The sequence below is a fragment of the Mya arenaria genome, chromosome 12 (genome assembly GCF_026914265.1).
Source record: "Mya arenaria isolate MELC-2E11 chromosome 12, ASM2691426v1".
NCBI lineage: Eukaryota > Metazoa > Mollusca > Bivalvia > Myida > Myidae > Mya > Mya arenaria.
Window position 1 is genome coordinate 26,406,020 of NC_069133.1, and position 576,569 is coordinate 26,982,588.

Here is a 576,569-nt window from a genome sequence, read left to right on the forward strand (position 1 = left end):
TCACACAGCAGTAACGTAATTCGAATCTTAATGTTTAAGACATCTAAAGTGGTTTTCAAAGCACATGCGTTATAACATATTTATTGAAGCAAGTTTGCACAATTTTATATAATAGCATTTCAGTAATCACCAAAATGTAAAAGTGAGTCTATAGCACTGAAACACAAAATGTGCAAACACTCGAGTTTCATGTTATTGTTTTTTAAATTCATCTTTAATCAAGAATAACACATGGATTGTATCTATTTATACTGGAGACTGTTCGAATTGTACCTTCAAAGGCAAAAGTGCAACAGAACATGGAATCTTTTCAGGTGTCAAAATGCTGTCAGCTTTATCAATACACTGCCCTGTGACTTGAGAGTGTTATTTTTTCCAATATTTCTTTTTTACAGGTGGAATGAACTTAAGTCATTCACACGTACAGTACAATTTTGATCAACTTTTCTCCCACCTCAGATAAGTAGATCCATTAATTTAACCATGCTAGAAATTCTTATCTTGCCCACGGGCGAAGATAAAATGCCCGTATGGAACTTCTTTTAATGGTCACCACATTGTAATTACCTCCCTTGTTGAAGACTGTCGTCTGTAGCGCATCATGGAAACCTTGTCTGGTGGCAATATTTAGAACGCGAGTTAATTATTTCTCGCTTCGAATGTGACCATAAAACAGTTTTCACGCACCTTTCAAGAAATAATGCTTCACACTTCTTAGAACTATTTAAAGACCGATCAGACCATTTACATACTCTGAATCACTGCGCGAATATCCATGACAACCACGAATTATTGCATATCCGTACGCAATTATTTTCTTTAAGCAAAAAAGAGTTCCGGCAAAAAAATACATTTTTACTTAATTTTGTTTAACTGAGGTGGGAGAAAAAGCATCTACCATAGCCACTCGTGTAAGATAGGTTCATCCCGACCCTCGCGCAGGGTGTTTTGCGGAAACTCGGTAAACCATGGAAGATACTTATAATCTCGAATGTTATTGCACAAAACTAAAAGTAAAGGATAAAAATTTTGCCCATGCAGATTGAACCTCGATTAATTGTAAATCAATTCATTTCAGAACATTTGTATTTTTAGCTTTCCCAATCCACTTTGTATTGATGAAGACCACCTGAGTGTTTGGATGGTTAAACTTAATCGAATCGCCATAGACTCTCATGTTGTCTGTTCAACAGATAACTTCACTATTTATTAACCATTTTAAATGAAACTAAGCGCAAGTCTACGCCGCTTAAAAAGTCCCACCTGGTGATTTTTCATTGTTTAATTGTGAGTTTAGTTTTTTAAAACATTTCGACAAACTTTTTCACAAAACCGCCGCCTGATTGACTCCGGTAATAAAACGAAGTGAGAGCTTTTAAAGTGGCATAGACTGTCTTCTGTTTCATTTAAATTGTGAAGAAAAAATGTTGCTCCGACGTAGCATTTATGACGTATTTTATCACGTGGTATACACACACTGAACATGTCAAGAAAATTTTAACAGATGCATATCAGATCCAAGATTCAACATTTATTATGTTATCCAAACGCATTTGTGTTCCTGATTACATGATATAAATTGTTATACAGTACATTATAAACATTGTTTAACGATGCAATACACGAAGGCGTAACATATATGGTTTTTGCGGACAAGCTGGCTCCAGTCTATCGAAAAAGGATGAAACTACGCTCAATACTGTTGTTATAGAATAAATTGTAAATTATTCTCATTTTAATGAGTTGAAATTCTTTGTAAGGAATTATCGGAATAGGATACTCTCGTAGCATTATTTTTTTAATCACTTGGTGTTAATGAAGACCATTTGAAGGTTTTGAACACAAAAGGATATGTTTACATAATATATGTGTATACGTGCCCATCTTGTATATGAGTAAACATTTTAGAACATAGTATAACCCTATACGGGACGTTTATTTATTCGACAATAGCTAGACAGTTATTCATAAACACCCCATTTGCATTTTATGCGATAACTATTTCATGAAGATCTTGCATCTGTTTAGTCATAATGGCCTAAGATAAGATGACGCATTAAGATGTTGAATATCTTAACTGAGGATTTTGAATCAATACAAAAACTTGCTGTGATGATTTGTATGACTTCATTAACAATGAGATTCATTCTCGCCAAAAGGACAATTTCTGATTTTTAAAACCCCAACTAGAGAAACGATGCCGACAAAGTGAGCAACAATCAAACATTAATCAACCATTCATGGAATACAGATAGTCCTTGAACAAACATCGATAAAAAAATTCCAACGGCAGAAAGTATGGAAAACAATGGTAAATAAATTCTAGTTGAGTATTGTTCAAAAACGACGACAAAGTCAGAAATAGGATTTGAACGCAATGGTTGAGTTGAAAAAACATAAAAGCACTTTCACAACGTCTGTTCACTGTTTTTTTCTAAGATAGGATAGTGTAGTATCAGATATGTTTTCTTGTCGCTACATTTGCACTCGATATATCCCGTAAATTTGAATGACTATGACATAAGTTGAGTTCGATAATGATGAAGAGGTTTACACGTCTTCGACATAGATCGTGTACCAATCGGAGACGGAATACAGCGTTTTATGATTTTGACCTTTATCGCTCAGATCGGTTTTTTATAAATCTGATAAGATTCTGAAAACGAACGAATATCGACACTTTGATTGTATATATCTTTTTGGAATTTGATAAATACGGTCGGAAAGGTGAGTCGATGTTTTACCGTTGTTGAATGTGCTGCAGACAGAAACTGGTCATAACATTATTTCGTCGTGATGCTATACCTGCAGTTGGCGTGAGACCACAGTTATTTTTACTATATGTTTCATATAGACACTAACCTGGCTTTTGACTTTATACACACCCCAATTGAAAAACAAGGACATGGCATCTCTAGAACAATTCAAGACACAAAATATAATTACAAGAAAATACCATGTTGACCATTGACACGACTGTCAAAATTGAGTTCAAATACATAACCCTTCCGCCAGGGAGTCAATCGGCTACAAACAGCTAATTTTCAGACTTCCACAAGCTATGATTTTTCCAATATTTACATTGAAAACTATCAATTTCTGCAAAAGAGTGTCAAATTCAGTCAAGTTCTCTGCAAAAAGAACATTTTTTGCTTCTTTTTCATTCAATTTTAATAAAATATTGATACTTGAACACAAGCACTCTTTTTTCTGTATTCACATCCGGATCTTGGTCAACGGGGGCAGATAACTGTGGTCTTGAGCCTATTTAAGCAACATTTTTTCAGAAACAGACTTCAAAACTCCTATAGTTCAGCTTCAGGCTATATGCAACACACACTGAAAGTTTAGCAATGATATATCAAACACTAAATGAATGAGACAAGTATTAGCACCTGTGGTATTTTCATAAAAAGCAGAAACAGCCATTTCCCTCAAATGTTAAGCCGCAAACCTTTGAAGAGCCATTATTTCCTTATGCATTGGAATGATTTGACCGAGTAAAGTTTTCCTTGTAGCTTTTAATGTTGTCTATAGAACAGCACCACAAAAATGGCCTGCCTGCTCTTTAAAGATTTTTTCTAAGCAAAATAAGGTTTTTCCACTTCATCGGCTTAGTGTTTTATATAAAAAATGACATAGAGCCAAACTGAAATGCCTCAACTTGTCAAAAGTTTGCTTTTCTGGTCCACTTATATACAAAGGTAACAGAACTGTTCAGTTTAACACAAGAAATTTAGTGATCATGTGTTAATAGACTGTCTAAACAACACTATATGCCAAATTGTTGGCTTCCGGGACAAATGGCACAACAAAGGAAATGGCAAAAAACACACCAAAACTTAAAGATTCATGACAACTGCTAGTGTTTTCATGTATAAGGTGGCTACATGATGTAGAAAAGGCAGAGATAGCATTATTATGCCCATTTAAAAAATAATAATTTAAGAATCTGTTTTGAAGGCTAGATTTGGCATTAAATTCAGAGTACAGCACTTCACCATTGTCTATAAGATGCTTATTTACACCTGATTTGCTATAAATCTCACACATTGGAATCATTAACACATAAACAAGTACTACAGAGTTGACTAACATCTTCATTCTTCTGAAATATTGGATTCAGAGCTGCATCTCCTGGATTCAGATTGCAGGACTACCGCCTGGGGAAAAGGCCGCAGCTAACTGGAGCTTATTGGCACATGATGATCTGCAAGCATGACACAAAAGCAATGTTTTACACAAATAAAACTATCTGCCACTACTGTTAAAGTTTGAAAAAGGCCTGTAAACACTCATTTGAGGCATACACAACCATTAATATAGTCATAAATGTGATAAATATGCAGAAAAGTTCATGAATTCAAAGATTTTCAGGACAAATTTAATAGAATATATAGTCTTTTGGACATTTTGCAATCAGTTTTTAACAACTCAAAGGTAAATCTTATTTTATTGAGTACCCAGATGCATTTTGCAAGCATTCAAACCAGACATGCTTAGAATTTCTTCTTACTTGGAGATGGTATTCCTTTCTTGAAAATCCTTGCCGAGAGCCGGTATGGAAAACCACACGAGACCACAGTTTTACCAGCACTGGTTCTTGTCCTTGAAAATTCCTCTGTGGCTACAGCAACCAGGCTGGCTATTAAAATAAGCAATAAATTAGGGTTTTAAAAACATTTATAATGTATTAAGGTTGTGTGTTTTTAATGCATGAAGGGAAAAGGCTCTATTCTTTATGAAAGCTGCTCACTTTTTATTTATTTTGCCTTGAGAAATGTCAAGTTTTTAATGAATAAACTGAATAAATGAATGAATTAATGAATATATATGAATGATTGATAGAATGAATTAATGAATTAATGAAAGGTGGCATTATTTCTTTAAAATTGGGATCTCATTGTGTTGCTGTGATTGTATATGTTTTCTTGTCCATAAGCTGAAAATCATATGCACACTAAATAAAACATCATTCTGCATCCTATGTGCAGTAAGTTTTGTTTAATTGCTTATAGAATTTGCAATTAATGTAATGTTTGCTTAAAAGAGCAAACAAAATGTGTGTATAGATGCAAAATATAGACCAAAGACTGATACAAGTCAACAGTTTTCATTAGAAAATCATATTATTATCAAAGCCACATCAGAAATGATTGACAACATGAAAGAAATTCATTTAGGAATGGAACAAACAGTCTCAATGGGCTTTTATGACCAAACTGTCTCACTTTGTACTTAAGTTTGGATACAATTTTCTAATATATTATCTTGAAGTACTTACAAATTACAGCATGTTGGCAAACACCAAGTACAGCTTGGCCTCTGGTGGGCAGCTTGGTGGGGGGGCTGTCTGGCTGGTTCTTCAACAGACAGTTCCTCCTGGGTCTGCTTCCTATGTTTAAAAATCCCTCCATTTATACTTTGGAATTGAAAGTGAGGCTTTCATTCATTAGTTACCGTCAAAAATATATAAGAAAATTATACATTATTAAATTATATAATGTAATATAAGATTTTCACATTTCATACTCAAACACCAATATTCTATGGCTAAGCACTGTCAACTGGCCAAATATCAACCAGATAGCTGTATAAATTAAGAATTTATAACAATTTAAAATAGGCCACCCCTCCAAAAGCTTCCTCTATATCAATTTCTGCAATAGAGTGTCAAATTCAGTCAAGTTCTCTGCAAAAAGAACATTTTTTGCTTCTTTTTCATTCAATTTTAATAAAATATTGATACTTGAACACAAGCACTCTTTTTTCTGTATTCACATCCGGATCTTGGTCAACGGGGGGCAGATAACTGTGGTCTTGAGCCAGTTTCCAGACCATACTATTAAGTAAAAACGTCTTATGGTTATTATCATGCTTTATTAGCACGATGACGCTCGCTACATGTCATCAGCGTTAGAGAGCCTTGAAACACGACGATTACGTTCTTTTTCTGGAAAGTACACCTACATGTAAAAGTTGCAGTTGGGTTTAAAAGTCGTCTGTGAATTTTGTTTTTAAACAAACATGTGTTAGCTATTAGTATGATATAATGACATAAATCAATTTCCTGAGGCTTTTTGGACATATCATGCTGGACATGTATAATATTTGTGGATGTCCTATTGCACTTAAGGTACCATCATACACATACAAGACCATCATACACGTACAAGAAGTGTTTCGTAAACTCCCTAAAGTCTAATTATATTTATAACAGAAGACGAAATTAAGCATCTGTGCAGAACCAAATAAACCTATAAATTCCATGTTATATAAGACCGGTAATGAACGAGAAACGCAATTTGATGACAATAAGACAGATACGCAGTACACTTAAAGATATCTCTTCAAACACTAAAAACATGATTATGTACTTTACTCAATCCAACCACCTGCCCACCACCTCACAAAGAAAATCCCATTAGGCTGGCGTCTGGTAGACGTAATAAATCCGACACAAACTCAATTTGATTCCATAAAAACCATTCGCCCACACACCACAAATTGTGAAAGAAGAACTCCTAGATTGACTAATTAGGTTATTTTAGTAATGCTTTTCTGAAAATGTTCAACCTTCTGTACCTATCCTGGAGTAAATAGAACTGACTGACGGTGAGTTTTACGTTGTAAAATAAGGTTGTCTGTAAATGATTTATACAAAAACGTGCATTTGCCAACGGAAAAACGTTCCGTCTGCATAGCTACGAAGCCAGATAATTTAAAAGACACGTTTCACGACCACTCTTTTGATATTAAGTTGATCTGCTATCCATAGTTATGACGACATCTGACGTCACAAAGGCTGCTGATGGTGCTTTATTACGCTGTATGACATCAATACCTAACAGGCGTTTCAACGAAAAGAGACTGGTTGAAGTGATATTGAAATAGACGATTTGTTGTCATGATTTTAACAAAATGATTTACTTTTGAACAAAAACTATTACTATTTTCATTATTATAGGCATTGTTTAGAGTTCAACGCAGTATATGTTGCTATGTATGTACGATTATTTTATGAATCACATATTGTTAACAGCTTTACACATGTGTACATGTTTTCAAGGCAAACGAATAACTCTGTGTTACATACCAGACCCTAAAATAATGAACAGAAATGAAAAACGTGTCAAAATACGTCCCATCATGACAGCTTGTAAAACGATTTTCATACCAACACATCGACTTACAATAAGAACACCAAATCAATACGAGTTCAACTTAAACATATTTTGAGTCGTATTGACTAACAAAGGTTATTGAATACAAGTGTAGACCAAATGTTCTGCTATATAAACATGACAAGTACACATGAAGTATCCAGGTAAGGTGTTGAGAACAAGTGTCTTCACCCCCATATGCGTATTTCAAAGGTATGCCCTAAACGATCTAGTAAGTATATATTCAAATGCAATAAAATTTTAGTAATTAAAACACTTCAACATCCAGATCCATAGAAAACTTTTCAGTATAAATGTGTGTGCTTAGGCGGTTACTATCATACGACAATCTCCCTCATATTTATCTACCCTTCAAATTTACTAAGTACTATAAATGTAATCACTGCATTGAATAAACAACTGCTTTACTATTTAAAATATTAACTATTAACATATTAATTCCGTATATCAATGATTTCGCAATTTTGCAATTTAATATGCGGAGGCTCAACTTCCAATGCGTTTTCAAAATATTGAATGCATTTTTACGCAATAATGTTCCGTATTTGAAGCTCAAAAGAGATGGTCTTTGCGTCTCTCCACCCGATAATACTATAATAGGTTTGTTTAATTTACCGAACAAAATACCCACACTTCTTCAGTTAGGAGAATTTCGCACGCCACATCGCATATGGATATCAATCCTTTATCGGTTCTTTTTGTCTTCAATTTTAAATTTACAAATCACAATAATGATCATAATGCTTGATGAAAGCTATAGGGTAATTATTATTAACCCCCGGCATTGGAGGAATTATGTAGATATCAGACATTCTCTGTTCATGGCTTTTGTGCGCTTTATTGTATATTGATAAAATCATTAATTAAGACAGAATGCATTAATTTGCCAATAGTCTCCAACATCTCACAAGGACATAAGGACACTGCCATATATCATTGAAATATCTATTCTTGAACAGTTTTAAGTGCTAGGAAGAGCATATAGCATTAAAAGAAACATTCCTGGTTGAATCAATTCATTAACAAAGTTATTGTGTATAACTCTGTGAAGTCCCTACTGCGAAAACTGAAAACTAAATTTCAATTTAAAGAATCATTTAAGAAAGAAGATGAAGTTATATGGTCAAAAATGCTTCATTAGGAAAATGCATTTTTTAATGTAAAACAACGTGTTTAATAGAGACACCAAGCAGTCGTTTGTCGCTTAAACGCATTTCTGATTGTCTGTGTAAAACTAGATCCAAGTCAGGTTAAGTCATGATGTCATGTCGGATGTCATGGATCATTTAAAACATAAGCATTTTTACCGACATTAAATCCGTTTCGGCTGTACAATTCATACTTGTCAATTCAAACCTAACGCATAAGCGTTGATAGATGTTTAAACATATGTTAGTCGATTTCTTGAAACTTAATTTTTTTATTATCCAGTTCCTTTCGATGATTTTTCAGTTATTCAGCTACGAATTATATGACACAGGTCGGCTGCCTTTATCATATCTTTTTTGAAAAGCAGACGCATACTCTTCATATGCGGAAGAAGAGTCTGTTAAGAGCACACTAATAAACCCATTCGGATGTGCCAGCCTCTTGATTGTTCCAAACATACCACAACGTTGACAAAGCTCATGATGGGTAAGAGATGTATCTCAGAGGACCGCGTTTAATGTGTAACAATAACACGGCTCGAGGAGAATTTCTATGCTCTTATGGAAATTATCAGGTCAAATCTATGCATAGGCGTCTTAATAGATAATTACCTCGAATTTCTATCCAGATTTCTGTCAGACATAACCTATGTGAAAATTCCCGATATTATTTTGGAAACGCCTCACCGTAGTTTTGAAAAGTTGCAGATTAATAGAACGTATACTATGTTTCCAGTCACCCTCAAAAATTACGTCCCGTGTAAAAGCCAGATCTGGTAAAGTTATACTTTCAGTTCTTCTTATAAAGTTAAAGTTAACATAAAAGCAGAAAACGGTTGCGCGATATTTCTCGTGACTGAATACTATTAAATGTTATATTTCTTAAAAAAATTATTAAAGGCTTAAGAGATATTTGCTCATTTCTAAAAACTTGAATTTCCATACATTAATTACATAATAAACATTATGCATAAACATTTCAACCACTGGAAAAAAGGGTTACGTAAAAACGTACAAAATTAAAAATAATATCAAGCTTAATTTGTAAAACGTATTCTGATTAATACATAATGAACTTTAATGTATACAAATAGAAAGTCATAACTTATTAATGCTAATCATTCTGTAATACGGCTCCGGACATACAAACATTTGACGTTCAAACACTGACAGATATTAATCTGAAACCATTGGAAGTATCTCATATGGATTTAATTCGCATTGTTCGTGACTGCTACTGCTTAGTGATCCTCTTCCATTGAAAATGTCGATATATAGCATGTAAAGAAAGATCTGAGAGACTTGTCGTTCAATTACTGTAATCTAGATGAACAATTTATACATGTCCATGTACTGTTAAATCAAATTACTTCCCGGGCGTCGGTTATATTTTTATACGTCTGGTAGACGTAGTAATTCTAAAGAAACCCTAGTTTAATATCACCGAGATCATTTTCTTACAAGATAAAAACACAAATGCAAGACCTGCACATATCGATTGAACTCTTAGGTATCACACTTAAATTATAAAGTGTTTGTAATTAGACAAAAAATGAATTCAGTCCCTTAAGCTCATTTATTTATTTTCAAGATAGTGATGTATCGTGGATTTGTGTTGTAGTCCTGTCATATCGTGACAAAATTTTACCAAATTATGCACTTTGGGTTAAATCTTTTTTAAGGAAATCATGGTTGCCATGGCAACAAAAAACTTTTCCCGAGGAATATTTTTATGAATTTTAAAAGGTTCACCTTCAACATCTTAAAAGTTATTAAATATCACTAAACAATGCCTTTATTCCGATCACAGTACATAGTACCACAGTACTACAGTAATATATTAACACAATTAGGGTAATGGCGGCCATCTTCAATTTTGGCGGCCATATTGGATGAATCCAGAGTGGGTCCTGAGCTTTTTTAAACCATATTCACATTTTCTGCATGTATACCAAATTTCAAGATTTTAACCCAATGTGCACAATTTTTTCACAATATGACTGGACTATTGTAGTATAAAAGTAAGTTATACTTTTCAACTGAACCCACATTTGCACGAATAACCGACAATAATATTATGTAAAAATATGCATACATTTTATATAATTCAACTTCTGTTTCTCTCCCAAGTTATCTAATATTGTGTTTTGGTCTTTTTCTAAATTCTAGGTGGAACCGCCAAGTGTTTTATTTGGAGGATTGAAATTGCATTATTTTTGACTCTAATAAATTGAAAACGTGCTATGAAAGTTGTCAAAATACTCGCATCGCGTGATAAATGGCAATGGAATAACGATCGGTCTTCAGGGGCATTATAAATATCACTAAACACATTCTGTTACGCAAAATATCGAAAGATGCACTCGCAATTGATGATGTATGTATTTTCTATGTATTTTCTAGAGTCTATAAACATCATTTGATAAATATTCAATACCGATGCTGCTTGATTAAGGAGTATTGTACAAATAATTGTTCCGCACATTCGGTACAAATGGAGATTTGTACAGCTTCCTTACTGGCATTTGCAAACAATAAAGGACCATTTATTCTGTCGTTGTGTCACCTAGCAGAACGTACATATGTTTGTTAATAGCAATGAAATATTCTACAATGTCAAGGTCATAGCAATACAAACAAATGTCTTTACGATAATGTATGCATTTTAAAATATGTTGTCAAATCATATTTAATCAATAGCTTCGTATACCGGTTTTTTTATCGAATCAACTAAATAAAATGTATATACAGACTGATCACGAAACAAAAAACAACAAATATAATTAACATATATATACACTTAAATGCGTATACGTCTCGGTTTTCTTTCTTTGTACACATTTGAGAACATTAAATAAGTCGAGACGACGTTTATCAAGTTGCCAGACACTTATAAAACGCTTTTCATTTGCATTCATTTTAAGTATGCACTATCTAATCGCTAAAAATGCATCCATTCAATCATAATGGTCTTTAATAAGATGATGCGTTTAGATGTTGAATATTTTACTGAACATTTTGAATCAATACAAACAATTGTTGTAATGATTTGTAAGGCTTCATTAACAAATGAGATTTGATCGCGCGAAAAAGACAATTTCTGATTTGCACAAACCCAAATTGGAAACGAGGCGGACAAAACGAGCAACACATTAAACTATTAATCAATCATACATGGAATGAAAATAGTCTTTAAACAAACGTTGATCACAAATCCCAACGGCAGAGAGCATGGAAAAAAATTAATGTCACTAAACTCTAAGTGTATTGTTTCAAAACGACGACATAGTCACTACTAACTTGAAAAGCATTAACGTACTCAAATATGGGCTTTAAAAAAAATGATTGCTTTGACAAATTCATAAAGGGCACCTGCACATCGCCTGTTATAACGCCTTGATAACTGCAACTGTTTAAACAGAAATACATCTTGAATATTTTCATTAACATCTAAAAATACTGTTCTTAAATACAGATTCATGATAGTTTTAAATTTATATAGAAAGTTTTGTATCAGATATTGTTCGGCACATAAGCACTTCATATAGATAATATCGGAGAGGCCTCGGCAGTTAAATTAAACCTGATCTCTGGTTAAATCTACCCATTGGCGGCAATATTATGTATATAACTGTGAAAACCCTATCGCGACACGTAGGAACTGAATTTTATTTTCCAGAATCATTTTAGAAAGAAAAAGAGTTATATGATTCAACATCAAGTGTGCTGAAATTAATTCAACGCGTTTTATAGAGATCCTAGCTAAAACGCCTTTCTGGTTGTCAGGGGATACTCGATCCATTTCGGGTGTACAATTCATACTTGTCAATGCTTACTAACGCATAGGCGTTGATAGATGTTTAAATATATGTTAGTCGATTTCTTGAAACTGGATTTTTTTTTCATTATCCAGCTCGTTTCGGGTTTTGTTTCAGTTATTCAGCTACGAATTATATCAAATCGGTCGGCTGCCTTGATCTTAGGACGATAATATTTATTTATTTTTAAAAAACAGACGCATATATTGCTGCAAGCTTAGTAAATGTCAAGATTCTTAACACGCAGAAGAAGAGTCTGTTGAGAGCACACTTATTAACCGATGCAGAAGATCCAGCCTATTGGTTGTTCTAAAAATACCACAACGTTGACAAAGCTCATGATGAATAAGAGATGTATCTCAGACGACCGCGTTTAATGTGTAACAATAACACTGCTCGAGGAGAATTTCTATGCCCTTATGGAAATTATCAGGTCAAATCTATGCATAGCCGACTTAATAGATAATTACCTCGAATTTCTGTCCAGATTCTAAGAAAATGCAAGCACAAGTCGTCTGGCAATACCAGTGTAAATATTCCTGAATACGCCTCATCGTTTTAAACTCTTACAAATTAATAATACATCGATTTTGTTTTCAGTCCCCCTTAAGAATAACATCCCATGCAAAACCCAGTATTGGTAAAGTTATATTTTTTGGTTATTCTCATAAACTAAAACTTAAAAGCAGTAAACTGTTTCGCGTTGATTCGCGTGACTGAATATTATGAATTGTTATATTTCTTCAATTACTTAAGGCTTTAGGTCATTTTTAAAAACTTTAATTTCCATACTTCAATAACAAAATAAACATTAAGCATAAACATTTCTACCATTGGAATAAAACCATTACGGAAATATGGAATTTTCGAAAAAAATACAAAATTGAGGTTATAATTTTAGTTTTTATATGTATTACGTATCCTGATTAAAACCTAATGTAGACAAATTCAAAGTGCTAACTTATTTATAATAATTATTCTGTAATACGGCTCCCGATATAATAGAATATGATGTTCAAACACTTACAGATATTCACCTGAAACCATTGGACGTATCTGATATAGATTTAATTAACATTGTTCGAGAATGCTTCTTCTGAGTGATTCTCTTTTTGTGAAAATGTCGATATATAGCAGGGAAGGAAAGATCTGAGGGACATGTCGTTCAATTACAGTAATCTAGATGAACAATTTGTACATGTTCATGTACTGTTAAATCACATTACTTGCCAGGGGTCGATTGTAAAATTATTTGTCTGGTAGACGTAGTATATCTAATGAGAACCCAGTTTAATATCAACGAGCTCATTCCCTCAGAAGACAAAAACACAAATGCAAGACTTGCACATAACGATTGAACTCTTCATTATAACACTTAAAATACAAAATTGTTTGATAATGTTCTTAGACCAAAACACAATTCAGTCCCTTACGGCCATTTTTAAATTTTCGAAATAGTGAGGTATCGTGATTGAACCCATAGATATTAGACTTATATGAAATACGTTGATAACGTTCTTAAACAAAACAATTAGTCCCAAACTCCCATTTATTAATTTTTAAGAGAGATATCGCGGATTGGTATTTTAGTATAAACGTTACTTAGCTTTTTACTTTTCAAACCAAACAAACATTTGCACAAATGACCGATAATGACATAATGTATAAAGGTACAAAAAGTTCATATCATTCAATTTTCATTTTTCTTCCAAATCATCTAATGCTGTTTTGTTTTTTGTTCTCTCTCTTTATCCTAGGTGGAACCGTTATGTGTTATTTTGTAGGTTAAGATTGCATTGTTGTTGAATTTAGAAATTGAAAACGTGCCATGAAAGTTGTCATAATACTCGCATTGCGTGATAACTTGCAATGGAAAAACGATTAGTCTGGAGGGGCATGGAAACACATCATTTAGATATCACGGCTAGGCTTTTCATAGCATTTTATAATAACTCGCTCAATTAAAGGAGAAAGAACACTTGTAAATATCCATTAACACATTATGTTACGTCAAATATTGAAAGATACACTTGCATTTGATGATATATCTATTTTCTATGTATTTTCTAGAAACTGAGTCTTAAATGGAAAGGATAAATGTGATAGGGCCTTTTAATGCAAATCAAAATTTAAACCAAACTCTTACATGAAAAGTATTCAATCATGTGAAAAATATTGAAAGATGTATTATAATCGAGCTAAGGTATTCTCAAAGTTTCAGGATATTTGTTTCTTCCAATTTAAGTCTATATTAATCATTTATTTTTCTACTAGTTTTCTGAATGGGAATCTCGAGGAATAAAATTTTAGATTTCATATCCCTCATTGGATAATGATTTTTGCCACCTTTAAGGACTTTAAGATTTAAGTCATTTCAGTCAAGTATCCTTTCATTTGATTGAAAAACAAAAAAATATCTAGCATATTGCCAAAATATAGAATGCATTATTTATTATTGTTTTATGCAATAATTATTTACAATAATACCTTATGAAAAAGGCTGCTTTAGACCGATTGAAAATCAGAATTAGGGTAAAAATCGACTGAAAAGTTGGCTTTATACGGACATGAAAGCATAAAACATAAGTATTTTAAACATGTAAATTGTGTTTCATAGTTTTGCAAGTTTAACGAAAGAAAATTTTATCAGATTTCTGTCCATTCAACGCAAAAAAATACAATTTTAGGAAAAGGTTTTAGGTGCCAAAATGCTTGACACTATTTAATCAACACGGCCATAAGGCTTTGTGGTAATTGCTTCTACGTTATATAATGGAATAATGTTTGCATTTTGGTAACCAGAAACTGGTTTTAGGTCACTGTTGTATTTATTTTTTATCTTATTTGAAGAGCAACAAGACATTCTTTAGACAGTGTAATGTGTTAAGAAAACTCGACATAATGTCGAAAGACCGTTCCGTAACAGTTGCAAACGGACGTACAACAAAATTAAATATGTTATGGAATTTGTTTTATACTCAGTATTTCTATTGTTGGAGTTCCGTTGACTTCAAGTGCCTGCGTAATTAAACAATCTCCAAATTCAACCGTCTTGGACCGACCATCATTGACACCAATCGACTTTATAAACAAAAGAAATAAATATATGTACATTTATAAGATAGAAATAATTCGTGAAAAGCAACCAACGTCTATGTAAAAATGAAACTTTCCTGCATCAAATAAATGAAGTAAAGTTGTAGGTATAGTATTCACAACCTCAAAATGCAAAGTGTGAACAATAGCAGTGGTTTGCATCATTTTTAGAATATGTATGCATCTTTATTAGAAAACATATTCAAGAGAGTTCATCCACTAATTAAGTCGATAAAGGTCGATCAATGGTTATTTTAATAATAATTGCATCACATATAGTTACCGTCTAGCAGTCGTATTTCAACAGGGTGATATTCTGATAAGTAGGAGTGAATGCCGTAATGTTGGAAAAATGATTTATTGCGTTTGGCATTATATACTTCATAAACAATTTTCACAAAATGTTCATGTCAAGGTTACAATTAAAACATTTTCGGTTAAAAAAATGATTAAATGCGTGAAGTAAAGATTTAAAAACATGTTTACTAAATGTCCTCGTCACGTTGTGTACAACCATACTTCACATATCCTGTTTGTAATTCAGTGTATGCGACGTTTGTGTCATGATTAACCATTATGGCTTCAATAAAACAAAGCATTCAGTAATAGTAATAAAACAAAGCATTCAGTAATAGTTGTTTTGCTGTTTACCTCGTACTAGACCGATGTCACGACATATCTTCTACTGGAATTTGTACGCATCCATCCAGTTTGTCTCCTGGTGCACTATCATGAGATGTCCCTAAGGTAGTCATGACACAAACCATGGTCCCTACCAGAGAGGCATTAAGTAGGTTGAATTCATCGATATTCATTCAAACAATGCGATGCTTGGAGAATGACACTCCCAACGGACATGAACATCAATTGATAAATATTCAACACCGATAGCTTCATGATTTAGGAGTATTGTACAAATAATTGTCTTGTACATACGGTAGAATTGAAGCATTGTTCAGCTTCCTTACTCATATTTGCAAACAATTAAGGACACCTTATTCTGTCATTTTGTCGCTGTACATAACGTACGTATGTTCGTTTACAGCAATGGAAAGTATTTTACTGTCAATGTCTCAAGCATAGAGCAGATTTAGATGTATGGCTGTGCACGAACTCAAACGCATATATCATTAATACACGTTTACACTTTTAATCACTATACGTGTCGGTTTTCTTTTCTTTGTACACATTGAGAACATTAAGTAACTCTATACACATTCGGGAAGAAGTTTATGTATTCAAAAATTGCCAGACACTAATGCCAGACACTCCATTGTCATTCAAATTAAATATGCACCAACAAGTCATGAACATTCTGCATCTATTTTAAGCGGAATGGTCTTAAATAAGATGATGCATTAAGATGTTGAATATTTTAACTGAAAATTTCGAATCAATACAAAAATTTGATGTTGTGATGATTTGTAAGACTTCATTAACAAATGAGATTTGCTCTCGCAAAAGGACAAATAGGGAAACAACGGCGACAAAATGAGCAACAAATTCAAACATTAATCGATCATTCATGGATTAGAAATTGTCTTTAAATAGACATTGATAAAAATCCCAACGGCAGAGAGTACGGAAAATTTCACTAAACAATAAAAGTGTATTATTCTAGAACGACGACTTAGTCAATATTAACTTGAAAAGCATATCTTTATCTAAAGATTGGATTCGAACGCAATAAATGAGTTGACCATTTTTAATGTGCACTGGCACAACACCTGTTTACTATTAGCATATAGACAATAAATACCTGCAACTTTTTAAACCGTTAAAATGCATCAAATATACGTTCATGAGCTCTTAAAAACATAGCTTCGAAATACAAAAGCATGATAGGTTTACATTTCTTAAGATTAATTTCAGTATCAGAAATTGGTCTTGTCAGCACTATATGTAGATATGCTAAGAGAGGCTGCGGCACTTTTTTAATTCCATTGGTCCTGGCCCAAGGAACACTCGTTTGTGTATGCATTTTGATTCGAAATGATAACAAACTATTTCTGAAGAGTTATATACAATTGTTGGTGAAACCTTGAATTATAAGGTGGGTATCGAGACACAATGTTTGGACGTAAATTCAGTACGATAACGACGACGAGGTGTTCAAGTCATCGGACATAGTCCATGTTTTAGGGAAGACGGAATTAAGCGTTTAAGATTTTGACTTTTATCGCTTCTACTATTTATTTTACATCGTATATATATCTAATTATGTTCTGAAAGAAGAGCAAGTATAGACACTTTGATTGTATGTGTCCATTTTGTATTTGATACATATGGTCGGAAAGTATACATCGATGTTTCACCGTTGTTGAATGTGTTGCAGACAGATTGTGGTCATAACATTATTTCGGTACTTATGCCATACCTTGAGTTTCCTGACCATTACATTAAGTGAAGACATGTTATAGAATATAATTATAATAATGCACGATGGCAGCAGACGCATGCTACGTGTCATCATGTAAAAGCTGCAGTTGGATTCAAAAGTTGTCTGCTAATTTTCTTCTTAAACAAACACCTGTAAGCTATACGATACTGTTTTAAATCAATTTTCCCGTGCTTTTGGACATTTCACGCTGAACGTGTATAAATATAACTGGATTACCTTGAGCACAAAAGGTACCATATACACGTACAAGAATTGTTTCATAACCTCTATAACGTCTTATTATATCTATAACATAAGACGAAATATAGCATCTGTTCAGAACCAAATTAACCTATCAATTCTATGTTGTACAAAACCAGTAATGAACGAGAAACACAGTTTGATGACAATGTATAATGCCGTACAGTTAATGATATCTCTTCCAACACTAAGTACATGATGATGTTCTTTTCTGAATGGAACCACCTGCCCATCACCTCACAAATAAAATCCCATTAGGCTGGCGTCTGGTGGACGTAATAAATCTAGCACAAACTCAATGTGATTCCATAAAAAACATTCGCCAACACACCACATATTGCAAAAGAAGAACTCTTGCAATTGACTAATTAGGTTATTTTAGTAATGTTTTTCTGAAAACGTTCAATCTATTGTATTTCCAGACACCTTTCGAGAATGACATAGAACTGACTATATGAGTTTTACATTGTAGAATAAGGTTGTCGGTTAATGGTTTATGCAAAAACGTCCAAAGGACGTAGTCATAATATTCGCATCGTGTAAAAACCGGCGACAAGAAAACGTCCAGTCTCCTTAGCCACAAAACAATATTATTTAAAAAAACACGTATCACGACTACACTTTAGTGTTAAGTTAATCTGTTGTCCATGATCCTGACGACACCTGACGTCACTGCAGTTGCTGATGATGCTTATCTGTGTTTTAACACATCACAACAAAACAGGCATTTTCAAAGAATAGAGATTAGTAAAAGTGATATTGAAAAAGACAATATGATGTCGTGAATTTATCAAAATGATTTGCTTCTTAACAAAACATGAGTATTTTCAAAATAGCTATTTATTTAAGGCATAGTTTGAGTTCAACACAGCCAGTGTTGCTATCTATGTACGGCAACTTAGTGAATTACTACGTATTGTTAACGGTTGTACACATTTCTAAATATTTCAAAGGTGCTACTCGTAATTTGATTACTAAGATTTATTAACGGTACATTCGAATAGTGATTTAGCAAACTAATAACCCCATTTAACATACCAGATGCAAGTACCCTTGAATAACGCATATAAATTAATACCGGTAGAAATATTTCCCAACAAGACAGCTTGTGAAACGATTTTAATACTAGCACTTACATAACAAGAAAAGTACCAAAGTGAACACAGAGAGCGACTTTAAGTAATGTAATGTGTTTAACTTAAATCCGTTGAGACAAACTAACTAACAAAGGTGTATGTAGGTAGGTGTTGGCAAAAAGGTTCTGCTATGTAAACATGACAAGTACCCACAAAGTGATGAGTTCAGAACTCCAGGTAAGGTTGTTTTTTTTCTTCAAATCAACGCCTTAAACATTCAGAGAGTATATATTTGAATACAAATAGTCTTTAGCAATTAAGATATTTCAGCAGAAATTTCAAGAGAAAAGAAGAAAAGAAAAGAGAAGTTTTGTTTTAATTATCATTACTTATGTATGTGTAATGGCGTTTATTAACATACGACAATATCACTCACAGTGATATCCCCTTAAAATTGATAAATGAAATTTCTGATGCTTTTTTTTAATTTTAACTTTTTAACACATAAAATTGCCGATACCAATGTTTATCGATTAGATGGACGATTTGACTACAATAAATGCAATTGAATATGCAGAGGGTCAACATCAATGCATTTTTAAAATTTTGAATGCGTGTTTACGCAGTTATGTACCTTATTTCAAGCTTAATAGTATAAATTATTTGCGTCTTTCAAGCCGAGAATACCATATATGGTAGATTTAATTTAACCAACAAAATACAAACGTTTCTTACGTCGGGAGAATTTTGCACGCCACACCGTGCATACACCGTGCATACATTGTAGATATTCATCCATTATCGGTTCCTTTTGTGTTCGATTGTAAAAGTACAAGCTAAATAATGATCATTATGCTTGATGAAAGCTATAGGGAAATCTTGAAACCTCCAGCATTGATGGTATTATGAAGATATCAGACATTCTTTGGCTTATTGTGAGCTTTAATGTGTATTGATACAATCATTAATTTAGACAGCATGCATTAATTTGCCAAAAGTCTCCAACATCTCACAGAAACATAAAGACACTACGTCATATAACATTGAAATATCCATTCTTGAACAGTTGTTATTGCGCGGAAAAGCAAGTTACATTAAAAGGAACATCTCTGGTTGAAAAAATTCTGACAGCAATACTATGTTCATTACTGTTAAGACCCCATCGCGACAGCTATAAACTGAATTTCAATTTACAGAATCATTTTAGAAAGAACAAAAGTCATATGATCAAAGAAAGCTTCAGAAGAAAAGTGTTTAGAATCCCGGGCTAAACGCCTTTATGATTGTCTGGGATTTCTCGATCCGTTTTGGCTGTGCAACCAATAGTTATTACTACTACCCTAACGCATAAACGTTTATTTATATTTAAACATATCTTACTCGATTTCTTGAAACTTGCTATTAAGCTTAATATGTAAAACGTATCCTGATAAAAACATAATGTACTTAAATGTAGGCATATTAAAATATTATATTGAACTCTTACTTATATCTTAATTATATCGCTTAAAATACGAAAGTGCTTGATAATGTTCTTAGACCAAAACACAATTCAGTCCCTTAAGCCCATTTATAAATTTTCGAAATAGTGAGGTATCGCGAGTAAACTCTTAGACATTAGACTTATATGAAATACGTTGATAACGTCCTTAGACCAATACAATTAGTCACTTAAGCCCTTTTCTTATTTTTTAAAATAGGGAAATATCGCGGATTTGAACTTTAGGATAGACGTTACTATGTCTTATACTTTTCAAACTGAACCAACATTTGCACAAATGACCGACAATAACATACTCTATAAAGGTACACATATTTTATATTATTCAATTTTCATTTCTCTTCCAAATCATCTTACATTTTGTTGTTGATCTTTTTCTAAGTTATATGTGGAACCATCGTGTATTTTATTTGTTGGATTGAGACTGAATTGTTATTGAATTTAATAAATTGAAAACGTGCCATGAAAGTTGTCATAATACTTGCATCGCGTGATAACTGGCAATGGAAAAACGCTCAGTCAGCAGGGGCAGGAAAACATATAATTAAAAAATTCACGGCTAGGCTTTTCATAGCATTTTATAAAAAAATCGCTCAGTTACAGGAGAAAAAACACTTGCAAATTTCACTTACCACATTATGTTACGCAAAATAATGAAAGATGCACTCACATTCGTTGATATATGTGTTTTCTATGTATTTTCTAGAAACTGAATCTTTAATGGAAAGGTTGAATGTGATGGAGCTTTTTTATGCAAATCAAAATTTAAACAGATATCAAAAATGAAATGAATTCAATCTAGTGAAAAATATTGAAAGATGTCCAATTATCTAGCTTAGCTATTTATGTTAAGTTTTAGGATAATGGTTTCGATGAATAAATTTTTGATTTGATGTTTATAATCCATGCCTTTTTCGAACATACTGCCGGCTGTAAGGAGATCAGATTTTAGTCATGTCAGTCATATATTTGACTGCAAACCAAAGTAACCTAGTATATTGAGATATTTTTCGGAAAAATAAATGTTTATTGCGTTAAAATTTGATAGAAATTTTCAATTAAGACAATCATATTCTTTAAGGATTGCTGAATTTGTCCGATTGGAAATAGTTATCAGGGTAAAACATCGATTAAAATGTGGCTTTATACTGACATAAACGCATGAGTATTTTATACATTCTTATTGTGTATTGCGAAAGTTTTACGAAGGAAGATTTCATCAGATTTTAATCCATTTTATACAAAAAGTATCAAGATAGTGAAAAGTTTCAGGTGCAATAATGCTTGACACTATCAAATCACAAAGGTAATAAGGATGTGTGGTAATTGCTTCCTCGTTATGAATAATGCTTACTTTTTGGTAACAAGGAAGTTATTTTAGGTCACTATCGTTCACTACAACAATACATTCTACACAAATTGTAATGCGATATGAATATTTGACATAATGTCGAATGACCGTTCCGTAACAATTACTAACGGATTTTAAACATATATGTTATAAAGTATATGTTTTGTGAAATATACACAGCATTATGAATGCTGGACTTCCCGTCGACTCAAAACTGCCATGCGCAATCAAACAAATCCCTTTTTAAACCCACCATGACCGACCATCATTGACAGCAATCGACCTTATATACAAAAGAAATGAAATATGTAAAATACATATATATAATACCTGTACGGCAACCACTATCTATGCAAACATAAATTATTTCTAATATGAAATTGCTGAAGTAATGTTATCACATAACTTGACTGATTTAGTCGAAAAAGGTCGATTATTGGTTATTCAATTACGAATTGCATCACATATAGTTACAGTCTAGTAAATTTTATTCCAACAGTGTAATACGTAATAAGTAAATGAATGATTGCTTTAATACTAGAAAAATGATAAATTGTGTGTGGTATTATAGACTTAAAACATGATCCCAAAATGTCCCATGTCAATTTGACTGTAGAACAGTTTTTGATGATAAGATATTATTTAGTTCGTGTGGTATTAAAAACTTAAAAACATGTTTACAAACTTTTCCACGGCATGCTTAATATGTTTTACATATCATGTTTGCGTTTCAGTGTATGCGATGTAAATGTTAATCATTATGGCTTTAATTCTACAAAGACTACCGTAATAGTTGTTTTATTTTTACAAAATATCTCGCACTAGACCGATGTCACGACATATCTTCTACTGGAATTGTTCGCATCCATCCAGTTCGTCTCCTGGTGCACTATTAAGAGATGTCCCTTAGGTAGTCATGACACAAACTATGGTCCCTACCAGACAGGCATTACGAAGATTGAATTCATGGTTATTCATTTAAACAATGCGATGCTTAGAGAATGAAACTCCCAACGGACATGAACATCAATTGATACATATTCACTACCGATAGTTGCATGATTAAGGAGTATTGTACAAATAATTGTCTCGCACATACGGTATATTTGACGTACAGCTTCCTAACTGATATTTGCAAACAATTAAGAACCACTTATTCTGTTGTTATGTCACTTAACAGAACGTACGTTTGTTCGTTTACAGCAATGGAAAGTATTAAACTCTCAATGTTCCATAGCTTAGAACAGTATAGCATTAACAATTACCTACTTAGAGGTTTAGCTGTACACGGACTGATAAGGTAATGTAACGCAAATATTATTAGTCGGCGCCCTTCTATATTTGATAATATTTTAGAAATATTCCAACTAAGGGACTAGTTCATTAATTGCAGCACAATGCTTTCAATAGTTTCCACGTTGCATGATAAAATATGAAGTTTAGTATGTTTTATAAAACTGTACAGTTCAATTGATAGAGAAACTTTAAATTATAATAGCCCTGCTTATCATATTGAAAATTTTAAATACCAACTCAATCATTACAACTCGGCCATCTCCGAGGTAGATACAGGCCGAGGTGTTCCGATTGATACCAACTTCCGCCCAAATAGGAAGGTTACACGGTACTATTACAATATCCTTTATATTTGTAAACCTCCTACGCATTAATCTCCCTTGGCGACAGCAAAAATGCCGAGTTTTGAAAAATTAACATTGAGCTTAACTGTTTGTTTTAAAAATGTCATTAGAAGGAATGAACTCCAGATAATTCCCTCTAGATGTATAGTATTTTTATTCTCGTTCTTTTTACTCGTATGAGTGAAATGTGTTACAAAAACTTACAATATATAAAGCAAGGAATTCACATGCCGGTACAAATAAAAGGTGAATTTCATGCCATTGAAATCTATGTATTAGTCCATTGACTCTATTTCTTCCGAAAAAGCGTATGTATATTTTTGTTATAATTTAGTTTTAACCGGAGGATTAGCTTGAAAAAAAACTACAGAATACCTATTATTCCGGGCTAAAACTATTGTAACACTATTATTAACCATAATGTCCTTCGAGCATATGTACACCCAACATAAAAAAATATTATCATTGAAATAATAACCATTTTTGGTTATCTGCATGCACGTTTTTCTTCATTGCGCCGACTTGATGCTATGCATCAAATATTTTCTTGTAAACATATGAATACACTTTTAATGACTATACCTGTCGATTGTTGTTTTCTTTGTACACATTTGAGAACATTAAATACCTCTTAACACTTTCTGGAAGGTATGTTTATTTTTTCGAAAATTGCCAGACACATAAATACGCTCTCCCTTTGCATACATTTTTCAATATGCACTCACTAACCAAAGAAGAAAAAGAATTTGCATCTATATATTCACGATTGTCTTAAATAGGATGATGCTTTAAGATGTTGAATATTTTAACGGAGAATTTTGAATTAATACAAAAAAACTTGCTGTGATGATTTGTAAGACTTCATTTACAAATGAGATTTGCTCTCGCAAAAAGGACAATTTGCAAAAACCCAAATAGGGAAACAACGATGACAAAATGAGCAACAGATTCAAACAGTAATCAATCATTCTTAGAATAGAAATAGTCTTTAAACGTACATTGATAACACTACAGATAGTATGTCTTAACGTTAGGTATATTGTTAAAAACGACGACAGTGTAACTTATGAAAAAAGAGTAATGACTTATTCAAATATTGGCTTTGAATGCAATGGTTGAATTGAAAACTGCAGAAAGGCACTTATCTGTTCACTGTTGCTAATGGGTTCATGGTATAACTACAACTGTTTAAACTGTATTATGCAACTACGGTGATGTTTTACTATTTTCATTGACGATGTTGCTACTAGGATTGCTAGTGCTATTCATTTGTATTGCTTGCCATCACAACTTAACAGGCGTCCGTTAAAAATAAAAAAGGTTTCAGGTACAGAAACACATTTTTTAAATGTTGTACTCTGCTATGGCGATTTGTTTGTTCGAATAATTAATGGTAGAAATGTAATCTGCACTGCTGTACAGATTTGCACAATATTCGGTGTTGTGTTAAAAAGAAGTTTGCATTTGTTATTTTATCAAAACTAAAGAGTTCAGAGAGTATTCATTCAAATTCAAATAGTCTTTAACAATTAAAACAGCAAGGATTCAAACACAATAAGTGTTGTTTTTAAGTTATCATTTCTACAAATAATATATGTGCAACTTATGTACGCCAATCACCTCGACAGTGTGTCTGTTCGACAAAAACCTTTACAGTGTTTCAAAAACAATAAGTGTTTAATGTATGTGCTACTAAAGTACGCCAAACACATTAACAGTGTGTATGTGCTACTAACGTGGGACAATAACTTTCAAAGTGTGTATGTCCTACTAACGTGCGACAATTACCTTCAAAGGGTGTAGTAAAAAAAACAATGTAAGGTTGATTTAATTTACCTAACAAAGTACGAATACCTCTTTTGTAGAACACGTAAGTGTGAATTTTTTTGAAGGATTTTGCTTGTCACATCGCGTATAATATTCATTCGTTATCGGTTCCTTATGTCTTCTGAGAGTAAATGCACAAAACACAATAATGATCGTAATGCTTGATGCTTGCTATAAGGTTAGTTCTCATTAACCTCTTTCATTGGAGGAATTATATAGAAATCAGATATCCAATGTTAATGGCTTCTGCAAGCCTTCAAGTGGTGTTGATACGATCATTAATTAAGAAAAAAGCAGTAATTTGTACCATTTGTCATGAGTCACTTACATATTAAGGATACACAAAGACAGGATGCCGCATTCCATTGAAAAATATATTTTGGAACTGCTATCAGCCAGTAACAACATATATTTAAAGGAAAAACAAGAGTTGGATATATTTATTAACAGTTATTGCATGTAGAACAATGACATAGTCCCTAGGTGACAGCTAAGAAGTAAATTGAAAGCCTTTTGATAGTCTTCGAAATAATCGATCAGTCGTTACAATACATATTTCTTATTACTAAAGTAACGTACAAACTGAGATATATTATTTTGTTATTTGGAGAAGCCCAAAGTCACCGCCACCCTTTTCCCCCTATCCATGTTTGAAATATGATGATTATATAAAAGATGTCAATGAAAAAATCACACCTTTTTTGAGTAACGTAAGTATTGAAGTAACTGCTGTTAAACTATGTAAATTTTGCGGTACGTTTTTTTTTTTTGTTTCCTTTAAGCGTTTTTAATTAGCAAACTACATTTCCCTTATAGGGCTGCCGCGAAAGTCTGTTCTGTTTCGTGTTTTTCAATAATTTCGGTACAATACTGTTACCCTGGTCTGCTGCTTTTTATCGTTGGAGTTTTTGAAAGTAGACGCATACTTTACCGCATTCTTAGTAAATGTCACGATTCTTAAAAAGCGGAAGAGGCTTTTCTAAGGCAATAAAGGAGTCTATTGGGAGCACACTAGTAAACCGATTCAGATGTGCTAGCCTCTTGATTGTTAAAAAATGCGCAACGTTGACAAAGCGCATGATAAATGAGATTTCGAGCAGGGAACTGGTATTAAGAAACAACAAATGTGTTACAACACTACTTGAGAAGACTAACTACGCCATTATGGAGACCATTATCAGGCCAAATCGATACAGAGCGACCTAATAAAGAGTTTGACTAGGAATGCAATCCAAATTAAATATAATGAAAACCACATTGCTTAGGTCGAAACGTATGTCATTTCACGATCTACATGTTTTTTTCATATATTAAAAAAAATCATATTAAGCCCTTTTCTTTAAAAATGCGTTTTCTAGAAAACAAATACAATGCCAGTTGCGTAATAAAAAAGTTCAGCTTTCAATATTTTACATAACAAAATGTGTTATCAGACATTTACAATTGTTTGTCTCCTGTAACTGTTTTTTTTATTATCAAATTCTTTAAAAAGCACAATCGTGAGATCTATAATTATCTGGTATCACGTCCATGCTGACTGAACGCTATTTTATCGCCAGTTATCACGCACTGGGATTTTTATGACAACTTTCATTGCACGTTTTCAATTTTTAGATTCCATTTAAATACAACCTTTTTAAACATCGCTTCTACTTTGTCTGCATAAGGCTTTAGTTTTGATTGCACAGAAAAATATCTTTCTTTAAGACAAAATAAGATAATATGTGAGCGAAACATTGTCTAGAAATTCGAATTAAAGTTTACTTTTTATTTCAATATCGGGAATTATTTAGATATAAATAGTATTTAAATACGCTCAAAATGCACCATTTCGAACTAATAATTGTTAACATTTTTAGGTGGAAAGGGGGGGGGGGGTTATGACTAAACCCTCCTGTCAACACTTGGAACAATTTTAATTTCGGTTCAGACGGAAGGACGAGTTACGACATTTCCTGGATCCGGTCCTATACAATTTAACAATTTGAAAATATTTTGCGACAATAAAGCTGGGTATTTAAGTACAAAATCGAAAGCTTCTCTAATGAAAAAAAACTGTCAAATTAAACAATTAAAAGAAACCATAGCATGTGCTATCCTGAATCTTTACTCCAATAAGCGACCTATGAAGGGTGTTATTCTATCATTTCTTGATTACTTTTTAGAATATTAATATTAGGTATGTCGTCCTTCTGTTATAATATGAGTGTGCTTAATTCTACCATTATCTCATGTCATGCAAAGTGTAAAAGAATATGTATTGCAGAATTTCTATATTTGAAATTTTGTGTTGCGATATAATAAGTACATCGAGTGCTGTTTGCATACATGTACCATTACAAGTATATACATGTATATATACATTTATAAAACAAGTGTTAATTGTAAAATATCGTGTATAAAAACCATTGCTAAATTTTAAATTTTAAAAATTGTTTTTGATCTAAATTTTATATCAAGCAGAATAGTTGACTGTGATTACGTTATATTTTCTATTATTAATTATCAATCCAAATGCCGAGTTCGTATTTGGTATTATTTCGTAAATCATTATGCTTAAGGACGGTACAAATCTTCGATTATATCGTTCATACCAGACAATTATTTGAACAAAACTCAATCTCGCAGCTTTCTCAACTAAAAAGTTATCAATTGACGTCCAAGTCCGCTGGGAGTATCATACTGCAAGCATCGTCTTGTTTGAATGAATTAAATTAAACCAATCTACTTAATTCCTGTCTGGAAGGGACCATAGTCTGTGTCACGTTTAACTTGGGAAAAGCTCTTAACAGTGAACCAGGGCACTGATCTATTTATGGAGTTGGTTTCTTTACAGGCCAGAAGAACAGGTGTCGCGATACAGTCTAGACGGAAATATATGGTTACAACAAAACACTTTGCTGTGTAAAGGTCATATTAATTAAGAGTGTATGCGAAGTCGCACACGGTTAAATATAAACGGGACACGTAAATCAGTTCAGTAGACAAACTAAAAATGACATGGAAATATTAACTGTAGAATTTAATACCAAAAATAATAATATTTTTTTAAGCTTAAGCATTCATTTATTCAATAAATTTTAACCAATTTAAAATGTTACTCAAAGGATTATTCGCTGTTTTATTGCATTAATGCTATATAAACGCAATAGTGCACGCGAGAATAATCCATCCACCTATAGTGTGTGCCTTTGAAAAAGACAAGCGATGCCACTTCCGTCGGAGAAAATACCAGTCCATTTTTTTTCATGGAGTTAATTGAATGTGGAGGTTTAAAAAAACGGTGAATAAACTTATTATGCATCAGCGGTACAAGCAATCAGGAAAAAAAATGTATACCCTTATCAGGGATCATGTATCCCTATGGTGTGATAAATTGATAATAAAAATTAGGGATGGCAACGAGTAGTAAATTGGTACTCGAGTACTCGGACAATCTTTCGATCGAGTACTCGGATACCCGATTACTCGAAAAAAATGAAAAATCGTTTTTGGGAAAGACAAGATCATGTATACATGTATCGTTCATGACGTATATTGTGCGTTGGTTGTATTATTGATCATTTTCATCTTTAAATTAGACTTTCATTATGTTCTTTAACAGAAATGTAAATAAAAGGAAAACAAATGCTGTTTCATGCTTTTAATTTTGTCTTTTTCATTTCACTTTAATGATTTTATATAAGAATGCACTGTCTAGATAGTCGAGATTTATAATGAACATCAATCAGAATTACAATGAACGAAAAATAATAGCATACATAAAAATAATGAACGAATTACTTCGTACTGTGATGTTGTTGTTTACCTCATTAATATTCAAAATTCTTGATTTAAGATATCAACCAATCAATTGTGATAAACATTGCAAAAATAGTTAAAATACGCCCATTAAGAAATCAATGCTCGTAACGGTCGCTACTCGTTCGCTCGTTAGCGTCCATTGTTTGGTGAAAGTTCTCTAATTGGTAAACAATAGAATTGTGTAGGTGAAAGTTCCGCTTTCAAAACTTCGCTAATTGACATCAGTGCTAATTGGAAATAGGGGCCCTATGTTGACAGTTTGCAACTCTCAACTAATTTATTAGGGTCAATTATGTACACAGCGGGGATAAGAGGGACCGTAAATTGTCCTCTTGGCAACTAACAAGATCTGTTACTTCGTCTGTAAATCGTGTATTTTGTGATTTTTATAGATTTTTTTCCGAGTACTCGAGTAGTGATTTGGTACTCGAGTACTCGGACGTTCAATTGAGTACTCGAGTACTCGTGTACTCGTTGCCATCCCTAAATTATAAATACTTCAAATTTGCAGGCGAGAACGAGCGTATCGTTAGGCAAGACGTTCAATCGTCAAAGCACATATACAATCTTTGCTTAGCCGTTAAACTTTTCACTCAAAATTTTAAATATTTAAAAAATTGATGATCCAGTCTTAAGAGTTTTTTCAAGTCCAATGTCTTCAAGACAATAACCCCATTAAAATCAGACACATTGGTAATATTATACACCATTTCAAAAGCTGATCTTTAAAACAACTTTGTTCAAAACCAAACATAAATTGACAAGTCTTCTGCTACAGTTTTAATGCCTGCTCATTTTTCAGGCATCAGTGCTATATTTGTTTCACCCTCGAAGTCTCCTCAGTTGTTTAGTGTTACCGCAAGGCAACTACCGGGGTAATCAAGATGGCACAAACGATCGATTTCAACGAGAATTTTCAACTGAAATATCTTAATAAGTAAGCTGCATTTCAATCTATTCGGAAAAAGATCACGGAAAACAGATTACGCTTAACTTTGGCGTTGTAGAAAACTGTCTTCACTATTTCTTAATCTGTTCCTATTTTTTTATTCATTATACGAATGCGGCTACTGGCTCACATTTGAAAGTTATGCACTTCACCTTTTTACATTTTGTTGTTTGGAAACGTATCACTTATTCCTAATCCAAAAAGGATGTTCAAAATTAAGCACACGTTTATACGTAAAAGCAACAAGGTTCTATGTGTCCTCCTCATACTCCATGCTCTCTTTTGGTCTCCAACCTTTCACTTTAGTCCGACCATACTTCATGCAGTTTCTCCATTCCTTTTGAAATTAAAGATTTTCTTTATTTCTATAGTTGTTATCATCCATAACATTATATTCAGTAATTTAACTGATTGTTGTTTTATATAACCACATATGAAAACCGGCATGTGGTAATTTTATAAATCTATTTTTGAAATGAACCATAAACATAAATTTTTGCGTAAATGTTGAAAATTATTGAAATAAAACTGCTTACGAAAGAACAGATAGCAGTAAACATATTTGCGTTTGAAAAGTGATGTTTTTTTGGCTAAAAGCGTTAAGAAAAAAGGCAATATTCGGCCGTTTAGCAAACAATTGAGTTTTGTTCTATTGTGAGTTATCTGATATGAAATGAATACACTGATACCAAAATGAGCTCATTTTGAGACACAAGAAGTAAAAAGGGTCAAACTGTGCTAGTGCAGATTTAAGGAATTTATTCATAAATCGTTTATTTACGAGAAACAAGCACTTCACTTTTTTTGAAATAAATGCTTACTTATCCAAAAGGATGTTCGATTTTACACGTTTCAAAAAATGTCATTGCAAAAGAAAAAGAACTTTATCTATTGAGATATATTGTCAATATAATGATAATACTACTATCAAGTTTGATTAAGATTCAAGAAGTAATATTAGAGTTACGAAGCAGACGCTTCCTACTACTAGCGATCACTGGAAACTCTTGTTTGCGACTTATTTTAGTTTTGTTTGTAAGTTAACCACTTGTCGTTGAAGTACGTTGAACTATGAAAATAAAACAGACTCACATAACTACTTAATTGATATAAACAAAACATTCAATATATGTTAATTTGTGGATCAACTCTTTTTTTGTTTGGTCTCATGTACTAAAGAAGATGCTCTCTCGCTTTTCACAAAAAGATATTAATTAACTAGGTGTTCAAAAACAACAATCAATAATGCACGTCACAGTGCATTGCGATATTCATCCGTTATCTTTTCATATTGTCTTATATTGAAAGTTAATGCAACGGCTGCAATAATAAGCTTGCTGGTAGCTGCTGGAAATGCTCATTAACCTTTTCTACATTAGAACAAAAGTGAAATATTGCTTAAAATTCCGATTCTCTATGTTTATGATTTCCATTCAGCTTTAATAGTTGTTGATAGCATTATTCATTAAGATACAGCGCATAAATTTGAAATGTTAGAAAGGTCCTGTTCAATCTTCTCAATACATGATCACATCATTAATATTAAAAAATAAGGAGATATCATTGAGAGGCACAACATATTTCAAACGTATCTGTTTGAAGCAATAGTATGCGCAACACATTTAATGCCATTTAGCGACAGCTCGGAATAACTATACATTCGTCTTATTCCAAGATCGAATATTGATGAATCTATTCCGAGCTGTCATAGTTTGTAGAATACACTATTTATTATGAAATAAAGTGTGGCAAATCATTAGCAGAGTTTAAACTAAGATACTGCCATCTGGAACCCTTTAGGAAATGTTGATATTTGCCAAAATATCTTCTTTGAATACCACAATTTTAAATTGATACAATTGAAAATATGTTCAGCCACCTTACTATCAATGACCACTTATTCTGCCGTTATGTCACTTAGTACAACGTTCTTATGTTCATTAACAATTTTAACTATTTTCGTTGATGCTGTTGTTACTACTATTGCTGATGCTGTTTTAATATTTTTATTGTTTGCCACCAGAACTTAACAGGCGTCCGTAAAGAATAAAAAAGTTTCAAGTTTGTCATTAGTCACTTTCTTATTAGGAATACAAAAAGACGGGATGCCACATAACATTGACAATTGCTACTGGAACAACTATCAGTCAGTTACAACATATAATTAAAGTAAAATCTAGGGCTGGATCTATTCATAAACATTATAGCATGTAGAACAATGTCAGAGCCCTAGGCTAAAAAGTAAATTGAACGCTTTCCGATGCTCTTTGCAATACTCGATCAGGCGTTTTGATCCATACTTCTTATTATTTCAGTAACATACCAAACTGACATATCTTTCTTGTTATTTGAACACACATAACCGGGATGAAGGAAAAGGAAGACCTATGGAAATTTTAAAGAAACCCAACCTACTCCTGTTAAAATATCCCCTCCACCTTATTTATCCCTATAAATGTTTGAATAATGATGACTGTTTAAAAGATGTCAATGAATAAATCACATTCTTTTTGAGTTACATTTGTATTGAGGTTACTGCTGTTGAAATATGTAAAAGTTGCGGTACGTTGACTGATTACTTACAGCGTGTTTAACTAGCAAACTGCATTTCCCTTATAAAGCAACCTCCAAAGTGTACCCTGTTTCTTGTTTTTCAACCATTTCGGTACAATCATGTTACCCTGGTCGGCTGCTTTCTATCTTTGGAAAATACTAGAGTTTTTGAAAGCAGACGCATACTTAACTGCATTCTTAGTAAATGTCACGATTCTTAACAAGCGGAAGAGGCTTTTCTAAGGCAATAAAGGAGTCTATTGGGAGCACCCTAATAAACCGATTCAGATGTGCTAGCCTCTTGATTGTTAAAAAAATAGCGCAACGTTGACAAAGCACATGCTGAATGAGATTTCGAGCAGGGGGCCCGTATTGAGAAATAACAAATGTGTTCCAGTACTACTTGGGGGAACTAACTATGCCATTATGGAGACCATTATTAGGCCAAATCGATACAGAGCGACCTAATTAAAGAGTCTGCCTCAGAATGCAGTTCAAATTAAACGTATCATGGCATATAATTTCTATTACACTTTACAAACAACCACGTGTAGCCCATTTAATGTTTGCTCAGAATATATAAAAAATACGGCACGTACGGACGACAGTAACGTGGCTTGCTGAGTTTCCAACCACGCTTTACGTGTAAAGGTCGAATTAAAAAACTACGTTTAATCCACGGAGATCCTTCATTTTATTAGATACGAACAAACAAGAACTATTTACAAATTCGACCCCTAGATGTGTTAAAAAATCGACATCATGTGGTATGCCACCAAAGTTACAAATAAGCATTAACACAACTTATCTGAAAGCGTATTGTTGCAGTTGCTGCATTTACTTTCAAACATATAACGAATGAATATCGTCATGAAATGTGACGTGCATTGTAAATGCTGTTTTTTTACATCTAGTAACATTTCTGCATAGGCGTGAAAGCATCTTCTTTGGTAAATTAAGCACAGAAACACATGTTATTTCTCCACAAAGCAGCATACATTGAATCCTGTTTTTTAACCAGACAGGTAAATGTGTAAGTATCGTTCATTTGATTGATTGCTTATGAGTACAACAAATGGTTTGCGCAGAATTAAAAGTGAAAAGTATTTCCCGATTGATTATTTTTTGAAGATGTTGTTAAGTATTATTGTAAATTTTGGCAAATTCACAGGGTCTGTTGTCTGTTGTCTGACTTTAAGAAATGTTGTTGTTCTTCCTAATCTTAACCGAGCTTAATAGCTGATTTATTTTACTATTCACATAATCTTTTAATAAAGTATGTGATTTTGTTTTGCAATTTAATGTTATGAAACTTTATAAAACTTGATCTCCTTTAAGTTTTCAGATATTCAGAGATATCCATTATTTTTAAAGAAAAAGAAGTTCGTCGAGTTTCCCTTTTATTCTTGAGCCCATTTGGTAATAACAAAAAAATATAAAAAAGATCGAAACGTTTGTCATAAAACTTCCATGATCAATTAGATCGCCGTATTTGCTCAACATGTTTTCATATATTGAAGAATTTATATTCAACTGTTTTTTAGCGTTTTATAGATAGTACAATAACATATGATACAGCGTCATTTTCGATATGAAAAAAATGTACAGCTTTCAACATTTCACATAACATAATGTGTTATAAAACATGTACGAGTGTTTGTCTCATGTAACTAGACGGTTTATTATTAAATACTTTAAAACGCACAATCGCGAGGTCTAAAATGATCTGGTATCACGTCCATGATGACTGAACGTTATTTTATCGCCAGTTATCACGCATTGCGATTTTTATGACAACTTCCATTGCACGTTTTCCAATTTTTAGATTCCATTTAAATACAACCTTTTTAAACATCGCTTCTACTTTGTCCGCGATAGGCTTTATTTTAGATTTAACAGAAAACAATATCTTATATTTTAACCCTTTCACATTGAACATTTAAAACGAACCAACGTCATGTTTTATTCTGAATCTTAACTTCGATAAGCGATCTAGAAATGCTATGATCCTTTCATTTCTTGATTACTTTTTAGAAAATATTAGGTATGTAGGCCTTGCTGTTGTAATATGAGTGTACTAACTATGCATTGTTTGCCTAATTCTACCATCATATGCAAATTGTAAACGAGAGCGTACCGCATATTTTTTTTATTTGAAGTCTATTGTTGAGATGTAAAATACATCAGGTGCTTCTTGCGCACATGTACCATTATTTCAACATTTACATTTATAAAATAGATGTTAATTGTAAACTATCGTGTATTGCTAAATTTTAGATTTGAAAAGCTATTTTTGATTTAAAATATATATCAAGCAGAATAGTGGGCTATTATGACGTGATTCATTTTTTGTTATGCATTATCAATCAAAATGCCAAGTTTGTAGTTAGTTTTAGTTCATATAGCGTTGTGCTAAAAGTCTTAGATTCTCCCGTTTATACCAGACAACAATTTGTACAATACTCCCCAATCCTGCAGCTATCTCAACTGAAAAGTTATCAATTGGCGTCCAGGTCCGTTGGGAGTATCGTACTGCAAGCATCGCCTTGTTTGAATGAATTAAATTATACCAATCTACTGAAATCCTGTCTGGAAGGGACCATAGTCTGTGTCATGTCTAACTTGGGGAAAGCTCTTAACAGTGAACCAGGGCACTGATCTAATTATGGAGTTGGTTTCTTTACAGGCCAGAATAACAAGTGATAACGGTCTAGTATGAATTACTTTGCTGTGTAAAGGTCATGTTAATTAAGAGTGTATGCGATGTCGCACACAGTTAAATATAAACGGGACACGTGTATGAGTTCAGTATACCACCTAAGAATGACATGGAAACATTAACTATATAATTTAATACCAAAAATTATAATATTTTTTTTAGCCTAAGCATTCATCTATTCATTAAATTATTAACCGGTTTGAATTGGTACCTTAAGCATTAGTCGCATTTTTTCTTGCGTTTTTAGCTATATAAACGCAAAAGTGCACTCGAGAAAATCCATCAACCTATAGTGTGGAGTGATAGTGTGTGCTTGAACTTCGTGGGTTATTTTTTTAACATTATACCTCTGGTTTGCGTAGTAAAAGAGATGGAATTTTATTTTAATTCCACTGAGACCTCGTACCCACCCAATAAAAACATGAAGCTAGAACAACAATAACAGATAAAATAAACTTAATATGAAGGCCACTTTGTCAATGGGAAGGTAGTTATTTAACATATATAGCACTTCAATTTAGTGGAGATGGCACTAATTTTGAATGTGTTCAATAAAATTACTTACAATAGGAATCTAATTGTACTTTGTGAAAACATTTTTCTCCCAAATAATCCTGTTTTGGCTTGAAAAATAAATACATCTTTATTTGCGTGGAATAAAAAATAGAGTGTTTATCAAACAGACTAAGTGGACTAGCAGACTAAGTGGAACCGACGTTTACTTAAGATGCATCTTAATTGAATCTAATCATTTGAAAAAGTGTCATGAAAGTTGTCCTTATACCGGCATCGCGTGATAACTGGCAATGGGAATACCTGCAGTCTGCATGGACATGAAACCAGATCGGTTTGGTCTTGTAAAAGCTGCACTCTCACTAAATAATTGTTTAGACATATTTTTTTTGTATTGGAATGAGTGAGTTCTTTTACGTATATGTTTGGAAACTGTGATATAAGACTGCTGACAAAAAAGAGCAGAACGCAGTTTTCAAATTTACGTTAGAAAGTTGATGTTTTATTGTTAGTTCATGGTATCGTTACCTAATCAGGTGTTAAGAAGGTGTGTACGCGATCCGGTAGCTCAGTCGATAGGGCACTCGCCTTGTTAGCGAGGGATTACGGGTTCGAGACCCGATCTGGCTGCACATTTTTCTCACCCTGTGACATTTGGCGCACAACGAGGGACCTTTACGGTATATATAATCAATGTCCTTCCCTGGTTTTATCGAGATCATGTTAACCTTGTTCTCTTTCCTGATAACAAACAATTGTGATCTGTTCTATACTATGTTTTCTTATATGAAATGAAGACACTGATGTAAAAATGAGCTGATTTTGAGACACAAGAAGTAGAAAGGTCAAAACTGTGAGGGTGCAGATTTAAAGCGTTTGTTTAGTTTTGATTGTGCGTAAACAACTTGTTACTATCATAGTATGTAGATCAATCAAGATAAAACATACTCACATAACTACTCAACTGACATAAAAGATATTCAATATATGTTAATTTGTGGATAAATACTTTCTTTGCAGGCTCTTATTTACCAAAGATGATGCTTTCTCGCTTTACACGAAATGATATTAATAAGGTGTTCAAAGACGGCAATCAATAATGCACGTCACGGTACATAGTGATATTCATCCGTTATCTTTTCATATTGTCTATTGAGAATTAATTCACCGACAGCAATAATAAGCTTGCTGATAGCTGGTATAAATGCTCATTAACCTTTCCTGCACCAGAATAAAAGTGGAATATTGCTAAGAATACAGGCGAATTATGTTTATGGCTTCCGTTCAGCCTTAAAAGTTGTTGATAGCATAATTTATTAAGATACAGAGCATAAATTTGAAATGTTGGCAAAGGTCCTGTTCAATCTTCAAATAAATGAACACATCATTACTGTTCGTTCTTAAGGAGGTATCATTGAGAGGCACAACGTATTTCAAACGTATCTGTTTGAAGCAATAGTATGTGAATACGTAACTACCTGGGCATCCTATTTGCTTGTGAAATTCTATCCTAAGAAAATAGAAATATTCCGATTATAAAAACACGTCAAATAAAGCATCCAGCATCCATCGACACAAATACAAAATGAACATTTCACAGAAGTTACTCATTATAAACTTTAGAATTATTCATTTTCCATCGACCTTCGTTGGAGTGCTCAAATTGATTATATACAAGCCAAATGTAGGAATAAAATGAATATTATGCGTAAATTTAAATTTGTGTGGGATTGTTAATCTCTTGAAACTATAGTGATATCTATTTCATTCGTCCTTTTTTGGAATTATATGATGATATCCTCTTTATTGTAAACAAGAAAAAAAACAGAAGGTAAAAAAAATAAACTGAAAGCCGGTACTGGCGCAATAAGTATGACGGGAAACTCTTAAATAGTGAAGAAAAAAGCATCAACAAATTATATTTTTCCAGCCAGAACATTCTTTATATCAATTTAATTGATTTCTACCGTCTGTTATTCGAAGCTATTAATTCCCTTCCAATCAGTTTTCAAAGTGCAGACTCTATTTCACCATTCAAAAATATGTTAAATAACAACATCTCGCAAGTTCCTGAACTTCCTACTTTTATCACGGACAAAGATCACTACAAGCATTACGTATGCGACTTCGTTCTAACTGCGGTGCTTTTGCTGCTTATTTCTTTTCAAAAATGTTTCAAAAGTGCATCAACTGTGGCTGTTTATCCAGTTAGCGCAGTGGTTAGCGCACTCTCTTTTCATCAAGACGACGCGGATTCGGTTATCGGCTTGCGAATATGTGCGTATGGTGAACTTGGTGGGTTTGGTTTGTAATCACCAAGCCGGACGAGTGGGTTTTGACTGGGTTCTCCGGTTTTTCTCCACAACACAACCACATTCTCGCGCAATATCGTGCCAGCGAATATGACCTAGCAAGAGTTGATACAACTTTCTTTACATTCTTCGTAAAATACAGTATGTTAAAATATAGAAAGCTGTCATCACTATTTCTTCATTTGTTCTTGTTGTTTCCATTATACAAATGCAGCTACTGGCTCTGGTTATGCTCTCCATCTTTAAACATTATTTTGTTTTCAAGCAAATCACTTAGTCCTAAATCCAGTAACGCTATATTCAAACTTAAGCACACATTTTTAAGAAAAACAAAAGGTTCTAGGCGCCCGACTCCTACTCTCATGCTCTTTTTTGTTCTCCAACTTTTCACTCTATTTTCACTTTACTTCATGCAGTGTAGTCATTCTTTTACGCAAAAGTTAAAGTTTTTTTTTATATTTCTAAAACGATTTCATCTAAAACATTATATTCCGTGATTTTACTGATAGTTTTTTATATCACCCCATATGTATTAATTTGTATTATCAGAAAAGCAATGCTATGCCTATATTTGACAATCTCAAGCTCTCATAAATTGTTTATACCCTTCCAGCTCAATCCTTATATTGATAACTTTGTATATTATTGCATATGAATCTTCTCTGAAAATGATATGTATTTGAAGTATGCTATTCAAGCTTAAGCTAATGTTAACTTCAGCAATGTTGTTAAACGTTCTCGAGTTTTCGTCAAAGAGATTGATAGTTATTATCTAGACATTTAAAACTATCTCTACTTCAAATAGCTTGCGCCTGTCATTTCTCCTGATTTAAGAAAATGTGTTGACCTTATCAAGAACATTACTGTAGGTGTTCACATGAAAACCGTGTAAATTGCCATCTCACACTGGTAGTTTGTCCAATTAGGCCTTTCATCTGGTAGGGAAGGGCGAGTACAGTGTGTGCGAGGAATTGGGGCGTGCAATTCTGAATTTAGTTACATATTTTTCTTGGGAAGTGATCCCATTTGAAAAATGTAATATATCTGTCACATGTAAAGATTTTATTTAAACGATTTGTTTCCATTCACGAATGTACAGGAATTGATGTTTATCTCTTTTTGTGACAATAACAAGACTGTTCAATTACACAATATAATTTAATGAAAAAATATATTATTTGCCTATTACTTATATGTTAAACAAGTGACGGAGGATACATTATTGATAATGCTGTCAATTTCAACAGAAATCTGACAAATGTCCAAGTTTGCAATTTAATAAGGTCACAAAGGTTGTTTGTAATAGGTTTTTAAAAATGTTTACCTATTTCTCTCGTTTTAATGATAGCAACAACAACGGATCACGAGACATCCAAGACTGATCATATGTACACTAACTACGTCATTGAAAATTATTGAGTTCTGCATTTTGTCATGAACTATTTAAAGTATTAGCGAAGCTTAAAGGGTTATGTGTCGGCAGTATTACAGAAGGATCTTAGAAAAAATAAAGTATTTTTATTAATGCGTTAAATGTTTAAATGTTAAAACTTTTTTAGAAATATCTTTGTTTTTAAACACTTTACCAAAGCATGATATTCATTAAGCATCATTTTCTCCTTGTGGACAACAAGAGTTTGAAGTATTGATCATAAGGAAAAGGTTCACTTTTATCTAAATCATTCTGTTATAGTAATCTTTACTCCTGAATTAGACCTATGATCACAAATCGAAAATTGGAAAAATTAATATTGTTTTCGAAATATACCGATGTTAGTGTGTAACAAATGTATATATTTGTAACATTACTTATTAGTATTCATTGCGACCACAGTTGATTGTTTGAGTGGAAAATTTCGATATTTAACCAGTTAGGTCATAAACTTTTGTTGTTGTATTTTTCGGAAACGACACTCAATTATGTAATCTAGATTCGAAGTTTCAACATGTCCATATACTTCTCCATCAAACCACCTGACCTTCGTTGATTTGAACATATTAACAATATACCTCTGGTATGAGAAGTAAAAGAAATCGAAATCTTTTTTAATTCCACCGAGAACACTAATCTACCAGATAAAAACATAAAGCTAAAACAGCAATTACAGATTAAACCCTATTATATATTAAATTACATGAAGGCCATTTTTGTCAATAGGAAGGGAGTTACTTAAAACTTATAACACTTCAATGGAATGAAAATGGCACTTATGAATGTGTTCAATAAAAAAAACATACAATAGGAATCTAATTGAATTTTGTAAAAACATTTCTCTCCCAAATAATCCTGTTTTGGCTTGAAAAATAAATGAATCTTTATTCCGTGGAATGAAAAAAACAGAGTGTTTTTAACTGCCGTCAACCTCAGACTAAGTGGAACCGACGTATAGTTAGGATGCATCTTAATTGAATCTAATCATTTGAAAAAGTGTCATGAAAGTTGTCCTTACACCAACATCGCGTGATAACTGGCAATGGGAATGCGTGCAGTCTGCATGGACATGAAACCAAATCGGTTTGGTCTTTTAAAAGCTGTTTTTTCACTGAATGATTGTTTTGACTTTTTTTATTCTTTTTAGTCTTGGAATGAGTAAATTGATGCGTGAATGTATGGAAACTGTGATATAAGGCTGCAGACAAAAGAGCAGAAGGAGAGTCATATTTACTTTTGGAAATTGATGTTTTATGGCTAAAGGCGTTGCTAACGCTTCAAGAAAATTGAAATATTTGGCAGCTTAACAAACGAATGAGATCTGGTCAATAGTAAGATATCTGATATGAATTGAAGACACTGATGCCAAGATGAGCTGATTCTGAGACAATACAAATACAAAGGCCAAAACTGTGTGAGTTCAGCTTTGAAGCTTTTATTAATAAATCGTTTGTTTACGAGAAACAGGAACTTTATATCTCTTTCCTTACAATTAGGTAATGAAAAAGTATTTAACTATGGTTTTGCTTGAATTTTATCAAATCAAAACACATTATTATAAAGACTGAGGACTTAGCTTTCAATAACGGTAACAGCTTTATCTTATGAAAATAACACAAGAAGCACATCAGTGTCTTATTTGAAGGCACATCAGTATTTTGTTTGAAAGCACATGAGTATCTTGTTTGAAGGCACATTGTTTGAAGGCACATCAGTATCTTGTTTGAAAACACATCAATATCTTGTTTGATGGCAATATGGGGTTAAACTATGACAAGACATAAAAAAAAAATCTCCAACAACCGATCAGCGAAACACTTGCTTGCGACTTTAGGTTTTGATTGCGTGTAGACGACTTGTTACTACAATAGTATGTAGATCAATCAAAATAAAACATACTCACATAACTACTCAATTGATATAAACTGATATAAACAAAAAATGCATTATAATTATGTAAATTTGCCACTGTTGATAAATACTTTCTCTGCTGGGTCTAATGTACTTCAGAAGATGCTTACTCGCTTTACACGAAATGAAATAAATTAGGTGTTCAAAAACAACAATCAATAATGCACGTCACAGTGCATAGCGATATTCATCCGTTATCTTTTCATATTGTCTTTTGAGGGTTAATGCACCGACTGCAATAATAAACTTGATGATAGCTACTGTCAATGTTAATTAACCTTTTCTGCACCAGCATAAAAGTGATATGGTGCTTAGAATTCAGACGTAATATGTTTATGGCTTCAGTTCAGCCTTTATAGTGGTTGATAGCATTATTCATTAAGATACTGCGCATAAATTTGAAATGTTGGCAAAGGTCCTGTTCAATCTTCCAAATACGTGAACACATCATTACTGTTAAATCAAATTGTTCTTAAGGAGGAATCATTGAGAGGCACAACGTATTTCAAACGTATTTGTTTGGAGCAATTGTATGGGCAACGCTTTCAATGCCATTTAGCGACAGCCCGGAATAACTTCGTTTCATTCCAATATTCATTTCATTTCAAGGTCGAAGATAGCTACATGTAAATCTAAAGGACTCGCCCGTGGTTTGTATACTGCAGTTTTATTACGAAATAAAGTGTAGTTAATCATAAGGAGAGTTTAAACTAACTACTGACAGCTGGAACACTACAGCAAATGTTGATATTTGCTAAAATGTTATGAGAGTGCAGCTTTAAAAGTCGTTTTAAAGCGAGCGGAGAGTCGACCGATCATCGCAAAAACGCGTTTATCGTTATTTTGTGGATTTTAATCGCATTTAACTTGCAAGTGTCTTATCAAAGCTGTATGGTATAAATAAATAAAATCATACCGACAACACGCTGTAAAACTCTACACAGTCCACATGACTGGATGACACACCATTCGAAACGTGGATCTCATGTAACGGTACAGACGGAGGTTGCGTTTCGTAAATTCTCGATTTACTCATGTATCCAATACTGAAATTGGTAGCAACAAGGCAGAGCTTAACTGCCTAACTGCATTTTAACTGGTATGCAGATATTTCTAAAAGAATTGCAATAACTGGTAGTGAGTGCAGTAACTATTTCTTCTTTTATTTTGTTTCCTTGAATAAACATTGAAATGTCTCATATACAATGTAATAGTGCTGTGTTTATTTTGCCACCGAGCCGGACAAGGGGGTTTCATCTGGGAAATCCGGCTTTCCCCTCAAACTATCTCGTTAAATCGTGCCAACAAGAATGATAGATATAATGTTGTTATAACTTAGTGTTGATTGACTCTACTGTACATAAACATCTAAGAGTCACATATCTTCAAAGAATATTCTGCACGGAAATGCAATTAATTAGCCATCACTTTTACTTAATTAATTCCTTTTAAAATGAATAGAATTTAACTGTTGGTACGTGCTGGAACTCATTGTTACCAGATGAAAGTCTGATTGAAAAGGGATACGCAATAGAACATATGATTAAATGCATGCTAATGACCATTGTTCAAAGAATATATTCAATGCATTTAACATTACTCAGCATTGAAGGTTTTGATGCATGGTTTTAGAGACGCCGCATTGCCCGTATCTACGTAACAATAAACAATCATTATCTAATGTGAAAAGTATTTAATATCAATGAATGCTTGACAGACGTATCTTATTTATCTCAATCGTAAAACGCTTTGTATGACAACTAAAGCCGAGATTGCTTATCTTTTTATTTTCTGTTTCTGTTTAAGTCTATTTCACATGTTAAGACAAACTTTTTTTTTCCTAGAAAAAAAGGAAAATAAGTTTACGCCCAATTTTAGATGAATGAAGAACAGAAGTTCAATCTGCATTAACGGTTTCTGTATGCAATGATTTGCCTGTCATTTAAAAAACGTATTTGGAGTTACTGTCTGACATACATGATAATGTTCAACTGATAAAGAAAACAATATAAAATGATGCTTTAAGTGTTCATTCCTAGAATTACGTTCTAATACAAAGGAAATCCAGTTAGTACATTCATCTGGATTTATGTGCAATTATGCCATGTACGTCCTATTTATCATAGTTTATGAAAGGGGTGCTTTTGAAACAATATCAGGTTTGTCTTATGATTATTGAGTCAAACTCATGGAGGTCAGGAAAAACTGTTTCCTTTAGAAAGTTTAAACTGAATTTGGTTGACAATCTATTTATCAATGTAGCAATTCACAATTATCACAGTATCGTGTAAGTATGGATTATTCTCGAACGGCAACAAATGCTTTATATAGTATTTGTATATTAGTAATCCATCGAACGAAATGTCCATTTCCTTTGGCCAAATGGAAATTGGCCCTGTAAAACATGACCTTTCTAGAAATTATGTAATTTGTTTTCCCCCAAACATGAAGTAGATCCTGATAAGCTGTAAAGATAATTTAGTATAGATTATTTTCACACAGCAAAGTCCTCTAGATGTAATACAATCAATATGATTACTAGCACAAGCGTCATCAAACGATTTTCTTGTATAAATCTTCAAATTATTGACGCAATAATCTAGTTTTACGTCAGACGCAATTAAAAATTCCTAATCACAGACCAAATTGGAATTAATGTGACATTTACCAATAAAAATTGTCATTGTGTTTTCTTGGATAGCATAATGATAAAAGCTGAATTTATGTACATGGTGCTTGAAAAAAACTTGAATTTGTTTGTATTGATGAAAGAAGTAATTTTAACGCAATCTGCTTTCTTAAGACAATATAAAAGAAGCATACCAGGAAATGATATAAGTAGTATCTTCATGAGTATGTCACAATATTTTCTATATCAAGTTTTGTATTCTTCCAAAGTTGTATGAATGTATCCTAAACCGCTAAATTTGTACCGATTAGTATTTTAAAACAAGCATTATATAAAAGGTGACATCCATAAACATAACTTTTTCGTAATTGTAGCTTGTGTCCTAGAACAAATGTTAGCATTCTTTTGTCCGCAGATAAACTAAATGCGTTGAGCCTTAGACGAAAACCATTTCTCTGTCTACTTGTTTCCCCTATGAATTTTTCTCAGACCTTATGGTGGCACCTACTTGTTTTGACCTAGGACATTCGTTTAAACCTACATTTTCAACAAGGGAAGGCTGCGATAGATAAACATCACTTATAAATCAGACAGTATAACACTTACAAATCAGACAGTTATTTCTGCTGTTATAGGAGTTGCAGATGACTTAAAGCTTCCAACGCCTTCAATAACAGTATTGTTTTGATAAAAGCCTATCATTATCAATGCGCTGTGTTACCTCATATGAACTCGATAATGATCTCTCTGATTTCAGTATATGCAGCGAATCGTTTCTTTTCATTGGTACTTTCTTAATTTTAAGCTTTTGTTTGCACTGAAAAATTTTTTTAAGGTACGTCATCTATCATACTAAAAAATGCTGCTGGTAGAGGTTTCATTTTAGATTTTTAGAATGTTAAGGTTTTTTTTCAAGGTTTTCACCGATGATTTTAAAAGGCATTATGTAGTAAGAAGTACTTTAAATATGTTGCTATATAATCTTAGAAAATGTTTTATTTCATCCTTTTTATATATTACATCATTATATAAGAGTCAAAATGGAGTTGTTGTTTTTTTCAAATATTTTACCCATGCAACATGCTATAATGGTCAATCAATAAATAGTGTACATAGACATAATCTCGGTGTTATATGTTGTGTTTGCCTATACCTATTTTAATCAAATCCGGGTTTATGCTTCCAAAAAATCTATTCACAACATTTACAATTTGAATGATGTATGATGCAAAGTCAATACTGTTATTATTATATTGTAGTCTTTTGGATCCTTTCATATATCTTAGTGATTCCTGGATATCACAAATACTGCTTAAGCTTATATTAGGTGGAGTTGACTGTGAATCACCAACCGCAATTTTACTACTTCAATTTTAGTTGGTGCTACCAAGAGATCTCTTATCTGGAATATTCTTATTTCGGTTACTGTTTGCATAATACATAAAATAACCAAGACCACTTCTTCATCATTCATATAGCTTCCTAAATCTTGCAATCACTTTTATTTGTGATCATTTAACTCCCTACCGCAATATTTCAAGCAGACAACACTTGTTATTTATCTTATTCAATAGACGGGTGAACACAAAAGCATTAGGCCGAGATTTAATAATGCATAATAACATCACGGTTAAAGGTCCCTTGTCAGATTGCATAGTTTTTTATATCTGGTTTCAATCAAAATAGCTTCAAGTAAAGCAAACAAATACTACCACTTATTATTACAAATTACGCTGCCGATAGAAATCGTTATTGGAATCTATAAAGTACTCAAATTCAACACTCTTTGTTAAATTATATATATGAGAACCCAAACTAGGTCGACCTTCAGATAAATAAACCATACTAGGTCAAAACTTTTTTTAAAACAGGTTCTGATACAATGTGTATCTACGGTAACTGGGATAATCGTCTAAATGATTAAATGTACTGAAAGGATTATGTTTATAGACTTAACATAGCTATTCCATTCCGCGTTTAATAAAAGAAAAGTTCGACTTGAATAATGAAATTCTAAAAATCACTATCTATATAAAAACCATATTACTGTATAGTTGTTTCATTGTGTTTCATTGTATTGTTGCACAACATTGTAAATTAATACTGTATGTCTGTATATTGTAATGAGCCGGCAGCAGGCGGAATACGAATTCAAATATCCTGACTGTCTGCATAACATACGGGTTTTCCCGGATGCTGCTCACTTAAATCTAAATAATCACTGAATCAAAATATGAAACCAATTGTTTGGAGCTGTTTTATTAGAACATGCGACCATGACACTTTCACAAATAAGATTCTGAATTTCGATAATGTTATTTGATATTTTAGTGAACACATGGACACAAGAGTCTTTCCGTCTTTGAATATCATATCCTGAAGGAATTCTGTTTTTGCTCCAATGTAACAGTCCTGTATTGGGAGCGCGATTTTTTTCAGGGTACCCAGTGCGCTTGCTCAATTTGTCCATGTATACGCCTGATACACCGTAATATCCGTTGAAAATGTTAAATAAATATGATTCTGCCATAACAAAGATATTAATATTTCCTTTTCACAAAATACTAAACAATACTAGAAAGAAGTGCTTATTACTTTCCCAAAGAAACTTTATACGCTTGCATCTGGACATAATCGCATTGGCATCAGCATCTCTAAAATACCAAGAAATAAGATTAGGTCTGACGGTGTGGAAATTCCTGAATATCTGATGACGGTCATCCAATAACTACTAATTCAATCACTCATGTTTTGAACCACTATAGTTGTAAGAAATATTAGCTATAAGGATTAGATTAAAAAATTGCTAATTACATTTAAGGCTCTTTGCTTATAACCATTAACTCTATATCGGAAAAAACAAAATGAGAGATTCTTATTTCATAATCACCTTCGACGCGATTTATACAGACGAAAACAGCCTCATTGAAACGTTCACGATAACATAATAAACCACTGAGTTAAATAATATATTTTAATCAATTAATTGAAATTAAAGTGAAATATTTATTCCATCAATTTTAGAACGTTCAAGCTTTAGGATTTTACGAGTTTGCTACTGAGTTCTCGTTTTAAAGCTCTTTTCTTAAAACGAATAATTTCAATTTATCTGGGGACCAACAGGGATGATGCTTTTTATGGTCGCCTTTGCTGCAACCTATCTCACAAAGAAAAAGCTTGGTTGGAGCTTTGACTCTATCTTATTTTGTCAAAAATGTTAAGGAACATATAAGATTGAATCATTGCATGTTATATGAAATATATAATGGATTATTTTTAAGAGGGTTGCCGAGTAACGGGATACAATCAATGCGTCCTGATGTGACTTTTTGTACTTTCAGGGCCATCTTAAAATGAATCTTGTCCAGGTGTAGAAAACGAGAATCATCACCGTAAGTAACAGTTTTGCGTATGTTTAATAGTTCAGCCAATTGTTGTTGGGATTAGTTTAAACTTATTTATTTTGTTACGATAATGAAACAAGTTATTTGAGCATTATAATATTAACCACTCTCGTTTGCATGTTGGTACGCGAGTTTGTAGGCTTGTGTTATTTTGTTGTTTTCTTGGGGGGAGAGGGGTGGGGGACCGGATGAAACCCACTTGTCTGATTTGATGACCACATACTGCGTTATGCTCAGGGCAATATGCGAACAATCTTAACTAGAACTCTCTCTGATGCTGTTTTGTTGAGATCATTTTCTGAATGTATTCCAACTTAATTACAAAGTTTGTGAGTGGACTTAAAATGGCTCGGAACAAGCTTATTATGTAATAATTTAATGATATAGTAAACTTGGGAGAGTTCAAATAAATATTTTGTGCAAATTTGCTCGACAAATTACTAAAAGAAATGTGTGTTGAACTTATCGCAAGAGAAGAATTCTTTGAGGAATACAACACAAGTCAAATTTTACGACTGGAATAAAACCAATTATTTAGAGATGTAAGATCAAGGTCGGCATCTAAAGCACACCTTTCGTTAACATCGCTGAGTGTGGTGGATTGTGGTGGTATCGGACGATGTTATTTAACGATGTGAGTGACGTCTAAATGAATCGGTGTTGTATTTTTTTTATTTAGACCGCTGATTTTAAAACCGTAAGGACGAAATATTATGTGAACGTTTTTTTTGTTTTGTTTTTGGGGGTGGGGTAGGGGGATGGGGGTCAAACAAAAATGTATCTATAAAAGAATAATACCAAAAAGCTCAGTTAGATATTCATATCAAGATCCGAGATATATTTCAAGCAGATTTTAATTTATCTATGTTATTTCGTTTATTTCATTATGCTAAACAACTGTTTATTCGAGATCTACGCGATCAAGTGTTGCGAATACCTACTAAAAATGAAAATAGTTTGAGTTTCTTTCTTGCAGACATTATAATGTTCAGCTGAAAAAATACATTGAATGCAACTATTAGATACTCGTACATTAAAGACCAAAGAAATATTTATTTCGAGAATCACGAATATCCATTGCATTAGACATGTACAGAGGACTGGCGTTATATAGATGTATACCACGTCACAATAATCCTTTTTGTACAATGGATGCAGGGTAATTTAAATCATATCTAGTATTCCCTTTCTTTGTTCAAAATCAAGGAAATTCAAAAAAACTGTTTCATTTTCAGGAGTTTAGCCTTAGTTTGGCAATGTATGTATTTCGAAATGTAAATGTAACAAGAATAACGGATTATTTGCTAACGGCTTATAATGAATTATTTATTTTCCTTAGAAATCCATGGCACGAAATGTCCATTTCCTTTGATCAAATATCTAATGGTACCTTAAAACATGACCTTTGTAAAAGATAATGTGTTTTGGTTTTCCCCGAAAATGAAGTAGATCCTTATAATTTGTAAATGTAATTCAGTATTGCAAAGATCTCTGGATCCAATACATGCAGTATTATAACCAGTGTCATCAAATACGGCCTTTCTTAAATCATCAAAATAGTGACATTAAATTCCAGTTTAACGTAAGACGTAATTTAAAGAACATAAATTGCAGACCAATTTAGATTCAATGTGACAGTTTCTAATATAATTAGTCATGATGGTTTTTGATGGTAAAGAAGCGAATAATTATAAGTACTCAGTTAAAATACACGATGCTTGAAATTACCATTTGTTTGTTTAATGAAGGAAGCCATTTCCACGATGTGTTCCTTGTTAAAACAATACAAATTAAAATACAAGGGAGCAATAATACCACTTGGTTAATTCGTATTAAATTATCAATTTATAATTATTGTTAACTCCCATAGTTACATTGGTGTGTTCGATTCCACATGGACAAACCTAACTGTTCAGCCTTACTGTGATTGGTTTCGAGGGGAAATATTAAAGTTAAAGCCTTATCCCAAACAGACAAAAAAGACAAGAGACACACAAAAAAAACACAAATGTACACAAAAAGTCCCGTTTCAGCTCATATTTGTGATACCGTCTTTGAACTATTGTTCTTATAATGAAATGTCGAATATACGCTCACAAGACAACGCCTGAATTGCTGCAGAAAGAAAAAAGATATATGTTGTATATCTTGTCTTCTTTTTATGATACGATGCGACAAAAGTTGTTTTTTGGGTAGACTATTGTTTGTATCAACTCTCAAGGTATCACACGGAGCTTTGCGATTCTGTTTGCACATTGACTGTTGTGTCACTCTCTGCACGCTTAAACATATCCGCCTGATTTGATTCTATTTGCAATATCGTATAATAAACAACCATTATCTAATGTGAAAAGTATTGAATATCCATGAATACTTGGCCAAAGCATCTCGTTTATTTCAGTCGTGGAACGCTTTGTATAACTATTAAAACCAAGGTTGCTTTTTTGCTTTTCATTTAATCTGCTTACGTCTATTTCACACGTTTTACATTTAAGACAAACCTTTTTTACCTAGAAAAATGGAAAAAAGAAATTTCACGCCCGATTTTAGATAATTTATATGAAGAACAATAGTACAATATATATTGTTTTTTTTATATATGCAATGTCTAATCCGTTATTGAGTGTACAATTGTAAGGGGTTTCGATGCATCCACGTTAAGCATAACCGCGATAGGTCGATGAAATAACAAAACTACTATCAATGTTTAATGTTAATGAAAATAAAGTTTGATACACATATTTGGAGTTACTGTCTGACATGCATGGAAATAACGTTTACTTTATTGTAGATTGTGCCCTAGAACAAACGTTAGTATACCTGTATCTGCAGATATACTAAAGGTTTGGAGCTTTAGACGAATATCCTTTCTCTGTCTACCTGTTTCCCCTATGATTTTAGGCCTTATCGTGGCACCTACATGTTTTGACCTAAACTATTTGTTGTAACCTACATTTTCCCATAAGGGATTGCTGCAATAGACAAACATCACTTACAAATCAGACAGTATAACACTTACAAATCCGACAGTTATTTCTGCTGTTATAGGAGTTGCAAACGACTTAGAGCTTCCAATGTCTGAACAAAATTCATCAACCTACAATAACAATCTTATTTTGATAAAAGCCAATCATTACCAGCACGGTTTCTTTGACTTCATTATAGCTTTTGCTTTACCTGAAATTTATCTGTAAGTTAAGCCATCCATCATTAATTAAAAATGCTGCTGGTAAAAGTTTCATTTTACATTAATAAAATATTAAGTTTATTTTTTTAAGATTTCACCGATAGTCCTTTTAAAGGCATTATGTTATAAGAAACAATTTAATTAAATTGCTTTATTATCATAGTATAAATTGTTAAGTTACCTCCCTATCATATTTATTATATCATGATTTTAGCGTCATCAAGAAATGCTGTAAAAAGAAAAATATACCAGTGGTTTATGTTATTTTTGTCTGTATTTAGTAAATTCAAGACGTCTGATGCTTCCAAATAATATATTTACAGATGTTTTACAACTTAAAAGTAGTATGGCAGCTGAATTTTTTTTCCCTGTATCAAGTCTATTCTGTTATTTTTATATTTTAGTTCTTTTGGATACTTTGATATATTTTAGTGATTCCTGAATAACACAGATACAGCCTAAGCCTACGTTAGGTGAATTTGAATGTAAAGCACCAACCGCTATTTTAGTACTTCAATTTCAGTTGATGTTTCCAATGGATCTCTTTACTTCAATTTTTTCTTTTCAGTTGTATTAATATTTGCATAACAAATTATACAACCACCTTTTCATCCTTTATGTAGCTTCCTTATACATGCATTCAATTTTGTTGGTGATCAAATTTAGTTCCTACAGCAATATTTCAAGCAAACAACACTTGTTGTTTGTCTATTTCAGCAGACGTAGAAGTACTATGGCATTAAGCCGAGACTAAATAATGTATCATAGCACCGCGGTTAATTGCCGATATTGCATAGTTTTGATATCTGATTTCAGACAAAACTGCTACAAGTAAATCTCACAAATACTTCTATTAATTATTGTAAAACAAGCAGAAGGAAAAGAGTAAGGGCATCGATAGAAAATGTTGCTTAAATAATCTGTTAAGCATTTAAAAGTCAACACTCTTTGTTAGTTATCATATATCTGAGGAGCTAAATTAGGTCGACCTTTAAGATTTGAATACCATTAGTCATAACTCTTTAAATATAGTTGACAGATATGTGTATCTACGGTAACAGAAAAAATCAAAAGGTTTCTAGAATAATAATACAAAGATAAAAAGGTACAAAACGATGCTAAATAATTCATACAGACGGAATGAGATTTCAAATATTATGATTGTTTGCATATCATACGACTTTTCAGTGATTCTTCGCACTTAAATCAAATGAATCAAAATATAAAACCACTCGTTTGAAGCTGTTTTATACGAAATTCACATACGATTATGACACTTTCACAAATGAGATTCTGAATATCGTGAATGTTATTTGATGTTTTAGTGACCACAGGGACGCAACAGTGTTGCCGTCTTTGAAGGAATTCTGTTTTTGCTCCAATGTAACAGTCCTGTTTTGGGAGCGCGATTGTTATCAAAGCACCCAGTCCGCTTTCTCATAGAGTCCATGTGTACGCTCGATACACCATAATATCTGTTCAAAAATGTTAAATAAATATGATTCTGCCATTACAAAGATATTGATGTTTCCTTTTCATAAAATACTAAACAATCGTTTAAAGAAGTGCTTATTACTGTCCTAAAGAAACCTTATACGCTTGCATCTGGACATAATCGCATAGGCATCAGCATCTCTAAACCAGCAGTAGATTAGATTAGGTCTGACGGTGTGGAAATTCCTGAATATCTGATGAAGGTCATACAATAACTGCTAATTCAATCACTCAGACTTGGCATCATGCTAGTTGTAAGAAATATTAGCTATTAGGATTTGATTCAAAAATTGCTAATTACATGTTACGGCTTTTTTCTTATAACAATTAACTTTGTCTATATCGGGGAAACCAAATGGAGAGATCCTTTTTTTATAAACACCTTCGCTGCAATTTATCCAGACGGAAACAGTCTCTTTGAAACGTTCACGGTATCATAATAAACCACTGAGTTAAATATGATATTTTCATCATTTTATTGAAATTTAAGATATTTTATCCATCAATTTTCTTACAGCGTCTAAGCTCCAGGATTTAACCAATGTGCTACTGAGTTTTCGTTTTAAGGCTCTTTTCTTAAAACGACTAGTTTCATTTTATCTTTGAACCAATCAGGGTGATTCTTTTTTTGGTCGCCTTCGCTGCAACCTATCACACAAAGAAAAAGCTTGGTTGGAGCTTTAATTATATCTTATTTTGCCTCTGAATGTTGATTGAATCATTGCATGTTATATAAAATATGAGAGTAACGGGAAACAATCAATGCACTACTGAGGTGACTTTTGTGTACTTTCAGGGCCATCTTGAAATGAATCTAGTCCAGGTGTAGAAAACTAGAATCATCACCGTAAGTAACAGTGTTGCGTTTATTAAATATTTGAAGCATGTTCAGCCAATTGTTGTTGTGATTAGTTTAAACTTATTTATTTTGTTACGAAAATGAAACAAGTTATTTGAGCATTATAATATTCTCCACTCTCGTTGGCATGTTGGTACGCGAGTTTGTAGGCTTGTGTTGTTTTGTTGTTGTTGTTTTGGGAGAGGGGAGGGAGACTGGAGGAAACTCACTTGTCTGACTTGATGACCACATACTGCGTTGTGCTCAGGGAACTATGCAACAAATCTTAACTAGTACTATTTCTGATGCTGTTTGTTGGGATCAGTTTCCGAATGTATTCTAACATTATGACGCAGTTCGTGAGTGGACTCAAAATGGCTCGAAACCAGGTTATTATGTAATAATTGCATGATGTAGTAAACTTACGAGAGTTTAATATCAAATGTATATTCTGAAAATATCTGCTCGACAAATAACAAAAAGAAATGTGTGTTGAACTTATCGCAAGAAGAATACCTCTTTAAGGAATACAAAACCAGCAAAAATTAACGAATGGAATAAAACAAATTATTTATGGAAGTAAGAGCAAGGACGGCATCTAAGGTACACCTTTCGTTAACATCGCTGAGTGTGGTGGATTGTGGTGGTATCGGACGATGTTATTCAACGCTGTGTGTGACTTTTAAACGAATTGGTGTTGTATTTTGCTTTTTTGGTTAAGAACGCATATTTCAAAAACTGTTTAGACGAAATATTATCTAAACGTTTGGGTTTTTCAAACAAACATGGATTTATAAATAAATATTTTCAAATAGCTCAATCAGATATCCATAATTAATAAGTAATTTTTCCACTAGATTTTAAATTATTTAGGTTATTTCGTTTATTCTGCCATTCTAAACAGCTGTCTATTCGAGATATACGAGATCAAGTGTTGCGAATACCTACTAAAGGATTGATGAATGTCCTGCAGTTTAAACTGTTCAGAGTGAATTTGACATCACTCGTGATGACAACAAAACAATCCCTGGATGATGAAAGGTACACGGCCTGAGCATTAATGGACGGAACAAATGAGTTTCTCCCTGTGATAAAGTGTCAATATAAATGAAGATTTACTCTAGATTTTTTTCAATAAATTGTTCGGCAAGAATCTATTACCAATGTCAGTGTTTTATCACAATCATTCTGTACAAAGCATGGACACGAACTCGTTAAGCTGTGATGTGGAACAGTATGAGTTTTTTTAATAAAAATGTAAATAGTTTAAGGAACCGTCTTACATTATAATGTTCAGCTGATAAAGACATTCAAAACATCTATTTCATACTTGTACATTAAAGACCAAAGAAATATTTATTTCGAGAATCGCGAATATTCATTGCACTAGATGTGTACAGGAGATTGGCATTATATAGATTTATACCACATCAGAATAATACTTTTTTATACAAGTGTTGCAGAGCAATTGAAATCATGTCTAGTATTCCCTTTCTTTGTTCAAAATCAAGGAATTTCAAACAAACTGTTTCATTTTCAGGAGTTTAGCCTTAGTTTGGCAATGTATGTATTTCAAAATGTAAATGTATCAAAAATAACGGATTATTTGCTAACGGCTTATAATGATTTATTTATTTTCCTTAAAAATCCATGGCACGAAATGTCCATTTACTTTGATCAAATATCTAATGGTTCCTTAAAACATGACCTTTGTAAAAGATAATGTGTTTTGGTTTTCCCCGAAAATGAAGTAGACCCTTATAATTTGTAAATGTAATTCAGTATTGCAAAGATCTCTGGATCCAATACATGCAGTATTATAACCAGTGTCATCAAATACGGCCTTTCTTAAATCATCAAAATAGTGACATTAAATTCCAGTTTAACGTAAGACTTGATTTAAAGAACATAAATTGCAGACCAATTTAGATTCAATGTGACAGTTTCTAATATAATTAGTCATGATGGTTTTTGATGGTAAAGAAGCGGATAATTATAAGAACTCAGTTAAAATACACGGTGCTTGAAATTACCATTTGTTTGTTTAATGAAGGAAGCCATTTCCACGATGTGTTCCTTGTTAAAACAATATAAATTAAAATACAAGGGAGCAATAATACCACTTGGTTATTTTGTATTAAATTATCAATTTATAATTATTGTTAACTCCCATAGTTACATTGGTGTGTTCGATTCCACATGGACAAACCTAACTGTTCAGCCTTACTGCGATTGGTTTCGAGAGGAAATATTAAAGAGACACAAAAAAACACAAATGTACACAAATAGTCCCTTTTCAGCTAATATTTGTGATACCGTCTTTGAACTATTGTTCTTATAATGAAATGTCGAATATACGCTCACAAGACAACGCCTGAATTGCTACAGAAAGGTACAAGATATATGTTGTATAACTTGTCTTCTTTTTATGATACAATGCGACAAAAGTTGTGTTTTGGGTAGACTATTGTTTGTATCAACTATCAAGGTATCACACGGAGCTTTGCGATTCTGTTTGCACATTGACTGTTGTGTCACTCGCTGCACGCTTAAACATATCCGCCTGATTTGATTCTATTTGCAATATCGTACAATAAACAACCATTATCTAATGTGAAAAGTATTGAATATCCATGAATACTTGGCCAAAGCATCCACTTTATCTCAGTCGTGGAACGCTTTGTATAACTATTAAAACCAAGATTGCTTTTTTGCTTTTCATTTAATCTGCTTAAGTCTATTTCACACGTTTTAAATTTAAGACAAACCTTTTTTACCTAGAAAAATGGAAAACAGTAATTTCACGCCCGATTTTAGATGTATGAAGAACAAAAGTACAATATGTATTGTTTTTTTTATATATGCAATGTCTAATCCGTTATTGAGTGTACAATTATAAGGGGTTTCGATGCATCCACGTTAAGCATAACCGCGATGGATCGATGAAATAAAAAAAACTACTATCAATGTTTAATGTTAATGTAAATATAGTTTGATACACATATATGGAATTACTGTGTGACATGCATGATAATCATTAACTGATAAAAACAACAAAATTGAATGATACTAACGAGTTTTCACTCTGAGAATAGCATTCTTATAGAAAGGAAATCGATTTGATACATTCATCTGATTATGTGCAATTAAGTCACGTCGCATTTATCATATTGTATTGAAGTGGTGCTTTTGAAACAATATCAGTTTTGTCTTAAAATAATTGAGTCAAAATCGTGGAAGTCAGCGAAAAATGTTTCCTTTAGGGAGTTCAAACTGAATTTGGTTGACCATCTATTTATCATTGTAGCAGTTTACAATTATCACAGTATCGTCTTAATATGTATTATTTTTGAACGACCTCGAATGCTTAATATATTATTAGTATTCCATCAAACGAAATGTCCATTTCCTTTGGCCAAATGGAAATTGGTACTGTAAAACATGACCTTTCAAAACAAATTGTAATTTGTTTTTCCCCGAAACATGAAGTAGATCCTGATTAGCTGTAGATTGAATTTAGTAGAGATCATTTTCGCACAGCAAAGTCTTCTAGATATAATACATTCAGTAACTAGAACAAGCAACATCAAACGACCGCCTGGTATAAATCTTCAAAATTATTGACGCAATATTCCAGTTCTACGTAAGACGCAATTAAAAATTTCTAATCGCAGACAAAATTGGATTTAATGTGACATTTACCAATGAAAACTGTCATTGTGTTTTCTGTAATGGTAGAGTAGCGTATAATGATATGAGCTGAGTTAAAGCGCATGGTGCCTCAACATACCGTTTGTCTCTCTTAATGACGGAAGTAATTTCAACGCAACGTGCTTTGTTAAGACAATACAAAAGTACCATAACAGGAAACAATTTATCTACATGGTTGTGTCTCTATTTTGTCTATATCAAGCCTTTGTAAAACTCCAAGTTATATTTATGTATTCAAATCAACATGTAAATACCGAACTGTTTAGCCTTACTGTGCTCTTAAAATAGTTCACGTTTAAATTAAATCCCAACAAATGAAACAGACAAAAGAATATTCATTTTACAAAATAGGCCCTTTTCAGTTATTGTTTGTGATACCGTCTTCGAACTTGGTGGTTTTAGGGATGGTTTACATGCACAACATCACACTTTTTACACGCACAATACCACACTTATTATTCTCACACAAAAACAATGAAAGCGCGACTATAAGCTCAAACGACGGTGACAAACTTATATGGTACTAATATAGCTCGCGCTGTAGATGCTTAATGTGGCAATTGTAGTCAGTCTGTAGAGTCCGAGCATTGCCAAATACATATATTTGCACATTGTATACCTCACCGCTAAATTTGTGCCAGATAGTTTTTTAACACAAACATTATCTAACACGTGAAATCCCTGGAAAGTTTACTTTATTGTAGGTTGTGCCCTAGAACAAACGTAAGCATACCTGTATCTGCAGATATACTAAAGGCGTTGAGAATTAGAAGAATACCCTTTCTAAGTCTACCTGTTTCCCCTATGATTTTTAGGCCTTATCGTGGCACCTACTTGTTTTGACCTAAACTATTTGTTGTAACAATAGACAAACATCACTTACAAATCAGACAGTATAACACTTACAAATCCGACAGTTATTTCTGCTGTTATAGGAGTTGCAGACGCGACTTTAAGCTTCCAAAGTCTGAACAAAATTAATCAACCTACAAGTACAGTCTTATTTTGATAAAAGCCTATCATTGACAATGCGTTTCGTGACTTTATATGTGCTTTAGCACGGTCTCTTTGGCTTCATTATATGCAGTCAAACGTTCCTATTCTTTTGTAGTTTTTGGATATTTAGCTTTTGTTTTAACTGAAATTTATCTTTAAGTTAAGCCATTCATCATTAATTAAAGGGATTGTGTTATAAGAAGCAATTTAATTAAATTTATTATCATAGTAAAATTGTTAAATTACCCCCCTTGCATATTTATTATATCATGATATAAGCGTCATCAAGAAAGACTGTAGAAAGAAAATAATATCAGTGTTTTAAGTTAAATTTCTCTGTACTAAGTATAATCAAGACGTTTGATGCTTCCAAATAATATATTTACAGATGTTTTACAAATTAAATGTTGTATGGCAGCTGGAATAATTTTCCCTGTACAAAGTCCTCTCTGTTAATTTTATTCTTTAGTTCATTGGGATCCTTTTATTTATTTTAGAGATTCCTGAGTAACACAAATACGGCCTAAGCCTACGTTAGGTAAATTTGAATGTAAAGCACCAACCACTATTTTACTACTTCAATTTTATTTGGTGTTTCCAATGGATCTCTTTACTTAAACTTATTCTTTTCAGTTGTATTTATATTTGCATACCAAATTATACAACCACCTTTTCATCCTTTATGTAGCTTTCTTATACATGCATTCAATTTTGTTGGTGATCAAATTGACTTCCTACAGCAATATTTCAAGCAAACAACACTTGTTGTTTGTCTATTTCAGTAGACGTAGAAATACTTTGGCATTAGGCCGAGACTAAATAATGCATCATAGCACCGCGGTTAATTGCCGACATTGCATAGGTTTGATATCTGGTTTCACACAAAACTGCTACAAGTAAATTTAACAAATAAGTCTACTAATTATTGTAAAACAAGCAGAAGAAAAAGAGTTAGGGCATCGATAGAAAATGTTCCTTAAATAATCTATTAAGTATTTTAAAGTCAACACTTTTTGTTTATTATTATATATATGAGGAGCTAAATTAGGTCGACCTTCAACATTTGAATACCATTAGTCAAAACTCTTTAAATATAGTTTACACATATGTGTATCTACAGTAACTGGAATAATCGTCTAAATGTTGAAATGTACGAAAACAATGACATTTATGGATTTGAAATATGTATGCTATTCTCAAAAGGTTTCTAGAATAATAATACAAAGATTAAAAGGTATCAATGCAATGCTCATTTGCTTTAAGAAAGTGAAAGGTTAAGACGAAAAGATGCTAAATAATTCATACAGACGGAATGAGATTTCAAAACTAGTGCTGTGCCGATGATCGATTATAATCGACAATTGATCGGAAAGGCCTACGTTGGAGATAATCGATAGTGAAATTTGAACAATCGATGATAGAAACAAGGGACGTAACCGCTACCGACTACCATTAAAACATGTCTGGTTAATGCTAGTTTATGTTGAAATGTTAAGGTGTTTGTATGTTAAATTATCTAGTCATATTCTTATGAAGTCAGTACGTCACTACATAACCTTATTACAAATTTTCTTTGTAATTTAACTGCTAAAATATTGGTTCTCATCTTCTCATGTTTGTGGTTTTAAAGTGATTTTTAAAACATGTTACCGTTTACTTCCAACCATGTAAGAATTTAGTTTTCTCAGTTTTCTGAAAGAAAATGTTTGTTGTGTTAAAACATACATAATATTTAACTTCCTGTTGTATTTGTTACTGACTGATTATTAAAAAGAAATTGATATCTGTCTTTGTGTTTATTTTACACATGTACATGTATACATTACTAAATGTAAGACAAAAAAATAGACCCTATGGTCTCATGTTTTGTAATAATAACTTGTAAACACTTAAGGATAGTTGCGTTCTGAATAGATAATGTAATTTATACAAAGAAATGTTTAAGTAATAGTGTAAGCCATGTAAGCCATTGTAAGGTAACATTGGTGCTTAAAACCGGTGCATGTACTGTATCTGTATGACTTAAATATGATGATCAAAGATATTTTAATAATGATTGAATCGATTAATAATCGATCATTGATCGGTTTCATAAACCAATTATCGATAGTATTTTTCTGTCCGATTCCCAACACTATCAAATACCCTGATTGTTTGCATAACATACGACTTTTCAGTGATTCTTCGCACTTAAATCAATTGATTCAAAATATAAAAAACACTCGTTTGAAGCTGTTTTATACGAAATTCACATACGACTATGACACTTTCACAAATGAGATTCTGAATGTCGAGAATGATATTAGATGTTTTTTGGGAGCACGATTGTTATCAGAGCACCCAGTCCGCTTGCTCATATTGTCCATGTGATTCTGTCATTACAAAGATATTGATGTTTCCTTTTCACAAAATGCTAAACAATCGTTGAAAGCAGTGCTTAATACTGTCCTAAAGTTACCTTTTACGCTTGCATCTGGACATAATCGCATAGGCATCAGCATCTCTAAAACAGCAGTAGATTAGATTAGGTCTGACGGTGTGGAAATTCCTGAATATCTGATGAAGGTCATCCAATAACTGCTAATTCAATCATTCAGATTGGCATCATGCTAGTTGTAAGAAATATTAGCTATTTGGATTTGATTCAAAAATTGCTAATAACATGTTACGGTTCTTTTCTCATAACACTTAAGTTTGTCTATATCGGGGAAACCAAAAGGAGAGATCCTTATTTTATAAACACCTCGCTGCAATTTATCCAGACGGAAACAGTCTCTTTGAAACGTTCACGGTAACATGTAACGCTAGAGTGTCGGCTTGTGTTACGGGGGATACTGGCCTACCCGGTTTTTCCGCCCTAGTGACCATATGTTGTGATGTGCTCAGAGAACTATGCAAACTGTCTTTGCTATTACTCTCTATGATGGTGTGTTCAGCTTCTGAATATATTCCAACTTAATGACACAATACCAGAGGGGACTCGAAATGGTGTGGACACTGCTTATTGTGTGATAATTGCCTTATGTAGAAAACGAAAAGAGGGTTGTATCTAAAATATACATTATGTGCAGGTCTGCTCGTCAAATTACGTGTTAGCGCAATTAGCTATCCACAAAATCGTTTATAAGGGTAGGAAACCGGACCATGGACTACTTAAAACTTCATGACGATATTACGCTCACGCGCATTGACATAGTTTCAAAGTACTCCATACGCGCAGTGATACTCGTTAAACACCAGTTATCTAGTAAGCATGGTATATTCAGTGTTAAACAATGCTGATCTTATTTACATTGATGACATGGAACAGTTTTAAATATGTTGTATGCGAATTATGGAACACACTTTAGCTGTTTTCTTATATATTTATGAGTTCAGTACTTAGAAAACGCAAACGATACCTATTCTTACACATTTAAGAACTGATTCTAATGCTTACAAATGCGTACTTTGTTTGGTAAAAATGCAGCGTATCAATGTGTTCTTTTTTTCATTAGGATTTCTTTTCATATCAAAAAAATGCAAATTTCAACTACGTGACTAACAGTCCAAAAGTGGAATAATTTGAAACGACGTCATTTTGTCAAATGTTCTAGCGAAGCATTTCAAATATCAGATTTATGTTTGCGGGGCAGTAGGTATAATTCTGATGTGAAAAAGTAGTTAGCAATCTTTCCTTAGCAAATCAAATTAGTTTGGAAAAAATGAATTTTATAATGAAATGTGTGTGGAAATAATTATGTAAGGAAAACAACACAAGCCTAAATTAACGAATGAAATAAAACCAAGTAATTTTGGGAAGTAAGATCAAGGTCGGGACTTACGGTACACCTTTCGCTAACATCGCTTAGTGTGCGGTGGTATCGGACGATGTTATTAAACCCTGTATGGGACTACGAAATGATTTGGTATTGTGTTTGCTCTTTTTTGCTCAGAACGCTGATTTCTAAAACCGTTGAGACGATATTTTATCTTAATGTTTGGTGTTTTCAAATAAACATGTATTCATAAATGATTTTTTTCCAAATTGCTCAATTATATATTCATTTCAAGATCGACATTATAAATTCGAGCAGATTGAGTTTGTTTATGTTATTTCGTTGTACTTTAACCATTCTAAACAACTGTTTATTCGAGATCTGCGTGATCAAGTGTTGTAAATACCTCATAAACCTTTAATGCAAATCGTGCAGTTTACACTGTTCAGAGTGATTCATTTGGCGTAACATGCGATGACAACAAAAACAAATCCGAAGAGGATTAAAGGTTTTCAGCCAGAGCATTATTGGACGATACAAATGATTTTCCCTCTGTGATAATGTGTCAATACCAATGACGATTTAGTCCAGATTGTTTTTATTGAATTGTTCGGAAAGAATCTAATGCCAATGTCGGCGTTTTATCACAACTATTCTCTACAAAGTATGAAAAACGAAATCGTTAACCTGTGATGTCGGACAGTATCAGTTTTTAATAAAAATGAAAATAGTTTGAATAGCCGTCCTGCAGACATTATAATGTTCAGCTGATAAAATGTTGAATGCATCAATTAGAAACTAGTTCATTATAGATTAAGGAAATATTTATTTCGAGAATCGCGAATATTCATTGCACATCAATATGTAAAGATGACTGGCATTATATACGTGAATACCTTATCGCATTGATTCTAAAAAATCTAATAAGTGTTGCAGGGCAATTTAAATCACGGATTTCTCTTTTCTTTGTTCAAAATCAAAGAATTTCGAACAAACTGTTTCCGTCCAGGAGTTTAGCCTAAGTGTGGCAATGTTTTTATTTAAAAATGTGAATTTGACAAGTATTACGGTATAATTTAGTATGGATAGTTTGCTAACGACTTTTAATGGTTATTTGTTTTTGCTAGAAATCCATCGCACGAATTGGATATTTCCTTTGACCCAATATCAATTGAAACGTTAAAACAGGACCTTTGTAAAAATGAATGCAATTTAGATTTCCCAGAAAACGATGTGGATCCTGATTATTTATAAATGTAATTCAGTATACTAATATTATTTTCTAACTGCAATGTCCCCTGGATCCACTAATTCCAGGGTAATAATAACTGGCAGCTGCGTCATCAAAATACCACCTTTGACGTCATAGAAAAAAACCTTAATTGCAGACCAAGTTGGATTTAATGTGACATTTTCTAATAAAATCAGCCACTGTTTAATAGACAAGAAGAGAATAATTATATGGGCTCAGTAAAAATACACGGTGCTTAAAACTACCATTTGTTTGTTTTAATGAAGGAAGTTATTTCAACGCCCTGTATTTTTTTAAAACAACATAAAAGTAACATACCGAGGAAGCAATTTTTCAACGTGAATATATTGTGTTAAATTGTCAATTTATTATAATTGTATAGTTCCATAGTTATATTGATGTATTCGAAACCACATGGACGATCCTAACTGTTTAGTCTTTCATTGTTCTTGTTTAGAGGCAAAAATATTCTAAGTTTAAGCCTTATCCCATACAGTCAAAAAAGACAAGAGACACCCAAAAGATCACTCATTTTCACAAATAGTCCATTTTAAGTAAATATTTGTGATACCGTCTTCAAACTTGGTTCACTTGGATAAAGTGTAAAAAAAACGATTACACTCACACTATTGTTCTATAACTTACAATGAAATGACGAAAATATGCTCACAAGACAATGCCAAAAGCAAACTTGTATGCTATCAACATGTGTGGCGCTGTAGAAGCTGGATGTAGCAAATATAGCTATTCTATAAGTTCAAATCATCGCCAAAGACACATTTGAACAATGTATACTGTATCGCTAATTTTTTACCAGTTTGTATTTCAACACAAACATTATCTCAAACGTTGAGTCAATGGAAATTACTCTTATTCATTGTAAATTTTGACCTAGAACAAAATTAACAAACATGTTTCATATACTACGTTTGTTAGGCTCTCGACGAAATACGTGTCTGCCCTGTGAAGCTTTTCCCCCTATGAACTTTTTCTCAGACATATTCACGTCGCTCCCATGTCTTGACCTACATTTTCACACAAGGGAAGGCTGCAATAGATAAACATCATTTACAAATCAGACAGTAAAACACTTGTAAATCAGACAGTTATTACGACTGTAATAGCAGTTGCAGACGACTAAAAGCTTCCAATGTCTGAACTAAATGTATCAACCAACAATTTGAGTCCTATGCTGGTAAAAGCCCATTATTATCGATGCGGTTTGTTACGCTTTGAGATCATTATCATTATACCTCTGACATCATTATATGTTCTTTAAGTTGTTGTTGTTTATTTATTTATTTATTTATTTTTCAAATTATAAGCCTGATCAGTCCTACAGTTTAACCTGAACATTAATTTAATTAACGATTTTTCACCGTCCCCTTTTATCCGTTATTTTCGCAATATATGATTCTCTTTACGTAATACATTAATTAAATGGACTAATTTGATTTCAGCAATCGCAATAACATGCTTCATATAGGACGCTGTCAAACCGCTTAATTTAATATACAATCTGTTCCGAAGGTTGATGTGTAAAGTGTGTTATTAGATGGTTATCTTTATATTTATAATTCAATAAGATTCTAAAACTGATTTACGTTTTTGTTACCATAACTATGTTTTAAATGACAAGGTGCAGACGTAATGCAAAAGGGTACAGTGATGCTTGAACTGTGTTCTTTAATTTTACATCCAGTATGTTCGTTGACTCTGTGAACGGTTATGGAAAATGTTTCAATTAGCCACGGACATTGTATTGATACGTCGATTTACACGAAGCATCTGATAAAAAAATATAAAGTCTGATTGAAATCATATCAGTAACGTTATCTTAAGCATACACAGTTGGTCATTGCCTTTAGCGGTATCTGACTCCGTAAGACAGACAGCGCCTATAAGCATTCTCAAATATTTTCCATTTAACGAGTTCAAAGAATTAACGTTCTCTATGTTTTCTATTGTTTAATAATTATTTATGGATGCTTTCTTGGAAAATGGCATTTTTTGGACTCCCTTATATAAACGTTCTCGATTATGACTGAAAATACAGGTAGATGTGCTAATTGGATTATTACATATGTATAGCAACTTAAAGATGCAAATACGGCTACGATTTGGGCAAAAAGTGTTCCTTAGTTTCAGATGGTTTTATTTCCTCGCCGATTGTTTAATTGTGAATTGATACATAAACATGTATTCGTTAAACTAACTGTTGAAACAAACCGAGGGTCACCAAAGAAAGTTACGGTTTACAACATCCATAAGCCGTGCAGAAAAAAGCAAACGGTTTACCCTCGATCCATAAACTATTGAACTCACTATATGTGTGTTACAAGTATTGAATGAATGTCCTGCTTGCACCATAAGCTATTTCCAGTTTTTTTTTTAAATAAAGTGATAGTATTTCATTGATTGGAATTTCGTTGCGTGACTTAGTTCTATTATAAAAATGTAACACTTTGTATATTTTTAAATACAGCTGTAGCACAGCCTAAGGATAGTATTCTTTCATATCAAGAACTCGCTAGTTTCATTGTTGAACGATTACGCGTTCATTCTTTAAATAGCCATATCGTACATTTATAACTACTTTTTTGATAGGTGTTGAATTATGATAAGTCTTCCGTAATGCTTTATTGGTTTAGACATAATTAAAGCCTGAAAAAAGCGGAGAAAGTTCGAGATAATGTTCAGATAACGGACGTTAAAACATGTCTAAAACTAGTTATTGGTAATTTAAATGTTTCCGTTGACGTGTTATTAACCCCTTTCATTCGAAAATTAATACTGTTTAAGCAAGCCAGGAAATGAAGCGGGATTGAAACTTTACATGAAGGTTGGTGCAACTATTCAAGAAATTTCACGTAAAAATCTATTCAGTTGGTTTTAAAAATCGAATTCAACTTTCTTTTAAGTCTTATCGGATTGTTCCTAGGCGGCAGTATTCATAAATGAATCTTTTCTGTTTCATTTGGTGTTTTTGTTTACTGATGGAACATGTTATTCGGGGTGTTTTAATAGTGTTGGAACATTCAATTCGTGTTTCAAATTGTGATGGAACATTTAATACTTGTTGCAAATAGTGATGGAACATTTAATACTTGTTGCAAATAGTGATGGAGAATTTAATACTTGTTACAGTAGTGTTTGAACTTGTCATTGGGTGATATTAAATAGTGTTGGAACATGTCATTCTTGTTTTCAATATTGTTGGAACGTGTAATCGTGTTTTTAATAGTTGGAACATGTAATTCTTTTTGATAGTGTTGTAATTTGTCATTTGTGTTTTTTTGATAGTTGGGAAACATTGTTAGGTAAGATCTCGTCTACTAGTCAACTATGTTAAACTAACTGAAAGTCTCGATGTGGCGTAATGTTTCCTGTTGGTTTTCTGTTGGACAATTATAATTGTAACTTCAGATACGATCCTGTCGTGTTAGTTTTTTTCCATTGTTTTAACTGTTGGTATTTCGTGAAAGAAGTGAGTATTCGCTTCTTCCTATGTTTGTGTCATTTTAATTCTTTCCTGAAAAAAATGTTCTAAACAATCTTATAGAATCCACATTAAGAGAAGCTGCCTGATATAAAATACTTACCAAAGGAAAATATGATCCTTCGATCTTATGGATGAATCAGTGATTTTGCCAATTTTGTCAATGTGGTAACCCTACCTTACTAAATATATGGCGTATGCTTGGTCAATGTCAACATGTTGACCACACCATTCCATATGTTTATATGTCAAATGCGCGGTCCTTTCCCAAGTGGTAACCCTACTATACCAAATGTTAACATTGCATATGTTGTCGAGTTGGAAGTCTTTGTATTGCCGTTTTATGTGTGTCGTGTTTAGGTCAACAGGGACAAGCCAGGTAGTAAATGTTGAAACCCTCTGTGATCCTAATTACAGCATTTGCACTCAATACGTATTTAGAATGGATGCCCCCTCCGCAAACTACTCTGTCAAAATTCCTAGCTTTTGCTTTATTTCCGAGGAAACGTTAAACATTCGGATTACATTCAGCAAAACTATTATTGTAAGTATGAAGTATACTGATTTTAACTCTAGAAGAAAATTTAAAACAACAAAATCCGATTCTTAAAACGTAACTGCGAATTTGCAAGCGGCATCACCTCTAAACGTGTCATTGCAAAACGCCTTTAATGTACAGATCCGTATTAAGGACTTGTTAGCTTTTTGAGAATATAACATGATCAAAAAAATGTCTCCTTAATTTTAAAAAGTATAGTTTAGTTTGTTTATATGGGGGCATACTTTCAATCCCTCCTTGATTTTTTTTATGGATTCCATGTTTATACTTGTATTTCAATGACTTGATCGACTGACCGTATATTTTTGAAAATTGTTTGACCCGGTGGTAACTAAAAATCACAAGGATGTTTGTAAGCAGTTGCCTAAGCAAATGAAAAAAACCCATTAAATTTCATCCAATAATTAATAATATTTGAATCTTGATAATTGATCACACAACTGTCTGATGTCACATGCCCGATTACTCTAAACGCAAATACTGCATGTTTTCAGTTGTAATTTGCCTTGCAAAGTGCGGATGTGTTTTGTTGCTATTGAATGGGCGTTATATTACATGACCTTATGTAATCGACAACACAAATTACTATGTGCACTATTTGCCGGGAGGGCCATTTTCTAATGTTGTTATTACTTGTGGCCCAACCCTGGACCAACCCAATGGTAAAATAATATTTATATGAAAAACTACAGAAACAAATTTGGTTGTCCAATTGATTTAAATGACGACTGTATATTATTTACAATAAAATACGATAAACAAACAACGACCTCTCGTTCGGAAGGCTGACACTCGACCGCGTTGCAATTAAAGCTAGCTCTGTAGCGAAAAAGTTTAAGTGTCGCTTCATATATTTCGTATACTCCGTTACACTCTCAAATCGTCAACCTTATTAGATCGTTTCTAACAAATATCTTTTCGGCTATAAAACATGTTAACGACAAAAGATATCATGCAATATCATTTCTTGATTAAAGATGTTAATCTAGAATGTGGAAACGATTGTCAATGATGAGCAACATGTAATGCTGGTTATTAGAAAGCCTTCATTAAGTATAATGGCTTGCACTTCCTAATGATTTTTTCCAGATTCATCACAAATTGAATGTTGTTTGGCAGTTTACAATTGTCCTGTATCAAAAACTTTTTAAATTGTATACTAGTGTTATTTTGAAAAAGAACACCTTTGAATTCTCTTAAGTTGGGTTGACCCTGTTGTATCTATGAACAGAGACACCTAATGTATTCTCTCTTCTAGGGGAAGGCTCGTCTGGAATTTATTCATATCAGTATTATAGATTATTTGAGACGTTCTGTCTTTTTCGAGATCAACTTACTAAATAGTGCAACAGATAAAGCGGACAGCGCTCTGTAATATCCCTAATTGAGTAGACGGAGAAATCAAATTGCATAACGTCAAAAGTAAATAATGCTTCATAACATCGCGGTTATTGGCCTAATGGCTGATTGTATGTGTATGATTTCAGACAAAATCATTACAAGTAAAGCTAACAAATATTAAGATGTCCTAAAACAAACAAATGAGTTTCTCGCTGTGATCATTTCATTTAATTCATTGGCATTGGGATTATAGTTTGTATTTGTTTTTTATGGAATTGGTCGACAAAGATATAGAATCGTTATCAGCGTTTACGAACAACGCATGAAAACAGTAAAGTATATATCTTAATATGGCTGCAATTATTTCACGTCATATTGAACATACTTTATATATGTGGTGCAATAAAGACATATCTTGCCTATCTCTTGAAATTTCTTTCGTTAATTTGATTTACCTTTTCGGTTACCTTTTTGGTTACCTTTTAGATAATAACTATTTATCATTGTTACAACTACATGCTTCACAGTACACGTGTTTGAACGAGTGGCCTGGTGATAAATTTATTTTTATAAGTAATCCATATTAGTAATCCATCGCATAAATATGTCCATTTCAATGAGCACAAATTATATTATTGCCCTGTGTTCATATTTTAGAATTTGATTTCCACCCACAGATCTGGATCAATTATAAATGAAATAAAGAATATGTGTTACACAAATCATTGAAACTTGCTTTTTATTTTTCTTATTGATTACATATACAAGCCTCGTTCAAAAACATCCTGCATGTAATCATAAAATTCCAGTATATGAAGAAGTGCTAGTCGCCGACCAGATAAATTTAATGTGGCATTATCAAAAGCACCTGTCGTTGCGTTTTCAACGTAGATAAGTAGCGTAGCTCAGAAAAAGATCATAGTGGGCGTCAATAGATATTGCTTCGATTTTTAAAGGAAGTAATTTCAAGGCTGTACTTTGTTTAAAACAACCCATCTGTTACAAGGAAGCAACGCCATATTGTTGGCATATTTATGTTATCTTAATCTTGAAAATACCAAATAATTATTTTGTTTCCTTATCCATGATGATACTATTCAAACTAAAAAGACAAGCACAACGGATTGATTAATCTGTATTTTGTTTCATGGTAAAGGCCTTTTACAAAATCCAAATCTGACTTACAGCATGAAACATACAATACATCACAGGGTTATACAATGAATTATTTTTCAAAAATAATAATGTGATTTGCTAGCGCAAGTCATCAATAGTACAAAAAAACTCAAGTGACGAGCCCAAAAAACAATCTTTCAAATATAAACCTTGTTTATAAAGGCCAAGCGACAATTAATGAGGGGGGGGGGACAAAACATAGAAATAACACAAACAGACCAAACACGCATAAATAGGTTCTATCAGTAAATATTGGATCACCGCCTTGGACTCAAGCTTGGCCCAACAAATGGTTTACAACGAAAATCGAGACAATACTTATGTGAAAAACTACAGAAACAAGCTCAGTAGCAAAATGTTTAAACATGAACCCGGTTTAAAGGCATTGGGTAAAACGCCAAAGACATAGAACACAAAAACAAAAAAAATACAAACAAGAAACATGGGAGAAAAGCACAAAACTCCACAAACAGCACACTGCATACATACAATGTAAAAATCTAGGTATATTCATCAAGGTTTGTTAGGTACCGCCTTGGAACGGTCAGTAAAATGTAAAATTACTGGGGGTTTTAAAACAGTTTACGTGCACAAACCTCACTCTTATCCCAACAATCCAAAAAAAGAAAAACGTTAAAAGTAAATTTTAACAAGTATGCATTAACTTGAGGAAACTCAATAATAAAACAAATAATAATAACCTCATAGGTAAACCCTAAGTACTTAAGTGATTAGAGATCCCAACTCTATGTGCCGACGGAGGAATACAATTAAGAGCATATAATGCAAAAACCTTTCAAAGGTACAGTGCAGTTATTGTTTAAAACTATGTGCATCACACACAGTCTGCCTTATAAAATAAAAGGTTTAAAACTGTGTGATCATAGAGTTTGATAATAAAAAGCATAAAAAACTTAAATAAAACTTCGAGACAACATGATCACAAAACAACGTCGAAATAGGCTTGGCGCATATTATCAACATATTTGAAACGGCCTTAGATTGAGTATTAGATGTCCAATGTGGCTAGAAAAATAATGTGCTTCTATTTTGCCATGATGATGCACCCTTGACTATTTTTTTTAAAACATATATAACGATAACCTGATCATATTGGATATCACGGAAAATTTGTGGACAGTTGACAATGAAAAGAATGAAAGAAATTAGAAATTGTAGGTGGGGTTGAGTAAAAACACAACCTGGAAATGTCCGATTATTTCAATACAATTACTGCATAATTTAAGTAGAAATGTGTTTTGATGGTATTGAATCGGAATCCATTGCATAGCTATGGCTGTTACTTTAACCAACCTAATGGAAACATTGTCCACGGACATTACTTCGGCTATAAAACATTTCAACGACAAACAGTATCATGCAATATCATTTCCTGATCAGGATGTTGATCCTGAATGGAGAAACGGTATTTCATTGATATGGAATATGTTATGCTGATTATGATATTTTTAGAGGTTTGTTTGACTTTCTTTAGTAAAATAACGACAGCTTGTGCTTTAAAATGACCTTTTCCCAGATACTTTACAGCTGGCGTGTTGTATGGCGGCTGTTAATATTCGCCCTTTTGTTCGAGATCCTTCAATATATCTTAATGGTTCCTGAACAAAGTATCTCACTTAAACCCATGCTAAGGGGATTGATTGTGAAGCACCAACCTTCTGCCAATGAACCGATAACGCATTTTTCTACTTTAATTGTAGCTGATGCTTACAAGGGAACTATTTCTCGGAGTGTATTCATGTCAGTTACTTAAATGATGATGTAACTAATTATATAATCTAGACCACTTTTATATCATTGGAATATCTTTTTCAGCCTGCAGTCATTTTTGTGATCATTTTTTCAATACGGCAACGCTTCAAGGAACCACCTCTCTTTTATTTAGTAAACGGATAAATCAAATGGCGTAAGGCCAGGGCTAAATAATGCATCATCACACCTCAGTTAATGGTCTCATGGGTTATTTCATATTTCATATGTTGATGATTTCAGTCAAACTATTTTACTTGAAAGCTAATAAAATGTACAAACTCATTATTACAAAATAAGCAGTGTCAAATAAGTTCCGTCGTCGAAAGAAATGGTTACCAGAATAATTACACAGTCAGAACAACTTGTTACCTAAAATGTATGAGGACCTAAATCATAAAGCGCATATTTCGTGGAGGTGTAATCTGCCAAGGTTGTTGTAAAATCGTCGAAAAGTTAGAATGTACTTTGCCAAAAAGGTGAATATACAGATCAAATTATATCCCTTTCCTAAATAGCCCATCGGCAATTGCAAATATTTTTCGTTGTACGCAACATCTGTATCGTGTCACAAGCCGCGAAAATTTTATCAATATGTTTAAATGTGTCAGTTTATTATTTGTAAAATGTACTGTTGTCATAACAGTTTCAGAATTATCAGAACATGTAATTTTCTGTTCATTATTGTTTTTACATCCGGTGTTTCATTAAATCAGACCCAGATAACACTTGCGGGTCAGTCAAGAAAGGCACTGTTTAAAATAAATAATTACTTATACAATTTTACAAATATGAGTAAAAAACACAGATTAGAATTATTTGATAAACTTGTATTGCCAATTTTAAATTATGGCTGTGAGGTCTGGGGTTTTCACACGGCAACTAATATTGAACGTGTTCATACTCAGTATTGTAAAAACATTTTAGGTGTCAAAAGATCCACACAAAATAATCTTGTATATGGAGAACTTGGTAGAGTTCCGATAGTTCTTGGTATATTTTTTTAGAATCATTAACTAATGGTTTAAATTAATCGAATCGAAGGATCATAAGTATGTGAACATTGTATATAAAATACTGAGAAATGACATAGAACTGTTTCCAAATAAGAAAAATTGGACATATTATCATCTCTAGGATGTTATGATGTTTGTTTTTTTCAAGGTGTTGGAAATAAACAAATGTATTTGAACTTAGTAAAGCAAAGACTAAAAGATAATTTTATACAAAAATGGAATGCTGACCTAATAATCTCAACAAGAGCTTTATGCTTTCGCGAAATAAGCCTTAGTATTGTTTTAAAACATATTTAAATGTAGTTATCATTCCAAAGCATAGAATAGCTTTAAGTAGATTACGCACATCTTCTCATCATCTTGCAATAGAAACGGGTAGATGGCATAGGCCAACTAGTATTCCATACAATGATAAAAATGTAATGTTTGTGATAAATTAGATGATGAGTACCATTTTGTTATTGAATGTAGCCAATTCAATGATCTAAGAAAATTATACGTTGACAAATATTACTGAAAGAGACCATGTATGTTCAAATTTATTTATCTTATGACTAGCCAAAATGAGAATGTACTACGTAAACTGTCAAATTTTGCTTATAAAGCTTTTCTACGTAAATACTAATGAAGCATATTTTGTATAAGCAGTGAATACATGTTCACAAGAACAAATTTCAGTACCTAGCATGTACATGTAGACCTTGTGTTATTAAAGCAGTCAGTTAATCTTATAACTACACCCAAATTTACTATTTAGCCCTTTTTATGGTATAAAACAAAACAGACTCTATAACTTACTGTTATATTAGCAGTAATTATTTTCAATTGTTGTTGTTTGTTGTTCTTGTTCTTTGCACTCAAGCCATTTCTGTAACCTTATATCTGGAAATAAGGAAATTGACAGTTTTCGTAAATTAATGAATTGTAATTAATTCCCATAAGAATATACTGCTAAAACGTTATTTAGCACATGTAAAGGAATTATTCAGATAAAGTATTTGATTCGGACACGTTTTTATAACGGAACATTATTAAATCATAAGTGCTGAAGTTTAAATTATATGTATATTTATAGATAAAGACATACAAAGTAGATACTCACATAATGACTTATTTCCATAATCTGTGATCATAGCTTTGCTTGGACTACTGGAAGTTTGTAGAAATATAACTGTTGTTTCCTGTAAGCTGGTAAATTTGACAGTGAGTCATCGTTAGCTGTTCTTGTTTTACCCTTTGTAAACCTGTTTATCGATTATTTTTATCATACACCTTTGGCTACACCACAAACTAATGTTATGTTATGTAAATATATAGTGCGTTTTCATCTTTGTATTTATTGTGCAATTTGGATATTGTGTATATTTTTTGAATGTCACTGTGTCAAAAGTCCTCGACACACTTTCGTTTTCGACCAGTGCCTAGGTCTGCCCCTATATGGTTAGATATGTTAATAGACTTGCACATTTAATGTTAACATATGCAAACAATATTTATTTATAAATCATTTAGCTGTTATAATTCTAAGCATGCAAGCGTCATAATATCTTATTCCATTACGTAAACTTCTTTTAAATGATTTTGTTTCAATTCAAGTCTGACTTATTCTATAATAATACAATTGTATACAGTTATTGCAATGATAGAAAATTTTCTATAACAAGTATCATTAATTTCTTCAGAGTATTATTTAAACCAATATTGCGTGCCTTCTCCTTATCATGTATGTGTATGTACCATTGTAAATATTTGTAAATATTGTTTGTCCTCTTGGGCCGTATGGCTTATTGGATGTGAAATAAACCTTCTTCATTACAGTTTCAAATGTATCAACGTATCAACTATGAAGATATAAGATTTTTCAAGCGTTTTTATGACGGAATTGGTGCAAATAAAAGTAAAGAATTGCGTGATTGATGTCATCAGGATACCAGGAGCTAAATATATGTCCTTCCACACACTTTAACCAGCCCACCTGCGTTCATACTCCGATAATGACATCAACCGTGCAATTATTTTCTTCAATGTTGTCGATAAAATCGTTTCAAAGAAAATAAGGCTCCTAATATGAATATGTATTTGTACATTGCTTGTGGACTTGAGTATTCTTTAAATAGACTTTTGTTATTTTACAGAAGTTAGGCTTTATGTGCGTTCCATTAAATCAGATCCTGATTAATCGTAAATGTTTTCTTATTTGAATTATTTTTGCTTTGCGAAAACCTAAATCCGATCAATTAATTAGGATTACTGGCACCGGCGTCGAGAAAAGTCCGCCTTGTTTTGAATCCTCCAACTATTGACGTGCAGCTCCAGTTTTAATGATTCAAGGCCAAAATAAAGGTTTCAAATCGCTGACGAAATTGGATTTAATGTGATTTTTTTAATAAACCTGTCATTGGTCACAGCAAAGAAAATGCGCTCATTTAAATCACATGGTGATTGGAAATATACATTTGGTTGTTTTTAATAAAGAAAGTAATTATATCGCTGTGTCTTGTTTAAATAAAAAAACATTTAATATAAGAAGACAACCCTATATTATCGCATGATTTTGTTATTTAAATCTTTTAAATTCCAAAGAATGTTTCCCTGCTATATTTATAACGATGCGATGTAACCTTAAAAAAGCAGTACATGGACTACTGTGATTTGTTTAATAGCAAAAGGGTTTACAACTACAAAGGCAAAGCTTTTGGATATATTAGTTTGGTATTAAAATGAAGTATTGAAGTCCCTCAACTACGAGAGAATATTTTTTGCTTCTGGTAAACTCCTCAACTACACTGGCTTTACGATTTATTTTATGTATATAATATGAAGGTCCCTCAACTACTATACAATGATTTTGTGTCCAGATAACCTCTCAACTGCACTGGCAATAATCCTTGATTCTAGTATAAATTAAAGATTCCCCTCAACTTCAATGGCTATATGCATTGCTTCTGATATTAACTTTTGATGCCCACAACTACAGTGGTAATTGTGGTCACCAAGCCGGACATGTGAGTTTCCTCCGGGTTCTCCGGTTTCCCCCACAACACAAGACCACACTCTCGCGTAAAATCGTGCCAACGAAAGTGATTGATATAATGTTGTTATAACTTGTTTCATAATCGTTGTAAAATAAATATGTTTAAACTTACAGTGGTAATGTTCTTTGCTCTGTGTATATAGGTTTAATTCTCTTAACAATGCTGGAAGTATTCGAATTTTTGATACCCTCAACAACGATGTAAATATTCTCTCTTCTTCTGATACATTGTGTTGATGACGTCAACTACAGTGACACTAATCTTTGCTTTTGGTATATAGTTTTGTTGCACTTCAACTATATAGGTATGTGTTTAAATTATTGTGTAAAGTATTGATAACCCTCAACTATAAATGCAATATTCTTTGCTTTTGTTTTATTCTTTTAAATTCCTTATCGCATGCACCAATAAATATGTAAGTTTAATGTTTACTTTTTTCACGATTTGTCTTTTATATACTGCAGGAAACATGACATTTGAACTTGAAAAATGCATTGCTTTTAAATATAGCTAGGATGTTAAGTGAAAGCATCCGGTATCATAGCCTTCTTCTTTCAAACACTCTTTTAATCTTTATTTCTGTGTTAAGCTCTTAAGAAACAATAATGCAGTGTCATGCTCAAGATCAATAAAGTGTCTTTATTCTTAGAAACGCTTTAATCAGAAGATGTTGGTCCAAATGAATGCAGCTTTGACTTGTGCCTCAAAAAGATTTCCTGTTTACACTAATATTACAATAACCTTATATGATTATCATATGTGGTATTATGTGACCATTGTTTGATCAACGCACAATTGGATCTTTTGAAAGAACATGAAAAACGTAAAACTGTTATTGTAAGCGTAAACGGGTTTTAGTAATTTGGTACACTACCTTGAAATGTTCGATTACTCTCAATGCAAAAACTGTATGCGTTATGTGAAATTGGGTAATAGAAATTTGCCTTGTAAAATGCTTCGTTCATAAGAGTTTTTGTAATATGAAATCGTTGTTCGAAGCAAAGCTCTAACGTTTTCTTAGCATTATTGTTCTGACAACATTATAGCCATACCAAAAATAACGTACAATGAAATACAAGTGTACAAGTACACAATAACACAATAACACAAACTTTTGCACGGAAGAAGAGTAAAAATAATTTCCATTTCTGTTGCAAAATGAAAAATATTCAAACTTTGGTCAATTTAGAAGTAATCATAAGGTTATCGAATTTTGTTATTGTTATTAATGTTGTTAATTTTGTTAATGTTGGTTGCAGTAAAATTTGCTCAAATACTTTTTGCGTTATTATCAGTGTTAAGGTCAAACTAGGAGGAATTGGTATTCATCCTCAATAGTTCTCATGTTACAATTATTACATAATATTTCGTGTCGACATTATATCTAAGTGATTATTAGATAAAGCTAACTTTAAGGCCGATAAATCTATGTATTGCCAATGAACCGAAACAACTATATTTCAACTCTAATTTCTAATTGTATTGTGTGCTTTATCTGTGGTTAGTGTCATGTTTGTGTCACAGGTGATATAATCAAGGCCACATGTTTACCATTTATGTATCATCTTTGAGCTTGCAGTCATTTGTCTGTGATCAATTAACTTAATATGGTAACATCTAAAGCAGACAGATCTCCACAATTTGCCTAATTGAGTAGACGGAGAAATAAAATGTCATGAGGTCGAAAAGAAAATAATGCATCAAAACACCGAGGTTATTGGCCTTATTGTAGAAAGAATGTGTTTGATTTCCAATCAAATATGTTTACAAGTAAACCTAACAAATATTAATACCCGATTACAAAAAAATAACAAGTAAAATCGTCGAAAGAAACTGTAACTAGAATAACTTACCAAGTACTTGAAAGTCAGAACTCATTGTTGATTAACAAATACGCGAGGATCTCAATGAGACTTCCCTTTCAATATGTATCTACCAAAGGTTACAATTCCTTTTTAAAAACATTTTAACCTCAAAAATGTGTTCTTTTAGCGGTATGGTTACTAGAATATCGTCTAAATGTTGGAGTATGTCGTTAAAATGATATATGTGGACGGGAATGAAGTCTGCCGTCAATGAAAATGAAAATGCTAGAACAATCCTCTTATAGAAGTTTAAAGGTATTGCTAACACGAAAATTTGCGATGAACATTTATTTATACTGACGGTATACTATTTCAAAATTCCTACTGCCTTCAGTGCGCTTTGTTTACCTTGCCTTTCAAAACCCCCGATATGTATAAACATCGTAATGTTGGTAAAAAAAATGTTGTAAAATGCAAGTTTTACTATCCCCACAAACTAATCAATGTTTCCCATTAACGAACATCACTAAAACCGAACAAAGCTGTGTATATTACTGTCTTAAAGAAATGCTATACATGTGCATCTTAACAGCGCATTGACATCAGCAACTCTAATATACAAGTACATTATATTTGATCTGACAGTGTGAAAATTCCTGAATATCTGATGAAGGTCATCCAATAACTGCCAATTCAATCACTCAGGCGTGGCATTAAGCTTGTTGTGAGAAATATTAGCTTAAATGATCAGATTCAAATATGGCTAATTAAATTGCAGGACTTTTATCATATAATAAATAACTTTGACTACATATTGGAACGAAGGGAACGATTGTGTTCATGATCATCTTCGCTGCAATTTTACAAAGAAGAAAACATCACTTATTGCAGCTTTCCTTGTTACATGATTGGCCTCATAATATGTGTTCTCAAATCCTCCAAGATTGCAATATGCATTAATGCATACCTCTTATTAATAAGAATAGCAGTGATAACAGGACACGACCAATCATCTTATGGAGTGACTTTTTTGTACTTTCAGGCTACTTTGAAATTAATCCAGTCCAGGTTGAGAAAACAAGGACTGTTACCGTAAGTAACGTTACTTCGCTTATACAATATTTGTAACCTGTTTAACCCCAGTTGATATGAGAAGGATATAGTATTGAGTGTTACGCGTAGAGAACAATACGAATAGTCTTTACTTGGCCTTTTTGACGACGTGTGCTGCGTTAAGCTTCCGAATGTATTCATGCCTACTGACATAATTCGTAAGGGGATCCAACATTATCTTGTAATGATTTCATAAATTAGTAAAGAGAGTTTCCTTTCAAATGAATATTGTTTGCACATCTGCTCGTCAAACTGCATACTTGTACAGATAACTAAAAAATAAAACAAAATATAAAAAAAATATTCCATTAGTTTAGGACACATGCTCATGGACAACTGTAAACGTCTTATCGAAATGACGCCAGCGTGATGAAGGCATACCTATTTATAGTATTTAAATGTAATCTAAACGCCAATAAATATTCTGAACACCAGTTATCACACATCTTCTATACAGTGTTGAACTATGCTGACGTCTATGACTTTGGTGATTGTTTTATTTCTCAAACTTTCAGCTGTTTGCTTCTTTTATCCCAATTAACAGTTAGACAATGCGAACGATACTGATTATTTCATATTTCAAAACTGTGTCTGATGTTAACGAAAACGAAATCTTCACAAAAGACACAGTGCATAAACATATTCTATTTTGTCAGCAGAATTCCATTTTATAGAAAAAAATGCGAAATTCTAGTAAATAAGTAACTGTCTAACAATAGATTTATGCATATATGTCAGATACTTTTTACAGTCTATCAAAAGAAGAAAGAATTTAGATATGCAAAACTTATAAACAACGTCTCCTGTTTATCATTGCGTAAGAGCAAGGTCGGCACCCATACAAAATATTTCGTTAACACTTTGGGGGGATGGTGTTATCTGCCGATCTTATTCAAACCCAAATTCTTTTCCTGAATTAATATGCCATATCCTTATTGAATAATAGGATTTAATAAAAAAAATATTTGCTCAATCATTATTTAAAAGAAATTAAGTAATTCTTAACGTTTTAAATTAACCCTACAACATCTTACGGTGTTTATTTTGCGTTTTTTTTTTAGATATACTAACATTTCAACTATGGTTGTTGTATTTCGTTTTTTTTTATAAATTAAACAACACACCTGATTTGATAATGTTACCAAGATGTGGTACCGTACTTAAAGCATCCATTATCTAATGCAGGAGGGATTTTACTTCTATGACTACTGAACACATTTATATCGTTGATCTGAATTGTAAAACGCTTTGTCATGTTACTAGGTTTGTCGATATTGTGTTTCGCTTTGTCAGTACAGAACGGCGATTTCTTAATACGAAATGAAATGTTAACGTGTTTTATTTTGAAAAAAATGTCAATTTAAGTTAAAAAGTATCAAGCGATAGTAAGATGACGAAAATAAAATCCTAATCATTAAGAATGGGCGAGTGAGCGTAGCGAACGAGCCCACTCTTAATTATTATTGTTTTACTTCATGTCATCTAGCTGACATAGAATTCAACTCACTTGTTGGATATGTGATTGCGGTAAATATTTATTTTGTTTCATTGTTTTTACCATGATAAAGGACGTATTTATTGAAAATCTGCGCCTATAAAGTTGGTTATACCAACTACCATTGATGAAAGTCCTGCTGTTTTAACTGTCCAGAATGATTCGTTAGACATTACACGTGATGACAACAACAAAAAAATCCCAAGAGGATAAAAGGACCCAACCTGGCTGAGAGCATTAATGGACGATAAATTATTTTCCCTCTGAGACCAAGTGTTAATACGAATGGGATTAAGACTAGATTTTTTTTATTGAATTGCTTACAGAATCTAAAAAACAATATCAGTGTTTCATAATAAAGATTCTTTTAAAGGCATGGACACGGAATTATATAACTGTGATGTAGGTTTATAAGTTTCAGTTGTTAATACATTTAGTGAAGTATTTTGAGGTGTCGTGTTTCGGACATTTTTCCGTGACTTAAAAAACAACAACATTGAATGTAACATTGTCTGAATGGCGACAAATATTCAATCTCAGTACTACTGAACATGATGACATTAACTTGGTTATTTTTAATGAAGGGAGTCATATAATCGCTGTACCTTGTTTAAATTAAGATAAACATCTTATACCAGGAAGTGACGCCGTTCAATCGCATGGTTATGTTATCTTAATATTGAACATTCCAATTAATTCTCGTTTCTTCCATATTTATAATGATGTGGTGAAAAGGGCAAGCCAAGCAGAAATGGGCCTGCTGTCTTCTGTTTTTTGGCAAAGGATTTTAATTAAAGTCCGACCATCGAAAGAGACACACATAACACCACATGGTTTAACATTAATTTCATTATGATAAATAGTGGCTTTCCCGCAAGGAAACTTTATCAAAAACGGAAAGCCATTATTGGATATGTGTATTGGGTTTAACCAAGCGCGCTTCATTTCACTTGTCCCAATAAATAGGTCAGTGAGACAACATCTTTAGGAATTCAAAGTTAGACGACGTCAAAACAAATATATTGTATGATATTAACATAGTTGATATTACTTTATAATACATGTTGATAGCTATTAGGCATTTAGAAAGAAACAATAAATGGAATGTCCTGTATGGCTGAATTGTTATCGATCTAGCTTTCAAATTAATTTATCCAAAAATGTTATAACAAATAAAACACGTTGGGTTCATTGTGAATTGTGAATAGTGTGTTAAGCACTTTCAGCTGATGGGGTTACACTTTATTTGCATTATTCCATTTAAAATGAACAGTCAAATCCATAAAACGTTCATTGTCTAACTACCGTTCATATTATTTTTTTACAAACATAATTGTGACATTTTATTCCCCATAATGGAAGTTCGCGGTCGGTAAACAACATTTTCATAAAACAGTAAAAGCAGTTGCAGACGGCTGTGAGCTTCTAATGCCAAACATACAATTTTGTTCTTATTTTGTTCGAAACATATCATTACATATCGGCTATATGGTACTTAATTCTGAACATTAGCCTGGCGCCTCTGACTTCAATATGGAGAGATTAGTTGTAGATTCATTTTTTATTGCTCAATATAATATTTCTTATATTGCGTGATGATGATATTCATATAATAAACTGTCTGATGTCAGCAATTGCCATTCTTAACGCTACAATGGTACTCAGATTGTTGATTTTCTTGTTTAGCCTGTACCGACTAGGTTTGTAAAGGTCTGAAACCATATTCCAGTGACACTTGAATGATGTAACTAATATTTCGGAAACAATAGTGGAATACCGTTTATATTGTTAATATAAAAAATCACTATGTTTTGGTATTTCGATTATAGTCATAATAACCTTGTTATACATGTAAATTTAGACTATTGAAAATTTCTATTTTCTTTCGGAATTCTTATTTTATACAAATCAGTATATCCTGAATAACTAACGAAAAAAAACATCGTGAGTATATTCGTATCATTGACATAAAACATCGATTAACTAGTTGTTAGTTACTGCATGATATCCGTTGTGGTAATATTGATACTATTGAAAGAAATAATTTTGTTTGATCAATGTCAAGAATGTGATTCACACTAAAATGGAGGTCATAATACGGAATATTTCCAGTAAAGTGTTAAAGATCGTAAAAAATTAAACTTCAAACGAAACTTTTCGTCAAACGTTATATTAAGCAATACAGTGTGTTTCCTTTTCAAATAAAATTGTTTGAACAAGTATGGGCTGATATTTTATAATCCAGATTAATCTAAAAGTGAACTAGTTTGGCCGTTCCAACGTAGAAGCCCTAACATTTTTCTCTGCAATTTCAAAGAAAGATGTTTTTCGGTTTACTTGATAAATGACCGATTTTAATGTCCGTTGCCGACATAATCATAATCCGGATGAATCTAAAAGAAATGTACCATGTTGACACTCTGATCGTTCTAAGGCGTACCCCTGAAAGTAAGTTGTAATATGGAATTTAATAGGACGGAACACATTTGATCAAAGTAAACCGGAGTACATCGAAGAGAAAGATGTAGTACAACTGAACGTTAACAACAGATACAATAACATACGTGCAAACATTTTCTTTATCAATATCCTTTAAAGTGATTAACTAGTTGTTTTACAAAAAAATGCAGTATTTCTTAGAATATCTGCCAATGTACCGAAATGCTGTGGGTGTTTTTCTTTTCTGGTTTGGTTTAATGATTGAGTAACAAATCCTCAAGACCACTTTAAATGAATGAAGCCTCTTTAAAGCATTCTGTCGTTTATTTGTGATCAATTTACTCAATATGGCAACACCCCAGGCAGACACCGCTCTGGAAATGGCCTAATTGAGTAGACGGAAATATCAAATGGCATAAGGTCGAGATTAGGTAAAGCATCATAACACCGCGGTTATTGGCCTTATTGCAGATAACATGCGTTTGATTTCAGAATCTTACAAATATTAATACCGGTTAAAACAAAACAAGCAGAAAGAAAGAAGTGGTTACAGAATGTACTAGAAAAACTTACCAATTACTTAAATACAGAACTCATTGTTAATTAACACATACATGAGGACTTCAATAAGAAGTTCCTTTCAATAATTGTCTACCAAAAATCACAATTCATTTTTAAAAACCTATTTAAACTCAAAAGTGTGTTCCGTCAGTGCTATTGTTTCTAGAATAGTCGTTTTAATGTTGGAGTGTGTCATTGAAATGATATATGTAGACGGGAAATAAGGCTGACGTCAATGAAAATAAAAAAAGGCTAGAACAATCCTCTGTTAAAGTTTAAAGGTTTTGCTAAGACGAAAATGTATTTTGAATATTAGTTAATACTGACGAACTACTATTTCAGAAATCCTAATGCCTTCATCAAATACATTTAATATGCCGCATCCATTGCGCTTTGCTCACATTGTTTTTAAATATGCCCTACATGTATATCCATCGTAATATTGGAATGAAAGACGGAGAATACATGTTCCCCAATCCCCACAAAGTAATCAATGTTTTACAAACGAACAACAATAAAACCGAACGAAGCTGTGATTATAACTATCTATTGAAAACGCTGTACGTATGCATCAGAACATCGCATTTGCATCATCAGCAACTCTAATATACAAGTACATTATATTAGATCTCACACTGTGGAAATACCTGAATATCTGAGGGAGGTCATCCAACAACTGCTAATTTAATCACTCAGGCGGTGCATAAGGTAGAGTATTAAAGAGAGTTTAAAATGTGTTTGCTCGCCAAATTACATACTTGTACATTTAACTACACAGAAAAAAATTCCGTACGGATAGGACACATGATTGTTGACAACTGTAAACGTCTTAACGACATGACGCCAGATTAATAAAGGCATAATTATATACAGTATTTAAATGTACTCTAAACGCCTATAAATATTCTGAACACCAGTTATCACACATGTTATATACAGTATTGATCAATGCTGACGTCTATGACTTTGGTGACTTTTTTATTTCTTAAACTTTTAGCTGTTTGCTTCTATTATCCCTATTAACAGGAAGACAATGCGAACGATACTAATTATTTTTTTAAAGACTGGTTCTGATGTTTATACAAACCAAAATCCATCCAAAAAGACACAGTGATAACTCTTGTTTGTTATCAGCATTATTTTTCGTGGATATCAGATGCATTTTGCGAACCTTTCGGATGAATGTAGACTTTAGATGACATGTGCATTTTTAGCAACGTTTTCTGCGTACCATGGTGTAAGAGCAAGGTCGGCACCCACACTACACATTTCGTTAATACTAAGAGGTTGATGGTGGTATCTGCCGATCTAATTCAAACCCAAATTATTTTTTCCTGACTTTTGTCATATTTGTTATTGTATCGTATGGATGAGCTTAATATGCTCATTTATAATTAAATAGAAATCAAGTAATTCTTAACTGCGTTACCCAACCCTACAACAGTTTAAGGTTGTGTTTTTCGTTTCGTTAAAATATACAAATATTTCAAGTATGGTTGTTGTAATTTTTTTTATTTTTTATAAATTAAACAACAAGCCTGATTTGATAATGTCACCAAGATGTGGTACCTTACTTAAAGCATCAATTATTTAATGCAAGAGGGATTTTACTTCCATGAATACTAAACACATTTATATCGTTTGTCTGAATTGTAAAAACGCTGAATCTGAATTGTAAAACGCTTTGTCCTATTACTAGGTTTGTCGATATTGTGTTTCGCTTTCTTTAGACGAAATATAATGTAACGTGTTGTTTTATGAAAACAACAACGTGTATTTATAATTGAAAATTTAAGTTTAAAAGTATTAAGAGATAGTTCGATGACATAAGTAAAATCCTTATCATTAAGAATGAGTGAGGGTAGCGAACGAGTTCTTCTTTATCATTATTTTCTACTTCATGTCATCTAGCTGACCTAAAATACAACCTCACAGGCTTGTTATGTGTATGTGGTAAAACATTAATCAGCACTGATTTAGTAATACCTTCTAAACCCTTGATGAATGTCCTGCAGTTTAAACTATCAAGAGTGATCATTTGACATTACACGTGATGACAACAATAAAAATTCCAATGATGATAAAGAGGTACGCAATCGGACTAAGAGCATTAATGAAGGATACGGATAGTTTTTACTCTGAGACAAAGTGTTAATACGAGTGGGGATTAAGACTAGTTTGTTTTTATTGAATTGCTCAAGATAATCTTATAACAATATCAGTGTTTCATGACAACGATGCATCACAAGGCACGGAAACGAAATCATATAACTGTGATGTATGTTTATAAGTTTTGGTTTTAATAAAAATGAAAATATTTTGAGATATCATGTTGCGGACAGGTTTACCGGGTTTGATATGTAGCAATGTCTCAATATCAAATAATATTCATGCTCAGAACAACTGAACATAATATTTATAAACATTTACTTGGTTATTTTTAATGAAGGAAGTAATATGATCGATTTGCCTTGTTTAAATAAAGAAAAAAAAAACATCTAACACCATGAAGCGACGCGGTTTTATCGCATGGTTATGTTATCTATGTATTGAACATTCCAACTGACGTTTTTCTTTCAAATGTATAATGATGTGATAAAAAAGGCAAGCCTGGCAGAAATGGGCCTACTGTCTTCTGCTTTATGGCAAAGGATTTTAATTAAAGTCCGCCCATTGAAAGAGACACACAATACACCACACGGTTGAACACTTATTTCATAATAATAAATACGTAGTGGCTTTTCCGCAAGGAAACTTTATCGAAAACAGAAATGCATAATTGGATATATGTATCAGGTTGAACCAAGCGTGCTTCATTACATTTGGCCCAATAACAACAAATCCGAGAAAAAAAACATAAGGACTACAATGTCTCATGACGTCAAAACAAACATATTGTTTCATATAAGCATATTATGATGAACATGATATGATTTTTTATTCCATGTTGATAATTATTATGTACGTACTGAAAAAACCCGAAAGGTATGTCCTATATGGCTGAATTGTTATCGATCTAGCTTTCAAACTAATTTGTCAAAAAGTGTAATTACACGCAAAACACGTTAAACTGGTTGTGAATAGTGTGACAAGCACGATAGGGTTATAAAAAAAATTCATTATTCAATTTGAAGTAAACAGTCGAATCAATAAATTGTTCATTGTCTAACTGCCGTTCGTATTTTCACTAAAACAAACATTATTGGCACATAGTTTTTCCCATAATGGAACTTCGCATCGGTTAACATCATTGTCAGAAAAACTGTAAAAGCAGTTGCAGACGACTGAAAGCTTTCAATCGCTAACCTACAATTTGAATCTTATTAAGTTAGAAGCATATCATTACGAATGGGTTATATGGTACTTCATTCTGAAAGTTAGCATGGTGCCTTTGACTTCAAAAATGGGGAGACGCTGTAGATACATTTTTATTGCTCAATATATTATCATTTCTTACATAACAAGATGAAGATATTCATATTGTAAACTCTCTGATGTCCGCACATGCTATACTTACACGCAACACAGGTACTGAGTTTGTTGATTTTCGTGTTTGTCCTGTACCGACTAGGTCTGTAGAAGTCTAAAACCATATCACAGTGACACTGGATTGCAGTAACTATTATTTCGGTGAAAAAATAAATTGGTGGAACAGGGATGATATTCTTTATATCAAGAACTGGCTATAATTTGGGTGAAGCAATTATACTCATAACTACCTTTCTTTACAAAAATATTTCAATAAAGACTATGGAATGATTTCATTTTCTTCCGGATTTTTTAGTTTTAATAGAACTGAACAACGAGAGAACAATTCGCGAGTGTTTTCGTGTCATTGCTATAAGATACCTATAAACGAGTTGTTGGTAATTGCATGGTATCCATTGTCTTATTATTGGTACTATTGGAAGAAATGATTATGTTCAATCAAAATCAAGAATGTGATTCACACTAAGATGGAGGTCATAATACCGAATATTTCTGGTAAAATACTAAATATCGTGAATATTTTAACATAAATTGAATCTTTTCGTCAACCGCAAAATTAGCCAAAACAGTATGTGGCCTTTTCTTAATTAAAATTGTTAGAACAAGTATGGGCTGAGATCTCATAATCCAGATAAACTTAAAACAGAAATATGTTGGCAGTCATATCGTTCCAATGCATTACAGTAGAAATGTATACAATTTTATTTGAATCTGGGACTTATTACCGGGATTCCATGAAACACTTGTCCGGCTTTTTTTCGAAATTCAGATTCTGCAGATCTGAGTTTAGCCCATTTTTACTTTATGATAATAATGCAATGTCTTGGTTATCATAAAAACAGTGTCAATATTTTTTTTAAAACTCAGCTGCGGATTTTGAAAATGGATGCATTCATATATAGTGTCCTAAAAAGGATTCTTTGTTGACTATCATGACCAGAACAAACCTCATCGGATTATCACATAGTATTTCACATTTATTAACCAATGAAGTATTTGTAAGAAAAATGACAAAGCAGGTGAAAAATTGTAATCCATTAACGATAAGAATATAAATGTTTTAGTAATTATCTACACAGCTTAGAAATATCCGACTACCCTCAATGCAAATACTGCAAAGAGATACAGAAATGTGCCTTGCAAACTGCTTCGTATATTGTTCTGATAGTATCGAATCGCTCTAAATCTTTGACATGCATGAATCAACTTTATGGGATCGCTGCTAACAAACATCAATTCCCCATATGTAAATATGTTTTGACAAATGTGTCATTCAATATCAGTTTCTTATACAATATGTAAATACAGAATGTGGAAAAGATGTTTAATGGATGTTCATTGTGCATTGTTGTTTATGTTGATTATATCAGATGTTTAGTTGGCTTTATTTACGTTCACCAATAAAGTTTGTGCAACCAAAGATATTTTTTCCAGATTCATTCCAAGAGTACTGTTGTATAGCGGCTCTCAGATTTTGCTATATGCATAATCAACACGGTTATTGTTATATGTTCGTCCTTTTGGGATTCTTTAAATTTTTCTTAGTGGTTCTTGAAAAAACAATCGCTTAGGCCAATGTATCTACGAATTGCCCAACTCAACTAAACTCAACTCAATTATATTCCTTTATTTCACCACAGTTTACAGTTAAGCAAATACATGTGGGGACAAACAATACATAGATATACATGCTCCAATTACATTACGGTGGTGGGTTTATAGCGACTTTTTCGGTGTGAAAGTTGTACAACAATATAGATATTAAGTGTTGGACTGTGATAAGTAAGTTATGATCTGGGGTTCAATATGACAGAACACATTTGATCCAAGATAACTGGACCCTTTAGCAGAGAAAGGTTTGGTACATCTTAACTTAAAACAGCAGATAGAATAACATACGTGCAAACACTTTCTTTGTCAATTTCCTTTACAGTGATTAACTAGTAGTTTTACAAAAACGTGCAGGTTTTTTTTTAGAATATCTGCTAATTAACCGAAACTGTTAATGTTCTTCTCTACGTTCGTTATTTTTAATTGTATTTGGTGTTTTCTCTTTTGTTATTTTGATGTTTGTGTAACAAATAATATCATCGAGCCATTTGTTTACCATTCATGTAGCCTTTTAAAGGCATACAGTCGTTTAATTGTGATCAATTAGCGTAAAATGGTATCATCTAAAGCAGACAGCGTTCTGCTAATTGCCTTATTGAGAAGACGATGAAATAAAACGGCATGAGGTCGAGAGTATATGATGCATTACACGGCGGTTATTAGCCTTATTGCAAATTGTAAGTGTTTGAACTTTTACTTCAATCAAAAATTGGTACAAGTAAAACTACCAAATATTAATACCCGATCACAACAAAACAAGCCGATACGTCGAAAGAAATGGTTACTAAAATAACTTACAAATCAGAACCCTTGTGAATTAACAAATATTCGAGAACCTTAATAAGACTTTCCTTTCAATAATTATCTACCAAAGTTCACAATTCCTTTTAAAAACATGTTTAACCTCAAAAGTGTGTTTCGTCAGTGCTATGGTCACTACAATAATTGTCTAAATGTTGATAGATGGCGTTAAAATGATATATGTGGTCGGGAAATAAATCTGCCGTCAACTATAATGAAAATGCTAGTAAGAACAGTCCTCTTACAGATGAAATGTATCGCTCAGACGAAAATTTTCTATGCACATGTGTTTATACTGACGGTTTACTATTTCAAAATTCCTGCTTCCTTCATTTCATCCCTAAAGCATTTAAAATAAGTGAATGAATGCTTAAAATTATTTGTTTGAATATTTATGCGAAAAGCTTCAGAAACAAGCCCAGTAGCAAAAAGTTTAAACATAAACCCCATTTATTGAAGTTGTTCTTCTAGAATTGTACAAAATTTCTGACATTTTTATATATGAGGTTCTGATTTGAGATTGCGATTTAATGCATCAGGGTAAAGAGAGCAAAACAGCTTTGCCATCATCTTTAAATATTGTTATTTTATTGAGATTATTACAACTATGCCATGTTTCAAACAAGGACGTGCCACACACAGTGGTCCTTACTCACATTGTCTTTGCATACGCCCGATATGTAAAAAACTCGTAATGTCTATGAAAAGGTTGTAAAATGCAAGTTTTACTTCTCCACAAACTAATCAATGTTTCCCATTTACGAACAACAATAAAACCGAACAAAGCTGTGTATATTACTGTCTTAAAGAAATGCTATACATGTGCATCTGAACAGCGCATTGGCATCAGCAACTCTAATATACAAGTACATTATATTAGATCTAACAGTGTGGAAATTCCTGAATATCTGATGAAGGTCATCCAATAACTGCCAATTCAATCACTCAGGCGTGGCATCAAGCTAGTTGTGAAAAATATAAGCTATAAGGATAAGATTCAAATATGGCTAATTATATTTCAAGACTTTGATCTTATAAAAAATATTTTGACAACATATTGGAACGAAGAGAACGATTCGTGTTCTTGATCGTTTTGGCTGCAATTTAACACAGATGGAAACATCCTTTTTATGAAGCTTTTTTGGTATCATAAATTGTCCCAGAATGTATACGAGTATATTATGTTCTCGAATCCATCAAAGTTTGCAATATGCATTAATACGTTAATTTAATGAGCGCTGCAGTGTGTATCCAGGACACTTTCAATATACATATGGAGTAACTTTTGTGTACTTCAGGCTACTTTGAAATGACTCCAGTCCTGGTGTAGAAAACAAGGTCTGTCAACGTAGGATAAACAATTCGCTTATAAAACATTTGTAACATGTTCACCCCCTGTTGTTATGAGAAGGATATAGTATTGGGTGATGTGTTTAGGGAACAATACAAATAGTCTTTACTTGTGCCTCTTTGACGACATGTGTTAGTTTAAGCTTACAAATGTAGTCAAACCTTATGGCATACTACGTGATGGGATTCAACATATTGTGTAACGAGAATTTCCTTTAACATAAATATTGTTTGCACATCTGCTCGCCAAATAACATACTTGTACATTTAACTAAACAGGAAATAAGACATATTTCCATAAGGATAGGACACGTGATCGTGGACAACTGTAAACGTCTTAACGAAGAGACGCCAGCGTCATAAAGGCATTCTTATATACAGTATTGAAATGTACTCCAGATGCCTATAAATATTCTGAACACCAGTTATCACACAGTCATGTTGTATACTATATTGAACAATGCTGTCTTCTATGACTTTGGTAACTATTTTACTTCTCAAACTTATAGCTGTTTGCTTCTATTATCCCATTTAACAGTAAGACGATACTAATTATCTTTCTTTTAAAGACTGGTTCTGATGTTTATACAAACCACCTCAAAACACAGTGTGTTTATGTATTCTTTATTTGTTATCAGCATTGCTTTTCGTGGATGTCAGATGCATTTTGCGAGCCTTTCGGACAAATGTGGAATTTAGATGTGAAAAACGTTTAAGTTACGTGTCCTGCGTAGCATTGTGTTTGAGCAAAGTCGGCACCCACACTGCACATTTCGTTAATACAAAGTGGTGGATGGTGGTATTTGCCGGTCTTATTCAAACCCGAATATTTTTTTCTGAATTAATTTGCCATATCTTTATTCCAAAACAATTACACTCATTCATAATTAAAAATAAATTAAGTAATTCTTAACTTAGTAAATCAACCCTCACTTTAAGGTGTTTATTTTTCGTTTTGTTAAATTATACAAACATTTTAAGTATGGTTGTTGTATTTTTTTCTTTTTTATAAAATTAAACAACAAGCCTGATTTGATAATATCACCAAGATGTGGTACCGTACTTAAAGCATCCATTATTTAATGCAAGAGGGATTTTACTTCCATGAATACTGAACACATTTAAATCGTTTGTCTGAATTGTAAAACGCTGTATCTGAATTGTAAAACGCATTGTCCTACTACTAGGTTTGTCGATATTGTGTTTCGCTTTCTTAAGACGAAATCTAATATAAACGTGTTTTTTAAAGAAAACAACAATGTGTATTTACAATTGAAAATTTCAATTTAAATTTAAAAATATTAAGCAATATTTAGATGACGTAAGTGAAATCCTTACCATTAAGAATGGGCGGAGTGAGCGCAGCAAACGAGCTCTTTTTATCATTCAATTTAACTTCATGTCATCTAGCTGACTTAGAATACAACCTCACAGACTTGTTATGTGTATGTGGTAAAATATTATTCTGCACTGAGTTAGTAATACCTTCTACACCCTTAATGAAAGTACTGCAGTTTAAACTGTGCAGAGTGATCATTTGACATTACACGTGATGAAAACAATAAAAATTCCCATGAGGATAAAAGGTACGCCACCGGACTGAGAGCATTAATGGACGTTATGGATAGATTTTCCTCTGAGACAAAGTGTTAATACGAGTGGGGATTAAGACTAGATTGTTTTTTATTGAATTGCTCGAGAGAATCTAATAACAATATCAGTGCTACATAACAACGATTCTTTACAAGGCACAGAAACGAAATCATATAAAATTGATGTAGGTTTATAAGTTTCAGTTTTTAATAAAAATGAATATATTTCGAGGTGCCGTGTTGCGGACCTTTTTACCGGGTTTAAAACACAAACATTGAATGAAACAATGTCTCAATGGCGAATAATATTCAAGCTGAGAACAACTGAACATACTAATTAAAAACATTAACTTGGTTTTTATAATTAAGGAAGTAATATAACCCCTGTGCCTTGTTAAAACAAAATCAAAACAACACCGTTTTATCGCATGGTTATCTTATCTTAATATTGAATATTCCAACTACCGTTTTCCTTCTATATTTATAATGATGTGATGAAAAAGGCAAGCCCAGCAGAAATGGGCCTACTGTCTTCTGCTTTATGGCAAAGGATTTTAATTAAAAACCTACCATTGAAAGAGATACACAATAAACCACACGGTTGAACACTTATTTCATTATAATTAATAGTGGCTTTTCCGCAATGAAACTTTATCGAAAACGGAAATGCATAATTGGATATATGGATCAGGTTGAACGAGGCGTGCTTCATTACACTTTGCCCAAAAACAGTAAATACGAGACAAAAACATTAGGATTACAAAGTTACACGATGTCAAAACAAACATATTGTATCATATAAACATATTTGAAATGACTTCATATTCCATGTTAATAGTTATTATGTAGGCATTGAGAAATAAACGAACAGTATGTCCTGAATGGATGAATTTGTATCGATCTAGATTTAAAATTAATTTATCAAAATATGAAATAACAAGCAAAACAAGTCGGATTTATTGAGCGTGTTAAGCACTTACAGATGATGGGGTTATACTTTTCATTTTTTTCCATTTGAATTTAACAGTCGAATCAATAAGTCGTATTATAATTTTCTGAAAAAAACATTATTGTGACATATTTTCCCCATAATTGAAGTTTGCGGTCGGTTAACAACATTTTCAGAAAACGGTAAAAGCAGTTGCAGACGGCTAAAGCTTCAAATGCCTAACCTTCAATTTGAATCCTATTTTGTGAGAAGCATATCATTACGAATGGGCTAAATGGTACATCATTCTGAACGTTAGCCTGGCGTCTTTGACTTCAATATGGAGGAGACGCTGTAAATATATTTGTATTGCTCAATATGGTATTTCTTACATAACGTAATGAGGATATTCATATAATAAACGGTCTGATGTCAACAAATGTTATTCTTACACGCGACAATGGTACTGAGTTTGTTAATTTTTTTGGTTGGCCTATACCGGCTAGGTTTGAAAAGCTCTGAAACCATATTTCTGTGACACTCAAATGCTGTTATTACTAATTCAAAAGAAAATACAGTTGGTGAAAAACAGGGTTGTTATTCTTAATATCAAAAACTCGTTATATTCTGGTAAAGCGACTGTTTATAACCTTGTTTTCATAATTATGATAAAGTTACTTGTTTTGTTGGTACAGTGTATTTATAAATAAATGCTGCAATCAGTGAGAGGGCCAGTCGGCGGAAATGAGACTCGACTTCACCTGTGTTTTTCTGACAGTTTCGAGTATGTATTTGCTTTTGAGCTATTGATGAAATAGGCTGCTATGCTACAATCTATATATACTCTGTTGGTGTAACTTGAGATTAAAGTTAGTTCAGTGCTACTTCATATGTCCCTGTTCCTTCAGTTTCCTATTTTTAGCATAACAGTCAAGGTTAGTTGGTAGAGTAATTTACTGCAAAACATGGTAAAAAGAACTGGTGTGTTAGGAAAATAATCTGTTGTTCTCTGTTTTTCTCTGCAACTTCATGGTAAGGTCTTATTTCGGTTTACTGGATTAATCAGCGATTTCAAAGTTCGTTCCAGTGTTCTTAATTCACTATATGTCTATATGGCATATTCTTTCGTGTTGGTATTCTCTAAGCCGTCCTGTTGATTTTGGTAGCCAAAGTTAACGGTTTATTTGCTCCGGTTTACTGCAAACACATTTAATACGCATATAGTATTAATGCCCCTAAACTCCACAGATTATGTTTTTTGCTTTGGTTTTACCTTTGAAGATTTCGTTTCGCAAACAACAAATATGTAAGTATAAATGTATCCCCTGTTTTTGAAGCTGAAACTTATAACCGGGATTCCATAAAACAACCATCCGACCGTCTTAGCCATTGTAACTTTACGATAACAATGCAATTTCTCGGTCATCACAAAAGTGTTAATATTTATAAAAAAAACTCAGCTGTGGATGCACTCATATATCGTGTTCTAGAAAGGATTGTCTGTTTACACTATCATAACCAAAACAAACCTCACCTGATTATCATAAAGGATATCATATGAACATTTATTTACCAATGAAGTATTTGTAAGAAAGATGACAAAGCAAATGAAAATAATGTAATCCATTTACGATAAGTAGGTTTTAGTAATTACATACATAACCTAGAAATGTCCGAGAACTCTTTATGCAAATACTGCAAAGAGATACAGAAATGTGCATTGTAAACTGCGTCGTGTATTGAAGTGTTCTGACAGTATCGAATTGTTCTAGATCTTTGGCATGAATCGACTGCATGGGATGGCTGCTAACAAACATAATTTCCCCAATGTAAATATGTTTTTCACAAACTTTGTCACGCAATATCATTTCCTGTTACAACATGTAAACGCAGAACGTGGAAAAGATGTTTTCATAGATGGGCAATATGCCTTGTTGTTTATACTTTTATATCAGATATTTGATTGGCTATATTGAGTATAACAAATATGGCTTGTGCTTCCAGATGATCATTTTCCAGATTCATTCCAAGAGAAAATCGGTATGGCGGCTGTCCGAATTCGCAATATGCGTAATTAACACTGTTATTGTTATCTTGTTGTCCTTAAGGATCCTTTAATTCATTTTAGTGATTCTCGAATACAAATACCGCTTAGGCCTGTCCATTTTCGAATTGCCCAACTCGCTTCAGCTCAATTGTTGTTGTTTTTGTTTTTGTTTTATTTCACCACACAGTTTACAGTTAAGCATGTGGAAAAATGGAACAAAGTTATACATGGCACACTTTATTTATGATGGTAGGTCAATAGTGATTACTTCAGTGAAAATGTTTAACAACATTATAGATATTTAGTTGGGAATTATGGTTAAAAATGAAGTTGTCTTATGAGATTTTATATAAATGAACACATGTGATCAAAGAAAACTGGTGTACATAGACAAGGTGTGGTACAACTAAAGTATAACAGCTGAACATTAAGATGCCTGCAAACATGTTTCTTGTAGATTTCCTTTTAAAATGATAAACTAGAAGTTTAACACAGAAATACAGCATTCTAAGAATATCTGCTAATAAACAGAAACTACTATTTACTAGTAGTTTTACAAAAAAACATTATTTCTATGAATATCAGCCGATGAGTCAAAACTGCTTTTTCTTTCTCTACTTTGGTTATTTTCATGATTTTGTTACAAGTGATATAATCCAGACCACTTTTATACTTTTTATGTAGCCTCTTAAAGGCAAGCATTCATTTATAAGTCATCAATTTACTCAATATGGCAACACCTCAGCAAAACAGCGCTCTGATTATTTCCTTATTGAGAAGACGGAGAAATTAAACGGTATGAGGTCGAGAGTAAATAATGGATCATAATCCGCGATGACTTTATAGTAGTATGCATGTGATTGATTTCTGTTTTCAGTCAAAATTGTAATAAGTAAGGATTACAAATAGTAATACCCGATTACAACAAAAACAAACAAAATCGTCGAAGAGAATGGCTACTAGAATACCTTACAAGGTATTTAAGAGTCATAACTCATTGTCAATTAACACATAAGTTAGGACTTAAATAAGATCTTCCTTTCGAGAAGTATCCACAAAAAGGGCTCAGCTCATTTTTAACCATATTTGAAATCAATGCAATGGCTACTACAATAATCTTCTTAATGCTAAAATTTAGCAATAGAATGATATGACGAGAAATACGTCTGCTGTCAATGAGGATGAAAAGGCTAGACATGTTTTAAAGGATGAGGACGGCCATGTTATTGGTAAAGATATTTTTAAGATAAAACTTTGCTAAAATTGTTCATACTGACGGTATACGATTCCAAAATATGTGTTTGCCAACATGACATACATTTCTTGAGCAATTAAATTGAACATGTGACCTCACTTGTTTTAATATTTATGCAAAAAGCTACAGAAACTAGCTCAGTAGCAAAACGTTTTAACATAAACCCGGTTTAATGGCACTGGGCAAACGCCAAAGACATCAAACACAAAATCACAAACAAGAAACATAGAAGAACAGCACAAAACTCCATAAACAGTACAGCGCATACATATACTTTATATAAAAAATAGGTATGTTTATCAAGAATTGTTAGATACCGCCTTGGAACGGTTAGTAAAATGTAAATTTAATTTAAGTTGTTTGTTAAGAAATTTGCAAAAAGCTCCGACAAATTCATATTTGAGTGTTTGAACTTCAGGATTTTGATTTGATGCTTAAGTGTTAAATAAGAGAAACAGCACTGTTGTTGTTTTAAATATTTTTATCCAATGTTACAGACCTTTGTAGGAAAGTACTTGTTACGACTAAACAACACTACAAAAACCAGCGCCTTTTGTGTTTTACGAAAAACTATCTATAAGGAGGCCCGATATGTAAATACAGACGACACGAGTTGGCTCGAACTCCCAGGGACCGGTAAAAAAGCCTGGAGCCTTGGAAAAGTTGAGCCAAGCTGAAAAACTTACCTTCAGCATATCGGTCTTTTATATCTAGTTTGAACCAAGAATAGCTCGAAGCAAGCGAGTTCGAGCCAACGGGGTTCGACTGTACATTGTAATATTGGTAGGAAAAGCTGGAAAAGACATGTTTTTCTATCCTAAGAAAGAAATCGACGTTTTCTATTTACAGACTACAATAAAAACGGTGAAAGCATTGCATATTATCATTTTACAGAAAGATTTTGCTTGAGAAACTGAACCTAATCGCATTAGCATCATCCTCCATAATATAGCTGTACATTACATGAGATCTGACACTCTGGATTTTCCTGAATAACCGAAGAACCTTATCTATCCAATAACTGCTAACACTTGTAAGAAATATTTTCTGTAAGGATTAAATTCTGATATTGGTTATTACGTTACAATGCTCGTTTATTAAAACAAATAATTTTCACTCTATGGAGAGTTTCTGTTTTATGATCACCTTCGCTGCAATCGTACATAGGCGGAAGCAGCTTTTTGGAGCTTTGATTGTACCATACGTTTCCCTTGAGTGTTCAAGACCATATCAATGAACTAATGAAATGAATGTTGTGTATTTTCAGGCCATCTTAAAATGAATCCAGTCCGGGTGTAAAAAACACGTTTTGACACCGTAAGTAAATTACTGCATATTCAACGAATTGATGTTATAAGGGCGATTTACTCAGGGATAGATTCAAACTGCGTTTACTAATAATCTCGTTGATGGGATTTTAGTTAAGCTTGCGAAAATATTCCAACGAAATGACGTACTTTCAGCTGTGATCCACAAGTTCGTGGACACAGCTTACTGTGTGTTAACTGAATGACGCAGATACCTAAAGCACGTCTGATTTCACGTACCTATGTCTTTTTCCGATCTGCTCGCCACAAAAGATGTTCGTACCTTTCTTCTTAAAATGCATTCACTTTCACAATGGTAGGAAACAGTACCATGAAATATAGATAATTTCAAAAAAACTTGTAATAACTTTGGCATGAAACATATTTATTTATTGAAACTAAGATCCGATGACGATCAGCATTTTTCTAAGATGAGTTTATACTCATTGATGAAATTATTATTATAATTATGATTATGACTATGATTATTATTATTATTAATATATTATAATTATAATTATGGCCCACAAAAAATGCAAGCATCAAGTATATGCTACATTATACTACTGACACTCTTATAACAAGAAATTATAGGTGGAAAAAAACTGACTTAATATACTTTATAAAACCATTTGTTTGTACATTCGTTAAAATCAATCTACGCAGAACATTTAAGAAAAGTACTCAATTGTCATTTACCCACACAAAAAAATGCAAAAAGACATTTCAGCGAGCTTTTCCATTTTTGCTAGATTACAAAATAGGTCTGGTTTGATTCAGTCGGCAAGAAATATTTGCGGTACCGTACTAAAAGCAGCCATTATCTAATAAAAAGGGGATTGTTTTTCTATGCATAGTTGACAAGCATCTATCGTCAATCTTAATAGTAAAACGCTTTGTAAGACAGCTAGATTTATCGATATTGTGTTTCGCTTTTTAAGTATACAGAAGCCTGGTTTCTGAAATCGTTGAGAAAAAAATATTTTAAACCATCATGTATTTATAAATGAATATATTAATGAAAGTTAATGAGTATACAGATGCTTTTTTCATTTAAGATGCACTGGTACTCCCAAATAAGATGTTACAAAATTAATATAATTATTTCAATTTCCTGAAAAGGATGAATGAATATCGAAACAATAGTTCTTATGTGAATGTAAAGAATGTGCAGAAAACACAGTATTAATTTTCTACCTCATGAGACGATAGTTGATCACTATAAATATTTAAGGACTCACCAGTCATTTAATATGTGTGCGTTTTCGGCTATTAAATACACGGTTACACTCTTGTATTTTGTAATTCATATTCTTTCATATACATTATTTTTTAAGTAGTTAAATGTTCATCACTCAAAAATGATTTTTATATACAATTGTTTGTAATGAGTTCGAATACTAGACAGTGTCACTTTAAATTCTTATGTCAATTAATAAATATTTAGGTACCAGTACGTATATATATATATAGGATTGTTTGACTGAACCATATAAATTTGATCAAACATAATATTCTCATCCTGCACATTCCTTCTCAGTTGTACCAATTTAATTTGTTTGTCGTTCTTAGCTTTTTTTACCATGTTTAACGATACATGTAAAGGGTAATATGCTCGCCGAATCGGTATTATCCGATTGCGAGGGAAGTAAGTTGCCCCTTTCCCCGATATGTCTTGGGTTGTATTTAGTATGTAAAAAAGACCAATTTACCATTTATTTCAATAATTCAGGTACTTACATTTTCAAGCAAAAGTACAAACAATGAACAAAAACATTTTCATCGAAGCAATCATTTTAAATGCGAGCATTTAAATTAAACCAATACATGAGTAAATCCATGTTACATTATATAATTCTGGTAAAAAGCGTAACATACATTCAAAATCTGGGCTTCCAAAAGCTGTGGGTGTCTTCTTATCCCTTGGTGAAAATCTTGCAAATAAACACCATATTAATGGTGATGATAACAATAAACAGTTCCCAAGGGGGATAAAAGATACACAGCCAGAGTGAGAGAATTAATGGACGATGCAAATGATTTTCCCAATGCGACAAAGTGTTTCTACAAATAGGGATTTATTCTGGATTATGTTTTATTGAATTGTTCGGCGAGAATCTTATACCGATAGCAGTGTTTGATTACAGCGTTTCCTCAGACAGGATTAAGTCAACGCAATTTAGACCTTTTGAAAATGTTATGGGCTATAGCAACACAGCGGAAACTCTACTCTCTCGGTGCTATCTGGTTATGTCGGTTTGTTTTTGGATTTTTGTATTGTGGTAATATCGAATGTTCGTTATCTCAAAATTTTTGCTAAGTCACAAACGACTTTGACAAAGCGAGTGTTTTTACTGCATCTTCATTAATTTATTGTAAAAGATAATGATAATATCTAGAAGAGGCGGATGTACCTGATACTTAAACAATGAATGCAATCATGGACGCGTTTATTGAGCGTATTACAATACTCCAATCGCATATTACAAACAGTCATAGCGTATGTAAATAAGCTGAAAATATTTTATCTATTTATATCTGGAAATATATTATTGTTTGAGCCAAAATATAACAATCAACGCAGGCTGTTACTAAAACAAGATAACTAGTTCGGCTACTGTAGTTTGACAAAAGGTTTATATTTATTTTTGAAATGAAATTAAAACGACATGTTTCTTTGCAAATAATAAATATAGCGATTCCGGTCCGGATAGGATAAATCTAACCGAAGCTTGGCACATTCGAAAGCTTTCCTAGTAACCAGCTACCTAGCGTACACGAGCGTCTGAATTATCGATCCCGACAGGAAACACAGGATTTATATTATTTTATAAGATATTTTAGAGTTTCTGTTCGTATAATCATTGACTTAAAAACGAAATTTTGTACTTTTTGTACATTACGCCACACAACGCCTTTGTTAACAAGCGTTTACATGACGCAATTTCTCTGAAACATCGCTTTTAAAGATGATTTATTTTCTTCTGTAAATATATTTCTAACAGCTGTATGTATCCAATTCGACTGAATTGATTTGTCATATTTTCATTAAGTATACAATAAAGGAAAAGAAGTTTCGCCTTGTTTGGCATGATGTTAAAGCTCGGTCAAATTCACCGTAAATGCCTAAATTATCAATTTGTTTTAGGGTTTTTATAATATCCATGCATAAAAATGGCCATTTCCTTTTGAAAATGGATACTAGGGATGTAAAACATTATCTATAGAATTCTTTAATTGTTTTGTTCCTCGAAGTTGAATTTCATCTGAGGACTGATAATTGTTCCACTGCGAACTTTCTGTTCATAAAATGTATCCATTAGGAGCCCCGACCAACGTCATTAAAGACCTCCTAAGAAAAACAATTGACACGATATTCAAGTTTTATGTCAGACGCAATTAAAAACTTCGAATCGCAGACGAAGGTGGGTTGGAAGTGACGTTATTCAATATACGTAGGTCATTGTGTTTTCTTTGTCGGAAAAGAAGCGACCAATGAACGAGTTCAACTAACTTACATGAAGCTTAGAAATACCATTAGTTTAATTTGAAGGAAGTGATGTTTGCCTTGCTAAATCAATATGTCAGAAGATTATGTTTTGTGATCCATAGTTACAATGATGTTTTTAAACAACAGTGACAAGTGTGTCTTTATAGATGATGTTTGAGCAAATATCATTTTGAAGAGTTTCACCTGTCAATATATTAGTTTTAAAACAGTTTTTCCACTCTTTGTTTCCTAATAAGATGTACATTTTACAAACCATGAGCTGGTCTTTTTAAAGATTAACTATTTACCAGTCATTATAAATTAACATATGTTTATGTCTGCAATAAGCATTTGGAATATTTTTGGAAACTGGTAATTCTGGATCCCGTTCTTAAAAAAGAGAATAAAAAAACATGAAACATACTGCAGAACCTATGAGTAAATGTCTTTTCATGTCTTTTTATGAAATGAACATATTCATCTATTCAACAGATATACATACTGTAACATAACGTGGTTACGGCAATCAGTTTTTAATTGGATTTTCTTACGTAAATGACTGCGATGATGTCCTGTTAACCCCATTTTGTGTTAATGAAACATCAACCACCTCCTTAAAATGTATATATCATTTAAAAACTTTTAAAACCATTTCTACTTTTTGTGACGATTTGCTTTCATTGCAAATTTCTATATTTTTATTGCTAAGTAGAGTTCAATATAAATGAAATAAGACTAACTGTGTCCAACGAAGAAGGTAATTCCTTTACAGGTCCACATGCAACGCTGAATTCTACTTATTAAATAGTGATTAACAACCTTTTTACCAAAATATATTCAAAAGCATTGATTGTCAATCTAGTTTTCTGTACAATTTGCAGGTACAGCATCCTTGCATTTTATCTAATTAACAGCGTTTAATGATCTTGTTAGCAAATTTCATTCAAAAACATTGCCTGTAATTATTTTGTTCTTTACCATAAACAGTTACAATCAATAGTGTTTAATAATCTTGTTATATAAGCAAATTTCATTAAAAAAACATTGCCTGCCACTAATGTTTTTTGTACAATAAACAAATACACTATTTTGCATTTTTCTTCTGATTTTATGTTATTTCGTGACATTTTACAATGTCAAACAAACAAGCGGATGGCGTTTGTTGTCTAGACGTCATGTAAAGAAGTCGACAGGAGCATAATTGAATGTTTTTCATTTCTTTGTGAATAACCATCATACATGCTATGCATTGGTTAAGTATTACTTTGAAACCGTAAACTGGAACAAAAATACCAATGTCTTTTTTCGGAATGCTTAATTTGTATAGAAATTTAATAAACCCTAAGAGAAGGTCTGGAAATTCCCAATTATGTTCAGATCATGGAAGATTAAACATGTTTTAAACTAGTTTTTGGTAATTAAAACGTTTCCGCCGTCCGAGCATTGAACCCGAGCTTTAATTTAAAACGCGGCATGGTCTTGTTTTGTTTTTACAATTGTTCAAACTATCGGAAATAGGATGCCTAGACCTAGTAAATTAATAAGTGGAAAGAAAATGTCATTACGTGTAAAAAAAAGTGTTCCAACTTATCCAACCGACCCAATATTTTTTCTCCCGACCCTACACTTTGTTTGCCGTACTGTGAAAAAAAAATCGAAATTGCCTATTTGGCAATTCTATGTATCAAATTGTCTACAATAGTGATATTCCCTGATATAGGTCGATCTGGTATAGAATCCCGGTTCTCACAATAAAATAGAAAAAAGTTAAACATACCTACCTCATTCTTTTTGGACATGTAAATGGAAACCAAGAACATGTTTGACTTTATTCAATAAAGACAGTTGAGTCTATATGCATTATGTTAGTTTATTAGGTTAGTTCTGAAGTGCATAAAATAAATGCGTATTTGAGTATTGATATTTTTCATTTCTTGTTTTGAAAGATTGTGTTGATTTCATTTGTTGTCTAAGGAACTAACAAACACAGCATCAGATGTGACAGGAGCCATTTATGTAAGGAATAATTTGCGTTTTTCAAATGTGCACATCTGGCATGTGTTCAAGTGCATAAATATTTGAACTGCACATCTGTCATGTGTTGAAGTGTATAAATATTTGAACTGCATCCCATATATTGTGTCTCGAAAAAGAGCGATGTGTTCACATAATAATGATTTTCCCACCTAAACCTGTGCCGACTTGTACAACGGAGGACAATTCAATATATACTACTCAAAATTTGCTAAGCACCAAAAAATGCCCACACCACTATGAAGTATGCATTTAATATATTTGCGATATGCTTATTGGATACGGTTTGGTGATGTATTGACATGATTACCAGTGTACACATAAGCGTCAATAACGGGTAAATCATTCGTGCATGGCATGGAAATGATGTACCCCTCGGTTTTCACGTTTTTTAGGTGCATTGAAAACATGTACTCGAAATGTGTAGGGTATTTAATCTTCACTTCAACTTAAAAATCTGAAGTTGTATGAGTTAATTATGGAAAACGGAAATGTTAGAAGACATTTGTCAAATGGAGAAATGTGGCGGGCAGTTGGGATGGTGGAACAAGGGGCTACCCATCGCCAGGTAGGGGAGGCCCTTGGTGTGCACCATACAGTTGTCACCAGGGCCTGGGCGAGGTTTCTTCAGTATGGTACACCACTTAGGAGACATGCTGGTGGCAGAGAAAGGGCAACAACTGCAGCTGAAGACCGTTTTGTGGTTATTCAGGCTCGCAGAAGTCGTTTCGCGACAGCGACACAGCTTCGCGCCGACCTCCAGAATGCATCAGGGGTCAGAGTTTCTACTCAAACCATTCGATCTAGGTTGCACGAACGTGGTCTTAGGTCACGAAGAGCGGGTATACGCATTCCGCTTTCTCGGAACCACTGCCAGACACGATATGATTAGGCCTTGGATCATGTTGGTAGGCGTCGAATGGATTGGCGACATGTACTCTTCACAGATGAGTCCAGGTATTGCCTTGATTACACCGATCGGCGTGCAAGGGTGTGGCGGAGACCAGGCGAGAGATTCCATGCGGCAAACATTGCTGAACATGATCGCTATGGCGGCGGCTCCATTATGGTCTGGGGCGGGATCAGCTGGGATGGGCGCACGGATCTCGTGGTCCTTAACCAAGGTACACTGACTGCCCAGCGGTATCGAGATGAGATCCTGGATACCCAGGTGAGATTGTATGCTGGTGCAGTGGGTGATCAGTTCATTTTAATGGACGATAATGCCCGCCCCCATACTGCCCATATTGTACAGAGGTATCTGTACATAGAGGGTATAACACGTATGGACTGGCCAGCACGATCCCCTGACCTCAATCCCATCGAACACATGTGGAATGAGCTACAGGTTAGACTTTCAGCACGTCAGGTCCAACCAAGAAGTCTCCAGGAGCTTGGTGTTATGTTGGTCCAAGAATGGAACAATATTCCACAAAGAACCATCAGGAACCTTATAGGGAGCATGAGGAGGCGATGTGAAGCTGTTATTAACAGCAACGGGTCACATACCCGATATTAATCCTATACCAGCTTACAATATTTCTTTTTTAGCAAATTTACAAAATTTCACATTCAATCAATTTTTTTTCTTTTCAAGGGTCACCCTACTAAACTTCTAAAAAGTCACATAGAACAAAAAAAAATCCTTTAAAAACTGTCGACATCATTAAATAAATCATCTATCTAAAAGTATAAATACTTTTCAAAACTGTATTTCAAATGTAGTATAAGGTATGCATGTGTATAGTTTTGGTGCTTAGCAAACTTTGAGACTTAAGATCAAGCAGAATCATCTAATTATGTTTGTGTTCACAAAGTAATGATTTTCTCACCTAATTCGGTGCCGATTCGTACAACAGAGGACAAATTTAATATCTGCGTCGCCATGATTACACAAGAGACTTAAGATCAAGCAGTAGAATCTAGTTATGTTACAAAATATATTAAACCTATCATTTTTATAAATTTTATGATTATACCGAGTTACTTTAAAGATGCACTCTCACAGATTAAACGTGGTTTGCAGATATTTACCCCAAAATTTGCCCATTCCAAGACAAAAAAATAAAAAGTTGTCAAAACGGTACATCTGTGAGAGAGCAGCTTTAAATCACGGATATAGTGTATTGTGCTTAAGACGTTACGATATTTTTATTGAAACGCAGCTTACGCTAAAAACGGAGTTACCATCTAAAAGCTGTACTCTCACAGATTTACCATTTTGACAATTCAATATATGTATCGCCGTGGTTATATAAGAGACTTAAGATCAAGCAGAAGTATCTAATTATGTTACAAAATATATTAAACATATCGTTTTTTATATTGTTTTATTATTATGCCGGGTACCTTGAATAACAGATAGTGTATATTGTGCTAAAGTTCTTAGGATATTTTTATTGAAACGCACTTGACGCCCAAAACGGAGTTACTCCTAGAATGTTACCATCTTAAAGCTGCACTCTCACAGATTTACCATATGTTTTTATAACTTTTTTATTTTTTGTCTTGGATCGAGCCAATTTATGCGAAATTTCATGTAAACTAATCATGTAAGACTGCTGACAAAACACTAGATTGCAGATTTTATATTTCAAATCAAAAATCGATATTTTATGCATTTTTTTCTTAAACCGTTAGTAAGGTTTAAGCCATGAAACATTAATTTTGGAACAAAAATACGATAATGTGCGATCTGATCTCTTGTCAGCAGTCTTTTATCACTGGTTTGCAGGTATTTATGCAAAAAGTTGCTCATTCCAAGAAAAAAAATAAAATAAAGTTGTAAAACGGTAAATCTGTGAGAGTACAGCTTTAAGCCTTTAGATCTTTAATGAATTTGGGCCAAGGCTGGCTCTCACTTGATTCTAGCTGGAGGAACCGATGTTCATTTGAACCGCTGCATATTTCGAATCGTTCACAAACATTTTTACGGCTATAGAAGCATTTTACATTCACCTTTTGCTGATACAAAATTAGTGATTGTATTCAACGTGGTAATTATGGTCTTAAAAGCCTCGTCGGGACCCAATATTTTGCTTCAAATGAAGATTTTAAACAAAGATAACTTAAATGAATCTTCACCATTTGATAAAAAACGTAGCGCAGTCTAGGACGCTTATAGAGACCCGCCGTCGGTTGCTTGCCACAGTTTAAATGAGAGTTTAGTTTCTTCAAATACTTCGACAAACCTTTTCACAAAACCGCTACCTGACGGAGAATTGTCAAAATACCATTTGGGAAAGAGCTCTGTCGACGTGTTTGAGGAAACCTATCACATTATCAAACTCCGAGAATAAATCAAAAGCGGGGCTCCTTAAGAGGCATAGGCTGCCCTGTGTTTCATTAAAAATGGCGAAATAAAAGAAAAGTTATCTTTGTTTAGAGTTTTCATCCGAACCAAAACGTTGCCTTCTGACGTAGCATTTTTGACGTAATTAACCACGTGGTATACACAAACTGAGGCCTAAGCTTAAAAAATTGTCACACAAAACTGAAAATGTCAATTTATCTACCGTTTACGTACTGCAAAATTTAATCTAGACATCTAGCTAAGATACGCCGTAATGATTATATTTCATAGCTTTGGTCCCTGTTCAATAACCATCTTAGAATAACCTTAAAGATTAAAGTGAAATCTGGCTGTTTTAATTGGACTATAATATAAATTGGCCAGTGAAAACATTAGATTAGGTCCTTGAGGTTAAGATGAATACAAGATTCAAATTGAATGCGGCTTCTGCTAGTCACTGGATTAAACCTGAAGGAACCGTTGCAAATTGAACCGTTGCAAATTTCGGATCCTCACATCCCTTGGTATGGCATTTCAAGCATTTTCTGACAAACATTAATATATTGCAGACACAAAATTTAAATTCAGTATATTAAAAGCATTTGCCCTGCATGTGCAATATTTATTGCAGTTCATTTCAGACGTCTTTTTTACTATTAATTATATTAAAACAGTGTGTGTTTTTTTACCGACGGCTCCCGTTTCCAGAAAGTGTTTTTATATTTTATTACACCTGACGTTAAGTGTCGAATGGTTGCTGTGAAGAAAATCGTCTCGTAATTCGTCCAAATTGCAAACAAATTGCAGATAACAAATCATTTAATCGGTCTAGACCCTTTAATTCTTTAAATTTATTGGCATTTTTTAATCGGGTACCTATTAACATATAGTTATTCTTGAAAATGCAATACTGCTTGCGCCGGTGCTAGAAATGCAATTGTTACTTTGTGACATCCTTGGTTTCGTTGTTGTTGTCGGCGTTGTGCAAAAATATTTGTCATAACACAAACACCGCTCATGATATTCAAAAGAAACTTCATGAAAATGTTGCCAGGTACAGTCAGATCTGATGAAGCAAGGTTCATAACTCTGATTTTAATATTTTCCAGTTTTGTCTCTTTCGCGAACAAGAAGGCAAACACTCAACTTTGATAATTACTCAATATCCGTTCAAGACTCGCGGTACACATGCTGCCCGAGACGAGAAATATACATGAGAAACATGACCCATAACTCTGAATTAATAATGTTTAGTTATCCCCCTTTTTCGACAAAAAAAAACAGAAAAGCATTTGGTGTCCTCTCTGTTGCTCTTTTGTCTTGCCATGAACGGTTTTGATGCTTGTGAGGGAGGCACTGTCTTGGAATTTCATATTTCTATTTTGGATAATTTCATATCTTTGTTTAACTAATGATGATAGCAATTATAACTTCTTCGTCAGACGACAAACAATGTGCATATTTTCCTAATTGAGTAGACAAATCAATTAAATTATAATGATGTCGAGACAAAGTTAGTAGGTAAAATAACACACCAAGCTATTGGCATGAAAGCAGGCTGCTTTTTTCTTTAGCTCCCATGCAAGTCATAATTGGTACTAGAAAAGCAAACAAAGGTTTCAAATTCGCTTTAAGTGCAACATTTATTGAAATCCATCAAATATCTTTATTACATGACATATTAGATTGTGTGATTTTATTTAATTGATTTGGTTTAAACAGTATTTTTGTCAATTTAACATTTTCATTTTACAAATATACGAAATTTAAGCATAAGAATTAAAGGATTTATTGTGGCGATAAGAAATGAAAAGTAGACACATATTAAAAAAAATTAACTACTATTTTGTTAAATCTAAGACATAAACGTAGAAAGTACGAATGGCAGAAAATAACAAATTCCTCTCGATTCTTTTTTTCTGTTCTTAACGTTGAGAATGCCATTAAATGTCTAAGTTTAAAAAGAGCGACACAAAATGGTCTTCGTATTTATGTCTCATATCCTGAAGGAAAACTCCAGGTGCATTTGAGTAGTTAATTTCTAGATATTGGTGTTTTGATGCAAAGAGTAATCTTTTTTTCTCAAAATCAAGGGTCCTACATGAATGTTTATTGTTGTGTAGATGATCTATCTCCAGGCGTCTGGGGCTGTTTTTGTTGAGTTTATAAATATCTGTCCGAACCGTTTCATGTCTGCATTATGGATTGACCCCGTCACATCTAACGCGCCAGTTAGATACAAAGCACTCGTATTTAAAATCAATAAAATTGGCATACACATGTTTAATAAACAAACATTTATGTGGCACATTAATTACTGACAACAAGATTGTAACCGTGTATCTAATAGCTGAAAATGCATAATTTTTAAATGACTGGTGGGTCCTAAAAGATTTACTGTGATCCACTATCGTCTTATAAAGTAGAAATGCTGTGTCTTCTGCACCTTTCATTCAAATAAGGCACGGTATCCATCATAAGATTCATTGTTTTCGATATGTATTCATCCTTTTCGGCTAATTAAACAATTGTAATTATTGTGGTATATCTCATTTGGGAGTAAGAATGCATCTTTAAGGCAGAAGAAACATTCGCATCATATGACAGTTTGCTTACGTTGCAAATTCCTATAGTTCATTGCTTAGTAAGTGTTCAAAATAAATTAAACGCGCCGAAAGGTGTGCAACTACTAATTTCAGGTAATTCATAATTCATAAGGTCCATAAACAACAAAAAAGTAAACAAATGACGCAGAATCTTCTGCATCTTACTAAATAAATAGTGTTCAAAATATGTTCACCATAATACATTCAAAAGCATTGATTGTCAATCTAGGTTTCTGCAATCGTTTTTCTGTATAATAATCAGATACAGCATCCTTGGATCAATAGTGTTTAATTATCTTCCCAGCAAACTTTATTCAAAAGCAGTGCGTGTAACTCTTGTTTTCTGTCAGTAAACAATCACAATATCCTCGTATATTTTTCAAATCAACAGTGTTTAATGATCTTCTTAGCAAATTTTATTAAAAAAAAACATTGCCTGCCACTAATGTCTTCTGTACAATAAACAGTTAAACTGTTTTGCATTTTTTTTAATATAATGTAACAACGTGACATTTTACAATGTCACCCAAACTAGCGGATGGCGTTTGATGTCTAGACGTCATGTTAAGAAACCAGCAGGTTCCAAATGGAATGCTTTCCTTTCTTTGTGAATAACCATCATATATGCTATGGATTGGTTAAATATTACTTTGAAACAGTAAACTGGAACAAAAATACCAATGTTTCTTTTCGGAATGCTTAATTGGTAAAGAAATCTAATAAAACCTGAGTGAAGCGGTGGAAATTCCCAAATATGTTCAGATCATGGAAGATTAAACATGTTTTAAAATTGTTATTGGTAATTAAAACGTTTCCGCTGCCGGAGCATTGAACCCGAGCTTTGATTAATAAAGCGGCATGGTCTTGATTTGTCTTTACAATTTTTCAATCTATAAATAGAATGACGCTTCGATCTTGTAACTATATCTTTGGAAATTAAGTGTTAGTACAGGTTAAAACAAGTTGTTTTCACTTACCCTCTTGACCCTACACTTTTGTTTCGGTAGTGTGACTTTTTTCGTAATTTCCTAAAAAATGAGCATTAATATTTAATCATATTATATTTAATGTTATCTACAATGATAGTGATATACCCTAAATTAGGTCCGTCTGGTACAGAATCCTGTTTGTCATAAAAAAATAGACGAAGTTTACCTGCGTTCATACGCTATTCCTTTTTTGAAGTGTAAGTTGAAACAAAGAACGTTTTTTTATCTTATTAAAAATAGACTGTTGGGTGTACATATAAAAACACTCGTCCCATTGTGTTCGTCTATTAGGCTAGATCTGAAGTGAATACCATAAATGCCTATATGATTTTGATAGTTTTCATTTTTAAAGTTTCGACATATTGTGTTGATTTCTTTTGCTGTTTAAGGAACTAAGACACACAGCATCAGAAATGAGAAGAGCCATTTATGTAAGGAATGATTTGCGTTATTCAAATGTGCACATCTGTCGTGTGTTCAAGTGCATAAATATTTGAACTGCACATCTGTCAGTTGTTAAAGTGTATAAATATTTGAACTGCATCCCATAATTTGTGTCTCGAAAAAGAGCGCTATGTTCACAAAGTAATGATTTTCTCACCTAATTCGGTGCCGATTCGTACAACAGAGGACAATTTTAATATCTGCGTCGCCATGATTACACAAGAGACTTAAGATCAAGCAGTAGAATCTAGTTATGTTACAAAATATATTAAACCTATCATTTTTATGAATTTTATGATTATACCGAGTTACTTTAAAGATGCACTCTCACAGATTGAACGTGGTTTGCAGATATTTACCCAAAAATTTGCCCAATCCAAGACAAAAAAAAAGTTGTTAAAACGATAAATCTGTGAGAGAGCAGCTTTAAATCACGGATATAGTGTATTGTGCTTAAGACGTTACGATATTTTTATTGAAACGCAGCTTACGCTTAAAACGAAATTACCATCTAAAAGCTGTACTCTCACAGATTTACCATTTTGACAACGTTTTTATGTTTTGTCTTGGAACGAGCCCATTCGTGCGAAAGTTCATGTAAACCAGTCATATAAGACTGCTGACAAAACACAAAATTGATGTTTTATACACTTTTCTTAAACCGTTAGTAACGGTTTAAGCAAGCCATGAAACATTAATTTTGGAACGGAAATCTGATAATCTGCGATCTGATCTTTTGTCAGCAGGCTTTTATCACTGGTTTGCAGATATTTATGCAAATTTTGCTCATTCCGATACAAATCATATAAAAAAAGGTTGTGAAAACGGTAAATCTTTGAGATTGCAGCTTTAAGCCTTGCGATCTGTAGTGACACGGGGCTGTTCTGTTTATTGATAATAGTGTTTGCATACCACGTGATCAATGGGTCATAAATGCTTTGTCGGAAGCCAATATTTTGCTTCAAATGAAGATTTCAAACAAAGATAACTTTAGTAATTCTTCACCGTTTTAAATGAAACGTAGGGCAGTCTAGGACGCTTATAGAGCTCCACCTTCGGTTGTTTGCCACAGTTTAGTTGAGAGTTTAGTTTCTTCAAATACTTCACAAACCTTTTCACAAACCGCTGCTTGATGGAGGATTGTCAAAATAACATTTTGGAAAGAGGTCTGTCGAAGTGTTTGATGAAACTTATCACCATATCAACTCCGATAATAAAACAAAAGCGAGGCTCCTTAAGCGGCATAGACTGCCCTTTGTTTCATTGAAAATAGCGAAATAAACGAAAGTTATCTTTGTTTAGAGTCTTCATTCGAAGCAAAATGTTGCCTTCTGACGTAGCATTTTTGACGTAATTAACCACGTGGTATACACAAACTGAGGCCTAAGGCTTAAAATATTGTCACATTAAACTTGAAATGTCAAGTTATCTACCGTTTACGTACTGCAAAATTTACTCATTTTATGCTTAACATTAGCTGAGATAAGCCGTAATGATAATATTTCATAGCTTTGGTCCCTATTCCACAATCTTCTTAGAAATACTTTAAAGATCAAAGATAAATCTGTCTTTTTTGATTGGACTATAATATAAATTGGCCAATTAAAACACCAGATTAGGCTCTTAAAGGGACTCTACACCAGATTGGCACCAAAAACGTTTTGTTTTTTCTGTAACGAATTTCAGGACAATTATCTAATAGGATGTGTTACGCTTTGATATCATAATTGTAAAAAAAGTACCAAAATGTAAAAAAATAAAAATAGTGTCGGAGACCGGGTTCGAACCCATGTCGCCAAAATTGTAGTCAAGCGTCGTATCTACTGAGCAACGACGGCTTACTCTTATTTGGTGACATAATTAAGCTATACACCTACCTCGGTAATATCACGTGATAACACCGACTAGCCTATCACGCATAAGGAATGAATTCTACCTGGTAGACACACCCAGTAATCTTTTTTAATAAAAAAAATACGAAATAACTGATAAACTTAAATAAATTGTAAACTATGTGGTACTTCAGTTAGTTAGCTTCAATGCATTGTACACATCGATGCCAAGTTTATGTCAGTTTTCGACAATTTTCTTTTTTTTTTCGCTATTTTATCATACGGAGTACAGCCCCTTTAAGGTTAAAATGAATCCAAGATGCAAATTAAATGCGGCTTCTGCTTGTTACTGGATTGAACCTGAAGGAACCGTTGCAAATTTCGGATCGTTCACAGACATTGATACGGCAATACAAGCATTTCCTGAGAAACATTAATATATTGCTGATACAAAATGTAAATTCACGATATTGAAAGGATTTGCCCTGCATATGCAATATTTATTGCACTTAATGCTATTTTCAGACGTCTTTTTTACTATAAATTATATTCTAAACAATGTGTTTTTCCGGAGGCTCTTGTTTCAAGAAAGTGTTTTTATATTTTATTACAGCTGACGTTAAGTGTTGTATGGAAGTTGTAAAGAAAATCGTCTCGTACTTCGTCCAAATTGCAAACAAATTTCAGTTAACAAATAATTCTAATCGGTCTAGACCCTTTAATTATTTGAATTTATTGGCATTTTTTAATCGGGAACCTATAAATATATATTTAAAGTTATTCTTGAAAGTGCAATACTGCTACTACGGTGCTAGTAATACAATTGTTAATTCTAATGAGACTAAAATGCCATTTTAATCTCGTCTAAGGTGTTTTTGAAATTACCAAATATTGTGATAGCCTTGGTTACATTGTCGTTGTCGGCGTTGCGCAAAAATCTTTGTCATAAAACAAACACAGCTCATGATATTCAAAAGAAACTGGGTATACGTGTTGCTAGTGACAGTAAGCATAGGTGAAGCAAGAGTCATGAACTTAAAACTCTGATTTGAATAATCATCCAGTTATGCCCCTTTCGCGAAAAACAAACATCAAACATTTAACTTTGACAACTCAAAATCCGTTCACGAGAAACAAAAAGAAAATTGGTACACATGCTGCCGGAGACGATATACACATGTTAAGCATGGCACATAACTCTGACTTAAAACAAATCTGGTTTTGCCCCTTTTTCGACAAAATACAGACAAGCGTTTGGTGTCCGCTCTGTGGCTCTCTTGTCTTACCATGAAAGTATTTGATGATGCCGAGGGAGTCAGTGTTTTGGAATTTCACATGATTATTCCGGATAATTTAACTTTGTTTTACTAATGATGATTTCAATTTTAACTTCTTTGTCATTAATACGTTATATTTCAAAAATGACGTCAATTTACTAAATACGGCAACTCTTCAGGCATTACGGCACTAAATATTCTGCACAGAGGAAATCTTTATAATGTTGTCGAGACTATATACATGTAAAAAACACACCATTGCATATTGACATGAGCGCAGGGTGCATGTTTTTCATTTCAATTCCATTCAAAAATGTAAGCGGATCCAGGGGAGACGGGATGTACCCCCACCCCCGTACAATATTATCCTAAAGTTAAGGAGAGAAACAAAAATCCGGGAGGGGGAACCCAACAACCCTCCGGCCAAAACCTGAATCCTGGGCCAGCCTTTTATTGTTACTAGGCAAGGAAACATTTATCAAATTCGCTCATGCAAAAAATGTAATCAAACAAATATCTTCATTGACCGTTGGCATATTTTGAATTTTATTTTCTTGATTTATCTTGCTTTACTTTGAACAATGTTTTGGTCAATTTAACATTTAACTGATATACGAACTTTGAGTAGATAAAAAAAGACTGTGGTAATAACAAATTGAAAGCAGGCAAGTGTCAGTATATTGTTTAATACTACTATTGTGGTTTATCTAAGACAAATTCCTCTCGAGTTATTCTACTCTTAAAGCTGCACTCTCACATATTGAACGTTTTGAAAACTTTTTTTTTTATTTTTTGTTTTGGAACGAGCCAATTATTGCGTAAATCCATGGAAACCAGTTATATAAGACTACTGACAAAAATTAGATCGCAGATTTTGATATTCAAGTTCAAAAAATGATTATTTATGCATTTATCTTAAACCGTTAGTAACGGTTTAACCCATAAAACATTAACTTTCGAACGGAAATATGAAAATATATGATCTGATTTTTGTCAATAATCTTGTTTCATTGGTTTGCAGATATTAACGCAAAAAAGTGTTTTTTCCAAGACAAAAAATAAAAAAGTTGTCAAAATGATATATCTATGAGAGTGCAGCTTTAACATTGAGAATGTCATTAAATGTCTAAGTTCAAAAAAAGCGACACAACACGTCCTTCACATTTCTGTCGCATATCCCGAAGGAAACCTCCAGGTGCATTTGAGTAATGGAATTTCTAGATATTTGTGTTTTGATGTAAGAAGTAATACTTTTTTCTCCAATTCGACGGGCCTACATGTATGTTTATTGTTGAGTAGATGATTTATCTCCAACGCGTCTGTGCCTGTTTTTGTTGAGTTTATAAAGGTCTGTCTAAACCGTTTCATGTCTGCATTATGGCTTGACCCCGTCACATCCGCTAGTTTGACCTTAACACAATTTTCATTGAAGCCAAAGGTGGAGTTTTACCCCGCGTCTGAGATGGTATCCAATATGCGACTTAAGTCAATGTAATGGTCATACATCATTGGCTTTATTAACTATAAAGGCCAGTTATTTATAGCACGAAATCCGATTGGCTATACCATTCGTGGATCCGAATAAAACCTATATTAGATACCAAATCTGCTTATATGTCCTATCAATACGCTCGAAATGAACCGCGATAACGATACTCAAGGTTCAAAACAATTATATGTTGTTGTTTTTTCTTAATGTAATGTCACGGTACTGTCTCGCTGAAGTCATGTATAAATATAGTATGTTATTTTTCGGTCCGGTTAGCTCAGTTGGTAGAGCACCTGACTTGCAAGCAGGAACAACGGTTTCGATCCCCGGATCAACCTCATACATCTCTGAGCCCATGATATTACGTGCCTAACGTGGGGGTCTCGACAGCACTGATTGGAAACTTAACATGCTCTCCCACTTAAATTGCGTATCTTTTATAACATACTTTTACAAAACAAATGGCAAACATTATACTTTTGGCAGAACAATACTCATTTTATATATAATCTAGTTATCGTTCACGGCCGTGAGTCCAAATGTGAACGCATGAATTTATTACTCAAAATTAAAAAATTAAAGGATTTCATTACTCAATATAAAAAACAAACATATATGGGATGTAAGGCTAACTTGTGAAGAACACATTAAACAAAATTTGTAAAAAGCCTTTAAAAGAAATAAAATAAAATTAATAGAATAATAAAATAAGTATAATGTAACCACTAGGAATAAGATGTAGGAGCATGCTCAGCAAGTTGTTTTTAAGTCACAGACTATAAGCTGCAAACCCTTCAAAGATGGGATGTAGTCAATGACCTGATATGGTATAACGATGCTTTGATAAACAAGCATGTGTTAATAAAAGAAAAATTAGTTCTAAAAGAAGTACTACGGTCATTAACAAGTTGGTGTAATTTGCCCAAAATATAGTCGGTCACTTTGGTCTAAGGCCTTCTGATTAATACATGTTCTGTTCTGTTCTGAACATAATCGCATTGGCATCGGCATCCTGTAACATCCCAGTAAGACTTGATCAGCTCTGACACTGTGGACATTCCTGAATATCTGATGAAGTCTATTCAATAACTGCTTGTTAAATCACCCAGCTAGTCATTTGAAATAAAAGGGATTAGGATCATATTCTGTAAAAGCTTAATCACATGTCGATTCTATGTTCTTGTTGGAAGTAGCTTCGATATAAATCGAATACCATGTCAGGAAACCAAACCACCGGCGTAGACTGTGCTTTGTTTCATTGGAAATGGTAAAGAAATAGTAAAGTTATCTTTGATTAAAATCTTCATTCAAAGAAATATATTGCCTTCCTACGTAGCATTTATGACGCAATTTATCACGTGGAATACACGCACTGCAAAGAGGGACATGATTATTTCATTGGTACTTGTGCACTCTTATTCAGACAGAAATTTGACTGCTTATTTAGTTATTTCATTATCTTGATAACATCATTAGCTCCCTGGATGTCAAAGATATTGCTTAATACATTACAAGTAACGGTCAATACAAATTGCATTAATGCTAAATTAGAATAATGGAGACTACAGAACACCATGAACGCACTTTGTCTAATGAAGATACATTAATGCTTCAGCACATCTTGAAGTAACTCCAGATGAAGAAAACAAGGGCTGTCGTCGTAAGTAATGTGTTGTTTTTTCGAACCTATGGATGTACCTTGCACAGAAAATGTTTTATCATTATTGAATAACACAATGTTCAAAGCGAAAACATATAAAACATTTTCGTTCATTTTTGAACATACAATTCTTAAGAAGTATCAATTATGCACAAACAGGTTATGCACTGTTCGTTTCAAGGCGGTAAATCCATCATGTGTGAGGCCTGTTTGTGTATAAGGTGTTTATCAGTTTGTGTCTCTAGTTCATTTTCATTTCGACCATTGCCTTGGACCCTTAAATCGGGTGTATTTGTTATTACTTGGATTATGGTAGAAAATGACCGAGGTGCTCCGAATACCAAACCACATCGCACTGCAACTTTACTTTCTGTTTAGTTAAATATGATTTATTATTCTCGCTTGCGTCATTCTTGCAATTAGACCGTCTTCAGCCTGTCGGCTTATGAATTATTGCAAGAATTAATATAAACTAGCCATCTAATAACAAATCAAGGTCGGTCCTGAAGTTGCTCTTGAAATATTAAGAGTTGTACTCTCACGAAATCTAATATTTGTCCTTCCCTGATTTATTCCAAGGAGACACGATTTATGTTATCTTCGGCGCCATGTTGATATATCGTGCAGTGAAAATATTGGATGCATTATCAATTATAAGACCATACGAGGTCATTTAAAACGTTGTGTTGGATAGTTCATATCAGGTTAATCACAATCAATGCACTAATAGCTATTTTGCAACCCAAACATATATGCCCCCACCAGTACACAGAAGCACTTTCTTTCACTCGAGTTTAAAAGTACCTTCCATGACTGCTCGTGTAAGATAGATTCATTCCATCATGAGTGTAGGTTGTTTTGAGCAAACGGAGTTTGTTTGGATCATTAAAGTCATATGAATTAAACATAAAAAAATCCATCGACCTATATAGTGTCCCCCTTTAAACAACCGGAATAATAATTGTACATGAAGTTTACGTTTGCCAATAATACACTGACAATGTTCTTGTCTAGAGGCACAAAGGCCAGAGACGATTAACATTGGACGAGACTTATATTTTTGGAATAATTTATGTTTAATATTCAGCCAGGACATTTGGAAGAATAATCCACTGCATTTTCCCGACTATTTATTGTGTTTGATCTATTCGTTTGTACAGTGGGTCAGTCATTATGGCACTTTATGAACACAAAGTTTTACTTCGGCGAACTTTGTCGGATAATTGTCCATGCATGACTGTATCCAGGGTCCAGAATAAAGTAAGCACGTTTTGATAATTTTTAAGGCCTACCGATTTAATACTGTTTGCCTTATTTAGCTGACAAGAATTCACGTTAACAAGATCATATATATAATACACGTTAACAATAGCATTTCTGGCAAATTCGATACTCATTGCAAGAATTAAAAGACGATTTACAGACAATTCATTTTATCGAAGAAATGAACAAAATTTTCATTTTAACGCATATCTGACTTCTTAAATATTACTTATTACTAAAAAAAAATGCATACAAATCAAAGTATCACGGCGCACACAGCGTTGCATAGTATTACAAAATTCCGTCAAGTTGAATTTTTGGCAAAGGATTGCATCGTTAAAATACAAGCAAATCTTAAATAATTCACACGTGTAAAAGCAGAAAATAGCATAGTGTTTTATAGGCTAAAAAATATTTTCATATCTTTTCTGTCAAAAACTTATTTAGAAATTAACGTCATTTACTTGTATGTTACATCTGTTTTTAGCCGTGGTGACCCATGTGAGAACCCCGTTAAAGTCACGTGAGTCCTCATCCGGATATCGTACATTCGAGGACTTGGCAGTGTTTCTTCATGCTATAATCATTCGTTGCCATGTGATGTCTCTATCTGGTCCTTGAGTGCTTACGTCAGATTATCTGTTTATTTTAGATGCTTTTTATTCTCCATTGTCTCCAGTAGATGCTGGCTCTGATTGGGCGTATGTGTTTACTTTTGTTAAAGTTAAAGTAGATGTTGGTTCAAGTGCGTGGTCGGATAATCCAAAATCTAATTTAATCCAGGCGAATCTTGTGAGGTCTGTCATGTTTTTTTTTGTAAGTTATGTCTCTCTCGTTTAGTGTCTGTTGTTTCTTAGCTTTGGGTCCTTGTAAAAAGATGTTTGGTGTTTGTTGGTGCATTCGTAAGTCTACGTAAGATTAATGGACAGGAGATATGAAAACTCATCAATTGTCATTGACCCACACTAACATTAAAACATTAATTTCAAATAGGAATAATATTTTTTTTTATCACAATAAACCATTTAAAATGCCTGTTCATTGTACGGGGCGTAGTTACTATATAACCTAAAATTGACCGGCGGGCGGGCGGGGTGGGGTGGGTTGGATCGACGTTCAGCTTGTTTACCGATCAATTACTTTACTTCTTTCACTCATCTCCAAATTTGGTCAGAATGTATGCGAGCATACTATCTCGGACAAGTTCCATAACAAGCTATATTGTTTGATTCGTTCGAGAATTGCCCTTTAATTGTAGAAATTACTTTAAATCGGTCTTTGTCTGAGTTTGGCCAGAATTTGTATTGTGTATCAAATTATAGCTTAGATAAGTAAATGAACCAGCCATATCGCTTGAGTCACTCAAGAGTTGTCGCACTTTCATTATAAAAATTACCTAGGTCTTGCCAAATCAATTTTAAATTGTTTGTCCAATCATCATTGAACTTGGTCAGAACGTGTATTAGCAGAATATATCAATCAGGTTCGAGTCATTTTGACTTCAGTCACGAAAGAGCTATTTCCCTTGAATTGGCAAAAAACTTTACAAACAGTGGCCGAAAAGAGCGAGCGAACGGACCAACGAACGAACAAATAAAAACACATAAATAAGTAATCATAAAATAATAACTAAAAAGTTTAGACAAGGTCGCTTTACTCGTGATTTAACAAACGGCGATGAGATTGAAAGATTTGCGTATACATAGCGAAGGTTACATGCCTTTAATTATTCTTTGTCCATTACACGTAGCAATCATTTAAAGTGTTATTCTAATATTTCAAGGGTTATAAATACAAACACATATCTTTATTCCAACATCGATCGTACTGAAGCGCAGCAACTCGTGTGATACAAGATATAGAAACACTGTGACTACTTCCCTTATCAAGAACATTCCAGGGAGACGAGCGTGATCCGAATCTAAATCGGTTGTTTTGCATTAGTGCCCTTTGTTATTACAACTCCATAATGATAAAAATACAGTTCTTTGATTCCGCTGACATCTCCAAAAAATAGGGTCGGTAGGTAGGCGTAATAACCATTAATTTTTTTTGAGAACCATGATTTCTGTATATCAGGGTATATCGCTATTTAAGAAAAAAATATATAAAATGATCAAATTTTAATTTGTTCTCTCACAAATGAAGAGCCATTATAATACTACGAAAACAATCCACACTACGGTAAAAAATGTAGGGTCACGAAGGAAAATTAGGGTCAGTCGACTTAGTGGAAACAAACATATTAATGTTTAGACCTAACTAAACACTGTGATTGTGTTATTAATAGCCTTTGTTACTGTCAAAAGTATGTCAAGTTTTATTTTCAAACAACTCAGTTCATATAGCTTGACAGCATGAGTATGTTACTGATACAATGCTTATATAATTATTATGCTGTACCTCAGTGGCGGATCAAGGTTTGTGTGTTAGAGGATGCGTAACTTTGGGGCGTTACCTTTTGACTTGCGCTCCTAAAATTTATTTTGTTTGAAGTGTTTCCAGGGTATTATTATCAATTTCTAGTCCAAAATGGTTCATTTCAGAGTGTATTTTAATCCTTTTTGGATTTTTATATTGAAATAAAAGAAAACTTGGACGATTTAGGGGAGGATCCGCCCCCCCCCCCTTATACCTGACACATATAAAATAACCTATGCTTGGAATCACTCTTTTATTACTTACTTTATATTTTATTAACTAAATTTAGTTTAGGAATTTAAATAAACATTTTGTACAAGTTATTTTATTATGTATTTACAGGTTATGCTTAGAGAAACAACAGTTTATGATGAAGCTTAAGAAGTCGCAATGCAATCAACATTAAAAGACTTCTCGGCTGCTCCTACCGGAAATTAGAAACACAGAAATAAGACAGGATAAATGATGGCAAAAGTGACAATACACCTCGACAGAAATTCTTATTTAAAAGACCTGTCATACCAGTCAAGTTATTTAGTAACTCTCGTTTACATTAGCAAAATGTAGGAGATGCTCGCACGTTGTAGTAACAAACAATGGCCTCTCGTAAGTCCTCGCGTGCAAAAGTGCCCGAGTTGTTCGTAATCCAGGATTACTCTGTGTCTTCCCCGGAGCCCCCACCGATCTCAAGCCACGCCTCAAGTCCCGCCAGCGGCTACCTCTCCCCCATCAACTTTGACTACAATTCTAAGAAACGCTCCAACAGCACCGTTTCGTCTATATTCGATCTCTCGTATGAGAGCGACCAGCTTGATCGAGCTCTGCGAACGAACAATGCGAACACGCTTGCCAAAATATTACAAGTTCATTACGGTAAATTTCCAATCGCTCTTCAGTCGTCCGGTAACTCGAGTGAGCGGTCCAGTTTCAGTTATGATTGCCGGGACCGTCGACCTAGTTCAAGGACGACAACTACGGTTTCCACAGAGGGAGACTACCTCGGGAGGAAACTCCTTACGCCGGGCTTCGGGGACAGGGAGAGGCGAATGAGCGTTACCCCTGAGGCAGACATTCCGGATATATTTAGAACTTCCATTCATGTGGCAATAGCAAATAATTCCATTGACGCAATAGAAGTGCTGCTTAAATACGGAATAGACCCTAACGAACCGAAGGGAAATTTAATTAGTAAATCGGAAAGACGCTTGTCCTCTTTACATAGTGATAACAAACGCTTTCTTTCGGAGAAGGTCATAGAGGAATCCAATGAGCAGTCTAACTCGGACGATAACACGAGTATTATTGCCGCCACGAGCGACGGGATTTCACTTCCGGTTCCCCAATTGTCTATCCCCGTGCCCGTGATTGACTTTAACCGGAAGCCAAGTCTGTCTTCCACGACATCCAGCCAGCCCAGGGCGAGTTTTGCAATATCACTAGACTGCGATATTTGTTATAGTGAAGAAGAATTATTTAATTTGCCTCCGTTATTTTCTGCCGTCCAGGATAAAAATGAGGTCGCTACTTTGTTGTTGTTGCAGTACGGGGCGGATCCGAACGTTTGTGATTTGGCCGGGAACACTCCTATTCATTTGGTCGTATCCGACAGGTTTTATCACCCAGACGTCTGCATGACTCTTTTACGATATGGTGCTAGAATAAAACGCAAGAACAATCAGGGACATGTTCCGGTTCAAATAAGACCCGGTTTGGCCGAGATGCAACATTCTCTCGTTTGTGATATGCTAACTGGCAAAACGTACAGTCTAGAACGCATTCTTGTCAACTCAAAAAAAGGCCGCATTTCCCTGTCAAGTTCCGGTTCTTCCCGCAATACGAGCCGCTCCGGAAGTCGCTCAGGCAGCATAAAGCGGAAGCTATTCAAGCGTACCGAGAAGGATAAAGCGCGGGAAAAAAGACGTAACGAGAGAAATGAGAGCGTCACGATTACGTTAGGTACGTAAATATTGCACGTTTTTTATGCGTTTCGATTTCCAAAACATACCTGGGCTCCTATTCAATATTCGGCTTAATTGAATCTAAGAACGATGTAGCTAATCGGACAATCTCATTAAAATCATATCGTGACGTTCATTTCATTTCATAGCGTAACGTCGTAAAGCGTGTTTTGGGGATCTGATTTTAATGAGATAGCTAATCGGATTATTTGTTAATAAAAGCTGTCCTATGGAGTGAATGAACTCTATGATGTATGACCATGAGACTTAAGTTGGATATTGAAGACCAACCTGGGCCCAATATCACGAAATTACTCAAATCTCAATCTCAAGTCAAGCTTAACTCATTTCAACACATAGCATCAAAGGTTATTGAAAATGTGTTTTACAACCATTAAAAGCGCATTCTATATCATGGAGTAGGTTGATTAAGGCCTTTGGTCAAGACTCAAAGATGAAAACATTCTGCAGCCCAAACTGTATGTTGGTACAATAAATGGGGGGGGGGGGTAACAATAGCACATGTGTTTTGCTCTAAAATTAGTTTCTTGGAAATATTGACATAATCTTTTTTCAACATAATCTACGAGAAAATATGGGGGGGGGGTTATAAAAAGTATAAAAACATGCAAGATTTTCAATCAAACTATGCTTTCATGTGATAAATTGAGTTGAGATGGAGATTAAGAATTGACTGAAGTATGTTTGTGATATTTGGGCCTGTTTGTACGTTTTTGAGCATAATATCATTTAAAAATGTATCCTGACTTTTGAACACTTAATCTGTCACGTTTCGCTTACTCAGTAAAACTTCGCTATGTAGAACTCTGTTATTTCGATGTTCTGGTTATGTCGAACTCTTTTCCAGTGTGTTAGGTTCAATTTAACACTTTGTGTTCCGGTTAAATCGAATGTTCGTTAAGTACATAGCGAGTTTTGACTGTAACGTAAAATTAAACTGTAAAAAACAATTATGTCGATTACTGATTATGTTGTGGTTTTTTCATCGTCAGCAATAAAACAATTATTGTAAATACCTTATGCAAGTATAAAAATAACTTTAGAATGAATATTTTTAATAAGATCATTTGACCTTGTGCCTCTTACCCAGAGGGTCCAACATAAATTATTTTTGCGGTATATTTAGTAAGGGAAATGTTCGATGCAGAACAAAATGGCGGACTTAATATACCACAAAACTAATTTACCTTCGCTCCCCTATTAACAGGTTTTTCTGTCAATTATATGACTCCAGTGAATAAAACAATCGACACTCCTCGTCCAGTTTCCATCAAAAACAACCTCGATAGTTAGGACGGTTTACAGTGTCAGAATTCTTTACATTTTACTTCTCTTTAAGTAGATTGCGAAGTATATTGCAATTTCAATTTAGCAGTTAAACATAAAGGTTTAGTATTTATGTATGCAATTATACACTTCACTGGGAATCAATTTCAACTGAGGTAAAACAAATAACACGTTAAAACACTGCAATTAATACTAGTAATCATTAAATTTACGAACTACTTCTACTAATATACCGGCATACATCCGAGGTTGTTTTCGATGGGATAATAATGATGAGTTCCGATTGTGAATCCAATGTGATGTTGCCCCGTCTTCCAATGATTCTTGTGTTCTACAGACTCGAGCGTGGACCAGGTAACAATAAGCTCGCACCGCAGCAGTCGATTACACTCCATGGCCGAGGACTTCGACACGGATCCTTTCTTGGTAAGTACATATGTCCATGTGTAGCGTATTTGTACCTCAAATATTTGTATAACATTAATGCAACTGTACACTTCACTGGCAAAATATGTAAACATAGTTGCATGTTCAAAAAACTACGATTGATTTATGAATTATACCAGGCTCGGTTATGACTTTCATATATCCCTAGCTGGTAAGTAATTAAAGGCCTAGTTTAAGGAATGTTTGGCATGATAATCCCCTGCTGTGAATCGCCTGCTGTGAATCTCATGCTAATTGCACTGGTTTCACAGTAGGGGCCAATTTCCTGTGTATTCGTTTATTGGCTCAGGGCCATTTAGGGTCCATTTCTATCTTAAAATATCCAAACTGCACAGCAGGATACTCATATCGGAGATCCGATAAGACAATTAGATTAAGATCAATTAACAGAGGTTGTGTACAAATACACGGTTTGGGGTGGGGGGGGTCACTTAAAGAGGGCTTAAACTAGGCCTTTAATCAATAAATGACAAGAATAGGTTTGTAAATGGGCATTTATTTAATGCCGTAACAACAATATACTAGTACATCATTTGTATAAACAAGGTATAGGTTGATGACTTTTCTGGCGGCCAAACCTGCAACAAGAGAAACGCCGCCTAGCAAAAGAAATCAAAGCGCTGACAGCGCTGAATGAACAGGGTTTATTTACGGGTTTTCATCATTATGATTCACGACCATGTGTGTATTAATAAGGTGCTGATATGTAGCACAGTGAATCTAAGAGTCCCCGTGTAAAATAACCACGGACCGCCCCAGGTTTATTGATGCATGGTGGTAAATGAAATATTAATATTTTATTGACAATAAAATTAATGTCGCTGTGTAAGAAGGCAAACAAGGATGGACAACTTCGAAAATACAACAGATTAAAGAGAAATAGTTTCTTAATTAAAATAAATGCACCCGTCTTCAATTTCAAAACTTTTTTCCTTCATTGACGATATGGTCAGCAACTATCTTCTATTTCTATATCGTCAGGAAACTCGTCAGCCCTTTAGCACGTTTGTTGATCCCACGTGGGCTATCACGTGATGTTTTAAGCAGGGAAACTGTGCGATCATTGAGATCAATGAGACCATTGTTGCTTTCCAGGTCATTCCAGGTTTTAAGGCGATAATACATTTGTAATCCCCAAGGGAGGGTTTATATGTCCGGGTTACCATATGTACAGTAGCAGTTTGTAAAAATAGTTCAAACAACAAACACAGTGTTCTTCAATATTTCTATATTCAACATTATCGAATATAGATATAATATCGGAGCGTCCTGAAAATATAAATAAAAACAATCATAAGATAATAAATAATAACATGTTTATATAATAAGTTAACATCGTAAACAGTCTAATATCTAATATGATTTAATCGTGTGCAGTGGCAGATTAAATTAAATGGCTAAAGCTTATAAAACACATATATAATACAAGCATCATAAAACAAAACATTGACATGGAACTTTATGGAATCAAACACTCCTACTTTCTCCCATGGTGACTTCTGATATCCATGCATGTTATCATCTGTAACCAAACCAACATATATTAGTATATAGAAAGAGGCTAAAAGAATATCATGGAACTGCCATTCTCCTTTTAAATACAAAATCTGCTGATGTCGTAATAAATAAATGCAGCTGAATGAAATAATGACCATTCCAATCCATTGCTAACCCAAGACAAACACAAAAGACTACAAAGGCAAATTACTAACCATCAGAACTTCAGATTCCAAGTAAAACAATCAAATTTTCTAAAACAAAGTAAAACAAACATCTCTGTAGACTTCAACTGTGCACGACAATCAATCAAGCGTGAGATTTCCCGCTTCTTCTGTACAAAGGCGAGGGAGAGAAATCTGATTAACTAACTGCATTATCTCATTACTGGATTATCTCTCTTTGACTGTAAATTCATTTGGCTTCATCATTATGTCACGTGATTGAATGATGCGCTTTGAGTGGATAGTAATTCTTTGTTTACGTTTCGATGTTCATTCATAATTTTTTGGCGCAGGGATACTACTTTAATGTTATCTTTATCTAAGTTCAACAGATTAAATTATTTAAATAGATATTGCGTTATGATTGCTTCTTGCTTTGTCAAATCTTCCTCGGTTATTGGAAACATAGCTTGCACTTTATATAGTCTGCACTTTCTTAAACTATATTTTTGGTGGTAAATCGGCTGGCTCATTTGTTACTATTAATAGGAATTTTCTGTTGTGAGTGTCGAGTTTGTGGCTACACTGAACAGGGTTGAAAACAACCCTGTTCAAAATCTACAATTATTTTATAATTTTATTTAAAATTTCAGAACTACTTTAACCAAACTTAAAACCTTAACTTTTAAAGTCAAATATTGATCTTGGTAGGATCTAAGATTGGTGTAGCGTATCGGATTGTTTGGTATAAATAACAACCAATACAATGGATGATGTAAAGCGATCGTACGGTACGTACTCTGATTAGATGGTCTCAAAATGTACGTCCTACACGAATGACAAACCTCTTGCTGGTAAGAAAGCAACAAGAGACAAATTATGTAATAGTTAGATGACTTGGAGTAATATCTTAATGATGAAGATATTACTGAAGGTCATCTTATTGACTAAGAACACAGCCTCATTGGCTGACACATTGTCAACGCGAAATCTGACACAGGGAGTTTGTATCTGATGGGTGGCAGTAGGCGGACCTTTAAACACAAGTAATCTTGATATAATCAATCAATCTACAATACTATGTGACACATGTACATAAATTGCTTTCGCTGTTACAGACATAGTCCTGACGACATTCACTATATCAACATTACAAAATGCACCAAAAGTAAAGTGACATTTCATAAGCGTGAAAAGTTAGTATTTAAGAAAAAAAGTTTCAGGTGAGAGTTCATTCATTTCATTGCAGTTTTAATATATCTATATAATTGTATACATTAAACAGTTTTCTTGTTGATAATAAGAAAGACTTTTAGATATTTGCAGAAGGCCTGGATAAATTACCTATGTATTCAGATCATTGTCTGTTGTAAAGTTTACTCAACATGATATTTACCATCATATTCGCAGAACAAAATTTGTTTTCACTGTAAAGTCGATTCATAACCATGACTTATGCATATTCTCAACAATACCAATTAAAGTGACACTCTTATTCAAAATCAATACAAACACATGTATAACAAACAACAATTTTGACTGATAAACCTTTAACTATTTACTAAATAATGCATTAATGGTAAATATTAATTACTGATAACAAGATTGTAACCGTGTAATTAAAAGCAGAAAGCGCAAAAACATTAAATGATTGGTGAATGCTTAAAGATTTACTGTGGTCTACTATACTACATTAGGTAAAAAACCGTGTTTTATGCTCATTTCTTTCCAATTCAATTCGGTATCATTCATTAGAATCATTGTTTTCGACATTTATTCATCGCTTTTGGAATATTAAAACATTGTTATTAATTGTGGTAAAGCTTATTAGGGAGTAAGAGTACATCTTTAAGATATTTACAGTAGGCCTGGATGAATTACCTAATAAGTTAGATCTTAGTCTATTATGAAAAGTTTACTCACTTTGAAATTCACCTTCTATCATATTCGAAGAACAACATTTTGCTTTCACTGTCAAGCCGATTTATAACAATGACTTATACATATTCTCAACAATACCAATTAAACGATACAAAGTATATATATGTATACGTAAGCTCCAAGAGTGAGCACGTATAGCAATTAAGATATCGTTTATAATATAATATGGAATCTTAATTTTCAATTTGTTATCGAAGACGCATCTGATAGAGCAAAATTCAAATACCGTTCAGGCTATGTTTTTCAAGTTAATGATTTCTTTCATGTACCATTAATGTAAGAAAATCTTTTCTAAGTAGTTCCTTAGTTCTCTTGTCATCATAAATGAAAGTGTAGGGGAAAAATGGGAGTAGGGCACGTGAAAGGAAAGTGCTGGGGGAAAATGGTGTGGTGGGGACTTGAAAGGATAGTGCACGGGAAAAAGGGGAGTGATGGGACGTAAAAGTAAAGTGCAGGGAAAGGGGGAGTGTTGGGACGTGAAAGGATAGTGCACGGGGAAAAGGGGAGTGATGGGACGTGAAAGGATAGTGAACGGGAAAAAGGGGAGTGATGGGACGTGAAAGGATAGTGCACGGGGGAAAAAAGGGGAGTGATGGGATGTGAAAGGATAGTGCAGGGGGGAAAAGGGGAGTGATGGGACGTGAAAGGATAGTGCACGGGAAAAGGGGGAGTGATGGGACGTGAAAGGATAGTGCACGGGGAAAAGGGGAGTGATGGGACGTAAAAGGAAAGTGCAGGGAAAGGGGGAGTGTTGGGACGTGATAGGAAAGTGTAGGGAAAAAGGGGAGTGATGGGACGTAAAAGGAAAGTGCAGGGGAAAAGGGGGAGTGATGGGACGTAAAAGGAAAGTGCAGGGGAAAAGGGGAGTGATGGGACGTAAAAGGAAAGTGCAGGAGAAAGGGGGAGTGTTGGGACGTGATAGGAAAGGAAAGTGTAGGGAAAGGGGGAGTGTTGGGACGTGATAGGAAAGTGTAGGGATAAGGGGAGTGATGGGACGTAAAAGGGAAGTGCAGAGAAAGGGGGAGTGTTGGGTAGTGAAAGGAAAGTGCACGGGAAAAGGGAAGTGATGGGACGTAAAAGGAAAGTGCAGGGAAAGGGGGAGTGTTGGGACGTGATAGGAAAGTGCAGGGAAAGGGGGAGTGTTGGGACGTGATAGGAAAGTGTAGGGATAAGGGGAGTGATGGGACGTAAAAGGGAAGTGCAGAGAAAGGGGGAGTGTTGGGTAGTGAAAGGAAAGTGCACGGGAAAAGGGAAGTGATGGGACGTAAAAGGAAAGTGCAGGGAAAGGGGGAGTGTTGGGACGTGATAGGAAAGTGTAGGGAAAAAGGTGAGTGTGAGGACGTGAATGGAAAGTGCAGGGGAAATGGGGAGTGATGGGACGTGAAAGGAAAGTAAAGTGAAGCAATGAGAAAGGGAAAACATGGTAGGGTAATGGTTATGATTGTACGTCAAATAATGACGTGAAGACTCTAATAAGGAAATGTCATTAACTATATAGACGAGGAAATCTTGACAATTAAAGGCATTTTCATTGACGTCGTGAACTGTCTGTATACATACGATGTTTAGTTGTATTGTCAACATGTGTGTCCATTTCAAGAAATGGGAAATTATTCACGAATGACATGCAGACCGTATGGCATGTTTAAACCGATGTAGTTTGATTATCAGAGCGTGCTAAATACCTTTTTTCAGAGGAGATCATGACTGAGGCGACGCATGCTTTACCGATTTACAGTGACTAGTTTCTACGAATGCCTACCTCGGTGACATAAACTGATTGACCTCAGTTGTTTCCACCATTTAAAGAAGATCGATGTGTAAAGTTTATGTGTTGAAATCCGGTTTAAACTTCTCCTACATTCCCCTTTCACGATTTCCTCTTCTTCGCTAGACTCCCCTGTTTCTTCCCTTCCCCCCCCCCATCGCCCCCCCCCCTTCTTGTCCATAAGTTCCCCTTTAACTTCCCTAAACTCCCTTTCTTGTCCATACACTCCCCTTTTCTTCCCTACACTCCGCTTTATCTTCCCTTCACATCCCTTTCTCGTCCCTACACACCCCTTTCTCGTCCCAACACTCCCCTTGATCTGCCCTACACATTCATTTCTCGTCCCTACTCCCCCCTTGATCTTCCATACACATTCATTACTCGTCCCTACACCCCCCTTGATCTTCCCTACACATCATTTCTCGTCCCTACACCCCCTTGATCTTCCCTACACATTCATTTCTCGTCCCTACACCCCCCTTGATCTTCGCTACACATTCATTTCTCATCCCTACACTCCCCTTGAACACCCATACACACCCCTTTCTCGTCCCTACACTCCCCTTGATCTTGCCTATACATTCATTTCTCGTCCCTACACTCCCCTTGATATTCCCCACACATTCATTTCTCGTCCCTATACCCCCCTTGATATTCCCTCACATAATTTCTCGTCCCTACACCCCCTTGATCTTCCCTACACATTCATTTCTCGTCCCTATACTTCCCTTGATCTTCCCTACACATTCATTTCTCGTCCCTGCACTCCCCTTGATCTTCCCTACACATTCATTTCTCGTCTCGACACTCCCCTTGATCTTCCCTACACATTCATCTCTCGTCCCTACACTTCCTTGATTTTCCCTATACATTCATTTCTCGTCTCGACACTCCCCTTGATCTTCCCTGCACATTCATTTCTCGTCTCGACACTCCCCTTGATCTTCCCTACACATTCATCTCTCGTCCCTACACTTCCCTTGATCTTCCCTATACATTCATTTCTCGTCTCGACACTCCCCTTGATCTTCCCTACACATTCATTTCACGTCCCTGCACTCCCCTTGATCTTCCCTACACATTCATTTGTCGTCTCGACACTCCCCTTGATCTTCCCAACAGACCCCTTTCCCGTCCGTTAACATCCCTTTTTCGTTCCTACACATTCATTTCTCGTCCCTACACTTCCCTTGAACACCCTAACACACCCCTTTCTCGTACCTACACTCCCCTTGATCTTCCCTTTACATTCATTTCTCGTTCCTACACTCCCCTTGATCTTCCCTACACACCCCTTTCTCGTCCCTACACTCCCTTTGATCTTCCCTATACATTCATTTCTCGTCCCTACACTCCCATTGATCTTTCCTACACATCCCTTTCTCTACACTCACCCTTCTTATCCTTTAATTCCCCTTTTTCTAAACTCCTATTCTCGTCCCTAAACTCCTTTTCTCCTCCCTAAACTCCCATTCTCGTCCCTAAACACCCTTTCTCGTCCCTAAACTCCCATTCTCGTCCCTAAACTCCCTGTCTCATCCCTAAACTCCCATTCTCGTCCCTAAACTCCCATTCTCGTCCCTAAACACCCTTTCTCGTCCCTAAACTCCCATTCTCGTCCCTAAACACCCTTTCTCGTCCCTAAACTCCCATTCTCGTCCCTAAACACCCTGTCTCATCCCTAAACTCCCATTCTCGTCCCTAAACTCCCTTTCTCGTCCCTAAACTCCCCTATCTTGTCACTTCAGCTCCCTTTATCGTCTCTACACCCTACCAGTGTCCTTACGAACCCTTTTCTCTAGGGTGCTACGTTTACTTGCTGTAATGCGTCTGTTATAAAAAAAATCAAATTGAAATCTTTTACGTAGCATACTGTCTCAAAGATTGAGATTGTTCGATGTCTGACCGAATTAAACAATATTTTTACTGGTGACGTTCACACAGAAAACCTCTTATCAGTTGAATATAACGTGTTTTTTATTGTAATAGCATTCCTTATATGGATTACGTCTTCGTGTTTTTTAATGAGGAGGTATAATGCCATTTCAAGTTTATCCATTAGAAACATATATGTAAGCGAGGAGAAAAGCCGTTCATCATGTTCTAGTATATTATTTGATTGTGCTTCAACTTCTATTGTGTCTTGCTAGCCAATAAGGATGGCTAACGTGGCCGACTGCGTCTGCTCGATACTCTAACTAAACAGTCTTAGTCAATAAGTGGCGATAATTTGTATTTAGAATCACAGGGAGTTGTCTTAATTAGTTTACTGATAGCCCTTAACGCAAATCACAAGAACTGTTTATACAATTATTTTGATACAGTAAACACCTGTTGGCTCGATATCGCTTGGCTCGATACCCTTGTTGGCTCGAACTGGATTAAAAGGACCGATTCGTTTTACGTTTACATTCGGTCTGTGACATCCAGTTCGAGCCAACGAGGAATTCGAGCCAAGCGAGTTCAGCAAACTGGGCTCAAACTGGATGTCACGGACCGATTTCTCTTTTTTTCCGAGGCTCGAGGTATTTTCGCTGGTCCCTAGGTGCTCGAGCCAACCGGGTTTGACTGTATATATATCTGATATGTATAAAATCTACAAAGAAACCTACAGGGACCAGTCCAGTAGTCAAAACATGAAATAATACCTAACATAGGGGCCTGTGCTTCCTCAATGTTCATTTATGTTATATGCATTATCCTTAAAGTTAAAAAGTGTTGATGACAAGTAATATTTTCATTTATTTCTTTTGAAAACTTGACGTAGACATTCAAGTATACATTTTGTAACTTGCACAATGTTGTTTACGTTTGTGAGTTGTGTTGAGTTTAAATTCTCGTTGTGTCATATTTTCGTGTTTTTTGCTGTTCATATGTGTGGGTTGAAGTCAATCCAGTAATTGATATAAACACAGAGTTTAGAAAATAAAAACAATGTTTTGCTGTTTGTGACATTTAAACATTTTAGAGATATTTTATTTTAACGTTATTACTATATTAAGAACCTTTTCTGGAACGCCCCCACTCATGGGCTGGTATTCTTAAAACCTTTTAAGTCAATCCTTAACTTAAGTCAATTTCCTATAAATTGATAGTCAAATTAATTGAAGTGTTTTTGTGTTTAAACATACATTTGTAATAGTATGTACTTTCAATTATAAATTCAATGCAAAAATAAAGTATTTCATTTAGTATTAAAGGGGTTGTCTCACGTATGATAAAATAGCGGGGAAAAAAGTAAATTGTCGAAAACTAACATAAACTTGGCATCGATGTGTACAATGCATTGAAACTTACTAACTGAAGTACCACATAGTTTACAATTTATTTAAGTTTTGCAGTTATTTCGTATTTGTCCATTAAAAACGATTTCTGGGTATGTCTACCAGGTAGAATTCATTCCTTATGCGTGATTGGCTAGTCGGTGTTATCACGTGATATTACCGAGGTAGGTGTATAGCTTAATTATGTCACCCGATTAGAATAAGCCTTTATAGCTCAGTGATGAAGACGCTGGACTTTAATTTAGGCGACGCGGGTTCGAAACCGGTCTCCGACACAATTTTTTACATTTTGGTACTTTTTTTACAATTATGATATCAAAGCGTAGCACATTCTATTTGATAATTGTCCTGAGATTCGTTACAGAAAAAACTTTTTTGGGTGCCAATCTGTGATACAGTTCCTTTCAGATATTATATCTTATTATAAGTTAGATACCTTACTCAGTAAATTGACTTAAGTTAGGAAATTACTTAAGATGCTATACTAATACCTCCCATGGACTTTATGCGTGGGACGTGGTGACATTATAATGACACTCCATCCAAATATTCAAGTTTCCTTTCCAGACGTCATTGTTTGAAATGTTTGTAAACTGTTTCGAGTGTGTTCGAGTGAACTGTTTCGTCTGTTTGAATGTCTATTCTTATGACGTTTTATGACGTCTAATTTCCGGCTAGAAAGTAGCGAGAAATTTCCGGTTCTGTTTCGAAAAGGCTCCTTTTGTAGTAGTTTTAATAATTGTTGGTAAAATCAATTAATTGTATTATATTCTGCCAGCCAATACAATATCTTTCATCACAGGTAATTAACAAAAACTGTGACGTAAGAACTCTAAAATAAGGACAACGAGTCCATAAATTTGCCATCGGAAAAAGCCGCCGAGAGATTTATGCCTAAATTGAATGACAGTACTGAAACTTGGTTAATGGTATATAGGTCGGCGAAGACTCATTGTCCGGATGTCATCAGATGTAAGTGCGTCTGATAACAAACGATTCTTAAGACGTCTGTGATTATTAGACAATTAATGATTATACCGGAATACATGTGAATACATGTATTGGTTTATTAATGAAGGAGAATCCTGATCCTAAAATCGAAAGACCAGTTCCCTATGTTTTATCAAAGAAAGGATATGCTGTTGTTATAGAAGTCAAAGACATCAATATAAAAATAGAGAGAAAAAAACACGTTGAGATATACTTATAAAATGTATTAATTTCAAGATATTTTCCATTCTCGTCTAGCCATCGAGTTTACTTATTTCTAGCCCCAAACGGTATCAGATTACAACATCTCGGCGGTCAATATCTTTTTGTTCGGCGTCCAATTCAAAATGAGTCATCCGGTGGCCCGAAATAGACATAACCAGGATGCCGCCGAACCGACGCCAGCGCCAGCCTGTGGTTGTTCATTTGAATAATGAAAATAACTCAACAATTATGAAAGCCATTGTAACGTCTGTATTGTCGCTGGTGGTCGGTATGTGGTCTAGTGGTAACGCACTTGACTGTCAATCTATGGGGTCGCAGGTTCCATTCCCCGCCGCACATTAAAAAAAACTACTAATCTGTTTTTCGGGATGGACGTTCTGTTTGGGTCCCGTGTGAAAGTACTAGAAACTGGTGCACGTTAAAGAATCAGGGTAGATATAACAAGGGTTACACTCTGTCTGTGCACTATGCTCCAAAAACCTAAAATGACTAACAATCCTATCGAAGCACTCGACGAATGGGCAAGGCCCGAGTGCTAGTATAAATAAGCTTACACACCACCACCAACATATTGTCGCGGGCAAAGTGTCAAGGTAAAATTATTTGAACATCGACGACGTCGACAATGACGTCAAAGCTTGGACAATACCTCGACTTTTTTCAAAGAACATACGAGCTGAAATCTATATTCTGCTCGAAATTCTATTTACTTGGACAGTAGCTAAAACACATTAATAAAGTTATTAAAACCCTATACTAATACCTGTATCCGAGATCTAGTGACAGTCTGACTTGAATTTCGAGCTAGGGTGTATTTGGCTTTGCTAAAAAAAAGTAATCTTTAAATTATTTAAACAACAAACATTGACACCCGTAGCACGATGATATTCACACGGCTTGACCGACGTCTTTAAAGCTGCATTCTCACAGATTAAATGGTTATTACAACTTTTTTTGCTTTTTCTGTCGTTGAATTTGTTCGCATATGACTTGAAACCAGTGATATAAGACTACTGACAAAAGATCAAATCGCATTTTATCATATTTTTTGTTCGAAATTGTTGTTTTATGGCTAAATAACGCTTTAAGAACAGGATTTTCGGCAGTTTATAAACAAATTGAGATTTGATCTATTGTGAAGTATATATTACGAATGGAATAAAAGTATTGATGCCAAAATCTGAGACAAAAAATAAAATGTGTCAAAACTGACAATCGGTGAGAGTGCAGCTTTAAGGTACGTGGTGTACATGTAAACTAGTCAATATATTGAGTTATTGACTATAATGTTAGATCTTGATGCCTTGAAACCCTATATAGTTCTGGTATCATTTCAAAGTGTATAGCTTTCCGATTATTATAACTAATGTTAAGTGACCAGGGACCGTATTCAATAAACATCTTAGTAACAATTTTCAACGTAGTGAAAAATTGCCTTTTTTCTAATTTGAATTATAAGAAAACGAGCAATGTCTGTATACCCAAAATATGAAAATACGCAAGAAAATGGTCTAAACAATATATGCATATTAATAAATCTGATGAAAAGTACAGGGTAATTTAAATAATCGTTGTCACAAATTTCGAAATTCTCACTAAATTGAAATATTCACTAAGATGCTTATTAGATACGGCCCCTGGTATACATCACAGGTAATGGTATAACGGTTTTTTTTGCACACTTACATTGTATGAGGACAAAAATACGTGTTTGTTATATTTTTTTCGGTATATTTATAGCATTTTCTATTTATTTATTTTTATGTATTTAATCTCTCTATACGTCAAACCCATTGAAGTGATAGCAAAATAAGTTGAAGTCACCATTTCTGTTTTTTCCAAAAATTATGTCGGCGCCGCGCTGCGCCCGACTTTCCGATTTCATTGTTTTGAAGAAAACAAAATTAACCACTAATGCGTCGACTGATGTGTATTGGGATAATTAAAACACGCGTGTTTTATTTTAAATGCAAAGCACCGAGAGAGTACAGATGCATTTGAATAACCGGTTGAATATTGACAGTATTTTCTGCTTGAAACCAGAAAATTTCCAGCAACGGGAAACAAAGTAATTGCATTAACTGCTCTCAATACTTAGCACGATCGTGCACTAACAATCAATTTTTAATAACGAAATGGAAATATTGTTTTGTCTAAGACCATCGGTAATATCGGCACGGAGAACTATCTGACTTTGACTATGGCCTAGCCTATTTCTCCATAACACGGACGGCTAGTACGATATGTCGCGCTTGATGGTGGAGACGCTACGATCGATGACTGTGGACTGCGTTTCAAACAATTGAACACCGCGTTCTTCCAATACTGTCTGACGTTCCAGGCAAATTGTTTACATGTGTTTGGAAAATGGGTTGGACTAAGTGCACAATATTTGCTTGGTATGTTTTGTTATTGTCTGAAAATGATACATGCTGATGTTGTAACATTGTTCTTACTGCTGTACGCATCGTCTCCATGCTATTTTTATAATGCACATGTATAGCATTAAGCGAATCAAAGATATTCCAGTATGTTGAAATTAAGTTACGTGAATGACTAATTATAAATTACGCAGGGCATAATTCATTTCGCTTTAATTATACTATGTGCGCTATTCAGATAATGGTATGTTATTTAAGATTTTTTTATTCCGTTATGGTCAAATGCAATTCGGACAACAGCTTTGATGCTATTCCAAATTGTATTAAGTCGATATTGTGGTTTCATTGCTTGATTAATCTCCAATATTCGATAGAGTGCCAGCGACGCGAATAATATAGCATTTTTCATTGGAGTAATTTAATAATATACACACCAAGTTAGTTTAAATTCGTATCATAAATAACTAACCCTGTCAATGTATGTTGCTTTAATACTAAGGTGTTTGAAGTTATTCAATGTTAGGTCATACCAAATCGTACCTATGTTAAGCGAATAACATAGCATTTTTCATTGGAGTAATTTGAAAATATACACACCAAGTTTGTTCAAATTCTTACATAAGATAACTGTCAATGTGTTTTGCTTAAATACTATTATGTGTTTGAATTTATTTATTGATAGGCCATGCTAGATCGTTCTATGTTAAGCGTCTGCGGACGAATAGGTTTTGACCTTCCTGGTAAAATGAGAAAAACATTTTTTATATGAGTAGCGATATGCCGAATATTTTTTAATTTTCTTATCCAACATTTTTGACTACAAAACACACGTGTAAACAACGTGTTCTATACTTTGGTACTAGTGTTCGCAGCATTTGATATCAGAAAAAGTTGCAATCCGTGTGATTCCCATAATCAACACACTTAAATACTAGTTTAATTTAAATTCATTTTGCAGTGGAAATATATCCAAAAATTGAAAATGGCACAGAAAGGACTAAGATGGCTCGGGTGTTTATATTATACATAGGAAGTCTCTCATTTAGTATTCATTTTTTTCGAGGATTGTTTTAGGATTGCTTGATACGTTTTAAGAACTCAACCTACATTTTCAGCCAATGAAATTACAGATAGGCAATCAATCATTAAGAGTTAGGCTTAATCATTAAAAAATTCATTGCGAATATATTCATGAAATAAAATAATTAAAATATGGGTCGTGCCAGGAGAATATTCGAAACATTATACCAATAAGACCAACACGTTTCTGTCAAGTTTGTATTAAAGTGACTCTCACTCGTATTTAAAATCAGTACAAACATAAATTTTGAGTGATAAAACTACTTGCTAAATAATGCATCTATGGAAAAATTTTATTACTGATACCAAGATTGTAACCGTGTATTTTATTGCAGAAAACGCACAATTATTAAGTAACTGGTGAGTCCTAAAAGAAAAGCTGCTCCTTCTACAAAACGGCTACGGAAAACCTCATTGACATGTTACTTCTCTCACAGATTGGACGTTTTGACAACTTTTTTTTATTTTTTGTCTTGGAACGAGCCAATTGTTTCAAAAATCCATGGAAACCGGTAATATAAGACTGCTGACAAAAATAGATAGCAGATTTTTATATTTAAGTTCAAAAATTGATGTTTTATGCATTTTTCTTAAACCATAAGTAACGAGTTAAGCCATAAAACATTAGTTTTCGAACGGAAATATGAAAATCTACTATCTGACTTTTGTCAGCAATCTTACATCATTGGTTTGCAGATATATGCGCAAAAATTTGCTCTTTCCAAGATATTAATATTTTAAAAAAATGTAAAAATGGTATATCTGCGAGAGTGCAGCTTTTAAATAAGTAAAGCTATCCTTTCGTAATCATGAAATTCAATTGTCTAACTTTTTATCCAATTCGATAGTAAAAAAATGACATAAAGTGTGCACTGAACTCCCTCCATGAATTCTCTCTAGTCTAGTAGATAAATGTTGTAGTCAAACATTGCATGACCAAAATATGCAAAAACAATTTTCTATTCACCGCCATGAAGAGCTCTCGACTTCGGCCTCCGGAAAATAAAACAATTTTTACCTCAAATAGCAAGTTTTATATAGACAGTCGATGGTCCGCGAAATGGTGTTTTGCTTTAACAGCAAATTATCGTAAATGCTGATAAACTAGATCAATTATTCATTTCTATGGAGATTTTTCTGTACGCGTGTGTTTTTCTTCCTGCAGAATCATGTAACAAGAAACTCCATCAATCACCCGCCAAAGCTACCATCAGACCAGACTGTCAACGAATCGTTTTTGGGTTTTTTATGTGTTATTAAACATTTAGAGACGCAATACTTGAAAGTTGTTTTTAATAGCTAAGGATTATTAAGTCATTGTACATTGGTTTACGGTTAGATGAAATAATAAAAATACCAAAGATTAAATAAACAAAACAAGACATAACAAATTTAGTGTTCGAAATTATGTTATGTACACCGCTTAAAAAGTTGAGAATTAAAATTCCCTATCTTGTTTCATTGATAAACTTATAAAAAGCTTAGAATCATTTTCTTCAATTCGATAATAAATTACTATGAATGTTAAGAACTATAATGTCTTTTCTTTTTTCAATCGACTTATCCCTATATAAGTCTAGAAACATAATGCCTTCTTCTTTTCATTTGATAAACATGTATGAGTTTAGAAAAATAATGACTTCTCCAATAATTTAACCTCTATAATAGTTGAGAAATATAATCAGTGTGTTATACCACGTGATAATGACGTCATATATGCTACGTCGGAAGGCAAAAATTTGCTTAAAATGAAGACTTAAAACAAAGATAACTTTTCATTTACAAAACCATTTTAAATGAAACAAAGGGCAGTCTATGCCGCTTAAAGAGCCCCGCATTTGTTTTATTTCCGAAATTTGATGAGTTCATTAGTTTCTTCAAACACTTCGACAAACCTGTGTCCAAAATAATGTTTTGACAGTGCTCCGTCAGACGGCCGTAATGTGAAACGGTTTGTCGAGGTGCATGTTTTAAGATACTAAACTCGCAATCAAATTCTGGTTAAAGACCGAAGGTGGGGCTCCGTAAGCGGCTTAGACTGCGCATTTAAAATCGTGAAGAAATAGTGACGTTATCTTTGTTTAAAGTTGTTTTTCTTCAAATTAGAATATTGCCGTCCGACGTAGCATTTATGACGCAATTTGCCACGTGGTATACACACACTGATAAAGCCTTCTCATTTTCGATGAAATATATCTCTTTAAAAGTTGAGAAATATTTAAATTACTTCTCCTTTTCAATTAATTACCCCCTATGGGAGTTGAGAAAGATAATGCCTTCTCACTTTTAATTAGTAAACTCTTGTAAATGTGGAATCCTAATGGAGATATATCAATGGAAATGTGATTACAATACGAACCTTCTGGAGTTATGGTTTACCGTGTACTCGATTCATAAAATGGAAATGACAATTTGAAATAATATCTATCTCCGATTACTGTCTTGGGCACAGATGTTCTTTAACAACAGCTGGTATTTATTCTTCTGTTGTGCTTGTTGACTTCAAATGTCAGTGGTACTCTGGCAAAAACCGCAGTAAGTTGCCTGTAAGTTGACAAAAAACGCTTAAGTTCGACATTTTAAAAATGAAGTTACTGAGGAAATTTTAAGGCTTAGTAGTATGTACTCACAAAAAGAAATGTTTTATGCGATGCACTCGAGTAACCATTTTATTTTATGTAAAGATATACTTTAAATTTTTACCTTTTAGTGGTCTATATAATAATGGTGGCTGATTTCTGCCATTTCATATTTCCGCCAAGAAAATATTTAAAAAAAATGCCAACTAACGAGATGCAAAACACTAAAATTAGCCTGATCGACCCGCGTTATAGCATATTTTCGTATTGAGAGCGATCAACCACCATTAAAGTGCCACTTTTATTCAAAATCAATACATACACATGTATAACAAACATCATTTTAACTGATAAACCTTTAACTACTAAATAATGCATTTATGGAAAACATTATTTACTGATAACAAGGTTATAACCCTGTATTTAATAGCAGAAAGTGCAAAATTATAAAATGATTAATGAATGCTAAAAGATTTACTGTGGTCTAATATAGTCTCATAAGGTAGAAATACCGTGTTTTATGCTCATTTCTTTCAATTTCAACTTTGTATTCTTCATGAGAACCATTATTTTCGAGATTTATTCATCCTTTTTGGAATATTTAAACAAAATTATTAATTGTGGTAAATCTTATCTGGGAGTAAGAGTGCATCTTTAAAAATTCCCTTCATCTATTGGTAAAGCTATGATGATGCATGCGTGATCCGTCTGTGTCTTTTAATTATTCACATTCATTTCACAACATAATTTCTTAGATACTTATTTTTGGTCGAATATGAGGGCAGCTGCTCCTCTATATTCGTGAACTCCTCGTCTCGATTATCCATCGTGTTTTTGTCATCTCAGCAGTTTCTACCATCTCTTATGGTTTTGCATTTGGTGATTTTCTTAATGGTGACCACAGACAATATCAGTGTTTCAAAATTCATTTATGCATCGATCGACTTGTTTCGTGTATTTATGCTCTCCATGGAATTCGGCGGTCTGTCATCATGCGTGCATTCACCATAAACACACGAACGGTTTACAATGTTAGAAAGCTTTATATTCAACAACACTGCAAGTATCTCGCGTAGTTATTTTTAAACTTAACAGTTAAACTTAATGACTCTATTCTAGGAAATCTAAATAATTCATGCAATAAAACTCCTCACATGCAATCAATTGAAATTAAAAATATAAACTACTTCTACTTATATACTGGCATACATCCGAAGTTGTTTTCGATGGAAAATGGCCGAGAAATTGCGAATGGAATATGCAGTCGAACCCCGTTGTCTCGAACTCCCAGGGACCGGCGAAAATACTTCGAGCGTCGGAAAATTTGAGACAAGCGGGATCGTTAACCTTCAGTTTAAAGACATCGGTCCTCTAAATCAAGTTCGAGCCAACGAGGAATTCGAGCCAAGCGAGTTCGAGCCAACGGGTTTCGACTGTATATGTATGAGATTGACTCCTATATTAAAAGTTTTACTTATTATGAGTAAGGATTGAGAATTAATATAAATCTTCTGAGACTGCTGTAGCTTAGTATGGTTGAAAGGTGTTTTCGACAATGAACGTTTGTATAAAAGAATAGCCAATACTTGAAATGTCGTATTCCAATATAGCATAACTTATAGAGAGGACAAAACGTACACATTCCGGAATAAGTAGGCGATGGTAAACATATGACTCTTTATCAATTTCACAAAATTTTGTAAATATATATTTGTATAAAAATAACATCATAATGATCGAGTTTAGAAGTGTTATATTCACATCTATTTGTAATTGAAAAGTTTCAAACAGGCTATTGTAAGCAGTTATTGAATTTGATATTTCTCTATTTAGAAACTGAAACAGAACTCTTAATGGGAATAGCTTTGTCTAGATCGACGTCTTAATGTTTCTTTCTACCTCTCACACACAGTCTCAACCTCTCTCTCTCTCTCTCTTTCTCTCTCTGTATCTATCTCTCTCTCTCGCTCTCTCGAACAAGTGACATTAATTTCCTTAATAATTTTATGACAAAAATTTTCATGATCCAGTCCTTTTCAGCGTTGCATCGTTCTACAAAATTCCGTCAAGTTGAAATTTTAGCAAAGGATTGCATCATTAAAATGCAAGCAAATCTAAAATGATTCAGACGTGAAGAAGCAGAAAATAGCATAGTCTTTTATTGGCTAAGAAATATTTTCATATATTTTCTGTCATAAAATTTATTTAGAAATTAACGTCATTTACTTGTTTGTTTACATCGGTTGTGGCCCGTGATAACCCATTTGAGAACCCCTTTGAAGTCACGCGATTCCCCACCCTGTTATCTGTTAGTCCTTAGCGTTGTGTGAAAACAGGATGTTTCGGCTACTTGGTCCGTATGCACTTACGTCATGCATCTGAATTAGGGACTCGGGCTCAGACTCAGAAAAGCCCAATTTTAATTATGTTGTAAAAATGCTTTTATGGGAGCAAAGATGGTAAAACATTATGTATCTGCTACAAATAATATGTCCTACAGTCAGCCACACATCTTTTGTCAACGTTAGTTTTATCAAAAATATTTTGATACATTTAAATATCTGTTTTCTGATCCTGACTCTGAAATTTTACTAAAAAAACAGGATTGTATTTGCAATTCCCATTGTAGTTTTACCATAAATGATTTGAAAATTATTTGGTATTGTCGTAGTATCGATTTTGTCATATAACGAAACAGTACGATGCGGGAACGGCAGCTATGTCAAACAAATACTCTTCTCTGGCGGCTTCTCTGGCGGTGATATAACGTGAGAAAATAACAAACAAGATCAGCATGACTTTATTAAACGTGTCAAAGAAAAATACACATTTAGTATTCCCGCTTGTCTCGATATTCTCTAGGCTCGAAGTATTTTGACCGGTCCCTGGAATATCGAGCCAGCGGGTTTCGACTGTACATACATTTCCCCCAAAATTATTACTAAAGCGTTGTTGCCTACACTTGTATTAAAGTATAGCTTATTATTATATGTATATATTATATTAGATTATTGAAAACTTATTTTGGTCTTTCGGGTATAAAGTATCCGGGCTCTTTCTTTATTTATGTTATGTCTGATATATTCAAATGTTTCTAACTTAAAGTTATTATATGGAAGAAAAACACATGTGTGGTAAGAAGTCATCGGGGAATTATTTAACGCATTTATTCAGTGCTAAAAACGCCTTGGGTTCGTATACTTTCAATGGCGTGTCATAATTTGTACAGCATGTGTATCACACGTCATAAATTCTACAACAGAAGGCAATATTTTGCTTGGAATGAAGACTTAATACAAAGATATATTATTCTTCACCATTTTAAATAAAACAAAGTTCATGCTATGCCGCTTAAAGAGCCCCGCCTTCGTTTTATTACCGGATTTTGATTAAGTGATTAGTTTTTTCATACACTTCGTCAAACCTGTTTCCAAAATATTGTTTTGACATAGGTCCATCAGACGGCAGTTGTGTGCATCGGTTTGTCGAAGTGTTTTATAAATCTTAACTCTCAATCAAACTCTAGTAAAAGACCAAATGCGGGGCTCCATAAGGTTTAATTTAAAATGGTGAAGAATTAGTAAAGTTATCTTTTCAATTTGTTTAGAATCTTTATTCGAAGCAAAATATAGCCTTCCGACGGAGCATTTATTTCGCAATTCATCACGTGGTAAACACACGCTGTTGTAGCTGATACGTATATTTTGGCGAAAGTTATAGGTCATTTCTTCCTATGAAATCTCCTCTTTGTAAAACTTCCATTACAAAGCTCATTGTATTATTGCACGATGTTCGTGCTATCATTCTTCAAGTATTGATGTATTCATAATCCTTCATTGTTGATGTGACATTTTGTCAACCACATAACTAATATCATTAAACATTAAAATCAATGATTTGGCCTCGTATACAAGCCGTCCAAATTTCACCAGTTATTCTAATAGCATTCATCGGAGCAGTAACAGTAGCAGCAACAACAAATCCTGCATATTGGAAATCGGTGGAGAGGCGATACTCTTTGCGCGGTCGATTGTCTGTTATTAACTATTTAATTGAATTAATTCAACCAGTCACCCCCACAATTTCACTTGTCTCTGAAGTAATCGAAGCTCCTCGGCCATTTTCCTTCGAAAACAACCCCGATTGTTTATGGATAATACACAGTATCAGAATTCATTAAATTGAACTGCCCTGCAAGAAGCTCGCGTAGAATTTTTATGTCGGAATCAATTTGAGCTGCGAAATAAAAAAAACACCTTAAAACACTATAATTAATTATTAGTAATAGGATTAATGTTACGACATATTTTTACAAATGCACCGGCATACATCCGATCTGATCTCCGAATGTAATTGCAATTTTTGTTCTCGTTTCGGAGCATGTGTAAACATTAATAGTTAATATAAATTACGAAGTGCATTACTGTCATAAATCTCATCATTATGTGTCAAGGTTATGAGGGTATGAAGAGCAGTGTATTTAATCATAGTCGTTACGGAATTTAATTACGTCTATGGAAAGTAAAATGTCTGGATTGAAGGTTAACTTTCCGTCCTTCATATAAAATGACTCCAAACAGTTAGAATTTCAAAATCAATAATTCAAATGCTGCCAATGATTGTTGGTTAGGCTTTGCAATGGATATGACAGTGAGTAGTTGGCCATCGGGTTTGGCTTCGTGATACTGGCAATGGATATGACTGTGAGTAGTTGGCCATCGGGTTGGCTCCGTAATACTGGCAATGGATATGACTGTGAGTAGTTGGCCATCGGGTTTGGCTTCGTGATACTGGCAATGGATATGACTGTGAGTAGTTGGCCATCGGGTTTGGCTTCGTGATACTGGCAATGGATATGACTGTGAGTAGTTGGCCATCGGGTTGGCTCCGTAATACTGGCAATGGTTATTACAGTGCGTTTTTGGCCATCGTTGGTAAGGATTTGTAATAATGACAATTGTTATTTTCGAAGAGACCCATTGGTTCTTTTACGTGCTCGGTGTAAAGCACCGATACACGAGGTACAACTTTCCTGGGTTAAACCAGTACTGAGTACACAAGTTTTCCAAGTACTACCCTTTGAATGCCGAGTGCCAGACAAAGGGAGCTACTTGTACCAACTTTTAACGTCTTTCGGTATCACGCGGCAATGGAATGAACCCACGACCTCCCGCTCCGTATGTGAACGCCTTAACCACTAGGCCACGAAAACGGTTATTGTATTTGTTATCAAATTTATTCGTCAGATGGAAAGTTCGTCTTTTTCCAAAGGAAATTTTCGTTAGGACATAAATTCGTAAAGTCATAATGACCGTGCGTGAGAGACGGCTATGCATAAAAGGCATGAGTATGATATCTCGCCCTTTACAATAATACGTCTTACACGATAAATGTCATACACATCAACCAAGGGGTATTTAAAGGTGGTCATATGTTCGGCTCATCAAAGTATGTTGTAAGTACGTAACTTTATCATTCCTCTGCCATTTTTATATAACAATGAGTCTTGTCGTGCTTATAACCGAATGTCCTTACTATTGAGCATTGTGCAAATGAACAAGTTTGAGTGCAGGTCACGCCCCTGTGGTTTCAATATACTTAGTTATGCACACCCATAGTTGCGTTAATCTTTGTACAAACCTACATCTGTTTAAAGTTTGACATGGCAACAGGTGCAGCTGAGCTTAGACAGGCTAACCTTTAGGTAATCAATGGTGTACAAATAAGGTTTTCGTTTCATCTAACTGTGGGCCGCAATGCATACTGTTGATGCCCGGTGACCACATATAATATTAGGTTGGTGTCCGGTTAGCATACTCGCTTCTCATATTGGCGATCTGGGTTCGACCCCCATCATTGGCGCATTTTGGTTTGGTTTGGAGTCGTCAAGCGGACCAAGTCTCCTCCAGGCACTAGGGTGTCCCCAACAACACAAGACCAAACTCTCGCGCAACATCGTGCCACAAAGAGTGACTTAGCACAAGATAATGTAACTTTTTTCACAATCGTTGTCAAAAAGATAAAGTTTAAACTTAGTATATGCTACCTTTTACTATTTAAACTAGCTAAACAAGTATGCCTTGGTAGATTAAATAGACTGACTGAAATATACTCTATGAAATTAATATTAAAGCTGCACTCTCACAGATATACCATTTTTACAACTTTTTTATATTTTTATTTTGGAAAGAGCAAATGTTTGCGTAAATATCAGCAAACCAATGATATAAGATTGCTGACAAAATATCAGATCGTAGATTTTCATATTACCGTTCGAAAATTTTATGGCTTACTAACGGTTTAAGAAAAATGCATAAAACATCATTTTTTAAACTTAAATATAAAAATGTGCGATCCAATTTTTGTCAGCGACCTTACCTTATATAACTGGTTTCTATGAATCTTCGCAAAAATTGGCTCGCTCCAAGACAAAAAATAAAAATATTGTCAAAACATTCAATCTGTGAGAGTGGAGCTTTAAGTTGCATTCGTCACAATCCATCTACGTATAATTCTTAAACAGAAAAATCCTCGATTGTCATTGGCCCTTTTGGAACACGGAAACCGAAGTCGTGCAACATGCGAGGCTGTCATTTCTGTCTCTGTAATATATCACTTCTTCAAATTATGTTCTATTTAATTCACCTTTTCAGCAATGGAAATTGTGGTTTTGAATAGCATTGTTTGAAAGGAAAACGATTGTTTTGAAACGCTAGATTTTATTTATTCCTTGGCCGACAAATGTTTTGCCTCTGCAGTCAGATTGTGACAGTATTGAAGTGAAATAACTAAATTATGAATCAGTTTGTTCTTAAGGCTGCACTCTCACAGATTGACAGTATCTTTCTTGTATACCGGACGTGTGTTTCCGGTCATGTGACCAGTGCTGGAAAAACCCATCTTACATACCCCATGTAAGATGAGTCACGCGCAACAACGCGCCACTTCTTATTTCATTTATTGTATGGTGTATGAACAATATTTTATGCCATTTCAATAAAGCGCAATCAAATATATATGTTTGCAAGACTTTTAATTAAAACTGAACATAAATAATCGTTAAAAAACGCTATTTTTAGTTATTCAAAATTACTGCGCTCTATGACGTCGGTAAACAACGTCGCACGCCCTTTTTGGTGTAATTGTACAAAAGTTAGTTTTCTACGTCACCGTTACCGGCTTACGCGCGTGTCCTCGGGTCGGATTTTTCTATCAGTACCGGAAACACATGATAGATACTTATAATCTATTTGTCTCAGAATCAGCTGATTTAGCATCAATGATTTCATTTCAGTCATATAAGATACTAAAGGACAGATATCAATTGTTTAACTGCTGAAAACTTATTTTTTCGCAACGCTTAAGTAATGCTTTTACACATAACATATCAATTTTCGAATGTAAATATGAAAAACTGGGAACTGATCTTTTGTCAGCAGTCTTATATCATGGTTTCCGGACATTTACGAAAACATTGATTCATTCCAATTAAAATAAAAATAATAGGTGGTCAAAACGGTTAATCTGTTAGAGAGCAGCTTTAATTATCCACGGTCTGTTTGTATGGTTGAAATATGAATATTTAATAATATCAGTTATGTGATTAACAAAAGGTCAAACTATCAATATAGGTTTCATGTTTACATCAATAATTTAAAGCGTGCCATCATATCATATGCTAAAATGCATTAATATAATGAGCTATGTAATGGAAGATCGCCAAAAAAGGAACATAATAGGAAGAAATAACATTTGGATATTGCTAGTATCAAATACAAATTATGACGGAGCATTTGAAGCACACGCCGCCAATGCCTTTAATTTTCTTTTATCACAATTTTACATCAATCCAAATAACTCGGCAATCTCCGGCAATTTTCGCCCATTTCCGGCAAGCTTCGGAATAGGCATCGTAAAAAGTCTTCAAGATAAACGAAAATGTGGCGAGGCCGCCAGCGATTAACTCAATTATCATTACGCTAAGTAGACCCATTTGATAGCGTAAAAATTGTAGTGAAATGAATTATTTTGATTTGTGTCTTAAATGTATATACAGCCTGAGACTCTTCGCCATGTTTTCAATTTGAAATGTCCGTTGACGATTAAATACACATACAAATCGTTTTCATTAAGCGCCGCCTTGATGGACTGTGACCCGTATTATTTCCTAGGTTTTGATCTGTTGGATAATAGTCGAGGTGTTCTGATTTGGTTTTACCACTGAGTTTGTTTTTGTTCGAACTTCTCGGTCAATTTCTTCAGAACTAACCAGGCTTGGGGTGACACGTACTAGAGCAAGGCTAAATAATATATCAAAGATGTTTTGAAACTTTCTAATGCTGTCTTTGACAAGTAATTTGTTTCACATCTCTGAACATTTGCCTCCACAACCTTGAAAAATAAGAGTATTTAAAAGAGTAAAAAATGTTTGTTACAGTTTATTACATAATGTTACGTTTTAGGTTTCAAGATTAACGAAAATGTAACGAGGCCGCCGGCGATGCACTCATATATCATTACGCCAAGTAGACCCATTCGATAACATATACAATATACTGAAATAAATGATTTTGATTTGTGTCCAAATTGAACTTCCTTGTCAACTTCTTCAGAAATAACCAGGCTTGAGGTAACACGTATTAGAGCAATGCAAAAACAATATTCAAAGATATCTGAGACTTTATAATGCTGTCTTTGACATGTAATTTGTTTCACATCACAAAAATATATGATTCCCATCGTCGCAAACGGGATAAATTTTGACCCCGCTACCTTGAAAAAAGGAAAAAAATATATTTATATTTTTTACAGCACATTACATAATATTAAGTTTTTGAAACACTATCCAATTATTCAGTAGAAAACGACAATCTTAAATCTGTCGTCTTCATTTTTCAGTGTTTTTGACAATACGGTACTGGTACTTAGGCAAGATTAAATATGTCAATAAAACACGTTTAACCATATGCTATATGTAACCTAAAAACAAGGGCAGTAATGCTCGGTGCGTCCAGGTTCCCTGGTTCATTGTTTGGGGTATTCAACATCCACTATACAATGAATATAAACATTGGTTTCATTAAGTTAAAAAATTATATTTGAAACGACCTTGTGCATCGAATCATGTCTGTATTAAAACATCTCGTGAAAACAATGCATATTTAAGAAAATGCTTACTGGTTCATTCTGGACATTTTTAGAACCAATATTCATCCCAATTCTTGTAGATCTATGGCAGACTATATAACGATTAAAAACTAAGAACTTTGATAAGAACCTCGAAACTCCCAATTAAAAATATTGTCATTACATCTTTTCGATTATAAAGTAATACGGTTAAAATGTGACGAGATGTTTAGTTGTTGACTGTCTAAACTCTTCATATGACATGCTTGATTCTGTCCATATTCGAAATGTCGTTTTAACACCATTCGTCTGGAGTTCTTCAGCTATGCGTGTATCATTTACAATACATGTATGAAATAAAATGATCAATAGTAATACGGAACATGGTAAGGAAAGGATTGGAGAGAGAGAGAGGGGGAAAGGTGGAAAAAAAGAGGGGAGAAAGACAAGAAGGCAAAGAAATGAGGGGGAGATTGGAGTGCAAGGGGAGGGAAAGAAGATAAGGGGGTTAAGAGGGGAAGTAAAAGAGGGGAAAGAGGAGGGGATAAGCGTGCAAGGGGATAAGGGGGCTAAGAGGGGAAGGAAAAGAGGAGGGAGAAAGATAATAAAGCAAGGGGGAAAGAAGATAAGAGGGGAAGTAAATGAGGAGGAAAAGAAAGATAAGAGAACAAGGAGAGGGAAAAAGATAAGGGGTTAAGAGGGGAAGGAAAAGAGCAAGGGGTAAAGAGGAGGGGAGAGAAAGAGAGGAGAAAGATGGGGATAAAGAGAGGGAGAAAGACAGGAGAGAAAATGAGTGGAGAAAGAGGTGGGGTAGAAATATCGGACAGAGAGGGGAGGAAAAGAAGATAGGGGTAAAGAGGGGAAGAAAGAGGAGGAAGAGGAGACAGATAGGGGAGGGAGATAAGAGTTGGGAGATAATTGAGAGAGAGAGAGAGAGAGAGAGAGAGAGAGAGAGAGAGAAGGGGGAAATAATTTGGTTAGAAAAAATAGTTGGAGGTATAGGAGAGATACAGACGAAAGTGAAAGAGCAAGAAGAGCGAGAAAGAAGATTAGATGCTGAAGAGGTTGAAAGTACATTAAAAAGTGTTTTGATATTTAAAAGGAAAAGAGGTATGGGTGTGTAAACGGAAGAGAAAGTGTTGGGAAAGGAGGCTAGGATGAGGATGTATTGAAGATCTCGAAACATGTGCGACCACATACACATGTACCGATGGTGGCTCAAAACGCCAGAAGGAAAGACAGAAGAGATGAGACAGATCTCGTACCATGCACGACCACACGTACGAGCGGTGGCTCTGAGAGCCAGGCTCGAGAACCAGCATCGCTAGTTCCCGTACAAATTTACCCAAGCTTTAAAACCCTGGGATTTTGTCACAATACAAAACTTGAAGGTTTAAATGGCAGATGTACATTACATTTTCGTGGAAATGTTATTTGTATAAAGTCATGCAGTGGTACGAAAAAAAAACTGCATGTTATAATATTATATTTTCAGAGCTCTAAACTTGAATATCATTTCTTCAAAAATGAGTTTATTGCCTTATTTTACCGATTTAGTATAATTTTTATGACTTCCGTTTATTGCTTATACAGTTTATTTATATAATTATTAAATATTCTATAAATAAGTGTATTATTATAATAACAATGATATACTGTAACGCCTTTGGCCATCACAATGAAAGGTGCGAAAATATGGCCATGAATGAAAATATGACTGTACGTTGTATACCGGCAGAAAATGACTAACTCTTAAAATATGAAGGGTTCTGAAACAGTGCCGTATACATTACGACATGGAGGCACCACGCCGCCGCATACAGTTTGTGGCAGATATATTACTGCATTTAGGTCGCGTAACGGTGCCCCGAATAAGGCACCATTTGAAATACTTAAACACCATACGAAGATGTTCATTTATTTACCATTGGTCGGCATTTTTCCATCAAAAACAACCTCGGATGTGTGCCGGTACATCAGTAAAAGTAGGTCGTAAAAATAAATAATGGTATTAAATAAGTATATTGTTTTAAAGTGTAAAGTGTATTACTAAGTCTAATTTGATTGCAAGTGCATAAATGATTATTCTCCCCAAAAGAAAAGACATAAAGTTTAGTTGCTCTGTTGAAATTACTACATGGTCTACTTTCATCGTGATTCAAATGGAAAGATTTCTGACATTGTAAGCCGTCAATATGCATCCAAGGCTGTTTGCGATGGAAAATAACCGAGGAGTTCCGAATGTCACAGGTTTCTGCACTTAAATTGAATAGTTGAATAACATTTGTCATTGTGTTAATTTTGGAATCGGTTATTCTTGTGATGCACACGAGATTGCTTTGTGCCTTGATTATTGTCAATTCCCTTACGAAAGATCCGTGAGTAAACCGTTTAATAATGAATCAGTGTTGATCGCTTCTTTAGCTAGTAAATAGATCTAAATATATACACGGAACGTTTGCATGTTGATGCCATTGCGCACAAAAGTTCCGACCTGTTAATTGTGTGTCAATGGAAGTTTTGATGAATGTTTTCCTTTTGGGACTTTCATTCATCTCTTGAGACAGCGCTTGCTGATAATAAGATTTTATTCAGAGGAATGTGTCATTCATGTCGTTTGTATTTGCTGTAGTATCTGCGATATCATCATATTTTTACAAGTTAAAAACAGATGAATGAATAGATTAGACACGACGTTTATTGATGTATGATATCCGTCGTGGCATGTGTTGTTAACATAATTTGTAAAAGGTTGATAATAGCAATTTTTCGCAGCTAAAACTTGACCAGGATATATTCAAAGAGAAAGGTACCTTCAAAGATGACGAGGTAATGATTATTTTGTCTTCAGCTGTTAGTGTTTCGGCTCATGTTCCAATAGAGCGCCGAACAGATTCACATCAAATCCTTTAGCTGAGCAGATTCACATCAAATCCTTTAGCTGAGCAGATTCACATCAAATCCTTTAGCTGAGCAGATTCACATCAAATCCTTTAGATGAGCTTGAACAATAAAATATCCATTAAGCAGAACACAAAACATCCAAATTTCAATCTAGTAACGGAAATACCCGCCAAATTTCAACTTGTTCATTAATTAGTTATTTTGAAGGGCACGCATGCGCAGTGGCTAAAATAAAGGCATTTGCGCGGTATTTCGTACTTAACACTTAAGGTAGTTATAATGTATTTTTGCTCTTCTAAATGAATAGTCGGTGCCGGACTGCACACGACCTGCCGACATAATCGATAAGCAGACAAAAAGAACACTTACTTTTTTCAAAAGTAAGTATTGTTCAGACAATTATGACACGCAGGAACATGGTAATAATCGACTTGATTGAATTGAGCAGTATATACAATTCTGCAGCGCAGGAACATTTGTTTTCATCGACTTGTTTAATACCCTGAGCAGTATAAATATTGTCATCTTAAATTAAAGACTTTGATAGGCAGAACATCCACTTTCATGGGGGAAAAAATGGACGATTTTTATGTAGCATAATATCGCCATACTTCCAGAAAAAGGAATGCAAAAATAGAACATCAAATCAAATGTGCCTTACTTTTCTTGCTGCGGATGATTAAAAACAATCTTTCTCAGAAAAAACGTTTATTGTGTCAGATGACTGGTGACTTAGTGTAAAGAGGATAATTGTTTTCTTTCAGTGTATAATCGTAATATATTTCAGCGTGTGAGCACCAAAAGCTAAATGTCACGAATGTATCGAGTGTTCGTGAGGCTAAAAAGGACGTAAAAGTCATTAAACTGTAAAATGTGCTCTAAAGTGTGTGCGAACTAAATAGCTTAATACTGTACATTAGTGATGTTCCGATGATCGATTATAATCGAAAATCGATTGGTTGGGCCTGAAATCGGCGACAATCGATAGTATTTAGTTATAATCGATTATCGAAAAAAAAAATCAAAAAAAAAATCAAAAAAACATTCAAATATTTAGTAAGTGTTCAGATGTTATCTTTAACAAAATGGCTGATGAAAGCCACAATGAGCAAGAAAATGAACTATTTTTTATACAACAACACTTAATAACTTCAATCATAGACATAAGGTATATGCATATAATAATTAAGAGTTTAATACTGTACATGAATAAAACTACAACTCAGGTACTATCTAGTATTTTGAAAACCGATTGTACTATCGATAATCGATTACTTGAGTGGAACCGATCATCGATAGTAAAATTGCAACCGATTCCCAACACTACTGAACATAATGCCTCTTCCTCCTGCCTATGTATATTTTGTTCGAACTATAGGGGGTAGCGGGTCGAAAAGTCATTTACTATTTATATTCCCTAATTAGATTCTCCAGCTGTCTCCTAATGTAAATATTGGTCTGGCCTTTCGTCCGCTTGCTCTTTGCTCAGCGATGTTTCATTGTTTCTAACTAAACTGATCAATCACTCATCCCTGTTCTGCTTTCTTTTACTTCGGCTAACATCAGGTATGCAGTATTTAAGGATCTGAAATTTGGGTGCCTTGTGACCTCATATAAGTTCAGTTTCCTGGAACAGAACCGAACACAATTTATTTCGTATCTTTGCTTTTACGTATGATGCACTCTTGAAAGGGCTTCATTAAGGGATGAATTGCGTGGTTGATGTCATTCTCGGGGTATAAACGAATTTGGGTTGTTTCAAGTGCGTGGACTCCAGCCCAACTGCGTTCATATCCCGGTAATGACATCTACCACGCAATTCATTACTTATATTTACACCAGTAGACCATTATTGATTTCCAGAATCGTTAAAAAAAACTTAATTTCATTTAAATAAAACTTTCAGTAATTCTTTCTCACCCATTCTGTAAATATAACATCCCCACAGTTACCGAAAACAGTTTGTCATATACGTCGACGTCATAACAATGCGAGAAAAATAAACAACTTCAAAGTTCATTTTTAACGTAAATAACTTATAGTCGCGCGTGTGACAACAAAATTATAACAAATCATAAATGAACACTTTTCTACATGATAGTTTAAGTTTTTTGTGGCCTACTGACACATTTAAAACAATAACAAGATAAACAATTTCCAATGTACATATTATATTTATACGCGATACGAGCATATCCGAAGATGTTGCGTTCATCGGATGATGATTATAATTACCGAAAGGCCGTTCATTTAAGGAATAGAAATTCGGGTGTAATTATTGATTGATTCAAGAATAAGTATATTTTTACCGAAAATAGTATCAAATTGCAGTTTCAATTATTGTATAATTGGCTACTTAATGCCAGGGTGGTATTCAATATTCAACCTAAGTCAATTTCATTGTCATACATCATTGACTGGCTTCACAGTAGGTCCGTTATTTATGTTGAGTAATCCGATTAGCTACATCGTTCTTAGATCCAATTAAGATATGTATTGAATACAGCTCTTGATTTCAGTTGAAAAGTAGACCACAACTACAAATGCGATACATTTATCTATACTGTCTGCTCGGTCAGATATGATTCATTTCGGTCAGATATGATTCATTTGTCATCTGCAAGCCATTCCCTTTCAAATGGTGCACCTGGTAACTAAACTGGGAGCCGGACAAAATATCCCATGCCATTTTTGCCTTGGTGGAAAAGTATCCCGCATCGTTTTAAGAGGGCTGACAAAACATCCACCAGCATTTTGACACGGTGGACAAAACGTCCACCAGCATTTTGACACGGTTGACAACACATCTCTTAAAAAATCCACCGTGTCAAAATGACGTTCGATGTTTTGTCCACCATGTAAAAATGGTGTGGAATGAATTGTCCACCGTGTCAAAATGATGTTGGATGTTTTGTCCACCGTGTAAAAATGGTGTGGGATGTTTTGTCCACCGTGTTAAAATGGTGTGTGATGTTTTGTCCACCGTGTACAAATGGTGTGGGATGTCTTGTCCACCGTGTAAAAATGGTGTGGGATGTTTTGTCCACCGTGTAAAAATGGTGTGGGATGATTTGTCCACCGTGTAAAAATGGTGTGGGATGTTTTGTCCACCGTGTAAACATGATGTGGGGTGTTTTGTCCACCGTGTCATAATGGTGCTGAATGTTTTGTCCACCGCATCAAAATGATATTGGATGTTTTGTCCACCGTGTCAAAATGATATGGGATGTTTTATCCACCGCGTCATAATGGTGTTGAATGTTTTGTCAATCTTTTCATATTTATGGTGGATGTCTTGTCCACCCTGTCAAACATACTATAGGATATTTTGACCATTGGATGTTTTGTCCTCCATTAACCAATACTGTACCCACTGCCTCTTCCAAAATATTTATTTTGTTTGAACTATGGGGGGTCGAAAAGTCACTAACTATTTATATTCCCTAATTAGATTCTCTAGCTGTCTTCTAATGTTAATATTTGTTTGACCTATCGTCCACATGTGGTGTGCTCACCGATGTTCAATTGTTTCTAACTAACCCGATTAATCACTGAACCATATCGTGTTTTCTTCCTCCGCGGCTAACTTAACAGTAATTACTTTCATTATTTCTCTTTGCATAAGACGAAACAGAAATCAATAAAAGAGTGGTGGCAATTAGAATGTTCAGATGAAAGATATTGATCATGGTTTTGGATGTTTTTCCGATGAACATTTCTAACTTTCCGTTTCCTTTAAAGATGCACTCTTACTCTCAAATAAGATTTACCACAATCAAAACAACTGTTTTAATTTACCAAAAAGGATGGATAAATGTCCAAAACAATAGTTCTTATGAAAGATAATGAGTTAAATTTTAAATAAATGTGTAGAAAACATGGAATTTCTACCTTAGTATAAGACGATAGTAGATCACAGTAAATCTTTTAGCACTCACCAATCATTTAATGTCTTTAGGTGTTCAGCTATTAAAACACAGTTACAACCGTGCTTTCAATAAATAATATTTTCCATAAATGCCTTATTTAGTAATTAGTTAAAGGTTTATCACTCAAAGGTTATGTTTGTTATACCATTGTCGGATACCGCCGACACACACTTCGGTGTGCTTCGCTGTGTACCGTGGGCAATTTGGCTAGGAAAATCTCGTAATCATGGATAATGAAGTTGGCAGTTTCATTGGTTCCGCAAAGTACCAGATGCTTTACGGTTAAAACATAGAGTTGAACCGGGCCAACCTTCTCAGTACAATAATAATTGGTAGTAGTTAAGACCACACGGCCACGGAACCACTGACATTGTAAATTAATTAAACAATATTTGAGTGTAACATGCTAATTCATCTACGATCAACGAAGCAGAAGACTGTTGCCTTATACATAGTTATTTAAATGAGATTTTGTCAGTCAATTGTCCCACGGTAAATATGAAGTGTAATGGAAGAAAGTATCGTGGTAGCCGGCGATGTTGAAATGCATGCATACGAATTGATTTTGCATACGAGTATTACTTAAAATAAACGTTTAATACGCAGCCTCCACAACATTTCCTGCTTTTTACTTCAAAAACTTTCCCGTACAATGAGCATGTCGATGACATCGATTTACGCTGCTGTACTGGAAAGATGGAAACGTAATTAATAATTTGTCTCAAATCTGATTCTGCGTTTTATTTGTTTTTGCATTACAAAAACCCTTTATTGCTCTCCCGCAAGATTTGTTTAACTTTATTTTGTCGCGTAATCTACGATGTAACTGCTTCCGTTCAGATTGGATTAGGCCAATATAAATTGATTGCTAAAATTTCATCTATTTTTTGTTTTAATGGAGGCGGAGAGTAACGTTTTATTTAATTTTTGTTTTCGTATTTTTTCTAGATGAATGTTTCACCGTTGAATATGAGTTCATGTTCTTTCTTATAGCATAAGAGACCATATACATGTGTTTCTAGACGAACCACGAACACCATAGTAACAATTCTCGATTTTTACATGTGAATGTTTTCATCAACACAAGTTGGTTAGAATAAACGCCAGGCCCTAATTTCTCAAAACTTCTGAAGTCCCTTATAACAGGATTAAGCTAATCTCACTATTTTTTGTTGTTCTATAAAATGTGTTATGTTTGCTTCTTCAAGAATGTTTAGAAATTATGTAGAAATAATAAGTATGATAATCGGAATAAACCATTTTTCATTTATCAAAATCCATTTTTAGAATGTATTTTGGCTAATTGAAATAAGCGACTTAAGCATGTTTAGCTTAAGAAGTTTCGAGAAATTGGGGCCCGGACAGTACTGGACAATACGCAAATACAGACCCATGTTCAGCATTTTTATTTGAGTTCATAAATGTTATGGGGGAGGACGGAAAAAGAGGGCGGGCGGGTATGAATTAATTCATAGTCCCCTTACATTAATTTTATGTGCTTTTTAAGTTCCATATTTCGATATACATTGTATGCCAGTTACTGCAACGGCTACCCGTGTTATTAAAATGTATGCCCAAGCGAGAAGTGCCAATAACATAATATAACATATAAATATATAAATTGTTCAATGACAAGGAATGTTGATAAAGTTTCGTACCCCGTTGTCAATGAAAACATTCAATAACTTGCGTGCGTATTAGTGAAATTGTAATTATCCCCATGCTTAAGCTCCGCCTTTTTGTTACCGTTCCAAAATGGAAAATGCACAAAATGAATCTTCAGCCTTGAATATCACCAATAAATTATAACGCGTTAACCAAAAATGGAATGTGTCAGCCTTTATCTATTTTGTGTAAATCTATTGACTCTCTTGTCTAGCCTTTATCATAAATTGGTTTTGTCAGCCTTTATGACTTTCTTGTCCTATGTTTGCTCAAAAATGGGTTTTGTCAGCCTTATGACTTTCTTGTTCTGTGTTTGCCCAAAAATGGGTTTTGTCCGCCTTTATGACCTACTTGTTCTGTGTTTGCCAAAAATGGGTTTTGCCAGCTTTTATGACTCTCTTGTCATGTGTTTGCCCCAAAATGGCTTTTGTCAGCCTATATGACTTTTTGTCATGTGTTTGCCCAAAAAAGGGTTTTGTCAGCCTTTACTTTTTGTCATGTGTTTGCCCAAAATGGGTTTTGTCAGCCTTTATGACTTTATCGAAGAGAGTTTCCCCAAAAAGGGGTTTTGTCGACCTATATGACTTTTTGTCATGTGTTTGCCCAAAATGGGTTTTGTCAACCTTTATGACTTTCTTGTCCTGCGTTTTCCAAAAAATGGACTCTTTTTTACCCCAAAATGGGTTTACAGCGTTAAGGATAAATCTGTTTCGTATTCGAAAAATCTCACGATGGAAGCAGTGAATATGTTACATTCGATGAAGCCGAAAAAAACACCTGTGTTATGAGTTTATAAACTTGGCACAATTCATGGCAGTTGCACAGACTTCATTGTTCAATGTTTACACGTAACATGTGAACTGTTTTAAGCTAGACTAATTTCAAAAAAAAAAAAAAAAATCTAAACATGGATACATTGGCATGTTTATGTGCTTGCTGAACTATTTAGACTACGTTTGCGGAAAAATAAAGCAACAATTACTGATAATCGTTCATTAAGTTCAACATTTTTAACCAAAGCGACTGGCTTAAAGCTGCACTCTCACAGATTGAACGTTTTGACAACTTTTTTTTGTCTCGGAACGAGCCAATTTTTGCGAAAATCCATGGAAACCAGTTAAAAAAGACTGCTGACAAAAAATTAGATCGCAGAGTTTTATATTCAGGTTCAAAAATTGATGTTTTATGGGGTTTTTTTAAACCGTTAGTTATGGTTTAAGCCATGAAACATTAATTTTCGAACAGAAATATAAGAATCTACGATCTGATTTTTTGTCATCTATCTTTTGGTTTACAGGTATTTACGCAAAAAATTGCGTAATCAAAGACAAAAAATAAAAAAAAATTGTAAAAATGGTATATCTGTGAGAGTGCAGCTTTAAATTTCATAACGTTTATTCAGGTTTACGGGACTGGTTTTAGTCCTTTATTTCATAAAAGATGCACTCTTTCTCCCAAATAATTAGTAATATTGTTTTAATATTTATAAAAAGATGAACAAATGTTGAAAACAATGGTTCTTATGAAGGATACCGAGTTGATTTTGAACGAAATACGAATAAAAACGGTATTTCTACCTCATGAGACTACAGTAAATCTTTTAGCATTCACCAATCATTTAATATTTTTACGGTTTCAGCTATTAAATACACGATTACAATCTTGTTATCAGTAATGATATTTTCCATAAATGCATAATTTAGTAAGTAGTTAAAGGTTTATCAGTCAAAATTGATGTTTGTTATACATGTGTATGTATTAATTTCAAATAAGAGTGTAACCTTAAAATAACTTTCTTTAATAGTTCCATAAATGTGGAAAAAAGGGTTTTTCATGTTTAAGTCCTTTATTTCATTTAGACAAATGGATTTTTTGTTCTGGTATTTACATTACGAAAATTAGTTCATCATTATTATTTTTAAAATGCCTTCCTTTAAAAGTTACATAACTGTTGGAAAAAAAATGAAGAAATGATATTCCGTGCGTGCAAAGGGTTGTTAAAGCTCCATACCAGAGCTTTTAATTTCCTTAAGAGGGGTAATTGATCATTTAAGCGTAATAAATTGTAATTGCATGGAGCGCTGCAATTACAAGCAATGAAAACAAGGGCTCTTTTAAGCTTGTTACGAGTAACAAAAAGAAAGAGTGGGGTAATTTTTCACTTGGATCGATGTCCTCGTTGGCTCGGACTTGATGAAAGGACAGATTTGTTCTAATAAATGTAAGCACTACTACTTGGCTCGATTTTCACGAGACTCGAGGTATTTTCGTCCGTCCCTTGGAGTTCAAGCCAACGGGGTTCGACTGTACCACAGTGACTTGATGACAAAGGCTCATTAAAGTCACAATTAAAAATTCAACTAGCCAAAATTATATTTTATACATACTTGAACATGTATATCATCAATATAATACATTGCCATAAACATAAAATGAGATTTGAAAAAAAAATACCCTATACTGTAATACTTCCATTTTGTGTATAATATACGTTAAAGCTGCACTCTCACAGATTGATCGAAGAAAACTATGAAAATCTGCGAGTTGTTTTTTGTCAGCAGTCTTATATCACTGGTTTCCAAACATTTACACAAAATCTGGCTAATTCCAAGACAAAAAAAAATCAATAAATGAAGTTTTCAAAACGGTCAATCCGTGAGAGTGCAGCTAAAAAGTATACCGATTGTTTAGACCGTGTTTTACGTTAACAACGTAGTTAACGATATCATTTTTAACTTGTAAAGGTTAACTTTTTTATGATAGGCTTATATATTTAAATAAAAACATATACAGCTGCAATAGTTGTCTTAACTCGTAATTTAATTTCATTATATTTTATTGCATGTGTGTAAATACAGTACAACGTAAACAGGTACATGTAAACATAGAACTTGAGACAAATAATTAATTGTCAAACATGCAAAGGGAATAGGCCACGAGTTATTTGGTATAACTCGTGGCCTATTCCCTTTGCATGTTTGATAATTACGGATCAGTTACGGCCCTCTCCCTCAACTCTTCTTAGACAAACCAACGACTACACGCGTGTTTATACAAACTCCTGAACAATGTATATTTGAATATTAACAGCGATGACGTAAACAACGTTTTTAACCGCAACATTCTGAACACTCAGCGATATATCTAACAGTCTAGTCAGCAAGTGTCCATTGCGTACTTCAAATCGACATTTGCGGCGAATACTTCCTCACGGCAAGGTAGTAATCTTGGAGAAAATTGTATTCATACGCAACAGCTTCCATTATTATACAGTTATGTCTACATGAGAATCCAAGGGTGCAGGACTCAGAAATTTCTCTCGGAAATCCAGATACGTCGATACTAGCAGACAAGTGACTGACACAGCTGCTATTACAGGCGAAGTTTATGGCTCTATTTTCCACATTCTGTACACAGCTTTATTGGAGAGGATTTCTACACATTACGAGTATCTTTCTACGTAAAGTTTTTGATCCAATTTACTCCTTTCTACCATTTCCAAACGCTGTACCCGACTTACAAGCATGAATGCAATTTAGAAGTATCTTTTACATAAAATATCTGGCACTATTATATATTAAATCAGTGTGTGTATACCACATGATAAATTACGGCATAAATGCTATGTCCAAAGGCAATATTTTGCTTCAGTTCAATACTTAAGACAAAGATAACTTGATTATTTATTCACCATTTTAAATGAAGCAAAGCGCAGTCTTCGCTATTAACATAACCATGTATTCGGTCTTTTACTTGAATTTTATTGAAAGTAAAGTTTCTAAAACAAACATCGACAAATCTTTTCACAAATCCACTATCTGATGGAGCGCTGTCAACGCAGCTTCTGACAATATTTTGGAAACAGTCACAGTGTGTGTATACCACGTGATAAATTGCGTCATAAATGCTACGTCGGAAGGCAATATTTTGATTTGAAAAAATACTTTAAACAAAGATAACTTCACTATTTCTTCACCATTTTAAATGAAACATAGCGCATTCTACGCCGCTAACAGAGCCCTACCTTCGGTGTTTTACCAGAGTTTGATTAAAAGTAAAGTTTCTTTAAACACCTTTTCACAGTACGGCCGTCTGACTGAGCACTGTCAAAACATGATTTTGAAAACAGGTTTGTCGAAGTATTTGGTGAAACTAATCACCTTATAAAACCCCGGCAATTAAACGAAGGCGGGGCTCTTTAAGCGGCATAGACTGTCCTCTGTTTCTTTTAAAATGGTGTTGTAAAAGAAAAGTTATCTTTGATTTAAGTCCTCATTTTAAGCAAAATACTGCCTTCCGACGTAGCATATATGACGTAATTTATCACGTGGTATACACACACTGAGTCAGTACAGTCAGTGTTTGACGAAACTGATCACCTAATCAAACTCCGGTAATAAATCGAAGGCAGAGCTCTTCAGGTGGCATAGAATAGCTTTTGTTTCATTTACAATGTTGAAAAAAAAAAGTTATCTTTATTTTAAGTCATCATTCTTAGTAAAATGTTGCCTTCTGAAGTTGTATTTATGACGTAATTTATCTCTTGGTAAACACACACTGTTTATTACTGTTAACCTTTTTCCAAAGTCTGTATCCGATTTAGTAATATGCCCACACTTTTTAAGTATCTTCCTACCGATATGACTCTGTCTTACATTTTCCAGAATCTTTACCCAAGTTTGTCCATACTTCACAGCTGTCTTCTCTTGCTAGAAGTATCTGACCCATCTTACTCTTTTTTATCATATTCAGGGTCTGTACCCAACTATGTAGTTTGTCCAAAACTTTACAAATATCTTCTCTTGTTAGAAGTATCTCACCCATCTACCCTTTATTACCATTTTCAGAGTCGGTATCCGACTATGAAGTTTGTCTGACGAACTTTACAGCTACTTTCTCTTGCGTAAAGAATTCCATCCAATTAACCCATTTTTTTCATTAAGATACAATTTTTAAATGTCTCTTTCAATGCTTGGAAGGATAGGACCACAGGCAGTCGGCTCATTGTGTATCTCTACATTGTGACGTCAGTCATTCATATCGAGATGTTGTAGTTTCTCACAGTATGTCTCCTTAATGTGACACTCGCATTCAAAATCAAAACTTACACATGTATAACAAACATAAACTGTGTGATAAACCTTTAACTACTTACTAAATAATGCCTTAATGGAAAATATTAATTACTGATAACACGATTGTAGCCGTGTAGTAATAGCTGACATCGCAAAAATATTAAATGATTGGTGAGTGCTAAAAGATTTACTGTGATCTACTTATATCGTCGCATACGGTAAAAATACCGCGTTTTATGCACATTTCTTTCCAATTAAACTTGATATCCTTCATAAGAACCCTTGTTTTCGACATTTATCGTCTTTTTTTGGTATATTTAAACAATTATATAATTGTGGTAAATTTTATTTGGGAGTAAGAATGCATCTTTAAGCCGACTGCATTTCGATTACGGACTAAAATTTTAACGTATTCAAGTATTACCAATTATGATTCATCGAACATAATAACTGTTACCCTGACTACATAAGCGCCCGCTGATTTAAGTGCCTAATCGATCTAATTGTGAAGTTGGAGCGTCGCTCGTAGATCGATTAATGAAAGTTAATGACAATTAATGAAAATAAAGAATGATTTTTGTCGACATGAATCGTAGATCGGAGATAAACATTCTTATGGAAATTAAAGTTGAATGACATGGCTCAGATATCGTAGTTCGACAAAATACTAAAAACATGTAAACTTTGTCGACCTTGATCGTTGGCCTTGGGTCGACAATGTAATGGACATCAATACTTGGATGGCCTTGGTCATAGATCGAAGCTCAACAAAATACCAAAAACATGTGAATGCTGACGACCTTGATCGTTGGCCATGGGTCGACAATAAAATGGACATCAAAATTGGTTGACCCGGGTTAAACATTGAAGCTTGTCAATGACCAACTAACTTAAAATGCAAATTTTGACCGACACACAGTAGACCGACCAAATAAAGCAGCATGCATATCTTGATCGGCATGGATCGTAGATCGTAGATTGACCAAATAAAGCATCATGCATATTTTGTCGGCATGGATCGTAGATCGTAGATTGACTAAATAAAGCATCATGCATACTTTTGTCGGCATGGATCGTAGATCGTAGATTGACCAAATAAAGCATCATGCATATTTTGTCGGCATGGATCGTAGATCGTAGATTGACCAAATAAAGCATCATGCATATTTTGTCGGCATGGATCGTAGATCGTAGATTGACCAAATAAAGCATCATGCATATTTTGTCGCATGGATCGTAGATCGTAGATTGGCCAAATAAAGCATCATGCATATTTTGTCGACCTGGATCGTAGATCGTAGATTGACCAAATAAAGCAGGATGCATATTTTGTCAGCATAGATCGTAGATCGTAGATTGACCAAATAAAGCAGCATGCATATTTTGTCGACATGGATCGTAGATCGTAGATTGACCAAATAAAGCAGCATGCATATTTTGTCGGCATGGATCGTAGATCGTAGATTGACCATGTAAAGGCCATAAAAACTAGATCGTAGATCGACCAAATGAAACAGCCTACATATGGAGACGACCAGGATTGTACATCGTTTCTGATAAACATAATCTTTGGTTGTCCCGGGTCATAGATCGTAGCTGGACCAACTAATACAACATGCATTTTTGTCGACATGGATTAACGTAGATCGACAATGCATCTGAATGGAGCGCGTAGCTTCTCTTACTCGGAGGTCAACCATAACTATATTAACCTTCCTTCTTATATGACAATAAAACAACAGTACAAATAACTTGTCAGAATTTTATTTAGTTTTTTTTACATTTAAGGTTCGGATTTAATGGCGAGGCTCCATGTTATTTAAACAAGCACGAAATCACAAGCATGAACAGCGAACGAAGCAATCTGGTCACCTGCCAACTTGGCGTATTATTGGCGACCGCCCCAAAGGGCAAAGCAGCAGTTTTTAATAGCCCCCAATGGGCTTAAGAAGTTTGATTATGAAATAAACTTAAGTTATGAACGCGAATTCCGTCAAGGTGTACTATGGCCGGACCTCACAAGTTAGCATTTGAAATATAACTCTTCTGTTTGTATTTATATAATTCAATTAGCTTAATAAAACATCATATTGTAAGTGCTGCCGAATGCGTATCACAACTCATAGGGCATTACAATACATAACAAACACAAAATGTCACGATTTTTAATAGGAGCCATGCCGTTGGTAACTTCACGAGTTGTACATTCGATGAAGGTTTGGGTCCCACGAGCGATGAATGTGCCCTTGTGTTTGAGTAGTGGTCAGCCACTTTGCAGGTTCGTCGTGGTGGCTTTAAACGACCATGGATGTTATAACTCTGTTGAAAGCAGATATGCAAAACGGGCGCAGACAAATGCAAACACATGCCGCTATTCATGAACATTTATATAAACTAATTAAGAGCTAAGAAGCAAAAGACGCGGCAATTGGGTGGGTGGGAGGGAATTTTTCTTAAATAGCAACCCTAGCCCTTAAATAACTGACCTTTTGGTTCGACTGCCTGAACGAAAGTGAAACGGCGTGGTTGCGCGCTCGATTTAGCGCATGCGCTGAATTTCTTTTTAAGTTTAAACCAATGAAATGCTTTAACGAAATGGCGGGCGCGGGAATCTTTTAATTACGTAAACTTGTAGGGCGCCCATAAGCGGGACTATGTAAAATGATAAGATGTGTAATGCTAACTTAAACAATAAAATGATGAAACGGGTTGATTATTCTCGATTACAACAGCTATTATATAGTTAATAGCTGGTACTATTTTTGACCAAGGCCAACCAACTTTGAAGTCAATTAGATTGTTGATTTACGATCCAGGTCGACCAATCCGTTAATATGGAAGTTTTCTTTACCACATTTGAACAATAAATTTGGGTTCTTTGGGTGAGGGCGCACATTCAAAATTGTGACCCTTTGTTGTGCCTCCTCTAGATAACATTCCCCCCCTCGCGTATGGATACGTTGAAATTTGGGCCATTTCTCTGGCCTAAACGTTCGTCCTTGAATTCGTCCAAAGTCACGAGTTATTTATTTTTGTGTTTTATAAATAAACGTATCAAAACGGAGTTCTAGAAGACCATTGGTATACATGGCATATTATTGTTAGTACTTTGCTTTAGAGCCATTTACCAACGTAATCACCCACGGATGGTATGCCGGTACGTCACGAGAAATAATAATAATAATAAATAAATAATAGCAATAACTAATTGTAATGTTTTAACGTATTATCTGTTTCACTAAGTTCAAATTGGTTACCATTGGGGTGAATTATTGCATTAATAATTAAGATTCCTAAGAGTAAAGACTTCGGATTTAACTGAACATTTGAAACTAATACGCTATCTGCTGTGCTCGATTTAAACATCGGTCGGCACAATTTAGGGACACTTCGAAATTGTTATTGCATGTGTGTGTGTGTATATCTTTATTCAGTTTAGAATCAGGAGCTGTTGTTGTTGTTTTTTTTAAAATTCGTAGGTTTATTGAGTCTGCACACTGTCTAAAATGTAAAATATTGTGTTATATAATGCTCTGCAGAAAAAAGATCCCGTCGCAGTGGCGACGCAGTTTAAACGAGGTTTTCTATTGTCTTTAAAACATATTTTGTTTAATATACTATTACGTCAAGCGGATGCAATTATGTTTGGCCCAATGAGAATCGAATTAAATTCAAATGTCTGTTTAACATCACGCTTCCAGGCCAATGACGACATTGACGCCAGAAAGACGTTTGACCAAACTTTTCAGTACCGATTTACGAAAATAAGATTAGCTCTGTCTGAAGTTTGGTTACACGCCAAACCAAACGTTTCGCCGTATGTTCAAATACAAAAATGGACCGTATTCAGTAAAAAATATAGATTTAAATAGAATTTAAGATTAGAAAGTGTTTTGATTGGACAGTATATTTAGCTGACGAATAGGCTGAATGGAATCACTGAGGCATGTCAACGGATAAGGATAAGAACAATATTGAATAATGACCAAGATCTACAAGCTTTTGCCGATTACATTGACTTATACATTCATAGTAAAACTGTTAGTCAATTATTTCTACAAAATTAAGTCAGCGAGTAAGTGTTCTATGGAATATGATAAGGAGAACATTTGAATGACACTCAATTCTGATTGGTCCACAAATAAAGACATCTAATCTGAAATTGCACAATCATTCGACCTTTGCTATTCCATTGTTCCATCTGAAGTAAGATTGGTCAAGTCGAAACGCGCTTTTCCACTCTTTTTAATATCTTCATCGCGTTCATGTCATGGATTATTCGTTCATTACACTTAATTCTTTAACCTTATTTACGATGTCAACAAACGGCCATTCTATTCTGATCACAGCGTTTTCCTGCTGGGCTTGCGTGGTTTTTCTTTGTGAATTCCTAAGGTATTTCCTAAACTACGCAATGTGTTTGTTGTTTTATTATGAACTTTTCACACACAGCAAAATAGACGTTTCTTAAGGGAACTCAAAGGGCATCGAACGGTTACAGAATAATTACATGACAGAAGCTTGTGTTTCTTGGCTTATGTACAATATAAGGATGAGCTTTTGTCTATATTTGGCAGCCAACAGGGTATACTTAGCAATATCATGTAGCAATCAGCGTAATGCTTTCCAATGATGCTTATTTGTTAATGGTTTGGCAAGCTTTGATTTTCTTGACGTTTGACTTTTATAAGAAAGTACAAAATGTGCTTCTATTTTCCATTACATGTAAATTTGATAGCACAAAACAGAAAACATGACATCAATTACCCGGAAGGCCATGGACCCATGTGACCGAATGTACCTCGCAACAGCAACAAATGCAAATATATAATGTTTTGTCTTATCAATCGAAATTACAAACAAACAATACAAAATGTTTTTATTTAATCATACATTATGAAATAGGAAAACGACCTAAAGTATTATCTTAATGATTAACAATGGGTCATTCGCTACGCTCACTCCGCCCATTCTTAATCATCAAGATATTACTTCAGGTCATCCAACTTACTAAGAATACAACCTAGAATATCATCATTTGCTAATAAATTGTCAACGCAAAATTTGACGCAGGAGGTGTGTATCGAGTGAGTGGCAGTGAACAGACCTTTAAACACCCGCGAAAGTTGAAATTCTTAACGATTAAGTCTAGTACCAAATGATCGCCTAATCTGCAATTTCATTGGCTTAACATGTAGTTTGTATTCTATATAAACGATATCAGATATCAGCCATCATACGAGTACTCTGGTCACTGGTCTAGATATCATATTCGAGTCAAGCCTATATGTCAGGTATTTTTTCTGCTGACGTAAATGCCACATTGTATTTAATATGATCAACGAGAAGCCGTAAAATAAGCTGTTTAATTATCTTAATGTTGTCCTGTTTCGCCAATATCTTGTATTGTGTCAGCATCGATGATCTACTTACATGTACATGACAATGAAATAGTTTCTTCGAGAAGGCTCTTTGTTCAATAGTCCGCTTGATATTTGACACAATGTTTTGGGTGCCCATAAAGAAGACGAGATGAGCAATTTGTTCTTAATAAGGCGAAAGGAGCCATTTGTTTTGAACGAGGCTAAAGAAGTCATTTGTTTACAACAATACGAAATGAATCTCTGTTTCAAACAAGGCAACAAGAGCTATTTGTTTTAAACAAGGCAAAAGGAGCCATTTGTTTTCAACAAGAGGAATGGAACCTCTGTTTTAAACAAGGCGAAAGTAGAAATTTGTTTTTAACAAGATGAAATGAACCTCTGTTTTAAACGAGGCGAAAGTAGAAATTTGTTTTAAACAAGACGAATGGAACCTCTGTTTTAAACAAGGCGAAAGAAGAAATTTGTTTTAAACAAGACGAAATGAACCTCTGTTTTAAACAAGGCGAAAGTAGAAATTTGATTTAAACAAGACGAATGGAACCTCTGTTTTGAACAAGGCGAAAGTTGAAATTAGTTTTAAACAAGACGAAATGAACCTCTGTTTTAAACAAGGCGAAAGTAGAAATTTGTTTTAAACAAGACGAATGGAACCTCTGTTTTAAACAAGGCGAATGGAACATTTTTTTAAACAAGACAAAATGAGCTATTTGTTTTAAAAAGGCGAAAGGATGCAATTTGTTTCAAGCAAGGCGAACGGAACCTCTGTTTTAAGTAAAGCGAAAGGCGCTATTTGTTTTGAACAAGGCGAAAGGAGCAATTTGTTTTAAACAAGACGAAAGGGACTATATGTTTCGAACATGACAAAAGGGGCTATTTGTTTCGAACACAACGAGAGCTATATGTTTCGAACACAACGAAAGGGGCTATTTGTTTCGAAGACAGCGAAAGGGGCTATTTGTTTCAAACACAACGAAAGGGGCTATTTGTTTCGAACACAACGAAAGGGGCTATTTGTTTAGAACACAATAAAGGAGCTATTTGTTTCGAACAAGGCGAAAGGAGCAATATGTTTCGAACACAACGAAAGGGGCTATTTGTTTCGAACATGACAAAAGGGGCTATTTGTTTCGAACACAACGAAAGGGGCTATTTGCTTCGAACATGACAAAAGGGGCTATTTGTTTCGAACACAACGAAAGGGGCTATTTGTTTCGAACACGCCGAAACGAGCTATTTATTTCGAACAAGACAAAAGGAGCATTTTGTTTTAAACAAGACGAAAGGGGCTATTCGTTTCGAACAAGACAAAATGCATCATTTGTCTTTAAAAAAACAACATTCGTCATTTCTTTAAAACAGGAAAAAATGTGTCATTGATTTTAAAGAAGACAACATGCGTCATTTGTTTTAAACAAGATAAAACTAAAGCGTCATTTGTTTTTAACAAGACAAAAAGCATCATTTGTTTTAGACAATACTGTACGTCCTTTTAAGTTCATTAAAATTGTCGGTAAAATATAGCAATATGTCAGATAATAATAGGTAGGAGGAGCACTATCATTAACATGACAGTAACAGAACAACACACAAAACATTAACACAAAACCAATACAAAACGTAGATTTAATTGGCTTTTGGCTCAAAGATTTTTTTCAATACAAGAACAATGTAAGACTATGGATGGTATTCAATATTCAACTTTAAAGTTAATCTTACGGTCATACATCATTCACTTTATTGGTCAGTTATTGATAACCAGTAATCCGATTAGCTACATCAATCTTATATCCAATTGAGACCAATTTTGAATACTAGTCGAAATTTATCCTATAACGATGTTGACACTTTTCCATTATAGCAAGTGCCAGGCCCCTGTGACCGCGGAAGTAGCAGCAGCGGCAACAGCGTGACCCGGAGCATTTACAGCGTCTATGAAAGGAGCTCCCTGTCCGGAAACAGCGTCTCCGCGAGCGTGAGCAGCGCCATGTCTCTCCGAAGGGGAGAGAAGAGCCGTCATCGGAACAGCTGCGCCGTAGACTCGGGAGGTGAGTGCCCTATCGCAAATTTTCGGCAATTTCCGTAATGGTTCGCAAATCGACTTAAACGGGATGCGAGTGCTCTATCGCAACTTTTCGTCGATTTCTGTATTGGTTCGTTAATTGACCTTAAACGGGATGCGAGTGCTCTATCGAAACGTTTCGGCAATTTCCGTATCGGTTCGTGAATTGACCTTGAACGCTTTACCAAAAGATTATGGTGGGGAGTTTTGTTTGTTTTTGTTGTTGTTTTTTCACAACATGTAACACCTTCAAAATGGTTCATCCTTCTTTATATTTTTTTCTTTGCATTACACTTTTACTTTAAACGTCAGAAACGGTGATAATTGTGTATCTTTATTATGTTATGTAGCTTGTGGTCTGTTTTAAACATGATTTATTAGTAGAACTTCAAAGGCATACTTTTTTAAAAAAATAGCCGAGCCTGATCCTATTGACAATTACGTTCCACCCGTCCACAAAATAGTGACCATCAGTTCTGTCGGTGGTTAATTGAATATAAGTACGGCTTATATTGATTCATGAAATAATAATAATAATGCTATGGTTATGGTGGTCTGGAAGGGGATGGAGGGATTATCAATGGACAGTCTTATTCAAACCACGATTTGTATTTGATGTTTGCTTTTTTGCGAGGGCCAATGACAATATTTTCTGTTCATTAATTTTACGTATATCGATTCGGACGAATGCACCAAATAAGAGAAAGACCCATTTTGACGATCTATTAAAAGAAGACGAGGCTATCTCGGCTTCCTCTTATTTCTTTAGATTTGAAATTCTGCCAAATTTGAACTCTTACAATTCTTGAAGTAGATTTTAATAATAATGGGCTTAGGCCTGTGATGGTTTTAAAGGTGTTGGTTGTTGTGGTTAAGTTGGTGATGGTGGATGTTGTGTGTATGTGTGTGGGGGGGGGGGGGATGTCCATAAACAGTCTCTTTCAATCCACAACCTTTGGAATGAGATTTCGCTGCACAAGGGAAAGTCTTCCAGAACGTAATATAAAACTATTGGAAAAGTGAAGTGGTGTAAAATCAGTCTGAACGTCTGCACCTCTTGCAGAACTTAGTTAAGGGGGGTGCAAATGTATAGACAAAGATTGTAACAAGATCACGCCAGAGACGTCATGGAGGAATTGAGCAATCAAGCATCGCTGTTATTATTTGGTATCGATCAAATAACAATGCCTCCGTGAGGACTAAAATTGACTGACAAAAGTATCGTTTCAACGGTTTGTTTAAAAAATAAATAAAAGAGTATAACAAAAAAGTAAACCAAGTGAGTAATTCAAAGCTTCAACACAGTTATCCACAATTTCTACTTAAAGTCTGTTTAAGCATTCCGCTCTACCTGGCGTGCTTTCCTGGGGGATGGTATTCATTATTGGTTTTAATTGGATCTAAGAACTATGTAGCTAATCGGATCGCGCGATATATATATATATCTAACGGATCTATACAGCGAATGAAGTCACTGATGTGTGACCATGAGATTCCGATGCGTGTGAGTAAAGAAGGGAATGAGTGTTTTTATATTAAATCTCCTTAACAGTATCAGAATCCCAGCGTAATATCGGCTAAATAAATTTAACTCCATCTTGGCTACCAACAAGGCGTATGTAGGCTTGTCATTAGCTGACGAAAAGGTCACGTGACGATGACCATCCTCGGCTAAACCTCACATCCTATAATGCGCATTGTTTATTTGAGATATGATTTGAATCAGGGATAGTATTCAAAAGATAGTATAAGTTAATCTTATGGTCATTCATCACTGACTTCATTTATTCTATTGGTCAGATATTAATAACTGTATATGGGCCCGCTGCCTTCATACAATAAATATTTGGGGGAAAAAACAACAATAAATCCGATTGGCTACACCGTTCGTACATCCAAATACGACCAATACTGAATACCAGCCCAGATGGTAGAAAAAGTCAAAATGTCGGTTTAAACTTAAACGGACCGCTTCCACAATTTGGATAAAGGATTTGTAATACTTATAGTACAGGCATTTGTAAGTTGTTTTGTGCACACACACAAACATGTTGTCTAAACTTTTCTGAAGCATTTTGTATACTGCTTGGCGTTATTTTTTATTCAATATTTCTTTATTTATGCTTTCTTTTATAAGATAAAAACTGAGTCATTTTTCCATGCATTGGTTATCAACGTAACAAGAATCGATCGTATTTTCTAGCAGACGAAAATCTTTTAATTTCTTCTTCTGTATAAAAACCACATTGAATACGCAGGCAGCATTGGAATTTAACTTCAAGTTGCTTGCGTCAACCATGTATTTTAGCCGTTTCAGGCGGTCATATTGCATGAACAATCGCCAATTAGAAACCAATATATTGCTGCGTGACCTTTGCATCTTTTGTCAAATGTACTTTTACACCTAACACGCAAATAAAAGTCGAAGTAGATTCATCAGATTTGCTTAAAATCAATCGTATCTCGAACGAGATTGCAGAGAAGTACAGACCTGATTTACATTTCCTTTAAAGTGACTCGCTCATGTTGTTTTTTTACCCCCAAAAATAGTTTTCTCGGTAATTCATCTGATTTTTTTTTTGATTTTATCATTTTTTTACTCTATGATATCGAAATCGTAGAAAATTATACAGTTAAAGTATAATCAATATTTTGTTTTTAGTGGGATTCAAACCCACGCCGGTAAAGTCAAGAAAAGGTATGAAACAGCTTGCTAGTCCACACGGCCACCGGGACTTTAACAAAACTATTGGATATGTTGACCTGTTAACGATATATTGATAACATCTCATAATAGTGTCAATCAACCAATCACGCAACACCACAGCCGTAATTAATTTTAAATCGCGTTAGTAACGCGATTGAAAATTATGGTCTTCAAAGACGATATTTGAGTAAATATCAACATTTGCTGAAAGGTTCCAGCATTTGGTATTTTTGTTTTAGCACTCTTTATGATTTGCCACACTTTATTTCGTAATTAAAAAGTGCAATTTACAAACCATGAGCGAGTCACTTTAATGTTTAACTGAAGTATTACCCTTTGCAATATTTTCCGAATTTAGAGAAACTTAAACACATGGAGGGAAAACAGCGTTTGATAATCACACGTGTCTTCAAATCCACCGGCGCCGTTTAATTAAGATTTACTTCCTGATAAACATTCTCTTTATTGTCGCTCGACAGTCCACTTAAAACAGTACAAACATTTATAAGTGTTCGAAATTACATTTTGTCCAATAAGATGGAAGTACTTTTCTAATTTGTCCTTCCATTATTTGGCCGCAGTTATTGATTTTCATCGGATGAATATTGCGTACCATTAGGGTCAACTATTAAAGCTGCCAATAGAGCCTCTAATTATGAAATTTTGTTGCAACACTCTATATCTGTGTGTGTGTGTGTGCGTGTGTGCGTGCGTGCGTGCGTGTTGCGTGCGTGCGTGTAAAGTTATTAATACTCGCCCTCGTGCATAATGTCCATTCGGCGAGTGCTCCGATAAGAGTGTTAGCCATTTTAGCTATTTTGGAGCAAAGTGCGCAGCCAAAATGCTACCCTGGTTCTTTCAAATGCACCAATATACAGCAGTGCCACGCTTATACCCGCAATTTAACTCCATCCCGAAAGACGATTAGAAGTTCAGCTTTTTATAAGATCGAGCTGCAACTCTAAATTTCGAGGTGCTATTCTACTTTATACAGAACAACTATGAGAAGGCTACTTTTGACCCAATTTATAGGATATATGTGAATTAACTATGTCAGTAGACAAAATATAAACTCAAACACTAAGTTGGTTAACGGAATATTAGTATGCCTTTACCAAATACAGTTCAGCGACGTTCCATGTCCTTTCATGTTGGTAAATGCATACCAATGACCTTCATTTGTATGATAGTCATAGTGTATGCTGTGTTCTGGCCCGTGGGAAGGGGCAGCATGCCCCTCGAGGTGCACCCCAACTCACGTGAAATCCTGGATCCGCCCCTTCGTCCTTCATATAACATAAAGGGCAAAAGGAGGTCATGCAAAGCGGTAACAGAATGACAGAACGAAAAGGAGGTTATTCAAAGCGGTAACAGAATGACAGAACGAGAAGGAGGTTATGCAAAGTGGTTACAGAATGACAGAACGAGGAGGTTATGCAAAGTGGTTACAGAATGACAGAACGAGGAGGTCATGAAAAGCGGTAATAGAATGACAGAACGAGGAGGTCATGCAAAGCGGTAACAGAATGACAGAACGAGAAGGAGGTTATGCAAAGCGGTAACAGAATGACAGAACGAGGAGGTAATGCAAAGTGGTTACAGAATGACAGAACGAGGAGGTCATTCAAAACGGTAACAGAATGACAGAACAAGGAGGTCATGCAAAGCGGTAACAGAATGACAGAACGAGAAGGAGGTTATGCAAAGCGGTAACAGAATGACAGAACGAGGAGGTTATGCAAAGTGGTTACAGAATGACAGAACGAGGAGGTCATTCAAAGCGGTAACAGAATGACAGAACGAGAAGGTCATGCAAAGCGGTAACAGAATGACAGAACGAGGAGCTTATGCAAAGCGGTAACAGAATGACAGAACGAGGAGCTTATGCAAAGCGGTAACAGAATGATAGAACGAGGAGGTTATGCAAAGTGGTTACAGAATGACAGAACGAGGAGCTTATGCAAAGTGGCAACATAATGACAGAACGAGGAGGTCATGCAAAGCGGCAACATAATGACAGAACGAGGAGCTTATGCAAAGTGGCAACATAATGACAGAACGAGGAGGTCATGCAACGCGGTAACAGAATGACATACTAGTAAGCAGAAGGCGATCTTGTATTAGAAAACGGAATTTCCCTTTACACTGACTATATCAACGAATAGTTCTCGACTTCATGTTTATAGACATAAAAAATATCATACGAGTAATTATAGTTTTAAATTTGATGCGCTCTTCATATGCGAATACGATAGCATTTAATAACAGCAGTTTGTATTTATAGAGCGGACAATTTTAGTTATATCGGAATTGACTTTATAAAGTCGTTTTGACGTAATACTGACGTCAGTTCTCGAATGTTTTTATCATATCTCATCATATTTCGCTTCCCCATGCGGTCTATAAACTTCTTGAGAAACACTTATTATAGCGATATCTCATTATGTTTCCGGCGGACAAATGTGTATCGCCTGTGCTTGTTTATTTCTGTTACCAAGAATTTAGATGCAACATTTGCCTTTTCTGTTCATGGAATCACTCGCATAGCGCAGTTAGCCACAATAATGCTGGGGGGGGGGGGGGGGGGGGGGACATTTTTAACATTTGAACACTTATTGTCAGTATGTCTATACCACGTGAATAAATGCGTCATAAATGCTTCGTCGGTCGTCGGTATGCAATATTTTGCTCAGAATGAAGACTTTTGACAAACTTTGATATTTCTTCACCATTTTAAATGAAACATCGCAGTCTACGCCGCTTACAGAACACCGCCTTCGATCTTTAACCGGAGATAGTTTGAGAATTTAGTTTCTTCAAAACCGCCGCCTGATGGAGCACTGTCAACACAATATTTCGGAAACAGTTTTATTGAGGGGTTTTACGAAACTAATCACCTAACCAACTTCAGTTATAAATCGAAGTCGGGGCTCTTAAAGCACCATAGACTGTTTTTGTTTCATTTAAAATGGGAAGAAAAAGAAAATGTTATCTTTTTAGTCTGTTTTCGAAGCAAAATGTTGTCTTGCGACGTACCATTCATATCATATATTTGGTTTAAAGCGTAGGGGGTTGGGAGGTTCTTACTCACGTTCAAACGTCGATCATTTAATATTTATCAGAGAATCAATCCATTCACGTTATATACATCGACTGGATTCAAGCAGTGCCCGAAATAGGCAATACATGTATGTTTTCGCTACTGGCGCTGTGAACTGGTCTCATAAGGAATTCGACCAACAAATTAGGTAGTTCCCTCATAGATTTATTTTCCATTAAATTGAAGTGGCACTGTATAGGCTAGAGTGCCACAATATGGGACAAAGGGGCGTAATATAGATTAAAGGGGGCACAATACAGATTGATCTAATTATTATAATTATCATTATTATCGTTATTATTATTATTATTATTATTATTATTATTATTATTATTATTATTATTATTTTAATTATTATTATTTTTATTATTATTATTATTATTATTATTATTATTATTATTATTATTATTATTGTTATTATTATATTATCATAATTATTGTTTTTATTATTATTTATTATTATTTCATTATTATCATTTTTAATAGTATTTTGAATAGTCTTATTATTATTATTATTATTATTATTATTATTATTATTATTATTATTATTATTATAATTTTTATTATTATTATTATTATTATTATTATTATTATTATTATTATTTTTATTATTATAATTATTATTGTGTTTTTTTATTATTTTTATTATTATTTTTATTATTATTATTATTATTATTATTATTATTATTTTCATAATTATTGTTTTTATAATTATTTATTATTATTTCATTATTATCATTTTTAATAGTATTTTAAATAGTCTTGTTATTAGTATTATTTTTATTATTTTTATTATTATTATTATTATTATTATTATTATTATTATTATTATTATTATTATAATTTTTATCATAATTATTAATATTATAAAAAATATATTATTATTCTTTTTTTATTATTATTATCATTATTATTGTTATAATTATTATTATTATTATTATTATTATTATTATTATTATTATTGTTATTATTGTTATTATTATTATAAGCCAAATGAAGTAATGCATAAAATTAGACAAAAACAACAACATATATTGGCATCAACCTACATTCTGCCCCTTTAAAATTCGATGTTTCTTAGCCCCGTTATTTTGCTAGCTGGTTATGTCGAAATTATTTCGGGTTTGTTAGGTTAAGTTTTACACTTTTTGATTTTCGGTTACATCGAATTTCGTCATCTCGAAGTATTTCACGAGGTCCATACGATTTCGAAATAACGAGTTTTAACTGTATTATTCTTGGTACTCTTATTTCAGCACACAAAACAAACTTTTTCTTACGATCCCAATTAAATATGAAATCACCAGGCATCTATTTGTTTATATTTGTTGGTCGGACACCTTAATGGAAAACTGGCTTATTTGTCGTAATCGCCCTGGCCCTATTAATCGGAGTGATTTTATCGCGCAATAACCCTTCAGCTCATTTGTACATGGAGGAAATGTTTCCCAGTTAGATAATAAAACTCTGAGATGTACTCATGGTTCTGGCTGACGGTTCAATAAAGATTTCATTCGGAACTTTTCGGCCAGATTCCATCGCAAATAACCCTGGATGTATATGGACGGTTTACAATGTCAGAAATATTTACATTAAACTACGCTGTATGAAGATCACGTAGTAATTTCAATTTAGCAGTTAAAATAAAGACTTTCTCTTGGAAATCTTAATTAAGTATGCAATTATACACTTCACTGGCAATCAATTTTAACTAGTTAATACAAAATACAAGTTTTAAAACACTACAAATAACTCATACTATTATCTTAAACTTAGCGAACGATTTCTACTGATGTACAGGCATTCATCTGAGTCCGAGATTGTCTGGAATGAAAATGGCCGAAGAGTTCAAAATGTTAAGATCATAATCGATTAAATTCGAGTAATTAAATCATTTGTGTGACGTTGTTTCATTATTTTACTACATATTTGTGTGAACTAAACTTAAGCCCGTGTAAGAAATAAACACAAAGCTGAAGAAAAAATAAATATCAAAAGTGATTTTTTTCATGTATTTTCATTAAGTAAATCATATGCAAAATGCAAATCAATAAAGACAACCCGCTACATTTTTAACTTGAACTTTAAATTTATGAATAAAAGAAACTTGTGTGCGAAAATGTACATCAATGAAATATAAAAAAAAAATAAACAAAGATCAAATTTGAAATCTGCCCAGTTCCACTCATACAACATAATTCAATTTGTTAGTTTTTTATTGTTGTTCTTCTGGTTACCATTGAAAAGATCTATGTTTAGATGTAAATGTTCTAGTGCATACAGTGTATATGGTGTTTTCAATCTCAAAATAGAATTGGGTATTTCGATTTGAGATAAACCTAAATTATGGAATGAATTGCGTGGCTGATGTCATTATCGGGGTGTGAACGCAGTTGGGCTTGTTAAAATGTGTGTAGTACTCCACGCGTACTTTAACCAGTCCAACTGCGTTCATTTCCCCAATAATGACATGGACCACGCAATTCATTTCTTATATTTACACCAGTAGTTCATTATTTATTAACAGAATTGTTAAAAACATACTTTAGTTTATTTAAGAAAACCTTTAAGTATTTTGCTCATCTTTGCTCACCCAACCGTAACCGGAAACAGTTTTTCATATGAGGTCATAACTACGCTGGAAAAATAAACAAATTCATTTTTAATTTAAAATTGAAACGCCAGTGACTACAATATTATAACAAATCAAGAATTTACACTTGACAACATGCGTTTAGTTGTTCGTGGCCTGCTGGCACAATTTAAAGAATAACAGGATAAACAAATTTCAATGTACATGTATATTTATATGCGATCCGAACATATCCGAAGATGATGCGTTAATCGGATGATAATCGCAATTGCCACAATGTCGTTCATTTAAGCAATGGAAGTTGAAGTGTAGATATATTGCCTTGAAATCGATTGGTTTTCAAAAGAACCATTCTGAATAATCAACAATTTTCTTATCATATTGCATCTTTGTCGTCTTTCCTTTTGCTGTCGAAGAAACATCCCGAGCAATAGTGATTTTATGGCGTTATCTCATTAGTTTTCTGGAGGACAAATCTTTTTCTCCCACCTCAGATAAGTAGATCCAATAATTTAACCATACTAGATATTCCTATCTTGCCCACGGGCGAAGATAAAATGCCCGTATGGAACTCCTTTTTAATGGTTACCACATTGTAATTACCTCCCTTGTTGAAGACTGTAGCATCAAGGAAATCTTGTCTTATGGTAATATTTAGAACGCTAATTAATTATTTCTCGCTTCACTTGTGACCATAAAACAGTTTTCACGCACCATTCAAGAAATAATGATTCATTCTCTTTAGAACTTTTTAAAAATACCGATTTGACTATTAACATATTCTGAATCACTGCGCGAATATCCATGACAACCACGTGCTATCGCATATCCATACGCAATTATTTTCACTAAGCACAAAAGAGTTCCAGCAAAAAATACATTTTTACTTAATTTTGTTTAACTGAGGTGGGAGAAAAAGCATCTACCATAGCCGCTCGTGTAAGATAGGTTCATCCCGACCCTCGCGCAGGGTGTTTTGCGGAAACTCGGTAAACCTCGTTTCCGCAAAACACCCTACGCTCGGGTCGGAATGAACCTATCTTACACTCTCGGCCATGGAAGATACTTATAATCTCCTTTGCTGATTGTTACCAGGAATTTATTCGTATGATTATTCTGTTCATGGAGGCATTTACATAACATAGTAGACAGCTAAGGCAGGCAGAAATAATCTTATAAAGTAGTGCATGATAATCCCTGTCTCTCAATCTACTCCAGACAAATGCGGAGAGAAGCAATCTGAAGAATAATTCCATAATGTGAAATAAGTCTGGCTGAGCTATCTTTAAGAAGCGTGGAAATCGTACATGTTGCGTACTTAAATATATGTATATATGCATATCTTGGTTTGGTTGAGACATCATGGTCAGTCTTGGTTCGATAAAGTCATCAGGGTAAGTCTTGTGTTGACTGAGACACATTGGCCAGTTTGGATTTGACTTGGTCATCATGGTCAGTTCGATTAGACTTGGACGTCTTGGTCAGTCTTGGTTTGATTGAGACATTTTGGTCAGTCTTGGTTTGATTGCTTCTCTTTGGTCATTCTTGGTCTAATGGAGACATTTTGGTCATTCTTGGTTTGATTGGGGCATTATGACCATTGGTTTGATTGGGACATTATGACCAGTCTTGGTTTGATTGGGACATTATGACCAGTCTTGGTTTGATTGGGACATTATGACCAGTCTTGGTTTAATTGGGACATTATGACCAGTCTTGGTTTGATTGGGTCATTATGACCAGTCTTGGTTTGATTCAGACATTTTGGTCAGTCCTAGTTTGGCTGAGACATTATGGCCAGTCTTGGTTTGAATCAGACAGTTCATTGACAGCCAAATGGTAGAATCAAATCTGCCACTTCCCTAATCTTATATTTACAACAAGTTGCCCGTACGTTGAACGCCCCGCGGAAACTAATGTTATAAAACGTATTTCGACAAGAAAATGTTTCTTTATTAAGACATGCTAGACAGAATCGATCACACTTTCCTGATATATTCCTTAACTGAAAGAACATGAAAACAATTATTGTTATTTTTTGCTTAATTTGTATGTTATTTTTCCTTTGATTTGTGACTAGGTGAATCCTTCGTGCCATAAATCTAGACAACGTGTTTTTTTGCTTCTGAATGAGTAAGCGTATTTGTAATATAGGGTTATCATTCGACATCGTGTATTAAAGCTGCTGTCTCACAGGTTGACCATTTCGACAACTTTCTTTTGGTCTCACAGTCAACTGATTTTGGCATCAATGCTTTGATTTCAGTCATATCAGATAACTCACAAAAGAACCGATCTTAAAGTTGCACTCTCACAGATTGAACGTTTTGACATTTTTTTTTGTCTTGGAACGAGCCATTTTTTGCGAAAGTGCATGGAAACCACTGACTACAGACAAAACTAAGATCGCAGGTTTCACATCTATATTCAAATGTTGATTTTTATACATTTTTCTTAAAGCATAAGTAACGCTTTTTGACATAATTCTTTAATTTTGAAACGGAAATATGAAAATCTGCGATCTGATCTTTTGCCAGCAGTCTTATACCACTGGTTGTTAGATATTTACACAAACATTGGCTCATTCTAAGACAAAAAATAAAAAATTGTCAAAACGCTAAATCTGTGAGAGTGGTTGGGTCAACGAAAAAAGCATGTTTCTTTAAGCGTTTGCAACGTTTTAGCCATAAAACATCAATTAGATATTTTATTATTCATTTAAATTATTGAATGAATTTTGATTAAATAAATATAAGCGTAACTGTTAAAAACTGCGATCTGATCAATTATCATCAGTCTTGTTTGACTGGTTTCAGACATTTACGCAAATATTGGCTCATTCCAAGACAAAAAATAAAAATGTTGTCAAAACGGTCAGTCTGTGAGAGTGCAGCTTTAACTTATAAGGGTTAAAAAATGAAACTAAAGAAACAAGTTAAGTGGCGAAAGATTAATCTTTATCTCTGTCTCTTTGGCTAAGTGTTACAAAACATTCAGCGTATTATTATCCTTTCGTACATAATATAGACAAGACCCGCAGGAATAATTTGAGGACAGTCTTACATGGAAATTTCCGTCCTTCGGAGCAAGAGCAGGGTAAAGAATCACGGATTTAAATGATGCAATTCTTGGCCGAAATTTCAACTTGACGGAATTTTGTAGAACGGTACAATGCTGAAACTTTGGCCAAGGATAGCATCATTTAAATTCAAGCAAATCTAAAATATTTTACACGTGTGAAAGCAGAAACTAGCATCGTCTTTTATAGGCTATAAAGAAATATTTTCCTATTTCTTCTGTCAAAGACGATTATTTAGAAATTAACGTCACTTACTTGTTTGTTTACATTGCTTGTGACCCGTGGTGACTCATGCGAGAACCTCTTTAAGTCACGTGATTCCTCACCATGAAAACATTCGGAACACTTCGGCCATTTTCCACCGAAAACAACCTCGGATGTTTGCCGATACATCAGTAGAAGTAGTTCGTAAAATTTTAAAAAATAGTATTAATTAATATTAGTGTTATATGTGTATTTTGTATGACTAAGATCAAATTGATTGCCAGTGTTGTTTATTAATGCAATTATAATTAAGATTCCCAAATATAAGATATAAAGTTGAACAGCTAAATTGAAATTACTACGCGATCTACTCGCAGCGTAGTTAACCTGTAAAGATTTCTGACATTGTAAAGTGTCCATATAGATCCGAGGTTGTTTTCGATGGAAAATGGCCGGGGAGTTCCGAATGCCCTGAAGAGAGACATTGGTCGGCAAAAAGAACTTTGAAGTTAACGTATAATAACATATGTTCTGTTCTGTTCTGTTCTGTTCTGTTGATCGGCGTGATTCAGTGTCACTTTGTGTTGCTTGCGTAGTAAAAACCGTGTGACTAACTCAATTGTCGTAATGCTAAATAGACCTATTCGATTATGTCAACGATGTAAATAAATGACTGATTTTAATTCATGTCCAAATAACGCTTTGGAGATACTTGTAATATATATTTAAATTAATAGAAAAAAACGGTATGATACTTCTCCTCCCTAAAACATTAAGTATTCCCCATGACGGTTGAAAACAACACGTGTATACGAACGCCGCCATCATGTACTCTTTTTAAAAGTCCCGTATTACGTCCAAGGTCATGTGTGTTGGATGAAGGCCGATGTGTTCCGACTGACTCTCCTGTCTATTCTTCTGAGTTAATCGAATTTATTGCGCAATAAACTTTAGATTGATTTGTATGGGGAATGGTGTGTCCCTGTTAAGTAATAAAATACAAAATGCTGAAGATATAGTCATGATTTGATGAACCCAGATGTAATCCATCAACATAAAAGTATTTTGCTAACAGAAGGGTGTTCCGTTTTATACGAATGAAAAGAAAAACAGTTAAAACTCCCTATGTCGAAGTCGTAGGGATCTCGGGAAATGATTGGAGATAACGAAAACTCGATATAACCGAAGTGCAAACAGTGTATAACTTAGCCGAAAAATCAAATAGAGTTCGACATAACCAGAGCATCGAGATAAGAGAGTTCGACATAACAAGTTTCGGCTGTATTGATGAATTACAGGCCTCATAATTTTATTCTGTCACATAACATGTATAAATAATATACCAAAATGTTTAATTTAATGCTATTTTTTTAAACTAGACACTTAACATTAATACCAGGTTAAAGCCTTAAATTGTCTTTAAAGAGACTGTACACCAGAATGGCAACAAAAAACGTGTTTTTTTTCTGTAACGAACCTCAGGACAATTATTTAATAAAATGTTTACTCTTTGATATCATAATTGTAAAAAAACATACCAAATATTTTTTAATGAAAAAATACAAAAAAAAAATGCGGAGTACAGTCCCTTTAATAGGTTGAGTGAGATTACGGACTTACGGACATATATACGTAGTTTACTATTAAATGTCATTAAACTAGACCCAGGTATGTTTATAGAGGAAATGTGATGACAAGATTTACAGGAGGTTAAAAAAATAGTACCACCATAAAGTATTCTAACGCTGAGCAACATTGGGAATTTAATGTCGTAATATTTTTTTCGCCAAGGAAACGAGAATACATTCTTGACAGTATCGATCGCATTTAACTTTACTGAATAAGAATAGAAAGTAAAGTAAGTACTAGTATAACTGATGTTTGTTTTCTTGCGAGTTTGTTTTTCTTTGCTTTGTAACAAGCTGTCTGCGATTCTAAGAAATACTAGACATATTCACTTGGCAAATCCCTTTTGGCCAATTTCAATGAAATGCCTGTCATTATGTATCATTTAAATTATATGTATTAGTGTTTACGCCTACGCCCCCAGTTATTGAAAGTATACACGAACGCTGCCGCGCAAATGTATAAACTCAGCCTGCCTCTGAGACAATGTGGTCAATACTGATGAAATAAAACTTATTTGAATATCAGTGATATCTTTGTATTATTTTCTTAGAAATAACTCATATTACGGTTTAAAAAGGTCTTGAACAAGAATGATAATTATCGATATTGCATTAGGTTTTATCTCTTGAGGGCAAATCGTTTCTCCCACCCCAGATAAGCAGATCCAAATATTTGGCTCTGTTGGAAATTCTTTTCTCCCACCCCAGAAAAGTAGATCCAAATATGTGGTCGTGCTGGAAAATCTTTTCTCCCACCCAAGATAAGTAGATCCAAATAGTTGGCCGTGCTGGAAATTCTAATCTTGCCGAAGGGCAAAGATAACAAAAGTACCCGTATGGAACTACTTTTTTCAATAACCACAAAAAAGTTCCAACGGAAAATACATTTTCAGTACTTTAGCAAGTCAAACTCAAGTCATTCAACCAATGTTTCCTCTGCAGAACAGCTCTACTCAATTATGGCTAATACTAAAATCGTCTAAAACTAAATTTTCCATCGAAACGTTTATTATAAAGACTGGTCAACTTGATGACCCCCTTAAATTCTGTATTTCTTATCTGCCTTAATCTGGTCGTGCGTCCAATAGATTGGTACTTGCTAAACTAGCTTATGTCTGAAAGAGATCACCGTTAGTCTGATAAGCTCCAAAGTTGGCAATGGCTCCAGTTTGTTTAAATTAAATGGAAGAAAAGGCATGGCCTTATGGTGAAGATCATCATTAAGAAGATTAAAAGTATTCTCCACGGCACTTGCGGAAATAGTTCGGCCGAAACCTCGTTTCCGCCAAAATAAACATTCGCGCGGGTTTGGATGAACCTATTTTACCCACTCTGCCATGGAAGATACATTCAATATTCTTTGCTGATTGTAACCACGAAACGTCACATGATAATTATGTTGGAAGTTGGAACTGTCAGCAAATGGAAGAACAAATTCACCCAGGGGAGGGTTTTACATGTTGTCGACTACTCAACGACTGAGTTATTTCAGCATTTATTTATAAATTAATCATTTCATGCCAAACGACACACTGACACGCAAAGCACAGGACACAGAAAGCCAACATTGTCTACCAATATCTAATGGGGTAATCGCTTCGGAATGGTTATTTGAAATTATGCGTGGTGCGTAATTGCTAGAACATATTGGTAAGACTTTTATGATGAAGAAAAACGAGCGAGCCTTTCTTTCATTAACATGTTACATATTATGTTCCGATTGGCTTAGATTATATTTTTTATTTAAATCAGGCGAGGAACAAAATTATAAGTCATGTCTGTAAAAATTGGTCGGTTTCAATTTGTAACGATTTAGCCTTGTGCCAGGGTAAGGCATCACGTGACATTGAAGCATGTATTTTAATGATGCAATCCTTGACCATAAATTCAACTTGAATTTTGTATAACGATCTAATGCTGAAATTTTGACCAAGGATTACATCATCAAAATACAAGCAAATCTAAAATATTTTACACGTGTAGAAGCAGAAAATAGTCGAGTCTTTTATAGGATCAGAAATGTTTTCATATATTTACTGTCAAAAAAGGTTATTTAGAAATTAACGTCACTTACTTGTTTGTTTACATCGGTTGTGGCTCGTGGTGACCCATGTGAGAACACCTTTGAAGTCACGTGATTTTTCACCCTGGGTACTTATTTAAGCCAGATTGGGAATTTCATTAGCCGGTAGAGCGTTGGGCTCTGAATCAGACAACCCGGGTTCGATTCCCGGGTGGACCAGGTCACTTCTGTTGTGATTGGTTATAAATTCATTTCTACGACCATTCGCACTGTACCACTGCCCCTGGCATGTACAGAAGTTGTCAGTTCCTTGCAGAGGTGAAGGCACCTAGTACTGGTTCTGCCCAGGATGGGTGTGCGGTGGTTGAACTGTCACTCTGGTACCCTTCGATGTGCTCACGCCGGAACCCGGAGTATAAACTACTAACACCACCTCATTAGCTGGTAAAGTAGGTTATAATCTTTAGTTCTTATGAAACAGAATAGCTATGACTGCATAAACTCAAAACGGTCATTTGTGTGACTCATATTTTAGACTGTTTAAAAAGAACCAGTTTGGATTACTAGTATTTCTGAGGGATTTAATCTTTTTCTTACAATAGCTTTACATTGCTCTATTTCCTATTGTAGTCTATGAAATTACTCCAGCAAAAGTAATTATGGAGTTACCGTATTTGTTTCCTGGCGGCCAAATCTTTATCTCTTTTGCTGATAATAACGCAGAAAGTATATTCACCGTATGATTTGTCTGTTCCTGAGACCATTTCCATAACTCAGTAGACAGTACGATGTGATTGCCCAACCCGAGGCTTACATGGTAATCCCCATCTCTAGATCTGTATCATGTACAGTGTGTGTATACAATGTGATAAATTACATCATATATGCTTAGTCGGAAAGCAATATTTTGCTTTAAATTAAGACTTAAAACAAAGATAACTTTTCTTTCACCACACCACTTTAAATTAAACTTCGTTTTTTACCTTTTTACCGGAGTTTGATGAGGTGATTAGTTTCATCAAACACTTCGACAAACCTTTTTCCAAAATCATGTTTTGACAGTGCTCCGTCAGACGGCCGTTTTGTGAAAAGGTTTGTCGAAATGTTTTCAGAAACTAAACTCTCAATCAAACTTTGGTAGAAGACCGAATGAGGGGCTCTGTAAGCGGCGTGCATTGCGCTGTTTCATTTGAAATGGTGAAGCAATAGTGAAGATATCTTTGTTTAAAGTCCTCATTGCTGCCTCCCGACTTTACATTTATAACACAAGTTGTTACGTGGTATACACACATAGATGATATGAATACACCAACTGACGATACGACATAACGAGTGAACTCGCTTAATTCCCCTTAAAGAGGTTAGACACTAGATGATCCAATACCTAGATAGTACATTACTTTACATGGTTCATAATGGTTTCCCAGTTTAAATCATATCTATTTATGAGAACAGATAAATACAGACGCTATTTTAAACTTTCTTGGATTTACTTGGTAGACACCCTAGTAAATCTTGATTGGGGAAAAATGCGCAGAAACTGCTAAAGATGCATGTGTCGTAAGCGATGTGATACATCAGTAAATAATATCCACTTTGTTGTACACAACGATGTCAAGTTTATTTAAGTTTTTGACAATTTAATTTTTTTTCTTGCAAATGTATCATCTGGCGTCTAGCCCCTTCAAGCGGAATTTGACTTAGTAAATATAATTGTTTTCGAATAATGGCCCGATAGCTCAGTGGTTAGCCGTTTCGCTTCGGATGCAGAAGGTCGCGGGGTCAATTTCGGTTATATCGAATTCTCGTTATAGCGAAGTATTTCCCGAGATTCGAACGATTTCGATACAGCGAGTTTTGACTGTTTTGCTGATAACTCGATTGTAACCGTGAATTTAATAGCTGAAAACGCACCAATTTTTTATGACTGGTGGGTCCTAAAAGATTTACAGTGATGAACTATAGCCTCATAAGGTAGAAATACCGTGTTTTCTACTCCCATCTTTCAAATTAAACACGGTATCCATCATTAGAACTATTTTTTCTATATATAGTCATCCTTTTCGGTAAATTTAAAACAATTGTATTAATTGCGGTACATCTTTTTTTTTGGAGTAAGAGTGCATCTTTTACTCTCTCTTTTACTCTAAATTGATTAGCATCGGACGTGACTTTACTCACGCGTCGATCAAAATTAGGTTAATCGAACTTCACCTATTAGCAAATTACAGAAATATCCAATATAAGCTTGTTCTCCAAAGGAGAGTTGAGCTGTTAGACCGAAAGTTCGCTATCCTTTCCATTCTCCGGCTGTGACTGATTCGATCGGAACACCTCGGCAAATTTCAATCGAAAACAACCTCGGTTGTATACCGCTGCATTACTAGAAGTAGCTCGTAAAATCAAAGATGCACTATTTTTCCCAAATTAGATTCAACACATTTAATACAATTGTTTTAATATACCAAACAGGATGAACACATGATGAAAACAATGATGCTTATGAAAGATACCGAGTTTAATTGAAAAGAAATGTGTAAAAAACACGGTATTGCTACCTTATGAGATCATATTAGATCGCCGTAAATCTTTTAGCTTTCACTAATATTTTTGCGTTTTCAGCTATTAAATACACGGTTATAATATTGTTAATAGTAATTAATATTTTCCATTAATGCATTATTCAGTAAGTAGTTGAGGGGGTATCAGTCAAAATGTATGTTTGTTATACACGTGTATGTATTGATTTTGAATAAGAGCGTCACTTTAATTATAGTCATAATAATTATTTGTAGTGTAATTTGTATCACTTAGTTCAAAATGAATCACAGCGAAGTGTATCATTGAAGTGTGTAATTGCATAAATAATTTAGATTCCCTGGTGCAAAGTCCTATGGTTTGTGATTGTTTAATTGAAATGACTATGCGGAATACTTGCAGCGTATTAAGATATAAAGAATTCTGTCATTGTAAATCGAGGTTATTTTTGATAGAAAACAGCCGAGGGGCTCTGATTTGTGAGTTATTTTATCATCTAATAAACTTAAGATTTATTTGTATGGGGAAGAATGTTTCCCAATACAGTAATAACATATACAGTGATCTAGTCTTTTGAATTGACGTCAGTGTTGCTGGAGATTTGTAGTTGCATTTCAAATTAGTATACGTGCTACTATAGATCAAGTTGTGAAACGTAGCCTGTGTAATAGTTCGATGACATGAGTTAAAACCTTAATTATTAAGAATGGGCGGAGTGAATGTAGCAAATGGACCCACCTTATTATTTCAATTTAAGTCATCTAACTGACTTAGAATACAACCTCATTGGCTTATACTTTAACAACGCAAAATCTGATGCAGGGAAGGTGTATCGGATGAGTGGCAGTGGGCGGACTTTAAACACCCGCGAAAGTTGAAATTCTTAATGATTAAGCCTAGTACTCATTGATGCCTATCTGCATTTTCATTGGCTGTAGACGTAGGTCGTATGCTAATTATTGCTAGGGAAGACATACTATTGCAAATATATCACATGAACTGCTTATAATTGAAAAAAAACACTTCCCGTGATTAACTTTTCATGCTATTGGTGTTTGCATTTTGGTCGGGCCAATGCCAACCTAGATTTTTTTTCAAAGTTTCTATTCAATAATTTCCGTAGATCAAATCAGACGAATGCGACAAAAGTAGTTTTATATAACCTATTTCGGTCAGTCTATTTTTCCACCAAGGCTTACTTGTTAAACTAGTCAGTAGTAAAAGTTGTGGGCCAATTACAATCGAGGATTTTTCAAATTTTCTGTTCATGAGTTTTGATTGGATCGGTTCAGACGAACCAATCAAAACTTATGAACAGATAATTTGAAAAATCCTCGATTGTCATTGGCCCACAATCATCAAAGTTAGTGTCCAATTATGACGATCTATTTCTTTTTGTAGATCGCCATATGGAACTCTAACTTATATATAGACTCTCATTGTGGATAATTAAAGGGGAAATATGATGTTTAATACAAGGTTTACTAGATATTTCCACCATAAATGGTGCCTACGTTCAGCAGCACGAGGACTTTTATATAATCATGTTGTAAAAGGTATATCGCCAAGGAAACGAGCCAGAGAAAGTTTATTTGTAGACAAACTTGACAGAATCGATCGTTGGTGTACTTTTCTAATTATGTTTATCTTAAGTACGAAGTTGTTTTCTTTTAACAATGTATGTGAGGCCATTGAATTATTAGACATTCGGGTCTCCCTACAGAAATTAGCGGTACTACGACAGCCTTTCTTTCTCACTATTTAAAGCTGTACTCTCAGAGATTGACCATTTTAACACCTTCTTTTTATTTTTTGTCTTGGAAAGAGCAACTTTTTGCATTAATATCTGCCAACCAATGATATTAGATTGCTGACAAAAAATCACATCATAGATTTTTATATTTCCGTTCGAAAATTAATGCATTATGGCTTAAACCGTTACTAACGGTTTAAAAAAAAAATGCATGAAACATCCATTTTTGAACTTAAAAATAAAAATCTACGATCTGATTTTTGGTCATCAGTCTTATATAACATTTTTAAATGGATTTTCCCAAAATTTGAAGACAAAACATATCAAACTTGTCAAAACATTCAATCTGTGAGAGTGCAGCTTTAATTACGAGAATAAACGCTGCTTCAGCGAAAAACCATTTTACCAACTGAACTTTTCAGGGGTGGGTTTTCTTGTCATTGATCGTTTTTTTTCGACGGTGGACAACGAGTCCCAAACAAGTACAAACTGTTGCCATTTATGACGTTATTTTAAAGCGAGGTATGCACACACTGTTGACGCTGGATATTAGTTACTGTTTATCTTTAAAGTCCAAGTATGTTTTATTGATGTTAACTTTCTTTTCAGTATGTACATGTTGTATATCCAAATGACTTCTCTTAACCTTTTTGACATTTTTAAACCCCAAGGATGATACAAATGAACTTGCAATCACAAAATGCAACAAACCGAAAGAATAATATAAATTTAGTGCGCACAGCGTCATCACAAAATTAACATATCAAATGATATTCTGAAGGCCAAACATTGTATGATGTCCAAATAAGTTGTATGCTACGGTGCTTGGCTGGTATTCAATATTGGTCTAAATTGTGTCTAAGAACGATGTAGCTTATCGGAATACTTGTTATTAGTACCTGACCAATAAATTGAACAAAGTCAATGATGCATGATAATAACTTTAACTTAAGTTAAATATTGAATACCACCCTTTGTCTCATTAGTTTCAATGGTTTTGTTTTATGTTACTATTGTCAATTCAACCTGCTGTTCTATTTTCAGACCGGTCGAGCCAGGAGGAGACAGAGCGTTCACTGCGAGCGCTGGTCAAGCTTGCCGCTAATCCAGAATGCGTCTCTTCGCTAGTCGAGGGCCTTGGGAACTACATGAAGCTCGTGTTAGCTCTCACCGAGCAAGCCGACTCGCCAAGCGTCGAGAAAGCTATCAGCCAGCTCTTCAACACAATCAACCAGGTATTGGGTGAATTATCTGCCCCTTCCAATGTGTTCATAAGTATACCATTATAACTATCCTTTTACCCCGTTTGTTTTCGTCTGACCATTTACTTCCATATCGAAATGGTAGTAAGTGAACTGGACTTAACCGTTCTATAATTTCCGTGCAGATAAATTACAACGCTATTCATGCATAATGCACGCTTTTTATTGGACCTTGTCCTTGACAAAATGGTATAAAACAGTTACGTCAACCACCGACCTAGTGATTAAAAATATACACTCGCGCTAAAGCGCCAAGCTGAAATCAATGTGTTGCTTAATACTTTTAAAATGTTTCAACTTCCTTATCAAAAAGTTTTACAAGACATACCTGACATAATTATGTTCATTTCTATAAAAAATATGGTTGAGACCAAAAGTGATCGTCACATAGCTTGGACACTAAAATATTGTCTTTCAGTCCTTTGATTTTGATTAACAAGTAATAATACGACATTTCAATACGATTCGAAGGATTTCACTTGAAAAGTATCAAAATAGTGAAACAGTCGATTGAAAGCCGTCCAATGAAAACACTTCTTACATTCAAGACATAAGCGAGTGCACGGTCAAGGTCAAAATTACAAGATGGTGATTGAAAGCCGTCCAATGAAAACACTTCTTACATTCGAGAAATAACCGAGTGCCCGGTCACAATTGCAAAATGGTGAATAAAAGCCGTAAAATGAAAACCCTTCTTGCATTCAAGACATAGTCGAGTACGCGGTCAAGGTCAAAATTGCAAGATGGATATTGAAAGTAAAAGTAGAAATATCGCTACGATTCGGATAAATACACATATTAATAATCGCATCCATAGGGTAGGGGTGCTATTTGAAGCTACTTAATGCATGCGCAATGGTTGCATGTCAGACAGTATTTAACGTGTTTTAGGGGAGACATTTTCGTAGTTGTCGAACCTATCCAATGTTTCGTAATTCGCATTTTCAGTGTTGAGTCTACGTATATCCTCTCATTATGTAAGAATAGTAGCAGGAACTGAAAAGTTATATTTTCTTGTCGCTCACATTTATGACAGTGTAAAATGTATAAGGTTTCGTCTGTTATATTAGAAAATATTTGACGTTGTTTTGGGCAATATGGTTTGTAGGATTTCTATATATGCTTATAATTCTTGCAATTAAATTCTGAGAATTGTATTGAAATGTCATGTTATTACTTTTTTAACAATATTTAAGGACTGACGGGTAATATTCAAGCTATGAGAGGATCACCTTCGGTTGTGACATTTCTTTAGAATTATACATAGGACTGTTTATTACTTATCGGGAAAAACACCTTAAAAGCCATCGAAGTATATTATACACAGCAGTTGCCAGTCTTGGGGTAGTATGTTATACTGGGCTGGTATTCAATACTTATCTTAAAAGGATCTGGATCTAAGAACGATGTAGCTAATCGGATTCCTGGATTTAAATAAGGGACCTATACAGTGAATTGATTTATGGATTGGTTTAAGATGCACATTGAATACCACCCCAACACGATATGGTCGAAAACTTGAAGGGGAATCGAGGCTTTAATACCTTTATAGTTAATTTATGAAATACAAATCGGTTCGTAGCGTGCTATCATCTAAAATGATCTATTAAGCAGACCATGTTTAGCTCAAATAATCACCATATTTCATTTGGCTTCATGGCGTGCGGTCTCTCACAAAAATGCAATCATATTTCTTAAATAAACGCCCTATTTCTGCTGCCTTCTCTCATTACAACGAATTATTGTCGATGTGTTATTGTTATAACTCAATAAATATTGCGTTTTTTTTCTAAAACAGAAATGAAAAACCGGGAAGTCAATGATGACCTATATGTATACGAACGGCATCGTTTTACTGTAATTCATATACGTAAAGCTAAAGTTCTGCACGGGTCTTGCAATTCTTAGCGTCTCTCTTCCAAGGAGACATCCTAACATGAATTATATTTTAATGATGTTCATGCAAAATCCACACAAGATTTAAGCAATGCGCTAATGTATTTGAAACAAATGATAAATCATGGGCAAAATATTGGTTTTCCCTTCCAGTGAATAAATATTTATTAATTTCAATCGTTTCAAGTCTTGGCATATTGTTCATGGATTGCTCACGGATTCAAGTAGTGACGTTTTTCTCACGAGAGCACGTATTGACGTAGTTCTCATGTGTTCACGTATTGGCATATTGCTCACGTTTAAATTGAGATGGTGTTATTAAACAAACGTGTTTTGGCAATTGACAATTCTTAGTGGAAGTAAGATCCGTTTAACGAATCTGGGACCTTGAATGCCTACAAACACAACATAACACGTCTATGACGGTAATATGTCAAGTTGGAAACATGTTGATGCTTCCATGTTTAAAACAATGACCATTCGACCACGCCCCAATCATTACGTACACAAATAAAAAGGTTTTATAATTATTTTAACTCCTACTCTTAACAATGCTATATACGTTTAAATGTGATTTAAACATCCGTAGTGGATATTTCCGCGAATAAAATATGAAAGATACGGCCCTTTTATAGATTCATTACATTTTGAACATGGTCAAAAAAATCAATAAACCATTAGATCACGTAAAAAATATAGAAGAAAAGCAGATGGTTAACAGTTTGTTTTTCATTGTCCCATGGTGTACATTTAATCCATTTGGCATGATCAATTCCTGCCATAAATTATATTGAATTAAAACGCACCGTTCATCGAATGTGCCGTCTGGCTTACACGGACGAAAACTCCGAACTTTTGTCCTGAAAGTGACACTCTTATTCAAAATCAATACATTCTCATGTATAACAAACATACATTTTGACTGATAAACATTTTAACTACTTACTTAATAATGCATTTATGGAAAATATTAATTACTGATTATAAGACGGTAACCGTGGTTTTAATAGCAAAAAGCGCAAAAAATATTAAATACCGTGTTTTATGGTCATTTCTTTCAAATTAAACTCGGTATCCTTCATAAGAACCGTTGTTTTCGACATTTATTCATCCTTTTTGGAATATTAAAACAATATTATTAATTGTGGTAAATTTTATTTGGGATAAGAGTGCATCTTTAAGGATATAAATTATATATAGCCAAAAGTCGGTACGCGTTAAGATACTTTTGAAATACAAACTACCCTTAATTCTCAATCAAAAAAGTATTTCTATTTTTTCAGAATTTTCCATAAAAAATAATTTCGCTCAAATGCATAATGTGACATTCTGTTTACAAATATTGCATAATACATCAACTATTTATCTCTTGTGCCGTGGGAAATTAGCGCTATGTCAATAGAAAGGAAATCGGAATTAATATTTATTCCTAACGGAGTCAGATACTCATACATCATTTCGCCGAGTGGATTGAATCGTTTCCCGTATTTGTACAGCATTTTTTATCAAAGTGTGGACTGAATCATTCGTCCTGTTTGCTCAGCATTTGTATCAACGCGCCGATTATTCGTTATTAATTCCATTTCAAGTATCAGTGTGTAAATAACATTTGAAATCAAGTGTGTCAGACGCTGGAATCATTTGTATAGTGCGTCTTACTGTAGGTTTAGTAACAGTTGTATGACGTGAAGTAAAATCATTAAGAATGCAAGGAGTGAGCGTTACGAACGAGCCCTTCTTAATCATAAATATAGTACTTCAGGCATCTTTACCGACTTAGAATACTCATTGGTTGACACATTGTCAACGCTTAAACTGACACAGTGTGTGTGTATCGGAAGGGTGTCAATAGCTTGTCATTTAAACACCCGCGAAAGTTGAAATTCTGAATGATTAAGCCTAGTACTATCTGATATTTAATTGATTGAAATATTGGTTGTCAGCTGAGTTTAAGTCGAGAAGGCATTGGCTTGAGATATAGCTACCACAACTAGATTTGTATGCCTAAATATTTTACAAAAATACCTAAGTCTACCTTTATTTCAATCTCTTTCGCATACAACCTACATTTTCAGCCAGTGACAGTGCAGATAGGAAATCATTCGAGTACTATCAAATCACTTGACGTCATTCAAAAAGTTAATATTTTTTTCACTTTTTATTTTTTTATATATTTTTTTTTAAAACAACGTTATATAATGCGACTTAAAAACTTATTTTCATTTCATGGTAACAAAGAACCTCTTTGCTTGTGAAGGGAGATCACTCCGTAAACTATTGCGATGTCGTAATACTTTCCGACGACCTATTTCCTTATCTAAACAAATCGTTCAGGAATTGTTCCATTATAAATGACTTTGCTGTTCAGGGATTGTTCCATTTTAAATGACTTTGCTTCTCTTGTGAAGGAGACATTAAAAACAAGCGATGCACTGACAGCTTTTAATATTTAACTTGAAATACTTCAATCAGCACTATTCCTTAGATAATCGTATTATTGTCGTGTTATTTGCTGCATTCAAACAAGTTTTCTGAATGAATCCATTGACACGTTCAAATAAATACCGTGAGAAATCTCATGAAAGCCATTATAGAGTACTATAATCCGAGTATTTCTGGGAACTAAAGGCTGTGTTGTTTCGTTTTATGCGGGTCTCTTAAATAAAATTCTCGTTTAGTGTCCTTGCTATTATTTTGTCTCTTAATAGCTTTGACAGTATGTTTCACTACTAAATTTGACAACAGAGTGTAAATAAATTTGTAATGGCGTTCAAATTTTTTGAAAAGTATATTAGTGACGGCCTTGACGCGCTGACTGAATGATTCCCATGAGTTCCCCAAGAAAAGCATTCACTGTCATTTTCGTTTACTTAAATATGTTTCCTCTAACCAAAGAGGATTGTTCTTGCAAACATTTCAATATTGGCAGCCAAATCGTAAAAGTGGCACTCTTACTCAGAATCAGTATACATGTATAACAAAAAAATTATATATTTTGAGTGATAAACTCTAACTTCTTACTAAATAATGCATTTATGGAAAATATTTATAACTGATATCAAGATTTTAGCCGTGTTTTTAGTAACTGAAAACGCAAAAATATTAAATTATTAGTGAGTGCTCAAATGTTTAATGTGACCAACTATCGTCTCATAAGGTAGAAATACCGTGTTTTCTGCATCTTTCTTTCAAATTCAATATGGTGTTCTTCATATGAACAATTGGATTCATCCTGTTTGGTATATTAAAAACAAATGTATTAATTTTGATATAATTTATTTGGGATTATGTTTGCATCTTTAAGGTACGTCTTTCCTTTCTCATAACTTTCACGAACCCAATCGGCATTGGTTTCCGTGTCGCAGCAATAACAGCTGGAAAGCGTCCACTATCAACCATGATGGGTTGAATTTATTTTTAAATGATTTGACAATGACGTCACAAAATTATGTTGCCAATTAAATCAGCATCTCTCTTAAAACGATTGAAAAAAGAGGATTTGTCGTGTGAAAATTCAAACCTTGGTTCTGCATTACTGGTAAATGTTTTTTGTGATCGGTAGAGTGATTTATATTTAGTGGTCAACATGATATTTTGTCCAATGAGAAGGCAGTATCCTTCAAATTTTCCAATACATTGATTTCAGTAAATCAGAAGAAGCGATGGGTACAAACAGTGTTAGTGTTTAGTTTACACAATATTATGTAGACCACAAAAAAGTTTAAAATTGTTAGTACGAAATTACAGAAAAAATGGCAATGTTACTGCGTACATACTCACAAGCTTAAAACATAATGTAATAACAAAATTAAACAAACAAGTTTCAACTACATGATTCAAATATTTTCAGACAATATTCGAGCAGTTAAAGAGCACCAAACTTCCAGAGGACAGGCTTGACAACTTTTACGACCTCTCCCGGCTGCTTAACATCGGATTTGAGCTACTTAAAGGGAAGCAAAGTCTCCATTTCACGGCGTTATGTACTATAAATAGAATAATAGACCTCTGTATAGTGTTCAAGAACTACGAAGTGGCAGGATTAACCAAAAACTCTGAGCACGTGTCTAATAATGATCTCTATCGGGGCTCAAGTCCAAAACGGAAATGCAGTCAAGCTAATTCGGACGAAAATTCCGCACTTAATCGCCATTTCTCGCTCACAAAGCGTGAGCGGCGGATGAGCCACGACGCGCATTCCAAGGGCGAGTCTCACGAGCGACATACGGGCGATGAACGAGAGGACTCGCGCTCTAGTAATACCTCTAACACGACCCAGGTCCACCGAACGCCGCTTGAGATCCTCACCTCCTGCGACCCCTCACACATCCTCAGTATTTTACATAACAATATAACCATGCACAAGCGAATCATCGGCACGCGACAGAAGTGCACGCCCAGCACGCGTACCCGCACGTGCACGCACCACTGCCTCCAGATCCTGAGCGCGCGCATCTTGGTCGTCATGTGTCATGGACCCAGCGTCCGCCACAAGCTCGTCAGCGACGGACATGCCAAAACGTTGGTAGAGGCACTCGACCCGAACCACGATCCGGTATTTATCTTATGTTATCTTAACTCCAACGCTTTTCTTAATTGTAAAGATATTTTCTATGAACGGCTGATGCGTTGTCCGCATCTGTAGTCCACTTCCATATGCACGAAAACATGTTTATTTAATGTTTCGTTTAAGAAAACAATCAAGCAAAAAACAACACCACATGAACCCGTAGATGGTTTAAGGTGGTTTCATTTTCGTTACTTATTAAAGAAATTTGCTTGATAATAAAATTTTCAATGTATGCACAGACAACACACACGCATTTATGGAAAAACGTCTCACCAGAAACGGTCACAAATGCTTATCAGTTATCGTCACCCGTTCATGGAAAACTTGCTTTAGCCTTGGGTGATATTCAATATTCAACATAAGTTAGAATTATGGTCACACATCATTGACTTCATTCACTCTATTGGTCAGGTATTAATAACATGTAATCCGATTAGCTACATCGTTCTCAGACTCAATTAAGATCAATATTGAATACCAGCCCTGGTTAGAATTGTGAAATGATCGTCGATTAAATTTTACGATTATTTTTTTCCAAAATAAAGTTCTTGAATAATATGACAACATGTAGTTCCATATTAAGTGTAAATTGAGAAAAACTTAAACCCAGCCATCCATGAAAAGCTTTACATAACTTGAAGGTCAAAAGCAATATAAGTTGTTATTTTAACCGTTAAGCCTTGAAAATGACATCCATGATACTGTCCGCCTGGTAACTTGTCTGGTTACTTGTCCTCTATCTAGGCTTGCTGTAATTGCGGTAGTAATTCTTGGTCATTTATATTTAACGAAGGCCGTCTGGCTTTGACGTTTCTCTGATGTCACATGACAGGATAATCTATTACTGGTCACCATACTTTGCAAGGTTCATTGTCTGTAACAGCAGATCAATGACATTCTAGATCAAGGGCTTTCTATTTCCGCAACATAGTTCCCGAGACTGCGAGAGTTTAAAATATTTTAAACAATTAGACGTAAAAAATCTTAAATCGTGTGCCATTTTCGAGTGAACATGTTAAATTTTGAACATTTCGCAATTTGTTGTGTTTTTTTTTTTACAATTGTGATTTACCCTGATTACCAGAACATCGAGATAACAGAGTTCGACATTGCGAGTTACGATTGTGCGTAAAAGATGAAAAACGTCTGCCAGCATAGGTCAGACATAAAACATTCTCGGCTCTTTAACCTTCTGCTAGTACATGCATGGTTTCTCAGATGTCGTATGATGTCGGGAAAAAGTTCACATTTTTTTATTAATCTAGACATAAGTCAGTACATATCTTTGTATCTACATCAACTATGAAATTAAAGTCGAGTGTCGAAGACGTTTTGGAAGACAAGCACCATTGAAAGTATCACTTTTCTTTTTCTTTCTGACATTTCATTTTTGTATTAGAATAATGCCATATTCTGTTTGAGTCCCAATTCTACACAAAGAATGGAAATTTAAATCAAATGAATTGTCATGTTCAAGACGCCACGCATCATTTTTACATTTTAATGCAATTGTGTCCCACTTTCGATATTGATTTTTGCCATGCTGCAGTCTGCTAAGATGATCATCCTAAAAATTATTCGTTGCGCTATTGTCGACGCTATGTCGAGTATTGGTCTGCTCGGTTCATCAAGTACGTTATAACTAAATGCCAAGTGCCCGGATGTGGTCCAGAATGCACGCTCTATATTAAAGATCAAGAACGCTACTTCGGATATTTTGTTTACGTCTGGGAAATACACATTATTCATAGTTGATTAACTTTGAATTCAGTCGAATACCTGTAATCATAGACATGTTTTTCATGAATATCTCAGAGGTTTCTGCTGAACTTCTTCCGGTCTGATGCAACATGGGTTACTTGATTAAAATAGCAGTGTCTTACTTTAAAGTAAGTGAGTTTTCATAGAAAAAAAAATGTGACAAACCGTTTTTATTGTTTGAATCAATTGCATTTTGACGAAATGTAGATTGTCATGTACGTGAAACATTAAAAATAGTCTTTGTTACAATTCTTAAGTGTGGATTTATTACATGTACAATAAAATAGCGAAATTAGTAGTAAATAACCTAAGCCGTGGTATGTTCAGGAATTACGATGATATACATTGAGGCATAGATCGAGTATTTTTTTTAATTTTGTCTGCGGTTCATTAGCAATCTGCACTTTCTTTTGTTATGGTTTGTGCAATAGGTATCATAGTGAAGTGTTTAAACATGTGCTGTATCTTTGAACGATGTACAATCGATCGAATTGTTTTAATTTCGTCTGCGGTTTCCGTAATTGTCTGCAATTCCTAGATCCTCATGTTTTGTCCAATAAGCATCGCGTGCTGCAGTTCAAACACGAACGATATAGAATCGACCACATTTTAATAATTTCGTCAGCGGTTTCAGTAATTGGGTGCATTTCCTTGTTCTTCGTGGTTTGCAATATATGAATAGGATCCTTCTGTAAAATATGCTTTATCTATAGAAAGGTAGGCATTGCTATTTTAATCACAATAACAGTTATACAATTAGAGCTTATTTAATTGATTTAATTAACTTTCTTACCAACTCCTCCCCTGTTTGAACAATTGCTACAAAAATGTTAAAGTCCTATTCATTGCACGTCAATAGATAGTCTTCCTCATAGGCATGGTAATGTCAACACCAGCCTTTGCAATTAATTTTAACCTGGTAATGTCAGCCTGTTGGAATCTTAACCTTGTATAGTCAACCCGTTATTAGGAATATTAACCTGGTATTGTCAACTTGGTTTTTGGAATCTTAACCTGGTTTTGCCAACAACAGTTTTTGCAAATGAATACCTGGTTATCGAACCGGTTTTGTGAATCTTAACCTGGAAATGTAAAAACGTAAAGATCTTCTTTTTATTTAACTCCATGATTTTTTTAGATATAACCTATAAAGCCTGACAAAACATAACAAGCGTTTGAACCAAAAGATGTTTTGTTATAAGAACACAATTGATTGGATATCAAAGAAAATGTTCTAGACTGCACGGTATTCTATATTTAGTCGTTAGACTCAGACAATGCAGAAAGTAGGTTAAACATGCTTCAGGTATTATTTTTTATGTTGGTGACTTCTTTGTTCTTATACTCGTGCAAATATATTCGAAGTATCTTAGTTGTCCTGGAAAACGCCTGATACAGCTTCATTAAGTAGGACATAACTCGAAATATCTTATTGATTTTTTTACATCTGAGCTTCTCACGTAAGTACGAGACATCTTGGAGGTTTTGAAGACAGGGAAGAAACATATCTCTTTCTCGGCTAACATTTGGTTTTGGTTTGTATTCTATATTGGTCTTAATTGAATCTTAAAACGATGTAGCTAATCAGATAACCGGTTATTAATGATAATTGCTGACCTTTTGAGTGAATGAAATCAATGATGTATGGCCATCAGATTAATTAAGTTGCAGTCTAATATCAACCTAGATTCTGTTTTCTTCCCGAACATACACAAGTAAGGAACATTTTTGTTAAACAAATTGTCCTGTAACAGACGGCACGCAGCATCTGTACGTTTGTTAGGCATTTTTCCAATCTCCGATATTGACATGCAGCAGTTTGCTATGGTGATCCCTGTTATCATTTTGCTATTGTCGACACTATGTCGAGCAATGCTCGGTCATATCCGTGATTTGTTCAGGATATACGAAAAATGACATTGATGAATCGATAAATTAGTTAATAATTTCCTCTAAGGATATAGCTGTTATCAATTGTCTGCATTTCGTTGTTATATTTTGGTTTTTGCAATTGGCATCGCTTTGTAAATAAAGTTTATATGGGTCATACATTGCCATTCACTTCTGTTGTAATGATATTACTGCTGATAGTATCGCCCTCATTGGCTTCAATGAAAACTTTTAAAGTTAAAACAAACCTGAAAATTGTCATTTATTAGGCAGATTGTTAAAGCTTAAAAATTGTTAACTGCAATGTTGTTAACTAATAAACTATTTTACAATATGGTCATAACTTTAAATAAAGGTCTTATAGTTGAAACAGTTGTCTCGACCTTGTTCGAAATATTGTAGATAACAAATGTGACATAAATGTTCTATGGAGTTCAAAGTTAACAATAAAGACGTCAACGACGATGTCATCTTTAAATTTCTTTACAATCGGCCCATTACATGTATGTGCAGAATTATTTTGAAATATATTGCGCAGAGCAATGATATATTCACAAGTATAAAATCTGACACATAGGTAGTAAACATGTCAGAAGACTAATTTTAATATTCAAACAATTATGCGTTATCAATAGGAAAAAGATTCTTTATGACTATTTATTCAGAAAAATGTTTACGTAATTCATATAGACCAAAGATATGTTTGGAACCAGACACTTAAGTTGTTATACGTAAAACTCCAGTAAATTACCCTTATGTGTCGAACATTAACGAAACAATATTTCAAAACCAGCCTTCACATTGATTCTAAATGCGAAAACGAAATATATCGTTAACACATGTTCTCACATTACGTATGAAAAAAGAACATAATTCAAAACTGTGGTTACATTCGGATTCACATAATTATTTGACTTTTGCAGAGAAATACTGATGCATACCAATAAAAAAAACACCAACGTATAAACCACGTAGCACATTGTGCGTTTTTACATGTCTGATGACGACGATATGTGAGATAGATTACATAACTACGTGTGTGCCTTCACTGTGACTCTACTTAGCCCGACCTCATTCGCTTCAATAGCATACTTCAATGCCATTAGTCTCTACGCGTGGCGACTAAGTTGATTAAACTAACAATTGCGGCTCATCAAAGATTATTTCAGTGATTGAGTTATCTTGCTCTATTTCAGCAACCGCTCAAATGCCGTCATTTTCAATTATAAAAGTGATATTAAAAATAAAAGAGATATTAAAATGAGGTCGGTTATTCTAAATTGTGTTAAAATTATTAACGTTATTATCGTCATCGTCGTTTACTTTAGAATTCTTTACTGCTCTGAAAGTTTAATTGATACACCTTTGATCTCCATGATTTTTAACAAGATATTTGAGACAACTATACTTTTTTTGGAATCTTTACCTGATAATGTCAACCTGATTGGTCAAATTCAAAAAAGATGCCCTGTTCGCTGTTTTGTAAGTAATTATAAGGGTTGCTTCTGTTGTACGTCTTCATTGTTAGTAAGCTAAAAACGTAAAGATCTTCTTTTCTTTTAACTCCATGATTTTTTTTAGATATAACCTATAAAGCCTGACAAAACATAACAAGCGTGTGAACCAAAAGATGTTTTGTTATAAGAACACAATTGATTGGATATCAAAGAAAATGTTCTAGACTGCACGGTATTCTTTATTTAGTCGTTAGGCTCAGATAATGCAGAAAGTAGGTTAAACATGCTTCAGGTATTATTTTTTATGTTGGTGACTTCTTTGTTCTTATACTTGTGCAAATATATTCGAAGTATCTTAGTTGTCCTGAAAAACGCATAATACAGCTTCATTAAGTAGGACATAACTCGAAATATCTTATTGATTTTTTTTACATCTGAGCTTCTCACGTAAGTACGAGACATCTTGGAGGTTTTGAAGACATGGAAGAAATATATCTCTTTCTCGGCTAACATTTGGTTTTGGTTTGTATTCTATATTGGTCTTAATTGAATCTTAGGTGTCGAACATTAACGAAACAATATTTCAAAACCAGCCTTCACATTGATTCTAAATGCGAAAACGAAATATATCGTTAACACATGTTCTCACATTACGTATGAAAAAAGAACATAATTTAAAACTGTGGTTACATTCGGATTCACATAATTATTTGACTTTTACAGAGAAATCCTGATGCATACCAATAAAAAAAACACCAACGTATAAACCACGTAGCACATTGTGCGTTTTTACATGTCTGATGACGACGATATGTGAGATAGATTACATAACTACGTGTGTGCCTTCACTGTGACTCTACTTAGCCCGACCTCATTCGCTTCAATAGCATACTTCAATGCCATTAGTCTCTACGCGTGGCGACTAAGTTGATTAAACTAACAATTGCGGCTCATCAAAGATTATTTCAGTGATTGAGTTATCTTGCTCTATTTCAGCAACCGCTCATATGCCGTCATTTTCAATTATAAAAGAGATATTAAAAATAAAAGAGATATTAAAATGAGGTCGGTTATTCTAAATTGTGTTAAAATTATTAACGTTATTATCGTCATCGTCGTTTACTTTAGAATTCTTTACTGCTCTGAAAGTTTAATTGATACACCTTTGATCTCCATGATTTTTAACAAGATATTTGAGACAACTATACTTTTTTTGGAATCTTTACCTGATAATGTCAACCTGATTGGTCAAATTCAAAAAAGATGCCCTGTTCGCTGTTTTGTAAGTAATTATAAGGGTTGCTTCTGTTGTACGTCTTCATTGTTAGTAAGCTAAAAACGTAAAGATCTTCTTTTCTTTTAACTCCATGATTTTTTTAGATATAACCTATAAAGCCTGACAAAACATAACAAGCGTGTGAACCAAAAGATGTTTTGTTATAAGAACACAATTGATTGGATATCAAAGAAAATGTTCTAGACTGCACGGTATTCTTTATTTAGTCGTTAGGCTCAGATAATGCAGAAAGTAGGTTAAACATGCTTCAGGTATTATTTTTTATGTTGGTGACTTCTTTGTTCTTATACTTGTGCAAATATATTCGAAGTATCTTAGTTGTCCTGAAAAACGCATAATACAGCTTCATTAAGTAGGACATAACTCGAAATATCTTATTGATTTTTTTTACATCTGAGCTTCTCACGTAAGTACGAGACATCTTGGAGGTTTTGAAGACATGGAAGAAATATATCTCTTTCTCGGCTAACATTTGGTTTTGGTTTGTATTCTATATTGGTCTTAATTGAATCTTAGGTGTCGAACATTAACGAAACAATATTTCAAAACCAGCCTTCACATTGATTCTAAATGCGAAAACGAAATATATCGTTAACACATGTTCTCACATTACGTATGAAAAAAGAACATAATTTAAAACTGTGGTTACATTCGGATTCACATAATTATTTGACTTTTACAGAGAAATCCTGATGCATACCAATAAAAAAAACACCAACGTATAAACCACGTAGCACATTGTGTGTTTTTACATGTCTGATGACGACGATATGTGAGATAGATTACATAACTACGTGTGTGCCTTCACTGTGACTCTACTTAGCCCGACCTCATTCGCTTCAATAGCATACTTCAATGCCATTAGTCTCTACGCGTGGCGACTAAGTTGATTAAACTAACAATTGCGGCTCATCAAAGATTATTTCAGTGATTGAGTTATCTTGCTCTATTTCAGCAACCGCTCATATGCCGTCATTTTCAATTATAAAAGAGATATTAAAAATAAAAGAGATATTAAAATGAGGTCGGTTATTCTAAATTGTGTTAAAATTATTAACGTTATTATCGTCATCGTCGTTTACTTTAGAATTCTTTACTGCTCTGAAAGTTTAATTGATACACCTTTGATCTCCATGATTTTTAAAAAGATATTTGAGACAACTATATAAGCTGTTCTTGTTGTATTAACTATATAAACAGCGCATCACGTAGTTCACCTTCAAAAGTAATCAATAATCTCGTTAATCATATTATTAACTTTCATATATTCATGAACAAATAAGTCATGATTTTTATGTGAAGGCTGTGCTCTTTCATTCAATTAGCTGTTATCGTTATGTGTTAATTAGAAAATAAATATTTCATGTAGCGTGTCTTTCATTAGTTGTATAACTTGACTACCAGTCTTTCTTTCATGCTTTTCGATGAAATATGGGGTTTTACCAGTGAAATAACAACAGTGAAAATATCAATTTGATATTTTCACTTCAAAATAAGGAGTGAAAATATCAACTTTCAGAACTACTTTAAATTCCTTTGTTGTTACATGTACTTGCCTTGATCAAAACAGAACACTGGACCTCAATAAATTATGTCAAAAAAAGTTTAAAAAAATATAAAAGAAATGTTTTATAAATATAAATAAATATATAATTGGAAATTAACAACTTACCGTTTATTACCGGTTATCCCGTTTATCAAACATTTTACTGATCTTTGAAGCTGAATGTTCGAACATTTGCTTTCATACCAAACAAATTACAGACAAAAACAACTGTTCGAACATAAATAAAATTTTATATCATCGTTCAAATGTATTTTGAACTGTTAACCATTGTAGTACGTAAAATGAGCTTCCTGGAGAATTCACACAACAATTTACAGATAGATCCGATATTTTTTACCCCACCCACACCTCAAAATGTGTCAACAAACTAGCGTGGCATTTACTCTTTTAATATCTGGAAAACAAACATTTTAAAGCGAAACAGACTGGTCTCTGACAGTAAGATGACTGAATATTAACTTACTATAAAAACACCCGTACATGCAGCCTTAAACTAAGAAAAATGGTTAAAATCCAATGAGTATCCACATTTGTTTTGCTAACACATTTGACCTTCCAAATGTTCATTCTTTAAATAGCGGCGTAGTAATTTGGTTATGATTCATGTCCATCTTAAAATAAAAAGTGTTTTCATTATTTTTGGAACATATGTGCACTAATAATACTTCATTGTTTACTGTTCATAAAGCTTTGCAATAAAAAACGAACGAATATTAAGCTATAAGAATGAATAGCAGAGAACTATTTCTCAGCAAACCGAAAGTAGAAAAGTTGACAGCTATAATTATGCATGAGGGGCGCCCCACGGGTAGCGGCGTAAAGCCCACCCTTTTCAAAAAAAGGGGGGTAATTCAGAAATAAATAAAAAACAAATAAAACTCCGAAAATAAGCATAAAAGAAACAGAAAATTTGTTTATTTCAGTGTAAGATCGTATTTAATTTCACTCATGATCATAAAAAAACTACATTTTCACTCGTGGCTTCGCCACTCGTGAAAATATTTTTTTCTATGATACTCGTGAAATAAAATACGATCTTTCACTGAAATAAACAAATATCCTCTATATATTACAGTCTAGCAATTACTCGATTAATGCATACTCCTGACTTAATATAAGCGATAATTAAATACCTTCTTGTTACAACTAACCCATTTCAAGGACTTCATAGCTGTATGATCTATCTCAGCAATAACATAAAGTGTGTAAGGAACCTTTTTAGTAAATATAATATTTGTTTTGAAAGTTATTAATTTACCCTCCAGGAAAGTCTTATTAATTTTAATTTTTGGTTTTAACGGATTATGATGAGTTACTTATTATTATTATTATTATTATTATTATTATTATTATTATTATTATTATTATTATTATTATTATTATTGTTGTTGTTGTTGTTATTCAATTTGCTCATTGAGTTTGAAGTGAATAACAATACTTAAAAGTAACTATATGCAGTATACTGCTGTATATATTATACCATTATAGGTTAACATAACACGTTTGTTGTATTGTGTTTGTATTTATTTACTATTGACTTGTACATATTGCTGTTACATGTCTATGAATGATTAACTACATGTTTAAAACAAATAAGATACATTCTGATTCTAATTCTGATTCATAAAGAAATATTTATCTAAACTGTCAGAGACAAAACATTTATATGATTCTGTATATGTTTTGTGACAATGGCATTATCACCCATCAACAATGTTTCCGCATTAGCATAAACCCATGTCTGTCTAGACTTATTTGGCAATAGGATAAACATATGTCTACATTCTTTCAACAATAACATTAACTTATTTCTGTCTACCCTGTTTTTGTCAAAAACGTCGCCGATATAAATCTTTGTTTGACAATAATATAAACATCTGTCTACAATGTTTCAACATGAGCATAATTCTCTGTCTACTTAGATTAATTTGGCTATAACATAAGCATTTGTCCACCTAAATTGTTTCAACAAACACATAAATCTGTGTTTGTCTACCTTGTTTTAACAATAAGATGAACATATATTTAAAAACATAAACTTATGTCTGTAAACACTGCTTCCGCGAAAGCATAAAAATCAGTTTTAACAAAAATACAAAAAGACAAATTGCCAATAGTAAATATGTAAAAGAGTCCTTTTAAGATTATTTAAGAATATAAGAATCCGAAAATTCATATTGGTCCGTGTTTGATTGATTTCCTTACGTTTGAGACTTCTTAGTTCTTGATATTCTGTATTTATCTTCAGAGTTGTTAGGTTGTCCTTGATATTTCTGACTCTGTTATTTAAATTAAGTAAGACATTAATGAGTAACTGAAATTGGAAATTCTTCAGCTGTACAATTAAGGTTGAACGCTATTGGCAGGTTGCGAAGGATGATAGAAAGTAATCCCCTTTTTATTTTTTTTTATTTTTTTATTAAAGCTGATATGAGTCACTCTTTTGTCTTTTTCCTCGGTAAAAAAACAATAGTGTGTTCTTTTCAGTGGCAATGAGAAAATACCACTCTACGTAAGCTAAAAACCGTAAAAACCATTCATGTTTCTTTTCTTTTAACACATATAATTGTTGAGATATAAACTATGAAATCTGAGAAAACATAAACATGTGTTCAAAAGATGATTTATTGTAAGAACACAATTGATTTGAGATCAAAGGAAATGTTCTAGACTGCACGGTATTCTATGTTTAATCGTTAGGCTCAGACAACGCAGAAAAAAAGGCTAAACATGCTCCAGGTATTTCTTTTTTTGTGATGTTGACTTCTTTGTTCTTATATTTCTGCAAATATATCCCAAGTATATCGGTTGTCCTGGAAAACGGCTAATATAGTGTCATTAAGTAGGACAAAACTATAAATATATTATTGAATCACTCCTCAGTCCTCAGCTACATAATTAGTCGCCCATAAGGGCGCCGACTATATTTGATATTACTTTAGAAATATTCCAACTTAGGAACTTGTTCATAAATTGCAGAACAATGCTTTTAATAGTTTCCAGGTTGCATGATAAAATATGAAGTTTGTGTATGTTTTATAAAACTTTACACTTTAATTGATAATGAAACCTTAAATTATAATAGCCCTGCTTATCATTTTGAAAATGTTGATTCTAAATACAAACTCAATCATAATAACAACTCGGCCATCTCCGAGATAGAAACAGGCCGAGGCCGATTGATATCAACTTCCGCCCAAATAGATGAAGGTTACACGGTACTATTACAATATCCTTTATGTTTTTAAACCACCTACGCAGTAATCTCCCTTGGTGACAGCAAAAATGCCGAGTTTTTAAAAATTAACCTTGAGCTTAATTGTTTGTTATGAAAATGTCATTCGAAAGAATGAACTCCAGATAATTCCCTCTTGATGTATTGTATTTTTATCCCCGTTTTATATACTTATATGAGTGAAATGTGTTACAAAAACTTAAACAAAATATAAAGCAAGGAATTCACATTATATTCCGGTACAAATAAAAGGTGAATTTCATGCTATTGAAATCTATGTATTAGACCATTGACTCTATTTCTTCCGAATAAACGTATGTATAATTTTGTTATAATTTAGTTTTAACCGGAGGATTAGCTTGGGAAAAAACAACAGAATATTTATAATTCCGGGCTTAAACTATTGTAACAATATTATTAACCATAATGTCCTTCGAGCATATGTACACCCAACATAAAAAAATATTATCATTGAAATATAAACCATTTTGGGTTATCTGCATGCACGTTTTTTTTCTAATTTCATTGCGACGACTTGATGCTATGCATCAACTTTTTTTCTTGTTAAGGATGAGAGTACTTAAAGTTTTGAAGACAGGGGAGATAACGAATATCTCTTTCACGGCTAACATTAAGTATGGTATCGTAACGGGGACATTCTCCTTCCCGATCATACACAAGTATGAAGCATTTTTTATTAAACAAATTTTCCTGTAACATATGGAACGCAGCATCTGTGCGTTTGTTAGGCCATTTTTCCCTATCTCCGATATCGATTTCTACCATGCAGCAGTTTGCTTTGGTGATCCCTGTTGTCGTTGCGCTATTGTCGACGCTTTGTCGAGCAATGATCGGTTCATATCCGTGATTTGTTCAGGATATAAGATAAATGACATTGATGAATCGATCAAGTGTTTGTTAATTTGCTCTGTGGTTTTAGTAATTCTCTTCACTACATTGTTATCCTTTGGTTTGTGCATTAATCTTAAATCGGTTATATTGCCATTCATTTCAGTTGTAGTGAAATTACTGCTAATAGTATCGCCATTTTATAAATAAGTTTATTGCTCAACCGAACCTGATAAATGTCATTCAGTGGGCGATTGTTCAGATCTTTTTTTTATAATAATCAGCGTTGTTAACAAACATTGTTGATAAATAACTTTAAAATGTGGATTTTTATGACTTTGGTGTCGAACATGAACGAAACAATATTCCAAACCAGCCTCAACATTGATTCTGAATGCGAAAACAAAACATTATATTTTTAATAGGTTCTCGTATTAAGTATGATAAAGAACATTTAAAACAAGTTTGGTTACATTCGGATTGTAATATTTGGCCTATGCAGAGAAATACTGATGCATACCAATACGAAAGCACCAAGGTATAGACCTCGTAGCACAATGTGAATTTGAAAATGTCTGATGACGACGATATGTCAGGTAGATTACATAACTACTTGAGTGCCTTTACTGTGACTCTACTTAGCCCGGCCTGGTTTACTTCAATGTCATTAGTATGTACGCGTGACGACTAAATTGTTTAAGTTAATAACGTTATTAATGTCATTGTTGTAAACTTTAAAAGCCTTTTCTGCTCTGAAAGTTTAAATGTCTTTGATCTGCAGTATTTCCATCAAGATTTGAGACAACTATTTAAGCTGAGCTAGTTTTATTATATAAATGACACAACATCACGTAGTTCACCTTAAACAGTTATCAACGATTGCGTTAACCACATTTTGACTTTAACAAAATTTTGAACAAATAAGGTCAACGATCTTCCCGTGAATGCCGTGTTGTTTCAAGAAGTGCTAAATCAGTATGTTTTTTTCTTGGTATATCAATAATGTATCAGAAAATTCAGATTGGTCCGTGTAGGATTACATAGGTTTGAGATTTCTTAGTTTATGATAGTCTGTAAGTATCTACAAGGTTTCTCGGTTCCCTTGATGGTTTCTTTTTCTGTTATTAAAAATGTAAGACATTAATTAGTAGCTCTAATTAAAGACTCTTCAGTTGTATAATTAATTGTTAAAGTGACGCTCTTATTCAAAATAAATACATAAACATGTATAACAAACATAAATTTTGCCTGTTAAAACTATAACTTCTTACTTAATAATGCATTTATGGAAAATAATAATCACTGAATACAAGATTGTAACTGTGTAATTAATAGCTGAAAACGCAAAAAACTAATAAATGATTGATGAATGCTAAAAGATTTACTATGATTTACTATAGTGTCATAAGGTAGAATACCATATTTGATGAACATTTCTTTCAAATTAAACTCGGTACCTTTGATAAGAACCATTGTGTTCGACATTAATTCATTCATTTTGTTATATTAAAATAATTTTATCAATTTTGGTAAATCGTATTTTGGGAGTAAGTGTGCATCTTTAATGTCATTGACATAAGAAACTATCATCTTCTTTCGCTGTTCTTTCTTTTGTATCGTCACGAGGCCATATTCCGTTTCCTTTCCGAACAAATTGTCCTGTAACAGACCGCACGCAGCATCTGTACGTTTGTTTGGCATTTTTTTCCTAATCTCCGATCTTGATTTCTGCCATGCAAGTCAAAAGTAAGATCGTTTATCATTTCAGCATTAAAAAAGACATTTTTGATACTGTCTTCCTGTTTACTTGTCTTCTATCTAGACTTGCTGTAACTGCGGTAGTAATTCTTGGTCATTTATATTTAACGAATGCCTTCTGGCTTTGACGTTTCTCTGATGTCACATGACAGGATGATGCATTATTGGTCACCATGTTTTGCAAGGCTCATTGTCTGCAACAGCGTAGTCTAGATCAAGGACATTTTAGATCAAGGACATTTTAGATCAAGGACATTCTAGATCAATGACATTCTAGTTCAATGACATTCTAGTTCAAGGACTTCCTGCTACTCAAACACATTGTTACAAGGTAGTTCCTGCGAGTATTTAAAATATGTAAAACAATAGGGCATAAAAAAGCGGGTGTTTCCACTAACCCGACCAAATAAGGTCAAATGTCAAATTAAGTTAAAGGTCAAATAAGGTTAAAGAAGCATCAATGGGTTCTGAGCTATTACCCATCGACCTAAGCAAAACGTAGTTCTTCATAAATAACGTAAATAATTATACGTAAAAGAAAAAAAAAACGTCTGTTAAAAAATCGTTCTCCCAGCATAGGTCAGACATCAAACCTGATAAAACATATACTAGTACCGTTCTATATATTGGTGTCTAAAATTTCTCAGCTCTTAAAAGCTGCACTCTCACAAATGTAAGACTGCTCCCAAAAAAAGTTTTGTTCATATTTACGTTCAAAAATGATGTTTTATGCAGATAAACTCAACTCATTTCCTTAAACCGTTAGTAAAGCCTTTAAAATGCAACGCTACCATAAGACATCAAGTTTCGACCAAGTCGTCAAAACAGTCAGTCCGCAGGAGTGCAGCTTTAAGCTTCTGCTAGTTCATACATGCTTTCTCAAATGTCTCTGAAAATAGTTCACATAATTAAATTAAGATAGACATGAATCAGTTTATATCTTTGAATCTACATCAACTATGTAATTAAAGTTGATTGTAGAAGACGTGGTGGAAGACAAGCACCACAGAAGATATCACTTTCTCTTTGCTTGCTGACATTTCATTTTTTGTTCAAGAATAATGCCATTTTCTGTGTGTGTCCCCATTTAACACCAATAATGAAACTTTAAATCAAATGAATTGTCCTGTACAAGACGCCACGCAGCATTTTTTACATTTTAATGCAATTGTTCCCCATCTTCGATATTGATTTCTGCCATGCAGCAATCTGCCAAGGTGTTGCTCCTGAACATTATCTTATGCTATTGTCGACGCTGTGTCGAGCATTGGTCTGCTTGGTTCATCAGGTGCGTTATAAGTAAATACCAAGAGCCCGGATGTGGTCCAGAATGAACTCTCTATATTAGAGATTAAGAATGCTACTTCAGATAGTTTGTTTACGTCTGAGAAATACACCTACTTCATAGTTGTAATATTTGAATCCAGTCGAATACCTGTAGTCATAGACATGTTTTTCATGAATATCTCATAGATTAAATATTTTCTGCTGAACTTCTTCCGGTACGATGCAACATGGATTCCTTGCTTAAATTAAAAGTTTCTTACTTTAAAGTAAGTGAATTGTCATAGAAAAAATGTGACATACCATTTTAATTGTTTAAATCAATCGCCGTTTAAATTGCATTTTGACGAAATGTAGATTGTAATGTACGTGAAACGCTAGAAATGTGGCTTAATTACAATGAAATATATAGCGCAATTAGTAGTCAATAACCTTAACCGTGATATGTTCAGGAATTACGATGTATTGCATTGAGGCATAGACGAAGATTTTGTTAATTTCGTCTGCGGTTCATTAGCAATCTGCACTTTCTATTTTTCTTATGGTTTGTGCAAAAGGTATCATAGCGAAGTGTTTAAACATGTGCTGTATCTGTGTACGATGTACAATCGATCGAATGGTTTTAATTTCGTCTGCGTTTTCCGTAATTGTCTGCAATTCCTAGATCCTCATGTTTTGTCCAATAAGCATCGCGTGCTGCAGTTCAAACAAGTACGATATAGAATCGACCACATTTTAATAATTTGGTCAGCGGTTTCAGTAATTGGGTGCATTTCCTTGTTCTTCGTGGCTTGCAATATATGAATAGGATCCTGCTGTTTTAAAACATGCCTTATCTATAGAAAGGTAGGCATTGCTATTTTAATCACAATACCAGTTAAACAATTAGAGCGTATTTAGTTGATTTAATTATCTGTACTGCCAACTCCTCCCCTGTTTGAACAATTGCTACAAAAATGCTAATGTCCTATTCATTGCACGTCAATAGATAGTCTTCCTCGTAGGCATGGTAATGTCAACACCAGCCTTTGCAATTAAATTTAACCTGGTAATGTCAGCCTGTTGGAATCTTAACTTTGTATAGTCAACCCATTATTTGGAATATTAACCTGGTATTGTCAACTTGGTTTTTTGGAATCTTAACCTGGTTTTGCCAACAACAGTTTTTGCAAATGAATACCTAGTTATCGAACCGGTTTTGTGAATCTTAACCTGGAAATGTCAACCTTTTATTTGGTATCTTAACCTGGTAAAGTCAACCTTTTTTGGATATTTACATAGTAATCTAGTAGTCAATATTTTATTTAATCTTATTCTGGTAGTGCCAACTTTTCCTGGTAATGTTTACCTCTTTTTGGAATCTTTACCTGATAACGTCACACTCTTTTTTGGAATCTTTACCTGAGAATGTCAACCTCTTTTTGGAATCTTTACCTGCTAATGTCAACCTCTTTTGGAATCTTTACCTGATAATGTCGACCTCTTTATTGGAATCTTTACCTGATAATGTCAACCTTTTTTTGGAATCTTTACCTGCTAATGTCAACCTCTTTTTGGGAATCTTTACCTGATAATGTCAACCTCTTTTTGAATCTTTACCTGCTAAAGTCAACCTCTTTTTGGAATGTTAACCTGATAATGTCGACCTCTTTTTGGAATCTTTACCTGATAATGTCAACCTCTTTTTGGAATCTTTACCTGCTAATGTCAACCTCTTTTTTAGAATATTTACCTGCTAATGTCAACCTCTTTTTGGAATCTCTACCTGATTCCTGACAACCTGTTTTTGGAAACTTTACCTGAAAATGTCAACCACTTTTTGGAATCTTTACCTGGTAATGTTAACCTCTTTTTGGAATCTTTACCTGCTACTGTCAACCTCTTTTTAGAATCTTTACCTGATAATGTCATCCTCTTTTTGGAATCTTTTACTGGTAATGTCAATCTGTTTTGGAATCTTTACCTGATAATGTCAACCACTCTTTGGAATCTTTAGCTGGTAATGTCAACCTCTTTCTGGAATCTTTACCTGATAATGTCGACCTGTTTTTGGAAGCTCCTTAAAAGATACTTGCCAAAAACACCGAAGTAGTTGTTTGTGTTTGACATATTTAAAAAAGTCCTAGTCCAGTGATTTGATCAGTTTTCAAAATTGTCCCAGGCTGTATAGCATCTCTCTCATATGATTGGTCAAATTATAAAAAAAACATTCGCTGTTTTGTAAGCAATTAAAATGGTTGCATCTGTTGAACGTCTTTATTGTTAGTAAGTAAAAAAACGTTAGGATCTTCTTTTCTTTTAACTCATTGAATTTTTGAGATAAAATCTGTAAAACCTGGAAAAAAAACATAAACAAGCGATTGAGGCAAAAATATTCTATTGTAAGAACACAATTGACTGGAAATCAAAGAAAATGTTCTATACTGCAAGGTATTCTCTATTTAGTCGTTAGACTCAGACAATACAGGAAATAGGTTAAACATGCTCCAGGTATTTTTTATGCTGGTGACTTCTTTGTTCTTATATTTCTGCAAATATATACTAAGTATCTTGGTTGTCCTGGAAAACCGCTATTATAGCTTCATTAAGTAGGACATATCTATAAATATATTATTGAATTTTTTTAAACCTCAGCTACGCAATTAAGTACAAGAGTTCTTGGAAGTTTTGGGGAGAAATAGATCTCTTCCTCGGCTAACATTTAGTTTTGTATCGAAAAGGGGCCATGGCTTGTATTCAGTATTGGTCTTAATTGAATCTTAGAACGATATAGCTAATCAGATTACCGGTTATTAATGACCTTTAGAGTTAATGAAATCAATGATGTATGACCAAACTATTAATTAGTTTCATATGAAATATCAACCTAGATTTTGTATTTTTCCTGATCATATGGAGCATTTTTAGCTCGACTATTCGATGAATAGGTGGGCTATACTACTCGCCCCGGCGTCGGAGTCGGCGTCGGCGTCCGGTTAAAGTTTTAGGGCAAGTTGGGATTTTCACTTATAAGTCCAATACCTTTTATTCAATTGAGTTAATACTTCACACAGTTGTTCAGGGCCATCACATGATGAGGTTAGATAACTCCATAATATTCTTTACACAGATTATGGCCCCTGATTGACTTTGAAACTCAGATTAAAGTTTTAGGGCAGGTTGGGATATTTATAAATAACTTCTATACCCTTTGTTCAATTGACTTAATACTTCACACAGTTGTTCAGGACCATCACACAATGAGGATACATAACTCCATATTATCCTTAATACAAGTTATGGCCCCTGATTGTCTTAGGTTAAAGTTTTAGGGCAGGTTAAAGTTTTAGGGCAAGTTGGGATTTTCACTTGAAACTCCAATACCTTTCATTCAATTGAATAATACTTCACACAGTTGTTCAGGGCCATCACATGATGAGGTTAGATAACTCCATATTATTCTTTACACAGATTATGGCCCCTGATTGACTATGAAACTCAGGTTAAAGTTTTAGGGCAGGTTGGGATATTTATCAATAACTTCTATACCCTTCATTCAATTGACTTAATACTTCACACAATTGTTCAGGACCATCATCTAATGAGATTACATAACTCCATATCCTTAATACAAGTTATGGCCCCTGATTAACTTAGGTTAAAGTTTTAGGCAAGTAAAAGTTAAGGGCAAGTTGGGATTTTAATAAAAAAAACTTCTATACCTTTCATTCAATGCACTTAATAAAATTCAAAATTATTTACGACCATCTTACAACAAGAAATATAACTCCATTTTAACCCTAAATACAAATAATGTCCCTTGAATATATTTTTTTTGATATCTTTTGACAGGCACATTTTTACATTCTTAACCAGTTTTTTACCAAGGGAAAACAAGGAGGGCTATACTATATGGTCATTGATTATTTATTTTTTTAAATTTATTTTAATTTCTTTTGAAAGGCATATTTGTATATTCTTTACCACATTTTCATAATGGGAAATCAAGTTATTTGAATGACTTGCGTCATTTTTCGGGTGGTGGGAGGCCAGCATCAAAGTCACCTTATGTATTGAATAATTTTAGTTAGGTTTGAGATCAAAGGAAATGTTCTAGACTTCACGGTATTCTATGTTTAATCGTTAGGCTCAGACCATGGAGAAAAAAGGCTAAACATGCTCCAGGTATTACTTTTTTGTGATGTTGACTTCTTTGTTCTTATATTTCTGCAAATATATATCCCAAGTATATCGGTTGTCCTGGAAAACGGCTAATATAGTGTCATTAAGTAGGACAAAACTATAAATATATTATTGAATCACTCCTCAGTCCTCAGCTACATAATTAGTCGGCGGCCAGAAGGGCGCCGACTATATTTGATATTACTTTTGAAATAATCCAACTTACGAATTAGTTCATAAATTGCAGAACAATTCTTTCAATAGTTTCCAGGTTGCATGATAAAATATGAAGTTTATGTATGTTTTATAAAACTTTACACTTTAATTGATAATGAAAACTTAAATTATAATAGCCCTGCTTATCATTTTGAAAATGTTGATTCTAAATACAAACTCAATCATAATAACAACTCGACCATCTCCGAGATAGATACAGGCCGAGGCCGATTGATATCAACTTCCGCCCAAATAGATGAAGGTTACACGGTACTATTACAATATCCTTTATGTTTTTAAACCTCCTACGCAGTAATCTCCCTTGGTGACAGCAAAAATGCCGAGTTTTTAAAAATTAACCTTGAGCTTAATTGTTTGTTGTGAAAATGTCATTCGAAAGAATGAACTCCAGATAATTCCCTCTTGATGTATAGTATTTTTATCCCCGTTTTATATACTCATATGAGTGAAATGTGTTACAAAAACTTATACAAAATATAAAGCAAGGAATTCACATTATATGCCGGTACAAATAAAAGGTGAATTTCATGCTATTGAAATCTATGTCTTAGACCATTGACTCTATTTCTTCCGAATAAACGTATGTATAATTTTGTTATAATTTAGTTTTAACTGGAGGATTAGCTTGGGAAAAAACAACAGAATATTTATAATTCCGGGCTAAAACTATTGTAACAATATTATTAACCATAATGTCCTTCGAGCATATGTACACCCAACATAAAAAAATATTATCATTGAAATATAAACCATTTTGGGTTATCTGCATGCACGTTTTTCTTCTAATTTCATTGCGCCAACTTGATGCTATGCATCAACTTTTTTCTTGTTAAGGATGAGAGTACTTAAAGTTTTTGAAGACAGGGGAGATAACGAATATCTCTTTCACGGCTAACATTAAGTATGGTATCGTAACGGGGCCATTCTTCTTCCCGATCATACACAAGTATGAAGCATTTTTTATTAAACAAATTTTCCTGTAACATATGGAACGCAGCATCTGTGCGTTTGTTAGGCCAGTTTTCCCTATCTCCGATATCGATTTCTGCCATGCAGCAGTTTGCAATGGTGATCCCTGTTGTCGTTGCGCTATTGTCGACGCTTTGTCGAGCAATGATCGGTTCATATCCGTGATTTGTTCAGGATATAAGATAAATGACATTGATGAATCGATCAAGTGTTTGTTAATTTGCTCTGTGGTTTTAGTAATTCTCTTCACTACATTGTTATCCTTTGGTTTGTGCAATAGGCATTACTCTTAAATCGGTCATATTGCCATTCGTTTCAGTTGGAATGAAATTACTGCTAATAGTATCCCCATTTTTATGAATAGGTTTATAGTTCAACCGAACCTAATAAATATGATTCAGTGGGCCGATTGTTCAGAACTTCTTTTTATAGTAATCAGCGTTGATAACAAAATTAGTTGTTAACTTTAAAAGTGAACTTATTATGACTCAAGTGAAGTACCCGTTGGTGTCGAACATGAACAAAACACTATTCTAAACCAGACTTTACATTGGTTCTGAATGCGAAAACAAAATATTATATTTTTAATATGTTCTCGTATTACGTATGAAGAAGAACATAATTTAAAACAAGATTACTTACATTCGGATTGTAATATTTGGCCTATGCAGAGAAATACTGATGCATACCATTAAGAAAACAAAGTATAAACCTCGTAGCACAATGTGCGATTGAAAATGTCTAATGACGACGATAAGTGAGGTGGGTTACATAACTACTAGTGTGCCTTTACTGTGCCTCTTCTCAGCCCGACCTCGTTCGCTTCAATAGCATACTTCAATACCATTAGTCTCTACGCGTGACGACTAAATTGGTTTTGCTAACAATTTGCAACTCATCAACGATTATAACACTTATACCATTATATCTTTCCCCATTTCATCAAAAGCTCACATGTCGTCATATTCAGTTATAAAAGATATATTAAAAATAAAAGAGATATTAAACTTTTGGCCGATTATTCAGTATTTTGTTTAAGTTAACAACGTTATTAATGTCATCGTTGTTAACTTTCAAATCCTTTACTGCTCTGAAATTGAATAGATACACTTTTGCTGCACTTTTGCAGTATTTCTTATAGGATTTGAGACACCTATTTTAGCTGTGCTAGTAATCTAGGAGCACAGCATCACATAGTTCACCTTTAAATGTTAACAACAATAGCGTTAATCACATTTTAATTTTAACAAAGTTATGAACAAATAAGATCAACGATCTTCCCGTGAAGGCCGTGTTGTTTCAAGAAGTGCTAAATCAGTCTGGTTTTTTCTTGGTATATCAACAATGTATCAGAAAATTCAGGTTGGTCCGTGTAGGATTACATAGGTTTGAGATTTCTTAGTTTATGATAGTCTGTAAGTATCTACAAGGTTTCTCGGTTCCCTCGATATTTTCTCTTTCTGTTGTTAAAAAAGTAAAACATTAATTAGTAGCTCTAATTGAATATTCTCCAGCTGTATAATTGATTGTTAATGTCATTGACTGAAGAAACTTTTTCTTGTTCTTTCTTTTTGTATCGTCACGAGGCCATATTCCGTTTCATGTGCATCAAACAAATTGTCATTTAACAGACCGCACGCAGCATCTGTACGATTGTTTGGCATTTTTTCCTAATCTCCGATCTTGATTTCTGCCATGCAAGTCAAAAGTAATATCTTTTATCCGTTCAGCAATAAAAAAGACATCTTTGATACTGTCTTCCTGGTTACTTGTCTTCTATCTAGACTTGCTGTTACTGCGGTAGTAATTCTTGGTCATTTATATTTAACGAAGGCCGTCTGGCTTTGACGTTTCTCTGATGTCACATGACAGGATGATACATTATTGGTCACCATGTTGTGCAAGGCTCATTGTCTGCAACAGCGTAGTCTAGATCAAGGACAATCTAGATCAAGGACAATCTAGATCAAGGACATTTTAGATCAAGGACATTCTAGTTCAATGACATTTTTGATAAAGGACTTCCAGCTACTCAAACACATTGTTACAACGTAGTTCCTGCGAGTATTTAAGATATTTAAAACAATAGGGCGTAAAAAGCGTGTGTTTTCACTAACCCGACCAAATAAGATCAAATGTCAAATAAAGTTGAAGGTCATATAAGGTTAAAGAAGCATCAATGGGTTGTGAGCTATCGACCTCAGCAATAGGTATGTCTTCATAAATAACGTAAAAAAGTATACGTTAAAGAAGAAAAACTTCAATCTGTTAAAAAATCATTCTCCCAGCATAGGTCAGACATCAAACCTGATAAAACATGTACTAGTTCCGTTCTATATATATATGTGTCTAAAATTTCTCAGCTCTTTAAAGCTACACCCTCACAGATGTAAGACTGCTCTAAAAAAATCCGATCGCAGTTTTGTTCATATTAACATTCAAACAATGATGTTTTATGCCGATAAACTCATTTTCTTAAAGCGCTAGTAAAGCTTTTAAAATGCAACGCGTTTAGCTATAAGACATCAATTTTCGACCAAGTTGTCATACCGGTCAGTCCGTAAGAGTGCAGCTTTAAGCTTCTGCTAGTTCATACATGCTTTCTCTAATATCTCTGAAAATAGTTCACATAATTAAATTAATATAGACATTAATCAGAATATATCTTTGAATCTACATCAACTATGTAATTAAAGTCGAGTGTAGAAGACGTGGTGGAAGACAAGGACCACAGAAAGTATCACTTTATCTTTGCTTGCTGACATTTTATTTTTTGTATAAGAATAATGCCAAAATTCTGTGTGTGTCCCCATTTTACACAAATAATGATACTTTAAATCAAATGAATTGTCCTGTACAAGACGCCACGCAGCATCTTTTACATTTTAATGCAATTGTTCCCCATCTTCGATATTGATTTCTGCCATGCAGCAGTTTGCTAAGGTGTTCCTCCTGAACATTATCGTATGCTATTGTCGACGCTATGTCGAGCATTGGTCTGCTTGGTTCATCAGGTACGTTATAAGTGCCCGGATGTGGCCCAGGATGCACTCTTTATATCCAAGATTGAGAATGCTAATTCAGATATTTTGTCTACGTCTGAGAAATACACATAATTCATAGTGGTTATATTTTGAATTCAGAATTTAGTCGAATACCTGCATTCACAAACAAAATGTTCATGAATATCTTAGAGATTTAATATTTTCTGCTGAACTGCTCCCGGTCTCATGCAACATGGATTCCTTGATTAAAATAACGGTATCGAACTTTAAAGTGAATGAATTTTCTGAGGAAAAATGTGAAAAACCTTTTTTATTGTTTAAACCAATCGCCGTCTGAACAGCATTTTGACGAAATGTACGTTTTCTTGTAGTCAACGTGAAACGCTAGAAATAGTATTTTTCCAATCTGAAGTGTAGCCTACTTACATTGAAATATATCGGGAAATTAGTAGTGAATAACCATAACCGTGATATGTTCAGGACTAACGACGAATTACACAAAGGCACACATCAAGTGTTTGTTGTTTTCATCTGCAGTTCATTAGCAGTCTGCACTGTTTTCCTTATGGTTTGTGTAATAGGTATCATAGTGAAGTGTTTAAACACGTGCTGTACCTTGGTACGATGTACAGTCGATCGAATTAATTTAATTTCGTCTGCGGTTTCCGTAATTGTCTGCAATTCCTAGATCCTCATGTTTTGTACAATATGCAGCATGGCGTGCAGCAGTCATAACATTGCATGCACGTCCTTGTTATTCGTGGTTTGCAACATAAAGAAGTGGCCTGCTGTTGTAAAACGTGTCTTATCTTTTTAAAACATAGGTGTTGCTGTTTTAATAACAATATCAGTCCTTCAATTAGAGCGCATTTCATTTATTGTATTACTTTACTACCAATTCCTCCCCTGTTTGAACAATCCCTACAAAAAAGCTAACATTTTTTTTATTGAGCGTCAACGGATAGTATTCCTGATAGGCATGGTATCTGAACCTGGTAATGTTTTTTGGAGTCTTGACCTGGTATAGTCAACCTGCTTTTTGGAATCTTAACATGGAAATGTCAATCTGACTTTTTTTAACCTTTACCTTGTAATGTCAACCTATTTGAGGAATATTTGCCTGGTAATGTCAATCTGATGTTCTTTTAATCCTCACCTGGTAAAGTCAATCTGTTTTTTTTAATCTTGACCTGGTATAGTCATCCTGTTATTTGGAATATTAACCTGGTAAAGTCAACCTGTTATTTGGAATATTAACCTGGTATAGTCAACCTGTTATTTGGAATATTAACCTGGTCAAGTCAACCTGTTATTTGAAATCTTAACCTGGTAAAGTCAACCTGTTTTGTTTTTGGATTTTTACATAGTTATGTCATTTTTTTATTTTATCTTTGACTGGTAGTACAAACTTGACCTGGTAATGTCATCGTCTTTTTTGGAATCTTTACCTCATAATGTCATTTTTAAAATTGTCCCAGATACCCCGTAAGCTGTTTTGTGAACAATAACAATGGTTGCATCTGTTGTACGTCTTCACTGTTAATAAGCTAAAAACCGTAAGGATCTTCTTTTCTTTTTTCTCATAGAACTTTTAAGACATAACCTATAAAGCTTGACAAAACATAAACAAGCCTTTGAGGTAAAACATATTTTATTGTAAAAACACAATTGATTGGAGATAAAAGAAAATGTTCTAGAGTGCACGGTCTTCCATGTTTAGCCGTTGGGCTCAGACAATGCAGAAAATAGGTTAAATATGCTCCAGGTATTATTTTTTATGTTTGTGACTTCTTTGTTCTTATATTTCTGCAAAATAATACCAAGTATCTTGGTTGTCCTGGAAAACGGCTAATATAGCTTCATTAAGTAGGACATAACTAAAAATATCTTATTGAATTTTATACCTCTGCTACTCACGTAAGTACGAGAATTCTTGGAAGTTTTGAAGACTTGGGAGAAATAGATCTCTTTCTCGGCTAACATTTAGTTTTGTATCGAAACGGGGCCATTGTTTGTATTCAATATTGGTCTAAATTGAATCTTAAACGATGTAGCTAATCGGATTACCGGTTATTAATGATAATTACTGACCTTTCGAGTAAATGGAATCAATGATGTATGACCATAAGATTAATTAAGTTGAATATCAAATATCAACCTTGATTCAGTTTTCTTCCCGTACAGATGTAAGGAAAATGTTTGTTAAATAATTAGCCTGTAACAGACGGAACGCAGCATCTGTACGTTTGTTAGGCATTTTCCTCATCTCCGATATTAATAGATTTCTGCCATGCAGCAGTTTGCTATGGTGATCCCTGTAATCGTTGTGCTATTGTCGACGTTATGTCGAACAGTGCTCGGTTCATATCCCTGATTTGTTTAGGATATACGATAAATAACATTGATGAATCGATCAAGTATTTTTTTAATTTCCTCTGTTGTTTTAGCAATCGTCTGTACGCCATTTATATCTTTTGTGAATTTCCTCCGTGGTTTTAGTTATTGTCTGCACTCTATTGTTTTTTCTTAGTTTCTGCAATAGCCATCGCGGCGTGAATTAATTTTGAATGGGTCATATTGCCATTTATTTCTGTTGTAGTTATATTACTGCTGATGGAATCGCTCTTTTATGAAAACATTTTAGTACAAACGAACCTGATAAATGCCATTCAATGCACCGATTGATCAGAACTTTTTTACAGGCTAAAATGTTGTTAACAGCATTATGGTTGACTTTAAAGGGTGAACGTTTTATTATATGCTCATACATTTAAATTAAACTTGTACAGCTGAAACAATTGTCTCGAACCTTGTTAGACTGCAGATCAAAAATGTGCACATAAATGTTCTAGAGAAATAATGATTTGGAATTTAACAATGTTGACGTTAACAACGATGTCACCTTAAAAGTTCTGAACAATCGGCCTTAGTATGTGCCGAATTTAATTCAATATATTGTGCAGAACATCGATATATTCACAAGTGTAAAATCTCACACATTAGTAGGTAAGATGTCAGCAGAATATATTTAATAGAGGAAATAAATATGCGTTATATCAAAATAGGAAAACAAAGAGTTCCATTTCGTTGGAATTAGTGGTATGTAATTCATTAAGACCAAATATATGTTTGAAAGAAGATAATTCGTTATTTCGGTTATACGTAATACTCCAGTAAATTACCCTTTGTTGTCGAACATGAACGAAACAATATTCTAATACCAGCCTTCACATTAATTCTTAATGCAAAAATAAAATAATCCTTATGTGCTTATGTTATGTATGAAGAAAAACATAAGGTAAAAAGTTTGGTTACATTCGGATTCAAAGAATAGACTTCTGTAGAGAGATATTGATGCATACCAAAAGTAAACTATAACGTATAAACCTGCTAGCACAATGTTCAATTTAAATTGTCTGTTAATGGCGATATGTTTGGTACATTACATATATATTTGTATGTCTTTACTGTGACTCTACTTAGTCCGACCTCGTTCGCCTCAATGGCAAACTTCAAGGCCATTTGTATGTACGCGTGACGACTTAATTGATTTTACTAACAGTTTGCAGCTCATCAAAGATAATATCAGTTATATCATTATATCTTGCCCTATTTCATCAACAGCTCATATGCCGTAAAATTCAGTTATAAAAGAGATATGAAAAATTGGACCTATTATTGAGAACTTTATCAACGTTATTAACATCAACGTTGTTAATTTTCAAATTATTTACGCCCTGAAATTGAATAGATACACTTTTTATCTGCATTATTTCTTTGGATTTGAGACACTTACTGAAGCTGTACTAGTTTTATTAAATATATGAACACAGCATCACATAGTTCACCTTGAAAAGTGATCAATAATCTCGTTTATCATTTTATTAACTTCTATATATTTATGAATAAATGATTCATTATTTTAATGTGAAGGCTGTGCTCTTTCCATAGCTGCTAAATCAGTTGTGTATATTAAAATTCAATTAGTTGTTATCGTTATGTGTCAATTAGAATATAAATATTTCATGAAGCCTGTCTATCAGTTTTATAACTTGACTACCAGTCCATATGACAGTTAAGCAATTACTCGATTAATGCATACACCTGACTTTAATCAGCGATATCCAAATACCTACTTGTTACAACTGACCCGTTTCAAGGTCGTTATATCTGTATAAGCTCAGCAATTACATAGACAAATATTTGTCTAAACTGTCACAGCAAAAGGTATATCTGTCTATACTGAATTGGCAATAACATAAACGTCTGTCTACATTTTTTTTAACAATAACATAAACTTACTTCTGTCCACCCTGTTTCTGCAAAAGCCTGAAAATCAGTTTGAAAAGAAAACCTCGCCAATATTAAATCTTTGCTTGACAATAATATGAACATCAGTCTGCAATGTTTCAACATGAGTATAATCCTCTGTCTACCTAGACGGATTTGGCAATAACATAAATTTATATTCATCTGCATTGTTTCAACAATAACATAAATCTGTGTTTGTCTTCCTTGTTTTGTAATTATATAAACATATATTTGCCAACAATGTTTCAGCAAAAACATAAACTTGCGTCTGTCTACGCTGCATCCGCAAAGGCATAAAAATCAGTTTGAACAAAAAGAAAACAAATTGCCAATATAAAATATGTGAAAGAGTCCTTATCAGATTATATAAGAATATAAGACTCCGAAAATTTATATTGGTCCGTCTATGAGTGATTTCGTACGTTTGAGACTTGATATTCTGTAATTATCAACAGGGTTTTTTCGGTTGTCCTTGATATTTCTCACTCAGTTATTTAAATTAAGTAAGACATTAATGAGTAACTGAAATTGGAAATTCTTCAACTGTACAATTAATATTGAATGCCATTTGCAGTTTCACAATGATGATCGAAATAAATCAGCGTTTTTATTTTAAAAATTTATTTTTGTTTGAATATAAGGAGAGCTGTAAGCTGATATGAATCACTCTTGTGTCTTTTGCCTTGGCAAAAACCAATAGTGTGTCCTTTTTAGTTGCAATGAGAAAGTACCACTGGTTGTACGTAACCTAAAAACCATAAAAATCATTCATGTTTTTTTTCTTCTTTTAACACATTAAATTGTTGAGATAAAACCTATGAAACCTGATGAAACATAAACATGTGTTTGAAGCAAAAGATGTTTTATTGTAAAAACACAATTGATTGGAGATGAATGAAAATGTCCTAGACTGCACGATCTTCTATGTTTGTCGTTAGGCCCAGACAATGCAGAAAGTAGGTTAAACATGCTCCACTTATCTTGGTGACTTTTTTGTTCTTATACTTTTACAAATATATACCAAGTACCTTGGATGTCCTGGAAAACGGATTATATAGCTTCATTTAGTAGGACATAACTGTAAATATCTTTATTGAATTACACTTCGGCTACGCAATTGACTGTGAGAGTACTTGACGTTTTCAAGACAGGAGAAAATTAGATCTCTTTCTCGGCTAACTTTTAGTCTGGTATCGAAACGGGGCCATGATCCGTTTCCTTCCCGATCATACACAAGTGTGTCTTGTAATAGACGGTATGTAGCATCTGTACGTTTGTTAGGCATTTTTTCCCATCTCCGATATTGATTTCTGCCATACAGCAGTTTGCTATGGTGATCCCTGTTAAAGTTGTGCTATTGTTGACGCTATGTCGAACATTGCTTAGTTCATGTCCGTGATTTGTACAGTATATACGAAAAAAATCATTGATGAATCGATTAAGTATTTGTTATTTTCCTCAGTGGTTTTAGTAATTGTCTGCACATCATTGTTTCGTTTGGTTTATGCATAAGGCATCGCGGCGTAATTTAATTTTATATGGGTCATATTGCTATTCATTTCAGTTTTAGCGATCTTATATAATACTGCTAATATTATCGACTTTTATTGAATACATTTACAGCTAAACCAAACCTGAAAACTGTCATTTAAAGGGAATAATGTTCCTAACATTGTTATGGCTTAAAATGGGGTTAACAGCATTTCCAAACCAGCCTTTACATTGATTCTGAATGCGAAAACAAAATATTATATTTTAAATATGTTCTCGTATTACGTATAACAAAGAACATAATTTAAAACAAATTTGCTTACATTCGGAATGTAATATATGGCCTATGCAGAGAAATACTGATAATAAAGCACCAAAGTATGAACCACGTAGCACAATGTGAATTTGAAAATGTTTGATGACGACGATATGTGAGGTAGATTACATATCTACGTGTGTGCCTTTACTGTGACTCTACTTAGCCCGACCTCGTCTGCCTCAATAGCATACTTTAATGTCATTAGCTTGTACGCGTGACGACTAAATTAATTTTGCAAACAATTTGCAGCACATCAACGATTATATTAGTTATATCATTATATCTTGCCCTATTTCTTCACCCACTCATATTAAAAATTAGGCCGATTTTTCAGAACTCTGTTAAATGTATGAACGTTATTAACGTCATTGTTGTTAATTTTCAAATTATTCACTGCTCTGAAATTGAATAGATACACTTTTTATCTGCAGTATTTCTGATAGGATTTAAGACACTTATTTGAGCTGTACTAGTTTTATTAAATATATGAACACAGCATCACATAGTTCACCTTGAAACGTGATCAATAATCTCGTTTATCACAATTATTATTAACTTTCATATATTTATGAACAAATAATTCCTGATTTTGATGTAAAGGCTGTGCTCTTTCCAGAAATGCTAAATCAGTTTTGTATATTAAAATTCAATTAGCTGTTATCGTTATGTGTCAATTAGAATATAAATATTTCATGAAGGCTGTCTATCATTAGTTTTATAACTTGACTACCAGTCCATAACACAGTTTAGCGGCAATAACATAAATTTATATTCATCTGCATTTTTTCAACAAACACATAAATCTGTGTTTGACTACCTTGTTTTAGCAATAACATAAACATATATTTGCCTACAAGGTTTAAGCAATAACATAAACTCATTTCTGTCTACACTGCTTCTGCAAAAGCATAAAAATCAGTTTGAACAAAAAGAATACAAATTGCCTATATAAAATATGTGAACGAGTCCCTATAAGATTATATAAACTCCGAAAAGAAATATTGGTACGTGTATGATAGCATACGTTTAAAACTTCTTAGTTCTTGATATCTGTAAATATCTACAGGCTTTTTCGTTTGTCCTTGATATTTCTCACTCGGTTATTTAAATTAAATAAGACATTAATGAGTAGCTCTGATTGAAAATTATTCTGCTGTACAATTAAGGTTAATTGCCATTGGCAGGTTGACAAGAATGATCGAAAGTAATCACCTTTTTTATTTTATATATTTATTTTTGTTGGATTGCTGAAAGCTGTAATGGATCACTCTTGTGTCTTTTTCCTTGGCAGAAACCAGTGTTGTGTCCTTTTAAGTGGCAATGAGAAAGTACCCCATGATGGGGTTCTAATCAACAACCTCTTGGGCAAGAGGCGGACACCGATACTACCTTATTTGGCTCGTACTTTGTTTTTATCATTACGAGGCCATATTCTATTTTCTTCCCGATCAAACACAAGCATGGAGCATTTTTTAAACAAATTGTCCTGTAACAGACGGTACGCAGCATCTGTATGTTTGTAAGGCATTTTATACCCCTCTCAGATATTATTTTCTGCAAGAATGGAGCTTTTTATTTTTAAACATATTTTCCTGTAACAGACGGTACGTAGCATCTGTACGTTTGTTAGGCAAGTGTTCTCCATCTCCGATATTAATTTCTGCCATGTAGCAGTTTGCTATAATGATCCCTGTTATCGCTGTGCTATAGTCGACGTTATGTCGAGCAGTGCTCGGTTCATATCCGTGATTTGTTCAGGATATACGAACAATGACATTGATTAATTGATCAAGTATTTGTTAATTTCCTCTGTTTTAGTAATTGTCTGCACTACGTTGTTATCTTTTGGTTTGTGCTATATGCATCGCGGCTTGAATTAATTTTATATGGGTCATATTGCCATCCATTTCAGTTGAACTGATTTTATTGGTGATCGAGTCGCCCTTTGAATGAATACATTTTAAATTCTACCCAATCAATGGGCCGATTGTTCAGAACTTTGTTAAAGCTTTAAATGTTGTTAACTGACATGTTGTTAACTTTAAAAGGTAAACTATTTTATCATAAGCTCATACATTTAAATAAAAGTCGTAGATTTGAAAGAGATGTCTCCGACCTTGATAGAAATATTGTAGATAAGAAATGTGCACATACATGTTCTAAGGAAATAAAGATTAAAAATGAAGACGTTAACTTTAAAGTTCTGTACAATCCTAATATGGCCAAATTAATTTAAATATATTGTGCAGAGCAATGATATATTTACAAGTATAAAATCTGACACATAAGTAGCTAAAATGTCATTACAATAGTTTTAATATTGGAAAAATTATGCGTTATGTCAAAAAAAAATTATAACAATTTTATCACAAATTAGGTTTACGTAATTCATTAAGACCAAAGATATGTTTGGAACTAGACACTTAAGTTGATACGGTTATACGTAATACTCCAGTATATTACCTTTATATCTGTCTACACTGCTGCCGAAAAAGCATGAGTTTGAACAAAAAGAAAACAAATTACCAATATAAAATATGTGAACGAGTTTTCATTTTGGTCCGTGTATGATTTTACACGTTTGAGACTTCTTAGTTCTTGATATCTGTAAATATCTACAGGGTTTTGCGGTTGTCCTTGATATTTCTCACTCAGTTATTTAAATTAAGGAAGACATTATTGAGCAATTTTTAGACTATCTGCGCATGCGCGCAGGTAGTCTTAAGACCACAAACTCCAAAGAACTACTTCTATTTATGTCGTTTTAACCCATTTTTTTGTCTCAATGCGCTCTATGTTTAGCAGAATGACGTCGACACCATAAAAATAGATTGGTTGTGTTGCAGTCCGAGTATGAGTTTTTGCTTGTTCGGCTATTTCCGCGCTGTAATTATGTATCCCGGCGTTTTATTATTAGCAGAATATAACTATTTTAGATCGTTATATTTATCAGATTAATGAGGGTCAAAATAATGGAGGCTCTGGTAGGAAGATAACATATTGATATTCACTCGGAGTTTAGCTCATGATGTTTCGGAAATGATTACCGACCGCAAGTGCCCCATCGCCTGCAGGATTTGTTATTATAACCTGACGTGACCCTGAAGCACGCTTATTAGTAATGGTGTTTTTTTATTTGTCTTTTATGAGATAAGAAACAGAAATGATTGTTAAAATAGTTGTATCTCAGGTTTCGCATTGCTAATGCTTCAAATACTATACATTGCAATTTACCTGCTACACAATAACAATATACTATTCATTCTATGATTTTAGGCGTTTATATTTCTAATGAGATGTTTTCATCTTTTGCATAAAAGCTTCGTTCCGGTGTATTCTTGGCATAGTTTTAGACATTAGGCTTTCAATTTATATAAGCACACATGCCCTGATACGACAGTGAGTCATGCATACGTTTAGTGAAGCAAATTAGTTCGGATTAAACCTGTTTAACATCCAAAGAGAACGAAGCATTCATAACAGCACTAGTACTATTTCTACACAGGTACTTACATAAAACATTAATAACATTAAATTTATCAATAAACTTTAAAAAGCACAATCATATTCTCATTCATAAAACAGACAAGTTCGATAATCTAAAAATAGTTTCAACTACATTAACTGACCACATGTTTGTCCTCACCGCGGGAAAACGACCATCTGATAAGCTCTGCATTTTAAAAGGTATTATTGCTAAAGTTGCTCGTAAAAAAAGAATCATTTTCCTAGAATTAAAACGTGTTAGTTCATAAAACTTTTCTTACGTATGCTATCTAATCAAAGCACCGACAAACCTTTAGACGCGATTGAAAAGAGCATTTACTGTAACTTCAAATACATGGGGATATGTCGACTTAAGTGATAAGCTGTGCAGTTTGAATGGAATTATTGCTGAAGTTGTTTGTAAAAAAATGATTTTCCCTAAACAAAACGTGTATGTTAATAAAAGGAAATGATACATGTATGATGTATTGTATTTTCCTATCGTATGATATATAATCAAAGCAACGAAAAACCGTTAGAAAAGATTGAAATGGGGCATGCATTGTAACACTAAATACATGGGGATGGAGGATTACGACGATTGAAGTGACATTTACAAAAACAAAATGACACAAAACCCCATAAAGATATAGATATGTTTGTTTCCTTGCCCAGTGTGGGCACAAGCGCTCTCGGCACATTTTTCACTTTTATTTATGTGCCCTTCAACCATTCCCATAGTTCAAATAAAATTTGCAACTCTCACATATTCACCCGCAGATAGTCTTTCAGCGCCTCGCGCTTTGATTATTGAAAAGTCTTCAGCTGTACAATTAAGGGTGAATGTATTTGACAGGTTGACATGGATTTCAGAAAGTAGGAGGCGGACACTTAAACACTGTATTTGACTGGTACTTTGAATTTGTTTCATCACGATCCCATAGTCTGTTTCCTTCCCGATCATCCACAAGTTGGGAGCATTTTTTTTAAACAGATTGTCATATAACAGACTGTACGCAGCATCTGCACGATTGTTAGGTAATTTTTCCCCATGTCCGATATTGATTTCTGCCATGCAGCAGTTTGCCATATGGTGAACCCCGTTATCGTTGTGCTTTTGTCGACGCTAAGTCGAGCAATGCTCGGTTCATATCCGTGATTTGTTCATGATATATACGATAAATGACATTGATGAATCGATCAAGTATTTGTTCATTTCTTTTGTGATTTTAGTAATTGTCTGCACTCCATTGTTTTCTTTTGGTTTGTTCAGGCATTGCGACGTGAATTCATTAACCTTTCAGAACAGTAAAGCATTATAAAGTTAACAACGATGACGTTAACAACGTTGTTAACTTAAACGAAAATCTAAAACACGACCCATTCTTTCATATCTCTTTTATAACTGGAAATGACGGCATAAAATAGTGGAAGATATAATGATATAAGTGATATAATCTTTGATGAGCTGCAAATGTTAGTTAAATCAGTTAAATCGTCACGCGTAGAGACTATAGGCATTCAGAATCAATGCGAAGGCTGGTTGGGAATATTGTTTCGTTCATGTTCGACACCAAAGGGCGATATACTGTTAAGAGTATTACGTATAACCGTAATATTTTAAAGATGCACTCTTACTCCCAGATAAATTTTACCGCAATTAATACAAATGTTTTGAAAAAGGATGAATAAATGTCGAGAACAATGGTTCGTATGTGGGATACCGAGTTAAATTTGAAAGAAATGAGCAGAAAACATGGTATATCTACCTTATGATACATCAGTAGATCAGAGAAAATATTTAAGCATTCACCAATCATTTAATATTTTTGAGTTTTCAGCTATTTCATACACGGTTACAATCTTGTTATCGGTATTTAATATTTTCCATAAATGCATTATTTAGTGAGTAGTTAATGGTTTGTCATTCAAAACTTATGTTTGGAATACATGTGTATGTATTGATTTTGGATAAGAGTGTTCCAATCAAGGTGATGAATTACGTATGGGCGATTAAGGGCGGTACGATCAGCAGTGATATCGTTACAACTGACATGAAATGGCGATATGACCAATATAAAATTTATTTACGCCGCGATGCCTATTGCACAAACCAAAGGATAACAATGGAGTGCAGACAATTACTTAAACCACAGAGGAAATTAACAAATACCTGATCGATTCATCAATGTTATTATTTATCGTATATTCTGAACAAATCACGGATATGAACCGAGCAATGTTCGACATAGTGTCGACAATAGCACAACGATAACAGGGATCACCATAGCAAACTGCTGCATTGCAGAAAGGAATATCGGAGATGGGGAAAATTGCCAACAAACTTACAGATACTACATGCCGTTTGTTACAGGACAATTTGTTTTACAAAAATGCTCCATACTTGCAGAAATCAATATCGGAGAGAGGTAAAAATTGCCTCACAAACGTATAGATGCCAAGTGCCGTCTGTTGCAGGACAATTTGTTTAATAAACATCTCCAATACTTGTTTATGATCGGGGAGGAAAAATTAGTATAGGTGCTGCCTCTCACATAAGAGGTTGTGGGTTCGAACACAATACTGGTTTCTGCCCATGATAAAGACACGAGAGTGATTCATATCCTTATAATCGAGCAAAAATAAATAAGTATAAACCGAAAAAAGGTGATTGCTTTTAGCCATTCTTGTCAACCTGCCAATGGCATTCACCCTTAATTGTACAGCTGAAGAATATTGAACTAGAGCTAATGTCTTACTTAAATTAAATAACTGAGTGAGAAACATCAAGAACAACCGAGAAACCTTGTAGGTACTTACATAATCTCAAGAACTTAGTCTTAGCAGTGTAGGCAAAGGAAGAAATAAAATGTTATTTTTGAAACAATGTAGACATACAGAGGTGAAAACATCTCTCTGTCTACAATGATTCAGCACGTACATACAGATCTGTCTACATTGTTTGAACATTAATACAAACATGTATTTACCTACACTGAATCAGCAATAACATAATAGTGTTTCTGTTTACAAAGTTTCAACAAAAACACTTTGTATTTCTACAATTTCAACAATAACATAAACATATATATGCAATGTTTCAGCAATAACATGAACCCAAATCGCCTAGGCTGTTTTAACAATAAAACCATCTATCTGTCTAGAAGGTTTCAGCAACAACATATTCATCTTTCCGTCTATATTGTTTCAGCAATTACTGTGTCTCCTGCTGCAGTCGTTATCCTCGGTGGCACAAAGCCCAGCCTACCACCAGGCGCTGACGGACGCCGATATTGCGGACATGCTTATGCAGTTGCTGCTTCCGTCGGACGAATGGTACTACACAAACCACAGCACCAAGTACGCCAAATACGTCAAGTACCACGCTGCACGGATACTGGTCTATCTCGGCCATCTTCACAAACTTGGGGGCAGGGTGGACCTTTTTGACCCCAAAAGTAAGTTAGAATGTAGTTGTTTTAAGAGTATGGGAGTATGGTTGGAAGTTTTTTTTTCTTTGACGAATTGAGGGAAACGGAATGAGTCAGCCGTTGGAATCCGCTGATCGTCGGATTCCAACGGCTGACTCATTCTGTTTCTCTCAATTCGTCAAAGGAAAAAACAAACGAAAACGGTCAGCAGTGGGTGTCTGACGACGGGTAGAACCAAGCTAAATTGTATTTTGGTGTTTACATTTTTGTGTGGGCAAATGACAATCGAGGATTGTTCCAATGTTCTGTTTAATAATTTTACTTGGTGTTCGCACATATTTGTGGGCAAATGGCAATCGAGGATTTACCCTTTTAACTGCAGCTCCATATCATGTAGAGCGGATCCGACAGTGTGCTACACTCGCTCTATTTTTTGTAGATCGCTAAAATGAACTCTATCATATACTAAGAGTTCAAAATTGACGATAAATAGAACATAGATCGAGTTTATTCGTAATATTAAGTCAAACTGTAGAAGCTCAATACCTCTAGTAGTTCGCTCCTAATTGAAAGCACTGCTTGACCTCAAGAGAAAATTAAAACGGAGCTGCACGATATTTCCTAGAAATAAAATGCCCGCGCTGACATTAATTTCAATTGTTCGTTCCCAACTTTAACAAATGTAAATTGCTGAGTTGTGTGGTGCATTCTATAGTGTGTTTAAATTGCGAAGTTAGTAGGAAAGATTGGTTTTGGCTAGCATTTACATTAGTGAATTGCATTCGTTTTAAACAAACATTTATCACAATATTTCTGCCGAGAAAGCGGGCATATGCCAATTGCAGACGATGTATCAAATGCGATCTCAGGAACTTGGGCCAAGAAAAAAAGTATAATATCTATGCTTGTTTACTGGTAAAATTATTTTGAAAGGAGATTAGATCAAGTTCCTGGAATTGTTGAATTTCTGCTGCATTTGTTGATCACAAATTGTGTTGTTAAAGCTGCATTCTCACAGATAGACAGTTTTGACAACTTTTCAATTTTTCGTCTGGGAATGAGCCAATTCTGCGTAATGTTTAAAAACCATTGATACAAGACTGCTGAAAAAAGATAAAATCGCAATTTCCATTTTTACGTTCGAAAATAAAAGAGACTAAAAACGTTACTAACGCTTTAGAAAAATGAGTTTTCGGCAAATTAGTAAAAATGAAAACTTGCGATCTGATTTTTTCTCCGCAGTCTTATATCTCTTGTGTCCAGACATTTACGCAAATATTGACTGATGATAAGACAATTGAATTTTGTCAAAACGGTCAATCTGTGAGAGTGCAGCTTTAAATTCTGTCTTATAAACAATTAGATCTCATGCAAGCCCAGACCTATCCCTCATTGTCTCGAGTGTTACTGGAAGGCTTCTTGTTCCGGCTACCTCATGAATTATTCATAGTAGATTCCTGGATTATAATTGGGCTCGTGACAATGTGAGTTGCACCGTGCGGCTCCTTTCCGCACTTAGATTTGGCTGCGACATCAATATGCACGTTTAATATGACATCGTGGAAGAAATGTTTTGTAATTTAAGTGTATCAAAATATGTTTTGAGTTATTTGAGAAACGTAAACAAGAAGTAATTTGAACTGTTTATTCTCGCCTTTGGCCTTCATGTGACAAAACAATTTTCTCGGTCAATGAATGGTGTTCATAAATGTGTCAAACAATGCATACTAAAGTAGGGAAGCCCATGTGAGGTTAGCACCATTTAAGAGGGCGTGTTGATGAAGAGTTTAGCTGCCATTTACGTCAATGAGGTCAGCACCATTGCACAGAACGTGTACGTGCAAGGGTATTGCTGCCGTGTACGTCAATGAGGTTAGCACCATTGCACAGAACGTGTACGTGCAAGGGTATAGCTGCCGTGTACGTCAATGAGGTTAGCACCATTGCACAGAACGTGTACGTGCAAGGGTATAGCTGCCATGTATGTCAATTAGGTTAGCACTATTGCACAGAGCGTGTACGTGCAAGCATTTAGCTCTCATGAAGTCAATGAGGTTAGCACCATTGCACAGGGCGTGTACGTGCAAGGGTATAGCTGCCATGTACGTCAATGAGGTTGGCACCATTGCATAAATTGTGTACGTGCAAATTATTAATTGTTGTTTTAATTAAAATTTAGGCCGATACTTGCAATCAGAAAGAGAGAAGAACATGAATATCTCAGATTTCAGTTTATTTTTATACCTTCCGGCGTAATTCAAATGGATTTCATGAAAATTTAATGGTGCTTTAGCGGCGCAAGTCAAAATGTTACGCTGCCTCATTGACGCCCAGCCTAACGTCAACTCATGGTTCTGACTCTGGTTGTCATATACATGAAACACTCGAAATGGCATGTTCTCAAGTCTGGAGTTTGCCAATTTACATTTTAAATGTATAAGGATATTAATAAGTAGTATGTAGCCTTGAAAAAAGGCTGGGCATCTTTCCCGGGATGAATGTGCCCTACATCCGTTGTATGCGCACACACTTCGAAACTAAATGGACTTGAAAACCTCTTTTCTGAGACGTGCATCATTTAAAACTTCGCTACCGATCCGTGTTTCGGTGAACATTTGTGATTACGTTTTCACTCGCATAATTATATGATGTGACTGCAAACATTTGAAGAACATGTCTTAATTACCGATCATTCCTCTTGACGTTCGCAAGACGGGATAAATATAGAACTACTTGGACAGAATTGTCTGTACTCGCCTGCTTTATGGCGTGTTCACACGAAACTTAAATTGGAATACCGGCTTTCTTGTTAAATAAAAAGAATCTGATCGCCTCCGTTTAACTTCGATTTGCGGCATGACCTAAATGCGCAAGTTAGGAAGCATACGTGTATCACGTAGTATCATTGTATAAACCCTTAGTAACCCGTTATACATAAATCGACTTATTATCTCGTTTTAAAGACTTAGTATCTAGTTTTAAAGACTTAGTATCTCGTTTTAACGATTAAGCATCCCGTAATAACGACTTACAAAACTCTCTATAACGACTGACAAAACTGGCTATAACAACTGACAAAACTCGCTATAACGACTTATAGAACTGGTTATAACGACCTACATTGCTCGTTATAAGGACTTACCTTACTCGTAATAACGACTTATATTACTCGTTCAAACGACTAACATTACTCGTTATAACGACTTGCATTACTAGGTATAACGACCTACACTACTCCTTTTAACGACTTATAGAACTGGTTATAACGACCTACATTGCTCGTTATAAGGACTTACCTTACTCGTAATAACGACTTACATTACTCGTTATAACGACCTACATTACTAGGTATAACGACCTACATTACTCGTTATAACGACTTGCATTACTAGGTATAACGACCTACATTACTCGTTATAACGACTTGCATTACTAGGTATAACGACCTACATGACTCGTTAAAACGACCTACATTACTCGTTATAACGACCTACATTACTCGTTATAACGACCTACATTACTAGGTATAACGACCTACATTACTCGTTATAACGACCTACATTACTCGTTATTAGGACCTACATTACTCCTTCAAACGACCTACATTACTAGGTATAACGACCTACATTACTCGTTATAACGACCTACATTACTAGGTATAACGACCTACATTACTAGGTATAACGACCTACGTTACTCCTTAAAACGACCTACATTACTAGGTATAACGACCTACATTACTCGTTATAACGACCTACATTACTCGTTATAACGACATACATTACTAGGTATAACGACCTACATTACTAGGTATAACGACCTACGTTACTCCTTAAAACGACCTACATTACTAGGTATAACGACCTACATTACTCGTTATAACGACTTGTATTACTAGGTATAACGACCTACATAACACGTTATAACGACCTACATTACTCGTTATAACGACCTACATTACTCGTTATAACGACCTACATTACTAGGTATAACGACCTACATTACTCCTTATAACGACCTACATTACTCCTTATAACGACTTATATTACTGGTTAAAACGACTTACATGATTTGTTAATTATCTCTTTGAAGATAAAACGTTCAGTAAGCCAGATACTGAGCCGTTTAACTGAGATATTGAGTTGTTTAACCGAACTACTGAGCCGTTTAACCGAGATTCTAAGCCGTGATACTAAGCCGTGATACTAAGCCGTTTAACCGAGATTCTAAGCCGTGATACTAAGCCGTGATACTAAGCCGTTTAACTGAGATTCTAAGCCGTGATACTAAGCCGTGATACTAAGCCGTTTAACCGAGATTCTAAACCGTGATACTAAGCCGTGATACTAAGCCGTGATACTAAGCCGTTTAACCGAGATTCTAAGCCGTGATACTAAGCCGTTTAACCGAGATACTGAGTCGTTTTACCGAGCTACCAATTCGTGTAAACAAGTTTATAAGTTAAAATGAGATACTAAGTCGTTTAAACCAGATTGTACGACGCGTTGTGTTTTCATCATAATGCTACGTGACACGTGACATAAAAGTTACAGTAGAGTCAGACAGAGAATAGACATACGGTATGCGTGTTCTTGTGGCGGAAATATCGTGACATGAGCGATTAGGGTATTTGAAGTTCCCCAGTACTTTGGCCATAGGGTCGTTGTTAATTCAACAATTGTGGCTACGTTTTAACATCTCGTGATAACAACTTAATAACTCCTTGATTATTATTGGCCTGGTCTTGCAATAATAGACAAAATACCTTGATGCAAGAATAAAGTACACCATTGTTTATCACGATCAGGAATGAGAAGTACATAGATATGGCTTACGGTTGTAATTACACGAATTGCGATTCTGATACTTTGGCTTGCGTTCCTGATACTGCAGTGTGTGCCCCTGACACAACGGTTTGTGCCCCTGATACTACGGCTTGCGTTCCTGATACTACGGCTTGTGATCCCGATACTACGGCTTGCGTTTCTGATACTACGGTTTGTGACTCTGATACTACGGCTTGCATTCTTGATACTACGGTTTGTGCCCCTGATACTACGGCTTGTGATCCTGATACTACGGCTTGTGATCCCGATACTACGGCTTGCGTTTCTGATACTACGGCTTGCGTTTCTGATACTACGGCTTGCATTCTTGATACTACGGTTTGTGCCCCTGATAATACGGCTTGCGTTCCTGATACTACGGCTTGTGATCCCGATACTACGGCTTGCGTTTCTGATACTACGGCTTGCGTTCCTGATACTACGGCTTGTGATCCCGATACTACGGCTTGCGTTTCTGATACTACGGCTTGCGTTTCTGATACTACGGCTTGCGTTTCTGATACTACGGCTTGCATTCTTGATACTACGGTTTGTGCCCCTGATACTACGGCTTGTGATCCTGATACTACGGCTTGTGATCCCGATACTACGGTTTGTGCCCCTGATACTACGGCTTGTGTTCCTGATACTACGGCTTGTGATCCCGATACTACGGTTTGTGCCCCTGATAATACGGCTTGCGTTCCTGATACTACGGTTTGTGACTCTGATACTACGGCTTGCGTTTCTGATACTACGGCTTGCGTTTCTGATACTACGGCTTGCGTTCCTGATACTACGGTTTGTGCCCCTGATACTACGGCTTGCGATCCTGATACTACGGCTTGTGATCCTGATACTACGGCTTGCGATCCTGATACTACGGCTTGTGATCCCGATACTACGGTTTGTGCCCCTGATACTACGGCTTGTGTTCCTGATACTACGGCCTGCGTTCCTGATACCTAGGTTTGTGATCCCGATACTACGGCTTGCTTTCCTGGTGGTATGGCTTGTGATCCTGATACTACGGCTTGCGTTCCTGATGATATGGCTTGTGATCCTGATACTACGGCTTGCGTTCCTGATGCTATATGGGTTGTGATCCTGATACTACGGCTCGTGTTCCTGATACTACGGCTTGTGTTCCTGATACTACGGCTCGTGTTCCTGATACTACGGCTTGTGATTCTTATACTGCGGTTTGTGACCTTGATACTACGGCTTGTGTTCCTGATACTACGGCTTGTGATCCTTATACTACGGTTTGTGACCCTGATACTACAGCATGCGTTCCTGACTACGGCTTGTGACCCTGATACTACGGTTTGTGACCCTGATACTACGGCTTGCGTTCCTGATACTACGGCTTGCGTTCCTCATATTAAGGCTTGTGATCCTGATACTACAGCATGCGTTCCTGACTACGGCTTGTGACCCTGATACTACGGTTTGTGACCCTGATACTACGGCTTGCGTTCCTGATACTACGGCTTGCGTTCCTCATATTAAGGCTTGTGATCCCGATACTACGGCTTGCGTTCCTCATATTAAGGCTTGTGATCCTGATACTACGGCTGGTGATCCTGATACTATGGCTTGTGATCCCGAGACTACGGCTTGCGTTCCTGATATTACGGCTTGTGATCCTGATACTACGGCTTGCGTTCCTGATACTACGGCCTGCGTCCCTGATATTACAGCTTGTGATCCCGATACTACGGCTTGCGTTCCTGATACTGTGGTTTGCGTTCCTGATATTACGGCTTGCGTTCCTTATGCTATGACTTGTGATCCTGATACTACGGTTTGTGATCCTGATACTATGGCTTGCGTTCCTGGTACTATGACTTGTAACCCTGATACTACAGCTTGTGAATGATATTACGGCTTGTGATCCTGATACTATGGCTTGCGATCCTGATACTAGGGCTTGTGATCCGGATATTACGGCTTGTGATCCTGATATTATGGCTTGTGATCCTGATACTACAGCTTGTGAACCTAAAAATTGGGCTTGTGATCCTGATACTACGGCTTGTGACCCTCATGCTACGGCTTATGATCTTGATACTACGGTGATCCTGATACTACGGCGTGTGTGCTGATACTACGGCTTCTTGTGATCCTGATGCTACAGCTTGTGATCCTGATGATACAGCTTGTGACCCTGATGCTACAGCTTGTGATCCTGATACTACGGCTCGTGCTGCTGATACTACGGCTTATTGTGATCCTGATACTATAGCTTGTGATCCTGATGCTACAGCATGTGGTCCTGATGCTACAGCTTGTGATCCTGTTGCTACAGCTTGTAATCCTGATACTATGGCTCGTGATCCGGATACTAAGGCTCGTGACCCTGATATTACGGCTCGTGATCCTGATACAACGGCTTGTGACCCTGATTCTACGGCTTGCGGTCCTGATATTACGGATTGTGACCTTGATACTAGGGCATGTGATCCTAATAATCTGATTTGTGACCCTGATAATACGGCTTGTGATCCTGATACTACGGCTTGTTAAATGGATACTTCGGTTTATGATGCCGATACTACGGCTAATAACCCTGAAACTACGTTTGTTTACCATGGTCGTGATATCACGATTTTTAATCCTGTGATCCTGATACTACGGCCTTTTGTCCATTTACTTTGGCTTGTCATCCTGGTTCTGTTCAATGCGACAAAATCAAATGCAAGAAGATTAAATAGATATTTGGTGTGCGTTCGCACATCCTTACTAAAACCCTATCCAGTATTAAAAGCGTTAATGTGGGGCAAATGTGCTACTAGCTTCCCCTCTTTCTTTCTTTCTTTAGTTACTTAATAGTTTAAAATTGACTTTTGCGTACACATATATATCTTATTCTTGTGCGGTCATCCTACGTTTGGTTTTGTAGCACTTGACATTTCAATCGGAACACCTCGGCCATTTTCCATTGAAAACACAGTCGGATTTATAACGACGGTCAACATTATCACAGTTTTTAACATTTATCTCCACTGCAAGTTAATCGCGTACTGATTTCAATATACGTAGCAATTAAACCAACGGGCTTCACTCTTGGGAATCTTAATTATTCATGCAATAAAACACTTCACTGCCAATTTGATCTTAGTAATACAAAATACACGTGTAAACACCACAATTAAACAATATTATCGTTTTTTACGAACTACTTCTTCTGATGAACCGACATACATGCGATGTTGTTTTCGATGAAAAAAGTCCGAGATGTTACAAATATGTTCATTTTTGGTGACGAAACATTCATGTCCGGCTGAAAATTGTCAGAATTATATATCATCATTATGTTTACATATGACGTAAGATCACGTGGTATAAACACCTTGTATATACTGTGATTTCAGTGTTCCAAGAGACGACAAACCACAACCCTATTCTTCAAGTGAATTCCCCGGAGGATACGTTCATAGAGTCTATGGCCCTGGGGCGTATTGTCACCTGGAACGAGAAACAACACATTGAGGCTGCCAGTCTAGAAGGACTCATTACACACGTGATCGAGGTATGCAGTGCGCATGCGCGTCTTGAATTTGACTAAAATGCGGAATAATAATTTAGGCAACAAAGTTACCATGACATCTTCTGGAAAGTTTTCTTAATGAATTCTATGAGGGCAAGCATATTTTTATCAAGTGAATTCCAGGAAAAATTAGAAAACAACTTTTTTTTCTATAATTAGTTTTGAGAAAGGATCTTGAAAATAAATCGCGACCAGGGGATTCTTAAAGTCATAAAACTGAGACAGCCTTTCAATTAACCAGTCAAAACATTGATTCCTATAGACCTTCATGAAGATATTTTACAGCTATATTTGGTTACAGTATCACTAATAAAATCACATATATCCGCTATGTTTGTATTCAGAAACAGTTTATTTTATTGTTCCCCTGGGTTGGAAATCAATTACGGATGTTATGCTATTTTTAAACTATTTAAGATAATTTGCTTTGCAGAAATGGCTAGTAATTTTTGTCGTTTTAAAAAACGTAAACAATAAAACATCTCGGTTAATTATTCTTCTTTTGGACCTTATGATCTAAAGGGACATGCTCATGATTTGAAAAATGCACTTTTTTACGTATTATTTATTTTAATTTATTTTTGATAGGAAAACAAGTTGGGGTTTTTTTTTCAAATCATTAGGAGTGTTAAAACTAGGATTCTGGAAGCTGGAACTCTCCAAAAAATGTCATGTTATTTCCTAAACCGTTGCTAACGCAATTCAGCAGACGTTTGTTGCGTGATTGGTTGATTGACATTATCACGTGATGCTTGCAAGGTTTTCAGTATCAAAGTTTACATAATATATACGAAAGGTCTCCAGTCCATATACAAACACAAGAGCATACATATATAATACAAAAGACCTAGGTAGTGACAATTATATCAAACTTAAACTTCCATATTTAGTTCTTTTTCTGCATATGCTTAATATATAAACATTGACAGGGGCGTAGTTAGCCCTCTATTCATTTGGATTCATAGTTGTGCTTATGTGGGTTCAGGGTCATGTCCCTTATGAAAATTTTGAAAACCATGGTGCAATCTTGTGCGTTCTGTGCGTTCTGAGGTTCTTTATTAAGTACTGGAAAATGGACTGTTTTAGGATCATGTAGTCAAGTACGCATACTGCAACTTTGTCAGAATGATGTGGATTCAGTCGCGTACTCGCGTATAGGCAGCTACGCGTCTGAAAAAATTGATACAATACGTATGGGCAAAGCCAAAATTAGCTCTCCTCATTCAAAAACTATTTTCTGAAAATTTGAACAAGTATTTGATACACTATTTTGGATAACTACCAAGCAATATTTCCATCACATGTTTTTTTCCTGAAATGAAGTCAAGAAAAGAAATGTTTCGAGAAAAAATACATTTTTGTAAGAATTTTCCGTTTTTACCATTTTTCAGAAATAATTGTATTCCATTAAGTAAAACGGATAATTCAGCGTTGTTTTGTTTATCACCCAAACACATGAAATTCCAAATTTTGAAATTTATAACCCCTCAAAATCATGTTCCGCAACTGAATGTCTTTATAGCGCATAAAGGCACACCAATATTTTACATTGTTAGACTTAAGAGCCGATCTTGTGAAATGTCCAATCTTAAAAGCATATGCTGTCTCCTTGAACAAGTTGTATGTTAGTGTCGGATAAATGATCATCATTGACCATCATCATCATCATCATCAGCAGCAGCAGCAGCAGTAGTAGCATCGTCGTCGTCATCGTCATCATCATCAACATCATCAGCCTCATTATCATCATCATCATCAGCAGCAGCAGCAGCAGCAGCAGCAGCGCCAGAAGCAGCGGCTGCATCATCATCATCATCATCATCATCATCATCATCATCATTATCAACAGCCACAGCCGCAGCAGCAGCAGCATCTGCATCAGCATCACCAGCATCATCATCAACGTCATCATCATTATCAAAATCAGCTGCAGCAGCATAATTATCACCATCATCATCAGCAGCAGCAGCAGCAGCAGCATTGAAAGAGAGATTTCATTGTCTACATTCTTTTTCAAATTCAAATTATGCTATTAGTCGTCGGCATCTATATCTGATAGTGCCAAGGTTAATCTTTACCCTAAGACCAGCTCATATTTTTTCTCTCCGTTGCTCGACGAATGTGATTGTTGGTGTGTTTAAAATGATAATAATAAATAATCTACCATTAAATTGATTAAAAGTTCAAATTTTAACGGCCCGTACATAGTGAAATGTAAACAGTTCAATTTAAAACCGACGTTTCTATTTATTATCAACTTAAATTCCATATTTTGAAACTTTGAACCAATTGATGGATGGATACTTAGAATATTAAAGTATAAATACGTTAAATAAATTGCGTCTGGAGCCGAGACACATAAATAACAGTCATACAGCATTCGATAATACACTCTATATAATTAATACATAGACACTTAATTCATTTTCTCTAAGACAATTTATTTGTTTTCAATGGTATATGGTTTATTTGATATATTGTGATATATTTGTTTCTGATCCTCCAGGAGTTCGTGTACGAAGAGATGTCTGACCGGAGCGCCTCCCCCCGCCAATCCATTTCAAGCTCCCTCCAGAGTTTTTGTCTCTCCTTCCGGGGCCACCACGACTTCACCACTCCCGCCGTTTCCCCGGCGTGCTCCGTGCAGACACTCAATCAAGTAGGTTACAAGTCCTTCCGGGAGTTCCTCTTCATGACGCTACCGCTTGTGGTACATCCGGTGGTCATCCTGCGCCTCCTGGCGCACAAAATGTTCGGAAACATGATCCGCCGGAAGAATTTCCGGTCGCAGAACGCTAAGTTAAAACCGCCAAAGGAGGATTTACTAGGCGCGGAAGTTATGTGCCCGCCGCGGAGTTACTCCGAAAGCTCCAAATATAGGGAAAACACGCTAAAACTTCAACCTGTTCCGAAGGCCGAAAAGCCCAGTCCGGAATCGCAAAGCCGATCTAGTACAAGCGCAAACTCGAACAGTAAAAGCACATGTTCTAACGGAACTAGTGACCAAATGGGTACGAATATGGCGTTACGCGCAATAGGTGAGAGTTTAGTGACTCCATTAGAAATGAATATCCATCCTCGCGCGTATACTGTATCGGAACATAAACCTGTGTGTGCAACACAGTCCGATTCTGTGAGAGGCACAAAGCCCAGACTGTTCAGATGGCAGAGCAAGAAACTTCTGTCTAAATCGCAACTTAATGTATCTGGTTCAAGTTTAGTGGCTAATGAGAAATCCTCAATAGCCGCTGAAGAGGGAGCTTCCGGTTCCACCCATGACGTTGATATTATTGCATTCCAAAGAGAACTTATCAATCTTCCAACATTCGTAATGGACACGCCCCTCGACGTTTCCCCAGTGTTTTCCCGGTCTAGTTCAGTTCCTGAGAACCTGGCTGGGCGGCTCAATCCCACACTGGGCTCCCTCGGGCAGCTGTCGTCTCACAACTCCCGGAAACGGCTTAGTAAGTCGGGTTGTGGCTCAGACCAGGCGGTTTCTACCCTTGTTCACTCGGGATCGGCTGTTGCTATCACAATGACCGACCCAAACCACAAGGACTCTGTGTTTTTCATGGCCTCTGAAGAATCTACTACAAACACTCCAGAGGACAGTATGGCAAACATTATAGTGCATTTTGACCCACCGCAGTCGCCACTCTTATCCAGCGCTAGCGGAAGTGGCAGTCCGCATGCGTTTGACTTTCCGCCTGGCCAAGCATTTGGGAACAATTTGTTACAACCTGGTTCTCCAATGAACAATTTACTCACAACATCCCCAACGGGTTCTCAAAAAGGTTCCCCTGAGGAACAGCCGATGTCAAATAATGCTGTTTGTGGCCTCGCTGACACTAACGCGGAAGTTACAGACTCTAAAGCTTCCCTTTGTCGCCCGGATGCCTTAAAAATCAGCCCAATAGTAAGTCCGACAACTGAGATGCCGATAGCTCATCAAGCCGTGCTCAGAGTGATTGAAACTTGGATAACTATTTGTCCGTCAGATTTGGAAGGGACGCAACTCGTGGTGCATGAGATGCGAGACTTTCTAAAGAAGTTGTCGGTCCTTGGACCGGAATACAAAATATGGTGCCAAAAGATATTGAGTGAACTTCACTTAGAGGTAATTTGTTTTACAAGTGTATACTATATATACTATTCATTTCATTTAATTTTCGATTGCTATTGATTTCATAAAACAAGATAATGCATTTAAGCGACATTTGTTCATTACAAAAGCTGTTTGATGTATTTTATTTGGCGGTATTTTGAACACAAAGCGATTTGACATTTAAATTTGATAAAATGATTGTTAATACAACATGCTTCAATTAAAGACCAATATAGTTGTCATTGCCATGTACATAACGCGATATGTAATATTGTTCGATCGTCAGTGGGTTTAATCGAAAATAAATTCCTTACAAATTGTCGATTTTAATGATATTATAATTAAATAAGAACTTGGATACCACTTCACTCGCTCGGTTTAAACACTCTATTTGAGAGTTTAATTCAACTTATTTACCCGATTCGGTGGTTTTGTAAACGATACGAAAATGACGGTGTCTGTGTCATTAAAATGCTTTATAAAAATGACTCTGATTATTTCTTTTTGCATGTATAAAACTAATTCCTTTTGAACATTTTTAACCGTGCCAATTTAGGAGAAGTGCGCGGCGGACGAGCACGCGAGATCCCCGGATGACAGTGTACACGCGCAATATAAACAGGTGAGCACACTCTAGTTATTCTCTCTCTCTCTCTCTCTCTCTCTCTCTCTCTCTCTCTCTCTCTCTCTCTCTCTCTCTCCTTTGTTGAATGACTAAAATATTGTAAATCCCTAAACTAAATAAAGTATATTCTATAAAACTTTGAATTGGAATTTGAGGAAAGCGGTAGAAGTGACTTTTGAATATGCAGTTCGTAATTACGTGCGTAACCGTAACGTATATAGTGTTTTACGAACAGATGTACAATTTTAACTGGACAACGTATAAACGTAACGTGAACGCACGCTTGAGTGGATGTTCAAGTTTTCTACTGTACAGCTCACGTTAATTGAGTCTGTACCATGTTTAAGGGCGTATCCTTGTTGCTGTCTATACATGAACTTCCAAATCTTAATGGTTATAAGTAGTCGACAACCGTTCAATATATATAACTTACATGCGGAAACAGTAGAAGTCGACAACCGTTCAATATATTTCGTGCGGAAATAGTAGTCGACAACCGTTCAATAACTTTCGTGCGAAAATAGAAGTCGACAACCGTTCAATAACTTTCGTGTGGAAATAGTAGCCGACAACCGTTCAATAATTTAAGTGCAGAAACATTTCAACGCCTGTTTACCACACACTAGTTATTGAACGTTGACCTTGGCAACGTAGAATAAACAGTTTAAAAACGTCATCCACTATCATAAAATTGAAATTATACACGTGCAAAACCGCTCGTCTGTAATTTCAAAATGCGGGTCGTCGGCCTAATAACTATTACTAATATGATCCAGATATATTGCTTTTATCTTTATCGGCGGCTTTCCTCCAAGAATCATTATGTTTTCTCTGTTTTATTTATCAGAGATTGTATAGAACAAGTTGGTAGGTAAATGATATGATGAAATATTGTCAAGATTGTAGACGTTTCCATAAACATGTTAAAGATTTATGATCAAATTTCGCATTTTTATCGTATCAACATTGATAACATCCTAACAACTGTTTGACGTTGGCGATATCTGTAAATCATATATACAATACATACCCTCACACTCGGAAACCAGGTGAGCCATGAAATTCTGGCATGGACCCTCTGCAGGAAAAACAAATTTAGGCCAAACATAAAATGTTTAGTTATTCAGGTCCTGACGCATTGATATATGCTTTACCTTGACTCTTGTTTTTAATCCACGAATTGAAGACGTCTTTCCCTTTTAAGAGTCGAAAGGAGAAATGTTTTCAATCATAAATGAGTTATTTTTTGATCACTCACTGTATGATGTATCACACATTTATTATTTAGTTTATTTCTTCTGACCTTAATATGTATATAAATTATTGCAGTATTATATAATATTTATATCAATAGTTAAAATCTGTGAAACATTTTTGTAATGATTAGCCCATTTACAAGGCTCTTATACCATGACGAATTAACGTTTAGTTCCTTTGGTGTTTATATTTTTCATTTGAAGTGAGTGTGGAATTATTTTGTTTATTTCATTTATATAAAATAATCTCGCACTCTCCCATTTCATTGAATTATTTAGCATCAAAGTATTCTTAACATGATTAAGTTCTCGATCGTGATAAAAATGCATGAAACTAAAATTAACATTTTGCATTGTTCTTCTGCTGTCTGATGTCATAAGTGTAATGAATGATTGTTTTGTTTGCCAATGGCAGAAAGATGGTTTCATGCATTCTCTTCGTAAATTATTATCGACGGACGCCAGTATAAAAAGACGGGACCCGCGTTCACTTAGCAGCATGTGTGCGCGGGAACTGCTTTTGGGGTACCAAAGCTTAAAAGTAAACAAAAAGAAACCCGTTATGTCCACAGATTTATTTAATTTAATTTTGAAAGATGGCATAAACTTGCACGGCTAATGTTAAAGGCGGGAGACGCAGTGTTTGAAAATCTGTCATCCCTATCAAGTCCAAGGGTCACCATTATAGACCCTTCCAAGCGTCACCATAAAGACGCACCGTATTGTACACTTAAAACACCATCAGCATATGGACCCTGGTAACAGCGGTACTAAACTAAAGGCGTATTAAATATTTTACGTATTGACTAAATGTAAATCGCCACCGCGCCTTCCCGGAACAAACGTCCTGATCCTCGGGTTCACGTTGGGTTATATATTCGTGCATGATGGAAAGCTGAACTTGGATTCGGTACGTCATGGTCGACAACATGAAGCCGTGCAGAAGATGGGGCAAGGTATGGGCATAGTGGCAATGGTTTCTGGTGGCTCCACTGAAATAAACATCACAGACGCGAGCAAACAAAACACATTAAATTAAAAAGTTACATATGTTATGTTGAAGTTAAGATGACCGGGCTATGGCTCGATTCAAGTATATCGAAATATATTGACAACTATGGATAACATTAAGCTCTATACACACAAATGATGAACTGAAAACACACATATATACAGTTTATTATAATCATGTAAAGGGGGTGGGCTGGGCAGGGATTTGAGAAAAAATGTACGGGTTACCTTCTCGAAAGGTGTAGAAGAAAAGGGGAAGTAACATGGTAAACGCTGACGTCATCGGATAGATTCTAGAGTGATAGACTGGTTACGGTAGTATAAACTTGTATGGTAAAAGGAACTGTGCGCCGCGATAATGCTGGTTACATGAAGCTGTAACCAGAATTATATTTTGGACATACCAAGAGTAAAATGATGTTCATTTTTGAGAACATTCATGTTGCAAAATGTTCATATTCTATATGTTCTTAGGATGCTATCAGGCGCGTAGCTGTCTATACGCGAGTACGCGACTGAATCCACATGATTCTGACAAAAATAATAGCAATGTGTACTTGACTACATGATCATAAAACTGTCTATTTTCCAGTAGTAAATAAAGCACCTCAGAACGCCCTGAATGCATCAGAGTGCACCATGGTTTTCACAATTTCCCGAGGGGGAATGCCACGTACCCCCTTGCACAAATATAAATCCGCTTGAATAAAGGGCTACCTACGCCCCTGGCTATGGTGTCGTCCTGTTTCTGTTATATTTCGATGTACGCCAAAGAAACTAACGGTAAATTCGTCTTGGCCTTAGAGCCTAGTTAATGGGCAAGTCATTATAAAAGTATTCCACATACACGTATTGTATGGGAGTTCTGGATATAACAATAGAGATTATCATAATTGTCGAACAATCAACTCGTGGCGCGGAGGTGCCTTTCCTCTCGTCCATAAGTACTGAGAGAGCGTTTCCAAATGTTCCATCTCTTAATTTTTGAAATAAACGTGATTAAAGTACGTCACAGATTCACTGGTCCTTGTGTTAAAATTTGAAAAGGAATACCATTGTTTATACTGGTTTCAGGATGCATTTTAGGGGTCTGTCATTTTCACAAGTTTCACACGACCTCAAAATACATTCTACAGCACTTAAAATGCACTTTTACTGAAATATACTACTTAGGAAAAACCTAAATCTCAGAGTGTACATGTATATAATTTTACATTCTTTGCATGTTTATGCTTAGATATTTATAACATTTTATACGTATAGCTTCTATTCTGGCAAAAATGCATTGTTTCATGATTTAATAATTCATTAATATGATAATCTTCTTATCGCTTTTATCTTGGAAAAAAATAATTTACAAAAGAACCCGGCTCATATTATAAATGTATGAAGTGAAAACTCTCCTAGAATATCAAAGGAGGCTACGGGTTTACAAAATGATGATTTTTGTGAGGGGGAGCCGGTTTATGATTCGTTTGAGTAGAATTGCACGTGCACTAGCTCTACCTGTTCCTACAGTTAACAGCTGAAGTTGCCAAGCCACCGGCTCGTGTGTATTTCGTTTTCATTCAGTCATTTGACACGTTTGTTTCACAACGATGGTCAAATGATTGATGGGGAAATCCATATAATAGTAAACATTAATCATATATATCAGCAACTGAACATTTCGGAAATTATGGCTGCTTACACGAATGAAGGATTTTCGTTTCCGTACAATGCGTACATTTACGTGGGTCATTTCGAACGGCCTTCGGCGCTAGTCGAGGCTATAATGGCCGGACTAGCGTCACGTGACCCTAACCATGTGACCAGTCACGTGGCGTGCCTGGCCGCCATAATGGTGTTTCGATTAAATGTCCATCATCCGATCAATCTAAAGAAATTTGAGATTCCAGAAAATATCGTACGCCCGCGAAGGAATTTGTCTTCGAAAAGAATTGATACGTGTTCAGATGGAATTAGCTGTGGTGTGAGGGAATTTAGTGATGCTGTGTTTTCTAAAAGTGTTCCTATGGTCGAGAATGTAGGTCCAGTGCCCGGTGGTCAGTGCACGTGTACTGGGAATGCACGGAGGATACCGAGTGCCCGCGGGCCCTGCGATGCGCGGGGAAACCAACACATGTGTATGAAATATAAATACTTCGGGCGACATTTGTCACAGGATGTAAGTCCTTTCAAATTTAAGTTATGGGCTCATTTTATCATTTTATGAGGATAATCGCTTATAATGAGAGGTCTTCATATCTTTATTATTACCTAATTTATGGTAAATTTGATTTCATGTTTTGCATTTTATATAATTATAATGTTCGTCTTAGGTACCTTTTGTGTTTTTTCACAATACTAATTACTTAAAGATGCTTATAAAACAGATGTGCGCATGTGCAGAAATATGCCAAACTTTGATTAAATAAAATTAATCAAAGCGAAGTCAGGAACCATGGGGGGTTTTAAAATTCAAAATCGCTTATATGTCGTATATCGCCAAAATGGTGACGTATATCACCAAAATGGTGACGTAATCGCCAAAATAATGACGTATATCGCCAAAATAATGACGTATAAAACGTTCGCGCTTAAACGAACTGTACGTGATTTGTATTTAGGAAACTAAAATAAAATATGACTTACGCTACTTTCCTCGTCTAGGCCCCGTTTCAATTAACGGCATCTTAGTCGTAACTTCATTTATCTTAAATCTGTATAAACGTCACAATGATAATACAGTCGAAACTCGCTATGTCGAACTCTTTACTCGAGGTTCCGGTTATAACGATTTCCTTTCAAATAGTTTGGGTTTCGAGTTATACATGTTTTTTTTTTCTATTTCGGTTATATCGATTTCTCGTTATCTCGAATGTTAACCGAGATCCGTAATAGATTAATTTGATTTGATTTTTAGACATGACTTTAATTTAATTCACGCAAACATGTACCACATAACAAAAAAAATATGACACTTAGACAATTCTGGTTTATGACTCAGATCGAGTAAGCTTTTTTTCTGAAACAGGAGTCTGGTAAAGATCTGTCATGATATCCTTTGATAGTGCAAGAAGTGCACTTGTTACAGCATGTGTTATTGCTGCATCAGATTTGTTTATGTTTGTTGTTTACTTAACAACCGAGAGAGGAGGATACCGGTTTCTGTATTAAAAAGGCAATGCGGATATTAGTTTACGCTTAACTAATCGGATTAATTTGCGGGTAGTCCCCATAAACATTCAACGTTTATAAAAAAAAATCTGACGAGGCAAAAACACATACAAAAAAACACACAAGAAAACAAAATGATTTACTTAATGCAATCAAAACGAATCCCGCAGATATTACTTTATTTACGGAAGCATTAACCGGAAGTCCAGAAATAAACCACCCTGTTTGAAATAAAACCATAACTCTTGCAGAGTTTAACTTTTCTATAGCACTTTCGTGTGAACAAATCCTCAAAAATCAATGCAAAGTTTTTCATTCACAAATTTTCTAATTTTTTGATTAAATAAAAAAAAGAAAAAAATTAAATCATTGTATGAGGTCGTTCAGCAATATGATTAAAATCAAACCCTTTTAAATATACTTTCTGCCAATGTGATCTGAGGTTAAACCGAAGGAGGTCATCGAATGGTGACCTTTCCGCCAGCAAATCAGATGCCTCCTTGCGTAAGCGAGTTGGTACTTTAGTCAGATAGGTCATACATTCGGAGCTCCTCGGCCATTTTTATCGAAAACAGCCTCGGATGATTATGGACGGTTTACAACGTCAGAAATCGGTATATTATAAGTCCGCTGCCAATACATCACGTAGTAATTTAATTTAGCAGTTAAACTTCATGACTTAACTCTTGGGAATCTTAATTATGTTTGCAATAATACACTAAACTGACAATCAATTTAAACTTAGATCAACAAATACAAGCTAAAACACTACATTTAATTTATGTTATAATTCAAATTTTTACGAACTACTTCTGCTGATGTACCGGCATACATCTGAGGTTGTTTTTGATAAAAATGGCCGAGGAGTTCCGAATGATTGGTCCTATAGCAACTGTACTGACTGTCTATCCAGGGGTCTCTATCAGGGGTTCGATTCCCCGCTGCACCGCTTAAAAATACTTATCGTCTTCTGGAAGGGACGTTCAATGGGGGTCCCATGTGACAGTGACATACACTGGTTCCCGTTAAAGAACCAGGGCAGCTCCAACCAGGGTTACATTCTGTCTGTGCACTATGCTCCAAAAACCTAAAATGACTAACACTCTTATCGGAGCACTCGCCGAACGGGCCTTCCCAGAGTGCGAGGATAAATAAGCTTACACACACAAACACACGCACACACGCACGCACACACGCACGCACGCACACACACACACACACACACACACACTTACACACACACGCACGCACGCACACACGCACGCACGCACACACGCACACACACACACACACACACACTGTCTGCAGCCACTAAAGGGCGCGGGCAGACCTTTAAAAACTCAACAACAACAACAACATTGTCACACACACACTAGCAATTGACCAAGTACTGTCTCGAATGTCTGCTAAATTAACCGTGGAGCATCGATATGAATAACCTAGTGAATAGAAAGCTATTGAAATGCAAAAATCGGCATCTCTATGGCTCAAAAGACCTAAAATTAGGTGCTATTTTGGTTGATTAAGGAATAGCCTTTTTCTAACGTTACTAGCATGAGGTTAATATTCTTTAGAAGCAACGTTATTTTGTCTACCCTAATTTACTGATAGTGTTTACCTGATAGCACTAACCAACTGACATACCAACAACCTGAAACAATGGTTATACCATCCAGCCTATTAATTCTTACTCGCGAAGCGCGCCTCGGCAGCCATGGTTTCCGGAATTGGAGGGATGTCTTTTCATTACAAGTCAATCATATCTCGGTCGTTATCCATCAATCATTGTCGGCGACCCCGGCGAGCGTTTGTTACTGAAGGTAACTCAATGTCGGGTGAAGGAGGATACACCCAAAAGAAAACTTAGGCGACATATGGATTGCTAAAGTTATAGAGGTTTTTTTATCTAAATTGCAAAACAATTTAACAGGAAATTGAAGATGGCTATAAAATTGTTTTGCTTCATGAAAAGAGTTATCTAAATTGTTATTTTGACGAACTCTTCATTACACCGCCACCAAACGTATCATATGGCAGTGATTTTCATTTTAAGGTATCAGATGTACTAGTGGATCCAAGAGGAGGCGCACCCGTCGCCTCCGCCCTTAATCGTCCAAGTTTACTTGTTATGTTTATATTGGAGAAGAAATAATACAGTCGAACCCCGTTTGCTCGAACTCTCATTGACCGACAAAAATACCTCGAGAAATTCGAGTCAAGCAGGAATGCTTATCTTCAGTAGGAAGAAATCGGTCTTTTTCATCCGGTTCGAGCTAACGAGGAAATCGAGCCAGACGAATTCGAGACAACGGGGTTCGACTGTATTGTAAGATTGTATATTTAGTTATTTGAGAGTCATCGGCATCAATCTGCATATATTAACGGTTTAAAACATCAATCTATCACTGAATGCCTTTAAGCAGCTGTATCAGCTATTCTGTCCGTCTGTCAGAATTATTTTAAACAAGACGGATAATTCCCTTTAATGTAAAACTGACTGTTTCGCTAAATGTTTAAGAACGTTATACTGTGAAGTTACAAAAAAGTTTCAGAGGGGTTTGTCTTCTATTTTATTGGTCAGTCAAAACAATATGAAGTAATAAATACCTCTAATATAATGACATAAATCATTTGAATACTTAAAATTCTTCAGGATAATCTTTTAGTGCTTGAATTATGGCACTTTATATTGCTTTTCTAACGCTTCGCCACTACTGCATCGCTCATTGTTACCGCTTTTTTATAGAGCATATAATAAAGTGGAAACAAATTCATAGCTTTTAGAATAACGTTGTAAAGATGCCACAGCGCAAAAACAAGATAATTAATTCCTATTATCAGCTTTTGAAAAAATGATGCTGAACGTGTAAGTGTTAAATCATGGCGTTCAACAGAAAAAAGATGAGGAATTGTTGGGTGGAGTAAATTTCAAGTTTAGATAAAGACATTGTAGGAAAATTTATTGTATAGATTCTGTCATGTTTATACAGTTTAAAGATAATTGAAATAACGACTAAAATCCTAAAAGTCTTTGAAAACCGCCCCTCTGGTTCCCGTAACGATATATTGTAGGTCGTTAGCCTTAAAGGCCTAGTTTCTATAAGTGACCCCCCCCCCCCACCCCCCAAAAAAACAACGTGTATAGTAAACAACCTCTGTGTATTGATCGTATAGAATCCTGCTGTGTAGTTTTGGATGTTTTATTATAGAAACGGACCCTAAATGACCCTGAGCCAATAAACAGATACACAGGAAATTGGCCCCTACTGTGACATCAGTGCAATTAGCAGGCGATGCACAGCAGGGGATAATCATGTCAAACATTCCTTAAATTAGGCCTTTAAGATCGTAATGTCCAGGCACAGAATATTAAAACTTTGTTTTTGGCCTAAACTGCATTTCAATAAATAAATATCGTAAGGACATTTATCGTATAGATTCTGACTGTATCATTACGGTGGTCGAGCACCCTTAAACAAAAAATGATGTTTATTTTTACCTTTTAACAATACATTGATAACATCACGTAAGCGTAAAATTTACGACTATATAAGATATATTCTTGAAACTGGTCCCAAGCTTTAACTTTTACGATTATGGCTACGATTGATTAAGACTAATAGAACCGTGGTGATTCTGATAAGCAGGTCGTGAACACATTCGTAACAGCATCTACGTGATTCGGTGCGAGTCTACGTCGATCCTGGTGTGTCGGGCCCGCATAGCCACGACACGGTTTTGTCAAATAAGTTAGATATGACAATGCATATAAGTTTGTTGTTTTTTTAAAAATGGCAACAACCTGTGTTGTGCCCCTAATTAAGGCCAAAATGAATAATTATTTGTTTCCTCGAACATCTCCAAAATACATAGGATAGGTAGCTAGGGATAACTGTTTGTTTCTAAAAAAGCACATGGAGAACCGGGATTCCGTACCAAACCAACCTATATCAGCGTATATCACTATTGTAGAAATCAATAAATATATCAGGGTCGAATTTGTTCATTCAAATAAATGCACATTGTTTTAGCGAAGTTACCGGAAAAAAAATCCACAAAACGGCAAAAGAAAGTGAAGGGTCGGGAGGAAAAAATAGGGCCGGTCGGGTTAGTGGGAACAAACAATGTGTTTACGCCTAACGAAGCACTAGCTTGACGCCTAGTGAAGCACTAGCTTGACGCCTAGTGAAGCACTAGCTTGACTGTGGGTCGGATTACTTAATTTATATCCGAAAACAAGAAGACAATTTCTGTAGTTATATGACTAACCGAATTAATCCAAGTTACTTCAAGAGCCTCGTATATCATCTTGTCATCCTACTTTTCCGGCAACACGCTGGCATGCGGATACGATTGTAGATAATCAGAATTATTAACATGTTAATTAAACCGCTGCGTTGCGATCGCTGCACTCAAGTTTCTCTCATTCCGACTGAAACATTATTCTCGCATGATTTATAAGGTCATTAAGGTTTGTTGATAATTGTGAACGCAATACGGCACATTCTGTTTCCTGATTGCTGTTTTATCTGCAGGTAATTTCCCAGGAAATTAGGAATGGAAACGATTTTTTGCACTCATATTTATAACCAATAAACTGTTTTCCTGTATTGTTCTGTAAGGAAGAGCTGACTTTGAGAATTAGTGATACTGATTGAAAAGAAAGTATTGAATATATTATTATGGTAAAAATAAACAATTAGAGTGAAAATGGGGTACAATTTTACTATAATGTTGGACTGACACATTAGTATATCAATATACGACCGTTTTATATTTGTTTCTAAATGTTAATCCACATTTCGTTTCCTAAATAGTCAGGATCTGAGGACCGTTTAGCTTTGTACCTAGATAGTGCAGTCCTGGAGGCCGTTTCAAAAAAGATTTTTTTCTTGTAACTTAGATAATTTTGATTAATATGTTGTTGTTGTTTTTATTTGCTCAACTTCGTGTTCATTTCTAATACTGGGGTAAATTCAATTCACTCCAATATGTAGTAAAACTGAGACTCTGGCACTAAGATAGTTACAATTGACGACCCATCTCGACTAAGATATTTATTGAGATGGCCCCCACATGTTGGAAAATCTCTCCTAAGTACCAATCGCTCATTGGATTTTTGATGTTTCGATCCTAGGGGCCAGTTCTAGTAAGAGATCTAACTCGTAACTTCGATAATAATAAATCTGTAAGAAGTTAAAATGTCAGAAAGTTCGTTGTTTTTTTACTTAGAGGGACTTGCTCATGTTTTTTTGTAAAATGTCCTTTTTTGTATGACGAAATAAAGAGCGACAATTCATAAGAAGGTGTTAAAACTAAGATACCAAAAGCTCGAATGTTGACAATTGCTCAAGTATCGTCTTCGAATACGTATTTTTTCATTAGGGTTTATAACGCTTATGGCAACATAATAATGATTTTGTTGTGGCGTGATTGGTTGATTTACGTTATCATGTGATGTTATCAATGTATTGTTAAAATGTAAAAATATTCACAAATAAGCCCTGGAAGCCTAGTGTTGAAGGCGACGAGGTTGTTCTTTTTTCTTATATATATATATATATATATATATATATATATATATATATATATATTTATCTATTTTTATTTATTTATTTAATTTATTTTTGGGGGGAGGGGTCTTTACATTTCCGATGTGGATTTACATTCCACTAGAACCAAAATAAGTGTTTTCCGGTGCATTTTCGGGCAAAACTTATGTTTGGTCCAAAAACATGAGAGAGTCCCTTTAACTAACTTTGTCTTCATTCTTAAAACTGATTTTAAGAAAAGTCGTCTTATCATTTAGCACAAAATGGAAAATATATGAAACATAAATAATTCCAAGTTAGATATTTCCACGACGCTATGACCGTTTATCTCCGATACGCCATTTCTTTTCTGGCTCTGTGTTCGGTCTGACCTAATGATGTAGATAATGCTGTACTCTTCTCCGAAAAAAATATGAACGGTAGAAGATAATATTTTTTCTTACTGATAACGTATTTGTTTTACATCAAACATCAATCACGTTCTTTTGTCTTTGTAATTAAGGGGCGAATAGTTCGAAGTTTGGCAGGTGCGAACTAGCAAATGATGTATACAAGATTGTGGTTAGATAGCAACAATATAGTTGCGTGAGGTTGCCTCCAATTACTATGCCAAGTATGTTATACACGACATACAAATGTACAGTCTAGGAGGATATTGTTATGTTACATGTGTATATTGTTTTGTTCATCGTTCTGTGTTTTTATTGCATTTGTCTTGATGTTAACCTTGATATCAGTTGAATTTGTTTAATGTTAACCAGGATAACAGTTGAATTCTGGATATTAGTTAAATTGGTTTGGAGTTAACCTGGATATCAATTGAATGTGATTGGTGTTAACATGGATATCAGTTGAATTTGTTTATTGTAAACATGGATATCAGTTGAATTTGTTTATTGTAAACATGGATATCAGTTGAATTTGTTTGATGTTAACATGGATATCAGTTATAATTCAGATATAAACTTAATTATCAGTTGAATTTGTGAGGTTTTAACATGAATATCAGTTCAATTTGTTTCATGGATATCAGTTGTGTTTGTTTGGTGTTTACCAGGATGTCGGTTGAATTTGTTTGGTGCATACCTGTATATCTTATATGCGTCCACTGTTACGGTATATCGTGGTCGTTTTTGTGTTAATATAACACGCGGATAATCTTATCGCAAGCGAACGGGAAATAATCGGAATTTGAGTGTGATATATTGGAATTGCTCAGATAAATATATTCCTTTCCATGATTTGTTTGTAAAGATTCAAGTGCAGTTCACTAATACGTATTGAATCATGCAAAATTTCGGTTGCCAGGCTCTTCATACCGAGGGCTCGAATAGTCCAAGGGTCGTGATGTCTTGATACCTAGTATTTCTACTGAAAACTTAAACGATCTTTACCAGTGACAAATTTGTTCTTAATAACGAGAGCTGGAATATACCAAGGGTCGAAATGCCTTGAAACCAAGCGTTTCTTCTGAAAACTTGATCAGTGACAAACATGTTCTAAATCATGAGGGCTCGAATAGTCCAAGTGTCGATATGTCTTGATACATGTGTTTATACTGAAAACCTTTGGTGAACTTGATCAGTGACAAACATGTTCTAGATCATGAGGGCTCGAATTGTCCAAGGGTCGAGATGACTTGATAACATGTGTTTATACTGAAATATTTTAGAGAACTTTACCAGTGACAATAAGGTTCTTAATTACGAGGGCTCCAATTGTCCAAGGGTCGAGATATCTTGATACCGTGTGTTTACACTGAATTCTTTGGCATTCTTTACCAGTGACAACTATGTTCTTAAATCAAAATAATTTCACCTCGAACAAATAGCTTTTGGTGTGGTCAATACATGAGAATTTACAGCTTCTAATCAACTAGTTCTTTGTTTATTCTGCTATTAAACTGGCCGACGTTAAAGAAAACTGATTTACGAATAAATTAATAGTTGAAGTGCTTATGGTAAATAAATTGTTATCGCCAAATTATACCCATTGGTACGCGAGGCATTCAATACCAGACTTGGGAGCGACAAAAATGCAGTGGATTTAAACGAAATGGAAATAAGAACTTTTTGGATATACTTCAGAAATGTGTGAGGTATTACATATATGATGTAATCAGAGTATGGAAGCGTATATCGTATAAACTGTTAATGTGGTAGACTAGTTGTATGTCGATTTAACGAGATAAAACAACTTGATTTATTATGTTTTCAAAATTATGCCTTGTTTTGTTGAAAGTTTGACACACGTTTTGTCGACAAATCAAGTTGAAAAGGTTTGGTCGACAAAATAAGGATACACACGATATGTCGACAAAGAAGGTTAAACACGTTATGTCGACAAAGAAGGATACACACGTTATGTCGACAAAGAAGGTTAAACACGTTATGTCGACAAAGAAGGTTAAACACGTTATGTCGACAAAGAAGGTTAATCACGCTATGTCGACAAAGAAGGTTAAACACGTTATGTCGACAAAGAAGGTTAAACACGCTATGTCGACAAAGCAGGTTAAACACGTTATGTCGACAAAATGAGGTTAAACACGTTTTGTCGAAAAAAAAATGAAGTCGACATAGCATGTTCAATTACTTTTGTCGAAAACATTAAAGTCCACAACTCCACTTACAAACTGAAAAAGTCCACATGACCTCTTAGATACATGTAAGTAGTGTTATAACACATAAAGTCAGCATTAAACAAAAAGGGTCGACATAATCACATGATCGCATCATCAGTGAAAGCGACATACGCTTCCATACTCGAGTAAAGTAGTACGTTGACATACACCATGTGCTTTCTAATAAGCCTAATTGCGTTATCATGCAACTGTTAGTTAAACTTGCGATTGCTATGCAGATCAGTTACTGGAATTCCGATAGTATCTGTTTGTCCAGATTACTAAGATCATGTGCATAATTATGCTGTAATGTTTTAGTTCTAGCTCAAATTATCGGTACCTTACATGTGTTTATATAAAACAGTGCATTTCATTTATTTGAATTTCAGATTAGCACTCAATTTACATGAACAGCATCTGATTATAGTTTCAGTTTTTGGCAATATTAGCAAGTACATATTTTTGGAAAAAATTAACATCAAATTTCACAATGATTATACAGCAATGTACGACATATATTCAAGATTTTTTTAACAAAATATATATGTCAGAAGGCCATGGCCCTTTTCGACAGATAAATATACAATATAGTGTTTTAAAGTGACATTAAATTAACAATTCACCAAAGAATAAGACTCTTTTCTATGGGAATCCGATGAGTAGCACTTGATTAAAGATAGTTAGTATTTTCTTTCAAAAATAAACGGCTTGATGGGACGCAGTCGCAGAACCATTCATTTTGTGTCAGTACAGACTTAAAACCTTAAATTTTTTAGTGGTCTACGTAATATTGTGTAAACTTCCCACGAACACTGGTTGTATCTACCGCTTCACCTGATTAAATCAATAACAAATGACTGCTGATTTACTGAATTAAAATTTTTGGGACATTTGAAGTATACTGTCTTCGCATTAGACAAAATATTATGTTGACCCCTATGCATGTATACTGCACAGAAATTTATATCCAGAATGTTTTAAAAGACATTTATTTTATTGATTGTTCATCGGAACAAAAAAATAGCATACTGTCACTGTGAACCAATAGACGTTCAGTATTTCAAAAACGCATTTGCAGCCAATCAAAACAAAGTTTGTTAATCAACAATTCATGCCAAAGAACCAGGCAGATCCAAAATATATGGAAGTATGCCATTGTAATCAGTGGCGGATCCAGGACTTTCTAAATGGGGGGCACAACTTATTTGAAACATATAAAGCTTTTTTGATATGCATTTTTTAAATCATATACTGACATGGAATTAACATTTGCTGTCGTTTTCAACGATGTTTGGCAAATCAAATGAATTGAAAAAAAAATAGCATTAACTGATATAAGATAAACCTTTTACAAAAATACCATGCCGATGAAAAGAAGCGAACCTGGGTCGCCGGATTTGATTTTTAAGTCGTTAACTGTTCGGACACCTGAGGTGCACACGTGTGTTGTAGAATAAATACTGTATAAACCTACAGTATTAAACTTAGGTATATATTGATTGCACCCAACGATACTGTACTTCGGATTCCATTGTCATTTAAGGTACATGACCACGTTCCTCCGAAAAATATGAATGTCGGCCGATTTTAATGAAACTTGGAACAAACAATTGTCAATGACTGTACTTTAACGAGGTGTATTTATTTTGTTTAAAAATCCCGTTGTTTGTTAATCTACAGCGCCACCTAGCGGACACGTGCTATTTGGCGCAAACGCTGAAAGGGTTTCAAATATACAAGTCTGTATAAATTTACAAAGGCTCTTGCATGATTCCAAGAACTGGACGTTAATAAAGACCGAAATGGAAAGTTTCTACGTGGCAACGTTTTGAATTTAAACTTTTGTTAAATCATAAATCATTTTAATGTACGTCATGCACACACATATCTTGTTGACACAAAATGACATTATTTTTAAAAGCAATGACGAACATAAACTGTGCACTTGTTTACATTTTAAAACAACTAAAATGTATAGGATTTATTCTGAAAACAGTAAACTAACCCGTATAACTGCAGCCATTTTTGTTAACTTTTATTCAGGTGTCAGTGTAAAATGCGGCACCCATTTATCATAATCGAATGTTCGGGCCCCGATGTCATTTTCAAGAGACTTTTTCGTGTCGTCTACTATACAGTGTTATACTTTGACATTGGCATACCATAAATCAGGTTCAATTGCTAACTTGCTCAAATAATAATATAAACTTTAAATTGTGACAAAACTTATTTGTGCAGTTAAATCAATAAAGTTGTGCCCCTAAAAACATAACTTGCCGGCCGGCTGGGAGGCACAGGCCCTACGTGCACCCCCCCCCCCCCCACCCCCCGCCCGGTTGAGCCGCGACTGGTAACCGTCAACTGACGGACATATTTACTTTTAGTGCGAATGTATAATAGTATAATATTCAGTATTTCACAGTAAATTGGACCTTTTTCGTGATATAGAATACAACCTACATTTACAGCCATTGCAATTGCAGATAATCAATCATTAAGGCTTCATCATTAAAAATTCCAACTTTCGCGGGTGTTTAAACTTTAAAGGTCCACTCCCTGCCGCTCATCCGATACACAATCCCTGCGTTGGACATGTGTCAGCCAGTGAGGTTGTATTCTGGATCAGTTTGATGACCTGAATTAATATCTTTATGATTACGAAGGTCTCATTCGCTACTCTCACTCCGCCCATTCTTAATCATTCATATTTTAATTCATGTCATCTAACTATTACATAGACTCGGGTAACGGTGGTTACTAGAGCTCTTAGTAAGAGTAAGATAACGTAATTAATGATACAAAATAGGCTGAGTGACCTTTACAAACTAGCCCTTCTTAATCATTAAGATATTATTTCAGGTCATTTAACTGACTAAGAACGTAGCACGTACATGCGAACTATCTTAATAACGTTTTATCAGAAAATCTATTCGGTCATTTCAGCTTCAGGAGTTGATACTGTCGGGCGAGCTTCCATGTTCCAAAGAAGAGGCGGCCACTCTAGCCGGGATCCAGCTACACCTGGAGGAGGCGTGGCCAGAAAATGAGATGCCCAATCACGACGGGCCTTACAAGTACGTAACAGCGACCTTACCCAATCCAACTTCCCATTCCCCAAAACCATTAGGAACTCATCGGCCATTTTCCATCGATGGAAAATTGCCGACCTAAGCCAATCAAATTTGCCATTCCCCCCAAAACACTGCACATTCGGATTTCCTTGGCCAATTTCCATCGACTGAAAATGGGCCATTTTCCGACCTTAGCCAATCAAACTTGCCCATCATCAAAACACTTAACATTCGGATTTCCTTGGCCATTTTCCATCGAATGAAAATGGGCCATTTTCCGACCTTAGCCAATCAAACTTGCCCGTCCCCAAACAATGCACATTCGGAACTTTTCGGTCATTTCCCACCGATGGGCCGTGGAATTCCGAATTAACACTGGATTGTTTACAAACACTTGGTCTGGTCTAACCTGAATACCATTAAAATAATTATTCATGATATACATTTCACATGTATGTTTTCACATAAATTATTTATAAATTATAGCATTTTTCAAGTCTGAAACTGAAACACTGAATTGTTCTCTTTGTGGATTTTTTTTAAATTATGGCGTCACTTCGCTTAAATAAAACATGTTTATTTCATGCATGTCTTAACTTGATGACATTAGGCATGTCCTATGTTTTTTTGCCGTAGGTTTATTTACAACCACGGTTTATAGGTCCGTGTTACAACTAAACACAAACTGAACGTGATAATGAACATAATTTGAGTTGAGTTCAGTTCAATTGAAAACCAATCGGAACGCCTCAGTCTGTCTGCCAACGCGTGTCAGTTGCGGTTGATAGAAAATAAGATGGGGGTGTGGGGGTCTGCAGTTGCGGTTGTTAGAAAATAAGATGGGGGGGTCTGCAGTTGCGGTTGTTAGAAAATAAGATGGGGGGGTCTGCAGTTGCGGTTGTTAGAAAATAAGATGGGGGGGTCTGCAGTTGCGGTTGTTAGAAAATAAGATGGGTTAGAAAATAAGATGGGGGGGTCTGCAGTTGCGGTTGTTAGAAAATAAGATGGGTTAGAAAATAAGATGGGGGGGTCTGCAGTTGCGGTTGTTAGAAAATAAGATAGTTTTTGTTGTTGTTGTTGTTGTTTTGTTTGTTGTTGTTGTTTTGTTTTTGTTTTTTGTTTTTTTTTTTTTTGGGGGGGGGGGGGGGGTCTGCAGTTGCGGTTGTTTGAAAATAAGATAGTTTTTGTTGTTGTTGTTGTTGTTTTGTTTGTTGTTGTTGTTTTGTTTGTTTTGTTTTTTTTTTGGGGGGGGGGGGGGGGGCGGGGGGCATTCAATTTATAACAAAATTGGTGTTTTAATGTATGTTACAATTAACAGAAAAAAACTACGAGATAAAGATATTTAAACGCCTGTGTTCTGTCAATCAATAAACATCTGCTGGTTTGTTATTACTTTGATTTTCTTTTAACACACCGCAAACATTATTTGATCTACACCGGTTTATGATCACCATTCAAATATTAAGATTTTTTCTACACTTGTAGTGGTTTAATGACAGCCTTCATCTTATGCAAACATCTTTATCTGCCTTTTGAACATATACTTAAGGACAAAAGTTTTGCACTGCTTGCTTTTATACAATTTAATTTATGGTAAGAACAAAGTATACCAAGAAAGCACTTCCTTACCTTGTATGGGTTTTTGACGGGAAGTTATGATTGTATTGATTTTTTTTCCTGACCATAATCAAACGGTAAAAAAAGAAGGGCTGGAGTTGAAAAGGGTTTTTTTTAACGGAAATATCCACTACCGAATTTCAAATGACATTTTAAAGTATTCGCAACATTACGTTTAATACTTCTTACACGTTTTTTCACGATGTTTATGTTCTGCTTGGGGCGTGGAACAGCGGTCAATGTTTTGAACATGGATGCATCCAAATGTGTCTGACTCGCCATATTACGCACAGTTGTTTGATGGAAATGAACTCCTGTTTTGTTTCGTATGACCTGTTAACAAAATTTAGTGACATTTGACCTAAAAGTAGTATTTCTTCTTCAAAAGAATAATCTGTAGAAAAGGTAAAACTTGTTTAGGTTAAAGGGACTGTACAGCAGATTGGCACCAAAAAAAGTTTTTTTCTGTAACAAACTCAGGACAATTATCTAATAGATTGTGTTACGCTTTGATATCATAAGTGTAAAAAAAAAGTACCAAAATGTTAAAAATTATTGTGTCGGAGACCGGGTTCGAGCCCGTGTCGCCAAAATTGCAGTCCAGCGTCGTATCCACTAAGCACGACTTACTCTCATTGGGTGACATAATTAAGCTATACACCTACCTCGGTAATATCACGTGATAACACCGACTAGCCAATCACGCATAATGAATGAATTCTACCTGGTATACATACCCAGTAATCTTTTTTAATGGAAAAATACGAAATAACTGCTAAACTTAAATAAATTGTAAACTATGTGGTACAGTTAGTAAGTTTCTATGCATTGTACACATCGATGCCATGTTTATGTCAGTTTTCGACAATTTTCTTTGTTTTTCGCTATCAAATGACCGATAGACGTTTGTTTCACGTTATACACTTTAACACGTTAACGTAAAATTCAGGAATAACGGTTTCAATAGGGTGAATCCATGAGCAATATGTTTACACCTGTATGTAATGCCTACAGTTTTTAACCTCCGTGATAGAATACTTGACAAATCTTTCATCATCTGTAACAAAAACACATTACTTAATTATCGCTAGCGGATCCGGGGGGAGAGAGGCAACTCAGCGTGCGCCCCCACCCCCTAAATTCGTCAAAGTTTACTTCTAATTTCAATACAAGAGCATTAAGGTAATAAATTACGCCCAAATTGTAAGATTTCGGACTTGAAATTTGTTAAAGCCCCCCTCCCCCCCTCTCTGCCAACACATTAAACGAAATAAAATTCAGTTCTGAGGGAGGGGCGAAGGTCAAAAGGTTATGCCCCTAAGGAACGCCCCACTAACGTCGTATCCTGGTGCCGCCCCTGATTATAACATGGTCCAGTTCAAAAGATGCTCTTACTTTAAACAAACATAGATAAAATTATAACTCATGTTTGTGTCCCTTGGTCCGAAGAATTTAAATACCAAATACCCGTGAAAAAACTTCGCCCTTTAGTATAATTATCATTTCAAATAGCATAAATCACATTCAATGAAATTTATTGGCAGTAATAGATTAGCCACCTATAACATTTCAAAAGCTTTCGAACTGAACATTTCAGCGATGTTACTCTGCAATAGTTTATTTTTCTTCTTTCTCCATTTTGTTTAACTATCATAACGATCATGACATGCATTGAATTGAAAGCGTCCTTGATTAGTTTTACTTTTTAAAAAGATAATAATTTATTATACCATTGCATTTCGCGATGGCAAATGTTGGGATGTTGTGACTCGGGGACTGTTTGAAATGGGTACAGTTTGACTTGGGTTGTTTTGTCTACAGGATTGTAGACCGGAAGATGGCGGACAAAAGCAAGTTACTCCGGAAGAGCTCGAGCCAGGAGGAGAAACAGGAGGCGCTGCGCAGCCGAAAGGAGCTGATCCGCACGCGCCAGGCGAAAGGGATCTCGTCGAGCCGGCGGAAGGGCCGACTGGTTCGCCAGTTGTCGTGCGTGAGCGACAAGGAGCCGGAAGCGTACGTGGAGATCGACCTGGCTCACTTCCTGCCGCCTCAGTTCACTATGTCCAAGAAGGTCAAGCATCTCATTGAGGTAAATACGGAGACATATTTTTTTAAATGACACTCGAATTTAAAATTAAGTCATACATTTTAGTGATAAACCTTTAACTACTTACTTGATAATGCATTTATGGAAAATGTTTATTACTGATAACAATAGTGTAACCGTGTATTAAAAAGCTGAAAACGAACACATATTACCTGACTGGTGGGTCCTAAAAGATTTACAGTGATCAACTATCGTCTCATTGGGCAGAAATACCGTGTTTTATGCACATTTCTTTCAAGTTAAACACGGTATCCTTCATAAGAACCATTGTTTTCGATAGTATGGTACTGCTTTTTTGGGAGTAAGAATGCATCTTTAAGTTATAATACTATAATGTCCTGATTAAATGATAACGCATACAGTCGAACCTCGTTTGGCTCGAACTCCCAGAGACCGACGAAAATACCTCGAACCTCGAACAAATTCGAGCCAAGCAGGGAATTCGAGCCAACCGAATTATAACTGGTTTCGACTGTACTCGTTTTATTACACCTATATCGAATGTGCGAAATATTATTTATCTTTAAAGAATATTATGAGATAAGGTATCAAAGAAAGACTTCTTTGTACTAAAGAAAACAGTCGAATTGATTAATGTATTTAATTTCAATTTTAAGAACACGTCAACCCTAAAAAGGTCCAGGGCCGGTATTCATACAACATCTTAAGTCATTTCCTAACTTAAGTCACGTTCCTCAGTTAAGTATCGCATTTATCATATGATATAGTAACTAAATAGTATCTAGAATACTATATTTTTGTGAAAGTTTATGTAAAATACATATTTTTATATTTAAAAAAACTTGTACATTTCTTCAATTTTGAAAATGAAAGCATCGACTTAAGATAAAACAAAATATACTTAAAATGTTTATGAATACCGACCCAGTGTCTATGAGAAATTCTACAGAATAAGCTTACACGATTGACCTTGTATCTGACCTTGACCCCAGGATAAGCAGAAGAAGCTCTGGCACACGCCGTTCTACGACAGCGAGGTCCAGCTCAAGCGTCTGTACATCAAGATCAGTAAGAACCTGCCGGGGTATGGCTGCAAGCTTTACCATGTGAAGGAAGTCCTCAAAGGAAACACGCAGAAAAAGGTGAGTTACGCGCCATCAGCTGACGACCATACTTTAAGAATGTCACTCAAGTAGTTTGAGTTTTTTTTTTCATAATTTGACGGAAAAAAGCTGTAAGCTCAAATGAGGTTTTTTTCATAATTTGACTGGAAAAAGCTGTAAGCTCTAAATAAAATGAGTTACGCCCCGACAGGTGACGACTATACTTGTAAGCATGTAACTCTTGTATTAACAGTATGTTTATTACTTGTCGGGAAAAACCTGCTAACTCGAATAAAGTGAGTTATAACCCTACAGGTAATTGCAATACAAACATATGCCATTTTGAATTAAATTCAATAGAACCTTTCGGGGTTTAGCTGTGATCACTAACAGCAACACAAACTAGAAACGCCCGCCTGTTCATGACCGCACACAGGTAGTTTATTTTAAAGTCGAATGTGTCACTTAATAACAAACTTGTTAAACCTCGTCGTATGCCGGAGATGACCGAGGTGTTCCGATTGCCGACTCTGATGCGTCTACGTTCAGCGTGTGTAAAAATCTCAGACAAGATCGCAAATTGAATTATTTACTGGACATTTTCAGAATGTGTGTTGATATATTAGTTGGAAAAAACAAGCCCTGTGTCTTATTTCAAGTGATTGTTCTATCTTTTCCCCTAATTGACAATTCCATCAACATAATTATTCCCCCTGAGGAAAGTGCTTTGCTAAAGTAATGGAAGGCCTACTGAAATACAAAATAAATGTAGTTTCTAAGAGTGGTAATACACATTGAATGTTCCTGCTTGCAGATAATTGTTACATAAATAAATATCGACCTTCCTGAGAGGTAAAGTGCATCTTGTTAACCTGAGCTGGCTGCAGTTTGTAAACAAAGCGCCAGGGTGATCCGCAATCGGAAGGCCTCGGCGATTTCCGCCACCAATGCGACGACGGAAAATGGCCGAGATGCTCCGATTGATTCATCGATTGGAGTAAATCCCGTATTCTTATCGTACTGCCAATGATATCAACTGACAATAATAGTGCAGTGTAATAGTGCGGAGAAAAATATCTGAAAGTGTTACCGAGAGTAGTTTACTTTATATTATATAGATAATTAACGGAATGAGGTTTACCGTACCTTATTAAACTATGTGAGAAACATTGAACGCTTTATTTGTAAAGTGCATTCTACACATGAATAACCTGACATTGAAACATTTTTAATTTTTTATTGAATTCAGTGATTGATCAAACCGGTTGGATCATGTTTTACATGTGTCTTCCATTTTTAAACTTTGTTTTGTTTGTGAAGCTCCAGAAGTTTTAATTTTAAGCCACTTTTTTAGCTACTCATCATATCTTATAAGTTTCAATCATGTAGCCGCAGCAAAACTATAAGACTTTTAGTTCTTAGTGCGACCATTACCTAGGAAACAATTCTATCCTGGTATTTGGCGTCTAAATGTTGGACGCATGACCGTCTTATTCAATTCAATTTTTCAAGAAAATTAACCATGATCATTCCAAGCATGGTGGAAGCTAAATTTCAGAGACGACGTTAAATGAAGGGTAAAACTTCCAATCATGAACGGTCTCATGCAAAACGAATTAGCAGAAATCTCCATTTCTCTGTCCATTTCATGTTCCTTGATATTCCCGGGAAATATATTTATCACATTTTCATCATTTTCTTGGCTATCAGATTGGCCATCAAATAGCTATCAGATTTCTAGATAGAAAATGGTCGAGTATTCGGAAACTCGAACAATTCTAATTAACTAATGATGAAGTTGACCGTACGACCTTCCTTTCACCCAAGTCACATTTCGTCTACGACTGTATGAAATTATCTACGACCGGAATGTGTTTGTGGTCAGCGGCTTCATTTCAGGCTGTTCTTGCATCAACACAAAGCCACACGCGTTCAATAAGTTTTATTGAATGTAATTATCGATTCTTTTATAAAAGTAGTTGGTAAAATTTTATGTAAATTTCAATTTTGTTCGTCTAACTGGAAGAATAATGAAATATCAAACTTTGTTTCTAGTACTCGGAAATTGCCGTGAATGTAAGATATTTCAAGTTGTGTGTAACCTCATTCTCGGAACACGACTCCCCTAGGTGAGCCGCTTGCTTGGCATCTCAAGCGAGAAGGTGATCCTGTTGGACAACAAATCCAAGTCATTGACCAAGTCCCAGAACATAAGTGACCTGGACGAGTGGCGGACCGGAAGTGGGAAGTCGCATGACGGCCTCGTGCTGGAGTTCCGGGGAACAAAGACGTGGACGCTCTCCATGTTGTCCTCTGACAGCCTCAAGTCGGTGACGGCTGTGCTGTGGGACGCCCTCGACATGCATGGACGCTTCCTGAACAGCACGACCCTCCGAAGGGAAAGCTTCGAGTTCGGTATGGATATTTTTATAGGCCTATTGCAATGTGCTTCGAGTTCAGTAGGAATAATTTTATAGGCAGACTAGAATGTGCTTCAGATATTTTTAGGACTAGAAACATAATTTAGATGTTAGTTTTTTGTTGTTGTTTTAGGCACAAAAGACCTTAGGACAGATTCACAGTTGAACCTACTTCACATCATATATGATGTTAAAATACTCTACGAACGATACATAAACGTAAAGATCTATCAATTTAATTACTTTGCATTGGTAATGAACAGTAATTTTGATGAATCTTTTATCATCTGTTCCAGGTGATTTGCGAATTTTGTTGTGAGTAATTAAGAAATATATTACATGAATGGTTTGGAAGTTATATGAAAATCCACGCATTTTTTTATCAGACCTCATATATTTTGTAAATAAATGTGTATCAATTGTAGATTTTCGGACGTGTATATGCTTTTACTGAATGTGTATATTGACCTAACTGCTGTATGTTCCTTCCGTTAGACTTCCAGCGGAAGCAGCTGATGCTCGCCCCGGATGACGAGGGATGCTCAAAGTACTCCAAGGAGCTCGAGTCCCTCCAGAAGTTACTCCACTTTCCGGAAGAGGTCGCCATCCTGCTGACCACAGTGGAGGCGGAGGTGTTCAAGAGCGTGCCGCCCGGCGATTACATCCGCCAAGTCACCATCGACCTGAGCCGCGCCCCCGGAAATAACAACAAGGTTTCCGGTGTGGAGGACCTCATACATAGGTTTAACGAGGTATGTGCGGTAGGATTGGTTTGCTTGATTATTTTGTAATTTAATTTAGTGCCGAGATGAACACGTGTAATGTAAACATAAATAGAATATATTAACTGAATAGAACAGAACAGAACATGCATTTACCCGGTCAGACCTATGTGGCCGAATGTCTTGCAAACTCGTATAACATGATTGCGATGAAGCATTGCAATATCATCTTGCACGTCTTCACGTGTTTATATCACTCAAATTGAGTCGACTCCGTGCTCAACTGCAAACGTATTAAAACTGCTTCATCTCTGATAAAATGCCACCATGTCCAGAAACATGTTAGCATAATAGACATCTCGCATTATGCAGAAAAAATACTGCTGACTGTAGGAATGTAATGTGTCATGTTACAATTGTTTTAATATATCTAAAAGGATGAAAACATGTTGAAACATTCTTATGAATGATACCTAGGTTAGTTTGAAAGAAATGTGCAGAAAACACGGTATTTCTACCCAGATCGTAGTTGTTTTATTTACGGTCGAAAACTGAAGTTTAATGGCTAAATGCGTTACTATAGCTTTAAACATCATTTAAGTGGTCTACATTATATTGTGTAATCTATCTTCTAATTAGGTCAGCCACTCTTTATTTTTACCGCTTCATCTGATTAAAAAACGATTGACTGCTGAAATAAATGAATTGGAAAACCTTCTCAATGGACAAAATATAATGTTGACCACTAAGTCGCTTCTTTTGTCATTCAGGTACACACCTGGATCACACAGCTCATTATTACGCAACCCACTCACGACAACCGTAAAGCGGTCCTTTCCTGTATTTTACGACTTCTACATTACTGCTGGTGCCTCGGGAACTTCAACTCTGCTATGGAAATACTTGCCGGTCTCAAGTAAGTTTTCTCTTGAGTGTCTTCAATTTGTTAAAGGGACTCCCTAATGTTTTGTAAAATGCATTTTTATTGACAAAATATAGTGTGGCAAATCATTTGGTGTGTAAAAGTGTATTTGACGCTCAATACAGTTACTGGTATCATGAACCCCCAAAAAGTGCTTAAACATGCATTTCACAGATCAAATACGTCTCACGCACGTTAAACTGTACTTTAACAAATGACAGTTTAAGTTATTTATGTGTACTCGTTTTTACTCTCTAGGTATAAATAGATACGGTCTAAACTCGCTATGTTGAAATATTTTATCTCGATGTTACGGTTATGAAGAGCTTTTTCGTTATTTTGGGGTTAAGTTAGATATGTTTTGTATTTCGGTTATATCGAAAGTTCGTTATCACGAAGTTTTTTCTAGTCTAAAGACTTTGACATAGCGAGTTTTGACTGTATAACACTGTTGATGACTTCTGATAAATGACGAGAACCTCTCAGCGCTCAGCACGATCTGGATCGCCATTCTTTTTCCGGGAACCTATTTTGTAGTCCATGTATATGTATGGGTGATATTTTAAATCCCCTTAGGTCGGAAAAGTTAAAGCCATTCTGGCTTCTACTGAACGACGAGGATCTCTCCACCCTGCACACGTTCTCTGCCGCCATGTTTGCCCGGGAACCAACGGCCGAATACAGGGACGCCGTCAGCGCCGCACTGGACATTCGGGACTGCCAGGTACATGTAAATATATATACAGTCGAACCTCATTGGTTCGAACTGCAAGGGATTTACGAAACTACCTCGAGCCTCGGGAAAATCGAGCCAAGTGGGAACGTTTACATTCAGTTAAAAAAATCGGTTCTTTACATTCAGTTTGAGCCAATGAGGAAATCGAGCCAAGCGAGTTCGAGCCAACGGGGTTCGACTGTTTATGTATGCACACGGCCTGTAGTGGCTTTCAGGGAGTTTATTTTTGTATTCCTGCTGAATGAGAATCGTTGAGCACTCATTTTTTTAGTCGGCTTATTGTTCAGAACATTGTTAAAGTTAACTTAAGGAATGAATTGCGGGCTTGATGTCATTATCGGGGTATGAACGCAATTGGGTTGGTCAATGTGTGTGGAGTCCAAAGGACTCCACGCGTACTTTGACCAACCCAATTGCGTTCATATCCCCGATAATGACATCAACCCCGCAATTCATTCCTTATATTTACACCAATAGTTCATTATTTCATTCAAGAATTGTTAAAAAATACTTCATTTCATTTAAGAAAACCTTTCAGTAACCCGTTCTTACCCATTCGGCAAATAGAACGACCCGACTACAACCGGAAACATTTTTTTTTCAATTGACGTCACAATAACGCGGGAAAAGATCAACCACTTGAAATCACTTTAAAACGTAAAATTGAAACACTTCTGGTACCAATATATTTAAAATATAATAAACTAACACTTTTAAAAATGTTGATCTATATTTTACGGGACCTGCAGACACAATACAACCAATAACAAGATCAATAGCTTTCATGTATATTGTTATGCAATGAATTACAATCCGAACATATCCGAAGATGTTGCGTTCATCGATTGATGAACGCAATTGCCGAAAGGCAGTTCATTTAAGGAATGGAAGTTGAGGTGTAAATATAACGTTGTTAACGTCAAAGTTGTTAACGTTCAAATTGTTACTGCTCAAGAAGTTTAATGGATACGCTGGTGATGTGTTGTATTCTTAAAATATTTGAGACAATTGTAATTCGTAGAAAATGTAGAACTTAAATAAAGTAAATCAATAAAGGTAAACCATAAAAAATCGAATTTTGGCTGAGCAGAGTAATTGTGATAATGAGGCACATTTCTTTTGAAAGTAAACTAGCAAAAGTAACACTACGAAATCGAATAGTATTGCATTATTATTTATTTACAATGATTTTTTTTCCAAAAAATCAATAAGAGTGAACAAACAAGAAATGGGTTTTATAAACTGACTTATACCGTTTTTCTTGTCTCGATTTTTCGTTCACTCGAAATTCTACCATCGTTTCGGACGAGCTCGAGCCAATGGATTTCGACTGCATTTACCTTTTCAAAATTGGTATATTTTTCAGGTGGTTCCATACTTTGGTGGATTCCTGCGGGATATCCGGTCAGTGGTGATGTCATCGCCAAGTATTGTGGTGCTTCCGAGTGATCCCGACCACGCCCTAGAGGTAAGCAATGCTTACTAGCGTACATCATTGATTAAAACGTGTTCAAAATACAACCTACATTTTAAGCTAATATAATTGCAGATAGGCAATCATTAAGTTCTTGACTTAGTCATTAAGAATTTCATGTTTCGCGGGTGTTTAAAAGTCTGCCTGAATCAGCCAATGAGGTTGTATTCTAAGTCACTTAGATGACCTGAAGTCATTTCTGAATGATTAAGAAGGGCCCGTTATATTAGCTCACAACGCGCATTCTTATTCATTAAGAATTTACTTCCTGTCATCAAACTATTTCATAATAATGTTTGTTTCAATGGAGTATATTTATTTAAAACGAATTTATCTATGTAATCTATTTCCATTTTATCTGTTAAAACATACTATTTTTTCTTCCCGTTTCTTCCGTGAAAACATACTATTTTCCATAGTACATAATTATGTTAAAACTATTTTTCATTCCCATTTTTACTGTGAAAACATATTGTTTTGTTCCTTCTCATTTTACATGTGAAAACAAAAAAAATTTCCTTCCCATTTATCTGAGTAAAAATACTATTTTTCCGGCCCATTTTATCTGTGAAAACGAACTATTTTTCCTTCCCAATTTATCTGTGAATACAAACTATTTTTCCTTCCTATTTTATCTGTGAAAACATACCATTTCCGTCCTTGTTCATATGTTAAAACAATTGGACCTTCCCTTGTACGTATACCATTTTTTTTCTTCCCAGTTCATCTCTGACTATAACGGTGAGGACCGGTTTATGACGCGTATCGGGGTCGGCGGCATCATCAACATGGAGAAGTTGAAGCGTGCCCAGGCGATCCTCAACGACATCCAGCTCTTCCACTACCATAATACCAACGCCACTTCCACTGGCGCCGGAGATACCGTGGCCTACTCCAACGACTGGTATGTATGATACTAGAATTTGCAAACATATAGTTGTTGGAAGATGTACGTAAGGGGTTTGGTATTTCGTTCCTTTGGCGGAAATCCGGAGGGAAAAAAACACTGCTGTAACCATATTTTAAATTCTTGCAGTGTGTTTTCAGTTGCAATAGGGCCATAAACAGACAGGGAAGGTGGACTTTTTTGTAAAAAAAAATCTTTTTTTATTAGGCTTTATATCAGGACGTTATTGTCATCATAGGAGAATGGTGTTAAAGCAATTTTCTGTATAAGGCTTTAAAGGTTTTTAACTACATATTAAAACACACACTTAAAAGAATAAAAAAAATCAACTGACTTTAACAACGGTAGGGTCGGCGCCTATATCGAAGGCAGGGTATAGGCAACCGGTACCCACAGTGGCTTGATGACAAAGGCTCATTAAGATCACAATAAATAATTTCAACTAGCCAAAATTATATTTTATACATACTTGAACATGTATATCATCAAAATAATACATTGCCATAAACATAAAATGAAATTTGACAAAAATAAAAAATACCCTATACTGTAATATGAAACAGTATAGGGTATTTTTTATTTTTGTCAAATCTCATTTTATGTTTATGGCAATGTATTATATTGATGATATACATGTTCAAGTATGTATAAAATATAATTTTGGCTAGTTGAAAGTATTCATTGTGACTTTAATGAGCCTTTGTCATCAAGCCACTGTGCCCGTACCCAATGTTTTAGGCCTAGGCACCGTTACAAGTTTGCAAGTTTATTTCAAAGAGCCCAGTTCACGATAACATGGCAGCACAAGTACATGAGACAATGAAATACATACTAAGAAACGATGCTATTTTAAAACAAGAGAGAACATGCAATATACACATATACAAAGTAGAAGATAATGGGAGACACTGTTTAGAAATGCTTTAACGAACATGTGTGATATAAATAAGGTTAACGTAACTCTTATTGCTTTTCGCATGTAAGTATATATGTATTGGCAGCGTTAAAACGTATTGAATATTTCTTTTACAAACTGACGTAACTTTCTATATTTTCAAAATTGGTTGTGACCTAAAATAATTGTTATACATAATGCACATTTACTTTTATGAATTACTCATCTAAAGTCACGCTGGCTTTCACGCGTTATTTGTTCCCACGATCTTAAAGAGATGAACGTGTATGTTGTTGTTTTTTCTGTTAAAAACATTACTACAGTCGAACCCTGTTGGCTCGAACTCACAGGGACCGGCGAAAATACCTCGAGCCTCGAAAAATACGAGTCAAGCAGAGATGCTTACCTTCAGTATAAAGAAATCGGCCCTTTTCATTCAGTTCGAGCCAACGAACTATTTGAGCTAAGCGAGTTCGAGTCAACGGGGTTGGACTGTATATGCATAGGACAAATTTGCTACTGATAATAAATATCTCGTTAAGAAAATACCTTCCATTATTTCAGGAACAATGACGACGTCTTTCTGGATTCCACGGACGGCGGCGAGAGCGAGACGGAGCTGGACTTTGAGTCCTACCAGCCCATCCGGCCGCTAGCGGGCGGACATGACGTCATGGTTCTCACGCCATCGTATGCAACGTTGGGACATCAGTGTTTACAATTCATGAATCACGGTAGTACCGTCGTTCACGTCGATGAGGAGAGCGGCCGCGTGTGTATGTGCTTCATGCGGCTAGAGGCCGATAACGTGACGTTAACGTGGAAAAAGCCGAACTGGAGTGCACTACGCGGAAACGTGTCAAGTTTACCGGATTACGTGTTACGCGGTGATTTCGACTATAGTTCTATACAGGCAATGTACACGCGTTATTGCGGTGGGGACCACGTGTATGAATCTATTGAGGAGGGTTATTTGGATCTCACAAATCTGAAAGAAGTGTCTTGGTGCCACGAGGATATAATAGATTTAACAACGACTTCCAAACGTTTTGGCTTAGACGATATCACGCCAGAAAAGAATTGTTTGTGCCTGACCTACGGTAGTACATTGGCGGAGAATAAACACCTATTCTTTGCGGGCCCAAACCATTGTGCACAAATGTGGTATCAGGGATTAAGCAAGCTTTGTCAGGCGGTTCGCAAACTACACAGACAGACGGACAAGCGAATACAGTGGCTCAAGATGCAGTACCTCCAGCTGTATTACGACAATGAACGCTGCCAGGGACCCACGCCCGCTGAGGCCATTAGGGTACCAAACACAGTTTTGCATATCAAATTGTCCTTATTTCTCGTTTTGTTGAATGCCATTTACCTTAAAGCTGCACTCTCACTGATTGGCATTATTGACTTTTATTTTATTTTATTTTATTTTATTGGCTCAGAATCATCTGATTTTGGCATCAATGCATTTAATTCAATCATATCAGATAACTCACTAAAGGACAGATCTAAATTGTATGGAACACTGCCGAAAAACTCTTTTTTTTCTTAATGCGTTAGTAACGCTTTTAGCCATAAAACAATTTTTGAATGTAAATATGATAAAATGCGATTTAAACTTTCGTTCGCAGTCTTTTATCACTGGATTTTAGATATGTACACAATTTTGGCTTCCAAAACCAACAATAAAAAAATTCAAACGGTAAATCTGAGAGTACAGCTTAAATGAAAACCAGAGTCGTAACGAATATACAGTTTGCTGAATGCACCATTGTGCGGCTACATAAATGTTTGTTTAACTAAAAAAATCAGCAAAAAATAATGTCTCTGGTTAACATTCTCGTATTGATTGGTTTCATAAAAATGTGTTGATGCATGCTTTTTATGTGGACGACCTTTCTACAGGTGTTCGGCGGGCGGCGGTGGACACCAGGCGGCCCACAGGTTAATTCTCTGTCCGACAGCACTTCCTCATTTAAGCGGACGTCCAGCTTCGCCGGCTCCAACATATTTACCAAGAAGAAAGGCAGCTCTTTCCAGCCTTCAAAGGTACAATCGAAACTCGAAGAGTCGAACTCATTTATCTCGATGTCCTGGTTTTTTCGATTTTTCTTCATTTTTTTTTCGATTATTTTATGCATTAAAATGTTCGTTATCTCAAAGTATTTCCCGAGCTCCCAACGACTTCGACACTTCGACATCTTCAAGTTTGTAGTTACACGCCCTCTTGGTCATTCGTTGTTTGAAAAGTGTGATGCTTTTATGAATGTCATTTATTTGAAAAATTCGGCTAATAATAGTAAGATGCAACTTTATATTCTGAAAAACTTGTTCAGGGAGTGTTGTACCGATTTAACATTCAATTCACTTTTGATGTAACTGCCAATGAATACAGTTTGACCATCTTGAATCAATTTTCTTTAAATTAACGAAACATGACCTTTTCTTTTAAGTATTTAAGACTTCATCATAAATATATTTTCAAGAGTAGTGTTGTTTGACAGGAGGCGAGCCCAAAACCATTCCAACAGCGGGACAGCTCCAGTTCCAGCCTGACCAAGCCGAGGAAGCGCTCCCCGAGCCCCGTCTCAAGAGGCAACCGCACGAGCATCGGAAGCACGGGGACCACGTGCGAGACAAGTAGTGACACGAACGTCATCCTAGGCTCGTCGAAGGAATCTGCGACCGCCCGCTCTCAGAGTCACCCATGCACGTCTACGTACGTGAAACGTTACCGTACGCGCCGGCGGAGCAGCGTTCTGGGGAAGCACCTGCTCGGAGAAAACAAGAACAATTCAATAACGCATTCCACCCGTCTTTCTTTCTTCGACTTCGTGGACCTGTTCCGGTCGTTCTCGCTGCGCAGCCGGAAGGACCTGCGCGACCTGTTTGATCAGTTCGCCCTCACGAAACCTAGCGGGATTAAGCCTGCTCGCTCTACCTCACATTCCATCACCAGCGACAGCAGTATGTACTATCTAAGTTTCATCAAATTTAACTACAAAAGCAGTCATTTTTGTCGTTGTTATTTTTGTGTGTTTTAATACCAAGCTGTTATGCTGCTAAGTTCACGCTGCCAGGCTGTTGTTATGCTGCTAATTTACGCGGCTGCCGACGTCACGGACATGTGGATTACTAGTATTCGTTCTGCGCCGAGTGGTTAAATTCATCAATGAATATATATGTTTATGAATGTTTATGGCATAACAGTGTGGTAATGTACAACCAAGTGTCTCTGATAACACAGGAATTTATTTTTGAGAAATAGCTTTGTTGAAGCTAAGATTTTCATTCCGTTCTTGACATTAAATGCATTTCAAACTGTTCTTGTTTTGACAAAATAATCAGCTCAATGACTTTGTGATTCCTCTTAGTCAAACTGACATACGTTTTAATTTCCTTTGAAATTTACCATATATTTATATTATCTTTATATAACACCATCATACATAGTCTAGGAATGTCTTCGGTTTAACACTTTGCGTAGTATTTCTTTTATTTATATGCTTTTCCGTGGTTTATAGAGATTTATCAGTGAAATAAAATTGACATTTCACCATTTAAAGCAGTGATAATATCATTTTGATATTTTTCGCTGATTTGCAATTTTAGCCCGGTCTTGGGTTCGAAATCAACCGTCAGCGCGCACAGGGCTGGGACACAATTTCAATGACGTCATTTTCGATTTTACACTGATACAAACATTTTTTTCTCTTTTTCCCCTCTCTAGACATATTGACGCGGAACACCGGCTACGACCTAAACCACTCGATGGACACGTCGTATATTCAGCGCCGGAAGATTTGCGACGCCATTGCAGTAGCTTCAATCTTCGAGAACTGTGCGGGCGTCGATACATCACAAAACAAGTACGGCATGGCCAGTTATTCGCTTTTTTATTCTAAATACCGTTTGTTTAAACATGTTTTCATAGAGCTTATTGAAACTTTGTTACCGAACTGCCAGTTATCGTTACTTGTTATGGAACAAAAGCTTCATCAATAATGAACGATAAAGATGTTTACAAATTGTGAGGTCAATAGCGGGATTTTAAGGCCTTGTTAAAGTTAACAACGTTGTTAACGTCATAGTTGTTAACTTTCAAATATTTACTGCTTTTGAATTTTAATGGATACACTTGTGAACTGCAGTATTTCTAGCAAGCTTTGAGACAGCTGTTTAAGCTTTACTTGTTTTATTTAAATCCATGAGCACATCTTCAACAATTTCATGTTTCAAAGTTAACAACGATGTCGTTAATTATGTTGTTAACTTTTACTAAGTTCCGAATGATCGGTCTATTGTCTTCTAAACAGAATAGTTTCACACTTAGTATCTGGGCGATGTTCAATCTTTGAATATGTCCGTGCTTCAGTTTGACAGATCTCCCTGTTGTTAGACACTCAATTATCAATCCGTTTGTCTTGCAGGTGCCTGACACTAAAGATATTCCGCGAGTTTCTTGAGGAGTACCAGGAAGAACATTTGGATGACTCGGACATCCTCGCGCTCATCAAGGTAGCTGTTGCAATTAATCTTATAACAGTTTCGTGCTTTATTAGCAACTCGACAACCTTTGGTCGTGAAGACGTTCGGAACTCCTTGGCCATTTTTCATCGTAAACAACCTCGGATGTATATGGACGGTTTACTATGTTAGAAATATTTACATTTAACTACGCTGAAAGTAGATCGCGTAGTAATTTCAATTTAGAAGTAAACTTAATGACTTTACTCTTGGAAATCTTAATAAGTTATGCAATAATTCAATTCATTGGCAATAAATTTAAATTAAGATATACAACAGACATGTTAAAACACTACAAATAATTAACACTAGTATTCAAAAATATACGAACCACTTTACTGAAGAACCGACAATCATCCGAAGTTGTTTTTTTTATGGAGATGGTCGAGGAGTTCCGAGTCCCGTGAAGAAGGTCAATGGGTGAAAGACAAAACGTTAAATTTAAATGCTCCTCATACGCTTCGAGTTTGTCGAACAAGTCATGTCCTTGATTGTACAGTCAGAATCGCTATGTCGAAGTTTTTTGGTCTTCGGGTTATACCTCGAGATAACGAATATTCGATAAAACAGATATAAAAAAGTGTATTGCTAAAAACGAAGAAATAATCGACATAACCAGAACATCGATATATCAGAGTTCGACATAGCGAAGTTCGACTGTAATATATTCTGTATCTGACCACGTCATAATCGTGGACTTCACCTTATAAAAAAGCCATAATATTTTTGAAAACAAAGGTCACCATTAGTATTGCTTAATCGTTTTACTCAGAATGGTTGTCGGTCATATATTTTTCCGCTTATTCCATCATCCAAAGGCCCAACTTATATGCTGTAAATGCTCGCCATGCGAGGATTGGACGAATAACCTGTTTTTATATGAATGAAACATTATGATAACAAGTTGTTGTATTCAGTACAGGTCTTTTTAGGAACTAAGAACGATTTAGCTAATCGGATTGTTCAATATAAATAATGGACCGATACAATGGACGTAGTTAATGATGTATGAAGGTTGACATAAATTGCATATCGAATACCAACTCATATCTAGTATTGGTTATTAAATGTTTACAAATGACTCATTATTTCGTCTCCAGCGCCATGAGCCGGACCCCACCCTGAGGGAGGCGGGATGCCTGTCGTTCGAGGGGTTTGCCAAGTACCTGATGGACAAGGAGAATTACGCATATCTGTTCGAGAGAACCAAACACAATGATGAGGTTAGACATTGATTATTCTTAAATAAGTAAGTAAATAATATGTTTTATAAGATTAGTTTTTCTCCCACCTCAGATAAGAAGATCCAAACATTTGGCCATGCTGGAATTCCTTAACTTGCCCGCAAGCAAAGATAAAACAAGTACCCGTATGGACCTCATTTTTAATGTCATCGCACAATTTACGACCTTGTTGAAGATTATCGTCTGTAGCATCACGGAAACCTTGTTTTGTGGCAATATTTAATATTTTTCGTTTTCGGTTAACCTCGTTACCGCAAAACGTCCTACGCTCGGGTTTGAATGAACATACCTTACACGAGCGCCCATAAAAGATACTTATAATCAATAACATTGTAAGCAAAAATAAAAATTATAGCGTCAGCAAAAAACGAATAATGTAACAATCTAAGACTTGTTCTTAAAAGTTTAATTGTTTCTTTCCCTGCTAGGACATGGACCACTCGCTGTCTCACTATTATATCGCCACCAGTCACAACACCTACCTCACCTCACATCAGCTCAAGGGAGACTCTTCCGTAGAACTCTACAGTCAGGTATACCAATAAAAATGCTTTAAGTAATCCTTATTAAAGAAACACAGTCTAGATAGAATCACAATTTAAACTCATACGACTTTTATGATCAAAACAAAAAATGTATATGATACGTGTACAGATAAAAAATATAAGTGATAGAGTCGAACCACGTTGGCTCGAAGTCCAAGGGTCCGTCGAAAATACCTCGAGTCTCGGGGTATTCGAGCCAAGCGGGAATACTTACCTTTAGTAATAAAAAATCGGTCCTTTACATCCAGTTCGAGTCATCGAGGAAATCGAGCCTACCGAGTTCGAGCCAACTGCGTTCGACTGTATTTTTAGCGTTTTTTTAACAAATAAGGCATATATATGTTTCATAGACGTTGAACCTTCAAATAATCAACACAATATACCTACGGAATAATTGGTCCATGTCAAGAACCCTTTGCGACTGGAAAAGGGGATATCAAGCAACTAAATCCGAGATTAATGTATCGTTATTAATAAAACTACCCTTCAAAAACTAGTTATAATGAATTTTAACACAGAGGCTTTTTTTTTCATTATAACACCCCCAAATGTTTTGCAGATCCTGTTGTCCGGGTGCCGGTGTGTGGAACTGGACTGCTGGGATGGAGATGACGGCATGCCCATCATCTACCATGGCTACACCCTAACCACCAAGATCTCATTTAAGGTAAACGACTGTGTGCCTTATGTTTTGTCCTCGTTTGGTGATGTTTAAAGCAAGGTACTTGTATATATTATATGTTTATGGCAGCTATTGTTTTGCCAAGAATTTCTCCTTTCAGCTTAAAAACAGTTTCTTACCAAGGAAAGTTTATAAGGGGCACAATAAGGGTACATACGGGATACATTAGGGGCACAATAAGGGTACATACAGGATACATTAGGGGCACAATAAGGGTACATACAGGATACATTAGGGACACAAAAAGGGCACATACAGGATACATTAGGGGCGCAATAAGGGTACATACAGGATACATTAGGGGCACAAAAAGGGCACATACAGGATACATTAGGGGCGCAATAAGGGTACATACAGGATACATTAGGGGTACAGTTAGGGTACATACAGGATACACTAGGGGTACATTTAGGGTACACACAGGATACAGTAGGGGACCTGCAAGGGTAAGATAGGGGTAAAAAGGGATATTAAAATGGGATAGTTGAAATAATGATAATCCAGTCATCAATTAGGGATCATATGGCCTAATGTTGTGAATAATGTATGTCCGCCAAAGGAAAGCTATGTTAAAGAAGTATTCGAAAACTTTGGCCAATTATGAATGAGATATATCCACTTGACATTTCTTTTAATCTAAATGTATCCTTAGACTTTTATCGCATTTAAACTATTTTGACGAAATAGAATATTGAATAGTTTCCATTCATGTACTTACAGTCGGTGGTGGAGGCTATCAATAAAAGTGCGTTCGTGACGTCACCGTATCCCGTTATCCTCTCGCTAGAAAACCATTGCTCTATCGCGCAGCAACAGAAAATGGCGCAGATCTTCAGGGTAAGATAAAGATATTTTCATGGATTCAAAATTGTGCATTTTTCATATATATGTAAACAACATTTATGGAACATAAGTACCTGGTAGAGCTTGTCCCTATTTGTCAGTAGAAAATATGAATTTGTTGTTGTTAAATATTAAGTATAAAGTTATTTTAAAGTTTTTATCGCAATATTCTGTGGTAAATTTAAAGCTGCACTCTCACAGATACTCTCACCATTTTTACAACTTTTTTTTATTTTTTGTCTTGTAGAGAGCATTTTTTTTGCGTAATTATCTGCAAACCAATGATATAAGATTGCTGACAAAAATTCAGTTCGTAGATTTTCATATTGCCATTCGAAATTTAATGTTTTATGGCTTAAATAGGTTAAGAAAAAGATAATTTTTAAAAATATAAATATAAAAATCTGCCATCTAATTTTTTGTCAGCAGTCTTATATAACTGGTTTCCATGGATTTTCGCAAAAATTCTTTCGTTCCAAGACAAAAATTAAAAAGTTGTCAAAACGTTTAATCTGTGAAAGTGCAGCTTTGAAAAATCAATATACTAGCATTACATTAATAATAATATAACACATTAAATATCACAAAATCAGTTTAGTTTGTGTTGGGTGATCGGCTAATTTAGTATGTGTTCGGTGATCGGTTAGATATAACGCATTAAAAATATCACAAAATCTTCCAATTTAGTCTGTATTCGGTGATCGGCTGGTGACGCAGTTCCTGTTTGACACGGACTTCAGTGACGATCCCATGCTGCCCTCGCCCAACCAGCTCAAATACAAGATCTTGCTCAAGAACAAGAAAGTGTGGGAGGAGGGTGACCAGCATGCCACTGCTAAAAGGGTAAAATGGTGTTTTGTATCATTTGATAGGATAAAACCATCTGGGTGCACCAGGACCTTATTTCGAGAGAGTTTTTTCAACATATTAAGCTGAAGTTATTGACTTCATTAAGCCACATTTATTACTTAATCTTGATTTTGCTAAATAAATTAATTTTATTGTGATTATGGTAAGATTATTTCCTTTCAAAGTCCAAAAAATCTTTAAAATGAGAACATTACACAAAGTTTACAAACAAAAAGAACTTTGCTTAATCCTGTTATAAGAAACTTAAGATGTTTCGAAAACAAATGGGGCCATGCATTCAATGCAGTTGTATATTGGGCACACCGCTGCTGTGACGACAAGTGGAAACATTTGAATAAGATTTATCTGGTACAATGTAATTTTAGATTAAAAAATAAAGTATATGCATTGAGGGTTTTATAAAAAAACAACGCACCGATCGTTGCGCCGTCGCTTGACGGACAAAATATAAATGTTTATTCGAATAATTCTGACACAATTTTCTGTCATTCAGTATATAACGTTGCATGAGTATTAGAATATAACAGTCATAAGTAATACAATAATTGTGATTGTGTAACCGTGTAAATATTACAAAGTATTTTACCCTGTCTGAATTGCAGGCGTCGGCATTTAGCCGGAACTACAGCATTGTTCTAACAGAAAGCGGCACGTCACAGGACTTCGACTTTGAAGATGATGATGACGACGAGGAAGATGACGTCACCGTCATTACGGACGGTAAGCTATATGTAATACAGTTAACCTCGTTTCCGCAAAACACCCTACGCTCGGGTCGGAATGAACCTATATTACACTCTCGACCATGGAAGATACTTATAGTCTAAGCAGTTGTCTTGCCTAAATTGCATAACATATTTATCTTACTATACATGTATCTGCCATGTACGTCTTTTAAAAAAGCTGTCGACAGAATGACAGTCCAATGGTAAAGCCTTTATAAACAGTAAGCGTGCTATCTCTGACCAAGTGTGAAATATCACCGCTCATTCTTACAGTATCCGGTAAGGAGTGTCGGCGGTCCGTGGACAGCCAGGAGAGCCGGACCAGTCCGGAGGGCGATGACAAGGATGTACACATACAACCTTCCGGCTCTTGTGGCGATCTCGCCAGGTGTGTATCATAATATGTTGTTTTTTCAAATACAGTCGAACCCCGTTGGCTCGATCTCCCAGGTCCCGAGAAAAATACATCGAGCTTCGTGAAATTCGAGCCAAGCGGCAAGCGGGAATGCTTTTATTCAGTCGATAGAAATAAGTCCTTTACATGAAGTTCGAACTAACGAGGAAATCGAGCCATGCGAGGTCGAGCCAACGGGGTTCGACTGTATGAGATTTGAACTCAAATGGGTATAAATTCATAAAACGAATATAAGTCTTAATAAGAAGATGACTGTGATACAAACAGCAAACATATTGATGGCCTTATGTCCTCAATGATGTAATTCAATGATGTAAATCTTAAGTAGAGTTAGCTATAGGTATACATACAGCTTATCAAGATTATGTTATGTATTTGTTTTCTTTCTTCAGGCCCACTTCCTCTTCATTCGGCGAGAGCAGCAAGGGAAGGCCACAGAGCCACCCGGAACTCGACTGGCAGTTCGACGAAGAGATACCGGAAGCCAAGGCGGCGGCGGCGGCGGCGACCGGCGGAAGCGCTCAGCAGGCCGCCAAGAAGACCAAGAAGGCCAGTCAGATTGCCAAGGAGCTGTCGGACCTGGTCGTGTATTTGCAGGCTGTAAAGTTCAGAGGTATGTTGTTTTAACGTCACGTGCTCATATTCCATTATATATCTATCTGTTTTGGATGTGTTAGAAGTTTAACGTCATTTCAATGTACAGACACAAACACGCACGCACGCACGCACGCACGCACGCACACACACACACACACACACACACAAACACAGAAAACACACACACATACACGCACACACACACACACACACGCACACGCACGCATGCACGCACAAAAGCGAGCACGAACGCACGCACGCACGCACAAAAGCTAGCACACTCGAATGCACCCCCAACGCACAGACGTTTTCTTTTCTTATGTATGATTTCGCTATATAGTTGTGTTTAGAAAAATGTACTTTCTGTACTATTAATATTGTTTTGCTTCTGTATACATTCATATTTTTTCAGGTTTGAACGTCAGCCCGAACTCGTCGCTGAAGCAACGTTACGTCAAGACTGGTGCCGCTAAGAAGATGCACGGGGCCAGCAGCACACCTCCATCATCCCTAGGTTATCCCCTTTACTAAGTTCTTCATTAATAATACTCACACAAACTTATACTGGTTTCAAAGTTTATAAGCTTACCTTAGTTGAATCTTTTCCCCATCATCCTGTTGCAACCGTCTTGACTATAATTGAAACAAAAACCTCAAATATGAAGAAGTTGTAACTGACATTTCCGAATATCATATGTCACCCGACCACAACATAAGCACAGTACAGTCGAACCCCGTTGGCTCGAAGTCCCAAGGACCGTCAAAAATACCTCGAGCCTCGGGGTGTTCGAGCCAAGAGGGAATGTTTACCTCCAGTATAAAGAAATCGGTCCTTTACATCCAGTTCAAGCAAACGAGGATAGCGAGACAAACGAGTTCGAGCCAACGGGGTTCGACTGTATCTCCCTTCGTCAGAAGATGCCAGTTTCCATTCCCTTCAGGTAGCTGGTCTCCTTAACAGTTAGAAAGCCGAGATTCAGAAGATCACTGTATCATATTTCTGTATACAGTCGAAACCCGTTGGCTCGAATTCGCATAGCTCGAATTCCTAGTTTGCTCGAACTGTTTGTAAAGGACCGATTTTTTTTTATATTGAAGGTAAGCATTCCCGCTTGGCTCGAATTTGCTGACGCTCGAGGTATTTTCGCCGGTCCCTGGGACTTCGAGCCAACGGGGTTCGACTGTAGTTTATACCTTTTACAGACAGTCTCGACCACTTCATGAACACTGCCGATCACTCTTCGTCAGAACGGGCAAGATTCAGCGTCCTCCTGCAGTCATGTCTCCTCAGAAGTTTCAGAAATGCATTGTAGTAATGTGTGTATACCTCTTTCATATCGATGCGACCACATCATTTACTTTTGCATCTCCCTCCGTCAGAAGCGGTCATACCACTTCATGAACACGGGCGCTCCATTCGTCAAAAGCGGCCCGACCACTTCATGAACATTAACAATTTATCTCCGTCAGAAGCGATCTGATTCCGTGCCATTCTGTTACTTTGTTTCCTCGAAGTTCCAGAAGAGCTTTGCATTTATTTATTTATTTACAACTATTTCAGATTGTCCCGATCCCGAGCAAAACATGAACGCGGGTATCTCTCTCCCTGTCAGAAGCGGCCAGTATCTCTCTCCCTGTTAGAAGCGGCCAGACTCCAGTGAACAATGAAAATATCTCTTGTCTCCTCCAAACTTCAGAAAAACTGCATTGTTGCCTAAAAGTTTCAGACGAGCATTTTATGTATAATTTCAACTCTTGCAAACCGTCCCTACCACATCATGAACACTGGCATCTCCCTACAACGGGAGTGGCCAAATACCCAGCCCTCCTGCTACCTTGTCTCGTTAAATATTTCAGAAGAACATTATAGCATATGTTTTAACTCTTTCAGACCGCCCCGACCACAACATGAACACGGGTATCTCCCTTCGTCAGAAGCGGCCAGATACCCAGCCCTCCTGCTACCTTGTCTCGTTAAATATTTCAGAAGAACATTATAGCATATGTTTTAACTCTTTCAGACCGTCCCGACCACAACATGAACACGGGTATCTCCCTTCGTCAGAAGCGGCCAGACTCTACTCCTTCCTGCTACCTCGTCTCCTCCCTAAACGAGAACAAGGCCAAACAGCTGTGTAGGCGCAACCCTAACCTAGTCATCAAGTATCCTTTATCATAGCAGAATGCCTAATAAAACGGCGTTATTAAGATTTAAGTTATCTTATCATCTTTGATTGCTACACTTTAGCAGATCGAGGTAGCCAGGTCAAATTTCTTAAGATGGCAAAAAGTGAACACTAACATTACGATGCACTAAACGAGATAATATCCAAATTATTATATGACGTCTTAATTTGATATGACGTCATGAACATTATGTCAAGGTTTGACGCTTGGTTGATAGCGAGTTTGATAACCTTAGCCTTATAAACCAACCTGTCATCTTTCGTGCAATCAAACATAAGAAAAAAATGACAATTTGGGACTGGTAACTGTGAGCGACATGCTATAAAGATTATTTTTCACTTATTAACAGGCATATATGACTAGTGTATGTATGTTGCATAAATACACTGTATCCGATCTACAAATCGTAAAAAATCAATGCGTTTTGCTTACTGTAAAAGAAATGAGAGCAATTTTCCACATATTTTAAACATCCCATTGCTCATTATGGCAAACTGTGTTCAAGTCGGCTCCAACCAGTTGGCTGTAAATTGTAGTCTTAGTTATAAAACAAAATCAACTTCCATCCCCAATGCTTATAGGCCTAGTTTAAGCCTTCTATAAGTGACCCCCCCCCCCCAAATCTGTGTACAGTACACAACCTCTGTGTATTGATCTTAATCTACTTGCCTTTATCCCGCTTATCAGGTACTCCGATCTGAGTATCCTGCTGTGCAGTTTTGAAGGTTTTATTATAGAAATGGACCCTAATTGGCCCTGAGCCAATAAACGAATACACAGGAAATTGGCCCCTTCTGCGACACCAGTACAATTAGCAGGAGATGCACACCAGGGGATTATCATGCCAAACATTTCTTAAACTAGGCCTTTCAACTAGGCCTTAAATAACTCCCCGACCCTTTAGCCTCAAATGAATTTTTTGAACACACATGAGTAAGAAAGTAGCCCTTGACCAAATGTTACAAGTCATACGGAAAAACAGCTGATGCGAACCTACCCTGCAGCAATGAGAATAGACTCTTCCAACTTCAACCCAGTACTGTTCTGGGCCTTTGGCATCCAGATGGTCGCGCTCAACTACCAAACAGAAGGTAAGACAAGTGGGTCGGCCATTACTAATTATAATCATTGCATGGAAATTGCTACGCGATCAACTTGCAGCGTAGTTAAATTTCTGACATTGTACCCTCAGGTTGTTTTCGATGGAAAATGACCGAGGAGTTCCGAACGGGCGAACATTTTATGTTGTACAATGAGAAGGCAGTAATTCAGCAGTCAGCTATTATTGATTTTAATCAGGTGAAGTGGAAGTCATAAACAGTGGCTTGCTCGGTCAGTGTGAATTTGATGTAGCGCACGTGAAAGCTTAAATATTGTGAGTAACTCTGAACTTACCCAAAATAAATGGTAATGCGCCTACGTCGTAGAAAGCACTTTATTGTTATGAGAACATACAATGTATTAACAATCTTGAAACATTTGAAGGTAACAGAAATGTTCATAATTACACATGTATAAACTAGCATTGCATTTATCACATCATTCAGACACCGCGGCGGCCATCAATTCTGCGATGTTCGAACAGAACGGACAGAGCGGATATGTGCTCAAACCGGCGGTCACGTGGGACAAGAGTCACGTGATGTATAACCACTTCAATCCGCTTGACAAGGAGTTCGACGGGCTGCACACGCTCGTCCTGATTCTGCATGTGAGTCAAGTGTCAATAATGTGACGTTTATTTACAAGTTTCTAGTTACAAAAGTGTAGAAATATAATCTTGGGGAGGTGAAAATTCTTAGGCCGTACTAAATTGTTTTTTTTTATGTTTAGCGTCAATCTTTTATTAGTGCGAATACCTATCTAGCTATCCTGAAAAAAACGAACTCCCAAAAAACATTACTAAATGTTTTAACTGGGGTGGGGGTGTTGGGGCCCAAAACGGGATCCGCTTGTGGACATATCGGCTGGCTGGTAAAAGTACTGGCAAATCTTTAACAAACAAATACTTAATGATGGTGGTTTTATGATTTTATGACCGCTTCGTTTTGTCCACAAAGTTTAATAAGTGTAATACAACACAATCTTTAACTTCTATGTATCTATGTTTGAAGGTGATATCTGGCCAGTACGTATGCCCGAACTATTCGGCAAGCACCCAGGTGGAGGTGGAGGTGATAGGGATCCCCGCGGACTGCGCAAAGTACAAGACCAGGGTGATACCCCGTAATTCACTCAATCCCATATGGAACGACGTGTTTACACTGCAGGTATGCGGTCAGACTCTACTTTTCGTGGGGTAAAACTTGCGAACGCCTTGGGGGAGGGGTGCGGGGGGGGGGTTGTTAATGGCTTACAAACTGCTCGCCTTTGGGTATTTTGGCTTACCAACTGCCTACCTTGGGTTTAATTGCCTTAAAAAATGCACGTTTGTTGTATAATTGTCTTACACACTGCCCGCCCTGAAATTATTTGGCTTACAAATTGCCCGCATTGGGTTTTATTATCTTACTGCCCCCCTAATTGTTCTATTTATAGCTTTGTATCGTGTTTCCACGTGTATTTGCTAAACTGTAAACTAATACTATATTTGAGTTGAGTTGAGTGGAGTAAAAGTGACTTCATCTTTGTTTTCAGGTCATGAACTCGGAGCTGGCGTTTATTCGTTTTGTTGTCATGGATACCGTCACCAACCACATTGTTTCCCAGAGAGTCATTCCACTGAAATGTCTGCGACCAGGTATAACATCAGCTGATAACTTCAACCTGTGGTTTTAATTAATCAGTTTTGTATTTTCAATAGATATCAATCGCGTTTTAAATGTCTGATAAAAAGAATATTGATTGATGTCGAGGCGTTGGGACCTCGAGAAAAACTTCGGGAAAACGAACATTCGATATAACCGAAAAACAAAACATGTCTGATTATCCGAACTATTTGAATACATGTTCGACATAACCAGAACATCGAGATAACAGAGTTCGACACAACGAGTTTCGACTAAAATTGTTTTAGTTGCAAATATCTATTCGATATTTCAGTGGAAGTTAATACTCAGTGCATAATACCATACTTTCAGTTTAGTTTGTCTTGTTATTAGACATATGCTAAAATCGTATGGTAAGTGCAGTGGTTATCGCACTCCCTTCTCATAAAGGTGACCCGGATTCAATTCCCGGCCATGGTACATGCGAATTTGGTTTGTGGTCACCAAGCCCTAGTGAGTTTCCCCGACAACACAAAACCAAACTCTCGCGCAACATAGTACCAACGAGAGTGACTTAATATAAGTTATCATAACTTTCTTTACAATCGTTGTAAAATATAATATGTTTAAACTAACATTGAAAAATAAAGGACCATTTTTCCCGTCGTTGTCCCAGGTTACCGTCACGTGCGTTTGCGTTCCCCTAGCAACCAGGCGCTCGAGCTAGGGACACTCTTCATCTTCTCAAAAGAGGAGGAGCCGAACATGGAGACATGCGGCCGACTGGAGTACACAACAGAGACCACTTCCGCTTCCCTCAAGTCCGTCTTCTCCCGGGTCAAGGACACGCCTGACGGCGGCAAGGACGGCAAGGAAGTCCACGTGAGTATTTTGGATATTGTCGTCTGCTCGTGTGGTTTTCTCGGTATGCTATAAAAAGAGTTTTGGTATAGTTTTTGATAGCATATCTATGTCTTTTTATGTCTGATTCGATACCTTGGACAAAGTTATGAACCGCCTTTTACTGAATTGCGTTTCTAACGCTTTCCAAAATCGTGGACTTCAATGACATTTGAGCATACATCAACTATTGTTAAAGGGTTCCAGCCGTCAGTATTTTAGTTTTAACACTCCTTATAATTTGCCACATTTTATTTTGTAATAAAAATATTTCTTCCGTAAAAGGTGCATTTTACAATCCATGAAATATGTAAAAGTGTAAATGCAGTTTTAGTGTTGCTTTTACTCATTTCTTTTAGCTCGATTTTGACGAAAACCGATAGCTTATAGAATCAGTGTTTGAGTCCGTAGCCTGGGTAAAAACCAGTACTGGTGTCCATTTTGCGAGGCCATGAGAAAGTACCCCTGGTGGGGATCGAACCCACAACCTCTTGAGTGAGAGGCGGACACCTATTCCACTAGACCACTCTCTCCCTAAAATGCAGTTTTAGACTACAGATTTTCTCTATATCGACCATTTAACAGAAAAAATGAGGACATGCCCATACAGTTTCTTCAAATCATTTCAGTTGATCAACCCAGTGGGCACAAAGTTGAAGCGGCGTATGTTCTTTATCAGCGTGTTCGGTGTGACGGCCCCGGACGAGTACGTCATCCTCAAGGTCACACAGGATACGTCCGTGTACGACGCCATACAACAGGTATATAGATACATGTATGCGGCGATGGTCGATGTTAATAAGTGTCGACTCATTATATTGTGGTGGATAAGATACATTACGTAAATAAATGAAGGTACTTGAAATGCAAGAAAAAGTATGGCACAAATGTTGTGTTTCCAGCTGCCCTCAAAAAATATATCCCGTGCAAAAGCCAGTAACGACGTACAGTCGAACCCCGTTGGCTCGAACTCCCAGGGACCGGCAAAAATACCTTGAGCCTCGTGAAATTCGACGCAATCGGAAAAGCTTTCATTCAGTCGAAAGAAATCGGTCCTTACATATTGTTCGAGCCAACGAGGAAATCGAGCCAAGCGAGTTCGAGCCAACGGGGTTCGACTGTATCTCGTCTGCTATTGGTGTCTTATTTATCATTTAAATGCCATAGAAAGCTCTCATCGACGAAAATCACTGATTATTCCACATGCACTGTACAAGGCGGGTACCGGCGGGAACAGTTTGGCTGATCACGTGATGGTAGAGAATGGTCAGCACGTCCGGAAGAAAAATGGCCATGGGCGATATTCCTCACTTCGGATACTTTCCACATTTTCTAATGTGTAATATTGTACCATCCTACAGGCGCTGAACAAGGCAGGCCGCGGCGAGGAGAAGGTGGCGGACCACGTGATGGTAGAAGATGTGCAGCACGGCTGGGAAAAGAAGGACCAAGAGCGATCATCTTCACAGCGGATACTGTCAATGTCCGAGAAAGTTCTACAGGCACAGAATAGGTGGAAGGGCGCCGGCAAGTTCGTTCTCAGAAAGATAAGCACCGTAAGTTTGTCATTTAACAACTACATGATATTATTTAATAATTAAAAAAGTAAACAGAGGTCTGGAATCAGTTTATTAGTATATGAGAGGTTTGCTCCTGTGGTAAATTTACCCCCTTTGGTTTACGCGTTTACATGCACTGATTTACCCGTGTGCGCAAATTTACCCCAGGGGAATATCTCGTCATATAAACTCAATAAAAATAAGCCAAGAACAGTGTGAAAAGTGCTGAGGTAAAGGAGGTCGGATATATAATAGGACTAAGGATATATTGGTTTCCTTGACATGTATGCAAAGATGAAATCTGGGACCGCATTCATAAAGCTTTTTTGCTGAAAAAGTTCATTAAGAAGTTTTATGAATACGGCCATAGAACAGTTAAAATCTGTTGAATTAAGTATTTGTTGTTGAGCCTAACGTGGGATGCATTAATCAGAGCCAACACATTTCTATTCATTAATAAAAACAAAATGAGTGTTAACAGTGTGTTTATACCACGTGATAAATTGCGTCATAAATGCTACGTCGGAAGCCAATATCTTGCTTCGATTGAAGCCTTTAAACAAAGATAACTTCACTATTTCTTCATCATTTTAAATAAAACATAGCGCAGTCTACGCCGCCTACGGAGCCTCGCCTTCGGTCTTTTACCAGAGTTTGATTGAGAGTTTAGTTTCTTAAAACACTTCAACAAACTTTTTCGCAATACGGCCGTCTGACGGAGCACTGTCAAAACATTATTTTGGAATTAGGTTTGTCGAAGTGTTTGATAAAACTGATCACATTATCAAACTCCGGTAATAAAACGAAGGCGGGGCTCTTTGAGCGTCATAGACTGCCCTTTGTTTCATTTAAATTGGTGTAGAAAAACAAAAGTTATCTTTGTTTTAAGTGTTCATTTTCAGCAAAATGTTGCCTTCCGACGGAGCATATATGAAGTAATTTTTCACGTGGTATACACACACTGATGTAGTAAAAGAAAAATTATCTTTGTTTTAAGTCTTCATTTTAAGCAAAATGTTGCCATCCGACGTAGCATATATGACGTAATTTATCACTTGGTATACGCACACTGGTTAACAAGGCACATTGTTTTAAGACGTTAACATAGTACTATCGTATGTATATATTGATCTTGCAAATTTCAGGACCCTAGTAGCAGGGCGTGGGTGACTTCTATGTTGGCGAAAGAAAACAGGGTTAGTTGATTTACTTTGACAATGCTATAAACGCAGCCATCGCAAACCAGAATTTAAAAGAATCTCAAAAATACTTATAATAGTTTAGATCCTTTATTGAACGGACAGTATATTTACGTACATAAAGCACTGGAAAACAGCTTTAAGCTTCACTCTCGCAGATTGACAGTGTTGACTTTTATTTTATTTTTTGGCACAGAATCAGATGATTTTGGCATCAATGCCATCAGTCCTGTCATATAAGATAACTCACTTAAGAACAAATCTCGATTTATTTGAAAAATTGCCGAAAAAAACAACAGTTTTCTTAAAGTGTTAGTAACGCTTTTATCCTTTAAACATCAATTCCAAACGTAAATATGAAAGATCTTTTGTCAGTAGTTTTATATCACTGATTTCCAGACATGTTCACACAAATTGTCTCATTCCCAGACATTTTTTTATAAAGTTGTCAATACGGTCAACTAGTGGGAGTGCAACTTTAAATAGATAGTTGATGTTTCTGTGAGGAGTTGGTATCATTTTTTTTTGTCTGACACTTCGTAATTCAGATGATTCACATTCGTGCATATTTAATACCGCATCGTTCTTGTCCCTCCCACAGCGGAAATTTGAGGGCGGTGTGGGTGGTAGTGGAAGTGGTGACTGGGACCGCGACGAGCACATGTTTCTTGTCTGTGTATACAACGTGTCCCCCGACCAGCCCTACACCATCTTTAAGGCCCCTATATCCTCCACCGCGCAGGACATTATTACACAGGTAACCATTGAACTAATTAGCAATCCTTTTATCCGTATATATAACGCATTGCCCCACCCACCTCGTGTGCATGTGTGTATCTCCCGACTAGCCCTACACGTTTTATAAAGCCTCTTTCTTTTCCGCCGCGAAGGTGATAATTGCACAGTTAACCATTGTACTTATTAGCAACTCCTTTATCTATAAATATATCACATTACCCCACCCACCCTGTGTGCTTGTACAACGTGTCCTCCGACAAGCCCTACAACGTATTTAAGGCCAATGACTCCTACACGAATAAGACAATTAATACAATGATTACCATTTTAAATGCTCGAACCTTATCCATATTTCTCGCTTTCCAGGTTAATATATAACGCATTACCCCACCCACCTCGTGTGCATGTACAACGGATCCCCTGCCCAGCCCTACAACATATTTAAGGCCAATAATTCCTGCACTTCACAGCCAGTCAATACAAAGACAACCATTAGAAATGTTCTAACCTTACCCCTCGTTCTCGTTCTCTATGTTTATATATACGGCAATATCCCACACACCTCTTATGTGCGTGTACAATTAACGTATCCCCCGACCAGCCCTTTAACATCTTTAAGGCCAATATCTCCTCATATACACAATACATTAAAACACAAGTAACCATTGTAAATGAACTGATCTTAACTCCCGAACTCGCTCTCTAGGTAAATGTATTACGCTTTACCCCATCCGCCTTATGCACGTGTACAACGTATCCCCACGACCAGCACTACATCATATTTAAAGCCGATATCTCCTCCAATTTTCAGTACATAATTACACAGGTAACCATAGTACAGAGCTTACCCTATTCCTCGTTCTTGTTTTCTATGTCGATATAATATATAACGCGTTACCCCCACCACCTCCTGTGTGTGTGTTACTTGCGTCAATAATGTATGTTTCTTCCCTGTGGAAATGTTGAGTCATAGCTAATTTTCAAAGGAAAGTGAAGTATAAATCGTTGAATTAATACAGTTTAACTTTAATTTAGAGGATGATGCGCTATGATTAAGGGAACTTTTTTTTCAAGAAATAAACCCCGCTATATTTTAACAGGCGATGCGGAAGGCGCATCGATCGGGCGAGGAGGACCCCAGGAACTTCTTCCTGTTAGAGGAGCTCGACATCCAGTCAGAGTCCTCCTCTTCCGGCAAGAAGCGGGACAGCGAGAAAGTGCTTCGCCGCATCCTTTCAGCGGATGAGAGCGTCTATCAGTCCCAGAACGAGTGGAAGACGGCCGGGCGCTTTGTCCTCGTGGACCGTGATATGGTGGAGTTTGACCAAGACTTAGCGGTTAGATTACACTAATTTACTTGTCATGATTGGGAAAATAGCTAAACGCTGATGTGAAACACTCTCTGTTAAATACATGTATGTAGAAGCCAGTACGTGTGTCATTTTGTCGTGTGTGTGTTTTTTTTTGAAAAAGAAATTGAGGTATTGTTATATGCTATTGACGTAATCAGCGTCGTTTAACCCTGGTCATAATTGATGAAACCAATACCATTTATTTTGTTAAAATATATCGTATAAACATGATACCATTATAACATAAAAAATGTAGCAACAACAAATAGGTTTAAGTATTAATTTCTGCTGCTTGACAGATTGAAAAAAATATTGACTGATTTCATAACAGTATGTTTTTAAACACTAATTTTAGTCTCCAAATATACAGTATAGGCGTTACGTTATTTTTAATAAGCATACATTTTATATATATTCAACTTGAAAATATATCATAAAAAGTGTTTGTTCCCCCGCCTACAGTCTGACCGGAAGAAAAAGAGCGTTTGTGTGAAGGGGCCGGTTCTCCCCCAGACGTCCTCCTCCCTTGCCCGGAAGTTCTGCTCCAAGCTTAGCCGCTCAGACCAGTCCGATACGTCATCCACGGCCGACGAAAGCCTGTCGATATCCCGACCACCGTCAAGTACGTATATAATACAGTGTGTGTATACCACGTGATAAATGACGTCATATATGCTACGTCGGAAGGCAATATTTTGCTTAAAATGAAGACTTAAATCAAAGATAACTTTTCTTTGACTACACCATTTTAAATAAAACAAAGGGCAGTCTATGCCGCTTAAAGAGCCCCGCCTTCGTTTTATTACCGAAGTTTGATAAGGTAAATAGTTTAATCAAACACTTCGACAAACCTGTTTCCAAAATAATGTTTGACAGTGCACCGTCAGACGGCCGTATTGTGAAAAGGTTTGTCAAAATGTTTGAAGAAACTAAACTGTCAATCAAACTCTGGTAAAAGACCGAAGGCGGGGCTCCGTCAGCGGCGTAGACTGCGCTATGTTTGATCGCAAATGGTGAAGAAATAGTGAAGTTATCTTTGTTTAGTCTTCATTCGAAGCAAAATTTTGCCTTCCGTCGTAGCATTTATGACGCAATTTATCACGTTGTATACACACACTGATAATAGTATACCCGTTGTAAAAATGTTTTGAATTGAATGGTCTTTATTATTATATGTACTGATAGTGTTTGTTTTTCCTGGGAAATAGTGTGACAGGAAAAAAGGATTACAGATAAAATTATTTGAAATTTAAAAAAAATGTGTTGTTTTATTAAATATCGCTCCATGCTAAAGCATGTTCGTTGTTCAAGCTGCACTCTCACATATTGAACGTTTTGACAACTTGTTTATTGTTTGTCTTTGAACAAGCCAATTTATGCGAAAATGCATGGAAACCAGTGATATAAGACTGATGACAAAAATCAGATGGCAGATTTTCAAATTTAAGTTTAAAAAATTGATGTTGTATGCATTTTTCTTAAACCGTTAGTAACGCTTTTAGCCATAAAACATTATTTTTTAATGGAAATATGAAAATCTGCGATCTGATCTTTTGTCAGCAGTCTTATATCACTGGTATGCAGGTAATTACGCAAATAATGGTTCATTCCAAGACAGAAAATAAGGCAGTTGTCAAAACGGTAAATCTGTGAGAGTGCAGCTTTTAACTATCAAATGAGAGAAAACACACGTTGATTAACTGTTTCCGTTTGTTCCGCAGTTCCTTCGCCATCCACGAGTGCGCCTATCAACCTACCCCTGCAGCCCAGCTACACAGGCCCCGGAGCCCTGGCCCAACCCCCTGCCAGCCCTTCCCCATCAGCCACGTCCGGAACCAAGTGGAAAAAGATATTTAAGATCGGCAAGGGGTGAGCGACAATGGACGGATAATTGGAGGATGCGACGTGTTGACATCAACCGTCTGGTGCATCGCGGCTGTCTTATATACGGCGTATCTTGTCAATGGTTCACGTGGCTGCTGACGTAAACATTTCCATTGACACAAGGGTCGACGGTTAGTGGTGCTGCTTGTACGCATGGCACACCAAAATGTAGATGACTTTGTTTGCTGCCGAGAAACTATAAAATCAGACCAGTGCAATAATTTCTGAGTGCAAAACCAGTGCAAGGACCATTCCAGGAGATTTTATACCATGCAGATATGTTTATCTGGCGGTGGCATAATATATTAGGCCGATTGTTCAGAACTTAAAGTTAACAACGTTGTTAACGTCATCGTTGTTAACTCTCAAATCGTTACTTTATTTGCTTATTACTAGCAAGATTTTAAAATTGTATTGTATTGCTGCAAATACTAAGCTAATGATCTATCTGTCGGCACTGCCGAAATGCGCAGGATTATTGACGGACAAATTGCAGAAGAACTGGCGGAAATGTACTAGGAGAAATGGCGGGAATGTACCAGGAGAAATGACGGAAATGGTACTTAAGAACTGGCGGATATGTTACAGGTGAAATGACGGATATTATACAGGAATACTGACGGATATTATACAGGAGAAATGACGGAAATTATATAGGAATACTGACGGAAATGTCACAGGAGAAATGACGGAAATTATACAGGAATACTGACGAAAATGTAACAGGAGAAATGGCGGAAATTATACAGAATACAAACGGAAATGTAACAGGAGTACCGACGGAGATGTTCCATGAGGATCTGAGGAAAATCTTACAGGCGTACTGACGGAAATAATACAAACATGCTAACGAAAAGTTGCCTACAGTATAAAAATAGAATGATTAAAATATTGACTTACATAAAGCATATTTATACATGTTGAATATTAGTTATTTCATAAGGAAATGTAAATAGGTAATAATTGTTTTAGTCATAATTCGCTTTGTGTAGTTTATTAACAGTCAAAAGACTGAGTTGCTGTTTTAAGTTGTTTTTATCCCAGAGCAAAAGACCGAAAAGTAAAATTCCTTAACCTGATGTTGTCATAGATCATTCTTCATGTAGTCGTTATTCAAGAAAAATGCTTGTCTTGGTGTAAGAGAGATTGCACTATTCTACATGAACGGGTACTTGTATGTGGGGAATTATTTTTGTGCACTACGTCATCTAGGGCCATACTTCATTTTATTTTCATTCGGAACTGGGTGGCCATTTTCCATCGAAATCAACCTCGGATGCATATGGACAATTTACAATGTAAGAAATCTTTACATTTTAACTACGCTGCAAGATCGAGTAGTAATTTCAATTAAGAAGTTAAACTTAATGTACGTTAATTATATTTGCAATAATACACTGCACTGGCAATCAATTTAAACTTAGATATATAAATGCACGTTTAAATGTTACATTTAATTAATGATGTTATTCAAAATTTCACGAACTACTTCAACTGATGTACCGGCATACATCCGAGATTATTTTCGTTATAAAATGGCCGAGGAGTTCCGAATGTTATTTTCAGTGATTCTAGTCACGCTATTGGTCAGCTATATATACAGACCAATCAAAACACTTAGAGTCTAATCATTTAGTTCAATCTAAGTTGGATATTGAATAAGGAGCAAGGTACGCCATTTAATCTACTTTTACATTGTACCACTTTAGAATGGCATGCATCCAACAAGAGGAATATTAATTATGGAAAATACGCCAACTTAATTAATAGTACAAGTTGAAAATCAATCGCAGACACCTGTTTTACTAATTTGCAAATCAGTTATCATGAACCGGAAGCTACACGTTAAAGTACAAGGACATGTTGTTTTTTGAAACCTTTCTTATATTTGGCCGATTGTTGTGAACTTTGTTAAAGTTAACAACGTTGTTAACGTCGTCGTTGTTAACTTTCAAATTGCTATTTTACTAGCTTATTTCTAACAAGATTTCAGACGGCTTTTTCCACTGTACCAGTACTTTTTTATATTTAAATATGTGAGCATATAGTTAACAATTTAACAACGATTCCGTTTATCATGTTGTTAACGTTAACAAAGAACTAAACAATCGGTCTGTTGTTATATTAGTTCTGAACAAAGTTGCACTAGCCCTTTGAGTCGGAGATTTTGACTTTCAAGAGACTCCAGCTGCAAATTATAATATTAAATTATATTTATAATATATTGAAAAGTCCTTGTATTAAAACTAGCAATTGTTACTATCAAAGTGTTATTGGCATTTATTGTAAACACGTTCACTTACAATGTATAAAATTGCTCTACATTTTTGACATTTCTTAGTGTTAAGTACAATCAGAACACGCTCGGCTCTTTCCGGAGCTTACGATGGGGATTTTTTATTTTTTTAAATTTGATGCGTTTTTTACCGTTGTTCTAGGGTTTCTTTAAACTGTCTAAAACAGTAAATGTATTTAACTCCCTTTAATAAGAGGACGTATATTTAAAGTATTTAAAGCATAGGTGCATGGATAATTGGTCAAAAATGGGTTATATCATTATATCCACAATACAAACTAAGTATGCATAATTATACTATAAGAAATAAAAATGAATCACCGTATCCCTGACCGATACTAGCTTTCACCTGTTTGTAAAAGTAAGTGCACGTTCTATTAATTAGTGTGTAGTTGAGTGAACATTCTCGAATGATCAAGCGTTTCTTTAAAGTGTCGATTGTTCAGAACTGTGTTAAAGTTAGCAACGTTATTAACCACACCGCTGTTAACACTGGATTCGGCTATGCTTGTTTATTTAATTATATGAGCTGATCAAATTATAATTCCCGATTAAAAGTTAACAACAATGGCTTAACAGCAATGGCGTTCACAACAATGACGTTTACAACAATGGCGTCAAAAACATTGACGTTAACAACATTGATGTAAACAAAAATGAGTTGACAGCAATTACGTTAACAACAATGGCGTTAAAAACAATTGCGTTAACAAAAATGGCGCTAGCAACAATGTCGTTAACAACAATTTAATGATGATAACAAGAATGACGTTAACAACGTTGTTAAATTTTTCCCACTACTATACAATCACCCAACGTGTGTGTTAGAAATGGAATTTTCTGTAAATTTGAATATTCTGGTGAATTCTTATATGTTTTACTGAGTGATCTCAATTACTTACGTTGGTTATGTTATTGTTGAGTACTAGTATGAACAGATGTAACAATCTTAACTTAAGCTGACATGGTATTTTAGTAAATGCGTATTTGGACATTCGATTTACCTACGGATCAAAATGACCGAAACGTTCAATTGTATTTATATATGCTTATTTCTCTATACATATGTATAAATTATGTTGTTAATTGTAAAGTATGACGTCCTACCTAATTCAGTGACGTCATGTTCATGCCTCTATCACGTCACATTATTCTTATTAATATAACTTTATATCGCAATATTACGACTGTTTATGTCTATGGAAGCGTATATCGTATACACTGAGGATGTGATTATGTAGTCTTGTCCACTTGCTTTATATCACCATGACGAGTTATAACACAACGTGTTATCACATGTATATATCGATTGGTTCATATATGAACTGAATATGTCGCCTTTTTTGAAGATACAATGTGAAGATCATTTAAACGAAGACTTCGGACTCCACACACTTTGACCAGCCCAACTGCGTTCATACCCCGATAATGGCATCAACCCCGCAATTCATTCCTTAATTAAGTAACATTATTTCCCACAAACATGAATCGAAATATTCACCCAGTAACTGTTAGTAGTCAACATTATATTTTATCGAATGATAATGCAGTATTTCTATGTTTTCCAATACATATATTTCAGTAAATCAGCAGTAAGCCGTTATTGAATTAAATCAGGTGAAGCGGATGATCAATATAAATAGTGGCTGGTCTAGTTAGTGGGTGTTTTACACAATATCATGTAAACCACTAAAATACTTAATGATTGTTTGTATGTACTTTCTCATAATGAATGGCTTTGCGGCTTTGTCACATCAAACCATTTTTTTTTAAATATTTAACCATTACGAAAATTTTGCCAAGTCGACAAGACTACGAAATAACATGTCATGAGTAATACGATAGACGCTTCCATAGTAGTCTGTGATTTTCATTCCTTATAAATCCATGTGAATGTGTACATATAATAATGAGACGTATTCCGTAAGCCTCATTAAAGGGGTTTAGTAAACATGTAATTATGACCCTGACTGCTAGATTGTGTTTTTCCAATTGATCTGATGTTGTGTTTGTTTTATTTGTTTACAATCTTCCTACAATTATATGAAACAATTTATACTATTTTAAATAAATGTGATATTTTCAATGTTTATGATTGTTCCTCGTTTTGCTTTCAAGTAACTCTCTCGAATACAGTGTTGGTCACCGGGGTAGGGGACTTTGAACACAAAAGTGTGTCCGATTGTTAACTAGAGTATTCTTGGTCATACGGTTCTTACCTGTTTTTGAGGTAAGAGACCGTGGACACAAAAAAGCTTAACAGATTAACATTTACAGTTCACTTGGTCGTACGGTCTTAAACTTGACAGGGAGTTGGTCATGACCAGCAGATGATCCCTATAGTTTTTTAGGTCAATACGGTCGTGATGAACTTGCACAAAAAGCTTTTCCGATTAATAACCACAATATGCTTGGTCCTACGGTCCTTAAACTTGGCAGGGAAATGGTTATGACCAGCAGATAATCTTATAGTTTTTGAGGTCAATACGGTCGTGGTGACCTTGCATACATACATGCTTGTACGATTGACAACTACGGTGTCCATAAGCTGACAGTCCTCAAATGTGGTATTGGCTCTGATTTTCAAACGTATAAGAAGTTAGAACACATCATTAAAAAAAACATAAAATTCCCTGGTCACAGGCTGGTGATCATATGCAGCAAAAACGTTTGGCAAATAGGATAGGATCAACTCAAGTAGGGTTTTTTTATTGAAGATTTTCCTGAATGGGCACACCTTCACCGTTTGTGAAATATCGGCACCGAGAACATTTTCAGTTTCATAAGTCGTTTTCTCGGCATTTTTCAATACTTTCTTCTGCATCATCAGTTTATGAAACTGTTTTGTCATAATCGCCGGTGGCGTTGAGATCAAAACAAAAGCAGCGCCGGGTGATTTTGACAAGACCTTGAACGGAAAACGGGACCGCTTTTCTGTCGCTTTTGTGGTACATTTTGTCGTTGAAGATGATAAGAGGAATGACGAATGCGTTGTAAAAGTACCAGGTAATGCACCAGTAAATTGTTACCACGCCCCATTCCAGGTCCTATGAATAGCGGGAAATCCTAGGTAAAAACCCTTTCAAATGCCCCCGCACCCCGGGGACATCCTATGTAAGGCCTATCGTTAAACTCCGGGAAATGCGGGCAACTCCCGTTAAAAGAACGGATGTTTCCCGGCACAGAGCCACGGCCCATTCCCCGCTATTTTTGGCGCAAAAAAACCCACCCCATTCACACGGCACCGCCACATGGGAGGTAAAAAACGGCCCATTCCCTCCGCTATTCTAGTGTTAATTCAACAAACAAAGTGTTCATAATAAAATATTTACACCTCAACTTCCATTTCTTAAATGAACTTGCGGCAATTGCGTGCATCAATCGATGAACGCAACATCTTCGGATATGTTCGGATCGTAATTCATCGCATAACAATATGTATACATGAAAGCTATTGATCTTGTTATTGGTTGTATTGTGTCAGCAGGTACCGTAAAATATAAATCAACATTTTAGAAAGTGTTAGTTTATTATATTTTAAATATATTGGTGCCAGAAGTGTTTCAATTTTTACGTTTTAACGTGATTTCAAGTGGTTGATCTTTTCCCGCGTTATTGTGACGTCATTTGAAAAAAATGTTTCCGGTTATAGTCGGGTCGTTCTATTTACAGAATGGGTAAGAACGGATTACTGAAAGGTTTTCTTAAATGAAATGAAGTTGTTTTTTTTAACAATTCTTGAATGAAATAATGAACTGTTGGTGTAAATATAAGGAATGACTTGCGGGGTTGATGTCATTATCGGGGATATGAACGCAAATGGGTTGGTCAATGTGTGTGGAGTCCGAAGGAAGCAATTGGGTTGGTCAATGTGTGTGGAGTCCGAATGAAGCAATTGGGCTGGTCAATGTGTGTGGAGTCCGAAGGACTCCACGCGTACTTTGACCAACCCAATTGCGTTAATACCCCGATAATGACATCAACCCCGCAATTCATTCCTTAATTGATACGCAGTACTGTAGAAAAATAGTGTTCTGGCTGAAAAATTTTTTTGGAATTTCATAATTAAGTTTGAACAGGAGTCATTTTACATAAAACTTGAAATGCAACTTCGTTTAGGCCCGACACAGACTCCACGAGATGCTTTTAATGGGAGGTTGCCAAGGATAGATTTTTATTATGATATAACTTGTGGTTTGTAACCGTGAGCATTAAGGTAGTTTCTTCTTGCAACGAGATCTATGTTTTTTTCAAGGTCACAACCTATCTCATAAAAATATATCGGTTAAATTAGTTAGTTATTCCCACTATACACAATATTTTGGAGTATAATTTAAAAAGGGATGTTTAAATATTAGTGATGCAACATAATACAATGCGTAAATTCAGTAATATTACTAAATTAACTATATTATTTATTCTAATTTATGGAGTCCATGAAACATGACCGGAAGTACACGAGGTTACCTTTCATAACGGTTTGACAGCTGGCGACGACTTTCAAAGACATTCGGCGAAATCGGAACCATTTAGTGCATTAGTTAGTGACCGATCAGAGATGTCAAATTTTAAGATGTTTTTTCACAGGTTCTTTCAGAGCTCCTGCCGCCAGTCACAGGAGAAAATGTTTGCGAAGTGGAACACGTTGTCCAGTTTAGCGGGTGGGGCATGGAAAAGTCAGTGCATGAAGTTTATGCAAGACCAAATGACAATGTTAAAGGCAGTAGGTTTACAATGTAACATGATTGCTGCTCACAGAGTGAAGCGTACCCTGCAAATCGTTCAGCTATATCGCAATCTGTATGGAAAGAAATCCCCAGCACAATTTTTAGAGAAGTTGTCAAGTCTTGTGAAAGCAAATCCTCAGGAAAAGATGTTGTTTCTGTTAGGAGCTGCATTCTTTGATTGGAAAGGAAACCGGGTGTCAGAAACAGATATGACAAGGTATAATCACATGGAAAACTCGGACATGGTGAAAACTGAAGGTCCTGACCGGATTTTTTTTTACTCTGTCAACACTAAATGTTTTAAAGTTTTTGACTAACTTGGCATTTTAATGTCATCTATTTTAACAACTCAAAAAATAAAACTAAGTATAGTCTTACCAGTGTTCGACACTAACGGGGTCCCGGGATCCCGAGGACACCAATTATTCAGGAGGGACACCTGAACTTCGAAGTCCGGTATTCCGTCGGGACACTTAAATTTTTGACTGATTAACGCTAAATATCAATAAATAAGTAGCATTTAATTAATTTATTACCTAAATTCGGGCTCCCCTAAATTTCTTGACAGCACATGTCAAAACGATATTATTAATTATCATTATCAGACTCATCAAAGCGAAAGTATAGCTGACTATTTGACAATAGTTACGTCATGAATCTATAGATAAACAGGTCATTTCACAAGGCGCATGCAGGTTAACGCTTCCGTTTTGTTGTTTACATTTTAAACAAGGTCAGAGCTGACAAAGATTTATTATCGGTAAAATACTTATGTGGAATTGTTTTGCTTATGTGTCAGAACCGCCCAAAAAGATGCCAACTCTGGTGATACCTTTTATATAATATGATACGACCTTTGAGTATTTACAGTAACATTTACGACACAAAAGAACAGCATCCTACATTCAGCATTCTGTGTTAATTGGCATTCAACTTATCAATATTCTTTGTTAATTTTAAAGACATATATTTTATGCTTTGATAAAAAAATAATGAAATAAAATTTGCAGGGTTTTATTCATTAATTCAATCAATTTAAAAAAAATTATGACTTTTTGGCGCGAAAATTAACATGTATACACAATTTTTGGTCGTCTGCTCTTCCAGTATGCACTACGACTGTTGGGCAGTCTGATTGATTTATCAACAGCTCTACTAAATATTGATTGGAGTTTTCACAAGCCAGATGTAATATTCCTACAGTTTCTTAATGAAAAGCACCGACATTTGACAAGACCCTGAACCATGATGTATTTTATGCGTATTTTCCAAAAATCTAAAAATAGTAACAACATCAAGTTTTTCTTTACATTTTATCCATCTCTGTTTTTGACTGAAAACAAAAGGGACTTAGACATTCTCCCGCTTTTGAACCCAATCTACCAACTTAGAGACCAAAATATACCTCACTGCCATTCAGTGCTACTAACCTGTCATTACATGCTGCTAATAAATTTATAATATGGTGGTGTATACTTGCATTACAAATTGAAAAGTAAAAGGATGTTGAATTAATATTAAAACAGGCTCAACAATGAAAAAAATGTAAAAAGTGGAAGGGACTCCTAATTTCAGGAAGGGACACCTGATTTCAAATGTTGGTGTCCCTTCGAGATCCCATGGAAAAATGATTAGTGTCGACCCCTGGTCTTACGCTTAATTTTATTATTTTTGATGATTTGGAGATTTATCAGTGAGATAAAAATGTTAATTCACTGTTTGAAACAGTGAAATAACAATTTGATATATTCACTGTTATGAAATGTTAGCTCACTCTCACTTTTAAATCCAATTTAGGAGCATAGAGTAAAATGTAATTATTTTACATGTCATTTTCACAAGAAAATTAAATCATTTTTTTTTTTTATTTTAGGAGAAAATTGATATGTTTACTGAATGAATTGAAAGAAAACAATAAATCATAGATGCTATATGACCACAATGTCTCTAACATTTAATAGATCATAGATCCTTATTGTCTTCAGAATTGAAGAAGACTTGAGACCATTCTTTGACCACAAGATTGCTGATACGCCATTCCATGACAAGTCAGGAGATGTATGGGAGTTGGTCTTCAACAAGGAAAGCTTCAAACTGTGGAGATGTCCCGTACCTGGTACATCGCTCTACAAATATAGAAGTGAGAGTTTAATTGGTTGTATTATATAAAATAACATTATATAGTCAATGTATGATTTACAGGCTTTGTCATATTTTACACAACCTTTTTGTTTGGGCTTATTCATACTTTTCTTGAGTTTTAGAAATAAAATTTATCAAAGCATCTTCTGAACTGCCCATAGAATGCAGGGAATGAAACACTCAATTTCAAAATGTTCAGGAAGGGGGGCTGGAGGGAAATTTGAAAAATGACTCATGAACTCGGATTAAGTGCTAGTTTCTATTCTTTTTTAAAATGATTTTAATGATAGTTAAACACATTGTATTTCATCAATCTGGTTTTTTCCAGTACATGGCTCATACAAGGATATTCCAGCAACAGCGTTTTTCAATATTCAGGTACTGCAAATTATGCATTATTATTCTATTTTACATTCAATATTTTGAAATGAGTGTGAGTAATATCAAAATAGCACAGAAGAAATTTAAAATTCTAGTGATAAGCAGAGAAATATGTCATTCTTGCTCTTCAATTTTTTATCACTTTTAGTCATTATCTGAGGTTTGTTTCCAGTACAGGCAAAACCCGCTATCTAAAAGTTTGACTGCTGGAAATTATTCGAGATAACAAAAAATTGATATAACCGACAAACAAAACATTTCTTGATAAACACAACATATTCAAAATAAGCTCAACATACCGGTTACCAGAACATTGAGAAAACAGAGTAGCTAGTTTTGACTGTATTTAATTTGCGTCTGCTGTGAAACATGACTTACACATAAGGATTCTTTTTTCTGGCGTCAACATTGTCACACATTTGATTCCAATGACTTGAATAGCTAGGTGTAGAGTCTTCATACCTGTACACCCATTGCTAATGGTCAGAAGATAAACCCTATTGATTTTGGGGTCAAAGGTTGAGGTAATAGTGACCTTCACTACATGTGTTAACAATGGGGAGGGAGGGGCGGGGTCCGGCCCTTTTTTGGCTCTAATTCGGCCCCATTCCCCTTCTGAAAAGTATAAAAGAAAATCCTCTACTGAGGTAAAAAAAAATCCCCTTAAAAAAAGGAGCTTTGACTACTTAACAGCAAATGAAGCAATATACCAGTAATGCAATTAATGAATATGTTGATAGGTTTGTTGAATAAAAGGTTTGAAAACGAGTTAAATTTATATTATACATGAATAATGTGAGTATTTTTCCACTTTTTTTGCTAAAACAAAGCTATTTTTTTCTATCAAAGAGCATGCCACCTTTCCTGAAATAGTGGAAAAGATCACTGGTATATCAATCTGAGGCACATTAGAGATTTTTAAATAAACCAGATAAGCAGACAAGCAGTATACAATGTACATTGACATTCATGATTCAGGGTTATGCCTAAAGGGACACAACAAGTTGAAATCAAGTGTCCCTGCTTGAGGCCTGGAGTCCATTTAACCACCTGTGCTAAAAAATGTAAATAAAGTATTTTATTTACCATTGAATAATTTTCTGCTTAAATTTAAACTAATTTTGGGTTCCTTATTTACTTAATGCTAAAAAATGATGTACCAACAAAACACCGGACCTAAGTCTAAAAAAGGTTCTGGTGTCCCTCCTTGTAATGTGGTGTTGTTGGGATCCTGTGACGCCGTTAGTATCGAACTCTGTGAATCACATTATGACACTTATGGTGTCACTGGATCCCAATGAAACTTATCTGAAAGGATATTTTTTTAGCCTAGATCATTTTTTTGTCTCAGCCAATGATCTGGCTACTGTTTTTTCCCCTTACTGTTTGATCGCTATTTTGTATGCATTCATGTAACATTCTTGTATGATTTCACCAGCTGGACCTGGACTACCGTAAGCAATGGGACCGTCACATAGTGCAGCTGGAGAAGGTTGCGGAAGATCAGGAGACAGGCTCAGAGATTGTCTACTGGGCTACACATTTCCCCGTTAGTATGCAATATGCTTAGTATTTCTTTCCCCTTTTGTAGAGTCCTATTATCAACCGCATTCCCAAAGTAATATAGTCCGATTTTTTCCCAATCAATGAAAAAGAAATCCAAATTACAACAAAAATAATGTAGTGACGTTCACTCTTATTTTAATAGTACTTACATAAACTCTGTTGTCATTTTTCTAAATTCAACCAAGTTGTACATTTGGAAGTTATTTGGCATGGAATTACCCAATTTTCAGATTTGTGACAACTATATCAGCTGTGCTTATGTTTTATTTAATTAATTATCTGAGCACATCATCAAATAATTCATGTTTAAAAGTTAACAAAGATCTCATAAAGCATGTTGACAAAGTTCTGAACATTCGGCCCAATGATTCCCATAGCATCCCTGGTCTTGGATTCCCAGCCCTAATTTCTCGAAACTTCTTAAGCACGCTTAAATAGCTTATTTTATTAAGCAAAATTTCTTGCTTAAGCATGATTTAACTAAATAAAAATAATAAATAGCTAATTGTGATAAGCATACAGATAATTTCCTTTTGAAGTTCAGCAATTCTTAAGAATGTAAATGTGGCACAAATTATACCTTAACAAAAATAGTGAACTTAGCTTAATTCTGTTATAAATAAGGGATTTAAGATGTTTCAAGGAACTGGGGCCTAGTTCTTTCTGAGGTAGGGTTCTCAATAAGTTTCAGTTGAACTATCCCATAAAGTAACCGACCAGCTACTACGCATTTTCCTTAACAATTCACTTATTTTTGCATACTTGAATGGGCCCAATTGTCATTTGAACCATCCATTATGGCTGCTATCTGGGGGGTTTTGAGAACACTGTTGAGGATGCATCATTCTTTAATACCCACATCATCAGAATGCATTTTTATTTCGTAATTTTACTCACTTGTCATAAATGTTATTCTTGGAATCTCAGCTTTTAGCTTAGGACCAAATGGTTTGGAAATATGTGAGTATAAAAAACATTCAAGTTGACTTTCGATTGAATCTCTGTACGTGTAGCAGGTTTCTCACAGACTAAGAAAGTACTTGGATTTATGCTGCTGGCTGAAACTTAAATTTGCTAAAAAAAATCCTTAAAACTACTTAAATTTTTATTTTGCCTTGAAAAGTGCTTGTATTTTCAGAAATAGTCCTTAAATTTCTTGATCTGCTCCCATTTAAGTGTCTGTAGTAAACAGTCCATCTTCCAAGAAAGATTGATCTTAGTGGATGCTTCGCTTGCAGCTCTTTGCTATTCTCTGTTGGCTGGTTGACCTCGAAAATAAGCACAAAACAATGTATATAAAATTGCATAAAAGTCTTTATTAATATCAGTTGGGCAAGTCTGCTTTGAAATACGGCACAATGTTGGAAAAACATAAGACAAATATGCATAACAGTACCACCAGTTGTTCCTTGAAAATCAAATAAAGGTCCTTAAAATCTCCTTGAAAACTCCTTGATTGTTTTGCGTGTCTGGCTGTTTGAACCCTGTGTAGCCAAGTAAAAAGACAGAGTACTGCAGAAAAGGGACATGCGCGTGCTTTTGCAAGAATTGTTAGAATTTTGTTTAAGTAATATTAAGTTTTAACTGCCAGATATGTGAAGTGTGTAAATTTATAATTTTATTTAAGTTTTAAAGACTGGAAAATAAATATTTGACAGTCTGGAGCATTTCATTCTATGAAGGCAGAAGGGGTCACAATGAGGGCAGAAGGGTGCTCATGAAAAAATACAGGGTGCAGCACGCTTCCATAACCCTTCCATCAAGAACCCTACATGTAGCTTCGTTTTATACCAGGGAAAGAGTCGTAGGGATAACCAGCTTTAAAAGTAGAGGTCTACATGGAAATCGAAATAATCAATTGCATTTATAGAAATGAAGAAAAAAAACTACAAGCTGGAATACAAAATGATTTTATAAGAATGAGATTAGATCTCCCAACCTCAAATATATACATTAGGCTTTTAATTAAACCCAGTTTCTCTACAAGTTCAAGCTTGCTTTGGGCTTAGACAGAATTTATTACAAAAAGGTCAAAGACACCATTGTAACCATTGGTTGAAATAAGCACACTCCCACGGGCTCTTCACTGCTTAATGCCTTCAGACTTGCTCAAATTCTGCATTTTAAACAATAGGGCTTGTAAGAAAAAATGCCAACAACTTGTGTAAGATTTCGTGCATGTTCATCAAATCGTCTCATATTAATTGACTGCATTGATTTGTCGAAATGATTTTATTGTTGTTTAAAATGTACTATTTCAATATGAATCAAATGCCAACATTAAGGTTTCTCAAAATCTGTTACCTGTATTATTTTATCATATCTAGGCAAAGTATAGCAACGAAATTGGCTACGTTTGTTTTAAATGAAGAGTTAGTACATATATTTGTGTGGTTGAATATCCACCAAAACACCTTAAACAGAGCCACCTCCATCCCTCCTCCCCCATCCCCCCCCCCCCCCCCCCCCCCCCCCCCCTCTGCTTTAAATTACAGTCATTGAATATACATGTGAACTTTGAACACTTATCAATTAAACTTCACATGCCATGAATGTTTGCTTTATGACTATTCATCAATCTGCCTGCAGCTGAAGTGTCAGATGTCGTGTTTAAATTTTTGTAAAACCAGCAAGTCTGACTTACATGTAGTATAATGTATAATTGTATTTGCATATTTGATTCACAGCTTATTGACTTTCTTAATATAATCTTTCTTTATATATTTCAGTTGGGGATCCTGTATGATAGGGACTATTTGTATGTTCGGCGATACAAGGTAATAATGGTTAACATGATGAAAATCTATAGTCAGTAGCCTAATTTGTAATGGGAATTTAATTATCAAAATGATGTCTCTAACCGTGGTCAAAATTAACACAAGCCCGCAAGCCCTGCATTGGTAAAATGTCTTCCGGGCTTGCTCAATTTCTGAATGTTATATAGCAGGGCTTGTTAAAAAATTTGATGCAAAGCATTACCCGGTAGTATGAAAATTCAGGCTTGTTCATCCAAAAGTCTAATTTTGATTACTGCTCTAATACAACATATATATATGCGTGAGACTGAACACTCTGAAAAACTCTTCAAGTGGCAGAAAAGATGCTTGAAGTCCTTGACTTTGTTAAAAATCTAAATCATAAATTGATATTATCTAAGTTACATATTTGCATTATTTCGCTACATTTTGAAGTCATTAAACTTTAGGCTCTATTAAAAATGAACACAGTATTGTGGAAATAAAAATACACTTTTTTGTTATTTTTGGTATTTAAACAGGTTTAAGATTATTGAAGATACGACAAAGATCCCCTAGAGCCTGTTTCGTTAAAGGTTCTAAGTCAGTCTTTGCCTTAAAAAAATTTCAGCACTTGTCCTTTAGGGGCAGTAATTGAAGAAAACCACTTGCCCAAAAACAGTTTTACTTGCCCAAAATAACCAATTCATGCGTAAATGTACAGAAGCCAATAGTTGAATATAATAAAAACATTCAATCAGGATTTGTGAATTGTTGCTGAAGAAATTATGAAAACATAGGGATCTAAATTTTGGAAAAATGCACTTGCCCGATCGGGCAAGCACCTGGGAATTTTGACTTGCCAGAAACAGTATTTACTAACTTGTCCCAGTCTTCGGGCAACCCAGTTAAGACGGACTGAAGTCATAACTTTACAAATCTTAAACCTGTCAGGGTTCAAATTTAACTTTGAGGAGCACTCGCAAAATTTTGCGAGTGCATTTTGAGGCAACTCGCAAAATGACAAATCAACTTGCAATTTTATTATTTGCTTTATTACCTTATAATATTGTCTAATTAAAGTAGAAATTAACACCTAAGACATATTATGAATATTAAAAAGTATCAATCTTGAGTGACTCGACTACTAGAACTTGTTGATGGCTTATTCTATTTGGAGGGTATGGAAAGACTCGTCAGATGCTGGCAGCTTTTTGATAACAAAGCTGTCCAATAATTTGACATTGTTCACTTTGTATATTTACCCTCGTCATCGGGTAATTTAATACCCATTCGACAAGCACGCTACAGATTTCATTAGGTCTATAAGAATTAAAAACAATAAAATAATAAATTTAAAATAAAAAAGCAACAGTAAATGTAGCGTGGATACTTTGGACCATGAAATATATCGATCAACGAAGTCTGTTCATTTTGACAGTTGGGCGGAAATGTATTCAAAGGATGATGGGGTTTACATATAGTGCGCAAAGGCGCTAAATTTAGCCATTGATTGAGCTAGTTGATTACATCATTCGTATTTACTTTGTAGGAATGACGTCACCATTACGTCATATGTACTTCCGTTGTGTGGAAAATTCTCAATAAAAAAAAAATGTTCGTATGATTGATAGACATGTTTTCACCTGCTCAATACACTGTAAATCAAAAATATCATTATTCCTGAAACTATTATACCTTTAGTATCTATTCTTGCTTGATTTATCATTTAGAGTAGAGATTAAAGCATAAACCGCTGCCCTATAGTTGAAAGGTCATTTTGGAAGAACTGTCATGGTGGACGGTGCAATTTTTAGAGTTTGTTTCAAGTGGAGTGATTTTTCTTAGGAATAACTTGACCCCCCTTTTTTATTGGCTTAAAATAGCTTGAACTTTTAAGAATATATGTGGTTATCATAGCCTGCATTCGCTGGAAATGCCTTTAAATGTTGTCTAAAAATTATAATTTTACATTGAATTATATAGGGAATAACAATGGTGGTGTGTAACCTGTATTATGCACGCCTCGGAGCATCCCGGAAAGATTCGAGATATAACTCGGCCTTTTCCGTATTTGTTCTATTTTTGAAAACCTACTAGAGCGTGACTCCGTACTGTCTTCTTTATACCGGTAGTGTAAACATGCCACTTATAGGCTGTTTACACTCGACTACATAGCGGAATTAAGTTCATGTTTATTCTACTTTCCTTTTAACATTTTGTGGTCTAGAAAAAAACACTTGCAGAATTTTGCGAGCTTGAATAAAAGTCACTCGCAATTTCCAAATGTCGCTCGCATTTTGCGAGTATGCGAGTCTAAATTCGAACCCTGCCTGTAAAACCTGTAGGCAAATCACAAATGGCAAGGGGATTGTTTTTATGTCCTCAACATTAATACTGGCTTGAGGAATCAGGTGCCGTATTCATAAAACATCTTAAGTCATTTCCTATCTTAAGTCATTTTCCGAAGTTAATAACTATGTATGGAATACATTTGCACAGCCCTAACTAGGTTGACGCTACTGTCCATTGCCAGGTTGATCCTGAACAGAACTACATGATGTTGATGGCCAAGTCTGTACAGCACCCGCAGTTTCCCGAGACAAAGCAGTTTGTACGGGTGGCTGAGTACTCGTCCCAGATGGTCATCCGGCCACACAGCAAGTTTGAGGAGAATGGGTTCGACTATGTGATGTCCTACTATGACAACCCTCATCTATATGTTCCAACCTATATAATTAACAAGCTCACTCAGTCATGTTAGTATTGCATTTTTTCTGATTTTTTATTAAAAGTATTTTTATTAGAAGTAAGTGAAGGATCATCCCATTTCAATGAAACACTTAAAGTTGCACTCTCACCCCCCTTGAAGAAGTGGGGGTATATTCCTTTGCACATGTCTATCTAAAGGTCAGTCCGTCGGTAGACCAAAGCTTGTCCGAGTGTAACTCAACGATTCCTAGACCTATGGTCATCAAACTTAACATGAAAGTTGGGGTGACCAGTAGATGACCCGTTTTGATTTAAGGTATCATCGGGTCAAAGCTCAGGGCACAGTGACCTTTAACTGGAAAAGGCTATCAAATCTGGTCCGATTGATAACTCAACTATGGTCATCAAAAGTGACAATGAGGCTGGTCCTTACCAGTAGCTGACTCTATTGATTTTAGGGTTCAGCAGGTCAAGGTCACAGTGACCTTAAATGCAAAAAGGTTGTCCGAGTGATAACTCAACAATGCCTGCACCCATGGCCCTCAGACTTGACTTTGAGGTTGGGCCTGACCAGTAGATGATCCCTAGTGATTTTACGGGTCACTGGGTCAAAGGTTAAGGTTATAGTGACCTTGAATGCAAATAAACCATTCCTGAACCTATGTTCATCAAACTTGAGATAAAGTTGGGGTCTGACAAGTGAATGACCCTTATTGATTTTAGGGGCCATCAGGTTAAAGTCACAGTGACCTTGAATGCAAAAAGATTGTTCGAGTGATAAGTCAACAATATCTGCACCCATGGCCCTCAGACTTTACTTTGACGTTGGGCCTGACCAGTAGATGATCCCTTGTGATTTTAAGGGTCACTGGGTTACAGGTCAAGATCATAGTGACCTTGAATGCAAATAAACAATTCCTGAACCTATGTTCATCAAACTTTACATGAAGGTTGGGTCTGACAAGTAAATGACCCTAATTGATTTTAGGGGCCATCAGGTTAAAGTCACAGTGACCATGAATGCAAAAACGTCCAAGTGATAACTCTTCAATGCTTGCACCCATGACCCTTAAACTTGACTTGGAGGTTTGGCCTGACCAGTACATGACCCCTTTTGATTTAAGAGGTCATCAGGTCAAAGGTCACAGTGATTTGAAGACAAAGAGCTAGTCTGCCCTGAAACTTGACATTTAGGCGGGGGGTGACCAGTAGATGACCCATATGGATTTTGAGTTCCTAGAGTCAAAGGTCACGGTCACAATTCATATATGTCATTAAAATTTATGTCATATTTACTTATTCCCTGCTACTTAGAGTAAACATGTTTATTCGCAAATATCAGTTATCATTTGAACATGATTAAAAAATGTACCATCTTCACACTTTGAATAGTCATTATCGTATGACTGCCTCAAAGGCAACAAATGTCAATGACATATCAGTTTGACAAACATCTCTTGTTTTGTCTTGGATTGAGCAAAGTTTGGCCTAAATGTTCGAAAAGCAGATAAAAAATATTTGGTGAAAAAACAACAACAGCAGCACTGCACTGAGTCATGTTTTTTTCTAATATTAATTTTGTTTTAATAGATTGCTATTATGTGCTCTAAATAGTGTCTTTAAATCTAATATGTGGTTTATATTCCATAACAGCTATGCCCGCGTTCCTTGAGGAGCTCCATGTTGCGACAAAAAACCTCGTGAAATCCCATGTGAAAATCCAAGATTTCCAGCATCAACAGGTGCCTTCCCAACAATCAACTAGGGAACAAATCAGAAACACATGCTAGCAGGAACCAACCAGAAACACATGCTAGCAGGAACCAACCAGAAACACATGCTAGCAGGAACCAACCAGGAACACATGCTAGCAGGAACCAATCAGAAACACATGCTAGCAGGAACCAACCAGAAACACATGCTAGCAGGAACCAATCAGAAACACATGCTAGCAGGAACCAACCAGAAACACATGCTAGCAGGAACCAACCAGGAATGTTTGCAAAGAAGAACCAATCAGAAACTCATGCAAGTAGGAACCAATCAGAAACAATTGCTAGCAAGAACCAATCAGAAACAATTGCTAGCAGGAACCAACCAGAAGTGTTTGCAAAAAAGAACCAATCAGAAACAATGCTAGTAGGAACCAACCATAAATGTTTGCAAAAAGGAACCAATCAGAAACACATGCTAGCAGGAGCCAATCAGAAATGTTTGCAAAAAGGAACCAATCAGAAACACCAGCTAGCAGGAACCAATTTAGGAAAAAATAAGAGCTAGCAGGAACAAGTCATCAACAAGTGCTTGCCAGAATGAATTAGAGCTACATGTAGCAGGAACCAATTGAACCTTAGAGGCTCAATGTTCAATTGTGAAATTGACACTGAAATGCTGATGTAGACACTGAAGTGATTAAATTAAGTGTTTTGTTGGTACATGAAAGTACCGAAGCATTTTAACTGTGAACAATGTGTTGTTTGATTTTTAATAGAAAATGCCATGTATGATGTTGGCAGAGTATGAATGTTCAGACACATTAATGCTGCACTCTCACAGATGGACCGTTTCAACAACTTTTTTTTTGTCTTAGAATGAGACAATTTTTGTGTTAATGTCTGAGAACCAGTGATATCAGACTGCTTACAAAGGATCTGATCGCAGTTTTTCATATTTACTCTTGAAAAAATGATGTTTTATGCCAAATTTTATTAGACGTTAAAAACGCTTTTAGTCACAAAACACAATTTGTGAACGTAAATATTATAAATACAATCTTATGATATTATGTCACTGGGTCTCAGATATTTACGCAAAGATTGGTTCATTCCAATACAAAATATATTTTTAAAAGAAGTCAAAATGCTCAGTCTGTGAAAGTGCAGCCTTAAAGGCCAATCAAATATTTGTGCCAAAACTACGGTTAAGCTAAGTTTTAAAAGGGACAGGGTACTCCTGAAGAGGGTGCTATATTCAAGTGAGAAAAGGGCATTTTTTTATAGGGCTGTGAAAAACTTCAAAATTGTGACATTTTCCTAGCCAAATCACCCACGGTACACATAGCGCAGTAATTTATCGGGATATTTGACAAAGCTGCCAGGTTAAAATCTTGTTACTAATTTAATGTACTAAATTTAGTCGGATTAGTTCTTATTTAAGACTTTTATCAGAAATTTTGTAATCACAAATTTAAGTATATACTCATTTATTTTAGCTTGATTGTCACGAAAGCTATTGGCTGTAGAATCACTCTCGAGTCTGTTTACTGGGCAGAAACCAGTTCTGTGTCCTTTTTGAGAGGCCATGAGGAAGTACCCCAAGTGGGGATCGAGCCCTAACCTCTTGGATGAGAGGCAGACACCTATACCACTAGACCACTCTCACCCCTGCGGAAATAAATCATAAATTTTTATGGCTCATATCAGCCAGCTTTCTGATTTTCATAACATCAAGCATTACTTTGCAGTATTATTATCTTGTTGTAAATAATAGGTTGTTGCACATAATCTTACATCATGTTCATAGTAATGTTTGTGTCGCTAGTCCTTTTCTGCGTGTATGTACAAATGCACTGCTTCGGGTGATTGCTCAGGTTTTTGTATAAAACACCTTTTTAGCGCGACTATTCGAAGAATAAGGAGAGCTATACTACTCACCCTGGCGTCGGCGCTGGCGTCACACCTTGGTTAAGGTTTTGCATGTAAGCACCTTTAAGTCATTATCTCAGTAAATACATCAGTTATTGCATTGAAACTTTGGATATGTATTCCCAACTATCTTACATACTAAATTAATGAAGTTAGATAACAATTTTTTTAATATAATGCAAATAATAGGCCTTTATTATTCGACTTAGAAATTCTGGTTAAGGTTTTGCGTGTAAGCACACATAGGTTAATATCTCAGCAACTACTTGAGGTATTGCATTGATACTTGATACAATGGTACTCAACCATCCAACCTACTAAATTAACCAAGTTAGATAACTCTAGTTTGCATTTAATGCAAATAATTGCCCTTTATTATTCGACTTAGAAATTCTGGTTTAGGTTTTGCATGTAAGCACACATAGGTTAATATCTCAGCAACTACTTGAGGTATTGCATTGATACTTGATACAATGGTACTCAACCATCCAACCTAATAAATTAATCAAGTTAGATAACTCTAGTTTGCATTTAATGCAAATAATTGCCCTTTATTAATCGACTTAGAAATTCTGGTTAAGGTTTTGCATGTAACCACATTTAAGTCAATATCTCAGCAAATATATCATGTATTGCATTGAAACATTAGATATGGATTCCCAGATAACACTTTTTTGAATATTATGCAAATTATGGGCCTATTATTTGACTTAGAAATTCTGGTTAAGGTTTTGCATGTAAGCACACATAGGTTAATATCTCAGCATTTACTTGATGGATTGCATTGAGACTTTATACAATGGTACTCAACCATCTACTTATATAACCAAGTAAGATAACTACAGTTTGCATTAAATTAAAATAATGGCCCCTTTTTCATTCGACATAGAAATTCTGGTTAAGGTTTTGCATGTAACCACTTTTAAGTCAATACCTCAGCAAATACATCATGTATTGCATTGAAACTTTACACATAGGCTCCCATCTATTTAACCTTCTTATTTAATCAAGTAAGATAACTCTATCTTTTATTATATATAATTTTTGCCCCTTTACTATGCGACTTAGAAATTCGGGTTAAGGTCTTGCATGTTAGCACACATAGGATAATATCTCAGCAACTATTTGATGTATTGCATTGAGACTTTATACAATGGTATTCAACCACCCAACTTAATATAATAATAACCAAGTTAGATAACTGTATTTTGCAAATAATGGCCCTTGGCCTTTATTATTAGACTTAGAAATTCTCGTTAATAGTTTGCATGGAATCACATTTATGTTTACATCTCAGCACACCATGTATTGCATTGAAATCTAATCTAACAGTGATCCGTGCATGTTTCGCCAAAACTTTTCAATCCTTATATTGAAAAGTGGCTGAATAGTCGAGCGTGCTGTCTTTGTGACAGCTCTTGTTTTATTATTAATTGTTTATGTGATATGTTTTTAAATAAAATTTAAAGTGGTTTGTATTCAGGACTGAATAAATTTTGTTTTGAGTAAATGATATTTTATTGTCACAATTTCTCTTGGATTGACTTGATTTTATGTATATGAGAATATTGCTTGTCAGTAAATATGCCACGGTGTTTGTTTTGTTTTGTATACATTCATGAAATGACGATATATATATTATATATATATACATCATGAATGTTTGTTTATGACTTATTATGTTGAAATATATATGCAAATAAATTGTGAAACATTTTAGGGTTTGAGTAGCATTAACTACGTAAAAAATAATTTCATGTGGTATACGGTACTCGAGTTATATATTATTCAAGAGGTGGCATCATAACAAACTCAATTATGCATATTTTTGTAGAATCCATCAATTTTTGACAAAATAATGGCCATTTGAATTTTTATTTTTTATCCATTTTTCTCCAAAATAGGTCAAATTCAAAACCTATGAATCCATCAATTTTTGACAGAATTATGGCCTTTTGATTTTTTTGGATTTTTATCAAGTTTTCAGCCAAAATAGCTTTACGTTTAAATCCTCTGAATTTCAGTAAAATAAATAATATTAAAGGACACACTTTGTTTATTTTTTTATCAATTTAATGCTCATTTCTAACTATCGGAGCTAAAAGATTTTTAGCAAAATATTTCATGATGATTTTTTTCGGATATTTTATAAATGTTTATTTTGAAGCATAAGCAAGCAATAAAACTTTGAGCCATGTTTTAAAAAAAATAAAACGGACAGGGTGTTGCAGAGTCGGTACAGGAACTACTGAAGACAAAGGGCACATTGTATTGTTTGTGAATAACTTGAAACATTATGCCTTGGGCAGAAAATTTCAGGAATTGTATTTAATTGAAGTAATATGAGGTTTCAACTACCAATTATGTAAAGTTTGTATGTTGAGTTTTAATAATCATTTATTTAAATTTTAATCAGAAATATTTATTAGCTTCTGCATTTAACTTTTTGAAGGCTCAAGTGTGCGCATTCTGGTCTCAATGAAGACAGAAGGACAGGGTACAGCTAACCTTTCATAAATGCAACTTAACCCTACATATATTTTTTTGCTTATTGACACGCCAACCTGCCAGAGGTATGGCCCTTGGATTGTCGATCAAAACCAATTGTGTCATATCTGTTATCATCCTTGACCGCTATCTGACTGATGGCCATCGTACTTGGTAACACTCATCTTTTTTATATTGTCAGTTTTATGCTGAACTTTATTGAAACACCGTTTTGCCTATCCGATGACACCAAACTTGGTTATAATGTCACTGTGCAAAATGTCATCTTATTACAACAAATAAACAATATCGAACTACAGTTGAGACATTGTGAACACCCAAATACCTTTAATTATCACCCAGGAACTAAAGGAACTAAGAGTTATGGCCCTTAGATTGCCAAATGTTTAAAAATTTAGCATTGCCCAAAGCTAGTATTCCTTATTTCTGCCGAAGTTGTATACATTGCACTTGTTAAGACGCATATACATATGTTTTTTACACAAAGGGGGTTGTCATGTGACCCCCCTTATATATAGACTATACATAAGGGTGGTCTCATGTTTTTTGGGTCTGGACCTAGTTTTGGTCACAACTGACACTTTTATAAGTCCTGGTACCGTGACAACCCCCTTTGTTTTTACATGTACCATAGCCATTCATATTACCTCAGACACGAGTTATTGTTCTTCGACTGTTGGCACTTGCTAACCATGAGACGAACGTTGCTTTGGCGAGCGTATAGATTATCTCCCGCCTTCCAGACATGGGGTACCAGGAATTAACAGTAACAGTTACTGAGTAGAGCTAAATTGTAGCTACAGCTGTATTTTAAAGTACAGCTACAGCTGTATATTTGTAGCTTTACAGCTGCCAGGCATGGGGTACCAAGAATTAACAGTAACTGAGTAGAGCTAGAATATAGCTACAGCTGCAAAATGAAAGCTACCGCTGAATTTCAAAGTACAGCTACAGCTGTATAAACTTATGTATATTTGTAATTTTACAGCTGGAGACATAAAATAATTCTGCAACAGTCAACAATTACTGCAGTCGCTATATCCGTTTCTTAGCCCCCCAAAAATGTTTGTTTAACAATCTGTTGTTAATATACAACTGTAGCTGTCGTGCAACGTACCGCTACATTATTTTATAGTTGTAGCTATACGTTGAAATACAAAACAATACAGCTATAAATTACAGCTATAGCTGTATAACTATGTTGTCATATAGTAGCTTTGGAGTCGTTTGGAACGCCATTTACAGAATCATTGCCAAATTTCCATGCAAGCCTCCTCCAGCGAAAACGGACTGATAACACGCTTTGTTGGACTCGGTAATTGAAAACGGTCAAAACCTATCACAGGCCCATCTGTATTCTGGGATTCAATTTCTGTCACTAAGTGATGGGATATTGAGCTGTATCTGAGATCGGACGTATGTGGACAGGCTATAAAGTGCGCACGTGCCAAACGCAGTTCAAAGGGTGCGCACCTTCATGGGCGCAATATTTGACGAGCGTTCCATCTCCCAAGACAATACAAGAATAAACTATGATTTTAATGGGGTTTAAGGGGTCCTAATGTTTTCTTTTAATTTCCCCCCAAAATACCCAAGATATTTTAATTCTAGTAACAAGTGAATGGATTATAAACTATAGAGTAACAAATTCATTACCTTTTAAATAAAGAATTTCCCTGCAACACATATAATTTCCCCTGACAGCATTCAGGGGCAATGTCAAGTGACTCAAAAGACTCAAGTGGCAAAACTGCAAATCTTCAATTTCTAACCGTTCTTCCTCGTCGAGTTTAAATAATGAAATTTGCTGAATATTATAACGATTCGAAACTGTACAAAATTCACGTTTGAGTCTAAGTCTAGACTTGGGCGCAAGACAGTTCGTTAACATAGTCCCAGGAGACAATATTCTTACAACAAGATCTAATGTCAGTACAACGACAATAGACGACACTTCTAAGAACTCAGCCTTTGAAACACTATTTTCGATGAAACTCATTTAAATTTCGCTTCCGTGTGTTACGTTTTAATAACACAGTCAAAACTCGCTATGTCAAAGTCGATGGGACATCGGGAAATTCTTCGAGATAACGAACATTCGATATCATTGGTTGACAAAACATGTCTAACTTAATTAACCCAATACATTCGAAAAAAAGTTCGAAATAACCAAAACATCGAATAAAACGGAGTAGCGAGTTTTGACTGTATGTGTGTAAAAAATATGAATTATTTATGAAAATGGTCCAACAAAAATGTAACTATCATGTTTCATACATTTTATATTACGTTTCATTTTGATCATTTGCAAGAAAACCTTGCATTCTATCTGAAATGTACTTTACAGTGGCATGTATATATCAACTGCTTCCACTGGCAAAGTCCATCAGACATGTGTCAATCACGTCTTGTCCACAGCCTTCTAGATGAACGCAGAATGATTATCTTCACTCATTTAATGATATATTACGCGGATAACACCCATTTCCCGAGAAAAGTGGTGGGCTACAGTATCTCTCTTGTTTCAAGATTTGAGTGGACATAGATGATGGGTAAATAAATTGTTCTTATTTTGTATTGTTACAGTAGTATATTTATTAGGTATGGTATAATAGTTTTTTAAAGTTATAATTTAAGTTTTTTTATGAAATAATTTTATTGTGTTGAATGTAGAGCATGACCATACATACATACAAGTTAAATACTTCTTTTCTTCGAATGATCATACCCATTTTTAAGATAGTACATGCTTATTGAAATTTCATATTAAAAGTATAGGAAAATTCCCGATTAAGAAACACTTAATGGGTCTTTACTTCAAATGGGTATTTGAAATAATTTCAGTATTTCCCAATGTAAAAGAAACTATCTCAGTAGTTTTAAGTAGATGCCAGTTTAATTACATGTAATTTATTCATTCTTCTTTGTTTCATGTGTGCATTACATTTGTTCTAAGTTTTACTTTTTCGAAAAACCAAATTATTGATTTTGTACCATTTTTTTCACACTCATTTTTTTATTTTATTTTCAAAAAAAGAAAATAGGGTTGGTACCTTTGTTTCAGGGACGGTCGGGTCATCGGAACCAGTCTTACCATACTTTAAATATTGTATTTGTCCTTTGTACAGGCGATGAGAGTTCTGCGTTGTTGCGGGGGTCGGGCCGCTCACTGCGGGCGCTCCTGGCGGTCGTCGCCTTCACCAACTTCCTGGACTACTTGCTCCTCACAGCCGTAGGTAATATGAAGTATATATACCAAGTGAAGTCTTTATTATGGTGCCATATCTCTAAATTAAGAAATGCACTAGCCCGCTGGACATATGAGACACCGTAACTGGTATGCGTCTTAACTCCTGACCCCTATCCAATATGCCTGACGCCTATTTAACTAGCTTCTGAGTCAACAAACGGTCTTATCAGAACCAGCCCCGTGTGGGGCTCAAACATTCGACCTTCCACTCCGTATGCGGATATCCTAACCACTAAGCGACGGAGATGGTCTTTTGTTGTTGTTTTTTCCTGGTACCATCTAAGAAAATATAAAACATAAAACATGTGCTTAAAATGCAGGCTACATGTTCAGTCAGTGAACTGGCAGATTGAGAATCATTAAGTATTAGGTTAATTCATTAAGAATTTCAACTTTCGCGGATGTTTAAACGTCCGCCTACTGTATTCCCTGTATACGGATGCAAAACAGTGGCGCCAGCTAAAATAACGAGTCATACTTTCATACGTTTTATGATGATATCCGTTCTTTTGCTCTACCTCGGAAGTGTCTTTGGCTCTTTTTTATATACAGCTCCTAAAAGAGCTGGCGGCACTGTTTCGCATCCATGCTGTAGGAGATTTTGCGTTCAGCATCAATCAACGATCAAGGTTATTGATATTATTTTTGCAATATATGTAAGTGTATTTCTATAGAAGGGAAATATTTTGCCACTTCGTGAGAAAGTAAATTTAGTTTAAAATCTTTAACAATAGCACTGTGTTTAGCTGTTTCTTTTTGGTGCATTTCTAGTTCGGAGAAGTTCTTATCAAATTAATATCATACTGATCTCTTATGTTATCGCTACCAAGTTCCAATAATTCCGGACTATCTGCTGGAGGCGGACAGACAGGCGGACGGAAGTCAGGCGTTTACTTCCGGTGTTGCGCGACAATTGTCGGCATCGTCCATCATATATTCTAGAGCCGAAAACAACAACAGCATAGACACAAATGCTACAGATGGATCCATTTTTGAAAAGGTGAGCCCCATATAATATTGCTTTTAAGATATTGAATGAATTCCTTTGTTCAACAATATACATCTAAGACAAAACAAAAATAATTACGATTTCAACATTTTGTACTCCAATTTGCTGGCTGTCAAAGTTGTTGCCTGTGTTCAATATTACGCTCGAAATCGTACTGAAAACTGCTTATTGTTTGAATGGCTTAACGTTCATATTATTGGATCACATCTGCAGGCGCTACGGCTTCCGGTTCGTGCCATAAGTGAGAACAGTCGAGTGGGCTGGCTGCTCGGATCCAAGGCGCTTGTGCAGATAGCCGCCAACCCCGTGGTCGGTTACCTCTCAAACAGGTGGCCACTTCCGGCGACCAGCCGCCTAAATATATCAGTTTTCAGTTACTTATACATTACGGAATTGTTGCCTTTTTTATTAGCTCATTTCAACTCAACTCAATTTTATTTTAGGTAAAGGCATCCGGCCCAGAATATAGCATAAAACAATGTTTATAACAATAATAATAATAACAGTGCCACCCTACTTTCTTGACTGTTTTCTCTTTTTTCAATCACAGTCATTATTTGTGAAACAATGGATGCTTCTTACTTAGGGCTATTCCAGTAAAACATATAAGCCACAGGGGGGAGGCAATTATTTAAATAGTATAAAGGTAGGTGTCTTTTTTGCTAATTTACACCCCACAAAGGTAAATTTGCTTCCGTAGGGGATGGCATAATTTAAAAGTGCCCCCCTCCCCCCCGCGCAGGTTATATGTTTAAATGAAATAGCACTTAGTAGTACACGTCCCATAGTTATCCATTACCAGTAGATGCTATAATGTAATTTGACATATGTCTGACCACTGTACCTATTTGAGAAATGTCTTTATACCTTATTAGTTTTATAATGTATTGTGATCTCATGTTAGTAGGTTTTTTTCTTAAGTAAGGACCGGATAACTTTGGCCTATTGAAATAGTTTGCGTTGCAATTAACATTGAATAATCAACTTTTCGTGAACAATGCATTTACAATGTGTGTGCAATCATATTCTTCTGTTATTTCAGAGTTAGTTATCGGTACCTGCTCATGTTCGGAACTGGTGTTTTCGTGATTTCGGCTTCAAGTACGTCACTTTATAAAGTTATATACTCACTTAACACTTTTAGAAAATACAAACAAATAATTATATTGATTTTCTCATGAAGTCATCATTTAAGGCAATCGATACCACTACATTAAAAGTATTATTGGATTTTCAGTGCTGGGAGCCAGCCAGACGTTCACGCCGCTACTCATCGGGCGGGCCGTACAGGGAGTCGGGTCCGCCGCCACCACAATATCAGGTATGTTTATTAATTAGACAAAAAGTTCATGTTTTCGATCTTCATATTCGCATCTTTTGCAATGTTAGTTTTTTCGACATTTTCTAAAACAGTGTTCATTTTCGAGTCAACACAATCTAACCATTTTATATATAAAATAGTGCTTTACCGCCAAATATATTATTTAATGTTTAGCATGACCAAATTTACAAAATTGTTTTGAAAAACAATTCTTTGCCAACATAAATCTGTGATTTAGTCCATTTTGTATTTAAAATAGTGATTTACCCTGATATATAATATTTAATGATTATCATAACTAAATTTACAAATTGATTAAAAACCCAGTTCGTTGCCAACATAAATATGTGAGTGAGTGCCGTAAACGATTTGTTTCTGTTGTCTGTTGCCACCAGGTATGAGCATGTTGGCGGAATATTTCTCCGAGGACGAGAGGAGAAGCCAGGCTATGGGGCTCGCCATGGGAGGGTGTGCCCTGGGCATTCTAGGTACGCAACCTTAGTAGTAATATTAATAGAGATGTCAAACACAGTCCATTACGTGCTAGATTGCAAATATCAGATTCAACAAAAGATATTGAAATTTTTCACAGTATAGTCGAACCCCGTTGGCTCGATCTATCAGGGACAGGCAAAAACACCTCGAGCAAAACGAAAATGCTTATAGCTTCAGTGAAAAATAATCGGACCTTAACGACATTGTTTTCAGTGAGCTATCCGTTCGGATCCAGTACGCGCTGTCGGAGACGACCCTGTTCATCGTCGGCATCGCCCCGCCAGCATTTCTTTAGATTCGGATTGATGTAAAATTATAGTGCTTTCTTTATATCTGACCTTGACCTTGCTTTTAGTGGGCTATCCGTTCGGCGGGCTCCTGTACGCGCTGTCGGGGAAGACTCTGCCATTCGTCGGCATCGCCCTTCTCGCTTTCCTTAGTCTAGGTTGGTATTGTATCTATTATTATCTGGGACTAAACGGACCCTGGCTTAAAACTGTCAAGCATTTTAAACATTTTGACGTCATCAATTCATATAGTTGACAAGAATTTCACAGTTAAGGACGCTTTTACAGGAGAGCAATTGCTGTATTTTCCCTCTAAATAGATCATGACTACTACATTTGCAGTTCATTTAAGACAGCTTGGTTTTAAATATTTGTAATTAATAAGAGACATTATTATATTATATTAGTTTAGGCTCTTTCGCTTACTGTGCCTTGTATTCATCATATTATTGTCTGCAGGTCTTCAGTATGAGCTCTTCCAAAAGATCGAAAGCACAGGAAAGGTACACAAACTCTTTGTATGCCCCCGAAGGTGGGCATATTAAAATCGCACCGTCCGTCCGTCCGTCCGTGCAAGACCCGTGCCCCTACCTCAAAGGTCAAGGTCACACTTAGTGTTTATTCACAATGGAGTGCTGCATATAGGACATAGAGTATAGGTTGTCGTGTCCCGGCTGTAACTTTCCCTTGTATGGACAGATTTTAAAATGACTTGCCACATGTGTTCCACATACCAAGACGACGTGTCGCGTGCAAGACCCGTGCCCCTACCTCAAAGGTCAAGGTCACACTTAGTCTTTATTCACAATGGAGTGCTGCATATAGGACATAGAGTATAGGTTGTCGTGTCCGGGCTGTTACTTTCCCATGTATAGACAGATTTTAAAATAACTTGCCACATGTGTTCCACATACCAAGACGACGTGTCGCGTGCAAGACCCGTGCCCCTACCTCAAAGGTCAAGGTCACACTTAGTGTTTATTCACAATGGAGTGCTGCATATAGGACATAGAGTATAGGTTGTCGTGTCCGGGCTGTAACTTTCCCTTGTATGGACAGATTTTAAAATAACTTGCCACATGTGTTCCACATACCAAGACGACGTGTCGCGTGCAAGACCCGTGCCCCTACCTCAAAGGTCAAGGTCACACTTAGTCTTTATTCACAATGGAGTGCTGCATATAGGACATAGAGTATAGGTTGTCGTGTCCGGGCTGTTACTTTCCCATGTATAGACAGATTTTAAAATAACTTGCCACATGTGTTCCACATACCAAGACGACGTGTCGCGTGCAAGACCCGTGCCCCTACCTCAAAGGTCAAGGTCACACTTAGTCTTTATTCACAATGGAGTGCTGCATATAGGACATAGAGTATAGGTTGTCGTGTCCGGGCTGTTACTTTCCCATGTATAGACAGATTTTAAAATAACTTGCCACATGTGTTCCACATACCAAGACGACGTGTCGCGTGCAAGACCCGTGCCCCTACCTCAAAGGTCAAGGTCACACTTAGTGTTTATTCACAATGGAGTGCTGCATATAGGACATAGAGTATAGGTTGTCGTGTCCGGGCTGTAACTTTCCCTTGTATGGACAGATTTTAAAATAACTTGCCACATGTGTTCCACATACCAAGACGACGTGTCGCGTGCAAGACCCGTGCCCCTACCTCAAAGGTCAAGGTCACACTTAGTCTTTATTCACAATGGAGTGCTGCATATAGGACATAGAGTATAGGTTGTCCTGTCCGGGCTGTTACTTTCCCATGTATAGACAGATTTTAAAATAACTTGCCACATGTGTTCCATATACCAAGACGACGTGTCGCGTGCAAGACCCGTGCCCCTACCTCAAAGGTCAAGGTCACACTTAGTGTTTATTCACAATGGAGTGCTGCATATAGGACATAGAGTATAGGTTGTCGTGTCCGGGCTGTAACTTTCCCTTGTATGGACAGATTTTAAAATAACTTGCCACATGTGTTCCACATACCAAGACGACGTGTCGCGTGCAAGACCCGTGCCCCTACCTCAAAGGTCAAGGTCACACTTAGTGTTTATTCACAATGGAGTGCTGCATATAGGACATAGAGTATAGGTTGTCGTGTCCGGGCTGTAACTTTCCCTTGTATGGACAGATTTTAAAATAACTTGCCACATGTGTTCCACATACCAAGACGACGTGTCGCGTGCAAGACCCGTGCCCCTACCTCAAAGGTCAAGGTCACACTTAGTCTTTATTCACAATGGAGTGCTGCATATAGGACATAGAGTATAGGTTGTCGTGTCCGGGCTGTTACTTTCCCATGTATAGACAGATTTTAAAATAACTTGCCACATGTGTTCCACATACCAAGACGACGTGTCGCGTGCAAGACCCGTGTCCCTACCTCAAAGGTCAAGGTCACACTTAGTCTTTATTCACAATGGACTGCTGCATATAGGACATAGAGTATAGGTTGTCGTGTCCGGGCTGTAACTTTCCCTTGTATGGACAGATTTTAAAATAACTTGCCACATGTGTTCCACATACCAAGACGACGTGTCGCGTGTAAGACCCGTGCCCCTACCTCAAAGGTCAAGGTCACACTTTGGTGTTTATTCACAATGGAGTGCTGCATATATAAGAACATAACAGTGTCGGTTGTCAACTATGGGTGATATTTTTTATGTTTAGAGGCAATTTAAAATAACTTTCCATATGTATTTGAAAGGCAAGATCAACTTTTCATGTACTGACCTTGTTCATAGGTCAATGTCACAATCGGGGGCATTCGTCACATACTGTGACAGCTCTTGTTTATTTATGAAACAAATCGGAAACATAAGTATTGTCTTTAACGCTAAAAATGGATGCGCATGTGTCGATTCGTCCCGTTTTGTCTCAGACACCAGAACGCCAAGACAAACTGCAGAACGCGAAGCCGACATTTTTCGTGTCGTTTTCTCTCGGGCAAATGTGATATTAAAATTATATTTTCGTTCTGTCCATCCTATTGCTGAGTGTCACGGTATGTTGCAGGTCGAGACTGGGTCCTCCTCGTTACTGACGCTTCTCTGGGATCCTTACATTGTTCTCTGTGCAGGTATGGGTCTATGGTTCTTTCTGTAGGACTTTACAAAATTAGCAAAAATACTAATAATATTATTTACTTCATTTTTTCCCCACTAAGACATAGCAAAAATGGTTGTTTCCGCTTTACCGACCCTATTTGTTGCACCCGACCCTTATATTTCTACATTTTCTATTGCCAGCAAATATAAGCTTTAATTTATTTTCTCCGTTTGGTATACATTTTCGGAAGTAGTTTCTTGCACGGGAAAGACACGAGAATAAACCAATACCTAATTGCGACTTTTGTTCGGTGTAAAAAATGATATTAATATTCAACTTTATTAAAATATATATATGAATAATTAAATATATCTACGCTAAACTTTTTGGCTTGTGAAATTGAAACCAATCCTTAATTTATTAGTATATTGATTATGATGTGGGTTGATCGAAGCTAACACAAATATCAAAACTACATCAACACTAGATATAAAATATAAATATACAAACTCTCCAAATTCCGTTGCTCCTTTAATGTTTCCCAGGAGTGATAATGTTGACGTCCATGTCGTTGGCGGTGCTGGAGTCCACAGTGCCCCTCTGGGTCATGGGCACAATGGACGCCAAACAGTGGCAGCTAGGTACGTCGGAACTTTCGATGTTTACATTCCATTTATGCAAACTATGTTTGAAAAATGTGTTCACTAAATTTTGCATTCAGGAAAGTAAATCTTGATGCACAAAAAAAGACCAAATGTATACGTGCCCGTTCAAGCAATCAACACTCCTCGGCCATTTTCCATCGATTGTAACCGCGGATGTATACCGGTACGTCAGTAGAAGTAGTTCGTAAAATTATAAATAAAAGTATTACATGTTATTAATTGTAGTGTTTTAACGTGTTTTTTTTGCATTAATAAGTTTAAATCGATTGCCGGTGAAGAGTATCATTGCATATCAATCAAGATTACTTTTTTAGAGTTAAGTCAGTTGAAGAGTTGAACTTCTAAATTAAAATTACGACGCGGTCTACTTGCAGCGTATTTAAATGTTAAGATTTCTGCCATTGTAATTCGTCCATATACATCCGAGGCTGTTTTCGCTGGTAAATGACCGAGGAGTTCCGAATGCCGTTCAAGAAGTGTGACACAACCTACTCACTGTTTGAACTGGTACATGGATGAATGGGCTACTTTTTGTGCACAACGTCATCCAGGTTTTGTGTACATTGTACACGTTTAGAATGGCGTGCACAAAAACACGCGGAAAGCGAATTATGCGACTATCAACGAGCCTAAGTTTAAATTGACATTTGGCAAACGACTTTTAAATTCAACTCCAACTTTAACATGCAAGTGAAGCTGTCATATAAGTGAACACACACGTCTTGTTTGGAAACCTCTTGAACGTCTTTGTACACCCACTTGAAGTTGCAACCTTTGTACACCCACTGCGTGGTTCTCCCGCTGCGGCAGTTTAATTGTCCATTTTGAAACTGTTTGCTTGGCAATATTATTTTAAAGTGTATTTTGAATTCATAATTTCCATCTCACGCACGGAAATTGTTGGCTTAATCAAGTATCGCTTATTTGTTCCAGGTCTGATATTCATTCCAGACAGCGTTGGCTATCTTGTTGGCACCAATGTCTTTCCAGTTATCGCCAAAACCTACGGAAGGTGATGGAAATATTGTTTAGTGCCTTTTAAACTCTTGTTACAAGTATTGAAATCGTATTCGTATGACCTAAATAAACAAACTGATTTAGTCATCTTCTTAAATAAACTTAATTTATGCACTTTCATTAAATGTCATTGTTCTTTGGCTCAAAATTTGAATACTTAAAGATGCACTCTTACTCCCAAATAAGATTAACCACCGGTAATAATATTGTTTTAATATTCCAAAAAGGATGAATAAATGTCGAAAACAATGGTTCATATGAAGGATAACGAGTTTAATGTGAAAGAAATGAGCATAAAACACGGTATTTCTACCTTATGAGACAATAGTAGATCACAGTAAATCTTTTAGCATTCACCAATCATTTAATATTTTTGCGCTTTGTGCTATTAATAACACGATTACAACATTGTTATCAGTAATTAATATTTTCTTTACATTCATTAATTAGTAAGTAGTTAAGGGTTAATTAGTCAAAATTGATGTTTGTTATACATGTATATGTATTGATTTTGAATAAGAATGTCACTTTAATGTGTTACGTTTAATACGGATGCAGGACTACAATGCCCGAAAGTGTTATCAGATGTGTAATAATTGATTAGTGATATAATTAATTAGTGATATCATACTTTACTTCTTGGAAAGATTTGTAAAATTTAGGCAACCTTTACGTCGAATGATCAACGTGTTGTCTTGTAATTTCAGGTGGCTTTTTACCGGTGGTTCTATGGTTTTGATTGGCCTTGGTATGACTTCTGTAAGTGAGTTTACATCAACGTTTTCTATATACATTGTAAATATTCTAAACACCCTTCATAAGACGGGACGCATTATTTATTCACCTGCGGTTGGTCGGATAGCTTCTAGTAAGTTATCCGCGCTCGAAGTTTTTATCTGATAATCGCCAAATTAGATTATATGTGTATTGGTTAAATATCTGGGCCAAGTTCAATAACCAAGCATGTCGCCCTTGTCATTCCAAGGTTATAGCCCTTGAATTGTTGATATGTTATCCGCAATGTAATTCGAGGAGTGGAGCCTTGTCCGATCATCATCAAACTTGGACAACATTGTTAGGGGCAGAATATCACTGCCAAATTCGTGAACAAACCATTTCGACCTCTCTCTTAATAGTTATCGCACTTGAGTTGCTTAATTCACTAAAATATTTCTGTTAACAACTGACAACAAATCATTATTTCGATGGGTATATCTAGTGACAGTCGAAAATCTTGTTGCTGTTGACGTATATGTATCTTATAAGTCAACGATTAAGTTCCTTTCAATGTTTTAAAATGTTATGGTTTGACTGCCGATTGCTGATGCAAATAATGTCTAGGGTATTTTCAAAAAACGTCTTAAATATTTCTTAGAAACACTGGAATTTCACTTTAGATCACTTAAAATAAGTGAGTTCTTCCAAAAATATTTTGTATTAATGCGTCGTTGTGAACTATAGAATACGGCCCCTTTTTGCCTGTTAACTTTGTGTTATTTTCAGATTCCATTTTGTCGGGAGATGATACATTTGATGATTCCGCACGTCTGTCTTGGCATAGGAGTTGGTATGTACTTCCATTTGCAAATGAACTTAGCATTTCAAGGTTTTAAAGAACAGCCAAGTGAACCGTCCCTCGACTTTACACATCAAGAGAATGTGTAATCGTTTTTGCATCATGTGGGTCTAATTACACCGAAAATCATCCATACATAAACAGTTGGTTGTTGTTTCACTTGAACCTGGCAACTAATTCGTAGCTTTATATTACGTAGCAATATCTGTTTGGTCCCAAACTATTTTTTAACTCCACCGATTCCTCTGGTGATGAGGTTTAAACTGAATCTTTCATCGGTGCAAAATTGCACTGCGGGCGTGCTTTGTTAAACCGACTGATATAAGCGCTACATGCAGTTTAATTTTAATAGCACAATGGCTGTACTTGCTATATGCATGAAGATTACGAAGTACTGTGATGCGTCACACCTGTGACCTGGCTGACTGCGCCATTGTCATCACGCGGTAATCGTTCCTGTTTCAGGCGTTGCTGACGCCGCAATCATGCCGCTGTTGGCTCTACTGATGGACGGCCGTCACACGAGCACTTACGGAAGTGTGTACGCTATTGTTCAGCTTGCCGTCTGTTTAGCATACTCACTTGGTAAGTAGCTACGAACGTACTTTTATTATCAGGAGCTAGAACTTTGACATCTTGCCGATATTGGCTCTAGTGATGGAATGCCGTCATACAAGCACGTACGGAAGTGTTTACGCTACAGTAATGTTCAGCTGTGTTTAGCATACGCGCTTGGTGAGTAAAAACGTGCGTTAATGTTTCACATGATTTAATTGACATCTTACCGTGATTGGCTCTAACGGTGGACGGCGGTCATACACACATTGTTCAGGTAGCCATATGTCTAGACACCATACTGCTTTGGTAAGTAAAACCTTGCGTTAATGTATCAAAGTCAGAGGTCAAATGACATATTGCCTCTGTTGGCTCCACTGATTGACAGTTCATGCGACTAAATTTATAAAATGTTAATTTTTCCTCACACAAATGGAATAGTTTATGTTGATCTTCATAAAATTTGATCAGGTTATTTGTATGAACGATATTTCTGATCGGTATAAGTCTGGGTCTTGTTAGTTAAAAAAAATAGGTCATGAGCTTAATACTAAGATTTGCAAAATTGCATCATCAAAATAAAAAATCCAGCTTTAAAGTGGCGATGCTACTCACTTGGTTGGTTCAAACCCGCTTTTATGTAATACAATGGTTAGTTGACATATTGCCATTGTTGGCTCCACTGATTGACATAACATATGAGCACATACTCTGGTGGCGTTGTTGTCGTAAGTTGAAATTTGCGTATATGGTACTAGGGTCAATTGACATGTTGTTGTTGCTGCTGCTGATGATGATGATGATGCTGCTGTTGCTGTTGTTGTTTTCTCTTTCAATATTGCATTCATCTTTTTCAGGTCCAGCCATTGCAGGTACAATTGTCAAAAATTATGGCTTCAAATGGTAAGTTGACTACTACACGAAATAGTAATTGCACCCGCAACATGAGTTTCTAACTTTTTAAAATTACACACGAGCGCGAAGAGCGAGTTGTATAATTTCGATCACGAATGTTGTGGGTAAGGTTACTGGTTTGTACCATGTTGTCGAGGCCAACGTTCAATAATTAGCAAATGTACAGTAAAACTGCGGTCGTTTGAAAAGGCGGTCGTTTGAGAACCGGCGGTCTCTCGAGGTCGGAGCTTTGTCCCGAACATGTTTCCTTCTATTTTCATATAAAATATACTGACGCTGCATCGAAACCTAAATCGAGGAGTCGAGCACTATAGCCGGTCCCAAATACGCAAATAATGAACAAAACCTTATGGCTCCCTCGATGTAATTATTTCACACTTTATCCCGAGCGTGTGTTCCAAAATAAACAAACAATTGCTAGGTGCTTTCGCAAGTTGAAAAAATTGCAATGACAGTTAAAAGGAAATTTGATTTTGCGAAATTTAAATCTGACTAATGCCATAATATATACTGTCATATTTAAATGTTGTTTAGAAAATGTGTTTTTTGTAAAAAATAAACATAATTAACTCTTTATTCATTTATGTTTTTTTTTTCTTTTACATTTCGTATACGACAGCCTGTGGGCCTTTGGGCGTTTCCCACAACGCAACACATAATCGGTGTCGTAATAAACAGTAGGTTTGACGACTTCAAACTTAGTACACTGAAAGATATTTCATAACAGGCTGGAAAATTGAAACTCAGGTCGTTCGAAACCTCGCTTTCGTCGAGGTTTCAACTCGGACCCCGGCATGCTCGAGCGATCACAGTTTTACTGTATAAGTAAATAACGCTATAATTAATCCACACGATAGTAATGGCACGGTCAAGCTCCTATATATACGTGTAACCGTTATGTTATGGGGTTAAATGAATATGCGAAAAAAGTGAAAACGGTCTCCATCATGGTACGAACTGTATTGTTACATTAATGATGATGGTGTTAAAATATAAATTAGATTTATTCACCATTTAAATCATAATCTAATTTGAAATGGTTCAAACACTATCCATTTACTTACGATATGTAACTGCTATTACGATGTCAAAGTATGTTAAATCGTCGGAACTTCCCAAGTAGGATGCATTCCGTTTCTTTCCATTCAACCCAAGGGTGGCTTTCACACGAAGTAGGGCGCACAGTCTGTTCAATGGGAAGTAACAGAATTGGTCTGTTGTTGATATCAAACAATGTTTACGTTTGGGTTTTATTGAATAAAATTGTGTTTTGTACTTAAGGGCAATGTGGGGAATGGCGGGTGCCAACTTGGTCTATACGCCTCTGTGTGTCCTTCTGCGGGCGCCGCCTCTAGCTTCGGACACACAGGTCAGTTTAACAAACCTACTACAATTGTTGTGAACGTCAAAGCTATGTAAGACAACGGGTGCAAACCTACATACCATTGTGCGTGCTGATGCGGACCTATTGATTATTATGATATTCGTGAGCACTGATTGTATTTATTATAGGTACTGAATTTGATGAGCATTGCATTATTTTGGACGGCCTAGATGATCAGCCCTTTTTGATGTTTTAACTTATAGAACAAAATGTACATATTATCAACTAGCGGTCTAACATTTTCCAGGCTACTTAAAACGAACACAATCTTGCTTGTTAAGTTAAACCTAAAAATTCAATCCTGATCCATGGATATATTTGTATTCCTATCTAGTGTATTTTGGGGGACATGGACGACGATGACGACAATATCAGAGAGACGTCAGCTGACGTGCCGTCCTATACCGCTCTCGAATGACAACGAGTGTCCAGAGTGGGAAATAATTGAATACAAGACAGCGACTGTGTCACTCTTAAAATGAAAAGATTATAAGTGTAAATTCTGATTCGATGCATATCACAATTTATCAGGAAATGTGGGAAAATAAGCGTTCAAGATGCCCAATTCAGCAGGCTTGCTGTTAATTTCTCTATCCGTGAATTAAATTCAAATACATTTGCTAAATGCTACATGTAAATGGTTGAAAATGCGAATTAATACCATTTTTTAGTCTCAATCTTTAGACCTTTCGTAAAATGGTCCCACTAAGAAGCGTCTATACCATTGTAGATGAATGGAACGCAAACAGTGCTATGTAGAATACAGAACTCGTAATAAAATGTTTATTTTGTATGTTTTTGTCCATTTACGTATACGCCTATTGAGAGTTTGTGAGGCAAGCTTATGTACTAGATACAATATTTTATTTGGGAAGGCAATTCAGAAGTTCTTGCTCGGAAGGAGATATTGATGTATGAACACAAAGGATGAAACTGCATTCAAACGACTCGCCCATGTTTTGGCACCATTTTTTCTCGGTTTTGCATCTGAAAACTCTTATATTATATCTCTGTTACTTTTGATACTGAAATTCCAGAAAGGAACACTTAACATATTCTGAATTAAGTGTGGTGCGACCTAACGCCAGTACAGTAAAGAAATAAAACAAATTAAAACTGATAGCAAAATCACAGGCCCACAATTAAGGCCTCGTTCGATAAAATAAAGGGTTCCAGCCGTCAGTATCGTAGTTTTTATACCCCTAATGATTTGCCACACGTATTTTCCTCATACAAAAAATGCATTTTACAAACACATGAGCGAGACCCTTTACAGTAGCCTGAAACCCATGAGGCGAATGCGAACATTTTATTTTTATACTTATTATTCTAACGACAAAATTATTATTGAAATTCGTTATCAAAGTATGAGTAAGTAAAATTTGAAAAAAAACATATCCTTATTTCTTACCTGGGAGTTAGTATTGTATTATTGGTCCCATTTCTTATTTGTTAATCCGCATTTTGAAAAAACAAAAAAACTGTTGACTGTTTCCAAAGGGAAGTAACCGCTGCGGAGAGTACCTGAAAAAAAAGCAATAACTGCAAAACCTGAACAAGGCCAATATTTAAGTGCTTCCTTTATTAAGTTATGACAACATTCTGTCTACTACAACGAAAGACAACCACAGTCACTGCTTGATGGTAAGTTTGAATGCAAAGTCCTGATATTATTACTGAACACAAGTCGTTTCTATCATGTTATCCGGATTTTCGATTTCGGATAGAATAATGTTTTGTTTTTTCTCTGACAGGCTGTCGGATAAAATCCACAACCTCGAAGAAGAATTAACACGTTTCCGTGTCTTTGCCTGCACAATTAACTGAATAACAAAAGATCAGATGTATCATGAACAGAGAGGATATTGTGTTAATTTTAAAATAAGACTAAAATAAGTGCTGTTCATGCACCAGTCAATTGTAACCAAGGGCAAGGCCCCCCAAGGTCTGGGGAATAGCAGGGACTTGGACTTTAGGTCCAGCCAACCCCGGCTAAAATCTCCAGCCTGTGGGGGCGAACAGATGGTAATAAAATCCCCGCCAAATGCCCCTGCACCCCAGGGACCCTAGGTAATGTAGTGCAAGTGCACACTTTAGTAAGGCCCATTCCCCGCTATATTTAAAGCGAATACAAAACCACTGCATTCACCTGGCACTGCGGGGCCACCAGATAGGTAAAAACATGGCCCATTTCCCCCGCTATCCCGGTATAACCCCGGACCTGGGGGGGCTGTGGTTACAGGTCCAGGGAGTTGCAGGGACTTTGACTTTCCATCCTGTTAATCGCGGGTAAAATTGTCCAGAACCATATCTTGGTAGGCATTGATCAGAAAATGTTCAAACTTGGTCAGAATGTTCCCCCTGATCAGATGTCTACCACTCGTAAAAGTGGGTCACATGGGGTCAAAAACTAGGTCACTAGGTCAAATCTTAGAAAAATATTTGGAACAAACTAGAGGCATTATACATGATCAAACATTCATGAAACTTAATGAAAATGTTTTCCTTGATGAGATTGTGTTAATTTTTAAACAAGACTAAAATAAGTGCTGTTAATGCACCAGTCAATTGTAACCATGGCCCCCCAAGTTCTGGGGAATAGCAGGGATTTGGACTTTCGGTCCAGCCAACCCCAGCAAAAATCTCCAGCCTGTGGGGATGAACAGATGGTAAAATCCCTGCCAATATATATATATGTGGTTATAGTCAATTATCACCAACATAAAGCTCCTATGAGCTTGAAAATAACACACAGTGAACATGATCAACAGGTACCTTAAAATGTCATTTTCCACTTTTTACTGTTATCACTTCAGACATGTCTGAACTTTCACTTTGAAATCATTTAAATTCATAGAAACTATTACAAATGTTACTCTATATACAAAACTTTTATTTCAAATAATTCCTAACAAACTCAAACTTGTATCCAACATTCATAACGGTCCATTTCTCTGCAGCCATATTACATGTTAATATAGGAATATTCCACCTACTTTTTCATTTCCAATCCATGAACTTTGCCTAATCAGGTGGGGGATATCAATTCAATGAATTTGCTTGTTTTAACAGTGTTTAAGCCAATACTTTCTCTTGGTACACTTAAGTGTTTCATGAAACACTAATTCAGATCGACATCTGTCAACAAAGCATAGCCATTTTGGAACTATCGAGCAGGTGCCCATTATCTTTCCGCTCTATATATTTAGTCCTGGGATCTGTCATTCTTGGCCAGGAAAACAACAAGTGGGATATGGACCTGTAGAGTCGCCAAAACAAACTGTCAATGACTCTGAAGCGCGCCTTTATATGGACTACACCTCGGGATACCTAGGTAAGGCCCAATTCCAGCTATTTTTGGTGCTAAAACAAAACAAGCGCAGTCACTCGGCACTGCGGGACTACGTGGAAGGTAAATTCACGGCCCATTATTCCCGCTATCCCCAGTATACCCCAAGACCTGGGGGCCGTGGTTACAATTTGCTGGTGTATAAGTATTTACTAAACTCTAACAGATAGTTGCATGACCAAATAATATGTATCTTTTCAACATAATTTCAATTTGAAGTTCTAAAGCAAAATACAACTGCAATGGAAACTTCTACCATTCCTTTACTACATAAAGAGTGGTTTAAAAAGTAGAGCCCTAGAATATTGTGCATGTACCAGTATTACAAGAGCTTTTTATTAAAGCATAAAAATTTCAGGTTAGGTAGTCTTCCGCAATGCATAGTTTTAAGATTACACTTTTTCTTTCAGTTATGTCTTGGTCTTTTTAATGCAAAATAAAAAAGACTAAATATGAAAGCCTGAATAGCCTATTGCAATGATGACTGGGAAGTACCAATTCAATTTGTTTCTTTGTAAATAGACTGGAGCCCTACATGTACGTTATTATCACTAAGCAAACATGCTGTTTGTTTTGTCAGTTCTGAGATGGCTGTATACATGATGATGTTGTATGTGACGAGGGAGCAGGAAAATGCAATACATGAGCTCTTCTCTCAGCGTACATGGCCTTTGCTCAAGTCAGGTTAGTATATAGAAGTTGGTGACTGTGAGTGTTCTTTCCTGAACTTTTTTTGTCTTTTACATCAACAAATTTACAGCCTTAACCATTTTGTATTAAAGATTTGGTCTTTTGTAAAGGGACTTACTTTTTTTCTTTATTTGTGTCTATCTTGAACACATTCTTGTTCCTTTCTAGGCAAAATTGGAATTCCAATTTTTTATCAAAATGATGCATTTTTCCCAATCATAAAGGCCCCCATAACTGGTTCCTAGAGTAACTTGAAATGAAATCAGCTTTAATAAGAAACTGGTTATGGCCTGACATTTTACACAATTCCTTTTTGAAACAACACAAAACAGATGTTCATGTGTAACAAGCATCTAAACCCAGGCAATTGCCAGCTCAAGCATGATTAAGATCAAAATAGACTTGGAATATTGTATAAAGCCTTGACAATTCAGAACCAAGTTACAAATTCTTCTTGTAAGTTGGTATGTTTTTAGAAGATAAAATACAGTACATTCAACGAGTTGGACCCACTTTCCGTTTCCCTCCGCGGATTTTTGCTATCGCGGCCAACACAATGATTTTATCGACTGTCCGCGAGTGAGGTATCAGGTGTTGTCATAGACTTGGGTTGGGGAAGGCTGATGGTGTCCTTCAAAAAGTTCAACCTTGGCCATTATGCAGTGGTCGAAATTAGCACAAGCCCGCAAGCCCTGCACTGGCACATGTCTTCCGGGCTTGCTCAAATTTTGAATTTAATATAGCAGGGCTTGTTCAAATATATGATTCCATGCAATAGTATAAGAAATTGGGCTTGTTCATCCAAAAGTCTAATTTCAATGACTGATTATGATTACTTAAAAACCGTTTAAGATATTATTATGACATATGGCATAGGGCAATAGTCAATTGTATCAAGGCCTATAACTCTTGCTTTAATGAGCATCAAGTTATGCTCCGTTTAGACTTGAGACAAAGCCAAGCCATGGTATTCCCAACCTCCAAAGGTACCAAATCATTAAACATTAACATTTTATAGTGTAAATAAGATTAAAGATGATTTCTTTATTTTATTACTGACAGATCCATCAAGTGTTCTGAGAGGGCCACAGCATGTGTTCACATTTGGTAGTCTTCAGGATAGAACATGGGAGTTTCATACAGTACCTGCAACACAGCTGTCAGGTAAAATTAAAAAAAATCACATAGCTGTAAGATTTATTTAACTAGCAATGTACGCAAAGTATGTCTTACAAAATAGTGTAATTTTAATTTGTTGTGTGTGAATGCACTAGGGCATTATTCAACAGCCAATTTGTTGTTGTTGTGGTTATAAAGGTTTGTCTGTACCCTATAATGGCTATAAAGGGTACAATTGGAAAGATTTGTGTAACCCATTTGTGTGGTTCAACCCAGGAATGTTGTATCCCATGTATCAGTGCTTTACACTGAGCATGTTAAAGGGACTACTCCGTATGATAAAAAAGAAGAAAATTGTCGAAAACTGACATGAACTTGGTATCGATGTTTACAATGCATTGTAACTTACTAACTGAAGTTCCACATAGTTTACAATTAATTTATTTTTCGCAGTTTTTTCGTATTTTTCCATTAAAAAATATTACTAGGTATGTCTACCTAGTAGAGTTCATTCCTTATGCGTAATTGGCTAGTCGATGTTATCACGTGATATGACCATGTTAGGTATATAGCTTAAATATTCCAACTGTTTAGAGTAAGCCTTTGTAGCACAGTGGATACGGCACTGGACTGCAATTTTGGCAACACTGGTTCAAAACCTGTCTCGGATTCGATTTTTTTTTTACATTTTGTTATGTTTTTTTACAATTATGATATCAAAGAGTAAAACATTTTATTAAAATATTTTCCTGAGATTTGTTACAGAATATAACTTTTTGGTGCCAATCTGGTGTACAGTCCCTTTAAAGAACCAAGAGGTCTCTTTGCAAAGAGCTAGGGTAGCACCCTGATCTCTTGTACATGTATCTCATTCTGTTCCTTCAAGTCTTCCAATGTCTGGATTTGACTGCAAGCTGTTGTCTCTTCTTTCTCATGTCACTTATGGCATTATGATTTCGTCATTGTGGGGTCAAGCCATAAATGCAGCCAATGGGTACGGGCAGACCTTAATAAGTGAAAGTTAATGTTATGATTGTATTTGTATCATTTAAAAGCATGTTGTGCACTGTGATATGGGCATCTTTTTTACTTGCAGGCCCATCCAGCTTGGGAACAAATGATCCATTGAAAGGCCAACATGAGTTTGTGATGAGTTTTGATAAGAAAAAGATTGAACCAGCTTTCAACTGCAAAGTACTTGTTGAAAAGTTGCCGCCGGAAGCATTAACAGGGGCTTGCTCACGCAAAGTGAAAGGTGCTGGTACATCAATTAAACAAGCTAATAAGGAAACTGCACACATAAGAGGAAAGACCAGACAGTCAAGTAGGTTGATAATTAAGCTGAACCAACCAAGTGTGACAAGCTTAAAGAAGAAAGAGGAATTAAAAGGTTTTTCTCAATTTAATGGAAGTGTGTCTACTGGTAAGAAACAGATCAGATTGAAGTCAAATAAGTTTACCAAACATTCAGCTATGCCTGCAGAGGAGGGTGAAGAAAACAATATTGTAAATGGGGAGGGAGTTGAAGTCCAGGGTGTTTCTGAACTGAATGACAATCATGGAGGTAAAACTTCTGAAGATATTAGAAACTCTTCTAATAAATTAGATGAGATTGCCAATAATATTGAAGATGCGGAACACGATACTGAAGACATGTCCAGTAACATTCAAGATATGGAGGACAATACTGAAGATATGTCTGACAACATTGAACACATGGATGACAACATTGAAGATAATATTGAAGATATCGAGGACAAGAAGGTCGATGACAAGAAGAAAAGTGATAACAGTAGAAAGAAAAAGAAAATCAATGATGATGATTACATTCCTTACAAATACACGTACCCTAAGCCACCTAAAAAACCTAAAACCCCTAGAAAAGACAAGGAATCAAAACCTCCAAAACCTAAAGTTCGAAAAAAAGACCCAAATAAAGGACGTGGAAGATTTCCATGTCAGTTTTGTAATAAGGTATACACCTTTAAGCGTGTTTTCGATGGCCATTTTATCAAAGAAGGAACTTCATGCATGAATGTTTGCACATATTGTGGGAAAATCTATGGACCAAAATTCATTAAAAGGCATATTTTCTATCGTCACGAGAGGGATTTAGAGATCAAAATTAAGTGCGAAACTTGTGGTCGAAACTTTATGGGAACACATGATCTTAAACAGCACATGGAAATACACAGTTTAAAGCAACATGTATGCCATATTTGTGGCGCCATGTTTAAGAACCACTTGTCTTCTTACAGTCATATGAAAAGGCATGAAGGCGAAAAATTAGGCCTCAAACATACCTGCCCAATTTGCAATAAAACATTCACATGCCAGTACTACCTTAAATCTCATATCAGTGTTACTCATAACAATGAGCAATATCACATTTGTGATATATGTGGCTCCACCTTAAAGTCTAAAGCATCCTTGAAAACACATATAACATGTTTCCATGGTAACCAAAGAAAGTACAAGTGTACTGTGTGTGGCAAATCCTACAAGTATTCCCACCAAGTCTCAACTCATAAGAAAATGTACCATGATAAAGTGAAACGATTCCATTGTAAGGAGTGCGGTAAATCGTTTTATTTTGATAACCAGTACAAGGATCATTTGAACATTCACCTTGGACTGAAGCCGCACAAGTGTGGGTATTGTCCGTGCGTGTTTGCAACCAGAGAGCAAAGGACCCAACACAGAAGAAAACACAGGGGAACACATCAGATTGGTGCTAGCCTTAACGGTGGGAAATCTAAAATGGGGAGTAACTCCAGGTTTGTCCTAGAAATGGGAAATGACTCTATGCATGCCCAAGAAATGGGGAATAACTCCTTGGATGCTCTTGAAATGGGGAATAACTCTAGGTCTGCCTTAGAAATGGGGAATAACTCTGTGTCTGCCCTTGAAATGGGGAATAACTCCAGGGATGCCAGTCAAAACATTGAAGGTGATACCGCCGATAACTTTGCCCAGAACTATGAACCATCAGATACAGAATGCACCATCCAAGACGTGGGTAGTTATGTGTCATTCCAGGACCCACAGTATGAGGCAGTCTTGGCACTAAATTCTCAAGTGTCCCCGAAAGTTCAAGTAGAGTTTCTCTATCCAGAAAAGGGGGCCAAATCACCTTGATTTCTGAAAAGCTGAAACATGTTGAATTTTCCAATAATTCTGCTGACCAGTTTTAACAAGTATGGCCAAAAACGTTTTAGCAATTTGAAGTAATGACATTTATTATATCATTATTATTAATATTACATCTGGTTTATAGGTCCGTGATGTTACAAATTATTACAGTTATTTTTAAGCCAATCCTAAGACATTTGTATGTCGATTACTACAAATAAGTAAATAAAGGAATTTCTATGTTATAGTATCAGTTTATGTTTCATGACAATAAAATAAAAATCTATGTTGCTTGATATTCATCAAATTTATTCTACTGCTTCGTATCAATTCAAATAATACATCTTGAACATTCAACAATCAATATATGGATTGATGATGCTAATGGTATTTCTGAATCATTTCGCACTTTTATGACCCCACTTATGTTAAGAATTTTGATACGCTAAAATTAAAAGGGTTGAATTATTCAGAAGTCCAAGTTCGATGACTTGAATGCAGAGTTATGGTCCTTGACTCAGTAAAAACACGTACACCAAAACGCTTGTAATTTGGCGCTTGATACTCCGAAAGTACGAGCTAGCAGAGTCACAAATATTAACAGGAATGTAACCAGCATATAAGAGAGAACATCTGTGGTTTTATTTGTTGCTGTGCTCAGCAGAAATATGGCCTTAAGGCTGCACTCGCACAGATTTACCGTTTTGACATCTTTTTTTATTTTTTGTCTTGGAACGGGCTAATTTTTGCGTAAATATCTGCAAACCAGTGACATAAGACTGCTGACAAAAGATCAGATCGCAGATTTTCATATTTCCGTTCGAAAATTAATATGTCTAAAAGCGTTACTAACGATTTAAGCAAATTGCATAAGACATCAATTTTTTAACTTAAATATGAAAATCTGCGATTTTTTTTATTGTCAGCAGTCTTGTTGTGTTCCATGCATTTTCGCGTAAATTAACTCGTTCCAAGATAAAAATAAAATAAAGTTGTCCAAACGTTCAATCTGTGAGAGTGCAGCTTTAAGGGATAAAATGTGGATATTTTTTCCATCATTTGAAGTTGTTCAAAACTGGCAATTTTAATGCGCATTCATCGGCTAAGGGCGAAATAAAGACCCTTGCTTTTGCGACAAAGGCAGGAACGGTGGGGCATCTGTATCATGTGGAAACATTACTTGTTTGTTTTCATTTAAAAAGCATTTTATGTAGAGAAAAAAACTAGTGTGTACATACTGTAAAAGTAATAAGCTTCCTTAATTTTACCTTTTTTATATTTATTTTTTAGGATTTCATTTAAATGCTGCACTCTCACAGATTGACCGTTTTGACAGCTTTTTAATTTTTCGTCTTAGAATCAGTCATTTTTTGCGTAAATGTCTAGATCAGATCGCAGGTTTTCATATTAACTAGTTTTATGCTTAAAGCTGCACTCTCACAGATTTACCATTTTTACAACTTTTTATATTTTTTGTCTTTGAATGAGCACATTTTTGCGTAAATATCTACAAACAAATGATGTAAGATTGCTGACAAAAAATCAGATCGAAGATTTTCATACTTCAGTTCGAAATTTAATGTTTTATGGCCTAAACCGTTAATAACGTTGAAAGAAAATGCATAAAACATCAATTTTTGAACTTAAAAAATCTGCGATCTAATTTTTTGTCAGCAGTCTTATCTAACTGGATTCAATGGATTTTATAAAAAAAAAATGGCTTGTTCCAAGACAAAAAATAAATAAGTTGTCAAACGTTGAACCTGTGTGAATGCAGCTTTAAAGCTATTGAAACGTTTTTAGCCATAAAACAATAAATTGCAAACGTGAGACTATGAAAACTCATTCTCGTACATCTGAATTAGATTTATCACTATCAAACCTCTGATGAATGAGAATGATTAAAACTGCGATCTGATCTTTAGTCAGCAGTTTTATAATATCAATGATTTTTAGACATTCACGCAAAATTTGCCCTTTCCCGAAAAACGTAAAAATTAAAGTTTTTTATAAACTTTTAAAGCGATATGTCTTCTTATTATTTCATTCATTTTACCAGTTTTCGAATAATTTTCATAGGATTTCATTTTAATTTCTGTTGCTGTTTTAGTAAAAGGTGAAACGTGTAATGCACCAGTCAATTGTAACCACGCCCCCCCCCCCCCCGGTCCGGGGAATAGCGGGGATTTTGACTTTCGGTCCAGCCAACCTCGGGTAAAATCCCGGCCCTGCGGGGACGAACTAATGGTAAAACCCCGGCCAAATGCCCCCGCACCCCAGAGACTCTATATAAGGTCCAATCTCCACTAAATTTGGCGCTAAGACAAAACCACCGCGGTCACCCGGCCCTGCGGGGCCACCTGAAAACTTAAAACACGGTCCTTTACCCCGGCTATCCCCAGTATATCCCCGGACCTGGGGGGGCGTGGTTACAATTGACTGGTGCATTTCGGTACATGGCGGCCACCAGCATGAGCTAGAAACGTGCTCGAACGCATGTATACACCATACCGTGACAGGAAACTTACCGGGTCGTTGTCCTCCCGTTAGTTGTTATATACGTAACGTAATCGTATGTTTATATGCGTTGTTTGTCTTGATTGATGACTAACTATATAAATGTGCATGGATGTGATTTAGTTGTTATGAAAACCAGTGAACGCGACAATATATGCCTCTTGCGGATCCATATGGGGGGGCACACCAAGCCCCCACCCCCACCCCCCAAATCGCCCAAGCTTACTATTCATTTCAGTATAGAGGACAAAAAATACGCTCGAAATGCACTTTTTTTGACTGGGGATCGTTAAAATTTCTTTGGGGAGTACCCTCAAACAACCCCCCCCCCCACTTGCCAACACTTGAATCAAATTAATAAACTTCGGTGAGGAGAGGGGATCGCAAGCCAAATGTTACGGGCACTGATACAATAACGAAATAAAATCGTGATATCTTGAGTTAAACTTTTTTTTAAGGGATAAAACATGGATATTTTTTCCATCATTTCAAATTGTGCAAAACTGGCCGAGTATATAAAACATATTTATCGACTGGGGGCTAAAAAAACTGAGACCGTTGTTTTGCGATAAAGGCAGGAGGTGGGGCAAAAACTATATCCTGTATTCAACTGTATACATACATTTCTAGTTTGTAAACATTTAAAACACATTTGATGAAGAGAAAAAAATAAACTCTAGTGTTGAGATCACATAGTGTAAAAGCAATACGTCAACTATTGTTTCCTTCATTTTACCACTTTTCGAATAATTTTCATAGGATTTCATTTGAATTCCGGTTGTTGTTCTAGTAAAAGGTGAAACGTGTTATGGTGCATGGCGGCCACCAGCATGAGATAGAAACGTGCTCAAATACGTATACACATTTAACACACGCAACGTACCTAGTCGTTTCCCTCGCGTTACAGGTTATACGACACACGTTATCTTACGTAACTATGTGAGTAGTTTGTCTTGATTGATGACTAACCAACTATACAATGTACATGGATGTGGTATAGTTGAAATATAAACCTACGAACGTGACTATTAATGCCACTAGCGGATCAAGGGGGTGGGCACACACCCCCCCCCCCCAAAAAAAAAAAGAAGTCCATGTTAACTTTTTATTTCAGTATTCTATAGAGACAAAAAGGATTAAAATACGCCCGAAATGCATATTTCTCACTGGAAATTGTTAAAAAAAACACCTGCCAACAGGATAAATTTCGGTTCGGAGGGAGAGGCGTAAGTCAAAATGTTACGCCCCCAAGTCCCTCCCCCTCTTACGTCAAATCCTGGATCCGCCCGAACTAAACGAATGCACCATCATCATCATCAGCAGCAGCAGCAGCAGCGGCAGCGGTAGCATAATACTAATACTTATACTGATAATAATACTTCCCATGGATAAACCTCTGTCATTTTTGACTAGGTAGACCATACCTCCAACATAAATTTCATAATGTGGACAAAACATCCCAGACCATTTTGACTTGATGGTGTAATCATCCCCTTCCTGGACCTATTAGATCCTATTAATGTCGGTGGTTTTTCACAAAATATTTCTAAACTTTAATGATTGTTTCTTAACTAGTACTGGGCTCAAATGATTTGGGATGTTTTGTTCGCCTTGTCAAAATGATCTGGGATGTTTTTGTTCACGCTGTCAAATGATGTAGGAGGTTTTGTCCACCTATTAAAAATACATGGAAGGTTTTGTCCATGGGAGATTTTGGCCATGAGAGGTTTTGTCCATGGGTGGTTTTGTCCATGGGTGGTTTTGTCCATGGGTGGTTTTGTCCATGGGTGGTTTTAACCTACACCATGTCGTTTATCTATGGTAAAGTATGTGGACTGGTTTGACGTGTTGATGAAGAACTCTTGAACGCTGCACAAAACCCCTTTAATCTACTCTTTTGATAAACCTTATATAACGAGTCTTTTGGCACGGGTTCTATGCCCAGTACGTTTAAGTGGCAATTTGAACTGATACGGAATATAATATGAATGTACTTTAGTTTGTCCTTAACCCATATACATAATTGAATGTATAATAAAGCACTACTGGAGTCAGGGAATGATTCACTGGGGTTCGCGACCCTATACTTTGTGCAAATGCACATTTCAGGTCAAATTAGTTGCATGAATTTTACCAAATTTTCGCTGATCTAATAGCGTCAGGAACCAAAAAAACTTATTAAAAATGTTCACTGATTGTATACGGTTGTTACTTTGTTTGTAACCTGTTTATTTGTTTATTCGACTTTGATATAAACTCCAGTTTTACTATTACGGTAGTATGCTTTAAGAATTCATCCCCAGTGCGGGTTCAAGTCTCCCCCACTGATCCCACCGCCGAAATGGTTTCAGCCCTTCAGCAGCTAGATCAACCGCAGAACTGCCGTTTTATACTCATATAAGCCTACCCAAAATAAGGGAGAAGACCCCCTCCCCCATTCACTTGTTTACAGCTTATTTTGGGTATTCGTGGGGAAAGGGGCGCATGAGTAATGCCCTTAAAAAAGCTGCACTCTCGTGGTTTTATCGTTTCTTACAACTTTTTCAAGTTATTTTTTGTCTTGGAAAGAGCAAATTTGTGTTAGTTTCTGCAAACCAATGATAAAAGATTGCTGACAACAGATCAGATGGCGGATTTGCATATTACCGTTCGAAAATTAATGTTTTATGGCTTAAACTGCATGTTACTCAACAGTTTTAGAAAAATGCATAACATTTAATTTTTGGACTTAAATATCAAAATCTGCGATCTATTTTTGTCAGCAGTCTTATATCACTGGTTTCCATGAATTTTCGCAAAAATTGGCTCGTTCCAAGACAAAAGCAAAATAATTTAAATAAAGTTGTCAAAACGTTCGATCTGTGAGAGTGCAGCTTTAAACGAAGCCCCACCTCCGGACATCAAAACCTGAAACCGCCTTTGTTATGTGTCATTGTTCTCCTGTGGAAAATCTTAACAGGCTATTCAGTTATGTTTTGCGTTGGTTCAAACAGTGCCACGGTGCCGAACTTAAATGTAACCTTATAATTTAAGTAATATCATTAAATGCATTCGCAACATTTCGGTTAATTACGGAAACATCCGACTGTCGCTGCATGTTGTGTGCGCATGCGGAACGATTGAAACGCTCTGTTAACTGCGTTTTGTAAATAACTATTGGACTGGTTTAGTTATTATATCGTTGAATATTCACCGGATAAGTTGGAGAAGAAGAGCAGTCTATCCGTTCCACGCGCTTGCCAGCTGATACATCAACAAGGACTAACACGTTAATGTTCATATGTTGAAAATATTTAAGGTAAGTTTTGTGCTTTATAAATACGATTTTTAATAATTGAAGAAATGATAATATGATTGTGAGATTATATTCACTGCCTTTCTGATACGGTTGGTGATGTTACCGGATTTAAAAGTTCAAGGAATTCTGGAAATTTCAGGAATTACTAAATTGAAAATAAAAAAAATGTTCCATTTTTATTGCGTGGATTTTACATGAATATGCAACCTAAAGTTTATTCAATTCAGATGTTTAATATTGATATGACATTTGTAAATTAATTAGGAGTGATGCTCAATGTTAGAACCACAAGGCCACAAGGACCTATACAACCATGACAGATACTATTACGTTACAACAATACATTGATAACATCCCGTGAATACCAATTATAACCAATTATCAACATTTAATGAAGGGTTGCGACTGTCTGTATCTTTGTTTTTAAGCACCCCTAATAATTTGTCACATTTAATTTCGTATTTAAAAAGTGCATTTTATAAACAATGAGCTAATCCCGTAGCATTTCATATGCTACGATTTTCGCCAGGTGGGTGCTTCGAGAGGAATAGGGGATTAAGGTCACCTTGTATGTGGCTGTTAAGATTTTGACTCACAAAAATGGTATTTTTTTAAATTAAATTAGTTTTAGGTTTCAACAGTCAAAACTATGTTAAGTGCGTATTTATAATCATATTATAATTTTCAATCAAGAACAAAAGAAATATTTAACATTTAATTCTATAAAAGCAGAAGGGTGACAATGCTGGTCTCCACTAGGGCAGAAGGGTGCTACCCTTGGCACCACCCTTCCATAACTATTGGCCTAAAACCTAAATATGGTATTTACTCTCCATTTATCAATTGGTTGGTAGTGCTATAAAATCAAAACATTGACCAAAATCTCTGAAGTGGAGGATTCGTGGTCTAGTAGAACACACTACACTGTCAATCCAGGGGTCGCAGGTTCGATGCCCTGCAACACCACTAAATTGTAATCGTTTTCCGGGAGAGACATTAAATGGGATCCCGTATGATAGTGGATACACTGGTGCACGTTAAAGAACCAGGGTAGCTCTAACCAGGGTTACAGCTGTCTGTACACTATGCTCCAACAATCTAAAATGACTAACAATCTTATCGGAGCACTCGCCGAATGAGCAAGGCCCGAGTGCGAGTATAAATAAGCTTACACACACAAATCTCAGAAGGGTTATTTTGCATAATGTGAATACATGAAAATGAAAAACATCGAACGTGTCTTATAATACCCTTTTTGCGATATTGCGCCATAGGACTGACATATATGCATTTTCAGCTATAAAATGTGCATTTTTGTTGTTTTTCAGCTGATTGCCTCACATAATCTAGTCAAACTGCCAGAAACGGGTACAAAGATGGTGAAAATTACAAAAGTTGGTTCCTGTAACAAGAAGATTTGCATCAGGTTGGTCTGACATTACCACTCGTATATATGACGTATTGCAATATTATCTAGCAACGAGTGATTAGCCATTCAACCAAACCGCTAAACTGTATTTAAACAAAAAATGAAGACGACCCATATGGATGCTGTTCTGTTTCGTGTATTTGTAGTATATTTACAACTTTAATACAATTGTAATATACTGTTCAGAGTGTTCCGCGTTTTATCAACTGATTGATCATAAGTTTACTATCTATCGCTGTAAGATTTCTGCGTTGTTGTCAGAATTTAACTACATGTATGTCTCGTATAATCTTTTTGAGCTTCTGCCAGAATTTTACTTTGACTGTTACACCCTTTCTGCGCTACTGTCAGAATTTTTACTATGTCTCCTAAAAGTATTTTGCGCTGTTGTTCTATTTAACTATATCTCTTGTAACCTTTTTGAGCTTCTGACAGCATTTTATTTTGTATCTTATCATCTTTTTTAGCTTCTGTCAGAATTTTACTTGAACTCTTAATATTTTTCGGAGCTACTGTCAGAATTTCACTATGCCTCTTATATGCTGTCAGAATTTTACTGTATCGCTACAGTGTCCATTTCTAATTTTTCGGCGTTTACCTTTATTGCAGAAACCGTAACCAACGTTACAACTTCGGCTATCGTCCCGACATGTCAGACATTCGCCTTGACGTGACGGCCGGCCATTCGCCCATCTTCCAGCGAAATCCAGCCCAAACAGGTCACCAAGCCGGGAACCAATCCAGAGCACTGAGTCTGTCTCAGGGAAACGGGAACCAGGGTGGAAACTGGGGTATTGAGAACTGCCCAGACCGCGACGCCTTCGTAGCCATGCACATTGCTTAAATTTGATTCCTTACAAGTGCAATGCAGCGAACTTACTGATTGCCATACGTCGATGAATCTCAAGAATAACTGTTATAACCATAATGATGTGAATGAATTAAGTTTATGTGATATAATATGTATAATTGAAATAAATACATAAAATTGATGTGTGCTAATATCGGGGCTATCTTGTTTAGTTCCGAAAAACGGTGTTTACCTTTTACAATTTATGGATTAAAACGAGCGCGCATAAAATTAATATTATTGTTCCCTGTAAAATCGTCTATAATATAGCATCATACATAGTCGAATACGAAACCGGAAACGTCGCATACAATGCGTTCATGGAAAAAAAGGACTACTCTTTCAATTGCACTTTTTCATTTTTTCTTGATTTGTAGGCCAAGAAATGAAATAAGAGAGGTATAGGCGTCCCTGAAAAGGTATACCAAAAGGACCGACTCACTTACCTTTTAAGAAAATAAAATAGTACGGCCACTTTGATACAAATTAATTAAATAAGGGGTACGAAAGTGTGTGGCTTAGAACACGATTTGTCAAATGTCTCTCTCAGGGTCCCTCCCTATTTTTTTCAGACATGTCAGGAACCAGCACTCATTATTTTTTTTTCAAAAAAGTTATATCGTTGATCATCAGATGTAATTCAATGGGATTTTATAGTTGGCGATATTGTTGACGTATAGTATACACATCTTTTTGAGCGTAATTGCGTAAAATCGCAACCAGGGAAGTATCTTACGCTTAAATATTGAATAAAAATTGAATAACGATATTAATGTTTTTTTATAAGAACTCCTGCAATTTCTGATAAATAATCCATTTTAAACGCTCCGTACGTTAGATGGTTTCATGTAGTTTAATCATGGATCTTTGATATCAATTTACACACGTTTGATCATGCTAACCCCCCCCGCCCCCCCCCCAATTTTTTTTTTATAAAAAATCAACATTTAAAGCTGCACTCCCACAGGTTGACAGTTTTGAGATTTTTTTAATTGTTTGTCACAGCATCAGCTTATTTTGGCATCAATGCCTTCAACCATTTACGTGGCCCAGTGGTTAAGGCTGTGCGCCTACGAATCGGGAGGTCATAAGTTCGATCTTTGGCCGCGTCATACCCAAAGACGTTAAAAGTTGGTACATATAGCTCTCTTACCCGGCGCTCGGCAATTAAAGGGTAATGCTTGGAAAAGTGGCGTTCCCAGTACTGGTTTAACCCACGAAAGTTGAACCTCGTGTATCAGTGCTTTACACCGAGCAAGTAAAAGAACTAAGGGGTCTCTTCGAAAAAAGCTAGGGTATCGCACCCGGACTTTCTTGTATCCCACCACTGTCTCTTCTGTGTGCTATCCCTTCAGCAAAAAAGGGACCCCGTTTGAAATAAGTGTTTGCACTTTCACGGGTTATACTTCACTGCAAGGAAAAGAAATACAACTCATTCATACAAGATAACTTTCAATGGAACATAATCTCCACTTTTCGAAAAGTGACCGAAAAAATACTAAATTAGAAACGTTTTAAGCCGTAAAACATCAATTATCGACCATAAATATAAAACAAATGTGATCTCATCTTTAGTCAGCCTTTTTATATCATTGCTTTAAAAAAAATGGCCTTTTCCAAGACAAACAAAGTGTAAAACGGTCAAGCGGTGAGAGTACAGCTTTTAAGTCCCACTCGCCGCTTTTACCAGTGTAGTTATTGAATTGGGTCTCTTGAACGCTTCTTAATACCAAACTACCTTATAGCAGAATTTGCCGACAAAAATGATAGCTTAAATGAAATTCTAATAGAGTATTGTAATGACCCTGTCATTATGCAGGTTACTCACCTGGACATGTACTTGCCATCTTTCTGTGGAACTAATATACAATACTGAGATATATTTAAAGACTATATATGATATGTTTTATAAAGTTGCACTTACCTTAGGTCATGTCTGTTTAAATTCCATCCAATCATATAATTCCTGTTGCTATGTATATACAAGGGGGGTTCTCCACCCACTTTACATTTACGTGTTGAATGTATTTGACTGTTTCATAATCTTCGTAATTAGATAAACATTATTTATTAGTAGTTGTCCTACAATAATCATTTATATTTGAGCCACTTTGCTACTGCTTGATTTTATGTCTTGAATTTGTATTTTTAATATTGTAAACAAACTGTCATGGCTGCCGGACCGCCCGGTGGGCACTGTGAGTACCGCCCTACCGGTCCTTCTGTTCTGTCAGGGCGGTCCTCCGGTCCTTTGGTGATTGGTCAGCGTTCCTCCGGTCCTCCGGTGATTGGTTGGATGTTTGACCGGTCCGGCCGCCATTGGTCAGTTTTGATCACGTGGGCATATATGGTTCTCTATATAAACAGCGTTCATTTCGGGATCAACAGCTTGATCTTTGACGTCGGATAGCTCGTTTTGGGTAAGGTTACCCTCGTATGTTTGAGCTGGGTTTTTGATGTCAAATAGCTCGTTTGGGTTAGAAAACACCCGTAAATCTGATCTATTAGTCTAGTACTTTGACATTACTTTAATATTTATAACAAGTTGTTTTAACAAAAGATAATTAATAGTTGACAAATATAGAAAACTAGAGAGCCCATGCAACTTAAACTGATACATGTATCTATTGACTACACATTGTGTTTAATATTTATGATTCAAAGTTAAAGAATACAATATAAACCGTTAAATATTCAACTCGGTGTTCGTTGTATTTCAACATCTTCCCTGACTTGAAAGAAGTTTTGCCTTGACTTCGTATAGGTCGTTACAGTATGCTCAATTTTCCAAGCACAAAAAACAAACATTTAAATCTTCACTTTTCCGTTTCAATGTTGTCGAACTCCACCGACGTTATAAGTTGTGTTCAGATATTACATTAAAACAACAACAACAATAACTCTCTGACAACAATAGTGAAGTGATATATGGTCTTCGAATGAAAATCCCGATTACCCGGCCTAGAATCCTGCTGGCGTCAGATTTAAAACAAATCTGTTTTTTATCGTTTTATTTATATTATTTGTTTTTGTCAAATTGAATACTTTGATTTCTTTCGTAAATTCAATAAATTCATGAATATACATGAAGACGAAAACTTGCAGATCTTCTTTAACCCTCGTGCGAGGTGTATTTACAGGAATGCTGTTATGCCCGCAACTTTCTACAGTACTGGTTTGAAGTTAAACGCACGAATCCCCGATTCTATACTCGGCCAAGCTGCTCTTGAAGCCCTCGACGCAACCGGTGGTGGTCAGCGCCGCTGGTAGCTGGAGGAATATAATGGAGTCGCAGTGCGTATCATTTATACCAAACAAGAGCTTTCGTAGGTAAGCAGTGGCCTTGACCTTTACCCCAGGGACCACCAAATGCAATCCCATGAAAGGTCTCCTTAAACCCTTCCTATGTACCAAGTTATATCATTATATGTAAAACCTAACCAAAATTATTCGATACCATAGATCGATGAGTTTGACGCCGCCAATCTGCCAACGAAGCACGCCATTAGAACTAATAAACGGGTGTCAACGTGTCACTTTATGAGGAGAGCCTTGATGTTGAAATGCGGCTCTCTAAGGGCATTTCTGTACAGGATGAACGGCAACGGACCACTGCCCAGTAAGAACGGGTGTTGAAGATGGGGATGTGTACCTTCGATCAGCAGGTTGCGGACCATGGCATTATGTATACGTGGAAAATCGGGTTTGGTTCCTACATCACAGTTTGGTATGTGGGAAACTGGCTGTGAATTATTTTATATTGAGATATGGCCAGATCAGTCATTAAGAATAATTGCTTTGGCAGTCCTGGAAAAAAACTTTTCAAAAGTTTATTTTTAATCTTAATATAATACCTTTTTCATTTTTTTCAAAACACGGTGCACATAGCCATGAAAGCACAGTGCAACAAGGTTCTGTGTGACTTCCAATGTCTTTATTAATAAACTTGCTGTAGCACGGTAAGAAAAGCATTATTGAACATTACTTAATTTTCTCGACATATTGATATGTCGGTTACTCGCTTTTCATAATCAGTAGACAAACTTATCCCTGGTGAAATGGCCCGAGTATGTATTGAAATGAAATGTAGAACATTTTATTAAAGGATTAATTCCAATTTGGTTGTTAAATAAGCACTGGTTACAGATTATTTTCAAATCATTTGTTCACAACGTTTGACCTTGGACCAATATCAAATCCTACTCCAAGGCAAAGACATTCGTGATTCCTTGTCAAACCAATACAGGTCTCTCAAATAAGTAAACTGTTGTCTGCCGTCAACTGCTGCCGACGCAAACTGTTAAGCGCTCCTTCATCATGGCCGCTGTGAAAGAAATTCCGGACGTATCAGGCTTTCGGGCAGCAATTAAAGAGAATGTGGGGTAAGCTCTTAAAACATATCGATAAATTTAAACAAATCACCTATTTACTGACATGTTATGTAATATTACAATAATGTCCGTCATTTAAGAGGTTGAATATGAGGCTATAAAATCGGAATGACTACTATTTCGGACACAAAAACTTAAAAAGGGTAAAAACCAATATTTATAACACAATAAAGACATTTAAATGTTGTTGTACTTTTATATGTTAGTAATAGGCATGCTTATTTGTTTTAGATGATCTAATCATAATTTTAAATATCCATTTTTGTGAAACAGTTAATCATGAACTTGATGAAGTGCAACTAAAATTTGCTTTTGGAATCAAAATTTAGAACAACATCTAGTATTAGCCTTTGCAAGGTAACATGATCTAAATGATTAAAGGCTTTTTTGATAGTTTTACTGAACTAATAACATAAAACAACTTCAAGAAGGCTAAACTTGCAGTAATATTAAAGCCAAAAAGGTTGGGGTTACTGTCATAGCTTTGAACTTAAAGTGAAGATTCAAGTGTTGACAGCTTAAAAAACATAACCTTGGGGGTAAGTAGTGTTTTATATTTTGTGGTCTAATTCAGCACACACTATTTAGCCCTGAACTGGTAAAATGCTTTACTAACTTGCTCTTATTCTGGATTTTTTAAAGCAGAGCTTGTTCAGAATTTTGAAAAATGTTGGTACCCATTCATGGTAAAAATTGGTGTTTTTCAGATTTCAGTGACAACATTGTCAATCTGCCCCAACCCACGTTGGGAGCTGATGCATTCTACACTCATGCTCAGCTTTTCATTTAGAATAAGAATTTAAATATGAGATAAGACTTATTTCCTATCCTTATAAGTGATATTAATGTTAAATCACTGTTAAATTGATATTATTGTACACAGATATATTTGTGACATTGTAGGAAGTTGAGTGTAGTTCACTTCGCTGCAACATGGGCTCCACAGTGTACCCAGATGGACGAAGTTATGGTGGAGTTGGCAAAGGATCAACAAAATTCAACAGTCAGCTTTATCAAGGTACATTGTTGAGGATTATTTTAGAAATCTGGGAAACATCTTTGCTATAGTACCAGTTGTGCATAAAATGAGGGAGTGAACCAGTGAGGCCGAGAAAATATTGTAGCTCGAACCATTTAGATCGCTGTATTGTTGATACTGTATCTGGTATAAGTTGACCAAATTTTTGTAACTTATTAAAAAAATACATAAATGAAGACAATGATGACATTTTTTCAAAACTGGACCATTGATAACCAAGTTCATAAGCCATCTGCTGCCATAGAGCATACATTTAAGTCAGTACAACTATGCTCTAAGTAAGTCATTGGGTGTTTGTACATGTTAACATTTACCTTAAAGCTGCTTTCTCACAGACTGATTATTTTGACAGCTTTAAAAAAAAAATGTCTTTGAATGACCCTAATTTTGCGTAAATATCTGAAAACCGTGCGGTGATATATGAGTGCTGGTAAAAAGATTAGTTTGCAGTTTTCAATATTTGCATTCAAAAATTGGATGTGTTATGGCTTAAAGCATTATTTATGCTTTGAGAAAAATGCACATTTTGGCAGTTTTCAAAATATCTGTTCTATTGTGAGTTATCTTATTTGACTGAATTGAAAGCACTGATACCAAAATCAGCTGATTCTGAGACAAAAAAAATAAATAGTTGTCGAATCAGATAATCCGTGAGAGTGCAGCTTTAAAGCACATTTTGGAATTTTCAAAGTTAAACCAAATGTTGTTAAACTTGAGTTTCCTGTTGTAGGTGGAGGCAGAGGATGTTCCTGAGATCTCTGAGGAGTTTGAGATTTCTGCTGTTCCAACATTCATTTTCATCAGGGTATAGTTTTATAGAAAAAACTTCTTCAAAAACTCATAAAAATGCATGGTGCTTATAAATAACAATTGCTATACAACACTGTACACTATAATGCACAGATTAATTCAGTACCATGAGACATAACAGGACAGAGAGACAAACAGAAATGTTTATTGTCTTGGTGTGTGTGTATGTAAGCTTATTTATACTGGCACTCAGGCCTTGCCCATTCGGCGAGTGCTCCGTTAAGATTGTTAGTCATTTAAGGTTTTTGGAGCATAGTGCACACACAGAATGTAACTCTGGTTAGAGCTACCCTGGTTCTTTAACGTGCGCCAGTGTATAGCACTGTCACATGTCTTTACCATGTTACCGGTATATAACAGTTTCTTAAAAAATATAAACATATATATAAATAGTCAGTTCACAACAAAGTCTTGTTTGGTAGAAAAATAATAACATTATCACCAACTTCTTAGGCCTAAAAAAAATTGTATGGTTTAATAGGGTTACATCCTTTTCAAAAATAGGTAGGTTAGGTAGGCTTTTTTATTAGGCTTTATAGGAATGTCATTTTCATCATCGGTTAATGGTGTTAAAGTTATCTTCAGTATAAGCATTTAAGGTTTTCAACTACAAAGTGAGCAGCAATTAAAAAAAATAAAATCCGTAGGTATGGTTGGGATCCCATACCAAATGTATTATTTTTAGGCCTTATTAATTTTTCTTATTTTTGACAGACACATACATGTAATTTTCAAACAATCTGCCATGAACATGTTACTTTCGACAATACCAGGATATGCCTTTTTTATTTAGATAAATGGTAAATAACTGCCGTTTCACTCTTTGTTAATGCAGCTTGTATTCACACATAGACTTTAGTGAGGAAATTAACATTTGCTACATTGTTCACCTTGTAAAATTATCTTACAAAGCCTAGAACCACTGAATTTTTTAGAGGTGATTTTTTCTGCTTGTTCTAATTATTTTGCATATAACTTTCTTAATTATTATATATAAAGATGCACACACATGTGTTTAAACACTGAAATATATAATAAAACACTCTTTTTATATTCGTGCAGAATGGGAAAAAGGTAGACAGACTGGATGGGGCGAATGCGGCTGAGCTGACAAAGAAGGTTAAACTGCTTGGCTCACAGACTGGGGTTGATGTGCCCCAAATTCCAGACGCACCAAAAGAGGTATGATTGTACTACACTATGTGACAATAGGCTGATTGCTCAGAACTTTGTAAAAACTGCACTCTCTCAGATTTACCATTTTTACAACTTTTTTATTTTTTATCTTGGAAAGAGAATATTTTTGCTTAAATAATTAATATCTGCAAACCAATAATAAAAGACTGCTGACAAAAGATCAGATCGCAGAAGTTCATATTTCCGTTCGAAAATTAATGTTTTTGGCTTAAAATGTTACTAACGGTTTAAGAAAAATGCATAAAACATCAATTTTAAATATAAAAATCTGTGATCTACTTTTTTGTCAGCAGTCATATATATATCTGGTTTCCATGGATTTTCGCAAAAATTGGCTCGTTTCAAGACAAAAAATAAAAAAAAAGTTGTCAAAATGCTCAAGCTGTGAGAGTGCAGCTGTAAAGGTAACAACATTGTTAACATCATTGGTGTTTACTTGTGAATCTTGACTGCTCTGGAAGTTTAATGGATACACTATAAGATATGAGACAACTGTTTGAGCTTTTCTTGTTTTATTTAAACAGAAAAGATAGATGAATACATCATCAATTATATCTTTTTAAATGTCAATAAAGATCTCGTTAATGATTAAATCATGTTGTTAACTTTGACAATGTTCTGAACTATCAGCCCAATGTCTTGGTCGTTTAATGAAATTGTATGCCAAAGCTGAGATATAAACAATGCCATGTTTGATGCCATAATGTGGCCACCATAAAAAAATAGTTTGGTAAGTTTTTCCAAAAGTACCCATTTAGGTGTAAAAATAAATTATTTTGTTTTCAACTAAAGAGTACCACCTTATGTTTTCCTCCTGATCCTTCACTATTTTTAGTGTATATTTTTTCTTGGTAATTTCTTAAAAAATCAGCATTGGTTGAGTGATCATGTTAAAATTTGACCATTTTATATTTATTTTTTGCTACAACAGCTACCCTGATATAGGTATTACCACATTAACTGCCATTCTAAACAGCATTCTAAATCATTTGCATTTTTTTTTAATTCTTTAAATTTATGAAAACTCAGGTATTCAAAAAACATTGTAAAATTTAGTGATAATGAAAAAACATGTTAATTTTAGATTTTTGATTCAAGAACATGTTCTTTAATGTAGAAAGAAATGTCACATTAAATGTTTGCTGAATTGAATTGATTCTCCTTCAGGACCTGAATGCTAAGCTGAAGAGATTGATCAATGCTGAAGATGTCATGTTATTCATGAAGGGCATTCCAGCTGAACCAAGATGCGGTATGAGCTTGTATTTAGAATTCATTGCTCAATGCTTTAAAGCTGCTTTCCCGCAGACCGCTTGTTTTGATAACTTTTTTATGATTTTTTTTTTCGAATTTCCGGGTAGCTCATTTTGGCATACCTTTAAGTAACTTAAATTCAGTCATATAAGATAACTCACTTTAGAACAGATCTCAATTCTTTAATAAACTGCCGAAAATTTCACTTTTCATAAAGCTTTAGGAATGCTTTAAGTCATGAAACATCAATTTTTGAACATAAAGATCAAAAACTGTTAGCTCATTCATAGGCAAAACGATCAATCTGTGAGAATGAAGCTTTAACATGCCTCGTGTGAAGCAGTGATAGATGGGATACTAGTCTCCTGGATTAATACCAGTGAGACAGTCTCCAAACTGCTCTGTTTAACCCTTATATTTTTAAACATCTTTTTGAATGACATGGCCTGGTATTGAACATGCAACCTAATGCAGTTGAATATCACCCAAATCTTATTAATAAAGTTCTATCAAATTCTGTAAACTTTGTTAAGATAATTATGATTATTACAAGTATAATAAGGTATTCATATGTATGGTTTTTTTAAAAAAAATACACAAATTAACTTGGGTGTGTACGCTTACGGGGGTATTTATACTCGCACTCGGGTCTTGCCAGATAAGACTAATAGTCATTTAAGGTAAGCACAGACAGAATGTAACCCTGGTTAGAGATACCCTGGGGCAGTGATTACGAACAGTCTCAAGTCTGAGTTCAGACTCAAAACACATTATTGCAAAACTTCATTTCATTGTAATTTTCCTTTTATCAGAGCATTGATAGTAAAATTTGCTGAAAGATATTGCTATTTGAATATTTTACTAAAATTTACCTATTTTTGTAAAAGAAATGAATTAAATATGATTTTTTCTTCCTTTAAAAAAAATGCTTTTCTGAGGCTGAGTCTAGACTTGAGAGTGTTCATAATCACGGCCCCTGGTTCTTGGACGTGCACCAGTGTATAGCACTGTCACACAGGACGCCCATTTAACACCCATTTAACATCTCGCCCGGAAGACGATAAGTATTTTTTAGTGGTGTGGTGGGGAATTGAACCTGTGACTCCTGGATTGACAGTCAAGTTTGTAACCTATAGACCACGAAACCGCTACAAATTGATTTATGTTACCATCTTTTATTGAGCATTAATAGTCAAAGGGAAGTAATCCTGTTTAATATATCATAAGTGGTTTTGATGCCTTCCCTTGACACAGCATATCTTGTATTTGTTTCATGTTGTGTAAAATGGTTTCTTTTGGACTGCGGCCTTATGTCACCAATGAAACAAATGACCGGACTTGTTCTCTACATTTTCAATAAACAAAATCTATACTTTAATATGAATGCATCTTTGGCTTTGTTTTTGTAGGATTCAGTAAGCAGATCATACAGATCTTGAATGAAAACAATGTCAAGTACGGCTCCTTCAACATTCTAGCTGATGAAGAAGTTAGACAAGGTTTGTATGTTTACATATACATTACAAGGTCTTAACTATATTGGCTCTGTTTGTTATGCTTCAAAATGATGTATTTAAATCTTAAAGGGGCTAGACACCAGATGATACAATTGCAAGAAAAAAAGAAAATTGTCAAAAACTTACATGAAATTGACATCTTTGTGTACGACACATTGAATCGTACTTACTGATGTATGACATTGCTTACAACACATGCGTCTTTCGCAGTTTATGCTCATTTTTCCAATTCAAAATTTACCAGGGTTGTCTACCAGGTAAACTTGTTCACTTTCATTAGCTAAACTGGATGCAATATGCACAATCCTGCAAGTCCTGCTCTGGCAATGTGCTTTCCTTGTTTGCTCAACTACTGGATTTTTCAGTTAAACTGCAATTATTCGAACAGGTGGTCATTTGAAAACTGTTTTTTTTACATATTCACGTTTAGTAATTGGGAGCCTTAGAACATACGAGGAATTTTCGCAACGCAATACATGACTGGTGCTGAAGTATACAATTGGTATGACACCTCCAAATTTAAAAAAACAACATTATGAGACTTTTCATAACAGACTAAATTGGAAACTTGGGTCGTGAAAAAAATCGGATAACTCAAGGTATCAACTCGGGTCCCAGTGTCCTCAAGGGATTGCAGTTTTATTTATAAAGCGAGGCTTGTTTATATTTGTATTCCAAGCATTTATATTAGAATTCAGACTTGTTTATCCAAAGACTTTTGGGATGTACGTAAGTAAAGATAATAAATGTTAATGGAACTAGAGTAAACCGAGGTTGTGGGTTTGATCTATGTGATTGGATTTCCAACAATGAGATATAGGTACTGGTATGTAAAAGTGTCTATTTCATGTAGAAAGTCAAGTCAAATATAGAAGCTAAAGTAGTGTCTGCATTTACTCTGTCTATGTAAAACAAACAATCTTGGACGTCCTCTTAAATCAGTTAAAAATGTAAAAAAAAATCTTCATACATAGAAAATGTCTTAATGCTTTAGTAAAAAAGTAAATGAGTATGTAAGAAGTTAACTCATAAAGATGTTTGTAAGTGAGTGGCATATTTGATATAAATCATATGTTTTCTACCCTGTATTTTGTATATCGTACAGGCCTGAAGACATTCTCTAACTGGCCAACGTACCCGCAACTGTACAGCAAGGGGGAGTTACTTGGCGGACTAGATATCGTCAAGGAGCTGGCTGAGAGTGGCGAACTAAAGTTGCAGCTACCGCAGCAACAGTCACTTGATGACAGGTGGGTTGGGTAACCTGACAACAGGTGGATTGGGGGTCCTTGGGTGATGGTGTGTTTGAGGTGATTTGTTGACAAGTGGGTGGGGTAACACCACAACCGGCATGTTGGTGTTTTTTTTAATGTGCTGACACTTTCTTTTGTCTTTAAGCTATTGTGTTCAGAATAAGCCTTAAACACACTGATTACTTGATACCAAAAAAATGTTTCAGCCTCATAAATCGTATGTTCCATACCTATTACATACAAGGTCGAAGGGCCTCATAAACCAGGCCCCTGTGATGTTATTCATGCAGGTAGATTAGACCATTCCTTAATCATATGTCAACATTACATAATATACCCTTTATATGCCAAGAGGAAGGACCTCATCAACCATGTGCCAGTGATGTTCATGAAGGAAGACAGGGCCGCTCCTCGATGTGGCCCCTGTAAACAATACTTTATATTTATATCTGTAAAGTACTGGGTTGAAGGCCTCATCAACAAGGCACTTGTGGTGAATTCATGAAGGGAGAGAGAACTCCACCACAATATGGCCTCTGTCAACAGAACTTAATAATCATATCTGTTATAAACCAGGTTGACATGCCTCACCAACCAGGCCTCAGTGATTTTGTTCATGTGACCCCTGTCAACAGTACTTAATATTCATATTTGTTATATACCAGGTTGAAGGGCCTCACCAACCAGGCGCCAGTGTTGTTGTTCATGTGACCCCTGTCAACAGTACTTAATATTCATATTTGTTATATACCAGGTTGAAGGGCCTCACCAACCAGGCGCCAGTGTTGTTGTTCATGTGACCCCTGTCAACAGGACTTAATATTCATATTTGTTATATACCAGGTTGAAGGGCCTCACCAACCAGGCGCCAGTGATGTTGTTCATGTGACCCCTGTGAACAGTACTTAATATTCATATTTGTTATATACCAGGTTGAAGGGCCTCACCAACCAGGCGCCAGTGATGTTGTTCATGTGACCCCTGTCAACAGTACTTAATATTCATATTTGTTATATACCAGGTTGAAGGGCCTCACCAACCAGGCCTCAGTGATGTTGTTCATGTGACCCCTGTCAACAGTACTTCATATTCATAGTTGTTATATGCTAGGAGGAAGGGACTCATTAACCAGGCCTCAGTGATGTTGTTCAAGAACTGCACCACATTGTAGATTCAGTAAACAGTAATTAATATTCATATCTGTTCTATACCAGGTTGAAGGGCCTCATCAACCAAGCTCCAGTGATGTTGTTTATGAAGGGAGACCGGGCCGCACCTAGATGTGGTTTCAGCAAACAGACCATTGCCATATTGAATGAATCAGGGTATAACACTTACAGATAGATAATACAATTTTGACATTCAATGCTTGAATTTCAATACATATTTACAAAATAAGACTCCACTGTCTAAATACTACAGCTTTTGACATTCAATGCTAAGACTCCACTGTCTAATTACAGCTTTTGACATTCAATACTTAGACTCCAATATCTCAATTGACATACATTGCTTAGATTCCACTGTCTGTTTACAACTGTCACATTCAATGATTAGATTCCACTGTCAAATTACAACTGTGACATTCAATTATTAGATTCCACTGTCTAATTACAACTGTGACATTCAATGCTTAGATTCCACTGTCTAATTACAACTGTGACATTCAATGCTTAGATTCCACTGTCTAATTACAACTGTGACATACAATGCTTAGATTCCACTGTCTGTTTACAACTGTCACATTCAATGATTAGATTCCACTGTCAAATTACAACTGTGACATTCAATTATTAGATTCCACTGTCAAATTACAACTGTGACATTCAATTATTAGATTCCACTGTCTAATTACAACTGTGACATTCAATGCTAAGATTCCACTGTCTAATTACAACTGTGACATTCAATGCTTAGATTCCACTGTCTAATTACAACTGTGACATTCAATGCTAAGATTCCACTGTCTAATTACATTTTTTACATTCAATTCTAAGATTCCACCATCTTATTAGAGTTTTTGACATTCAATGCTAGGAGATAACGGTTTAATTAGGACTTTTGACATTCAATGCTGAAACTCAATTACAATTTTGACATTCAATGGTTAGATTATACAGTCTAATTTCAAATTTTATATTCAATGCTAAGATTCCACTGCCTTATTACAACTTTGACATTCATGCATAGATACCACAAACACTTTTAATTTTTAAAACATTCAATGCTTAGATTCCACTGTCTATTTACACTTTTGACATTCTATGCATAGAAACTTATTTTGTTTACAGTGTAGAGTACAGCACATTTGACATACTGGGAGATGATGAAGTACGCCAAGGCCTGAAGACTTTCTCCAACTGGCCCACATATCCCCAGTTGTATGTGAAGGGGGAGCTGGTCGGGGGGCTGGATATTATCAAGGTATGAATGTTTTCATTCTAGATTAAAGGTTCCTCTTCTGAATGCATAGCATGACAGACACACAGGGTTTACTATATCCTTCTCTGAAGTTTTGTCAGCTATCATCTGCTATCAGTGTTGGTATTTAATGGTTTGCTGTTGCTATCTTCAAGCTACACTTCTGCTGGGCATAAAACATCTTAAGTCATTTTCAAACTTATGTAATTTTCCTATATTAAGTATCTTGCTCAACATTTGAAAACCCTTATACTTTTATTTTGATTTGACCAAGAATATAGTTGAAATCAAATGAAGTTAACTTTTGATTTTTTTAATACCACCCCTGTGCTTAAACTTCTTTGTATTTTGAGGATGGCATATTCTTTCCTGCAATGTGAAATTCTTTACAAACCTTTTTAACACTTAAGTTTTGCATTATACCCCCAATTAGGAGTTGAACAAGTCTGTTATAAACGTCACAAAATCTTGTGTCACAGTTAGCTGCATAATTTTGCACTTACTCTCCTGAAACTTTACAGTATTGTTTATTAGTATGGGAAGTTGGGCACCAGATATTTGTGTGGCATTTCACTTGGTCCAGCCGTCTAAAAATTGTTCTGGCCCTTGAGATAGCGAAAAATGGTCAGAAATTCCTGTGTCAAATATTGCACCAAAGCAAGAGTATTGCACTAACACTCATGAAACTTTGGTCAGCATGTGGAAATTGTGTATCAGCAATTTTTGTGACATGGTCTTACAATAGTTATGGCCATTTACATAGTAAAAATTGGTCAGAAAAATATTGTGGTGCATTAACTCCAAATGGTTTGCAACTACACTCATGAAACTTTATAGATTTGTTGGTCAACAGTGGAATTTGGGCATGTGCAATTTGTGTGACATTTTGCGTGGTCTTATAAGAGTTATGACCCTTGACTTGATCAAAATGATATTTAAACAGTATTCTATTTTTTGAAAATAAAATCCATGAAAATGGTTCGTAGCTTATTTTCAGATAAAGTTTACAAAACACAAGAGTTACCCAAATATGTTTATCTATCTATTCCAGGAACTGCAAGAGTCAAAAGAATTAGTGAACATTCTGAAGAACGGACAATGAGATATACAAGACAGAGCATGTAATTGTATATAACCAGTGTCATATCGGCATTCGTGTTTGCTGGTGAGAACAAAAATATTAAAGGCTGCATTCAAAATATCTGCTTATTCATAGATAAACATTTTTTTTCAAATTCATATTTTAAAATAAACTGTTTTCTTGCTCTTAAGAACTAAAGCGTTTCTTCAAATTGTTAAAAATAATTGTATTGTGGCCATATTTTTTAAGTCTGGTATTATTTCTTACTGTTAATTTCTATGATGTTTTTTAATTGTGAGAAGTGCTTATATTTATATAAAGGATTATAAAAAAGTATTCCCAATTTGAAATGTCTTTCTGTGTTTTCTTCTATTAAAATTAATCAAAAAGAAAATAAGAAGTTTTTGAGATGTCCATATGAATTGTTTACGGGAATAAATGTTAAGTTTACTGCATGCTTTTGTTGATTTTACCCCCAGATATATATTATCTGAGTGCTATAAATGAGTCGTATATGTCATGTCACAAAATCGAGAGTTGCATATTCATGTAACACTAAACTTTCACAAGACAATTTACAAAACAATTTATTTATAATTCTCAGTTTGCATAGACCATATTCCTTACAAATGAAATAATGGATTTTAATTCAGTGGGTCCTGGGTGTTTTACCACCATTTACAAACAAAGATCAGGGCATTTCTGATTTAATAGGAAAATTTATTATTATTTTAAAATATCTTCACCTAAAAGATATAACAAAAAATCAATCAATAACGCCATAAACAAACAAGATTTTTTCTTGAAATAAGTCATAAATATAATTAAATGACTTTGTACACTTAAACTTCAATTTCATTTTATTATGCCCCCCTTCGAAGAAGAGGGGTATATTGCTTTGCACAGGCATGTCGGTCGGTCGGTCGGTCGGTTGGTCGGTCCGTCGGTAGACCAAAGCTTGTCCGAGTGATAACTCAACAATTCCTAGACGTATGGTCACCAAACTTCACATGAAGGTTGGGCCTGACCAGTAGATGACCCCTATTGATTTTGGGGGTCATCGGGTCAAAGGTCAAGGTCACAGTGACCTTTAATGGTAAAATAATTTTAAAGCTTGTCCGAGTGATAACTCAAGAATGCCTGCACCCATGGCCCTCAAACTTGACATGGAGGTTGGGCCTGACCAGTAGATGACCCCTATTGTTTTTGGGGGTCATCAGACCAAAGGTCAAGGTCACAGTGACCTTGAATGGTAAAAGGTTGTCCGAGTGATAACGTGACAATGCCTGCACCCATGGCCCTCAAACTTGACTTGGAGGTTGGGCCTGACCAGTAGATGACCCCTATTGTTTTTGGGGGTCATTGGGCCAAAGGTCAAGGTCACAGTGACCTTGAATGGTAAAAGGTTGTCCGATTGATAACTCAACAATGCCTGCACCCATGGCCCTCAAACTTGACTTGGAGAATTGGCCTGACCAGGAGATGACCCCTATGGTTTTTGGGGGTCATCTGGCCAAAGGTTAAGGTCACAGTGACCTGGAATGGTAAAAGGTTGTCCGAGTGATAACTCGATAATGCCTGCACCCATGGCCCTCAAATTTGACTTGGAGGTTGGGCCTGGCCAGAAGATGGTCCCTATTGATTTAAGGGGTCATTGGGCCAAAGGTCAAGGTCACAGTGACCTGGAATGGTAAAAGGTTATCCGAGTGATAACTTGACAATGGCTGCACCCATGGCCCTCAAACTTGATTTGTAGGTTGAACCCGGCCAGAAGATTGTCCCTATTAATTTTAGGGGTCATTGGGCCAAAGGTCAAGGTCACAGTGACCTTGAATGATAAAAGGTTGTCCAAGTGATAACTCAACAATGCCTGCACCCATGGCCCTCAAACTTGATATGGAGGTTGGGCCTGACCAGTAGATGACCCCTATTGATTTTAGGCGTCAAAGGTCAAGGTCACAGTGACCTTGAAAGCAAACTCGACAATTCTTGGACCTATGGTCATCAAACTTGACATGAAGGTTGGGCCTGCCCAGTAGATGACCCCTATCGACTTTGGGGGTCATCAGGCCAAGGTCAATGTCACAGTAACCTTTAACGCAAAAAAGTTAACAAATCTTCCCCCACTGATATCTCAACAATGCCTGAACCTATTATCATTAAACTTGACATGGATGTTAAGCCTGACCAGTTGATTCATAGAGCCACAGGTCAAGGTCACAGTGATCTTGAATGGTAAAAGGTTGTCCGAGTGATAACTCAACAATGCCTGAACCCATGGCCTTCAAACTTGACTTGGAGTTGCATCTGACTTGTAGATGACCCCTTATGATTTAAGGGGTCATCGGGTCAAATTTCAAGGTCACAGTGACCTTGAACGAAAAAAACTTGTCTTGTGATAACTTGACAATGCCTGCACCCATGGCCCTCAAACTTGACATTTAGGTTTCTGGTGACCAGCTGCTGACTCTGGATTTTGAGTTCATAGAGTCAAAGGTCATGACGGTCATAACACACTTTATCCTCACACTTTAATGGTCATAATCTTAAAACAGCAACAAATCAGCTGTCATTTCAGTCCATGCATATTTCATTCAATTGTCCATATAATCCTGACAACATGGCGCTCAGGGGGGCATAATGTTTGACAAACATCTCTTGTTATTATTATTAATAATCCCTCGCCACGGAGTGGGGAGGGGATTATAGGAATGCACTTCGTCAGTCTGTCTGTCCGTCCGTCTGTCTGTCCGTCCGTCTGTCCGTCTGGCTGTAACATTTCGTGTCCGGGCTATAACTTAACTTATGCATTGATGGATTACCATATTACTTGGTACAAATTTTGTCCTCATTGAGACGATGTGCAGTGCTTAGTGCTCCATCAAGCGGCGGTTTTGGGAAAAGGTTTGTCGAAGTGTTTTAAAATACTGAATGCGGGGCTATGTAAGCGGCGTAGACTGCGCCTTGTTTCATATAATATGGTGAACAAATAGTAAAGTTATCTTTGTTTAAAGTCCTCATTGGAAGCAAAATATAGCATTTATGACGTAATTAATCACGTGGTATACACATACTGTATTTGTTTCGGACTAGATAATGGAATCAGATAAATAAATGATAGGAGGATTATGCCACATGATTGTGTTCCTTATCACAATCGTACTCACCAATATTAAAATATTCTAAACATTGTAAACAATCCATATACATCCGAGGTTGTTTTCGATGTAAAATGGCCGAGGGGTTCCGAATAGCCGAAAGTAACAAAAGCGGCCCGATTCGAAAAGGAAAACTGCTTTAAGTTCTTTTTATGCTATCAATTTTAAAGAAACATAGCGCAGTATTTGGGGAAAATATGTCATGCATTACCATATTGTTAAAACAATGTTAAATTAATGTAATTAATAATATGTGAAAAATATATGATTCTGTTGACATAATATGTGCGATTGGAGCAAGGGCCGATTTGAACAAATGTCTCTCATATACGAGAGAAGACTTAATGAACTTAAAATAAAACAAGGCTTACTTACCCAACCAATAGATTTTAAACAATACTTCTGTATTACTAATAGTCACAAGATCGAACCAGAAAGTCATACACGGTATTAACAAAGTGGCGACGTCATCATCAAATGAGTGTACTCCATATTTTAGAGATAACATATTGTATATATATATATTCGTTTGATTTTGAAAAAGGTATGCATTCAAATACAAATGTATACGATTAGCACTGGGCCATACCTGACATAAAGGAAACTACTCGTCGTTATCTCTTTATATTTGCAAAATTGATATTGAATCGGAATGTATCGTGATTAAATGTTTTAAACAGGGTGAACGCCTTTACGGATAATTGGAGTATGCACCAATTTCGAGTTTAACAGGTTTAAGTATCTTATTTCGTATAGCCGAAGTACTGAAACTTGATTTTACAAATGGAAAGTAGATATCATTGAAAAAATTAAAATAAATTTTCTTTAAAAGTCTCAAAACTCTTTAAAATGAGAACAAAGCAAGGATAGTGTGATTACCGAACTGTTTGATATACGGGACTTAAGGTTGTTCGAGAAATTGGGGAAAAAGAATCATACGACTTTACAAAAGGAAATGTAATATACAACACATGTGAACGTTGATCTATTGAAGTATATTTTTTCATGCACATTTTACTACCTGAAACGTCCATCAAAGGAATATGCGAGTTCATGACAACAAATGGAAACCAGCGGAGTAAATTACGTGTTTAAGTGTGTCATTGTCGGGGACAGCCATGTGGGGAAGACCACCCTGCTAGGGCGGTACATGGGTGAACCCTCTACTTCCGGAAGGGTCAGCCCCGCCTCTGTGTCCAGGCAGCCATTTGTCCAGAAACTGGTCCACACACGTGGCGGGAAAACGGTCGAGTTGAAGATATACGACACTCTGGGTAAATAGCTATCCATAAATCACTCATATACATGTCTTTGAGGCACTCCCTCAATAAATTGTTAAAGCTGCACTCTCACAGATGTATCGTTTTGACAACTTTTTTATTTTTTGTCTTGGAAACAGCAAATGTTTGCGTAAATATCTGCAAACCAATGATAAAATATTGCTGACAAAAGATCAGATTTGTTACTAACGGTTTAAGAAGAATCCCTAAATCATAAATTTTGGAACTTAAATACAAACATCTGCGATCTATTTTATGTCAGCAGTCTTATGTTAATGTTTTCCATGCATTTTTTGCCAAATTTGGCTCGTTCCAAGAAAAAAAAAGAAAAAAAGTTTTCAAAACGTACAATCTGTGAGAGTGCAGCTTTAACAATTTCTTGTCCGCAAAGATTCACTTTGAGCGTATTGTATTATTTTTATTTCGATATGGACTTCACAAGTTAACATTCCCCTCCATATAACCGCTTGTGAAAATTTCAGGTAGGTTTTGCGCTGGTACTTTTGATTTTATGCATTTGCGGAGAACGTTTTGTAGTTCGTTCCCATATACAACGAATTCGCGCCGTTATTGCATCTTATTCATCGACTTTTCATGCGGACATCTGTACTGTTACCTCATAAATCATAATTTCCTGATGTTAACTGATAGTCATGTTAATTTTATGAATAAACATGTTTGTTTACTAGCAGGAATTTTACCTACAGTTGATTGGCGAAAACGACAACGAGTGATTATTTAAGAAATAACTTAAAAATAATCTTTCATAATCTTAGGATATCGCGAGGTAAAATTCTACCAACGCTATCTATTTCACATGTCCATATCACACCTCAGCTTGAAATTTTTGTTAATGTTATATACATATAGGCTGTTCCTTATTGTAACTTGATGTGTGACTTTTTTATCACATGAATACCATGTACCCGGCTTTATAAAACCTTGTACAAAACACGTGTCATTAATTATGTGTAACTTTGCTTTATTCACATTGGTAAAAATATATTGTCACTCTGATTGACTATGATCAATTGGTTCACATGTGAGTTTAAAGCACTTAAGCACTTAAGAAACCCTAATTGGCTAACGGTGTTTTGCGGTTTTATAACTTATATAAGTATTAAGAAACCCTAATTGGCTAACGGTGTTTTGCGGTGTTATAACTTGTATAAGTATTAAGAAACCCTTATTGGCTAACGGTGTTTTGCGGTGTTATAACTTATATAAGTATTAAGAAACCCTAATTGGCTAACGGTGTTTTGCGGTGTTATAACTTATATAAGTATTAAGAAACCCTAATTGGCTAACGGTGTTTTGGGGTGTTATAAGTATTAAGAAACCCTATTTGGTTAACGGTGTTTTGCGGTGTTATAAGTATTAAGAAACCCAATTTGGTTAACGGTGTTTTGCGGGTTTATAAGTATTCAGAAACACTATTTGGTTAACGGTGTTTTGCGGGTTTATAAGTATTCAGAAACACTATTTGGTTAACGGTGTTTTGCGGTGTTATAAGTATTCAGAAACACTATTTGGTTAAAGGTGTTTTGCGGTGTTATAAGTATTCAGAAACACTATTTGGTTAACGGTGTTTTGCGGGTTTATAAGTATTCAGAAACACTATTTGGTTAATGGTGTTTTGCGGGTTTATAAGTATTCAGAAACACTATTTGGTTAACGGTGTTTTGCGGGTTTATAAGTATTCAGAAACACTATTTGGTTAACGGTGTTTTGCGGGTTTATAAGTATTCAGAAACACTATTTGGTTAACGGTGTTTTGCGGTGTTATAGCTCTTAAAAACTCCATTTGACTAAAGGTGTTTTGCGGTGTTATAGCTCTAAAGAAACCCTATTTGGTAAACGTTGTTTTGCGGGTTTAAAAGTATTAAGAAACCCTATTTGGTTAACGGTGTTTTGCGGTGTTATAAGTAATGAGAAACCCTATTTGGTTAACGGTGTTTTGCGGTGTTATAAGTATTAAGAAACCCTATTTGGTTAACGGTGTTTTTCGGGTTTATAAGTATTAGGAAACCCAATTTGGTTAACGGTGTTTTGCGGTGTTATAAGTAATGAGAAACTCTATTTGGTTAACTGTGTTTTGTGGTGTTATAGCTCTAAAGAAACCCTATTTGGTTAACGGTGTTTTGCGGGTTTAGAGCACGTAAGAATCCCTATTTGGTTAACGGTGGTTTGTGGGTTTAGAGCAGTAAGAATCCCTATTTGGTTAACGGTGTTTTGTGGGTTTAGAGCACGTAAGATTCCCTATTTGGTTAACGGTGTTTTGCGGGTTTAGAGCACGTAAGAATCCCTATTTGGTAAACGGTGTTTTGCGGGTTTAGAGCACGTAAGAATCCCTATTCGGTTAACGGTGTTTTGTGGGTTTAGAGCACGTAAGAATCCCTATTTGGTTAACGGTATTTTGCGGGTTTATAGCTCTAAAGAAACCGTATTTGGTTAACGGTGTTTTGCGGTGTTATAGCTCTAAAGAAACCCTATTTGGTTAACGGTATTTTGCGGGTTTATACCTCTAAAGAAACCCTATTTGGTTAACGGTGTTTTGCGGTGTTATAGCTCTAAAGAAACCCTATTTGATTAACGGTATTTTGCGGTGTTATACCTCTAAAGAAACCCTATTTGATTAACGGTGTTTTGCGGTGTTATAGCTCTAAAGAAACCCTATTTGGTTAACGGTGTTTTGCGGGTTTATAGCTCTAAAGAAACCGTATTTGGTTAACGGTGTTTTGCGGTGCTATAGCTCTAAAGAAACGCTATTTGGGTCACGGTATTTTGCGGGTTTATAGCTCTAAAGAAACCCTATTTGGTTAACGGTGTTTTGCGGTGTTATAGCTCTAAAGAAACCGTATTTGGTTAACGGTATTTTGCGGGTTTATACCTCTAAAGAAACTCTATTTGGTTAACGGTGTTTTGCGGGTTTATAGCTCTAAAGAAACCCTATTTGGTAAACGGTGTTTTGCGGTGTTATACCTCTAAAGAAACCCTATTTGGATAAGGGTGTTTTGCAGGTTTATAAGTATTCAGAAACACTATTTGGTTAACGGTGTTTTGCGGTGTTATAGCTCTTAAAAAACTCCATTTGGCTAAAGGTGTTTTGCGGTGTTATAGCTCTAAAGAAACCCTATTTGGCAAACGTTGTTTTGCGGGTTTATAAGTATTAAGAAACCCTATTTGGTTAACGGTGTTTTGCGGTGTTATAAGTAATGAGAAACCCTATTTGGTTAACGGTGTTTTGCGGTGTTATAAGTATTAAGAAACCCTATTTGGTTAACGGTGTTTTTCGGGTTTATAAGTATTAGGAAACCCAATTTGGTTAACGGTGTTTTGCGGTGTTATAAGTAATGAGAAACCCTATTTGGTTAACGGTGTTTTGCGGTGTTATAAGTATTAAGAAACCCTATTTGGTTAACGGTGTTTTTCGGGTTTATAAGTATTAGGAAACCCAATTTGGTTAACGGTGTTTTGCGGTGTTATAAGAAATAAGAAACTCTATTTGGTTAACGGTGTTTTGTGGTGTTATAGCTCTAAAGAAACCCTATTTGGTTAACGGTGTTTTGCGGGTTTAGAGCACGTAAGAATCCCTATTTGGTTAACGGTGTTTTGTGGGTTTAGAGCAGTAAGAATCCCTATTTGGTTAACGGTGTTTTGTGGGTTTAGAGCACGTAAGAATCCCTATTTGGTTAACGGTGTTTTGCGGGTTTAGAGCACGTAAGAATCCCTATTTGGTGAACGGTGTTTTGCGGGTTTAGAGCACGTAAGAATCCCTATTTGGTTAACGGTGTTTTGAGGGTTTAGAGCACGTAAGAATCCCTATTTGGTTAACGGTATTTTGCGGGTTTATAGCTCTAAAGAAACCGTATTTGGTTAACGGTGTTTTGCGGTGTTATAGTTCTAAGAAACCCTATTTGGTTAACGGTGTTTTGCGGGTTTATAGCTCTAAAGAAACCCTATTTGGCTCACGGTGTTTTGCGGGTTTATAGCTCTAAATAAACCCTATTTGGTTAACGGTGTTTTGCGGTGTTATAGCTCTAAAGAAACCCTATTTGGTTAACGGTAATTTGCGGGTTTATAGCTCTGAAGAAACCCTATTTGGTTAACGGTGTTTTGCGGTGTTATAGCCTTAAAGAAACCCTATTTGTTTCACGGTGTTTTGCGGGTTAATATCTCTAAAGAAACTCTATTTGGCTCACGGTGTTTTGCGGGTTTATAGCTCTAAAAAACCCTATTTGGTTAACGGTGTTTTGCGGGCTTATACCTCTAAAGAAACCCTATTTGGTTAACGGTGTTTGCGGCGTTATAGCTCTAAAGAAACCCTATTTGGTTAACGGTGTTTTGCGGTGTTGTAGCCTTAAAGGAACCCGATTTGGCTTACGGTGTTTTGCGGGTTTATAGCTTTAAAGACACCCTATTTGGTTAACGGTGTTTTGCGGTGTTATAGCCTTAAAGAAACCCTATTTGGTTCACGGTGTTTTGCGGGTTAATATCTCTAAAGAAACCCTATTTGGCTCACGGTGTTTTACGGGTTTATAGCTCTAAATAAATCCTATTTGGTTTACGGTGTTTTGCGGGTTTATAGCTCTAAAGAAACCCTATTTGGTTAACGGTGTTTTGCGGTGTTATAGCCTCAAAGAAACCCTATTTGACTCACGGTGTTTTGCGGGTTTATAGCTCTAAAGAAACCCTATTTGGTTAACGGTGTTTTGCGGTGTTATAGCCTTAATGAAACCCTATTTGGCTCACGGTGTTTTGCGGTGTTATAGCTCTAATGAAACCCTATTTGGCTCACGGCGATTTCCAGGTTTATACCTCTAAAGAAACCCTATTTGGCTCACGGTATTTTGCGGGTTTATAGCACGTTATAAACCCTATTTGGCTCACGGTGTTTTGCGGTGTTATAGCCTTAAAGAAACCCTATTCGGTTCACGGTGTTTTGCAGGTTAATATCTCTAAAGAAACCCTATTTGGCTTACGGTGTTTTGCGGGTTTATAGCTCTAAAGAAACCCTATTTGGTTAACGGTGTTTTGCGGTGTTGTAGCCTTAAAGGAACCCGATTTGGCTTACGGTGTTTTGCGGGTTTATAGCTCTAAAGACACCCTATTTGGTTAACGATGTTTTGCGGTATTATAGCCTTAAAGAAACCCTATTTGGTTCACGGTGTTTTGCGGGTTAATATCTCTAAAGAAACCCTATTTGGCTCACGGTGTTTTGCGGATTTATAGCTCTAAAGAAATCCTATTTGGTTTACGGTGTTTTGCGGGTTTATAGCTTTAAAGAAACCCTATTTGGTTAACGGTATTTTGCGGTGTTATAGCCTCAAAGAAACCCTATTTAGCTCACGGTGTTTTGCGGGTTTATAGCTCTAAAGAAACCCTATTTGATTAACGGTGTTTTGCGGTGTTATAGCCTTAAAGAAACCCTATTTGGCTCACGGTCTTTTGCGGTGTTATAGCTCTAAAGAAACCCTATTTGGCTCACGGCGTTTTACAGGTTTATACCTTTTAAGAAACCCTATTTGGCTCACGGTATTTTGCGGGTTTATAGCACGTAATAAACCCTATTTGGCTCACGGTGTTTTGCGGTGTTATAGCCTTAAAGAAACCCTATTCGGTTCACGGTGTTTTGCAGGTTAATATCTCTAAAGAAACCCTATTTGGCTCACGGTGTTTTGCGGGTTTATAGCACGTAAGAAACCCTATTTTGCGGTATTATAGCACTAAAATACATTTTGCGGGCTAATAGCACTAAAGAAAACCCATTTCATTAACGGTATTATTTGGGTTCATAGCACTTAAGGAAACTCCATTTTGTTTCTCTCTTAGACATAGCAAGAACAAAAATGGAACACACTTTATATGTTAACTAACCAAATATGGCTCACTTTGTATTTGCAAATAAAGGCCTTCGGCCCAGAATACAAAATAATGCAACAACAACAACAACATTTTTTACAATAATAATATATAAGTGCTACCACCATGCGTTCTATACACCATGAGTTTTATCTGTTTTCAATCTCATTCATGATATGTAAAATAAAATATACAAGCTGTTGAATGATATATGTATCATAACTTTTCTTTCTATAAAATAATAATTGATTTCTCTGGACAGTTTAAAAGATGGTTTATTTTAATTTCCTCATATTTGAAACACACGAAAAAGGCATTTATAATTGAAGTTTCGACTTATCGCTGTAATTTGCATTTTATTAATTATACTCATTGTTAATAACTTCCCATTAATACTAATAATGCAACCAAGCGCTGCCATAGCGCTGTACATTTAAATGTCTACTCAGTTTAAAGCTGCACTCTCACAGATTTACCGTTTGGACAACTTTGTATTTTTGTCTTTAAATGGGCCATATTTTGCGTAAATATCTGCAAACCAGCGACATTAGACTTCTGACAAGAGATCAGATCGCAGATTATCATGTTATGATTTGAAATCCCAAAATGCACCATTTCAGATTAGAAATTGTCAATGTTTTCCCCCAAACCCCACTCCCAACACTTTTACCAAATAAATTTTGATTCTGAGGGAGGGGCGCAAGTCAAATGTTTACGCTCCTAAGTTACGCCCCCTGTACGTCAAATCCTGTACCCGCCCCTGATAAACACGCTCAATAATGGCATATATGTTCTGTGACAGTAGTATTTGTTTGCTGGTTGATACCAGTGGGCGGGAAAATTTAACACGCAATGTAAACTCGATTGTCAGTCATAAGTCATAACAGTTTGTGTCCTCATCAAAAAAATATGAATTCAATTTCATAGGTACGAAAGTATTTTTGAATACTATATCAAGAATTTCTTCTGCGAATTGGATATTTAAGTAAAGATACTAAACTAAAATATGCATACATGTTCAAGATATGGGATATAGTATACCTATTATTTACAATCCCCATATATAAATGTTTGCTCACAAAATCTAACAATGTGATAAAAAGAAAAGATCAGATAAACATGTCTCAAAATATCTCTTTAAATGAGGTCGTTTTCAACATTTGACCTCGAAATTGATCTGGATCATAGATGTATTGTGTATACTAAGTTTAACCCTGTTTTAATACAAAGTAGTATCAATGCACATGTCTAAGCACTTAAATGTATACTTTGTAACATGTTTTGCCGTTGGATACCCATTGGTTGAATACATTTAAACGGCCGCCATTTTCTCTACAAAATTAGATATGTAGAAAAAATGCTGCGTCCTCATAATAAACTAGTTTAAGAAATCCATTTTATATATTAAACAGTATTTCTGAATACTGACATGTATTTTGTAAGAAGATGGTTCTTTCAAATGTTTCTGAAATCTAGAAATTTTAGTTTTACATGAAGTAAAATACTCAACCGTTATTATCATTCATGGCATTCTTCTTATTACATGTATTTACATTTAAACATAATGTTTGCTGGCAAAATCTTCCATTCTGATTGTGATAAATAATAAAAATATTTTACACTTGAATGTGGTCATATCTCTAAATGTATCTTAAAATGTAGTCATTTTCAATATTTGACATTTAATTTGACTTTAAACATCCTTTTTAAAACACATATAAATATTTATGCATTATATATGCAAACACAGTTGGTTATTTATTTTTATACACTACACTGAAAGATCTTGGACGCCATCTTGGATTGTTTCGCAAGTCGTTATAAATGTAAATTGTATTGATTTATTCAGTTCATATATTAAACTATCGATTAGAGCAGACATAAAAGTACACTGTATATCATTTCGGGAACTTTTAAAGACTTGGGCCTTTACTCCCTGACTAACCATCGAGTGTAATTTTAACATTTAATCAGCAAATATTTTCGTCCGCCCCAAAATCTTGTTTATTTTTGAAGATGATATTAAGTAAATATAAACTTAACCTTAAACATTTTTATGAAGGGTTAAAACTTATTTAGTTTACTTAGAGTTTAAAGTCACCAAACAACAAAAAAAATCAGATGTTTTTTTTTCTCTCAGGTAAGTCAACGTTTATGACCATTCGGAACTCCTCGGCCATTGTTTGCCGGTACATCGGTTGAAGTAGTTCGTAATATTTTGAATTATATCACTAATTAAATGTAGTGTTTTAGAGTTGTATTTATTGATCTAAGTTTAAATTGATCGCCAGTGAAGTGTTTTATTGCAAACATAACTAAGATTGCCAAGAGTTAAGTCATAAAGTTTAACTGCTAAATAAAATTACTACGCGATTTACTTGCAGCGGACTTAAAATTACCACTTTTTGAGTATGTAAACAGTCCAAATACATCTGAGGTTATTTCCGATAAAAAAATGATCGAGGAGCTCCGAATGCGTTTATGACCATATATTCAAGTTTACTTGAATTATCTCATCTAAAATCAATATTGAATGCCAACTTTCAGGCCAGGAGCGATACCGAAGTTTGACGCGGTCCTATTTCCGTGACGCCCAGTGCTGTCTCGTTTGCTTTGACGTCAACAATCCAAGCTCGTTCGAACATTTAATCGAGTGGTAATATTTCTTTGGTGGTTTCTTTTTTCTTCATTGAATTTATACCTAAGTTTTTACAATGTTTTCATTACCATATTTGAGAACAAGTGGCAGCGAGGAATCCAGGTTTGGCCAAAAACAGATCGTTGAATATTGATGAAAAAAAAACCACACACACAAAATACGCATATGTAAAACATAGTTCATATGCGAATAATGCAATATTAAGACGATACCGAATTAATGTATTATCAGTTATGCATCAAATCAAATATTATCTCAGTTTATATATATATATATATATATATATATATATATATAATTCTCTAAGTTTGAATGTGTATGAATTAGTAGAAAATTAATTTCCGTTTTAATGTAGCGTAATATCCGCTAGGTGGCGGATTATTGAACATTTCGTGCATGTTAAATTAAGTGTAACTGTCATTCAGCTTAAGGCTTCAACAATTTTCTTTTAAGTTTTAATTATTTTTTTTGAAAGTGACAAATGTATTGGCAGAAATACGTGTACAATATATAAATATTGCATGGCTTCCAATGTGACAGTACATATTGTCAACATGAGGGAAATACTGTTACCCGAGGCGAAGCCGAGGGTTACAGTATTTACCCGAATGTTGACAATATGTGCTGTCACATTGGAAGCCATGCAATATTTATTTTATAATACCGAACACAGTTAAATTTATATACATAGATATAAAGAGTTTTCACCATTTCACAACTTTCAAGTTTAATCAATTTATTCTGTAATTATAGCTTGTTTACATTAGCTGTTATTTTGCTGCAAATGTGGCTTAGAAATAATGCAAACACCGGAAGTTACCAGATTTACAACATATTTTAATAAGCACTTACCACCTCAGACTTGGGAAATCAAAAAATGCCTATTTTTAGATGTGACAGAATCTTGTCAACTGGTCAAAACGGTACTGTGTGTGGCAGTACGAAAATGCCCATGATGGGTATATGAGAATTTAACATAGGCAGGTCACGTGAGGTATAATAACATGAAATATAAGTTATTAAACAGGGATGATGTTAATGATATGATTTAAAAATGATTCCTGTTTAATTCAGTTTTAATATATCATTGTGTTGTTTGACTATATGTGTACATGTACAGTTGGTTGCCCAAGTACTTAAACAAGTATTAAATCTGAACTGCTTGAAATAACATTGGCGTTCTGAGTTGTTTTTGACGTTAGATTTGAAGTGTGTTCATGAAAGTTTGTCATGATTGCCTAACTTTTATCAGTCTGATCACACACGTTTTCTCTATCTTGCAGGATGAATGACATAAACAAATACATCGGAGACAATCATGAAAGCAGAACAGCGAAGCTCATTGTCGGCATTGCCCGACAGACAATGTCCTCTTACGACGTGCCCAACGGGTTGTGTCCGCGGACCAGTGTTCACTACTGTCAACCAGTAACGCATGACCGCGCGGAACTTTTTGCCACTCAGTATAACGTTCCGTACAAGTTTGTAAACATACATGATGATGATGATGTTGCGATGTGTTTTGAAGCGGTTGTTGAACAGAAAGTACAGGAACTAGATAAAGAGGATGCATGTTTAACTCTTGGGCAAGACTCTGTAGACTTGAGACCAGGAAGGAATGGTCGTCAGTCATCATGTTGCTGATCTACCATTATATGGTAGTGGATTTTTAATAGTGAAGTTTTTTTCTGAACGAATTATTGATGTTATTGGCGACATTTGTGTTTTTGGTGCTTTTTGGTGAACAAATGCCGAAATATAACTCCACATATTCCGTATTCTTACCGTTCGGTAAGCATTTTAATATTGTGCTTCTCTGGAATAATTATTATTATTTTTCAGTAACATCAGGAACTCACTTACTGTAACATGTGAACTCAGGTAATGTTAGGAACTCACTTACATGTTCTATTAGGGCTTTTTCATCATGATCATCATTATGTGCTCATTTAAAGCTGCATTCTCACAGATTTACCGTTTTGAAAACTTTGAAAATAATTGTCTTGGAATAAGCCAAATTTTGCGTAAATGTCTGGAAACCAGTGATACAAGACTGTTGACAAAATATCAGGTTCGGTTATTTATATTAATGTTTGACAATTGCTATTTTATGGCCAAATGCGTTACTAACGGTTTCAAAAAAAAAAGAGTTTTTCGGCATTTTCAAAACAATTGAGATTTGTTATATTGTGAGTTATCGTATATGACTGAATTGAAGGTATTGATACTAAAATCAGCTGATTCTGAGACAAAAACTAAAAAAATGTCAAAACTGTCAATCTGTGATAGGGTAGCTTTAAAACAGTAATTATATAATATTGTATTATACATTGATCTCTCTCTGTGATATAGGGATGACTTGTCGTTAGCAATTTTCAGTCTCTGTGGTATTTCGTGACATTAGTTTAAACTTGTATATTTTACAACGATTGTGAAACAAAGTTATTACAGCATTATATTAATCACTCTCGTTGGCACGATTTTACGCGAGAGTGCGGTCTTGTGTTGTTGGGGAAAGCGGAGTACCCGGAGGAAACCTATTTGTCCAGCCTGGCGACCACAAACCAAACTCGCATGCGCCCAGGGAGGGAAACGAACCCAGGCAGCCTAGCGCGTGCGTTAACCACTCCGCTAACCGGACAACCTTCGTAATTACATGATAAACTAAAACTTAAACATACAATACTAGTTATGATGAAGAAATGAAACATATTTGAAGTCAAAATTTTACAGATATCGTAATGCCTTTATAGAGAAACATTAGAATAATAAAAGTTGGTTAACTTACTATTCTTTGATACAGCAATTTTATTGAAAGTACTGTATGACTGATATGTTAAAGATGCACTCTTACTCCCAAATAAGATTTAACACAATTTATACATATGTTTTACCATACCAGAAAGGATGGATAAATGTCGAAAAGAATGGTTTTAATGGGGATAGTAAGTATGATTTGAAGGAAAAGTGCAGAAAACACTGTAATTCTACCCTATGAGACGATAGTAGATCGCAGTAAATCGTTTAGCACTCACCAATCATTTAATAATTTTGCGTTTTCATATATTAAATACACAAATACAATCTTGTTATCAGTTATTAATAGTTTCCATAAATGCATTAATTAGTAAGTATTAAGTAGTTAAAGGATTCTTACTAACAATTTATGTTTGTTATGCATGTGTATGTATGATTTTGAATAAGAGTGTCACTTCAACATTTATATTCAGAACATATCCAATTTTGTATTTGACTACGGTCAATTTCAACATTGTGCGTTTTACAATTTATTTAAGTGATTCTGATCTCGAACTATTCCTATTAATTGTAAAATTTAAAATGTAAAAAAAATCAAAAAAAATCATGAGAACTAAAATAACATTATGTATAAATAACTCTGAATGCTTCCAACTGCCATGATAGTTCATTGACTCTGGCTCTCTACTAAGGCATGGTAAACGTTGCAATATTCCATGTCAAATATATTGATTCAATAAAAAATGTATACGAACTAAAACAAAATATTTGTTTAATAACTGCAATTTATTTAGTCAATTAGATTGAACAGGTATTTTTTTATCATGTGTCATACACATTTGTCCATTTTTAGGTTAATAAATATTTTTGAGCCAATAAATTCTTTTTTTTTTCAACAAATACTCTTTGAGATCTAGACCATAAGTATGTTTTTAATAAATATATTGCAATTATAGAACACATATTTTCTTAGTTGAGTTCGTATATTTCTTTATGCAATAAATATATTTGACATAGAACATTGCAAGGGTTTATTACGCCAAACTCTCTTTGTATTTATGTGGCAACAATTAAGCATTCTTTTTTTTCACTGGCAATTTACTTTTTAAAAAAATGTATTGTGAAAAATTTTGTAATGTAAGAAATCTATATATATGAGCCATTTCCACAACGCAGCACATAATCGGTTTCGTAGTAAACAGTTGGATTGACGACTTCAAACTTAAAAAACGCTGAAAGATATTTCATAACTAACTGGAAAATTGAAACTCGGGTCATTCGAAACATCGGTTCCCTCGAGGTTTCAGCTCGGACCTCGGCGTCCTCGTGCGAAAGCAGTTTTACTGTATGTAATATTAATTTGTTAGCCTCTATGTGATATTTTAGTTGATATGACCTCTTTTATCCATGTATGCATTGGAATGAGGGAAAGTTGACCAGGGCAAGTATTCAATATTTTTTTTGTAATACTTTTTATGTGAAGGCCATGCTGGAAATAAGTAGTATGTCTGTAATGATTGTACACTTAGTATGTAACCTTCGTTGAATAAAGTTGTTGTTATTATTATTGCAATATTAGTCTTAAATGGATCTAAGAATGATGTAGCTAATCGGATTATTTGTTATTGATAACTGGCTAATAGAGTGAATGAAGTCAATGATGCATCACCATAAGATTTACTTAAGTAGAATATTGAATACCGCCCCTAACTTGAGAACGACCTGACAATTATCTCCTGAGGTAATAGTTAAAACATATGAATGTACAATCTCGATGAGCATGCTGTGTATGACCATCCTCCCTACCAAGTTTGAGAACAACAGGACTAAGCAAACTCTACTAATCCATCGGACAAGCTTTTTGGGTACAAGATCACCATGACCATGACCTACTGATCTCAAAATCAATCTGGGTCATTGCTGGTCATAACCGACTTCCATATCGAGTTTGTAGATAGTCTGATTAAACAAACTCTAGTTATCAAAGGACAAGGTTTTTTTAACATACTAACCTCAAAATGAATAGAGGTAATCTGCTTGTCACGAGTAACCCTCCTTCTAAAATTCAAGACCATAGAGGGCCAAGCATAATCGAGTTATCAATCGGACAAGTTTTTTGTTTTTGAAAGATTTCTACGCGGATGTATTTCGGCTTGTTGCTTGACGTGGAGGGTTGCATTTGGTAAACGAAAGTCGAGCAGGCGAGATTGCAGCGGCCGCCGTTCATTACCACGAGTCCAATTGTTCTATTATGTTGGTGACCACGGCGCGTGTGCTTTACGAGATGATGTTCGACTTCTGGGATGTTCTTACTTTAAAAGTTTCGCAATTATAGAATGTGTTTCCCATAGAGCTTATACCGAATTTAATTACATTAGTTTTGACATGACAACAGGGTCATTTCGGCAACAGACACATGATAATTTGAACAAAAAACAAAACAAAACTAAACAGAGTTTATACAATTGTTTTTTTTTGTTGTTGTTTTTTGTATTTTCTCATTTAACGAAATCCGGCTATATGGATGGTTTCTTTGTCACTGTGTGTTACAAATAATGCAATGAGTTGGAACGGTTTCAGGATTTGACGTTTGAGGGCATCAGGCGTAAGCTTTTGAATAGCGCCCCACACTCAGAACCGAAATGTATTGGTTAAAAGTGAAGAAGTGGGTGTTTTGGGTACTCACCCATGTTTTCAACAATTTATAGTTCGAAATGGTGCATTTTAGGCGGATTTTATTAGGTTTTTCTCCTCTATTAAAATGAAAAGTAATCATTAACAATTTAGGGGTGGTGGAAAGGTATCCCCCCACTCCATCCCCCTGGATCCGCGGGTGACGAGTGTTGTAATGTTGCCAGTTGTGTTGGGGCCTCCGGGATTTCGATAAATTCTGGCCAGTTAAATATCGGCGGCATGTATATTTTTGTTTTGATTGATGCTAGTGTCGGTTTCTTAGTTTTCAGTTTTAAAAGACACTTGACTCTCAATCCAAGGGTCGCAGGTTCGATTCCCCGCCGCACCACTGAAGAAATACTACAGTAATCGTCTTCCGGGAGTTCGGAACGTTAAATGGGGTCCCGTGTGACAGTGCTATACATTTGTGCACGTAAAATGACCAGGGTAGCTCTAACCAGGGTTACATTCTGTCTGTGCACTCTGTGCCAAAAACCTAATATGACTTAACAATCTTATCGGAGCACTCGCCAAATAGGCAAAGCCCGAGTGCTAATATAAACAAGCTTGCATACACCTATTCGCACTGAACTGAAAGTCAGCATTTATGTTTGCTCTTCTTAACTGTGCCCGGCCTGCCGACTTAGTCTTCGGGAAGACCAAAAATGTACACTATCTGCTATAGTAAGTTAATAATGCACCAGTCAATTGTAACCACGCCCCCCCCCCCCCAGTTCCGGGGATTAGAGGGGACTTTGACTTTCGGTCGAGCTAATCCCAGGTATAATCCCCGCCCTGCGGAGACAAAATCCCCGCCAAATGTCCCGCTCCCCAGGGACATCCTAGGTAAGGCCTATTATAATGTACATATTAAAAGCATACTGTGTATGTTTTTTTTTAAATATTGCGAGATCTTGTTAAACTCCGGGGAAAACTTGGCTACCACGCTGACAAATCCCGTTAAAAGAACGGCACAAAGCCACGGCCCATTCCCCGCAATTTTCGGCGCGAAAACAAAACCATCGCATACACTCGGCACTGCGGGGCCACCTAAAAGGTAAAAACACGGCCCATTCCCCCGCTATCCGCGATATAACCCCGGACAGGGGGTGGGGTCGTGGTTACTATTGACTGCTGCACAAAACATGAATAGCAAAACGGAATGCTTACAATACATATATATATATATATATATATATATATATATATATATATATATATATATATATATATATATATATATATATATATATATATATATATATATATATATCATTTATATCGTCCTTTTCAATCGGTAAATTTTGATTACAACATCCATAATGACAAAAATATTAAGTTTCTAGAGTTAAAATTTTGAACTAGTTTTCGGGCTTGATTTCAGTTTTATTTTGTTTACTAAAACATATACATTTTAGTTTATCCGTGGACTGTCCTTTTTCTTGAGAAGTCGCGCATCAGTTGAAACGACACGGACCGGGCACGTGCGCATTGGAATGTACCCCCCAACATTTTCTGGACACGCGTGGACGTGTGCACGGAGACAGCCCACGGATCTATAGAATACCGACCTATTCCACATTATGTTCGCGTCTGCTGCTGCTGCGTATTACCAGCGTCCGCAACCCATGCCGCTAAAATCGCTCACATTTATCTGACGAAGACAGGAAATTATCTTGGAAATCTATAGAAACGTTGATAAAAGGTTATGTACGAACAATTAATGAACTAAAATGCATAAAAATGTTGTCTAATATCAAAATGTAGGTTGAATGAAACGTTTTAATAAAGCCACACTCATGAATTAATGATTGTACTTCAGACATTTGTATAACTGGAGATTGCGACCTTTGAAAAAAGTACTTACCCGATGATAGAGTACTTACGACTTTAACCATAATTTTGGCGAACACATGGAATAAGGTATCCGGTAAATATGCTAATGCGAAGGTAGGTTGCTGACAACGGACGCGAACATCATCTTTTGGTTGAAATTTGACAAAGTGAAAGCCTCTCAAACATGGTCATCTCAGCAAATATGGGGAAATACAGGGACACCATTTACAGAAATAATATAATAAAAATATTTTGCGAAGTTATCATTATATATATATATAATAGTGACAGTTCCCCCATCACTTAATAAGCCTGGGACTATTTTCAAGTCATAAAAAAATAGGGGGGGGGGGGGGGCGTTGTCAAAGAGGTGTGTCAATACAAGGCGCCGTCCCCTGCGTATGGAATAGCAGTACCCGTGCAGTTTGTGTATAATACTATGCCACAAGCGGTGACCGTGTAAAAAACGTAACGATGGCCATCCGTACCATGGCTTTGGGCAAACAGTCAAAACTGTTCGTAAAAATCAATCTCAAATGAAAAAAGGATAAAAAGTGAGGAAAGTATAGTTCACTAAATACATTACAACTGGGACCAATCCTACTCACAGATTACAAGTAATACTGATAATGATATCATATTAATTATTTACCTATTACGGGCAGAAATTGTCAATTATATTGCATCACTATGGCGAGCAGTAATAAAATAGCGTAAACCCGTACGAAATGCCCATAATTGACCATATTATACCAGGTGTGTCATAAATTGTGTCAGTATTTGTGAGTAATTGGCTATTTACAAAACGAAAGTAGAATTGTACCAAATATGGGCATCAAATCTGACGCATGCGCACTGTTATTTCACTTCCGTGTTTTGATACCGTCGCCGGCAATTTTTTGTTGATTTAATTTTTGCCACAAGTAGAAGTGTTAAAATGTCGAAGCCTGAGCTACGTAAGTATGAGCTTATTTAACCATATTTTAGTAGTAAATGCTCTCCAATAGTTCACATTAGCGAGAATTTCTGCGTTAGAAATAAGAATTGCAATTAAACCGGAAGTAGGAAGCGATTATTGTTGTAAAATGTTGTACGAGAAAACAATCGTTTCTGGCATTTAACAGATGTCTCTTAACATATCGAAAGTTATTAAACTCCGTTGATTATGCTGCTTCCAATTTATAAATTGTATTGATAATGACTGTCAGTTCGGTTTATGTGAAAATCTTTCGTACTCAAATAGTTTCGTACTGCGGCTGTTTTCGAAGGCATGACATTTACTGAAACATTTCCCAAATGTTAATTTTCGGAAATCGATTGTTAATTAAATTGAAATAAATTAATTAATAAATTTATGATTTCGCTATGACATCAACCATTTCCATAACCAATATTGTACAAACTCAACCCACAGTTATTGTTAGTCCATATAAACAGCCACTTCAGAGTCTTCAACTATTTTTGATTCGGCGACTCTACGGGTCCATAACCCACTTGTTGTTTTCCTAGACAAGAATGACAGATCCCAGCGCTAAGTATATTGAGCGGAAAGATAACGGGCACCTGCTAGATGGTTTCAAAATGGCGATGCTTTATTGACAGAAGTCGATCTAAATTAAACTAATTATTTGCGTTTCATAAAACACTTAAGTGTAATAAGTAATAGGTATTGGCTAAAATAATTAAAGTGTAACTTTTGTGTTTTAATTTAACAGTGAAGCGTTAAGTATTGTGGAGTAATAGTTGAAGAATAGTTGAAGAATATATTTTACATTGGTACTGCTCAGTTGACTTGTGGCATTTAGGGAACAAAATGAATATCCATAAGTTAAAAAAGTTCCTTAAACGCCCGCATTATTGTGGCTAGGTTATTGTAAATTGCACAGCACTGCTATGGCTGTATTCTTGGTTGAAAATTCCTAAATATCTTGTTGGGACCATAGTAAACAGTTTGAGGGTCCAACTTACTGCTAGTATGGGTGACAATACTAGATTTCTTTACCAGCTAACTTATTCTAATAGTTTAACATACCACACTAAGATCTTTTTAATTTGTACACGAGACCAAAAAAGTTGAGCGAGTCATTATTTTTTTAATGCATTTATTTCCCTCATTCATAGTTTATTCAAAACAACATAATAATTCAAAAACGTTTAGAAAAACCACCTGTTGATAAACTTCATGTATTGGCATTGCTTGGCAACCTGAACTATTTTACATAAATTATGATACCTTTCGTAGATTTAAATTAGATTATTAATAAATTTTCCTTTTCAGGATGTGTATTTGCATCTATGCCCAAAACTGAGCGTGGAAAATTTATAGTTTTGGGTGCTGACAGGAAAGGACAGAACTTCCTGTATGCCAATGGAACTAACATATACATCAGAGATATCAATGTACGTAGTTTTATTCTATTTTATAAACTACAGGTCTGCTTTTGTCATTTTGGTGTTGTACATTTATCTGTTAAGCAAAACTTTCATAATGGCAAAAATTCATTCATTATATACAATATAATTATAATATAAAGCTTGACACTAAATTTCATTATTTTGTGGCAAAAAAGGGCATAACTTGATCAACATAGAAAAAAGAACAATACTTGGCAAATGCTTGAAACGTTCTTGTCTTTTGTAGTAAGTTTAAACAAAACAAATTAACCATGAAATTGCTTTTTTCAATATCCTTTATATTTAAACTTCTAACATGGCTTTTTCAGGGAATGGGGCCTTTCTACCCTTCTTCCCCATTGCCGATATATTCTATATAACGAGAAACTCATGATTCATTAAATGATGTTTTTGAGTGACATTTTTACTCTCATTATTTTTTTTTGTCAAACTAAATTATTCTAATTGTATGCAAAAGTACTCTGATATTTTTTTCCAACACTGAAAAACCATGCTTGTTTCCCCCCACAAAAGGGCTGGTGTGTCATTCTCATAATTTGCAAAAGAGCTGTGGGGTAAATTGGAAAGAGTCCTAGTCTATTCATTTAAGTATTATACATATAAAACACTTAAGAATGGACAAAAAGTATGCTTACACTTCCTGCTCATTTATTTGCCTTCAATAAGGAACCAACACAACTATTACATAATCACAAAATGATTTCATGATATTATTTTGTTTAATTTTTCGGAAACAAATATCTAAACATTCTGGGTAATATATATTTTTCAATTGGGAAGTATTCGTATTCCAAACCCTGCTCAAGGAGGTAAAAAGTCATGTAAACCTGTGTTAAATTGATTTAATGGAAAGACTTAATTAATAATAAAAAAACAATATCGATGAGTTATCATACATGTGATTTCACCACTAACAAAGTATTTAGACACTGTACTTAGCATTTAGTTTAAACTTATGTATTTTACAACGATTGTGAAACAAGTTATTACGACATTATATTAATCACTCTCATTGGCACGATGTTACTCAGGGGAGTGTGGTCTTGTGTTGTGTGGGAAACCAATGTACCCGGAGAATACCCACTTGGCCGGCTTGGTGACCACAAACCAAACTCACATGCACCCAGGTCGGGCATCGAACTCCGGTTCCCTAGGTGAGAAAAGTGTACGCTAACCACTGCGCTAGCTGGACACACTGTACTTAGCAATTCATGACTGCCTAACCCGTTAACCATGTACTAATCATTGTATATACATATTTCAGGATCCAACCAAGTGTGACATATACTCGGAGCACACTGCTCCTTGCACCATGGCACAGTACTCGCCATCCGGCTTCTATATTGCATCAGGAGGCAAGTTCAGGCGATTAATATCCATCATAATAAAAAGTCCCCATTCAAAATGTTAAAGTGACACTCTTATTTAAAATCAATACATACTCATGAATAACAAGCATACATTTTGAGTGATAAACCTTTAACTACTTACTAAATAATGCATTTATGGAAAATATTAATTACTGATAACAAGTTTGTAAACAAGATTAATAGCTGAAAACGCACAAATAATAAATGACTGGTGGGTCTTAAAAGATGTACAGTGATCAACTATCTTCTCATAAGGTGGAATACCATGTTTTCTGCACCTTTCTTTCAAATTATGCACAATATCCTTCATATTAAGAACCATTGTTTTCCATATTTATTCATTCTTTTTGGTAGATTAAAACAATTTTATTAGTTGTGGTACTGCTTATTTGGGAGTAAAAGTGCATCTTTAAAAATGTTATTTCAAGTTAATTGGGACGTCCTTTTCGAATCAATAGTTTTCAGTAGTTATACATGAAAAATCTATTTCGTAACAAAGAGCTCTATTTGTTACTTTTCAAAAGGGTTATTTGATTTTTAAAGTAACACTTTGAATTTAGTTAGTGACACTGACTAAATATTTTAACTAGAATTCTTGGTCTTTCAAAAAAATTGTAAGCTCAATTATAAGAAGACCCCAAAGACTTGATAATTATAGCAATTTATTTTTAACTGTCTGGAAGTATAAACTTCATTGATAAATGTTTATTTATTTCAGATTTTACCAAAGATGTTTCATTTTTTCTGATACTGTCCACTCTAAATTCTCATTCTAATTTCTCTCCTGATAGATGCTACCGGCAAGGTGCGAATTTGGGATACTGTAAACCCTGAGCATGTGCTTAAAAAGGAGTTCCACGTGCAGGGCGGACCAATCAAAGATATCAGCTGGTCTGAGGACAACACCAAGATTGCTGTGGCAGGAGAAGGAAGGGAAAGGTGTGCATTTTTCCCCTCTTAGATCTTGTATAAGTTGAGAAAAGACATGAGTTGTAGGTCATGGATGAGTAGAGAAATTTTGGAACTAGATGTCTGATTGTCAATTTCTCTGTATCTAAATTTCACGTTGCAGCATAATCATGACTGTATTTTATTGTCAATTTCACATCGGTATCTGCATTTTACCCCGCAGCATGATCATGACTATACCTAATTGTCAATTTCACTGAGGGAATCTACATTTCACGCCGTAGCATAATCATGACTATGTAATTGACAATTTCGCATGGATATCTACATTTCAAGCCGCAGCATAATCATGACTACGTAATTGTCAATTTCGTGTGGGTATCTACATTTCACTCCGCAGCATAATTATGACTGTACCTAATTGTCAATTTCACTTAGGGAATCTACATTTCACGCCGTAGCATAATCATGACTATGTAATTGACAATTTCGCATGGATATCTACATTTCAAGCCGCAGCATAATCATGACTACGTAATTGTCAATTTCGTGTGGGTATCTACATTTCACTCCGCAGCATAATTATGACTGTACCTTATTGTCAATTTCACCATGGGAATCTACATTTCACCCCTCAGCATAATCATGACTGTGCCTAATTGTCAATTTCGCGCTGGAATCTACATTTCACGCCACAGAATAATCATGACTGTACCTAATTGTCAATTTCGCTCTGGAATGTACATTTCACCCTGCAGTATAATCATAACTGTACCTAATTGTCAATTTCGCGCTGGAATCTACATTTCACGCCGCAGCATAATCATAACTGTACCTAATTGTCAATTTCGCGTGGGTATCTACATTTCTAGCCACAGAATGATCATGACTTAATCTAGATTTCTGTACCAGTTGACAGATATCAAATTTTAAAACACATTGATGAGAAAAACACACAGGTCGAAAGCTTTACAACTTTGCTCTACCCAAAACAATGTGAATCATGATATTCTATGCATGAATGGCCTGCTTTTGATTGCATGATCAATTTACCACACTAGCCAATCTGTGCTCATTGTACGTAGTTTAAACAAACAAAACTGCCGGCATTTTCCTCTCTGGAAATGATGTGATGAATAGATCCCATTAATGATTAAATGCATTTTCCTGAAAAAAACCCATAAATCAGCAGTTGAAGTCTTTGAGATATTGTAAAAACACAAATAAACATCAGCGTGCAAAAGGCAGCACTCAACACATGTTACATGTACTAGCATGTTACTGGATCAAAAGAAATGAATATCAGCGTACAAATGGCAGCACTCAATACATGCTACTTGCAAAACACTGGATCAGAAAACAACAGTAGCATGATATGGATTTTCAATGAGTTAGATATATATTGAAAAAAATAAGATATAATAAAGACCAAAACTGAGGTTTTGCATGTGTTTGGCTCATGGCCTTGTGCTGATTTCTACAAATGACAAAGTAAACTATTGTATGAAATGGCATAATACAATTTTCAGGTGTTGCAAAGTAATAACGTCAGACTCTGGTAACACCGTTGGTGAAATCGGTGGTCACACTGGCACCGTGAATGCTATTGCGTTCCGTCCAGTCCGTCCATTCAGGATCGTCTCTGCTGGTGAGGACATGAGATCTCAGCTTTACAAGGGACCGCCATTCAAGTACGAGAAAGACTGTAAAGTAGGTTGACTTTAGACGTACAGTTTTTGTAGTTTTGTAGTTTGTACTGGTATGTTTTTCATTGAAAGCATATCTTGATATGGATTTATATGAATTAATAAGAATTTTTGTGACAAGGTCTATTTTTATGCCCCCGAAGGTGGGCATATTAAAATTGCACCGTCCGTCCGTCCGTCTGTCTGGCTCATTAACTCATTAACTTTCCCTTGTATGGACAGATTTTAAAATAACTTGCCACATGTGTTCTACATACCAAGACGACGTGTCGCATGCAAGGCCCGTGTCCTTACCTCTAAGGTCAAGGTCACACTTAGGTGTTTATTCACAATGGAGTGCTGCATATAAGGACATTGAGTATGGGTTGTTGTGTCCAGGCTGTAACTTTTTCTTGTATGGACAGATTTTAAAATAACTTGCCACATGTGTACGACATACCAAGATGACGTGTCGCGTGCAAGACCCATGTCCCTACCTCTTAGGTGAAAGATACACTTAGTGTTTATTCACAATGGAATGCTGAATATAAGGACATAAGAGTGTAGGTTGTCAAGTATGGGTGGTATTGTGTTCAGAGGCAATTTAAAATAACTTGCCATATGTATTTGACACGTAAAGGCAAGATCAACTTTTCATGTACTGACCTTGTTCATAGGTCATTGCCACATTCGAGGCATTCGTCACATACTTTGACAGCTCTTGTTAATTGAATATTATTTAAAATGAAAGCAATGCTTTAGTTCGTGTTGCTATCATGTGTCATATAGAGGCTTTATCGTCTACTTTCCTGTACATATTCTGGTATACTCTTGGCTATCTAAAAGGGTACTGTATTCAAGGAATCCGACCCACAGCAACCCCATAAGCTAGTTTTCTGATAGCTCCACTAACCTTAATATTTTACATGTCAGGTGACCATACACAATTTTGGTATCATTTAAAACATATTAATGTGCCAGATACCTTAAATGCATATATAATAAGAGTTATATTTGCATTTAAGCTATCTGACCCACAATTATTATTAAGAAGTACACCAAGAACAGTGTTACTGAAGAAGAGATGACCAATTTTAATACCGCTATACAATTTTAAACACACATAATGTATCTTCATTCACATTGTGCTCTATGTTGACAGGACCACACTAACTTCGTAAACTGTGTGCGCTACAGTCCGACAGGAGATGTGTACATAACTGGCGGAGCTGATGGACAGGTAGGGATTATTTTGCTCAGTTCAAATACTTGCTTTAAAAATGATTGTTCGTTTTTTTGGTGTCTTTTTTTAAAAGGATAGTAGAAGTACAATTTAAAGGCCTTTCAGTCCTTCAAGCTGCGAAGTCCCTGTCCTGGTAGGGAGAATTTTGTAGATGTGCTTATCAGATAAACAAACTATCACTCATGAAGAGTGTCTGTGTTAAATGTGTTAAATATAGATGAAATGAAGATAGTTTATTTTATTTTTTATCTTGTTTAACTTTGTGCATGTTTATTTACATACTGTTTTATTTGACCAGGCCATTGTGTATAATGGGGAGTCTGGAGACAAGATCGGTGTACTTGGAGGAACGAAGTCACACGCAGGTGGCGTCTATGGCGTGAGTATCTACTACAAGATATTTGTAGTTTTGTCTAACCGGGGCTGTCTCTCAGCTCAAGGGAAATGGGGCCAGGGCCCTTCCAAGAGGGAATTTGCCTAAAAACAAAATTTTGCCTGCAAAAGGGAATTAGGATTGAACTAATTCAATAGTTTAATTCATATTCATGGGTGCGAAACAGTGGCTCCAGCTCTTTTAGGAGCTGTATATAAAAAAGCCAATGACACTTTCTAGCTAGAGCAAAAGAACGGACATCATCATAAAACACAAGTATGACTCGTTATTTTATCTAAATATCACAATTATGAGGGTATATTTGAGAAATCACTTCTGGAGTTAAATTCGGCTGAAAATTGGTGAAAATGTTCTACTTTTTTTCTTAAACATGCATGTGTTTGATGGGAGAATCGATCTTATAACTCAATAAACAATATGTTTACAAAATAACCGAAATACGTGTGAAGATTAGTCATATTTATATGGCACTGCATTCTCAGATTTTTCAAATTACAAGTCATACTTACGTTTTATGATGATGTCCGTTCTTTTGCTCTGTCTCTGAAGTGTCATTGGCTCTTTTTATATATAGCTCCTAAGAGGTGGAGCCACTGTTTCGCAGCCGTGATATTGTGTGTTGTTACTTCTTTCAATGCTCATAGTTTGTTATGAATACCTCAGCTATTTTTACTTAAGTGTCAAAATATGTGTAATTATTATTTTTTATACTTATTTCTGTAAAAGGACTCTGTCAAACAAAAGGGCACAGTTTGGTGTAGTAAAAAGGCAGCAGGGCGCCCTACCATGCTATTTAGGCCATGCACACTGGGCCCTTAAAAGAGCTTCTACAAAGCCAGATTAGCATCTCAGTCAGGGTTCCTTGAACCCCCTGGAACCCATCTCCAAATAGTTTCAACCCTTCAACTGCAAGGTCAATCGCACCCCTGTTATAGCAAAATGTTTTTTCTTTTCAATCAGATGTTGAATTTTAAGAAAAAGTTTTGACACACACAGGCGCTTTGAGCTTCTCACTTATATTTTTCCTATTCAGGTTGCATTCAGTCCAGACGGTAAGGAAGTGTTGACTGTCTCCGGGGACAAGACGGCCAAAATCTGGAATGTGGAGAGCAGAGAGGAAGTCACGTAAGTAACAAATACAAATACTGCTCAAATATCACTATCCTGTTGTCAACCATTTTGTGTCTCCTGCGAGGCTTGGCAGATGGCTAGGGACTACTTTTTCCGGCATCAGTATTGTATTTGATTACCGTAGTGTATATTTCAATTGATTAACAAATATCATGTTTCTTGTCAAACTCTGAAATAAGGCTTTTCATAAAGAACTAAAATGGAAAGTCAGTATAACTCCAAACGTCAAATACCTCAAGGTTTAAGGTTGGGCTGGTACTGCAGTTTTACTACTGTATTATACTGAGTAATGTGTATAGGACTCACTTTTTTACCCATGACTTTTAGAGAAAAAAATGCCTACGTCATAAATTTAGTAATAGGTTTTGATTTTTTTCTCCCGTCCATTTCAGGATGAAATTTTCTCAAAAAGTTTTATCACCAAATTTCGTACCTTTGCTCTATCTATACTAGCGTCCTATACACAGTATAATATAGTATTGCAGTTTTGATAATTATTTATTGTTTGTTTGTTGTCTTGTAGCGCTGTATCTCTTGTCTTGTGTTCATTAACCTTGAGACTTGTGCCTTCAAACAATATCGTGGTTAAATGTTAGGCCAATAAGCTTGCCCCTGTTATAAATGTTGTTTGTTGCAGACGTGTTATCAGTACAGAGCCTGTCCTTGGATGAAATTCCATACTAATCATATGAAATGTTTTTTTCAGGAAATTTGAGCTAGGCAAAGAGTTAGGTGACATGTTGGTAAGCTGCGTGTGGTCTGGAGACAACATCATTGTTGTCTTGCTCAAGGGCTATATCAACTACCTAGACAGGAATAACCCCAGCACTCCAATCAAGACCCTCAGGGTAAGCTCGATATCTTAGTTTGTATGAATTTAGCTTTATTAATAGTTTCCTGATGACGTAACAAGGTGATTACTGCCATGACCCTGTCTAATGACTAGTCCACAGTGTTCAGGGTCATAATTTGTATACATGTATATTTCAGGGCCATAACAAGCTAATTACTGCCATGACACCGTCCACTGATCGGTCCAAAGTTTTCACTACCAGCTTGGAGGCTGTATCTGCCAAGAGTAATGCGGTTAACGCTGTCATTCATATCCTTTTCAAGCAAAATGTCATGGACAATTTTTTTCCCCATGTTAACATTATCATGTACCATTCATCAAGCTTTTTAAAAAATGCATTTTTGTGTTACAAAGATGGCCAGTATGACAATAGTTTTATTCGCATAACACAATATTAAAGAAAAAGAGGTAAAAAAGCATTGTATGAAATATCTGTTATTATTCTTCTGAGCACCTAAGTTTCAATTCTTTATACACATTTATAATCTGTAATTTAATCCTTAACTGTTGCTCACTGGCGTGGGATATAAACACTGGCCTTGCTGAGGAGTTTAAAGGTCACGGTCACACAAACCAGGTATTTGACATGGTTGCAAGGGGTGACTATCTCATCTCGGTTTCGATGGACGACACATGCCGCTATACCAGCATCTCCAGCATGCAGTATGGGTAGGAAGGATTTTTATAAGCGTGTCTGTATTGTCATATTCAAAGTGTGTTTTTCTTCATTGTCGACATCATACTTAAACATTAGCCATAACTCAAAAAAAATAAACTTGGTATACATGTTGCCATGGAAAACATTAACCTTGGCCATAACTCAAAAAAAATAAACTTGGTATACATGTTGCCATGGAAAACATTAACCTTGGCCATAACTCAAAACAATAAACTTGGTATACATGTTGCCATAGAAAACATAAACATAAAAATTAAAAAAAATCCTTAAGGATAGCATTTTACTAGTGCAGGGCTTGTGGGCTTGTACGCTGTGACCTCTGAGTTAAGACCAATGCATTTTTTTTCAGTGCCGAGGCTTGCAAACTACCGTCCCAGCCTAAAGGCCTGGCTGCTCTTGACTCAGGATTAGCCGTGATTGCCTGTATGGACCATGTGAGTAAATGGAAGGAAAAATGTTGTTGTTTATTTGATAAAGGCGCACAATATAGGTTGATGTGAAATAATCTTGAATTGTAATGTATTTTAATGTTTAACTCATTTAATTTTTAAAGATTAAAACCAAAAAAGCATATGATCAAGGTACAGATTTAAAAATATTATCCTTTTGAATGTTTTTTTCATTAATAGCTATGTCAGCACAGATTCCCCAGTTAAGAAAGTACCAAAATATCACTGATACCTTTTTTTATCATTTAAGTCAAATAAGTATTTATAATTATAGGATATATTTAAACAAAACAAACTACATATTTGTATCTCTCAAGTATTCAATTCTTTGAAGGCAAGAGATTGCAAATGCTTGTCCCCATAAAAGTAGATGAGAACTACTTAAAAGGACAGGGTGCTGCACTCCTCCATTACTCAAGGCTTCCAAGAGGGCCCTTCTTTTCCCTACTTTTTTTGTTGGGCTCCTACATTTCCCTACTTTTTCTTGAAAAAGCCCTACTATCCCTAAAAATAGTTTGAGAAATAATAGAAAAGTTTAAACTAAATGAATTGATTGAAGTAATCTAAATCTTGATTTTAATTAGAAGCTATTTCTAGTATTCTGAAGGATTAGTTTGATGCAGTAGGTCTCCAGTGCTGCAAGAGGGGTTCTATGATGGGAACGAGTGGCGTATGTTGACAAGTCAGAGACACTAATTCCAGGTTCATCTTCTCAGCCTGTGGCTGAATCCCTCTTGAAGCACTGGTTTCTAAGCAAAGATCACTACATGTACATCACAATTGATGAATAGTTTTAGTAGTCATTTATTTGCATCAAAAAAAGGTAAATAAAGAGCCCTACTATCCCTATTTTTTACTCATAATATCCCTATTTTAACCTACTTTTTCAAAAAAATCCTACTTTTATCCCTATTTTTTTGTTATGGTCACTTGAAAGCCTGTTAAACTCTTAAATCTAAAACCACTAGCAGTTATTGGACTGTGTTGTCAACCTAGTATGTATTCATTATGATAATGCTGCTGTATATATGTTTGTAGGTTGTGGTCGTGAACAAAGGTAATGTCATGTTCCAACAGGAAGTCAAGTTTGGCCCCACATGTGCAGACATCAGCCCAGACAAGACAACTGTCGCCTTTGGCGGAAAAGGTGTAAGTAACTCAAGTGTTGGACACTCCGGAAAAAAAAATTGAATCGAAAATAATAGAAATTGTAATCGAAAATAATAGAAATTGTAATTCTATACTCAGGCCTTAAAAATAGTTATGTTTGCTCTTAGGAGCTAGATTTCAGCGGGGTTTGGTGCTGTAAGCTGATTGTTAAATTGATTTAATTTTACTTAATTAATCACCGGGATAATGTTAGATTGCCAAAGGTCTTGTTGTGTGGAATAAGCTTAAGTAAACATTTAGCTTTTTGATGGCAGCAGTCAGTACAAGTTACCCTTGCGAGGCCATTTAAACTTGAAAGGGAAGTCAATGTCTCTATGCAAAGGTGTAGTATAAAATTTTTGTTGGCAACTATTTTTTTCCAAATTGAAAAAAAAATATGGTTAGGGGCTTTTAAAAGACCTTCGAACGGGCAACTGGAAACATAACTGTGAAATTTTGAGGCCCAAGTACTACTTGATAAAAATAGTATTTATGTTTATTTTAACAACTTCTAAGAAATTAATATATTTCAAAATGAGCCCAACATATTTGATGACAAAGGAATAATAAAAAAGAAATAGCACTCAGCACAAATTTGAATGTATGATTTTGTGATACCACAAATGATTTTTGCAAATGTATTAATTTTATGTTTTGTTAAAGTAAAAGAACAAAAGCTGCTGAAAAATTGATTATGGATGATCATAGTCAGTTATCACGATGTTTGGAATACATTGACCAACATTATATTTCATTTGATAATTGCACCATCACTAAGTAACTCATCATTATACACTTTTATTTGCTACTTTGGAAGCATTTTGTATGCCAACACTTAATTTATTTGGATTGACATCATTATTTCTCTGTAAAGCGAGAAACATGTATGTTTCAAGTTGCTTTCTCACGAATTGACCATTTGACGATTTTTTTTTTTGTCTAGTAATGAGCCAAATTTTGTGGAAACCAATGATACAAGACAGCTGACAAAAGTTCAGAATCACTTTTTTCATATTGATGTTAAAAAAATGATATTTTTTGGCGTTTATCTTTTGCAAAAATATTTTGGCAAATTCCCATCAATTGATCTGTTCTATTGTGAGTATCTTTTAGGTCTGAATTGAAGGCACTGATGCCAACATCAGCTGATTCTGAGACAAAAACTAAAAAAAATGTAAAAACTGTCAACCAGTGAGATTGCAGCTTTAAAAAATGATAAGTTAAACAAGTATTCTTATTTAAGACATGATTGAAATGTTTGTTTCAGGACCTGCATATATTTGAGCTGGACGGAATGACCCTTCGAGGCAAGAAGATAATAAAGATAGGCGATGATGTGATGCGAGCCAAGTTCTCGCCAGATGGAGCTTACTTGGCTGTTTGCACAGGCAGCAAGAGAATTACATATGTGTATAATGTGGCTGATGATTTTAAGGTTTGTTATCAGGTTTCTGGTTTCAATTTCTCGAAGCTATCTGGACTTTTTTTGTCGCTTTCGTGTGGCTAAATCAAGGGTAACATTTAGGAAAGATATTTAAACCCTCAGATAGATATTTTTGGGGGAGTTGTGCCTCTAATTTTTTTTTGCGTCACATGCAGCTTCAAATGTCTTGCATTTTCACACCTGAAATTTCATAGGACATTTAACTTTGTCTTACAATAGTTGTAGCCATTTACTAAGTAAAAGTTGGTCTGAAAAACAATTGTTTTGGCCCTTTACTTAGTAAAAGTTGGTCTGAAAAACAATTGTTATGACCCTTTACTTAGTAAAGGTTGGTCTGAAAAACAATTGTTATGGCCCTTTACTAAGTAAAAGTTGGTCTGAAAAAAGATTCCATTTTCAAGGCGACGTCTGGGGTTATTCATCAGACTCAGTTCTATTTTTGTTCTTGACTAGAATATTCGATACCACTCAACTTACCCTGAAAAAAAAACAAAGTTAAAATATTATATATACCAGTATAAAAAGATATATATGTTTAAATGGCGTTTTCACAATTTTTCATTGAACCAATATCTTATTTTAGGAACATAACCACTTCACGAAGCAGACTGCCAAGATATTCTCGCTAGACTGGGCACCCAACTCGCAGTATTTTGCCACAGGAAGTCTTGATGGTAGCTTCGTAGTTTGGTGCCTCTCGACTGTATTTGGCAAGGAGCAAGTCTGCTCAAGGATGGGTAGGTTACATAGTGTTGGAAGTCAGTTCCCAGTTTGTCTATCGATAATCGGTACCACTCAAGTAACCAATTATCGATAGAACAATGGGTTTTTGACGAGACCTTAATTGTAGGTAAATTCTTGTGCAATTTTTCGTAATCCTTAACTATGCTTAAGGAATGTTTATGTTTGAAGATGTTTAGTGCTGTTATTGCTTTTGGGCATATTATTAACAATAACTGAATACTTGCGAATGTATAAATGACATTAATGGAATGCAAATAACGAGAGGAAAGAAGAAAAACAACTTGCCGGTTGAATCGATGAAATTTAAAGAAATTGACTTATGTTAGGAAATGACTAAAGTTTTATGAATACAGCCCCTGGGGCAGTATTCATAAAAATGTTGTTATTTTCTAACTAAGTCATTTTCCTAAGTTGAGATTTGATATTGAATAAACATACTTATTCTAAAATCATGTATACTTTTAATTTGACTCTGAAAATTTACAGAATTCAACTTAAGTTAAGAAATGACTTTAGATGTTTTATGAATATCGGCCTTGAATCTATAAGTCATAATTAATTTATGCCCATAAACACATGTATATCAATCTATTTGTTACTGTTTTCAGATGCACATAAGAAGTGTTCAGTTTCCAGCCTGGCTTGGCTCTCTGACAACACCATCATCACAGCCAGCAACGACTGCACCATCAAACAATGGGACATTAAGTTTGCATAGTCACTCTAGCAGCTCTAGACTTATACAAATTGTAGATAGCACGGACTGCCTTTTCCTATAATATGTATTTCTTTCCACTATAATTCTGTGTATCATGAACAAAGTTTGTTTGTTTGGTTAAGGAAAGTTTCAAGTGTTGGATGAATTTAAGAGTCTAGTACTAATAAATATAACCATGTTTTATTAACATAAGCCATCCATCATTACTGTAAGAGATTTCAACTTCATTTTAAGGGTTCAACAAGTTGAGTTTTCACAAAGATTTTTTTTTATAAAGCCAGTCTATTTAAAAAAAACATCTTAATGAAATTGCTATGTAATCATAGTAAAACTTTGTTTTATTACCACCATACAAAATATTTTTATAAAAATAGCGTCATTAAGGGGATTATTAAAAATTGAAATCCATGCAAAAATAATATAATTATATTACATATATTGATATATAATATCAATGTAAATTCAGTATAGAAAAAATCTCTTATGTCAATTTCTAAAATGCAGTTACACATGGTGGATGGCTTACCTTTAGTTATATAAAATCGTGTTTATGTTTACAGTTTACTAACATAGGACTGTGATATATTTACTGGTTATAATTTCAGTTTGGTCAGTTCCCTTCTCACATCCCTAAAAAAAACTAACTAAGCATTCATCTGTGTGTAATAATTCTTTCACATGTACCATGCAATGTTCTGTCGATAAAGCAGATGCTGCGGATACATATTTCAATTCCCAATAATTAATAAAGCTATTTTCTTGTTTACACATGCTGTCCTATGCAAATATACAATTTCATGTATAGTAGAAAATGAATTGTTGTTGTTGGTTAATTATGACAAAAAAACTTCATATTTCATTAGTTATTCTGCAATATCATAGATCCTCATTTTACAGTGTAGCTTGATTTTGCATCACATATTTTAAGTTATTTATCATGGACAAACGTAAATAACCTATGGTTTTGACCATTCAAAGATGCAATTTTTATGAAGGTAAATCCTTCTTTGTCTAAAGTAAATTTTTTAAACTAATATCAATTGTAAACAAACTCAGTGTGGTGAAGATATGATAGAAACACATGTTTTAAGAGCAATCATTTGGTTTGTTGTCACCAAGCGGGAAAAGTGGATTTTCTCCTGTTTCGCCCACATCACAAGACCATACTTTTGCGAAAAAATTGTGCCTACAAGAGTGATTAATATAAATTTGTAGTATTTTGTTTCACAATCGTTGTAAAATATATGAGTTTAAACTTAACATGCACTTTGTTGCAAAAGCTAGATTAACTGACTTGGACATATTGTTCTATAAGTATAATCCTCAAATATTTATCCTACAATTGTAATTCTTAAGATTCGAAGTACATATGGAATATTAATTTTATAGCTATTTTTTTATCATAATGAAAGTGTCTTCATTGGAATTATTTAAATTTTGTATTTTAATTACTGCAGTCCCGTTCTCCTTATTTTATTAAATTAACAGTTATTGAATTGTTGGATTTATATGCCAATCAATTTCAAAAACTACTGTAGCTTGGTTCAGGCTTGTTAAGAAGTGCTTTTTTAGTTGTTTGCAATTATGTTTAGATGATATATATTGGGTGTTGTTTTCATTCCTGTAAGGTTCCAATGTACTGTTAAGCTTGTCTCTTTATCAAGCTGATGTTAAATTTTTGTGCTCGGTGAACCCATACAATTTTGGCATCATCAGAAAGGTTATTTTTGTTGATTAATGATATGTAAAATAAATGAAAGAAAATTAATTAAATAATTATAACAGGTTGTCTTAATTTCAACTGGAATAATTCAAAAGGGCGAGAGTGGTATAGGTGTCCGCCTTTTACCAAAGAGGCTGTGGGTTTGATCCCCACTAGGGGTACTTTCTCATGGCCTCTCGAAATGGACACCGGTACTGGTTTCTACCGAGGAAACGGACTAAAGACTGATTCTATAAGCTATCAGCTTTCGTCATAATCAAGCTAAAAGACATTTGAATAAACTAGCCAAAATGGAGTGTAAATTTGCAAAGGGCTATTCCATTTTAAAATATAACCCCCAAGGAGAGGCACCCCCCTACAGAAGCAAATTTACCCTTGTGGGGTCCAAATTAGCGAAAAGACACCCACCTTTATACTTTTTAAATAATTGCCCTTCTCCTGTGGGTTATATGTTTTACTGGAATAGCCCTAAGCCAAAATAGCATGTTGGCAATGCACTTTTTCTCGACTCACATACTGCAAATGATACCAACATAATAACAAATGGGGTTCACTGACATCTGAAAAAGATCACCTTATTGTACATTGGGTTCCTTCTGTTGTTGTGATTTGAGCAAGAAGTGTCTTGGTATGTTTCTTTGATCAGTGCATTTTGTCTGGGCAAGTTTGTAAGTTTTCTGGTGATAACATACTATATAATGAATAAAATATAAACTCTTTATTTGTGTAATTGTTCTTATTTGAGCAAGAAGGGTCTGATCAGTACATCAGTGACTGGATAAGTTTAAAAGTTTTTCTCCCACCTCAGATAAGTAGATCCATTAATTTAACCATGCTAGAAATTCTTATCTTGCCCATGGGCGAAGATAAAATGCCCGTATGGAACTTCTTGTAATGGTCACCACATTGTAATTACCTCCCTTGTTGAAGACTGTCGTCTGTAGCGCATCATGGAAACCTTATCTGGTAGTAATATTTAGAACGCTAGTTAATTATTTCTCGCTTCAAATGTCACCAGAAAACAATTTTCAAGCACCTTTCAAGAAATAATGCTTCACTCTTCTTAAAACTATTTAAAGACCGATCAGACCATTTACATACTCTGAATCACTGCGCGAATATCCATGACAACCACAAATTATTGCATGTCCGTACGCAATTATTTTCACTAAGCACAAAAGAGTTCTGGCAAAAAAATACATTTTTACTTAATTTTGTTTCACTGAGGTGGGAGAAAAAGCATCTACCATAGCCGCTCGTGTAAGATAGGTTCATCCCAACCCTCGCGCAGGGTGCTCGGGTCGGAATGAACCTATCTTACACTCTCCCATGGAAGATACTTATACTCTTGTTGTGGTGTGGCTCTCATAGAAGACGAAATATTTGACGTATACAGTCAAACTCCGTTGGCTCAAATCTCGTTGGTTGAACTAGATGTAAAGGACCGAACTCTTTAAACTGAGGGTAAACAATCCCACCTTTTTCCGAGGCTCGAGGTATTTCCCTCGGTCCCTGGGAGTACAAGCCATTTGGTTCGGCTGTAATGTCTGACATGAAATAATGCTCTCTGTTGATGAGAAGTTTCTCAATAATATTGACAATAATATTGGCATTCTGTTAATGTAGCAGTTTACTTTTATCACTCCGACAACCTGAAATACCCATCTTAAATGATAAGTACTCTGAAAGCATTCAATAGACATTTAAAAGCATTAAAGGTACTCTAAAATATACTCGAACAGCGTTAAGTACACATCTTATGGTATTTAAAGTACTTATGAAGGATCTCCGACAGTGTGAAATACACATTATAATTATAAGATGTTATCCCAAATGTACTCTGACAGCAGAAACAGATGATAGTTTAATTGAATGTGGAATGGTTGTCTGGTTAGCGCAGTCAGGTTAGGGTACTCGCTTCTCACCAAGGTGACCCAGTTTGATTCCCAGCCTGGGCGCATGTGAGTTTGGTTAGTGGTCACCAACCCGGACAAGTGAGCTTTTTACGGAATCCCCCACAACACAAGACCACACTCTCGCGCAACATCGTGCCAACTAGAGTGATTTAGTATAAGTAAGCATAACTTCCTTCAAAATCTTTGTAAAATAAATAATGTTTAAACTAATGTAAAATAAATCAAACGGACACAAACATGCATGCTGCAAAACAGTTCAAACAAGAATTATTACATTTGGAAAAGATACAACCTTTATATATATATATATATATCAAAAATTGTTCAATTTTAAGGTTCCAGATAGTATTCAAATGAAACACTTAGAATGTAAGAGTGGTCTACTGAAGTTAAGTCCCCACCAGGGCCACTTTCTCATGGCCTCTGGAAAGGACTCTATAGAGAACTGGTTTCTACCCAGGAAACGGACTCTAGGGCGATTCATATCATCTTTCAGCTTTCTATACAATTAAGCTGATATAAATTGGTATAAACTAAAGCCTTAAGTTAGTATTTATTGACTTTGAAGTATAAAACTTTAACATTTACTGTAGTAAATGTGCAGCAGAATGAAAAGTAATTGCCATATTAACGGCTGTTATCTCAATGAATGAAAAGTTGTTGAGATATTAAATGCCATGATCTCAGGCAGAATAAAAAGTCATTGACATATTAACTGCTGTGATCTAATGCAGAATGAACTGCTGTGATCTAATGCAGAATGAAAAGTCATTTACATATTAACTGCCTTGATCTCACGCAGAATAAAGTCATAAACAAATTAACTGCCTTGATCTCACGCAGAATAAAGTCATAAACAAATTAACTGCCTTGATCTCATGCAGAATAAAAAGTCATCTAAGACACATTTTTTCACTTCTACCTGTACATTCATGACAACATCAACATTATGATCATGGAAATTTTGCAATGTCACATACACAATTTATACATGAAGCAGTGACATACCTAGGAATAATCCAGTATGCCTGGTCGTACAAACAAATTTAGGTTCCCATAAAATCGCAAGTGCTTTAAACTCGAAATCAGTAATAAAAATCAAGGCTAAGGAGGTGTACAATGACAGTACCATATATACATGTAACTTTTCCATTACTTTATTTTGTCATAATGTGACCAAGTGTTAGAGTACAAAATATACAACAGAAGACACACCCCCCCCCCCTCGCCCACCCCATATAACATTGTTGTGTTGAGAGTATGGGCGTACACTTAAAAACAATTCAGGTACGCCCTGTAAAGTAAACCCATGCAAAGTATTGTAAATAATCTCTGTAGTTAAAATACCAGCTTAGACTGCAAAGCATGTCTCTGCGTTATTAACAAGTGAAGTCAGGATATTTCTCGGTAATTTTGAAAAATGACCAATAACCTTGGAATTGGGATTCATGCTTCTTTCTTTTACAAAATTGTATTTTTTTTTAGAATTCTTATGTTAGTTATACAAACTCAAATACTCTTACTAATTATTCAATTATTCAATTGGCAATTCAACATTTAGGAAAAAAATCATACTTTTTGGCATTGGAATGAAACTGAATATCAGCTATAAATTTGGTCACTATAAATTTGGTCAAGAATAACCCTGAGTCGCACCAATACAGAGTGCTACCACTACGAAGTCTCACCATTTTCAGATAACTCGTATTTATATGTTATATAGCAAAGTATTTTGGAAGAAAGGAAAAATATCTTTGGTCCATGATTTTAAAATGTAGAACATGTTATATAAGATTTCAATAAAGGCCTCAAAAAATGACCCTGACCTAGCCATTGGTAGAAAATCTACACTTTTAATCAACAAAATATAAATAGGGCAAGTTCTCCAAATAAGGTATGACTACATTAGTACCAGTTTTGTTTGTACGATTTCTCCTGTAATCTCGGTTTCACATTAAGTAAGACAATAAGTCCATAACAAATTGTTATTATGATTAGTGTCAAGCCTTAGGACGAAAATGTATTTTAATAGCTATCCTGGAAAAACAAACAAGCCCAGGAAAAACACAAATAGTAAATGAATGACAATGTATGTACACCAGAGCTTCCTTAACCCATTTTGGAGTATTTTCAATTGTAAGATAGATTTCCACTGCGAAATGAGGATTTAAGTCTGTTGATCATGGGAATCATACAGAATGCATCGTTTTCTGATATCAAATGCCAAGAATACTAGTACAAAGTATGAAGCATGTTGTTTAGATGTGTGTTTGGTGGTTGGAATTATAGTAAAAGAAAATGAAAAAGAAAAATATTCGGCAATATTGTTGATCATATAAAATGTTTTGTTTTTTACAATCAGGAAGCACAAAACCTATCCATAGGACACTTTACATAGAAACGATTCAGTATGGCCTAATCCATGGCACTAAGATCAAGATTTTTCCAGCTTCATCCTCATTTCCTCCCTACACTGGCCCACAAAAAGCTCGAGGGTGTTGAGTATCTCATGCCCCTCCCCCTGGGTGACCTTGAAAATGTTCTGTGCCCTCTCTAAGGACTGTAAGGCCCCTTTAAGGTCGTCCCCAAGATACAGCTGTAGTTTCCCCACTTTGAAGAGCTGTACTGCCAGGTGAGGGCTCATTTCACCATAGAAGGTGCTAAAAGTATAGGTACAAGAAATTTCATTAGACCATAAAAAGATGTTTGTTTCCGATTTTATCTCCCTCCAAAATATGAAGTCAGTAGGTTGGGATTATTTTTATTATGTATTTTTTTCATGGCAATATCAAGTGTGAAATTCTGAATACCATTTTCACACTTAAAACTGCCACTATTCAATATTGGATAAATATTATCTTGAGCACTCTATAATGCAGTTGTTTGTTAGTCATTCTGAAGCAAGAAACTGCCGAAACATATCCCCAAAAGGAGCAAACAATAATGGTCAGAAAAAAAAATGTATGATGGCAAAAGAGAAAAATAAGTTTGGTTGGGAAACAAGCAACTTTCTTAACCAGACAGGGAAGCGGAAGAGACAGGAAGATCGAAATTCTATAGTTTGAACCATTTCCATTCCTTTCTTTCCTTTTCTTTCAATCTTAAGGATATTCATAAACGTTCTTCTATAAATAATGGCAGGATGGCTTGAAACACACTACTTTAAGTGGTAAAGGCGTTGTCGGCCACTTACCCATGAAGTTGTGGGTTCAAATCCCCCACAAGGAACTTTTCTTAAACCTCTCAAAATGAACACCAATATTGGTTTTTGACTCAGGAAACTGACTTGAGAGCTATTCATATCAGCTTTTAGATGTCTTTAGATCTAGCTAAGATCAATAAATTTTAAAGCTAAAGTAAGTTAGTATAAACTAAGACCTTACCAATAAGGCTGAAGTGTGCGAGCCCCATACTTGGCAGCCAGTTCCCACTTCTCCAGGTTGATTGCAGCATCAAATGCGAGGTCCAGAATCCGGACGAGGTACACATTGTGGGCGTGCAGGACTCCTGCAGCCTTCTGTATGCTCTCTTTGCATGTCTCAAAAACTCCTTTCCACTCTTAAGAAGAATGAAGGTTTAATAAAAGAAGCTTCAATAGAAGCAGTTAAGATTTAATTTTGGCCTGAACTAAATGTTTTATCAAATACTTACTAGGGCGGTATTAAGGATATTTTAAAATCTTTTTAGATATTGAAAGTGTAAATTTTTGAATTCAAAAAAAATTGTTACATTAAAAATAATTAAATAAATAATGTTTTTGTGTTTTCATTTTAAAGAACTCAAGTTTCCGCATTTAATTGCAGAATATGCCTTTAAGCACAGCACTTTGTACTAGTGGAATAAAACAGCCAATACCTAAACAATTTTTGCCAATAAGAAAAACAAGAGCCGTCGTAAGACAGCACGCTTGACTACGCCGCTTTGAACACAATAATGATGTAATAATACTAAGTTTGGTCTCTTTATGTCAAACCTAATTAAAATTATTTGATACATAAGGTGACTTTGATGCTGCCCTCCCACCAGCCCGCACAAACAATGACGCAAGTCATTCAAATAACTTGATTTCCCATTATGAAAATGTGGTTAAGAATATACAAATATGCCTTTCAAACGAAATTAAAAAAAAAATAAAAAAAATTCAAGGGCAATCATTTGTATTTAGGCTTAAAACGGAGTTATGTTTCTTGTTGTAAGATGGTCGTAAATAATTTTGAATTTTATTAAGTGCATTTTATGAACGGTATAGAAGTTTTTTTATTAAAATCCCAACTTGCCATTAACTTTTACTTGCCTAAAACTTTAACCTAAGTCAATCAGGGGCCATAACTTGTATTAAGGATATGGAGTTATGTAACCTCATTGGGTGATGGTCCTGAACAATTGTGTGAAGTATTAAGTCAATTGAATGAAGGGTATAGAAGTTAATAAACAATATCCAAACCTGCCCTAAAACTTTAACCTAAGTTCCAAAGTCAATCAGGGGCCATAATTTGTATATAAGATAATATGGAGATATCTAACCTCATTATGTGATGGCTCTGAACATCTGTGTGAAGTATTAAGTCAATTGAATGAATGGTATTGGAGTTTTAAGTGAAAATCCCAACTTGCCCTAAAACTTTAACCTGCCCTAAAACTTTAACCTAAGTCAATCAGGGGTCATAACTTGTATTTAGGATAATATGGAGTTATGTAACCTCATTGTGTGATGGTCCTGAACAACTGTTTGAAGTATTAAGTCAATTGAACAAAGTATATAGAAGTTATTAATAAATATTCCAACTTGCCCTAAAACTTTAACCTAAGTTCCATAGTCAATAAGGGGCCATAATCTGTGTAAAGAATAATATGGAGTTATCTAACCATCATGTGATGGCCCTGAACAACTGCGTGAAGTATTAAGTCAATTGAATGTAGGGTATTGGACTTATAAGTGAAAATATCTACTTGCCCTAAAACTTGAACCAGACGCCGATGCTGGGGCGAGTAGTATAGCCCACCTATTTTTCGAATAGTCGAGCTAAAAAATGTCTTGTGCTTCTCTTAAGACCTACTATCTTGTTTTTTCCTGTCATCGGCCTGTTCTAGGGCTGCCTGACAGCTGTCTAACACAGCAAGAGCCCCTTGTTTAAGATCTGAGGAGAAATCACTGGCGCCACATGTTTGGCATGCTCCAAAGTCCTTCTCTGTCAAATAATAACAAGAGATTCAATATTGCATATACATACTACAGACATCTTACCAATGAGTGTATGACAAAATATTGTAAACATCTTCTCTAAATATTTAAGGAGTGTCACAACTTAAAAACTTTCACAAACTGACCAATATAGCTTTATGTTTCAAAATACAGTCAAATCCCATTGGCTTGAACTTGCTTTGCTTGCTTTCCTCATTGGCTCAAACTAGAGGTAAGGGACAAATTTCCTTCTACTGAAGTCAAGTCAAGTCAATATTTATTTATTGTCGGGTACTATCATCAACAGTTTAACATAAGCTATGAATAGCTTTTGACCGACATAATAAAAAAGCATAATTTATGTAACTAATATATCACACACATCAGTGCATGCAAATAATAATATTCAGTACAGCATGTACACTTGAAACAAATTAATAATTCTTATAATAAAATCACAAAAACATATTTGGCAGTTGATAGACATTAGGCTGTATATAAAATGTAGGTAAATTAGCATAATTTAAAGCATAAGTTAATCGAAAATACTAATCACAAGGTAATACGACAATGCATTTAGCATGGGAAATAAAACAAAAGAAGTCACAATTAATTAACATTATTTAAATCAAAGACACATTGAAAGAGACCAGCTGCCTAGGCTGATGAAGGTAAGCATTCCCGCCAGGCTTCAATTTCCCGAGGGTCAAGGTATTTTTTCTCTAGTTCACGGGAGCTCGAGTCAACAGGGTTCAATCGTAGATATTATAACTTCTCAAAAATATGAATTCAAAACAGCGATCTTATGATATGTGTATTGATGAGATTGCCCCATTAGCATTATCGTCGACGTCCCTAAAATCGCGACTAACCTTAATTCGCGGCCATCTTTGTTGTTACCTAGTTATCGCGAGTTTTGAGTGCACCTGCAATGCTGTGACGTCATATTTACTAGGGGAGTACTACTAGCGTATTTGCTGTCAAACTCGCGAAAAATGCGTCTTAAACAGGTAATTCCAGTATAAACAAGTGCACATGATATATATTAGGTGAGTTCTGATGACAATTTAATCATCAATATTCAAATGTTAGTCCCATACATTGTACGTAATCATAATGCTTGTTTTAAGAATTCTAAGATCAATCTAATCATTTTAACAACTTCAAGAAATGATTTCTGTAAAAACCATAATGATCAACTTAAAATAATATATAAATTGGCCAATCATGGAAATAATGTTATTATATATTTTTGATAATTTATAACTAGTGTTATGACAGATGAAGATTGAAGATTTGAAAATGTGCACACTTTTATGCACACATAACAACGTTTTATGTATTAAGCGCTGTAAATAATCAAATTAGTATTAATGATATAAAAAAAAATGTCATATCTAAAATTGATTAAAACTTTCCATGGTAAGTTTAATACCACTCATGAAAAATGCTCTATGTAAATATGCTTTTGTTTTTAAATTGAACTAAAAGAGTAATAATCAGGTGTAGCTTACTGTTATTGATGCCCACCACTCCATCACACCCTGACTTTGGACAACAGAAGCTGGTCATTGATGCATCCTGAAATGTAATGTTTGGATTGATATTTTGCTTGCTAAGGATTGTAAGAGTCTCGCCAAATTTGCTGTTGCCTTCTAGTAATCACCGTGTCCATCTGTCCACATTTTTTTAATTTTTTTTTTGTTACTAACTTATCAGCTGTTCGAGATACCAATTTCTTACTTTCTTAACTTTCTCACAGTAACAATACCCTCTTTTGTGACAAGTAATGTAACTAATGCTTAAAAATTGTCAGATTTATGGGCCTTTGTTTACTAAGGAAACTATGACATTTTTTATGTTTTTTTATAACTTAAAAAACTGTTCAATACATGTATATTAAGTTCAATCTTTATTTACTTGGCACTTTGTATACTTCGAAGTTATGAATTTTTTTATGGTTTCATAAAAACTGTTTAAGATATTAAGTTAAATTTTCTTTACTTGTTTTTATTGTTCTGGCAACATTAACAAGATAACTATAATTAAATTCTCATGTGAAACTACTTTTGTTATAGTATAGTCTAAATTGGACAGAAACTTGGCAAGTTGCATTATAAGGCAGAGAGGAGTGCACACAAATCAGTTAGAGCCCAGTATTGATCTGAAACCAAAACCTGAACCAAAATATCGATATTCTATTTAAAATATCACCGAAAAGTCCGCCTGATTCATAACACAGATTTTTATGCAGCAACCTGAATCGAAAAAGCACTATCCTTGAGGGGAATGTTCCTGAATATTGAGTATCAAAAGTTTTCTTGCAACTTTCATTTCAGTCTCGACAGGCTGATTGGGTTAAAAAAAACAAATAAAAAATATATATGGTAACATATTGTACTCACAAACTGTTCATCACTGCAGCGGGAACATGCGCAGTCAAAGTAGTACTGCTTTTTCAGGGCTGTCTGCCTCTCCTTCCTTGGGGCCAGCTGGTCAATGTAACTGATGAACACCTTTATATAAAATATTGTACATTAATCATCACATTTTTGCAAGTTTTGGTTTTTGCCTAAATTCATGTACATTGTTTGGGTTGTATTAGGTTGTTTTCGGGGCTGTCTGTCAAGGGCCAGTTCGTCAATGTATACTTTACTTTCGTTTTTGCATAAATGTAGTGTTTGATTTTGACTTGTAGTTTTATTCGTTATATTTTATAGCCTCATAACCTTATCTTTAATTTCAAGTTTCTAGTCAGGGCTTTTTTACCTTCATTAACAGAGGCCCAAATTCAAGCCCAAGTATAGCTTTTTCTGGTACCTTATTTGGGGAATTATCCAGAATGTCCTGTGTGGCCCTGACAACCAGTGTGACACCATGGAATGAGGTCACAGCATTAGGACTACAGCTGTGGTCAAGACGAGAACCCCTGGGATGCAAGCAATGGTTTGAAAACATGTACATTGAAAACAAATCATGATAGATTTTAAGTTCATTAATAAATGATTTATGGCTAATAGTGTTACAAACATTTTAATAGAAATTCATTAACATAATTTTTGTTATCAGAAATAAAATAACATGTGATCCGATTTTTTGTCAGCAGTCTTATGTCACTGGTTTCCATGCATTTTCGCCAAAAATGGCTTGTTCCAAGACCAGAAATAAAAAAGTTGTCATTAGTTCAATATGTGTGAGTGCAGCTTTAAAGTATATTGATCATAATGAAAGTATGACTCCAATGCTGACAACTCCAGATAAAGTACTATATCACCAACATAAATGATGCAACGCCATTGGTCCAGGACTGGTCATGCCGTGACCCCATAATTTTCCATATTGGGTCACTAAATTTATATTGTACCAAAATGACGTCCATTTCGATGAATAAATAGATCATTTAAACATGTATGCTTTCGCTTTCAGCTGGTTTCCTTTGCCCCATGTATCCCATATCTCACCTGATATGGTTTCCTTTGCCCCATGTATCCCATATCTCACCTGATATGGTTGCATTTGCCCCATGTATCCCATATCTCACCTGATATGGTTTCCTTTGCCCCATGTATCCCATATCTCACCTGATATGGTTTCCTTTGCCCCATGTATCCCATATCAGGTCACCTACTTAAATCCCATAACTTATAATATGAGTCAGACATGATTTGCAGGCAACACAATTTATATATCATATTGACATGTCTTTATATAAGTGTACACAAATCTCAAGAGGCCATAAAAAGTCTCAATTTCTGACTCAATAGGCAAAAATGCAAATCTTCCTTCTGAACAATTGTAACCTTTCTTCTTGGTCAGTATTGATGATGAAATTTGATGAATTTAATACATATTTAATTCATCAAATTATATCCATTCCAAATTTCTCCATTATTAACCTTTTTTTATAAAACGAATGCAAAAGAGATGATACTTTTAATATAATAAAAGTGCTTTACTGAGTCTGAGTCTAGATGCAGACGTGAGATATTTTGTAATCATGGCCTCTGGACTGTCAAGTTCAACTGCGTATATAACTTAATTATAAGAGTAATGATGAGATGTATAAATCTGAATGGATACTGGTTTGTTGCCAGATAAAACTTCTAATGGACTACAACAGCCTACCCTAGATACATTCCAACACCGAGGTCTTTCAGCTCGCCATCACAGATTGTATAGCTGTTAATCACCATCTGAAATGACAAGCCTAACTTTAAGCATACACTGGTGGTCTACCTTTTTTGCCCTTTTCAATAAAAACAAGAGGCCCAACAGGGCCTATGCTCTACTGGCATGGCTTGTTTGGTCATTTTCTATCCAGAGCATGTACATATGGGAAACATTTCGTGTTAGTTAATGGGCGCTGCCTGACAGTCTTGAAACATAATACATGCAATGTGAATATGGGGCTCTATAGATTATGAAAATGTTGCAAATTCAAGGGCCATTTTCCAGTCATGCCTGGTTGGATCTGGCTGATTTTCGAAAGGAACTGAGGTCTCACCAACAATAACCTACTGTATAAATTTGATTAACATACAATCAACACTTAAGACTTGATCATGTTCACAAGCAACTGTTTATGCAAGAATGTTGATGACACCGCGCCATCCCCTAAGCTCTCCAGTAATGCTAAAAATAATTGTATAGGAAAAAATTAACCTGATTAAAATTATATCCTCAGTATTGCTTTCCATGAGGATCTAAAGTTGACCTGAGGATCTATGGTTGACCATAGAGAGTTACCATCAGCCATTCAGAGGCCTACTTCGGAATTATATTAAGTGAGTGTACCAGGTAGAAATTAATTTTATCTAATTTATCCGATATTCAGCAAGAATTTCAAAATTTTATCAGAGTTATAGCTGTAAACATTTACACAAACTGTTTAATATTGATTTAAGTAATCCAAAAAAGATCAGACTGAGAAACAAATAAGAGTACTGCGTCAAAATTTTGAGTCATCCCAAAACAAAAATGATTTATAATTTTTCTATTTTTTTTAATCATAAAACCAAACATTTTCTTGGTCAATGAACTCTTGGATACCCTTTCATAAGACACACTATTACCTTGCCAAAGAGGTTGAGCAGTTTTGAAGCATCAGGCAGAGAGACATGACTCCCGGCATATTCCTTCAACGTGAACGCAACCTGCGCAAATTGTTCACTCCTCTCAGCATCCTTCTTTATGTCCTCCGAGTCTGAAAAAGGTCACCAAATGTTTTGAACCAAATGAAAACATATAAACCAGTATCCACAATCATTTAAGTATTTATCCTAAATACATTTAAACAATAGTGTCATGAATTATTGGAGCTCTAGATATGGTGTTAGCTCAATAATATTTTATTTTTTATTTATTTATTTATTTTTATATAATATTTGTCCAGAATATTTTTTGAGTATGTGACTGTTTTCCCAATAAGTCCATATTATGCATCTTGTTTAAGTTTTGGTTGATGTGTGCATAGAAGCTGTGTATGTGTGTGTGCGTGTGAGTGCGTGTGTTCTTGTTTAACTGTACTGATAGAAAAAGTATATACCGGTAAATGTTATATTATTTAAAGATGAACATGTAATGTGTTTTTACTTTATGCGAAAAATAAATGAGAAAAAAGTTTAGGAGATATGACATCTACACAGTAACCCAGATAACCGACTTAAAAGAAGCTGTCACAGATGCAGATAACACCTAGGCTATAATAATATCACAATGTTTTTCTTCCAAAACAGTGTTGTTGTTATTTTTAAATTTATTTTTATCGACTGTGCCTTGCAAATTGGGGAAAAAAGTAGACTTTGGGAAAAATACAAAATCAGGCCAAAATAACTAATATAATGTCAAATATACATGTTTTCATATTTTTATAAGGCATTCATTATGCTGTAAAACAGTAGTCTTGATTATTATTTTTCAGAGAAATTCATTGCTTTTTTATTCATTTATGTAATCTGGGAGTAAGATTCTTATTGATCCCGGATGTAACCTGCATTTAACCAAAAGAAATTTGGGGGGAAAATGGACATTTTTTCACACAAGGAAACAGCCTTTAAAAAGCAGTAAATTGCACCAAGAAAAATCACTGCAATTAACAGAGAAGTTAAAAATGCTACTATCACCCACGAGACATAAGATCATCCAGTGTCCTTGACCACTCGTTGTTCTGAGGCAGGTTGAGGTTCTGTGAGATGACCAGTCGTAGGAGAAGGCGGACAGAGTCCAGTGGCTTCTTGGGCTGGATGGCCTTCAAACACTTGCATTCCTGCTTGTGAACTGTCCAGTCACGCTTCTACAAACAATCAGTTGAAACATGCTTGTATTATATTTCTGGTTCTTGAACAATATTAGAGTTATCATTCATGTCTTATAAAATAAAAACCTTACTAAAAAACTTATTTCATCTTTATAACATCTTTATATTAGTTTTAATCTTTACTGATTTATTTTAGCTTGATTGTGACAAAAGCTGAGACCTTTTAAAATTATTGTTGAGTCCATTTCCTGGGCAGAAACCAGTACTTGGTCTTTTAGAGGCAATGAGAAGGAACCCCTGGTGGGTATCGAACCTACAAGCTCTTCAATAAGAGGCAGACAGCTTTACCGCTAGACCATTCTCAATCTCGTCTTCATATTGAGCAGTTCCATAAATACATTTTGAAAATGGATACACTGTGGCTTTAAATTTGAATTCAAACACATGTTCCTTTCACCATGAAACATATAATTAATTCAATCTCTCAATTGCTACTCTTACATCCTGTACCTGGCAAACTTTGTTGCAGTAGAATATGTCCGAACATCCAGTACATTTCTTCAGGTTCTCTCCCCTGAATAAAAACAAGATAATCTGGATTAAAAAAACCAAACTGAATTCTAATCTATTTTGAGGTTGTAGATGGGTCAGTTGACCAATCTAGTCCTTCCTACTTCTAGACATTTTCTGTAAAAAGCTAACAATATTGGGAGTTATACTACAGATTTTTTTATTAAGAAAAATGTGTGGCAAATCATAAGAAGCTTTTAAACTAAGATGCTGACGAATGGAGCCCTTCAACATTATTGATATATGCTCAAATATTGTCCTTGAAGACCACAAATTTGAAATGAATTATTATTGAGAATCATTAAAAGGCTGTGATTGGTTGATTGACATTATCACATGATGCTACCAATGTTTTCAAAAAAGGTTTAAATATTTGTCAGCTAAGTATGAGTCTCTTTGGGAAACAATATTTTCATTTGCTTGCTTCTCACTAAAACCAGGTTGTTTTTTTTATACTTTAATTGTATTTTTGTTCTGAAATTTGGCATCAAAGAGTTAAATAATTAAATAATTGTATTATCTGATGTACTACCATGAAAATTATTTTGGTCCTAAATCATGGCAGAGTCCTAATGATCAGATATTATCTAGAACTACTTTCATTTTCAAACCCCTACTGGGGACCTAGGCATTAGTGCCTCAAGTTGCAATAATGTTAGTAAAGGTTGTGAAAGGAATAGAACTTATTAAAGCAAAGTTAAAAAGGGGAGGTACAGATTAGGTTTAAAAGGGGGGGGGGGGCGTTGTAAATAGGGTGAGTACTGTCAACGTAACTGCCACCTTTGTTTAAAATCAGATTATGCACCAGTCAATTGTAACCCCCAGACCCCCCAGGTCCTGGGGTATACCAGGGATAGCAAGGGAAATGGGCTGTGTTTTTTCCTTCCAGATGGCCCCACAGTGCCGGGTAAATGTGGTGGTTTTGTCTTCGCGCCGAAACCAGCCGGGAATGGGCGTTTCCTACAGTCCCTGGGGAGCGGGAGCATTTGGTGGGGATTTTACCCTGGCTTGGCTCGACTGAAAGTCAAAGTCCCCGCTATTCCCCGGATCTGGGGGCGGGGGGGGGGGCGTGGTTACAATTGACTGGTGCATTATAAACAGTGAATATCATAAATGCTAAAACAACTGTAAAACAGTTTTAAATCACAAAAAGTGTAAACTTAAATGGAAATTTAAATTATGAAAATTTCTATTACAAAGTGAAGCACTGATCACATCTTAAACCTCGATGACTCTGGAGCAGTACATGACAAAATGGTTCTTCTTTCAGTATGATTTCACCCACTGCCATCATGCTGCTCATCATTTCCCGAAGTTTCTGACGGTGCGCTCATAAATTTGTCCACCACAAGCGTCCAATTACACAGATTTTAAACAACATACAGCGATATGTACTTTCTACGATATGTAGATAAACATGAATAAATCTCATGCATTATTTAAGTTAATTGTTACTTAAGGTAAAGCTGTTATAATTCACATTTCTTTAAAGGCTAATGTTTCTCCCATTGTTACCTGATATGTTTCGGATATGTAAGATTTCGGATAGCCGTATTGTACGGTCCCATATTGTAGGACGTGCATGCGTTTGTTGTTCATCTTTGGTTCATTTTATAAAGCATTGTTGTTTGTTAATGTAAATAGGGAAGTATGAGAACGTTTTATTGAACGAGGTCATTTTGCCGGATTCCTCAAGCCATTGGCTTAAATATGTCACTAAATGATAGTGATGTGTCACTCACTGTCACAATTTCTCTGATAACAGCTGGATAATTGGATGACTCATAGTGTTTGGCTTAGTTAAAAACTACACCTTTTTGTATGAATAAAGAATGAAAAGTATTTAAAAATGTGACTTGTATACTTGTGTCCAAGACTGATGCTGTTCTTTTTGTTTTCATTAAATTTTAGTTTTAGTAAGGATGACTTCTTCAATAATTGGGATCACTATTACCCATGGGGCAGATTATCTTACAGGTTTGTTTGTTTTAACTTTTTAAATTTTAGTTTCAAATATATAATTAAATGCAGCCTGTGAAGGTTGTGATGAAACTATCAGTATCACTTATTCTTTTTTTATGCCCCCGAAGGTGGGCATATTAAAATCGCACCGTCCGTCTGTCCGTCCGTCCTTCTGTCCGTCCGTCCGTGTGGCTTAATAACTCGTGTCCGGGCTGTAACTTTCCCTTGTATGGACAGATTTTAAAATAACTTGCCACGTGTCACGTGCAAGAACCGTGTCCCTACCCATTAGGTCAAGGTCACACTTAGGTGTTTATTCACAATGGAATGCTGTATATAAGGACATAGAGTATAGGTTGTCGTGTCCGGGCTGTTACTTTCCCTTGTATGGACAGATTTTAAAATAACTTGCCACATGTGTTCGGCATACCAAGACGACGTGTCGCGTGCAAGAACCGTGTCCCTACCTTTTAGGTCAAGGTCACACTTAGGTGTTTATTCACAATGAAGTGCTGCATATAAGGACATAGAGTATAGGTTGTTGTGTCCGGACTGTAACTTTCCCTTGTATGGACAGATTTTAAAATAACTTGCCACATGTGTTCGGCATACCAAGACGACGTGTCGCGTGCAAGACCCGTGTCCCTACCTCTTAGGTCAAGGTCACACTTAGCGTTTATTCACAATGGAGTGCTGCAGATAAGGACATAGAGTATAGGTTGTCGTGTCCAGGCTGTAACTTTCCCTTGTATGGACAGATTTTAAAATAACTTGCCACATGTGTTCGGCATACCAAGACGACGTGTCGCGTGCAAGACCCGTGTCCCTACCTCTTAGGTCAAGGTCACACTTAGTGTTTATTCACAATGGAGTGCTGCAGATAAGGACATAGAGTATAGATTATCGTATCCGGGCTGTAACTTTCCCTTGTATGGACAGATTTTAAAATAACTTGCCACATGTGTTCGGCATACCAAGACGACGTGTCGCGTGCAAGACCCGTGTCCCTATTTCTTAGGTCAAGGTCACACTTAGTGTGTATTCACAATGGAATGCTGCATATAACGACATAGAGTATAGGTTGTCGTGTCTGGGCTGTAACTTCCCTTGTATGGACAGATAATAAAATAACTTGCCACATGTGTTCGACATACCAAGACGACGTGTCACGTGCAAGACCCATGTCCCTACCTCTAAGGTGAAAGATACACGTAGTGTTTATTCACAATGGAATGCAGAATATAAGGACATAAGAATGTAGGTTTTCAAGTATGAGTGGTATTTTCAGAGGCAATTTAAAATAACTTGCCATATGTATTTGTTTGATCTTTAACTTTTCATGTACTGACCTTGTTCATAGGTCAATGTCACATTTGGGGGCATTCGTCACATACTGTGACAGCTCTTGTTTTAAAGATAAATCATACATGTATTTATGAAACATTTGCCAATATTCACATAAGAAACATTGTTTTCAATGCTTAAACTCCATACATATAAACTTATATGCAAAAAGGACTATACATCACACTACGATATCCTAGATGTAGCACAACCTTAAAGTTGAGGGCTTAATGCAAGACCGTTGTAATGCCCTCTATTTCTATATTGAGGTTACAACGATCTAACACTAATACACCAGTCAATTGTAACCACGTCCCCCCCCCCCCCCCCCCCCCCCCCCGGTATGGGGAATAGTGGGGATTTTGACTTTCAGTAAACCGCGGCTAAAATCCCCGCCCTGTGGGGATGAACTGATGGTAAAATCCCTGCCAAATGCCCACGCACCCAAGGGACCTTAGATTAGGCCCATTCCCTGCTATATTTTGCGTGAAGACAAAACCACCACATTCACCGGCACTGCGGGGCCACCTCAAAGGTACAAACACGGCCCATATCCCTGGCTATCCCTGGTATACCCCCCGACCTGAGGGGGCCGTGGTTACAATTGCCTGGTGCATAAGCCTGCAAGGTGTATTTAAATGCCAAAAGAGACATGAGTAAGAAGTTCTGTAATTCCCAGTCACTTGATTTCTCTAAAATGAATTTTGAAACATTTTCTAGTTCACTTGGAGCAATTTAAAAGAGTCCATAATTGGTTTTTGGATTTAATTTACTCCTGCCTACAGTCCCTACTGGAGTTAAATTATTTCAGAACCAATTATGATCTGTTTTGAATTACTCTGACAATCATGGTTGAATGGCTTAATTTAATTTTAGATGCAAAATTTATAGTTTTGTTAGAAACAAACATTTTGGTATACGGTATATGAATTTATTTTCCAACTATACAGGTGTAAACCTTGGAGTGGTGATAGGGACCGACCTTCCTGCCCTGAAGGCTAGTGAGTTAAGAAGTCACATCGTAAAACAGGTGCCTTCCTGTCCACAGCAGTTCAACATCTGTACTAAACAAGGGTTAGTCTTGGCTATTATTAATTAGCAATGACGCAGATAAAAATCCATGACTGTCAAGTTGTCTCAGTCCTTTGAAGGCACTTTTGGCAAGTATTTATGTTCCAAAATTTAGCTTGAAATTTATGAACTTTCCACTTGGAAAATGGTTAAAATTATTATTATCAGTTCCTTACTGCAGAAATAAAAGACAATATCCTGCTGAAGTTGAAATATTTGAGCCAAAAATTACATAAAAATACATTGGAATTTGGTAGTATGGGTACCTGTTCATTTATTTATTGCTAATGTTTAGAAGTATATTTTTTTAATTTTTTGCGTGTCTGTGTCAATAAACCGTTGAAGATATTCAAATGAAACTTGGTAAATTTGTTGCTACTGATAATTCATATAGCAAGGCATTTAACTCTGGCTTTAAAATTATTAAGTTATGCCCCTTGTTCAACTGAAAAATGGAGCCGACTAGCGTTGGCAGGTGCTTTGTATTTGTTTAATGCAGCATTGTCTTTCCTTAATGCTGCACTCTCACAGATTGAAAGTTTACAATTTCATTTTTTTTCTCTTAGAATCAGCTATTTTTTTCATCAGTGACCTCAATTCAGTCATATATTAAAGATAACAATATGGCAATAGAACTGATATAGTACATAATTTGGAAAATGGCAAAAAAACATGTTGTTCTTAAAGTGTTAGTAAAGCCTTTAGCCATAAAACATCATCTTTCGAATGTAAATCTGAACAACTGCATTCTAACCTTTTTGTCAGCAGTCTTAATTCTTTGTTTCCAGACAATTACCTAAAGATTGGCTCATTCCAAGACAAAAATTTTTTTTTGTCAGAACGGTCAGTCTGTAAGAGTGCAGCTTTAAGTTAATATTTTGCAATCATTTTTCAGATGGCCTCTCACTTCTGAACAGGAAGGAAAGTTGCTGGTGTCAGAGTTGATGAAAGATGGCAAAGAATTGCTTATTAATGTGAAAACTGGTATGTGCTTTGAATTAGCTACATGTAAGCTCTGAATTTGTTTTTTAAGATTTGTTAGGTAACTGTTTGTTAGTAATAATGTAGCCCCTCTCAATTAACGGCCAACCGGCTGTACTTATCAGACACTTGATTGATTGATTGATGAACATCTTGACTCAGGATTCCTATCCTACATGCTTGATGCATGGCAGAGAGGCAATTGATGTCCATTTATTTCATTAACTGCTGGGTCAGTAACCGCCATACCAGAACAAGCCCCTAGTGCGACTCTTACCTTTGACCACCCTCTTTGCATACAGTCGCCCTCACCACTAGACTATTGCGGGGGTTTATGATAGTATTACATGCCATTTTTTTTTTAAACCTCTGTCAGTTAAAAGAAATGCAAATGTACGTGATTTGAAACACCTTTAGTGCAGATTAGCTTTGTACTAAGTAAGAAACTGCCTTTAAGCAAAATGCAGCCATTTCCTGATTGTGGTAAATCACCAAGATGTATAAATGAAAAAGAACATTGTGTGAGGTACTCACTACTGTATCTATAAAAACAATAAATAAAGAACACCGTAATGTGTGTAGACATGTACAATAACTCTGAGAGACTTGTAAACATAGTATGTTGAAACTGTATTAATAGTGATCTGTATATAGAAGCCACTGGGCTGAATATTCTTTTCATTTATTGATTATTATTTTTTCAAAGTATTGCATTTTTAAAATCTCTCAAGTGTACATGTTTCATTTGATGCTATATATTAACTTGACAAGCAGAAAGGAATTTAATGGGCTGCATATTCTTTTTGTTTATAGAAATATTTGTTGACGTAGTACATTTTTGAAATCTCTCTTGACATGTTTCATTTGTAGCTGGACCGAAGATCGGAGTGAAAAACAAGCAGGGATCAGTGATAGGATTTGTCCATGCCGGTCTGAAAAGTTCTCTGATGGAACTGAAGGGGCTAATTAATCAACAGGTAGGACTTCATTAATAAGCTCATCTGTTTTACGAACAAAAAAATTAATGATGATGTCATTGTTCCGTGACGGCAACGAAGTCAGCAACTGTGGCGTCGTCGTTGTGCAAAATCTTTGAATTTGGCCAGAACTTAAAAACCTTTATAGATTAACTATTTTAAACTTTGTTCTCAATTAGATTGCACGAATCAAAATGCACGTTTATAGCAAGGTCTCATTACTCTGGCTTAATCATTGTTTAGTATTGCCACATTTACGACTTTGAAATAACTGATGAGCTTTGGCATTTTTTTATGGTTATCTTGTTTAAAAATTTACTCCAGTAAAAATCTGCGTGTTTCAACTTCTACCATTAAAGTCTCGTTATGTTTAAGTGGTGTTAACTTATTTATTTGTATGCATATCAAAATAATTTTTCTTATACTTTTTAACTCCTAGAATGATACAAAAATTGCATTTACCGCAATTACAAAATGCAACAAAACCAAAATCAAATCTAAATTTGGTGTGCACAGCGTCATCCCATTTTAAAGCAGTGCCGTCGGCAGCGTCATTGGTATCCAAAAACCTTCCCCTTGGACATGCCTGACACTAAAGACTACACACTAAAGACAGTACAGCAATGTCGCTTTAAAAGTTAAGAGTTATGCCCTATTTATTACTAAAAAACAACAACCCACAAGCGTTCTTGTTTGCCTCATGATGCTCTTGTCTTTTATGAATTAATTATCTCTTATCTCTAGCTAAGTAAGTGGAGTATTTTGCAGATTCTTCATTCGGCCCTGAGTCCTACATCTCCATTCCATTTCTTGGATGAACGCTCCTGGCCAATCAGCACTTGCCAAGAAGGTCACATGACAGTAACAGATGCTCTGATTGGTCAATGTGTTAGAACTAATCTAAATATATCACTTCAGTCTCCAAACCTATCATCACAGAAGGAACCGCCATTAAAAAGGATAAAGTTGTAAGTAAATCAATTTTCATTTTCTTGGGGTCTGCATTAGTGTAGAAGTTTTAAGTAAAAGACCATAAATAATACGTTATGTCAAACAGCAACATATCTTGAACTGTTAAGAGATTGAGATAACCATCTAAAGTGAAATGTCCTTGTATTGGGAAGTGTTTTCAAAGTGAAGATTCTGGCAACACCATTTGCGTGAGTTAAAAATATATTCTTGTCATATGACAGTCATGTGACAGGTATCTATTTTTACCTCATGGTACATGATGACTTGACCTTTTCTAAAAACTCAACAAGAACACTTTAATTTTTACAAATTATTTAATTACTTGATGTATATATTCATATTTAGAAAATTCTGACATCTTTATGGTTTTAGAACATATTTGCTGAGGACTACGGTAATCATAAATATTTAAATACGGTAAAAATTTTAGTATTGAATATACTAGTTTCACAATCTTTAAGTCTTAAAAATGAACATAAAAGAAACCATTAACAATTCTTTAATAAAAATTAACAGTGATTGCAAGTTAAGCTTTAGTTTAAAGCTGCACTTTCACAGACTGACTGTTTAAACAACTTTTTTATTTTTTGTCTTGCAATGAGTAATTTTTTGCGTCAATGTCAGGAAACTGGTGATAGAAGACTGTTGGAAAAAGAGCAGATCGCAGTTTCATATTTACCTTTAAAAATTGATGTTTGATGGTTAAAAGCGTTACTTACGCTTTAAATTTTTTTAAAAAATTGGCAGTTTACCAAACAATAGAGATCTGTTCTATTGTGAGTTTATATGACTAAATTGATGGCACTAGTGTACATTTATAAGAAATGTTTGCATATGTTTACAATGTATGTGTGTGTAAGTGTCACAAATATTCAAAAATGGCCTTTCAGTAACCCGCAGCTGTCGTTTCGGTCCAGTAAGGACCTGGACCGGCCAGCCTCCATGGATGTAGTGGACGGTCGGACACCTGGTAAGCAAGTGCTCATTAGTTACGTGCGATCGGAGGCAGCTACGCATGCTCTCAGACTGAAAGAACAACTGCTGGGACAGGGGCTTACTGTGTATCTGGTAAGTGTTTTCAGAACTGGTAGAAAATGGCAAACAAATTACTGTGGAATCATTTATATTCGTGGGCTTGAAATCGCCACACCAATGTATATTCGCGTATACATACATACATGTATACCCTTTCACATAGACATTTTGATTTCAGACTTAATGGTCAAATTTTTGTTGGGATCTTGAATTCATGGAAAAGCCAGCCCATGATATCCACAGAAATTAATGTCTGAGGAATATTTATGATTTCACATTAAAACTGCTTTAACTGTGGATTGGTCAATCATGGCTTAATCCCTACCGTTATTTCTTCTGTTTTCATATTAAGTATACTTACTATAACTTAAAACCTAAACAAGTGGAGCATTTGAGCACCATTGCCGGTTCCAAATACACATATCATACACAAAAGCTTATAATGAAATTGATGTAATAATTCCAAACATTTTCCCTTTATACTTCTATATAAAAATCACACTCAGGTGGAGCAATTTACAATTTCAAAGAGTGACTGTATGAATTTTATGGTGGTAATGGAAATTAAAGTATTTTGTGGAAAACTAGTGTTACAGTCTAGGATTTAAAGGTTAACTAGACATATTTAAACCTTCCCCCTGTAGGATGTGCATGAGATCGGGACAGGCGTGGACTGGCAAGACTCACTGAACAATGCTGTGAGCAGCTGTGAGGTGTTTGTTCCCCTGGTCACCAACAAATACGGGGCTACACAGTGGACAAACAGGGAGGTTTGTGGGTTAAGCAGTAATATACATGTATCATAGGTGTGTAACGGGAAGATTGATTAAATCAGGCTCGAAGCTTTTATCATGTATTACAATGCAATTTAAGACATGTCTTCCTAACTATCCAACCTACGGTATTCAGTTTATCAAGATAGATGAACTACCAAGTAAGATAACTTTATTTTGGGTATGAAGCAAATAATAGCTTTTTATCATTTAACTGGATAAGGTTTTCCATGCAACTACATTTAAGTCAATATCTCAGCAAAAAAACCCATATTGCATTGAAACTAAATGTTTAATATAAACTATGTTCATTTCCAAGGCTACTCAATAATAATTGTTCTGATCTAAAGTATATATATAAGGTAAAGCTAGCAGACGTTCTTGGGAAGTACACCCTACCAGTCAATTTCCTGCCGGAATGGCACCCTGTCAATACGAGTTGATACCCAGTATATAGAGGATAGACTTCAATAATTATTGTTTGTGTATGTCAGGTAAAACTAGCAGACGTTTTGGGGAAGTACACCCTACCAGTCAATTTCCTGCCGGAATGGCACCCTGTCAATACGAGTTGATACCCAGTATATAGAGGATAGACTTCAATAATTATTGTTTGTGTATGTCAGGTAAAACTAGCAGACGTTTCGGGAAATACACCCTACCAGTCAATTTCCTGCCGGAATGGCACCCTGTCAATACAAGTTGATACCCAGTATATAGAGGATAGACTTCAATAATAATTGTTTGTGTATGTCAGGTAAAACTAGCAGACGTTTTGGGGAAGTACACCCTATCAGTCAATTTCCTGCCAGAATGGCACCCTGTCAATACAAGTTGATACCCAGTATATAGAGGATAGACTTCAATAATAGTTGTTTGTGTATGTCAGGTAAAACTAGCAGACGTTTTGGGGAAGTACACCCTACCAGTCAGTTTCCTGCCGGAATGGCACACTGTCAATACAAGTTGATACCCAGTATATAGAGGATAGACTTCAATAATAATTGTTTGTGTATGTCAGGTAAAACTAGCAGACGTTTTGGGGAAGTACATCCTACCAGTCAGTTTCCTGCCAGAGTGGCCCCCACCCTGCCTTGCCATACAGTTCGCCACCACACAGTTTATACCTTGGATAGACCAAAGATACCTCAGTGGTAAGTGTTTACGGCTCACAATATACTATACTGGTAGATTGATGCAAAAAAATAATGCAACCCATTTGACTTGAATGATCAAAACCAAAAAATATGTATTATTTAGGTACAGATAAAATAGTAAAAGCGTTATTTTGGCGCTTTTTTAACTGGGGAATTTGTGGCCACAGAGCTGTGAATTCTAAAACCCCATTTTTAAAGGTAAATTTTTTTTTTTATCTGTACCTTAAACATTATTACATATACTTTTTTATCACTTAAGTTTAACAAGATTTTATTATCCATTAACACTTATGGGTCGATTTCTGTTTGGATATATGTAAATAAATTAAAGCCAATTGTTTAGAACTCGTTAAGTTTTTGGTTTGATCAATGTTTGCCAAAATGTTTATTGATTGGTCAATATGTATCCATTTGAAATTAGTAACCAAACATAGCACTTGAATGTTCATACTAGACTGAAAATAACCATCTTATCAAAGTTGTGTACATTTGACTGCTGAAGACCTTTTTGATATGATTGTTTCCTGACTATGTTACTTGGTTTAAGTCAAGGATATGTCAAGATTTTATAATATATCCTTACATCGTGAGTTTTTATGACATTTTACTGTAAATATCATCACTTTCACTTAACACTTAATGCTTCATATCATTAATTGAGTCTTTTTGATTATACGCCATCTTTACAGCCAGAGATGAAAAAGCAAGCATCTCGGAATGGTGCGATAGAGATATTAAGATGGTGGCAGGGAAAATCTCCGTCAGAGTTCAGGAACTAACAGTAGCCAAGCTGCCCTCTCTTGTCAAAAGGGTTTGTACTCTACATGAATATGATTTAATTTTATTTTCAAAATTATGGGCCTCAATTAAGGTATTTGACCAACATTGTACACGTTTATATGAACTATATTTTTTATGGGCTTTAAAATTGTTCACCATATAAGTTTCATTTTTAAATTATGGGCCTCAAGCATTAAGATATTTGACCCACATTGTACACTGTGTAAGTTTCATTTTTAAAATTACTTTTACTTTTTTTTCCTACTCATCTCATTTTCCCAACTCAACTCATTTTTCACCCAGGCGACGGTAGTGAAGAGCTGTGCGTGTCTGTGGCTGAACAACTCCAGTGCCACTCTAGAGGACCGAGAGGGGGCACCACTGGTCATGATCTGTCTACACCCAGAACAACACAAATTTGTAAGTGGAACTGGCTAAAAGCATTAAGTCATCTAGTGGTATAAGTGTCTGCTCTTCAAGTGTGCTTGGTTTTGAGCCTCACCCGGATAGACTTTTAAAATTGAAACATTGCTAGAGTGTCGTTTCGTGTGAGGATGGTCCTGGTTTCAATCCCAGACCACTTCATATGGAAAGACTTTAAATTGGTACTAGTAGCTTCTTGGTTTGTTGCTCGTCATAAGAGGGTAGTACTGGAAAATTTGGAGTACTCAGTACTAGTTTAACCCAGGAAATTTATTCTTCATGTATATGTGGTCCTTATTGGGCTTGTTAAAGAATCAAGAGGTCGTCACCCTAATGCAACTTATTGAGATTGAGAATTTTAGGTAGAAGCCCCAAAGGTTATATGATTAAGGTCAGACCTTGGAAAACCAGAAACAAACATTATTTTTGTTACACCTTACCATAAGTTTAGACATTGAAACAAGGCACTTTTTCTTGCTTAAGTTTGGTAACAATGCATTTTAACATAAGGTTATTTTTGTTTGTAAAGGGAAACATCGCTAATTTTACCCATTTTCTCCTAGGCCATGGAGTTGAAATCTCTCCTTGTTGGATGTGGACTCGAAGTATGGTGTACCACAGAGCTTGACCGGGGTCACATGGAACATATAGACAGCCTAGCCTCTAGTCAGGAAGGTATGTAATGCATTGCTGGCTTTGTACAATTATTTATGCCGCCATCAGATAATCTGTGGCCATCAGTCTCTGTGAAAATATCAGTATTGCGAAAAAAGCACAGAGACAGGACAGAACCTAAGTTGTAGCTAACCTTGCATCTTAAAGGGACTAGACACCAGCTGATACCATTGCTTGAAAAAAAGAAAATAGTAAAAAGGCACATAAAATGGATATCATTGTGTACAAAACATAGAATCTTACTTTTTAATATATATCACATCGCTTACGACACATGTATCTTTTACTGTTTTGGGGTATTTTAAATTTGAATCTACCTTGTAAATCCAAGTAAATTGAAAAATAGTGTTGGTAAATTTATCTGCACAAATCAAGTAACTTTCACATGCTGAATATACACACTATAAACTGGAAAACCATTATGCGCTATTTTTAAATGGGTAAACTCAGCTAAGACAGTGACAAAATAAAACGTTTAATCTTGAACGATGATGTATTATTGGCATCATACTGGCTTATAATGACAATGCTAGGCTTCTTTTGAAAAATAATGTATTTGCTGATTCTTGAACCATCTAGTATCTAGTCCCATTAAAGGTGTATTAGCTTATGTCACTGACACATGTTGAATGTCCCATCTGGTGAGTGATGAGGCGGGAGATGGACCAGTCGCCAAAGCTATTACTGCAATATGTTGTGATCATTTGTTTAATGGTGAGGTGGGAGATGGAACAGTCGCCAAAGCAATTACTGCAAGGAATTAATTGTTGTAATAAATACCTGAATATTCGTAGCTTTAATCCTCCATACTCATTTCTTGATTAACATTTTCCTTTTCATTTTGTCAGTTTTTTTGCCCAAGAGAAATTTAAATACAGCATTTTCCATATCTTTGATTATATTTTGAGTAGGATTTTGGAGTACAGAACACGGACATATCAATTTTGGTAATGCAAGTGTTTGAATTTCTTTAACCTGCACACATCAACTAAGACAAAGACTGAGATCCTTACCCTAGCCTGTGTATTTTTACTGTGATCCTTGCCCCAGCCTTTATATATTAACTCAAACATTCACTGAGATCCTTACCCGGCCTGAATTTTCACTGAGATCCTTGTCCTAGCCTGTATATATTATTATTAACTCAAACATTCACTGAGATCCTAACCTGGCCTGTATTTACTGAGATCCTTGCCCTTAGCTGTATATATTAACTCAAACATTCACTGAGAACCTTACCCGGCCTGTATTTTCACTGAAATCCTTGCCCTTAGCTGTATATATTAACTCAAACATTCACTGAGATCCTTGTCCTAGCCTGTGTATTCTAACTCAAACATTCACTGAGATCCTTGTCCTAGCCTGTGTATTCTAACTCAAACATTCACTGAGATCCTTGTCCTAGCCTGTGTATACTAACTCAAACATTCACTGAGATCCTTACCCTAGCCTGTATTTATTAACTCAAACATTCACTGAGATCCTTACCCTAGCCTGTATACATGTATATAAACTCAAACATTCACTGAGATCCTTACCGACCTGTATTTTCACTGAGATCCTTGCCCTTAGCTGTATATATTAACTCAAACATTCACTGAGATCCTTGTCCTAGCCCGTGTATATAAACTCAAACATTCACTGAGATCCTTACCCGGCCTGTATTTTCAGTGAGATCCTTGTCCTAGCCCGTGTATATAAACTCAAACATTCACTGAGATCCTTACCCGGCCTGTATTTTCAGTGAGATCCTTACCCTAGCCTGTATATCCTTACCCTAGCCTGTATATATAAACTCAAACAGTCACGGAGATCCTTACCCTAGCCTGTTTATATTAACTTAAACATTCACGGAGATACTTGCCCTAGCCTGTATATATAAACTCAAAGATTCAATGAGCTCCTTACCATAACATATATATATATTAACTGACAATGCCCCAATTTCTCAAACCATCTTATGTCTCTTATAGTAGTATCAAGCTTCGGTCATTGTTTTGCTCTAAGTAAAATTTATGTTCCCATATTTCCATTTTGAAAAGCTATAAGATGATAATAATAATCCTGATACTATACTATTTATATGCCCCCAATTGTTGGCATCTTAAAAGCACATCGTTCATCCGTCTGCCAGTCAGTCTTTCCATCAGTCTGGCCCAATTTCATTCTCTTGTATTGACAGCTTTTAGAAAACTATCCACATGTGTTCCACATACCTTGAAGATGTGCCTTGTCCCTACCATTAAGGAAAAGTCACACTTAATGTTTGTTTACTATGGAATGTTGCATATAAAGACTTAGACTAAAGGTGGTCATGTGCAAACTGTTTCTCTTGTATGGACAGCTTTTAAAATAACTTGCCATCAGTGTTTGACATACCAAGACCACATGTCACTTGCAGGACCCATATCTCTAATTCTAAGGTCACACATAGTTTTTGTTTATTTATGAATGCTGCATATAAGGACATGGCGTTTAGATTGTTGTGTCTGGGCTGAAACTCTCTCTTGTAGGAACATATTATAAAATTACTTGCCATATGAGTTTGATATACAAAGATCACATGTCACTCAGGCAATGACCATTATGCCTGCCATAAGTGTAAGTAATTTGGTCAAACTAAATAAGGTACTAAAGTTTCTTATGCTTAAAGCTGCACTCTCACAGATATACCATTTAACTTTTTTATTTTTTGTTTTGGAAAGAGCAAATTTTTGCGTGAATATCTGCAAACCAATGATAAAAGATTGCTGACAAAAGATCAGATTGCAGATTTTCATATTTCTGTTCGAAAATTAATGCTTTATGGCTTAAACTGTTACTAACGGTTAAAAAAAAAATGCATAAAACTTCAATTTTTGAACTTGAATATAAAAATCTGCGATCTATTTTTTTGTCAGCAATCTTATATAACTGGTTTCTATGGATTTTCGCAAAAAAATGGCTCGTTCCAAGACAAAAAATAAAAAAGTTCAATCTGTGAGAGTGCAGCTTTAAGATATTTCAAAAAGGACGAGGACAGTGATCCTTATTGCTTCATGAGGCCCAGATAAAGGGCTTGCACATGTAATACATTTGAAAGCTGAAATATTTTGGCAATTAAACATCTGATTTGAGTAATGAATTTCTGTAAATGATTGTATTATTGACAACTTAAAGTGTGTTTAAATTTAAAAAAAAAAAAATTGTTTTTCAATAATGAGACCATAGACTAGACATTTTTTCTCTCTAAGCATTATTGGAACTTTAAGTTTCTTCTTGTTTTTTTCTGTTTAAGCACTAACTTAAACCATCGTTTGTTTGTGTGCAGCTATCAATTTCTCCATCCTGAACGAGGCTGGTCACTCCCTGTCTGGTGACCATGGTAACAAAGATGGCCGCAAAGGCAACCATGTCCTTGACGACATCCGCCTGTTCCAGGAGAAGGCAGATGATGCCAGTGTTGTGATCTTTGTCCTCTCAGAGGTCTTCTCACACTCCAGAGTCTGCCAGCAGCAGGTTAGCTTTGTTTTAGCCTACGGTCTTATGCTATATAATGGACTGAATCACTTTACGCAAGCAACTACAAGCAATACAACTCCACAGATCAACCGAATATCATTATATTCTCTTCTAGGAACCCCTACATATAATCATTTTATTATTCAATACTCTTTTCTGAAACTTTAATCATTCATGTATTATTAATCTGTTTGTATCATATCTCATGATAAGAATGTTTATTGCTGTAAAAAATCATTTTGAGAATAAAAAAGACAGTGAAGTGGATTTTTATTTAAAATGAATGTGATGAAGCCTAAGGCAACCTGAATTAATTGCTAGATTTTCTTCCCCGCCATCCCCCTTTATTTTCCAACGCCCCTTAAATTTTAGTGACTCAAATAAAAGGTATGTATTTGCATTTGGGTCCAGGACTGTCCGAGAATGTCGTTTATTCATACCTACGTAATCAATGTATAGCATTAAAAAGAGAATAGAATTGTTACTGTAGTGTTTGTGGTTTGTCTAGAAACTCATGTATATAGTCCCTTATGTAATAAGAAAGAACTTGAACACATATTCAACAGTAAAACAGTCATCTTAGAAAAAATAATGTCAACCCCCCACCCCCATTTAAAAAAAAATTGAATGAAAATCTAGCAATTAATTTATATTGGCCTAAGAAACTATACATGTTTTTTGTTTTTCCTTTCAGGTATTTTACTGTGAGCATCGTAAGCGTGTCATTCCCGTGCTGTACGAGGATCTATGCATGCCAGATTGGATGACCATGCTGGTCGGATCTCACGGTCTGGAGGTAAACATCCAGTTGAAATACTTGCTTTTGCTGTGTTTGCCTGCAGGACTTGGAAGACAAATATAGTGTTCTTAATTGCAACCGGCTGCTAGCCAAAATGGATGGTTCAAATGGCAATTAGGCCAGTTCAAATTTTGAAAAATAAGTAAATTTTAAGTAGAATAAATAGTCCTTTACTTTACAATTTCAGATGGTTCAACAGGAATGTATTGAGACCTCTACAAATAGGGATACTGTGCTCGGGTTGTCATCCTTGGCATCACACTTTCATTCCCAATCAATCTAATCAATTTTATTATCAACCTTTGGTCATGGTCAGTAGATGACCCCTATTGATTTATGGGTCAGTACAACGAAGGTCAATGTTATGGTGCAGTGTTTTTTTCGTCCAATTCACAATCCAAAAAAGTGTACTTTTTCTCACAAAAATGGGACACCCAAACAAATTTTCAGACCATGAATCTGCACTAGGGCTTTTCATCATTTCTTTGTTTTGAATTACACTAAGCTTAATTAAAAAAACATTGGAAAATATACTGTGGTATCATTTAGTGATCCAAATAGCCGAAACATTTGATCCGCGGAATTCCAGTTACCTTTTTTTTCCACATATGTTTTTTCCTTGTGTCCTATCTATGCTAGCGTCCTAAACAAAGTATTGTATGGTATATACATATATATATATATATATAAATATCAATGTTACCAGATTATTATTAGAAAAAAACTGGAATTTCAATAAAATGCTCATCACTACCATCGTTTGTAAGTGGTGGTTTTTTTATAGATTTTATTCCACTCAGTAGGAGTAATCATTTTGAATTACATAAGTTCCACTATCTATAAAATATTTCCCTGTTTCAGAGATCTCAGGACGAGGACTTCAAGGATGTGTTAATCCAGCGTGTGAAGTCTGAGTTAGACCCCGTGGAGAGGATGAAGAGATCCTACTCCCGATCCTTTTCCTCCCCGTTTTCCCCAGTGGAGGGGAGCTACTCTAACAGGAGCCCTGCTGTCAGGAGCCCAGCCATTAGGAGCCCAGCCACTAGGAGCCCTGCCCCATTTATTGGGAGTCAGACCATGCCATTCTTTTTTCCACCCCGAGTTTATGCCAGTCAGAAGCCACCAGAAGTCTTTCAGGTATGACCTTTGAAACATTGATAATGTTTTTGCCTTAAAAATGCACATCTACTACGTAATAAGATGTACCACAAATTCAATTAATACAATTGTTTTGAGTTACCGAAAAGGATATTTAAATATCAAAAGCAGAAAACATGGTATTTTTACCTTATGAAATGATAGTTGATCACTGTAAATCTTTTAGGACCCATCAGTCATACAATATTTGTGCGTTTACAGCTATTTAATAAATGATTATCTTGTTATCATTCTTTAATATTTTCCATAGATGTAAATATACTTAAACGTTTACCACTCAAAATGTATGTTTATTATACATTTGTAAGTTATATTGATTTTAAATACTACTGTAGTAGAACTTTAAAGCTGCCCCCTCACAGATTTATCATTTTGCCAACCTTTTTTTGTCTTTTTTTAGAAATGAATTAAAGTTGACAATGTTGTTAACATGATTGCTGTTAAATTTCAAAGTGTAACTGCTCTTGAAGTTTAATGAATACCCTTGTGGTCTGCTGCATTTCTAACACCATTTGTGACAACTGTTTCAGGGGTATTTGCTTTTATTCAAATATGTGAGCAGATCAACAAATATTTCAGGTTTAAAAGTTAACAACGATGTCGTTAATTACATTGTTAATTTTAACCAAGTTCTGAACAATTCGCCCATCGTGTATGTGTATGTGTAGCAACCTGTACATGTAATAGATGTAGTTTGGTTTAATAACACAATTTCACTTAGACCTTTTACTTAACGGTTCGCAGAAACTCGCAAAAATCACTGTCGTCCTGCTATTGTACATGTTATTTTATACTTTTACAATATACACATACCTTGATGACAAGAGTGCACAAAAAGTAGCCCACATGTACATGTACAATTGGTGTTCTGTAACCTCTCTTAAATGCCTTCCAGATGGAGGTTACCCCAGCCAGCGAAACGCCCAATGCCAGGAACACATCGACACCTACCGTACCTACAGCCAGCTCCGCAACGACCCCCGACGTCTCGCCTGTGTCTTCCACCACCAAGGACGTGAACGAACAACCTGAGGGTAAACAGAAGTCTCCACTGCTGACCAAACCTTCTCTAAGCTCAATGAAAACTGTTATCTTAGAATAAACATATACACATTGTTATATAATTTAGAACCACGGCATTGTGTTCTAGATATTTTATATTAATAAGATGTACATGTCATATTGTAAGGATGGTACAGATTCTATATACTGGAGTTAAACTGCTTGCCTGAGTTGGATGGCTGGCCTTAACAGTTCTAACTATTTATAAATAAGATGAACAAAACCAACAGCTACCGTAAACTACCTGCATCAGTAGGCTGGCTGGCCGGCCTATCGAATAATGTGATCTATAAATAGAGCAAGGAATTAAATAAGTTTAATAATCATTGCAGTATAATGTTACAAACATGCATTGCTCCAGCGAGGCCTAAATACCATTGCTGCCCTTTTACAGCATCATGTTGCCCTTTTGTTTGACAGAGTCAGTTTACAAAAAAATGAGTATAAAAATAATTATATACATAAATCGTAACATATAAGTAAAGATAACAGCTATAAAAGGTAATTATAACAAACTAACAGTATTGAAAGGAGTAACAACACATACACAACAAGAATTGCACATTTGCCCATGCGATTGCCCGATTAAGGCTCAGTCAATGCACATCATAATTGCAGTTTCTACACTTTTCAAATTCTGGCTGGAGCATTTACATGTTTTTCTTGACACTCCAATTACAATCCTTTAAATGAACATAAACTATTTGGTTGTGACCATGACAATGATTGTATTGATAATTTCATGAAAACAACACCTATAGAATATCTCTGTCTCTGATAGTTATCAAAAACGACGCTTGTGATTGGCTGATTAGTCCAGTGACGTTTTATTGTGGTCAAATGAATGCAATGGTGATGAATCATTTATGTCGCAGCTTTTTGAACTGCTGATTTTGTATTATGCTTGTTTGTCTTGGAAATGTTATATAAGCATTTGAGTTTGATAATTTAAGATAAAGTTTGCAAATAATGATTGTCAATATAAACATTGAGTATTTAAGAATTTCTGTGCAACTGTGCATAGAAAGATTTGGCCAGTGCATGAATAAACGCGAAGTCTTACTTTAACATTCATTCTTTAATGAACTCTGAGTTTTCATTCTGTTGATTGTTTGTCAGAAGAATTTACCTTTTACCATTTTGAATTCCAATATGCCTCATGGCTTATCAGTAAATAGTATTATGTGAATGAAAGAATCCATTGAAGTTTCAGTCCGTGTGTTTTTGTATGTCAGGCAGGAACAAGCCCACCAATTATTGACAACTTGAAAAATGATTTCATCCAAGCATGAATTCACCTTAAATAACATTGATTTCCAATATGCCAAAAGGCTTATAAGAAAACAGAATTATGCGTACGAAAGAATACATTGAAATTTCTGTCCATGCAATTTTGTTTGTCTGGTACAAACAAATCCACCAATTGAAAATCCCCTAAAAATGTGTTTTTTTTGTACGGAATGAGCATTATTGTTGACATAATCAGTATATAACATTTTTACCATTGTATGACATACTCATTGTATGGCATTATCATTATACAGAATAATCATTGTTTGACATTAACAGTGTATGACATTATTACTGTATGACATATCCCATCATGCTAAAAGAGGCATTAAATTATTAAGTTTTAAACATACATGTATTTGTGATAAGGTTTTAATGTGTTTATTTGTTTTTTATTTATTGATAGATACAGATTAATGTTTGAAACTATTTCCACAGTGCTATCAGGTGAACGCAATGCTCAATTAGAAAGTTGGGGCATTTTTACAAGCAAGGTGTTTACGTGGGTCATGCAAGTTCTTTAACCTTTGACTAATAATATAAGTGCCATATTTAAAAAACTACTGATGATAGTCTCATGAAATGTTGTACACATGTTACCAATGACAAATATGTGGATATGAAGCAAGATCTATAATTCTGTCTTAAAGGCAGATAAGCTCAGGATTATGTATTGAAATGTCAATCATTTCTGAAAAAAAAATACAACAAAAAAACTCAAGGTTCTAGTTTTATATTTTTAATGATAAAAAAAAGAAGAAAAATTCCACCGAAAAATGGAGGATTCAAACCTGAGTACTATGGGTGTGCAGTCTGGGACCATATCCATTACACCACATAGTTACTAGTGGTTTTATATAAGATATATTAACACCTCAACTTTCATTCCTTTATTGAGCTGACTTTTGGCAATTGAGAATATTTTCCGGTGAAAGTAGCATCTTCGGATAAGTTCCGATTGCAAATCATGGCATAACAATATATATGTAAATTAAACAAAATTATCGTTTGTATTGTGTCGGCAGTACAGGAAAACTTAAATCAACATTTTAGAATGTGTTTATATATGATATGTTAAATGTATTGGTTTTATTAGTGTTTCAATTTAACGTTTAAAGGTAATTTGAAGTGAGTGATTTTTCCAACGTTGTTGTAACCTACTCCCGATTGTAACAATATGATAAATTTTTATTCTATTCTATTTACAGACTGGGTAAGAATGAGTTGAAGTATTTCTTTTAACAATTCTTGAATGAAATAATGGACTATTTGTGTAAATATAAGTAATGAATTGCTTGATTGATGTAATTATCGGGGATATGAATGCAGTTGGGCTGGTTTCTGTATGCATGAAGTCCTTCCACGCACTTGACAACCCAACTGTGTTCATACCACAATAATGACATCAATCCTGCAATTCATTCTTTAAATAAAAAATGCACAATAAAAATTTGATAAAAATCAACATTGAAACAAAATGTTGTCAAAATTTGAATGTTTATTGTTCTTGTTGTAAACATTGTTGTAGGTTGTGAACAATTTTTTTTATTGTAGGTACCTTTTGCTTATAAGTATTTGGGCAATGAGTATTCAAGAGGCCTAGTTCAACCCCTTATTTATTTTTTTATACCTAAATATAGACAACTGTTTCTGTTAAAGTGGAGAATGCACCTTTAAATGCTTGTCCAGTTACTCTTGACCAACTGAGAAATTGTAAAAAAAGGTTTTTGTTAGTTTTGAAAGTGTTAGTAGTTATAGGTGTTTTAAATGTCCAAAGAGGTTGTGATATTTATTGTTATTATACTATTGTTATCGGTTTACGCATTCAGTATTTAAATAAGATTGAAAATACACTTTAAATATCAACATGATTCTTTTAATGGTTTATTTTGAAACATTTGTTGCCATTATTTCAAAGTGTTAGTGATTCCACATCTATATAACTGTGAGTTTTATTATTTACTTCAAAATTACGTAAATGTTTCAACAACCCCAGGGGCGGTATTCAATATTCAACTTAAGTTAATCTTATGGTCAAACATCATTGACTTCATTCACTCTATTGGTTAGATATTAATAACAAGTAATCCGATTAGCTACATCGTTCTTAGATCCAATTATGACAAATATTGAATACCAGCCCAGGGCCGGTATTCATAAAACATTTAAAGTCTTTTCCTTACTTAAGGCATATTTTTAAGTATCACAATTGTAGCCCTGTGGATATTTCAGCATTTAGTAAAAAGTGTTGTCTGCTCCAGTTCTCATATTTTGTGTTGACTGCTACCTTTCCCCCCTGATATTTGAGGTTGTTGTGAGAATAGCAATCTGCCAGGATTGCAGCTTTTGGCGCACTTTTAGAGCCTTATTATTTTAACTAGTTCCTGGAAGTATTTCCATGTTTGGTATGTATTAAATGAATTCAAGAGTGTTATTCTTTTAATTGCAATATGTTGTATTGGCTGTGCATTCTGTATTTTTGGAAGGTTTGGTAAATTCTGTTCTATCACAGTATTTCAAGATAGCAGCTCTTTTAAGTAACCCTTTGCATGTGTTTCACTGTGTTCATAATTGTTTACAGTAGTAACCACAGTGACCAGATTAACAGACACCATGGGTGAGAGATGAGAGACATGTATACAGTGAGAACACTCAGTTCCATAAACTTGTAAGTGTATCTGTAGTTGTTGATGTCATACATGTTTTATTGTTGTTGCCATTACTGTATTATCTTTGTAGGAAATGTTATTTATCTCATTAGTCGTTTGTTAATACGGGCCACTAAGCACATGATTATTGTATGAGATAAACCTTTTCTTTAACCTTTTGTAATAACTAAATGTGATGATGCATTTAACTGATTACTGTTCATATTATATTTCAGTGTGTTGCTTCGTACTTCGTGCTTCGTGCTTCATGTTGATTCACGATTTATCTGTATAGAAACGAAGAGAGTAAACTATGGAAAACAGCTTTTGTTAGTTATACACACTAGGACATAAAACGAACCTCGACCGGCTTGGTCTTATACTCACTATAACTATATGACCTTAATAAAGGTCAGGGTAAAGGCCAGACCATTATAATGGCGCCCAACGTGATTTATTGTGAAAAGTGTGTTTTTCATATGGATTAGATGAGTGAAATTTGTGTGGACTACAGATCAACTGCCACTGTTGGAAACATAACTATAGTTTTAAACCTGCAGATAACAGGATTTAACCAATACACAATTTGACAAACATGCCATGCATGGAATTTAAATTTGGATTTAAATGTTAATGGATCTATTGGACATTCTTTGAGATGCAACATACCGAGGAAGCCAGCACATTCCTAAGATTGACCCATGTGTACGTTAGAATTCGGATGGATATATGGAATGCCAAGGATGACATTCAGGGAAGCAGGGACCAAACCAGGATATACCGGAAATGATGAACATTTGTTGTGTGAAATGACATGTAGTGACACTTGTGTTTAGTGGCCATTGTGAGAGACTTGCTGTGTTTCTGGTTTTGGATTTTGTGAGTACCATATTTTGCCTAAAATGCTTAGAACTTGCAATTTAATTTCTATTTTGCATTTTAAATAAATAACAAATTGCAGATTCTAGTATTTTATATGATTTCTGTGAGATTTAGTTTCTGTAAAGTAAGAGAGAGATTTCACTTGCATGAATAATAATCTGGTAAAGGTATTTAATTACTAATTAATCCCTTCCTCATAAGTGCATTTTAATATTTTAAATATTCACCACAAATGTTACTCATTTAAAGTGCTGCTGTTTTGAAAATACTGTGAAAACCTATTTGTTTACATTAATCAGCTGTCCCAATACATTGCCAGTGCAACATATATAGATATTGACCTAGTTTGAGACCTCTGAGTGCATACAGGTGTAAATTCCTAAATCAAGGTTATTGTGCAATATTCAAGGTTTAGGAGATTCATTTCCTTCTGCATTTATTTTGTACTTGATTACTTTTGTCATTTTTTGGATGTGTTCATTGAAATTAAGAGGTTAAAATTGGAACTATTTCTTTTACCTGTACGGGACTTGTTTAGATTGAATCATTGAAAATTACTACGCCATTCATACGGCATGTGACTTACATTCTTGTCATGTGATCAGGGATTCTATTTATTGTCGTTGCTCTCATTGGTTGATTGTGGAGTTTTCCCTCTGTGACATCATTGATATGTACCGTCATGTGACACTATCATGTGATATTCTTACACCGTAGTATAGTTAGATAAATACATGTAGTAAACTTTAGAAAAGTAGTACTTGACATTAGATAAATGTAGATTGATAGTATTTGTGTTTTATAGTTAATTAATCAAAGACTATTGTAGTATTTAGATAGACACTATAGCAATTAGGTGCATAAGTGGCTGTTAAATTAGCCAAATTAATAAGACATTTCAAATGATTTTATTTGAACTTAGAAATTTTTTTGGTACTATAATGATTTCATTCAAAATAAACATTGTTTTGAGTGAATTGTAGAAATTTATCATTGTATTTTAAATAAATTTAAAATACTTTGATGGTACAAATACACAAAGAAAACATGTACATGTACAATTATTAATATTATTATTATAAATAATAATATTCATAATATTTTATTTGCAAATTACACAGTGACAGAAATAAATTTGACTTATATAATTTATTATTCTTTGCGAGGAAAGTGGTAAAATTAAATTGAATATTTAACCGGTTATAGATTTGTATGTAATGTGAAAGCTGCTTTTGATGGAAAGAGAAACAAGACAATCTAAAGACTAAATAGTTATGAGTTGTCATGATTTGGTTTGTTTGAATTAAAGGTACACCTTTAATGTTGAAGTGAATGAAATTAAAGGGACAGTTTAGAATTTCAGGTGAATTAAAGACACAGTATGAACACGTGTGTGAATTAGAGGGACAGTATTGATCATCCATGTTGAATTAAGTTAAAGGGACAGTATTGAACATTGTGTGAGTTAAAGGGACGGCATGACAGTTCGGGTTGAATTGAATTAAAGGGACATTACAAGTTGAAATGCTTGAATGAGTTGTCTGATATGTGCATTGGCATTCACCATTGTGTATTGAAAATATAATAAGAGAACACTTATAGTGAAGCAAAGTGGAGTTGAATAGATACCAACTTATGGATGGAATATATGAGTTTATGATACATTGTGATGATTCGTGTGAAATTGGGAGTTATGATATTGTGAAAATAGATTATTGATTATTCAGACGGAGTGATTAAGGATTTTGAATCTACTCATTATCACCGGAGTTTGACTGATTGTGTGAAGTGAAACTATGGTGTACGTTAGGGACATTTATGAAGTGAATTGTGAATTTCATTTTGGAAACTGAGTTTATTTGAAGTGATTTGTGAAATGAGATCATAGTTGGTGCAGCAGTTGTGCCGTTTGGATTTATTAGTGTGAATTTTACATTTTTAATTTGTGTTGTGGTGAAAGCATGGTCTTGTGTTGAAGACTTAGTGATGAGAAGTGGTACCTATTGTGATTTGAAATAATTGTATGGTGCTACATATGGAACATAATTCATTAAGTAGTGATTGATCAAGTGAATTATTTGATCTTTGGGTGATAAATTAAGTGCTAAACATGCAAATATTGTGATTATTTGTAGTGAAAAGTGACAAGTGAACACTTGCGTGTGAACATAGTTGAATTGTGGAAGTGATTTGTGTGCTTAAAAGAACATTTTGACACTTGGACATTGTAACTTTAGTGTTAAACAGTGATAAGTGATACTTGTGATTAAGCTTTGTGAATGTTAGTGCATTAGTGAACTTAGTTCAGAATGGCAGAATTTGTTGATGAAGACAGCGATATGGAGTGGGAGCATGAGACCTACCTGTACCCGCCATTATCCACATTCAGCGGAAATGAGTCGGACAGTGATGTCAATTGGGATACATTTAAATTTGAAGTTGAGATGTTGGTGGAAAGTAATGCCTATAGTGAAAATGAGATACTTATGAGTATACGGAAATCATTGAAAGGCGAGGCATTTGATATAATGAGATTTCTGGGTGTGAATGCAACTGTTAAAGAAGTTTTGGTGAGGTTAGACAGTAACTATGGAAGTTTGGAAAGTCGAGTAGAGGTATTAAGAGATTTTTACTCATTGGATCAGGGTGCAGAAGAATCAGTGTCTAGGTTTTGCGCAAGAGCTGAGTATTTGTTTTATAAGGCAATAAAACTTGATGGTTTGAAACAAAGTGATACTGAAATTTTGAAAAGAACTGTGCATAAAGGTTTAAAAAGAGATATTAGGCATCTTTCATTCTACAAGCTGGACACTGTACAAGATTATGATACATTTGTTTTAGAGTTAAGACGTCTTGAGCTGGACTTAGAAAGAGATAAGAAAGTGGAAACTGAATCAAACATATATAGTAACTCGGCACAAGAAGTTGATAGTGAACCTGAAGTGAATGAATTAGTTAAAAATTTATATCATAGAATTGAAATTTTAGAAAAGGAGAGAGAAAGTGGCTATTCAGCAAATACTTACAGTTTTGGAAGAAATTATAGAAGATACAAACCCCATTATGATAGAAGAAGGCCACAGTTTTACCCAAGAAGGCCAACATATACTCATTCATTTGCGCCTGCCTGTTACCAATGCAATAAAAAGGGCCACATTGCAAAGGACTGCCCGATAATAGTGTCCAAGCCCATAGTAAATAATCTGAACAAGACGAAGAGGGATACTCAGCTAGTAGGAGACACGAATGAAACAGATGTAAAAGTAAATGGCATAACAGCTAAAGCACTTATTGACACTGGAAGCTGCGTGAGTGTTATGTCGAAGGCATTTTATGACAGTCATCTCAGCCACATTATAATTGAGCCAGTGAATGAGGTTTTGAACGTGGAATGTGCCAATGGTGAGAACTTGCCGTATGAGGGCTGCATTGAAGTGGAGTTAGATGCTGGACAAGGACTACAGTCAGCAGAGACACAGCCTTGTTTATTTCTTGTCAGTAAAAATACTCAGTACTCTGACAAAACTCCACTGATACTTGGAACTAACATCCTCAACATACTTCTGGAAGGATGCAAGTTAAATTTTGGCGAACAATTCTTACAAAAGGCCAAGCTTCATATGCCATGGTATTTATCCTTCAGATGTATAGTTATCAGAGAACGGGAGCTGAAACGAAGGAAGAATCGTATAGCTGTCATCAGATCTGTCAACCAGAGAGTTATATTGAAGCCAAATGAGAGCCTTGACATTGAGTGTTACACAGACAAGGAATTGGAATATCATAACACTACTGCTCTTATTCATGAGGCTGATGATACCTACCTGCCTGACTTTGTGGACATTACACCTGGAATAATATACTATGAATTTAAGAAGAATAAGCCAGTAACAGTAAACATTTCAAACCTCACCACCAACACCATATCCATCGCTCCAAGATCTATAATTTGTGAACTTCAACCAGTTACAATTGATAATGATGTGCTAAATCATATTGAGAACCAGTCAGTGAAGGACGTGTTAAAAGAAGTTCATATAGACGAGAACATGAAGCTTAATGCAGATCAGAAAAGACAGATTGATGAATTACTAGAGAAACACCGCGACATTTTTTCAACTGGAGACACTGACATTGGCGTGTGTGACATGATGAAACACCGCATAGATTTTCTCCCAGGGTTCGAAACACCATTTAAACAACGCCATAGACGTATACCACCAGATATGATCAACGAGGTTAGACTACACATAGAACAGCTTCTGGCTGCAGGCATTATACAGAAGTCAAGGTCGCCATGGGCTTCTAATGTAGTTCTTGTGCGGAAAAAGAATGGCAAGCTGCGTATGTGTGTTGACTATAGGCAACTGAACAACCGATCAGTCAAAGATGCTTACGCACTGCCACGCATCGAAGAAGTTTTTGACATCCTTCATGGCAGCCGGTTCTTTTCAACGATCGACATGAAGGCCGGCTATCATCAGGTCGAGATCGAAGAAGGTCACAAAGAACGCACAGCATTCACCGTAGGACCACTGGGCTTCTACGAATATATTAAAATGCCGTTTGGTATGTCAAACAGTCCAGCAACTTATCAGCGGCTGATGGAGGAGTGTCTTGGACCCCTGAACATGACCATCTGCGTGATATATCTGGATGACCTGATCATATTTTCTGATACTTACGAGGAACATCTGAAACGACTTGACATAGTGTTAACAAGGCTCAAGGAATGCGGGCTGAAGTTATCACCAGAAAAGTGTTTCTTTATTCAGGAGAAGGTACATTTTCTTGGCCACGTAGTCAGTGAAGAAGGCATTGAGACAGATCCCGCCAAGATACAGAAGGTGCGTGACTGGCCAGTACCCAATAATGCAGACGAACTTCGCTCGTTCCTTGCCTTCGCTGGGTATTACAGGCGGTTCGTGAAGGATTTCAGCAAGGTTGTACGACCACTATCCGATCTCCTTCCGGGCACTGCGACCAAAAAGTCTAAGCACAACAAAAGCAGGAAACCTGAAAAGGAATGGCAATGGACTTCAACAGAACAGGAAGTATTTGAACACCTGAAAGAAATACTTACCCATCCACCGATCCTTGCATACCCTGATTTCACCAAACCCTTTGAAGTACACACTGATGCTTCGTTCAAAGGAATAGGAGCAATATTGTGTCAAGAACAGGACAAACAGAAAAGAGTCATAGCCTATGCAAGTAGATCTTTAACCAAATCAGAGAAGAACTATCCGGCTCACAAATTGGAATTTTTGGCTCTAAAATGGGCACTTACTGAAAAATTCTCCGATTACCTGAAAATAAAACCCTTTACAGTACTTACAGATAACAATCCTCTTACTTATATACTTACCTCTGCGAAACTTGATGCTACTGGACAGCGATGGGCATCTGCACTTGCACAATACAATTTCGAAATCACATATAGAGCTGGACTGAAAAATGCTGACGCCGACGGCATGAGTCGATATCCCGATGTAGAAGAAGAGTCAGAAGAAGGGAGAAGGGTAAAGATTGAGGACAGCACGGTCAAGGCGATATGTGGAATTATTGCACCACCATATTTTGAGACATTGCCATTAATGAATATCAGTATAGTTGATGCTACCGAGATGCCAGGACAGATGATGGCCCAGAAAGAACTAAGGGAAGTAAGACGGAAACAGCGAGAAGACCCGTTTATTAATTTATGGGATTTTTAGGACATCGACTTAAGATATTCTATGAATACTGCCATAGATCTCAAATATGTTAAACAGCGAAACGTTGCCATGATTATTAAACTTCATCGGTATTATCATTTTACATTCTGTCAGATTTTGTGTGTACAGATATTTAATGATATTTTTCAATCGTTTATATTGTTTCATCATTGTAATCAGTCCTCAGGAAATATGAACAAATCCTGAATGATTTATATTGTTTTAGTTTTGAAATGAACGAGAAATAAAAAAGAAATATCTGACCATGACAAATGCAATTTTAAAGCTTGATACTGCTTGGCTCATTTTCCTCGTTGGCTCAAACTTGATGCAAAGGACAAAATTGTTTTTTACTCTTTGTAAGCATTTTTGTTTGGCTCTATTTTTGCGAGGCTCGAAGTTTTTTGGCGAGTCCCTGGAATATCGAGCCAACATGTTTTGACTTTAAATCATTGACATAATTATACGCAAATGTATTTCCATTTTCTCTTGTTCCTATTTTCCTCGTCTTGTATATTTTCTTAACAAATAAGATTTACACCTTTTAGTGTTTTATTTTTTCTGACCTCTCTTTTCTAGAATTTTGCCAATTATATACCATGATAAGTATACACATGTTATACACAATCAATATTTACAGAGGTTCTTTTTATTTATTAAATGGTGTATCTGGAAAGTTTTGAGACTAATAACCCTTTACAGTTGTACATGTATTTGCTGGTGTGCACTGGTAGAGACCACATGAACTCTCCTGTGTCAACTAGTAGAGATTAGGTACTCACTGGTTTGCACTGGTAGGGACTATGTGTAGTCACATGTGTGGACTAGTAGAGACTATGTGTGGTCACCTGTGTGGACTAGTAGAGACTATGTGTAGTCACCTGTGTGCACTGGTAGAGACTATGTGTGGTCACCTGTGTGGACTAGTAGAGATCAGGTAATCACTGGTGTGCACTGGTAGAGACTATGTGTAGTCACCTGTGTGGACTAGTAGAGATCAGGTAATCACTGGTGTGCACTGGTAGAGACTATGTGTGGTCACCTGTGTGGACTAGTAGAGATCAGGTAATCACTGGTGTGCACTGGTAGAGACTGTGTAGTCACCTGTGTGGACTAGTAGAGATTAGGTAATCACTGGTGTGCACTGGTAAAGACTATGTGTAATCACCTGTGTGGACTAGTAGAGATTAGGTAATCACTGGTGTGCACTGGTAGAGACTGTATGTAGTCACCTGTGTGGACTAGTAGAGATTAGGTAATCACTGGTGTGCTCTGGTAGAGACTATGTGTAGTCACCTGTGTGGACTAGTAGAGATTAGGTAATCACTGGTGTGCACTGGTAGAGACTGTGTGTAGTCACCTGTGTGGACTAGTAGAGATGAGGTAATCACTGGTGTGCACTGGTAGAGACTATGTGTGATTACCTGTGTGGACTAGTAGAGATAAGGTAATCACTGGTGTGGGCTGGTAGAGACTGTGTGTAGTCACCTGTGTGGACTAGTAGAGATTAGGTAATCACTGGTGTGCACTGGTAGAGACTGTGTAGTCACCTGTGTGGACTAGTAGAGATACGGTAATCACTGGTGTGCACTTGTAGAGACTATGTGTAGTCACCTGTGTGGACTAGTAGAGATTAGGTAATCACTGGTGTGCACTGGTAGAGACTATGTGTAGTCACCTGTGTAGACTAGTAGAGATTAGGTAATCACTGGTGTGCACTGGTAGAGACTATGTGTAGTCACCTGTGTGGACTAGTAGAGATTAGGTGTACACTGGTAGAGCCTATGTGTAGTCACCTGTGTGGACTAGTAGAGATTAGGTAATCACTGGTGTGCACTGGTAGAGACTATGTGTAGTCACCTGTGTGGACTAGTAGAGATTAGGTAATCACTGGTGTGCACTGGTAGAGACTATGTGTAGTCACCTGTGTGGACTAGTAGAGATTAGGTGTACACTGGTAGAGCCTATGTGTAGTCACCTGTGTGGACTAGTAGAGATTAGGTAATCACTGGTGTGCACTGGTAGAGACTGTGTAGTCACCTGTGTGGACTAGTAGAGATAAGGTAATCACTGGTGTGCACTTGTAGAGACTATGTGTAGTCACCTGTGTGGACGAGTAGAGATTAGGTAATCACTGGTGTGCACTGGTAGAGACTATGTGTTGTCACCTGTGTAGACTAGTAGAGATTAGGTAATCACTGGTGTGCACTGGTAGAGACTATGTGTAGTCACCTGTGTGGACTAGTAGAGATAAGGTGTACACTGGTAGAGCCTATGTGTAGTCACCTGTGTGGACTAGTAGAGATTAGGTAATCACTGGTGTGCACTGGTAGAGACTATGTGTAGTCACCTGTGTGGACTAGTAGAGATTAGGTAATCACTGATGTGTACTGGTAGACTGTGTAGTCACCTGTGTGGACTAGTAGAGATTAGGTAATCACTGATGTGTACTGGTAGACTGTGTAGTCACCTGTGTGGACTAGTAGAGATTAGGTGTACACTGGTAGAGACTATGTGTAGTCACCTGTGTAGACTAGTAGAGATAAGGTAATCACTGTTGTGCACTGGTAGAGACTATGTGTAGTCACCTGTGTGGACTAGTAGAGATAAGGTAATCACTGTTGTGCACTGGTAGAGACTGTATGTAGTCACCTGTGTGGACTAGTAGAGATTAGGTAATCACTGGTGTGCTCTGGTAGAGACTATGTGTAGTCACCTGTGTGGACAAGAAGAGATTAGGTAATCACTGGTGTGCACTGGTAAAGACTATGTGTAGTCACCTGTATGGACTAGTAGAGATTAGGTAATCACTGGTGTGCACTGGTAAAGACTACGTGTAATCACCTGTGTGGACTAGTAGAGACTATGAGTAGTCACCTGTGTGGACTTGTAGAGATTAGGTTATCACTGGTGTGCACTAGTAGAGACTATGTGTAGTCACCTGTGTGCACTAGTAGTGATAAGGTAATTACTGGTGTGGGCTGGCAGAGACTATGTGTAGTCACTGGTGTGCACTGGTAGGGACTATGTGTAGTCACCTGTGTTGACTAGTAGATATAAGGTAATCACTGGTGTGTGTTGGTAGAGACTACGTGTAATCACCTGTGTGGACTAGTAGAGGCAACGTGTAATCACTGGTGTGTGTTGGTGGAGACTACGTGTAATCACCTGTGTGGACTAGTAGAGACAACGTGTAATCACTGGTGTGGACTGGTAGAGCCAACGTGTATTCACTGGTGTGGACTGGTAGAGACTACTTGTAGTCACTGGTGTGGACTGGTAGAGACTACGTGTAATCCCTGGTGTGGACTGGTAGAGACTACGTGTAATCACTGGTGTGGACTGGTAAAGACAAGGTGTTATCACTGGTGTGGACTGGTAGAAACTACGTGTAATCGCTGGTGTGGTCTGGTAGAGTCTATGTGTAATCACTGGTGTGGGCTGGTAGAAACCACGTGTTATCACAGGTGTGGACTGGTAGAGACTATGTGTAATCACTGATGTGGACCAGTAGAGACTACGTGTAATCACTAATGTGGGCTAATCACAGTTCACCAAATGTGCCATGTTTAACGACGCAACATTCCTTGAACCGTTCATTTTTTCCGCCTGCATACACGTCACCGACCTTCATTGAAATCAACACACAACTAAGACTCATCTTTGAAAGGAATTAACGGGAGTCTGGAAAGCGTAATATTTTGGTGATTCTGGAAAATTCTTACCTCAGTCTTCGGTGATTTGGGGTTAAAGTGGACGAATAGCAGGCCTGTGGCCTCGAATAGCAGCGGAATGAAGTCCATTCCTAATTTTGTTTTCTTTAATTACAACCTGAGACAGCGCCCGGAAGTGTGCGTTCAGCGTTTTTTTTTGCGGGTTGGAACCTGCCTCGTTTGGCAGTATTCAAAATATAACGGTCATAGCGGACCGTTATCTTTCGCTGACGGCCAGTTCGGATACCTTTTACAACAGAGCCAGTGTCACGGTCCCTCTGCCGTATCCGGCCAACCACTGCATGATAAACGTTATAATGACCCCCGACGTTACGTTTTCTCTGTCCAGGCAGAAGCCTCCCAATGATATGTTCCATTCCACCCAAGGGTAGATGTTTTGGAACAGCCATTATAAGTCTCAAACACTTCCACTGTAAATTTTATTCAAAAATCCACGCTAATAATAATAATAATAATAATAATAATAATAATAATAATAATAATAATAATAATAACTAAAATAATAAAGTCCGAAGCAAGAATGACCTTAATTTACTATTATTTTTTGGGGTAAACATGTTCAAATGGTAAAACTCTTTAGTCGTTGGCTTACGCACGATCTATTTGGTTTACATGTAGACATTTTTATGAAATGCATAAATATGCAAGAAAAAAATCTCTGTCATCTATTATAATGTAATTGGGGTCAGATTTCTGGTCGTTAACTATTTCGGGAAGTCTTGTTTAAAACTGAAAAAATAGGAATGTTTAAATAACCTCAAATGGTCTTAAAAACATTACCAGGACTTACTAACGATTATTTCATTGGAACTATATACTTTTCAGATAAAAATAGGCAGAAATAATGAATAAGCATGTACTCAGGCGATGCAAACAGACATCACTGATTAGTTGAGACTTTGTCATCTCCAAATCCTTAAAAACGTTCCATTTCACTTGTGTAATCCATTTCACTTGTGTCTGCAGATCATGGCTATTAATGGTTGTAAGAAATACAGGTGTTCTAACATATCATTTGAATGTTTAGAAGTCAGTTTACACTTCGGTTTATTAAATTTCGTGCTTCGTCGTATCGAGTCTGATTTACATAAGGTTCAACATTGCATATCTTATTACATTATCATTTTAGTGGGTCAGTGCTGTTAGGTACTGCAGTTATTTTTCAAAGTCTTGAATCAGACTTTAAATTTCTGGTGCTGAACATGAAAAGCTGTCCTGGTAACAAAAACTGCTCCTGTCCCCATCCCCCGGACAACAAACTAACATGAAATATCAGTCAATGAAATACATGTATGTGGTTGCCACCTGGCTGCTTCGCGCTGTATTAAAATACATATGCTTCCCCGTGTATTTTTTAATGCAAATGGATTTTTATTGTTGTCATTTATGGATAAATTCACTCAGAAAAATCACAACATGTACATTTTAAACTATAAACTTAAACGACACCCTTATTTCTTCTTTTTCGAATGACTCTTCTCTGATTTTGGTGCCGGTGGCAAGGGGCGCCAAGCAGGGACCGGCTCATGCACACTTCCCGTTTCTGGCATATTTGTGACGTCAATCTGTGGCGCTTTTGAAGGTTTTTGCGTGGACGTTTTTGCTCCAGATTGCATCATCACTTCCGGTCGGCTAACCTCTGTCCTGGACGGAATCCTCATCCGGTCGCCATCGTCCTCTAGCTCCAGTTTCTGACCGGTAACTCTTTTCACCGGCACTGTTTTTGAACTCACAGCTGCAATGCAATGTGAATAAATGTATACCGTACCGACAACATGCAGGGGGTCCAACGTAATTTGTGTTTGCGGAAATTTAAGTGAGGGAAATGTCAGATGCGGACTAAATGGCGGTTTGTAAAATAGTATCAGATTGATAATGTTAGCATTTTATTTGCCGTATTGCAAGACGTTCGTGTTACATTAAGAGTTCCTACATTGATATAAAGTGCAATAATTTAATGGGCACACATATGAATTGCTCAAATTGTATACATGTGTATCTGGAAAAATAGTTTTGCACAACAAATACGCAGGACGTTCTTATTGGCTAACAATTTGCCTTTTGTTATAAATATAAACATTGCTTACAGCTCGTGTCTTAATTGCACTTATATTAACGCACACTTATTCTGATTCTGTATCGAGCAAAAACTGCATAAAACTTCAACGCCACACATAAAAGGTGTTTAAACATACTAATATTGGCCGTATAGTGCCCATGTTAAGTGCACATTCAGTCGATAAGAAAAAAAGATGCAAGAACTCGATACAAAATAGATAAAATATGTACAAGAATGGTACACTTTGTCTAAAAAAAATCAGTTTCAAGTCACGCAAATTTCTATTTTCTCTTTGTAAACCTGCAATCGTTCAGCTTATACATTCAATAACTTTTTTGCTAAGGCCTCTAGAAGCACAGGTTAAAAAACCGAGGGAAGCTTACACGTCTGGCCTCCGGGTACGCGTATTTATATTCCGATAAAAGTGATATAAACTTACTTACACCCCCCCCCCCAACACGAAAATACGTTTACAAACCGCCATTTTGTTCCGCATCTAACATTTCCCTTTACAAATTACGTCGGACCCCCTGCCACGGCTGCTTATGAATGTGGTGAATTGTCTAAAACTAATTTAAAAAGGCACAAAATAGGTTAAAGCAAACAAAAGAACCTTTTGTTTTTAATTGCATTTTTACTCACGTGATCAAAACAAAACAACCTGTATGATTTGTGATAAAAATATAAGCCTTAATATTTTTTTCAATTAATAGCTACGTGGCCACATATTTCCCAAGTTGAAAAAGCGCCAAAATATCGCTACTCTTGTTTTAACTGTAAAAAATCATATGTTTTGTTTTGTTTTGATCATTTAAGTCAAAGGAGTTAATCGTTATAATAAGGGATCCAAACGAATATTCGAAAATTCGATCAAACGTTTGGTATTCGAATGTAAAAATTGGTATTCGAATATTCGAAAACAAAAGTTCAATAAAGAATATAAAAAACCTTTTGCCTACAACACTGTTGTTGTTTATAAAGTGCATTGTCTTGTTTTTACAACTACTGGCCCCTAATGCATCAAAAAAACAAATGTGTCCCTTTTAAGAAGGAAACTTATAATTTTGGAAAATTCATACAAGTAAAATTTCAATATACAGTAACTTAATTGCAGCCTGCATATATAATTCTCTGTATAATCAATATGCCTTATGTTAACGTCATGCTTGTAAAATAATTAAGTCAGAAATAATCAGATTTTACCAGCAGTGGCATGAGCCGCCTCTGACATCAGCTGTTCGGCATCCGTGAGTAGCCGCCCGGCTCCCTCCGCTATCAGCTGTTTGAGGGCCAGGATTGTGAGCGCCGTGTTTGCGTCGTCATTGTTGACCAGGTGGATGGAGCGCAGGGAGCCGCTAGCCGCAGGGTGGCCGTAAGCGTACAGCAACACGGCATAGAGGAAGGCCTTTGCACATATTTCAACCGGACACCCGAATATACCTAAAATAAGGAACTTGTTGGTTGGATTTCGCCTTGAACGATTTCCTCATTGGCACGAACTGGACGTTAGGGACCGATTTCTTTATATTCTTTTTAAACATTCCCGCTTGGCTCGACATTCGCGAGGCTCGACGTATTTTGGCCGGTCCCTGGGATATCGAGCGAATGGGTTGCGATTGTATATGGACAGTGGACAATAACTTAACGCATTTGCTTCATATACTTAGGTGGTTGTAAGATATGCGTCTAAAATATATACATCAAACATAGATCAAAATCACTTTGCTAAAAACAATATTAGTATCATGTTTTATTTTGACAGTTCGTCGGACAGAACGAAAACACGAGTACCAAAATAAAACATCGCCAAGATAATCATTTTAAGCTGAGTCTTTGCAAATAAAACATGTGCGGCTAAGAAAAACAGTTACCGGAACTGATCAGCGGCACGGAGATAGTTGAGATTTTCAAGATGTCGTTCCCGTAAGAGAAGGAGTTGAGGAACGCCATAATGAGCTGGTGTGTACAGATCTTCTCGCCTACAACCCGGCTCCAAATTGGCCCCACAGCGTGGATAACGTTCTTTACGTTAGGATTTAATTTCCCGCCCGCGCACGTGTGCATGACCTCCGACGTCTGCAAGTTCCCCTTTGTCTTAACAAACTCATCGCACTGTTTTTGAAGCTCGGGACTGGCGTTGGATGCAATGGCCCAGGCGACCCCGCCGCCATTTACGAGACTGCCCATCGCCGCGTTCACAATGACGTCAGTCTCCGCCATTGTTATAAGGCCTACGTAAACGTTGACGGTTACAGGGCCAAACTCAAAGTCCAAGAATTTGATCTCGTCTGGATTTTTTGTGAGAATGTATATGTCTCGTTTGACTTTTATTTGAGAGTGTTCCCTATGGGAGCTCTCAGCAGATGCCGAGAAATGCACGTGCATTCCTTTATGTCCGTGGTGCACATGTCCCGGGTCATCCCAGTCGCTAGGTTCCACCTCGACATGTTTTTTGGACCCTTTATCTCTTGTCCTGTCATGTAAAATACTGCTTGGATGGTCGCTATGCAATACTTTATCTCTGTTCTGGTCATGTAAAATACTGCTTGCATGATTGCCATCCCCGCTCCTGTCATATACAAATCTACTTGCATGATCGCCATCCCCGCTCCTTTCATGTAAAAAACTGCTTGCATGATCGCCATCTCTGCTCCGGTCATGTAAAATACTGCTTCGATGATCAGCATCTCTGCTCCGATCATGTAAAAAACTGCTTGCATGATCGTCATGCAATGACTGATGCATGCTAGGGACACTTATCGGACGTACTCCATCGTCCTCATGATGTTTTGCGCCTGAAGGTTTAATCTGTGGGTGGTTATCACTATGCTTCTCCGTTGTTTTCGTCTCACTTAAGTCTTTCGATTTCCTTGGCTTCGGGATCGGAGCCCTGCTTTCATCTGGCCCCTCATCTTGGTTTGCATCATAGGTGTCCGGTTGCCTCCGCCGCTTGAACTCTTTTAGCTGCAGCTTTGTTTGAACTTTCGTCTGTGCGTACACCTGTTCCCTCATGATCGTGTCAATCTTATTCCAGGTCCATTCTAACTGATACCAGTTTCCACTCATACTCACTAAATTGCCTCCCTTGTCTCGATTTAGTGTGACATTTCCCAGATATTCTATTTCATCTCTGACTTTGTCCGTTGCCTGAATGAAGCTAGCTACATCCGCGTCTATGTCCGCAGTCAGCCTTGGAAAAACCTAAAAGAGGGACGGTCATCTATTATAAGCACTGTATCAGGTGCGGTCATGAAAACACCCTCAAGTCTGAATTCAGTCTAAAGTGGCAAATATGCACATCTTAATTTCACCGGAACTTTCTTTCTTAGACTAGTTGAGTCTAAATGCTATAACTAATCAAAATTTTACATGTTTCACATCTGTAATACGTAATTTTAAGCGATTCTTTGCTATACAATTCTTCATAATAGTACTTTTCTGAGTCTGAGTGTAGACTTGGACTTGAAAATATTCGTAATCATTTCTCCATGTTATTTTCTATGCAAAAAGAAGAATAACGATCACTTATAGTTTACTATTCGGGCTTATACGTCCGCCAGTCAGATTGACGGACAAATTTACACTCAATCATGTAGAACGGCTCTGATAACCAAACTCAGTGCCTATTTTACCTTTTTTTCCTCCGATATTGACATGAAAAGTGAACTTTGGGGAACTGCCGATTTTGGGGGGGGGGGGGCGTGGCCCGGTCGCCACCCCACCCCTAAACTGCCAGTGTGTGTGTGTTGTGTGTGTGTGCGTTGTGTGTGTGTGTGTGTGTTGTATGTATGTGTGTGTGTGTGCGTGCGTGCGTGCGCCTGCGTGCGTGTGTGTGTTGTATGTGTGTGTGTGTGTTGTGTGCGCGTGCGTGTGCGTGTGTGCATGTATGTATGTAAAAATGTGTGTGAATGCATGTGCGTGCGCGTGTGTGTGCATTTACCTGCAAGTATGGTAGTCTCTGTACTGTAATATCATCTTCTAAGTAGTCGTCCGACTGTGCAATAACGGTTTCAGCATCTGTTAGAGAACGTAAAAGGCGCTGCATAATATATATGAGAGAGAAAGAGAGAGAGAGAGAGAGAGAGAGAGAGGAGAGAGAGAGAGAAAACGGTTTCAGCTTCTGTTACAGAGGGGGGGATAGACAATAACATTCATATTTAGTAAAGACTTTTACATAAAGTAATTGATCAGCCAAGGTCAGCTTACTATGCTGCATGCAAATAATTGGTTTATTATGCAGAATTTAATACAATCATGATTCAATTGCAATTTCTGCAAACTTGTACTTACTGAGTTCGTCTTCCAAAATAACAACGGCATCATTGTTGAACAAAGGATAGTAGATTTCCCTCACTCTCCACCCTCCTTTCTTTGAGAAATATATCTTTAAATCCTTCTCTGTACATTGCATAGCTATGCGAGATACCCTCACACCGGACATCTTAAAATCCGTGAACCAGGAAGTTTATTTATTTAAATGCATCGATAACTGCATAACCCAGTGCATGTCAACAAAGTGAACGTAAATACATTCCAATATAGCACCGCTAAGTCCTCATTCGTTTTAAACTTAGTCTAAGGTGTACACCTAAACAGTTAAAACGAAACTTGATTTCCATTAACTATGTATGACTGATCATAATTTATTGATCTTGAGTTCAGTTACAAGCATTGTGGTAACAGCAAAGCCCGCCTATATTTAAAATAAGCTGCCATATCTTAACACTAAAAATTGCCAATGTTTATATAGCCTCAAATGATCTTCATTCCAACGGGACGTACGAATTACGATTTTGTTTTGGCTACGACTATATCTCTATTTAAGCATCAAATAAGTTGAAATAATGTATAAGCATAAAATTATATACCATTAGGCGGTTCAACCAAACGTTACTTGGTTAATGTTTTCGTAATTTGTCTTAAAAATTGGTTTGTCATTATAATGTTTATACTTATGTAGTCTGACATAATAATGTTTATCATAACATAGTTTGATATTATAATGGTTATTTTAACGTAGTTTGACATTATATAGTGGTTATTATAACGTAGTTTGACATAATAATGGTTATTATAACGTAGTTTGACATTAGAATGGTTATTATTACGTAGTTTGACATTAGAATGGTTGTTCTAACGTAGTTTGACCTAAGAATGGTTATTATAACGAAGTTTGACATTAGAATGGTTATTACAAATTGAATGTAGTTTGTCATTAGATTGTTTGTTATACATGTGTACATATGTATGCATTGATTTTGTCACTTTAAGTGCTATCTTTGACATTTTATATCACTACAATGTATTTGTTTTTGTTCAATAAAAACCGATTGAATGAACAGGGTAACAAAATCTCCTTTCAATTGTTTTGTTTTATAAAGCGTAACAATGAAATCCAATAGAACGCTCAAGCAAATTATTTATGCTGTATAAAGCTTAAGAAGACATTTAATACTTTCGAAAATTTATGATCATTCATATTTTAAATTACTTCTTTTAAAACGAAAACAAAGTTAAAACTGCATTTTTCGCAACAAAAAAAATCTAAAAATTAAAATAAAATTAGACAGTTTCCTGTGTTGTGATTAATTATTTAAAAGAAAGGACAATTATAAGGATAATTAATGTATTTCTAAACCATTGTAAACATATTTAAAAGAAACTGTGGCAGTCAACGCGTGCTTTAGAACAAGAACGACCGCGAAAATTAAAACGTAAATAACAAGTTAAACAGCAAACCACGAAACAATGTCAAACCGGAAACGGAACGCCATGGCCCCGCAGCGGCAGCTACCTCCCATTATTAATGAGGACGACGGAGATTTGCCGTTCTTTAAGCAGGACTTCTTCTCGGACGTGGCGCTCACCGTTAGCACTTCCGACGGAGGACGAGGACCCGGTGACCACACAGAACACGGCGCCAAACGCTCACAGGCAGCGGTAATCACGGGCCCACTCATTCTGTGTTTGGGATTTGTTGATATATTTTAAATTATATCTTTATTTATATCTAAAACAATAAATGGTTGGTCAATATAAATGGTATTATAATATAAATGGACTGGACTGTGGGATCCGAAGCCAGGTGCCTGTGGCAAATAATCATTTAATGTTAGTCATAAAAATCATTCGTTTAAACTGTTAAACTCAATATATTATATTGTTTTGTGCAGGCCTGATACCAGTGTATTGATTACTTAAGAGTATGTTATATCAACACTTTTTTGCGACTAACTCATCCTCAGTTATATTCATTAACATTGCCTATTCATTGCTGCTTCACCGTGTACTCGCATGTTCTGCTTCACCGTGTACTGGCATGTTCTGCTTCACCGTGTACTACCATGTTCTGGTTTTTCATGTACCTTCATGTTCTGCTTCACCGTGTATTCGCATGTTCTGCTTCACCGTGTACTCGCATGTTCTGGTTCACTGTGTACTACCATGTTCCGCTCTACCGTGTAAAGCTATGCTATGCTTCACCGTGTACTCGCATGTTCTGTTTCACCGTGTACTCGCATGTTCTGCTTCACCGTGTACTCGCATGTTCTGTTTCACCGTGTACTACCATGTTCCGCTCTACCGTGTAAAGCTATGCTATGCTTCACCGTGTACTCGCATGTTCTGTTTCACCGTGTACTCGCATGTTCTGCTTCTCCGTGTTCTCGCATGTTCTGTTTCACTGTGTACTCGCATGTTCTGCTTCACCGTATACTCGCATGTTCTGCTTCACAGTGTACTCGCATGTTCTGCTTCACCGTGTATTGGCATGTTCTGCTTCACAGCGAACTGGCATGTTCTGCTTCACCGTGTATTGGCATGTTATGTTTCACTGTGAACTCTGCTTCACCGCGTACTCGCATGTTCTACATCACAGTGTACTGGCATGTTCTGCTTCACGGCGAACTGGCATATTCTGCTTCACCGTGTATTGGCATGTTCTGCTTCACCGTGTATTGGCATGTTCTGCTTCACAGCGAACTGGCATGTTCTGCTTCACCGTGTATTGGCATGTTCTGCTTTCACAGTGTACTGGCATGTTCTGCTTTCACGGTGTACTGGCATGTTCAGCTTCGCCGTGTACTGGCATGTTCTGATTTACCTGTACTGGCATGTTCAGCTTCGCCGTGTACTCGCATGTTCTGATTCACAGTGTACTACCATGTTCTGATTCACCGTGCACTGGTATGTTCTGTTTCACCTTTCGCTCGCATGTTCTGATTCGACGTGTACTGGCATGTTCTGCTTCACCGTGTTCTCGCATGTTCTGCTTCACCTAGTACTCGCCTGTTCTTATTCACCGTGTAATCGCATGTTCTTATTCACCGTGTACACGCATGTTTCGCTTCACCGTGTAATCGCATGTTCTGCTTCACCGTGTACTGGCATGTTCTTATTCACCGTGTACACGCATATTTAGCTTCACCGTGTAATCGCATGTTCTGATTCACAGTGTACAACCATGTTCTGATTCACCATGTACTGGCATGTTCTGATTCACCGTGTATTCACATGCTCTTCTTCACCGAGTACTCGCATCTTCTTATTCGCTGTTTACACGCATGTTTTGCTTCATTGTATACTCGCATGTTCTGCTTCACCGTGTAGCGTTTTCTGCTTCACCATGTACTTGCGTGTTCTGCTTGACTGTGTACTCGCATAGCGCGTGTTCTGCTTCACAGTGGACTCGCATGTTCTGCTTCACCGTGTACTCGCATGTTCTGCTTCACCGTGTACTCGCATGTTCTGCTTCACTGTGTACTTGCGTGTTCTGCTTGACTGTGTACTCGCATAGCGCGTGTTCTGCTACACCGTGTACTCGCATTTTCTGCTTCACCGTGTACTCGCATGTTCTGCTACTCCGTGTACTCGCATGTTCTGCTTCACCGTGTACTAGCACGTTCTGCTTCACCGTGTACTCGCATGTTCGGTTTCACAGTGGACTCGCATGTTCTGCTTCACCGTGTACTCGGATGTTCTGCTTCAACGTGCACTCGCATGTTCTGCTTCACCGTGTACTCGCATGTTCTGCTTCACCGTGTACTCGCATGTTCTGCTTCACCGTGTACTCGCATGTTCTGTTTCACCGTGTAGTGGTATGTTCTGCTTCACCGTGTACTCGCATGTTCTGCCTCACTGTGATAAATGACCATTTATCGAGAGTTTGTTTGTCCCCGACTTATACGTTTCTCTTTCCCGACGTCCACTCTCAGAAGCTGTATATGGTTACATGTCTACCACCTCACATCTCCTTGTTCTATGCTTATACATTCCACTCCCTCTATTTTAGGTACAGACCCGGAAGCTGTACACGGCACGCTGCCTGCTGGCCTACAACTCGCCGGTGTTTGAGAAGCAGCTCGCGAATGCCAAGAAAGCGGATCTTGACCTGAGCAGCAAGAACTTTGACGACATTGTGGAGCTACTGTGCTACCTGGATCCACGAGTGCAATACACACTCACCGGTAGAAATTTTTATTCCTGGATAGATCATTTGTCATCTTATTTTCTAATGTTTAATGCAGGCAGTTGATACTATAAATATTATTCATTTATTTATGGCCCTCAATTTGGACGATAGTTTACGCTTACTTTCAAATGTATATAAGGCCCGGACAAAGAGTCCCAAGTATGGCTAATACAGTCGAAACACGTTTGCTCGATATCACAGGCACCGGCCAAAATACTTCGAGCCTCGCGAATATCGAGCCAAGCGGGAATGCTTCTAAAGAGTAAAACAAAACCGGTCCAAAATATCAAGTTCGAGCCAACGAGGAAATCGAGCCAACGATATCGAGCCGACTTGTATATAGGCACGGTTATAACTTATACTAACTTGCAAAATCATACAGAAGACTGTTTGTACCTTCGAACAATATTTTTTACACCACTGACTCATTTTTAAACGTTTGATGTGATTACATCTACATGTATGGGCAAATATGAATTACGCTGAGTGCCAACGTCTCTGCTGAAAAAACAGTAAGTTTTCCATGATATGAAAAATTAAGATATGGCGCCCCTACCGGGGCTCGAACCGAGATATTTGAGATATATGTAGACCCCATCACTAATAATATAAATATACAGGACCAGGGACAGTATTCAACAGACATCCTAGATTTAACACTAAGCTGGCTATTCTGATTGGACAATTAGATGAATTGGCTAATGAAAACGCTCATATTTAGCTCCTTAGATTAACACATATCTAGGAAGCTTATTGAAAACGGCCACAGCTCATAGCAATGTCTGCGATCATCTGTATCACAAGTTTTATTTAGCGCGTTTTTTTTAAAACAAAGCAGCCGTAGTCATAGTCTTGGAGTTGCGGTCGCCGTTGTTAGCACCGGGCGAAATCATAAATGATGGGCATTTAACTATATTCACATTCATCCTAATTCACATATCTATTATAGCAAAATCCTAAAGTGCATAAACATGTAGAAAACTCGTTAATGGCTTATGAAATGCACATTTTAGGGGGGGGGGGGGGGGGGGAATGCGAAATAAAGTGTGGAATATTATTTGGATTTTAAAAACTAAGATATTGACAACTCGAACAAAAATTGATATTTGCTCAAGTATTGTCATTAAAACAATAATTTAAAAAAGGATGTAGGAACGCGGTTCGCCAAAACATTGTTGCACGATTGGTTGATCATATTGTCACGGGATATTACCAATGTCTTCGAAAAAGGTTAAAACATCCATGTTTTATCAGTCCTTGCGGCCGAGTGAAAATGCTTTGGTTATCTAGTTTTTGTTTTCTTGAATGTACCGGCGCGAGTTCGCTCCCCACTTAAACCGGTCAATTGTTTCATACTTAAATTATTCCTTTCCAATTCGGTATCAAAGAGTAAAATAACTTTTCAGATGCATTTTCGGGAAAACTTTTTTTGTTCCAAAATCATGTGCGAGTCCCTTTAAGTTTATTAATCGCTCACGTAAACTTCTGTTAGCAATTTTTGATGCAACATCGATGCAGCGTATAACCAACTCAAACATGTTAGACGCAAACAAATTTACTGACCGCATGACAGTTATGGCGCCTGATATAACACGCAGATGTAACATATTACACAAATTGCTAGGTGAGTCATATGGGGATCGTACCCAAAACATCTCGCTCCTCAGGTGGCCAATCTACCGCGGTTTAATGGTTATCTCAATCGAGAGACCTTTGTACATGTAAAGGCAACTTCTTCCATACGCGGTGTGACAACAACAAGGTCGCAGCCGGGAATCGTACCGGAAACATCTTGGACGAGAGGTGGACACACATGTTCCAGTTGATAATAAACTTCCGCAGTTATATACACAGTTAAACACCGAATTAATAATTACTCATTTACCTTCTTCAGTGTTTGCTCGGTCATCTTGTCAACCAAGAAATCGATGGCAGGGGGGAAATATACTTCGCAATATGATATTACTTTGTTATCTTAAAAGCTTTCGTGTGCCGAATCCTGTTGTAAAACATCAAGATTTTACCATGCGAACGTCCCGGAAATATATGTAAGAATAGCGGAAATATAAAAATGTATTGCATTTAAGCGAGCAACGCGAAGCAGCTACTTCCGCTGTCCGAGGAGTACGAGATGGCGAAGCTGAGGCAACAGTGTGAGACCGTCCTCTTGCAGACGTACAAAAAACTTCGCAGGGACCACCACGTGGGTGGTATCCTTGCGGACATCAACGAAGAGTACCTGCTGCTCGCCGACCGCTACAACATCCGGCCGCTGCTACAGATGTGCATTGAAGAGTACGTGGCCAACCCGGATATTTCCAACGCCAAGATGGCCGCTCACTCGGACGCCCTCTCCGAGAAGGTGAAATTATTGATTCTGCAGAAGAAGCTTGCAAAGTTGAACTACCATCTTGAGAAGGAGAGGCGGTACAGAAGTGAGGCGGAGCAGACGGCGAATAGGATTGCGCCCAAAACAGACTGGCAAAAATATTGGCACCATAAAGGGCTTAAACACTTGCAGTGAATGTTTATAACAATTGCCAAACTGATGACTCTGTGAATGTTTATATTACGTGCCCAACTTATGACTCAGTAAGTGTATATAACACTTGCTCAACTAATGACCCAGTAAGGTATATAACACTTGCCCAACTAATGAATCAGTGAATGTTTATATTACGTGCCCAACTTATGACTCAGTGAATGTTTATATTACTTGCCCAACTAATGACCCAGTAAGGTATATAACACTTGCCCAACTAATGAATCAGTGAATGTTTATATTACTTGCCCAACTTATGACCCAGTAAGGTATGTAACACTTGCCCAACTTATGACTCAGTGAATGTTTGTATTACTTGCCCAACTTATGACCCAGTAAGTAAATGTAACACTTGCCAAACTAATGACTCAGTGAATGTTTGTATTACTTGCCCAACTTATGACCCAGTAAGTGTATATAACACTTGCCCAATTGATGATTCATTTAATGTTTATAACCCAATGTCATTGTCTGAGATTTTATTTATTATGTTCTTGGACATTTCCTTGGATTACTTCACAAGGTTCATATTCTATAAATCGAGAAGTTGCAAAACACTACTTGTATGCGTACACGAACATGATAACTACGTTTGTGCCTTACGTCATCAAGGTATGTGCAAATTGTACACATTTAAAATGGCATGTACGACAGCACCAGTCAAGTAATTATTTCGAGTATATATGAGCCTTCAAGTACTTGTAAGTTTATAATGAAATTTAACGAACGATTTTTAAACCAAACTTCAACTTGTACATGTAGCTACGCGTACGCAAACACGTCCTGTTTCGCAACCTCTCTATATACTTACTCTGTTGTCTATATACTTACTCTGTTGTATACTCGTGCGTGCATACATATGTACACATATTACTTTATGAAATGTTATGATAAATAATATATTTGTTAACAATATATCATTGAAGGAATGCAACTTTATAATCTATATGCGCATGCAATTGTAAAAGTATGCAAGTGCATTTTCTATATGCGTATGAAATGGTAAAAGTATGCAAGTGCATTATCAATATGCGTATGAAATGGTAAAAGTATGCATCTGAATTATCAATATGCGCATGAAATGGTAAAAGTATGCAACCGAATTATCAATATGCGCATGAAATGGTAAAAGTATGCAACTGAATTATCAATATGCGCATGAAATGGTAAAAGTATGCAACTGCATGATCAATATGCGCATGAAATGGTGAATGTATGCAACTTAATTAGATACATGTATATGCGCATGAAATGATGGATGTATGCAACTTAATTAGCTACATGAATATGCGCATGAAATGGTGAATGAATGCAACTTAATTAGCTACAGGTATATGCGCATGAAATGGTGAATGTATGCAACTCCATTATCTATATGCGCATCAAATGGTGAATGTATACAACTCAATTAGCTATATACGCATGAAATGATGGATGTATGCAACTCCATTATCTATATGCGCATGAAATGGTGAATGTATGCAACTTAATTAGCTACATGTTTATGCGCATGAAATGGTGGATGTATGCAAGTCCATTGTCTATATGCGCATAAAATGGTGAATGTATGCAGCTTCATTATCTATACGCGCATGAAATTGTGAATGTATGCAAACTTCATTATCAATATGCGCATGAAATGGTGAATGTATGCAAACTTCATTATCAATATGCGCATGAAATGGTGATGTATGCAACTTAATTATCATTATGCGCATGAAATGGTAAATGTATGCAAACTTCATTATCAATATGCACATGAAATTGTGAATGTATGCAAACTTCATTATAAATATGCGCATGAAATTGTGAATGTATGCAAACTTCATTATCAATATGCGCATGAAATGGTGAATGTATGCAACTTTATTATCTATATATGAATGCAATGGTGAATTATTGCAACTTCATTGTCTCTACGCATATGAAATGGGAATTGTATGCAGCTATATCATCTACGTGTGTGTGCGTATGAACTGTTAAATGTTTGCAACTACTAGTACATTATATGTACATATTCGCATGGAATGGTGAAGATGGTATAGGAATCAAACGTAAAGCAAGCACGCCGATAACAATTTTGTTATGAGTATAAAAAGCACAAAAAAACACGGTTCTTCGAAAACTTACAGTAGATTGCGATTTGGAAAAAAAAATTCAGCGGCGGATGAAGATCCCTATTAACAGGTAATTATAGCCTACCTTTTTACTGTCTTCACCATATCAAGCACGTGATCGTTAATTAGTGTCTGTGAAGTCTGTAATGAAGTTAATAAATCTGTCATGAAAAGCAGGTTTTATGTAATTATTTTCCCCTTTTCTCCCAAAACTGTCGCTTATCAACAGCCATATTAATTTCAAATGTGTTTCCCAAAATCTGACGGTGCATCACATTTTAAAACATTTGAATTTTAATTTATACCGACAAAAGCATAATAACTGTATAAACTGTCAAAATATGTCGTGCATATTTTTGTCATAATATGCTATATCAGACAATTTCATGATCCGGACTTCTTTTTTACAGCGCAGGCGGCGAAGCAGTTACTTCCGCTAGCGGAGGAATACGAGATGTTCAAGTTAAGACGAAACTGTGAGAACGTGTTGCACGCCGCGTACGAGCAACTACGGAAAGACCACAGACTGGGACATATACCCCGTAAGAGAAACACACACCCTTTTTGAATATAAAGGCGTTCGTTTTATACCCAAACAATAATTGTGGCTCACTTGCGCATTTCCTAGATTAGAGGCATTCGCGAGACATTTGGCGCTAAACACTTCAAAAATGAACATTTTTGTCTTCGAACCAATATAGTCGGCTCCAGACTCCAGGCAAAATTTGGTCTTTTGGTGTGACGTCTCCATATAAACGGAATAGTTATTGTCTGATTTCGCTTTATTTAACATTGAACCGTTTAATCGGCTTACATAAGCCGGGCACAAAGTAAATCCAAACTTGCTTAATGTGTATCCTCATGTATTCGCAAATGGGGATCACCAGACGGATTTTGATTCAATTAATTAGAAAACTTACGACACAAAAAACGACTGCCCAATTTCCATTCAGTCATATTTGGTTTCATTAAATGGAACAACCCCTAAAAGGAGATTTTAGCGGTCGTTAAATTCAGCACAGTTAATTGTGGACACATCTGACGACGATTGTACATTTGGACTCACAAGAAAAAACGTGTTACATATTAAGATAAATACTGCAGGGAATAAAGATGTTATTCAAAACGGTTGTTATTTGCCAACCAAATTTGTGAATAGGCAACAGAAGGTAAAATGAGGTATACATTGCTGGTATTTTGACATCTGACGTTGAATGATCATTTTGAAATTTTGCACAATTCGCGTCACAATGTCAACATTCATGAATGACACAACCATGCCAACATGTTCAAACTTAACGAAAGCCTTAAAGTATAATACTTGGGGAAACGGAGCATCAACATATGACATGTACGTGGCCATGTTGTCATCTAAATACACTTTGCAGTTTTCGACTTCAAAATTTTCATTTACATATTAAAATAAATATGTTTAGGTCTGACGCACGACTGACCACGTAAATTAAGCGCTGAATGCGCATACTACCAAAGAAAATAACATGCATAGTTTTCAAAATCATTTGGACCAGCCACTGGACAGATGTATCCAAATCTACTTTTTAGGTCAATATCGGAGAAAAATTAATAAATGCACCTTATTTACCGCAATAATTGCTTAGGCGACTGGTCCATTAGAACATATCAACAACTTCGAATATCTGTTAGGGTGCAAAACATACACGTTTGTCTTAAGTTTACAGGCTAAGCGAATAACAGATTCACCGTCATAATTAGTATAATAGCGCAGACTACACGATCCCACCACTCTTTTTTATGTTTTCAGCTGAAATCAACGAAGAGTACCTGATCATGTCAGACCGGTACCGGTTCGACCGACTTTTAAACATGTGTATAGATGAGCACGTTCACTGCGCGGCGCCTGGCCAAACGAAAACCATCGTAAATGCGGACACCCTTAGTGAAAGCGTGAAACTGATAATTCTGGAAAAGAAATTGGCGAGGTTGAACAACGCCCTGGACCGGGAGAGAAAGTACAAACACGACATGGAGTCAACCCTTTCTAACATCTCGCCTCGCACGAAATGGTCCAACAAATTTGTACTCTACTGATAGAGATTGTAGAGATTGTTATTTGTGTGTGCCATTACATGATTTTTATCTACACTAGGAAGTAGAGGAATCACCATTTAAATTTGGGACGAAATAATGTTGTCTGACTTATTATGCTTTTTTTGCAAATGCAATTTCAATTGAATTGTATATATTTCGTACAGACTTTATTGATAATCAAAACTAGCATGAACCGAACCGAACCGAATCGAACCGTACAGAACCGAACAAAACAGATCAGAACATAAAATTTACATATGGTTACATATTGTACAATTTAGCGACAAATACAAACATGTATGCATTGTTAATTGTCGAAATTACAACCAAAATGTGTACAGGTCTTATTAGGTAAAACATCTTCGATTTTTGTTATTATTCAGAACTGCTGCTACTGTAGCCGTGATTTCTTGTGTAAATTAATAACTAATAATAAACTTTATTTAGTGTTCGAAATTATATTTTGTCCAATGGAATGTATTTACTTTTCATATCTATCATAAACTTAGTCAGGTAAATCAGCAGTGAGCCGTTTTTTTTATTTTAATTGAATGGGTAAACTTAACGGGGGCTGTATAAGTCGACAAACTATAATATCGACCACTAAGCTGGTTAAAGGGTTATTAGCATGCATTAACTAAATAAAAAGTCCGAATACTGGCGACACACCAGATCTATTTATTTTGGTTAATGAATTCAAATAATCTTAAACCATTACTTAATAAAATATGTTTTAAATTAAAATTACATTTTAATTGCAGTTTTTATGCTTGATAAGTGCAATGAATACATAATTGACAGGCACTGGCTATTAATTAATTTAATTTCATGAAGCGTCCTATACACATCATAAATATGCGAACAATATTGTGTACGTTATTATTTCATTATATACAAATTTGGCGTAAAAGACTATCAGGTCAAGTTTTGAAGTAAATATTTGCTTGAAAAACAACAACAACAACAACAACAACAACAACAATAAAAAACAACAACAACAATAACAACAACAACAATAACAACAATAACAATAACAGCATTTACATTTACAACAACAACAACAACAGCAACAACAACAAACAACAACAACAAGATTGAGTACGAATGCTAGTAATAGATTTTGTTGATTACTGTCTTCCAACACAATCCTATGATGTGATATAATACATAAGATTTACATTCTTTGTATGTTCTTTTCAAAAATAAAAGTATGTTAAACCAACTCAAATGAATGCTATACATGTAATAAAGAGAAACTAGGATCGGCAACAGAGTTTGAACCTTGGCCCTTAAGATCTACAGGCATTTCTGTTACGAATGGCCACAAAGGCATTTCGACCTCGATGTGTATAGACAAAATAAGGACAATGCATAATATAACCTGTCAATTTGCAGCAAAGTTGACAACTATAAAATGTTTCTATCTATTGGTGAAGGCGAATTGAACATATTTAAGAACAACGGTTTTAATTGTGTCCACTCTTTTTTGCTATCAGGATGTCGAGTAATTCGAAGCGTTCAAATTGTTTAATCATTTCCTTGATCGTCCAAAAAAAGCAAATATTCACTGGAGAGTGGGGCTTTTAAGACCAATTTACTGCTCTTTTGAATGAATCAAATGTCGAAAATGTTTGAAATACAGATGAAAAACGTATTAATGTGATAATCGCTATTGTAGAAAGTTTTAAAGCCTCAGTGCCACTTAAAATTAAATAATAAAAAAATAAATAAAACTGAGAACATATCTATGAAAGAGTCTCATATAATGTCTGTAAAAATCCCGAGGTATATGCTTTATTAAAAGAAAAAAAAATATTGGGAAATTACAAACAAAATCCCGAACTGGATCACTGACTCACTATATGCTAATGAGGTAGATAAGCGGGCGGAGATTAACCATTTGTAAACAGTAGCTGAGCAGTTGCCGTATTAGACTGGAATAACCAGAGATGTACGGACCTTTTCAAATGAAATTTCACATAAAGAAAATTAAGCTCCTGTTTCTAAAATGTGATGCAATTATTTTGAAATGAAAAATTGTCAATGTTGTTTATTGAAAAATCGCAGATAGGCACTCGCTCATGTTTTTGTACAATGCACTTTTTGTATATGACGAAATGAAGTGCAGCAAATTAATGGGAGTGTTAAAACATCAAAACTTGAACCCTTTAGCAAGTGTTGATATTAGCTCAAATATCGTTTTTGAAGACCACATGTTTCATATTTAGCTCAACAGCTTTGCTGCTGCGTGATTGGTTGATTGATATTACCACGTGATGGTATCAATGTATGATAAATAGGTCAAAATATAAATGAAATAAAAAGTGACGGAGAAGTGGTTCAGTGGTAACACAGTTGATTGTCAATCCAGGGGTCGCAGGTTCGATTCCCCGCCGCACCACTAAACAAATATTAATCGTCTACCGGGAGTACCCGAATTACTTCCGGGTGTTCAGTGTGACAGTGGTATACACTGGTGCACGTTAAAGAACCACTGTAGCTTTAAGAAGGGTAACATTCTGTATGTGTACTATACTTCAAAAATAGAATAAAATGACTAACAATCTTATCGGAGCTCTCGCCGAATGGCCAAAGCCCAAGTGCGAGTATGAATAAGCTTTCTCACCTATTCTAATACTATGACTATTTTTTCTAAGTTGATGTCATATAGTAAAATAATGATAAAATAAGTGTTTTCATATACATTACCGGGTAAACTATTTTAACCAAAAACTACTTAGTTAAAAAATGCAAATTATAGAATTTTAGGTATTCGGAAATTCACGTCATATTCAAATTTCGTAATGACGTTGTTTTGCTTAATTTAGATTTGCTTTCGGTTTTGTTACAATTCTTAATTGCGATACATGCATCTTTCTAGGGGTTAAAAGGGTCTTAAAGGTTAAAAGAAGACATTTGGATATGCATACAAATAAATAAGTCTACATGACTTTAGCTGAAAAGCGATCAAAATCATCATTGTCAGTCATAAATGATCATTTTTTTTAGGAAATTACGAAAAAAAATCTACACACTTACGGCTAAAATAATGTATGGTCGGGATGGAAAAAATAGGGTCGACCGATTTAGTCGAAACAAACAGTTTGTTTAACGCCTTCCGATGATACATATATAATAAGTATTTCAGTGTGTTTTCGACTAATAAATAATGTTTAAACTAAACCAAAGACGCCGACGATGACAACGGCAACGACGACATCAAGGCTAGAACAATAGTTGTTGTTTTTTTCTTCGAAAATCAAAACTAAACACTGACGTTATACAACGAATTTTGGAGAAAAACAAAGACGGAAAACTTGTAGCTATTTTTTTTATGATGATACATTATTTCCTTTAACATCGGTGATTTATGGTGTTGTTGTTAAAATGCATTATTGTTTATCTACATAATAATTAAATCAATTATTTTGATGTTTTGTATTTCATCAACACTAATACAGTCAAAACTGTATAACAAAATTTAATAATACCGTTGGAAATCAATACAACTTACAAAACAGACAGCATTATTTAAGATGTTGTCTGTTCTTTTGATTTTAATTGAATTTTAATTCAAGTCGAGCTTCTATTCTGATCCAACATTTAATAAATGTCCACCTAAATTGAACCTCTGCCTTCATGTTTGACACAATGGTATTATTTTTAGACATACTGTCTGTCCTAAGATACTTAGTCTGTCAGTTTTAATTTTGATTTTATTTACGTGCAGTCTTCTTTTTTTTGGCATGTTTTTCGCCAGCTTCAAATTAAAAGACAATTACTGTCTTTTATATAAAGATTGTTTTCTTGTGTTTGAACAAGTTTGTCAGTTTTAATGGATCTCGTGCTGAAACATGTAAAATACATGTTGCCTTTGAGCACTAAATAAAGATATTCTATTCAAAGTGAACGCCTTGTAGTGTGGACAATTCACAAAAAGATTTGTTTTGACAGAAAGTTTGATTTGACAGAATGGTATAAAAATAACAAGGGACCTGATTCAAAACAATGGAGTTAAAAGCTGCACTCTGTATTCTGCCTAAAAGCATTGATGCCATAATCAGCTGATTCTGAGATCTGATTTTGAGATTAAATGCTAATAATTAAATATATCGAATCGGTCAATCAGTGAGAGTGCAGCTTTAATATCATTTTTTTTTTGGTAGCAATGTCCTGATTAGACCGCAGTTTTTAATATTAACGTTCGAAAATTGGTATTTTATTGCTGAAAGCACCTTTTTTCGGCAGTTTTGCAAACAATTAAGGTATGTTCTATTGCGAGATATCTTGTATGGCTGAATGAAAGGCATTGCTACCCAAATCAGTTGTTTCTAGAAAACTTTAAAAATAAAAGCCAAAACGGTCAATCTTTGAGAGTGCAGCTTTAAGGAGATATATTATGACCTCTCTCATCCAGGGATTTATTTTATTAAAGTGATGCACAAAACAAGATGATGCTCTTTGACATATATGACAGTAATACTTAAAATGAATTGTTTTACATAGTTAAATCGAAACTGTAGCAGCCTCTACCACGCAAGTACACGGCTGAATCCACATTATTCTGACCCAAAAATAAAACAACTCGGTCAAAATTCCAGTATGCGTACTTGACAACATACTATCACAGACATATGGACATTGACAGTGATAATGTAATAATACCGTTCAATGACAGAATTGACAGAAAATAAGACGTCTGTTAGACAATATGAAAGCTACATAATGGGGGGCATATTTGCTTGCTATTTCAGAGAACAAAATCTGCTGAGAAAAGTGTAACATTGTATTTAACAAAAAACTGTTTATTTTCAAGCACTCAGTAAAGCACCCCAGAACGCATAGACGCTCAAACCTACAGTGAATAGAGGGCAAGGTAAGCCCCTGGTATTTAACTTGTTTTCCTTTCATATCAAATGTCCCTATCTATTGTTTTCAGTCTTTCTGCAGAGCGCCACAAACAATAGAATTGAATGGATCGATAGTCGATCAAAACTTACAATAAAAATGATATTCGGAAGGACATATACTTAAAAGCAAGTATTAAATATAATAGCCAATATTTACTGAAAGGATCTTTTAAATTGTAAAATAAAATATGGCGTCGCGGATGCCGACGATGACGCCGAGGACGGGAACCCAGGCGACCAACAGAAGCCGAACTCGCTCTAATTTACCAAACAACACCGAGGTTAAACCAAAGATTGGTAACCTTGGCAGTGTCTCCGACCGGACGTCGACATCGACTAGCACGGATATGACGCTATCAGTAAGAGGTGACGTCACAGCACGCAGTGACGATATTGAATTTCAACAACAGCAAAGACCGGAGCCGACAGACCTTCCATTCTTCAAACAGGACCCCTTCTCCGACGTCGTGCTGCAGGTATCGATCAAAATTGTTTTATGGGGGTGGAGGGGAGGGGGAGTGGGTGTGTGTGGGGGGGGAGGGGCGGGGGGTTACAACAGAGCCATGCATTTTATTGTCTAGTTATTAGTTATGTGTAGTTATTACCATTGCTCATTGAAGTATAGATAGATAAACTAATACCATTGTTCTGTTGTAAAGAGTAGTGTTACTCCTTCTTCGCTGTATGAACTCGGATTATGTACTTACGAAAACTACGTTGATATAAATGGCTTTCCGGTTGTGAGAATTACTGACTTACAAATGTTCGAAAGATGAAGTTTAACAGCAAAATATATATAATGCAGACACCGTTGCATGGTGACAGACAGACATAATGACTGGTTCACTCAGCCATGTTTCCATGACAAACGGACTGTCTCGTGCGACAGAAAGCGTGAGGAAAAGGGAAGAAAAACAAAACTAATTAAATTATTTTCCAAAACATATTAAACCGACATAAGTAATAAACATTTAATAATGTGACTTTACTTCCTTGAAATAAATAAATCGCATTTAACAATTAGACGTTGAGCGGTGGTATTTATAATTTTGTACTCTAAATTATTTTATCTTCAATTTCTTCACAACGAGGATGGACGGACAGATATACATTTTGTAATTAAGAAGAGCTCTGGTAAAACCGGCCGAAACAAATCCATTTAGCAGATTTAAACTGCCGAATTTCCAATTAGTCATTAATTGGTTTTATAAAGTGAGTTACTTATAAGCTCGTGTTTCAGCACATGTTAGTATAGAGGCATTTAGCGCTCAACACTAAAAAAAGGTTTAGAGGATAAGTAACCTAGGGTCGTAACCATTAGGGTTCCGCCCTTCCCCAAGAATCCATTTTCATTTTGTTTAAATTGTTTGCAAGGGCTGGTCCGAAATAATGCATTTTGGGCGAATTTTGTTACTTTTAAATAAAAATTAAAACGTAAACTTGAACGATTTTAAAGTTTTTTTCTTGTATACGTGCTATAAAAGAAGAAATTTACATTTATGTCTTAGTAAAGCAGTTAACATCGACTTATAAATCTCTTTTTGTCAACAAATTAAATGCGTCCATTGTTTATCCTTATTTTTGTTAGTGTACTATATATAACACGTATATAAGAAGAGTCATTTTGAATGAAAACCTCAAAACTCACGGTCAATCTTTACTTGAAATAGTGTTTACTTAAGTTGTTGACTGTCTAAACTCTTCATCTGACATGCTTGATTCTGTCCATATTCGAAGTGTCTTTTAAGAGTCTGGAGTTCATTAAATATGAAATAAAATGTTTTTTTGAAATTATGTGATTAAAGATAAATTGAAGAAAGAATGGAGAGAAAGTGGGGGGGGGGAGTCTTGGAGATGAAGGGGAGGGAAAGAAGAAAAGGGGTAAAGAGGGGAGATAAAGACGAGAGAATGGGGGAGAAATGGAGAAAGGGTGGAAAGGAGATGGAAAAGAAAGTGATGAGAGATAAAGAGGGAAAAAGGTAAGGTGAGAGAAGAGAAAAAGAGGAGATAGAAAGAGGGGAAATAGAGTCTTGGAGATGAAGGGGAGGGAAAGAAGAAAGGGGGTAAAGAGGGGAGAAAAAGAGGAGAGAATGGGGGGAAGGGGGAGAGGTTGGAAAATAGAAGGGAAATAAAGAGATGAGAGAGAGAGAGAGGAGAGAAAAAGAGGGGGGAAAGGGGGAGAAAGAGGAGGGAAGAAAGAATGGGGAGCGGAGAGAAAGAGGGGAGAGATAAAGAGGGAAAAAAGAGAGTGTGAGAGAAGAGAAAATGAAGGGGAGAGAAAGAGGGGAAATAGAGAAGGAGGAAGGAAGAAATATGCAGAAACGAGAAGGGGGAGAAACAGAGAAGATAAAGAAGTGGAGAGAAAAAGGGGAAAAGAAAAGGGGAGAGAGAACAGTTAGAGGGGGAGATAAATAGTAGATAAAGGAATGAGAAAATCAGGGTGAAAGAAGAGGGAAAGGGGAGAAAGAAGGGGAAAGAGAGAGGAGAAGGGAGAGAAAAGAGAAAGGAGAAGGGAAAGAAGAGGAGGGGGGGGGGAGGGGGGAAAGATTGGGGTAAAGAGGAGAAGAAAGGCGTAGAGGAGGGAAGAAAGATATTGTTTGAGGAATGGGAGAGATCCAGGCGAAAATGTGAAGTGACAGGGGAAGAAGGGTGAGGAAGGAGTTAAGATGCGGAAGTTGAGAGGTAGAAAGTACATAAGGTTTTGTGATTTAAGATGAAAAGAGGGGAGGGTGTGTAATGGAAAGATAAAGTGTGAGGAAGGGAGGCAAAGATCAATCAAAGAGTAATCAAGATATGATAGATCTCGAAACATGTGCGACCACATACACATGTCCGATGGTGGCTCCAAGAGCCAGTGGGAAAGACAGAAGAGAGGAGACAGATCTCGTACCATGCACGACCACACGTACGAGCGGTGGCTCTGAGAGCCAGGCTCGAGAACCAGCACCGCTAGTTCCCGTACAAATTCACCCAAGATTTTAAACCCTGGGATTTTATAACAATACAAACATTGCCGTATACTGTGCGACATTGAAGCACCACGCCGTCGTATACAGTATGCGGCAGACATATCACTGCATTTAAGTCGCGTAACGGTGCACCATTTGAAATACTTAAACACCGTATGAAAATGTTTGTATAGAAATGTTTTAAGTTTATATTAATTCGAAATTTGAAGCCAAAATTGTGAATGTTATTTCACGTCATATCTAGCAGGCTTAAGCACATAACTAGTTGTGTAAAACCATTCCTGTATACAATCCTACCATGCGAAAGGTTACCTGGCTCGCTGAGCCTGAATTTCGTGATGATCTAGCCTTGCAAGATTTCGGTGGCAACCCTGGAGAAGCACGGCTTCCTCGTTATCACAGATGAATCATGGTTACCTCATTATCGTAGGTGAATCATGGCTTCCTCGTTATCGTAGGTGAATCATGGCTTCCTCGTTATCGTAGGTGAATCATGGCTTCCTCATTATCGTAGGTGAATCATGGCTTCCTCACGGCTTCTGCGCTATCGTAGGTGAATAATGGCTTTTTCGTTATAGTAGGTGAATCAAGGCTTCCTCGCTATCGCAGATGAATCATGGCTTCCTCAAAATCGATTGTGAAGCACGGCTTCCTCGATATTGCAGGTGATCATGGCTTCCTCGTTATCGCAGGTGAATCATGGCTACCTCATTATCGTAGGTGAATCATGGCTTCCTCGTAATCGTAGGCGAATCACGGCTTCTGCGCTATCGTAGGTGAATCACGGCTTCCTCGTTATCGCAGGTGAATAATGGCTTTTTCGTTATAGTAGGTGAATCAAAGCTTCCTCGCTATCGCAGATGAATCATGGCTTCCTCAAAATCGTTTGTGAATCATGGCTTACTCAAAATCGCTTGTGAATCATGGCTTCCTCAAAATCGCTTGTGAATCACGACCACCATAATCGTTTGTAAATCATGGCTTCCTCGCGATCGTAGGTGAATCACGGCTTCTGCTTTATCGTAGGTGAATCACGGCTTCTGCTTTATCGTAGGTGAATCACGGCTTCCTCAGCTTTCTCGTTATTGTAGGTGAATCACGTCTGGAGAAGCACTTCTACCGCGCTATCTTAGGTGATTCACGGCTTCCGTGGTATCGTAGGTGAAACATGGCTCCCTCATTATCGTATCGCATTATCGAATCATGTCTTTTGCAGTATCTTAGGTGAATCACCGCTACCTTGTTACAATAGATGAATCACGTTATATAAGGTGAATCACGGCTTCATCGTTATGTAAGGTGTATCGAGGCTTCTTCGTTACCGTTGGTGAATCACGGCTTACGCGTTATCGTAGGTGAAGAGCGACTTACGCGTTTTTATGGGTGAATATTTTTTGTTTTTTTGGGAATCTGGGCCCTTCTTCCGCGTGTTTTAGTGCACATACATGTATTAGGAAAACAATCGACGCCTTTTAATCGTTATTAAAGTGTGCCATAGATTTACTCAAATTGGGATGAACCTGGGTTCTTAAAATCACCAGAATGAACCAGTAAGCATTTTCTTAAATGTGCTGATCTATCTAAAAAAACTTGCGATCTGCACCCGGAATACAGTAACAATACCTTTGATTGACCATGTCACGGTATCAGATGAGAATTACACGACAGAGAACGGTAGAAAATCGTTGTTTTGAAGAATAAAATGCATTGAGTGAGTCGGTAAGCCTATGAAAACGTGCGTTGTTTTCACAAGATATTTTAATACGGCCATGCTTTTCATCTTAAACAAGCCTCTTCGGAAATTAGCAATAATTTATTGCTCTTCATTCGGTGCACAAGGTCGTTTCTATTTTTTTTTCGTTTTTACACACAGAAAACAATTGTTATACTCACCGAATCGACAACGAACCAGGATACCTGGACGCACCGGACATTACTTCCCTTGTTATTACAAACGATACTAAATAAGGTTTCAAAAACAGAATGCATCGAGCCGGGATTCCCGGTGTTTGCAGGTAAGACCAACTACACAATAGAGACATGTTATTGAAGAAGGTCTTATGAAATATATACACAAATTTAAACAAGTCGTTATTTTGGGAGGGTTTGTAAGTTTTTAATCAAAAGTATTTACATCCACCGCATTTGTGTAAGACAGTGACATCGCTTGTTAAAATGAACTCAACGAGAATTTACCTGAAAGAAAAGTTGACATTTACTCGACTTTTACCACAAAACAAAAAATACGTAGTTACCGGAAGTAACATTAGCGACATCGATTTTGGAGAACCACTATCGATTGTCGCCGACATAGCATTGTCAGCGACGATTTATCGATTGTACTCAATAATTGTTTCATCACTACCCCTTATAAAATAACGTTCAAAATAGTAGGCGAACTCATACACTTTTTTATTTCATTATCTAAGACTTATACTGACTCAAATGATTTCAAATAGCACTAGTCACTTGGTGATTTTCAACAACAACATAACGTCTTTAACCATGTTAAGACGGAAATTGACAATACGTCGGTTGGACATAATAACGTGTCACTTAGACATAATAGCATAAGATGTCACAACATAAGACAATTGTGGCGTATTATAGGAAACGAGTCCTTAACAAGTATTTTTCTTGTTTGGTCAGGATATGTATCTTAAATGGTAGTTTCATGAGTCACGAACCATCTTCTGTCACAAGAAATGTTTTATACGCTTTATATGGATTGCATTAATAATTACCGCTACTTATTACTTCATGATTATATCATTTCAGCTTCGTTACATTTGACAAACGTCCCATGTTTAATGTTTTTACAATGCATGTTTTTTGGACGTAAAATGATAATATAATTATATGATTTGCACTATGGTACGACCGTTTTTTATACAAAGCGGCGATACACCAAATGAAGATAAACACACAATTAATATCATCATTAAAAACTAGTTGTTTGTTTCAGTATAATATCATAACATACCTTTTGTTTCTGATATTGTATCATAATATATCTAACCGAGTGAGCACTAAACGCGTGACCACTGGCACCGGATTTTCAAACTCAAACATTTTTTTTACAAAATCAAAAAAATATTATAATTGCTTACTAAAAATTATAATACCGAATATGTAAAAAAATATTGAATTTTTTTTTTTTTCAAATTTGCACTTTGTACTGTATAATAATTATACTAACGTTAGTAAACGTTAAAAAATGTTTGAGTTTGAAAATCCGGTGCCAGTGCGCGTGACGTCTGGCACTCTTTCTCTGTTATGTTGAAAATGCCGCGCCTGAAATGTTGAAATTAAGTAATTGTAAGCTTTAGTTTTGGTCTTCTATACAATAAAGTCGGGAGTCCGGGCACTACAGTAACCAGCGCCGTACTAGCGGGCTTCTTCGAAACTATAAATTTGGCGATTGTATGAGGCGTTATGAAGTTTTGTTTCGATTGCTCTTCTAAATGATTTATTGAAAATCTGTCCGGCAATGTCATTGGCGGAGGCATGTCCCTGTACACTAACTGCCACTAATTTAATAGTGAAAAAAGGTTTTACCCAAAATATGTATTTGAAATGTTAAAATGAGTATTATTGAATACATAGATCTACTATAATACGTTGAATAACATTTATAACTGCAAACTCAGCGTTCAATGGCCACAGATATGAGCTAAGGGGTATGTAAAAATATATTACAATACGCAATAGCCCGAATATCTATCAACATAATAGCGTATGCATATATTCACATGAACCTATTATCCCCCAGGTTGGTGGTAAGAAGCTGTTCACTTGCCGGGCCCTGCTGGCCTATCACTCCCCCGTTATGGCCAAGATCCTGGGATCCAGCTCCAAGAACCGTGACCTCGACCTTCCCGAGAAGGAATTTGAGGACGTCGTAGAGCTGCTGGCATTTATTGACCCCAGAGTCGATTACATTATTACAGGTACTTCTATATGACATTGTAATGTTTCACCCTAATACATTTACGTACCTAGGGGTACAGCTATTTGTATTGCATGTGAGCACTCCCGGTCGATTACTGAATCTCTTGTACTGGATTTTGACATTTTAATTATATGCACTCGGGTCGACTATTTAGCTTCTTGTACTGGCTTGTTGCACAGCATTTCGACAACTTAAGTATGTGTTCAGGTTTATATGATTTCAATTTAAGCACATTTAGTTTCGGGAACTGGTTTATGGCATTGCATTTTTGGGTCGATCACAAGACGACGTGTATAAGTTAGTGGCATTGCAGTTTAAGCCCGTTGGGTCGACTACTAAATGACGTATATTTTTTCGTGGCACTGCAGGTTTAGCCTCTTGGGTCGACTACTGAATGACGTGTATTTGTTAGCGGCATTGCAGTTTAAGCCCGTTGGATCGACTACATAATAACGTGTACAAGTTTGTGGCATTGCATTTTAAGCCCATTAGGTGGACTACCTAAATGACGTGTATTAGTTTGTGGCATTGCAGTTTTAGCCCATTGGGTGTACGACTTAATTACGTGTACTAGTTTATGGCATTGCAGTTTCAGCCCATTGGGTGGACTACTTAATGACGTGTACAAGTTTGTGACATTGCAGTTTCAGCCCATTGGGTGGACTACTAAATGACGTGTACTTGTTTATGGCATTGCAGTTTTAGCCCATTGGGGCGACTACTAAATGACGTGTACTAGTTTGTGGCATTGCAGTTTTTAGCACCTCGGGTCGACCACTGAATGACGTGTACTAGTTTGTGGCATTGCAGTTTTTAGCACCTCGGGTCGACCACTGAATGACGTACACTAGTTTTTGGCATTGCAGTTTTTAGCCCCTCTGGTCGACAATAAATGGCACGTACTAGTTCGAGGCCTTGTGCTTTACCCAATGAGACCGACTTTAAATTTCGGATACAGTGTTTTAATTCACTAACATCTTGAGTCTGAAATTGACAAGAGTTGAATTCCGTTTACGAACAGTCGCAAGTCGGAGTTAGACTGAGTTAGATCAGTCAAAATTGCAAATGTTAATTACAGCCGAAATCCGTTGGCTCGATATCGCTTGACTCGATTTCTTTGTTGGCTCGAACATGATTTTAAGAACCGATTTGTTGTTTTTCTATGTAAGCATTCCCGATTAGCTCGATATTCGCGAAGCTCGAAGTATTTTGGCCGGTCCCAAACCAACGGGTTTCAACTGTATATAATTATGTGTCCTTCCATTCGAGTATTGTTCTATAATTTAAAAAAAACCCACAACAGTAATGTACTGTAAATATTTGTTCTCACATTTCGAAATTTCATACTCTGAATCTACGTTTCGAGTCAGTCTTGAGACTGTTCGTAAACATGTATGCCATTGTAATTTTATTCCTGCGAATCGACTACTTGCATTTTAATCCCACAGAGTCGACTACTTAATTACGCGTACTGGTGTGGTGATTGAGTTTGATTCGGGCAAGGCCCATTCGGCGAACGAGCCAATCAGATTGTTAGTCAAGTTTTTGGACCATAGTACACAGACATAATGTAACCCTTGTTAGATATACATGTAACGTGCGCAAGTGTATAGCACTGTCACTTAACGTCCTTCCCGGAATATGATCAGTAGTTTTAGTGGTGCGGCGGGGAATCGAACATGCGACTCCTCTATTTACAGTTAAGTGTGTTACCACTAGACCATCGACCCGCCACTGGTCTGGTGTGTTGCACTGCATTTAAAGTACTTCGGATCAACAAAGTCATTACGGATACTGAATAATGTTGCTTTTATTGACCCCTAGTAAATGTAAGGTTTAAATGACGTGTTTACATTCTAAACAGTAATGTTGAGGTGGTGATTCCATTACAAATCAAAACACTGATAGTGCTGAACGGCTTGAGCGATGATTCCTTCTATAAGATATTCAAAATTATTAATATGAATGACAGAATGGCACCTACCACCACCGCCGCCACCACCACCACCACCACCACCACCACCACACCCACCACCAACACCACCACAACCACCATAATCACTACCACATTGAAAATAAACATCTTAAGGTGTTTTTTTAATGACATTATCAATACAAAGCGATTCAATAAGTTAGAAATGATCTATTGTAAAAGCATATCGGACAGAAACGGACAGCATAGCAAAGTAGTAGTTTTCAGATTCAACCATGCATTTGTAGTAGAGTGTTATTCGGTTATGCTTACCAACTTCAATTTCTAGACAATGTCAGCACAACTGTAGTGTAGAAAATATTGTTTCTGTTCTGAATCATCAATTGACATATTTGACCAATAATCCGTCGAAATAAAGATTAGAATCATTAAAATGTTCACATAAACATAAGACATCCATACGCCAAGATGGAATTTTTTTTAAGCTTGCAAAAATACGTAGCCGTGCAAAGAAAAATAGCCAAGCTCACTAAAGAAGTTTGAGTATTTATAAACGCCAATACATGTTTGCAAAATCTGAGGTATATATTAATGAATTATGATTTAGGACACAATTATGTTCTTCAATTTAACATGCAATACTCCTGGGTTACATGTTGTAGTTTATCCGTTTAGCTAATTTCACTGTAAGAGCAGTACATAAGGGCGAAAATCGCGTTGAATTAATTAACCATTGCATATCGTAGTTCCCTATCCTGTTGTTTCTTATTTATAGAATTATTATGCAATATAGTTCAAATGAGTTCAAAACCAGAACTGGCAAGAATTTTCTAGTTAAAAGGAGATTTCTCTATCACAGTCGTGTTTTGTAAGCATGTTTACTGTAAATATACGCAAACTATATTTTAACAAAACACTTTTCCAGGTTTGTGTCACAAACTGATTTTTTTTATTGAGATCTGGTTCTTTTGAGTATGATTTTCAATTACACATGGACTCAGTTGAATTTCGTAGTCTAGATCTACTACAAAAGTATTGAGCTAAAGCTCAAGCCTAAAAACAACACTTTGAAACATCATATGAACTTCATTATGTGGTAGTCCGCTGGAGACATATACTGCAAGATAAGTTTTTATTCTACAAAGAAAAAACTTTCTCCCACCTCAGATAAGTAGATCCATTCATTTAACCATGCTAGAAATTCTTATCTTGCCCACGGGCGAAGATAAAATGCCCGGATGGAACTTCTTTTAATGGTCACCACAGTGTTATTACCTCCCATGTTGAAGACTGTCGTCTGTAGCGCATCATGGAAACCTTGTCTTGTGGCAATATTTAGAACGCTAGTTAATTATTTCTCGCGTCAAATGTCACCAGAAAACAGTTTTCACGCACCTTTCAAGAAATAATTCTTCACTTTTCTTAGAACTATTTAAAGATGGATCAGACCATTTACATACTCTGGATCACTGCGCGGATATCCATGACAACCACGAATTATCGCATATCCGTACGCAATTATTTTCACTAAGCACAAACGAGTTCCAGCAAAAAAATACATTTTTACTTAATTTTGTTTAACTGAGAAAAAGCATCTATCATAGCCGCTCGTGTAAGATAGGTTCATCCCGACCCTCGCGTAGGGTGTTTTGCGGAAACTAGGTAAACCTCGTTTCCGCAAAACACCCTACACTCGGGTCGGAATGAACCTATCTTACACTCTCGGCCATGGAAGATACTTATAATCTAGTATAATGTTGTTTTTTTTCGTCAACCACCAAATACAAAACCAATCTTTCCTTGAAAGTTTATTGATAGCCATGCAAATGGTTTTATTTTACAGATATTATGTCAAACGATGATAAATGGCAATACTATAAAAGCCACAAGATTAATTTTTTTTGATATTAATTATCAATCCTCCGTTTATATTCTTTAGCATTAATAGATATTTTTCCCAGTTTTATGGTGAAAATCTGTCAAACCCTGTCCCAGTAAAAATATTTCTTAATACTTAAATATTTTAGATTGAGGGTTGTGTATAGATATTAAACATAATTGAGGAAATAGGTTCATATTTACCAATCGTATCAGGAAACATTACGGAGATGAAAGAACTGGGAGCTATAAAACAATATTGCGCAAAACGCTATACCATTTATCATAAGAACTGCACCACATGTGAGCTATTTGTGAACAATCAGCATCTGTTAGATGGGATAAACATGCACCGTTTATAAAATTCAATCCATTGGCAATATATATCGTCACAACCACCACCTTCATTCAGACAAAGTTTGTTTGGAGCAAAACCAAAACTAAAGGGGAGATAACTTTGCCAGAACATGTAGAAGTTGTTTATTTCTGTGCTATATACTGGTTTACATTTTTATCCATAATTTCTGCACTATGAACCACATGACCTTGCTATTTATAAATATTCAAAGTGTATTCAACTCCTTCAGATAGTTGAAGCAGTTTACCAGTTTTGCTTTGGTTGAACATTTGGAAGAAATTCAAACAACAAGGGATATTATTTACGATAAAATACTTAATTTTATCATGAACTATATTTTCACTGCAGTCGGCAATTGCCTTGTTACCGTATGCTGAAGAATACGATATCCGAATTTACGATATAATACTTAATTTTATCATGGACTATTTTTTCAGAGCAGTCGGCAATTGCCTTGTTACTGCTTGTGGAAGAATACGATATCCGATTTTACGATATAATACTTAATTCTATTATGGACTCTATTTTCAGAGCAGTCGGCAATTGCCTTGTTACCGCTCGCGGAAGAATACGATATCAGCAGTCTGAAGCTTCTGTGCGAGCAGACGATAATTCAATCCTTCCGGAACATGAAGAAGGGAAAGAAACCTGGCTCCCTGCCTGTGGAAATCAGTCTAGAATACCTGCATTTGGCAGATAAATACGATTTTCCGGGACTCCGCAATCTTGTTACAGACGAGTTTGTAAACAACGAAGATTCTAACGCCACTAAGATGTTACTTGAGTCTAGCCTTATTTCGGAGAATGTAAAACTGACAGTTCTTGATAAGAAGGTGGAGAAAGTCCACTTTGAACTAGACAAAGAGAGAAGGGAGCGAACGGCTATCGAAACCAAGCTTGGGGACTACGGGAATAGGAGGTTCAGGCGTCCTCTTCAGGACTAGAACTACAGTTATGTTCAATCAAACCCCGTTGGCTCGAACTCAAAGGGAATGGCGAAAATACCTCGAGCCTTGGGGAAATTCTCAACTTCATTAGAAAGAAATCGATCTTTTACATATAGTGCGACCCAATGAGGAAATCGAGCCAAGCGATATCGAGCTAACGGGCTTTGCCTGTGTCTGTGTATTGTATATCAAAGAAGGTGCAGAATTTATGTTGATATGACAATATGCATCCGTATGTAACAGTATTATGTAAGCTCATACCAAATTGTTATTATGTTTAGTGTCAACCCCTAGTTCGAAAACCTATCAAGCTATCCTGATAAAACAAGGGTCCCCCCCCCACAAAAAAAACAACAAAAACATACAATAACACAAAACAAACCAAAAAAAAACACAATATAAACAAAACAACAACAAACAAAAATACGAGTGACATCCTATGTAGAATATAGACACCAGAACTTTCTTAGTCCATTCTAGACCATTTTCAATTGTTAGATAGATTTCCACTGAAAAATGAGTTCAAATAAAACGTATTTAAGTGTGTTGATCATGGGAATCACACATAATGCATCATATTCTGACATCGAAAGCCGAGATTACAAGTATAAAGTATGAAGCGTGTTGTTTACACTTGCGTCCTTTAGTCGGAACTATGGTAAAAATACGCAGAACATAAAAACGATTTGGTATGCCCTTAGCCATTTCAATGCAATGCATAACATTTGTATTGATTTCCTCATCACTATTAAGATGAATATCATTCTTAATATCCACATTCAAATGGAATAAAAACAAACTTTGTTCTGATTTCGCACCATTCATTTGTGCATAGAAAACACTCATTCGGAACTCCTCGGCCATTTTTTATCGAAAACAACCTCAGATGTTTTTGGACGGTTTACATGCTCAAAAAGCGGTACGTTTAAGTCCGCTGCAAGTAGATCGCGTAGTAATCTTATTTACCAGTTAAACTTTATGACTAAACTCTTGGGAATCTTAAATATATTTGCAATATTACACTTCACTGGCAACCAATTAAACCTAAATAAATAAATACAACTATAAAACACTACATTTTGTAATGATAATATTCAAAATTTTACAAACTACTTCTACTTCCGAGGTTGTTTTCGATAAAAATGGCCGAGGAGCTCCGAATGATAAAACACTAGGAGCAGCAGTTACTTCCCATTGCTGCTCGCCAAGGGAGATCACTGCGTAGGTGATTATACAAACAAATGTACACACGTCTGGGACCACACTCAATGACGTCTTGAGTCTGAATTTGAGACTCAGGCTCAAAATGCGATTTTTTAAATGTCATAAGTCGTTTATTATTGTCTTGTTCTAGACATAAAATGAGTAAATAATAATTGTTTTATATTGTATTTGTGACACATATGGTCAGCTGTATCAGTATTGTGCTTTAAAGAAAGATTATAGAATAAAATGTAGATTGGCTGTTTTGAATCTTTCAAACTCAAGACATTAGCGAATACGGAACCTTGCCCCATGATTCCGAAAGGTTTCAAGTCTGTGTCTAGACTCAAACTCAGAAGCAATATCTGAGCATAAATCAGGATTTGTTACAAGGTTCCGGCCGTCAGTACTTTAGTTTTGTAACTCCTAATGATTTTTTTGATACATGTTTTTTCGCAATAGAAAAAAACGCATTTTACAAACTACGAACGAGTTTAATATGGTCACTGAATAAAATACGTTCGACATGCTCCTTTTTAAAATTCCCTTCAAATAAGGCTTAAAGTGCCATTCTCATAGTTTTATGAAAAGGACTGGTATTCAATGTTGGTATTGATTGGATCTAAGAACGATTTAGCTAATCGGATTACTTGTTACAAATAACTGACCATTAGAGTGAATGAAGTCAATGATGTATGACAAATAAGATTACCTTTAGATTAAAATTGAATACCAGCTCAGATCTTCTCATTTTTAATCACGTATAAACGCCCAATTTTATAGACAGAAATTAAAAATATTAAGGCTGGTAGAAAAAAAGATTTTTTCTTTCAGAAATTTCAAGCCTTACACCCGTTTGCCAATTTCTATGAAATGTAGTCGAAAGCTTCTGATGTTGTTGGCATGAATTAACTTTATTAAAATGATTCTGTTGCAGTAAAGGATATGGTCACCAGAGCTGAAAGCTTCATATACTTTTTAGAAACTCTTGTAGTCAAAAACTGCGGGCCTTACCTTAGACATATTTGAGTTATCACATAAATTGTTTTGCAACAATGTATAATGTCATAATCCATAAAATACATACGTCAATGTTTTTTTTGAAACGTATTAAAACGAAAGCAGTGATTATGCTGTTCCCATCCAGGCCCTAGGTATTTAGAATAAAGGATCAGATTGGGGCGGAATGGTCAAGCATCATGCTTGGCCCTCTAGTTAGTTAATTCAAATTTACAATGGGTAATGTAAGTGCGTAACTACTGTATTCATAAACATTATAACGGCAGGCTTCCATTAACAATTTGAAACTGAGAGTATGTACTGCTGTCCATCAATTTTTGAAGTTTTCCACTGAAAAATGAGTTCAAATAAAACGTATTTAAGTGTGTTGATCATGGGAATCACACATAATGCATCATATTCTGACATCGAAAGCCGAGATTACAAGTATAAAGTATGAAGCGTGTTGTTTACACTTGCGTCCTTTAGTCGGAACTATGGTAAAAATACGCTAAACATAGAAACGATTTGGTATGCCCTTAGCCATTTCAATGCGATGCATAACATTTGTATTGATTTCCTCATCACTATTAAGATGAATATTATTCTTAATATCCACATTCAAATGGAATAAAAACAAACTTTGTTCTGATTTCGCACCATTCATTTGTGCATAGAAAACACTCATTTGGAACTCCTCGGCCATTTTTATCGAAAACAACCTCAGATGTTTTTGGACGGTTTACATACTCAAAAAGCGGTACGTGTAAGTCCGCTGCAAGTAGATCGCGTAGTAATCTTATTTACCAGTTAAACTTTCTGACTAAACTCTTGGGAATCTTAAATATATTTGTAATATTACACTTCACTGGCAACCAATTAAACCTAAATAAATAAATACAACTATAAAACACTACATTTTGTAATGATAATATTCAAAATTTTACAAACTACTTCTACTTCCAAGGTTGTTTTCGATAAAAATGGCCGAGGAGCTCCGAATGATAAAACACTAGGAGCAGCAGTTACTTCCCATTGCTGCTCGCCAAGGGAGATCACTGCGTAGGTGATTATACAAACAAATGTACACACGTCTGGGACCACACTCAATGGCGTCTTGAGTCTGAATTTGAGACTCAGGCTCAAAATGCGATTTTTTAAATGTCATAAGTCGTTTATTTTTGTCTTGTTCTAGACATAAAATGAGTAAATAATAATTGTTTTATATTGTATTTGTGACACATATGGTCAGCTGTATCAGTATTGTGCTTTAAAGAAAGATTATAGAATAAAATGTAGATTGGCTGTTTTGAATCTTTCAAACTCAAGACATTAGCGAATACGGAACCTTGCCCCATGATTCCGAAAGGTTTCAAGTCTGTGTCTAGACTCAAACTCAGAAGCAATATCTGAGCATAAATCAGGATTTGTTACAAGGTTCCGGCCGTCAGTACTTTAGTTTTGTAACTCCTAATGATTTTTTTGATACATGTTTTTTCGCAATAGAAAAAAACGCATTTTACAAACTACGAACGAGTTTAATATGGTCACTGAATAAAATACGTTCGACATGCTCCTTTTTAAAATTCCCTTCAAATAAGGCTTAAAGTGCCATTCTCATAGTTTTATGAAAAGGACTGGTATTCAATGTTGGTATTAATTGGATCTAAGAACGAGTTAGCTAATCGGATTACTTGTTACAAATAACTGACCATTAGAGTGAATGAAGTCAATGATGTATGACTTATAAGATTACCTTTAGATTAAAATTGAATATCAGTCCAGATCTTCTCATTTTTAATCACGTATAAACGCCCAATTTTATAGACAGAAATTAAAAATATTAAGGCTGGTAGAAAAAAAAAGAATTTTTCTTTTAGAAATTTCAAGCCTTACACCCTTTTGCCAATTTCTATGAAATGTAGTCGAAAGCTTCTGATGTTGTTGGCATGAATTAACTTTATTAAAATGATTCTGTTGCAGTAAAGGATATGGTCACCAGAGCTGAAAGCTTCATATACTTTTTAGAAACTCTTGTAGTCAAAAACTGCGGGCCTTACCTTAAACATATTTGAGTTATCACATAAATTGTTTTGCAACAATGTATAATGTCATACTCCATAAACTACATACGTCAATGTTTTTTTGAAACGTATTAAAACGAAAGCAGTGATTATGCTGTTCCCATCCAGGCCCTAGAGCTTAGGTATTTAGAATGAAGGATCAGATTGGGGCGGAATGGTCAAGCATCATGCTTGGCCCTCTAGTTAGTTAATTCAAAGTTACAATGGGTAATGTAAGTGCGTAACTACTGTATTCATAAACATTATAACGGCAGGCTTCCATTAACAATTTGAAACTGGGAGTATGTACTTCTGTCCATCAATTTTTGAAGTTTTTCACTGAAATGTGGAAGTTTAAGTCTCCCTAATACAATATCTTTTTCCACTCTTTTTCAACCAGTATGTTAAAAATCAAGTTATATGCACTTTTAACTTGCCAAATTCAAAGACTTTTATGATAATAATTCATTTTTCTTAAAGACTGATTGAAATGGTGAAATGGTATAAGTAATACTGAAACCAATTTTGATATTTTTAACTTCCATGCTTTCTAGTTTGAAAGTTTTCTTAATAATTATGGAAGTTTTTGCTCTTCCAATGAGTCAATTTTGGAAGTTTTCACACATTTCTTGAGAGTAATATACTTCCAAACTTCCTTTAATGGAAGCCCAACATTATTAATGTACATTGACTTGACTGCATTAGATTAATGGGAAAGAGCCTGTAAAACTATATATTTGCAACAACAAATGACGGATGTTACATGTCAGTTAAATAACACTTCATACTGTCAAATATTAATAAGCTGCACTAATTATAAGTAAAAGATTAATTAATAATGTTTATAAAATACGCTATATGCTAATTTAAGAAATTTGTCTGAAAAACTGTAAAGTTCACTGACATTATAGCCGGTATTTTGCTGACTCGCTGCAGTAAATGCTAAAATTTTAGCGGGATGAACATATAAAGTTTTATTGACATATGAATAAAAACAAAAAAATTGACAAATTATGCAATATGCTAATTAGAGGTTTAAGATGACATATTCGTCATGAACATAAATGACAGACTACTTAAAGGCCTGCGGGGAGATGCTAGAGCGTATTCCATCTGCAGTTGCACTCGTGTTAGGCAGAATCCAAGTGGCTTGGCTTATCATACTTTGTCTGTGATTTTTCTGGGTATCGTATAATCAGAGAAAATGAAAGTTGTAATTTTATTAGCAGTTTGCGTCGCGGCAGCAGGTATGTTGTTTATATTGTGTGAATTTCCAAATTAAGTATACGAGTACAATAATGATTTGTGTATTTAATTAAAATTTCCAATTTAAATCTTAATTAATTACAAGGCAATTAGCAACATTTCTTCAGCAAGCATCAACCACAGTTGATTTTTTAAAATATATTTCTAATTGAATAGCTAGAACATTATTTAATATGTTAATTTAAAAACAACAATTTAAAATTGAACAAAGAAAGAAACAATTCCTATCGATAGCCAACCTGGGACCGTGTGATCGGTATACCATTTTGTTACTGCTGGGGTTTATTTTCAAACGTCCTAAGATTGAGTTTGTGACTCAGAAAAGCTTAATTTCATTTTTTTAAATATACTTTTTGAAGAAAAGATAAAACAATTTTGTTAAAATTTGTTATGTTATCGATAATTTCAACTATTTAATAATTCAGTGTTCTGAGTGAGTCTGACACCTAGATTCAAGATGTTAGTGAATACGGACAATGAACCACAGAGGCATATGAAGTGTTATATAACCCAATAAATACAATGTTTATAATTATATCGGAATTTGACAACATTGCTGCCATAGTTGGTACACGTAATGCCATAACGTATTTTGATACCTTCCATTATGAAACGTAGAGCGAAGAGGTATCTGGCGATGCATTGTACTGGTTTTATATTGTATAATATTATATTACATTGTTTTTTGTACATACGCTGTTTACACCGTAGAGCGAAGGGGTATCTCCCACTGTATTGTATTGTTTTGTATTGTACTCAACTCAACTCAATTTTCTTTTATTATATCACAGTTTACATTTAAGTAAAAGCATGTGAAAACGCAATATAAATATATATATGTTAACACAGGTATAAAGAGGTGGGTTAATGGCGGCTTCACAACATGTTTCGAGTTTATCATTATACAAAACAAATATAATTAGTAAGAGGAATGTGTTTAGTTTAAATAGTGTTATTTATATGACAAAACAAATTCACTTATTTGAATTAGGATACAATATATTCGATACGGTAATGAGATAACAAATGAAAATCTATGAAACACATGATCAGATTGTATTGTATTGTATTGTATTGTATTGTATTGTATTGTATTGTATTGTATTGTATTGTATTGCAAACAGTCCGCTAATACATTGTTAAGAAGCGCAGTGGAGAGAACATTTGGTAACTGACGAAGACTTGCAGTGAAAGACGTCAACAGGCCCATGCTCAAATAATATTGTTGTAACAGATTTGAAGATGTACATGTATATATATTTTTGTCCATACATTTTGTTTATCAGGCTATCAGGTAGTTATGCGTGATAAAAAACGTTGGAGGGGCATAATTTTACCTTTATTTGAAAATGTATAAAAAGCCTTACACTCGGTCTTGTATTTTCAGCTGGAAGTTATTGTAGCTGCAACAGCAACGACGTCGTATGTACCTACGACAACGAGACAAAGGGCAAGTGTGAGATGGAGTGCGAGTAAGACAGATTTTTTTTATATATCTATATTAAAGGAACTAGACACCAGATGGAAAAAACTCAAAGAAAATGCTTAACATACCAAGCAAAACAAACAAGTATTAATGACACATGTTTTCGACATTGAGAGACCAATCTATACACAAATTATTAGTATACTTTCGTTTTGATATTTGTCGCATAATACATATGCATGCTAACAGCCCGTGAATACAATTAGGGTCGTCTTTTTCACTCCAGCGGGAAAGAGCACCTGATTAACTGCGAAGGGCCATGTCCTTGCAACGATCAACAACATCTAATTATCACACCATGCGGCTGTGACAACTCCTTGAAACCAGTGTGCACCACGATAGGAAACAACTACCAGAACAAGTGCCAGGCCGAATGCAAGTACGTGCTGTATATCTACCCTGTTTTAAAATCATAAATGAGAAATATGAATAAAGGAATATGCTGATTAGTTCCAATGAGGTGCAACTTTTTTAAGATTTAAATGTGAAGGATGGTGTTAAAAAATACTCAACACTATTGATATAACTGTTTTACAACATTGCTTTCATAACTTGCCTGTATACAAATGCTAAAAATGATGCAATTTGGGTTGCTTAATGTTAACAATGTAGAAACATACAGATAAATTAAAGATGCACTTTACTCCCAAATAAGACTTTCCATAATTGATTTAATTGTTTTAATATACCAGAAGGATGAATAAATGTCGATAAAATGCTTCGAATGAAGGAAACCGAGTTTAATTTGAAAGAAATGTGCAGAAATCACAGTATTTCTACCGTATGAGGCGATAGAAGATCACAGTTAATCTTTTAGCACTCACCAATCATTTAATATTTTTGCGTTTTCAGCTAAATACACGGTTACAATCTTTTTATCAGTAATTAATATTTTCGACAAATACAATATTTAGTAAGTAGTTAAGGGTTTATCGGTCAAATTGATCTTTGTTATACATGTGTTATGTATTGATTTTGAATAAGAGTGTCACTTTGAACGTTTTGACACTCCCTTGATTATATCTATCACAATATACAATACTAATAAAATAATATATATTTTTTTATCAAATCCATTTCCTTTCTTTCCAGCGGAGAAGTAGTTTACTACGACAGCTACTGTGTGAAGAACTAAGAACGTGGCCTCGAGGACGCCGGGTCTCAAATGGAAAGATCAATGTAAACGAGTGCTTGTGTAAACGCTCTACACACATGACTAAACCCTTATTGTGAACGAAATATTTACCTTTATTTTAAGAAAATTAATAAAATCTATAAACGAATATGTTTTTTTCTTTATTCAACGTAAACCAAATTAAAAGCAAGCCTTTGTGAAGTAAACCGTCAGCGACAAAGGCAGTCAATTGTATAAAACGTTGATAAGTTGTCCTCAGGTTACCTTTTGGCAAGTAGACTCGTTAAAATATTTCAGTTATTATTGGATAAATATTGACCAATCAATACACATTTGGATAACTTTTACCAAACCAAAAACTTACACAGTTCTATACAAATGGCTACTGAGGTACACGTTAAGTCACTAGCGGATACTCTCCTTCGTACGTAAGTCTATCAAGAACAAAAGGTCGTATGCCTAGGGTCATAGATAGCCGGATGTAGAAATTGATTTTGAATATATATTTTATACATATATATTTTATACATATACAAATGATTTTGCACCGTATCTGACTGATAATGCCGCCAAGGTCTTGGATGGGAGCGACACTAGCCTGACGACCATACTTTGAACATAGTTGGCATAAGTATTGAAAAGATTGTGAAAACAGTAATGGGTTATACAATTATATTTACACCTCTATGGAGGCTATTCGTTGCCAAAAGTCCAGACGTGTATGTGTGTATTTTATGTTTGTAACATTGATGATTTACCAATTTACATTTTACAAACGCCAACTCATCGGTTGTATGTTTACATTTCACACTGTACATTTTCATTTTTCATTGTGCCGATTGCAGTTTTATTCTCGTTGCATATATTCAACAGAAGGTTCAGTCGTGTTTATAGAGTCGTTTATGGTAAACACTTGTGATTCTGTGAAAGTCACATGCCGATGTTTACGTTGCGGTTTGTAGAAGACAGATTTCAGTTCGTAGTTCTACAAAGAACATTGTATGGTGGTGACTTTTCATTCGCAGTTGAACATGTTTACGAGATGTATTCAATTTTATTTAATGATAGCTCCGCCTTAACCATGTCTTAACTCCTCCTTACGTCTTTCGGAAATTTCCGCTATCACTCGGCTCTATTTAAACCAATTATGGATACTTTGGAACATGGACATTGCGAACCTTATTATGGACATTACGAATCATCTATATTATGACACTATGGACTATGATTTGGAAACAGGATGGATTATAAATTATTTCATGTCGAATAAAATAATATATGATATTACAACATGTTTTTGTCTATATAATAGTAATAAATACGCACATATGACATGAAATGAGATGTATGCAAAATGATACTTGACTCAAACACAACAAAATGTAAGTCATTAGCATTAAATTATACTTTAAGAATGAAAAGTCCCATTGTCTTATTTTTCTTTTAAAGCTGCATTCTCACAGATTGATCGTGTTGACAACTATTTTTATTTTTTGTTTTGGAATGAGCCAATTTTTGCGTAAATGTCTGGATACCAGTGGTATAAGACTGCTGACAAAAGATCAGATACAGTTTTTCAGTTTTACGTTCGCAAATTGATGTTTGATGGCTAAAAGTGATACTACAGTAACGTTTTAAGAAAAATGAAAAATGTCGGCAGTTTTCCAAACAATTTAGATCTGTTTTATTGTGAGTAATCTTATTATTTGTATAGAAAGCATTGCTGCCAAAATTAGCCGAGTCTGGGACAAAAAAAAGGTTGTCAAAACTGTCAATCTGTGAGAGTGCAACTTTAAATTACTATAAACACTATTTTAAATTCTACCATTAGAGGACACTTTCATGCCTTTTTGCAATGTTTAAGATTGCAAGTAATATTAGATAATTTAAAATTTACGAAGAAACAAGAGCTGTCACAGTATGTGACGAATGCCCCCGAAAGTGACATTGACCTATGAACAAGGTCAGTAGATGAAAAGTTAAAGATCAAACAAATACATATGGTAAGTTATTTTAAATTGCCTCTGAACATAAATTGCCGCGACACGTCGTCTTGGTATGTCGAACACATGTGGCAAGTTATTTTAAAATCTGTCCATACAAGGGAAAGTTACGGCCCGGTCACGACAATCTATACTCTATGTCCTTATATGCAGCATTCCATTGTAAATAAACACCTAAGTGTGACCATGACCTTAGAGGTAGGGACACGGTTCTTGCACGCGACACGTCGTCTTGGTATACCGAACACATGTGGCAAGTTATTTTAAAATCTGTCCATACAAGGGAAAGATACAGCCCTGACACGACAACCTATACTCTATGTCCTTATATGCAGCATTCCATTGTGAATAAACACTAAGTGTGACCTTGACCTAAGAGGTAGGGACACGGGTTTTGCACGCGACACGTCGTCTTGGTATGCCTTACACATGTGGCAAGTTATTTTAAAATCTGTCCATACAAGGGAAAGTTACGGCCCGGACACGAGTTATTGAGCCGGACACACGGACGGACGGACGGACGGACGGACGGTGCGATTTTAATATGCCCACCTTCGGAGGCATAAAAAATCTAAATTTTCATTAAGTTGAAATTATTCGCCAAGATGCCCCCAGAGGTTTATTACCTGGTAGCTGGAACTGTATGGATAAATACACTAAGATTACAACTTCATATAACTCTTACATTATACTGTAACGAATATTATTTTATAAGTAATTAATAAAGTATTTTAATGATGAAGTCAATTTATTGCTAATAAACAATTATTACTTGCTGCTACCTTTTATACCGCACCCACACGCAACAGTCAGGGCTTTTTTCACATTTAGGTGAAGCGGCCCTAGCCCTTTTGGAGGGGAAAAATCGCGCGTTTGTTTTTCTAATCAAAGACTCACGATATCTATTTTTTCATGTTCTTGAAATCCCCCACTTGATTGTTATGGTTCACAGTGGCAGATCCCATAATTCATAACTGGGGGACACAAGTGGGTTGGAGGGCTGTTCTTTCATCCACATGGATATTTTGTTTCAATGATGTATTGAAATTACACGTTTACACCATACATGCTTATTAAGATAGTAAATGTATAACATCAGACAAAACTAGGTGGATATCATTATGATGTCCATCAAAAGTTTCGTGGGTTTGCTGGAGCAGGTTTTGAACAGGGACTTGCGTTAGAGGGGCGTTACTTAGGGGCACAACTTTTTGGACATGATCCCTCGAGTGGGCATGACATAAATATGTTTAAAATGTGGGAAGTGGGGTTGAGGGGTACTCCCCCTAGAATATTTTGAATAGTTTTAGTCTGAATTGGTGCATTATGGCGTAATTAAGTACTTTTTTCTGAGAAATATTGACAAAAAAATTAACCTTTAAGTTTACTTGCGGGCCAACTGGGGGGGGGACACAGGCCCTACAACCCCCCCCCCCCCCCCCACACACACACACTGAACGACCCGCCCATGGTCCACTTGTAAATAAAATAAATGAACAATTTTTGCTTGCTTGTTTATATAAGTAAAAAAAAAACTGACAGTGGCAGTATAAATCTGGGTCCGTGAGCCCAGCTCATATACACCCAACTGCAATTGACTAAATAATATGGTGATTTATAACCCATTTAGGAACATTGATCGTGAAAATGAAATAAAAGATGAAGTTATTTTTAGTTTTTATTGTGAAATAAAGAGAGAGTACTCGGGACTTACAACCGGGAATTTACAGGAAGGAGGCGAAGATGTTATCTCCCTTGCTTGATTTGACGGAAATAAAGGAAAGAAAATCCAATTCGTTAGCTCCGCCCATTCACCTTCGTTTCTTTCGGTGACATTCAACATATAAGGTATAGGCAAAATCGTCTATCCTTGTAATTCTGAACTTGTCACTTCACTTTTGTAAACTTGGACTTGTTGGACTGCAAATGTTCATTTTACGAATGCGAGTGTCGACTGTAGGATTGCAGTTTTACATATGCATGATTCGGCTTTCTAAATTACATCATCATATTGTTAAAGGCAAGTTATACGATCTATGTTTTAGTGAGTTTATACAGGGTAGATCTGGCAAATATACATTTTGACTACTATAATGACAAATGACAAATCAAAACGGAAAAACTGACGAATAGAAACAACAAATAGCAAGTCTACATTGACAAATGTAAGAGATATTTAATACGATTAAGAAGCACATTGTGGGAATTACACGTCTGGACTTTTGGCAACGAATAGCCTCCATACACCTCAACGTCCATTCCTTAAATGAACTGCATTTCGGCAATTGCGTTTATCAATCAATGAACGCAACATCTTTTGATATGTTCGGATCGCAATATTCATCGCATAACAATATACATGAAAACTATTGATCTTGTCATTGTTTGTATTGTGTCAGAAGGTCCTGTAAAATATAAATCAACACTTTAGAAAGTGTTCATTTATTATATTTCAAATGTATTGTTGCCATAAGTGTTACAATTTAACGTTGAAAAAATGTTTCCGGTTACAGTCGGGACGTTCTATTTCTGTTTCTTCGGACTCCATACACTTTAACCAGCCCGATTGCGTTCATACCCCGATAACGACACCAACCCCGCAATTAATTCCTTAAATATACACACTAAGAATGCCTCTAAAACTTGTTTAACCCATTGAATAATAAACCTGAAATGTTCCAAATTATAAAACAAAATAGTTATGAAATGTACAAACTGCAATTGACTTGAAACGCTTGGACGGACAAACATTTTCGCGAAAAAAATATTCAACTATAAAAGGACGGATTACGAGAAATCCAACTTGTTTTATCTCATGTTTGTCTTGTTTATTGTTTCAAAGTAGTTGATTGGATCGAATTATTATAATACAAAACATAGTAAAATGCGTACCACACCGTATACATTCAACAATCATTAAATGTATATGTATGAACATTCAGTGAACATTGCATAAAAGAAGGAACAGGATGGATCCGATGAACACCATTATATTTCCATTTTTTTATTAAGGCGTTGGTTTTCTACACATCATAGCCCGGTTAGCCAAATTTCTTCGAACGGTAATAACAAACGCCTGCCTGGATTTTTTTCAAATCAAGTGTAGTTCATAGGATGGGTTATCGATAAAATAATTTGTAGAATTAAAAAAAAACGGCAACAGACAACGGTTTTTAAGCCGAGCGGCATAATCGAATTTAGAGGCATGTCAAACACCAAACACAGTTAAGAATAATAAAACCAGCCAACAATGTAAAACAGTACTTAATGCGTAAGACAAAACAGATTATACTGATATAGATGTCAAAAGCTGTAAGACATGCAAATATGTAATGGCAAAACCTCAGAGCGTTTAATCATGATGGAACAACTAACAATGAAACATTCCTACAATTCCTTCATCGGTACAAATATTGTTGGACATAAACACAACTTAGATGTTATTAATCAACACTTTACTGACATATCTGTAAATATCTGATATTCAGACGACGTTCGACGAAAACCATTTTTTTTCAAAAATAGGGACTTAAAATAAAAAAAATTAAAAATTAAAAATGATGCAAATGCTATAGACTACATCACGACGAAACAGGTACTCTATTGACAAGTTTAACATGTCAAAGGCTTCAGGGTCCTAATATCCTGAAACATTGTGATGATTGTATGGCTATAAAACTTACGTCAAACTTACGTCTATAATTAGTAAAAGCCTATAATACACATATTCAAATCTTGATTTTGGGTAAATTATCCGTGTCAAACAGTGTTTATAAGGATAACTGCAGACAGGCTTGATATATTTGTTTTCACAACGGTTACTTCTATACAGTATAATGTAGGTGTCCTCTTTCTTGATTTTCGCAAAGCGTTTGATTTAGTAGATCACCAATATGAATTGAAATAACACAATATCTGAGATAATTTCTCTAACATTATAGAATCGTACTTCAAAGATAGACACAACATTGTTAAATTTGGCGATGCTCCTTCTTCACGAAGATGTATTAAGTCTGAATTGTTCAGGGGTCCCCTCTTGGGACCATCCTTTTTGTTATATATGTTAATGACATTTTTTATGAAATATATTATTCCTTCATTGTACTGTATTCCGCTGCTGCTACACTTTATTCGAAACACACAAATACATAATAAATTGAACGTTTATTGCACTGAAAACCGAATGGATGCTGATTGGATCGGATGAAAAACTAAGAAAAGCAAGTGCTCTCAATTTATATGTAAACGAAGCTTATTGCTTATGATTATTATTCATTCATCGTTGCAATAAAATGTACACTGTTTGCATGAATTAAATGCAAACCTTTTAGGAAGACTAAACTACGTTTTAACTGATCAAATGAGAACACTGTCTTTCTTATAAACAATATTCCAACGTTGGCTGTTGTTTCAATGTATTGCGAAAAATAAACAATTACATCTGTAATAACTTGCAGCTAAAATAGCTGCATAAATCATAACATTTGAACCCACAAGAACTTCATCACATGTATTGAATGGCTTAAATTTGGAAACCGTTGAAAGTATCAAACCGCTTGTTTGGTATATAAATTAGTTTAAACATATTTATTTTACAACGATTGTGAAACAAGTTATATTATATTAATCACTCTCGTTTGCACGATTTTACGCGAGAGTGTGGTCTTGTGTTATGGGGGAAACCGGAGAACCCGGAGAAAACCCACTTGTGCGGCTTGGTGACCACAAACCAAACTCACATGCGCCCAAGCCGGGAATCGAACTTGGGTCGCCTAGGTGAGAAGCGAGTGCGCTAACCGGACAACATAGTCCGATTACATAGTCTTAACCCGAGTTACACTAGATACGTTATTATGATAATTAGTAATACAACATAGCAAATTCATTTTCATTCGTTTTCAAGGTTAGAGACCGATAAATAAATTCCAATAATCAATCGACCAATTTGCACCCGAAAAAGCACTGGGCAGCATTCATAAAACTTCTTAAGGTATGCCTAACTCAAGTAACTTTCCTAATTTAAGTATATCTTTAGTCATATGAAATGAAAACTTATTGATCTAATGAAAAAGATCTTTACATTTCTTTTAAGTAGACTATGAACATTTTAAGAAAGTCGACTTAATTTAGGAAATGATTAAAGATGCTTAATAAATATGGCCCCAGATTTCTAACGGTTAGCGACCTCAAACACCATATATGAGTAGAAAGTTCCACATGGGTATTAAACAAAAAGTAAACATTATACGATGTAAGAAAACAAATCGTGACTGATATGAAAAATAAAATTGGTCAAACGTAACCACGCAAAAATGTTATCAAAGAATGGTAAATGCAGCACATTTATAATTCACAAACCGTTCAGCTTCAAAAGATAAGTAGCCAAGGTATTTGTAACCATGCTTTGTTTCACTGGTATTTGCTAAAACGAAAAGATAAAGGCACAAGTAACATTGGGTAGTCACTATTTGCCCTCAAAGACAAGATCTCGCTCATTATATGTGTAAAACACAATATAAAACAATTGCTTGTATATTACCTTGGAAACGTTTTATCAGAAAGTATACGTAAATGTTAAACTATAACTACGTAAAAATCCCGATGTAAGAAAGCCTCTTACAATATCAGTTGTAGCAGAACTGAACATTAAATCTTTAATGTATTTTTGTGTATTCTTTTACATATAAACAATTATCAGTATGTTTTAAATGTGTGTAGACAATGCTATTTCTAAACTTCTTTCTGTTCGTCTGTTTTAAGAAATCACTCTTCTTTCATGCTTTTAGATGAAATATGAAGTATTATCAGTGAAATAACAACAATTGATATTTTCACTGCAAACTAAAGAGTAAAAACATCAATTTTAAAAACTACTTTTAAAACCCATTGTAGTAACTTCCCCTTGACAAGTACTAACACGTCACTTTTAAACCAGAAAATGTTGCCAAAAAATGAAATTAAAATTACAAAAAGGTCCCATAAGGTTATATAAAGATATATTTGAAAATAAACCACTTATTGTTTAATAGAAAAATGATATTCCTGTTTATTTAATTTTTTTTGAACTTTGAAGCTTAATGTTTGCTTTCATACAAAACAAATAACAGACGAAAACAGCTAATCAAACATAAATAAAATAGTATATCAGCGTTCACATATCTGTTTGAACTGTTTGTCGTGTTAATACGTAATAAAAACTTCCCGGAAAGTTCACATAGCAATTAAAAGATTAACTGATGAGTTTTACCCCACCAACGCGCCTCAAAATTTGTCAACAACCTAGCGTGGTCTTCACGCTTTTATCAGGCGTGAAACCACAGTTATTTTTACTATATGTTTCATATAGACACTAACCTGGCTTTTGACTTTATACACACCCCAATTGAAAAACAAGGACATGGCATCTCTAGAACAATTCAAGACACAAAATATAATCACAAGAAAACACCATGTTGACCATTGACCCGACTGTCAAAATTGAGTTCAAATACATAACCCTTCCGCCAGGGAGTCAATCGGCTACAAACAACTAATTTTCAGACTTCCACAAGCTATGATTTTTCCAATATTTACATTGAAAACTATCAATTTCTGCAATATAGTGTCAAATTCAGTCAAGTTCTCTGCAAAAAGAACATTTTTTGCTTCTTTTTCATTCAATTTTAATAAAATATTGATACTTGAACACAAGCACTCTTTGTTTCTGTATTCACATCCGGATCAACGGGGGGCAGATAACTGTGGTCTTGAGCCAATGGAAAACGACACCTATTCAAGCAAACCAGACTGGTCTCTGACAGTTATGGATGTAGTATGAAACAAACTTAAGAACTTAGAAAAATGTTTTAATTCAAATGAATTCAAATTGCTGACACGTTCGATCATTCAAATTTTCATTCAATAAATTGCGGCGTAGTCATTCGGTATGTATTCATGCGCTGTTTTATTTAAAAGTGCTTTCGTGCTGTTATTATTTGGAACATAGATGCATTAATAAAAGCTCATTGATTAATGTTCATAAAATGTTTAACTAAACAACGAGTTAATAATAAACTATAAATATCGAAGAACTTTTTTATCCTCGAATCGGCATTAGAACATTGACAGCTACGTCATCAGCTATAATTTTGCCCGAGGCGCATACCATGGGTAGCGGCGTAGAAAACATCGTTTTTAAAAAGGGGGTATTTAAAAAAAAAAATTTGAATTTTTAATAAAACTTCAAACATAAACATAAAAGAAACAGAAAATTTGTTGATATCAGTGTAATATCTTATTTAATTTCACTGTTTAGTGAAAATATGTCTTTCTATGACACTCATGAAATAAAATACGATCTTACACTGAAATCAACTAATATCCTCTATTTATTGCTTATTGCCTACTTCTACTACTACTACTACTACTACTACTACTACTACTACTACTACTACTACTACTACTGCTGCTGCTGCTGCTGCTGCTTCTGCCGCCGCCGCCGCCGCCGCCGCCGCCGCCGCCGCCGCCGCCGCCGCCGCCGCCGCCGCCACCACCACCACCACCACCACTACTACTACTACTACTACTACTTCTATTATTTCTACTACTACTATTATCATTATTATTATTATTATTATAACCAAGGTGATTTGGCCATCCAGTTCTTCAAAACAAAAGCATACAAAAAGCACAATTATAGTTTATGATAACTGTACATACTTACATCGTGCAATTCATTTACTTAAATAACCACATTTTTAATGCTGATAAAGCAAGCCTTTAAGCACTTATAAGAATATACTAGTATTTGCAAACAATCGCCGGACGTATCAAAACAGTAAAATGGCACTTGTTGCTGTCAACTGTTAAAAAGTTGCACTCAAAATTAGCTCAAGATTAATTACTAATACACTATATGCTAATTTCATAAAAATTGCTTAAAGGGACTTGATCATTTTTTGGAAGCAAAATAGAGTTTTCTTTTATCGTGAAAATAAACGCTAATAGTATATATATATTGTTTTTTCTCTCAATTGAGAGTTCAGAGTGCGTGATGTTACAGGAAGTTAAGTAACTAAGGAAATGGTAGAAATGTTCGTAAATCAAATGAAGAAATGGAATACTTCATCTATTTTTACCAAATTATTATTTTAAGGATATAAGATCATCCGTTGGGAAATTGATTTTTATGCCAAATGCAAATGTTTTTTTTGTTTTTTTGTTTTTTTAATCAACTTATTTTGCTTATTTTACAGAGTTCTATAAATCTATATCATGTCACAGCACGTGCCGAAATATGTCATTATTTTCTTATATAAATTGGGCTCCCGACGCTTTTCAAATTCAAATGGAATATTTTTTAATATATAAATATATAAAAGAATATATTCAACGTTCTTATATAAACTTTTTGATGGTGGCAAGCTATCAACAACTAAGTTTTAATAGAACAACATTGCCATACTTTATTTTGAAACAGGAAATCAGTTTTCTTAAAAAAACACCCTGCAATATAATGTAAAATGTCCCTTTAAAAGATTGGCCGACTTCATTTCAACATGATAAGTATTTTTTTGTTTACTCTGCATTTTCTATCAAAAGTTTTACTTAGTTTAATAAGCACTAATACTGACATTGAAATTTATATGAATTCTGTCAAAAATCAAATTATACAATATGCAAATAAGACGTGGAAAATGACATTTCATCATGCGCACGAACGACAGGCTACATATAAGGGTTTGCACGGAGAGGGGACATCGTATTTGATCTGCAGTGACACTTGTGTTAGGCAGATTCCAAGTGGCTTGGCTTATAGGCTTATTCTTTGTTTTTGGTATCGCACGGTCAGAAAAAAATGAAGGTTGTTATATTCTTTCTAGCAGTTTGCGTTGCGGCGGCAGCAGGTATGTTGTTTATTTAGTGTGAATTTTTATTGTGATTAATGGAACATATTAATACAAATTAATATAATATTATAAAGAAAAAAAAACTGAAGTCCTGACGACATCACTTATCATTATGTCATGACAAACGTTGCATTATTCTATGTCAAATATATTAATTAAAAAAAAAAGAATATACGAACTAAAAACAAAAACGTTGTTAAATAATTGCATATATTTAGTCAATGAAAATATGTATGGACTTGATTTAAAAAAGAACTTTTTAAAAAATGTATTGGATAAAAAAGTGACACTTTGACATCAACAACAGCAACGTCTGTCATGCCCTACATTAACTATTTTTCAATGAACATTGACTGAAAAGAAATAATCTCCCGTCGATATCAGATGAAACCCGGGACGTGATGCTCTGCATACCTTGTCGTCACCGATGGACCACCGTGGCATTTTTAACGTTACATAACGTAACTAAGACAATTTATTATTAAATCGGATCTTGTCAATAGTGACGCCATCGTTGGCACCCGCGGAACACATTCTGTTAACAACAGTGTGGACATACCACTTGGTTTGTGACGTCACATTTGGTTATTGCAAGAAGCAAAATAACTTCAGATAGGAAAAAAAGCTCTTACTTTTTGACAATCTTTTTTTCCAATAACAAACAACATTTTATTCATTCTGAGCATTTGCCCACTTTTTTATAATAAAAAAAATAATTGTTCAACATATCTCTCAGAAACAGAGTCAAGTGTACAATTTTCCCCTTAGCCTGCACTATTTTTTGTTAGTATTGATATGAAAACAACAAACGTACAGCATTCTTCCTATCTGAAGCGAGATTTTGCCATTTTGCTTCTTGCAATAACCAAATGTGACGTCACAAACCACGTGGTATGTCCACACTGTAACAAGCGCAGAGCGAAAATAGTGTAATGGTTGTATCTGAGTTCATAATAAGAAACAAAAAGTAATAGGAATTCTTTGACAATTAACTCAAAAATATATTAAACAATATTTTGATAAACATCTAAAATGTACAGACTGGATTAATACGAATAATGTGTTTTTTTTATCTGCATTAAATTGCCGATTTTATCATCAGACGGAATAGTTGAAAACTTCTTCTTGTTATATATGTTAAACATGATGTATATTTTACTGGATAATATATATAAATACTAAATTGTAATGCACCAGTCAATTGTAACCACGGCCCCTCAGGTCCGGGGAATAGCGGGGACTTTGACTTTCGGTCCAGCCAACCCCGGGTAAAATCACCGCCCTGCGGGGACCAAATGATGGTCAAATCCCCGCCATATGCCCCGAACTCTAGGGAGCCTTAGTAAGGCAAATTCCCCGCTATATTTTGCGCAAAGACAAAACCACCGCATTCACCCGGCACTGCGGGGCCACCTGAAAGGTAAAAACACGGCCCATTTCCCCGGCTATCCCCGGTATACCCCCGGACCTGGGGAGGGCCGTGGTTACAATTGACTGGTGCATAAGTACATGGTTTTTTATTATCTAACGCATATACTGCATTTGTTGATCAAGTTGAATATTGAAAACAAGTGACACTCTCTTTGTTTTTGGTTTCCCGACTTTCCCTAGTTTTTGCCCCGACCCAATACGTTTTAATTGCCTTACGAAAGATATTTTCATTTGTTTGAATTTATTTAGTAAAAGTTAAAAATAAAATGTTTTCGTTTTTTTTAATAACAGCGATGCTCACAATGAGTATATGTATGTTCTAAAGCATTACACATATAGTTTTTGTAAAACAAAATCCCCGAAATGAAACCGAAAACAAACATATTATTTTTTAGCTCGAATATTAATTTTAAATTAGGGCCCTGATAGAAATATAATTATCAATAGTCTTACAATCAGTGTTGTACTTACAGGTAGAAGTTATTGTAGATGTGACAGCAACGACCTTGTATGTACCTACGACAATGAGACGAAGGCCAAGTGTGAGATGGAGTGCGAGTAAGACAGGATTTGGTTTTATAGATATATATCTTTATTAGAGTCTCGTCCATATACATACTAAAAGTTACATGCAACACATAAAACAAATAATTATATGGCCATTCTATATAGAATTACAGGAGACTATTTGACAAATACACAGAACATATTAATACAAAATAAAATACAGACTTGTTATAAAATATGTGACTGATACTGACTGGTAAAATAAAAAAAACCCACCAACAACAACAACAACAACAACAACTGTACTTACAAATTAAACACTAATATGCCACACAAACAATTTTCTTCCATCAATGAGCATAAGATTTGCTTTAAGAGCCCATAGAAAAAAGTGAAACAACCGACTTAATACTGACAGAAGCTCCCAGATACACTAAAACAAGCAGGTGAAATTGGATTTACCGACCATTATATAGGAGGTTCATTTAATAACAAGGAACCAATATCATTTGTGTGACCTATTAGAATATCACAAAGTACAACAAGTAAACATCTACATACTTAAAAGTATATACATGAACGCGATGACTATTTACACAGATAAAACTGTCTTCTCTTTAAAATCAAATTACAGGTTTTGGCAGCAAGTCGTAGCAATGCAGAATTACAGAGTATAAATTTCAACTTTTCAGTATTACTCATAGTTAGAAATAAGTTATCAGTTTCAACGGCCTTAGCAAACAATGTAACACGGTAATCATCATATGCTCTACACTCAAGGATAACATGAGACTCGTTTTCTACAGTATCACAAAAAGGGCATTTTCTAGCTTCAACCGGTAAGTTTTCATATCTGCCAGTTTATACGAGTGACACTCTAATTCAAAATCAATACATACACATGTATAACAGTCAAATATACATTCTGAGTGGTTAACCTTTAACTACAAACTAAATAATGCATTTATGGAAAGTATTAATTACTGATAACAAATTTGGTATTGTGTATTTATAAGCTGAAAACGAAAAATTATTAAATGGTTGATGAGTGCGAAAATATTTACTGTGATCTACTGTCATAATGTAGAAATACCGTGTTTCCTGTATCTTTCTTCAAAATAAAACACAGTATCCTTTATAAGATCCATTCTTTTCTATAATTATTCATCCTTTTCGATAAATTAAATAATAATATTAATTGTTGTACATCGGATTTGGAAGTAAATCTTTTAGGTATCCAATATACAGTCGTAACAATTTTATTTAATAAATGCCTTCAAGATTTTAATGACAATTTTTTTATTATTTTTTTTAGAAAAGCGCGTAAAATTGTATGCGAACGAAAGGTCATTTCGGAAATTACCTAGCTGATTTTGTCCAAGAGCTGTTCGCATTGACGTTTAATTTTGAATTGAGAGCGGGCTTAAATTTTAAAACAGCGAAAAATATCAAAATGTTATTTCAATGTTTGAAACAGTTATATCACTGCTATTTCACTGATAAGGCTCTATAATTTTCAAATTTCACATGCATAAATGGCTGTATAAAACCGAGCTAAACGAACAAAAAACCCCACACACAACAAACACTCACACATTAAACGTCATGTTCTTTTTTTAAAATAAATGTAAAGGCTTCAAACAAGTCCGTGTATACAAAAAATGTCGTTTTGACCACTGTAGACGCAAAGAGTACCTGATCAACTGCGAAGGCCACTGCCCTTGCGTTAGCCCTGCATACCGCCCGGCCGGCTCTGAATATCGCCCCACCCCGTGCGGCTGTGACAACACCTACAAGCCGGTGCACACGATGTCAGATAACTACTACATGAACAAGTGTCAGGCCGAATGCAAGTAAGTGTAGGATCTTGTCATATTTTCTTAGCTCGCTGTTTTTTCGAATACAGAATTGTAAAGCCTTCGTGTCGCTGTCGTCACCGGCCTCAGAACCTAAGCCATATCCCGTTGACTGTTCAAGTAATTTGAATGAAACTTTTTACATATGTTGCCTGCAATTATACACACATGTATAGCAAGGCCAATAACCTTGACCTTGATAACCGAAGAGTTATGCTCCTTGCTGACTGATAAAGCGAGTTATAGCATACGTAATATTATGTATGTTAGAAAAATAACATGAGCATGGATTAACTCTCTGCTGGAAAATCTATTTCGTTTCGCCAAGATTTCTGCATCTAAGCGGCGGAACACATATTGCTATATCATCATTTAAGTCAAATTGACTAATTTTATTTGCATGTAGATTATACGCTTTTTATCTATACTTAGATATAAAGCTATATCCTATAATATTTGTATAAATATATTGACACCAATATGCCATAATTTTGAACGGTGCCATTATTGCATATGTGTACTATGTCAATTAATTGTAGTTAAGTTGAGTTGAGTTGCAGAGGACATGATCATTCTAATGCACTCCTTAAAGCTGCACTATCACAGATTTACCGTTTTGACATTTTTTATTTTTTGTCTTGGAATGAGCTAATATTTGCGTAAATATCTGCAAACCAGTGATATAGGACTGCTGACAAAAGATCAGATCGCAGATTTTCATATTTCCGTTCGAAAATTAAAGTTTAATGGCTAAAAGCGTTAATATATATTTGAACTTAAATGTAAAAATCTGCGATCTATTTTTGTAAGCAGTCGTATATCACTGGTAAACATGCATTTTCGCCTAAATTTGCTCGTTCCAAGACAAAAAAAATGCCAAAATGTTCAATCTGTGAGAGTGCAGCTTTAAAGCTAACTCACACATTTTCAGCGGAAAAAAAAATCCGATTTATTTTGCAGTATTTGCACCTATTTGATTTGTTCTAGTAAAGTATATATGTATATCTTAAAAATAATCATGTAAAATAATACTCATTTTAAAGCTGAACTCTCACAGTTTGAACGTTTTGACAACTTTTTTATTTCTTGTCTTGTAACGAGCCAGACTGCTGGCAAAAATTAGATCAAAGAATTTTATATTAAAGTTCAAAAAATGATGTTTAATGCAGGTTTCTTACACCGTAAGTAACGGCTTAAATATGAAAATCTACGATCTGATTTTTTGTCAGCAATATTAAATTATTGGTTTGCAGAAATTTATGCACAAATTTTCTCTTTCCAAGACGAAAAATAAAAAATGTGTAAAAATGGTATATCTGAGAAAGTGCAGCTTTAAGCGTTTGAATAAATCCATTGACTTTATTTCCAGCGGAGAGGTGGTCTGTACCGGACGCATAAGTGTGTGAACGATTGCCCGTTATACAAACATTATTTTGAAAACGCTTTTCATGTGAACAACATTTTAAACCTTTGGGATTAAAATATATTTACGACTTCTTTTTGTTCTTATTTCGATATTAAAGTGACTCGCTCATGTTTTTGGACCCAAAAAATAGTTTTCCCGCTAATGTATCTGAAACTACTTATTTTATCATTATTTTACTCTATGATATCGAAATTGTAGAAAAAAATACAGTTATAGCATAAAAAAGTATTTTGGCTTTAGTGGGAATACATAAGTAACATCACGTAATAATATCAATCAACCAATCACGCAACACCACAGCCGTTATTAATTTTCAATCGCGAAATAAACGCTAATGAAAAATGTGGTCTTCAAAGACGATATTTGAGCAAATATCAACATTTGCAGAAGGGTTCCAGGTCTTGGTATTTTTGTTTTAACACTCCTTATGATTTGCCACACTTTAATTCGTAATTAAAAAAAGAAGTGCATTATACAAACCATGAGCGAGTCACTTTAACAAAACATGAGCTATCGTCGTCACTTAACAAGTCTCTGGCGGATCTGGGAGATATTAGTTTTTCCTATGTTAGTCTTTATAGCTTGAAAAGTCCTTGAACGCAGCAGATATTTATCGTTATAGAGTGAAAGGTCCTTGAACGCAGTAGATATTTATCCTTATAGAGTGAAAGGTCCTTGAACGCAGCAGATATTTATCCTTATAGAGTGAAAGGTCCTTGAACGCAGCAGATATTTGTCTTTATAGAGTAAATGGGCCATGAACGCAGTAGATATATGTCTTTATAGAGTGAAAGGTCCTTGAACGCAGCAGGTATTATAAGTTACGGGGTTAGTAGGAGAAGCTGGAACCCGAATATGGTTTCCTTTCCCCCGTACATCCCATATTGGGTCACCTACTAGCCCCGTAACGTATATATCACATCGACAACCTGTTAACATGTTTAACTGTTTCATTTATTCATCGGAATCGGAATATAGACGGCATTTTAGTACGATATAAATCTGGTGACCCAATATGGAAAAAATGGGGTCACCACGTGACCAGTCCTGGACCAATGGCGTTGCGTCATTTATGTTGGAGGCGTGATATTTGTCTTTATAGAGTAAACGGGCCGTGAACGCAGCAGATGTTTGTCTTTATTGAGTGAAAGATCCTTGAACGCAGCAGATATATATTCTGATAGAGTGAAAGGTACATGAAGGCAGCAGATATTTGTCTTTATAGAGTGCATGCCTTGCGTGCATGCTTTGCGTGCGTGCTTTGCGTGCGTGCGTGTGGTACTACTGCTGCTGCTGCTGCTTCTTCTACTTCTACTGCTACTACTACTATTACTACTACTACTATTATTATTATTTTTATTTATTATTATTATTATTATTGTTGTTATTATTATTATTATTATTATTATTATTATTATTATTATTATTATTATTATATTTTCCCGATTGGGTTTGAATGGCCAAGGTCATTTGGCCATCCTGTTCTTAAATACAAAAACATAAACAACGCACTTTTTAATGCTGATATAGCAAGCCTTTAAGCACTTATTACAAACAATCGTCGGACGTATAAAGACAGTAAAAAAGCACTTGTGATGTTACAGGAAGTTAAGTAGGTAAGGAAATGTAAGAAATGCTCGTAAATCAATTGAAGAAATGGAATACTTCATCTATTTTTATCAAATTATGATTTTTATTGTAAGGATATTTTCTATTTCCGGTTTGTTGAGAAATAGTTCTCTGATATTCTTTTTTATAGTTTATCATTCGCTCGATTTTAGTGCAAAGATTTTATGAACAGTTATCAATGAAGTTTTATAAGTGCATCCATGTTTCAAAAAGTAACGGAAACACTTTTATTTTAAGCTTTGTATAAATACATAACCAAATTACTTCGCCGCCATTTATTGAATGAAAATGAAAGGTCGAATGTGTTGGCAAAACAATTGCGTATAATCATTGGATATAAAACATTTTTCTTAGTTTAAGAGTGTGTTCCATGATACATGGATATTCAGTCATCTTAGAGCCAAAGACCAGTCTGTTGCTTGAAGACAGGTCGATTCCAGGTAATGACGATGACCACCTAGTTTGTTGACAAATTTTGAGGCGTGGGTGGGGTAAAAAAATCAGTATTTCTGTAAATTGTTGTGTGAATTTTCTGGAAAATTCGTAATACGTATTACAACGACAAACAGTTCAATTATAATACATTTAAACGATGATATAACATTCAATTTATGTTCGAACATTTGTTTTCGTCTGTTATATGTTTGGTATGAAAGCAAAAGTTCGAACTTAAGCTTCAAGATCAAGGTTTAAAAAAACGGGATAACCATTTTTCTAATAAACGGTAAGTTGTTATTTTCCAAATATATCTTTGTTTAAACTTATGTTACATTTCTTTATATTTTCAATATTTTATTTGCAAACATTTTCTGTTTCAAAAGTGACGTGTTCTGTTTTGATCAAGGGGAAGTAACTACAATGGATTTAAAAAGTAGTTCTGAAAGTTGATATTATTACTCCTTATTTTGCAGTGAAAATATCAAAGTGATATTTTCACTGTTGATATTTAACTGATAAAACTCCATATTTCATCGAAAAGCATGAAAGAAATAAATATATAAAATAATATATTCAATATTCTTATAAAAACGTTTTGAAGGTTGCAAGCTGTCAATAATTAAGCTTTAATACATCAACATTGCCATACTTAATTTTGGAACAGGAAATCAGTTGTTTTAAAAAATGCAATTTATTGTACACGAGTCCCTTTAAAAACATTGGTCTTCTTCATATTAGCATAATAAGTATAATCTGCATTTTCTACCAAATTTTTTACTTAGTTGTATATAAGCACTAATATTGACATAGAAATGAAGATGAATTCTGTCAAAAATTATACAATATGCAAATAAGACGTTGAAAATGACATTTCATCATGCGCATGAACGACAGGCTATTTATAAAGGTTTGCGTGGAGAGGGGACAGTGTATTTGATCTGCAGTGACACTTGTGTGAGGCAGTTTCCAATGGGCTTGGCTTCTAGGCTTATTCTTTTTTGGTACCGAATGGTCAGAGAAAAATGAAGTTCGTTATATTCTTTCTAGCAGTTTGCGTTGCGATGGTAGCAGGTATGTTGTTTATTTAGTGTGAAAATTTTATTTATGTATAGAACACATTAGTACAAATTAATATAATTGGGAACTGTTTAAAATACTGAATATTTACTCTTGAAGACCACACTCGTTGACTATTATATAATGCAATATGGGCTAAAAGGAAATGAAACAAATACCGTCGAAAAGAGAAAAAACCGAGGCGTTATTCTCTGCATGCCTAGTCGATACCAATGGGCCGTGGACGCATTTTCTAATGTTATAAACGTAAATAAGACAATTCGTTATTATATCAAAGTTTGTCATAATTGCTCGGACACGCGGTTTATGCAATGAGCTAGGTGACGAATTTCATGTTTTTGTTTGAATGTCTTATATTTGATGATGAGCGCAAAAATATATGAACTATATTTTGATGGACATCAAACAAAGTTGATATTTGCTCAAATATTGTCTTTTCAAGACCACAATTTCAAAAAACGTTAGCAACGCGATTCGCCAAAGAGTATTTGCGTGATCGCTTGATCACAATATCACGGGGTGTTACCATGGGTATACATTTTTTACTTATAATGATTTTTTTTCTAATGCATTTTCGGTGTCAATGAGTAAAACAGTTTTAAAATAAGTGTTTTCAGAAATATTTTTGTGAACACTATTTTATTTGGTAAAAAAATGAGCGAATACGTTTATTTTTATTCGAAAAGTACTTTTTTAATCTTTAAAACGGCAGAAGTTATAATCAGACTCAAACTTTAAAAACTCCTTCTGGTATATATATATATATATGGTATATATAATGTTTATTGTACTAGTTGATATTCATTAACAACAAATTGTAAGTACATGCATTTATCATTATCATAATCTGTATTTGTAAGTGACACTCTCCTTGTAAATCATTGTTTAATAAATCTGATACAGATTATTTATCGAAGCCTAAAAATACGTTTGTTTCTGGTTTTCCGCCTTGCCCTATTTTTTGCCGCGACCCAAGACGCTTTTTTGGCTTAAGCAATATATTTTCATTGGTTTGATTTTAATCTTTTAAAAGTTAAAAAATAAGTGTTTTGGGCGTTTTGTAATACCAGCAATGCTGATACTGAGTGTATTTATGTTCTAAAGTATTAAACCTATATTTTTGTAACACAGACATCCCGGCATGAAACCGAAAACAAACATAGTATTTCTAGCCAAATATTAAATTTAAATTAGGGCCATGCTAGAAATATATATCTATAAATCAATAATCTTACAATCAGCATTGTACTTTCAGGTAGAAGTAACTGTAGATGTGACAGCAACGTCTTCGTGTGTACCTATGGCAATGAAACGAAGGTCAAGTGTGAGATGGAGTGCGAGTAAGACAGGATTTGGTTCTTTATATTACTGAACAACCTTTAACTCCTTTCAAAATAATGCATTTATGGAAAATGTTAATTACTCATAACACGATTGTAACCGTGTATTGAATAGCAGAAAGCGCAAAAATATTAAATGGTTGGTGAGTGCTTAAAGATTTACTATGGTTAACTTTAGTCTCATAAGGTAGACATACCGTGTTTTATGTTCATTTCTTTTCAATTAAACTCGGTATCCTTCATCAGAACCATTGCTTTCGACATTTATTCATCCCTTTTCGAATATTTAAACAATATTATTAATTGTGGTAAATATTATTTGGGAGTAAGAGTGCATCTTAAAATGACGGATTATTGTTTTTCTTAGAAAACTGTATGCGAATGTAAGGTCATTTAAGAAATAACGTTGTTGAATTTGTGTCCCAGCCCTGTGCGCGCTGTCTTTTGATTTGGAATTGAAAGCTCGTATAAATTTCAAAACAGTGCAACATATCAAAATATTATTTGACTCTTTGAAATAGAAATTTCATTGCTATTTCACCGATAAGGCTCTATAAATTTCATATTTCACATGCATATATGGCTGTATAAAACCGAGCTAAACGAACAAAAAAAATCCAGACAACCAACACTCAAGCATTAAACGTTATGACTATTTGTTTAATAAATGCAAAGTACGTGAATACAATCAATATCGTTTTGTCCACTCCAGACACAAAGAGTACCTGATCAAATGCGAAGGCCACTGCCCATGTGTTGGCCCTGCTGACCGTCCCATTTACCCTGTGTTCATTGCCGCTGACTCGCGGCTGTGACAAGCTCCTACAAACCGGTGCACACGATTTCAGATAACTTCTACATGAGCAGGTGTCAGGCTGAATGTAAGTAAGTGTAGGATCTTATCATATAATCTTTTTTTCAAATACAGTATTGTAAAGCCTTTGTGTCGTTGTCGTCACCGGCCTCAAAACTTAAACTATATCCCATGGACTGTGCAAGAAATTTGAATGAAACTTTTAACATATGTTGCCTACGAGTATACACACATGTTTATCAAGGCCAATAACCTTGACCTTGATAATCGTTGAGTTATGCCCGTTGCTGACTGGAACAAAACAGAAATAACGCTCTAGTTTATTTTGTACTTATAAATATGAACATGAATACGAAGTCCAATATTAAATCTGATGTAAATTTAACGAAATGTAAGGAAATGCACATGATCATTCTAATGAACTCTTTATAGCTAACTTACACATTTTCAGCGGAAATAAATCCGATTTATTTTGCAGTATTTGCACTGTTTCGATTTGTTATAGTAAAGTATATATGTATATCTTAAAAAAATCATTTAAAATTTTATTAGTTTGAAGCGTTTGAATAAATCCATTGACTTTTAATTCAAGCGGGGAGGTGATCTGTGCCAACAGAGTTGTGTGAACCATTGCGTGTTATACATGTAAACATACATGATTTTGAAAATGCTTTTCATGTGAACAACATCTTATACCTTTGGAATAAAAATATATTTACGACTTCTTTTTGTTCTTTTTGTGTCCTCATCGTCCCCCGAAGTACGCAACTAGTCTCAAGCGGATCTAGGAGATATTCTTTTTCCTATGCTAGGCTTTCAGTGTACTGTATAAATTACACACCGCCCCCTGATGGAGCACTATCAAAACATTATTTTGGAATCAGGTTCGTCGAAGTATTTGACGAAACTTATCAACTAATCAAACTCCGGTAATAAAACGAAGGCGGAGTCTTTAACGCGACATAAACTGCCCATTGTTTTATATAAAATGGGGAAGAGAAAGAAAAGTTATGTTTGTTTGAAGTCTTAATTTTAAGCAAAATGTTGTCTTCCGACGTAGCATTTTAATATGATGTAACTTATCACGTGGTAAACACACACTCTTTTATAGATTGGAAAGTCCTTGAACGCAGCCATTCTTTATCTAATAAGCATACTTTGAACATTGTAAGCAGTATTAGTCAGAGATTGCTAAATGTGTTTACATTATAATAAACATAAGAATAAGGTATGTTAGACAAGTAACAGTTCTTGCCAAAAGAAATCAGTTCTCATGTCGGCACTTGCTTTTAAGAGCGTTGAAGAAAACGAACAGCTTCGTTATGACCGTGTTTAAAAAGTAAAAAAACAAACAGAACAGAGCAGTAGATAGCCACAGAAAATTGAATGTATGGTGCAGATCCCAACAGCTGCCCCTGGCTTACTTTAAATAGTTGTTTAAGTAGTTTTGTACGATAAAAAGATTACTGACAAAAATATGGGGTCACCACGTGACCAGTCATTGACCAATGGCATTGCGTCATTCATGTTGGAGGCGCGATATAGGTTAATGCATTTTTTTAAATTTAATGCATTTATATATCATGTTTAACTAACTTGACCACTGTTTTACCAATACAGGATCTGACCATGAGCATTGGCAATGTCAATCAAGGTGCACAACCAAATGCGTTTAAGGACTGTAGGTGAGATATTAAATACCCCAAATAGAGCTTAGCTGATTAAAATGTCGAATCAGATGGAGTTTGAATGTCCCAGATCAGAGTTTTACCCTATTGTTGGTAAATTAAACGATATATGAATATATATATAATAAATAATGCTCGTATGTTACAGCTGAAAACTATATATATGTGTACATAAACAATTTAAAATGCATTGACTTTACTGCACTAGATTTAGTGCGATAAGGTTTATAAAATATTTTAATATTTGCAAACAAATGACAGTTGTATAATAGCACAATTTAGTACAGTCAAAATGTTAATTAATTGCGCAGATTAATGGTACGCTTTGAACTAATTTTATAAAGTTTGCATAAGATATTGGTATAGTTCAGTGACATAACGGGCGCCATTTTGCTAAGGTGCTGCATTTAAGTCAACATTTTGACATTGATGACTATAAGAAGTAATATATGCATAAAGTTTCAAACGTATATGCAAATCAGAGGTTGAAAAGGACATATTCGTCATGTGCATAAACAACAGATTACATAAACAACACGAGAAGTTAGAACGTATTCGATCTGCAGTGACACCTGTGTTGAGCAGTTCCCAAGTGGCTCGGCTTATTGACTGTGCTTTTGGTATCGGTCAGAAATAATAAGTAGTTTTCATAGCATTTTGCGTTCCGTCCGGCATCAGATAGTTTTATATATTTTGTGTAACATTCAAAAGACATTATAATGTACATATTCTTGATTTTTCTCTAGAACTTTACTTAAAAATACCAAAGTTTAGGGCCTTCTTACGTGCAAAAACCGTAGGTAGTCATGGGAATTATGACACACAAAAAACGCAGTTTTGATCCAAGTTACGATAAGAATTCTTTCGTAACCTTTCCCCCTTTTTATTGTGGAAGGCCCCTAGGTCATACGAATACAAGTCATTAAAACAAACATGACAAATATCATCATCAGCAGAATTAAAATGAGAGGTATATTTGGTATGTTGTGGCTTGGTCGCTACCGCTGGGTCATAAGGGATGTTATTATGTTATACACACACATCAAAATAGTTCCACTAGAACGTTTTTGTCTTAAATCTATACTTTTATTATCATAAATATATATATTATTGAATGATCTAACCGTTAAACATTAGTATGTCAAATAGCGGAACCGTGCGCGTTTGGACAGACCCTACAGCTGAGAAAAACTAGTTGATGTTATAATTGCATACACAGATCTTATCCATCTTACTTTTTTGAAAAAACAACAACAATTAAATGAATTTAAACGGCTTTTGTAGATACCTTCCCCCATTTGTAGCGTATTTAAAACTATATGCTTTTATTTCTTGTTTTTCAATTCCTTGTTTTGTAGTGGATGTTTGTTATTCATATCTGAACATCGCTGATAGGGTCTAAGAATTTTTGTTATCATATGCCCAAGTTTAAATAAAGATATCTGTATATTGTATGTTGTATTAATCAGTCTTGTATTTTCAGCAAATGTTGTGTGTAGTTGTGACAGCAAGAATTTATAATGCACTGTTGAATATAAGACGAAATATATATGCGATATATATGCGAGCTTGAGTGCGAGTAAGAAATGACTAAACTAGTTTATGAAATAGCTTTGGCGTAGCCGGCTCAAGACTGTTTTCTTTAGGAAATAAACTATTTCAACAAGCTTTTGTGTAACAGTTGACATGCAGTCTGTCACTAGTGAGGATACTGAAAACCATTTGACTTGTTGAACGTTTGTACACTATTCTCAACTGTCTAAAGCTGTAAGGGAGTCTAAGAGAAATTCAAACCCAGATTCATTATTTCTGTAATTAATATCAGTCTTGTGTTGTAATATGGCGACTGTAATTCGCTGATCAGTTAAAACAAAAATGAACAAGAACTTGCAGAACCAACTTGTTACACATTGCGGCCGTTTACTCTATGTTTTCACTTGTAGTAAATGTGCCAGGTAACATCTTTAAAACGGCTAATATGTTCACTCGAGAAAAGTGCACCTGTTTCTCTGTGAGGGTCATTGTCTTTGTTTTTGGAGAGGATTTGGGGCTCTTGTGCCTGACAGTCGTGCCGCACAATGAGGGTATGACAACTCCTACAACCCAGCGCGCACTAAGTCAGGAAACACCTGCATCCATGAACAACAACAGCAACACAATTTCAGACACCACAACCAGCACCACCACCACCAACAACCACCACTACTACCACCACCACCAACAACAACAACAAATGCAACAGCAATAACAACACAACATCACCAAATTGCTTTGTACAACGGCGATATCAAGACGCAACAACCAAAGAAAACACACTATATAATAAAGACATTAAGGAGTTGATAGATTTGTATACATAATTTCAAATGGCAATGTATTGAATAACATATTCAAGGAGGGAAAGGAAAAGGAGCAAGGAGCAGACAAGGAATGATGTATAAACTACACACGAAACCTAATAGCGCCATGATGAACAAAAATATCATGCATGACAATAAAATGACTCGAATACAACACATTCTTAAAGAACAATTTATTTAAAGATTTTGTGAGATTGTGCAACACTGTCATCACCCTATAGCACAGGCCTTTTTCAATATTCAATTTTCTAAAACAATTAAACTACATTAAAACATCACGAAGGATAATTAAGGACACATAATAGTCGACAAACAGTTGTCTCACAAAACACAACGCAAGCAGTAGTGAAGATAGATCCTTCAGACCTACAAAGTACATCAACAGTCTGGGTTTTATCGACATTGAACATAAGTGCAACACTATCGGAACCATTTAACACTGACTTTGGTTTATAAGATAAATCATAAATATTTAATGACGCGAAATGATTTGAAACTAAGGACAAGTACTGGGCGACTAACAGCCGCTCCACATCACATAACGCCAGCTCTACATACAGGCTTGAAGATAGATGCTTCGGAAACACAGGGTGCACCTCCACTGATAAACAATGAATGACACAACACACCATTTATTTTAAGGTACATACTTAGTTTGCAAGCATTGTTTTGATATTTTTATAATAAAAAGTGGGTATTATAAATTACTCCTGTTGCATAATGATAATGTTTTTGTGTATAAGTATATCAAAACAGTTTTCATCCATCTATGACCGTTACTGCCATCTATGGTCTGAATCACAATTTTCATTGTCAGTAGTTTATTGACGGCGATGGTTAAAAGTTGGAAAGGCTGTGAACGTATATTTTGTTTGTGTTGAAGATATTTGATATTCTGTACCAATTATTAACATTTTAATCAACCAATAAATGCGAAGACTTTACACTTCTCAATAATGGAAATATTATTTAATATTGGATACTTGGTATCTGAATTTTTTTGTTGTTGTTGTTTTTTAAATAAGAACAAAAACCAATGTGACCTGTTTATGTTTTTGCTCAGGTGCTGACTGCTTAATTTTGCTTCAACTTAACATTTTGGCCATTTTCTAATTAGCGTGAATCTGAGACCTGAACTGTATCAAACAGAACAAATAATACAACGTCTATCTTCTCTCTCGCTCAATACATTAGTCGCAGAAAACATATTGCCGTTCAAAATTTTAAAAGAATTGCTGACGCAACATTAATCACAATCAAATGAACATCACAATGAAGATATCCAAAGAATCATAAGCACAACCAAGACATTATATAAAAAAGCAATATGAGAAGAAAGACCGTCACATATATTTTTTTAATTTTCACCAACAGCGTCGCTTAGAAACAAATACAATTTACAGAATGAATGTTAGCCAGCAAGTCAAACAGTTTAATTCCAAACAGCCGTTATATAAGATTATCTTACTTTAAACATGATATATTTTACAACGATTTTGAAGGAAGCTATGAATAGCTTATACTAAGTCTTGTGTTGTGGGGGAAACCGGAGTTCCCGGAGAAAACCCACTTGTCTGGCTTGGTGACCACTAACCAAACTCATATTATTAATTATTAGTAAGATTATCTTGTAGCATTATTGTAACATTTTATTGTTGACTAAAACAACACCTCCCGTTGTGTACTTCAGTTAGTCTTTTTCGTTATTTCATTTTTGAACCCGAATGAAGACTTTGAGAAGAATAAAGCAAGTTTTGGGCAAAAGAACCCACACACCAACACTGGAAACAAAGAACTTTTCTGGACTTCCAAAGGACTTAGGTTGATGTTAATATGTTAAACATGTCATTTTACAAATGCATCTGAATTTAAAAAAAAATATTGTCAGCAGTAACAAAAAGAAAAGATTCCTTACGCGTAAACTTATTTCCGGGAAGCCTTACGATAAAGTATGTATATGGAAAACGTGCTATAATTTGATCTGCAATTGAAATACATGTATAACCATCATTTAACTAAAATTTAAACTGAACGCATCAAAGTCATCGTATCTGTCAGCTTCAGAGGGAATTACCCACCAGCAGGTATTAGGATGTTTATGGTTATGTTGTCTGAGCTTTTCTTTCAAAGTGAACACAATTCCTTTATATGACCCATTGTTTTTTATATTTATTCATCCTTTTCGGTAAATTAAAACAATTTATTGTGTTACATATTATTTAGGAGTAACTAAAAGTGCATATTCAATAAATGAATAATAAGCTATACGAACTGCGCAATTCATCCTGCACATCTTATTTATTAACAGCTGTTCCCAGGTTTTGTCTACACTGCATTTTGACAACAAATGGCCTGTCATAAAACCAAAGAATGGTGAAAGCAACGCAATGTGACATGCACAACAATTAGCCCGGCAAATAAAGTTTGTTTTTTTCTAAAATTTATACGGCATTTAATATTATTGTGACGGTTAAGAAGCTGAGCTGAAAAAAAAAAACATGTTCGTTTTTTAGTAATATATTTGCATACCGTCGCGGCCGTTAAATATAAATAAGTTTGTATTACAAAGCTAGGGCAGTTGAACCGCAGTTACAAAGTCCTGTTAGGCGGTCATCTCTAAGACGTTGAAATTGGCGATATTAAATCTGCAAAATGAGAACTGGATTTCTTTTTTGTTTTGTTATTACGACAGGTGAGTTGAAGAGCATTTACTATTTTGATCTATATAAGTAATTATGCAATTTCGCTATATGATAACACAATGCTTATATTGTCCGATTAAATGATCTAAACGTTCATGCAATTTTCGCTGTTAAAAGTTGTGCATGATTGGAAGAACAAGGAGGGTCAGTATAGACATGTTTTGAATAAGATAATCAATGCCTCTTTAGATTTCTCGATAAACGTTTTCCTCGAGCAGTTGTTGCCCAGAGAGAGGGGGGTAGCTACGTTCGAGATCCTTACCGTTATGACGTAGCGCCAGAACATGGATATCGAGGCCGTGGTCCCTCCTGTGAGCAGTACTGCAACCTTATATATGATCCCGTATGCGCCTCTGGCAAAGTCACATACAGGAACTTGTGCTTCCTCAGATGCGAGTAAGTCTGAAATATTTCATATTTAGTTAAACCTGTATTAAGTGGACACCTTGGGCAAAATGTCAAATTGGCTGCTGAATACAGGTGGCTACTTAATCCAGGTATAGGTATATATATATATATATATATATATATATATATATATATATATATATATATATATATATATATATATATATATATTTGCAACTTAAGTGATCCACTGTCATCGAATTAAACTGATGTATACACGATTTACAACAGTTGATAATAAAACACTGATTTGACTATGTTCTTTGCGTGATAATACAATTAAAACTACCGGAACATGCCCAGTAGCCAAACCCATACTATAATCTGTTGAGTGGTAGAAGGGTGACAATATTACAATGGAAACTACCGGTACAAGTCCAGAAGCCAAAACCATACTCTAATCTGTTGAGTGGTAGAAGGGTGACAATATTACAATGGAAACTACCGGTACAAGTCCAGAAGCCAAAACCATACTCTAATCTGTTGAGTGGTAGGAGGGTGACAATATTACAATGGAAACTACCGGTACAAGTCCAGAAGCCAAAACCATACTCTAATCTGTTGAGTGGTAGAAGGGTGACAATATTACAATGGAAACTACCGGTACAAGTCCAGAAGCCAAAACCATAGTCTAATCTGTTGAGTGGTAGAAGGGTGACAATATTACAATGGAAACTACCGGAACATGCCCAGTAGCCAAAACCATACTCTAATCTGTTGAGTGGTAGAAGGGTGACAATATTACAATGGAAACTACCGGTACAAGTCCAGAAGCCAAAACCATACTCTAATCTGTTGAGTGGTAGAAGGGTGACAATATTACAATGGAAACTACCGGTACAAGTCCAGAAGCCAAAACCATACTCTAATCTGTTGAGTGGTAGAAGGGCCCAATTATACAATGAAAGCTACCGGAACATGCCCAGTAGCCAAAACCATACTATAATCTGTTGAGTGGTAGAAGGGTCTCAATTATACAATGGAAACAACCGGTACAAGTCCAGAAGCCAAAACCATACTCTAATCTGTTGAGTGGTAGAAGGGTGACAATATTACAATGGAAACTACCGGTACAAGTCCAGAAGCCAAAACCATACTCTAATCTGTTGAGTGGTAGAAGGGTGACAATATTACAATGGAAACTACCGGAACATGCCCAGTAGCCAAAACCATACTCTAATCTGTTGAGTGGTAGAAGAGTGACAATATTACAATGGAAACTACCGGTACAAGTCCAGAAGCCAAAACCATACTCTAATCTGTTGAGTGGTAGAAGGGTGACAATATTACAATGGAAACTACCGGTACAAGTCCAGGAGCCAAAACCGTACTCCAATCTGTTGAGTGGTAGGAGGGTGACAATATTACAATGGAAACTACCGGTACAAGTCCAGAAGCCAAAACCATAGTCTAATCTGTTGAGTGGTAGGAGGGTGACAATATTACAATGGAAACTACCGGTACAAGTCTAGAAGCCAAAACCATACTCTAATCTGTTGAGTGGTAGAAGGGTGACAATATTACAATGGAAACTACCGGTACAAGTCCAGAAGCCAAAACCATACTCTAATCTGTTGAGTGGTAGAAGGGCCCAATTATACAATGAAAGCTACCGGAACATGCCCAGTAGCCAAAACCATACTATAATCTGTTGAGTGGTAGAAGGGTCTCAATTATACAATGGAAACAACCGGTACAAGTCCAGAAGCCAAAACCATACTCTAATCTGTTGAGTGGTAGAAGGGTGACAATATTACAATGGAAACTACCGGTACAAGTCCAGAAGCCAAAACCATACTCTAATCTGTTGAGTGGTAGAAGGGTGACAATATTACAATGGAAACTACCGGTACAAGTCCAGAAGCCAAAACCATACTCTAATCTGTTGAGTGGTAGAAGGGTGACAATATTACAATGGAAACTACCGGTACAAGTCCAGAAGCCAAAACCATACTCTAATCTGTTGAGTGGTAGAAGGGTGACAATATTACAATGGAAACTACCGGTACAAGTCCAGATGCCAAAACCGTACTCTAATCTGTTGAGTGGTAGAAGGGTGACAATATTACAATGGAAACTACCGGTACAAGTGCAGTAGCCATAACCGTACTCTTATCTGTTGTGTGGTAGAAGGGTGACAATAATACAATGGAAACAACCGGTACAAGTCCAGAAGCCAAAACCATAGTCTAATCTGTTGAGTGGTAGGAGGGTGACAATATTACAATGGAAACTACCGGTACAAGTCCAGGAGCCAAAACCATAGTCTAATCTGTTGAGTGGTAGAAGGGTGACAATATTACAATGGAAACTACCGGTACAAGTCCAGGAGCCAAAACCATAGTCTAATCTGTTGAGTGGTAGAAGGGTGACAATATAACAATGGAAACTACCGGTACAAGTCCAGGAGCCAAAACCATACTATAATCTTGTTGAGTGGTAGAAGGGTGACAATATTACAATGGAAACTACCGGTACAAGTCCAGGAGCCAAAACCGTACTCCAATCTGTTGAGTGGTAGGAGGGTGACAATATTACAATGGAAACTACCGGTACAAGTGCAGTAGCCATAACCGTACTCTTATCTGTTGTTTGGTAGAAGGGTGACAATAATACAATGGAAACAACCGGTACAAGTCCAGAAGCCAAAACCATAGTCTAATCTGTTGAGTGGTAGGAGGGTGACAATATTACAATGGAAACTACCGGTACAAGTCCAGGAGCCAAAACCATACTCTAATCTGTTGAGTGGTAGAAGGGTGACAATATTACAATGGAAACTACCGGTACAAGTCCAGGAGCCAAAACCATAGTCTAATCTGTTGAGTGGTAGAAGGGTGACAATATAACAATGGAAACTACCGGTACAAGTCCAGGAGCCAAAACCATACTATAATCTTGTTGAGTGGTAGAAGGGTGACAATATTACAATGGAAACTACCGGTACAAGTCCAGGAGCCAAAACCATACTATAATCTTGTTGAGTGGTAGAAGGGTCTCAATAATACAATGGAAACTAGCGGTACAAGTCCTGTAGCCCGATCCTGTTTAATAGTACACAGATCAATGAAAATGATAAACTAAACGAAATAAACCAGTATACAGAGTTTAAAAACTATTATGCTTGAAAGTTGTGTCATTTAAAACATATGTAGATTAGAGACGTTTGTACATGTATGCTTTGAATTTTTATATTTTGTTCCAGCAAACAGAGTTTCGAGTGCTGGGGGAGGTGTCCATGCCCAAAGTACCTGCCAGACCCCGGGAGCTGCAACTGCCCAGAGATCTACGATCCCGTCTGTACGACCGATAACGAGACATTTGATAACGGATGCCAGGCCGAATGCGAGTAAGATCCCTATTTCACATGTTTTACAATTTATTGCCTTCATATCACAGATAATCGGTTTTTACGTGCATGCGTAATCAGTTAACATGTCGATTTTTACGTGCATGCGTAATCAGTTAACATGTCAAAGACAAGATCCCCAACCACTTGGCACACACACGCACGCACGTACGCTTGCACACGCACGCACACACAAACATTTAGTAAGTAGGACTGTTGTTTCTTCTGCTGATTGTATTGATAATGCTAAAACATGTTTCGTTTGTTTCCACAACCATCTCCCACAAAAGGTAGGTAGGTAGGGATAAGTTTGTTTTCTATGTTGTTGTTTTTAAAACCGGAATTCTGTTCTAAGCAGACCTATATCAGGGTTTATCACTATTGTAAAACGTTTTTTTTATAAAATGTCAAATTCTTACAAGTTCACTGAAATGAATTCGTGTATTTAGAAAATTACATAGCGATCAAAACGCAAAAAAACTTTAGAGTCGGGAGGAAAAAAGGGTCGGTCTGGATAGTGGAAACAGATATTTTTAAGCATACTATAGGAACCAAGGTTGAGGTTTTAATGCATTGAAATAAACTCAGAAACGTGTCTTATAACATTATTAATATAAAAAGTGGTCGCAAACTTCTAAATCGACACTAAATGCAGCCATGTGAAACATTTTTGTTTGCTGTCTTTACTTGCTATCTGTTTCATGATTTTGTTTAAAGATATAGTGTTTTATTATGATTGCTAAAAATAGTAACGTTTTGAGTAAATGAAATGGAAGCGGTGAATTCAATTTGCGCAATTAAATCATGGAACATAGTTATGTGTCTAAATTGCGTTTATCGAACGATAACGAAACAGCAGTATGTTGTACTGTAAAAAATAATGAATGGAATTTAATTACGATGTCTTTTTTGACCTTGGTAACGAGATAATCACATCATGGGTAAAAACAGGTTTTAAAATTCAATAAACTGGGAGAACCTGGTGGCCACTCGAGCTAAGAGGTTAATGTTATGGCTTTAAACGGTTAGAGAATGATAAACTTTTGTCACTGTGTACTGATTTCGAAATTATTAAAATTATTAATTAAGTCTAAATAAAATTTAAGTGTTGAAAACGGTTTGTCTACATAGTAGCTGAATATCTTATGGCGTTTATCCAATTGTAGGGGGCGAATAGTGGCTTGTGAAGGACCATGCCCGTGTAGAGGGTAGCAGAACGTCTGCCTTCATGGCTGGAGCTGCAATACAGGGGAAGCATCATTAAAAGCAGAGCTCACTCTTGTAATCACCACCTTCTGTGTCATTCGGAATACATTGCAACTCATTTGTTTCCTTGGGCTTATATGCAAATACAATTTATGACTTTAAAATGTGTGTGTGGTTATTTTTGAAAGAAAACGTAGCTAAGTCACATATATGTATACATGGGCAACGATATATGTAAAACAAGGGCGAGGTTCCTATCTGTAGAAATCAAATAAAACTCAATAAAATAGTTTTTGTGTGTCGTGAGAGTGCACTGCACTTGCCAGCGTACGATGTTTGCTAATATTTGTCCCTGTAGTATCCATGACTGTGTAATTTACTTACTCATGCGTATTATGTAATTGGATGGCCGGCGCCTTGTGGCAGTATGTAATATTGGGCCGAGTGTTCAAAACTTTGTTCATGTGACACTCTTATTTAAAATCAATACATACATATGTATAACAAACATGAATTTTGAGTGATACACCATTAACTACTTACTAAATAATGCATTTATGGAAAATATTAATTACTGATAACAAGATTATAACAGTGTATTTAATAGCTGAAAACGCAAAAATAATAAATGATTTGCGAATGCTAAAAGATTTACTGTAATATGCTATAGTCTCGTAAGGTAGAAATGCCATGTTCTCTGCACCTTTCTTTCAAAATAAACTCGGTATCCTTCATAGAACCATTGTTTTCGTCATATCAAAACAATTGTATTAATTGATGTAAATCGTATTTGGGAGTAATAGTGCATCTTTAAAGTTTACAAAGTTTTTTGACATAAACGTTGCAATTTTTCAAATTATTTTTGCTCTTGAAGTTGGATGGATACACCTGTGACATATTGCATTTCTAACAATATTTGAAACAAATATTTCAGCTGAAATTGTGGGCACATCAACATACATTTCACGTTTAAAATTTAACATCGATGTCATTAATCACGTTGTTGACTTAAACATTATTTTGTTTTTAAAATGGCCCATATAGTGACAACATTTCTTGGTATACACCAGGGTTGTTCTTGAAGCTTGTGGGCAGGAGCAAATTTATTTTACTACCTGATAGTATTAACAATATAAAATAACAATACGCCATTCTATATAATGTAAAGGAATATTGAAAATTTCGGCACGGAACACTTTGACATCGCGTCGCGATCGTGAAGTAAAAAAACTGTTTATTTACAGTGTAAGACTGTTTCCATCCATTGTGCAATAAACTTTGTATTGACTGGTCGCCGGTCATACGAGTTCGTTATTTTAGAAATTTACTTTCTGTGAAAACGATTTATATACACGCTGTGGTAGTAAATAAGCATGTGAGAATTTACGGGCATATTGTGAATAATAGTTTAAATTATGCATTTGATAACAAATATAAGTGCCTTAACACGACATTAATTGACTATTTTAAATTTAAGCGATATAAAATGGAAGTACAAAGCTTAATTCACACGATTTTACTAACAAATATAAGTCGCAATAACGAAATTAACACAAATTAAATTTTACTGATATAAAATGAAAGTTCAAAGCGTAATTCACACGATTTAAAACAAACATTAATGAATAAAAGTAGGCCGAAAAGGATCAGGCCGAAATGATATCTCGGCCGAATCGACCCGACACCAATAATTTTATCGGTGATAATGCAAGGTACCAGTCTAAATAATTTACGCATGCCGGAGACGACCGAGTAACTACGATCTAGAAAGTTGATTAAACCGTCATAGTTCGGCTATGTCCGTGTTTTTTCGGAATGTTATTTCATATTTGCGCGCCTACCTTTCGTTGGTTTAAGAAACACAGGGTTCAAGTGTAGCGTTTATCGCATTGCTCAGAATACTAACAGACTTCGCATCTCATATCGACCTTTTGTGTATGAATTTTCCACATTCCACCTCGTCTCGCAAACTTTTAATGCGAAATGACTGGTGAGATACAGGTTAAACTTAATCTTGAACATTGAAGCACAGCACTCTCTTGATTTAATTGGTTTTACCGGGGAATTTCAATTGCATTTAACCCCTGCTTAGTTCTTTCTCTTTTTAAAATGTTTAAACTTATGTTTACCTTCATTCGAATTATGAAACAATATATATGCATATTCACACTTGAACCTTTTCAGTCGCGTCTTTGATGTCTTGCATCAACATTCGTCTTGTATATATTTTATATTCAAAAGCGAAATTTACAATCTTGTGCATACATCTATCACATCAACAGACGAAATTAAAGTTGTTATTTATTTCTGTAGTACCTCGCAATGGTTGTACACAAAAAATATAATAAATGTTACACTTGTTCACTGACAGACATCATGACAGGTATTCATTTTGGAATGCTTTAAATGACATAAAACTACGAACAATTCTGAATATGACTCAACAAAAGGCATAAAAATCAAAGAAAAACAACCCGAAATTATAGCTTTTTTATGTTTATAATGCTAAATAATTACTTCGTCTCGGCTGGAAAGTACAACGCATTTGATGCTGATTTTTTTACATATTTAATAGAACATGCAGCGCTAACACGTGTTATCTGAGGTTGTACACAAACAAAATACCAGGCAATCAATCTGCGATGTGCAAATCAACATTGATGGGTTGGAATACAAGACATTTTATCTTAGAGTTCTTAGAAATGCCTAAACCAGACGAAAAGAAGCTTTACAAAGGCAAGAAAAACTCTATATATCGAATCGACTAAGGCCTCTCTCCTTTTAAGACTGAATTAAGGATAACAATAGTATTTGATAAATAATATGTTTCAACCCGATTATAAAAATCTCAAGACACATTATTATTTTCCTAAAACAAGACTTAGTTAGCAAGCTCAAATTGAAAACAAAATTAAGTCAGCTTATTGATTTGTCAGTTTGTAAACAGCCTCAGCTTATATTTCGTTATTATATAAAATGTAGGAGTTAAGTTGTCACAGCGGGCTATAGGATATATGGTGCTCATGTCATTATTCAAGTCGCACAAATGAGATTTTTTGAGAAATATCGTCGTAACAAATGCAATAAATACCATAAAAAACGTAATATACTAAACAACTGAAGTTTTTCATTATATAAGGGAATGACTAATGCAGGTAAATGTCTGCTTAGGTCTAGACAAATACAGTTCTAATATACAGGTATTGAATATACAAGTCAAACTGTTTATTAACAAGTATGGAAGTACATATAGTTAGTACGTATAACGGCTCTTTAAGGCATTTCAATCGAAACATAAAGTTATTTTTAAATGTATTGCTTTGAAATATCAGACCACTAGTGTAATATAACTAGTATTCTTGTTTCAATGGAAACGCCATTCGTTGATCTAAAAATGCAAACCCTATCTTTTGTTCTGCTAATCTTTTCAAATAATTTTGATAATATTTCTTGATGGAGTCAGGCAAGTAACTTTCGCAGAATGGATCCTTGAATACCAAATGCTAGTTACATTTTCTGAAGATGTTTGGTGGTCAAAGCTTAGATAAATAACATGACTAAATCAATGGATATACATAGGGGACATTTAATTTATCGTTACATTACTTGTCTGAAACATAAAAGAGACGATTGATTATCTGCCGTAATTAATGGCTAAAAATGATAAATGTATTTCGAGGATGCTGACAGGATACTTTGCAAAGCAAAGCAAGACAATTGGGTCGGTCTGAAATAAACGATAATTGTATGGATTGTCGCTGCTTACATTTTGCAATTAAAAAAAGGCAAAAAAGACGGGTGTTTTATATGTTCCATTTCAACCATTATATGTATAATCATTAATTTGAAGGCCTATATGGAAATTAATTGTTCGTCTGCCTGCGCCAGACTTGATTGATCACTTTTCATAATTACCTCCGAATAAACAATAACCTATACTTAAAGGATTTGAACAAGTGGGATGGCAGTAGTTTTCAAAACATTCCTTTTTTTCATAATCCATAATGATCGATGTTTAACGTGCCGAACTTATTGGTTGAATCTCCAATATATTGGCCGTTCACAGTCAAGTTGAAATGATGAACGCCGGTGTTGCTACAATGCGGTTCTGCTTAGAATACTATACTGTTTTAAAATGGAAAATAAGTTTTTTTGCAGACTGACTTTTAATACTTTGTACGAATCACCAAAAACAATAAGAGTGTTGCATGCTGATGACATCACTCGTTTGTTAGTCAAGGAGCACAGATCAACATATATTTCGGCCTGATAACTTATCATTAAACAATGCAGGTGGTATTGCTCCTATCTACTTATAGGAGTAATCTTTCACTGTTTGAATCATTTCACGAGGACAACACCACCACCGTGGCCGTCATTGATAAAAGGCCAGCCCTTGGGTGATGATCTAGAGAAAACAACAGCAACAAAATCAACACAATCTTAAATGCTGTTAAGTACATTTTAACACTAAACATATTTCAATGACAACTTATATCAGGAATTTTTGATGATGTTGTGCGGGATAAAAAGACAGGATTTTTACTATTAGCTAAAATTATTAAGGAAAGATAATAATGAAATAAATAGGTTACAAATAGTGCGAGACAGAAGCATTTTTAATTATGAAAAGGCAAAAAGTAGAACAAATACGTTGTTACATGCGCGATTTAAGAATGTGAAGTTGTATTGGCGATTATTTAAAGAATCCATTGGTGTTAACTCACCTCAAATTAGTTCTTTGAATTCATTTACGATTTTTTTTAAAGTGATTAACAATCCGAATGATATATTTTTCCAGCCGGATGAAGATGTAATATATTTAAATGAAGCAATTTTAGATACCAAAAAGGAAGATTATGTTTTATGAATTAGATGTACCTATTACTGTCGAAGATATCAGTAGAAATATTAAAGATTTAAATCTTGGTCGTAGTGCAGGCCTAGATAAAGAAATAAACTAGTTCTTGTATTATGGAAAGGACACATTTTCACCGGTTTTATCATTATTGTTCAACAAACTTTTAAAATTAGGTCATTTTGCTGAATTATGGAGTAATGGATATTTAGTGCCCATGCATAAAAAGGGTAGTCTATCAGATGTTAGCGGAATTACATTGTTAAGTGTATAAGGGAAATTGTTTACAAGATGTATAAATGAACGTTTGGTAATGTGGGCTGAAACTAGTTACATAATTTTATATGTAGACGCTCAAACTGGTTTTCGTTCCAAAATGGGAACTACTAAATATGAATGAACAGCTGTTTTGTTTATTTGATTGACTATCTGGTAATGCCAAATATATGGTTTAAATTATATAAATTATGCCTAAGAGGAAATTGTTTAGTGTAATAAAAGGCATATATACTAGTATCAGTGTTAAGAAAAGTTAAACTTCATATGGGGAGACTGGTGAAATGTTTGAAAGTTTTCTCGGTGTCCGGCAAGGGGAATGTTTAAGCCTTTTACATTTTATATGTATCTTCATGTCCTAGAAGACGAGTTGTTTCTGAATGTAGCCAAAGGCATTGATCTCGATACTGTTAAACTCTTTTTATTGATGTATGCAGATGACATTGTAATTTTTGCAAAGCCCAGTGTAGGAGCTTACTGTAGTAGATGGAAGCTTTCTGTTAATATAGAAAATACTAAATTGTTGTTTTCAGAAAAGGCGGTAGATTAGCGCTAAATATTCATTTTCATTATGGTGATTCATAAATTGAACATGTACAATAATATGGTTGTTTGGGGATTGTATTTACGTATGGAGGCTCCTTTATTGAATGTCTGAAAACATTGTAAGGACTGGCAAATAAAGCATTTTTTAGAATGAAGATATATCTTCAAAGCTTTGTTAACATATTCACAGAACTTGTTTTAGATTTATTTGATAAATTAGTTAGGCCTATTTTATTTTATGGATGTGAAGTAACAAATCTATATTCATTGTCGTATTTAAGCATCCAGTTTTAATTCAAAAATGGTACAGCAGATTAGAAAACTCAACTAGAGCATTTTTTATTAAATATTTTCAAATTTTGAAAAATGCAATCATATCTAAACCAAGTCAACATTAAAGTGACACTCTTATTCAAAATCAATACATACACATGTATAACAAAATAAATTTTGAGTGATAAACCTTTAACTACTTACTAAATAATGCAGTTATGAAAAATATTAATTACTGATAACAAGATTTTAACCTTGTATTAAATAGCTGAAAACGTAAAAAAATATTAAATGATTGGTGAGTGCCTTAAATATTTACTGTGATCAACCATTATCTCACAAGGTAGAAATACCGTGTTTTCTCCACATTTCTTTCAAATCAAACTCGGTATCCTTCATAAGAACCCTTGTTTTCGACATTTTTTCATCCTTTTTTTTTGTATATTAAAACATTTGTATTAATTGTGGTAAATCTTATTTGGGAGTAAGAGTGCATATTTAAGAAGTATAGAATAGCACTTCCTCATACCGACTCGGTTTTAAGACTGGAGGATGGAGGAACGTACCAAGAGAAGAACGGTTATGCGCTACAGGTAATAAGTTAGAAGATGAATACCATTTGTTATTTGAATGTATATTGTATAATGATATACGAGATTTATCAAGAGATACTATAAAGAAAGACCAAGCATGTTCAAAACTGTTCATTTGTTAAATTGTAAATATGCAAATGTTGTGAAGAAATTAGCTGTATTTATCTTTAATGCTTTTGAAATAAAAAAAAAACACATACCCAAATCCAGGCCAATTAATGAGAAACCTTAGTTGCTTCCATGTTTAAAGTTGTTGTCTTATGATATGTTTATTTGTTTAATCATTTATTTGTTCGCCAAAGATAATTTTACTCACGAACATATTTATCATATAAACGTGATCATGGGTCATGTATTCTTAATCGAATATGTATGTACAAGCGTAAGTTATACCGTTCAGCGGAGAAATAAATTCATAATTGATATATTTAGAAAATTATATTGAATTATATAGAGATATATTTGTTAACATTGTGATATAAGTAAACCTATTTATAAATCTGTTCCGCCATACATGTATATATAAGCCATTGTATTACATTTATTTGATTAAGGGTCGTATCGGCCTATTTCAAAAATGTATTGTGTTGTATATTTCTGTATTAAATAAACTTTCTTCTTCATTTTCTTCTTCTTCTTCTTCATATTGCTTCAGTTTCTTACGAGTACAAATTTCAGCGGTAGAGGCGAAAACATGTTGTTTGAAAGAGGCGTGCCCTGTCAGTTAACAACAAATAATTACAAACATTATATACGTTATCATTTATTTGGAAGTCTATATAACCTTTATTAATCCATACTAAAAAATCCTGTAACATTGTTGAGTCGGATTTTATTTGACAATAATTATACTTTAAACATCCTGTTTCATTGTTGCTTGTCTGTATTATAATTAGCTATCAAAGGCGAACAATATAGGTTTGATGGATTTAATTGTTATGCATTATTATGTTTGATTCATTTGACTTTAATGATAAAACTAAAAACAAAATAAGATAAAAACTGATAAAAATATTATGTAAGCGATATTTTGGCGCCTTTTTACTGAGAATTTTTGGCCACGTATGCATCAAATGAAATCCTCATTTATAAAGGCTAATTTTGTACTCGAGTCATATGCCTTTTTGCCTTGAACATTAAAGTCAAATGCGTTAAACATAAAAATGCATTAGAATTGTTTATCAACCTATAGTGCCCATTTAATGCTCAAACTTTATTGTGTCTTTTTGTTGCTTTACTTTAGAATTAATTGCATGTACTTCAAATATTGACATGATTTGTACGTTGGCGTACTATAAAATATTTTTTGTGTATTTATATATGTCCGTCCGTCCGAACGTCTGTATGTCCGTCTGTGTGTCTATCCTTAGTCACGGAGTGTATGCTAGGCTCGAGCAGTTAAGTTCCGTAAACAGATCAACAAAACATTTGTTTACAAACAAAGAATATCTTCCTTGTTTACCATAAACGTGCATTGCGTATACAAAATATTTTTATGAAGAGTATGGTGCAGCAAGCCTTTTTCCTTTTGTTGTTTAACAGCAAGTTTGAATATTGTGGAAGGTTTCACACGGAAGTCCATATACCCCATCAAACTTTACTAAAAAACATGTTGAATGGGTATGAATTTAAATGCGCATATAGAATAATTAGAGTGTGTTAATAGCATAGGATGAAGATGAAAATTAGAGTATGGCTTGTATGGCTTCAATGGTTTTTCGAGGAAGATAAATCAACCGCAAAAGGTTATTATATTCATTTACTTATTTTATGTATACTGTTTTTTTCTAGCTGATTTTTAATTGTAAATATATCTTACATTCTATTACGTTAATGTATAATTAGACAATCACATTCACTTTTGTTCTCAGCATTCGCATCTCGGGAACTTCTAAATGCTATATAGAAAAGATAAATCACATTGCTGAGTTAAGAATTTAAATATCTCAAACACTTAAATAAATATACTTTACTACACACCTTTATTTCTTGCCTACTTAAAACGAACGTTTGTTCATACATCAGGGCGGGTAGTGGACTTGCGCCGTACCAATCAAACTGTAAATAATAAGCCGTCATCGATGTAAAAGGAGAAGTTTTTTACTATTTCTCCGTTAATAGAAACGCCGGTGCAGATCGACTACCCACCCTGTACTTATAAGTCATCACCTTCTGGTTTTTAAATAATAACACACATATCACCCTTTTGAGACACAGACCGTCTACAACCGACCGCTTGTGACTTGGCACCTTGAGAGACCATCTACTTAGCTTTCATAAGCACAGTTGACGAACAGACTAGGCTCCTTGGCAAACCATACACATAGCTATTATAAGCAAAATTAACGACCAGACTTGGCACCTCGACAGACCATCTACTTAGCTATCATAAGAAAAGTTGACGAACAGACTTGGCATCTTGACAGACCATCTACTTAGCTTTAAAGCGACAGTCCGCAAATCGGGCAAATTAGCCATGAAAAAAAAAAAAATCATCTATGTGTTGATAAGCATTCCTGACTGACGAATCCAAAAAATTTTTGGTTCAAATCGACCTAGAAATGAGTTTTTCGTGTCATTTTCAATATCTCTTCTTAACTATCGGCCCCCGAGAGTTAACGGTTTTATAAATAGAAAAAACAGTGGGATTCCAAAGTTCTTGCGCATGCGCAGGGCGATACTATTTCCCGGTCTCTCCTCGTAAAATCCGGTCTCATCCGGTCTCATAATTCCCGGTTCATAACTTATGGCCCCAGGCAACGGATTGTGTTGCTGATGTTTATAACACGATTTTGACAATCTTATTTGTTTTTATATGTAACAAAATGGTATAAAATATATAAACATTATGTCTTAATTTATGCAATTTGTTATAGGTATACACTATTTATGCAATTCGTGTTAAAGGTGTAGAGAAAGATGCGATGCAGTACAAATGCTCATGTTTTTTGCAAAAAAGATTGAGGACGGCTAGAGTATGAAGTAACTTAGAATTACACCTTTTAAATTATGTTATGTTATGTTATTGTTCTTCCTTTTATGTTTACCCCCCCCGACATAAATTTTTTTAAGCATAAATGATTACAATTGAAAAATTCCATGTTTGCATATCCGACTCATATCTGATTTACATGTAGTCAAGCATTGTTATTTTTTGTATTACTATTATCAATAGTATACTTATAACTGAATTTAATATGAAAAAACACACACTCAATGTGTTTGTTATTCATGACATTAATTTCAGTACATGTGCATATTTCATGTTTTTATCTTTGCCTAAATTTATTTTATGTTTTATTGATATAAAATTTGAAATAAATAGTGACATAATTATCATCAAATATCTAATGTTTTAATCAACTGTAATCTTTTGTAATCCTATTACCCCCCGCGGTCATTAACACCTTTTTGATCACGCCCGATAGCTACTATAAAACAGAGACCGGAGGAGACCGGGACCGGGAAAAAGTATCGCCCCCAAGAGTAGTCGGATAAACCGTAGACCTACTTTCTCTTTTGCCGTCTAAAAATAGCAACTTTCGGCAATTTTCAATTTGTTAAATCTAAGTTATTAAAGCGATTTTTTAAAAAATAATTGCGGTTCAGTCGGTCTGAAACAATGTGGAACTTATTAAAAACTTTTGAAATACGGTTACTTTTGCGGACTGTCGCTTTAATAAGCACATATGACGAATAGACTTGGCACATTAAAAGACCATCTACATAGCTATCATAAGCACATGTGACGAATAGAATAGGCACCTTGACGTACCATATACATAGCTTTCAAAAGCACATATGACGAATAGACTTGACACCTTAAAGACTATCTACATATCTATAATGAGCACAGTTGACGAACAGACTAGGCACCATGACAGACCATCTACATAGCTATCATAAGCACAGTTGACGAATAAAATTGGCATAATGACACACCATCTACATAGCTATCATATGCACAGTTGACGAACAGACTAGGCACTTTGACAGACCGTCTACATAGCTATCATAGGCACAGTTGACGAAAAGACTTGGCACATTGACAGACCATCTTGTTAGCTATCATAAGCACAGTTAACGAACATACTTGGCACCTTGACAGACCATCTACATAGCTATCATAAGGACAGTTGACGAACAGGCTTGGCAACTTGACAGACCATCCACATAGCTATCATAAGCACAGTTGACGAACAGACTAGGCAACTTGACAGACCATTTACTTAGCTATCATAAGCATTGTTGACGAACAGACTTGGCACCTTGAGAGACCATCTACATAGCTATCATAAGCACAGTTGACGAACAGACTTGGCACCTTGACGTACCATATTCATAGCAATTATAAGCACAGTTGACGAATAGACTTGGCACATTGACAGACCATCTACATAGCTATCATAAGCACACTTGACGAAAAGACTAGGCACGTTGACAGACCAAATACATAGCTATCATAAGAACAATTGACGAACAGACTTGGCACATTGACAGACCATCTTTTAAGCGATCAAAAGCACAGTTGACGAACAGATCTGGCACCTTGACAGACCATCTACATAGCTATCATAAGCACAGTTGACGAACAGACTTGGCATCTTGACAGACCATCTACATAGCTAGCATAAGCACAATTGACGAACAGATTTGACACCTTGACAGACCATCTACATAGCTATCATAGGCACAGTTGACGAACAGACTTGGCACATTGACAGACCATCTACATATATATCATAACCACAATTGACGAACAGATTAGACACCTTGACAGACCATCTACTTGTTAATCATAAGCACAGTTGACGAATAGACTAGGCACCTTAACAGACCATCTACTTGGCAATCATAAGCACAGTTGACGAACAGACTAGGCACCTTGACAGACCATCTACATAGCTATCATAAGCACAGTTGACGAACAGACTAGGTACCTTGACAGACCATCTACATAGCTATCATAAGCACAATTGACGAACAGACTAGGCACCTTGACATACCATCTACTTGGTAATCATAAGCACAGTTGACGAACAGACTAGGCACCTGAACATACCATCTACTTGGTAATCATAAGCACAGTTGACGAACAGACTTGGCAACTTGACAGACCATCTACATAGCTATCATAAGCACAGTTTACTAACAGACTTGGTACCTTGAAAGACCATCTACATATTTATCATAAGAACAGTTGATGAACAGACAAGGCACATTGACAGACCATCTACATAGCTATCATAAGAACAGTTGATGAACAGACTAGGAACCTTGACAGACCATCTACATAGCTTACATATGCACAGTTGACGAACAGACTTTGCAAGTTGACGGACCATCTTCATAGCTATCATTTGCACAATTGACGAACAGACTAGGCACCTTGACAGACCATCTACTTAGGTATCATAAGCACAATTGACGAACAGACTTGGCAACTTGACAGATCGTCTACTTAGCCGTCATAAGCACAGTTGACGAGCAGACTAGGCACCTTGACAGACAATCTATATAGCTATCATAATCGCTGTTGACGAACAGACTTGGCAACTTGACAGACCATCTACATAGCTATCATAAGCACAGTTGACGAACAGACTAGGCACCTTGACAGGCCATCTACATAGCTATCATAAGCACAGTTGACGAATAGACTTGGCACCTTGACAGACCATCTACATAGCTATCATAAGCACAGTTGACGAACAGACTTGACAACTTGACAGACCATCTACATAGCTATCATAAGCACAGTTGACGAACAGACAAGACAACTTGACAGACCATATACTTGGCAATCATAAGCAAAATTGACGAACAGACAAGACACATTGACAGACCATCTACATAGGTATCATAAGCACAGTTGACAAACGGACTTGTCAACTTGACAGACCATCTACATAGCTATCATAAGCACAGTAAACGAACAGACAGCGGTTACTGAGGAAAAATCTGGCGGAATGATCAACTTTATATAATAAAATGTTTGTTAGTACATTTATCTTTAGCGAACAAGTAAATGAAACAATGTCTTTGTACTAGATTAGTTTATAATTTACTATTAAATCCAAATATATTTAAAACTAACTTCAAATGTGCCAAATTTCTTAAACTCTAAAAAAACTGTATCCCTGCAGAAAATTGTAATCCTCATAATACAAAGATTTTGGTCTTCGCACATATGTTTGGGCCAATGGAAATCGAAGATTTTCCCCATTTACTGAAGCTCCTTATCATGTAGAGCGGATTTGACGATGAAATCAATCATTTATTTACGTAGAGAGTATTTTGTCGGTCTAAATGATTTGGTTCAGTCATTTATTTATCACATATCGCTCTGTCATTTGCGCATGCGCGAAGTAACTATGATTGAAAGTAAAGGGTCTGGAGGCAGTGTAAGCTTACGTCATGAACCCGAATTTGAAATAGATATTTAATCAACTATCTGAACGTGTTGACAACTACTGAATGCAAAATTAAAATATTAACGTGACAAGATTCAAATACGAATTATCATTTACGTTTCTTCCTTTAATTTGCTCTTAATAATATATAGCTAATCAAGCAAATTCAGTATCAACATGTGCAATCTTTTGTTGATTATTATGAATTAAAAAAAAATAACGAGTTCGTCCAAGTAAAGTTCAGTTTTATGCAAACATAACATTGTAATCATAATAATTTAAATATCAACAATATCAACAAAAGGACCATAAACGTTTATGTGTTTTCCAATTTTGGTACAAACGTCAATCCATTTTCTCTTCTTTAGAAATAATTCACAAAGCCGAAAATATTTAACATCGCCCGACAATCATTTAATGAAACTAACGCCTGGGCGGTTTAACTTTCGCGCCAAATTATCATGTGACTACAAAAGGGGAGACCCTAGTGGGTCAAATAAGTGCGGACACCTACACTCGCTCCATTTTCTGAAGATCGCCAAAATAAACTTTAACATAAACTTAAAGATCAAATCGAGTTTTACTGCTACATCCGTCATACTACGAACAACTCTGAATATGACTCAACGAAAGGCATAAAAAGCAAAGAAAAACAACCCAAAATTATAGCTTTTATGTTTATAATGCTAAATAATTACTTCGTCTCGGCTGGAAAGTACAACGCATTTGATGCTGATTTTTTTACATATTTAATTGAACATGCAGCGCTAACACGTGTTATCTGAGGTTGTACACAAACAAAATACCAGGCAATCAATCTGCGATGTGCAAATCAACATTGATGGGTTCAAATACAAGACATTTTATCTTAGAGTTCTTAGAAATGCCTAAACCAGACGAAAAGAAGCTTTACAAAGGCAAGAAAAACTCTACATATCGAATCGACTAAGGCCTCTCTCCTTTTAAGACTGAATTAAGGATAACAATAGTATTTGATAAATAATATGTTTCAACCCGATTATAAAAATCTCAAGACACATTATTATTTTCCTAAAACAAGACTTAGTTAGCAAGCTCAAATTGAAAACAAAATTAAGTCAGCTTATTGATTTGTCAGTTTGTAAACAGCCTCAGCTTATATTTCGTTATTATATAAAATGTAGGAGTTAAGTTGTCACAGCGGGCTATAGGATATATCGTGCTCATGTCATTATTCAAGTCGCACAAATGAGATTTTTTGAGAAATATCGTCGTAACAAATGCAATAAATACCATAAAAAATGTAATATACTAAACAACTGAAGTTTTTCATAATATAAGGGAATGACTAATGCAGGTAAATGTCTGCTTAGGTCTAGACAAATACAGTTCTAATATGCAGATATTGAATATACAAGGCAAACTGTTTATTAACAAGGATGGAGGTACATATAGTTAGTACGTATAGCGGCTTTTTAAGGCATTTTAAGTCAATCGAAACATAAAGCTCTAGCTCTAGGTATGTTATCAACTACAGAAACTGCTAATGCTGTACAATGTTTCCTAGGTAAATGAGTGAAAAAGCAAAATTGATTTTATAGGACATACCACGACCATGACTATGACCAATTAGATCCTTTAGGTGCATCACAAGTAAGGTAAAGCTAATGCAAAAGAAATTGAATATTTTAATGGTTGAGAAAACTCATAAATACAAACTCAATAAATATACTAATTTACCAAATACTGAATATCATACAAGCACGTAATAGTACAAAATAATGATTCCTACTTTAAACATAACAAGTTTACAAGTTTTACAAGTTTATTTCTCTTTTCCCAGAAGGTCATAGACCCATGTGGTACAATTTGCAAAATATATGGTATGGCAAACGTGCATCAATATTAAGTTGACATGATCTCATACATGCATTACGGTAGCACATTTTACACTTATATTCACCTATTACATGATGTACATGTTTATAATAATTCACATTTTCGTCGTATGTGTCAAAAGTATATATGCAACATAAGACTTAAAAGAATAAAGAAGTTTGACAAAAATCCAGTTGTACTGACTTTACATATTAGATTAGACCTATCACTAGTGCTGTAGATAATTTGACAAATTAAAACCTTTCTCATTTGAATATTGAATTTAAATCACATTGATAACGAAAGTGTGAATTTTACATACATTTTTACATACTGCATACACCATTTTCGACAATAGTAATATTTAAAGAATTTATTTGACAAATTTGGTTTGATTGTGCACGGGAGATAATTGCTATGGTCTTATCAAGGTAAATAAAACAGATTGAGTTTACTTAAAATTAATTATCACAGACTCTGCAATTATCTGACAATCAACATGTACTTAACTATTTTAATATGTAAAACAGCATTGTGTATTTTTTAGATTTTTAAGCTTCTGGAAATAACCAGGAAAAATGGTTTGACCCACTCAGCAGTTTGAAATGAATATAAATCCCTTGTAGTTGACGTTGTTAGCGCCATTCAATCATTGAATATAACAATGTATGCAAATAGAAAGAACATATTTAATTTAATATTTAAAGTATGAGACTGTAAACTGAATTATAAACACTGAACAACAATAATAAGCACATAGATTTATCCATAAAACATTAATTATTGATATTAATATATAATACATATATGTTGTAAAATTGTAGTATATTCACTATACAGCAGTTTAACAGTTCGCAACATAATCAGAACAAGAATGCACTATAATTATGATTACATAAGCTCATTCAGTTTAATACTATATCCTCTGAGAAAGCAATGAAAGATGAACTGTTGGGTGCATATACACTTAATTGTTCAGAACTTACTAGGCTAACTCATGTTAGTTCAAGCATTATATACAGCGCTTTCACATTATTTTATACGACTCTCTCAAAAAAGAACATTCAATAACTTGATTTTTTGTGCCAATATACAAATTTAACATCTATCTTTAAAAATTGGAAATAAAATGGAATCAGGACCTGGTTTATCAGCTAAAGAAGATATGGTACAAAAACATGACATGGTAATTCTTCAATACTGACAACATTTGTGCCCGATGTTTAAAAACTTGTTTTCAATAATTTATAATAAATAAGCATAACTGCAGACTGAAGATAAAGATAAAGGAAATAAAGATCTTCTTACAAACACTTTCAATAATACAACAATAGTGTTTAAATGAAGCTTTTTCATAAAATTTAACCAATTTCACTTATTACTTAAAATTAGAAAGATATTTATTACAGTTTATGATGCTCTTTTGAGAACACTTTGTGGTGCATATGCATTCTTGTCTCCTAGCTTAAACGTTCTTGTTGATTGCGGTACTTAAGTCATCGATCCCAGATCCCATATGCAACTCTGGTATAGGGTACTGAAGTGATCGATCCCATATGCCACTCTGGTACCAGGATAAAACGTTCCTGGTGAATACGGTACTGAAGTGATCAATCCCTGATGCCACTCTGGTATCCTGGATAAAACGTTCCTGGTGAATACGGTACTGAAGTGATCAATCCCTGATGCCACTCTGGTATCCTGGATAAAACGTTCCTGGTGAATACGGTACTGAAGTGATCAATCCCTGATGCCACTCTGGTATCCTGGATAAAACGTAACCGGTGAATACGTTACTGAAGTGATCAATCCCTGATGCCATCTCTGGTATCTTTGATAAAATGTTACTGGCGAATACGGTACTGAAGTGATCAATCCCTGATGCCACTCCGGTATCCTGGATAAAACGTTACTGGCGAATACGGTACTGAAGTAATCAATTCCTGATGCCACTCCGGTATCCTGGATATAACGTTACTGGTGAATACGGTAATGAAGGGATCAATCCCAGATGCCACTCTGGTATGCTGGATAAAACGTTACTGGTGAATACGGTACTCAAGTGATGGATCCCGATCTGATTAACACCACTATTAAGTAATACACAAGGGTCAATTTGTTCACACTGACACAGATGAAGAGGCTTTCACACTAACAAATGAAGTCACCTTTGTTAAAAATATGTAAATATGGCCTAAGACCACAGTTATTTTTACTATTATGTTTCATATAGACACTAAACAGCCTTTTCACTTCAAAACAGTCTTTGCATATAATATTTTTTTGCAAAAATCAGACTTCAAAACTACTATAGTTCAATTTCAGGCTATATGCAACATATACTGAAAGTTTGGCAATGATATATTAAACACTTGAATGAGACAAGTATTAGCACCTGTGGTATTTTCATACAAAGCAGGAATAGCCATTTCCATCAAATGGTAAGCCGCAAACGTTTGAAGAGCCATTATTTCCTTATGCATTGAAATAACCTGACCAAGTAAAGTTTTCATTGTAGCTTTCAATGGTGTCTATAAAACAGCACCACAAAAATGGCCTGCCTACTCTTTAAGATTTTTGTTCTAATCAAAATAATATTTTTTCACTTTTATCAACTTAGTGATTTATATAAAAGATAACATAGAGCCAAACTGAAATGCTCCAACTTGTCAAAATTATGCTTTTCTGGTCTACTTCTATTCATAGGTAACAGAACTGTTAAGTTTAGCAATTTTGTTTTAGTGATGCGTTTATAAACAGTCTAAACACCACTTTATGCCAAACTGATTGCCTCCGGGACAAATGGCGCAAAGGACAAAGGAAATGGCCAAATAAAACGCCAAAACTGAAAGATTCATGACAACTGCTAGTGTCTTCATATGTGAGGGGGCTACATGATGTAGAAAATGCAAATATAGCATTATTATGCCCATTTTTTATATTTTTTTTACTTGAAATATCTGTTTTGAAGGCTAGATTTGGCATAAATTTAGAGTACAGCACTTTACTATTGTCTATAAGTTGCTTAATTATAACTGATTTGCTATCAATCTCACTTTTTTGAATCATTTACACACAAAAAAGTACTACAGAGTTGACTTACATCTTCATTCTTCTGAAATATTGGATTCAGAGCTGCATCTCTTGGATTTAGATTGCAGGACTACTGGGGGGGGGAGGTGGGGGGGGTGGCTCAGCTAATTGACACTTATTGGCACATCATAATCTGCAAGCAAGACACAAAAGCAATGTTTTACACAGAATAAAACTATCTGCTACTACTGTAAGAATAAAAAATGCCTGTATATACTCATTCCAGGCATACACAACCTTTATGTGGTCATAAATGTGATAATTATGCAGAAAAGTTCATGAATTCAAAGATTTTCAGGACAAAATTTATGAAATATATAGTCTTTTGGACATTTTAACATCTCAAAGGTTAATCACAACTAATGATGCATTTTGAAAGCGTTGAAACCAGACATGCTTAGAATTCCTTCTTACTTGAAGATAGAATTCCTTTCTCGGAAATCCTTGTTGAGAATTGGTATGGAATTCCATCACAAGACCACGTTTTGACCAGCACAGGTTCTTGTTCTTGAAAATACCTCCGTGGCTTCAGCAACCAGGCTGGCTATAGAAAACCCCCATTAAATTAGTGTTGTTAAGGTATTTAGAGTGTATTTAGGTTTTTTCTTCAATGCACGAAGGGAAAGGGCTCTAATATTATTGAAACCAGCTCACTTTTTATTTTTTTGCCTTCAGAAATGTCAAGTTTTTCAATGTATAAACTGAATAAATGAATGAATTAATGAATATATATGAATGATTGATAGTATGAATTAATGAATTTATGAAAAGGAGCAATATTTCTTTAAAACAGGGATCTCATTGTGTTGCTGTGATTTGTTAAAGTAGATGTTTTTCCATAAATGATTGACAAACAGCATGAAAGAAATTCATTTAGGAATGAAACAAACAGTATCAATGAGCTTATATGACCAATCTTACTCACATTATGCTTCAGTTTGGATACAATTTTCCTTTATATGATCTTGAAGTACTAACAGATTACCGCATGTTGGCATGTTGGCGTACACCAGGTACAGCTTGGCCGGGTGGGCAGCTTGGCATGCGGGCTGGCTGGCTGGTTCTTTATCATTTCCTCCCAGGCAATAATAAGAAAGGAAAATAAATAAATGCACAACAACTACCCAAACATACAATTATTGACACCTTTCAAGCCTATTCTTCAGACTCGATTAACACATCTCTGGCATAGTTTAATTTAAATTGATGGGTTCAACATTTAAGTGTTCCACGGCGACCAAATGTGGCTCAGGACAGGTGCGACTAAGCCAACACTTGGAGATGAACCCGGTATTGCAGCCTGTTAACATGTTACTTATGTCACTTTCCATCAGGAAACCTGGCATTGGCAACCCCATACCTTATTGGACAGTGTGTGAGAGTACCTAACCATATGTCGCGGCCATTTGCCTGTTGGCATTTGGCCGTGCTTTTTCATTGAGAAAATTTATGTTGTTGATATTTTAAAAATCCCTCCATTTATACTTTGGAATTGAAAGTGAGGCTTTCTTTCATTAGGTACCAGCCTTTGGAACTACTCCCAAACATAAATTTGAAAGTGAAAGTAGGTGGGTTTTTTTAAAATGTCAAAAATATATAAGAAAATTATATATTATTGATTTATATTATGTAATGTTATATTTTCAAATTTCATACTCAAACACCAATAATCTATGGTTAAGCACTGTCAACTGGCCAAATTTCAATCAGAGATCTGTATAAATGAAGAATATATAACAATTTAAAGTAGGCCAACACTCCAAAAATTTCTTCTATATCAGACACTGTTTCATATTGACACTGACCTGACTTTCCACTTCTAAACAGTCCCAATTGAAAAACAAGTAACTGGCCGCTGTAGAACAATCCAAGATAAAAAAATTAATCACAAGAAAACAAAGGGTTGACCAATGCGGTGTCTCACAAAATTGAGTAGTAATAAATTACCCTGAGGTCAAGACGGAATAAGGCCACAAACAACCAATTTACATAGTTCCACAGGAAAAAAAATGATTTTTCCAATTTTTACACTGAAAACTATCATTTTTTGCAAAACAGTGTCAAATATGTTAAGCTCTATGCAAAAAGACCACCCGTTGATTCTCTTTCATTCAACTTTAATAAAATATTGATACTTGAACACAAGCACTCTTTTTTCTGTATTAACATCCGGATCTTGGTCAACAGGGGGCAGATAACTGTGGTCTTGAGCCATATATAGAGGATGATTGTTGAATATCGGTGTAAGGTTGAGGATAATCATTGAATATCTCTGCAAAATTGAAACATGGGGCTACTCATTTTTTGTTACGCATGTCTAATTAGTGTTTTATTTAAGGATTGATCGCTTTTTTGCTTACGTTTATGCTGTATGAACGCAGTAGGGCACGCGAGCAAATTCCATGAAGCGCGCTAGAGCTTCATGGTAATTTGCACGCTTGAGAACTGCGTTCATACAGCATAAATGCAAGAATAATTGCGATCAATCTTATGTTTACATTTTAAATAATTATTGATTACGTATTAAAAATGGCAGCATCTTCACGATTCAGTATTTGTTCTTAAAGAAATGTAACAGATAACATACGTTGGTATTAAAGAATAGCTGATATTTGTAACCTCGTACATCATTGGTTAAATGACGTCACGCTTATCCAATCGGAGCACAATATTTAAATAAACAATGATGTCATAACAGGCGAATATAAATATCAAAGAGCAAGTAACATACTGGCAATTGTCTATGTTAAGAAGCTTCTTTTAAAAAAATCTGGGAAAACTTGACAAATGTCCGGTTTATTTCCAAACTGATTGTCTCCAGTTTAACATAACATGGCAATACCTGCATTGCGGAACATCAGTCCAGAGTTGTAATGTCAAAAACTAGGTGGCATGGATGAAAAAAAGTTTGTAACTTGTGCTAAACTGACATATCCCATTTACAAGTAATCTACACAGAAATCTAAGTGTGCTTTAGTAACACAACTTCTTTATGACCAAACATATTGCTAAGCATGAGTAGTGTTTTAGCTAATGTGGAATGGAAGGGCGGCCCGCCCTGCCCTTATTTGACCCTGCCCCGTTGCCCCTTTTTACACAACCTGTCATTTTTCCCCGCTCTCTTGCACCCTTCTGGCCTTTCAGATCGTTGTTAATCACAAAGTTACGCCCTAAAAGTATTTCATTGGTCAATGTCGCTGACTCCTAATCTGTCACAGATCAGGGCGTGATAAGGCACACGACCGTCATCACCGCGGGTCGGATTAACGGTAATTCACGCTAATCAGGGTGCTAATTGTTGTTCATTATGACACATCAAAACATCGCAATATGCCATTTATAATCGGTAATCTACTAATCCGTTAATTGGGTCGTGTATCATCTAGAAACATCACAAGTAGGCGGAGTTATTGAACGTCAACCAATCAGAATGTACATAGAGAAGACACTGGTCAAATGATTAAAGTACGTTAAAATTCGATAGAAGGAATAAAATAAAATGTTGTCAAGCATAAGTTAACTTAAAAAACAATTGATACTCATACAACAATTTTTAAACATTGTTTCTTTTGAAGCAGACGGTCATTGTCATTGGCAAGTTGGCGCTAAGAAAATCAAATACATGACTTATCGACAAATATGACTAATGCTATTAGTATCACTGTATGTACATGTATGTCATCATGTATCTTTGCCCCAATTTATGGAAATATTTTATAACTGGTTCAAGCTAAGCACACTAGTTTCATTTTGGTGTAAATTATGAAACTTCCTTCATTAAGATTTAATGAGTTTCTAGACTATACAATGGAATTATGTTTATCACTATAAATTATATAAACCATTTCTTGTTTAGTAAAATCAAGTTTCAGAATGAAATTTAGTTATTTGAACTAAGATATTTAAGCCGGTTACGCTAAAGATTTATCAAGAAACTGGGGCCTTATCGTATGCATATTTGTGAATGGCAGAGGGTCTTTACAGTCAACGACGCAACTCCCCCCCCCCCACCCACCCCCTCCCTGCAATTGCCAAAGTAAAATCTTTTACGAAAAAAATACAAAGGATACATCAGATTACATAATTTGAATAACATTTACATTCGTTCAGTCGGCAATGGTGTCTGGGTCATATCATTTAGACTTTTTTTACTTAATTAACAAGCAGGAATTTTGACACAATGGCTATTTATAACAAATTTGACCATGAGATTGAGTCTGAGCAAGCCAGAACTGTTTGACTAACCATTTTGGTTACATTTGTGGTGACGTCACAATTCTTGCTCCCTCAAAGTGAACATGGTATTGCATGGAAAACCCTCCCCATCCATCTTCTTTGTACAATCCCTCGCACATCTATGGTGTCAGCCGGCTAGCTCCCTATCAACATATTCAGTCACAATATCGCATCCACTGAGACTGGAGGATGGAGGAACGTACCAAGAGAAGAACGGTTATGCGCTACATGTAATAAGTTAGAAGACGAATACCATTTGTTAATTTAATGTATATTGTATAATGATATACGAGGTAAATATACCAAGAGATTCTATAGAGAAAGACCAAGCATGTTCAAAACTGTTAATTTGTTAAAAATGTAATAATGCAAATGTTGTGAAGAAATTAGCTGTATTTATCTTTAATGCTTTTGAAATAAGAAAAACACATACCCAAATCCAGGCCAATTAATGGCCGACCTAAATTGCTTTCATGTTTAAAGTTGTTGTCTTATGATATGTTTATTTGTTTAATCGTTTATTTGTTCGCCAAAGATAATTTTACTCACGAGCATATAAACGTGATCATGGGTCATGTATTCTTAATCGAATATGTATGTACAAGCGTAAGTTATACCGTTCAGCGGAGAAATAATTCATAATTGATATATTGATATATTTAGAAAATTATATTGAATTATATAGAGATATATTTGTTAACATTGTGATATAAGTAAACCTATTTATAAATCTGTTCCGCCATACATGTATATATAAGCCATTGTATTACATTAATTTGATTAAGGGTCATATCGGCCTATTTCAAAAATGTATTGTGTTGTATATTGCTGTATTAAATAAACTTTCTTCTTCTTCTTCTTCTTCTTCTTCTTCTTCTTCTTCTTCTTCTTCTTTTTCTTCTTCTTTCTTCTTCTTCACCTTCTTCATCTTCCCCTTATTCTTCTTCTTTATCTTCATGCCAAAACATACCTACTTGTATTCATATTGCTTCAGTTTCTTACGAGTACATATTTGAGCGGTAGAGGCGAAAACATGTTGTTTGAAAGGAGCGTGCCCTGTCAGTTAACAACAAATGATTTCAAACATTATATACGTTATCATTTATTTGTAAGTCTATATAACCTTTACTACTCCATACTAAACATCCTATCACAGTGTTGAGCCGGATTTTATTTGAGAATAATTATACTTTAAACCTCCTGTTTCATTAATTCTTGTCTCACTGTATTATAATTAGCTATCAAAGGCGAACAATATAGGTTTGATGGATTTAATTGTTATGCATTATTTTGTTTGATTCATTTGACTTTAATGATAAAAACAACAACAAAATAAGATAAAAACTGGTTAAAAAAATATATAAGCGACATTTTGACGCCTTTTTACTGGGAATTTGTGGCCACGTAGCCATCAAATGAAATCCCATTTATAAAGGCTAATTTTGTACTCGAGTCATATGCCTTTTTTGCTTTGAACATTTAAACCAAATGCGTTAAACAAAAAAAATGCATTAAAATTGTTCATCAACAATTCTGCATCAACCTTTAGTGCCCATTTAATGCTCAAGCTTTATTATATCTTTTTGTCGCCTTACGTTAGAATTAATTACATGTACTTCAAATATTGACATGATTTGTACGTTGGCGTACAATTAAATATTATTTGTATATTTATATATGTCCGTCCGTCCATCCGTCCGTCCGAACGTCTGTATGTCCGTCTGTCTGTCTATCCTTAGTCACGGAGTGTATGCTAGGCTCGAGCAGTTAAGTTCCGTAAACAGATCAACAATAACATATGTTTACAAACAAAGCATATCTTCCTCGTTTACCATAAACGTGCATTGCGTATAATAGGTATTTTTATGAAGAGTATGATGCAGCAAGCTTTTCTCTTTTTTCCTTTTGTTGTTTTATAGCAAGTTTGAATATTGTGGAAAGTTGCATGCGTATGAATTGCGCATATAGAATCATTGGAGTGTCTTCATAGCTTAGGATGTACGTGAAAATTAGAGTATGGCTTCTATGGTTTTTCGAGGAAGACAAATCAATCGCAAAAGGTTATTATATTTATTTACTTATTTTATAAATACCGTTTGTTCTAGATGATTTTTAATTGTAAATATATCTTACATTCTATTACGTAAATGTATAACTAGACAATCACATTCACTTTTATTCTCAGCATTCGCATCTCGGGAACTTCTTAATGCTATATAGAAAAGATAAATCACATTGCTGAGTTAAGAATTTTAATATCTAAAACACTTAAATAAACATACTTTACTAAATATACACACGTTTATTTCTTGCCTACTTAAAACAAACGTTCGGTCATACATCAGGGCGGGTAGTGGACCTACACCGTACCAATCAAACTGTAAACAAAAAAGCCGCCATCTTGGATGTAAAAAGAGAAGTTTTTTACTATTTCTCCGTTAATAGAAACGCCGGTGCAGATCGATTACCCGCCCTGTACATATAAGTCATCACATTTTGGTTTTTAAATAATAACACACATATCACCGTTTGTTCTTGATTATTCAAGTGTTTTTGTTTTACCTGTTATCATTATCTAGGGGAGGTAACAATCCTAGTGAACGGGAATGATGTATCTGCTGTCCTTCCCGACCAGTTGTGGTTGCTGCCCCTCCACGTACAGTGTACTTCGCGTGCAGACACGAGCGACATCACCTGGGAGGTGAGGCCGCGTGCCGCGAACGCACAGACCGTCCACAACCGATCCCTTTAAATACCGGAAGTTCGTCCGCACGTCGCGGGCACGTACACATGCCAGGCCCCTTACCCGAACTCGACCGGTGTTGAACGCCTGGGTTACACACTGGAGGTGCTGTATCTACACAAACCCGTCATTTTCGGTATGAAGGCCGTGTTCGAAGAGGAAGAGGTCCGCCTCGAATGTCACGTAGAAGCATTCCCACAACCCGTATACAGGTGGAGGTCAGTAGGCTAGGACTACATATAATATGTAATTAAGAAGGCAACCCCTTAAGAAGAAACAAATACGATTTTTTATTTGAAGTGCTAAGTGATCGGACCAAATTTTTTAAAATCTTCAACGATTTTTGAAAACTCCAACTGTTTAGCCCATTCTTACAAGTATTAAGAGGCAGTTCAGCCTACTCTCTGTTTATTATGATAAAACGCATTGTAAAAAGCCTTCCATGCACTCACTATGCTTCGAAATAATTAGATAAACATGTGCAAAGATGTTTAGAAGAAATGAGCTTACAAAAGCATTGAGTAACAGAAAAGCGTTCTTGAGAAACCACACTTTTGTATCTTTATAATAAATAAGATCAACGGCATTTTTTAAGCCTACGTTTTAGCACACATGTAAGTCTCATATTTCAGAACACATACAAAGACCATCTATTTCAGTTTCAAGTTAACGTTAATTTAACAAGATTTTGCAAACAATAACAGTATTACTCGTACATTATACAACTTGCATTAAATTGAGGACACTTTGTCAATATTTTTCAGGAGTGAACATGGCATTCTATTCCAAACGGGACAAATCCTGCAGGCGGTACCGGTACCCAGCGACATTTACCCTCTATCCGGCGGTTTCGCCATCACATACAAATGTGTGGTGGCCGCTACACTCGTTACTAGCTTTGGCCAGTCACAAGGTGTTGAAAAGGAAGCCTTGTGGCCAATAGAAGTTTACAAACGTGTACGGACAGGAGGATTTAGTAACACCGGTCACTTATATTCCGTTGAAGATGGCGGGAACGTGAACATAACATGCCTGGCAACCGGAAGTCCAACTCCTTACTTTCGGTGTGAGCTCGTGGCCACGGGCGGGGTTGTAGCACAGGGGCAGAACCTCGTTATTATAGGTGCCGCGAGATCAACTCTTTCCCGTTAAACAATCGAAGTATTCTTGGAACAAACGCGTATGCGGTTGTAAATATTGATGTTTACATGCCACTAAATGGCGTCACGGTAGGACATTTAGATACGGCACGTAATGACACAAATTGTACGCATTTGACGAATAGACTTGGCACCTTGACAGACCATCTACATAGCTATCATAACAACCGTTGACAAACAGACTTGGCATCTTGGCAGACAATCTACATAGCTATTATAAGCACAGATAACTAACAGATTTGGCACCTTGACAGACCATCTACATGGCTATCATCAGCACAGTTGACGAACAGTCCTTGCACCTTGACATACCTTATGCATAGCAATCATAAGAACAGTTGACGAACAGACTAGGCACCTTAGCAGACCATCTACTTGGCAGTCATTAGCACAGTTGACGAACAGACTAGGCACCTTGACCGACCATCTACATAGCTATCATAAGCAAAGTTGACGAACAGACTAGGCACCTTGACAGACCATCTACATGACAATCATAAGCACAGTTGACGAACAGACTAGGCACCTTGACCGACCATCTACATAGCTATCATAAGCAAAGTTCACGAACAGACTAGGTACCTTGACAGACCATCTACATTGCTATCATAAGCACAGATGACGAACAGACTTGGAAACTTGACAGAACATCTACTTAGCAATCATAAGAACAGTTGATGAAATGACTAGGCACCTTGACAGACCATCTACATAGTTATCAAAAGCACAGTAGACGAACAGACTTGGCAACATGACAGACCATCTATTTAGCTTTCAAAAGCATAGTTGACGAATAGACTTGGCACCTTGACAGACCATCTACATAGGTATCATAAGAACAGTTGACGAAAAGACTTGGCACCTTGACAGACAGTCTACATAGCTATCATAAGCACAGTTGACGAACAGATTTGGCACCTTGACAGACCATCTACATGGCTATCATAAGCACAGTTGACGAACAGTCTTTGCACCTTGACAGACCTTATGCATAGCAATCATAAGAACAGTTGACGAACACACTTGGCATTTTGACAGACCATAAATATATCTATCATAAGCACAGTTGACGAACAGACTAGTCTACTTGTCATACCATCTACATAGCTATCATAAGCACAGTTGACGAACAGACTAGGCAATTTGATATACCATATACATTGCTATCATAAGCAAAGTTGGCGAACAGACTTAGCACCTTGACAGACCATCTACATAGCTATCATAAGCACAGTTGATGAACAGACTAGGTACCTTGACAGACCATCTTCTTGGCAATTATAAGCACAGTTGACGAACAGACTAGGCACCTTGGCAGACCATATACATAGCTATCATAAGCACAATTAACGACCAGACTAGGCACCTTGACAGACCATCTACTTAGCTATCATAAGAAAAGTTGACGAACAGACTTGGCACCTTGACAGACCATCTACTTAGCTTTCATAAGCACATATGACGAATAGACTTGGCACATTAAAAGACCATCTACATAGCTATCATAAGCACATGTGACGAATATAATAGGCACCATGACAGACCATCTACATAGCTATCATAAGCACAGTTGACAAATAAAATTGGCATAATGACACACCATCTACATAGCTATCATATGCACAGTTGACGAACAGACTAGGCACATTGTCAGACCGTCTACATAGCTATCATAAGCACAGTTGACGAAAAGACTTGGCACATTGACAGACCATCTTGTTAGCTATCATAAGCACAGTTGACGAACAGACGTGGCACCTTGACAGACCATCTACATAGCTATCATAAAGACAGTTGACGAACTGACTTGGCAACTTGACAGACCATCCACATAGCTATCATAAGCACAGTTGACGAACAGACTAGGCAACTTGACAGACCATTTACTTAGCTATCATAAGCACAGTTGACGAACAGACTAGGCCATTTGATAGACTATATACATAGCTATCAAAAGCAAAGTTGGTGAACAGACTTGGCACATTGACAGACAATCTACATAGCTATCATAAGCACACTTGACGAAAAGACTAGGCACGTTGACAGACCAAATAATAGCTATCATAAGCACAATTGACGAACGGATTTGGCACCTTGACAGACCATCTACATAGCTATCATAAGCACAGTTGACGAACAGACTAGGCACATTGACAGACCATCTACATATATATCATAAGCACAATTGACGAACAGACTAGGCACCTTGACAGAACATCTACTTGGTAATCATAAGCACAGTTGACGAATAGACTAGGCACCTTAACAGACCATCTACTTGGCAATCATAAGCACAGTTGACGAACACACTAGGCACCTTGATCGACCATCTACATAGCTATCATAAGCACAGTTGACGAACAGACTATGTACCTTAACAGACCATCTACATAGTTATCATAAGCACAATTGACGAACAGACTAGGCACCTTGACATACCATCTACTTGGTAATCATAAGCACAGTTGACAAACAGACTATGCACCTGAACAGACCATCGACTTGGCAATCATAAGCAGAGTTGACGAACAGACTAGCCTTTTTGGCATACCATCTACATAGCTATCATAGGCACAGTTGACGAGCAGACTAGGCTTCTTGGCATACCATCTACATAGCTATCATAAGCACAGTTGATGAACAGACTAGGCACTTTGACATACCCTCTACATAGTTATCATATGCACAGTTGACGAACAGACTTGGCAACTTGACAGACCATCTACATAACTATATTGAGCACAGTTGACGAACACACTTGGCATCCTGATAGACTATCTACATATATATCATAAGCACAGTTGACGAACAGACTTGGCATCTTGACAGACCATCAACAAAGCCGTCTTAAGCACAGCTGACGAACAGACTAGGCACCTTGACAGACCATATACCTAGCTATCATAAGCACAGTTGACGAACCGACTTGGCATCTTGACAGATCATCTACTTAGCTATCATATGAACATTTGACGAACAGACTGTGCACATAGACAGACCATCTACATAGCTATCATAAGCACAGAAGCACAGTTGACAAACAGACTTGGCAACTTGTCGGATCATCTACTAAGCTATCATAAGTACAGTTGACGAACAGACTAGGCACCTTGACAGACCATCTACATAGCTATCATAATCACAGTTGACGGACCGACTAGGCACCTTGACAGACCATATACTTGGTAATCATAAGCAAAGTTGACTAACAGACTAGGCACATTGACAGACCATCTATATAGCTATCATAATCGCTGTTGGCGAATAGACTTGGCAACTTGACAGACCATCTACATAGCTATCATAGGCACAGTTGACGAGCAGACTAGGCACCTTGACATACCATCTACTTGGTAATCATAAGCACAGTTGACGAACAGACTAGGCACCTGAACAGACCATCTACTTGGCAATCATAAGCAGAGTTGACGAACAGACTAGGCTTCTTGGCATACCATCTACATAGCTATCATAAGCACAGTTGACAAACAGATTTGGCACCTTGACAGACCATCTACATAGCTTTCATAAGCACAGTTGACGAACAGACTTGGCACCTTGACAGACCATCTATATAGCTATCATAAGCACTGTTGACTAACAGACTTGGCACCTTGACAGACCATCTATATAGCTATCATAAGCACTGTTGACTAACAGACTTGGCACCTTGACAGACCATCTACATAGCTATCATAAGCACAGTTGACGAACAGACTTGGCACCTTGACAGACCATCTACATAGATTTCATAAGGACAGTTGACGAACAGACTTGGCACCTTGACAGACCATCTATATAGCTATCATAAGCACTGTTGACTAACAGACTAGGCACCTTGACAGACCATCTACATGGCTATCATAAGCACAGTTGACGAACAGACTTGGCACATTGACAGACCATCTACATAGCTTTCATAAGCACTGTTGACTAACAGACTAGGCACCTTGACAGACCATCTACATAGCTATCATAAGCACAGTTGACGAACAGACTTGGCACCTTGACAGACCATCTATATAGCTATCATTAGCACTGTTGACTAACAGACTTGGCACCTTGACAGACCATCTACATAGCTTTCATAAGCACTGTTGACTAACAGACTAGGCACCTTGACAAACCATCAACATAGCTTTCATAAGCACAGTTGACTAACAGACTAGGCACCTTGACAGACCATCTACATAGCTATCATAAGCACAGTTGACGAATAGACTTTGGCACCTTGACAGACCATCTACATAGCTATCATAAGCACAGTTGACGATCAGACTTGGCACCTTGACAGACCATCTACATAGCTATCATAAGCACAGTTGACGAACAGACTTGGTACCTTGACAGACCATCTACATAGCTTTCATAAGCACTGTTGACTAACAGACTAGGCATCTTGACAAACCATCTACATAGCTATCATAAGCACAGTTGACTAACAGACTAGGCACCTTGACAGACCATCTACATAGCTATCATAAGCACTGTTGACTAACAGACTAGGCACCTTGACAGACCATCTACATAGCTTTCATAAGCATAGTTGACGAACAGACTTGGCACCTTGACAGACCATCTACATAGCTATCATAAGCACTGTTAACTAACAGACTAGGCACCTTGACAGACCATCTACATAGCTTTCATAAGCACAGTTGACTAACAGACTAGGCACCTTGACAGACCATCTACATAGCTATCATAAGCACAGTTGACGAACAGACGTGGCACCTTGACAGACCATCTATATAGCTATCATAAGCAAAGTTGGCGAACAGACTTAGCACCTTGACAGACCATCTACATAGCTATCATAAGCACAGTTGATGAACAGACTAGGTACCTTGACAGATCATCTACATAGGTATCATAAGCACAGTTGACGAACAGACTTGTCAACTTGACAGACCATCTTCATAGCTTTCATAAGCACAGTTAACGAACAGACAGCGGTTACTGAGGAAAAATGTGCTGGAATGATCAACTTTATATAATAAAATGTTTGTTAGTACATTTATCTTTGGCGAACAACTAAATGAAACAATGTCTTTGTACTAGATTAGTTTATAATTTACTATTAAATCCAAATATATTTAAAACTAACTTCAAATGTGCCAAATTTCTTAAACTCTAAAAAAAACTGTATCCCTGCAGAAAATTGTAATCCTCATACTACAAAGATTTTGGTCTTCGCACATATGTTTGGGCCAATGGAAATCGAGGATTTTCCCCATTTACTGAAGCTCCTTATCATGTAGAGCGGATTTGACGATGAAATCAATCATTTATTTACGTAGAGAGTATTTTGTCGGTCTAAATGATTTGGTTCAGTCATTTATTTTTCACATATCGCTCTGTCATTTGCGCATGCGCGAAGTAACTATGATTGAAAGTAAAGGGTCTGGAGGCAGTGTAAGCTTACGTCATGAACCCGAATTTGAAATAGATATTTAATCAACTATCTGAACGTGTTGACAACTACTGAATGCAAAATTAAAATATTAACGTGACAAGATTCAAATACAAATTATCATTTACGTTTCTTCCTTTAATTTGCTCTTAATAATATACAGCTAATCAAGCAAATTCAGTATCAACATGTGCAATCTTTTGTTGATTATTATGAATTTAAAAAAAACTAACGAGTTCGTCCAAGTAAAGTTCAGTTCTATGCAAACATAACATTGTAATTATAATAATTTAAATATCAACAATATCAACAAAAGTACCATAAACGTTTATGTGTTTTCCAATTTTGGTACAAACGTCAATCCATTTTCTCTTCTTTAGAAATAATTCACAAAGCCGAAAATATTTAACATCGCCCGACACTCATTTAATGAAACTAACGCCTGGGCGGTTTAACTTTCGCGCCAAAATATCATGTGACTACAAAAGGGGAGGAGCTAGTGGGTCAAATAAGTGCGGACACCTACACTCGCTCCATTTTCTGAAGATCGCCAAAATAAACTTTAACATATACTTAAAGATCAAATCGAGTTTTACTGCTACATCCGTCATATAACGTTTTATACTTACAAAAGTTTTATCTAAATATTGGTACTATTGGTCGTAAATCTGCTTATTCGTGTAATGGTTATTTTTTGCTTACAATAACCTGTGCCTTATCTCTGTGCCTATTTTTTCTTACCCTAGATAATAATCATGTTTAGCAAATTACTGGTAAGTTTTCACGCCGGAACATTTTTTTCCAAAATACCATCACATCTGAAAAACAATGAAAGCTAAGATAAAGTCAGAAATATCAAGATCCTTTAACAGGGTAGAAGTATTCAACAGATGACCAAATGCACCAGTCAATTGTAACCACGGCCCCCCCCCCCCCCGGTCCGGGGGTATACCGTGGATAGCCGGGGAAAAGGGCCGTGTTTCTACCTTTCAGGTGTCTCCGCAGTGCCGGGTGAATGCGGTGGTTTTGTCTTCGCGCAAATTATAGCAGGTAATGGGCCTTACCTAGGGTCCCTGGGGTGCGGGGGCATTTTTCGGGGATTTTACTATATGTTCGTCCCCGCAGGGCGGGGATTTTACCCGGGGTTGGCTGGACCGAAAGTCAAAGTCCCCACTATTCCCCGGACCTGGGGGGCCGTGGTTACAATTGACTGGTACATAACCTTTATATTGTCTACTTCTTCTTTTTGTTCACCATAATGACGTGATCATATTTGTAATGATCTGCCAGATAAAATGCAGTGCCATGAGTTGGTTGTTATTGAGCACTTATACATTTGATTTTATATGAGACTTTTCTGTGAGAATATAGGAAAGGTTTACACTACATGGATACAGTCGAACCCCGTTGGCCCGAATTCCCAGGGACCTGCGAAAATACCTCGAGCCTTGGGAAACTTGAGCCACGCAGGAATGGTTACATTTAGTTAAAAGAAATCAGTCCTTTACATTCAGTTCGAGCCAACGAGAAATTCGAGCCATAAGAGTTCGAGCCATACGAGTTCGAGCCAACGAGAAAATCGAGCCATACGAGTTCGAGCCAACGAGAAAATCGAGCCATACGAGTTCGAGCCAACGAGAAAATCGAGCCATACGAGTTCGAGCCAACGAGAAAATCGAGCCAATCGAGTTCGAGCCAACGAGAAAATCGAGCCAATCGAGTTCGAGCCAACGGGGTTCAACTGTATAAAATAAATATACAATGAATATAATATATTGCCAATTCACAAAATATGTCGTTTCTAAAATACAAACATTATGGGCAATAGTTTATCATATGCACGTATAACCTTTAAAACGAGACCATACATTGTAAAGATATGTTAAGATAAGATATATTTTATTACTCACATTTTCCTTCTTCATAGATTGAAACTTAATTTCGCCAGTATTATCTGACTCTATATACGACATACGATTTATTTCCCATCCGACGAAAAGTTCAACGCAGAAGCACAAGTTTCTTATTTATCATGTTTGATAAAGCCTTTTGTTTGTAATGCACCAGTCAATTGTAACAACGCCCCCCCCCCCCCAGGTCCGGGGAATAGCGGGGACTTTGACTTTCGGTCCAGCCAACCCCGGCTAAAATCCCCGCCCTGCGGGGACGAACAGATGGTAAAATCCCCGAAAAATGCCCCCGCACCCCAGGGATCCTAGGTTAGGCCCATTCTCCGCTATATTTAAAGCGAAGACAAAACCTCCGCATTCACCCGGCACTGCGGGGCCACCTGAAAGGTAAAAACACGGCCCATTTCCCCGGCTATCCCCGGTATACCCCGGACCTGGGGGTGTGAGGGGGCGTGGTTACAACTGACTGGTGCATAACATGTTCTGTTGTATACACCTTTAACATCAACCGAACCATTGGTTGGTTTTAAGGTAGCACATCCATAATCAAACTCTTCACAGAAAACTTCGATTTTAATGCTTTAGCCTATGTTGTTAAGCACAGGACTACAAATCTTTTGAGGGTTTCATGGAAGCGGTTCGAACCGATCCAGAAACATTATTTTCCTTCGTTTTTTAACAGGGTTGTTTACCCTGTTTAGTGTAGCCACAAATTCGACACACACACCATAAAATGCCTATAAATAGTAACAAGTGTCGACTGCCTCTTTACGACTAAAAATATAGTTTGAGAAAGTGCGGACTACATAAATTGCAAGCTATGTTTCCAATAACCGAGCTAGATTTGACAAAGCAAGAAGCAATATCTATTTTAATCATTTAATTTGTTTAACTTAGATAAAGATAATATTAAAGTAGTATCCCTGCGCCAAAAAATGAATGAACCTCGAAACGTAAACAAAGAAATACTTCCCACTCAAAGCGCATCATTCCATCACGTGACACAATGATCTCATCCCCTGCGCACATGTTCCCCGCTTAAAACATCACGTGATAGCCCGCGTTGGAGGAACAAACGCACGCCATTTTGACAGGCACGTACTAAAGTGCTGACGAGTTAGCTGACGATGTAGAAATAGAGAGAGTTGCTGACCATATAGACAAAGAAGAAAAAAAACGTTTTGAAATTTAAGCTTTGTCTAGACTTATTTTGTATTATTTATTTTATATACCTTTTATAATGTATTTATAGACGGATGTTTCTCTTTTTTTTGGAAAAGAGCATTTCATTGAAATGAATTGAGTTATATTTTTTGCTGGTTTGGTGTAAATATGAGAAAATATCACGGGTTTAATAACCTTTTTAGGTGTTCCATTTACAATTGTTTGAAAGCAATTACTTTAATTTTGATCATTTGAATTTAGAAACTATTTCTCTTTAATCTGTTGTATTTTCGAAGTTGTTTTGTGAATAACAAGGCAAAAATAAGCAAACTCTTGCTAATGAGTAAAGTTTGATTAGTATGTATTTCATTTTCTTGGTTGGGAATAGCACAAGCATTCACCATTTTTTATATTTTCATTTTCTATGGTTAAACCCCACACATTTACGGGGAGGAAGGCTTCGTGGAGTTTGTTTTATGCTGTTTCAATAATTCACCAGCCGTTGCATATTATCTATTTATCGTTCCTCCAGGGTGAGAATCCATTTTTTTTATAAATAATGTATATATCATTTTAAAATAATAAATTGAAATTTTAATAGTGGCCTTGAAAAGGATCTTTGTTTATGCCAACCAGAGGCGTAGCTAGCATATATATAATGTTTACACACGGACCTTAACGGGGTCCGTGGCATGCTCTTCCGGATTTTTGGTCCCCCCTTGATTGTGTGTGGTACTTCTGGAAACATTTCTGCATCAAAATGTGACTTATTCTGTTAGTGAAATAATCGTATTTTCTAGAGAAGAAAGAATTAAAATTGTTTAAAAGAAGAACAAAATATGATGTTGAAAATTGTAATGAACATGTAATGATTAATGTTCAATAGGTTTTAAAAAAGGTTGACCGAAAACAGCATTGTTGAAGATGTTCATCACATTGTACAATTAAGCAAGTGAACATGTCGCAATAGTAAATTTTAAAGAGAATCACGGACAAAACCCATTATATAAGTTTTTTTCGCAAAGTACTTCTTTATTTTACGCAATTAGAATGACAGTATATGGGACAAAGGTAGGGACTTAACTTTCAATTCGACAAATTCCTTAGTCGTTCATAATTGGAGTCGTTATGACTTTCGTATGACCTATCATCAAAATAAAAACTGGACGTTACTAACATGCTGCGCCCATAATCTATATTGAATAAGTTCAACTCAAGCATTGTGAATAGATGTCAAAATTGTGATTCACTGATGAAAGTTAGTGTGTATGTTCCACGATAATAATGTATGGTCATACCGTCCATCAAACGATTCTGTTATTTGTTAATACGAGTTTTGTCGCACAATAACGTGACGATTTCAAGGAAAGTGACGAGGGTAAACGTTTGATACTTCTGAAAGTTATTTACGCCTTTAAATGTAATTATTTGTCAAATTGTAAAACATTATCTAAAATACAAAATTATATATGTCTATTATTTAAAAACAACACTAAAAATCGAACATCGCCAATTATTTGAAATTGGATTTTGATGAAGGTAAGCCATCCATAATTAGGTGCAAAGATGAGTAAGTGCATTTTAGCTATTAATACAGATATTATTTATATGTTAAATTTATATTGATTAACTATTATATTATTTTTGTATGGAAAACATTTTTGAATAACACCATAATCACGCTACTATTATGATATGATTATTAAAGGGAGGTAATCAAACAAAATTTTACTATGATTATAAAGCAATACTATTAATTTGTTGCTTAAATAACATAATGTCTATATATATAAAAAATGTCTCGGTGAAAACTTTACAAATATTTAAACATAACATTTTGTAACTTTATAATGAAACTTTACCCGTAGCATTTGTTTGTATTAATGATGGGCGGCTTACCTTAAACTATCTTATTTGATATTCGAAGTGTTTGTTTTGCAGATGGTTATTTCCTGTTTCGTACAATAAATCCAAACCAGGACTCCGGTCATGAGAATAAGCAACAATCAGGTGCATGGATCAGAAGCTCATTTTAGAAACAATCAAACGCAAGTGATAATTATCTGTTTTTCCTCCTTGTAAAATTTTCTTGAAAACTTTCACTTTCTAAGGCTCCTTATCTCGATACACATTTAGGAGCTGGAGTCTCGACCGTCTGTTTGTAAACTCTGATAGACTGGGTACAATCAGCGACATAAATTATTACAAATTTACTTATATAATATTTGACTAATATATAAGCTGTAATGCAGACAGTTTATGTTTCTCTATAAATGCGTTTATTGAATCTGTCAAATATCAAAAACAGAATAATTAATGTTTTAAAATATATCATCCAATTAAGCGTATGTACATGACGAAACCGTACATCGTATAAAATTTGAGACAGAAATAACAACTCCCTCATTATTATAATTCAACGTGTAAAATTACGGTAAGTTTTTTTTTAATTCATCAAAATTCATCTCTTTCTTATGAATAAAAGGCAAAACCTGATACATAGTTGAAACGAACTTTTATCAAGTTACTTTAAAACGGTTTAAAAAAATCAGACGTGTGAGTCTAGACTAATATCTCAATACAAAATGTCGAGGATGAACCGTATTAATACCACAAAACAGACGCATGTTTTGCAAACTTAGGAGGGTATACATAATACCTTTTATTATAACTATCTCATCATTACAAAGTTGTGGTTATGTTCAGCTAACTATATTAAATTTCATCAAATGTTTCTTAAAGTGACTCTCTCATGTTTTTGGACCAAAAATAACTGTTCCTGTTATGCATCTGAAAACACTAATTTTATTTTATCATTATTTTACCCTATGATATCGAAAGTGCAGAAAAAAAATAAAGTTATAGCATAAAAAGTATTTTGGTTTTAGTGGGGTTCGCACCCACGCCGGTAATGTCAAGAAAAAGTAAAAAAAAAACAACAACAGCAGGCTAGTCCACACGGCCACCGGGACTTTAACAAAAGTGGTGGATATGTTGACCTCTTAACGATACATTGATAACATCACGTGATAATATCAATCAACCAATCACGCAACACCACATCCGTAATTAATTTTCAATCGCGTTATAAACGCTAATGAAAATTGTGGTCTTCAAAGACGATATGTGAGCAAGTATCACTATTTGCTGAAGGGTTCCAGCTTTTGGTGTTTTTTGTTTTAACACTCCTTAAGTGATGTGTTGAGTACATACATGTTGTGGTTAGATTACACTATTTCTTCTTTCCCAAATTTGACTACCACGTCTGCTTCATGAATAATTCAGAAGTAATAGTGTAATGTAACCACAACATGTATGTTGTATTTTTTAATTTATACATTATTTAACAAGTAAAGGCTTTTGTGTTCGTGAATTATTGAAAGGTAATTAATGAAATAGGAATAAGAATGATTGTATTATTAAATACAATATTATAAAAAAATGGTATTTTTTGGTTATGTATCGGAATGCTGTGTTGAGATTGGGGTACTCTCAGGAACTTTGGTTTGAACAAATTTCTTCAACTAGACGCATGTTCAGTTGAGAATTCTGGTTGCAATTGAAAGATTGGAGAGTAATCTGCATGTTGGCTGCACTTTTCGTTTTGGTACTTTTCTTGGCATGTTTTTCGTACTCAACACATTTAGATCAAATTTAAGATGTTTCACTTTCCTCTATTTAGGCATTTCGAGATTTTCTGACATTGTTAAACTGCGGTTATTCATAGTTATTTTATGCTAGATAGTTGGTAGGAGTAACCCATTTGATAAATCTGAAGATTTTTTTTATTTAGGTTAAATGTCACTAAATTTTGTACAGGTCAAATGACACCAAAGCAGGAGTTCATTCCCATCAAATCGCTGTGCTCCTTATGATTTGCCACACTTTATTTCGTAATTAAAAACGAGTGCATTTTACCAACCATGATCAAGTCACTTTAATGTTTAGTACTCAAGCGGAACGTTCTTCCCATATATGGTATTGAAGTCGTAAAACACTAGAACTCAGGGTTATCTCGCGTGCAAATACGACTGCTTTACCTTCGCCTAACGAGATCTACCTGGACCGGATGTTATTTGTTCGGAAAGGTTTGCAGAAAAATATTGTGTGAAATAAACGATTTGAAAAAATAAAGGTCCACCAGAGCTGTTATCAACTGCCGTGGTGTTAAATTTTAACTGTGTTTCAAGGAAGTAACAGTACATGTAATCACCTAGAAGATGAACATGAAACTATCAATAGTTGTACTCCTTTGCTCCGTTTACGGTAAGAGCAATAACATATTGATTCGTTATAATATACAATTATTTATTTATAAAGGTGTGAAGTATGCTTCCATATTGACCAAAAAATCATTAATGACCGAGGCGAAAGCCGAGATCAATAAAGTTTTGCGGTCAATATGAACTCTATATTTCACAGCTAATAAGTAAATAACTATGTTATTACTTAAGGAATGAATTGCGGGCTTGATGTCATTATCGGGGTATGAACGCAATTGGGCTGGTCTAAGTGTGTGGAGTCCGAAGGACTTCACGCGTACTTTGACCAGCCCAGTTGCGTTCATATCCCCGATAATGACATCAATCCCGCTATTCATTCCTTATATTTACACCAATAGTTCATTATTTAATTCAAGAATCGTTAAAAGAATACTTCATTTAATTTCGGATTACCTTTCAGTAATCCGTTCTTTCCTATTCTGTAAATAGGACGACCCGACTGTTGCCGGAAACATTTTTTTTTCAAATGACGTCACAATAACGCGGGAAGAGATCAACCACTTGAAAACACTTTTAAACGTAAAATTAAAACATTTTTGGTAACAAAACGTTTAAAATATAATAACTTAGCACTTTCTAAAATGTTGATTTATATTTTACGAGACCTGATGACACAATACAAACAATAACAAGATCAAATTTGCATGTATATTGTTATGCGATGAATTGCGATCCGAACATATCCGAAGATGTTGCGTTCATCAATCGATGCCGAAAGGCAGTTCATTTAAGGAATGGACGTTGAGGTGTAAATATATAATAATGAATGATCTATTATAACGTCGTATGAGAAACTGCTTCCGATCTATAACTAGACAGGTCAATATGGCGTTTTTGAAGTATTTTTCTGCGTTATTTTAACACCATATGATAAACTGTTTCCTGTTTATAAATAGACAGGTCAATATGGCATTTTATTCGGACTTCGAAAATTGTTCTTTGTCCAATCATGTACGGTTTATTTATAGATCATGTAATAATGAGTAATATTATTTTGTGAAAGACAATTTTCATTTATTAACGTTCGGTGTATGTAAATAGCGTTGTCATGTATTCGCACGTTAGTTATGCACCAGTCAATTGTAAACACGGCCCCTCCAGGTCCGTGGGTATACCGGGGATAGCCGGGGAAATGGGCCGTTTTTTACCTTTCAGGTGGCCCCACAGTGCCGGGTGAATGCGGTGGTTTTGTCTTCGCTTTAAATATAACAGGGAATGGGCCTTACCTAGGGTCCCTGGGGTGCGGGGCATTTGGCGGGGATTTTACCATCTGTTCGTCCCCGCAGGACGGGGATTTTAGCCGGGTTGGCTGGACAGAAAGTCAAAGTCCCCACTATTCCCCGGACCTGGGGGGGGGGGCGTGGTTACAATTGACTGGTGCATTACTGACCGGTTATGGGCCTTCATCAGGACCAAAGTGGGTGGGGGGTGGGGGAAAAAGCAATGCTCATTATATAAATTCCATAAATATAAAATGTCTCAACTTTTACATGAGCTATTATATAATGATTTATCATTATTATAATGTTTATCCATATAAAAATATAAAAAAAATAATCATTTAATGATAATGTTACTTATACAGGTTTTTAAATAGAATGGCTTGCATTATCTAGACGTTGCTGGAAACAACTTTCAGCCGAAAAAAATGCTATGATAGATATTGTCAATAAACAAACAATTGTGCATATCAGATGAATGCATATCTTCCGTTGAACGAACACAACAACTCTGATCTTGCAAAAACAACGCTCATGATTTATCGAATGACGTCTTGTTGCGGTTAATTTACACCACGCCGAAAGCGATAAAGCTACGCCTACAGTGTCACGTGACCTCTTAGTAAGGGCCCTCCGACAAGTACGCAGAACGATAATATTACAAAATGTATACTTGACAATCAGATAAAAATGCATGGAGCATGGTAAAACATAGCAATAAAAGCAAGTATAACATTAAATTAGTTCGTTAGTATTAAATGTATGCAGTGTATGATACAGGTAGAAATAATGTCGAAACTTATAATTATTATAGAATAATTTGTTTCTAAATAACATCGGATAAGTGTTACAGTAGAATTATAGTCTCTATTTTAAAACTCAAATTTAGGGAAACAAAACATGTATTAATTTCCTTTCCGAAAGTCAACAAAAAACGACGTTTGTTTAGATCAATTGTCAAAACTCAATCGATGTAGCTGTTTTTCTTCCTTTTTCCATTAAGAATCAGCTGCTTATACACGTTTAATTGGTATAACTATCTTATGTTTCTCCCAATGTATTTATATCTATATTCAGGCTCTCCAGCAATACATCTGAAAAAAACTAGGAGAAAAGTAGGAATTTTTGAGGCAGAAAACCAGGAAAAAATAGGAATACTGAGACAAAAACTAGGAGGTATAATCTGATAAAGTATTACCTTACTACTGCTTTACTGTCCAATTACCTTACTTATAAGTGTTCAGCTGACTGTAAATTTGCTTCTGTTTGGCGTCACTTCAGCATAGTCCAACCTTAAATCACCATGGGTAAAGGCAAAACTATGTATCAGTGACACGAAACCACTACTGCCAGTAATAAGCAAGTCAGCTGAACATCTCTACATTGTTTTCTGCAAGAAAAAAATCAAAACACAATTAAAACACAAAATTGAAACTTTCAAACATAATGCTGCAAATGAAAAAAAACTATGAATAATAGGAGGATTTTAGAAAAACTAGGAAAAACTAGGAGCACTTCAAAAAAACTAGGAACACTAGGAAAAACTAGGAACGGTTGGAGAGCCTGCATATTAAATGAAATTCAAAACTGTTCTAACAAGCAACATAGAAATGATCATACTAGTAGTCATTATATATGCACAGGTTTATACTTTGATTTGCGTCCTTTCCAAAGATGATTTTGTTTTAACTATACGTATATATACTTTTTTGTGACCTTTAGGTATATGATATTAGATCTTTTATCTAAACGTCATAAAACAAATATAACTCAAATCAACTGTCCAAACAAGTTTTAAAGCTGCACTCTCACAGATTGAACGTTTTGACAACTATTTTATTTTTTGTCTTGGAACGAGCAATTTTTTGCGTAAATATCTGCAAACCAGTGATGAAAGACTGCAAAAATTTGCTAATTCCAAGACAAAAATTAAAAAAGTTGGAAAAACGTTCAATCTGTGAGAGTGCAGCTTTAAAGCAAATGTATATGCTTCGAATTAAAACCTTTACGCACAAGAAGACGACAAATTTCAAAATAAAAATAAATCGAAAGATATCCTCAATATTAAACACTAACAATCATAATACTATTTCTAACGAAAAATATACGCATATTATAAGTATCTATCATGTGTTTCCGGTACGGATAGAAAAATCCGACCCGAGGGCACGCGCGTAAGCCGGTAACGAGGCTTGCATGATTGATATTTTTTCTTGCATATCTTAAATTAACAATTTGTGGAAAAATTACGTAGAAAACGAACGTTTGTACATTTCACCAAAAAGCGCGTGCGACGTTGTTTTCTGACGTCATAAAGCGTAGTAATTTTAAAAAACAAAAAATCGCGTATTTTACGATTATTTATTTTCAATTTTAGTTGCTTACATATATATTCGATTGCGCTTTATTGAAATGGCATAATATTTTTACATAAATCAATGCATTAAAAGAAATAAGAAGTGGCGCGTTGTTGCGCGTGACTCATCTTACATGGGGGGTGTAAGATGGATTTTTCCAGCACTGGTCACATGACCGGAAACACACGTCCGGTATGCAAGAAAATGTACGGCTACATTAAGCCATTTTTGGAGGGTTGAAATAGTCTTCTGAAAGGTCACTTTATTATCGAACACATGCAAAACAAATGCATAATTTTCAGCAGTAATTAAGGGGAAATGTCAGTATTTCGGATTTCCTTAACTGTCTTTACCTTCTCTCAATTATAAGAAACATATTTTGTGGTAAATATATAGAAAACAGCGTAATTACAACATTGTTGATAAGTGCAGATTGTCGAAGGTCATGGCGGATAGCAATGGACAACTGATAAGCCCCGCCTAATCTGGACGCGGATTGGTCAGTCGGGTATCGACCGGCTAGTTTGACTGACAGGCGTCATGTTTATTGTATGTCAGCTCTCAGATCTTCAAATGATTTTTAAGCGTTATTTTCTGTCCATGAGAAATGTTGCAAATACTGAGTGGAAACATAAATATGCGGATTTTATTTGTATGACATCATTTGGTCATTTCACTTAACCGATGAACCGTAATACTAAACATTAACCCATTGTATTATAAAGAGGATACCTGTTGGTTTCAGTGTAATATCGCAATATATTTCACTAATCGAGCACCAAAATGTATGTTCACGGCGCAGAACTTTGACCTACACTACTTACTTCTTACTTTACTTGCACTTGCATGTCAGTGACAACAGCAGAACTTACCGTCCCTATGACGCGGGTCTAGGCCCATATTCACTTATGCATAGAAGCTGAACTTAAGACTCAGACTCAGAAAAGCAAATTTTTTATTTTGTTGTCAAAATTCCATAACATGAGGAAAGATGGTAAAACATGCTGTATCTGTAATCAATGATATGTTCTACGATTAGTAATTTATATTTTGTGAAATTTAGTTTATTACATAGATATTATGAAACATTTAAGAATTCAGTTTTCTGAGCCTTAGTCGCAGAAGTTAGAGAATATGGCTCCAATGGTTGCTCTAAACACTGGATAAACGTGAAAAAGCATCATTTGGTATACGTAGCCCACTTTCACTTACATTTCAGCTGTCTACAGCTTCAACCCTTGTCCGTATGGCGAACCTCTTGCTAATCATTATTGTGGACGAGGTGGAAGTCGATGCCCCAATAACTACTACTGCGAAATAGCCCCTAATGATGCTTATGCCGAATGTTGTCGTAAGTTTTAAAAGTTCTATTGTGTTTATTTCTCCTGTCATATCAACTGATATCCATTCACCACGACCCTTTATTAAACATGCTCAGCATCATTTTGCAGGATATTCAGGATATGTTATGTTTTTGGCTTTGTCACTTATATATATGTCTGTCTTGTGAATCGTTTAATGTCACTTGGTGGTACAGTCTAACCCCGTTGGCTCGAACTCGCTTGGCTCAATTTACTATAATGGCTCGAACTTGATGAAGATGACCGATTTATTTAAACTGAACGTAAGCATTACCGCTTGGCTCGATATTTCCGAGGCTCGAGGTATTTTCGCCGGTCCCTGGGAGTTCGAGCAAACGGGGTTGGACTGTAGTTTACAAGAGGATAACGCTTACAAAAGTCTACTTAAGCCGGAAGTAAGGGGCACTGGCTGTGCTAAAATTAGTGCTTCCGAAGTATCTCTTTCCCGATATTCAATTAGATAAAGGTTTTGACACCTTGCAACTAATTTATAAGAATTTGACTCTCGATGTGTTTGTACTTTTTTCAGCGAAAATCTGTCAAAAGGGTGTTCCTTTGGTTAGCAGCGACGGCAGCACTTGGAACTGCGGGCGTGGAGGGGTCAGATGCCCAGATGGCTTCGAGTGTAACATCGCGCCGACGGATGCCTGGGCCGTCTGTTGTCAGAAATAATACTCGAAATGTGATTGTTAGATTATGTTTGAATCAAACAATTTTAATGTCTGATGAGTAACATACATTTAACCTCGCTTAACAAATGTCAGCATAAAAGTGCATTCATGCTACTAAATTAATAAAGCTTAATACAGAAACGCTCGCTCATGATACATTACCTGAAGTAAACAACGTTGAACATACTTTAAATGCTTTTTCATGATATATACTGTCAATAAACAATTATAAAACATTTATGGTCAATATAAATCATAATATCACACATGAACCATTCTTTTTCCCCAATGAACCGTTAAACAAATAAGTATCTCAAGAACAATACAACTCTCTAACTTGTCCATGTCTTCAGTTCAGATCAGACTTTTATCATGAAGCTATCGTTTGCACCAATTAAGAACTGGCCGCATGTTTTTGCGTTTATGCTGTATGAATGCAGTAGGGCACGCGTGCAAATTCCACAACGCACCCTCAATCATTATATTTACATTAAAGATTATTATTTCTTACGATAAGAAACCAGCAGATTCTTCTGCAATTGATTATTTGTTCTTCAAAAAATGTAACCGAATTAATGCGCTTGTATAAAACAGAAGCTGTTATTTTATGTATATTGTGAAGGCATACACCATAAGGAGAAATACGTTATATTCTTAACGCATGAATGACATTGTGTTTCTATTAAATATACATGATAATGTTTATTTATTTTTCCTCCATATTTTTGCACATGTACACGTTTGCTTTCGTTTTTTCATTTAATCTTTATCGAATGAAATTATTACCTCTTTGAACAATCTCCATATTTATAACTCATAGATGCTATATATGTATAAACTTGATTACCTATACCAGATTAACTGCACTGTAACATACAAATTTAAAAATGTATATCTATAAATATATGCTTTACATAACGTTAATATTTAGGTGACTTATAGGTCCGATGGGCCGGGTGTAAAATGTACCATATGTTTGTATTGAAAATGTAATTATGTTATATACACATGTCACTATAATAAACAATTTACTTACTTACTTACTTACTTATAACGTCGCATATCATTATCATTAGTTAAATGACGTCGCACTAATCCAATCGGAGCGCATTATTGAAATAAACAACGCCGTCATGACTCATTGCGTGTTCTACAAGCAATCTGGGCTGTGGTATATATATATATATATATATACTGTCAATAAACAATTATAAGGTATTTTCGCCGGTCCCTTGGGAGTTCGAGCCGACGGGGTTCGAACTCCCAGGGACCGGCGAAAATATCTTGAGCCTCGGACATTTCTAGCCAAGCGGTAATGCTTACATTTAGTTTAAATGAATCGGTCCTTTTCGTCAAGTTTGAGCCATCGAGAAAATCGAGCCAAGCGAGTTCGAGCCAAAAGGGTTCTTGGCTCGAACTCGCTTGTATGCGATCGCTCTACATATATGTATTATACATTAATATATTAATAATAAATGCATCCTAGACTCTTAGCGTCTGACTGTGCTCATTAGTCTAGACTATTACGTTTAAACTGTCTTCAACGTTATCGAAAGGTTGAAGATAGTGTGTATGGAATTAAATAAAACACAATAGTATATTTGCGCTCGGTCGTTGGAAAAAATCTTAGATTAGTGCGCCAACTTATCAGAGAAAGTAATTTTCCCTTAAATAAATGTGTGTGTTCGTGAGTTTGCCGTGCGTGCATGCCTGTAGGTATGTATGTATGTATATACGTATGTAACATATGTATATTACTCCGAAAATGTGTTCTAGGATAGCCCAATTACACTCTTCTTATTTTCTATGGGGTTCATATATGCCACTAACAATCAAAGAACCCCATAGAAAATAAGAAGAGGATGCTGCAACACTGTTTACCAACCAAAAGGATACTGCAACACTGTTTACCAACCAAAAGGATACTGCAACACTGTTTGATCAACCAAAAAGATACTGCAACACTTATGGAAAATACTAATTACTGATAAAAAGATTATAACCGTGTATTTAATAGCTAAAAACGCACAGATGATTGGTGAGTGATCAAAGATTTACTGTTATATACTATCGTCTCATAAGGTAGAAATACCGGGTTTTCTGCACTTTTCTTTCAAATCAAACTTGGTATCCTTCATTAGAACCATTGTTTTCGCCATTTATTCTTTCTTTTTAGTATATTTAAACATTTGAATTAATTTTGGTCAATTTTATTTGGGAGTAAGAGTGCATCTTTAAACTTTATTTTTACAGCGAATGTGAAGAAACACATTAACTTATACTAAGTCACTCTCATTGACACAATACTGTGCGAGAGGATGGTCTTGTGTTGTGGGGGAAACCGGAGAAAGCCCACTTGTTGACAACTAACCAAACTCACATGCGCCCTGGCCTGGAATCGGACCAGGTTTACCCTGATGAGAAGCGAGTGCGCTAACCGGACAACCATAATAGCACTGTGTTATGGGGGGACCGGAGAAAACCAACTTGTTCGGCTTGGTGACCACCTAGCAAACTCCCGCCCAGGCCGGGAATCGAACCTATATTACCTTGGTGAGAAGCGAGTGCGCTAACCACTGCGCTAACCGGACAACCATTATAGCATTTTATCTCGCATTGTTCAATATATGTTAATGATTGAGCTCTTATTTAAATTTGTGATTATAGTTTATTACTGTTACAAGCCTTTTAAGCCCATTTCACACGAAATAAATTGTTTCGAAGTCTGACCCTTCAAAACATGAACGAGCCCATTAAAGATGCACTCTCACAGATTAACCGTTTTGACAACTTTTTTGAATTTGTCTTGGAATGAGCCAATTTTGGCGTAAATTTATGTATGGAAAACCGGTTTTATAAGTTTGACTTGAGACTTTTTTTAAGACTAAGTTGTGATCGAACTCAATTTGGTGATCACGAAATAATTTGAGACCGTTCTCAGCCGAGTTTTAAACTCAGTCTAAACTTTATTGATCCGCATTCGCGTAAGCGGTTATTTTCCGCTAAATACTCTTCAACTGGAAGATGAAACGCGAGCTTATGTCAACATCGGGGTCGTCTGTCTGTGGCCAAAATGAACGAGTTCAAGAATAGCCAAAATGAATGAGTTGAAGAAACACTCAAGCAATTGGACTGATTCAGAGCGGCACGCACAATGGGGTGAAATCTTGATGGAGATAAATTCGTAAGGCCTAACAAAAAATATGTTTGTTTCCTGTAACATGCTGAAAAAAGATGGGTCGGTAGGTAGGGATTTTTTTTTTATTCTTATTTTTTTTAATGTTTTTAAATGTCAGAATGATCCAATATACACGTTTATTATTTAAGGTGAATTATTTTAAAACGAATTCAGTGTGATATATAGATTCAAACTTCCTGCCTTAAATAAGCTAAAACTGCTAGCTTGACAGCCATTGTACATGTATTTCAGTTGTAGCATGCATCCTTTTGAAGGGCAAGACCTGGGTTCGACTCCCAGCGGTGGCAACATTATGTGCAATTTTGAGCATTGCCAGTATGTTCACCAGGGAAGCAGTTCATCTTTACACTTTGCAAATATAACCAAGTGAAAAAGTGAATCAAATAACATTTAGACAATTTATTTTTGGCAAATGTTTTAAACAAAACTTTCAAAATGCATACAATTTGTTGTAATAAAACATGATATTATTGCACAAACTATTTTAAAATAGACTGTGTAATAATATCAAGTTGTATTACAATTAAATGTACATGACAACTATTATAAAATAAATCGCTGTTACAACAAGAACTGGCAAGAATTTTCAGAAAACATATACAAATCAATACTTCGAATGATAAATGACTAGAATCAATGACTAAACCATTTAACTCTTAGAGCGCTGTCAAAATTGTACAGGTCTTTGGGACCAGTGTAGACCCATGGTCTACGCTGTTCACTGCTTGGACACTTAAACCTTACCTACTGACTCGGCGGCGAATCAGTATCAAAAAAGCATCATTGGCTCGTTCCAAGACGAAAAATAAAAAAAAAAGTTTAACATTCAATATGTGAGAGTGCAGCTTAAACAGAATTAACCTTTCACACCCGACATTACTCATAACTGAAGTTGAAAGACA

At 35.5% G+C, this 576,569-nt stretch overlaps 17 protein-coding genes and 1 long non-coding RNA gene across 21 annotated transcripts; 16 read left to right on the forward strand and 2 right to left on the reverse strand.

Annotated features, from left to right (window-relative positions):
• Positions 1 to 121,575: 121,575 nt before the first annotated feature.
• Positions 121,576 to 303,364, forward strand: LOC128210573 (1-phosphatidylinositol 4,5-bisphosphate phosphodiesterase epsilon-1-like). Its single transcript, XM_052914925.1, has 45 exons — positions 121,576 to 121,686; positions 123,334 to 123,422; positions 169,294 to 169,480; positions 190,164 to 190,354; positions 196,128 to 196,832; positions 233,136 to 233,382; positions 241,559 to 241,716; positions 244,241 to 245,851; positions 246,396 to 246,461; positions 263,009 to 263,139; positions 266,575 to 266,842; positions 267,814 to 267,963; positions 270,054 to 270,339; positions 270,840 to 271,096; positions 271,837 to 271,982; positions 272,565 to 272,712; positions 274,091 to 274,192; positions 274,921 to 275,102; positions 276,565 to 277,312; positions 277,909 to 278,052; positions 278,508 to 278,970; positions 279,734 to 279,872; positions 280,434 to 280,521; positions 281,631 to 281,753; positions 282,203 to 282,307; positions 282,879 to 282,986; positions 283,722 to 283,838; positions 284,532 to 284,687; positions 285,317 to 285,434; positions 285,713 to 285,827; positions 286,247 to 286,467; positions 286,864 to 286,965; positions 288,473 to 288,614; positions 289,605 to 289,729; positions 290,186 to 290,349; positions 290,753 to 290,908; positions 291,276 to 291,378; positions 292,023 to 292,228; positions 292,876 to 293,007; positions 293,608 to 293,802; positions 294,951 to 295,001; positions 295,606 to 295,761; positions 296,843 to 297,079; positions 297,557 to 297,716; positions 298,816 to 303,364. The coding sequence occupies exons 2-45, from the start codon at positions 123,390 to 123,392 to the stop codon at positions 298,965 to 298,967; spliced, it is 9,594 nt and encodes a 3,197-aa protein (XP_052770885.1). The 5' UTR covers positions 121,576 to 121,686; positions 123,334 to 123,389; the 3' UTR covers positions 298,968 to 303,364.
• A 2,364-nt stretch (positions 303,365 to 305,728) lies between these two features.
• Positions 305,729 to 320,882, forward strand: LOC128211805 (stAR-related lipid transfer protein 7, mitochondrial-like). The gene is made up of 7 exons (XM_052916877.1): positions 305,729 to 306,218; positions 307,987 to 308,141; positions 308,472 to 308,521; positions 309,963 to 310,073; positions 312,820 to 312,867; positions 315,362 to 315,584; positions 317,191 to 320,882. Exons 1-7 carry the CDS (start codon positions 305,833 to 305,835, stop codon positions 317,325 to 317,327), a joined length of 1,110 nt encoding a protein of 369 aa, XP_052772837.1. The 5' UTR covers positions 305,729 to 305,832; the 3' UTR covers positions 317,328 to 320,882.
• LOC128210574 (chromaffin granule amine transporter-like) lies at positions 317,348 to 337,637 on the forward strand. The gene is made up of 15 exons (XM_052914926.1): positions 317,348 to 317,642; positions 324,818 to 324,925; positions 325,770 to 325,939; positions 326,162 to 326,277; positions 326,991 to 327,049; positions 327,186 to 327,269; positions 327,665 to 327,757; positions 328,120 to 328,209; positions 328,511 to 328,554; positions 331,075 to 331,138; positions 331,653 to 331,748; positions 334,831 to 334,950; positions 335,778 to 335,823; positions 337,117 to 337,204; positions 337,554 to 337,637. The coding sequence occupies exons 1-15, from the start codon at positions 317,348 to 317,350 to the stop codon at positions 337,635 to 337,637; spliced, it is 1,557 nt and encodes a 518-aa protein (XP_052770886.1).
• Positions 337,638 to 338,743: 1,106 nt separating this feature from the next.
• LOC128211799 (GDNF-inducible zinc finger protein 1-like) lies at positions 338,744 to 345,775 on the forward strand. Of its 2 annotated transcripts, XM_052916869.1 has the most exons (5): positions 338,748 to 338,863; positions 340,429 to 340,553; positions 341,149 to 341,252; positions 342,321 to 342,422; positions 343,474 to 345,775. In XM_052916869.1, the coding sequence occupies exons 3-5, from the start codon at positions 341,156 to 341,158 to the stop codon at positions 345,513 to 345,515; spliced, it is 2,241 nt and encodes a 746-aa protein (XP_052772829.1). In that variant the 5' UTR covers positions 338,748 to 338,863; positions 340,429 to 340,553; positions 341,149 to 341,155; the 3' UTR covers positions 345,516 to 345,775. The 2 variants fall into 2 exon arrangements, with proteins under 2 accessions (XP_052772828.1, XP_052772829.1); XM_052916868.1 differs by lacking the exon at positions 340,429 to 340,553 and having other exon boundaries at positions 338,744 to 338,863.
• Positions 345,776 to 351,170: 5,395 nt separating this feature from the next.
• On the forward strand, positions 351,171 to 353,745 carry LOC128211811 (uncharacterized). Its single transcript, XM_052916885.1, has 3 exons — positions 351,171 to 351,324; positions 352,653 to 352,750; positions 353,363 to 353,745. The coding sequence occupies exons 1-3, from the start codon at positions 351,307 to 351,309 to the stop codon at positions 353,595 to 353,597; spliced, it is 351 nt and encodes a 116-aa protein (XP_052772845.1). The 5' UTR covers positions 351,171 to 351,306; the 3' UTR covers positions 353,598 to 353,745.
• A 4,140-nt stretch (positions 353,746 to 357,885) lies between these two features.
• On the forward strand, positions 357,886 to 369,016 carry LOC128211806 (glutaredoxin-3-like). Its single transcript, XM_052916878.1, has 10 exons — positions 357,886 to 357,985; positions 358,898 to 359,012; positions 359,764 to 359,838; positions 360,906 to 361,025; positions 362,208 to 362,292; positions 363,704 to 363,793; positions 364,917 to 365,061; positions 366,279 to 366,389; positions 367,356 to 367,488; positions 368,537 to 369,016. Exons 1-10 carry the CDS (start codon positions 357,921 to 357,923, stop codon positions 368,585 to 368,587), a joined length of 990 nt encoding a protein of 329 aa, XP_052772838.1. The 5' UTR covers positions 357,886 to 357,920; the 3' UTR covers positions 368,588 to 369,016.
• A 3,278-nt stretch (positions 369,017 to 372,294) lies between these two features.
• On the forward strand, positions 372,295 to 385,831 carry LOC128211809 (uncharacterized). Its single transcript, XM_052916883.1, has 3 exons — positions 372,295 to 372,998; positions 381,414 to 381,522; positions 382,809 to 385,831. The coding sequence occupies exons 1-3, from the start codon at positions 372,788 to 372,790 to the stop codon at positions 383,167 to 383,169; spliced, it is 681 nt and encodes a 226-aa protein (XP_052772843.1). The 5' UTR covers positions 372,295 to 372,787; the 3' UTR covers positions 383,170 to 385,831.
• A 3,805-nt stretch (positions 385,832 to 389,636) lies between these two features.
• LOC128211802 (WD repeat-containing protein 1-like) lies at positions 389,637 to 406,416 on the forward strand. The gene is made up of 16 exons (XM_052916873.1): positions 389,637 to 389,747; positions 391,070 to 391,191; positions 392,471 to 392,561; positions 393,368 to 393,515; positions 395,015 to 395,195; positions 396,333 to 396,410; positions 396,712 to 396,792; positions 397,841 to 397,932; positions 398,645 to 398,786; positions 398,929 to 399,039; positions 399,306 to 399,460; positions 399,820 to 399,904; positions 400,958 to 401,068; positions 402,336 to 402,503; positions 403,096 to 403,249; positions 403,865 to 406,416. Exons 1-16 carry the CDS (start codon positions 389,729 to 389,731, stop codon positions 403,972 to 403,974), a joined length of 1,848 nt encoding a protein of 615 aa, XP_052772833.1. The 5' UTR covers positions 389,637 to 389,728; the 3' UTR covers positions 403,975 to 406,416.
• Positions 406,417 to 408,153: 1,737 nt separating this feature from the next.
• On the reverse strand, positions 408,154 to 420,927 carry LOC128211804 (histone-lysine N-methyltransferase SMYD3-like). Its single transcript, XM_052916876.1, has 11 exons — positions 420,818 to 420,927; positions 419,562 to 419,625; positions 418,922 to 419,087; positions 417,868 to 417,998; positions 416,921 to 416,988; positions 415,616 to 415,724; positions 415,201 to 415,311; positions 414,310 to 414,376; positions 412,671 to 412,802; positions 410,997 to 411,171; positions 408,154 to 410,273 (listed from the first exon to the last, which is right to left on the reverse strand). The coding sequence occupies exons 1-11, from the start codon at positions 420,925 to 420,927 to the stop codon at positions 410,048 to 410,050; spliced, it is 1,359 nt and encodes a 452-aa protein (XP_052772836.1). The 3' UTR covers positions 408,154 to 410,047.
• A 39-nt stretch (positions 420,928 to 420,966) lies between these two features.
• LOC128211800 (uncharacterized) lies at positions 420,967 to 441,782 on the forward strand. 2 transcript variants are annotated; one of them, XM_052916870.1, is made up of 17 exons: positions 420,967 to 421,081; positions 421,533 to 421,598; positions 423,878 to 424,001; positions 424,894 to 424,982; positions 425,850 to 425,956; positions 426,725 to 426,924; positions 427,819 to 427,996; positions 428,608 to 428,733; positions 429,758 to 429,890; positions 430,583 to 430,704; positions 430,977 to 431,093; positions 431,660 to 431,771; positions 432,683 to 432,718; positions 435,082 to 435,269; positions 435,967 to 436,068; positions 436,933 to 437,208; positions 438,125 to 441,782. In XM_052916870.1, the coding sequence occupies exons 2-17, from the start codon at positions 421,544 to 421,546 to the stop codon at positions 438,329 to 438,331; spliced, it is 2,172 nt and encodes a 723-aa protein (XP_052772830.1). In that variant the 5' UTR covers positions 420,967 to 421,081; positions 421,533 to 421,543; the 3' UTR covers positions 438,332 to 441,782. The 2 variants fall into 2 exon arrangements, with proteins under 2 accessions (XP_052772830.1, XP_052772831.1); XM_052916871.1 differs by lacking the exon at positions 432,683 to 432,718.
• An 11,064-nt stretch (positions 441,783 to 452,846) lies between these two features.
• LOC128211801 (uncharacterized) lies at positions 452,847 to 459,251 on the reverse strand. The gene is made up of 5 exons (XM_052916872.1): positions 458,912 to 459,251; positions 458,562 to 458,638; positions 456,493 to 457,822; positions 455,825 to 456,061; positions 452,847 to 454,297 (listed from the first exon to the last, which is right to left on the reverse strand). The coding sequence occupies exons 1-5, from the start codon at positions 459,060 to 459,062 to the stop codon at positions 454,014 to 454,016; spliced, it is 2,079 nt and encodes a 692-aa protein (XP_052772832.1). The 5' UTR covers positions 459,063 to 459,251; the 3' UTR covers positions 452,847 to 454,013.
• Positions 459,252 to 460,087: 836 nt separating this feature from the next.
• Positions 460,088 to 471,172, forward strand: LOC128211808 (uncharacterized). Of its 2 annotated transcripts, XM_052916881.1 has the most exons (4): positions 460,088 to 460,561; positions 462,912 to 463,086; positions 468,161 to 468,292; positions 469,534 to 471,172. In XM_052916881.1, the coding sequence occupies exons 1-4, from the start codon at positions 460,370 to 460,372 to the stop codon at positions 469,818 to 469,820; spliced, it is 786 nt and encodes a 261-aa protein (XP_052772841.1). In that variant the 5' UTR covers positions 460,088 to 460,369; the 3' UTR covers positions 469,821 to 471,172. The 2 variants fall into 2 exon arrangements, with proteins under 2 accessions (XP_052772841.1, XP_052772840.1); XM_052916880.1 differs by lacking the exons at positions 468,161 to 468,292; positions 469,534 to 471,172 and adding an exon at positions 465,179 to 468,108 and having other exon boundaries at positions 460,096 to 460,561.
• Positions 471,173 to 474,796: 3,624 nt separating this feature from the next.
• Positions 474,797 to 488,231, forward strand: LOC128211807 (protein roadkill-like). The gene is made up of 3 exons (XM_052916879.1): positions 474,797 to 475,206; positions 481,472 to 481,649; positions 486,352 to 488,231. The coding sequence occupies exons 1-3, from the start codon at positions 474,919 to 474,921 to the stop codon at positions 486,762 to 486,764; spliced, it is 879 nt and encodes a 292-aa protein (XP_052772839.1). The 5' UTR covers positions 474,797 to 474,918; the 3' UTR covers positions 486,765 to 488,231.
• A 3,888-nt stretch (positions 488,232 to 492,119) lies between these two features.
• LOC128211813 (serine protease inhibitor dipetalogastin-like) lies at positions 492,120 to 495,067 on the forward strand. Its single transcript, XM_052916887.1, has 4 exons — positions 492,120 to 492,279; positions 493,686 to 493,770; positions 494,011 to 494,163; positions 494,877 to 495,067. The coding sequence occupies exons 1-4, from the start codon at positions 492,237 to 492,239 to the stop codon at positions 494,917 to 494,919; spliced, it is 324 nt and encodes a 107-aa protein (XP_052772847.1). The 5' UTR covers positions 492,120 to 492,236; the 3' UTR covers positions 494,920 to 495,067.
• Positions 495,068 to 505,659: 10,592 nt separating this feature from the next.
• On the forward strand, positions 505,660 to 511,097 carry LOC128211812 (uncharacterized). Its single transcript, XM_052916886.1, has 4 exons — positions 505,660 to 505,807; positions 507,715 to 507,799; positions 509,431 to 509,601; positions 510,974 to 511,097. Exons 1-4 carry the CDS (start codon positions 505,759 to 505,761, stop codon positions 511,008 to 511,010), a joined length of 342 nt encoding a protein of 113 aa, XP_052772846.1. The 5' UTR covers positions 505,660 to 505,758; the 3' UTR covers positions 511,011 to 511,097.
• Positions 511,098 to 522,908: 11,811 nt separating this feature from the next.
• LOC128211810 (serine protease inhibitor dipetalogastin-like) lies at positions 522,909 to 528,331 on the forward strand. Its single transcript, XM_052916884.1, has 4 exons — positions 522,909 to 523,068; positions 523,297 to 523,474; positions 526,692 to 526,835; positions 528,002 to 528,331. Exons 1-4 carry the CDS (start codon positions 523,029 to 523,031, stop codon positions 528,045 to 528,047), a joined length of 408 nt encoding a protein of 135 aa, XP_052772844.1. The 5' UTR covers positions 522,909 to 523,028; the 3' UTR covers positions 528,048 to 528,331.
• Positions 528,332 to 552,086: 23,755 nt separating this feature from the next.
• LOC128211815 (uncharacterized) lies at positions 552,087 to 559,196 on the forward strand. Its single transcript, XR_008257347.1, has 3 exons — positions 552,087 to 552,246; positions 552,766 to 553,147; positions 553,694 to 559,196. It is a non-coding gene; the product is annotated as an uncharacterized LOC128211815 (long non-coding RNA).
• A 7,408-nt stretch (positions 559,197 to 566,604) lies between these two features.
• LOC128211814 (uncharacterized) lies at positions 566,605 to 573,507 on the forward strand. Its single transcript, XM_052916888.1, has 3 exons — positions 566,605 to 566,842; positions 571,656 to 571,787; positions 572,327 to 573,507. The coding sequence occupies exons 1-3, from the start codon at positions 566,797 to 566,799 to the stop codon at positions 572,467 to 572,469; spliced, it is 321 nt and encodes a 106-aa protein (XP_052772848.1). The 5' UTR covers positions 566,605 to 566,796; the 3' UTR covers positions 572,470 to 573,507.
• The last annotated feature ends 3,062 nt before the right edge of the window (positions 573,508 to 576,569 follow it).

Excerpts from the sequence above, each read along its gene's own strand:
- LOC128210573 (XM_052914925.1), top strand. The coding sequence starts at position 123,390 with ATGGCCGAGGACTTCGACACGGATCCTTTCTTG. Across the intron at positions 266,843-267,813 it reads AGGTCAAGCATCTCATTGAG|GATAAGCAGAAGAAGCTCTG; the intron begins GTAAATACGGAG and ends CCTTGACCCCAG. Across the intron at positions 295,002-295,605 it reads TGTTGGCGAAAGAAAACAGG|CGGAAATTTGAGGGCGGTGT; the intron begins GTTAGTTGATTT and ends TCCCTCCCACAG.
- LOC128211801 (XM_052916872.1), bottom strand. The coding sequence starts at position 459,062 with ATGTCCGGTGTGAGGGTATCTCGCATAGCTATGCAATGTACAGAGAAG. Across the intron at positions 456,062-456,492 it reads CGTGCCGCTGATCAGTTCCG|GTATATTCGGGTGTCCGGTT; the intron begins GTAACTGTTTTT and ends TCCTTATTTTAG. Across the intron at positions 454,298-455,824 it reads GGCGGCTCATGCCACTGCTG|CTGTGAGTTCAAAAACAGTG; the intron begins GTAAAATCTGAT and ends ATTGCATTGCAG.
- LOC128211811 (XM_052916885.1), top strand. Across the intron at positions 352,751-353,362 it reads AACAAGAAGATTTGCATCAG|AAACCGTAACCAACGTTACA; the intron begins GTTGGTCTGACA and ends CCTTTATTGCAG.
- LOC128211805 (XM_052916877.1), top strand. The coding sequence starts at position 305,833 with ATGTCAAATTTTAAGATGTTTTTTCACAGGTTCTTTCAGAGCTCCTGC. Across the intron at positions 312,868-315,361 it reads TGTATGTTCGGCGATACAAG|GTTGATCCTGAACAGAACTA; the intron begins GTAATAATGGTT and ends GTCCATTGCCAG. Across the intron at positions 315,585-317,190 it reads TAACAAGCTCACTCAGTCAT|CTATGCCCGCGTTCCTTGAG; the intron begins GTTAGTATTGCA and ends ATTCCATAACAG.
- LOC128211814 (XM_052916888.1), top strand. The coding sequence starts at position 566,797 with ATGAACATGAAACTATCAATAGTTGTACTCCTTTGCTCCGTTTACG. Across the intron at positions 566,843-571,655 it reads ACTCCTTTGCTCCGTTTACG|CTGTCTACAGCTTCAACCCT; the intron begins GTAAGAGCAATA and ends CTTACATTTCAG. Across the intron at positions 571,788-572,326 it reads TGCTTATGCCGAATGTTGTC|CGAAAATCTGTCAAAAGGGT; the intron begins GTAAGTTTTAAA and ends TACTTTTTTCAG.
- LOC128211812 (XM_052916886.1), top strand. The coding sequence starts at position 505,759 with ATGAAGGTTGTTATATTCTTTCTAGCAGTTTGCGTTGCGGCGGCAGCA. Across the intron at positions 505,808-507,714 it reads TTGCGTTGCGGCGGCAGCAG|GTAGAAGTTATTGTAGATGT; the intron begins GTATGTTGTTTA and ends TTGTACTTACAG. Across the intron at positions 509,602-510,973 it reads AAGTGTCAGGCCGAATGCAA|CGGAGAGGTGGTCTGTACCG; the intron begins GTAAGTGTAGGA and ends CTTTATTTCCAG.
- LOC128211800 (XM_052916870.1), top strand. The coding sequence starts at position 421,544 with ATGACTTCTTCAATAATTGGGATCACTATTACCCATGGGGCAGATTAT. Across the intron at positions 428,734-429,757 it reads CACAGTGGACAAACAGGGAG|GTAAAACTAGCAGACGTTTT; the intron begins GTTTGTGGGTTA and ends TGTGTATGTCAG. Across the intron at positions 435,270-435,966 it reads CCAGAGTCTGCCAGCAGCAG|GTATTTTACTGTGAGCATCG; the intron begins GTTAGCTTTGTT and ends TTTTCCTTTCAG.
- LOC128211806 (XM_052916878.1), top strand. The coding sequence starts at position 357,921 with ATGGCCGCTGTGAAAGAAATTCCGGACGTATCAGGCTTTCGGGCAGCA. Across the intron at positions 363,794-364,916 it reads TGATGAAGAAGTTAGACAAG|GCCTGAAGACATTCTCTAAC; the intron begins GTTTGTATGTTT and ends TATATCGTACAG. Across the intron at positions 366,390-367,355 it reads GCCATATTGAATGAATCAGG|TGTAGAGTACAGCACATTTG; the intron begins GTATAACACTTA and ends TTTTGTTTACAG.
- LOC128211809 (XM_052916883.1), top strand. The coding sequence starts at position 372,788 with ATGGAAACCAGCGGAGTAAATTACGTGTTTAAGTGTGTCATTGTCGGG. Across the intron at positions 372,999-381,413 it reads GAAGATATACGACACTCTGG|GCCAGGAGCGATACCGAAGT; the intron begins GTAAATAGCTAT and ends GCCAACTTTCAG. Across the intron at positions 381,523-382,808 it reads TTCGAACATTTAATCGAGTG|GATGAATGACATAAACAAAT; the intron begins GTAATATTTCTT and ends TCTATCTTGCAG.
- LOC128211810 (XM_052916884.1), top strand. The coding sequence starts at position 523,029 with ATGAGAACTGGATTTCTTTTTTGTTTTGTTATTACGACAG. Across the intron at positions 523,069-523,296 it reads TTGTTTTGTTATTACGACAG|TTGTTGCCCAGAGAGAGGGG; the intron begins GTGAGTTGAAGA and ends TTCCTCGAGCAG. Across the intron at positions 523,475-526,691 it reads TTGTGCTTCCTCAGATGCGA|CAAACAGAGTTTCGAGTGCT; the intron begins GTAAGTCTGAAA and ends ATTTTGTTCCAG.
- LOC128211804 (XM_052916876.1), bottom strand. The coding sequence starts at position 420,927 with ATGATGAGCAGCATGATGGCAGTGGGTGAAATCATACTGAAAGAAGAA. Across the intron at positions 415,725-416,920 it reads GGTGTTGGAATGTATCTAGG|GGGTTCTCGTCTTGACCACA; the intron begins GTAGGCTGTTGT and ends CTTGCATCCCAG. Across the intron at positions 414,377-415,200 it reads GCTGCAGTGATGAACAGTTT|GATGCATCAATGACCAGCTT; the intron begins GTGAGTACAATA and ends ATTACATTTCAG.
- LOC128211808 (XM_052916880.1), top strand. The coding sequence starts at position 460,370 with ATGTCAAACCGGAAACGGAACGCCATGGCCCCGCAGCGGCAGCTACCT. Across the intron at positions 460,562-462,911 it reads CCAAACGCTCACAGGCAGCG|GTACAGACCCGGAAGCTGTA; the intron begins GTAATCACGGGC and ends CCTCTATTTTAG. Across the intron at positions 463,087-465,178 it reads AGTGCAATACACACTCACCG|CGAGCAACGCGAAGCAGCTA; the intron begins GTAGAAATTTTT and ends ATTGCATTTAAG.
- LOC128211802 (XM_052916873.1), top strand. Across the intron at positions 399,461-399,819 it reads ATCTCCAGCATGCAGTATGG|TGCCGAGGCTTGCAAACTAC; the intron begins GTAGGAAGGATT and ends ATTTTTTTTCAG. Across the intron at positions 401,069-402,335 it reads TCGCCTTTGGCGGAAAAGGT|GACCTGCATATATTTGAGCT; the intron begins GTAAGTAACTCA and ends TGTTTGTTTCAG.
- LOC128211799 (XM_052916868.1), top strand. The coding sequence starts at position 341,156 with ATGGCTGTATACATGATGATGTTGTATGTGACGAGGGAGCAGGAAAAT. Across the intron at positions 341,253-342,320 it reads ATGGCCTTTGCTCAAGTCAG|ATCCATCAAGTGTTCTGAGA; the intron begins GTTAGTATATAG and ends TATTACTGACAG. Across the intron at positions 342,423-343,473 it reads ACCTGCAACACAGCTGTCAG|GCCCATCCAGCTTGGGAACA; the intron begins GTAAAATTAAAA and ends TTTTACTTGCAG.
- LOC128211807 (XM_052916879.1), top strand. The coding sequence starts at position 474,919 with ATGGCGTCGCGGATGCCGACGATGACGCCGAGGACGGGAACCCAGGCG. Across the intron at positions 475,207-481,471 it reads TCTCCGACGTCGTGCTGCAG|GTTGGTGGTAAGAAGCTGTT; the intron begins GTATCGATCAAA and ends ATTATCCCCCAG. Across the intron at positions 481,650-486,351 it reads AGTCGATTACATTATTACAG|AGCAGTCGGCAATTGCCTTG; the intron begins GTACTTCTATAT and ends CTCTATTTTCAG.
- LOC128210574 (XM_052914926.1), top strand. The coding sequence starts at position 317,348 with ATGCTAGCAGGAACCAACCAGAAACACATGCTAGCAGGAACCAACCAG. Across the intron at positions 324,926-325,769 it reads CTTGCTCCTCACAGCCGTAG|TTCCAATAATTCCGGACTAT; the intron begins GTAATATGAAGT and ends ATCGCTACCAAG. Across the intron at positions 334,951-335,777 it reads CTGTTTAGCATACTCACTTG|GTCCAGCCATTGCAGGTACA; the intron begins GTAAGTAGCTAC and ends CATCTTTTTCAG.
- LOC128211813 (XM_052916887.1), top strand. The coding sequence starts at position 492,237 with ATGAAAGTTGTAATTTTATTAGCAGTTTGCGTCGCGGCAGCAG. Across the intron at positions 493,771-494,010 it reads AAGTGTGAGATGGAGTGCGA|CGGGAAAGAGCACCTGATTA; the intron begins GTAAGACAGATT and ends TTTTCACTCCAG. Across the intron at positions 494,164-494,876 it reads AAGTGCCAGGCCGAATGCAA|CGGAGAAGTAGTTTACTACG; the intron begins GTACGTGCTGTA and ends CTTTCTTTCCAG.